Source organism: Pleurodeles waltl, chromosome 7, assembly GCF_031143425.1.
Source record: "Pleurodeles waltl isolate 20211129_DDA chromosome 7, aPleWal1.hap1.20221129, whole genome shotgun sequence".
NCBI classification, from domain to species: Eukaryota; Metazoa; Chordata; class Amphibia; order Caudata; family Salamandridae; genus Pleurodeles; species Pleurodeles waltl.
In genome coordinates, this window is record NC_090446.1 from 1,353,817,385 (window position 1) to 1,354,394,100 (window position 576,716).

Below are 576,716 nucleotides of genomic sequence, written 5' to 3' on the forward strand. Positions count from 1 at the left end.
TTGCTCTCCATTTCTAGAGGTAAAAGGGTGTTTTTGGCCAGTCTTAGAGCAGATGAGTATAGGAAGGAGAAAGCCCTACCTCCTGTACCAGAGCTCTCTATGACCAGCACTTGATTGCCATAGTGAGAATATTGCCTCTAGGGCGAGGAAGGCCCGTTGGTAATAGGGATTCCAAGTGAGTATTTTCTGTTTGTTACTTCGCTGGAATAGCATACTATAGTCTCTTGTCTGTGTGATACCAATGTCTAATAATGTGGCCCTGTGCCACCGTATAGTATGTCTCTCTCAAACTCACATCTGTTGTAAGGTGGAATCAGTTTAACATCAAATTTATGGCTGTTTGCCTGCCCAAACAAGCCTGATGAGGAGGGCTTAGAGGGACTCAAAAAAGGCTATTGTTCAGAATTATGGGAATGTTTAAGAACAAATAAAGGAATCTAGGAGGGGCAATCAGTGATAAGTGTAGTAAAATCTGCACACTTTCCCATCATAATTTGTCTACTGCTAAGTCATAATTATGTAGAATTACCCCAACTATTTCAGCGGAGTTGCTCAGCCATTGAATCGGGAATTCTAATTCTAAGGTCTCAGCGGAGGAGTGAGTGATTGAAATAAACTCAGTTGGCTCATACCCAACTTGGAAACAGATATTTTGCTTTTTTGCATTATGTTGACTTGTATCATGTAAAGAGAGACACCAGTATGGTTTTAGGAAAGAAACAAGTAGGTAAAAAGGGGGCAGTGGCCAGGGAGGTGTCATGGGAAGATTTAATTTGCGTTTTGGCACCATGGTAGGGGTGGTGTTGGACAATTAAGTTTTTGTTCTTTCTCAGGAAGGAGATGTGTTATGTTGTTTTATATATGGTCAGAGATGGAGCATTTGTCTTCCTGATGTGAAGAGTATAAAGGAGGTAAGAAAATACACTTTTTTCACTTGATTAATTAAAGCATCTACACGAACACTATGTCAAAGAAACAAGGTTACTTCTGTCGCTTGTAGTACAGAAGCTGCCAGAACGATAATCTGACAGAAAAAATGGAAATGCAAGCATGAGACAGAAAATATCTACATGGTTAGGTGAGTATAATCTGGTATATAATTCAAAATATTTAAGTAGAATTTACGGCTAAAAGATCCTTCCAGCAGGGTAAACATTTGTGTCAAATTACTGAGGACTTTGTCACATTGACAAGATCATAAGCTGTGCATCACTGATTCAGCCTCTGCAGATCAAATGTGACATGTTAAGTTCCTGCCTCAGCCCTGCTTCTTTCCACCCCTATAAAAGAACCAATAATAGAAATAAACATAATTGGAGCCTAATAAGCTTGTGCTTTTGATGAAAAGTTAGTGGGAGAATTATATAGTTCTGATCTTAGTTAAAGACATATGGATGCTGTGAGAAATTGGGTTACTGGTTGAGATGGTTTTAAGCTCCACACAGAGAACAACCACAATCCTCGTCAAAGTGAACCACAAAAAGTAACTAAATTAATCTGTGCATAGTTTACTGGTTGTTTGTCACAAAGCAGTCAGACCTAACCTAGAAGAGATGTATAAAGAGTTTTTTCAGCACACCAATCGTAATAAAGTGAAAATACATCACAAGAAAAATTACCAACTTAGAAAAATAGAGTACATTTTAATAAATAAAATAATACAAAAAATGAACAAAATGATACCAAAATGTACATTATCCAACCAGTAGTGTTGGAGATATTACGTTTTAAAGTTTTAGGTAACAATAGAGTCATGAAGGTGCCACTCACAGTTATCAGACCTGGGAAAATCACAAGTTCAGGCTAAATGTAGTGGAGCATGGGTCAGATGATACAGGGGACCAGTATAGTCCTGCTGAAGAGTTACCTTAAAGTCTGGCGCAAAGATTTCCACTCATGTTGGAGAAGTCCATGAGGCGGAGAGTTTTGGCCTATAGAGCAGGTCGAGCATCATAGACAGTCATCACTGTAGTATGGGGTTCCAGTCATCATTGGAGCTTTGCATTTGCAGTCATCACAGGTAGTCGATGATGGCACAAAGAGCAGGTATAACTGTACTTCACATTGGTGATCATCATAGATAGCATAGTTTTGTCATGAATGGTCCCCTTCTTCTCTGGTGGAGCTTCCACTGATGCCAACCAAGGGCTCAGGACCAGGGGTGTACCTCTTGTGGATCAAGACCCACTCCAGCAGAGGCAAGCAGCAGGGCTCAGGCAGGCCCAGGTAGGTCCAGGTGCAAATATTCTTCTTGGCAGTTGCAGGGAGGCCTCTTAAGGTGTAACTCACTCAGGAGTTCAGACAACTGACCCTTGGAGTCACTCTAGGTAGCCTAGGGTCAGGGCACATAGGTCTGGTTTTTCTTCTTCAACCAAAAAGAAAGTCCTTCAAACAGCAGGGCAGCCCTCTGGCAGCAAGGCAGTCCTGAATCTTTCACAGGGGTTCTGATGAGGTGCTCTTGAACTCCAATATTACAATGGATGCCAGCATTTGTGTAGGCGATTCCCATACCTACCCCCAAGATTAGATCTGGAACGTTCCTCTTATTTTCCTGGTCGAGGCTCCAAACTGTCTGGAGTGACAAAAGGTAGGCACGCTTGGTTTCAACTTCCCTGGTGTGTGCTGTAGGCAAAGCCCTTTGCAGTGTGAGTGAGTATGTGTGCAGCTCCTGCTCAGTCAGCCTGTCAAGATGGGCTAGGCCATCCTCTACACACCTAAGCCCCCTTTTCTGTCACTGCCTGGAAGTAATACACAAACCTCAACAGCAGAGCCATTCACAGTCATGTGACCCAGGACACTGGCCGAAGGCACAGTTGATTGGGACAAGAATATGCCAAGTTTCTAAAACTTTCAGAATTGTGACTTAGAATCTGAATTTATCATTAAAGGGGATTGTAAAGTACAATTTATTTGAGTGCAAGCAACAAATCTCTATGTGTGCCCAATCTGGAGTTAGCACTTAATAAATCCAGTGTTTGCCATCTGTGACATAGGCCCTACAACACAAAAAAACGACTGGCAGTTTTTCATTGTTGGGACGTGTAAAATGTAAACACATGTCCTACTTTTTAACTACCATGTACGCTCTGAGCTTTTAGGTCATACATTAGGTCTGCCTTAAAATTATTAAAAAAGGAAGATTTAGATCTAGCAAACAGTTTATTAGCCAAGGGGAAATGGCAGTTTAAAATTGCACTTAAGGGGCAGGTCTGAGACATGTTTTCAAGGGCTATTTTTGTGTGTTCCAACGAGTGCTGCAGACCCAGCAGTAGTATTTAATTTACAGGCCCTTGGTACTATTTACTAGGGACTTATTGGCTAATTAAATGTACCAGTCAGGTGTAGGCCAATTACACCATGTTTTAAGGAAAGAGCACAAACACTTTGGTACTGGTTAGCAGTAAAGTCCTAGAGCCAACAAAAAATAATTTTGCAACGAAGTCCAAGAGGAGCAATAAAGTGAAGATGTCAATTCTAACTTGTGATTCACAAACTGCGGTTTGCAGTACATAAAGTAGTACTACATTAGTACTCCTAACTTACTACAAAATGTAATTCACAAATCTGTGAGTGGAACGTTCTACCTCCATGTCTTCTACCTTTTCTACAGGGAGATCTCCACACATATCAGTTTATTACTTAGTAGTAAATGTGGGAGAGATTGAATAAGTGGTGGGAAAATTGGGAAAATCACCTACAAAATGGGAGGGGGTTAGAGAACAGTAGGGAGGGGGTATGGAGGAGCAGGCTACTACAAACACTCACCCCCAAACAACTAAATATATAGCTATAATGAAACTACACTTCTAGGGTATTGCTGACCTAAAGGTAACAAAATAGAAGTAAATGTACTTTAGCTCAGCTTTGGAGGAAGTCTAGCACCACACACAAGGCCACTCACAATGACTTAACATAACACCTAATATAGTTTATTATAGCTATTAATTAGATGTGCTTATTATTAATAAAAAATAAAATTGCTAGATATGGTGTTCATAGTCTGTGGTCCTTAAAAATAGTATTTATAAAAGAAATGTACATATTCAAATTATTGGAATTCATGGAATGATAAAATGGCAGATGGGATAGCCGTCACGTTTGTGATGGAGTAACCCAATATGCCAAACTAGAAATCAGACCCCAAGTGTTGGAGCTGCAAAAATGGGGGCATCATGAATTTTGTGTTTCTTTTCCAGAGTAAAGGCAGGGTTGACAACCCAGTCATGCCAGTTTGCACCAAATGGAGAAGAATCCTTGCACTCTACTACTACTTAGGTACCAATGTAAAGGGTTTGAGCAATAGCATAGAAAATATTTAGGGGTCAGACACGGTTGCAACTGCAGGTCGCAGCCGCGCAATGCGTAGGACCCGTGAGTACTTGATGCATTTCTGACTAAAATGGTTCCCCTGACACCATGGGTCACACATTACTTATTTTCAAGCATTTCTATTTTCCATATCTACAGTTCTTTTGCAGCTGTTCGCATTTTCCTGCTCATGACCTAAGGGGCCCAAGAGATATATTCCAAAGGGTAAGACCCCCTACCCTCACAAAAAAGGGATATGATGACCACGGGTCCCTTACATAATTTATGTTGTTTGTCAATGTGTACTGTGTTTCCTCAGGTTCTATACGTGTGGGTACTTGCCTGTCTACTACATGTAATACCACCAATCACATGTTGGTGACCTTTGGTGCCTTGTTGTGTGTAGTGTGAATTTTGCATGAATTTTCTGAACCTCTATCCTTTGAAGTGACAAATCTCATACTCCATTTTATATGTTCTCTCTCTAGGTTGGATCATATCAGAGATAGGTATTTTTATCTGTTAGGGAACACTAACCAAAACATATCCTTTTTGTTGTATGATAGGGTAATCTGGTCCTAAAGAAGCACCCAGGATCCAACTGGACGGGTGGGCACAAAGCATGTCGACCCCACGTAAATAACTCTAAAGGCTACTTGGGCAACTTTAGCCCTCTAGGTTGCACTCCGTTTTTAACTCTGCCAAGGGGACCACAACATTTCTTTTTAGTACCCCATAGACAGTCCTAACATACATTTTTGTCTTTAACTTTCTCACCACCCAACACAGAACACACCCTCAAACAATATCACAGACTGTCATCACGGCATTACTAAAACAAAGATGTCTACTAAAGTGTCCTCTCACGGGGCCCATCAGGCACTGCATCGCCATTCGGATGAGGAGCTCGCTCAATGATGAAGTATGACACCCATTTGGGTGTGTGAGAGCCCAATTTCTTGAGTATGAGGACTCCCTCAAAGGACCAACCCAACCTTATTACTTATTTTTCTTTCTCTTCTAGAGGAACATTACCTTACTTGTTTACTGTTGCTTTGAGTACTACAATCTTTGTGTCACGGAAGCTGTAATTAGGTCCTCACAGATGTTCAAGCAGTGTGCTATACTGCCTGATCTCATACAGTTTTACGGGGACATTTATTTGCTTATTCACTGCCCTTTTAGTCCCTCTACTGATACATTGCTATGTGTGTATATAAGTATTGCACCAATTTACTGTCTCCAGGGGGCCATCCTGTTCTTTGCCTGGAGGGCAGGAAGGGAGGGCTTTTGTGCACGTCAGATCCCTTGATTGAAGTCACCCCACTTCAAACGCAAAACTAGATATAAGAACTGGACTTCTGACCCTCCCCTCTCAGTACACTTCTAGACCTGTGGATAATCTGCCAGGAAGAAGGACTGCTGTACTGCTACAAGGACTGCCACTCTGCTGGACTGCTGCTGCTCTGGAAGGACTGCTTCCTTGCTGTGCTGGCCTGCTGCCCTCCCGGCCTGGTTGAGAAGGACTGGATCTACATCACTTGAACCTAACACCCAGAGTGACTTCAAGGGCCAGCTGACTGGTCTCCTGTATTTGGCAGTCTAATGCACACAAAAGACATCCAACTAATCTCCTACAGCACCTGGACTCTGCCAACTGAGTCTTGCCCTGCCAAGTCCACTCCTGGGCCCTTGGAAGTGGGTATAAAGTGCTGCTTCAACCAGAAGCCCTGCATTGGCGCCATTGTGCTGCCCAGAACCAGCACACCTCAATCAACGCAGATAAACTTCTGCGTCTGCAAGGATCAAGTGCAACACATCAGCATCTGTGAAGCACACCACCTCCATTTATAACGCATCTCTGATTTTGTGAAGCTCAGAGCTGATGCATCTCCTGCATCCCAAGGATCTACAATGCCACATTGCTTGCTGTACTTGCTGTAATCAAGCAATTAAATATTAGCTTTATTCAATCATTATAAAAAATCATAAAAGCATCTACAGTCATTAAAACACAAAAAATAACACTGACCAATTCCTCATTATAAACACTAAAAATATTTAAAGCAATACTGTGCAACAAAACATCCTAAACCAGGAGAAAATCAATTTGAGGAAACAGCTAACAGCAAGACAAAACTCTAGGGAATTTAACATTTGCAAAAACAGCAAGGATATGTGACATTTAATAAGGCGTGTACCCTTTCCTCAGCAGTTGGCTATAAACTTTACAGAAAAAATAAAAATATAGCAGACCCTGCAGGGACACCTCATTGCAACGCCAAATGAGGATAGATGCATAATCGTTTTGACCCAGAGGAAAGCATATAGAAAGTGTAAAATTACTCAGACTCAATTTGGTAATTAGCATTCTGTCCCAGGTTGTACAAACCAGTTCCAAGCATGGTTCTAGCCCAGGAGAAGTTTAGATCAAAACATACTCTTGAACTTGGGACTTAATTAGCTCCATCTCCTAGCTCTCTTACTGTTTAAGGTCCACAAAACACTTATTGACCCCAGACAAATCCAATTTAGTTAGCATACATTGGTTGAATAACAGAAACGCTCTGTCTAGGATCTTAAATATCTTAATATAACACAGTCACTGGGTCTTGTGACTCACATCACAGGCTAAGTAGTCATCTATGACTTCTCCATTGAAAGTTGGCTGGAGGTCGGTCCAGGCTGCACACCACAACAACAAAAGGACCAAATTAATTACATTTCCCACTTAGCACAGGCCCAACTCTTGATGCATTGTTCAAGTTAAGCAGTTTAATGGTAGGTTAAGCAAACACCAACAAAACCTGGATTGTAGGCAGGTGTTAAAAGTGGCACACAAAATGGTTACCCATTGTTCCGGCTCACCTAACGGGGAAAGCCCCCTCTGCATATATTATGCCTGGTGCAGGCATTATGTAGCGCAAAGGGTTACAGAGTGGTGCAATGCGTGCATTACGCCACTCTGTAAATACAGCGCGGGGATTTCGGACTCGTTGGGCCACAGTAACATAAAAAATAATGATGTTAATGTGCCACAATGTGTTGCTAGGGATTATAAATATGCCCCTATGTGAGTCAAAAATGACCCCAAGGCATGGGAACTCATGAGTGCTTTCAATGTGTTTGCCATGAAAGGACAGACATCGAGATTTCACGCTCTTTTGACCACAAGGTTTCCTTAACCTCAAATTGGGGTCTACATTTAGCCAACCCATGTAGCCACTAAGGCCCAGATTTATACTTGCTTTGCGCTAAATTAGCGTAATTTGTTTTGCTAATTCAGCGCAAACTTAACTCCGTATTTATATGTTGACGCTAGACCCGTCTAGTGCCAAATATTGGAGTTAAAGTCATTTTTTGGATGCGTGAACCTACCTTGTGTCAATGAGATACACAGTAGGAGTTCCCATCCAAAAAATTAATCTAAGGCCCTAGCGCCTTATTTATCCTCCTGTCTAAAAATGGTGCACGGGGGAGGCGGGCCTAAATAATGGCTCTAAGCATGCTTAGCACCATTATTTAACGCCTGAGTCAGGGCAGGCGTTAGGGGACCTGTGGACCCATTTCCATGGTCAAATGCCATGAAAAGAGCCCACAGGTGCCCACCTTAAGCCCCAGGAACACCCCTACCCACACCAGAGGGATATCAGGCGATGGGGGACCTCATCCCTGGTAAGTATAGGTAAGTAGAGGTAAGTATTTGTTAAATTTTTGTGAAGTGCCATTGGGGGCCCTGAAATGGGCCACCCTACATGGCACTGGGTACAATGGCAATGCCCAGGGAACCCTTGTCCCCTCTGCTGGCCATTGGGGTGGTGGGCATGACTTCTGTCCTTTCTAAGACAGGAGTCATGTGGTATGGATAGTTTTGCATCAGAAAATTACACTAGGCTGGTTATAGGCATTTTTTTTTTGCTTCTAATCAGGCTAATGTCATTTTTTGGTGCAAAACCCCCTTCTACCATACCGCCACCCCCACCCGCTAATGTCATTTTTTCTGACGCTAGCCCACCCTTTGCACCGGCTTGCGGCATGCCAAAAGTTTTGCACCTGGCTGGCGCCCAGGAATCACGCAAGCCGGCGCTATACGTTTTGACACAAAACTGCATTTGCGCAGTTTTACGTCAAAAAGTATAAATATGCCCCTAAATGTATCCAACAGGATTTTAAGACCATTTGGTGTCCTGGACAGTAAGACAGCGTTGTCTGCATGGAGAGTCCAAAGCTGAGACCTAACCACACTATCAAAGACGCAGGTCAGGTCAGTGAAAGCTAGCAGATGGAACTTCGTTTAGCAACCTTATATTTGGCAAAATATAGAGATTAAGGCACTGTGCCATCGTATCCAGCCCAACCCTGAACCCATTCTACACCCTTGAACATATATCAGTATTTCAAAACCCACTCAGTTAGCCTTGCTTAGACAAGTCGCCTAATGATCTTCACAATAGCATCTAATAGGGAGAGAGGATGATAACACTTAGGGCTGGGGCGACTCCCCCTTTTAAAAACAGGCATAACAATTGCTGCTATCCAAGACAGATGGAAACAAGACCTACAAGCATGATGAATGCAATTTGTGGAGCCCACAAATCACGATTAGATTTATAAATATCCTATGGAACCCCATTCAGGCCTAGTTCTTTATTGGAGGGGCTATGTTGGATGGCCTCTACCAATTTGTCTGAGAAGAACACAATATAAAGTGGAACATTAGGCAAGAGATGGCCAAGAGTGTCCAGAGCTCCATCTAGCAGGGAATACATTTGCTAGAAAGGGTTTGCCCATTGGTCTGGTGCAATATTTGTGGCCAAACTATTCATGGAGCAGTTGGCTAGTTTATTATTATTTACAGTATCCAAAAACAGACTGATCTTTGTGAGAATTTAGGTGGTTGGGTGACTGAGGTGTGAGTCATGGTCAAGCAGCAACCACAATTCTTGTCAGGGTAAGGCACAAGCAAATCCCAAATTAATCTGCGCTCACCCTCTAGTAATTTGGCACCGAGAAGTAAGGATTAATTTAGAGACAATGTGTAAAGTATTGGTGCAACACTTCAATTAGTAAAACAGTGAAAACACCTTATAAAAAGCATCCCACACCAGGTTAGAAAAATAGAGCTCAATTTAATAAATTAAACAATACCTAAACAAGAAGCATTTAATAAGTAGAAACTGAGTTATGAGTTTCTAAAGAATAAACTGTAAAATACCACTTAAAAGCAAGAAGCGCAAAATGGGGACATCTGGTCGTACTCGACCAGGACAAAACCAAAGCTTCAGGCCAACTGTGAAGAAGCACGGACCAGCTACAGTGACCTACTTAGGCCTGCTTAACCAAAGTACCTTAAATTCTGGTTGCAAAGTTTTGCTTCGATCTGAGGTGAAGATGTGTTGCACCCCCATTGCAATACATTGGTGTAGAGTTATGGCAAAGCTGTGGTGCAGGGTCATGTTGCTTCGTCATCAAGGGTCCCATTGTTAGGGCTTGCAATGCAAATGACAGTGCCAGGGATGCGTTGCACAGGTGAGGTGCTGTATCAGTTCCAATGAATGCTGAGACTGCGATGCAGAGCTGTAGCATCATCGTCGAGGCTGCTGTTGATGAGGAATGCAAGAAGCCTGTGCCGGGGAAAGTTGTGCAGTGACGGTTCCAAAGGTGATGCATCAGTCCCAGGAAACGGGGTCCAACGGGGATGTGATTCTCTTGCGTCTATTCCAACCCATGCAGTGATGGTGAAGCATCAGTTCTACTCCATGCAGCAGTCACGATATGTTGGTTCTTCTCTCAGAGCAGATGCCTCAGTTTCATTGGAGCAAACACATTAGACCCACTCCTAAGGGTCTAATACATGGGTGACACTACTTGGCAAAGCACGGCAGGTTCACAGATGGCATAGTCCAGGTGAAGGAGCAGGGTTGTTGGAAGACTTTTATGCCCCTGAGACCAGATCGGGACGCCAGCCAGCCAGCCCTTGGAGTCACTCTGGGTTCTGAATTGGAAAGATGCAAGTCCAGTCCTTCTCTTTCCCACACAAGAGGGCAGTACAGCAAAGCAGGAGTTCAGCAGAGTAGCAGTCCAGCAGAGTGCCAGTTCTTCAGCACCACACCAGTCCTTCTTCCTGGCAGAGTATCCACACGACCAGAAGTGTACTAAAGTGGTGGTGTCAGAGATCCAGTACTTATACCCAGTTGTGCCTTTAATGTGAGGGAGACTCCAAAGACATGCCTATGAAGTGCACAGAGTCCCTGCCCTTTCTGTCCTAGCTCAAGACTCACTACAGGAGGTTATGCAGCCCTTTGTGTGTAGACAGGACACAGCCTATTTAGGTGTAAGTGAAGCTGTACCCAGCTCCTCCCTCCTATCCTGCCTGGAATGGCCATTCAAAGCCCATCTAGTAATACCTAAGCTCCCATTGTGTGTGGCTACACAAAGCCCAGCTGTCAAACTCCACAGACGTGATTAGAGACAGACTGCACGCACCAAAAGGCTAAGGCAAGAGAATGATAACTTTCTAAGAATAGCATTTTCAGAAATGCAATTTAAAATTCAACTTCCCCATGAGTTAGGATTTTAAATTGTGATTCCAAAGAAACCAAACTTGAAGGAAGTATTTCTTCCCATTTTGAAATTATGTGTATAATGTGTAATAAGGCAATTCCAATGTTAGCCTATGAGAGATAGGCCTTACAGTGGTGAAAAACAAATATAGAATGTATTCACCACTAGGACATGTAAAACTTAAAAGTACATGCCAACTATTTAAAGACACCCCTCACCCTGCTCTTGGGGGTGTTTAGGGCCTATCTTAGGGGTGCCATATGTATTAAAAAGGACGGTTTGGGCTTGGCAAAATGATCGAGATGACCATTTAAACTGCACACACAGGCTCTGCAATGGTAGGCTTGACACATGTTTAAAGGGCTAGTAATTGGGTGGCACAATCAGTGCTGCAGACCCACCTGCAGCATTTAGTTTACAGGCCCTGGTCACATGTAGTGCAATTTACAAGGGACTTATGAGAAAATTAATTATGCCAATTGGGTATATTTCAAATTTTCCATGTTTTAGGGAAGAGCACAAGCAATTTAGCACGGATCTGCAGCAGTAAAGTGAGCAGAATCCTAAGGCCAGCAAAAACAGGGGTCTGAAGATAAAAATGTTAAAGGAAACCACGGCAAGGCTGCCAGGTCTAACGATCTTACTTACATGAGAAAAAAACAGCTTGACCCAAATATCTCTCCTCAAGTCGGATTTCCTCATTCTCAGGGCATACTTATATTCTATAAAAAAAATTGCGATCGGATGTCTGTCTTGTGGGTTCTTATGAAGGGTGATGCACAACTATATATCTGCTTTCCTATAACCTCTGTCAGAGAAGGATAATGAACACGTACCGTACGTTGAAAATCCACTGTGCTGACTTGCCTCCAGGTGAGCCTTGAACAAGATCCTTTAGTTTCAACATCCGAGTTCACTGCTGCTAATGGCTGACAACTCCGGGTCGACTTTTTAAGAGCTAATATGAGTGTGTTATGGGCACTAAAACATTAGGTTGTATGGCTCTCATTACCAGCCTTGTTAGCAAAGGCCTGTAGACGAAGATAAAATCAATCACATACTGAAAGGAACCGCTCAAAAAAGTAGCAAAAGCAGGATGGGCTGGATCATTTTGCTCAATAACTTTACAAAAACCGAAGGTCATAAAACAAGGATAGAGCTGACAGCGAATACGATTTTGCCCCAGAATAGACACCATCAAATCCCTGCCTCAAAAATACAAATATCACCAACTACTGAGGCGTGGCATTAAAATCCCCCTGCAAAGACTAAACTATACTCATTCTATATAATATCAAGCCTGGCTATAAAATCAAACAGAAGACAAAGATTAGGATTCGCCCTAAAGATAAAATTATCATTATATAAATTAATAATTACCAGATTAAGGTTATTGAAGATCAGGCCAAATGGAAGGCTTGAAATAGATCACTGTTTGTAGGAATTAAACGGATAACATAATCTATGCCTATCTTGAACCATGGGGTAAAGTCTGCTTGTGCCGGCCCAGTGACAGAAGGAATTCCGTGGGCTGAATAACGAAAAAGCCATCACAGAAAACATTGGTTGTAGCCCAGGTTTCCTGTAGCAGGACAATGTCATATTACTTGACATAATAATATCCATGTGTCCAATGCTACTTTACTTGTCACCCAGCAATATTCCAACTTAATATCTTAATTGTGTTAGACCCTTCTGGTGACTGGCTTACAGGGTTTATGGCTAAGCTTGACTCTCTGGACACTAGTGCTGTCGTCACCACCATTCTTCAAACCCTGGGTCATCTGAGGAATAGAAGAACGCAATAAAGGACGAGTATGGTTATCCACTGGAGTGGGTCCATTAATCTATCCTGGTGAACCTGAATGTCAATCATTTAAATATCGAGTTTGAGTGGGGATAGTTGTAGGGACAGGTGTGGGGTTTTTGTCACCTACTGGAGTTCGTACTATTGGTCTCAGGGCTCTGTAACAAAAAACTCTGCGGGAGGACCTTAATAGAACTATGATGCTTTCTGTCAGTGTATGATGACCGAATCATATTGCCAACAACGAGCGGGTTTATGAGATAAATAATTGTGCAGCCACCCATATATTCCTTCTTCACAGGAGTCTAGCAAACAAAATCTCATTAAACACCTGCCCCTACACTTCATCTTCCAGCGCATCCAATGTCACACCTTTTTCATTTGCTACAAACCAACGACGGAGAGCAGGGAACAGCACCTCTCTCAATGTCTTGTAAAGTAACTACTGGTGCACACAAAGCTCAGCACCAACCCTTGAATGGTGCTGCTGTAGAGCATGGACACTATAGGAAAATGATATGGGAAGATGCAGCCAATGACAAAAAGTCCAAAGTGTCCAATTTTTATTAAAGGATCTTCTTTATTCTTTTATTCCTTCATTTTCACTAAAGCAACAAAATTAAAACAAAGGAAATCCTTTAATAAAAATTTGACACTTTGGAGTTGTCATCGTTAGATGCATCCTCCAATATAATTTCCTTATTAATTAACTGTTTGGTTGTTTCCCTAGTCTGTTGTGCTGTACAGGGCACATCAGCCAAAACTAAAACATATGGACATGCTGCGGGAGGTAAATTACAAACAGAAGTCTTGCCGACTCCAGTGAACAAATTATGTGATGAATTATGGCGGCTATAACCATATCGAACCATATCACTTGCTGCGTCTATAGGCGCACTCCCCTCCAAGTCAAGGTGCCCATTATCATGTAAAGGGGCCTTGCCATAGCTTCGGCCCTTAAGTCCTGACTTCACAATTACCTGGCTGCTTTATGCACATGGGAGATGGCTGGGGAACTGGCCGAGTAATAGCCTGAGATCCTTCCGCCCCTACTAAAGATAAATGTTTTTCAATAGCTCCAAGGTGCTCATCCTCATAAAGGAGCTGAAGAAAGGCGTTCAGGGCAGTTTTACAATTGTCACTGATCTCCTCGGTATAATAGTGTTTGAAGTCATCCGATATAGAAAACTGAAAAGAAAACTGTTCAAAAATGGGTTCCTCTGTGTTGCTCTTAGTCTAGACCTACGCTTTACCGCTTTGCTACCGGGCCCATATCCTGTAGAGCTGAAGTAACAAGACTTGAGTCCACAGTTGGACAAGAAGTGCCACCAGTAACAGAGACACAGGGTTATTCAGCTGGGACAGCCGGATGAGACTGAACTATAGTAGCCAGGATGGGTCTCGTGTATACATAGTGAGTGAGCGATGCCTTCCAGATAACTTTATCCCTTTATTATAACCCCCACAGCTATGGTAATAAATGCATGTAAGGAAAAGTTCTCGGGGGCACTGCAAACATTTGCGCAACCCATTTTAAGCTTCTCCATGTCACCAACGCGACGGACTGGATTTCCAAACAATGCAAGCTTGGTGAACAGAGGGACCACCTCCGAACACTAAGAAAGGTTTGCAGGTGAACTTGTAAGTGCCAAGTACCAAACCTTACAGGACCTTACAGGCAAAGACGTTCTGGATCCAAGAGATAAAAAGCCTCAAAAGGGGGGCCCTAGCCCGGCCTCTACCTGGCAATGACCGGTAAAGACGGCCTGTCCTTGGCCGCCCAGAAGGTACTGTGAGACACTTACATAGTGCTGCAGCCGAACACGCCATGCTGATGGCTTGTGGTAGTCCCTGTAAACAGCAGCAGCCACTCACTCCATCTCCAGAAATGTGTCTCCGCAGTCATAAAATTACTATTAACCTGTTGTTTGTGAACAACAAAAATTGTAAACTTACACCGAAATTTATGTTTTACTTTGTGATGCAGGCCTAGAATTGGTTCATTGAATCTAATCTGAATTATAAAAGTTGCCTGATACACCATACAACTTGAGAACATATGATTCTGAAATATCCCCAGCTATAAGAACTGTGTGGAAAGACGCCTCTTTTCTTGTAATGGGATGTGGGTGGAGAGTAGGAATTGACTGGCAGCCATGTACTATCAGGATTGCTTCGCAGCCCTTTCGGACCAGGCAGGATCAAAGTATCTTCTTAGGAACCCTGGCCATCAGACGGATGATAGGAATGGAAGCAGACCTTCCCCCTTCCTCACCAGACTTAGGGAATGTTCAGGGAGATCAACACATTAGCCACATTAGAAAGGCAGTGCAATTTGAGAATGGAATAATTTGCCAATATGGGTGAGGTATGGAAAGACTATCAAAATAGTGAACTGGAGTTTAACCTCTTCTGAACATTTTTGTATGGTGGACCTTATGTAATCAAGGAATATAGGACAGTGGATAGCAGTCTTTTTTCGGATGTATGAAAGGCTAAACACCATCATCAATAATCGGCCACTTTCAGTTTGACAGAAATACAAATTAATTATAAGGTATGTATATGTCTATTTCAATATTGGACTTGATGACCCTGATTGTGGGCATGTGGTCTCACAAGAGCTACTTGCTCTTCTTGTCTTTAGCATTTCATATACCCTGAAAGTAATCCCCTTGCTTCTGCTCTTCCTGAACAGCCTTCTATGTTCACAGCTTTGGTCTTGGCGGCCGTGGGCTTCATGCCGCCAGAGTGTTTTTGTGAAATATTTCAGTAAACTAAGGCCCAGATTTATGAGGGCGTAGGGCCTCCTTGTGCCACCTTAGCGTAATTTTTTTGTGATGTTAATGTGGCCCGAGGCCAAAATTGCAGCGTCAGAGTTACAAAGTGGCGCAATGCATGCCTGTCATTATGTATTCAAGGGGGGCGTTTTGCTCCATTTCTTACACCTGATCAGAGCAGGCATTAAAAGGGGGCTTACCATTGGTTACCTATGTACTGTTCAGGGTTAGCGCCGAGATTTTGGCCCTAACCCTGTACACTAACCCTGTACAGTACATCAATAGCGTCAACATTTTTGATGCTGTTGCCCCCTACCCAGCGCCATGGTGTGCAGTATTTTAAATACAGTGCACACCTGGGGGTGGTCGGAGGGTGCTAAGGGGTGCAAGAAAAGTGGCGCTGCACCCAGTGCAGTGCCATTTTTCTCAAATCTGCCAGTAAGATGACTGTGACAATGGGACTGGCAAAGCAATCTCCTTGAAGATGCTGTGTGCTGCCCCTCTGTGATGACCTTTGTGTTTCTGGCTTCCCACTATTTGGAAGGCGGGCCTGAGCCTCCTGCTCATTGAACGGCAGTAGAACATATAATTGTCCCCATCCCCTTGGCTTTTCTGCTTTTGATTCCTTCCACTGTAGCCCCCCAGTGGCATAACAAAGGTCCCTACAGCCCCTTCAGGATGCCCTCTTGGCACAGTTTCGGGGCCTGAGAGCGCCTAATAAGTCCATGTAATTTAGAGGGGGGGGGCTCAAGTAAATTAAATGCTACTAGTGGGCCTGCAGCACTGAATGTGCCACCCACATAGGTAGCTCCTTAACCATGTCTCAGGCCTGCCATTGCAAGACCTGTCTGTGCAGTTTCACTACCACTTCGACTTGGCATTTAAAACTAATTGTATTGCCTTAAACTCCCTTTTTTCTACATACATCACCCTTAAGGTAGGCCCTAGGTAACCCATAGGGGGGTGCTGTGTAGACAAAAGGCAGGACATATACCTATGTGTTTTATGTGTCCTGGTAGTGGAAAACTCCTAAATTAGTTTTCTACTGCTGTAAGCCCTGCTCCTTTCATAGGCAAACATTAGGGCTACCCTCATATACTGCTTAAGGGGTAGATTCTGATCAGAAAGAAGCAGACAGGTCATATTCTGTATGGCCAGAACGGTAATATAAAATCCTGCTGACTGGTGAGGTGGAATTTTATATTACTATTTTAGAAAAGCAACTTTTTAGAAAGTGAGCATTTCTCTGCACTTTAAATCCTTCTGTGCCGTCTAGCCTGTTTCCAATTCACATCTGGGGTGGGCTGCTTGACAGCTCCCTTGTGCATTTCACACAGACAACCACAAACCTTAAGTCATCCAGATAAATATTCTGTATTTTCCTAAACCAGTGTGGTGTATTTTTGTGGTGTTTTCACTATGTTATTGCATGATTTATTGCACAAATACTTTACACAGTGCCTTCCAAGTTAAGCCTGACTGCTCAGTGCCAAGCTACCAGAGGGTGGGCACAAGATAATTTGGATTGTGTGTGACTTACCCTAAATAGAGTGAGGGTCCTTGCTTGGACAGGGAGTAACCTGACTGCCAACCAAAGACCCAATTTCTAACAATTCCCCTTTCTCACTGTCCCATGGTAAATGTGATATGCATCATATCTCACAGTGCCAGTAGACTGGCTGTTCTAACATGTTTCTCACTATTCCTGTTTGCATTTGGGAAGGTGTTCCTACTGCTCAGTGGCTTCTGATCCATTGTTTCCATTTATATCCAAAACATCTTGTATCAGTGTCTGATCTTATCTGTGAAAGACTGAGTGATGCCCAGTGTTAGACCTAGCATCCTTGGCGTAGTCTCCCCTAACGTTTTGCCTCTGCTTCCCAGGTTGTTGACTGTGTGCTGGACTCTGTTTTTGCTGTTTTTTGGTACTCTGTGCACTTTACCACTGCTGACCAGTGCTAAAGTGCAAGTGCTCCTGTGTAAGTTATCTGTGTAATTGGTTTTTCCATGATTGGCATGTTTGATTTACTAGTAACTCCCTAGTAAAGTGCACTAGACGTGCCCAGGGCCTGTAAATCAAATGCTACCAGTGGGCCTGCAGCACTGGTTGTGCCACCCACATTAGTGACCCTGTAAACATGTCTCAGACCTGCCACTGCAGTGACTGTGTGTACAGCTTTAAACTGCCAATTCGACTTGGCAAATAAACTTCCCTTTTTATACATGTAAGGCACCCCTAAGGCAGGGCCTGGGTAGCCCCATGGGCAGGGTGCAGTGTATGTTAAAGGTGAGACATGTACTGATGTGGTTTACATGTCCTAACAGTGAAATACTGCCAAATTTGGTTCTCACTGTTGCAAGGCCTATCTCTCTCCTAGGTTAAGATGAGGGCTTCCTTTAAATAGTATTAAAGTGCAGATTCCCTTTGAGATCAGACAGAAATTTGGAGTTTGGGTTCTCTGAACTCACAATTTAAAAATACATCTTTTAAGTGAAGTTGGTTTTTAGATTCTTAGTTTGAAAATGCCACTTTTAGAAATTAGGCATGTTCTTGCTTAAACCATTCTGTGACTCTGCCTGTTTGTGGATACCCTGTCTGGGTCAGTTTGACAATTGGATTTCCTCTAGACAGTGGCACAAAGTGTGCTGGGGTGTAGCCTGCATATCCTGATGAGCCATCTGTGCTAGAGTGGAGGGAGGGGTGGTCACTCACACCTAAAAAGGCTGTGCCTGCCCTCACACAATGCAGTCTCCAACCCCCTGGTGTGTGTCTGGGGCCTGGCCTGGGCAAGGCAGGATCTTGTGAACAAAAGAGACTTCTTTAAAGGCAGAAAGGGGTATAATCAGTGGATCCAAAACCCCAGACTTTAGATCACTTCAGGAATCAAGAGGACCATCTGTCAAGGAGAAGAGCTGAAGAGCTGAGGAGAAGTGGTGCACTGGCCTGTGCTTTGTTGGGCTATCCTGCAGTTGCTGCCTCTGCCTGTGAAAGGGTACAGAGACTGGACTTTGTTGTGGATTCCTGCTTGAAGACAAATCTCCAAGGGCTTGGAGTAGAGCTTGCCTCCTGTTTGAAGCCTCAGGGACAGCAACGGCTTCACGATTAAGTTTTGAGTCTACATGCTTTGGACTCTAGCTTGCCAGAGGCTTGCCAGAGGGTGCCATTAAAGTTCTTGGTCCCTGGAAGTGAATTTCTGGAGAAAGCCTGTCTAACGACACCGGACGACACAGTGCGACTTCGCTAAGGACGCTGCTGCACAGAAACCGTGGCGATGCCTGTCTGAAAGCAGTGGACCTCGCAGAAGCGCGATGACCCCAAGGACTCCGCAGACCTTGCATTGCCAGCCGCTAATCCTGCACGACCTCGCTGAGATTAGAGCATCGTAAGTCTGACGTCCGTGATATCGGACGCCATTGCAGCGCCTGCGGCCCTGTGACATCATCGCAACCCCGTGAGGTTGCCCCACAGTTTTGTGACTTCACCGGACATCGTATCTGCCGGAGGTATCAAGGGACCGGCAGCTCGCAACTGACGCCGCCTCACCTCCACTGCTCTGCAGTAAGGACCTGATGCCTCTTTGCGACGCCTCTGCTCCTCTGTCCAGCAGCACTGGAACCAATGAGGCATCAGATCCAGTGACGCCTCGCTCACCGAAACAATGCAGCGGCCTGTTTTCTACTTGCTTTACAAAGGTAGTGTTCCTGGGGGTCTGTATGACTCCGTAAAAAGCGCCAGTGGCGTCGCATTGTGGGAAACGACTCCGTCACGTCGTCGCTTAATACCAAATTGCAGCATTTGTGCCTCTAGGCACTATTTTTGTGTTTTTACGTGCTAACATTATATTGTTTTTGGTGTATTGTGGATTTGTATTGTATTTGGTCTTGTTTCTTTAGATACAATTTTTACTATTTTTCTAAACCTGTGTTGTGTCATTTTGTAGAGGTTCACTGTATCACTGTGTGTGTTGGTGCAAATACTTAACACATTTTCTCTGAGTTAAGCCTGCCTGCTCATGCCTAGCTATCAAGGGGGTGAGCAGGGGTTAACTGAGTGTGATTCTCCTTTACCCTGACTACAGTGAGAGTCCTTGCTTGGACAGGGGGCAATCTGACTGCCCACCAAAGACCCATTTCTAACACCCAGATTCTGAAGATGACTATAACAAAATTGCACAATAGAATTATTATGCTTAATTGATCTGCACCTTTTCAGGCAACAACATTTTACAAAAGGGAATTAATACATGTACGCTCTCTAGCTCGACACCTCCCCTAATTCCACATTTCTTCTCTAAAGTGTATGTTTGGAAGAGGACCTAATCCCTGCAAGCACAATGTTTTTGGAGATTGCAGGTTCCTTCACTGGCAATTAAGCCTTTGAGTGAAAGGTGGCAGCACAAAATACAGACTCCTATTTTGGTGTGGAAAAAGCTGTTGTATTGATAAAAGGTGCATATCACAAAATAAAACCCTAGCCCTTTGCCTTTACAAAACTAGACCTCACTATACACAAACTGCATACATTCACTGATCCCTCACCCTTAAAGTACCCAGCCCACCCTCCACAGTAATTAACTTACAACTCCTTAAATCCTACCCTGTTCTTAAGATTTTAAGGGCCAGATGTATCAAGTGTTTTTGCATTCGCAAACGGTGCGAATGGCCATTTGCGAATGCAAAAATGCCTTTCATTATGTATGAAAGGCATTTGCTATGCAATTTTAAGGAATCGCTAAAATAGTGATTCCTTAAAATTGCGACCCTGTTTAGAGAATCGCAAATTGCGATTCTCTAAATAAGAAATCGCAAATAAGGAATCCTTATTTGTGATTTCTTAAGCACATGTATCAAGCTTTTCCTTAATGCGAATTGGGCATTAAGGAATCGCAATTTACCACCAAATTTAACTTGGTTGTAACCATGTGCAAATTTGAAAAATTTATTAAAAATGCATTTTTAAAATTTACATGTAACGCACACATCCCCCAATGACATGTGTGCGCCTTATATGTCATTAAAAACTTTTTGGGGGTGCAGCAGAGGGGGCCTTAGGCCCCCAGCACCCTGGGGTTTTGCATTTCCTAAATTGTGAATTCCAGTTAGGAATTCGCAATTTGGAAAATGCAAAACATTTGCAAATATGGGCCTACAGGCCCATAGGTGCGAATTGGCTCAGAGACGCTATTGGGATTCCGTAATACCATTTGCGATTTTTAAGAAATCGCTATTACCGAATTGTAAATATGATACATACCATTTTGCAACTCAGAAATAGTGATTTCTTAAAAATCGCTATTAGAGCACTGCAAAGTGGATTCTTGATACATCTGGCTCTAACTCTCCTACCACATAACCAACATGTATTGCTATCTATCTACATTCCTACCGGGTAACATTTAACTTCTTGTTTTTCCATGTTTAACTTTTGTTGCTAACCCCCAATATTCCTGTCCACTTATAGCAACAACCAAAACCTTGCTCTAGAATCGCATCAACTAGACGTCCAACCGTCACTCAGAAAAGCCCCCCAACACAGGATTTTCTGACCCCACCTCATCTGGGGGAAAACCCCTTCCTCATCTGTGTATGTTCAGTGCGCTATGCAGTGCTTTCCCCAACTGTATAATGTCCAATCCCATCCCGAAGCGAGACAAGTGCACCCCATCACCCTGCAAGAATTCAACTGCATCATATCTCAAATCAGGGTGCTCTAGTCTGCTAAGACATTACTCCGTACAAAAGGCATGCACCTCTTTGTTTATCTTTCTCCTTGCCATGTGAATCGTGGTGGGCCACTGTGCCCCTCCATTCCCTCCGCGGAACAAGCTCCGTCCATATAACGTGACAACCACATCACTGGCGCTTTATCTCCCTAAGGTATCTTTTTATCTCCCTGAGTAAAGCTAATCAACACCATGCACAAAACCATGTCCTTTTCTTCCAGGTGTAACACCAAGACCTCAGGATGTCCATGAAGCATGCCACTCAAATTTTCCCTACAGATCTCTCTATCCAATCCTGCCCCCATCCATGCCAGGTCACTGCATACATTCCTTTGTCCAGGCCCAAATTGACTCCATGACCTCTCTCGACTTCATGCCTCTCTGCCCATTTGATAAAAGAATGGCCTACAATCCATATCAATAGGTCAACAGTGTCCATGTCCGCGACAGCACCTGAGAAACAAAACATGTGATAGGCACAGGCCTAACGACTCAAGGTCAATCAACACTTCCCTTCCCCCAAATGCACAGAGCGGTGGAAGCAATCTGATGACCATCCCTCCAAACTCATGATCGTATCACTGCTCCAACCCTGGCACACTGCCTCCATTTCCAAGCTAATCTTGATTGAGTGTGTGACGAAAGCTCCCGGTCCCCCCCGCCAACTGTGACCAGAGCCTTGCATAGCACAGGTAAAAGCTGGAAAGCTGTTACCGGAGCCCCACTATCATGCCAGAAAACTATCCCACGACAAGTTCCATGGAGTCACTTCAGCCAACTGCCCCAAGTGATGGGACATAGCCGACAAACTGGGAAGTTCTGCAACACCACATCTTATCCAGGGACTCTGATCTGTGTTTGGCTTGTGCAAATGAAGCTCCACACACTCCATTGTAATAGAAACCTCTTCCCACTGGACCCACCTGACACTTTTAAGATCCAGTAATTCAGAAACTCAAAAGGACCTAAAAAACATCTATAACATAAGTGTGGGAAACAATATGGTTTCCCCCAACCCAAAGCAGAAAGCTGGCAATGATTCAATTGCCATCCCCAGCAAGCCCCTCTTCAGTGGCCAGCTGTCCTGTTTACCCCACCCCACTCCCTGGCCCAGACTTCCAGCATTGTTCTGCCAAGTTTATCTGCAGACGGTGCAGAACAGCTTTCCCATGAATGCAATCCCTGCCAGTTTCCCTGTAATCATCACTCTAGGAAGACCCTTCTCAACCATCATTAAGATGAGCTGCACCACCTCCTCCTCCCACTTCCAGCCCACTGGCCGATGCTGGGCACCATTTTTAATATACTCCTCCCATACCTGTGTATAAGAACGTTTAGTGGACCCAACCAGTGACCCTACCACCAACTAGAGCATTGTTTTCCTTCTACTAACCACAGGTCCTCCAACATACGTGTCCTGAACCTGTCTGCATCTGTGGCCAGCCCCTGGAACCTCTCCCACTGCGAATGAGACAAAGCATCCGCAATGTCATTGTTCCCCCCTGGGTGTGTCATAGCTTAAACACCACATCATGCTTCCGACAACCCAAAACAAACACATGTAATAGCTTGAGGATCTGCATGTCCCTAGGGGACCCCTGCCATGTTATCTACTCAAAAGAGTACCTTGCAGCGTGCCAGCTCATTTCCCCATGGTACAACCTTGACTTCCATGGGAAAGAATTCAAGAAAGGCAATGCTCCTCCCTCCATGCTTCCAGACAGTGGGCCATTCCTCTGCACACCATCTACCCTGCCAATACAGTCCAAAGCCCAGTCCACGTGTCGCATCAGAATAGAGGTCCCATTCCCACTCTTTAGGAAGTTTCATTGAAATCCTGGGAGGACCTACGTCACGTGTGAAAATCCTCGTCAGTACCCGCAGAAAGCTGCACATCTTGGTGTGGTTGAGAAAAACCCGATAAGAACAGGCCGAGTCATCTGCAGAAAGTTCTGCCCACCCTGATTACTCTGCATGCAAAGTTCAGGTGTCTGAGCAAGACCTGTAATTCTTTAACCATTATCTTTGCCTTAGTTAACATAGCATCCAGCAATAGCTGCATATGTACCTCCTTGTCCACTGGTAACCACGCAACATAGCCATGAAACCCAGTTCAATACCCAGAAATTATATGGCTGTACTGGGCCCAACCATCTTTTCCGGTCCAAGCAGCACCCCAGGTCTCCCATGAGCCCCTGAGCCTGTCCTAATTGCTGTGGGCAGTCCGCCGAGCTGGGTGGACCCACAAAGAAGAAATCATCAATAACTGTGACCCGACCAGTGTACATTATGAATACCCATTGTAGAAAGGAGCTGAAACGCTCAAAGAGAGAGCATGAAATGGAACAGCCCATGGGTAAGGCTTTGTTGACTGGCCCTCAAACTGTATGCCTAGCAGATGGAAATCATAGGGTGAACAGCCAGTAACCTGAAAGCAGATTTTATGTCGCATTTGGCTATGTACCCTCCCCGATCAGCCTGCTCTACAAGTGCCATTGCAACATTTACCGAAGAATAGGACACAATGCCCACCTCGTCTGCGATAAAATCATTCACTGATGGATCCATGTTGTCATCACATCCTCAACCTGGCCAGTGCCACCATAGCACCGGAGCTCTACCAAACCATCTACCGATCCTTTGAGACCGCCACATTTCCCTCAGACTGAAAACACACCAAAATCAGCTCACTACTCAAGAAACCCACCGCCGACCCTAGGGAGCTGAAAAACTACAGACCCACCTCTCTGCTCCCTTTCCCAGCCAAGTTAATGGAGAAAGCTGTCAACCAGCAACTCACCGAATTCCTTGGGACACACCGTATCCTAGACCCATCCCAGTCTGGATTCAGAAGCAACCACAGCACCAAAACCACACTCTTAGCAGCCATCGACGACATGCGCATCATACTGGATCACGGAGGCATGGCCGCATTCATCCTCCTCGACCTATCTGCCGCCTTTGACACTGTCTCTCGCTCCACCCTCTGCATCAGACTGCACAATGCTGGTATTTGAGACAAAGCACTGGACTGGATCAGGTCCTTCCTCACCGGAAGAACACAGAGGGGCAGGCTACTGCCGTTCACATCAGAACCTAAAGACACTTGCTGCGGAGTTCTCCAAGGATCTTCACTCAGCCTGACACTTTTCAACGTCTACATGACCCTGCTTGCCAAGATTACCAAACAACACGAGCTAAACAAAATCTCATGCACCGATAACACCCAACTGAGGACTCTGCTCAAGCCAAGAAGAATTTCCACGAAGGGATGAGAGCAGTCGCTGCCTGGATGGAGGCCAGCTGCCTCAAGCTTAACTTGGACAAGACAGAGATCCTCATGACTGGCTCCACCCCTTTTGCCTGGAACGACTCCTGGTGGCCCACTGCTCGGGGTAATGCCCCCACCCCTACTGACCATGTACGCAACCTAGGTGTCACCCTGGACTCCTCTCTATCGATGACCCACCAAGTCAACGCTTTCTCTTTGTCATGCTTCCACATCGTCATGCTTCCACACCCTCTGACTCCTGCTGAAGATTTTCAAATGGATTACCCCTGACATGTGGAAGACAATTACCCACGCACTCATCACCAGCAAACTGGACTACGGCAATGCACTCTATGCCAGCATCACCAAGAAACTTCAATTAAGACCCCAAAGAGTCCAGAATGCAGCAGCCAAACTCATTCTGGATATCCCCCAACAGCTGCATCTCCTCCTCACCTCCACTGGCTCCCAGTCAACAAGCACATCACATGCAAACTCCTGATCTACACTTTCAAGGCACTGCACAACATTCAACCGGCATACCTCAACCACTGCCTCACCTTCTACATACCCAACAGACATCTCCATTCCTCCCAGCTCACCCTTGCAGCCGTCCCCAAGATTCAGAAAAGCACAGCCGAAGAAAGATCCTTCTCCTACCTAGCAGCCTGAACATGGAATGCACTGCCTCTCAAGCTCAGGCAGACCGCATCACTGAAGCAGTTCAGGAAGGTCATCAAGACCTGGCTCTTTGACTGAGCAGTACGTCCACATACAACGCCTTGAGACCGTATTGGTGATTAGCCACACTCTACAAATACATGATTGATTGATTGATTAACTGACTGGCCTTTCGGCTATGAGAGGTTCTGTATGAGCCTAAACTGACCCTTCTCTTTTTTTGGGACCTCCCCTATCGGAGACAAAATCATATTGTGTAGCAGCCAGTCATTCAAATGACCTGCCATCCATTCCTCGCAAATTTCTTTTTGCAGTTTATCTGCCACCACCGGTTTATGTGATTTGGCAGTCTTCAAATTCTCTGCTAACCTGCGCATTCATGGACCTTCATAACCCAGTCTGAATCCGCAGTGAAACCCCTCGCTCAACAATTTTGCACCCTCCCTGTCCGAATAGCGGGCCAGCCAGGAAATCAATCAGTTTAGATCAATTGGCATATGAGCCCTTACCCAAGGCCCCCTATGTGCCTCTACTTCCCCGATTTACGAAATGAGCATTGTGTTGTGTGCCTGGCTGTCCTTGATTCCCATGCAATGTCCCTTTGTTCGCATTCCAGTGACTCCTTTGCTGATCTTCTGAGCTCCCCCAGCCCCATAACAGTGCACAAGTGCATGTCTACCAGAGCATTTGAAGCATTCATACAGCTTGCAAAGGCCTTTGTTAAAATCCCAGCATGCCCCAAGTGCTCCTCCTTAGCTCTTGCTCGCGGTACCCACCCCTGTTTGAGTGGGACGGCCCTGAAAGGGGGGATACACAATCGGTAGGACTCTGGCCATGAAAATATTTTTTCTAAATTTTGCTGGCCCCATAGCCTGCTGCTACAGATCATTATTGATTTACCTGCATTTGGCTTCCGTGTACCAACCTAGACATTTTATTGAGCCCAGGTTTATACCCCATACGTGATCCAGGTCAGGTCCATATTCTTGAACAACCCCACTGACCTCTAAGGGTATCTTTTTCAGTAAACAGCAGAGAAAATAAAAAATGTGGCAGTCCAACTTTCAATAGTCATCAGAACTTTGGGCCTTTTGAAAAGCTCATATTCTTCTTCTTTCGATCCTAAACAGCATCTTGAACATTTCAATATATATATACTTCTTTCCAAAAAATTTCCTTTGTGAACAGAATCAAATGTGCCCATTGCAGTTTAGTCACCCCCATAAAGGGAAGTTTTTTAAGTTTGAACTCCTTACTCTACCTTATTCTGCCATCCTGCTCTTTTGTCCCTGAACCTGCCCCATCCTTGTCCTTCCCCGTGTGGTCTGCTGGACCTCCAATGGCCCAAGGCGTGGTGTCTGATGACTCACCCTGCCCCGTCACCTCCATCTAGTTGACACAGTCACCCACTGTGACCCCTACCTGCCCTGACTCTTAAGTACCCACCCCAGTGTCTCTGACATATAAACCTCTGTTCAGCCCCAATTCCTCAGCACCCTCACCCTCCTTGGTGTCCACCTCACTGGATATCATTGTCATGATGCCCCCACAGGTCCTGCAAACCTCACCTGGTTCAGCCTCCTCTCTGGATCAAGCTGCCTAACCGGTTGAGATGGTCCACCAGTACCAGCCTCCTGAACACGTTTCTTCTGATTGGCTGGTGCATCCTGCAAAACATTAGGAAATACCATGTTATCCACCCGCCCAACTTGAGCCACATGCCCCGCTGTTCCACCACCTTTCTTCCTCAATGGGGGCATAATCATCCACCACCTTGCCTTCCTCCAGGCTCTCCTTAACATGATCTATCTGTGTGTCCTCATCCCGTGAGAGGAAACCCTGAGCATCCTCAACCATACTGCCTCCTTGTACCACAGAGTCATACAATGCCACATGATTAACCACACAGGGCCATCTCAGGGCCGTAATGTGCCCTCCAGCCTGCTCAGAGTCAATCCTTGCTTCATGCCTGTGCGCAGTCGTATTGTACTGTCCGGTTTGTTGCACTGCTGAGGTCGCTACAGACCTTCATGTAGTATTGTCATGTACGTCCCACGCTGTCCTCCAGCTGAGCGCACCCTGTCACCTTTTTGCCTCAGGGCAAAACAGCTCTACCGAGCTCTCCTGATTCGGTCTGTCTGCCTAGTTGCTGGTCCTGTAAATAAAAGGGGGGTAGTCACCATGTCCTCTAAGTGTGTGCCTGCCTCAGGTACCCACAACCGCTGGCCCCTGCTGCTCTGCCACCCCATCATGCCACTCCCCCTGAATAGTGGGGGCCCATGCTCAGGCCCCCAACTTGTGTCCTCCTTGCTCCTCAGTGGAGTAGAATGTAAAATGCCCCCCCGCCCCTGTGCAGGTCCTGCGCCTCTACCCATCGCAGGGCCTGGTTAAACCCAGATCGGAGTCTTCTGTCATGGATGTACCCCCACTTCAGGACCTTGCATGATGCCCCCTTCTCTGCACTCCTCAACCTCGTCCACCCTTGCGCTCCACTCAAGCATCGCCACCACTGAAGCGGGCCCCTGTTTGGGCCTGCTGGCAGGGCCTCTGGTGTACCCCCCAACCTGAGGGAGGAAGTGTAGGTTTAGCCAGGAATTCTGCCACCCCAAAGCCAACTCTTCAGACTAAAAGTCTCTGATACCCTGATGTGCCCTGTCTAGCCACCTTGCCTTAGCTAACGATACCAGTTTGAGGCCAAGGGATGGCACCCATGCCCGTCCGCCCTTCCCCTCCACCTGGCTTGCATTCCCCTCCAGTGACAAGAAAGCATCCGATCCCTCAACAGTCCCCTATCTCCTTGTCTCTCATGCCAACCCACTTGTAAGCCACAAACCATCAGGAGGGGCCCGTGCCCCCAAGTGTCCGGCCGTTGTATCCAGTGGGGCATTAAAAACAGCATCATCTCCCCTTCTGCACCCCTACCTTCCCCAGACTCAAGGCCAACGTCCGTCGCCTGTTCTAAAGGTTGTGGTGCAAGGGCCAATCTCCCCAAGGCCTTGCCATGTTTCCTCACTTCAACAGACTGCCTCTCCCCTTGGACCTCCAACCGATGGGCTCCCAGCCCAATATTGGGTAATATGGGGCCCATCTCCCCCTCCCACCCCACATCCACTGCTTCATTCTCATTATTTTAAGTCTGTGCGGCCCTTTCAGACGGCGGCGGGACCTCCCATTGTCTCAGGGGTGAAGCCTGCTCTTCCTTGGCCCCACCCCCTTTCCCTGGCATGAACCGCACCCTGACACGGAGGCCGCTCCCTGAGCACAGGTGCATCCTCTGCCGCTCACCTGCTCTTCCTGGATAGGAATAGGAATAGGAAGACCCAAGGAGGGAGACTGATGATAGAGAAAAAGCTTTCATCAACTTCAGTCACATATCATACTCAGTGCCACTTTATTTCTCATGCAGCTTAGAGATTGCAGCTCACATTCCCCACTGCTTACATAATCATGCACTGAAGCAAGGAATACCACCTCTGATGAATGTTCACTAAACACTCTGTGCGGCTCACATCGAGCAATTAATGAACTGAAGATCCAGATGCAGCTTCCACTTGGAGATCATGCAGGATAAGACCAGAGAGTAGACAGGCAACACAGGAGGAAGACTCCAAAGAAGCAGCCACCATTCAATTTATCCCTGTGTGAACCTGGACATTAGAAGTGACAATCAACATAAAAATCCTATTGCTGGCCCTCCTCTTTTCATGCCACACTGAGAATTTGTAGAAGTGTGTGAGCACATGACATGGATACAAAGTTAGAAGGATGCTCAGCTCGGCTCGCTTTTATCTCAAGAGTCCTACAGAGCCTCAGACTGAGCCAGAGTCAGGCAACTGGCTTGAACCAGACTAGAACTTTCAGTGGCTTGTTCATCTTTACTCACTTGCCTCTCTACCTCAATTTGTACACACTGTGTTGCCTTTGAGACCCTCACCAATATCTTCCAGACATAAATTGCACAGCCTCTTTCAGTACTGGGGAATTCAGCCTCATATTCTCAATAATGTCCCTAAAGATTACATTCTTCTGCCCCATTCTCCTTAAAACAGCACCATTCTATGGCTTCACAGGGAAGTGTACTCATTAGCCATGGATTATTACTGGGACTGTGCATTATTCCGAAAATCCTGACTCCATGCCCTCTGGACTCCCACAGCTCACAGTGCTGCAATTGGAAAAGAATAAGTGCAAAGTTTTTCCAAGAAGCTTGATGCTGGCATTGGGGTTGCCGAACACCAAGGTTGTCTAAGTAAGCTTGATTTCACTTTTTGCCTCTTTCATCCGCCACCACACGCTCTCTGCCCCTTAAAGGGTCGGCCTTAGGGCAGTGTGACCAGTACAGCTGCACTGAGCACTGACCTAGAGGGTGGACACTGACTGCGGGGGTGCTTTGCTGAGCAATAGCATGATTTAAAGGCACCTGCTGCAGAGTTCCTTGTGCATCCAGCTTTCAGTCAATGTAAGAAATTGGGTCTCTAGTTGGCAGGGGTATGCACCGTCTAAGTAGGGAGCATTACTCTAGTCAGGGCAAGTCAGATACACACTAAAAGATACACTGTGCTCTCCCTCTGGTAGTTTGGCACACATCAGTCAGGCTTATCTATAGAGGAAATGCGTAAAGTATTTGTGAAACACACATACACACAGTAACACAATGAAAACACCACAAAAAGACTCCATACCAGGTTGGAAAAATATACAATTATTGTATAAATAAATCAAGACCAAAACAACAAACATCCAATGAGTAGAAGTCGAGATGTGAATTGTTAAAGTATAAAAAGAGTTCTAGCGCTTAGAAGTAATAAGCACCAATGAGGGTTATCTTCTCGTACTGGACCGGGCAAAGCCAACAGTTCAAGCTGACTGGGATGGAGCGCAGGCTAGGGACAAGAGCAATGCAGCCTTGCAGCAATGCAGCCTTGCTGAATAGAGTACCTTGATCCTGGTCACCACAGTGAGATGCTGGGAGCCGATGACAGATGCTTCAAGCGATGCATCGATGTAGGCCCCACAGTTGAGGTGATGCACCAATCTTCTTTAGGCAGTGGTGGCAACACGTCAGCTCTGAGGGCAAAGCACCTAGCCCTGATGCGTTAGTTCCAAAGTGTGTTGCTACAGGTTTCTCTTGGAGTGCAGGGCAGAGTCCAGGAATCCCTCAGCAGGGTAAGAGAGCATAAAGCAGCAGGGCACCGCAGCAGAAAAGTCCTTCCAGGTCACCAGTCCAGCAGAGTAACAGTCCTTGATGCAGCACAGAAGTTCTTGTGACAGAATCAAGTGGTAGGTCCAGAAGTGTCTGATTTGCTGGGGTCAGAGACGCATTACTTATATCCAGTTGTGCCTTTGAAGTGGGGATGTCTTTGAAGAAGAGTTTTTGGGGAACCCAGACGTTTTTTCTTCCTAGGCCTCACTCCAGACTATCACTAGGGGGTAATCAGCCCATTGGGTGGGGACAGGCACTGCCTATTCAGGTGTAAGTGTAACCCTCTCCCGCCAATAGGAAGAGCCATCAAAATGCAGAAGAGTGCTCAGACACACCTAATCTTCCTGATTTTGTGGCTGTCTAGAGAGAATGCACAAAGTGTAGCTGTCACCCACCCCAGAAGTTTATTGGAGACAGACTGCAGGCACCAAGAGATGTAAGAGAAGAGAAATGTCCACTCTCTAAAAGTGGCATTTATAAAATAGTAATGTTAAATCAAGCTTTAACAGGAAAGAATATTTATCATTACAATACCAATGTTATGAAACATGACTTCTCAATTAAAAAGTACAGCTTAAAAGGGCAATAAGGAATCCCTAATGTTAACCTATGAGAGGCGTAGCCCTCACAGTAGTGAAAAATGAATGTAGGTGTTTTTCACTACTAGGACATTAAAAACATCCTGCCCTACCTCTTACTTACACAGCACCCTGCCCGATGCGCTACCTAGGGCCTACCTTAGGGGTGACGTGTAATAAAAGAGGAGTTTAAGGCTTGACAAAGGGTTTTAAATTCCAAGTTGAAGTGGCAGTAAAACTGCACATGCAGGCATTGCAGTGGCAAGCCTGAGACATGTTTAAAGGGCTACTGGTGTGGGTGGTAGAAGCAGTGCTACAGGCCCACTAGTAGAATTTAGTTCAAGGCCCTGGGTATATGGTATACTACTTTACAAGGGACCTACATGTAAATTAAATATGCCTATTGTGAACACCAATGTTACCATGTTTGGGGGAGAAGCACAGGCACTTTAGCACTGGTCAGCAGTGGTAAAGTGCTCAGAGTCCTAAGGACAAAATAAACGAATTCAGCAAATAGTCGAGGGTAAAAGGCAAAAAGGTTAGGGTGACCCTTCAGAGAAGGTCATTTTTCAACAGTCAGCAATAAAAATGTCAAGATAACTCATGTGATTAATGTTCCTGGAGAGAGATTGGAGTTTTGTCTAGTGGCAGTTTTCATTCATCATAAAGTAGAGCAGAAGGTGAAAAGGCCTGCTGCAAAGAACAGATCTGTATTTTATGTGGATAGCTAAGTAGATTGGTAAAGCCAGCCTTTACAAGTGCATTAAAACAAATGAAAAGTATGTGGGAGAGGGGCCCTGGGGAGGTGAGGGGCACTTTTGCCAGGTGGCAGTGATGGAATCCGAGGAGGAGGTCATGGTGGTGGGCATAAAAAAGATTGTCGCACCAGGCACCACCAGTGCCAAAGCCTGCCCTGGCTCCGTAATCTCATTACTACAGTTTCTTCTTCATCCCTGAGTTATCCCTTTGTCACTGTTTTCCGTTACCTCTTTCTCCTCTTTCTTCCTTTCTGACTTTCTCTCTTGTTCTTGGTCATAGTTTGATTATGAAAAATAAGTCAACAAAAAAGAATGCTGGTGGACACCATTTGCAACTGCCAGCTCAAAATAAGCACTGCCTCTAAAAAGGGAGGAGCAAGGGTGGGAAAGCAAGCCTTTTTCTTTCACTTTCAGAGGATAGTGGAAATGTTTTGGTTAATAATCCCACTCAGGACTCATGGTCAGGATAGGAAGGCAAGTGCAAGGGTGCTGTAGAGTGCCACCTGGCCTCCACGATAGGTGTATAAGATATCATAACCCAAGGGCCGGCACAGCCTGAGGGTATAAATAAAGGGTGGAGTCATCGCTCATGGTAATTTCACAATACCCCTAGTAACAAAGGATGTGTGCAGGATGCCACACTGGGAACGACAATGGCAGGGACTACCCGTGCTGGGGACATCAGAGGCTGGTGACTTCTCCAGCTCCACACTCAAGTGCGAGCCGCTGCATCAGCAGCCCTGTGGCAAATGGGTGAGCTTGGAAGAGTGCTGGTGGCCGACCAGTGAAGGAAGTACCCTGCCCGCACCTAACCGACACAGTGTGCCTCTGTCTCCCACTATCCCCGCGGTCTCTGTGACGGCCACTTTGCATGTGCAGTGCAGCTCACAGAGGAGGAGAGGCCTGATGTGGCATATGTATCAAGACATGAGCTGCACCACTTAGTGACTGCTGGTTGCAATGCACCTTGCTTGCGGAAGGCCTGTGCTGCGGAGACTACATGGCAGCAGCAAGGCCTCTGAAGATACCAGGTGGCTGAGGGAACAGCTAATGAGTCAGATTTACAGCGGATTCCCCTCAGGGAATGTGTTTGGCATTTGCCTAACATCACCAGCCTGTAAACAAACACAAGCAAGTGCCAGCCAGGGAGTAGAAAACATAAAAGATATATAACAAAAAAGGATACAAAGAGACTGTGAGATACAGCATAAAGGAAAGCCTGTGTCAGGTGCAGAAAGGTTAGGCTAAGTAGGCCAGTAGTGGGGGAAGCCAGGATCCCTAGCAGTTGAGGCAGCTGGTATGACAGTGGTTGGCCACGTGTGAAATGAACAGGGTGGTGATGAGATCCATGATGCTCCACTTCAATGAGGCTCTCAAACAAGGCTATACACAGGGAATGGGCAATCACTCCCATGGATGATGACATAGTGGCAAACCTTAATGGTGACAGGTGGTTTTTAAAGCTAGACCTCAATGTGGGCTACCACCAGCTTGAGCTTGACCAGGCTAGCTGATATATAACCACCTTCTCAACACAGTTGGGACTTTGCAGATGCCTGAACTTTATGATATCAGCAGCAGCAGCAGAGGTGTTTCAGAATGTCAAATTCTCACTGAGTGTAACCATGCATGAGTGCGACCTGTGACCCGAGCATCACAGCATTCTGATTTACTTCATCCAATAACCAAGAAGGCACACTCTGGAGACTATTGCTCAAGCAAGCATTGCCTTTCACAACTGGATTCTGGAACCCTCCATCATCCTTGGGGTTACTTACACTAGCTGTTGGACCATGTTAGGAGGACAGGCCTCCTAGCTCCATTATAGGTATTAATTTTGGGTCCCTACATATTCAATTAAATTTCTCAGGAGTTGGATTCATTAGGTCCTCCACCAGTGGGCCTCAGATAACAAGTTGCAGGCTGCCCTCTCTTCCCTGCCACTTGATGTTTTAACCTTCACTGTACGCATCTGTGTGTGCCCTGAAGAAGGTGTGTGGTCAGCTGACCACTGGACAACAAAACATTCATCAGTACTTACATTTCAGTCATATAGTTATCAAACAAACCCTTTGCTGTATTTCAGTGGATTTTCTATGTTTGTGTTGAATCAATCTAACAATCATTGTTGATGTAACTTTCTATTTGAATGTTCCGTGATGTGACTCTAATCATGTGATATGGTATCAAGTGTATGTTTTTGTGGCACCCACATCATGACTATGCTATTGCGATGCTGTGTTTTGTACAAACGAATTAGGTACCGTACAGGACTGAATTTATCTGTGTTTTTATGGGTTCATGTTTAATATGATATGTTGGGTATGAATGGTATGAACTGAGATTGTGAGTGTTTTTTAATCTGTTGGAGGATTGGGCAGTTACAATTTGCTTGTTGTCATAAATCATTTAGACAAATGTAAAAGTAAATGTTGAATAAACAAAAGTAATAAGAAGTGTATTGCATCATTTTAATTAATTGTGAATTTAACTGTGTCTTATGACTCTACTTATGAGCGCTCCCATTTAGAGGCGGATGGTACTTTGATTGTTTAGTTGACCTTCAGAATGTCATCAGGGGAACCCTTTCCCAACCCTTTCTGGTCTGGTTGGAGTGCTGAATGTTAGTGATGATATTTTGATATACTCTGACACCCTTGAAGATCACCACGTGCTGTTAAAGGCAACCCTCAAAGGGTTAGAGGACTGCGGGCTAACCCTCCACAAGCAAAAGTGCTCATTCTGCATGAACTCAATCAAGATTTACGGATACAATTTCTGAAGCGAGTGATTACAGGTGGAATCGAAGAAAGTGGAAGTCATATGGAGCGCAGCTGTTCCACAAAACACATTGGTGGGCAGTTCATCTCAGCCACCCTCTCAGAGCTGCTACAGACCTCAATGAAACATGACACTCTGTGGACTGGGACCCACACGCTGACCTGGCTTCCAAAAAATAAAAGAGGCATTGTTGGCAGATACAACATTGATGTACTTCAGTCCCAAGAACTGGACAGAGCTGGTGGTGAATGCAAGTCCAGTTGAGCTTGGCGCGTGCTCCTGCAAGCTAATAGTCATGGCTCCCCATTTCCTATGGGAGCAGGGCACTCACAGGCATGGGGACTAGGCATGCCAAACAGGGTGCGAGGCAATAGGAATCCAGGGGACCTGCCACCACTTCCACTTGTACCGCTATTGGCAAAAGTTCTGGACCATGAACAATCACACGCTGCTTGTCCCGCTGTTCGCCGGCATAGCAGAAATGGACCATCTCACATAGAGCAGTGGGCTCAGCAGCTCCAATAGTACATTTTTCAGGTTGTGTATTGCCAAGGTGTGAACAATCCAACAGTCTGTCTGTCCAGGCACCCACAAGTAAGGGCTGGTGCCGAAGATACAGAGGAAGACAAAGAGGCAGAGGATTTTGAGGATTTTGTGATGATGGTGGTCCATGATGCCTGCCAGCAGGCCCTCTAAATTCAGAAGATCCAAGAAGCAACAGAGCAAGACTCAATCCTCTGCATAGAAGACAGTGGCACAACTTCTTCGATGGCGTCAAAGCACTGAATGCAGATAAGAAAGGAACAATGAGACAAATCTGGAGGATCAGGGATGAGCTAAGCATGAGTGAAGAATTCCTGCTCCTTTGTGGATGGCAGATCCTCATGCCCAAAGGCCGGTGGGTGAGGGTTGTCGAACTTGTCCACCAGGGTCACCAGGACATAACAATGTCCAAAACAGAACTCAGAGATAAGGTGTGGTTCCCTGGCATGGATACATGGGTGGATGACAAAGTTAGAGGCTGCCACTCCTGTGACATAATGAGTGGAGATCCCCCATCTGCTTCGGTAATCACTGAAGAACCATGTCTGACACCATGGTCCTGCATCAGCATGGATTGTGGCAGTTTGCTGGATGACTGCCTCACAGCTGTGGTGGAAGAGAGCTACACTAAATACCCAGTCATAGAACTGGTTTCTTCAACAGCATTCACAAATGTGAATCCTGCTCTGGAGAAGATATTCGCACTGCAGGGGATCGCCAATGAAATAAAGATGGACAACGGACCACCTTTCCAGGGGCAAGAGTACCAAGAGTACCTGCACAGCCTGAACATCAAACATCAAAAAGTGACCCCACAGAGGCCACAGGCCAATGCACAAGTGGAACGCTTAATGTGCACCCTGAACCGGGTGCTACAGATTGAAGTGGACCAAGGAGAAGATACTGAGTGCTGCCTACACCACTTTCCAAGAGCCTACAAGCAGACGCTGCACAGTACCAAAAGATGCGCACTGAGTTATCTTCTAATGTGGAGACCCACCTGGGACATCATTCCCGCAGGACCCAGCAGAAGCCCAGCCATCACCAATACACAAGCCACCCTGGAGAAGATATGTTTTTATGTTGCACTTTTGAGAAGTGTCAGTGATACGAACCTTATCAGCATTCACCGACCGGCTTCATGTCGATTGTGGTAGTTTGGTTCCAATAGCTCTCCCAAATAGCAAGGTGGCAGGGCTCTCACTAGTTGTGGAGTGAGGACCCAATCAATAGGCACAAAGTGTTGGACACAGGGCTTTAATTTAGATTAATTTCTTCCATTGACGCTTACTGAATTACCCTCTTAAGGGTTCCCAGAGAGTTGTACTCTTTTGATGCTTAACATTGAGTCCATCATGAAACTCCTTGAATTCCTTGCTGTTGAAAGGTGGGCCATTGTCAGATTTGAGAATAGAGGGGATACCCCACGCTGCAAATATGGCATCAAGCACCTCAATTACTTTATCACAGGTTGTTGATTATAAGTCTTTCACCAAAAGGAAAACACGATTATTCATGAATAACTACCATAAGATGATGTCCATTTTCCAGAGGCCCAAAGAAGGCAACTGCAACTCCCAGGCATGCACAGGGAGGTCAGGCATTGTCATTGGATGATGCATCACTTGGGGAATTAACTTGTTCTTCTAGGCGAGGGAACCACACTCTTTTAGGGCTTTTTTGGTGGCTACAATGCCAGGATGTCCTTGACAGATTAGCTCGATGACTTGCTACCTTGGGCTCTCAGGTATGATGATTCTCAAGCCTCTCAATATGATACCCTCTTGAGTGACAGATAGCTCATCCTGTACATTTGTTTGTCTTTTGGAATTCTACGTCATCAGCAAAAGGTCGAACACTTGTCTTCCAAGATTGCATTGTAATGAGGTCTTTCAGGGTGAGCATATCTTTATTTGCCTTGGTTGCAACAATAATGGCTCTCATTATGACATTAGCGGCAAATTCCACTTACCGCCATGCTGACTGCCTCCAACATACCGCTGTGGATATCCGTTCACCATATTATGACACACACACCAATCCGTCACTATTCAGCCACACACACAAGTCTGCATACCAAAGGTTAGTGATAAACTGGTGGTATCCAAACCCACACCGTTACGCCAACAGAACAACGCCCACCACATTATGACCCACGAATCACCAGAGTGGACATTCAGTGGTGGTAAACCATTGGCGGTACATACCGCTGTGTTCAAAATACACACACACACACATACAAAACAACATTACATTGTTCAATTCAAATAACACATACCTGACACCCATACACACACCACACCCACACACCCACACCACTATAAAACACACACCCACATTACGCACAACCCTTTACAAATACAAACCATTGGCACAAGACAGACACCATGACTACAGACAAAACCAGAGCCACACACCACCTACACCTCTACACCACCCATGCACCCCACATCACACACCCCAACACATCACCCTACACACCCTCACCTACACAGCTCACACAACACCCATGGCACCACAAAGACATCCCAATTCTCAGAGGAGGAGCTAAGGGTCATGGTGGAGGAAATCATCAGGGTAGAGACACAGCTATTTGGAGCACAGTTGCAACAGATATCCATTGCTAGGAAGATGAAGCTATGGTGGAGGATCGTGGACAGGGTCAATGCCATGGGACAGCACCCCAGAACAAGGGACGACATCAGGAAGAGCTACGACCTACATACATTCCATTGCAGCAAGACACCATTGCAGCAAGACACCAACTAGCTGTAGAGAGGACTGGCAGTGGACCCTCACCTTCTCCCCCACAACTAACAACATGGGAGGAGCAAGTCTTGGCAATCATGCATCCTGAGGGCCTGGCCGGGGTAGCAGGAGGGCTGGACTCTGGTCAGTCAACTCTATACTACTACTACCCCCCTACCTGCATGCCATCACACACCGCCACCCTCACCATCACTCCCATCGCTCCACCACCTCCCACACCCCCATCATCACATCTCACTCATCCCAATGCCAAGCCCTGCATGCTATACCAATGCATGGACACCACTCACAGACCTGCATGGACACCTATCGCTAAAGCATGCACACTAGAGAGAACTAATCATCCCACCATACACCAGCGTACACAAGTGAAAGCTGCCAGGACAAATACAAACAAAGAGGGCAACCCACTGATGCACAATATGTCACACACAGAAACAATAACGCAGCATTTACATCCCCACAGGTATCCCTGCCAATGTCAGCGGAGAAGAGGTGCCAGCACTATCCAGTCCCCCAACTGAAGAGGTCCACAGTGATGACAGCAACTCTGGTCATCTGGATGACCAACCTGGCCCATCAGGGACCTATGGACAGTCGTTTACCCAGCCACAGTCACACACCACCACAGAGCCTCCCCCATCTGGAAACGCCACCACACCACCCAACCAGTGTACCCATACCTCTATCCCCAGGATATGTCAATCAGCAGTGTGTCCACCACTACAGGGACCCCAGGCACACCTCATACCCAAGACAATCAGGGACCAAGGGTCAGTGGCAGTGGGCACACAGTTCAGGGGTAAGAAGCACAGGACAACAGGGAAATTGGGAGGAGTGCTGTGCGCCATGGGGAGGACAGGCCCAGGGAACCGACTCTCCAGGAGGCACTTGCAGAGAGCCTGGGAGCCTACCAACATTTCCAGGACACGATGGGCCAAATCCTGGACAACATGCAGGAGAACAGGTGGCTGCAGGAGGGACAGTACAAGGGGATCAGGGAGGACTTACAGGCCATCACCACCACCCTGGTCTCCATAGCAGGGGTGCTGGCAGACATGGCCAACCTTATGAGGGTGGCAACCTCACAACAGCGGGCCCCTGCCACTAGCCAGACATCTGAACTGCCTCCCACCTCCGCTGCCACTAGTGGACAGAAGGCCCCGCCACAGGACCAACAGGACACCAGCACCCCTCCTCCTGCAGAAGGTAAACCATCCCGCAAACGTTCCCTGCGATCCAGAGACTACTGCCAAGACCCCAGACAGGAAATGAGACTCTCCTGATTGTCACCCTTGTGTCCCACTCTGTCACTCTGTCCACCTTGAACTGCCATTGCTCCCCTTCCTATGTCCCCTTGGACAATGCACCTGTGCACCAAATAGACTGGAACTATACCCTGGACTTTCCTCCACCATCACCCCATCACAATGCACTTGCCCCTCTTCTTATTAGCACTTGAATAAACACCCTTTGAAAAAATACAAGTTTGGAGAATGTCAAACTTATTTAAGTATGTAACCAGGTTCAAACATTGCAATTCAACTGTACAGTAATGTTCACATAGGAAAGGCCTGTAGTTGGCTGCAGTGATTGCACCAGGAGTGATAGTGGGGCACCAACATCTGCAAAATGAGTTGCCAAAGGGTACAGTGAGTGGGCATAGAAGTGGGAAATAACAGCATGCCAGTGCCAAAGATAATCTAAATAATGACAATGAAATGTGAAGTAACACTGTCTTACCTGTATGTCTTTGGAAGTATTGTCAAATCACTGCTGTTCTGTTGTCCTCATCCTCATCCTTTGCCTCCTCATCCTCACTGTCCACAGGGTCCACTCCTGCCACACGGCCATCTCCAGCCTCCTCCTCCTGCAGAAAAGGCAGATGGCGTCTCAAGGCAAGGTTGTGCAACATGCAGCATGTCACGATTATCTGGCAGACCTTCTTGGGTGAGTAGCACAGGGATCCCCCATTTAGATGGAGGAACTGGAACCTGGCCTTCAGTAGGCCAAAGGTCCGTTCGATTACCCTTCTTGTTCGCCCATGTGCCTGTAGCCGGCAGACGGATGTTCCGGCTACATTACAAACAGAATCGGGAATGGAGTCCCGATTCTCTTTCCTTGCCGATGCCCTGTCCGGGTGTCATGACAACATGGACGCATCCTGCCTCGCCGGGAACCCGGATACCCGGGTTCCCGAGACAGTAAAAACCGACGACGGACTACGTGCGGCACGCGTAGTAGCTGGAAAAAACGCCGGAGGAGAAAAAGAAGAGAAAGGAAGACCCGAGGAGACAGGAGGACGTCCGACCACGGAAGAGCCACGGGAATCGGCTGTCCAGAACCTGGCAGAAACCGGAGAGGTTCCAGAAAGGCGTGAACTCCGCCACGTGGCTCGACCAGTCCCACGAAGAGCACCTTCGCCGGTCAAGAGGAACCCTGGGAAAGAAGAAACAACATAGTGCTGAAGAGTCCACAAGCCATAGACCCTTAAAGACTAACACAGACATCTAAAATGAAATAAAGTCATCGTTCACACCCCACCTGAGCCTCATAGTCCTTATTATCGTCACGCCCACTGCCACAGTGGTGTCAGAAGTGGGATTTCCAACAGTGTGCGATAGAGGACAGACCCAAAGGTGAAAAGGGGGGAAAAACCCACTTTGGAGGACATGATCCAGCAGCTAGCTGAAGAGCAGCGCCACCTTCAACTAGTATGGGAGGCCCAACAGAGGGAAGCTAAAGAAGACAGAGAGGCCCTGCAGAGTGCGTTAAAGAGTGAGGCCACCATCATGGCCAATAATCAACACAGTACATGAAACAGCCCTCCAAAAGCTCACTGAAACAATTGCAGCTAGCAAGGTTCACCCTAATGTGCCTAGCTTGGTTCTCCAGAAGAATCAGGATGGGGAGGATCCCGACGCTTTCTTTACCAACTTTGAAAGAGTGGCCTCCTCTGCCCAATGGCCCGAAGAACATTGGGGTCAATACGTAGCGCCATTACTGACAGGTATTCTCCAAACTGCCTATCAAGCTGCGAATCCGGATGGTACCACTCCCTATAAAGACATTAAAAAGAGCATATTGGAAAGAGTAGGTCATGATGCTGAGTATTACCGCCTACGGTTTCGGAAGATAAAATGGGGGCCTACGGAAGACCCCCGGACATTTTATTATAAAGTAAAGGACCTGAGATTGAAATGGCTGGGACCTATAGGAACAGAGAGGGAAGACATTTTAAAGGCGGTGATTTTGGAGCAATATTTAGAATCCCTCCCTCCCTCCACTCGGTGTTGGATACGCCAACACCCTAATGTCAATACGGCCATGACCGTGGACTTAGCCTGTGCCTACCACCGATCGACCTAATTTAAGAGCGTGATCCCTAAGACACCGACTAGACCTACAACCATACCTCTAAGAACCCTTCCCAGGAAAATCTCAGAAGACGCGGGGCTCCCCAAACTCGGGGACAACCCCCCTATGCAACAACCACAGTGTTACAGCTGTGGAGAGTGGGGACATATAGCCCGAATATGTCCTCGGAAAGGGGACAAACCTGAGCCTTTGGAAATAGGAATCACGAGGGGAAGAGTCCTATGCACAGGAGGGCGAGATCACAGGTACAGACAGGAAATTAAAGTAAACGGGAAATCGCTCCTAGCCCTGATAGATTCAGGATGTAGCCAATCCGTTATAAGAGCTGATGTGATAAACTTATCGGGTCAACCGACATACCAATGGGTCTCCATATGCTGCATACACAGGAACAAAGGCAATTACCCCCTGTCCATAGTACAGGTAGAGTGGGAAGGACAACATGATCTACTACCGGATGGGTGTCATGGATCGCTTGGTGGAGGAATGTATATTAGGAACTGATTATATACGTTTCCCTGAACTGTTAAAAAGGGTAATATCTCGAATCTCGTCAGATTCCTGGTGGGCGGAGGCCCCTTTCTCCGGTAGCTATATAGAGAACAAACCCTACCGACATAAGCCCACCAGATGAGAAATAATACAAATAAAGCAACAGTATCGGAATACCGAAAAAGAAAAGAATATAGAGAAGGTAGTGGGGACTATCACAGCTCCCTCTCCTTCCTTCCGAGTCAGCCAGCGGGAAGATCCCTCTCTCCGCAACGCTTGGAAAACAGCTAAAACAGAGTCTACTAATGAGGTGGGTCCATACTTCCTTATCCAAAAAAATCTCCTATACCGAGTCGTTAAACACGACGACATCGAGAAATGACAGTTAGTAGTACCAGAACCCTACCGCCCACAAGTACTCAGGGGGTCATTCTGACCCCGGCCAGGGTTGGAGGGAGCACCGCCAACAGGCTGGCGGTGCTCCACAGGGTATTCTGACCGCGGCGGTTCAGCCGCGGCCAGAAAGGGAAAACCGTCGGGCTCCCGCCGGTTTTCCGCTGCCCTGGGAATCCCCCATGGCGGCGCAGCTTGCTGCGCCGCCATGGGGATTCTGACACCCCATACCGCCATCCTGTTCCTGGCGGTTCGCCCGCCAGGAACAGGATGGCGGTATGGGGTGTCGTGGGGCCCCATGGCATGGGCACTGCAGGGGCCCCCGTAAGAGGGCCCCACTTTGTATTTCAGTGTCTGCCTTGCAGACACTGAAATACGCCACGGGTGCCACTGCACCCGTCGCACCTTCCCACTCCGCCGGCTCAATTCTGAGCCGGCGTCCACGTGGGAAGGATGATTTGCACTGGGCTGGCGGGCGGCCTTTTGGCGGTCGCCCGCCAGCCCAGTGCAAATCCCAAAATACCCTCAGCGGTCTTTCGACCGCGGAGCGGTATTTTGGAGGGGGGAACTCTGGCGGGCGGCCTCCGCCGCCCGCCAGGGTGAGAATCACCCCCTCTTTTTGGCCCACAATCAACCGGGAGGGGGACACTATGGGAGGGAGAAGACAGAAGAATATTTGTTCAGAATATTTTATTGGCTCGGAGTGTACGCGCACCTTCGGCGGTACTGCGCCCAGTGTCCCCGATGCCAGCTCATAGATCCTGGACCCCAAAGAAAAGCACCCCTCCAACCCTTACCTATCATTGAAGTCCCTTTTTCTAGGATTGGCATGGACTTAGTAGGCCTGCTTCTCCCATCCACCAAAGGACACACTTATATTTGAGTTCTCGTTGACTATGTCACCCGGTACCCTGAGGCTATACCCCTTACTAGCATGACGACTAAAAATGTAGCCCAAGCTATGATCTCCTTCTTTGCCAGAGTCGGGTTTCCCAATGAAATCCTGACGGATCAAGGGACACCTTTCATGTCTTCGTTAATGGCCAATATTTGTAAGACTTTAGGGATCAAACAAATCAAGAGCTCAGTTTATCATCCCCAGACGGATGGTTTGGTTGAAAGGTACAACTGCACCATAAAAACATTATTAAAGAAAACGGTCTCAGAATCTGGGCGAGATTGGTACCGAAAGCTTCCCTTAGTCCTTTACGCCAGAAGATCACATGAACAGGCCTCTACCGGACATAGCCCCTTCGAACTTGTCTTCGGACGACAACCCCGTAGTCTGCTGGATATGGTGGCGGAGATATGGGAAGAAGAGGGGGAAGGAGAAAAACCTTTATTAGATTACATATACAAACTTAAATACCACCTGCAAACAGTATGGGAGGGTGTGCTTAGACATATGGAAAAAGCTCGAAATACCCAAAAGAAGTATTATGACAGAGGAACAAAAACACAATACTTGCAACCTAACGATAAAGTTCTTATAGTAAGACCCTGTTCAGACAATAAACTATTGGCCAAGTGGCAGGGCCCATATACCATATTAAAAATAGTTTCCCCTGTTACTTACCTGGTGGAAATATCTAAAAATCCAAATAGAACACAAATTTACCACATTAATCTTAAAAAAATGGGAAGAACCCACGATCATTCCAAATCAGTCAGCTACGGGATTCCTAATAACCCCTGAGAAACCCCTAGACATTGAGCTGTGTCCCACCAGCACCGATATAAATGCAGAGACACCCCACATTAATTCCGACATCACAGGAGAACAGTTAAACCAACTAAAGAACCTTTTAAAATGACATAGTCAGTTTTTCTCTGGAAAACCTGGTAAAACACAATTGATCCAACACCACATAAGAACTCCTGAGGGGAAGGTGATAAGACTGCGTCCTTATCATATCCCAGAGGCCCGCCCGCATTTAATTGAAGAAGAGGTACAGTCTACGTTAAAATTGAAGGTAATAGAGCCATCTACAAGTCCTTAGTGTTCCCCCGTCGTGCATGTCCAAAAAACCGGACGGTTCGGTAAGATTCTGTATTGACTTCCGCCGTCTAAATGAAATTTCCCTATTCGATACATACCCTATTCCCAGAGTGGATGACCTACTTGAACGATTAGGCAAAGCCCAATATATGTCAACACTTGATTTAACAAAAGGGTACTGGCAAATACCCCTAGCACCAGCCGATAGGAAAAAAACTGCCTTCTCCACACACTCGGGACTCTACCATTTTACAGTACTCCCGTTTGGTCTCCACGGGGCTCCAGCTACTTTCCAAAGGGTAATGGACCATCTCTTACTACCTTTCCAAAAGTATACTGCCGCCTATTTAGATGATATTGTGATCTTCAGCGAAACATGGGAGGGTAACATGGGGTAACCTGAGTCACCTGCAAATATCGAGGGACAACAGTTAGGCACACACTATCCTATATGGCCCACACCATACCCATACACCAACATATACCGGGTGGGAACCAAGGCTCACCTATTAGCCACACCCGGTGCCTCTGTAGTTGGGCCATCATATTAGGGATGCCGTATTCCTCAGTATTAAAAACATCATGCACTGACCCAGGATACTTAGCATTGACATGGGAGATGTACTGGTCCGCCAAGCACCCCATCTGTACATTCATGAAATGGAAACTCTTTCAATTTCTGAACACCTGTTCATTTTGCCGGTGGGGGGCAAATGCAATATGAGTTCCATCAATCACCCCAATTATGTTGGGGATATGTCCCATTGCATAGAAGTCAGCCTTCACTGTGGCCAAATCCTCCACCTGGGGGAAAACAATGTAGCTGCGCATGTGTTTAATCAGGGCAGACAACACTCTTGTCAGCACTTTTGAGAACATTGGCTGTGACATTCCTGCTGCCAAGCCCACTGTCACTTGGAAAGAACCAGTTGTACCGAAGAAATGGAGCACAGATAGGACTTGCACAAGAGGGGGGATCCCAGTGGGGTGACGGATAGCAGATATCAGGTCAGACTCCAGTTGGGCACACAGCTCTGTGATTGTGGCCCTGTCCAGTCTATAGGTGAGGATAATGTGCCTGTCCTCCAGTGTTCTCAAGTCCACAAGGGGGCTTAACACTGGGGTATGTCTTCATCTCCAATTCATCCATAGCGGTTGCAGTCTAAGGGACAAAGGAGTGAGGAGCTGGTCAGAAACTGAACATCAGACCCACAACAGTACAATGCATGATGTTAATGTGTAATGGTTAAGTGGGATTTGTCCTGTATGTCCTATTTTTATCTGTGATGCAGTTATTATGCATGGCCTGCACCCCCCATGAAATGGCATCCACCTGTCCTGTTTGGAGGGACAGGTGGAAGTGAGGTAATTCTGCTGACGTTATGCGCCATTGCGGTAGTCGGTCGGGAACCGCCGTGCAACTCCTCATTGGTTGACATTGGGCCCTATGGGGTACCGTGGCCAATGGTGATGTACGCCAGTGGTGACGGTATGCACCGCCGCGGACGTGATCGCCATTTTCTATCTTATCACTCACTTGCTACCTGACCTTCCATAGGAGAGGACCTACACTGCATGTGCTGCTGTGACCTTTGTCTGGAACCTACCATGGCTCGTGTGACTGGGGAAAGGGCCCTTGCCTTCACCTCAGCGGAGTTGGAGCGACTGGTGGATGGGGTCCTACACAAGTAGGAATTGCTGTATGGGCCTCCTGACCCACAGGTGAGTACACTGTAAGCACGATGCATGTGGCATGAATGCATGGAGTGGTGTGTGTGAAGGCCTCATGTGGGGGGTGGGTGGATGTCCCCTGGGCGGCGTGCACCTTGTGTGCTGGGCCATTTGTGTGCAAATGGTGATGTGAACAGGTATGGTGGGCCATAAGTGTAACAGGCAGGACGGTCTGACAGATACCATTTCCTGTGTGTATTTCTGTGCAGGTCAGTACCCATCAAAAGAAGGGTATATGACTTGCCAACGCAAAGGGTGTGCGGACCCTGGGGGTCTACGGCAGGCGGAGCACCCAATGTCGGAAACGGTGGGAGGACCTGAGACGCTGGGCACGGAAGACGCCGGAGGCCCAGTTGGGGATTGCCTCCAATCGAGGAAGGGGTTCCCGTCGAACCCTGATCCCCCCTGATGGCCCGCATACTGGCGGTGGCCTATCCGGAGCTGGATGGGTGCTTGAGGGCATCACAGCAGACACAAGGGGGTGAGTACAGTGCCCATCATTACAACTTACGCATGGTAAGGGGTACCCGGGTGGGGATGTGTGTCAGTGGGTGCCCCTAGGCCAGGCCTGACATTGCAGAGAAGGTCCCAGGTTGGCCAGGGTTCTGAAGTGATAATCCTGCAACCTAGCTAGTAGGCATCCACAACTGGTCAGTGCTGTGTGGGTCCCAGGTGTGCTGCATTTGGTGGTATGTGCCCCTCCCCATGCCTTGGTGGCTAGCATTATAACTGGTAGTCCAAAGCATAGTGCGTAGGGGTGTTCCCTGTGTGTGAGGGTGGTGTGTATGCCAACGGTGGAGTTGGTGCAGCCATTGACCCAGTGTATCCTTTGTCTCTCCCCCCCATTTTGTTTTGTCACCCTGTCCTTATGTGCATTAGCATCATCTGGTGGAGGAGCAGAGGCACCGGAGACGGAGGGAGCTACATCCCACAGCACCCAGTAGGCAGAGTCCACCGACGCTGAGGGAACCGGTGGGACAGAGGGCGAGGGGAGCACCACGGCGGGGGACAGATGGACACAGATAACTCCTCCGATGGAAGCTCTCTGGTGGTGGCGGACACCTCTGTGACCACCCCAGCTACAGGTACAGCCGCCAACCCACGTACCAGCACCGCCCTCCCAGCAGCCCCTCAGCGAATTGCCAGTGCCCACTCACCCAGGAGGGTGGCCATCTCCTTTGCCCCAGGCTCCTCATGCCCTGCCTCAGTTAGCCCTGCTGCCCTGAGTGAGGAGGCTATTGACCTCCTGAGATTCATCTCTGTAGGGCAGTCAACCATTTTGAATGCCATCCAGGAGCTGGCAGCCCAGATGCAACAGACTAATGCATTCCTGGAGGGCAATCACACTGGCTTGGCGTCCCAACAGAGATCAATCCAGGCTCTGCCCTCCTCTCTGATGGCAGCCATTGACCCTGTTTCCACCCTCCAACTTACTCTTCCCAATCCCATTCCCCTCAACCCCAACCTATCCCAAGCACACAAGCAGATGAGCATGCACACAAGACAACACACAAATGTGACTCAGGCAAACACAAGCACCACACATCATCCCACAGGCACTCACACAAACACTATCCAGATGCAGACATACCAACATCCACAATTTTCTCTGTCTCCTCCTTCTCCTCCTCTTCCACCTCCCTTTCCAGTTGCGTCTACACTCACACCTGCATGCACTACATCATCATCCACTACCGGCATCACCATCACACCTAGCAAAACACACAACTCACTGGCAGACACCTCCACAACAGCCATGCACACGTCCCGTGTGTCCTCTCCCACTGTGTCTGTCACCCCCCCTCCCAAAGTACACAAACGCAAGCACTCAGACACCCTACAGCCATCCATCTCACAACAGCATCCAGCCCTGCACCCACACACAGCAGACAGACACCTCTTACAACCACTCCCTCTTCCTCCACTCCCAAACCTTCTCCCTATTCCCGCCCCAATGTCCCTAAGAAGATATTCCTCTCCACCATTGACCTCTTCCCTACCCCTCCCCCCCATCATTCACGTCTGGCCAGGTGGCAAAAACCGAGGCAAGCACCTCAGCCACCCAGTCCACGGGCCCAGTAGTCTCCACACCCACTTGTGGTGGGAAAAGATCTAGGGCACCAAGCAGCCTCAAGGAAAGGGTGCCTGCCCCAGCGGTGGGCTGGAAGACCAAGGAGCCTGTCCCAGCTCCTGCCAGGAAGGGCAAGGAGCCTGCCCCAGCTGCTGCCAAGAAGGGCAATGAGCCAGCCCCAGCTGCTTCCAGGATGGGCTGGACCCTCCCCCACCAGCGGCTGCAGCAGCACCACCACTGAGCAACCGTTACCGTCGGCGGACGGTAAGTAGTCCTGACTCCATGGGCTGCTGTGCAGCCTGCCCCCTGCAAATCCTGTGGGTATGACACCCAGCTGAGAGACTGTGACCTTGCACTCCCCAGGATCAAAAGCACAGGACTCGATGCCCCCTCCAGAACCAGTGGGTAAGACACCCACCAACCCCAGTCTCCCAAGGATCAGAAGCACAATGCATGATGCCCTATCCAGACCCATTTGGTAAGACACCCACCAACCCTAGCCTCCCCAGGATCAGAAGCACAGGCATGTTGCCCCCGTCAGAGCATGTGGGCAAGTCACCCACTTGAGAGACTGTGGTCTTGCACTCCCCAGGATCAAGCATGGGGCATGCTGTCCCCTCCAGAGCATGTGGGCAAGTCACCCACTTGAGAGACTGTGGCCTTGCACTCCCCAGGACCAAGCACGGGGCATGTTGCCCCCTCCAGAGCATGTGGGCAAGTCACCCTCTTAAGAGACTGTGGCCTTGCACTCCCCAGGACAGAATACAGGGCATGTTGCCCCCTCCAGTGCATGTGGGCAAGTCACCCACTTGAGAGACAGTGGTCTTGCACTCCCCAGGACCAAGCACGGGGCATGTTGCCCTCTCCAGGACCAGTGGTGTTGTTCCATCTGCCGGCTGAAGTGCCCCATCTGTCCCCCGTCCCCCTGAGGTGCCTGCATATTTTCCAACTGATGCCCTTGCAGTGTTTTCTCCGTGTTGGTGCAGGTGACAAGTGGGGCCTTGGACTTTGGCCTGTGGCCCTGTGGCTCTGTGGCCCAAGCATATTGAGGACTGGGCTGTGTCCCTTGAACTGTACATATGTATATACCAATACATTGCATTTTCATATTTCTACTGTGTTGTTATTATTACACTCACTTTTGCACATTCCTGTTGTCCTTGCATTATTCCTCAGGGGTACGGGGTAGATATGTTTTATTACTGCAGCTGATTGTGTGTATGGGGTTGGGGGTGGGGGGTATGTGTTGCATGTGTGTGTCACTCTCTTTCCCCCCCCGTCCCCTGTGTGCTAGGCGGCTGTACTCGCCGTGGTCGTCTTCGCCATCATTGGTGTTCGTGGTGGAACAGGACGTAGATAATCATTGGAAATACTTGCAGTTCAAGCTCCATGGTGGCATGGTTCTTCCTTGTGTCTCCAAAGGTGAGTAATTTCCCTTCTGTGCAGTGTTTCCGCCAGGCTTTTGATGTCATTGGTACCGCCCCGGAAAAGGTGCCGGTTTCCTGTCTCATAATACGTTGGGTGGAACCCCCATGTTCCGCCTGGCTGTAGGCGGCTACCGCCGTGGTGGCTGTTGTTTCCGCCCTGGCGGTTAGTGTGGTAAAGTGGCTATCTATCTGAGTTCTCACTGCCATGGTCATAATTTGGCAGTAGTTACCGCCACTTTATCACCGACCGCCAGGGTTGTAGTGAGGGCCAATGTGTTCAATAGTTAGAGTTGCTGGACCTCACAATTAAATTGAGATACTCTTCGCTGTTCTGGATGTCGAACTGTGGGGATGTAGCAACACTCGTGAAAAGTAGTCTGCTGGATTTTCTTCTTCCACAGCTTGTATACAATCACATAGCTGTACTCTTGTAATCGTAACCCCCACCTTTCGATGTGAGGGGGCATCTTAGCTTATGTGTTTCCAAAGTTAGTATTCAATGCCTGGTGGGCGGTGATGATAGTGAAACCTTTCCCATATAGAAACACATGAAAATGTTTGCAGGCCCACACTACAGCAAGACTCTCCTTTTCAGGCTGAGAGTAGGCATGTTTTGTTTCAGAAAGGCTTCTATTGACATAGCCCATAATGTGTCTGTGGGCTTTCAGATGGCCATTGTGCTGAGCAAGGTTTGCCCCTAACCCTATAGAGCTTACATTTATGATGATCTCAGTATGTAACTTAGGGCCTGATTACAACTTTGGAGGAAGGTGTTAATCCGTCCCAAAAGTGACGGATATACCACCAGCCGTATTACGAGTCCATTATACCCTATGGAACTTGTAATACAGCTGGTGGTATATCCATCACATTTGGGATGGATTAACACCTCCTCCGAAGTTGTAATCAGGCCCTTAGTGTCAAAATAGGATATTTCTTGTACATTCTCAATTGCATGTATTATTTAATGAAACTTTGATCACATTCAGGAGACCACTGAAATGGGATATTCTGTTTTGTTAAGTCTCTCAATGGGGCACTCACTGTAGCAAAGTCATAAATGTGCCTTGAGCTGTAACTGGCCTTGCCTAAGAAGGATCGTAGCATGGTTGCATCTTGTAGGGGGCAGGTAGATGACAGTGCTTGCACCTCATCCGAGTCAGGAGTCATTTCCCCATTAGAGAATATGTGCCCAAAGAATTTAAGCTTGGTTCTGTGAAACTCACACTTTGCTGCATTCAGAGTAAGACCCACATCAGCAAATAATTGACACAATTGTGTAAGAGCCTAATCATGCTCCATTTGTGTTGTCCCAAATACGAGTATATCATCGCTGTAATTGAAAGCATTCGCAATAGGTTGAACAATTTGGCGAATAACATCCTGAAAAAATCTCTGTACCCAAAGATACCTCAAATCTCAGTCTTTTGTATCTTAACAAACCAACATGAGTCAAAAATGCAGTAATGTACCTACAGTTCTCGTCCAGTTTGAATTGATTATATCCTTTAACCAGGTCAAGACAGGGGAATGCTTTAGCTCCTTTCAGCTGCATGATCATGTCTGCTATATTGGGACCTGGATGTCTTTCTCTTGCAATTGCGTTATTGGCCTGACGCATATCAACACAAATGCACACCGCACCTCCACTGTCCTTTTTTGGCACCACAACTATGAGTTAAACCCCTGGTGTAGGACCGTTGGAAAGTTTAATGATGTCATGTTTTAACAGTCTTTCTAGTTCTTTCTCAACAGCTGCTTGTAAGGGAAAAGCAATTCTGCAGTGTCTTTGGGCAACGGGTCGAATGCCCTCGCCACTATGAAGTTGCACTTTTATCTGCTTGAGTCTTCCTAGGCCGTAAAACAACAACAGGAACTGACGGTGCGTAAGCTAACCAACCATGCACAAGATGAAGTCCCTTGAAGGACATGTATTGGTGCCTGCACTGACATTGTTATGTGTTTCAAAGTTGCTGTAAATGACCCTTGACTCTAATGGTTGTGAAGCTGCCCACATGTATACCTTCGTGTTTGACAGAGTAAGTCGTGGCAAAGGAGACAAATCGTTAAACTTTTCCACTGGTGTGATGTTAATCGATGCACCACTGTCTTTAACCCCTTCGCTGCCAGGCCTTTTCACCCTCAGGTGCCAAGCCTTTTTTTGCCTATTTGGGGCAGTTTGCTCTTAGGGCATCATAACTTTTTGTTCACATAAGCTACCCATGCCAAATTTGCGTCCTTTTTTTCCCAACATCCTAGGGATTCTGGAGGTATCCAGACTTTGTGGGTTCCCCCGAGGGAGACCAAGAAATTAGCCAAAGTACAGTGAAAATTTCGTATTTTTTTAATAAATGGGGAAAAAGGGCAGCAGAAGAACGCTTGTGGTTTTTCCCCTGAAAATGGCATCAACAAAGGGTTTGTGGTGGTAAATTCACCATCTTCCCAGCTTTCAGGAACAGGCAGAGTTGAATTGGAAAACCCCATTTCCAACTCAATTTTGACATTTTACTGGGACATACCCCATTTTTAAAAAATTTTGTGCTTTCAGTCTCCTTCCAGTTAGTGACAGAAATGGTTGAGAAACCAATGCTGGATGCCAGAAAGCTAAACATTTCTGAAACATACACACAATTCTGATTTCAGCAAGGGGTCATTTGTGTAGATCCTACAAGTGTTTCCTACATAAAACAACAGCTGAAATAAAAGAATATTGAAATTGAGGTGAAAAAATAGCCTTTTTTCTCCACGTTTTACTCTGTAACTTTTACCTGCGATGTCAGATTTTTGAAAACAATATACCATTATGTCAGCTGGACCCTTTTGGTTGCGGGGATATATAGGGCTTGTAGGTTCATCAAGAACCCTAGGTACCCCGAGCCAATAAATGAGCTGCACCTTGCAATGGGTTTTCATTCTATACCGGGTATACAGCAATTCATTTGCTGAAATATAAAAAGTGAAAAACAGGTATCAAGAAAACCTTTTTATTTCCAAAATGGACACAAGATAAGGTGTTGAGAAGCAGTGTTTATTTGCACATCTCTGAATTCTGGGGTGCCCATAGTAGCATGTGAATTACAGGGCATTTCTTAAATAGACGTCTTTTTTACACACTGTCTTACATTTGGAAGGATAAAATGTAGAGAAAGACAAGGGGCAATAGCACTTGGTTTGCTATTCTGTATTCCGCCAAGTCTCCCGATAAAAATGGTACCTCACTTGTGGATGGTAGGCCTAGCGCCCGCAACAGGAAATGTTTTTTGCAAAGTGCCTAGCTGTGGATTTTGGCCTCTAGCTCAGCCGGCACCTAGGGAAACCTAGCAAACCTTCGCAGTGTTGAAAACTAGACACCTAGGAGAATCCAAGATTTCTTGGTAAAAAACACTTTTTTCCTCACATTTCGGTGACAGAAAGTTCTGGAAACTGAGAGGAGCCACAAATTTCCTTCCACCCAGCGTTCCCCCAAGTCTCCTGATAATAATGGTACCTCACTTGCAGGGGTAGGCCTAGCGCCCGCGACAGGAAATGCCCCAAAACACAACGTGGACACATCACATTTTCAGAAAGAAAACAGAGCTGTTTTTTGAAAAGTGCCTAGCTGTGAATTTTGGCCTCTAGCTCAGCAGCCACCTAGGGAAACCTACCAAACCTGTGCATTTTTTAAAACTAGAGACCTCGGGGAATGCAAGATGGAGTGACTTGTGGGGCTCCCACCAGGTTCTGTTACCCAGAATCCTTTGCAAACCTTAAAAGTTTGGCTAAAAAACACTTTTTCTTCACATTTCGGTGACAGAAAGTTCCTGGAAACTGAGAGGAGCCACAGATTTCCTTCCACCCAGCGTTCCCCCAAGTCTCCCAATAAAAATGATACCTCACTTGTGTGGGTGGGCCAGGTGCCTGCAACAGAAAAAGGCCAAAAACATGTAGAGATTGAGGGGATAGCACAGCGAGTTGATAAGCACATATTCTTCTTTTATACATCTTTAGGCTGACTCTGCTTTGGGGATCCACACAAGTGAGGAGTCATTTTACTTGGGAGACTGAGGGGAACGCTGGGGAGTAGGAATTCAGAGAGGCGCAGCCAGGGACGTAACCATTCACTTTTAGTGTTTTTTTCAGAACAATGTTCAAATGAATTTTGTTGCTTATTTTGTGACCTTCTTTTGACTTTTGATCTTCTTTGCAAAGAGTTAACCCTACATGTTCATGCCATTCCCTATTCAATATCATTAGCGCACATCTGTCTTCTTCACTAGTGCTTGATAATGACATTGAAGAGCCTTGATACAATGAACTTGATGAAGATTGACTGCTTGATTTCTACTTGTCATAATTGATGTTGCCTTTTGGTCTTGTGGCATGGCGAGAACGCTTCTTGAACCTTCTAGCGGAAATGTTCTGTTCTCACTGTGATGCATTTGGTTTCTCGTTCACTTTGCAGACCATTATGACGTGGTTTTCTTTCCTGCAGCCTTTGCACGTCTGTCCTATGGCTGGGCATTTACCTTAATGGGGAAGTGAAAACCCACATCGGAAGTATAACTTCCGTCGACTTGTGACCATCTGTTTTGTGCTTTTGCTTGCTTTTCATGATCCAACGTTGATTCATTACATGCTGTTCCTGCTTCTGTATCAGCCACTAGTCGATCTGCTCATTCTTCTGCCTTTGCAGCCATCAGCATCTTCTCCAAACCAAGTGGCTCTCTCAAGATGCGCCTTCTAAAGAAATCTGAAAGGCAGCCATCAATGACTCAGGGAAGTGTGGCTTCTGCTTTATTAAAGAAACAGAACTTGCAGTGTTTGAGAAGTGTATCAAGTCTCTCAACAAATTCATCCATCTTTTCACCAGTTTGTTGCCGTGCTTGGTTGAAGATGTACCTTTCATTGTCGACATTCAGCATCGAATTGAACTTAGCATCCAATGCTTCTTTTATCTTTTGGTTTGATGCTTCTCCAGCTTGTGAAACTTTCTTAGCACTTCTGTCTCTCCAGCACCAGCAAGGTTTTTCAAATATTTCTTGATTTTCTTATTGTCCTCTTCTCCTAGTGCATCTATGAAGTCATTGAATGTTTTGACCCATGCAGTCCTTCTGGCATTACTGTTCGGCTTCTTTGTCGTATCAAACAAAGGTGGTGGCCTCAGGAATATAGCTGTGCCATACTTTGTGATTCCTTCAGTCGCCATCAAGAACAGTGTGCCGTTCAGGAAGCGTTCATCTTGTACAGAAGGACTGGCAACTTCTCAATGCAACCCTCGTTGCTTGGAGCCTGGTCATTACACCTGATTTTGCAGGTCATATAGCTCTTTACTAGCTTGTGCCGATAAGTGAGTTTCTGTTTTCATACCTGGTTATCAATGCCTTTAGCATTTGCTTTGTATTGTCGGTGGCTATTTTGCTTTGTATTGATGGTGGCTGTGTGTAATGGCGCAGCGCAGTATTACTTCTTTTAGCTTTATTAATGGGTTTTAGTGGGCTTTTCAAATGTGCTCCTCTGCAGGCCTTTTAACTTCCTCGAAGGCTATGTGTAGGCTGTAGTGAGGCTTTGACTTCACATATGCCAATCGCAGGCTGCTTTGCATTGATGTTGGGGCACACGTGGCACGCACAAGCAGTTTGCTGTACTTTTGCAAACTCTCAAGGAGAGAAGCTTCATTTCATTGTGGGAATGTATCCAATCATTGTTGCCAGTTGTAGCGTCCTCCCCAGTCCAGGAGCATGTAAATGAACACACCACCCAAGGAGCTCTGCAACAGATGTCTGTATTCTTCAACAATATATTGCGCTCTCTTTGCATTGCATCATTATTACTTTTATAACCACATCTTTATGCCTCCCATCCAATTACATAATTCCTGTCAAGAGTCAACCATTGGCCCGCGGGCTCTAATGCGTATTATATCAAAGACACTATCTACTCTCCATCTTAGTGCCACCCTTAGTCAGTCTCAATCAATTTCTTTCAATCTCTGACCCAGTCTCACTTTCTGTCATTGCCTCTCAGTTTCAGCCAATTTCAGTCACACACAGACTCAGTCAATAAGTGTCACCTTTATTCAATCTCAGGTAGACCACGGTCAGACTCAGTCACTTTCTGTGTCCATTAGTCTGTCTCCATCACTCTGTAAACATCACGTAATAACTCGTACTCTGTAACCATCACTATGGCCCTCATTACAACCCTGGCGGTCGGTGTTAGAGCGGCCCATGCACCGCCGCCAGCACCGCCGCCACAGACTCAACCACCTGCACCACCACCTGCACCGCCCCAGCACGTCTACAGCCTTATCGCAGTCCCCAGCCTCTTCCCCAGTGGGCAGCCATCCGTGGCTGCAGGAGACGTCCTGCTTTGTCCCTCAGCAGGTGCTAACCCATGCACCGCCGCCAGCACCACTGCCACAGACACCGCCGCAAGCACTGCCGCCACAGACACTGCCGCAAGCACCGTCGCCACAGACACCGCCACCGGCCCCATGGCATCCTCGAACAGTGGTGCCACCGCTGACATGGCTACCATCCCCAGTGGTCGGTTGTCCGAGGCTGGAAGAGAGTTCCTGGACCCTGGGCAGCTTCCATGAGGCATGACTTCCATCACTGTTTGCACCTGCAGGTGAAAGGCGAAGCCGCAGCAGTGTGGGGAATGTCGCTGCCTCCATGGCATATCATGCTACCTGAACCTCGACAATCTCGTGGCACGCACACCCTGGTGAGGAAATTGTACCGGCCACACTGCACGTGGAGCACTCTGGGCACCATGCCCCCTCCAGAACCAGTGGAGTATCACATCCACTACCTCAGTCCTTGGCAGGATGAAGCACTCTGGGCACCAGGCCCCCTCCAGAACCAGTGGAGTATCACATCCACTACCTCAATCCTTGGCAGGATGAAGCACTCTGGCCACCAGGCCCCCCTCCAGAACCAGTGAAGACTGTTATCCACTTGAAAGACTGTGGCTTTGCACTCCCCAGGATAAAGCAGTGGGCAAACCACCAACTTGAGAGGCTTGAGAGACTGCGGCTTTGCACTCCCCAGGATACAGCAGTGGGCAAACTACCCACTGGAGAGACTTGAGAGACTGTGGCTTTGCACTCCCCAGGATAAAGCAGTGGGCAATCCCACCCACTTGAGAGACTTGAGAGACTGTGGCTTTGCACTCCCCAGGATACAGCAGTGGGCAAACCACCCACTTGTGAGACTTGAGAGACTGTGGCTTTGCACTCCCCAGGATGCAGCAGTGGGCAAACCACCCACTGAGGGACAAAGCAGGATGTCTCCTGCAGCCTCTGATGGCTGCCCACTGGGGAAGAGGCTGGGGACTGTCGCTGAGGCTGTAGACGTGCCGGGGGCGGTCCAGGTGGCGGTGCAGGTGGCAGAGTCGGTGGCGGTGCATGGGTCAGCACCTGCTGAGGGACAAAGCAGGACGTCTCCTGCAGCCTCGGACGGCTGCCCACTGGGGAATAGGCTGGGGACTGTCGCTGAGGCTGTAGACGTGCCAGGAGCAGTGCAGGTGGCGGTGCAGGTGGCGGTTGCGGTGGCAGGGCAGCTAGCGGTGTTCACCGACATACAGGTTGGCATGACAGAAGGAGTGACACTGGTCCCTGCTCTTCTGCTTTTGGCCCTTCCCCACCTTTGACGGTGCTGCAGGTGTCTTGTCACTATCCCCTTTTGTTTTTGCTGAGCCCTTGGTGGCTGGTAGTTTCAGCTTCTCCCTCTGGGATGTGGGCACCTTTTTCACCTTGGCAGGTGCGGAATGTCCTTGCCCTCACTACGTGGCACACTGGCAGCCCTGATGGGTGGCGCACTCGATGACCCTGCAGTTGCTGGCACCACTGTGCCTGGGGATGTGGTGGCTGAGGTGCTGGGCTGGTACCTGGAAAGCCTGGCCCTAGGGCAAGGACGGGGGGAGGTGTAAGGAAGAGTTTTTTTGACACACTGAGACGGGAAGATGGAGGGGTTTTGGGAGTGGAGGTAGAGGTAGTGGTTGTAGGAGGTGTACGTTTGCTGAATTTGGGTGAAGGTGCATGGGCCGGAGGCTGTTGTGAGGTGTATGGCTGTTGGGTGGGTGTGTGCCTGCGTTTGTGTACTTTGGGTGGAGGGTTCACAGACACACTGGGAGAGGACACAGGGGATGTGTGAATGGTAGTGGGGGTGGTGAGTGCACGTGAGCGGTGTGTGGAGATGGGCGTGCTGGTGATGGAGGTAGTGGCTGAGGATGTAGTGCATGCAGGTGTGAGTGGAGATGAGACAGGGAGGGAGGAGGACGACGTGGAGGAGGGGGACACAGTGGAGGCAGTGGATGTTGCTGTGTCTGCATGGGGATGGTGCTTGTGTGAGTGCCTGTGGGATGTGTGGTGCTTATGTTTGCAATGTCCACTCTTGTGTGTTGATGAGTGTGCGTGCTGGTCTAATGGTGTGCTTGGGATAGGCTGAGGTACAGGGGATTGGGTCGGGTGGAGGAAGTTGGGGGGGGGGGGAGGCTGTACACATGGACAATGGCTGCCATCAGTGCTGAGGCGAGAGTCTGAAATGCTCTCTGTTGGGCTGCCTGGGCAGAATGAATGCCCTCCAGGTATGCATTTGTTTGTTGCAAATGCCTCTCTACACCCTGGATGGCATTCACAATGGTAGATTGCCCAACAGTGAGGGATCTCAGGAGGTCAATAGCCTCCTCACTGAGGGCAGCAGGGCTGACTGGGGCAGGGCCTGAGGTGCCTGGGGCGAAGGAGATGCCCACCCTCCTGGGTGAGCGGGCATGGGATACACGCTGAGGGGCTGCTTGGAGGGCGTTGCTGGTAAGGGGGTGGCGGCTGTACCTGTTGATGTGGTGGGCACAGAGGTGCCCGCCACCGCAAGAGAGCTCCTATCAGAGGAGGAGTCGCTGTCACTGCTGTCTGCTCCTGTCCCCGCCGTGGTCCTCCCCTCGCCCTCCATCCCACTGGTGGCTTCAGACTCCGTTGCTTCACCCTCCAGGGCCAAGTGGGTTGCAGCTCCCTCCTGCTCCGGTGCCAATGCTCCTCCGCCTGATGATGCTATTGCACACAAGAACCACAGGGAGACCACAAAAAGCGGGGGCAAAGACAGAAGAAAGACATGTTCAGTGCATGCAACACCACTACCGTTGGCGGACACAACACACATGGAGCAGCCCTCTGCACTACGCCATGCAATGACAGTTCCTAGAAATTTTAGCTGACCATGGGGGACGAGGCCTAAGCCCAATTGCTGTACACCTAGAAGTCACAGGAGCCTGACTAGGTGTAGATGGCTCTTACCACTGGTGGGATTGGGATGCCACATAGCCTGCCTCACAAGGGACCTTGCCTACCAAGTTCGCCCTGGCCTAGGGGAACCCACTGCCCACCTCCCCCACCCAGACACCTCGTAATGCGCGCACAGCTGAATGAGAGTGTACTCACCCCTTTGTGGCTGCTGTGATGCCCTCAAGCGCCCATCCAACTCCTGATAGGCCACCGCCAGGATCCGTAACATCAGGGGGGTCATGGTGCGACGGGCACCCCTCCCACATTGGGAGGCCATCCCCAGCTGGGTGTCCGCCGTCTTCTTGGTCCAGTGGCACAGGTCCTCCCATCTTTTACGTCAGTGGGTGGACCGTCTTTGGTAGATCCCCAGGGTCTGGACGTCCTTGGTGATGGCACACCAAATACCCTTCTTCTGGTGGGTGCTGACCTAGAGGAATGGTACAGGGGGAAAGGAAATTACCTACCCGTCCGGACTGTCATACTCATTGCTTACCAGTTCCCACCCATGCCCTGACGCACATACACTCACCATCCGCACATGCAGGCCTCAGCCCCCCCATGTATCTTCCATCCACGCCACTCAAAACAGGCATTGCCCATGCAGCATGCTCACAGTGTACTCACCTGTTTGTCTGGAGGACCGTACAGTTGCGTGTACTGGGGGAGGACCCCATCCAGTAGTTTCTCCAACTCCTCCAAAGTGAAGGGAGGGGCCCTTTCCCCAGACACTGTAGCCATGGTCGCTTCCAGACACAGGTCACAGCAGCACTTGCAGTGCAGGTCTTCTCCTGTTGAAGGTCAGGTATCAAGTGAGTGAACAGCCAGAAAATGGCGGTCACGTCCGCGGCGGTGCGTACCGTCACCTCCGGCGTACATCGTCATTGACTCCTGGGACCCATAGGGCCCAATGATATCCAATGCAGAATTGCGCCGCGGTCTTCGACCGCCCACCGTAACGGTGTACAACATCAGCGCAGTTACCTCATATCCCCTTGTCCCACCTTACAGGTCAGGCAGACGCCATTTCGGGAGGTCACATGGGATGGATGTTAACTGCGTCACACCCATCTAGGCCAGGAATATAGACAGATGCTGGCACATTGCGGATTAATAACGTTTCTGCACATAACAAATTGTGATACCTCAGTGTTGGATGACTCTCTGCTCGCTGTTCTCCTCCATAGGGCACGTCTGCTGGGGCAGGTGATGAGATGGTGGCATCCTCCTGTGTACAGACCCCTGGTGGACCTGTCGACAATGGAAGAGAGACACATCCGAGTCACATACAGACTTGATCGTGCAACAACCCAGGAACTGTGTGCCCAGTTGGAGCCAGACCTGATTCCATCTATCCGCCATCCCACAGGAATCCCCCCTCTAGTGCAGGTCCTGTCCGTACTCCATTTCCTGGACAGTGGGTCTTTTCAAACAACAGTGGCCATGGCATCAGGGATGTCCCAGCCAATGTTCTCTCACATGTTGTCCAGAGTGTTGCCTGCCCTGCTGAAACACACGCGCAGTTACATTGTGTGTCTCAGGTGGAGGATTTGCCCACAGTGAAAGGTGATTTCTATGCCCTGGGACATATCCCCAACATCATTGGTGCCATTTATGGGACACATGTGGCATTTGCACCCCCCCACCGCAGGAATGAACAGGTGTATACAAACCGGAAGGGCTACCATTCGATAAATGTGCAGATGGTGTGTTTGGCGGACCAGTACATCTCCCATGTCAATGCCAAGTATCCTGGCCCAGTGCATGACGCTTACATTTTGAGAAATAGCAGCATCCCTTATGTGATGGGGCAACTCCAAAGGCACTGTGTGTGGATAATAGGTGAGGGCAAGGTCCCAATACAGTTGACATAGGTGTCTGGGTATGGGGTTGTCCCTAAGGGTTAGTGTGTGTCTAACAGTTGTCCCTCAACATTTGCAGGTGACTCTGGTTACCCCAACCTGTCATGGCTACTGACCCTAGTGAGGAATCCCAGGACAAGGGCAGAGGAACGCTATAATGAGGCACATGGGCGAACTAGGAGGGTGATCGAACGTACCTTCGGCCTTCTGAAGGCCAGATTCCGGTGCCTCCATCTGACAGGTGACTACCTATACTACTCACCGAAGAAGGTGTGCCAGATAATCGTGGCCTGCTGTACGCTGCACAATCTGGCTTTGCGACGGCAGGTGCCTTTTCTGCAGGAGGATGGGCCAGATGGTAGTCTTGTGGCAGCTGTGGAGCCTGTGGACAGTGAAGAAGAGGAGGCAGAAGAAGAGGGTATCGACAACCAAAACAACATCTTCATGCAATACTTCCAGTGAGACACAGGTAAGAAGATGTCACTGCTTCCCCCCATCTCATACTATTGTTTGAGCTAGCATGTCTGTCATTTTCCCTCAGTGTATGGACTCTGACTTGTCACTTTGACTTTCCATTTCACAGATCTGAGTTTCACTTTGTTCCCTCTGCTCTGTTTACTCCTGCCCTACAGCTGTGTTACATTGGTATGTAAACAAGTAAATTGACATTGCTATATTCCATAGATATTGCAATTACACATTTGTGAAAGCACAGACTGACTCCAGATTGTTTTGTGATGGAAGTGTGTTTATTTCTGTGCAAATAAGTGGAGGGGGTTGTAAAATGGGCTGGGGTGATGGTGGAGGTATGTCCATGGCAGAGTCCAGTCTATTTGTTTCACAGGTGCATTGTCCAAAGGGGCATAGGAATTGGAGCAATGGCAGTTTAAGGATGGACAGGGTGACATAGTGGGACAGAAGGGTGACATTCAGGGGGGTCTCATTTCCTGGCAGGGGTCTTGGCAATGTTCTCTGTCTTGTTCCTGGATCTCAGAGACCGTTTGCGGGGTGGTTCTCCATCTGCAGGGGGTAGGGTGCTGGTGTCCAGTTGTCCCTGTGGCGGTAACTCCTGTCCACTAGCGCCGGTGGAGGTCTGTTCATCATCCAGGCTAGTGTCAGGGGCCCCTTGTTATGCCACTGTGTCCCTCCTGGTGTTGAGAAGGCCTGCCAGCACCCCTGCAATGGTGACCAGGGTGGTCTGAATGGACTTCAAGTCCTCCCTGATCCCAAGGTAGTGTTCCTCCTGCAGCCTCTGGGTCTCCTGAAACTTGGCCAGTACCGTTGCCATGGTCTCCTGGGAATGTTTGTAAGCTCCCATGATGTTGGAGAGTGCCTCGTGGAGTGTCGGTTCCCTGGGCCTGTTCCCCCCCGTTGCACAGCAGTCCTCCCAGTTTCCCTGTTATCCTGTGCCTCTGTCCCCTGAACTGTGTGCCCACTGCCCCCAGGTCCCTGATCGTCCTGTGTTAGTGGGGTTGCCTGGGTTCCCTGTAGTGGTGGGCACACTGCTGATTGATGTGTCCTGGGGACAGAGGGATGGGCCCACTGCGTGGGTGCTGTGCTGGTGTTTCCTAAGGGGGGATGCTCTGTGGTGGCTTGTGACAGTGGCAGGGGAACCAACTGTCCCGAGGTCCCAGATGGGCTGGGCTGGTCATCTTGATCCAGGCGTGCAGAGCTGCTGTCATCACTGTGGGCCTCTTCTGTGGGGGGACTGGATATGTCTGGCACCTCCTGTCTGATGACGTTGGGTAGGGGTCCTGTTGGGGTGTAAATGCATAGTTATGGTATCTGTGTGTGCCATCTTGTGCAATGGGTGAGTGACCCTCTATTCCTGTTCTTGCATTATTGGCTTGGTCCTTGTGTGATTGGTGATTTTGGGGCATGAGTGAGTCTCTCTACTGGACATGCTTTGGTGATGGGTGTCCATGCATTGGTGTTACATGCAGGGCTTGGTTTTGGGATGTGTGGGTTGTGTTGGTGGGGTATCTGTGGGTTGTTGGGGTGTTGGGTGTGAGGGTAAGGGTGGGAGTATGTCATGGCATGTAGGTGGGGTGGGAGGGATAAGTTAGTAAAGATATGACTTACCAGAGTCCAGTCCTCCTGCTACTCCTGTGAAGCCCTCAGGATGCAGTATTGCCGAGACCTGCTCCTCCCATGTTGTTAGTTGTGGGGGAGGAGGTGGGGTCCACCGGCAGTCCTCTGTACAGCAATCTGGTGTCTGGAGACCACGGAACGCACCTTCCCCCGTAGGTCATTCCACCTCTTCCTGATGTCATCCCGTGTTCTTGGATGCTGTCCCACTGCGTTTACCCTGTCGACATTCTGCGCCATAGCTCCATCTTCCTTGCAATGGATGTCTGCTGCACCTGTGATCCGAATAGCTGTGGCTCTACCCAGACGATTTCCTCCACCATGACCCTGAGCTCCTCCTCAGAGAACCTGGGGTGTCTTTGAGGTGCCATGATGTGGTGTGGGTGATGTGTGAGGCGGTGTCTGTTGTGATGTGTGAGGGGATGTGTTGGTGTGTGTTGTTTGAGGTGCGTGGATGTTGAGTAAGTGATGGTGTTGTGTGTCTGTGGGTGCTGGTGTTGTTTTAGGTAGTGTCTCTCTCTGGCCTGCTTTCAAATTTCTGGTAGTAAGGGTTTGTGGGTAATGCGGGTGTGTGTTTTATAGAGGTGTGAGTGTGTGGGTGTGGTGTGTGTATGTGTATCAGGTGTGTGTATTTCGAATCGTCCAATGTGGTTGTGTTTTGTAAGTGTGTGTGTATTTTGAGCGCGGCAGTGTGTACCACCAATAGAATACTGCAGTTGAAAGACCGCCGCGTTGATTCGTGGGTTGTGATACTGTGGGGGTATTCCTGTTGGCATGACGGTGTCGGTTTTGGTATCGCCAGTTTATCACTGACCCTTGGTGTGGCGGACTTGTGTGGGTGTCTGTATTGTGGCGAATTCCGAGCTGTAGGTCGTAATACCTGTAGCGGAATTCCACGGCCGCAGCGGTAGTTTGGCAGTCTTCTGCATGGCGGTAAGCAGGATTTACCGCCAGGGTTGTAATGAGGGCCTATATCTAATTTTTAGTCCCTATCTGTCGCAGTCTAAGTCACTTTCGGTCAGTAAGTTAGTTACTCTTGTTCACACTCAGTCTCAGTCACTGTCAGCCTTATTCCATCTGTAGGTCTTCATCTCTCATTCTCAGTCAGTGTTAGTTACCCTCGCGTTGTCACTCTCTGACTCAGACCTAGCCACTCAGTCTCACTCATTCACTTTAAATCTTTCTAAGGCACCTTTAGGTCCTTTTCACAAGATGTCTTTAGTTCCTAATAGGGCCAGCAATCTAATTACCAGCCCAAACGAGAATTATGAGGTTGGTGCAATTACTTCAGTATTATTAGGCTCCACCAAGAGATTTTAGATTCTGAAAGCACATTATTTGGGAGAAACTCTGAGAGAGAATGATCAATTATTGGGAAGTCAAGATCCAGATTTAACCATTCCCCTGGTAATTCCCAAATCCTATGGCAATTGCTAGGGTTCAACCTAGAATCCCTACTACTTCTGGACTCTTGGAGTTATTGAGACTTCAACAATTTTTAACTTTAGAGTCACTGTTTTAGAAATGGGGTTTCTGGTTGGCTAGGGTATGCACCTCAGCCAGGCAGAACTTACCCACTCTAGTCAGGGCAAGGGAGTTACACGTCCAAGATAACCCCTGCTCACCCCCTTGGTAGCTTGGCACGAGCAGTCAGGCTTAACCCGGAGGCAATGTGTAAAGCGTTTGCACAACACACACAACACATGTGATGCAATATCCCCACCACAAAGGAAACACAACCAGATTATATGAAAATATACTGTATTGTACACAATGCAATTATCAGACCAAACATCACATATCAGTATTATCCTGCTACCTTAGCAGTTGTCAGAACGTTACACATTAGTTACTCTGCAACCTAGCAGTAGTCACACATTACACACAGGTTATTCAGTATTCTGCAACATAAGCAGTAGTCAGGAAAACACGTTATTACATCACAGCACTTGTCATAAGAATATCATAAAATGCCCATAGTAGGAACATTAGAAAACATATGGCAAGTTAGAAAAACATATTAGCAAGCATGTCCATAAAAGGAACATTTGCATACACATATGTAAAAACATCAAACGCAGGTAGGTAATATATGAATCAAACAAAAGTCTGTAGAAAGAACTTTGGATTGCAACTATATTGGTCCTTTAAACAGTACCTGGTTGGATGAAGGCACCTCCAGTGCCTAGAAGGCGAACAATGGGGCCCCCGGCGCTCCTATGCGCAAAACGGGGGCCTCCCTTATACTCTGGGGTCAGAGGAGGGTGACATGCACCTCCTCTCTTTTATAGACAGGCCCCTCTGGGGACCGTGATTACTGGGGGCCCCCCAGGGCCTCAACCGGCCCTCACGGGGGGGCCAAAGCCAGCAAAAACAACTTAGGGCAGGAGGGGGGCACCACGCACCCCCTCCGGTTTAATGACAGGCCCCTCCCGGGACCCATGATCTCTGGGGGACCCCCCGGGCCTCCACTGGCCCTTCCACCAAGCTGGGGGGGGGCACAATAATGACCATTTTACCTAACAGCAGAAAAGGAGCGTCCTGCTCCTAACGCAGAGGCCAGGGGGAAGGGGACACTCCCCGCACCTTCCCCTGGTCCTGCCGTGAAGCCACAAGAAGATCAGACCCCTCTTGGGGCCCGAGCAGAAACTCGCCTGCACCGGATGCGGTGCGCGAGTGTTCTTCCAGCTTCCCGGGCTGCTGCGGTGATCTTATTTAAAGGGGCACAATGCAGCAAGGAGCCTATGAGCTCCCAAGGCTCCATAAGCGCGCTGCAATCAGTGCTATGGCAGCCGCAACCACGGAGAAGCACCCCTCGTGAAGAAATGGATGCAGGGGTCAGGGCCACAGCACCCTGCCCCTGGGGAGCAGAATCTTAAGACAAGGTCCTCAGGTGGAGGGCCCAGCTACAGGCCAGCACAAGGGAAAGGCAGCAAGTGGCAAGTCCTTCACAGTGACCAGGCAGGTCACAGGTCAGCACAGCAGCAGCAGTCCATGGCGGTTCCTGGTGAGTCCTTTCATCCTTTGGTGTCCAGTTCCAAGATGATTCCAGAAGTGTTTTACAATGGTAGGGAGACGAGGTTCTAGCCAGTTACAACTGGTTCTGGGAGTGCCCCCTCTCCCCTTTCAGCACAGGCTCCAAACATCAGTGGGGGGTTAACGACCCTATTGTGTGAGGCCAGGGCACAGTCTTTACAAATGCAGGTGTGCCCCGCCTCTCCCTTCTCTCAGCTCAAGAAGACTATTCAGTATGCAGATGCACCTCTGTGACACCTCCACCCTCCCTGTGTACAGGCTGTCTGAAAAGTATGCACAAAGCCCCAACTGTCACTCTGCCCCGACGCGGATTGGAGTCAAGCTGCAAAACACCAGAGTCATAAGCACAGATAAATGCGCACTTTCTAGAAGTGGCATTTCTGTGATAGTAATAAAAAATACACCCACACCAGTAAGCAGTATTTATTATCACCATCACAACCTTACCAAACACGCCTACGCTACTCCTCATAAATCAGACAATACCCTTTACACATAAGGCAGGGAATTTCTAATGAAATCCTATGAGAAGGCAGCACTCACAGCAGGGAGACACCAAGTTAGGCTGTTTGTCACTACCGGGACAGGCCATGCAATAGGGCACATGTCCTGCCTTTCTGCATACATGGCACCCTGCCCATAGGGCTAGCTAGGGCGTACCTTAGGGGTGACTTACATGTAGTAAAAGGGGAGTTCTGGGCCTGGCAAGTAAGTTTAGATGCCAGGTCCCTGTGGCAGAAAACTGCGCACACAGGCCCTGCGCTAGCAGGCCTGAGACAGGTTTGAAAGTCTACTTCAGTGGGTGGCGCAAGCAGCACTGCAGGCCCACTAGTAGTATTTAATTTACAGGCCCTGGGTATAGAGATACCACTGTACAAGGGACTTATACGTAAATTAAATATGCCAATTAGATATAAGCCAATCATACCAACTTTAGATGGGAGAGCACCTGCACTTTAGCACTGGTCAGCAGTGATGAAATGCTCAGAGTCCTAGAGCCAACAGCGAGAGGTCAGAAAAACCAGGAGGAAGGAGGCAAATAAGACTGGGAATGACCCTGCGTAAGGCAAAAAGTCCAACACAAACCCCTACCAGCCAAAAGCCAGGGGAGAACAATCAATACCTTGATGTACTTCCCTGATTGGGGCGATAGACCAAGGACCCAGGCCCACAACAGCAGGGGCATGTTCCAGTTCTACGCCTTCCTGACTCCACTTGGATCTCTCTGTTAATGCTTCCCAGGCAGCCTAGACCAACCCACGGGGGTTCTCTAGCTGCCAATGGCCAGAACCAGGCCCCAGGCCATCTAGGGGCCTCTGGTCTCTGAAACCATAACGAGTGGGGGCGGTAGCCCCAGGTGCAAAGCAACCTGTCTCCACTCCATTTCCAATCAGTTCAGGGACTCTACCCTGCCACTGATCCGCCAACCTAGGGTCCGCACCGATAGGTTCTACAGGGGCTAGAGGCGAGGCTCTCCTCCCTCTACCCCTCCGTCTAGGATCCCACCCTCTTCTCCTAGGAGGGGTATCACCAGAATCCACACTTGCCAGGGTGCTGGGTACAGCAGCCCTGCACAACTCTCTCGCCAGCCCAGGATCACTACCTGGCAACTGACCACCCAACCTAGGGACGACACCCTTGGGTTGCACCGGGGTCCGGGGCGGGCTTCCCCCTCCCTGAACCCTGGAAGTGTCCAGAGTCCTGCGTCTCCCCACCTCGGGAGAAGCCACCAGAGGTTTCACACGGGGTGAGCACACTAACCGCCCCCCCAACCAGGTCAGAGTTTAACCCCTGAACCTGTCTATATAGTCCAGGGACGACACACTTAGACTGGACCATTGCCCAGCAAACCAGGACTTCCTTGGGAGCACACCTACCCCCTACCAGATCAGAGCTTACCCCCTGAATCTGGCAATCCAACCCAGAGTCACCACCCTGCGTTGAACCACTGCCTGGCGCACCAGGACTTCCTTGGAAGCACACCTACTCCCCATCAGGTCAGAGTTTACCCCCTGAACCTGATCATCCAACCCAGAGTCACCACCCTGCGGTTGAATCATTGCCTGGCACACCAGGACTTCCTGGGGGCCACACCTATCCCCCCACCAGGGAAACACCCTCCCCAAGGGCCACACAAGAGTCTGGCTGGCGCAGGTCTGCTGACCTCTGCCCATCTGACAGAGTCTGGATCCCACCCAGCCCAGAAATGGTCTCACCAAGGTCATTCCTGGGGGGCTCTGCTCTCAGAGCTGACCCCTGACCCTCCAGGTTCTCCACTGGGGCCCGCAGCCCCCTCTCAACCCTATTCCTGGATTTCCGCCTCCTCCGCTGTAGAGCGAGACTACCAGACACCAGGACCGGCGGAACGCTATCACCAGCCACCCGCCCAAGTCCTAATGACAAAATGGGATCCTTCTGAACAGCTGGCCCTACGGCACAGGCTAGGCTCACCTCCTGGCGTTCACTCATGGAACCCTCCAGGACCTGGGACTGGAGCTCGGGTACCCTGGGCCTCAGCCCAACCCCATTCCCTCTCCTCTGAGACTTGACATGGGGTGCCTTACCCGCCCCAATACACTGGGACCTACCTGGGACACAAGCCTTTCCCACCACACCTGGTTGGGAAACACCTAGACCACTCTCATTAGGAACCCCCCTAATGCCACACCAGACCCTCTGGTACGCAACCAGAAGTCTGCCTCCTTTGCAAGCTCCCTGGGTCAGAGAGCTCACACACTGACAAGTGTTGGCGTAACTCTGAAAAACAATAACGAAGCAGGTGCTCTCTCACAATCAGATTAAACAGCCCTTCAAAATTGTTTACTGTGCTATCCTTCACCCATCCATCTAGTGCAATGCAGCCATCCTCCACAAACTCCTCCCAAGACTGGTGGGACAGTTTCTTACCACCCCTAAACCTTTTTCTGTATTCCTCAGGGGAAAAAACATACTTCACAATCAGTGCATTCTTTAAAGCGGAGTACCCCTCCCTGTCACTCTCTTCTAGAAACAGTAGGGCATCCCTCCTCTCCTCAGGAATAAAGCTCCCTAGGCCAGCTCCCCAATCCTTCTCCGGGATCCTGCGCTCTACCAGAGCCCTCTCATATTCCTTTAACCACTGACGTATGTCACCCCCCTCTTGGAACCTAGGTACCAGATCTATGGGTATGTGAGGAACATCCTTGCTACAGCACTGTACATTGCCGCCACCACTGGACTCCACCTGCAGCGCTGGTGAGTCCAGAACCTTCAGACTGTGCTCTAGAGCGAGTCTTTCTCTGGCAAAGGCCCTCTCTGCCTCTGCCATCCTCTCCTATACTAAGGCCTTCTCTACCTCAGCCCTTCTTTCCTCAACAGCTAGGTGCGCTAACAGCAACTTCAGGTCCCTCTCTTCCCGCCTATCTCTTAGCTCATCAGGTGTTAAGGAATGAGAGGTAGCCCTGCTTTTTACACTGGACCCAGCCAGGGGCTCCCTATCACTGGGGCCTCCCCTGTCAACTGGCGTCCCCAACCGGTCATTCTCACCCTCCTGATCAGTCTCTCTACCACTCTCTAGGGATGAGGTCTGGGAGCCCTCCCATTGGGAACCCTCGCTACACTCAGGATCCTCTGGGTACCCCTAAGCACACTCCCTCCCTGGGTATATGTCAAGAACCTTTCAAAGAAATTCAGAGATCTCCTGAGGTCCCCTTCTACAGGCAGCCCTCTCTCTCTACAGAACCCCTCTAATTCCTCCTGCGTGTAAAATGGCAGGTCCTCTAAATCAAAGGTAAGCCCCATCTTGAAAAAGTACAAATAACTCAAATGTGACAACCACAATACCCAAGCGTGAGAACTGAAAACAGGAAAAATGACCAAAGAGAGAAAGTTAAGAGAAGCCAAACATGTGATGGTCTAAACGCAATCCTTGTAGTGAAATAATGAGTCATAATGGTTATGTGCAAGCGCAGGTCCTATCCTCACCGCTGACGACCAATGTTAGAAATTGGGTTTTTGGTTGGCTAGGGTATGCACCTCAGCCATGCAGAACTTACCCACTCTAGTCAGGGCAAGGGAGTTACACGTCTAAGATAACCCCTGCTCACCCCCTTGGTAGCTTGGCACGAGCAGTCAGGCTTAACCCGGAGGCAATGTGTAAAGCGTTTGCACAACACACACAACACATGTGACGCAACATCCCCACCACAAAGGAAACACAACACCAGATTATATGAAAATATACTGTATTATACACAACACAATTATCAGACCAAACATCACATATCAGTACTATCCAGCTACCTTAGCAGTTGTCAGAACGTTACACATTAGTTACTCTGCAACCTAGCAGTAGTCACACATTACACACAGGTTACTCAGTATTCTGCAACATAAGCAGTAGTCAGGAAAACACGTTATTACATCACAGCACTTGTCATAAGAATATCATAAAATGCCCATAGCAGGAACATTAGAAAACATATGGCAAGTTAGAAAAACATATTAGCAAGCATGCCCATAAAAGGAACATTTGCATACACATATGTAAAAACATCAAATGCAGGTAGGTAATATATGAATCAAACAAAAGTCTGTAGAAAGAACTTTGGATTGCAACTATATTGGTCCTTTAAACAGTACCTGGTTGGACGAAGGCACCTCCAGTGCCTAGAAGGCGAACAATAGGGCCCCCTGCGCTCCTATGCACAAAATGGGGGCCTCCCTTATACTCTGGGGCCAGAGGAGGACGACATGCACCTCCTCTCTTTTATAGACAGGCCCCTCTGGGGACCGTGATTACTGGGGGCCCCTCAGGGCCTCAACCGGCCATCACGAGGGGGGCCAAAGCCAGCAAAAACAACTTAGGGCAGGAGGGGGGCACCACGCACCCCCTCCGGTTTAATGACAGGCCCCTCCCGGGACCCGTGATCTCTGGGGCCCCCCCCGGGCCTCCACTGGCCCTTCCACCAAGCTGGGGGGGGGACACAATAATGCCCGTTTTACCTAACAGCAGAAAAGGAACGTCCTGCTCCTAACGCAGAGGCCAGGGGGAAGGGGGCACTCCCCGCGCCTTCCCCTGGTCCTGCCGTGAAGCCACAAGAAGATCAGACCCCTCCTGGGGCCCGAGCAGAAACTCGCCTGCACCTGATGCGGTGCGCAAGTGTTCTACCAGCTTCCCGGGCTGCTGCGGTGATCTTATTTAAAGGGGCACAATGCAGCAAGGAGCCTACGAGCTCCTAAGGCTCCATAAGCACGCTGCAATCAGCGCTATGGCAGCCGCAACCATGGAGAAGCACCCCTCGTGAAGAAATGGATGCAGGGGTCAGGGGCCACAGCACCCTGCCCCTGGGGAGCAGAATCTTAAGACAAGGTCCTCAGGTGGAGGGCCCAGCTACAGGCCAGCACAAGGGAAAGGCAGCAAGTGGCAAGTCTTCCACAGTGATCAGGCAGGTCACAGGTCAGCACAGCAACAGCAGACCATGGCGGTTCCTGGTGAATCCTTTCAGCCTTTTGTGTCCAGTTCCAAGATGATTCCAAGAGTCTCCAAATTGTGGGGAAAATTCCCCTGTGCTTATAGTCAGTTCTTACAGTGTTTTACAATGGTAGGGAGACGAGGTTCCAGCCAGTTACAACTGGTTCTGGGAGTGCCCCCTCTCTCCTTTCAGCACAGGCTCCAAACATCAGTGGGGGGTTAACGACCCTATTGTGTGAGGCCAGGGCACAGTCTTTACAAATGCAGGTGTGCCCCGCCTCTCCCTTCTCTCAGCCCAAGAAGACTATTCAGTATGCAGATGCACCTCTGTGACACCTCCACCCTCCCTGTGTACAGGCTGTCTGAAAAGTATGCACAAAGCCCCAACTGTCAGTCTGCCCAGACGTGGATTGGAGTCAAGCTGCAAAACACCAGAGTCATAAGCACAGATAAATGTGCACTTTCTAGAAGTGGCATTTCTGTGATAGTAATAAAAAAATACACCCACACCAGTAAGCAGTTTTTATTATCACCATCACAACCATACCAAACACACCTACGCTACCCCTCATAAATCAGACAATACCCTTTACACATAAGGCACTGCATTTCTAATGCAATCCTATGAGAAGGCAGCACTCACAGCAGTGAGACACCAAGTTAGGCTGTTTGTCACTACCAGGACAGGCCATGCAATAGGGCACATGTCCTGCCTTTCTACATACATGGCACCCTGCCCACAGGGCTAGCTAGGGCGTACCTTAGGGGTGACTTACATGTAGTAAAAGGGGAGTTCTGGGCCTGGCAAGTAAGTTTAGATGTCAGGTCCCTGTGGCAGAAAACTGCGCACACAGGCCCTGCGCTAGCAGGCCTGAGACAGGTTTGAAAGTCTACTGCAGTGGGTGGCGCAAGCAGCGCTGCAGGCCCACTAGTAGTATTTAATTTACAGGCCCTGGGTATAGAGATACCACTGTACAAGGGACTTATAGGTAAATTAAATATGCCAATTAGATATAAGCCAATCATACCAACTTTAGATGGGAGCGCACCTGCACTTTAGCACTGGTCAGCAGTGATGAAGTGCTCAGAGTCCTAGAGCCAACAGCGAGAGGTCAGAAAAACCAGGAGGAAGGAGGCAAAAAAGACTGGGGATGACCCTGCGTAAGGCAAAAAGTCCAACATACTGCATTAATGCTCCATTGCAATGTGCACTCGTAATAAGTCCATTAGTATAAATCTCTCTCTGTTAGTCACTGCCAGGCACACACTGCCACATGAGCTCATTGTCTGCCAGTCTCAACCACTCAGTCTCAATCACCAACAGTCTATTGTTGTTTCTGCAGTTTGCTTAGTCCTGCCTTCCTCTCTCCCCCTTGCCCTCTCTCGCTGTCTTCTCTTTGCCCACTTTGTCTCTGCATTTTCCTCTTCTTTCTCTGCTACACCATTACCTCTTTTTGTGCCGCACACTCCTCTGTTTCTGCCTTGCACCCTATTTGTCTCTGTCTTGTACTCTCTCTGTCTCTCCCTGCTCCCCGTCTGCTCCTCTCTGCCTTACTCCCTCTCTTTATTTCCACCTCACCGTCCTCTAAACAAACTCCCTGACTGGCAAACACCCCTCTCCAGGTTGACTGGACTGAAGCAGCGAATAGTTCTCCCACACAAAGAACAAGTAGAGCACATGCATTAAACTTGCAAGGGATAGAGCAGTGGCTCCCAATCTGTGGTCCGGGGACACCAGGGGGTTCGCAAAGCCTCCTCAGGGGGTCTGCGACTGCTTAGAAAATTAAATAATATTAACAGGTACTGTGAATGTGAAGGAATTTAAAATTTGAGGCTAAAAATGTAATTAGTATCCTCAGATTGATTTGTGGGAGCAGTGCAGGTGCATCAGACCGAATATAGTATGGAGGATGTGTGGCTTCAATTAAACTTGGAAAAGTTCCAACCTTCCTATTAAAATGAATTTCAAAATTTGTGTTTATATATATTTGTTTGCAAAGTAAATAAAATGTGTTAAAATTTGTCTATGAATGCTTGTTTCTATCTGTTTTTTATTGTTATGTGTTTGAATCATCAACAATGTTTAGACCGGGGCTCCAGGTTTCTATTAATGACTCAGTGGGGGTCCCCAGATACCAATATTGATTCAGTGGGGGTCCCGAGGTTCCAGTAATGATAAAGGGGGAGTCCACGTTAGTCAAAAGGTTGGGAACTACTGAGATAGAGCACAGGTAGCATCAAGCAAGCTTCCCTCAGACATATAAAAGCTACCCACAGGCAGTAACACTAACAATTTCATTCAGAAATAGAACAGGTACAACACACATCAGGAGTGCAAGCTTCCTTCACACACCAAACATTTACAACTGGGTCAGTGACAAGTTGTCCTTCACACACTACAGGTACAGCAAAGTCAGACGCAAGGCCAGCTTCCTTAACCCAAAGAACTATAATAGCACTGGAATGCAGAAAGGCAAACATCCCACACACAGAACAACTTTCTCTTTCAAGGGGAAAGAAATGTACAGGTCTGTATTCAGGTGTGTAGCTTTATTTGGGGTGTCTGGGGTGTTACATATAAATGTATTTTCCTGAAAATAGTTGTAAACAGATGCTTTCAGTCGGATATGGTGAGGTGTCTGATTTCACAAGAAATGTTTACATAAACACAGAGAAAAACTAACACACGCTCTGCTTTGAAACACCTTAAAAAGGATGGTTATTTTACAAAATATTGGCCCAGATTTAACAGGGCCTAGCGCCTTCTTGCGCCACATTAGCATCATTTTTTATTACGCTAATGTGGCCCAAAATTGCTGCGCCATATTAACAAAGTGGCGCAATGATTACATTATGGCACTTTGTAGCCCCTTGTGCCACATTATTCCTGTGCCAAGCATAATGTATGCAAGGGGGTGCATTCTCCTGTTAGGGTGACTGCAAAAATGGTGCAGTGGAATCTAAGAGATTCCACTGTGCCATTTTTAACTGCTATTTTTAACACCTGCACAGAGCAGGCGTTAAGAGGGGGCATACCATTGTTTTTAATGGGTCCCTATGTACTCTGCAGGATTACCACCAAAATTATGGCACCAATCCTGCACAGTACATCAATAGCATCAAAAATGTTGATGCTATTGCCCCTACCCTGGGCCATGGCGCATCATATATTAAATACGGCACACACATGGTAGTGGTAGGAGGGTGCTAAGGGGTGCAAGAAAAGTGGCATTCATTGGATGCAGCACCACTTTTCTTAAATTTGGGCCACTGTGTTTTCTTCACTTAGTACACCTGCCAATCCGCATTCCTCTCCCTTTCCACTGCCCTTTAGCCCCTCTCATGTGCCCTGCTTGTCGTATATTATATTTTGACGCTGGACGCCAGCATGATTGTTGGAAAATCTGACGCTCACATCCCCGCCCAATCTTACTAACCAAGCTACGACCCTGCCTGTATTACAGAGGTCTCTATGACATCCTAAGAGGGTCTGCATCATTTATACAGGCCTAATTTAGAAAACAAAATTGCCCTCTCCTGAAACTGCCCGCTACTGACTTTTCCTAAAACTGCTTAGCAGTGCTATCTTCTCGCACAGCCCACAAGTGTGAGCTTGTCACACTTCCCACAGGTGGCAGATTCACACACGACCTACCAAACCTGCCCAGGATCGAGAGGGGAGTTCAGATTCTGTGTTATACCAGACTTTTGTGAAAACAAAGGCTCATCTGACAATTGTATATATGGAAATTTACAGAGAAACACCAAATGTATATGGTTAGTTTTATGATTCAAACAAAAACAAATAGCAGTGCAAACAAGCTGCAATAGCTAGATGTGCGTGCTGCAGGAACCATATAGTAATTCACAAGGTACAGGTTTCAGTTCTGCAGAATTACTCGGGGTTTCATTCTTCTAAGTCAAAGTAAAAGAGTGACACCACTCTTTCTGTTTTCAATGGTACAAAGGTGCCAGATTCTGGCCGCAGGTGCTATGCAGAAAATACAAGGGCTTAGATTTACCAAATAGTCATGCAACACAGTGTAGCAGCGAAAATTGCTCTGCTGTGTGACAGGGAGGGAGCAGGAGAGCGCCAAACCTACAGATATATGGCTTTCTCCTCCCCTCTCCCTAGTGCCAGTGCTGATTTTAGCAGTTCATGACAGAACCACACATGGCAGAGTCATGCTTTCTTAACAAAGTTCCATACAAGTGCTTAGACCTTCAACAGAGTTTCTCTACACTAACTGCAGATCCTTGGCTGCACATAAATTGGACATTAATATACTTTTAACAGAGTTGAATCCTATGGCGCTGTTCCTTACAGAAACCTGGCTGCACGATGGCTCTAACTTGGATGTTAACTTAGCTCTTCCTCCGGGCTATTTGATTGCCAGGGTGGATAGGGGGATCTCCAAAGGGGGCGGAATTGCTATTATATATAAGGAAGGTTCTAACGTAACTCATCAGCCCTTACATTTAGCTGAAGGGGAAGGGATGTCCTTCTCCCTTGCCATCAATCCCAATTTTACTTTATCAGGGATTTTGCTCTACTGTCCTCCGGGCTCCCCAGACAAATTTTTAGAGTCACTTTTAGATTTCACTGCCAATGCCATCTGCTTAAGACCTAATTTCACTATTGTAGGTGATTTTAACATTCATGCCGAGGACCGAGAGTCACCTAATACCAGACTTTTGTTGGATGAGATGGAAGCATTAGGCTTGGCGCAACTGGTAAAGGGCCCCACTCATGAGAAAGGTCACACCATAGACCTTGTTTTTAGTAATTTATCCATTTTAACTTGCAAACTACCTATCCCTTTGGCCTGGACGGATCACTCTCTGATCACTATTGTTCTAGTTATGAATGTTTGGAGAGATAAGTTCAAACCGTCGGCTCAGGTTGGGAGACAATGGAGCAAGGTTAATGCTGGTATATTTTTAGCCACCTTGGAAACTCTCAAACCCCAACTGTTAGATGGCAAGGAGCTTAAAGCTGAGGATTTCAATGAGTGGATCATTGATAGCTTGGGCAAAGTTCTTCCCAGTAAAAATAAGAGAGGGCCGTGTAGGAAGGCGACCGCTATGTGGTTTACACCCGAACTGTTGATCACTAAAAAGGAGTGCAAAAAACTAGAGAGAGCATGGAGGAAAACCTATGATACAGCGGATAAGGAGGCCTACAAGAGAGCCATCAGGAAGTATCATATTGGAATTAAAGCAGCACAAGGCGCTTATTACCAACTTAGAATTGAAGAAGCTTCGGGCTCCACCAAAGAAGTTTTCCAGATTCTAAAGGAGATCCTCCATACACCAGCCAAAGGGAATTCTAAGGAGGCTTCCTTAGAATACTCCAATCAATTAGCTAATTTCTTCCAAGATAAGATTTTAGACATCTATGCCAGCTTTGGCAATAATAGTCAGAGCTTGGTAGAAGATGAGAGCCTGACTAATGATAGTACTGCCTCCATCTCTCATTTTATCCCCTTCTCACAAGACAGTGCTCTGGCTCTCTTAAATACTCTTAAATCAGGTTCCCCCCTCGACCCCGCTCCCCCTAAGAGTCTGGTACAGGGTGCTAAAGTTATAATGCCTGTACTTACAGAGTTGCTTAATGAATTCTTAACCAAAGGCCACATATACAAGACCTGGAAACATGCGATAATTAAGCCACTTTAAAAAAAATCCACCCTTGATCCCACTGTTTTGAGTAATTACAGGCCCATTTCTCTGCTACCCACCCCGCCAAGATTTTGGATAAGCACATTAACTCCCAACTCTCTGTGTTCTTGGAAGAAAATGGTTTTCTCCATACCTCCCAGACGGGTTTTCGGGTTGGTCACAGCATGGAATCTGCACTCATCACAGTCTTAGAAAGGGCCAGAATGAGTGTCGATCAGGGTCTTACCACAGTTGTAATTATGCTGGATCTTAGTGCAGCTTTCAACACTGTTGACCACCGGGTACTCATTAGGAGGTTGAGGGATGTTGGCATCAAAGATCTGGCGTTGGCTTTGTTCACATCCTTTCTAAAGGATAGAACCTTCCAGGATTTAGACAGATCTCACCTATCAGACATACTGCAGAGTAAGTGCGGGGTACCGCACGGCTCCTCTTTGAGCCCGACGTTGCTTAACATTTATATGGCCCCTCTAGCCGCATTGGTTGAGTCCTTTGGTCTGGCCATGGTGTCATATGCTGACGACTCCCAACTGGTGGTATCTTTCTCGGCCAATGATACACTGGAAGGCTCTAGATTATCCTCCTGCCTTCCTGCGGTATCTGGTTGGATGATTAAGAGTAAATTGAAACTTAATGAAGATAAAACCGAGGTGATGATTGTAGGCCCAGAGTCAAGACTCAGAATCCTGCATCCTTTCCCATTAGTAATGGATGACTTCCCTCCACCTAAGAAGCAGATTAAAAGCCTGGGGTTCTGGTTGGATCCAGCTCTGACAATGGATATTCATGCTAAGCATCTATCGGCTACCTGCTTAGGTCTTCTTAGCTTATTGAGAAAGGTGTTTCATATTCTTCCGGTATTGGCCAAAAGACTTATTGTTCAGGCCACAATCTTATCCAGGCTTGATTACGGAAATGGACTCTTTTTAGGATCTCCATTATATGTCAAGAAAAGACTACAAAGAGTTCAAAACGCAGCAGCTCGCCTGATACTTGATATTCCAAGATGGACCTCAGTTCGGCCTGGCCTGATCCTGTTGCATTGGCTGCCAATAGAAAGGCGGATCGAATTCAAGGCCCTATGCCTGGTGCACAGGTCCCTCCATGACAGGGGTCCTCCGCTCCTTAACAATTTGGTTACTTTCTATAGGCCGAATAGAGACCTTAGATCGTCCTCCTCTGCTCTAGCCAGAATTCCCAGAGTCAAGAAAAGCAAATGGGGTGGGTCCACTCTATCCCTTCCTGTTAGGTTGCGTCTGATGAATCAGGAACTGGTGTTCTGCAAAGCACTCAAAACCTGGCTTTTCTAGTCCCCTTTCATAGTTTCTGTTTACTGGCCTGTCGTGTCCGCGAGTTCCATTAGCACTGGGAAACCTGTTGGTAGCCATGTGCTTTACAAACTGCATAACATAACATAACATAACAACACGGTTGGATCCACGACTGCGTCTTTACCACGCATGCCTTTACCAAGCATGCCTTTTCAACAAATTTTGTTGTAAATGCATGCTTAGTAAAGGTATATGTGGTAACGACATGCGTGGTTGTGTGATACAACTCCCACTCCGACTCCATTGTCCCCGCACTAAACCCTAAAACCTACCCTGTCCTAAAAACTACCCCACGCTGTCCTAAAAACTACCCTGGCCCCCCACCCTAAGTCCTAAAACCTACCCTGCCCAGTCCTAAAAACTACCATAACCCTGCCCCCACCCTCAACCCTAAAAGCTACCTTGCCCTATCCTAAAACCTACCCTGCCCTGTCCTGAAAACTACCCTGACTCGCCACCCTCACCCAAAACAATAAAACCTACTATGTCCTACAAACTACCCCGATCCATCGGCCCTGCCCTCAACCCTAAAACCTACCCTCTCCTAGAAAATACCCGGACTCCTCACCCTAAACCCTAAAACCTACCCTGACCCCCAACCTAACACCTACCCCACTCTGTGCTGAAAACTACCCCATCCTGCCCTAAAAACTACCCCGACCCCTTCTGTGAACCCTAAAACCTACCCCACCCTGTCCTGAAAACTACCCCCACACCCTACCTGAACCCTACAACCTACCCTGTCCTAAAAACTACCCTGCCCTGTACTAAAAATTACCCTTACACCCCTAACCCTAAAACCTACCACAGCCTGTCCTAAAATCTAACCTGACGCTCTGCTCAAGCACTAAACCCTACAACCTAACCTGTCCTGAAAAATACCCCACCCTGTCCTAAAACCTACCCCGACCGCCCACCCTAATCCCTAAAACCTACCCTGTTCTAAAAACTATACAACCCTGTCCTAAAAACTACCCCAGCCTGTCATAAAAACTACCCCGTCCCCCACCCTAAACCCTAACTCACACCATGTCCTAAAACCTACCCCACCCCACCCTTAACCCTAAAACCTACACTGCCCTGTCCTAAAAACTACTCCGACCCCCGCCCCCACCCTTAACCCTAAAAGCTACCCTGCCCTGTCCTAAAACCTATCCTGCCCTGTCCTAGAAACTACTGTGACCCCCGCCCTAAACCCTAAAACCTAGCCTATCCTAAAATCTTTCCCACCGTTTCCTAAAATATTACCCTGACCCCGCCCCACACTGGACCCTAAAACCTACCCTGTCCTAAAAACTACCCACCCTGTCATAAAAACTACCCCGATTCCCCGCCCTACACCCTAGAACCTACCCTTCCTTAAAAACTACCCCACACTGTCATCAAAACTACCCCGACCCCCCGCCCCTGCCCTAAACCCTAAAACCTACCCTGACCCCCACCCTAAACCCTAAAACTTACCCCACCTTATCTTAAAAACTACCCCACCCTGTCCTAAAATCTACCCCAAATCCCGCCCCCACGATGAACCCTAAAACCTACCCCGCCCTGTCCTAAAAGCTACCCGACCACACACCCCCGCCCTGAACCCTAAAACCTACCCTGCCCTGTACTAAAAACTACCCCAGCGCCCTGCCCACACCCTAAATCCTTTCCTGTCCTAAAAACTACCCCGACCCCCTACCCTAAACCCTAAAACCTACCCAGCCCTAAAAACGAACCCGCCCTGTCCTAAAAACTACCCTGACCCCGGTCCTGAACCCTAAAAACTACCCTGCCCTATCATAAAAATGACCCCAATGCCCTGCCCACCCCCTAAATCTTCAAACCTACTCTGTCCTAAAACCTACCCCGACCGCCCGCCCTAAACCCTAAACCGTACCCTGTTCTAAAAACTATCCAACCCTGTCCTAAAAACGACCCCACTCTTTCCTAAAAACTACCCCGACCCAGCCCTAAACCCTAAATCACACCATGTCCTAAAAACTACCCCACCCTGTCTTAAAAAATACCCCGACCCCCACCCCCCGCCCTTAACCCTAAAACCTACCCTGCCCTGTCCTAAAAACTACTCTGACCCCCTGCCTTCATCCTAAATCCCAAAAGCTACTCTGCCCTGTCCTAAAACCTATCCTGCCCTGTCCTAGAAACTACCCTGACCCCCCAAACCCTAAAACCTAGCCTGTCATAAAAAAAACCCAACCCCCAACCCTGCCCTAAACCTTAAAACCTACCCTATCCTAAAAACTTCCCCACCCTGTTCTAAAAACTACCCTGACCCTGCCCCACCATGAACCCTAAAACCTACCCTGTCCTAAAAACTGCCCCGACCCCGGCCCTACACCTTAAAACCTACCCTTCCCTAAAAACGACCCCACAGTGTCCTAAAAACTATCCCGACCCCCCCACCCCTGCCTGAAACCTAAAACCTACCCTGACCCCTGCCCCCACCCTAAACCCTAAAACCTACTCCACCTTGCCTTAAAAACTATCCCACCATGTCCTAAAAACTATTCCAAAACCTGCCCCACGCTGAACCCTAAAACCTACCCTGCCCTGTCCTAAAAGCTATCTCGACCACCCATCCCCGCTCTGAACCCTAAAACCTACCCTGTCCTAAAAATTACCCCGCCCTGTCCTAAAAACTACCCTGACCCTGTCCTGAACCCTAAAACCTACCCTGCCCTGTCCTAAAAACGACCCCAACACCTTGCCAACGCCCTACATCTTAAAACCTACCCTGTCCTAAAAACTAACCTGACCTCTTGCCCGAAACCCTAAAACCTTCCCTGCCCTAAAAACTACCCCACCCTGTCCTAGTAACTATCCTGACCCCCGCCCTAAACCCTAAATCCTACCATGTCCTAAAATCTACCCCACACTGTCCTAAAAACTACCCTGACCCTTGCCCTAAATCCTAAAACCTACCCGCACTGTCTTAAAGGTTACCCCGACCCCCCGCCCTGAACCCTAAAACCTACCCTGCAATAAAAACGACCCCACCCTGTCCTAAAAACTATCCCGACTCCCTGCCCTAAACCATAAAACCTACACTACCCGGTCCTAAAAACGACCCCAACTCCATGCCCCCACCCTAAACCCTAAAACATACCCTGTCCTAAAAACTACCCTGACTCCCTGCCCTAAACTCTAAAACCTACACTGCCCTGTCTTAAAAACTATCCCGACCCCTTCCCCTGCCCTAAACCCTAAAACCTACCCTGTCCTAAAAACTACCCCACACTGTCCTAAAAACTACCTCGACCCCCCGCCCTGAACCCTAAAACCTACCCCACCCTGTCCTAAAACTACCCCGATCCCCACCCTAAACCCTTACATCTATCCTGTCCTAAAAACAACCCCACCCTGTCCTAAAAACTACCCTGACCCCCAGCCTCACCCTAAAACCTACCCCACCCTGTCCTAAAAACTACCCCAACTCCCCACCCCACCCTCAACCCAAAAACCTACCTCACCCTGTCCTAAACACGACCCCAACCCCACCCTGCACCCTAAAATCTACCCCACCCTGTCCTAAAAGCCACCCCGGCCTCCCCGCCCTGAACTCTAAAACCTACCCCACCCTTTCCTTAAAAATCGCCCCCCAGCCCCATTTACCCAGCCACCGCGTTCCTCTCCTGTCTGTTCCTACTGTGATCCTGAACCACGCATATGCATGTTGCCTTAACTACGCATTATTGTGGTTTAGGAACATGCGTGGTTCAGGGAAGCATGGTAACGCTTGCGTGGATACGATACGGGCTGCTCCGGCCGCAAAGAGAAAAGGTTGTTTCCCATTTTATCTGCTGTGCACCACGCACACTCCTTTGCGCCATAATAGAAGGGCGTGTGCATGAGTCTAGCATAGGTTTTGTACTGGAAGGGAACCATTTGAGTACAAAATACTATACTTAAACACACTTTTCCCACGTTCTATTTGCGCAGCACAGTGTAGCACGCATGCAAGCATTTCACCTTTTAACGTCTGCTTTTAAAAAGCATTAACTTTTGGAAAAAAAACCCTGTCTACTATCGTTTGTAGATAGGGTTTTGCCTCAAAAGATATGGGTGGTTGCACCGGAACGCCCATGTACCACCATGTAACGTCCCTTGGCACTAAGTAACACAAAGCAGTGCTTCGCGCTGCTTTGCATTACTTTTAGGGTTCTTTCCAGTGCAAAACAAAATTTGCACTGGAAAGCAAATTAGGAAACAAATATTTTTTGCTGGTTAGCTAACCCAACGCAAAAATCTCCCCCCCACATGTCTAACAAAACAACTCTGTGCCTTGGTGCCTGCCTTTTCAAGGCACTCTCGTGTGTGCTAATAGTCATTAGCACCAGAGGTCGGCAAGCCAAAAAATTAGTATGGAATGCTGAGCGAGAGCCAAGCCAAAGGTCAGCTCTGACTCTAAGAGCCCGTGCATGAGATGAGCCCTGAAAATATTTGTAATTTAAGTCATGCAACAAACATCATATTAGAATATTCCAAGGTGTCTTCAATATTTAAAAAAAGTGTGTCTTTGACTCTCAGGAGCGTTTCACCTTAGTGTACAAGATTGCATCTCTCCATTGATAAATATTTCTTAAAAGTGTAACTTACCTTCATATCAAATAACAAGTATAAGTGGTCTTTTTGGACTAAAATGGATCCCTTCAATTGCAAGGAGCCTTGAAAAAGTCCTATAACAGGACGAAACATGTGTCGGATGTATCCTATCAACATTTGCGAGAATATCTGGAGATGGACTATTCTTGAATTGTTTAAAACTAGGCTGGATTATATATCAATACTTAATATCTTTTTACTGTATTTGAATTATGATTATTAAGAATTGTATTTTGCAATGGAAATATTTGTGTTGAATAAATAGAGATATATATAGTAACTTGCCACACACCTGTATATAATTGTAGTAACTATTGTTTCTGACTACATTTTGGGGGTGATTCCTAGTTTGGCGGGCGGGAACCGCCAGAAGACCGTACCGCGGTCAAAAGACTGCGGCGGTCATTCTGGCTTTCCCGCTGGGCGGGCGGGCGACCGCCAAAAGGCCGCCTGCCCGCCCAGCGGGAAACCCACAGCAACGATGAAGCCGGCTCCGAATGGAGCCGGCGGAGTTGCTTTTGTGCGACGGGTGCAGTTGCACCCGTCGCGATTTCCAGTGTCTGCTATGCAGACACTGGAAATCAATGTGGGGCCCTGTTAGGGGGCCCCTGCAGTGCCCATGCCATTGGCATGGGCACTGCAGGGGCCCCCAGGGGCACAACGACACCCGTTCCCGCCAGCCTGGTTCTGGCGGTCAAAACCGCCAGAACCAGGCTGGCGGGAAGGGGGTCAGAATCCCCATGGCGGCGCTGCCTGCAGCGCCGCCATGGGGGATTCTGCAGGCCAGGGGAAAACCGGCGGGAAACCGCCGGTTTCCCTTTTCTGACCGCGGCTTTACCGCCGCGGTCAGAGTGGCCCTGGATGCACCGCCAGCCTGTTGGCGGTGCATCCGCGGTGCCCTACCCTGGCGGTCTCGGACCGCCAGGGTAGGAATGACCCCCTTTGTCTTCTATTCTATCCTCATATATTATTACTGACATAATGACTATTGAATTCATTACTTTGGACAGTTAGGACTCATGTATGTGTGCTCCACTAATTATCTTTTTTATTTGAACACTGCAGGCTTCCCTGGGAAGATTGAGGACAAAAACTAAGCTCTGGATTTCACACCTGCCTAATGCCACTTTCTTACGCTCTGCAGAATTTTCTGTCAGGTGCTGAGGGCAGGAAGGTGTTTGGTGCCAGCAAAACAAAATGATCTGTTCCTCTAATGAGAACACTGGCTTATGAGGAAGACGCACTCCCGTGATGCCTCCCTGCCAGAAGGCCAAATTCAACTGGTCTTGGTGTGAGGGCAGGAAAATGAGGGTCTTGTAAGTGCCCTGATCGATGGTGTCTCATCTGTCATAGGCGGGAAGATCTGTATGTACCAGAGATTCTGAAGGGATAGTTCCTATAGTGCCTTTTGGGTGCCTTCAGGCCTACATCTGCATAGACAGTAACCACTGAGTTTTAGAAAAGTCCCAAAATATGTGGGTTTGTATTATCATTTGTTATCGACGGCATTTTAAAGGATTTACCGTTATGATCATCTCTTTCAGCCAAAAAAAAACACACATTACACTGTTCTGTGTTAATTTTCACACCTTACTCACACTGACTTTATACTGCAACTGTCACTCGCAGACCTTTGAGGCTGAGCGCCGTGTTATTTTCCTCTGACAGAGGGCAGGCTTGCCATATTTAATTTCCTCTTCTGGTGGCAAGAGTCAAGGCACTGTTGCTCTGTTTGCAAAAGTGAGCATGTTCACTCGGCCACCGAGGTCAGGTGGAAAAAGCAAACATACTCTCACTTAATTCACCATCTCCCGGTATGAAATAGCAGTAACAAAAGAGTATTTCAGATTCCACAACGATTTCCTATTAAATCAAAAGAGCAGTAACGGGCAGTGGCGTAGCGTGGGGGATGCAGGGGGGGCCGGCCGCACCGGGCGCAACATCTTGGAAGAGACTCGAGTGCTAAAATCCACGGGTTAGGGGGCGCAAATTACTTGCCTTGCCCCGGGTGCTAACAACCCACGCTACGCCACTGGTAACGGGAATAGGTTTTGCTTCGGGCCTAGCTATTCTTCTACATGGATGCTACTGAGCACCAATATATCCGTTTTAATCTCGTGCTCTGGACAACATATACTGATGTTTTTCAGTATAGGGTCAGGTGACACCTTCTCACTCTCGCAATGTCTAAGCTAGATTCTAATGATATTCAGTTTAATATGGTTTTATAGTTCACATTCAATCGCATTCCTTGGTCTGACAATGCTTTTCTGCAACATAACATACTACTGACGTTTTCTAGCCAAAACCCACACAGCCTCCGGATAATTTGGCATTTGAGAAAAGGTAACTTCTATGGGTCACCCTGAAGAAGGATATCCAACACGGATGTTGATCCAACATTTTGTCCCACAAGAACGTCTGCTAACACCTTGATGCTTACAAATCTGCACGGCGAATTCTTTTTTGTAAACACTTTGAGCCCTGTCAGTCACCAGACCAGGAAAGTTGTCAATAGACACTGGGATACAAATGGAAGGACCGATGGTACCTGGACCAAACGACCGTGTGCTTTTAAGCAGGTTGCAAAGCGATAAAGTTGATAAATACACCCTGCCTGTAGATTATACATTGTGCTGCACGACAATATGACATAAACAGAGTATTATCAACTAAAAATAGACTTCCCAACCTCAATTCAAAAGGAGCTCCCAAGGGACATTGCAAGGACAAACAGTATTTATGTACATTTCACCTCTCTGCCGCAGAATACATTTTCTGGCCCCTCTTCATACATCAGGATAAACCTGATCCATTGCGTAGTATTTCAAAGCGTCACTTTTTAAGCCGACCCTAAAAGTCGGCTTTCAAAACCCCTATTGTGGATTTGCCAAAAACTTACAGTCCATCCACTGATTGCCACAGGTGGGCATTTTTGCTTCGCTCATTTACTTGATTTTTGTTCGGATGACTGTCCTTGCCTCATCTTGTCCATCTTGTGTTTGCTCCTCCCTGGATCATTGCCTTCCCCTCCTGCCCTCCCTCGTGCTCTCTGTTATTCTCCCTCTCATGTCTTTCTTCCTCACTCCTTGGGTTCCTATCACTTTCTTCTTGTTCTCTCGTGTACATCCCCCATGGCCTCGAGATCCGTGTTCTTCCCTCCCTACTTTCCTCCACTCTCTAACCGTGCTTCTTCCCCTGCTCCGCCCCCATGTTTCTCTCTCCATCCTGCAATGCTTCGCCCTGCCAGCCTCCACTTGCTCCCGCCATTCGCTCCTCCGTTGCCCCCGTCCACTCCTGGGGACTCCGGGGCCCTATCAGATTTTTTAATTGCACTTTTGGGCTGAATTTTTTTATTTTTTTATTTACTGATCCAAGTGGCGCCCCACTGGAATGATGCAGTTCCGTTCATACTATTTAAAACACCCATTCATACCTGTTTTTGGGCCCAGTGCAACTTACCATCAATCACCTGCACAGTTCTTCTTGCTAAGGGCGGGTACCAGAATACAGTTGTTAGAGTATCACCTGACAAAGATAGCATGCCATAAAAGGTCTGCAAAAATATTGCTCTATCGCAAATAACGCTAAAAAATGTACACCCAATGAGACAATATTTTTGTAAACTACATATATAGTACACAACATTTGTCAGATGATATTTCTGCATCTGATATTCTGACAAACAATGGCTGCTACCTCTGACACAGCTACAAAATCATCCTACCACACCACTGGCCCACACATCCAACTAACAAACTCCTATATCCTTAACTCATAATAATACTAATACTGTACTCATATTTCCCTATACTAATCCACCACTAATTCATCTTGGGTTCCAGAGTAGCGTGCTGTCCGCTGAAAAGCGTTTCAACGCCTCGCCAGGGGTAATAAGCACTATATAAATACAATTACAATTACATAACAACAAAACTTGCCCACACACACTTCTCTTTCTAGCCCACTTGGCACGTCCAGATTGCCCTGTAAGCCCTTCTTCGACCTCTGGTGCTTGCCCTGAGTACATCACAATGTAGTAGCATTAACACAAAGCAGGCAACACATTCAACGGTTTTGTAATTCCTTATATAAATATATATTTATTTAAATTTTATTTCGCCTTCAGTACTATTTAACAAAGACTGAATGTTCAGAAAAACTCACTGATTTATGAAAACACACAACATTTTAATGACCAAACAGTAAAAATAAGATCAACCATTAATTTAACAATGGATTGCCGATGAACCAAAGATAGTCTCATAGGACAGCACAATTTGACTTTACTAATTATTTTCAAAAATTGTAATTGTGACTAATTTTATTATGCCACTGGAGTAATTACATTATAACATACCATGTATTTGTAAAATGCATGTTCACCCAAGTTTCGGTTCTCTTGGCACTGCAATAACAGATGTTTTTTTACCCAACTTAATGGTACTCACTTCCTCGACCTTAAAAGGATGAGACCCTATGACCATGAGGTCAAATACAGATCCCAGTAGTGGATGAATTAGTCCACTGAGCCACCAGCTTGGCATATGATGTGTATTTTGCATTTGTTTTCAAAATCAAATAAAAACCTTCTTGCTCAAAAATAAATGTAAACCATATGCAGCTCTGCAGCATGTCGTGAATACAAGAGTCCTCCTTTATCATTTTAAACCACAGACCGGAAGTCAATGATGAGCTTTGGTGTCCATCCTTCGGTCCACAGTGTCCTTTGCATCACTGCTTGTTAGCTCTTCCCTCTGCCACTTTTCCTTCATTGGCACTTCTGAGTTCCCTAATAATCTTAGCTAGAAGGTGTTTTCCCTTCTCCTCCTGGAAAAAGAGGGAAATCATCCAAATTAGTAAAGGAAAGAGTCTAGTGTCTCTCAAGTGCCTAAATTCAGATAGCAACAATTTATACAAGGTTTCGTACAAACAGCATCACCCATGTAGTGGTGTCCTGTAATCTACTTCAAAGAAGTAAAAAAGGCTCCACACAAACCGACAGCCTCACTAATCCTCACACACAGGAGCTATTAAACACCATGGCAACCTATTTCATTGAAAAGGTTTGAAATACCATAGCATCCCTAAATCTCAACATGATGGACCTACCCTGCCACTTACTCCAAAAGACTAACTTCAACCAATCTAATTTTATTGTTATGACATCCATTGTTAAAAATGTGGTCTCTAGTTGGCAGTCAGTTTGCACCCTGTCCAAGTAGGGACCCTCACTCTAGTTAGGATAAGGGAGATACCCAGCTCAGACTACCCCTGCTCACCCCCTTGGTAGCTTGGCACGACCAGTCAAGCTTATCTCAGAAGCAATGTGTAAAGCATTTGTACATAACACACAGTAATGCAGTGAAAACACTACAAAAGGACACCACACCAGTTTTAGATAAATAGCCATTATTTATCTGTGTAAAACAAGACCAAAACAAGAAAAGTCCAACACACAACAATAAAGATATGAAATTTGTAAGAATTAACTTAAAAATACAGTTCCTTGAAGTCATTAGGTCCGTCTGAGGCTATCATGGCGTCATGAACAACAAATCCAACAGTTGAGGCCGGCTGCAGCATCGCGGGCCAGCTACGGTGTGGGGAAGAACCGCAAACAGTACCTTGGAAATGCAGGGCGTCGTGATACTCATGAGGAGATCCGAAGTACAGGATCGCTGGCGTTGGTTCCGGAGGTCGTGCGGGGTCATCGGGCCCTTGAAGTCACATGTGTTGCAGATCAAACTCCGGTCTGATGACGAAGTCAGGATCACTGGCATAGATGGCATCGGGGCTGCGGCACAAAGCGGGAAGATGAGATATATGGTGCCCACAGGTCAGGGTGCAGGCAGCGGCTCGGTGATGGCATCCTGTGGCACCGGTGAGACCAGGGCTGCTGTGTGAAGCGGGGTGGTGCGGTGTGCGGTGTCTCCAGGTCAAAGTGCAGGCAGTGGTGGCGTCGTTGCTTAAGCGCTGTCATCGGTAGGTCCAAGATGGTGGTATGGCACAGGGTGGGCTTCGTGCGATGCCCATGGGTCGCGGTGCAGACAGGGGCCTCTGTTGACGACACTGGAGTTGATGGCGCTGGCATCGGTTGACTGGGGCTGTGGTGCGGGATGGGACGGTGCTCTGTGTACCTCACGAGCGGTGTCCTCAGGCCACAGTGCCGGCAGCGGCATCTGTGTCAGCTTGGAGTAGCATAGTCAGGGCTGCCAAGGCTGCGGTGTGAGCAAGGCAATGGGGAGTGCGGGCCCACAGGTCACAGTGCAAGCAGCGGCTCGGTGACGGCATCGGTGAAACCAGGGGTTCGGGGCGATGTGGGGCTCGGCTCCATGTGGCGGCGTCAGGTCACAGTGCAGTCAGCTGCATCGTTGGCGGCATTGTGGTGGTTTTTCTTCTGTTGCAAAACAAAACAGACAGTTCCCAGTGCTGTAGGCAGATGTAGCTGAAGTCTTTGATATCCCTAAGACTTCCAACAGGAGGTAATCTCTACTCCATGCCCTTGGAGCAACCTCACAAGCAGCATACACAGCAAAGTCCAGTCTTTGCCCTCTGTAAGTCAGAAGCAGCAACTACAGGCCAACCCAGCAAAGCACACACAGCAAAAGGACAGTACTCCTCCTTCAGCTCTTCTCTTTGGCAGAGGTTCCTCTTGATCCAGAAGTGTTCTAAAAGTCTGGGGTTGTGGGTCCACTACTTATACCACTTACTACCTTTGAAGTGGGCAAACTTCAAAGGAAAGTCTCTGTTTTTGACAAGATCTTGCCTTGCCCAGGCTTGGCCCCAGACACACACCAGGGGATTGAGACTGCATTGTGTGAGGGCAGGCACAGCCCTTTCAGGTGTAAATAATCACTCCTCCCTCCACTCTAGCCCAGATGGCCCATCAGGATATGCAGACTACACCCCAGCTCCCTTTGTGTCACTGTCTAGTGGAGATTCACACACAGCCCAATTGTCAGTCTGACCCAGACGTGGAATACACAAGCAAACAGAGGCACAGAATGGTTTAAGCAAGAAAATGCCCACTTTCTAAAAGTGGCATTTTCAAACAGAGAATTTAAAAACAAATTTGTGTTTTTAAATTGTGAGTTCAGAGACTCCAAACTCCACATCTTTATCTGCTCCCAGCGGGAAACCACACTTAAGTGTTATTTAAAGGCAGCCCCATGTCAACCTGTGGGAGAGCTAGGCCTTGCAACACTGAAAAACAAATTTGGCAGTAATTCACTATTAGGACATGTAAAACACATCAGTGCATATCCCACCTTTAACATACACTGCACCCTGCCCAGGGGCCTACCTAGGGCCTACCTGAAAGGTGCCTTACATGTATAAAAAGGGAAGGTTTGGGCCTGGCGAGTGGGTACACTTGCCAGGTCTAATTAGCAGTTTAGAAATGCACACACAGAGACTGCAGTGGCAGGTCTGAGACATGTTCACAGGACTACTCATGTGTGTGGCACAACCAGTGCTGCAGGCCCACATGTAGCATTTGATTTACAGGCCCGTGGTACCTCTGGTGTGCTTTACGAGGTACTTGCCAGTAAATCAAATATGCCAACCATGGATAAACCAATCACCAATACAATTTACTTAGGGAGCACTTGCACTTTTGCACTGATCTGCAGTGGTAAAGTGTGCAGAGACAATAAACCAGCAAAAACAAATCAGAAAAAATAGGAGGAAGGCGGTGAAAGGTTTGGGGATAACCCTGCGAAAAGGGCCATTTCCAACATCACCCCTCCCAGCCTAAAGCCAGGGTAGGCCAATCAATACCTTGCTGGACTTCCCTGCTTAGGGCGATAGAAACTGGACAATGGCCCACTACTGCAAGGGCTATTGTCAGTTCTCCGCCTCTCTGAACCCAGGTGGATTCCTCAGTCAACACTTTTAGGGCCCACTGAACTAACCCTGGAGTAACCCTTCTCTTCATCTGAGGACTCCATCTGTGCAGCACCTAACCTTACCTTACCCACAGATGCATCCAGGTAGGCCATGGCCAACAGTGTGATGTGTCCCCTTCAACCCTTGGGGTCTGACTTCAGTTCCTCTCCCAGGAAAAACTCTGACCACAAGAATAATAACCAAAAGAGGCCACTGACAGCTGTCAGAGCAGAGTTAAGGATCTCTAGCCTCTGTGGTTTTGAAAAGTGGGGCCAGTAAACCCAGATGACTTGCAGCCTTATTCCACTTCACCTCCCACCAGTCCAGGGGTGGTATCCTGAGACTGGTTACTCAACTGAGGGTCTGCACCCTCAGGATGAGCCGAGCACAGGGGTGGGCTCTCCCTCAACCTGTCCCTTGTGCTGGGGCCCTATACCTTCTGCCTTATGGTGGTACCCTCAGACAACTGAACTGTGGGGGCCACCCTTCTCAGTTCCCCTGGCACCTTGGGCACCTCATTCCCCAATCAATCAATCAATCAATCAACCAGTGCTTGTAAAGTGCAACTACTCACCTGATAGGGTCTCAAGGCGCTGGGGACGGGGGGGAGAGTATCGTATACCGGTGAGGTGGTTATTGAAAAGCCATGTCTTCAGTTCCTTCGTGAAGCTGAGGAGGGAGGTGGTTTGTCTGATGTGGAGAGGAAGGGTGTTCCTGGCGATGGCTGTGAGGTAGGAAAAGGAGCATCCTCCTGTTCTGGTTTTCCTGATGCGGGGTACTCCTGCAAGAGAGAGCTGGGCTGAGCGTAGGGCCCTGTGGGGTACGTGTGGGTTGAGTCACTGGTTCAGGTAGGCTGGCCTGGTGTTGTGGAAGGCTTTGTGTGCATGGGTGTCAACATCAGGGCAGTGTGCACTCTATGGGCGACTGGAATGCAAAAACCCAACACTTATGAAATAACGTAATTCATGCATTATGCTGTTGTTTAACCTTTTGCATTGCAGAGTTTAATCCTGAAGGCTTATATTCAAGGTGCTTGTAAATACTGTTCATTTGCAATGTATTGCTGCAGGCTTTCAGAGTGTGTCAGGGTGTGGTCCCTTTCCAGGGCATTCTAGAAGCTTTCTCTGCAGCATGACTGGGTGTGGTTTGTGGGCTGGCCTAGACTCTATATAAGGGAGCCAGCCCAGCTCCACGTGCTCACTATTCAGAGGTCCCGGTGCAGAGCAGCAGCAATTTCCTCAGCGCCTGTTCCGGAGGCCTACTTTGATCTTCCAGGACTTGCCCTTCATTGTATTGGTGATCCTAGATCAGGGCGGTAAGAAGGAGGTCGGGCTGGGCCCCCGATCCCGTTCTCAAAGGCATTCGAGTTCTTGGGCCTAATTTTCATATTGGGAGATTTTTCCTTGTGTGTGGGAATGTGCTCTTGGTTTCTGGCATTTATATTTAGAAATTTGAATCGGCAAGACGTGCAATTCATTCCTCGTGTTTAACTCTTGATACTCATTGTGCGCTACCATTTCTTGGCAGTTACATGGTGGCATTCGAATCGGCAAGACGCGCGATTCATTCCTCGTGTTTAACTCTTGATACTCATTGTGCGCTACAATTTCTTGGCAGTTACATGGTGGCATTCGAATCGGCAAGACGCGCAATTCATTCCTCATGCTTAACTCTTGATACTCATATACTACCATTTCTTGGCAGTTACATGGTGGCATTCGAATCGGCAAGACGGGCAATTCATTCCTCGTGTTCAACTCTTGATACTCATTGTGCGCTACCATTTCTTGGCAGTTACATGGTGGCATTCGAATCGGCAAGACGCACGATTCATTCCTTGTGTTTAACTCTTGATACTCACTGTGAGCTACCCTTTATTGGCATTTACATGGTGGCATTTCGAATCGGCAAGACGCGCAATTCGTTTCCTTGCATTTAACTCTTCATACTCATTGTGCCCTACCATTTCTTGGCATTTACAAGGTGGTATTTTGAATCGGCAAGATGCGCGATTCGTTTCCTTGCATTTAACTCTTGATACGCATTGTGCGCAAGCATTTCTTGGCATTTACATGGTGACACTCGAATCGGCAAGACGAGCAATTCATTCTGTACATTTAATTCTTGATCATTATTGTGCGCGACCATTTCTTGGCATTTACATGGTGACACTCGAATCGGCAAGACGCGTGATTCATTCCGTACATTTAATTCTTATTAATTATTGTGCGCGACCATTTCTTGCCATTTACATGGTGGCTTTCGAATCGGCAAGACGCGCAATTCATTGACGCAATTAAAACTTGATGTTTCAGATCGCTTGCAGTGTGCGTGATCATTTCATGGCATTTGCATATTCTTGTTGAAATCAGCAGTGTGCGCGATTCATGTTTCTGCATTTAAAATTCTAGATGTTACATTATATCCGCATAAGTCCTTAATACAACTCCTATTGTGTCCCAGAAAACGTTCAGATTATTTTCTTGTCCTCATGCAAAAAGACCATGTTTGATTTTGAAAACATAATTCTAGAAGGTTCTTATATTCCTAGTCAATGTGTAACATTTCATGAAAAGGTTCATTGAGAAGTTGTATTAATCATTCTTGATTCCTTCCCAGGTAACCAGGAGTCTTGAGGCCTAGTTAGTAATCTTTTCTTAAGTTATCCATGGTTACAGTATGACAATGCTTAGAATCATAGTCTAGTAAAGGTCAATGCGATATAATCTTGATTTTGTGTGTTTTAACCTTTTTCTTTCCTACAGGCTTCCTTCCCAGCTGTTCCCATCCTAATCCCCTTTTCCCCCGCTTGGACACTCTCAGTCTCTGTGATTTATCTATCAGAGTCTTGGACCTGTCTACTGGTGGACATGTTGGGAACATGCGCATACCCCGAGGACCTGGTCTCCCTGACAGAATAGTGAGCCCACAAATTAATTATCCTCCTGATTTGTATGTGTTCTCAGCATGGCCACATTGGACGAGCTAGTCAAGGCTATCACACAGCTCCAAGCAAAGGTAGTGTCATCAAAAGATATAGCAGCCAGCCTAGCTGAGAGAGTGAGTCAGTTACAGGAAAAGGTAGAGAAGAAGGAACAAAATCCCTTAGGTGCGTCTTGGCCTGGTCCTTCTTCTCAGGCTTCTGGAGGTAATCCTCCTACGAACATTTCCCTCAATGTTCCTTCGGCCATTCCCCTAGCTCCTCCAGAACATTTCTCAGGCGATCCCTTGAAAGTGCAATCTTTCCTGGTTCAAATGGAATTACATTTTACCTGCCGACCACACACTTTCCTTGATGCCCAATCCAAAGTGGCTTTCTTGTTATCATACCTGACTGTGGACGCAGCTACCTGGGCAATTCCTCTTGTGCGTAAAGACAGTCCCCTGCTTTACAATTGGAAAAATGTTGTTTGTGAGTTTGAACGAGTATTTGATCGTAGAACTGTGACATTGTCGGCAGATTGTGAATTATTAGACTTGCGACAAGGTAACCAGGATTTACATGGTGGCATTCGAATCGGCAAGACGCGTGATTCATTCCCGCAATTAAAACTTGATGTTTCAGATCGCTTGCAGTGTGCGCGATCATTTCATGGCATTTGCATATTCTTGTTGAAATCAGCAGTGTGCGCGATTCATGTTTCTGCATTTAAAACTAAGTGTTCAAATTCTAGATGTTACATTATATGCGCATAACAAGTCCTTAATACAACTCCTATTGTGTTCCAGAAAACATTCAGATTATTTTCTTGTCCTCATTGAAAAAGACCATGTTTGATTTTGAAAACATAATTCTAGAAGGTTCTTATATTCCTAGTGAATGTGTAACATTTCATGAAAACGTTCATTGAGAAGTTGTATTAATCATTCTTGATTCCTTCCCAGGTAACCAGGCGTCTTGAGGCCTAGTTAGTAATCTTTTCTTAAGTTATCCATGGTTACAGTATGACAATGCTTGGAATCATAGTCTAGTAAAGGTCAATGCGATATAATCTTGATTTTGTGTGTTTTAACCTTTTTCTTTCCTACAGGCTTCCTTCCCAGCAGTTCCCATCCTAATCCCCTTTTCCCCCGCTTGGACACTCTCAGTCTCTGTGATTTATCTATCAGAGTCTTGGAGCTGTCTACTGGTGGACATGTTGGGAACATGCGCATACCCCGAGGACCTGGTCTCCCTGACAGAATAGTGAGCCCACAAATTAATTATCCTCCTGATTTGTATGTGTTCTCAGCATGGCCACATTGGACGAGCTAGTCAAGGCTATCACACAGCTCCAAGCAAAGGTAGTGTCATCAAAAGATATAGCAGCCAGCCTAGCTGAGAGAGTGAGTCAGTTACAGGAAAAGGTAGAGAAGAAGGAACAAAATCCCTTAGGTGCGTCTTGGCCTGGTCCTTCTTCTCAGGCTTCTGGAGGTAATCCTCCTACGAACACTTCCCTCAATGTTCCTTCGGCCATTCCCCTAGCTCCTCCAGAACATTTCTCAGGCGATCCCTTGAAAGTGCAATCTTTCCTGGTTCAAATGGAATTACATTTTACCTGCCGACCACACACTTTCCTTGATGCCCAATCCAAAGTGGCTTTCTTGTTATCATACCTGACTGTGGACGCAGCTACCTGGGCAATTCCTCTTGTGCGTAAAGACAGTCGCCTGCTTTACAATTGGAAAAATGTTGTTTGTGAGTTTGAACGAGTATTTGATCGTAGAACTGTGACATTGTCGGCAGATTGTGAATTATTAGACTTGCGACAAGGTAACCAGGATTTACATGGTGGCATTCGAATCGGCAAGATGCGTGATTCATTCCCGCAGTTAAAACTTGATGTTTCAGATCGCTTGCAGTGTGCGCGATCATTTCATGGCATTTGCATATTCTTGTTGAAATCAGCAGTGTGCGCGATTCATGTTTCTGCATTTAAAACTATGTGTTCAAATTCTAGATGTTACATTATATGCGCATAACAAGTCCTTAATACAACTCCTATTGTGTTCCAGAAAACGTTCAGATTATTTTCTTGTCCTCATTGAAAAACACCATGTTTGATTTTGAAAACATAATTCTAGAAGGTTCTTATATTCCTAGTGAATGTGTAACATTTCATGAAAACGTTCATTGAGAAGTTGTATTAATCATTCTTGATTCCTTCCTAGGTAACCAGACGTCTTGAGGCCTAGCTATTAGTCTTTTCTTAAGTTATCCATGGTTACAGTAGGACAATGCTTAGAATCATAGTCTAGTAAAGGTCAATGCGATATAATCTTGATATTGTGTGTTTTAACCTTTTGTTTCCTACAGGTCTCCTTCCCAGCTGTTCCCATCCTAATCCCCTTTTCCCCCGCTTGGACTCTTTTAGTCTCTGTGATTTATCTATCAGAGTCTTGGAGCTGTCTAGTGGTGGACATGTTGGGAACGTGGGCAGACCCCGAGGATCTGGTCTCCCTGACAATGGGTGAGGATCGTGAAGATTATTCTTTTTTCTATGGGACGCCAGTGCAGTGTACGGAGGTGTTGCGAGATATGACAGTGTCGAGGTAGGTCAAGGACCAGTCTGGCGGTGGCGTTCTGTATGTTTTGTAGCTTGCGGGTAAGTCTCTTGTTGATTCTGGCGTAGAGTGTGTTGCCGTAGTCCAGTCTGCTAATGATCAGGACGTGTGTGACGATCTTTCTATGTTCAAGGGGGATCCACTTGAAGGACTTGTGTAGGAGGCGGAGGGTGCTTGAAGCAAGAGGAGGTGACTGAGTTGATTTGCTGGTTCATGCTGAGGTTGGAGCCCAGGATGATTCCGAGGTTGCGGGCTTGGCTGGTGGGAGTGGGCGGGTTTCCGAGGGTGGGTGGTCACCAGGAGTCGTTCCACGCGTTGGGTTGAGGGCCAATGATGAGCACTTCTGTCTTGTTTGTGTATAGTTGAAGGCAGCTGTATCTCATCCAGTTGGTGACTGCTTCCATGCCTTCGTGGAAGTTATGTCTGGCTTTGTTGGGGTTCGTTGGAGAGGGAGAGGATGAGTTGGGTGTCGTCGGCATAGGAGATGATGTTGATTCCGTAGCTTCTCACAAGGGTGGCTAGCAGGGCCATGTAGACGTTAAACAACGTGGGGCTGTGGAAGGATCCCTGGGACACTCCGCAGGTGGTGGGTGTGGGGTCTGCGAGGAAGGAGTTGAGTTTCACTAGTTGAGTTCTGCCGGAGAGGAAGGATTGGACCCCAGAAGGCAGTCTATGGGCATCTGGGGACTGAATATGACCCTCCTCTGAGTCACCTCCCAACTCCACTCTACGGAAACCATAGACATAGGGCTGAAGAAGTACTGCCCATGGGCTGGTGTCACCCAATACACCTGGCAGGTGCACTGCTCTGGGGAGACAAGCTTTTCCACCATCATGGTATGGTTAGCCACACTGTCCCTCAGAGCAGTGACTAGGACCCCATTCACTGTCACCTGGTGGAAGTGATGACTCCCACCCTCAGGGATCACCATCTCACCCTCTGAGTTCACCTCCCAACTAAGGGGTATCATGAAATGATCTATGACCTGCCCCTGGGGACTACCTCTCCCTAACACCACATTGGCCACCCCTGTAGAGGGGCCACTAGTGGGGGTTTTCTTAGGACAGACAGAGTCCCTTTGCTTGTGTCCTAACTAGGAACATTCAAAGCAGTTGAAAATGGGGTGCCCTGGGCCACCGCCCACCAGAACCTCCCTCCTTCCTGTCAGAAGGGACCCTTTTTCTCCCCCCATATCCGGAGACCTGTCTGTGTCTCCCTTGACCTCCCCCTCCTTCTTCTGTTGGAGACCCTGTCCATCCTTGGGTGAGCCTCCCACATCTTCTTGTGGATCCTGGTACTCCCTAGCATTCCGCCTCCATAGCAAGCTTCCTGGGGTCAGTCAGCTTACTATCAATCAAGTGCGGGCGCAGCTCTGGAAAACACAGACTAGACAAGTGCTCCCATGCAATTAAGTTGTACAGTCCCTGAAAATCTGTGACATTACTGCCCTTCACCCAACCATCCAGTGCCCTGCAAAAAGAATCCACACATTCTAACAAGGTCTGTGAATCAGTTTTCTTACTCCATCTAAACTGATCCCTGTGCTTGTCAGGAGTGAGACCATACCTGGTGAGAAGGGCCTCCTTCATGTCAGAATAGGTGAGGTTTTACCACTTACCCAAAACTAACAAATTGTCCCTCCCCTCCTGTGTAAAGTGGTTTCATAATCCTGCTCCCTAATTCTTCTCAGGGACCTCATTCAAGTGGATAGATGCCTCATGTCCCTGAAACCAACTCTGGATATCATCTCCCTTCTTGTACTCCATTCCTATATTCTTGGGAATGTGAACTTTCCTATCTGAGTGCACTGAGTTATTGCTGCTACCATCGCTGCTGGATCTACTCCTCTGATCCAGCTCCTTTACTCTGAGCTCATGGCCTAAAAGCATCTTCTTTTCCTCCATGGCTCCATATTCCCTTCGGTCCTCCATTTTTAACCTTTACAATTCTATCTGATGTCTCCTAGTTTCCCTCTGGTCCTCCAGCTCTTCTGGGGTCAGACCCTTGGAAACACAACTGCTGCATGAACCAGAGGGTACCTCCTCCCCTGGCAGCTCCTGCACCCTCAGCACATCTTCCCCTGGATTTGGCTCCACGTTCTCCCCACTTGGATCCTCAGAATGCCCACTGGCAGTTCTGGCTGCAAGCAAGGCCCTCAGTGCCTTTTGGAGCTCCTCCTTCTTGGTGAAGCCTCTAACTTGGACTTTGAGGCTTTTGCAAACTGACTTCAGTTCCTTCAAGTAGTAGGTTTCCAACCTATCCTCTTCAAAAACAAAATCCAGGGATGTAACTGATGATGCTTTTGACTGAGACATGATGTAGGAGGAAGTTCAACTTGAACTCAAGACCAAAAATAGATCAAAGGAAAAATCCAAAACCACAAACCTGTATGTGGTACATAGTGGTCTGTGATCCACCAATCACTGTAGGTCAAGTGCAAATGCAAATCCTAATCCCACTGCTGCCAACAATGTTACAAATGGGGTCTCTAGTTGACAGTCACTTTGCACCCTGTCCAAGTAGGGACCCTCACTTTAGTCAGGATAAGGGAGATACCAATCTCAGATAAACCATGCTCACCCCCTTGGTAGCTTGGCACGAGCAGTCAGGCTTATCTCAGAAGCAATGTGTAAAGCATTTGCACATAACACACAGTAACACAGTGAAAAGACTGCAAAAGGACACCACACCAGTTTTAGAAACATAGCCAACATTTATCTGTGTAAAACAAAAACAAAACGAGAAAAATCCAACATACAATAATAAAGATATGAATTTTGTAAAAATTAACTTAAAAATCTTGGTCCTTGAAGGCGATAGCTCAGTCTGGAGCTATCACATCGTTGTTAACAACAAATTCAACAGTTCAGGCCAGCCGCAGCGTTGCGGGCCAGCTACGGTGTTGGGAAGACCCACAAATAGTACCTTGGAAATGCAGGGCATCATGATCCTCGCGAGGAGATCTGGAGTGTGGCGTCGGTGGCGTCCCAGGCATTGGTTCCAGAAGTCAGTGCAGGGGTCGTCGGGCCCTTGAAGTCACACACGTTGCAGATCGAACTTCGGGCTGATGATGAAGTCAGGAGCGCTGACGTGGATGGCGTCGGGCTACGTTGTACAGCATGACGATGCAACGTGCGGTGCCCACAGGTCACGGTGCAGGCAGTGGCTCGGTGACGGCATCCTGCGGCGTTGGGGAGCCCAGGGCTGCGGTGTGAAGCGGGGCGGGGCGATGTGTGGTGTCTTCAGGTCATGGTGCAGGCAGCGGCATCGTCATTGCTGAAGCAATGTTGTCAGTAGGTCCAAGATGTTGGAGTGGCGGTCATGAGTCGCGGTGCAGACAGGGGCGTCTGTTGATGACACCGGAGTCGATTGCACTGGCATTGGTGGACCAGGACTGCACTGCAGGATGGGACAGTGGTCTGTGTACCTCATGAGCGATGTCCTCAAGCCACGATGCAGGCAGTGGGACTGTGTCAGTGTGGAGCAGCGGCGTCAGGGATGCCAAGGCTGTGGTGTGAGCAAGGCTTTGTGGAGTGCGGAGCCCACAGGTCAGCCCGCATGTCACAGTGCAAGCAGTGGCTTGGTGACGGCATCAGGTAGTGGTGAGACCAGGGTTGCGGTGTGATGTGGGGCACGGCTCCGTGTGGCATCGTCAGGTCACGGTGCAGTCAGCGGCATCATTGACGGCGTCATTGACTGCGTCATGGTGGTTTTTCTTCAATTGCAGCACAAAACACACAATTCCCAGTGCTGTAGGCAGATGAAGCTGAAGTCTTTGACATCCCTGAGACTTCCAACAGGGGGCAAGCTGTACTCTAAGCCTTTGGAGAAACCTCACAAGCAGGATACACAGCAAAGTCCAGTCTTTGCCCTCTTTATTGTCAGAAGTAGTAACTGTAGGCCAACCCAGCAAACACAAACAGCAAAGTGACAGTACTCTTCCTCCAGCTCTTCAGCTCTTCTCCTTGGCAGAGGTTCCTCCTGATCCAGAAGTTTTGTAAATGTCTGGGGTTTTGGGTCCACTACTTATACCCCTTTCTGCCTTCGAAGTGGGTAAACTTCAAAAAACAGTCTCTATTGTGGACAAGAGCTTGCCTTGCCCAGGCCTGGCCCCAGACACACACCAGGGGTTCAGAGACTGCATTGTGGGAGGGCAGGCACAGCCCTTTCAGGTGTAATTGACCTCTCCTCCCTCCACTCAAGCCCGGGTGGCCCATCAGGATATGCAGGCTACACCCCAGCTCCTTTTTATGTCACTGTCTAGTGGAGATTCACTAACAGACAACTGTCAGTCTGACCCAGATTTGGAATACACAAGCAGGCAGAGGGACAGATGGTTTAAGCAATAAAATACCCACTTTCTAAAAGTGGCATTTTCAGATAATTTAAAAACCAACTTTACAAAAAGATGTGTTTTCAAATTGTGAGTTCAGAGACCCCAAACTCCAAATCTCCATCTGCTCCCAAAGGGAAACTGCACTTAAGTGTTATTTAAAGGCAGCTCCCATGTTAACCTATGAGGTAGAGAGGCCTTGCAACAGTAAAGAATGAATTTGGCAGTAATTCACTGTTAGGACATGTAAAACACATCAGTACATGTCCCACCTTTAACATACACTGCACCCTGCCCATGGGGCTACCTAGCTCTTACCTTATGGGTGCCTTACATGTATAAAAAGGTAAGGTTTGGGCCTGGCAAGTGGATACACTTGCCACATCAAATTGGCAGTTTAAAACTTCACACACAGACACTGCAGTGGCAGGTCTGAGACATGTTCACTTCCCAAGGCTACTCATGTGGATAGCACAACCAGTGCTGGAGGCCCACTAGTAGCATTTGATTTACAGGCCCTAGGGACTTACCAGAAAATCAAATTTGTCAATCATGGATAAACCAGTCACCAATATAATTTACACTTGCACTTTAGCACTGATCTGCAGTAAACCAGAAAAAAACAAATCAGACAAAAACAGGCAAAAAGTTTGGGGATAACCCTGCAAAAGGGCCATTTCCAACACCTATTGATATCTGTCCACTTCTTAAGACCCTTAGATCTGGGAAAGTCTCATTGCCTTTAATGAAATCAAGCTTCTCTCTGTATGCTAATTGGAGAATCACCAATCTATTCAGCTCCTGAAGGCATTACAATGCTTTGAGCCAGTGCTCATGTATGTACCATCCTATAATTACTGTCCTCCTGTCAGCTCTTGGGCTATGGTAACAGCCCTTGACACTCTCTTCCTCTCCTGCCTGGACGACTCTCCCTAGCTCCTGGGGCTTAAGACTATCTTTAGCTTCTGGTGTTACTCAAATTTCTCTATTCATCAGTTGACCTGCTCTCCAAGGCTGACTGCCTTCCTATTCTACAACTCCTGAACTTCCTTCAGCATGTCACCTTCTAGAACCCATGGTCTCCCTGTAGCTTCCTGGTCCCACTGCAGTTCTTTGCCCATTTCACTGCACCTTTATACAATGGTACAGATTCTGAAGTGGGGAGATCCCTGTAACTTCTTACAGCTTATGGAACTGTTTTTTATCAGAATTCGAAAACTTTGCAATCTGTTCTTTCTGAAAATTCGACAAAAGACTGAATGGGAGTCAGAGACCTATTTATCACAACACATGTATTAACAGATATACAATATGCTCTTGAATAATTTTCCAGAATTTTCTAATGATTGCAACCTCATATATTGCACTCTTTTTCAGAAGAAGTCATCTTTTAGAATTTAAATTCTTATCTTGAACTTCGGTTTACAAGGAGTCATGAACTTATTCTTTATTAAATTTATTTTCTTAAGAAGTCATCCATTAAGGGTTACAACTATATATAATGTGTTTTATTTATATACAGGCATTTGTTTTGGCTTTCTTTTGCCACGGGTCTGTTTGAATGCCATTCTGCATCTGTCAAAGACAGCATACAGTATGGGGCAATGGGTAAGTCCACTTAAAGCCAGTGGCAGTCTTGCTCAGTGAGAGACTGCATTTGTGTGATTACTTGCGCACACACACACCAAAAAATAAGTGTGCTTCAGTGTTAGGGCAGGTGGGACAGTTTTATAGTGTTAAATATTATTTTACAGATCTAATTTAGTTAATTTCCTTCTCATCTTTTGAATTCCATGTTTAGAGCAAACTACAGCTCTGCACAGACGCTGCCTATAGATCAGGTGACCATCATGCAATATTATTCATAGTGTTGTTACAGTTCCGCTTCCAAAATGGCCAATTTATTGGTTATGTCATGTTATGTCATATAATGTTATATTATGTTATGTAGATTTGTGTGGTGCAGCTTATCACCCGTGAGGGTATCCAGGCAACAGAGCAGGAGAGTAGGACTGGAGGTGCTCCTATTTGAATATTCAGGTCTTCAACTTCTTGAGGAAGTTGAGGAGTGGAGTGGCGGTGCTGACATGTACAGGGAGTTAGCTCTTGCTTTTGGCTGTGATGAAGAAGAAAGCACAACCTCCTTTCCTGCTCCTGTGGATGCAGGGGATTTGTGCGAGGGAGAGAGAAGTGGAGCATAGATATTTTGAGGGTTGGTAGAGTTGGAGTCAGTCATTTAGGTAGGCTGGTCTGGTGTTGTGGAGGGTTTTGTTGGCATGGTTGAGAAGCCTAAATTTGCAGTATTTCTGGATGGGTAGCCAGTGCAGTTCTGTGTGGTAGGGCATGATGAGTGTGCTACTGAGGATGCCTAGGATGAGTCTAGTGGCAGTGTTCCAGATGGCCTGGAGTCTTAATGTGAGTTGGATAGAGATACCGATATAAAGTGTGTTCCGTAGTTGAGTCTGTTGGTAATGAGGGCCTGGATTACTGTGTGTCTAGTGTGTGAGCCATTTGAAGAGTTTGCAAAGCATTCTGAGGACGTGGCAGCAGAATACAATCACTGTGTTGACTTGTTTCTTCATCGAGAGTTTGTTGTCAGTGATGACGCTGAGGTTTCTGGTGTGATCTGTGGGTGTGGGTGTAGGATCCAGGTCGGGTGGCCACTAAGAGGCCTAACTTGACCTGGTGGTCATGCTGGTACTTTATGACAATGATGCACTATGTACAATACTATTGCAATACCGCCATCAGCTGCTAGGTTTATTGTATCTGTTATAGCAAACATATTCCTGTAATGCATATGTTTTTGAGTTTGTGTGTGCATTTCATTGTGGTTGTGTAAGTGGATGATTGCAAGAATGAGTGAGAGAGTAGATAAATTAATATATCAGTGAGGGACGATTGATAGAGTGCGTATATGACGACTTATTTAGTAACTAAATCCATCATTGACCGAAGAGACATTTCCATATATAAGCCAAACCTATTGCTATTGCTTGTTTCAATGTAAGCATCCTATGCACTGCAATTCTGTTACGAAACAGATAAATCTAGGAGGGAGACAGAAAGGGAGGCAGAAGCTGGGAACATAACTCTCATACTCACCAGCTGGAGGTGTGCTTTTAGTTCCCTTACTAAAGTGCCATACGAGTTTCCCAGGGTGATGAGGTATAACATCAGGATGCTTGACAGATTTAGGAGACATTTGAAAGTCAAAAATTACTACAGGAAATAAACACAATTTACACTTTTTACACTGATTAGATGGAGAAGTTTATCTAACAGAACACAAACAATCGCCAAAAAAAACAAGACACAATAAACCAAGAGGCAGACGACCATATGCAAGGACACACCAACACTGTTTATAGGTTGGCAATGCAAATACTGTTTCTAGGCTACCATTAATTAAAGGTTCCACTATTCCTATATACACTTTCCTCACATTCCATATCTTTCCATTGACCCTATTTTACAAGGTCCACTCCTATTATTATTTCTTTCTATTTCTTTTTAGTTCTAAGCTTTTAATGAGGGAACAAACATTAAAGAATGTACCCTCCATTGATACACATCACCATAGAAATTCATAGAAGACAAAGTCAACGCATGTGACACCACACATTTCCTCAGCAAGGGGATTCTACTGCAAAATGTTAAACTGGGATAATGAAAACAGCAATCATTTACAGTGCAAAGAGTCCATCCATTTTCACAGTATGTCATATATATATAACATTCAAATCAAGCCACATATGAAAAACAATAAACAACATATGTTGACTTTGAAAGGGCTGTAATCCACTAGATATATAGGGGGTCATTATCAGTCAGTGTCCACTTTATGTCACTGCGAAACTGCGGAGGTCTTTTCCTCTGTAGCTGATCTAATGTTTCCTCTTAAAACTAAGAGTGAGGGGGTCATTATGACACCAGCGGTGAGTGTAAATGTGGCCGTAGTACCGCCAACAAGCTGGCGGTACATCCTGTCGAAGTGTCCTTTTCTATCTGCCCTCAGGAACAAACCAGGAACAAACTCAGAGACCCAGAGACCTTAAGGTACAAGCAGAAATATTTCATAATACGTGCATGGAGACTGTGGCTTGAAAGGCCAAGGCCAAGCAGTCTGAATTGCGGAACTACAATACAATCTTTTATGCATGAAAACCACAAAAGGGTGAAAATATATCATCCAATCAGAACAACTGAAAGATAATTTCTTCATCAAGTACATGGCGTGATGTTGATCAGGAGATGCATGGTATTACACATATATTAGGTATCTATCCAATCACAGTAGAATAACATTTCATGGTGGCAGCGTGATACAAGATGACCACAAGCGTGACCTTCACATTTCTTAGACGTTTGGACTTTCCAAGGTGTCACCAATCAAGCTTCCTCATAACCTCTCATCAGACCTATGTGGACATCGAGATGTCTGTCTTTTTCTGGGCGAATGAAGCAATGCATGTCGCATGAGCTGTCTCTTGTAAGCAAGCCTTGAATTACAAGCTGCCTGTCAGGGTTAATGTACTAAAGGTCATCCAACCTTCTGCATATGTTTTTCAGGCCTGTACATCATTGAGTATCACAGGATGAGGTCAGGCCTGGGGGGAAAATAAAATGGATTCCTTAGCCAGTTTCCACATTCCCTCCTCTGATAATCAATGATGAAATGGTTTTCCCAATCCTCCTGGAACTGTCTCCCACCCATCAGTGTTTAGGTCTAGATATTGTGTCTGGTATGCATGCTGTTGCTATCTTGGGAATCATTACTATGGCTGTCTTTTGTCATCTTTTGTACCTCTTGTTCAAACTTCAGAGGATACCTGATATATCACTATATGTGTTTTTTTGTGTAAGCAATGTTGCACATGAGACATTAACCTTAGTTGTTATCTGGTGTGTGTGGGTGTATATTTAGGGACCAATATTTGTTTCCTCTACCTGGAATCTGGGAAGCAAAGTTGGGCCACTACTTACTAATCTAGTCTTAACCTAACAACAACCCATTCCTCCTATTATGATCACTGCACCTGTACTTGATATTATGCATTATTATCAATGACAACTTTTATTTGACAGGAAATGGAATGTTGATGCTGTTCTATGTCTTTCACAGCTATAGTTGGTAAAGGTGATGTACGGTACTTCTCTGTATTTTTTTTTTACTAAGCACTGTTGGAGCAGGTGTGCGCAAACATCAAATTACATAATATATTTAGCTTTGCATCATACTTCACTTTCAATTTAACATTCTTCTAACATTCTTCTTTGTCCCTCAAAGCATCTTTGCTCATCTCTGTGGTGCTTACTTCTACTGATATTTTGGGAAAGATGTTCAGAGTTTTAATGTTCAAAGTCTCATTGTCATTTAATTCTCCTATTCGAAGTAAGGGTGATCCGTGGGAAATCAGCAGACAACATGAGAAGTAGCACAACAGCAAAATAAAATCTAGTGCCCATGGCTATTTCTTGGTGGGCCTTGAATGGGTGTCGGACATCGTTGCCTTATTGAATTTCAAAAGAGAATTTCAAAATGATCAATTTCCTATACCTTATATTTTGCCCCAGAGGTCACCAGTACTTGAGGCAAAAGGTATTGTAGAATGGAGGCCAGGTACTCTAGAACTGAAGGTTTACTGAGGTCTTTCAGCCAGAACTGCAGGAGATGAAGGTTGTGAAGTTGAAGTTGATAGTTGGTGAGGTTGACGGTGCCCATAGTCCTTGCAGTTATACTCTTTGGAGGAGACGAAGAGATCCTCAAATGTTGCAGTTGTAGAGGGCTCCTATTCCCGGAGCCAACAGTCTGCAGTTACAGTACCATGGAATGGCAATCAGCTGTGCCACAGTCGGTGGTACCCCCTCAGTGTGGCATCAAAGGATAACTTGATTACTTTGTACTAGAACCAAACAGGGCCCGCTTACACCCTCGGTCTCTTGGAGGCGTGCAGCACGAGCAGCCCTTGTTGAGCGGAGACTCTACCGTGATGGTGGGTCCACCAGTTGTTCTACTCGTTTCTGCTGCTGCGGATGTCCATGTTCCGCTACCTTCTTGGTGTAAGAGCTGTGGATCCAGGAGGTCAGTCCCTCCTACTTTACAGGTGACCCACACCCAATCTCCCTGTTGGAGATCATGTCCAGGTAGTGTTGTCTAGCCAGGAAGGGCCTGCAGCACCTAATGCTGAAGGCAATGCAAACTGCTGTCAAAATGTCTTATCAGATAATAACTTCTCAGCACCAGACATGTTCATAGGCCAGTCAAACAGTATTTCAGTCGGTGCTCAGTTTGACAACTTTGTCAAGGGTGCCTCTCTTGACCAATGAAGCAAGTGGTAGTGCATCAATCCAGAACCGCTCAGCAGATGCACAAAACCTTATGAAGGGACATATCTGACTCGTTCATGGGGTAACTAAATTAAATACATTATTTCACCTCCTCTTTGCGCACACCTAATCCCACATTCTATTGTACTGCCTGTCAGCTGTTACTCATATCAAAAACTAGATCATCATAACACATGTAACATACAACCTCACCGTTAGTAGCACCATTCTATTCAACTAATGTAGGCAGGACAGTAATATTCACATATCAAAGGCACAATCGTTATCACTGCAAACCATACATGTGCTACATCGGAAACCTGTAACTCAAATACGTGACGCTAAAGTGGAGCTAGGGGTAATATGCATCTAAAAATGTTTTTGTTTCCTTATTATTATTTTTTTTTAATCTTATTTAAAAAATGTTAATCAGGAAAGGAAACCCCAATCGAGGTACGTGGGGAGAAAAGCTCTCTACTCTGTGTGTAACCACTTGAAACATAACATAAATCTGTACAGAGAAATAAAATTTCTCTCCCTCTCATCACTGCCCCACACTCGCAACATAAACTTCTATAATTATACTTTCAAAAAATAATATGCAGTTATAAATTTGGAAAACACATGTTAATAGTAATAGCCAACCATCATTGTATAATCAAGAGTAATCAATGCATCAAGTCCTTCTCTTATAGTATAAGTGTAACACAGGACATACATTCGGAAGTGACATTGTAGATCTACTGATAACATTATATTAATTTTTTGTTACTGTCCCTGTAACTAAAGTCCCATCACTGAGGCATTTAATAAGTATGAACAAATAGATCTTATTGGATAGCCCTTATAATCACATATACTAGTACACTCTTAAATGGAAATCAGCACTCAAAAAATAAATAACAATGACAGTAATAGTAGAATATTCACGCAAACTATTTCACCAAACAAATGGTAATCCAAAGGTCAGGAGAAAACACATGTTACACCTGTATACAGCCAGTACTTTTGGAACACAGCATTGTATCCTATTATTCTCCTTCAACACACAGAATATTTGCATCAATGCTAGAGGGGTTGGGACCTTGCAGGCATCATCGCCATCAGAAGTCACTTCCCCTTTCCCGTACAAGTGTGATGTTGTGAAATGCAGATGTTCCTTTAAGATAAAATATGGGCATGGGACACACACCAGTCTTTAGTGGGTGCCCTCAATCTGTAGTTGTCTTTTCGCTAAACTCTTTCATAGTGCAAAAACACAAACAGGATGCAATTTATATTTGGCACCCTCATCATCAGAAGTATATTACTAATAGCTGTATTGCAGTACTACATAGCACATCTTAAGGTAGTAATAACTCTATCCTAATATAGGTATGTTCAATACTCAAAACCAGTAGGGAAAATATATAGTTGCAATCTACCAACACATGAAGGCAATCCATGTCACTGTGCACATTAAGATGTACCCTGGAAGACTCCCATTAATTATGAAAACATCAAACAGGACATAGACAGACGGATACAGAAAACACATCTTCTCGTCCATGTTCTGAAACCTAGGAAAAAACACGGATAGAAAAATACTCCTCCTGCAGCCAATTATATGCACATATATATACGTAGATACATACATCCCTGCGTCCAGGGTGTATAAGAAAATCATAAAAACTTTAAAATTAACAGTATCCAAATACTTATTAGGCATCAACATTCAGCTGTACATTTATTGTTTATTCCATACTTCAAAGAATCATGCTAAATCCAGCACACTATCCCATCATCGTGTGCACCACACCTCTATTTTGTCCGTCATGGCGACATATTGCAACAATCCGTGGCTTTGCCCTCGGAGCCATGCCCAGAGTCTGTGGTTTTCAGAAATGGGGAAAGTAATCTTAACTGCCACAACTAATGCAGGAACCTCGCAGATAAATGGTAAATTTGTGCCCAGAGCTTATCAGTTAATGCCACAGATAAATGTACAGTAAAAACATTGGATCAATACCATCCAGTTAGTGGATACATGTGGGATAAAAAAACGACGCACTCTTCTTTTACCTGTGGAGGAAACATAACCTGTAACATTGCATAACTGCACCCAGATAGTGTTATTCTCCTTTTCTTTTTTTTTCCATCAATAAATGCATTTCCTGTCATATTCATATTTTTTCGTGAACTATGAGTGCAGAATTCACCCTGTGTATCTTAGAAGATATGTGTAACCAGAATGTTTTACCCTAAAACATCACATTCACTTTGTTTGTTCAAAACATATTCCTATAGCTAGAGACATTGTACAAAGTGCAATGCACATTAATTAGGTGGATCCATTAAAGAATCCATTAATATTTACAAGAGATCAACTGTCCTGATACAATATAAGCAGTATTTCTGTTACTGCTATAAAATAAATACATTTGTGACAAATGTGTTGCATTTATATTTATTTATTGCACCTTTGATACCTTAGTTGCGCTCACATGACTTCAACATACTACATGTACTGCAGGCGTTTAAACATCCACTTGTGTTATTTTCTTTTAGCCGCTTATTAAGCGAAATCGATCACGTTCACTAACACGTCATGTGTCATTATTGTTACTGCACTAATATGTTTATTTTGAATATCAATACACCTTAGTAGAAGTATGTTATCACAGACCTAACTCACTCTACATCCCAACAAGAACCCTAATGTTGTATATCTATTATTTCCTGATATTATTTACAATTCAGCACATAGTAACTCTTTTGTTAATGTCTAGATCTCTTCCATAATTGAACATGACTAAATTATTTGTATGTACTCTATAGAGCTATGAAGAAATACACAACCAGGGGTATGGAATTACCGTAGACAAATGCCCAGCACAATTCTTCCAGAATGCTCTCTCATCAGATGCAAATATTTGCAGAAGCTCGAAAGCAAAATTTACTATTCTTTGCTTTCAAAATATCTTCACAAACAATGTAACTAGTAAAGAAACATTTTGCTAAACTACCATGAAATTTTAGGTGACATTTCTTTGAAGCATCATTTAGTAAAATGTGCGGATGCATGGTGGTATTTCCAAAATGTATATTTATAACGCAAAAATCAATGTAACCTTTTCAGCAAAGTTAAAGGGCAAAATCAAAATAAACAAGCATTGGCAAAAGCAAAAATATGTTGGGTTTTTTTCAAGTCCTCTAAAAGCACATATTGCCACAGTAGTTCCTGGCATGAACAAAACTACTTTGTGCCAATATGCTTCGTATGGAAGAGCAGAATGGTGTCACTACCAATGAAGCAAGTCGATAAACAGAGAGACAGAATTCAAATAACAAAAGGTCTGTAATAACCAGTTGGGGCAGAATTCTTAAAGAAAATCACAAAGTGCACCCATGGTATCTGTTCTTGCATTAGTACAGATTTACAGCTTTTATGCATGAGCAAGCATTTACCGAGGCAGACCAGGAAATCGGACTCCTAGACAATATTTGTAAACGTCATTTTAGCAGGAGAAAATATGCATGTGTTTTTACAGGACAGGTAGACTGATGACACAAATTGTCCCTTGGACTAGTAGACATTTTATAAAATTCCACACTCCTGACAACATATTGTTAACTGCTGCAAATGAATCCTCCGTTCCCTCAAGACTAAATTTGTTCACTGTAAGAATTTTGGCAACCTTTGCATGGGTCAAATATTTTTAAATGTAATCCCTACATAATAAAGTTCGTATTTGTTGTACACCTGTGGTTCCCAACCTTTTGACTCCTGTGGACCTCCATTGAAACATTACTGGAAGCCAGGGACCCCCAAGCAATTTGCACAATTTAAAGGTGAATCCTTCGGGCAATTTCTTTAATTATTTCTGGGGCTATTTCTGTTATTATTTTTTTAGGTACATAAGATCTAAGAAAGCTTTTACACATACATTTGTGGTGGGGAAAGAAAGTAAACCATAAGTGCCTCTCATCTCTCCCTATCCTCTTTGTCACATCTAATTAATTTTTATTATAGCACCTCTCATACCAGAGTAGGGTGTCGGAGCACTTTACAGGGGAGTACAAGGTGTAGGATTCACATGGCACCCACACTGGTAGGCATTTTGCTAAGAGTTCTTGGTCTGGAGAAGCACAAACTCAGCATTCAGAACACAACACAGTGGTTAGCGTTGTCTTTAATAATAAGAATGTATTTCTACACAGGCAAACTTTTTTTTTTTTTGAGCAGCATAAGGAAAATGAAAGACTGGGAAAAACAGCTTTATAATTTGTGCTATGCAGTTGGCATGCAGCTCCTTAATTGCAGTTCATAGCTCACTGTGCTAGATTACGATTATGAACTGTACAGTAACTAAAGAATCTCTGTGACACAAGTAGTGACCCACTGTGCCATCCACATAAAATACTGTTCTTTGCATGATACACATCCTTTGCAGCCGGCATATTAACCATCTGCACTACCTTTCAGTCAAAACTGCCACTGTCCAAAACTCTCATTCCTCCCCAGCAGGTACACTAATCACTAGAGTTATCTTGACGCTTTTATTTTCGCTGTACAAGGAGCTTTACAGTGCTTTTAAACCTGCTGAAGAAAGGAAGTAATAAATATAAAAACATGCACACACATGTTTCTTTAGAGGCACCAGCTGGAGAAGTGACTTCCTCCCAGCCAGGCCTGCGGACCCCCTGGGAATGTGTCACTGACCCCAGTGGGCCCACCGACCACAGGTTGGGAACCACTGCTGTACACTATCCACAGCTGTACAGTGAAACGCCCCCCTGAGGATCTTAACCTAAAGCCACTAACAAGTAAAAAAAGTCAGAAGCTTGTGTCTTATTAGTTGTGATAACTTAACAATTTAAATTAAAATTTCTACAGTGTGTAAGCATGTTACAACCAACCCTTGTCTACTTGCAAACCTTTCCCATACTTAGTCTAGTGCCAAATGATGGTGTAGTAATTGCAGTAGTGGTCACATATTTCAGGCCAGTGTATCACTTTCTTACAATCCTCCCACAAATCTTTTGGTACAATAATACTAAACAATGTATCCAGATCCTTCCAAAGCAGCCCTCCTATGGCTATTATTTTGTTTAACTCTGTACATTTTTTATTTATTTTTGTATACAGAGAGACTGTCTTGTGATCTCCAGCTGTGTGTTTGTATTGCTGAGCACCTCCTACCACATCTTGATGTTATGGAGTGTGTGATGTGCATACGTGGACATATCCCATAGTAATTTGTGTGATCCCTCACGCCCCTTGCCAATACACCCTTCCATTTCATTTGATATCTGTTCGTACTTCTGTTCATGTTTTCTGATGGCGTTAGCCACTTCCTCTTTACCCTGGCTATGGAATAACTGTCTAATTCTTTCATAAGGTCTCTTAATTTTTTGCTTTTATTTTTCACTTCCTCATCCATCAAACGCCATGCCTGGGTGCGGCTTTCATGTTCCGCCTCTGCCTGCTGCTGTGGAGGCAGATCAGAGTGTTTGGTCCCTGTTGTGGTGCCCTTAGGCTGTAGTGTATTTCCCAAATGTCCTCAAGCAAAATCGATGTTTTGTTCCCTTGACTGTGCACTCGCCACAGGAAGAGAGCTTGGCAAGCCCCTATTATCTCTAATTGTTTCGTCCTCCAAACTTCCCTGCCCTTGCCAGCCCCCCCACCATGTGGAGGAAACCATTCTTCATTTCAGGCATTTTTTATTTTTAGATTATCCTCCACATACAGGACAGCCCCACATTCAAGGGACATCCCATATGCTACTAGAATGTAGGCAGCATTGTAAAGCACTCTTCTATGCACGTATGCACGTTGATGATTATATATATATGTATATATATGTATTGCACTTTCTAGTGTGTCAACAAACATAAAAGATGTTGTGTGCTGTTACCAGATGGAAAAGTACATTTGATATGCTAATGTCCTATTCAGAAACATTCATCACAGTTTCTGAATTCGCTGCAGCTACTTCATTTCTTTAAAAAAAAAATCAGCATTTCAGTCAGCTACCTAAACCCTGAACAGTGGTAAAACGAAGAATTACAGATAAACCTTCATGAAATTGGAACTTACCAACTGAGGAAGAAGAAGGGAACAGCAAAGGATTGCGAGCCGATGAAGAAGAAGAACTCGCTGGCAGTCTGTGGGAGTTTCTCAATAGAAGTGGGTACTGTCTTCCAAATCAGGTCTTCACCACGGAAGGGACCACAAGCCCCAGATGGAGGAATACTAAGTATACAGAGAAACTCATCAGTGGTGGGGGCAACAGCTACACAGAGAACATTACAACAGGCTTTGGGGAGAACATCTCCCTCCCAAATGACGATATGCTGAGATGTGTCACTGTGAATGATTGATACTGCTGCGACGTTAGAAATTATAGGTTGTGTGCTTGTTTGGATCTACGCTCAATGAGAGCAGACCAAATATGATATTCAGCAGTGCATGCCCCAACCATGCCCCCAAAACATTAAGGGTTACAGCATAGCACACAGAGGCCATACCGCAGTTATTTGTGTGTAGGAACTGCTTGACAGTCGTGGAATTGAGCTGCAACAGGGCTGTGTCATAGTTTTGCTTTAGACCAGGTGTGATTCCAGGGCAGATTTTGTGCTTTTACTATGCATTTTGACTGAGGTCTGTGGGTGGGAACGCCAAGTTTGTTTCACTTAGGGAAGCATTAGAGGTCAGCCAAAACCTTAATTCTCTGTGATGAGTGTAATGCTATGTGGCCTTAGGCCCATGATTAATGAATGAGACAGACACTGGTCTTATAGTTAGAGAACTGGCCCACGGCACATGTGCCCATCCCATTATATTGGCAGTATCACCTGACTGGGTATGCCGTGATGAATCGGTGTTGGGTGGGTGTTAAGGCAGCCTCAGGCGAGGGATTGCATCAATATGTGTTCAGCAGGATGCTACATTCCTCCCAAAATCCAAACAAAAGGACACCAAGTCCAACCAGTGGAAACAAAACACAATTATTTAGTCACTAATGAGCCTATATGTCTCTTGACTTATTTAGCAGGACAGCATTTGCTTGCCTTCATAATTTAACCTTTGAGAGACAAGACATAACGATGGTTTAAACAAGTCCAAAACATTCTTGCAGAACAAGTGGCTGGAGTCATGTAGCATACTCCAGATGATTTGAGGTTGGTGACAACAGTTCAAAATGGGGGCTCTCCATGGAGTAGCAGCCAGGATTTGGGGGTCTGGGCAAAATTATCACAGGCTGCATATGGTGCTGGATATGAACAGGACAAGACAGGTGCTAACAGGACTGTATGGGACATTACAGCATGGATCCATTATTCCGGGAGACCGGGCTCTCAAGGGGTGGTGGGAAGACCAGCTAGTGGTAGAAATACCAGAGACTCCGTGAGAGAGATATAAAGTTCTACTACAATGATAGCTCGGAATGCTCGTTTCTGCTTCTCCCATTTCAATTATGTACATCATGCTTATCTTTCCCCAGGCAGGATTGGGAATATGTATGTGGATATCAGGATCTTCTGTCCTAGATGCCACGTAGACTACATGGATTTTATGCACATGGTGCTGGCATGCCTAGTAATAGCCACATTCTGGAGGGAGGTCACACAATGTATATGGGAGTGACGGCCTCTTTTTTTACTGCAGGACCCACCACAATGCTTATTTAACACAGGGGCCATAACCAGAAAAACAAGGCAATTGGCTGCATTGCAGAATTTAGCTTTGGTGCTCGCTAAGTGCTGTATAGCCATATTGTAGAAGGCAGCTGCGGCTCACTTAGCATACCTGTGGTAGAAAGATGTAGTGAGATGGGCATCGGCAGAGGTGGTGGTGCAAGCAGACACCGGGGCTAGGCACAGGAGGTGCCACCCCATGAACCAGTAGGAGGTTTATCTTGAGAGACAAGACCATTTACCCACCACGTAATCGATGCAAGTAGCTGTCCTATGATGAGCTGGTGAGATGTAGAAGGGGGTTTTATCCCACCTCCCCAACATACAGATCATTCTGGGAGGTGTGTGAACGATGGAGTACAGGAGGCTGGGGGAAGCCGTTTTGCAGGGCTCACTGTGTGTTGCAGTATCAGTGAATGAGGAAGGTACTGGAGGAGAATGTATACTGTTAATTTCTCGCGTATGCATTTCGGAAGGGGTGGGCAGCGGTGTTTGAGTTATTGTGTTGTGTAGTCTCTATACTGAGAACACCTGATTTCTCCTCAGTGTGTGGGCTTGTACACATGCACATAGAGGAACTCCTGTGAATGTATTGTGCCCTCCTATGTAGTGTCTTTGTGACACCTTCTGATATGTGCCAATGCTTCTATGTACATGCAATACTGTGATAAAACAATAATGATATATTTTTTAGAAAGTTCAAAATGGTTGTATCAGAAGCATTGATGGAGTCCATCACGAAACCTGACTGGTGTTGTTGCTTAATTCATTGAAGACAATCTTGGCATGTTGCAACCTGTTGAACTTTCTGCTCTGAGGTCCTGTGACCTCCTAGAATCAGTTGGTAGAACGTGTCAAATCCAACTCTCATGCTTTTGGATGCTCCTTGGATGGGTTGCCATGGGACTGTGTGTGGTCAGTGCTGGGGCTTTGAATGTGCTGAGTCTGGGCCGCTGTAAGACCACTGAGGAGTTGCTGCTTTGTCTCTCATGCAATCACAGGATCAGGATGCAAGCGAGGTGGGCAGGTAGTCACTGATTGACTGATTCTTCAGATGGTCATTGACACTTCTTGCCTCCAAGTATTACGATGTGGTTGAACTCCAATCTGATTTTTCAATGCTCCATGGGTGGTAGTGATGATGCACTTGACAGCGTCTGGTATGATTGGGTTGCAGCCACCTGGTAAACCTGTGTAACTAGTGACAATGACTTGTCTTGATGGTCGCAGGCATTCTTTCTTGGGTCACCTACAATTTTGAGTGACGGTGACCAGGTGCTTACATCCTTTCTTCGTAGAGGTATTTGCATCCTTAAGCCTGGATGATCTGGGTTGCAAAGCCATTGGTTACTGTGTCTGGACAGTTACAGTGGGAAGCGTGGGGTGCAAACTTGGTTTGTGCGTGTGGCTTACTCTTGTGCATGGTTTTAGCTTACTCTCCCACTGTGCGGTCAACAGGTCCTCCTCGCTTCACCGCATTGGCTTGTTCATGTGGGTAGATGAACTCCTTCAGTGGCCTGAGTACTCATAGGACAGACTTTGTGGCTTGGTAATTCTTGAAATTTTCTCTTTTTCCTTTCCCAGTGTGAACCGGCTGGTCACATTTACACTTGTTGTTCGTTCTCCTTGGTGTTTCGGCATGCACCTTCTTTCCAATTATGCTGTTGAGTCTTTGCGTTGCTCGAGTCTCTTCTCCTTCTGGGTGCAGCTGCATGCATCTTTTTCAGGCCCAGCCAACAGGGAGTCTCAGTGGCTGACTATCTCAGTGGTCAAGCCACAAACCTCGGTGTCGGGCTCAGTCTTGGTGATGATCAGGGCAGTTGCTGATCCAATTCCTCTCTTCTTCTCTAGTGCTGAGTGGTGCCCAGCCATGCATTGCGTATTCCCTAGTCCATGAACTTCTTTGAGCTCACACTCCAAGTCGTGGTTCTGCCTCCTCTTCTCTGGGTGGCAAAGGATTTGCGCCTTGAGGCTCTACTACCATCAGGCATGGTTGTGGGGTATGGCACGGTGTGCCTCGAGGGTGCAGGACGATGTGGTCTTCGCATCTGAACCACAGTTTTGGCATTGTGTGCTTCTGTCCACCTTCTGATCCAGCCTCACTTTACATGGACCTTCTCCTGAATGGGGCTGTGCCCATCTTGCAGGCTTGGACAAACAATGTGGTGCCTCTGGGGTTCTTGGTCTCTTTAGTGAGTGGGACTCAGTGGGTTGCACCTCGTGCCCCAGGTGCCTTCTTGAAATGCTTCCACGTCTCTGTCGGGTGAAAGTAGAGACAGAGCACTCTTGTTCTTCGTGCTGTTTGGCTCCTTCAATCCTCTTTTCATCTCAGGGGGCACTAAGCTTCAGGCCGTTGTATGGCCAGACAGTGGTCTGTTCTTGCCTGGGTGGCATTCAAGGCTTTGCCACTCTGATTCACCTGCGTGCCTTAGCTGACAGTCACTGAACTGCTACTGTCCTCCCTTGGCAATGTCTCTCATTTGCTCCATGCCATACTTGCCTCATCCTTTTTTTGCATTTATTTGGCAAGCGATGAGATGGTGGCACAGTATCTCTTAGGAGGTGAGTGCTGGTCAGATCCTCTGGGGCTCCAGGACTGGTCAGCAGGGCTCAGTGTGCGTCACTCCTCTTGTTGGGCAGTGCCCATAGTGTGGCTCTCCTACTGTGTGTTGCTCTGTACAGTCTTTTCTTCTCCCTGCAGTGCCAGGAGGCGACCACCAGGGGTTACACGATGTGCAGCAAGTCTAGTACAGCTTCACAACTGTGCCTCCAATCATGGTATGCTGCCACTAGAGGGCACGTGGTGCTTTCAGCACTCATCAAAGCTTATCCCTCCGAGCCAACTCAGTAAACCCAGTAGGGCCTAAGGAGGTAAGGGGCTCCTCCCGCTGCTGCTGCAGGTTCCTGAGTGTTGGAGGCAGGCAAAGCGCAACTCTGTCTTTTCCTTGCCTTGTGGACTTTAGAAAGCAGTGACTGTCCCCTTCACATTTGTGGCAGATGGGCACTAGTGGGCATGCAGTGTCACTGAACCTGTACCAGATTCAGTAGCTCACCGGCGCTGGGCTCTGTAATGCGTGTGGCACCGCGCCACATTGTCCCCACTTGTCTGCTGGATCACTGGAGCTCGTGGGCTTTGGGAGGTGTGCTCGCTGGTGTGCTGTGCAGGGTTGGCCCTGGAGGCCAAATCAGTCTTCTTCCCTTCCGCGGTAGTGGTAGCCTGCCGCTTCTGCCACTAGGGGGCACCCATCTCTCTCCCAGCGCGATGATGGATTAATTGGATTTGCCTTGGTCAATGCGACTGGTGTGGGCTCTGCTCTCATCTATTCTCCGGCCCTCTACGGAGTCAGTGGGGCCACCAGGCAGCTCTCTTCCACTCTAGCGTTTCTGCATTTGAGCCGATGGGCACCAAACTCTCAGGAGGAAAGGTGGGAGGGGAGGGGGTGTATTCGAACTGTTTTCGTTTATGTGCCACGCTGATAGGTGGGTACTCAGGAGTATGCGTTGGTGGCAGGTGACCACCAGGAGCATGCAGAGCTCTCGGGGACCGTCAGTGGTGTAGCAAAACTTGAGGGGACTCCCCTGCAAAGTACATAGAGGGGGACACCCCCTACCCTGGCCCACCGCCTAAACCTCCGAGACCTAGTCAGTGCATTGTACTGCGGGGGGCCTCGCAACGAAGGGGCTAGGGGCTTAGTTATGCCACTGGAGCCTGTATTGGCTTTCCTTGGCAGCCCCCGTCTCTCCTGCAAAGCAAAAGGGGGGGGGGGGGGGGGGAGAGGGTTTACTGCTACTACCCGCAGTTGGTGAGGTTATGCAGGGAAGTGCATTACATTTTGGCTGTTCATCCATTCTTCTGCCTTCAGCCATTTTGGGAGGAGGCATGAGTCTGAACACTCCCGCCTGGACCGATCTCACCTGTTTACCGTGCTGTCGTGGGCTATATGTGTGGGGTCAGCGGCGCCTCTCTCACTTTCCAACCCTGCCAGGTATCCCGCAACACGGGTTAGACTAATGTATTTTAGTGCTGGCGTTAGCATCACTACACTTAAATGCATTTGTCACACATTTACAGAACTGCTGGACACAGCCAGGATCATGGGAGGCTTCACTGCTGCAGTCCTGCCAAGTACCAGCATCAGGGGTTAGACTAATGCATTTTTATTCTGGTGCTCGCATCACAGCACTAAAATGCATTAGTCACGCATTTGTAGCGCCCTGGGGCCACCACAAGGCATGCTCCACGAGGCTGCCCTGTGGTACATTTAAGCAGGCAGAGCGCACTGCCAACAATGTGCACTGTTCGTGAGAGCCTGCTGTGTTAAACAAGGTCGCGCCCGAAAATGTTCCTTTAATTCTCATGATAATCACTTCGGTATTGTAAAGCATGTTAAGGATTTGCTTCAAACAAGGTGATCCCAGCCACCTCTGAGTGTTGTGTCTCTTTCGTGCCTCATGGTCTCTCAGCGAGGGGTTAGGAAGGGGAGAGGGTAAAAAAATCCGAAGGATAAATCACAGCTGTACCTCACATAGGTCCTGGTGTACAGAGCCTTGCCTGTTGTTTTGCGGCAGGGAGCCTACCCACTGTGACTATGGTGGTGTTTGATTGGCCGGCGCCAGGCAGTCACTGACGGAGCAGCTTTGCTTTTTCCTTGTTGCACGGCGTGCTAGCTGCCACCAGAGCAGACCCACAAGTAGCATGGCCTCCTCATCACATGCGACTCCTCTGACAGTGCTGCTCTGTGCTACTGGGGAGGTTCCACTCTCACACAGTGGCACCAGGCGCGTGCTTTTCTTGCCCCAGGCCTCATCTGAGCACCCCCCTTCTCAGGAACAGCATTTTGTCGCTGACAAGTGCAGGGCCCGCTAGACGAAGTAAACATCACTGAGCTCTTCTCCTGCCCTCCACGTGTGTGGAAGAGGGCCAGGTGGGAGTGGGGGCTGCAGTGTCAAGTGATGGCCCCAGGCAAGCAGAGCAGCTTTTAAAAGGCTGTAACTGTCGACCAGAAGCTTTACTTGAGAGGTCACTGACAGCAGCAGTCGTTAAAGCCTCTAAGAGCGTTGTTTACCGCCGTAGTAGAAGCGTGAAAATGTATGCAAGAGCAGTGCAGCTCTTCAAGAGAGATCCTGTCATCCCACCATCATGGCGCTCAAAAAAAAGTTGCTGCAGAAGCCACCCCTCAAGAGAAAGCGGGCCCATTACCAGCACAACTGTGATAGAAACTAATTTAGCAAACCTGGGGCCATATTTACTAACATTGTGTGTCATGGTTGCACCACTTTTGTGGCGCATCCATGGCGCAAATTGCCAGTAGCTATTTAAAAAGCCAATCAAGGGCCGATCTGAGCCACCTTGCATGGTTTTGTAAAAATAAAAAAAATGCAACGCAATTCAGTGGCTTGCACTCCATTGCATTACATTTCATTCTGGGAGGACCAGTGAGCAGCATCGAAGCGCACAAGAACATTGGAACCCTGGAACATTGGCAACTACATAAGGCATCCACATGAGGGCACTTTGAAAACAACTATTTAAAATGACCTTAGAGACAACTCTGGGCTTCTGGGCTGCCTGTTAACAACACACCCGAAACTCCATTTAGAGGTCTGGGAAAGTCAGGAGGTGGGGTGGGTCCCCCAGCCCCGACAAAGAAGAAGCGAGACGGATGTAATAACCCAATAGGGCAGAAGCAGAAATTAGTGAGGGCAAAAACCAAGCCCGCTATGTCATCTACAGAGCAGCCCTTAATAAACCTCACGGGCCTGGGGGTCGAAGCCAAACAAGAGATAACAGGGAGCAGTCACTCTTCATCAAGGTCCACCCCCATGGGGACGGCCTGCAACACTTCCGCTCTAGGTACAAAGCAGCCGAAAATATATACTAAGTTAAGCTTCTTGAAGGATGCAGTCTCTGCCCTTCTTTCAAGCAACGAAGGTCATGCAGGTTTACAGACTCCTTATTCCTATGCCACCAGTGGGGCCAACTAGCACCACTGTGGGAACCCCAGGGCAATTCCGCCTGCCTGTGAGCCCCCCACCATGTCAAAAATCTCCCTTCAAGCCTACAACAACAACCGGGCCAGGTGGAGCTCTGTTGTCGCTCACGCGTTCACCACATGTAGCCATCTCAGTGTCTTCATATGACAGCTTCAGGGATGACAGCAAGAACTCGAGCTATGAGAGCATTCCCTGCACTCAAGTGCATAACAGGGTGGGGGAATCTTTTCAAATCAAGGAGCCCTAGTCTTGGCCCAGAAAATCTCCTAAGAGGGTGGCTCCCCTCGCTGATCCTAAAGGTGCAGGCAATTTTTTCAGCAAACAAAGCACCCCCTGTAAACCTGGGGCCTTGGAGGACCAGGCCCCTATAGCTCATGGAGACAAGGAGGAAAAGATTCATAGGGGACTCTCATATTTATAAACGCCCGAATGGGAGGACATGCTGACAGCCTACTCAAAGACCTCTCAACAGCCACCTTGGGCCGCTAGGTTATACCTTTCAGAAAAAAGTGAAGCACCAGATATAAAACAAGGAACTTCACCTTCTTCAGAGGCCATTTCGGAGTCTCTTCTAAACACAGTTCAGTTCAGTTATCTGCAGAGGCTCTGCAGTATTAATCAAACACGATGGACATTCAGCTTTCACTACTGAACACGCTGACGTGTTTGTGGCTGGCACTGACAACACATTAGGTGAACTAAACAAGCTTTCCCAGGAGGAATATACCCCTTACTTAGTACAGCGTCAAGCATAGAGGAGCAGGCCCCCCAAGCTTCTCAAGAGAACACACAGTCCCCGTCTCCATCGAACATCTGGCAGTCGGTGGCGACAGAAACAGCTCTTCAGAATCAAACCCCTCGAAGCATCACCTCGCCAATTTCTCCTGACTGTCCTAGCCATTAGGAGCACCCAAAGGGAGGCTCTGCTCCCCTACAAATGAACAGCTGTGGGAACCCAATGGAGGTATCTCCAATAGCTAACATCTCACTGACCAGTGACAAGCCAGAGCAGCGGCAACAGACTGAGAATTAATCCAACGTTTCAGTGAGACCCCACACGCCCATAGCAGAGTAGGGCACAGGCATTATGATGGGGCAATGGCCGACTGTTAGGGCTGAGTCCAATTCTGAGGAGTCTGGACCGGCCGAACAAAAGAACCTTCTGACTTTTAGTAAAGAGATGAGGGCCAGTGGGAAATCCATCAGTTCTCAGCTGTACCACTGGACCAGCACCAATATACTAAACCTGGTAGAGAAATATAACTCTAGTGGGTCCCACGACATTCTAAAGAGGGGCAATACCCTTAGGCTGGCAGCAACAATTTCAAAACTCAGCTACCTGCAGACAGAGGATATCGATAAAATCGAATTAGTGCACTCGGACGGAGCGTCTGGAGAAGCAACTAAAGTCATCTATATTCACGGAGTGCTCCACTTTTGAGAGGTGGGGCAAAAAGATCCTACCACATTACGACCCAAGATGCTCCTCCTCCCTCCTGATTCACCAAGAGGGAGGGCCCAGAGGCAAAAAACAACTTTTTCAGTGCTTAGGGGAGCAAAGGACATCCGATGTTTTCACCACATATCAGGAATCAGCTGAAGACTTGAGGCACTCAGGGGAGAGCTGGGCAGTGAGAACAATCATATGCTTCCCATTGAGCAGATGCAGGCCCGGCCCTACGGCCCCCAGGAGGGGCTAGAGGGCCCCAGTGTATTTTTGCTCTTGGAACATTAATGGTTTCGCCACTAATTAAAATGATCCAGGTTTCTTAAACTACGTTTGGAAATTTGATATCATCCTCCTACGGGAGACCTGGCTGGCTAGCTTACCCTGCACACATACAGGGCTTTATGAACGTTTCCACGCCAGCGGTGAAAAAGGCCAAACCTGGCCATCTCGTAGGTGGGCTAGCAACTTATGTCTCTACTGCAACAATAGACTCTGCCTCGGCCTTGAATGTCAAGTCTTCTGATCTTATTGCGATCAAGTGCGCCATCTCAGTGGACCATAACGATCTGGAAATGGTCTTCATTAATGCCTATGTCCATCCAAGAAGGAAGTCAAAGGCCTCCAAGCAGCTGGTACAAGACTTACTGAAGATCATAGAAGAGGAGGGAACCACACACCTCGTCTCTGGGTATTTCAGTCTGAATTTAATGGACTCTTCCTCGAGTGACCTTGCATTAATCAAGTCGGCACTCTGGGAGGTCCCAGAGCAAAGCAGAAAGGAACCAGGGGATTTGAACCAAATAGGCAGGTGCCTGCTTGAGGACCTTGAGCATTTAGACTTCAGATCACTAAAGGGCTGTTTTGTGGGTCATGATCCTTCGGCTGCGACATACCACTCCTTGAGATTCAGCGCAATGTTGGATTACACCTTTGTCACTCTCCTGTTATTCGAACATGCAAGTGCACATCGGCTAAACGTTAGCTCTGATAGTGATCACCTCCCTCAAGAGGTGACCTTCGCTCCTGGACTAGCCGCTTCAAGTCTATTAAGGGAGGCAGTGGTCACCTCACATATGTATACCATCAACTATGTGAGGATCAAAGCCTCCCTGGCTATTAGAAGGGGTTTGCCCCTGGCCGCAAGCATCAGGCTGACAAAAGAGATGTCATTGTCTAGTGATGCCATGGTTATGTGGGAAAAATTCACCACAACCTTCCAGGAGACCTTTGCCACACCAATCAGGAGGAGACCTTTCCATCCAGGCAACTGTAGGAAGAAGCAAAGGGCACAGGTGGAGAAACTCAGGCCTCTTAAAAAAGCGATGAATAGAACACTCAGACTCTTGTGGAATAGTTCAGGGGAGGAAGGTCTGCAAATTACCTTAAAACATCAGAAGACCCAGCTAAGGAAGCAGAAATGGGCCATTAAAAGGGTGCAGGGCAACGATCTCTGTGCTAAGCTGTATTTCGATTTGAAAGCCAACAACAGCGCCCGGTTTTGGTCTTCTATTAACAGGCTCCTCAGCATGGAGGTACTACATCCAACATCTCTGAGGCCACTTGGGGAAAATTCCTAGCCGATCATTTTAATCACCATGAGACTGGAGGTACATCGCAGTACCATAAACAAGCCGAATATTCACTTATGCTATGACGACGGTCGATGAGACATCAGTCAAATGGCAGATCACAAAAGAGCAAAGGGAGGGCACCCGAGGACCTAACGGCATTCCTCTAGTGGTCTTCAAACAAGATGCTGACTTCTGGTCCGGAATCCTAGCACTGGTCTTCTCCCAGGTTAGAAGCCTAGGTGTCCTTCCGGGATCATGGAGAGGTTTCATAAACTCCCCTATTTTCAAACGTGGTGACAAAGCTTTGCCTACCAACTATCGCTTAGTAGCACTTATTGACAAGGAAGCAAAATAGTTTGCTGGAACCCTGCTCAAAGAATTACTTTTAAGGTCTTTTTCTGAACCTATTATTCCACTGAACCAGACAGGCTTCTTAAAAAAACCAGGCACAGTAACAAACATTTTAGCACTTTCTCTTTTAATGGATGCAGCAAACAAAAAAACATCAAAATTCGACTACACTTTTGCTTTACTGTCTATACGGTCACCTTTGATCATGTTGGCTGGGGGAATCTTAGGAGCAAGCTGGCAAGCTGGAACATTCGGCAGCCCCTGCTTGACATGCTGATCCTGCTCCATAAGGACCCATGGCTGCAGATCAAGCTGGGTGCTGGAACACACTTATCAAGGAAATTTGTAACCAACCAACCATGGCTTGAAGCAGGGGTACGTTTTGGCACTGACCCTCTTTAATCTCTTTTTGGCACATTTACCGCAACAGTTGCAATTCTGTAATGCCCATGCTCCAAAATTAGGGGGCACCTCAATCTCCAGATGCCTCTATGCTGAGAATGTGGTCTTCGTCGACCACACCCAGGTGGGACTGCAGAGGCTCCTCAACAACAGAAGAACTTATTCTCTGACCAACGGCTTGACCATCAATCTTGGGTCCTGGGGTCATAGTTGACAGAAATGGCTTCTTGTCCGCCCAAAAAGAAGCAATGAAGAGGAAGGTCCTGGGCCTGGCTGTCATACTAAAGAGCTTTAAAAGGAAAATGGCAGGACCATCTGTAATGTCCTTCACGTAGTGCAAGCAAAGTTGATCCCAGTGATCATGCATAAGAGAAAGCTATTTAGGGGGTGATGCCAGAGATTTGGATAACTTAAAGGGTCGCTGTTATGGGATTATCTTCTCACTCCTGTACTTTCCCTCGCCAGCACAAATTCCCTTAGAGTTTGGGCTGCTTGAACAGTCCTTGGCCAGACAGGAAGCCTATATAATCTGCTCGAAGAAGATCAGAGATGCGGAGCCTAAAACATTGAACCATCTCCTATGGAGAGAACTGCAGGATAGAGATGTGTCTTTAGTAAGGGCATATCTCTCGGAATCACTGGCATCTACTGGGCTCATGCAGCTTTGGGAGACACTGACAAGTCACCAGGCATTCGAAAAGCTTGTCTGAAAATGTATAAAAAAATCTATAAAACTCTCCTTGCTTGTTGACAAGCCCCTACTGGCATGGAGAGCCCATGGCTGGATGATACTAAATACCCACACAAGGCCCTTGCGCTGTTGAAATACTTTAGTGCCGCATATGTTTTTGTCCAGGAGCAGTTCCTACTGTACTAGCTGGGGCTGCTTCCCACAACAACTGCTGCTTTGTCAAATTTCTTTTGCCATACAGGCACCAGGCAGTATAAATGAATGAAGAGTGCCTCCCCCAGATGAACTGCCATCTGGCTCCTTTGCCCCTTGGACTTTTACACCTGGCCTATGGCCACTGTGGCAGGATGGCCTTTCCAGGTCCACCTTTTCCTCATGCCTTGCTGTCACAGGGAAAGTGCCTCTCTTGCCCTTTATTGCATTTTGACACTTTGTGCCCTACCACCAGGGCGACTTCAGGGAGGCACTGTCTCTAACTGGCTGCTTGCTACAACGAATTTTGCTTTTGTGGTCGCCACTGCGTAACATGACAGTGCAGCAGATTCTTATCCAACCTTTTAACTTGTCATCTTATTTTTTTTTTTAAATAACACTGGGATCGGAGTTCAGTTACGGGCATTACCAGCTCAACAATAATCACTTGGGGGCCAGTCTGCTTATGCTTTGCAGTTGTAATCACCTTATTTTTCTTGTGGCTATTACTTGGTCTTAAATTGATTTGTATATCATTTTTTTGCTGTTGTTCTATTGCAAAGGTTTTAAGTTACTTTGCAGTTTAATAAAATTACTCCTTAGTCCGTTCTAGGAGGTATTCCATGGGTGGACCATGGGCGCTCCCATGCATCCACCCATGAATTTCACACAGTTCCAGATTCACAAAGGTTTGTAAACCAGGGTTTGCATGAAATTGCTACGCCTCCCAGAGTATGGTGTAATAAGGGGAAAAATATATTATTCTCTTCGTTATTTCCTCTTTCTATGTGTGCTGCATTCTGGTATGCCATCCTGCACAAAAACACTGCTCCTTCTATTGCAGGCACCCTTGTACCATGGTGCAAGCGTGCCTGCGTTGGCGCTAGGCTATCTGAAGTGCAGCATCACAAGGAGAGAGCAGAAATGCTCTATAATTTTGTAAATATGGACCATTACTACCCTCTCCCTTTCATGCAATGCAGAGCAGCAACTGTGCTTGCTGCCCTGCGGTGAGTGAAAGTTTAGTAGATATGCCCCAGATGTGTTGCATTGTGAGACTACTGTGGTCAGCTACAAATGTTTCTTAAGTTGTAAGTCAAAGTGGCCAGTCCAGGAGCTCATCTAGCTTGCAATGGTACTGTGGAGGAGAATCGAGCAGGAAATATATTGTTTGCTCTGAAGCCTGCCTGCACCTCGAGGTCTTTTGGCTGGGCCACTGCTCCATAGATGCCTAACCAAATATTACTACCAGGTGCACGAGCCGCTCGTCCCTGATGAGAAGCGTGCTGTCTTCTACAGCCTACATACTTATCTCTGAGCCCCGCATTTACAGCTCCTGGGTCCACCCTTCCCTACAAACGGGCTAAAGACGCTCTCTGGCTCAGCCTGACACTGCAGTGAAGATGACTTCTGGTGGCACAACAGGTGAAAGTCCAGCAAAGAAATGAATATGTGTGCTCTATAGCCATATGGGTGATGATGATGTCTGTGAGAATGTTTCACGGGGTCAAAGACATCACATGCCTTAAAGGACAAAGTATTCTACAACTATTTTAGTCCTTTATCTTCAGGTAACCATCAATAAAACTGACAATGATACACCTTAACTGAAAGATAATTATAAATCATGCAAATTAAATTGTTTTTTTAATTTCACTTTTACCTTATAAAAAATCATTTGGTTAACCCAATCACTGCAGATGCTGTATGTGTGAAACGAGAGAGAAATAGAATTGAGCCCTGATTGGCGCCATGGGGAATAGTAATTTCTGTATTCATAGTGCTACAAGGGTCCAGCCTCGAATTAAAGCACTGTCAATATGGAACAATCGTCTTAGAAAGGGGTTGTAGCTTAGTGACCTTCCATTTCAAGGGTTTTGCAGCAGTTTCAAGATCTTTTTAGAGCTTCTCATTGCTCAAAAAGGGTACAATTACTGACAATTATTTCTTTCCATGCCCTCTATTGCGCGGTTTTACAAGCTAAAAAAGTGTCACACATTTGGCAGTTGAGTGTCACTCATTTTAAAATGTCACACATAAGCATCTGAAAACTTGGCAGCTATGCCACTATTGGAATAATTATTAATAAAAGTTGGGTTCACAAGCGCCGGCGCAACCGGCACCATTTCAATTCACTTGCAAGGCACCCTGACATCAAGCACCATTTAATGATCGTTTTCACCATTTACATTTAGACACTGCCATCTAGTGGCACCAGAAAGAATTTGCCAAATTCCTAAAGTTAATTAGATAAGGATTTAAACCGATAACAGCATAAAACTCATAAACAAAGCTCAAAATTTGTGCAACACTTTTCTTTGACTTTAATGTTGCATACACTTGGCATTTGAGTCTCACTAATATTATGTTTAGAGGCTCCACTTAGGCCTTTACGGTTTTGTGAAGCGTTCAGTCTAAGATCAGTGTGTTTTGATCGGTGGGTGTTGAGGCAACCTCAGGGGAAGTAGGGCAAGATACTACACCGAATTCTGAGGTGGGAGCTGATAGTAAGCTGTGGGAGGGAACTTTTTGGTGACAGGATAGGGGGTTGGATTTGCAGACTTGGAACATGTGGACTGGGTGGTGATCCTGTTGTGGGAGATCTAATAAGCCTGGAACCTCACTTACGTTAGGTCATCGGAGAGTTTCCCGGTCCCTAAACAATAACCTCAATTTGGTGAAGCCTTCCTCTTAAGTTAATGTTCTGCTGTGAGGTACAAAGTGGCTTCTGTTAATTTAGGATAACAGTTGAGCCACCAAGGTCACATATTCAAATCCCAGTAAAATCAAGAGCGTATCTTCCATTGGTGCAGCAGGTGCAGTGACGAGAGGACCGTGGGGCTCACTGACCCTGATTATCGCTGTATTACAAAGTTCAAACAACGGACCCAGGCCAGAGCCCATTTCCTTCTCTGAGATAGTCATGCAGTTTTTGCAGAGAACTTAGTGCAACCTGCAGATTACAAGCTCCAAACCTAAGGAGACATTCATTGCTGATGCTCCTGCGCCAAACACCTGCATGTGATCTGTTTGACATACATTTGAAGCCTTTTAAGGCTTCATACTTCGAACACTGATGTATTTAAAGCCAGTAAGGTGGGTTGTGGTATTAAATGCCGAACAAAAATTAATTTTCATTGTGCGCTATATAAATAGTCATGTATTCTTATGATTATGCATAATATAGATCTGCATTCCATCTTTAAGATACTAATATGCACCCTGTCTTAAGTCGTTGGCTAATATACATTATATCTGCTCTCTCACTTTTCCCTTTGGAAATCCTTAACAATGTAGAATTCTTTCATTCCTATGTCGTCTCTTGTGCTGTTTGGGAAGTGATGACGCACATGGATCTTTGTTTTTTTCTGCTGGATGCCGAGTGTTCTGGCCACGTGGGATGACTGGGGGGTAATCACAACTACAGGGCAGCTGGTGACCTCTGATCTGAGCTCTGTTTTATCGTCAGAGCCAGGGCTCTAATGCAGCTTCAGGAGCTGTAGGCAGATTTCACCTTTTGACTTTTTTCTGTGGGTCTTAACCTCCCCCCCACCCCCGGCATTGTTCACAGACCCTCTCTTCTCCTACCCTCTACTCCTCTCCCTGCTCACCCAGGTGGGCACCACCTCTGTTTGAAGACCATTAATTTATCAATGGAGGTAAAACTACTTATGTCAAGGTCCTGACATTTTGGCACAGATTCGCTTCATCTGGACATGCATTGGATGCCCCAGTAGTACAGCAAGGTGGACAACCGGACACTTCTGATAGATGTGTGAATGAGCACGTGCGTGAAGACCAATACTCGACTCCACAAACTCCGCCCTAAACAGTTACTATGTCAGAACGAGCTCAGCACATTCAAGCACAACAAGAGTAATGAGTGGAAAACTCTCGGGAAAAAAAAGAAATTAAAAAAGGAGTTTGTCAGGGCTGTGTGCCTGCTAGCCGCAACACTATTTCTCTTCTTCATAAATGACTGTATAGCATTCTTGTCCAACTGCAAGAATGATTCACCTTCACTAGCAGGCACCAAAGTACCTGGCTTGCTCTCCACTTATGACACTTCATTGATTTCCCCCCCAAAAAAGGGCTCCAGATACTGACTGATAAATTTGTAGGCCTGGGCGGAGTTTACGTGCAGAACTCCGCCAAGTGACTAAAAAACTGCACTGTGCTACGCAGAGTTCTGCAAGCGGCAGAGTGCATTATGTCATGCCATTCAAGCTGATTTTTATGGCACCACCCACAGCACAAGAAGGTGTTGCTCCTTTACTGCCTCTCTAGTAGATTTTCTACTCGAGCAGCAGCTTCCTCAATGCGAACGGAAAGTTCTGCGACTGCCCACTTTGAGAAATTTCGCTGGGAGGTGGTCTGGAGTAAGATTTTCCTTACGCTCGCCAACTTAATGCTGGCGAGCGTGAATGAAGTGGAAGTTCATGCTTTAAACGGAGCACAGAGTGGGAAAAACTCTACAAACTCCGCAAGCGGAGCGGAGTTCACTGCCCACCCCTGTAAATTTTGGCTTATTTTGTAGTAGTTACAGCCTAGAGGTAAGTGCTCAAAACAATGAAATTTATGGTGTTTAACCTCTTGGGTGCCGGGGACGAGCTGGTTACATTCTCGGCCACTTCGCTCGTGTGCCAAGGACAAGACCAACTCATCTTGCACACTTGCCCACAGGAAGAGCGCTAGCACTCCCCCCGTGGACCATCCACCCCCCTGCCCTGGGCAGGGGTAGCAGGGGAACCGCTTCCCCTGCCACCCCCTCCAGTGATGTCTGATGACGTCAGCGCACAATAGAGCGCTGACATCATCCAAGGTCACCTCCATTGCGCTGGCAGCTCAGCTTCCAGCACGATCGGAAGAGAAAAGCTTTAGTTTCTCTTCCAATCAGGGGGTGGGGGAGATCGGAGAGGCATGAAAGGAAAGCAAAGGCTTTTCCTTTCATGTCTCTCTGAGCATTCCTGCAGCACGATCGCATAGCCCACTAGGCACCAGAGATAGTGTTTACATTTAGTAAACACATGACGGGAGCGGCCCCTTGGGCAAGGGTTGCTCCCAAAGGGGGGCATTTTTTTATATGCCATTTCTGCTCCCTTTGGGGGCAGATCAGCCTATTTTAATTAAGCTGATCTTCCTCCAAGGGGAGTAGATGCCACTAGGCACCAGGGATAATTTTTATTTTTATTTTTTACAGATGAGAAGCGACCCCTTAGGCAAGGGTCACTCCCCTGTGGGGCAAAATCATTTTGGGCCATTTCTGCCCCCAAGGGGGGCAGAAACCACTAGACACCAGGGATTTTTTTCTTTTATGTCATTTTTACACAAGGGGAGAGACCCCTAGGCAAGGGTCACTCCCCTGGGGGGGGGGGGGGGAGTTTAAGGCCTTTTCTGCCTATTTTAATTAGGCCTTGGGGCAGAAACTACTAGGCAGCAGGGATATTTTTTTAAAAATGTTTACAGATGGGGAGCCACCCGTTAGGCAAGGGTCACTCTCCTGGGGTGCAATTTTATTTTAGGCCATTTCTGCCCACCTTGGGGGCAGATGGGCCTTTTTTATTAGGCAATCTGCCCCCTAGGAGGGCAGAAACCACTAGACACCAGGCATTTTTTTTTTGCACCAATTTCACCCAAGGCGACTGACCCCTTAGGCAAGGGGAGCAACCCCTTAGTCAAGGGTCGCTCCCCTGGGCAACAGTTTTCTTTTAGGCCATTTCTGCCCTCTTTGGAGGCAGATCAGCCTACTTTTATTAGGCCAATCTGCCCCAAGGGGGGCAGAAACCACTGGACACCAGGGATTTTTTTTCTTTACTATTTTACGTAAGGGGAGCGGCCTCTTGGGCAAGGGCCATTCCCCATGGGGGCAAATTATTTTAGGCCACTTCTGCCCCCCTTGGGGGCAGATAGGACTATTTCTATTAGGCCCATCTAAAACCACTTAGGCACCAGGGATTGGTGTGTGTTTCCGTTTGTTTTGTTTGGGGGGCAGCTCCTTCGGCAAGGGATCGCTCCCCATGGGGGCACATTACTGTTGGCCATTCTGCCCCCGTGGGGGAAGATCAGCCTATTTTTGTAAGGCCCATCTGCCCCCAAGGGGGGAAGAAAGCCCACTAGACACCATGGAAGATTTGGAGTGGGGGTATGGCCATACCCAAAACCCCAAATAAATGGGGACAAAGTTGTACCCACCAGAGGGCAGATGGGGCAATTACCCCCGATCCTCTCCCCGGGGGGACAGAAAGCATACTAGATGCCAGGGAAATTAAAAAAAAATAATAATAATTGGGTGGTGGCTACCAAAAAGTATGGGCATGGTGATGCCCCCACCCCAACTGAAGGGGGTAACAGTCTTTCAGCTCACCCTCCCGCATACTAAAAGATCTTATCCCAACGGCAACCAAGAGAACATTTGATTATTTTGGGTTTTGATTTTACATTTGGGCCATGAAAGCTTGGCTAACTCTCAAAATCGTCCCACTTGGAATGGTGAGGGCTGCACTTTTTGGACCTTGGGACGCTGCCATCTAGGAAAATCTATGAGACCTAGACACATCTGAAAACTAAACATCTGGGTGGGTCCAGGGTGGTGTGCTTCACGTGCACCCCATGCCATTTTCTTACCCACAATGCCCTGCAAACCTCCAACTTTGCTTGAAATCACACATTTTCCCCACATTTTTGTGATGGAACCTTCTGGAATCTGCAGCAATCCACAAAATTCCTACTGCCCAGCATTGTCGCATCTATACTGATAAACATTCTGCCCCACTTGTCAGCCTAAAAACATTTTTTTTCAAACTGCCCTTTTGGACCAGCTTTGGTTCCCCCTCAATTTTGACATGTTTTATGGCTCTTCCCTGTCACAGGCACTTGGCCCACATACACAAGTGAGGTATCATTTTTATCAGGAGACTGAGGGGAAGATTGGATGGTAGGAAATTTGTGCCAGTGCGGTGATCCCATACAGAAATGTGGGGAAAACATGATTTTTTAAACTAAATTTGAGGTTTGCTGAGGATTATGGGCAAAAAATCACTGGGGGATAAACGCAAGTCACACCACCCTGGACTCCCTTGGGTGTCTAGTTTTGGGAAATGTCTGGGTTTGGTAGGTTTCCCTAGACGGCTTCTGAAACCGGGACCAAAAATGCAGGTGCACCCCGTGCCCCCAAAAATAGGCAGTTTTGTAATTGATAATTTTGGTGTCTCCATGTAGTGTTTTGGGTCATTTTTTGTCGTAGGCACTAGGCCTACCCACACAAGTGAGGTACCATTTTTATCGGGAGATGTGGGGGAATAGTGGGTAGAAGGGAGTTTGTGGCTCCCCTCAGATTCCAGAACTTTGCCGCACTGAAATGTGAGGACAAAGTGTTTTTTTTGCCAATTTTTGAGGTTTGCAAAGGATTCTGGGTAACAGAACCTGGTGAGAGTGCCACGAGTTACCCCATTCTGGGTTGCTCTAGGTGTCTAGTTTTCAGAAATGCCCAGGTTTGCTAGGTGTCCAATGAGCTAGATCCCAAAATCCACAGCTAGGTACTTTGCAAAACAAAACAGGTCAGTTTTCATTAGAAAAATTTGATGTGTCCATGTTGTGTTTTAGACCATTCTCTGTTGCAGGCACTAGGCCTACCCACACAAATGAGGTACAATTTGTATCGGGAGACTTTGGGGAATGCTAGGTGGAAGGAAATTCGTGGCTCCTCTCAGATTCCAGAACTTTCCATCACTGAAATGTGAGGAAAAAGTGCTTTTTTTGCCAAATTTTGAAGTTTGCAAAGGATTCTGGGTAACAGAACCTGGTGAGAGTGCCACTAGTTATCCCATCCTGGGTTTCCCTAGGTGTCTAGTTTTCACACATGCACAGGTTTGGTAGGGTTTCCTAGGTGCCCGCTGAGCTAGAGGCCAAAATCCACAGCTAGGCACTTTGCAAAAAACATGTTGGTTTTCATTAGAAAAATTTGATGTGTCCATGTTGTGTTTTGGACCCTTCCCTGTCGCAGCACTAGGCCTACTGTAATAACTCTCAACACGTAGAAGTAGTTGACAAGTTTTATTGATCAGACTCCTTGCATAACACCTCCACTGCTCACAGCCTTAATCTTTCCCACTGAACTCTCTTCATCAACATTCTAAGGTGCACTCCCGGTTGTACCATTGACCAACATTCCAGAGGAGAGACTAGGAGTGCACCACTTTGCTAATAAGGGTAATACATATATAATTGTAAGGAAATAGTCTTGTAATATTTAGGTTATGTCACTTATATGTCTTTTACTTCTGTAATACGTAGTCTTTGTGCCATGTCGGAGGAATCTTCCTCCTAGGACAATCAGTTGGGTTTGTCCTGATAAAGGTATCCCTCAGTTCTTTACCGTTCTCCTGTTCCTCATCTGACCTGTTGCCCTGGCTGCAAGTTATGCGGCCCATACTCCATACACGACCATCCTCCAGGGTTACCACATTCTTATGTATTATTGTTATTCGTAAGGGTTTCGAGAACCTACTTCCTTCCTTCCGGGTGGGTTCTATGACTCCAGATTTAACTAGTTTATCTAACTCTTCCTTCAGGGGTTCCCTCATCAGGTACGGTATAATTTTGACTTTGTGTACAACTGGTGTTGCACCCTCAAGTTTAATTTTGTGTTGATAGTTTTTCAACAACCCCAGTCTATCCTCAAACAGTTTGGGGAATTCCTCACATATGCTTTCAATAATTTTTTGCAAATCCACTAACAATACTTGTTCCTTGCTATTAGGATCCAGTTTGATTCCAAGATCCCTTTGGTGTCTCCATCCCAATAAATTGGATCCTTTCTCTGTGATGTATACCATTCCCTTGGTGTGCCTATCTTTGAATGTAATGCCTAGTTCTAACATTCCCTTAAGAGGTATAGGATCATTGTTGTACCCTCCAGGTTTTATATTGGCAGGGTTCATTTGTACCCCTGGGTTTGGAATTTGTCAACAAAGGTTCAGTAATTCATGAAAGTATATGGTGAGCAAGAATCAGCGTATGCCTTCACACAAATACCATTTAGTTTAATGTCACACAAAGGATAAGTGTTATTGGGGGGGTTCCGTCCCATGGCTTCCCTTGACTTGCAGAATAAACTTACTACCTAAATCATGATTTCTTCCACTCTATTTACAATTTTCTTAGTATTTCTATCATTTTTACATACACGTGTATAGTGCCCTTTAGCTCCACATTTTCTGCACAGGCAGCTGCGCGCAGGACAAAAGGGACTATTAGCTAGGTGCTTGGGGTTTCCGCATCTGAAACATTTCCCCTTTGATACTTCTTCAGTTGGATTTTTCCTTATTGATGTGGCTAATAATACTGAATCCTCCTCCTTGTTAACCGCCCCCTCATCCTGTTTATTACAACTTTTTATTTCCCTCACTCCTTCTGGCTCTGGCGTGTTTTTGATCTCTCTCATACATTCAACTGTATGCTCAATACTCCTTGCTATGTCCACAGCTTCTTTAAGAGAGAATAAACTTACTACCTAAATCATGATTTCTTCCACTCTATTTACCATTTTCTTGATATTTCTATCATTTTTACATACACGTGCATAGTGCCCTTTAGCTCCACATTTTCTGCATAGGCAGCTGCGCGCAGGACAAAAGGGACTATTAGCTAGGTGCTTGGGGTTACATTCAACTGTATGCTCAATACTCCTTGCTATGTCCACAGCTTCTTTAAGGGAGGGGTTATGTTTGAGGAGCTTCTCTTGCACCCGTGGACTATTTGTACACCCCACCAACTGGTCACGAATCAATGAATCCTCCAAATCCTCAAATTTGCATGTATGGGCCAGCCCACGCAAAGAAGCAATATAAGTGGTTACCTTTTCGTCCTTGCCCTGTACTCTCCTAAAAAATCTATGTCTTTCTAGGACAATATTAACCTTGTGACCAAACTGACTTTCCAACTTGTTGAGTGTTTGCTGGAAAACATCTAAATTTTCTCCGCCACCCTCTCCTTCATGTTCTGCATCAGTAAGGCTCTCATACACCTTCCTTCCCTGTATTCCAAGATTATGTAATAGTATATGTTGTTTCCATAACGCCGTGAACTTTTCCCCTCCAATAGCAATTAAATAAGATTCAAACAGTTTAGACCACTCTTTCCAGGGTAACATTGGTTCACCTATTTCATTGAGGAACGGGGGAGGTTGGGACATTCCTGCCGCTGCCATTCCCTTTGTAGATAGTCTCAATATATAATATAGTAACTTGCTTGAATGTGTTCTGCACCTCCCCCTTAATGTACAACTTTTGCAAATATTTCTACCTATGCATGTACTGTTTTAACATTAATATTGCAATCTCAGATGGAAAATTACAAATTAAACCTGCACTAAATTATAATCAACATGCTCAAGTTTTCGTCATTCATATGATATTATAGAGTTATTAGCAATTTTACATACAGGATACAATCATAAGTGTGAAATACCCTAACACCCTCTTGATACTGTCATTATAGACATTAGGAATCAATGGAAAAGCTTTCTAAACTCTTATTTTGAAGGCGATCCTGGTTTCAACAGTCGGGGCTCTTATTTTGAAGTAATTTCTGGTTGCAACCTTCCGTTTCCTTTGGCTGTGGGAAATATTAAGACAACCTCCACAACTGTTCGTGTCCCGTTGCTGTGAGCTCTCACTGCTCCTCCATGCCGCTGGATCCTGGAACTCCTCACCAGGTAGGCTCTGGGCACTGCTGAGTTTGGCCGTGCAGATCCCTCCCGGGGATTGCCTAGCCAGAGACGCTCTGAGGGAGAGCTTACCACAGCACTTCACACGCCTTGCCAGACACGCTCAGGGAACTCAGCGCGTTGCAGGAATCATACGGCTCACACGCCACGCTGACCGAACTGTCTCAGCAGAGTTCTCCCGACAAACTCCTCACCAGGTAGGCTCTGGGCACTGCTGAGATTGGCCCCGCAGAACCCTTCCGGGGATTGCGTAGCCAGAGACGCTGTGAGGGAGAGCTTCCCACAGCGCTTCACGCGCCTTGCCAGAAACGCTCAGGAAACTTAGCGCGTTACAGGAATCATACGGCTCACACGCCGTGCTGACCAAACTGCCTCAGCAGAGTTCTCCCGACGCTTTGATAAAGCGAGAGAGAGCCTACAGACTCAAGTATCTTCACACGGCACACACCTTAGACGAACACTGCAGGAAGGAGCCTTCCTCAATGCTTTCGCACCGCACCTTCCTTACGGTGTGTGAAGTACAGCGTACTCCTCCTGTCAGTTCAGTCCTTGTAGGGCATGCCCGCACTCACCACTCAGAATCTCAATTATGGTAATAGACTAACGTTCTCTATTGCGATGTTCCGATTTTCCACAGGTACACCTGTACACACATATAGGTCCGCCCTGTCTGAACCGTCTCAGCTTATCACACCACGAACGGTCAATGAAGGCGCTTACTTTGACCGTACCTTCCTTGTTATACACGAGCAGAACAATAGCATCTCGCTGAGGAGCTGAATAGATCAGGGGCAATGAGTCTTCACCCCCCCTGCGCAGTATCCCACTCTCGTCACCAAAAGTTCTTCTGTAATAACTCGCAACCCGTAGAAGTAGTTGACAAGTTTTATTGAACAGACTCCTTGCATAACACCTCCACTGCTCACAGACTTAATCTTCCCCACTGAACTCTCTTCATCAACATTCTAAGGGGCACTCCCGGGTGTACCATTGACCAACATTCCAGAGGAGAGACTAGGAGTGCACCACCTTGCTAATAAGGGTAATACATGTATAATTGTAAGGAAATAGTCTTGTAATATTTAGGTTATGTCACTTATATGAATAGTGCTCTGTATAACTTGGACAACATACTATAGTACATAGGTTTATAACAATAATATAACGATATTACAACACTTACCCACACAAGTGAAGTACCATTTTTATTGGGAGACTTGGGGGAATGCTAGGTGGAAGGACATTTGTGGTTCCTCTCAGATTCCAGAACTTTCCATCACCGAAATGTGAGGAAAAAATGTTTTTTTGCCAAATGTTGAGGTTTGCAAAGGATTAAGGGTAACAGAACCTGGTGAGATTGCCACAAGTTACCCCATCCTGGGTTCCCCTAGGTGACTAGTTTCCAAAAATGCTCAGGTTTGGTAGGTTTTCTTAGGTGCCGGCTGAGTTAGAGGCCAAAATCCACAGCTAGGCACTTTCCAAAAAACAGGTCAGTTTTCTTTGGGAAAATGTGATGTGTCCATGTTGTGTTTTGGGGCATTTCCTGTTGCGGGCACTAGGCCTACCCACACAAGCGAGGTACCATTTTTATCAGGAGACTTGGGGGAATGCTGGGTGGAAGGAAATTTGTGGCTACCCAGCATCAACTTTTTGTCTAAACCACTGATCTTCTTGCCATGATGGAAATAGCATCCTACCCATTCAGAGCACCACCAGTTCACTAACCTTCATGGCAAGCCCATATGAACTGCAAACTGAAAAAGGCATAAGGTTGCCTGCAGCACAAAGAAAACCGTAGCTAAGCACATAAATAAACAAGGATGGTACATAATTTCCAGATTGAGACAGTGTTAGCCAAACCCCCAAATGAATATGGATTAAAAGGTACATGAAACTCGAACTTTAGTCGACTAAATATTTGATTCATAATTCCAACAGTTCTCAAAACGAGACTAAATTAATCTCATTTGCAAACTTAAAAAAAAAAACATTATTAAGATGAAGTAGGCCATCTCTGAAACCGTTTTGCTAAAGTGCGTCCTCCCTGGAGCCAGAATGAATTTTGGAGGTGGGAAAGCCCTGCCCATCCCCAAGTTCAGGACTGCGGCATCAATTGAACTTTTGGTTTTAGAGTTAAGCATGAATTTTGACACTGACTGAGTGACTCACAGATAGTTGCAGAGGTAGGTAGACAATAGAAACCCTCCCACCTTGGATAAGGCACCCATCACTCATGGGCATTGCACAAACTGATATTGGAAAGGAGTTAAAGAGCGGGACTCAGGTTTCATTAAGGATCCAGCATCTTAGAAATCTGCAAATTGTTTGATGAAGATGCCAGATAGAAATGAGGAATCCTTTTGGACATCTATTTCAGAACGCTAATGCCTGGCTGCAAGGAGTACAAAATGTGTGAAAAAAATATCATTTTGAAAAATATCCCACTGCAAGGAATGCATTGATGCAATAGCTCTCCGACATGGCCACCCCAAGTTCTGCTATGAACTGCAGGAGCTTCAAAACCTCCAAACCTAGGCCCATATTTATACTTTTTGCCACAATACTGCACTAACGCAGTTTTGCAGCAAAAAGTATAGCGTCGGCTTGCATCATTTCACAACGCCAGCCGGGTGCTGTATTTATTGAATGGCGCAAGCCGTGCTAAACTTGGGCTAGTGTCTTAAAAAAAGACACTAGCAGGGTGGGGGTGGCGGTTGGGAGGGAGGGGGTTGTGCATCAGAAAATGACGCTAGCCTGTATAGAGGAAAATAAAATGGCTCTAACCAGACTAGCACCATTTCCTGACCCTCAGCCACCAAAAACATGACTCCTGTCTTAGGAAAGACGGGAGTCATGCTCACCACCCCAATGGCCAGCACAGGGGACAAGTGTCCCCTGGACATGGCCACTGCATCCTGTGCAATGTAAGGGGCTCCAAGTTAGGGTCCCCGATGGCAAAAAGAAAAATACTTACCTGGACTTACCTGTGATTGGGTCCCCCATCTTCCAGTGTGCCACTGGTGGGGGTGTTCCTGGAGCTTAGGGAGGGCACCTGTCGACCCATTCCATGGTGTTTAACCATGGAAATGAGTCTACAGGTCCCCCAGCGCCTGGTCTGACCCAGGTGTTAAATAATTGTGCAAAGCAAGCTTAGCACCATTATTTAGCCCCTCCTCCCACCCATGCGTCATTTTAAAATGGGGTGATAAATATGGGACTAGCACAATTTTTTGGATGGGAGCACCTACCGTGCATCTCATTGACGCAAGGTAGGGGCACACATCTGAAAAATGGTGCAAACTCCTATATTTTGACATTAGACGTGTCTAACGTCAAAATATAAATATGGAGTTAAGTTTGTGCCAAATTTGCGTCAGTAAAAATGACGCCAATACGGCGCAAAAAAAGTATAAATATGGGCCTTAGTCTATCCACAGAGGGCTTTTGAGATGGTGACCAAATAGAAAGGGGAAAAAGAAGGGGAAGAAAGAACCACTTGCCCACCAAAGAGAGGACCCAAAGGTCTCTTGTCATTTCCTTGCAGTGATCCAAATAATAGAGAAGGTCAGGTTAAGGTTCGCAGACAGAGTTAAATTAAAAGAAACATCACCTCCACCATATTCTATAGGAGTATGTGTTGCTGGACAGGAAAAATGGAAACTATGAATTGTTTCTACCTGGAAATAATAAATGGAAGCTAGTCTGGTTCTTCGTTTTTAAAAGTGTTGACGTGTTTTCCAGTATCTGACTGAATACAAATAAAAAAAAGTTATAGAAATACGGTTACAGCAAGGTTAAAAAACGTCTAATGACAAAGACATTGAGACAGATTTTTTAAAATCTGTAGGAGTCAGAAAACCTCCGGTTTGTAAAATGAGAGGGTTTGCAACTCCTAAAAAGTTCATTTGTATAATAAATCCATTTTAGTGTCAGTAAAGTGGCTTAAAAAAGAAAACGTATTTGCAATTTGGAAGGGGAATGGACATCGCTTCCAAACTGTGATTCAGTACCCTGTGTATCAATGATTGGTAACAGCAATACCAGAATACCCGTTGAAACCATTGATACGTTACTGACTCCCATGTTGCGGCGGTAACTAATTCATGAGAGGGAAGGGGTCCCCTTTGGACTCCTCGTCTTTTGGGAATCGGAGTGACAGTTCCAAGTTGAGTAGGTTGTGGTGCTGGGAACTAGTGCGTTCAATTGTCACTGAAGTTTTTCAAATTTGAAAATGAGTTTTTCTTTTTTTTTCTTCAAAAAAGCCCTGTTTGTTTTAAAGTAGAAAATGTTTTCTATTTTTAAATACTTTTACTGGTGGTCTTCTGATCCATGCAGGCCACCATTCCTGTGAAAGTAGCCAATCAGAGGTAGTTGCAATCTGCGACCTGCCTAATGAATATTACTATGAATCAATATACATAAATGTTAATTGGGAAGGATGCTGTGTGACCCCTTAGAACTAGTATTTTGTGAACCAACATATTTGTATATAGATCAGTTCTTTTTTTTTCTTTTTTTTAATATTCTTTTATTGTAGATACTGCAAAAGTGATACAAAATCCAAACGGGATCAAAGTCCCAGCATTTACCAACAATGATACAGAAAAAAAGAACAAGAAATCTAAGCAAAGGGTGAGACATTGGAACATTGTCAGTTGTTCTTCGAAAACGTGTCCCAATAATCGCAGTAGTATCATTAATAAAAATAGAGGTCAGAAAGAACCAAAAAGGGAACCGAAGGATGGGAAAAAAGGAAGAGAGACAGAAATCGGGGATGGGGGTTGAGTAGAGCATAGTGCTATAGGACGTCTTTGCACAGGGTAGCAGGGGGGGGACAGGAGGGGTAGATGGTTTAATTTAGCATAGGAGGGAGGGATGGGAGTAAGGATAGTGTTTCATTATCAGGTCCCTTGGGAGTATGGAGTTCATTCCTCACTGCATCGATGTCCGGGTTGTGAGCAAGTTGTAATGTTTGTAGATGGTGTGCTATCGATTTAAGGTCGGGTATCCCTGTGTTGGAGGGTAGGATATCAGTGAGGTAGTATACGCCCTGGCGGCGAGTTGTCAGGGTTGCAGGTCAGTCTGGGTATCGGAGCCTGAGTTCTTTAGCTTCACTCCGCACAGTCCATGTTTAGTACTTAGTGTTCTTATGCTGCCTCGGATGAGTGGGTCTACGATTGACGTTTGCTAATGAGAGTAGAAGAGACCTAGGTCATGTCCCTGGTGGAGCTGGGGAGGAAGGGAGAGGATAGAGGGATTAAGAGAGAACAGAGGGTAGAGGTGAGAGAGAGACGAGGGAGAAGAGAGAAAGGGGGAGGAGAGAGAGGAACTAAGGAACTAATAAGAGTAGGGAAGGGGGGTAGTCCATCAATGGAAAGAAGGGGGGGAAGGGGTGGGGGAGGGCGGGTAGTTTCAGGTGGTCTGCTGGCGTCCCCCAGTGAGGAAGGGGGCCCATACTTGGTTGAACAATTGGGCTTGGTCTTGTAAGTTATAAATGATTCTTTCGCGCATGGCGATACGGGTCATAGCCACGATCCACTCACCCGGATTTGGTGAGATAGCTGATCTCCAATGACGTCGAATGCACATTTTTGCAGTGGCTAGCGCTGTGTGCAGCAACCTCTTATGTGGTCTGGTTAAGTCTGGGAGAGATGTCATGTCATGCAGAAGTATAAGAGAAAGAGGGAGAGGTGCCAGGAGTATCATGGATTCAGCCAGGGTGGAGCCCACCGTGTCCCATAGCGGTCGAGTCGTTGGGCAGTCGGCTAGAATATGTTTGAGGTCGCAGTATGTCTCTGAACATCGCCAGCATTTCGCGTGCGCGAGAAGTCCTGTCCTGTTTAGCTTTGCTGGGGACCAGTGCCAGTCGTGCAGGACCTTAAAGAGGCAGAACTTTAGACGTGCCTCCTCGGTGCCTCTGTCCAGAGCCTCTAGGATGTCTTCCCAGTCCTCTGGGTCTAGTGTCTGTTGTAGTCTGGTTTGCCATTTTAAGCGTATCGGAGAGGGGTTGGGAGTAGAGCTGCCTGATGATTAGATCATATAGGCCCGCCATGACGCCCCTATGTAGTCCCCACTGTTGTAAGTAGGCCACTACGGGTGAGGACAGAGATCCCCGTCGAATGGTCTCGGTCCCCTGGCAGATGCAGTGTTTAAGTTGCAAGTATCTCCACTCTTGGCTCGGTTGGAGATTGAATTCTTCCCGCAGTCTGAGGAAGGACTTGAGCGTGCAATTTTCCAGGATCTGGGAAACTGTATAGATGCCAGCCCTCCTCCATTGCGGCCAGTCAAGCACTTCACCTCCTATCCGGAGTCCGCTGTTACGCCACAGAGGTGCTTCGGCGTGGAGAAGAGGGTGGAACCCAAGTAGGCGGTGGGCCCTTCGCCAGGCCGCTCGTGTCGCCTTCAAGATGGAATTCACCGAACCGACGGATGGGATGTCGTCTCGATAAGGCCCTCTGAGTCCCTCCTTCGCGGATAGCAGTTGCTTCTCTACGGCGATCCACTGGGGAGGGTCCAGCACTGTGGACAAGGTATGGGACAGCTGGGACAAGAGCAGTGCGATTGAATAATGCTCTACTGATGGAAGTCCCATGCCCTCGTGGGAGCGGCGGGCTAGGAGTTTGGCGGACGATAAGCGTGGTCACATTGAGCCCCATACAAATGATCTGATGAGTGCATCTAAGTTTCGTAGCGTATGGAGGGGCACCTGTAGGGGGAGGAGTCCCAGCACATAGGTGAAGCGAGGCACCGTGACCATCCTTACCGCTTGTACTTGACCCCATATGGATAGACCTAATTAGCTCCATTTTGCGAAGTCAAGCTTCGCCCGTGCGATGAGGGGGTTGATATTATCCGCCACCATATGTACTAGGCCCGGGTTGACTAGCACCCCCAGGTATTTGAGACGTTTCGGTGTCCAACGAAACGGGAAGCCTAAGAGTGCTGCTCTTGTAGTCATCCGCGAAAGGGGAAGCGCCTCGCTCTTGTCCCAGTTGATACTGTAGCCGGAGAGGGTTGCAAATCCATCGATAATCTCCAGCAGTGTTGGTATGGATCGTTCCAGGTCCGTAAGATTTAATAAAATATAGATAGATTTTAGAGATACCTACAGGCAGTGTGAGACCCGTGATGGAGGAAGAGGAGCGGATAGCCGCAGCGAGGGGCTCCATTGCTAGTAGGAGCAGAAGTGGTGAAAGAGGACAGCCCTGCCGTGTACCTCTGTGGATAGGGAAGGGGTCTGAGAGGAAGCCTCTGCAGTTGACTCTTGCCGCCGGCTGGTCGTAAAGTAGCCGCACCATTGAGATAAAGCTGTCTCCCAGGCCGAACCTCTCTAGCGTTATGAACAAGTATGACCACTCGATGCGGTCGAATGCCTTTTCCGCGTCCAAGGACAGAGCCAGCGCCTCCTCTTGTAGGTCCCTAGAGGCCAACATTGTATGGCATAGGGTGCGCAGGTGATTCCTTGAGGTGCGACCTGGCACAAACCCCACTTACCTGTGGTGGATCAGAGACGGTATGACTTTACGCAGTCTGTTAGCCAGGATACTAGCTAGGAGTTTGATGTCACTGTTTAGGAGGGAGATAGGCCGATAACTACCACACTGCAGGGGATCCCTCCCTGGTTTTGGTATGATGGCTATCATGGCATTATTGGATATAGCCCCCAGGGACTGTGTTGAGCAGGCTTCGTTCAAAGGCGCGTGTAGTATGTCAATTGCCTCCCTCCCTGTCCATTTATAGAATCCGCCGGGAATCCATCTTCCCCTGGTGACTTGTGGTAGGGGAGGTTGGAGATGACTCTCTCTATTTCCTGCCTGCTTATTTCCCCTTCTAGGAGGTTGCGTCCCTCCTCTGACAGGGAGGGTAGGTCAAGGCCCGCCAGGAAAGCTGTGCACTGTGCTGGATTTAGTCTCTGATGTGTAGAGGTGTCTGTAGAAGGACGCAAATTTGTTGGCGATAGCTTCCGGGTGTGTTAATAATTCTCCGGAAGAGGCGCGGATAGCCGGAATGGCAAGGGCAGCTGTCCTCTGTCAGAGCTGGGCTGCCAACAAGCGCCCTGCCTTCTCTCCTTGTTCATAGTGTCTGCCTTGTAGTCTCTGTAGAGCATACTCTGCCTGGGAGGTATATAACTCGTTGAGGGCCATTTGGGCACGCTCTAAGTTTCGACGCCCTGGGAGTGAGGGGTGTGCGGTGTATTTCTCTGGTGAGCCGTCGGATATCAAGTTCCAGTGTTGCCTGTTTCACTTTTCTGTCTCTGTTCGCCAGTGCCGCGTCCCGCATAAGTTGTCCCCACACCGAGGCCGTGGCCGCGGCCCACATGATTCGACTAGAGCTCACAGAGCCTAGATTGTTTTGAGCAAAGGTGGCATCATGGTCCTGTAGCTGTAACTTACCCTGGGGGGAGCGGTAGCGGTGTGCCGCAAATCTCCAAGGCTTACGGCCCGGGGATACAAGGTTCAAGTGGATAGCTATGCTAATCGGAGAGTGGTCCGAGAGGCCGCCCTCCAATATGCAATCATTGTGAGTACGGGCCACGAGGTTATGGGACAGGAGAAAGTAGTCAAGCCGGGATTGGGTGCCATGCACCGGTGAGAGAAAGGTGTATTCTCGTTCCATAGGATGGGTCAGTCTCCAGTGGTCCACTAGGCCGTTGTCCGATAGTATGTCGGTCTGCAGGGCTCTGTCTGAGTTGTTACTGACGTCCAAGGGGCCCGTTCTGTCAAGTACTGCGTCTCTGAGTATGTTCCAGTCCCCTCCTATTACATAGCGAGATGCCCCAATCTCGGTCAAGAGTCGGTTGATTTGTAAGAAAAAGAGGCGTTTCGGGCCCGTTGGTGCATAGACCGAGCCCACACACAGTGTGGAATCGCCCATCTTTAATTTAGCGAATACGTAATGGCCCTCAGGGTCAACCCATGATTTAAGAACAGTATGGGGGAGGGTTTTACGCAGCATTAGCACCACACCGCATTTTCTTGGGGTAGTCTCTTTGTTGGGGGAGGGGGGGTTGCAACTAAACAGGACGGTGCCCACCCAGTCGCGTCGCAGTTTATCAGATTCCAGACCATCTGGATGTGTCTCTTGTAAAAGGGCAATGTCCACCTGTTTGGAATTAAGATAGGATAGAACTTTTTTCCGCTTTATGAAATGGGTAAGGCCATTTACATTCCAGGATATAATCCGTAGAGGTGCTGTTGGTACTCTGCTCAGATCGGACATCCCTGCACCTTATTGAGACCTATCTAAGTATGGGAGCACTTAAAGCAGGGCAGGGAGGAGATACTGGGGGAGTCAGGGGGAGGGGGGCTTGGTGGAAACTGTGGAGGTGGGGGAATCGAATAATGGGGGGAGAAGGGGAGCGGAAGGCAGGTAGGGAGGGAGAGGGAAAGGAAGGAGAGAAAAGGGAAAGAGAGAAAGGGCAGCTGCTAAGGGGTAGGACGGGGAAGCGAAACTGAAGAAGGGGAGAGAGATTAACGAAAATAAAAGAGAAAGAGAGAGAAACGGGACAAAAGTCCCAACGTTCTAAGACTGTAGTCTGCGGGTCCAAAACCCAGGTCTGTCGAGCTCCAGTGCCCGACCAGGGGAGGCGGGGCACGTGCGGCGCCTCGGCACCCCCCAATCCAGCTAGTTTCCCCACCCACATGCAAATCCGTGTAACACCGGGGGGGGGCACGCAGAAGGGGGGAGGCCGTGGGCAGGGTGTGTGTGGCTACATCTCAAGAAAGAAGGCGTGTGTCAGTTTTATCACTTTTATTGAAGCCGGGGGGGGGGGTTAGGGTACGAATGGGCTGCTGAAAGGGGGGGAGAGAAGCATTTCCCTGCCATTGTGGGTTATTCAGATGCAAAAATGTATTGTCAATCGTAATAGTCATTTGTCAATCATCATTGAGGGCAATCAAAATTGAGGCAGATTAGTGAATGAGAACAATGTAACAGTTCTAAAGAGCTGCTCAATATCTGTTTTAGCAGGCAGCCAGGTGTTGTGTTATTTGAGAGAGAACACATTACTAGGTTTCTAAGAAAGATAGGAGCAGGAGAGGGTATACTATCACGCGTAATAATGAACAAAAATATTCAGAACACTATCAAAAACAAACAGAGGCAATGGCCCTCCATAATAATATGTCTATAAGTTCACAAAAAACGGTACTCATCTCTCCCTTTCGTCTTCTTCACGGCGATGCCCCTTTGGTACAGTCGCGTCTGCCCGTTGTCGGTAGTAGGGAGAGTTCTGAGAGTTCTGGGGGGCATGAAGTTGTCTTGTCCTCAGGTGGGGTCCATTGTGGGTTTCAAAGGGGAACAGGATTTGTCTCTGTCCGACAGCTGCGTGTGCATCGCCACTGCTTGAAGTACTTGTCCCCGGTCCTCGTAGCTTTTTGTGAGCCTCTCAAGATCTCTTCCCCTGATTTGAGGGTCTATGGTAGAGCGCACCTCAAGTTCAGATACGGGTGCCGGGCGGCTGGCTCCCGAGGATGGGCTCCTTGTGGACTGGGTGGTCTGGGCAGTTGTTTCCATGGATTCGGTTTGGTCTTGCAGACTTTCTAGAAAAGCTTGCAAGTCCTCTGGGTTGTAGAAGTTCCGTGATTCCCCATTTTTGGTGATCCACATCCTGTCCGGCTCGAATAGACCAAACTTCACATCCAAGCGTCGGAGCTGGGTGCGGAAGGACAGGAAGGCTCTCCTACGATCTGCTGTCTCCTTGGAAAAGTCTGCCGATATCCGGATCTCCAGACTACCCGATCGGAGCGGCCCTTGCGTTTGAGCCACTTTTAATAGTTGGCGGGCCTGCAGGTGTTGTAGCATGCAGACAATAATTGGACGGGGGCGGTCCCTTCCAACTTGTCTCTGAGGGCCCAGCCTGTGCGCCCTTTGGAACTCCAGAGGTCAAATGTTATGTTTGTTAGCTTGGGTAATATGTCCTGCAGGTAGGGGAGTATGTCTGCGCTTTCGACGCCCACCGGGAACCCAAGGAGGCAGACATTTTTCCTGCGGCTCCTGTCCTCCAGGTCCGTCAGCTTACCACGAAGGTGCGAGAGTTCGAGGTCTCTATCGGTCCAGGAGGCCACTTGGGTTTCCACCGTTGCCACTTGTTGGTCAAGTCTGGATATCTGCGATTGGAAACCGGCTATATCCAAGCGAATGGATCTCGTCTCCGCCGTCAGCGTCACCATGGCATTGTCCATACCTTCCAATTTACGACCTACCGCCAATATGCCCTGCAGTATGAGGTCCATTGTTGCACCTTGTATGTCATCTGCCATGTTGGCGTGGGGGGGGGCAGACGGTCCTCTGTTGGGGGATGTTTCTGCTGGCAGAGGGCTTCAGAGAATAGTAGTTGTCGGGCTTTTTTACCCGTTGCTTTTCCTGTCGCCTTGCCTCTGGGCATTGCGGGCTCCCCCGTTCAGGCTGGGATCCAAGAGGTGTCTGGCTGCGACGTAGCTGACGTTTGCCGCAGTATATCAAAGGTCAAGATACCGGGCATCCGGGCATAGGTACAGGCACAGGCACTGCCCCATCTGTCCAGGGAAGGTAGGAGATCAGTGCAGTGGGAAAACCAGGTGGGTGTTAGTTGTAGATGTGTAGAGTCATCCCCGCCTCCCCTGCACCATCTAGGTTCTGTCACTGTGGCCGCTGAGAGAGGTATATCTCATCGCTAACCGCGTGAAGAGGAATGGGGCTCACCTCTTATGCCTGTGCTCCTGGATGCTTGGGGCTATGGTTGTCCCTTTCGTCATCAGCCTCAGCGGTAGTGAGGGTATAGATGGAAGACCAGATGTTCCAGTAGGAGGGCAACCGTGAGGCGACGCGCCACTGCTGTAGAGCCCGTGCAGTGTATCCTTCCCCTCTCCATCCGTGCTTCCGGGATGGTGTGTGCCACCTGTCCGTCTAGGGGTCCCACGAGTGATTGGTGTGGGCTGGGTTCAGTTCTTTTCCCTTGCTTTCTTCCCGTTCTTTTTTTTTTTTTCTTCGTGTTTTTTTTTGGGGGGAATTGGAATTTTGGGACCAACTGCGGTAACGTCCTTGTTTTCTTTTTCGCTTTCTTTTCTTTTTTCTCACCGTTTCCCTTTTCCCTCTCTCTCTACTGGGAGATCAGGAGCAAAACAAGCGGAGGGAGCCTCCAGACTTCCGCCTCTCCTGAAGGTCAGAGAAGGGAGACGTGGTCCCCGGTCCGGGCCCAGTCAGAACTTGAGGCCGCGGCTCAGCCTCCTGCCACAGGCCCCAGCGCCCCCCTTCGCGTTCTCAATGTATTTGGACCCGCCCTCACGCCATCTATTCTTGGTGTTGGTTCGACGCTGGTCGGGGGGGCACTGCCGCCTCGGGTTTAGCTGCAATCTGAGGCCGTGGCTCAGCCTTCTGCCGCAGGCCTCACCGCCCTCCTCCGTATTCACGTCTTGAAAGGAAGGGGGGAGCGGCGCGCCGCCCCCGCACTATCAATCCTCGTCGCCCCACCCGCCGCTGGTCTGTTGCTGGTCGGGGTGGCTCTCGACACGCTCCGGCGCCCCGGGGTCAGCCGCAACTTGAGGTTCTTGCCGCAGGCCTCAGCGCCATCTTCAGTGGTCGCGTCATGAAGAGGGGGAGCGCGCTCCCCCCATGGGTAGCACACCACTTCCACGCCTCCGATCCATGGCGCCCTGCCTGCCACTGGTCTGCTGCTGGTCGGGGGGGCCCTCCGCGCACTCCCAGCGCCGCCGCCCCCGATCCACGGCCCGCCGCCTAGCAGAGCTCGGCTCCTAGACGGCCATCTTCGCTCGTGGCCAGACCACGCCCCTATAAATCAGTTCTTAAAGTAAGATACTGCTTGCAGAAGGTTTAGTCAAAATTGCAACCATTTTTCGTGACCAGTATCTTAATACATCTGACCTTTAGGTTTTGTAGTGCATTATTAGGAAACCAGGTGGATTAGGATGAAATAGTAACCTGCGATCAAAAAACAAGCTCTGTATTGAATTGTGACCCTTCTGCATTACATAAAATGTATTCTGTCATTAGCTGTGAAGTGTCGGCCAATGAAAGAGCGACCTTTCCCCACTATTAACAAAATGGGGTGAGGTTAGTGGAACTTGGTGATCCCACCTCATTTAGTGATGGGTTGGTAAAGGGCGGTGTGAGGCTTACATTATTGATGGCCTTAGACTGACCTAATCGGGATGCTCCAGTATGTCAGCAGGGAAAGACCAACAAAGGTCTTTGACAGATTAATTATATCACAACATTCAGGGCAGTGACATCTTCAGCACAGAAAAAGTTTTCTGTGTTGCATGTGCGCACCACCACATGAAAGCACATGATACCTACTTGACCCTGACATGATGAGTATCTGTCATGCTGTCCCTCTCTCAGCCTTAAGAACACTCGTCATGAGCCCTGACGCCCAACTGCAAAATTGTAATTGTAGGCGCTATGTGTGTGCCAAAGAAATCAATTAAGGTATTTATGGTACCATGCATTTGGCAGGCAAATTTGATTATCTTGGCTTGAGATTTAGCCATAAAAGAATTTGGCGTGGACAACTGCTTACTGTGCAAAGATTCTGTCAGATACTTCTCATGTCAGGAGTACTGTAGGAAGTACTTTGGGGAATTGATCTCTTCCCCCGCCCCATATAGAAATCTAGAAGGAAAAGACAGAGGCAGGAGCATTGAATTTGTATGTAAGGACTTGGGGTGAGGATTATGCATCTGTCTTCTCTTTCTTTTTGCTCCAGATCTTTAAAGAACAGACGAAAAAGATAAAAACAACTGCATTTCCCATAAGCAAGTCATGAGTTGCAGTCCATAATAAAATGTCCTTCACATATTAGCCTGTGCTTTCTTCTTACTACTCCTCTGCCAATAAAATGCTCTTGTAGATTGTTTCTGGCTTGATTACTTCATTGGCATTATTCGTGAAATGGGTACTATCCTCTGTGTAGGCATTTACTTGTGGTTGTTTCCTGCTCTAATCTTTCAGTATTTTTCTCTCCCTACAGTGTTGCTGCAGAGCTCCTTGAAAGAAGGGAGGTGGATGGGAAAATACATACTGTTTCCCTTCCAGATTTCTGCATCAGTCTATTCACTGTGCCAGGAAGTTACATGCCCACTGCAGACCTAGTTAACTATATTTTGTTGAGGGTAAGCACATTGGTGCGGCTCAGGAGGTGCAGTCCTCCATTATTATCAGACTTCAAATAGGGCACCAGCAACTGTGGACTCACAGCTAAGATAACAGATGTCCATGACGAGGTGGTGCTGTTCTGCCCATGCAATGTTTTGTCCTACTGTTGGCGGTGTACCGGACAAAACCAAAGAGACAAGAATGTGTGTGCCGCAATAAGTCAGACAACGAGACCCAGTATGGGCCTCATCTTTTTGTCATTTTTATTCTTCTGCCTTTGTTCATCAGCATTGGAGATATATCCCACAAACATCCTTCAGGGGATTTGACAGTGCTTGGAGAGTGCAAGAAGGGCATGTCTGATGGATACTGAGGACCAATCAGAAACAGGCATTTTCATTTGTGCTAGAGGGTGAAAAAAAACATCACAGGCATGCTGTCTTCACAGGCATAGATGTCTGTGGGCCCCTGCTCAACGTGGCTTACAACGTCATGGCTGAGCTTTGTGATGATATCCTCTATGAAGAGGTAAAGGGTCTATTCTTAATCCTTTAGGAGAGGACCTTCCAGAAGTCATCTATGCCTCTGTTAAGAGGGCTGTATCTGAGACTCTGCATTCTATGGGTAGAACCTGTTTCTTTCGGGATCCCAGTTGCCCGGAACCCTGACCCCAGGGAAGATCCACTCATGATTCCTGGGCCCCCAGAACACTGTGTAGGGGCGATAAATGACTTTCAGCATCACAAAACACAAGAAAGACAACTTGTCTCGCTCAGACATACTTGAATGTGTCAAGGATGGTTTCCTAAAGAAGGTACTTGTCTTTTGCCTCCTACCCTTCCACCTGAATGCTGAGGGGTCAACCTCATCCCTCCGCAAGGGTGGCAGATATGAAGGGTCCTGCTTTTGTAGTATCTACTGAAAGACTATAAAGCAGGAAGATTGAGAGTGCTTCAGACTGTGGACATACCTGAAGGATTACTGTCACTTCTCATAAGTGCCTTTGAAAGTGTAAATGGAATATTAATGATGTGTGAGGGAAAGAATGAGACCAGACCACTGTTAGTTCCTTCCATGGTAATTTGACTACTGATGTGTGGAAATCTTCCAGAATTACCACATTTGTCTTAAATTATGTACTCTTCTCATGTCTAGTATTGAATACTGGATTGAGGCAAATATCCATTCCCTTACATCTGTTGCCATGGCGCATCAGATTTAGTTATGTGAAGGATCTGCAATTAACCTATTGCTGGGGTTTCTGAAGGAATTTTTTGGGTGAACGTTAAGTATGATTACTGTTGTAGAACATAGGGAAACCCTGAACCGTACAGTGTGCTAAGTAACTTAAGTGAACACTGGTCTTGAAGAAGGTAGTAGAATGGTAGCAAACAATGCTGCAAACGATCTGTTCAGGAGCCAATGTTTTTATTTAGGAGTATGAAAGAGTATCAGTATGTGAATGAATGCATTTAGAGGTATGGGCATTATGAAGTAAATGAGTTTTGGAAATTAATTTTAATAAGGATTTATTAAATGTATTTTGCTGTTCAGTTTCGATAAGGACAAGATTATGCTATGTCTGTACAAATTAAGGTGTACATAAAATACAATGAAGGTTTTTAAAAGAATACATCGTAAAATTGGAATGATAAACTGTATTTTGTGTCATAGATTGTATTGATGGCAAACATACATAGAAGAAATAGAGATTGACCAGGAGAATGTTTGTATTTTGAATGTTCATGTGAAATTAATAAAAATCTAAAAAGTCTACTGGAGTAAGAATAAGGAGACAACGATGCATAAGTATCATATCTGTATCCTTAAAAGAATCCAAACTTTCTATTATGAAGGCTAGCAAATTTTACATTATCTGCTGCTACCCGAATATTCCATTTTGGGCGCATATGCAATTATCACCAAACCATTCATTTGCCTTTGGTAAGATCAAAGCTAAGTGTTTGACGTATCTGCAAATCCTCTTTAGGCCATTGTTTCTCAGTCACACATATTTTGTGAGAAGAGAGAAATAATTTTGCTAGATGATATCCTATGAAATGAGAAATATTTACACAGAATATTGTTTAGGAATTTGGCAGTAACTAGTTTTACTAGTGGGTTGACTGTAAACTACGAAGACGAAATGGATTTTCTTTTTAGATCTTAAAAAAGTCTTGCCTCAAACATGTATCATAATCAATAAATATGAGATTGAGGAAGGAGGACCTTTAGGTTCATGAAAACAAAGATATTCGTTTTATTCAATTTAGTACTACTGATCTTATATTCGGGGTTTCACGGTGTAGGCAAAAGCTGTTATGTTTGAAGGAAGGCATTACTACTTCCTTTCGATTTATGAGTTGTGCTGAAATTTGCAACTGTCAATTTATATGCAATATTGTGATAACTAGGAATATTAAAGAATACCTTATCTTTTTATTTCATGGTTTATGTATTTTTATATATTTTTGCAGTTTTTAAACATAAAATATGCAGTTAGTGAAGTTGTATTTTAGTGATTTTTATGTCGTCTTTTTTTGTAATCATGTATTGCATGTTCATGAAATATTTCGAATTTGCAAAATAGACATTATGACTGACTGAAATGCTTTTTGTTCTTTTAATTTCTAGCTCTCTGCCACTTCTTGTTCACTTTATACCCAGCTAAACAAATGCCTAAACAGTTGTCAATAAAAAATCCTATTTAATTGTCGCCAGCTCAACTCACACTTAGATGAGACAGATCTCCATTAACCCTTATTCAAGTGTCACTTCTCAACACTTATTTAGATGTTTATGTTAGATATGTGACTCTTTGATGATCAGTCATAAAAAATGAACTTGATAAATAGGCCGAAACATTCTTTCGTCATCCTTAATGTACTTTGGAACTGAACTGACCAACATTCAAACAGGTCTCCATCAAATTTTACCGGATGCTTACCCCTCATTCTTGGTGATAGCCCCAGGATTCCATATCCCAGCATTTCTCAATGACTTCCTTGTTCACATAAGCCCATTCTTGATGGTGTTATCTTTTGGGGTGTTAGAATGTGACAGAAAATCCATGAGAACTGTGATACCAGTGAAACACATCACCTTTTCAGCCATAATGTCTTTTACTAGTTGAATTAGCAAAGTTTCCAAGACATGCTTTTCCTAAGAAGATGTAATATTTACTGAAAAGTTAGTAACAAGGCACTCAGCAAATTGCCATCACTACCCACATTCTACAGATAACACCTACTGCAGGCATCAGGGCCTGATTTATGAAAAGTTTGTACCGCCTTAGATGCAAAAGCGGTGCAAACTTACAAAATACAATTATATTTTGTGAATTTGCGCCACTTTTACATCAAAAGATTATGCTGAGGCAGCGCAAACTTTCCATAAATCAGGCCCTCAGCGTTACAACCCTCCCCAACCCCACCTGTTTCTAAACCACGTGCTTCTGCATAACAGTGGCCTCCACTCACAACTCCTAATACTTTCCCCCACACTACAATGACGCCAGTGTTTTCAGTACACTGATGTCACTGCTGCCCAGTAATAAGGGGAGGAAACAGAAGGAAAGGAAGTGCCACCAGAAGCATGGACTAGCTGTCTCCATTTCTCTATTTTTCCTCCTGTGAGGATTCTCAGTTGAGGACCATGGTACCACCACAATGCTGGAAGCAGTCACTAAAGAAGGCGGCGAGCCAGTTGGTGTTGCCTTCTGGGGTACAGGTCGCTGTGAGACTCCTGTTGAGGAAAGTATTATGAATGAGCAAGCTGTACGCCTGAGAGAGGTCTTGCAGAATCAGTATAAAAGGGATGTTGTTGTTAGCCATGCTAGACAGGGGTGAAGGGAGTCCCTGCACCGTGCCTATGGTGGGAGAAGACTGGTAAGGATCAATGATGCAGTTTGTATCGAGGAAGAATTACCACCGAAATACCACACCCGGATCTGTTATTGTATGCAGGACAGCACACCCAAATGATCTTGCAGCTATTTGTCTAGGCAGAGTGCACTTATTGAAAGGTTTTAAATCGGTCTTTATTCAAGTTTTAAGTCTTCCCCTTTACTCATGTTATATAACCATAAATCGTTTAGAACACTGATCCACAATACAAACAAATATGGTCATTATCACTGCACACATCTATATGGTACAATAGGCCACTGGAACAACTAATATCAGCATTTTCCTTCCCCTTTTTCTAGAGATCTCACTACAAAACCTATATACTTTATAGTCACATCGTCTTCACATCTCCATACTTTAATTTGTTAAACTATTCTCTTCACCCGACCGGGATCCATATTATCTGATGTTCAAAATTTGTAACCCAGAACCCAAACAGTTTTGATTCAATCCAAACTTTCCATTGTTGGCCCACCTGTGCATCTGACCCACTGGTGGCCGCCAAGAGTGGATAAACTGTCTTATCAATCCTCCCATGTCGAGCAACCAAAGTATTGTGCCTGAATGCCCAGCTTTCCTATCTTCAAAGCGACTTTCATCCGATTTAGCTTCAATTGCAAGCAGGACCAAGTCCCATATATCAGTATCTATGACTTTGCCACATCGCCTTCATAATATACGTAATACCTCAATCTCCGCCATTTCGTCACGTATTTTAAAAATGTTTTAGCTTTAGGTGCCCTAATTGCCCGGCATTTAGCCAATACCATAGCCAGTCAGCCAAGTTACAAGTTTATTAATGATATTTATGTTTTAGAACTCCGCTGAGTTACACATAAAAAGTACACTATACCCTTAAAGCAATCAGCAGTGCAGCATTATGACAACATTCCTGAAAGAGCACATTCCCAAAATACACAATAAAGATATATGCATAGCCAGGTCCATCACTTTGCTGTGCTGTTTCATTGCTTTTGTTCTTGACGTGGCCTAACAGGCAGGTGCCTAGGTCCAGCGCTTCTCCACGGCCAGTAACCTCAGTGATTATCCCTACCGTCTCTGCCCCAACCTCTCCATTATGACTGCATTACCAGACAAAATGAAAACACTTTGCAATACTCTTTTGGCATCTGAGACATTTGTCTACCTCCCAGGACACATTTTAACCATACAGGCCTCTGGCAATTAATTCTGTTGTAAATAGTTTAACTGTATGAACTAGAATCTCGGGCTCCTTATGACCTACTTTGTGTATTGCAGCTTGTGATCCCACTCATTGCCTGTCACCTCTTTCCCCAGCTTCATTCCCCTGTCTTGTCGGAGTTTTGTCATATCCAAAATGCAGGTGAGATCTCCGATGCCAGGACTGTCTCCGCATGCCTACCATCTCTGTATGTCAACAACACCGTGAACAATGTGGCACTTTCAGGTTTGGTGTCTTCCGAAGCCCATGTTTGCCTTACACTTATTATCATAGCGTTTCCAGCCAAGAAGAGTCCTGCATGAAGGTATATTCCTGCATGAGTTCCTCAAATGACACAGATTGTCTGCATAAAGGTGCTCCACCTGCAAAATTCCAGCCTCCTGCCAGGGGAACTTATCTTAAAGTCAAGTCGGTCATCAAGCTTTGGCAGACTCCACAAGGGGATTTACGGGGCATATACATGTTTCAATACTGCCTTTCCTTCTTATCTCTTCAAGCAATATGTTGCTGATTGGAGGGCTGCAGAGTATGTCCTCAGGACAGGGATAAATCCAAGCTGATTGGGAGATGTCCAGGGTGTTGTTGTCCTCAATGTGCTTACGGAGCTGTGTGTTGATGGCCTTTTCGATGACCATGGCTGGGAAAGGCAGCAGAGAGATGGGGCGTTAGTTCTTGAGGTCCAGGGGGTTGGCCATGGGTTTCTTCAGGAGTTGGCAGATCTCGGAGTGCTGCCAGTCCTCGGGGAAAGTAGCTTTATCTATGGAACAGTTGAGGTTGTGACAGAACCCGGCGCAATGGAGGTGTTGACTTTGTTGAAAATGTGGTGAGGACAGGGGTTCGTAGGGGCTCCAGAGTGGATGCTGCTCATGATGGAGCGGGTCTTGTCCGTGGTGAGGGTGGTCCAGTGGTGCAGGATTTGTGACGGTTCGGAAGTTTGGAGCTGGGGGGGTTGTTGAAAGGCTCAGAGGCTCTTGGGGTCCAAAGATGTTGTATAGGTCTTAGATTTTTCAGTGGAAGATGTTGGCTAGTCTGTTGCAGAGGTCTAGAGATGGAGGGATGTTTTCCATTTCCAATTGGGGTTTGCAAACTCTTTGACCAGAGCAAAGAGCACTTTGGTGTTGTGTGCAGTGGCGTTGACACAGTCCTGTAGAGTGGCTTTCCTGGTGGCTCTGATAAGGTGGTGGTGGGATTTGATGGCAGCTTTGAAGGCCTCAAAGTCTTCCTGGGGACTTTCTGTTCCTCCATGCTTTCTATAGCCATCTGCAGGTGCGCCTGAAGTCCTGGAGTGCGAGGGAGAACTAGCTGGCCTTCTTGAGGTGTTGTTTAGCTGAGGTCTTTCGGAGACGTGATAGGGTGTTTGTGCATTTGAAGAACTATTGGTGGAAGTTTCGTGCTGAGATGTTAGCGTCTGTAGTGAGGGGCGGGGAGACTTGCTAAGGGTGTTGGTGAGCTGTTCCTCCTGAGGTGGATAGTCGGTGTGGTGATGGTGAAATGAATGCAGTGGTGGTCAGTCCAGTGAGGCGTGGAGAAATTAATACTCTTGCATCTAGCTTGTGGAATTACCCGTCTATTTTAGTTCATCTGTTTCACTATGACTGGTTTAATGCCATAAGTAGCATTAATACACATTTCACTCAACACCACCCTAAAAGCTTCACATTCTAGTATTGTACCTCTGACTATCCCTTTATTTTAATAAAAATAATTAACTATCAGTTCCCAACTTTTAGGTCAGAAGGGGCATCAATGAAAGCCTCTGCCGTTAACTTCCATTTTGAAATCTCTGCTAGCCTCGTGCCACATGTCAACTGGGGTGGATTGTGATCCGAAACAGTTCTTGCCGGACTATCATACGTATTCATGTCAAATCCCCTCCTAACAGTCACCATAAAAATATCCAAGTGTGAATAGATCCCATGCATGGGGAGGAAAAAGAATACTTTCCCCCTCCCAGGTTTCCAAGAGCTGCCACTGAACCACCCATGCCTTCAATTTTTGCATACCTGGACCTGCATATTGCTCCTTGCAGAGGGGAGATGGACCAGGCTATATCTATATCTATTTCTGACAACAAGTTCTTGCTTGTAGTGTAGTCAATCTGATGGGCAGTCAGAGGATACAAAACTGTCCCTATCTTAATTTGGGGGAATATGTATGCCAGAGATATTGGCACACCTTTGGCTGTAACTTTTCGGATCGTTTACCGACTTTACTTATCTATATGAGAAACACATACAGTATACCATGTGCTATCTATATCAGCGTTGCATATGAAAATGCAGAATAAGGAGTTCTGCTTACTTGATCTCTCCACTATTGATGCAGCTTATCTAGCATCCCCTGCATTACGCATGTCTCCTGAAGAAATGCATTTTCTACCTTCATTCGCTTTAGAAAAGGAAACACTCCATTGCTACATGAACCCTGAACCCAAGCCACAGACATTCGAGGTCAGCAGATTATAGCTTCTATGTTGTGGCATGGTACGCATCATGGGAGTCTAGTGTCCCATTCCCCATGATTGGTCATGAGCTTTTTTTCCTGACCTCTATCTACTCTAGTAGCATTTTTGGTGTTGCCTCTATTCTTCTCCCTGTCCACGAATTTCCATTTCAGAGCAATATACTCCCTGTACACCCTAGATACTACAGTACACTCCCTCCCACCACCACCACCCCTTCATCCTTGGCAAAGGCAAATATAGTAAATATTAGCCACAAAAAATGCCATGGCACTCTAAAAAACCTAACTCAAACTATATATAAAACAAAAAAAGAAATCAGTGTATTGATTACCAGCACCTACCCTCGAACGTCCACTGCCCCAGCATCTATATATTGTAGACATACAATTTCACACACCTTATAAATGATTAGATGCAACAAGTCTGTACCACATGAGTTGACTCAAATTATTTGGGCTGATGTCATTGAAGTAAACATAGGTCCATCTTGGCATGTGTCAGACAGCTGTGCCTCATTAAAACCTTCATCTTTGGTCAAATGTTCTTGGTCTGTATCCATTGGTGGGACAGCTCATTCTCCATAGCAGCCCACTTCTGCAATTACTTTCTTTTGCAGCTTGTAATTGGGAATCCACAATATGTAGTTGTCTTGCGATGAGATGAACATCTTAGACATTCCTAAATCACCTCTGGGAACACCAGTTGAGTCCATACAACTGCAGACCCCTTCCAGGGAGGTAAAAAAAGTGCACTATGACCCTGTGTTGTTGTGGGGCATACAAAATGTTTTTCTCCCCCACTGACCTTCTACCTTCCACAAGGAAGCATATAGTCTTAAAAAACATGGACCTTAGCATTGTCAATATACAAGTGCCAGGATAGCAGGCTTGCAGCAGGATGTGGTCTCCATCCCACAAGCTCAAGAGCAGGGCCACAGTAGGTCTTGGACTTGCACCAGAGGCCAGGGAACACCCCACAACCCATTTCCACTATCAGCAATGGCAGTAGCAATACCGAACATACATTATCTTTAAGCCAGTTTTCCAAAAATAAGTCCGCTCTCTACCCTTCTTGCCTCTTGGGGGCACCTACCAGGGGAATGTTGTTGTGTCCATAGCCCCTTAGCATCTTTTGCCATTTGCAGCAATACCACCACCTCATTCAGCTCCTTAACAAGTTCCTGCATTTCTTTCACCATAGGATGTACAGAGGCCAACATAATGTATTCACTGTTACCCCACAGGATAGTTTCTTGTGGTCCTTTCTCAAATTGGTGGCTTCCAATGCAACCAAATGTCATGTTCTAGGTGCTTGAAAAACTGCATCAAATTTCTCCATGTGGCCTTCTGGAACTGTCTCCATGAAGCATAGTGCCACTTTGTCTAAGGGCTCGTGGCCCCATGTGACTCCACTTGTTTATCAGGCAGGTGCCCTTTGGTTGCCTTTGGCTTAAATATTATATCCACTGTCTCTTGTCACTCTTGCCATTGACTTCTGCCTTTTTTCTCAGTATTTAGCCAATTAGTGCAAATGAAGTTAATGCAAGGCCCTGGCACCTCACCTGCTCCTCCCCTAAAATGACTCACATGTATGTCAGAGCAAAATGTTCACTGTCCACCGCTTCTACGCTGCATTCACAAATTCGGATATCATGCACTTATTAAATTCACTGGAGTGCTGCTCTTCCCGGAGCTTATATCAGTTCAACCAACTTTTCCTTTAGAGCCCTAGCATAGCATTTGGATGCCAGACCCTAGCAATGATTCCCATCATCACCAAGAGAGGGACAGCCCAACAAGCTACCATGCACCCCCCACAAGCCCACAACACGTTTCTCAGTAATCTAGGAAAGGGTCTTTTGGAGGTCCTCTTCGCACCGCAGACGATAACTAACTACGGACCACTGATAAGGTAATTATCGTGAGCAGCCATGTACAACAGTCCGGGGTGGTCATCCCCTCTCCTCAAGGTCAACCCCAAATTACCTCTACATTGCTGTGGCCAAACAAAGGCCTGAAAAGTGCACCTTCTCTGTCACAGGCGCCATTCTGCCAGGTGCCTGTGTCACATACACTCATACACTTAGAGTTCCGTGCCTCGGGCCTCTGCACCTCTGTATTGCCAGCAGGGGGCACATGCTTCAGCTAGTGCCCCTTGCTGGGCTCTCAGGATGAAGGAATATGCCAGGTGAAAGCAGCACCAGAGCACTTCCTACTCCATTGTTCACCTGGCCACACCCCCCCCCCTATCTACCTGACTCCTTAATAATATTTGGAAGCATGTTGTAAAAATTGCCCCACCCCGTATAGTGTCATCTTCATACTTGCATATACGGTTGTCTTCCTTTCTGCTAGCATTCTTAGTTGTAGGCCCCTGTAAGGGGTGTGTCTTCAGAGAGTTTGGCTCCAGCTCGGGTGAATTAGTAGTTGCATAGCTTGTTGCATTAATGGCTCCACCGAATATCCAGCATTAAAAACCCCACACAGTAATGAACATTACTGGACCATCAGAGTAAGCACCATTACCAACCACATACCATAGGGGACATTAGCAACCCTAAAAAGCAAGATACAACATTTATTCCACATAGGAAAAAGCTTTATTGGCCCCAGCTCAATAGTTCCACACAATAACAAGCCTTAAAACAATAGGAGCTCCAGATATTCTGCATTAATGACCTCACCTATAACAGGCTCTTAAAGCCTCAAAAAGTAAAAAGCTATAATAACTTGCAAAGTACTAAGCAATATTACTCACTTAGGGCCTCATTACGAGCCTGGCGGTCCAAGGACCGTCAGACTCGCGGTGGCAGTCAGACCGCCGCACTCCAGGTGGTCTGACCACAACATTACTCCCCTTGTGGCTGGACTGCCAAGGATCCACCATCACGGCCGGGAACAAGGTTCCCAATGGGCTGATGGCAGCTGGACTCATGGTCAGCCACAGTGGCGCGGAACTCAGCGCTGTTGTGCTGATCACAACTTCTGTTTCCGCCAGCTTTTCCATGAGTGTTCTGAGGTTTTTGTGGTTTCATGGCAGCTTCCCAGTGCCAGATAAGGGAAAGTGGCTGGCATGGCTACAACAAGCATGTGGCCAGAGTCAACGAGATCAAATGTCACTTCTTAGTGGCATGCAGATGTCTTTGAAATACTCTCACTGAAATACTTCCATGTACTCACTTTTGGCTAACAAAAGACTAATTTTAAGAAAAGGTAAGGCAGGTGTAAAGAAATGGCTCCCTGTTGCAGTTACCCCCCCACTTTTTGCCTGATACTGATGCTGACTTGACTGAGAAGTGTACTGGGACCCTGCTAACCAGGCCCCAGCACCAGTGTTCCTTCACCTAAAATGTACCATTGTATCCACAATTGGCACACCCTGGCATTCAGATAAGTCCCTTGTAACTGGTACTTCTAGTACCAAGGGCCCTGATGCCAAGAAAGGTCTCTAAGGGCTGCAGCATGTCTTATGCCACCCTAGAGACCCCTCAATCAGCACAGACACACTGCTTACAAGCCTGTGTGTGCTAGTGAGAACAAAATGAGTAAGTCGACATGGCACTCCCCTCAGGGTGCCATGCCAGCCTCTCACTGCCTATGCAGTATAGGTAAGACACCCCTCTAGCAGGCCTTACAGCCCTAAGGCAGGGTGCACTATACCATAGGTGAGGGTACCAGTGCATGAGCACTGTGCCCCTACAGTGTCTACACAAAACCTTAGACATTGTAAGTGCAGGGTAGCCATAAGAGTATATGGTCTGGGAGTCTGTTTTACACGAACTCCACAGCACCATAATGGCTACACTGAAAACTGGGAAGTTTGGTATCAAACTTCTCAGCACAATAAATGCACACTGATGCCAGTGTACATTTTATTGTAAAATACACCACAGAGGGCACCTTAGAGGTGCCCCCTGAAACTTAACCAACTAGCTGTGTAGGCTGACTGGTTCCAGCAGCCTGCCACACTAGAGACATGTTGCTGGCCCCATGGGGAGAGTGCCTTTGTCACTCTGAGGCCAGTAACAAAGCCTGCACTGGGTGGAGATGCTAACACCTCCCCCAGGCAGGAGCTGTGACACCTGGCGGTGAGCCTCAAAGGCTCACCCCTTTGTCACAGCCCAGCAGGGCACTCCAGCTTAGTGGAGTTGCCCGCCCCCTCCGGCCACGGCCCCCACTTTTGGCGGCAAGGCTGGAGGGAACAAAGAAAGCAACAAGGAGGAGTCACTGGCCAGTCAGGACAGCCCCTAAGGTGTCCTGAGCTGAAGTGACTCTAACTTTTAGAAATCCTCCATCTTGCAGATGGAGGATTCCCCCAATAGGGTTAGGATTGTGACCCCCTCCCCTTGGGAGGAGGCACAAAGAGGGTGTACCCACCCTCAGGGCTAGTAGCCATTGGCTACTAACCCCCCAGACCTAAACACGCCCTTAAATTTAGTATTTAAGGGCTACCCTGAACCCTAGAAAATTAGATTCCTGCAACTACAAGAAGAAGGACTGCCTAGCTGAAAACCCCTGCAGAGGAAGACCAGAAGACAACAACTGCCTTGGCTCCAGAAACTCACCGGCCTGTCTCCTGCCTTCCAAAGATCCTGCTCCAGCGACGCCTTCCAAAGGGACCAGCGACCTCAACATCCTCTGAGGACTGCCCCTGCTTCGAAAAGACAAGAAACTCCCGAGGACAGCGGACCTGCTCCAAGAAAAGCTGCAACTTTGTTTCCAGCAGCCTTGAAAGAACCCTGCAAGCTCCCCGCAAGAAGCGTGAGACTTGCAACACTGCACCCGGCGACCCCGACTCGGCTGGTGGAGATCCAACACCTCAGGAGGGACCCCAGGACTACTCTGATACTGTGAGTACCAAAACCTGTCCCCCCTGAGCCCCCACAGCGCCGCCTGCAGAGGGAATCCCGAGGCTTCCCCTGACCGCGACTCTTTGAATCCAAAGTCCCGACGCCTGGGAGAGACCCTGCACCCGCAGCCCCCAGGACCTGAAGGACCGGACTTTCACTGGAGAAGTGACCCCCAGGAGTCCCTCTCCCTTGCCCAAGTGGAGGTTTCCCAGAGGAACCCCCCCCTTGCCTGCCTGCAGCGCTGAAGAGATCCCGAGATCTCTCATAGACTAACATTGCGAACCCGACGCCTGTTTCTACACTGCACCCGGCCGCCCCCGCGCTGCTGAGGGTGAAATTTCTGTGTGGACTTGTGTCCCCCCCGGTGCCCTACAAAACCCCCCTGGTCTGCCCTCCGAAGACGCGGGTACTTACCTGCAAGCAGACCGGAACCGGGGCACCCCCTTCTCTCCATTCTAGCCTATGTGTTTTGGGCACCACTTTGAACTCTGCACCTGACCGGCCCTGAGCTGCTGGTGTGGTGACTTTGGGGTTGCTCTGAACCCCCAACGGTGGGCTACCTTGGACCAAGAACTGAGCCCTGTAAGTGTCTTACTTACCTGGTTAACCTAACAAATACTTACCTCCCCTAGGAACTGTGAAAATTGCACTGTGTCCACTTTTAAAACAGCTATTTGTGAATAACTTGAAAAGTATACATGCAATTTTGATGATTTGAAGTTCCTAAAGTACTTACCTGCAATACCTTTCGAATGAGATATTACATGTAGAATTTGAACCTGTGGTTCTTAAAATAAACTAAGAAAAGATATTTTTCTATACAAAAACCTATTGGCTGGATTTGTCTCTGAGTGTGTGTACCTCATTTATTGTCTATGTGTATGTACAACAAATGCTTAACACTACTCCTTGGATAAGCCTACTGCTCGACCACACTACCACAAAATAGAGCATTAGTATTATCTCTTTTTGCCACTATCTTACCTCTAAGGGGAACCCTTGGACTCTGTGCATGCTATTCCTTACTTTGAAATAGCACATACAGAGCCAACTTCCTACAGCAGGGTATTCTCATTCTACACGTTCAAACTCACACTAGCACTTGAGATGATTAAAATATTTCCTTTAAAAGCGAAAGGTGAAACCTGTCCTTTCTGCTATTTATATAATCACGCATATAATTCCCGCATTCTGCTCAGTATTTGACTATCCACTAAATCAGCTTAAATGATAATCACTATTCTCTTCTATCTTTTTTTGCTCAAACTAAGTATAATGCTTTACCATCAATTCCATAATGCAGCTGATTAGGATATTGCATCTTTGAAATGTTAAGAAATATTATACAAGTGAAATTTCGAGAACTTTGTGAACACATTTCAGATTTTGTAGCATTATAAAAACCCTGACTGAATGCAGATAATTGGGAATGGGACTCTGGATGTTTAATCGGATACACCGTAAGGTAGAATCTGTTTCTTTCACGCAGAAAGGACACTGGAGCTGGGAGTATTTCGTTTACTAATTGAGTTTGCATGCCAGGTGCTGACGGTATTGATGTTATTCAAGGGTCTCAGCTATTTGAAGTCCACCATTTTGTATTCAGTTTGGATTGAATAACAAGCAACTGGGACTGCATGAGAACCTTACAGATGATAATTTCACACAATGCCACCAACAAGTCACATATTCTTGCTCAACATAAGACTTTCAGTAGAAATGTAAAGCTAATCATATGGGCCTTGTTAACATCTATTTGTATATCTTTATGCTCCTCCTAAAAACCTCAATGGAAAATAAAATATTGCTATGACCCAAAATCCAAAAACTAGTAAACTACACCGGTTATGGAAAACTATGCAATAGCAGCTCCCTAATGTACTGCTGATGACCTTACAAATAATGTCACAGATTGCACCAAAAAGGTATCAATTATTCATAACATCACATCACTAAACCAATTATATAATTACTAATGTGACTAAAGGCACTTAATACACCTGGACCTAGAGATCACTAGGCTCTGGGTGCAGAGATCACCCTTTGGTCAGGACCTGTGCTAGGTGGGAACAGTGCAGAGTGAGCAAAGAGGATATCACCTAGGAAGGAAGGGGATGTCATCACTGTTACAACCTGGTCACAATTTATAGCATAGATGTCTATATTTTTCTAAAAATATTCAGTGTTACAGGCTCATTCTGGTCAATTAGGATTTACATTTTCATTGACTTAAACATCCATTTTTCAGTTAACTATTCTTAAATCAATCTCATTCAAACACACAGTCTTACAATCTCTCTGTCTCACCATCCAGCTCTCTCTTCTTTCTTGTTCCATCTCTATTTCTGCCTCTATACTGCCACTCTGTTGTTATTTACGTATTTCACTGTCTGTCCTTCTTGCCTTCTTTCTCTCTCATATTCTTTCTTTTCAGCTTTGACTTCACCATCATTCTTTACCTCAATTTCCCTATCTGTTTATGTAGTTCTTCTTCTCTCTTTCTGGTAGTATTAGATCAACTTCTACAACACCATAACCAATCAATTAAAAGTTAGTGCAGGCCCTTAGCCCCATCTGAGGTGGTAGTAGAATATATACTTACACAAAGATGCTGTAAAGGACAGGTACCCAGGAGAGGGCAAGGCCGAAGAGCAGCACCAAAAGGAAGAAGAAGTTAGAACTGGAGGCTCTGAAGGTGCGGTGAGCGGGGCGGCAATTGGAGAATAGTGTCATCTATGGTAGGAGGGAAACAGGACAGTTAGTTGGAAAGCAATGTGCACAAAGGACAAAGGATAGACAGAATGCACAAACACAAATTCATTCTAAGAGAGACAATGCATAGAGGGATATTTCCACACTAGGGGCCAGATGTAGGAAGCCTTTTGTGCCTCGCAAACGGCGAAAAACACTGTTTGCGAGGCGCAAAAGGCCTTAAGCCATGCAGAATCACATTTTGCGAGTCGGTACTGACTCGCAAAATGTGATTCCGACTCGCAAATAGGAAGGGGTGTTCCCTTCCTATTTGCGACCGCATCGCGATGTAGAGTTGCTTTGTGACCGCGAAAGCGGTCGCAAACCAACTCGCAGTTACCATCCACTTGAAGTGGATGGTAACTCATTCGCAAAAGGGAAGGGGTCCCCATGGGACCCCTTCCCCTTTGTGAATGCAAAAAAAATAAAAAAATTCCCATGGACCACTGCCTACTCTGAAAACACCGAAACTAAATGGTTTCGGTATTTTTTCTTTTTGCAGCTCGTTTTCCTTTAAGGAAAACGGGCTGCAAAAAGTTTTTAAAAAACTGCTTTATTTAAAAGCAGTCACAGACATGGTGGTCTGCTGTCTCCAGCAGGCCACCATCCCCATGAGTGCCTAGACTCACTATGGGGTCGCAAACTGCGACCCACCTCATGAATAGTCATGAGGTGGGTCTTTGCGACCCCATAGCAAGTCGCAGAAGGTGTCTGAGACACCTTTCTGCATACCAGTTTGCGAGTTGCAATTTGCGAGTCGGAATGACTCGCAATTTGCAAGCCGCAAATTATTTTGTACCTACATCTGGCCCTTAGGGTGGTGGTGAACAAAGCAAATTATAACCATCCTCTCCATTTCACTAATTCCTGGTCCATCACCAACACCATTTTCAACTATGACACTTGGCCCTACGCTGCACCCAGCTTCTTCAGCTTCTTTGGCCCCAGTTAATGGGTTTTCACCAGAATAATCTTCATCTAAGTTGGTTACATTCACAAGTTTGCAATGAAGATCACTTGCATGAGTAACAAACCCTGTGACTGTGCACATATTAGTGTCTACAGTAAGAACAAGCATTTGCAATGCAATAGGTCTCGCCTTTGCTCGAGTTAGAGCTATTAGCAATGTAAATTGCTAACTGGACTTTTCTTGCCACATAAATTGAAAATGAAAAAAATCAGTTGACATAAGTGAGCTGAATCAAAGCGCCACGGCTGCCATGAGCATGAGTGTGAAGGAGAGACACAAAAGAAAAAAGAAGTTTGCTTGCAGTCAAATGTATAGGTAAACGTGCAATTATCCATGTAACATGGATGATGGCTAAGGCGGTAACAAAACTGCCCCAAGAAGGGACAAACATAAAGTATTTACCAATGATAACAAAGGATTTCTGAAAGCCCATGAATGAGTGATAGTGATGGGCGTAAGGTGGGTGTGGTTTAAAGCCCACATAGATACCAACATGTCGGAAAAACATCATGTGCACGCTGCTATGCTCGGCCTAATGATGGGCCAATTGTTGATGACATCTAAATAGTTATTTGACCAGCTCATCTAGTAGAAACGTTGGTCCTGATTGCTAGTAGACCATGTCAGCGACACAGAGCACATTACATTCTGCTCATCAGGATTTTCTGCCAATTCGACTGTCTGCCTGAGTACATTTTGCAAACCATAGTACTCCTAGAATGTCACCACTGCCCCATATACCCAGAAAGGCTTCTGAAATTCTTAAGGAACTCATGTAAAATATAATCTTCTTCAAACAATAAACCTCCAAGAGTAGATGTTTTTAACACTTGACTTTGTGAATCTGGCCCACAATGTTTAACCATACTTTTTTGAGATGCAGTGGTTATTTCATTAATAATGGGCCAAAGGCCCCCTTTATTTCCTAAACAGTTGATATTTGCATGCTTGTTTTTGCTAGCACCTTGCGTCCCTTTTAACAAATGTATTCTTAAATATAATCTGTAAAGTTCTTCTGTTTTGTGCTTATACAATGTCCATTAATAAAGTCCACATTTTCGTGAGATAGTTTTACAAATGGCAAATCATTATGTAGAAATAAATTCAGAAATGCAATATGTATTGTATTGCTCGATATAGGTTAAGTAAAACGAAATAATCCGACATTCTAGCAGTCTCTTGGAGGAAAAAACGTATTTAGTAGTCTTTGCAGATGTAAACCTATTTACCAAAAAAGCACAAGGAAATGCTGATTTACCAATCCATTAATTTATCTTTAAAAATCTTTAATTAATTTAGTAGTTTCGTCAGTGCATGTTGCTAAGATTTGCTACTCGAAATATATATATCGATGAGTGGCACATTTTAAATGGTTTTACGTCTGCCCCACAGTAGATGGGGTTTCTTCAGCAAAGATAATTTTAGTCATTGTGAACCTTGTCTCTGTCAAAGCTCTTTAGTTTGACACCAGTGTGTTGGATTGTACTGAAAAATGGTATCTTTAAGTGCTAGAGAATACCAGGCCATTAGGTACTCCGACAAAGACAAAACTATAATATCTCCCTGCTAACTAAAATCTGGAATCAACAATGACATCACAAGCCTCACACTCTCAAATCGAGATGCACTGAAGCCATAAAAGCCTGTCAATTATGAAGAACATCCATTTACTATCATTGCCACAGAGCATCAAAGCACCCAGCTACCAGCTGGTTCAGCTCACACCTTTACAACAATAGACACATTTGCACCCACCTATGACCCTTTAACTCCATTGCTACAATGGCATCATCAAAAGAGAATCACCTTGAAGCAAATGGCATGCAATTTCAATTTATAAATGGAGGCCGTTCTGGATTCCGAGTGCCCAGCGGGTGTGGAGGAGGCAAACACTACTGCTAAGTCAGGCCACTGGTACAGACGAACAGCTCCTGTGTGGAGTACACCTGCTTGCACTTTAGAAGTACCAAGGCACAATACGTACTGCTTGTAGCATCACCTTCAGTTCCCTGTTTAGAGAACTTGTGACACTTCGGCCTCTCTGTGTCTTCAATTCCCTCTACACACACCCCACTTCTCCAGCACCCCAGGCAAATTGCAGGAATACCAACATTTCTATGTCATAGGCTGGGTGGACGGAAGAACTGCACATCGTGGTTTGTTTCTCCCAGAAACTGTGCATAACTCAGGAACAGAAAGCGCCAGCAGTCCCTGGCCATATAAGTGGTGTGAAAGAAAGGTGTAATACATTGCACAAAGAGATTAGGGGGCAGTTCCTTGTTAGATCCGTGGTGGAATGTACTTTTATAATAGATGACAGCTTTTCCTTCCTACAGAGATACATAGAGATATGTCGAACAATCATTACGACATGAGTAGTACTAAGTAACATTGCAAAAATAATGAGTCTTCCACCTGTTCTAGAAGAAGCAGACTCGGACCATGAAGAATCTCCCGTCTACCCTTCCCATAGTCCTGATGCTGAACATGCTACACCAGGCAGGGCACGCAGGATAGACACCACCAAAAACTACTTTTGAGTGAAGAAACGGATGTAATGTGCAGTGAGATGCTCATGGAGAATGTATTCCATTGCTAACAAAATGTTCCTACGTTCCTTAATATTTACAGAAGGAAAGCAAATAATACAAGCATTTGCAATGCAATGGGTCTCGCATTTGATCGAGTTAGAGATATTAGCGTTGTAAACTATTAAGGCCCCTCTCCCTGCAGAACTTCAGTACCTTTAAACAAAGGGAGAGGCGGCTGGGGGTGGGGATAGGGACGGGGAAAAATGACAAAAAAATTACAAATAAATAATAAAAGAAATAAGCGCGATCGCGCTGTGTAAATCCATCAATTTGTGAAGGAGCGCTAGGATAAACAATAGAGTTAAACTGGTAGTCATGAAAAGCACTTGATTATTGACCAGTGGGATCGCGCTGCGTACAAAATAAAAAGTCATCCAGAAACCATACGGAAAACATGGAGCCTCGTATGTTTTCAGTACTTGTCCGGTGCGCTCGAGGAGGGCTAGACACCAGAAAAGGCATGACGTAGGTATGCCTTATGCTAATAAAACCAAGCAAATTTTAAAAGGCAAGCCCAAGAACCAACAAAACTGATGGGCGTGACATGGGTGCGGTTAGAATCCCACAGAGAGATTACAACAGGGGCCAGAGCACTTGCGCACTCTGCCCTAAAAAGGATGCCAAAGTAATGGACTGAGACTGATCCAGCACAATAGATTCGATCCTCTACCATACTCTATCCCTAATCACAAGCAATTAAAGAGGATAATGATGTGGCATACAGTGCCAAATGCTACTTGCAGTTCTAACAATATACCAGGGCCTAAACAGTGTCACCATCAGCCTCTCAACTAGGTTTGTAGCAGGTTCTCATACTGGAGCATGATGTCATGGAATTCCCAATTATTGGTCTATCTGTAGCTTGGAATGATTCCTTGTTTGTCCTGCACTTACAAACCTGTGTAGTTTGCTCTATTGTGTGTTTAGTGAGTATTTTGGAAGCAAGTGAATTCATTGATTTATGTGTTGTCTTATGGGAACTCTGAAACCATGTTGTGCCATTAACTCATAAATATTTAATTTGCAACTGGGTTGTGCTGGTAAATTGTGAGCATTTTGTATGTAAGTGCCTACCTTGCTTAGCTTTTCTTTGTGAGTGTCTCATTATAAATAACACTTGGGTGACATATGCTTGCATTAGTTATCATTTTGTCTTGGGTGCACCTCTTGCCTTGAGCTACACCTAAGAACTAAGCATATTGTACAAAGAAACCTCTATGTGACTTCTGAAAGCCCGATCGTATATAGACCATTAGAAATAACGAGAGAATGAACATTGACTTTTGCCTCAGAAAGTGGGATGATTAAACTCATTATTATTTACAGCAAGAGCTTTGCTGGCTGTGGCTGATTTGATACTGGTCTGTAATGTGGCAGGGCGTCAGATCCTGAAACTGTCTTTTCAAATGAGGATAATCAAGGCTGATGTAACCTCATTGGGTTCTGCTCCCTATTCCAGCAACTGAGGTATCAGTTATATCTGCTGAAAATGAGGAAAGAATAAGGGGGTCATTCTGACCCTGGCGGTCACCGACCGCCAGGGCCAACGACCGCGGAAGCACCGCCAACAGGCTGGCGGTGCTTCCATGGGCATTCTGACCGTGGCGGTACCGCCGCGGTCAGAAACGGGAAACTGGCGGTGTCCCGACGGTTTCCCGCTGCCCCAGGGAATCCTCCACGGCGGCGCTGCTTGCAGCGCCGCCATGGGGATTCCGACCCCCTTACCGCCATCCTGTTCCTGGTGGTTTTTGCCGCCAGGAACAGGATGGCGGTAACGGGTGTCGTGGGGCCCCTGGGGGCCCCTGCAGTGCCCATGCCAATGGCATGGCATGGGCACTGCAGGGCCCCCCTAACAGGGCCCCACTATGATTTTCAGTGTCTGCCAAGCAGACACTGAAAATCGCGACGGGTGCAACTGCACCCGTCGCACCCCTTCCACTCCGCCGGCTCCATTCGGAGCCGGCATCCTCATGGAAGGGGGTTTCCCGCTGGGCTGGCGGGCGGCCTTCTGGCGGTCGCCCGCCAGCCCAGCGGGAAACTCAGAATTACCGCGGCGGTCTTTTGACCGCGCAGCGGTATTCTGACGGCGGGACTTTGGCGGGCGGCTTCCGCCGCCCGCCAAAGTCAGAATGACCCCCTAAGTCTTTTTAAAAGACCTTTCCAATCCACCCAGTAGAAAATAAGTTAACTACTTATGATCAGTAGTCAGGGCCAATGCACCACACCTGACGTTTTGAAAGGACTAAAGATGTCAAAGAGACTACCCCATCAGCCTTCTTTTAGAGCCTCCTAGCACCACAAGACCGAGGCCAGTCAACAAGAACTCCCCAATCTATTCTTTTTTCCATTGCACTTGAATCTGAATCATTTCCTAAAACCCTCCTGCTATGTCAATTTCTCATACGCTAGTCTTCCCCTACATAAAAAACCATGCATACATAGGTGTACACATAGATGTATGCAATAGGACATCAATAGCCTAAAACAGGCTGGGAAGAAACAGGGCACTGTCCATTTTAACCATCAAAGTTACAAAACATGGTACTATAACAAATTTCAAACAGACTCATGAACGTAGCACTGGAACCATCCAGAAATCACGACTTAAGGACAGCATCGGTTTCTCTATTGGGGCATAGGGGCATTGACCCCTATTTATGTTGCACCCCCTGGCCCTTGCAGTGCCCCCTTTACCATCCTCATGAAATGTAAAATACAGTTTACATTTTTGTTTCTGGCCACTGTGTATTTTCCAAGCCGGGAAGGGCCTGGCTGCAGCAGAAGAATGAGGTTATACGAGGTAGAGCATGTGGGGGTAGGGTTTAACATTGACATCAGCACTGCAGGCACTAGTACTGCTAAAATATGCAATGGGCAGTCTGACAACGGGATTGTATTGCACTCACAAGTGTGCATGTCAGGTTTACCGGCTGCCTTTCTGTGACCAGCCCAACATGTGCTCAGAAGTCTAGAAATGGATCTCACCCTGCGCAATTAGGGAGCCAGGAGGATCACAGCTGCAGTCCCCTAGACTCCTAATGAGTGCTGGGTTTATCTGACCAAGGCAATCCTGGCACTGCTCTTATGTTTTAACAACAAGAGAGCAGCATCTGGTTGGCTTAGGACAAGCAATGAATAGGCCTCCTGTCTTCTGGTCCTACACGAGGCACGGGGGAGCAGAGAATCAGCTCCAAGGAGGAATGGCCAATCTTTGCATAGCTTTTTTTTTAAGCTATGCAGTGACTAGCCATTACTGTTCCTTGCTCTCCTCTCTCCTCACTCTTCGTGTGCAGCACCGGTATTGGAATTATACACAAAGATAGGTGGGGAGAAGTCTCAAACCTCCCAGTCGGGCTGGCAGTGGCACAAACAGTGACATCTCAAAATATTTAAGACTTTGGGCCTCATTGCATCCCTGGAGGTCTAATGACTGCCAGAGTCATAGTGGCGGTCAGACCGCCAGCACCACAGATTAGGATTTCACATCAGTCTGGCAGTGCTGGCGGTCCTATTTCGCCAGGGCAGTGCTACAACCCCTTTCTCTACCAGCGGTTTCATGGCGGTAGCACCACCATGAAAAGGCTGGCGTAGATAGGGTGCAGGGGGCCCAGGGGACCACTGCATTGCAGACAGTGAACATTGCAACGGGTGCTGGTGCACCCTACGCACTACAGCATTGCCGCCGGCCCTATAATGAGCCGGAGACAATGGTGTAGGCCGTTTCATGCTGCGCCAGCAGGCGGAGACTGAGATGTTAACTTTAACAAAAAGTCTTGCAAATTTGTGAGATCAGTGTTTGTGCACTGCTGACACCATTTTGTTATTGATAAGACTGCTCTATTTTGTTTCTCGCCTTTGTGACACCGATATTTAAACTTCTTTCAGCGATGTGCACTTCCTGCATCACACAGCAGGAGCATTAGTCAGTCACATGACTTACAAACTGCTTACAAAATGACACTGCTGTCTCACCAAGTGGAGGAGGTTCTGATTCCTCAAAAAAATGTTATTTTCAAATGCAAACAAGAGGGGATGTCTCTCTCCTGTGCTGCATTGTTGTTAGTTCCTTCCATTTGGATGACTCATTCTTGCTTTATTCATGGTGCTGTGGCCTGGGATGTCTTTGATCAAAGTGATTAACAGCCCTGAGCCACATCATTGTCAGAGAACAAATGGCTTGAAGCCTGATAACTGCTAAAAGCAGGCCCCCCGCTTCCAAATGCAAGCACTACATACACAAACCATTGTCAGGACATAATAAATGGTGGGGGGGGGGCTGTAAGAAAGGCATGACAAATGACCTCAGGCTGTAGAGTAAACATTGAGAAAGGAAATCACAACCTTGCTTTCTCAGGCACACTAGTATGCTTGTGCTTGTGATCATAGAGTTAGCACTTCAGATGTGCTGTGCAGCTGCACTTGCAACACACAGTCAGTCTTAGAACACCTTGTCTGGCTGCAGTGATGATGTCCTGGCTGATGGATTGCCAGAGCCACCAGAAATGGTGAGCTTGTCCCCAAGATAAGAGGGGTGCTGGTGGTCATGGTAGCTTTGTTGGCCCACTACTTCATCACAACCTGCTGCATTGTTTGTAAATAATGCAATCGTTTTTTTTAGTGAACCAGCAAGAGGAGCAAATGGAGTCCCATCATGATAGGGCTGATGTGATCATATGTCTTCATCCCAGGAAGAAGACATGAAGGAGGGTGCCCTTTAAGGTTTATGTCTTACTGTCTCATTGCGTCCAGTCTGACAAATCACAATAGCTTATATTGTCTAAGTAGATTTTATATGTAAAGGTATTTAAATAAGGAAATCTGTGAGATAATAAGCACTGTTATCACAGGTCCCTTATAAAGTTCTCCAGTTACAGAAAGGAGCAGCTATCTCTTTATCATTAAATGTCTTTATTAACGTCATAACAAGACTGTAAGAAGAAAATGTCAGACAGGTGCATTGTAGAGAGTGGACAGACAAGACAACCGTGTGTGCAGGTAAGATCATTAAAAAACATGCTTGTTGCACTGTAAAATTTGCACACTACAGTAACAAAACAATTTTGATTCTGTAAAATATGGAGTATTTTTCAAGTGTTTATATATTTCAAGTCTACACTATCGCAATGGGTTTCTAACCCAGCTTGCTTCATCAAGTTTGCTTTAAAATGTGCAATTTTCCCACTCTTTTTTTCAACATTTTCTCAGGTGGGAACAACCCCCTAGCATCCCACTTATAACAGAAATGCCCACTCGCTTTGTTCGCGATGCAACACTGATCAACAGGTTTTAAGCCTCACCACTTCCATATGTCACGAGCAGCCACTGCTTAAGAAATTTGTGATGATGGTTGCAGGTGGGGCTCACCAGCACTCATTGTAGGTGACCAACACTTATTTTGCTCAACAGGCTATGATCCAAAGCAAGAGAGAGAAAAACACAAAAAGGGGAAGCAGCTGTATTTGACAAATGGAGAAAGCAGGAATGAAAAAAGAACCTGCAAGAGTGAGATAGAGAGACAGGGAGGCTCTGGTGGTGGATTAAAAAGGCATGAGGTGCAATCAAGACTATGCAGCTCTGGGGTTTGGCACTCTGGCCTTTGATAGTGCCACCCAAGGGCTTCTGGGCAAAACTTTGGGCCCCCGCACTTAATCTGTCGCAAATTATTCACTGAACTTAAGTGTTATAGTGGAGGCTGAAACCTGCATGTTTCTCATGTGTACACTTATCCTGTGGCTAATTGCACAACTCTGGCGCACTTCGGGACTAGGTCAAATACCCCAGTCAAATACAAGACTCACATAAGCGACTGACCCTCCAGCCTTGATCAACGCTGCTCTAGTTTCTTAGCTATGTATCATATCAGAATTCAGATCATAGTCATATACCAATTGGAATGCATCAAACTTTCCCACAGTCCTGTGGTTGATGGTAGTCCAAATAATGGCATTTCAGTAATTGGATATATGCTGCTGATGCTTATGACCTAAAGATATTCAGAAAGTTTATTTTGTTTCAGGTACAATGTACAAATAAAGGAGAGCAGCTGTTGACTTTTAATTTGTGAAAAACACACACTAGTGCTAAGTCTTTTTCTCAACTTTCTTTACCTCAGTGATCACTGTTTGCACAGTATGTTATGTTTCAGAAATGGAAGACATACATAACTGTTTAAAGTAACCAATACACACAGTTTCAAAATATATCTAAAAACATTCACACTGGGCACGTTGGACACAATCACAAACCAAATGCAAACTAGGGAAAATGATGCTGCTTATTAGTGAGGTGGGAATCATTGTCTGTTTCCTCCACCCACCATTCATTCATATTCGTGGTCACATTACCCTGGATGCCATCCCAATGAGCCAAGGGACAAGAACTCTGCTGTAGCCCGCCAGAGCAGCTTGGGGCAGTGGTATGGGACACCTCTTAAACTGAGCTGTAGCAAGAGTTTAGTAATCAGGCCCTTCAGTTTTCCCTTTTGCTGCCACCCATGCTGCCACCTGTACTTCCTGATGTGGAAGGAGGATAACAGCCCTTACTGCCAGTCCACTGAACAGGGAATGAAAGTATATCGACAGTTCTTCTGTTTTCAGTCACCATGGTGGTAATCAAAAGACATAAAGCAGAAGTTGGCTGCATCATTTATTCACTGAATTCTGTTTAGGAATAACAGGTACTACAAAACATGCCCCAGGATGAAAATTCGCAAAGCCCAGTGCAAATAAAAGACTGCAGTTGCATATTCCCTGTTCAGATACAATTTTTTCTGAAAGAAAATTGTATTCAATAACTGTCCTCTGTCTGTGGCCCGATGAACTACAGCATGACGCTTTGTGTATGTGTGTCCAGTTCTCCAATGCTGGTACGCATTCCCCAAGTGCATCTGAATTGTTGGTCTCTCCTTTAAGGAGACCAATCCCTCTGTGCAGTCTGTAGGATCTTGAGCGCAATCCTGATATACTGTGTGAAGTCCCTCTGTCTTTGCCTCCCTGTCTCCTTCCACACAGTGACTCAGAGGCAGTTCCCTCGCAATGGCAAAGGAGCGTCGCCCCACAGACTCAGAGCCAGCAGCTGAAAAATAAAATCATATTTCGTTTTATTTTCAGCTGCCGGGTCTGAGCCAGCATGTGCAGGGAGGGGTGGGGCTGGACCAGGGGAGGGGGGAAAAGGAGTGAGTGCACTTAAGTGGGTATGTCTGTTTGGCTGGACATGCACACTTAGGTTTCTCCAACCCAGCTATATTTGACAGCCGGGTTGGAGAAACAGCACCAACTCCCTGTGCCTGAGCGAGCGGTAAACCAGCCCACTAAGGCCAATCCCTGCACTGCTCTTATGCTTGGTAATAGCATAAGAGCAGTGTGAGGATTGCACAGGGAGTCTCTGAAGCTGCCGGGACCAAGAAGTGGAGCGCTAGGCGGCAGGCAGCATCAGGTAAGTTTTGTTTGGTTTTGTTTGTTAAAACCCTCCCACGCTCCCCACATCCTCACCCTGCACGCCCCCACCCTCCCCTCACACCCCTCCACCCACTCCACCACTTTTAATATGTGTCGGCAGCTCCTGCAGTGGCTTTGTACTTATGCAGAGTGCCCATTTGTTTGTCTGTTCATGAACAGTCTGCATGTGCATTGTAAAGCCTTACCTTCTTTGTGTAGAAGATGATGAAATATTTAACAGTGTTGAGTAACGGAAGCATGGGGCAGAAGAAAGTCCCAATCCAGCAAACAGTCTGTCCATAGATGATGTCTAGTACATTCTGAGGCACCAGGAACTCTTGCTGGCCCCAAAACTGGATAGGCTTACAGGAGCAGTGCTGCACCAGCATCCTGGGGAAATACAAGAAGTCTGAGTTACAGGAGCAGTGTTGGGCAAGTATTGAGTGGAGACACTATTGCTCAGAGCTACAGGAATGGTGTTGGTGAAACAAAATATAAAAACGGACCAATATAAAATAGGGCTGTGAGAAATGGAGTCTTTGGTTGGCAGTCAGGTTACCCCCTGTCCAAGCAAGGACCCTCACTCTAGTCAGGGAAAAAGAGAACCCTCAGCTAACCCCGCTCACCCCCTTGGTAGCTTGGCACGAGTGGTAGGCTTAACTTTAGAGTGCTAGGTGTAAAGTATTTGGACCACACAGTAACTTAATGAAAACACTAGGTTTGGAAAAATTGAAATTATTTATCTAAACAAAACAAGACCAAAACGACAAAAATCCACAATACACAAGTCAAGTTATCAATTAAAAACCAAAAAGAGCCTTCATGTAATTTTAAACACAATGCTAACGCTGTTAGCGTGGACATATACCTTGGTGCATCAAAAATAACCCTGCACGGCGAGTGTGAATAAAAAAAAGGCTTGTGATGCATCAATATCATTCACGAGCGAGCCCATGCGTCGTTTCTCCTTCAGTCGAGTCGGCGTGCGTAGTTTCTTCTATCCGCAGGAGAGCGATGCGTCTATTCAAACCACACTCTCGGGTCCAGGCAGGCCTTGCGTCGTTTTTACACATCCAGCAATGTTTGCGTCGGAAATCCTGCCGCACGATGATCCGAAAACTACAGAGCGCGGGTTGCGATCTCACCAGCCTCCGTCAGCAATGCTGTGCGTCGTTTCTCCAGCCCCGGGCGTCGATCTTCGGGTTGCTTTGTAGACGAGCGTCGATTTTCAGCCACAAAGCCGGCAGCGCATTGATTTTTCAGCCACAGAATGGAGTTGCATCAATCTTTTCCCCGCACGGTGGTCAGTGCGTGGATTTCTCACTTTTGGTCTGTCAGCTTCTCCTTTCAGGGTCCCAGGAACTGGATGGGCACCACTTGGCAGAGTAGGAGTCTCAGCAGAGGCACCAGGTGCTGGCAGAGAGAAGTCTTTGCTGTCCCTGAGACTTCAAACAACAGGAGGCAAGCTCTAATTCAAGCACATGGAGAGTTCTTCACAAGAAGGAAGGCACACAAAGTCCAGTCTTTGTCCTCTAGCACAGGCAGAAGCAGCAACTGCAGGATAACTCCACAAAGCACCGTCACAGGTATGGTAGCTCTTCTTCCTCAGGTCTTCTCCAGGCAGAGGTTCCTCTTGGTTTCCAGAAGTGTTCTAAAGTCTGTGGTTTTGAGTGCCCTTCTTATACCCATTTTGCCCTTTGAAGTAGGCTTACTTCAAAGAAAAGTCTCTCTTGTTTGTGAAATCCTGCCTTGCCCACACCAGGCCCCAGACACACACCAGGGGGGTGGAGACTGCATTGTGTGAGGGCAGGCACAGCCCTCTCAGGTGTGAGTGACCACTCCTCCTCTCTCTCCTAGCACAGATGGCTCATCAGAAAATGAAGACGATACCCCAGCTCCCTTTGTGTCCCTGTTTAGAGAGAGGTGAAAACAGCCCAACTGTCAAACTGATCCAGACAGGAAACCCACAAACCGGCAGAGTCACATAAATGGTTTAAGCAAAATAATGCTCACTTTCTAAACGTGCCATTTTCAAACACACAATCTTAAAATCAACTTTAAATTGTGAGCTCAGAGACCCCAAATTCCACATGTCTATCCGCTCCCAAAGGGAATCTACACTTTAATCATATTTAAAAGGAGCCCCCATGTTAACCTATGAGAGGGACAGGCCTTGCAACAGTGAAAAACTAATTTTGCAGTATTTCACTGTTAGGACATATAAAACACTTTACTGTATGTCCTACCTTACCCATACACTGCACCCCGCCCTTGGGGCTACCTAGGGCCTATCTTAGGGGTGCCTTATATGTAAGAAAAGGGAAGGTTTAGGCCTGGCAAGTGCGTGCACGTGCCAAGTCGAATTTACAGTTTAAAACTGCACACATAGACACTGCAGTGGCAGGTCTGAGCCATGTTTACAGAGCTACTAATGTGGGTGGCACAACCAGTGCTGCAAGCCCACTAGTAGCATTTGATTTACAGGCCCTGGGCACCTCTAGTGCACTGTACTAGGGGCTTACCAGTAAATCAAATATGCCAATCATGGATGAACCAATTACACACACATTTTGTATAGGAGCACTTGCACTTTAGCACTGGAAAGCAGTGGTAAAGTGTCCAGAGTAACAAAAACATCAAAAACAGAGTCTAGCACACATCAACAACCTAGGAAACAGAGGCAAAATGTTAAGGGAGACCACGTCAAGGATGAAAAGTCTAACAAGGGCCAATGCATAAATAACCAGCATTTCCTAGGGAATGGGCAGGGATAAAAGTTAAATGGCATGTTCCATTGAGGTTCATCCATACCCAACAATTAGGTAGACTAAATCAAGAATAAGGGGCCCTAAATGGGTCCCAATATCTGAACTACCACAAAATCCCATGGACTTGGTTAATAATTTCACCCTGCTTTGTGCAGAGATAATGCAGAATCAACATATTCTGAAAATGAAGCATCACAATGTTTAAAAAAAGAAAAAGAGACCTCCACTATGGTTGTATGTCAAAATATCATGTGAAAAAATATCAGCCTACAGAATATCTCCTCCGGAATATCCACCACCCAAATATCATGAAGGCTAATCTATGTAGGTAACTAGAGATTTATTATTCTTAACTCAATATATACAGATATATAAATATCCTTAAGGTAGATATATGTGGAGTTAAGGATAGTAAATATATACTTGCCAATATAACCCTTCCTCCAGGGCAGTGGGGTAATCGAGATTCTGGCTTTGTTATTTTTGTAAAATAATATTGAAAACAATATTCTGATAGAATATCTCCACTGCAAATCTAATAAATTCAGTCAGATTACATTTCTTGAATCTATTTGTAACAAATTAACTAAATGTTTATTAACTTCGTGGCAAACGTATTGTTCACAAATGAAACAGTTTCAGTTAAGTCACAGGACCTTAAACCAAAATCATCCACTGTTGATAATGTATTTAGTCTGTATACTTTTGCACAAAAACGAGCAAATCCTAATGGACATTTTTGATCTGATCAGAGCCTTAAATACAATAGACCTTGCCAAGTACAAGTGACACGTTTAGATTAGCTCTCCTGGGACAGGGACAACGTCACATAGTATAAATCTTTCCGTTTGATACTTCTGAACTCCAATGCATTAGCACCCCAGGCACAGGCCATACCTACCAACTTCAAGAATTCCACTCCATACTAAAGGACAAAAACGAAACCAAGAGTGGAGGAAATAAACTATGGAATTGGAGTTCAATTGTTACTACAGTTGCTATAATAGTTAAAACAGTTGTCACTACAACTATTACTAGAATTGTAATTACTTTATTTCGGTCTCAGACCATAAATGCAACAAATCACCATTACAATACAAATACATCATGTCTTTACAGTTGTTGAAAATATTTCAGTAAATATTAATTTGCAATTCATGGACTAGCAACATGGGTATGATAAAAACAATAAAACTATACAATACATTATTATTAAAAAAATATAGTATCTAGATGGTCCTGTGCCAGCGAGGTAACCAATTAAACTGGACTAGGACTGAGAGGGCAAAAAGGAAATAATTTTATGCCATACTGGCCAAATACTCGCTCGGTACTTACAATAGGAAAAACAGTGGCCGGAGATGTGCATGCTCTACATATTGTCAGGGCTATTCTGTACTGGCAAATGCCTAGAAGATGACATAGTGGGACAATCCAACGCTTCTGATTCTTTTGATAGTTAGGGCAAAAGAACAATAAATGATCATCTGTTTCATCACTCCCTCTGCAAGCAGGACAGGCTTTGCTACCGTCATAGCTGTCTTTCCATTTAGCTGTAAATGTAGCAAGTGGGAGTGAAACCAATCTAAGCTTTCTATAAAGGGCTTTTGTGAATGGGGGATCAATATAGTCCATATATTTAGCAATAGAGGCGAGTGGCTTGAATTCTAGGAAGCGTTCGGTCATGTGCCCCAGGCCTAGCTGTTTGGAGAGTTTTACCTTCTCATGCTCCCAATAGGTGTGTGTTAGACCTGACAGCCTCAGGGTGGTCACCCCCCAACTTTGTGCCCACCCTCCTCCATGTTTCTATTTCTGTTTTTGTTTTTGCTAGTTTTAGGACTCTGCACATTTTACCATGGCTGACCAGTGCTAAAGTGTATGTGCTCTCTCCCCTAAACATGTTAACATTGGTTCTTACCCAATTGGCATATTTAGTTTGCCTGTAAATCCCTAGTAAAGTGTACTAGAAGTGCCCAGGGCCTGTTCGTAGCCCATTAACCATGTCTCAGCCATTGCAAGGCCTGTGTGTGCAGCTTTACTGCCACTTCAACTGCATTTAAATAACTCTTCGCCAAGCCTTAAAATCCCCTTTTTCTACATATGTCACATCTAAGATAGGCCCTAGGTAACCCATAGGGCATGGTGCTCAATAAGTAAAAGGCAGGACATGTCTTGGCAGTGAAAAAATCACACATTTGTTTCTTACTACTGTGAGGCCTACTCCTCTCATAGACCAGAATTAGAACTGCCCCTATATACATTTAAGTGGTAGATTCTGATCTGAAAGGAGTAGAATCTGTCATGTTTAGTATGGCCAGAATGGTAACAGAAAATCCTACTTACTGGTGAAGTTGATTTTAATATTACTATTTTAGAAATGCTACTTTTAAAAAGTGGGCGTTTTTCCTCACTTATTGCCATCTGTGCCTTACAGCCTGTCTCTAATCGACATCTGGTCTGTGCTGGTTGACAGCTCCCCTTGTGCATTCCACCCAGACAACCATAAACACAGGACACTCAGGGGGTTATTCTAACTTTGGAGGAGGTGTTAATCCGTCCCAAAAGTGACGGAAAAGTGACGGATTTACCACCAGCCGTATTACGAGTCCATTATATCCTATGGAACTCGTAATACGGCTGGTGGTATATCCGTCACTTTACCGTCACTTTTGGGACAGATTAACACTCCTCCAAAGTTAGAATAACCCCCTCAGTCATATCTGCATTCATCTGCATACTGAATTGGTCTCCCTGGGCAGGAAGGGTGGAGGGGCTCTCTCCTACACTTCAAAGGCCTGTGGCCTGCCCTCACACAAAAGACTGATAACACCCCACAGGGATCCTGGCTGACAGGGCTGGGTTGAAAGAGGAACTTGTGCACTTCAAAATCACTCTTTGAAGTTTCCCCCACTTCAAAGGCATTTTAGGTATACTGGTGTGTTAAACCTGACAGCCTTAGGGTGGTCACCCCTAACTTTTTGCCTGCCTCCCTCCACTTTTTGGTCTCTGTTTTTGCTGGCTTTTAGACTCTGCGCACTTTACCACTGCTAACCAGTGCTAAAGTGCAATTGCTCTCTCCCTTTAAACATGGTAACCTTGGATCATACCCAATTGGACTATTTAATTTACTTATAAGTCCCTAGTAATGTGCACTGTATGTGCCTACGGCCTGTAGATTAAATGCTACTAGTGGGCCTGCAGCACTGGTTGTGCCACCCACTCAAGTAGCCCCTTTTACCTTGTCTCAGGCCTGCCATTGCAAGGCCTGTGTGTGCAGTTTCACTGTCACTTCGACTTGGCATTTAAAAGTACTTGCCAAGCCTAAACCTCCCCTTTCTCTACATATAAATCACCCCTAATGTGTGCCCTAGATAATCCCTAGATCAGGGTGCTGTGTGGGTAAAAGGCAGGACATGTACCTATGTAGTTTACATGTCCTGGTAGTGTAAAACTCCTAAATTCGTTTTTACACTACTGTGAGGCCTGCTCCCTTCATAGGCTAACATTGGGGCTGCCCTCATACATTGTTTAAGTGGTAGCTGCTGATCTGAAGGGAGTAGGAAGGTCATATTTAGTATGGCCAGAATGGTAATACAAAATCCTGCTGACTGGTGAAGTTGGATTTAATATTACTATTTTAGAAATGCCACTTTTAGAAAGTGAGCATTTCTCTGCACTTAAATCTTTCTGTGCCTTGCAATCCACGTCTGGCTGGGTTTAGTTGACAGCTCCTTGTGCATTCACTCAGACACACCCCAAACACAGGGTAGTCAGCCTCACTTGCATACATCTGCATTTTGAATGGGTCTTCCTGGGCTGGGAGGGTGGAGGGCCTGCTCTCACACAAAGGACTGCCACACCCCCTACTGGGACCCTGGCAGACAGGATTAAACTAAAAGGGGACCTGGTGCACTTCTAAGCCGCTCTTTGAAGTCTCCCCCACTTCAAAGTCACATTTGGGTATAAAACAGGGCCTCTGCCCTACCACCTCAGACACTTGCTGGAGAAGAAACCTGAACCAGAACCTGCATCCTGCCAAGAAGAACTGCCTGGCTGCCCAAAGGACCAAAGGACTCACCTGACTGCTTTCTACTGAGGACTGCTGCCTTGCTGTTGCCCTGCTGCCTTGCTGAACTCTTGCCTTGCTGCAGAAGTGCTCTCTAAGGGCTTGGATAGAGCTTGCCTCCTGTTCCCTGAAGTCTCAGGATCAAAAAGACTTCTTTCTTTCAACTGGACTCCTTATGCGGCTAAAAATTCAACGCACAGCTTGCTCCGCTGTGAAAAATTCATTGCACGCCGACCCGGGACGGCGCCGCTCGACTTCGCAAGGAAAATATCGACACAGCGCCTGTGGTGCGACCAGAACTTTGACGCAGGGCCCGTCTGGACAACGCCGCCTGACTTCCAGAGAGGAAATCGACGCAGGGCCTGCCGTGAGGGGGAAAATTCCACGCACAGCCCACCGGAACGACGTGCAGCCGGACTACAAGCACAGGATTCCACGCACAGACCCCGGGGCGTCTGAAAACCCCGCGACTCACAGAGGAGGCTGTCCACGCACCGGTAATCGACGCAACATCTTCCCTGCGTGAAAAATAACGACGCAAGTCCGTGTGTGAAGGGGCGAAACTGACGCGCACACCATTTTACACGCATCTCCTCCTCTGCGGCCCTTTGCGGAGATTTTTCACTCCAAACCAGGTACTTTGTGCTTGAAAGAGACTGTGGGGGTCATTCTGACCTCGGCGGTAAAAGGCGCTTACCGCCGGTCAGAAGGCCGCCATAACACTGCCGCGGCCGCGGTAAACCGCCACGGTCATTCTGACCCGCAACCTGCAAACCGCAAAAAACCCGACATCCACAAAAGTCCGCCACACCAAAGGTCAGCGAAAAAATGGCGATGACCAAACCTCCACCGTCACGCCAACAGAAATACGCCCATACCATTCCGACCCACAAATCCACGCGGCGGTCTTTCAAACGCGGTATTCCATTGGCGGTACACACCGCCGCGGTCAAAATACACACACACACAGAAAACTCAGCCACATTGGTCAGTTTGAAACACGCACACCTGATACACATACTAACACCACTCCCACACACCCAACACAATATAAAACACACACCTACATCACCCACAAACCCCTACGACCCGAAATTATTGACGAAGGCTAGAGAGAGAGCACAGAATAGACAATCCCACAACACAGAGGCACACAACACCATCACCCACACAGAATCCATGCACCAAACACCACACACCACCACACGCACCACACTCATCACCTCAAACGCCACCCCACACCTCATCCACACCACCCTATGGCACCCCAAAGACACCCCAGGTTCACTGACGCCGAACTCCGGGTCATGGTGGAGGAAATAGTCTGTGTCGAGCCCCAGCTCTTCGGGGCACAGGTGCAGCACACCACAATTGCCAAGAAGATGGAGCTATGGCAAAGGATAGTGGACAGGGTCAACGCGGTGGGACAGCATCCACGCAATCGGGATGACATAAGGAAGCGCTGGAACGACCTACGGGGGAAGGTGCGTTCCATGGTATCAAGGCACAACATTGCGGTGCAGAAGACTGGCGGCGGACCCCCACCTACTCCCCCCAAATTTACAGCATGGGAGGAGGAAGTCTTGCACATCCTGCATCCTGAGGGCCTCGCATGAGTAGGCGGAGGAATGGACTCTGGTAAGTCAAATCTTCACTACTGCTTCACACCCCCACCCCACCTGGATGCCAAATCATACCCCCACCCTCACCCCCACCCCCATCACACCAACTCCTAGCAAAAGGCTCACCATCACAACCCACCCATCCCAACACCAAGCACTGCATGCGACCACAAAGCATGGACACCCATCACCAAAGCATGCCCACTGCACACACACATCACCCCCACAAGCCACCCTCACAAAAGCCCCCACAAGGGAATGCCTGCACTTGGGTACACGGACACCCACCCATCACACGAAATGCCACACACAGAAGCAATAACCATACCTTTATACCCCTGCAGAACCCGAACGCCACCACACCGCCACGGAGGGTCCAGAGATGTCCATCCCACCCCCAGAAGAGGCCCCCAGCGATGACAGCAGCTCTGTCTCCCTGGACCCAGATGACCAGCCCGGCCCATCGGGGACCTCTGGACAGTCGGTTCCCCACAGACAGCCACAGGCTACACCAGACCCAACCCCCTCTGGGAACACCAGCACAGCTCCCACCCAGCGGGCCCATGCCTCTGTCTCCAGGACACGTCAATCAGCGGTGTGTCCACCACTACAGGGCACCCAGGTTGACCCACCACCCCAACAACAACAGGGACCTGGGGGCAGTGGTAGTGGGCACACCGTCCAGGGGACAGAGGCCCAGGAACACAGGGGAACTGGGAGGGCTGCTGTGCGACAGGGGGGGGACAGGCCCAGGGAACCGACTCTCCAAGAGGCCCTCTACTCCATCATGGGAGCTTACCACCACTCCCAGGAGACGATGGCGACGGTACTGGCCCGGTTCCAGGAGATCCAGGCACTGCAGGAGGAACAGTACATGGGGTTCAGAGAGGAACTGAGGAACATCGGTTCCGCAATGGGGACCATCGTCGTGGCCCTTAACCAGATAGTCACCACATTGCGGGACCATGTGGCACCCCAAAGGGCCCCTGTCACTAGCCCAGGCCAGGAACAGCCTACCACCTCCGCCGGCGCTAGTGGACAGGAGGCCCCCACACAACAACAGGCCACCAGAACCCCACCTCCTGCAGAAGAAGAACCACCCCGCAAGCGGAACCTGAGATCTCACAAGTAGGATTGCAAGACCCCCGCCAGCCTAAGATACCCCCTGATGTCATCCCACTGTCCCACAGTGTCACCCTGTCCAACCTTGAACTGCCCCTGCTCCATCCTTCCACAGGCATATGGACAATGCACCTGTGCGACTGAGAACTGGACTCTGCCATGGACATTACTCCACCCCCACCCATCACCCTTTTACAATCATGTACCTATATGTAGCACTTAAAATAAATCACTTATTGCACTTAAAATAACAGGAGTCTGCTTGTATTCTTAACAAATGTATTACACATAACGGTGCAATAATGTCCAGTTACTTTGTGATGACAACATACCAATTTCAATAAGCTTTAGTCCATGGGCAAACAAAGCTGAAGTCAGTGGGTCATTCAGCTCTGAAAAGGGAAGGGAAAGTCACAAATCAGTTAACAGGAACTGGGGGGAAACACAGACAGTGGAGACGCATGAGGCCTTAAGTAAATGTAAAATGGCGTGGGTGATTCTTACCTGTGTGCTACTGAAAATATTGTTGTATGACTGTATCCCTGTTGTCCGTGTCGTCCCCGTTGTCTTCCTCCTCTTCACTCTCCACAGGCTCCACAGCTGCTACAACACCACCATCTGGACCATCCTCCTGCAGAAAAGGCATCTGGCGTCGCAAAGCAAGATTGTGAAGCATATAGCAGGCTACGATGATATGGCACACCTTCTTTGGTGAGTACATTAGGGATCCACCTGTCATATGGAGGCACCTGAACCTGGCCTTCAGGATCCCGAAGGTCCTTTCTATGATCCTCCTAGTTCGCCCATGGGCCTCATTGTACCGTTCTTCTGCCCTGGTCCGGGGATTCCTCACTGGGGTCAGTAGCCACGACAGGTTGGGGTAACCAGAGTCACCAATTAGCCACACACGGTGTCTCTGTAGCTGTTCCATCACTTAAGGGATGCTGCTATTTCGCATGACATACGCGTCATGCACTGACCCAGGGAACTTGGCATTTACATGGGAGATGTACTGGTCAGCCAAACAGACCACCTGGACATTCATCGAATGATAACTTTTTCTGTTTCTGTACACCTGCTCACTTTCTTTGGGGGGAACCAAAGCCACATGGGTCCCATCAATGGCACCAATGATGTTGGGGATATGTCCAAGGGCATAGAAATCACCCTTCACTGTAGCCAATTCGCCCACCTCAGGGAAAATAATGTAGCTCTGCATGTATTTCATCAGGGCAGACAACACTCTGGACAAAACCTTAGAAAACATAGGCTGAGACATCCCAGATGATATGGCCACTGTTGTCTGAAAAGACCCACTTGCCAAAAAATGGAGTACTGACAGAACCTGCACCAGAGGGGGAATCCCTGTGGGTTGGCGGATGGGGGACATCAGGTCTGGCTCCAGCTGGGCACATAGTTCATGTATAGTTGCTCTGTCAAGCCTGTATGTAAGTATGATATGTCATTCTTCCATTGTCGACAGGTCCACCAGCGGTCGGTACACGGGAGGATTCATCCTTCTCCTCGCAAGTCCCAGCGGACGGTGCCTAGGAAGGACAACATGGAACACAGAGTCAAGCAACCCACAGGTTCGTTCACACAGCTTGCACAGTACACGAATCGCTATGCATTGAAAGGCTTGTATGAGTGGCAATGCAAGGCCTAGGCCTGTGTGACGCAGTAGAAATTATGCCATGTGGGCCCTTGAAATGGCGGCTGCCTGACCTGTGAAGTGTGACAGTGGGATGTGAGGTCACTGCGCTGGCGTGGCACACCGTGGCGGTAGGCGGTCGAAGACCGCGGCGCAAAGCAGCATTGGTTAACATTGAACCCTATGGGTCTCAGGAGCCAATGACGATGTGCGCCGGCGGTCGCGGTACGCACCGCCGCGGTACGCACCGCCGCGGGCGTGACCGCTATTTTCTAACTGCTTAATCACTCGAGACCTGATCATCCACAGGAGAGGACCTATACTGCAAGTGCTGCTGTGACCTCGGTCTGGGAGATACAATGGCTGCTGCGACTGGGGAAAGGGCCCCTGCCTTCACTTCCGAAGAATTGGAGAAACTTGTTGATGGGGTCCTCCCCCAGTATGCGCTACTCTACGGTCCTCCAGACCAACAGGTTAGTACACAGGGTGCCCGTTGAATGGGCTATGCCTGTGTTGAGTGGGGTGTATGTAAGATGGTGGGGAGGGGAGCGAATGAGGAGTGCAACGCACAAAAGATGAGAGCATGTGCCACATGGCAAGGTTGGGGAGGGGGGGGCCACTCACATTGACCAGGCAGAAAACTGATGCGATTTCCTTTACTACCCTGTACATGTCATATAGGTCAGCGCCCATCAGAACATCAGAAGATCGACATTTGGCGTGCCATCGCCAAGGACGTCCGGGCCCTGGGGGTCCACAACAGACGGGGCACCCACTGCCGAAAGAGGTGGGAGGACATCCGCCGCGGGACCAGAAAGACCGCCGAGCCTCTGCTGGGGATGGCCTCCCAATGTAGGAGGGGTGTCAGCCGCCAATTGACCCCCCTGATGTCCCGGATCCTGGCGGTGGCCTACCCCGATTTGGATGGGCGCGTGAGGACATCACAGCAGACACAAGTGGGTGAGTATCAGCACATTCTGCTATCTTTGCGCGCAGTGAAGGTGTCTGGGTGGGGGAGGAGGGCTGTGGCTATCTCTAGGCCAGGGCGCATTCTGTAGGCTAGGCCCCTCCGTTAGACACGGCCCTGTGCCCCCGCCCCCCACCTCTGTAGGGTGCCAAGTACAGCTATCCATGGTCCGGCCTCACCCATGTGTGCATTTGTTGTCCATAGACCTGTATGAGTAGTGTACCCCGATTGCGCGGCCTAGTGCAGGGGGCTTCTGTGTCTGTCCTCTCCGACAACGGTGTTGCCAATGCATGCACTCAACCTGTCTTCATTTCTCCCCCCCTCCCCATTTTCTTTGTCTGCCTGTTCATGTGTGCATTAGCATCATCAGGCGGAGGAGAAGTGGCATCGGCGCACGAGGGAGCTGAATCTCACATGGCCCCGGAGGGCCATACAACAGACTCCGAGTGCACCAGTGAGACGGAGGGCGAGTGGAGCTCCACAACGGGGACCCGTGGAGACGTCAGCGACACCGACACGTCCTCGGAAGGGAGCTCCCTAGCGGTGGCGGCAACATCCGTGCCCACCGCCACAACAGGTACAGCCGCCACCCAGCGCACCAGCCCCGCCCTCCCAGCAGCCCCTCAGCCTTCGCTCCGTGGCCGCTCGCCCAGGAAGGCGGGCATCTCCTTCGCCCCAGGCACCTCAGGCCCTGCCCCAGTTACCCCTGCTGCCCTCAGTGAGGAGGTCATTGACCTCCTCAGGACACTCATTGTTGGGCAGTCTACCCTTTTGAATGCCATCCAGGGTGTAGAAAGGGAGGTGCATCGGAGCAATGCATACCTGGAGGGCATTCATTCGGGTCAGGCTGCCCATCAGCGATCGTTCAACGCTCTGGCCTCAGCACTGACGGCAGCCATTGTCCCTGTCTCCAGCCTCCCTCTTCTGACTCCCTCCACCCAGTCCCAGTCTCCTGTTCCTCTGCCTATCCCATCCACACCATCAGACCAGCCTGCACACACCTCTACGCCCAAGGGCAGCTCATCCAGACATAAGCACCACAGATCCCACAAGCATTCACACAAGCAACATCCAGATGCAGACATGCCAACAGTCACTACCACCTCTGTGTCCCCCACCTCCTCATCTCCCTCCTCCCTCCCTGTGACGTCTCCACTCACACCTGCATGCACACCACCATCAGCCAGTACTTCCATCCCCAGCACACCCTCCATTACAGTCCGCACACGTACAGTCACCACCCCCACTGCCATTTACACGTCCCCTGTGTCCTCTCCCAGTGTGTCTGTCACCCCCTCTTCCAAAGCACACAAACGCAGGCAGCCACCCACCCAACAGCCATCCACCTCACAACAGCCTCCGTCACAAGCACCTGCACCCAAAGACAGCACACTTGACTCTCCTACAACCACATCCTCTTCCTCCACTCCCATACCCACTACACCTACCCGTCCCTGTCCTTCCCAAGTCCTTTTCCTTTCCAACCTTGAGCTCGTTCCAATCACTGACCCACCCCCTCCATCTGGTAAGAGTAAAAAAAGCACCTCAGCCACCACCAGCCCTGCATCTACTGTGACCATAGTGCAGGGCTATTGGAGTCCACCAGCTCCTAGGGCAGGAACATCAGCCAGCAGCAAGGGGACAGCCAGCCCACCCCCTGGGAAGAGGACAAAAAACAAAAAGGGCCGGCGCGACAAGCCTGAGACGGCTGCCACCAAGGACAGTAGCCTTGCCCTGTCACCTGCCACATCATCAAAGGGAGGCAAGGGCCACAGAGCTTCAGCGAAGGAGGGCAAGGGCAGCAGGGCGGAGAAGTCAGGCAGCAGGCGAGCTGCCCAGGAGGGCCCCACCAGCCCCATTCCGGTTGTGACGGACGACACCCATGGGCCCAGGACTCCATCACAGGAGGGCCCCGCGACCGCAAGGTCGGATGGCGACTGAGCGGGAAGTCTTGGCCAGGTCTGGCTCCCTAGAAACACAGGACAAGCACCGCTGAACAGGGCCCCGCCATGAGAAGCACCGCTGAACAGGGCCCCGCCGTGAGAAGCACCGCTGAACAGGGCCCCGCCGGGAGAAGCACCGCTGAACAGGGCCCCGCCGTGACAAGAATCGCTGAACAGGGCCCCGCCGGGAGAAGCACCGCTGAACAGGGCCCCGCCGGGAGAAGCACCGCTGAACAGGGCCCCGCCGTGACAAGAACCGCTGAACAGGGCCCCGCCGGGAGAAGCACCGCTGAACAGGGGCCCGCCGTGACAAGAACTGCTGAACAGGGGCCCGCCGTGACAAGAACCGCTGAACAGGGGCCCGCCGGGAGAAGCACCGCTGAACAGGGGCCCGCCGTGACAAGCACCGCTGAACAGGGGCCTGCCGTGACAAGAACCGCTGAACAGGGGCCCGCCGTGACAAGAACCACTGAACAGGGACCCGCCGTGACAAGAACTGCTGAACAGGGGCCCGCCGTGACAAGAACCGCTCCACTGGGCCCTTCATCGCAAGCACCGCTCCGCTGGGCCCTTCCTGTCAATCACCGCTCCGCTGGGCCCTTCATCTCAAGCACCGCTCCGCTGGGCCATTCATCTCAAGCACCGCTCCGCTGGGCCCTTCATCTCAAGCACCGCTCCGCTGGGCCATTCATCTCAAGCACCGCTTCGCTGGGCCCTTCCTGTCAAGCACCGCTCCGCTGGGCCCTTCATCTCAAGCACCGCTCTGCTGGGCCCCGCCGTCTCTGCACCGCTCCGCTGGGCCCTTCCTGTCAATCACCGCTCCGCTGGGCCCTTCATCTCAAGCACCGCTCCGCTGGGCCCCGCCGTTTCTGCACCGCTCCGCTGGGCCCTTCCTGTCAAGCACCGCTCCGCTGGGCCCTTCCTTTCAAGCACCGCTCCGCTGGGCCATTCATCTCAAGCACCGCTCCGCTGGGCCCAGCCGTCTCTGCACCGCTCCGCTGGGCCCCGCCGTCTCTGCACCGCTCCGCTGGGCCATTCATCTCAAGCACCGCTCCGCTGGGCCAATCATCTCAAGCACCGCTCCGCTGGGCCCTTCCTGTCAATCACCGCTCTGCTGGGCCCCGCCGTCTCTGCACCGCTCCGCTGGGCCATTCATCTCAAGCACTGCTCCGCTGGGCCATTCATCTCAAGCACCGCTCCGCTGGGCCCTTCCTGTCAATCACCGCTCCGCTGGGCCCTTCATCTCAAGCACCGCTCCGCTGGGCCCCGCCGTCTCTGCACCGCTCCGCTGGGCCCTTCCTGTCAAGCACCGCTCCGCTGGGCCCTTCATCTCAAGCACCGCTCCGCTGGGCCCCGCCGTCTCTGCACCGCTCCGCTGGGCCCTTCCTGTCAATCACCGCTCCGCTGGGCCCTTCATCTCAAGCACCGCTCCGCTGGGCCCCGCCGTCTCTGCACCGCTCCGCTGGGCCCTTCCTGTCAAGCACTGCTCCACTGGGCCCTTCCTTTCAAGCACCGCTCCGCTGGGCCATTCATCTCAAGCACCGCTCCGCTGGGCCCCGCCGTCTCTGCACCGCTCCGCTGGTCCCCGCCGTCTCTGCACCGCTCCGCTGGGCCATTCATCTCAAGCACCGCTCTGCTGGGCCCTTCATCTCAAGCACCGCTCCGCTGGGCCATTCATCTCAAGCACCGCTCCGCTGGGCCCTTCTGTCAATCACCGCTCCGCTGGGCCCTTCATCTCAAGCACCGCTCCGCTGGGCCCCGCCGTCTCTGCACCGCTCCGCTGGGCCCTTCCTGTCAAGCACCGCTCCGCTGGGCCCTTCCTTTCAAGCACCGCTCCGCTGGGCAACGCCGTCTCAAGCACCGCTGGCCCATTGACAGTGCCGGTTCTGTGTCGAGCAGGGCTTCACGAAGCACTCTGGGCACCATGCCTCCTCCATTAACAGTGGAGTCGGTAATCCATCTGATGGACTGTGGCTTGGCACTTCCCAGGATGGAACAGTGGGCAAGCCACCCACTGTAGAGACTTGAGAGACTGTGGCTTTGCACTCCCCAGGATGGCACAGTGGGCAAGCCACCCACTGTAGAGACTTGTGAGACTGTGGCTTTGCACTCCCCAGGATGGGACAGTGGGCATGGAGGCCCCTCGTGGATCTGGCGTCGTGGACTCATGTGGCTGAGGTGCCCCCCCTTCCCTTCCCCCTGAGGTACCTGTAGTTTTATCATCTGATGCCCCAGCAGTGTTCTCTCCAATGGTATCTGGTCTCCTGTGTGGGCTTTGCCCATGTGTTTGTGCACATTGGCCCACGGACTATGGAACTTTGACAGAATGTGCAGGACTTATTGCCTATGTATATATTTTTGACTATGTTCATTCCTTATTTTGTATTTTTCATATAGCATATTTCCCATACCTTCAATGGAGCTATTTATACATATATTTTATAGATCATTTTAATTGTGTCTTTGCATTATTCCGGTGGGTTTGGGGGGTGTCACTCTGACTTGTTGCTCTGCATTGGGGTGTAGGTATTTGGGTTGGGGGGGTGGGTGTATGGCGCATGTGTGTGCCCGTAAGCTTTCCTCCTCCCCCCTCCCCTGTGTCGTAGGTGCAGTACTCACCGTTGTCGTCTGCGCCGGCGTTCGTACTCCTGGTAGATGAGCAGGTAGACAATAGCTGGTAGGATGTTTAATTCGGGTTCCATGCTGTCCTCCTTCCTCGTGGAGTGTGTAGAGGTGAGCGTTTTCCCGTTCGTAGTCTGTTTCCGCCGTGTTTTTATCGGCGGGGCTCCCGCCCCGGAAAAGGTGGCGGATTGGTGAGATGTGATAGGGTGGGCGGTACATTGTCTGCCGCCTGCCTGTTGGTGGTGACCGCCGCGCTGTTTGTCTGTCCCGCCGTGGCGGTCGGAGTGTTAAAGTTGCGGCCTGTGTTGGCGGTTCCCGCCAGGGTCAGAATACCTTTTTTTTGACCGCCTGCCTGTTGGCAGGTTGGCCGCCGCTTTATCACCGACCGCCAGGGTTGGAATGACCCCCTTTGTTTGCTTTTTAAAGACTTAACACACTTCATATCACTTTTCAGTGATATCTTTACAATTTCTTATTCCATCTTTTATCGTTTTGACCTGCAAATATCCAGATAAATATTCTCTATTTTTCTAAACACTGTGTGGTGTATTTTTGTGGTGCTATATTGTGTTACTGTATGATTTATTGCACAAATACTTTACACATTGCCTTCTAAGTTAAGCCTGACTGCTCAGTGCCAAGCTACCAGAGGGTGGGCACAGGATAATTTGGATTGTGTGTGACTTACCCTGACTAGAGTGAGGGTCCTTGCTTGGACATGGGGTAACCTGACTGCCAACCAAAGACCCCATTTCTAACATGGTGGATATAACCAGTACTCTTGCAGCCCAAGGAAAAAGGTTACTGCTTAACATAATCCAGCCATGGTAACATCACCCCTCCGAGTGACCTGTCCAGGGGCTCCCTATACTGCTTCAGCACAGGAGCAGACCACAGTCATAGACAATATCAAATTGGTTTCAGATGGACTAGGGGCAGCTATCGGCTGTATACCTAGATCTTGTCTGAAGACTAGTGGAGAGCTTTGTGGGAGTTTGAGCTTCAATCTCAAAACGGTATTCCTGGATACTTCCAGAGCATTTAGGTTACCATAACCACGCAATTCAGCTTCATAGGTTGCAGCTGCTATGACTTGGCCCTCCAAACTTGAAGAAGTGGGGAGATCGGATGAAGGGATGTCTTAGTCGCAAATTTTAAAATAGTGTCCTCGCTGTGGTTAAGTATTAGGGTTCTTTTGGTAACCTGGTGACCCAGGTTTTGACACTAGATAAACGAATGCCAAGGTAGTCAAGGTCAAGCCCGCTCTCTAACTCCTCCCCATCTAGTGTCAATACCCCTCTAAAACTTTTGTGGGGTGGATGGCCAAAAACTTTGTTTTACTTGTGTTGATTACTAGGCAGGGTTCAAGACAGAATGAGTTCAACTTTTTCAGAAGGATCCCAAAGACTTTGGGAGTTATGGATATTAACAAGGCATCATCTGCAAACAATACAGATGGTATTTTGTTTTCCCCCAAGAACAGGGGAGTCATTGTCACACCCCAAAAGGAAGTCCATACAACTATTAACGAACAACAAAACCAACATAGGAGCAAGTACACATCCTTGCCTTACTCCCTTATCGACCCTAAATGTACCAGTAGTTTCTCTGTTTTCTCCACAATGGATTTGTGCATAATTTTCACAGTGGAGCCAAAGGATAATATCAAGAAGAGGGTCTGGGAGCCCTAGGTCTCTAACTGTGCACCATAGCTTGTCACTAGGGACTATATTGGATGCTGCTTTAAGATCATCAAAAGCGAAATAAAGGCTACCCCTTTCCACCTGATTATCTGGAAGCTGACGTCTTGATCTACCATACTGGTTTTGATGTGAAATCTCGCCTGGAACTGGGTCAAAATCTAATTTCCATCCATCCAAGAAAGTAGCTGATCGAGTATTAGTTTGCAAACATTTTTTGGGCTGGAGTCAATGAGACTGATTGGCCGGTATTTCGCTGGATCTGATTTTGAGCCTTTCTTAAATATGGGAATATTCTTTGCACCTTTCGATGATGTGGGTATATCTGTACCTGCCATGATGGCATTGGCAATGCAAGTAAGGTAGGGAGCCCAAATGACTGGCTCAGAGATGAAGAAACCCGCTGGGATTCGATCTAGCCCTGGGGCCTTTGTGGACTTATGCAAGCTGATAGCTAGACTGAATTCTGCCACAGTGAAGAACCCTTCATCCTTAGGGAGATAAGATTTGGGAGGAAAAGAAGCAAGAAACATGGTACCAGATTGATCAGAGGTCAAAGAGTAAGGGAGAGAGGGAGAGCTACTATGTAAAGATTTAAAGGGATTCCTGCGGAAGAATGAGAGATTTAGGCTTCATCCTAGTTATTTTGGCTCCATGTGAGATTATATGCCAAAATGCTGACTGGTTCTTTGAGTGCACCTTGGCAATCATATCACTCTAAATGGTTGTGTCCCAAGTGTATTCAGAATGCTTTAAGAATATTTTATAGCCGGCTGTGGCAGACTGGATATCTTGAGAAAACCCAACCTTGAAGGCAGTAAGGAGGTAGTTCTTAGCTGCAGTACAGTCCCTGTTATACCACTTAGGATCTGCTATCAGGGGAGGTTTCTAATTAGAAGAAGGTTTATTGAAGAACCGTTATTTCATTTCTTCAAACAGCCAAGATTTGTCCAAACTTTTCAAGGTATCCAACATATCGTAGCCCTGGGGGCGTGGCCAACAAGATGGCCAACCGGACACACTAGCCGAGTGCTCCCAGCCCTGGCTACAGAATTCACCAGCATCCTACCACCCGAGGCCGGGTGGATCTGGCAGATTTGTTGACGGGGGTCGGGAGCCAAGATGGAGTGACGGCAGAGGGCAGAAACGCCAGAAATTGCATTGCAGCGTGGTACTCGAGAGCGCCTTACCCAAATATGGAGGCTGTGGTTCTCGATGCACGATGGGCTCGTGGCATCCAATGCGACAGACCTGGCCTGGGACCTCCGTCCCTGTGGAGCCAGGTGGCGGGTGCCTTGTGAGTTGTGGACGGCCCGCTTTTGCCCCTCTCCTCCCACGTGGTAGAAGTTGGGTTGCTAGATGACATCCCGGTCTGGGAGGCCCCTCAGAATGACCCGGCTGGAGACGGGGAGCCATGAGGAGGGGGCCGGGGAGCCTCGGCTGAGGATCGGAGATACAGAGAGAGCTGCTGGTATGTGAGCAGAGAACACCTGACCTGACAAACGGCGCTCACAGAACGTGTCCTACCTGGATTGCACTGCCTGGTGAGAATCTGAGTTGAGCTGGGGGGGGGCTCGGTATGTTCTGGGAGGTGGCTAGGGCTCTGTCCCTGGGCTTGCTGATTTGGATACTGTCTACACCACCCCCCCTTCTGTGTGGACTTCGCTCTGCTGGCCCACTGGGTACGGCGCTGACTAGAGAGTTGGGGAGCGCCCCGGGAGATGCAGGGGGGCGAATCGCCTCCATAGCATGCACTTATTGCGCCGCCTGGAACAGCAACGGCTGCCGCCCCCACCTGGCCGGTAGGATGCCGTGAGGTTTGGGAGTGAGAGGAAGCACGGCGACTAGGGGGACTGAGCATTCGGCCTGTTTCACGCGACGCGATCACCGGAAACTAGAGAGATCAGCAGAGGCAAGTGCTGTGGGCCTTCTACAATATGGGTAAAGACAGATCAAACAAACAAGGATAGACCAGTACATGGCCCAGGGTACAGGGGGGGCGGACTGCAGAAAGAACCCCCTGGATCCATGGAAAAGGTATGCAAGACTACCAGGGCCCAGATCCTGGTGGCCATCGAGGCATCCGAACAGGCGGTGCAGGAGCAAATCGCCATTGTGGCAGTAGATGTTAACTTGCTGAGAGCTGACCTGAGGGTGGTAGCGGAGCATTCGGTGTCCACTGAGCAGCAGGTGAAAGGAATAAAGTCAGACATAGCCTCTGTGCAACCCTTGAGGCTAAACCATGCAGAATGGAGACGAGGGCTGATAATGCGGAGGGGAGGGCGAGAAGATGTAACCTGTGAGTTGTGGATTTCCCAGAGGGAGTGGATGGGATGGCCCCGTAGACCTTCCTAGAGGACTAGATCAGAAAGACAATGCCCACCGCTCCCCTCTTGTCTGTGTTCATGGTGGAGCAAGCAGATAGAGACTTAGCCCGCCCTCCACCGCCAGGAGCCCCCGCCAGAACGATCATTGCCAAAATTCTCAACTATAGAGACAGCGACATTATCGTACAGGCAGTACACAAACAGGGCGATCCCACATACGAGAATCACACTATATGCTTCTTTCCTGACTATACTAGGGCGGTCCAACTCCAAAGGCAATCATTGAAGAAGTGGGGAGATCGGATGAAGGGATGTCTTAGTCGCAAATTTTAAAATAGTGTCCTCGCTGTGGTTAAGTATTAGGGTTCTTTTGGTAACCTGGTGACCCAGGTTTTGACACTAGATAAACGAATGCCAAGGTAGTCAAGGTCAAGCCCGCTCTCTAACTCCTCCCCATCTAGTGTCAATACCCCTCTAAAACTTTTGTGGGGTGGATGGCCAAAAACTTTGTTTTACTTGTGTTGATTACTAGGCAGGGTTCAAGACAGAATGAGTTCAACTTTTTCAGAAGGATCCCAAAGACTTTGGGAGTTATGGATATTAACAAGGCATCATCTGCAAACAATACAGATGGTATTTTGTTTTCCCCCAAGAACAGGGGAGTCATTGTCACACCCCAAAAGGTAGTCCATACAACTATTAACGAACAACAAAACCAACATAGGAGCAAGTACACATCCTTGCCTTACTCCCTTATCGACCCTAAATGTACCAGTAGTTTCTCTGTTTTCTCCACAATGGATTTGTGCATAATTTTCACAGTGGAGCCAAAGGATAATATCAAGAAGAGGGTCTGGGAGCCCTAGGTCTCTAACTGTGCACCATAGCTTGTCACTAGGGACTATATTGGATGCTGCTTTAAGATCATCAAAAGCGAAATAAAGGCTACCCCTTTCCACCTGATTATCTGGAAGCTGACGTCTTGATCTACCATACTGGTTTTGATGTGAAATCTCGCCTGGAACTGGGTCAAAATCTAATTTCCATCCATCCAAGAAAGTAGCTGATCGAGTATTAGTTTGCAAACATTTTTTGGGCTGGAGTCAATGAGACTGATTGGCCGGTATTTCGCTGGATCTGATTTTGAGCCTTTCTTAAATATGGGAATATTCTTTGCACCTTTCGATGATGTGGGTATATCTGTACCTGCCATGATGGCATTGGCAATGCAAGTAAGGTAGGGAGCCCAAATGACTGGCTCAGAGATGAAGAAACCCGCTGGGATTCGATCTAGCCCTGGGGCCTTTGTGGACTTATGCAAGCTGATAGCTAGACTGAATTCTGCCACAGTGAAGAACCCTTCATCCTTAGGGAGATAAGATTTGGGAGGAAAAGAAGCAAGAAACATGGTACCAGATTGATCAGAGGTCAAAGAGTAAGGGAGAGAGGGAGAGCTACTATGTAAAGATTTAAAGGGATTCCTGCGGAAGAATGAGAGATTTAGGCTTCATCCTAGTTATTTTGGCTCCATGTGAGATTATATGCCAAAATGCTGACTGGTTCTTTGAGTGCACCTTGGCAATCATATCACTCTAAATGGTTGTGTCCCAAGTGTATTCAGAATGCTTTAAGAATATTTTATAGCCGGCTGTGGCAGACTGGATATCTTGAGAAAACCCAACCTTGAAGGCAGTAAGGAGGTAGTTCTTAGCTGCAGTACAGTCCCTGTTATACCACTTAGGATCTGCTATCAGGGGAGGTTTCTAATTAGAAGAAGGTTTATTGAAGAACCGTTATTTCATTTCTTCAAACAGCCAAGATTTGTCCAAACTTTTCAAGGTATCCAACATATCGTAGCCCTGGGGGCGTGGCCAACAAGATGGCCAACCGGACACACTAGCCGAGTGCTCCCAGCCCTGGCTACAGAATTCACCAGCATCCTACCACCCGAGGCCGGGTGGATCTGGCAGATTTGTTGACGGGGGTCGGGAGCCAAGATGGAGTGACGGCAGAGGGCAGAAACGCCAGAAATTGCATTGCAGCGTGGTACTCGAGAGCGCCTTACCCAAATATGGAGGCTGTGGTTCTCGATGCACGATGGGCTCGTGGCATCCAATGCGACAGACCTGGCCTGGGACCTCCGTCCCTGTGGAGCCAGGTGGCGGGTGCCTTGTGAGTTGTGGACGGCCCGCTTTTGCCCCTCTCCTCCCACGTGGTAGAAGTTGGGTTGCTAGATGACATCCCGGTCTGGGAGGCCCCTCAGAATGACCCGGCTGGAGACGGGGAGCCATGAGGAGGGGGCCGGGGAGCCTCGGCTGAGGATCGGAGATACAGAGAGAGCTGCTGGTATGTGAGCAGAGAACACCTGACCTGACAAACGGCGCTCACAGAACGTGTCCTACCTGGATTGCACTGCCTGGTGAGAATCTGAGTTGAGCTGGGGGGGGGCTCGGTATGTTCTGGGAGGTGGCTAGGGCTCTGTCCCTGGGCTTGCTGATTTGGATACTGTCTACACCACCCCCCCTTCTGTGTGGACTTCGCTCTGCTGGCCCACTGGGTACGGCGCTGACTAGAGAGTTGGGGAGCGCCCCGGGAGATGCAGGGGGGCGAATCGCCTCCATAGCATGCACTTATTGCGCCGCCTGGAACAGCAACGGCTGCCGCCCCCACCTGGCCGGTAGGATGCCGTGAGGTTTGGGAGTGAGAGGAAGCACGGCGACTAGGGGGACTGAGCATTCGGCCTGTTTCACGCGACGCGATCACCGGAAACTAGAGAGATCAGCAGAGGCAAGTGCTGTGGGCCTTCTACAATATGGGTAAAGACAGATCAAACAAACAAGGATAGACCAGTACATGGCCCAGGGTACAGGGGGGGCGGACTGCAGAAAGAACCCCCTGGATCCATGGAAAAGGTATGCAAGACTACCAGGGCCCAGATCCTGGTGGCCATCGAGGCATCCGAACAGGCGGTGCAGGAGCAAATCGCCATTGTGGCAGTAGATGTTAACTTGCTGAGAGCTGACCTGAGGGTGGTAGCGGAGCATTCGGTGTCCACTGAGCAGCAGGTGAAAGGAATAAAGTCAGACATAGCCTCTGTGCAACCCTTGAGGCTAAACCATGCAGAATGGAGACGAGGGCTGATAATGCGGAGGGGAGGGCGAGAAGATGTAACCTGTGAGTTGTGGATTTCCCAGAGGGAGTGGATGGGATGGCCCCGTAGACCTTCCTAGAGGACTAGATCAGAAAGACAATGCCCACCGCTCCCCTCTTGTCTGTGTTCATGGTGGAGCAAGCAGATAGAGACTTAGCCCGCCCTCCACCGCCAGGAGCCCCCGCCAGAACGATCATTGCCAAAATTCTCAACTATAGAGACAGCGACATTATCGTACAGGCAGTACACAAACAGGGCGATCCCACATACGAGAATCACACTATATGCTTCTTTCCTGACTATACTAGGGCGGTCCAACTCCAAAGGCAATCATACGTAGGTGTTCAGCAAAAGTTAAAATAAATGGGGTACACCTATAAGCTACAATACCCAGCCGAAATTAAAGTCCTTCACGAGGGCCCATCGCATTATTTCCAAACACCAGAAGCAGTTTGGGACTGGCTGGAACTTAGAGGGGGTGAGAGACCTCCCGAAACCCCCCACAGAAGAGGCCGCAGAGAGGTCCGGGGGACAGGACATTTGCAGGCCACTGCACACAGGAATAACATGCGCTGCCGCACCAGTCGCAGTGACAGGGTGATAGTGTGCCCAGACAGCACCCTGAGTCTGGAGCAAATGAGACGGGAGCATGAGGAGGCCAGACTATTGGTGGAATCCGTTACCTCAGCAACATCCTCACGTACTGGGTCACCACGGGATGAGGAGGGTTCAACCCCAGACTTAGACAATACCAACATCTGATGGCCATCGAAGAGGCACTGTGAAGAAGTGCTGTGACTGGGCCCATTCAATAGTCAGAAACATTGGCTCCTCCCCCCCTTCTAGGTGCCCTCTCCCCCCCATGTTAATTTTTTAGCTGCTCTGCCTGCGCTGGGGGCAGTGGTGACTCAGGACAGCAACAATGTATGGGGATGGGGCGATCTGATAAGCTTACTTCCCTACTTCAGCCACGACTAACCCTTACATTACTCCCCTCTAATCATCTCTGTGGCTCGTATCTTATTTTTTATGATCTTTACTTTAGTGATAAGTTTAGATAATTAGAACAGTGTGTGAGTGGTCTGGATGGTTGCGGGAGGGATGTTGGAGAACCGCTTGTGCGCCAAACCGGGCCATCTTGAGCTGCTCCTTGCTATTGAGTGGTGATAGTGAATTGCTCCCCCTCTTCTGGATTCTTGAGTGGATAGCAGCACTCACACTCAGATTGGGCAGACACTAGTTGTTTGGAGGTGTTTACCTGGGAGGGATGTGGGTGTTTGAATTGGGTTCATGGTTGGAGTTGGAGTTATGTTTTATAATCTTGGTGTACTGCATGCATTGTAACGGGGAGAGGAGAGGGAGTTGCACTATTATGTGCACGACTGGCTAGTGTGCGGGGGTAGGGGAACCTGGGCTGGGGTGGGAGTAGTTGGAGGGGAAGGCGCTACGACTGTGTTGATTGGAATAAAACAGGATGAGTGATCTAATGCAAAATATTACATGGAACGTGAGGGGTCTGAACTCCTTTATAAAATGCTACAGAGTGCACACTTACCTCAGACAAATAGGTGCACACATTGCCCTCCTGCAGGAGACACACTTGATAAACACTGAAGCATAAAAACTACAGAAAAAGTGGAGGGGACAGTTATATTCAGCGACATATTAATCCTATGGGTGTCGATTTGGGTCGCCCCAGGGGTCCATTCCAATTAATAGGACTAACGGCAGACGTGGAGGGCCGCTATATATTCCTACACGGAGACTTAGATGGGCGTGATCTTGAACATATAAGCCCCCAACTCGGATGATGCCGAATTCTTTAAAAAACTGGAGCAAAAACTATTACCCTACATTGGGATGCCCATTATCTGGGCAGGGGACTTTAACTGTGTCCTAGACAGTACTTAAGATAGGAGCCCACCGAAACCCCACATGACCGCCAAACTCCGCGAGTTCATGACTAGCCTGCTCTTTGTAGATATATGGAGGGAACTACACCCCATGTCCAAAATATACTCCTGTTACACACCCACACATGGGGCATATAGCAGATTTAATAGATTTCTGCTTGCAGACGATGGCACGCTTGATGTTCGATGAGCAGCCTACAAGGTTAGATTCCTATCAGACCATGCCCCTCTGTTACTCGAGTATGAGGATCACGCACCCAGGCCAGCGATCCCCTTGTGGTGAATGCAGCCCGAGCTGCTGGGGGATCCTAAATATAGGGGAGACATGCAGGCAGCGCTAAATGGTTACTTCATTGAGAACTGGACCATGGCCCAGATGCGTGGCATAGAATGGGAGGCCTTAAAGGTCTTCATACGAGGTGAAAGCCTTGGTAAATGCTACCTAACTCGACTCCAAACATGGCTGCCCCCACCATTTGCATTTTAAAGATCTCAATAGTGGGACTAAGTGGCTTGAAAAAAGGACCCCCATCACCTTAAAAAGCCCATCAGCATACTGGCCCAGCCTAGGTCCTTGCCAAGCCGTGTGCAAGAACCAGTCCATATGTTCACTAAGTGTAATTCCTAAATATTCAACCCTCTCTAGCGGGATCCCATTCTAATTCGGTGCAAAACTAACTCCATATTTATTCTTTGGCACTAGACCCGTCTAGCGCCAAATTTATGGAGTTAAAGTCATTTTTTGGAAGTGGAAACCTACCTTGCCTTAATGAGATGCAAGGTAGGTGTTCCCGTGCAAAAAATTACTCTATGGCCTTAACCCCATATTTATACTCCTGTGCAAAAATGGTGCACGGGAGGGAGGAGGGGTCAAAAAATGGTGCAAAGCTTGCTTTGCACCATTTTTTAATGCCTGGGTCTGGGCAGGTGTTAGGGGACCTGTGGGCCTATTTCCATGGTGGAACACCATGGAATAAGCCCAGAGGTGCCCTCCCCAGGGACACCCACACACACCAGAGGGACTGCGGAGGATGGGGGACCCCACCCCAGGTAAGTACAGGTAAGTACTGCATTTAATTTTTTAAAGTGCTGAAATGGGCCCCCCTACATGGCACTTGGTGCAATGGCAATGCCCAGGAGACCCTGGTCCCTGTTCTGGCCATTGGGGTGGTGGGCATGACTCCTGTCTTTTTTAAGACAGGAGTCATGTGGTATGGATAGTTTTTCATCAGAAAATGACTCTAGGCAGGTGAGAGTCATTTTTTTTACTCTAACCTGCCTACCGTCATTTTTTGGTGCAAAACCCCCTTCTTCCATAGCACCAGCCCCACCCAACAAACGGCATTTGTTTTTTACGTTAGACCACCCTTTGCACAGGCTTGCACCATTCCATAAATATGGTGCCTGGCTGGTGCACAGAAATGGTGCAAGCCGGTGCTTAATGTTTTGGTGCAAAACTGCATTAGTACAGTTTTGCACCAAAAAGTATAAATCAGGGCCTTAGTTTTACCCCCATTTATTTCTAACCCCTTTTCATACAAAAGGCATACCAATTATCCAAAACCCTTTGAATGCCCATAGGGGATGCCCAATGTATCACTGGCAAACATCAGTGCTGGAACCTTGACAGACCCAAGCTAAGGGCATCATTATTTAAATTGGTCAGCTGATCAACCAGACCTTTGAAGTACAAAGCAAATATTGTTGGTGCCAACACGCAGCACTGCCTAACCCCCTTGGTAACAGGAAAGGGTTCAGCGAGTTTACAGAGTTCTCCCATTTTAACTTATATATACATATATTGAAAAGGGTAAGGAAACACACACCCTGGTTAACATGAAATTCTGAAAATGATAAAGGGCTTTAAGTAAAAATGAAAAAGGCATTTGAAGATCTGCCTTGGCTATATAAAAATCAATACAAAGCCTTGAAGAAGAGAGGGACTGCAACTCCATACCCCTCCAAATGAAGGTAAATGTAATAACAAAGATTTCGTTCCAAGAACCGTGCCCTTGGCTGAAAATTACGTGGTGCAAACCAGAGTTGAGGTTTATGGTAAGGTAGAATATCGAGTCCTTAATATTGTGGTGCCATAATATCAAAGCAAGCATGCTGATAAAAATATCAACAAGGCAAGTAAATATCAGTAAGTGTAGGTTTACTAAACTTAACTCCACATATATGTAAACCACAAAAATCCCTTTCAAAGTCTAAACGATATCATGGGCATAGATGAAACATACTTTTCACCTTTTATATAACCACTCACTCACAATGAATAACTAGCACAGTCAAAGGCAATACGTCAGGTGTTTGCTGCCATACTTTTCGCAATTCTTGTTTAGCCATGATTTTTGCAAAACTTTATTGTTCAGGGAGCTGTTGGGCCTTCATTGTCTGAAAAAAAATCGGCTAAAAGCAAAAATGCGTTTTGGTCTCCAAAAAGTACACATTACCATAATACTCCTTGGCACTGAAGGGAACTTCTTTGTGTGTGCATGTACTGCTTGTGAAGGGCATCATGCAGTAATTCATAGTGAGGTCAGCCATTGCCTCTTGATGCATGCTGGACACAACCACAGACAAATGGATGGAGTGTGGCTGAAAACCACTATAACTATGCCATACACATATCACTAGTGAAATAAATAGGTCTTGCCCTATAAGTAGCTATGCAATATACATTATTTTAGTAAAATAAATAGCTCTCAGCTAACACAGACCTAAAAAAGCCAACTGTTCTTCCATTGCCTGCCAATCTCGTGCCTTTGAGAAAGAAGGGGCAAAAAAAGGTAAACAAGAAAGAATAAAGAAAGAAAGGGGGAAGAAAGAACGATGCAAGTAAAGAAGGAAAGAAAGAAGAAAACAAGAAGAAAAAAGGAAACAAAAAAGGTACAAAGGAGAGAAAGAAGCAAAGGAAATAAGATGGAAGAAAAGGGAAAGAAGGAAAGAAATAAATGAAGAAAGTAAGAAAGAAAGAAAGAAAGAAAGAAAGAAAGAAAGAAAGAAAGAAAGAAAGAAAGAAAGAAAGAAAGAAAGAAAAGTGCAACAACTGCTGCAAACTAAACACAATAGAGGCTGGCTTCTTCCTGTGCCAAATTAAATAGTTATTGGTGAAACTAAGTTAAGAATAAGCATGTTCTGAAGAATTGTCAGTTTATGAATTCACATACAATGATGTTGAAGCTTTCGGTCTGTGTACTGTGTGCACAGTAAAGAGAGGATAAATGAATGCGGAAAAGTTTTAAATTAACCCAATCTGGTGACCTGTAAAATAAATTAACAAAGGACACTCTAAAATGAAATTACAACAGCACTGGCAGGACAGAGGAACTGATAACGCTGAAATGTACTCTGTTTCCAAATTTAGTTGAAAGCTCCTACTGTCAAAGTAGAGTCAAAACACAAAGGAAACACTAATGCAAATGTAAAGTAAAAACAAAACCACTGGCACTGAAGAGAACTTCTTTGTGTGCAGATGTGCTCATTGTGAGAGAGCAAAATGCAGTCACTCAAAGTGAAGATAATCAGTGGCTTAAGTAGGCTGACCCCATTCTCTATGCTGTATAGGGCTGAAGCAAAATGTTAAAGACAAGCCAATAAAAGAAGAAGGCTGGCTGGAAGCCTCTTTAAGTAAATATATTCCATATATAATTTTAGTAAAATCAAGGCTAACATCAGACCTAAAAAGAGAAAATGTATTCTCTAGCCCAGTGCTCACTTTGCAGGTGGCACTCCAATATTCCATTGTTGCCGCAAGTCCTTACAGCTTGTATCTTGAACCTCACATGGTCCTACCCCGATACTCTGCTATATCACCAATGTGCTGACTGCATGCTACTATACGTGCAAGTTTCTTCTCCTTAGGATGTCACTCAATTGTCTGAAACTTGTGACACCATCCAGGGATGGCTGACTCACCACCACCTCCTCTTAAACCAGAGATTCTATTCACTGCCCCTCTTAAGAGCAGTCCTGTTCAGTCTTTTGCGTGCTCCGGATTTTCATTTTAAAAACATTTGCCACCTATGTATAACTTTGTCTACTACCTGTGTTCCACACGATATAAAACAACATTTTTTTAAAAATTAAAACACACAGAGAGACAGAGGAAAATGTCCAAAATACACACACTGCTGGCCAGGTAATTAACATTCATTGGCTGGGTCCTGAATATACATAGACCCAAAGATCATTGGTCAGTATACATAGATCCACTGCGAGGAGGGCACTGCAGCTATATCCATTGCCAAGTGCTCTTTAGGCAGAGATTAATGGCTGAAACCTAATACACATAAAACCAAGCCGGGGATTCTGATATATAGGTCTAAGAATGAGACCAACATTTCCCTTACTTGCGAGGAAATTCTACGATGATCATGACAGCCATCACTGTAAGGAAGTCGAACACCAACAATTTATACATCTCTTGGCCCAAACGAGTCTCCCAGCACTAGAGAGAAAAGGAAATAAAAGTATATCAGAAGCATATACAACTGGTCCACACAGCAATCAAAATGCAACATGTATTAGATGGTAAATGTAATATCAGCCATCATTAAAACCATGTACGTCCGTGCACATACCTCCATCAAAAAGTGTCCCAGAATTTACCACAGATTACGTATCTATCTCACCTAGCGTAAACCCCAGTCAGGATTTAATTAGTCAAGGCTAATACTTCAGCACCTGCACTAATTTTGTTTTTGTTCGGGGCTATATTATTCAATGGGGTGCACATTCACGGTTTTTGTCTCCGGTGAGCCTCAAGTGGGGACCCTGATCATCAGCCTAGTGCATTTCTGTCAAGTCTTGCAAGGCCTTTGTTCATTGCCTGAAGAGTTTACCCATCACTCCATGCCCTGAATTACATTCCCCTTGCTCACAGTGTCCAGCCATGGAAACACTGAAAGATGCCAACTGGAACGCTAGTGAAACATTACACCAGAGAAGTGTGGCTGTTGTGAACCCACCGCTTCTTCACTGGACTTTTTCTACTACACTACTGCATAGGGTAGGCACTGAAGAGCTCCTGCCCAAACCCCAGAAAAGCAGCGGATTGGCAGGTCGTCTTGAGATTTCACAACAGTAACAGTGGGATGGACCAATAGCTGAAAGAGGTGTGGACAAAGTGGCTGGATGCTTGAGTCCTTCTTCATGAGAGCTTTAGGAAGAAGGTCAGTGTAATAGAAAGAGGGCGGAAGTTTGTGATCTGTGAATTTTGCTGGCTGGTCTTCTCGCAAGCGACAAGCAACAAAAACACAATTAAGAGTCCATGCCATAAGTCAGGGTGTTTGTACACGCACATTAATCTGTGAATGTTCTGTACTGTCTGTGGACAACGAATGAGAAACTGGTATTATACTGATTGTATCCTTGCTAATGAGTACCCTAGAATCATTCGAAGTCTATCTCAATTTGTAGGTAAACATGTATGGCACAGTTGAAGTATAACGAATGAATCAACATCTCTAAGCCATCAACCAATAAGAATCTTTTGCAATAGAACATAGTTTTGATTTTCACGATCGTAGAGTGTTCTGTCCCTGGTGTGACTTAAGTCAAAGGAGTGAATAACAAGCATTCTCAATGCTAAGGGTCTCGCATTTGCTCGAGTTAGAGCTATTAGCGTTGTAAAGAAAAAAAAACACAGTGCGATCGCACTATGTGAGATGCAGCGTGATCGTGCTGCATGGAAAATAAACAGATAAAGTAGTCCAGACACCATGCTGAAAACATCGTGCCTCGTATGTTTTTAGTAGTTTACCAGTACTGTGTAGGTTGGCTAAACACCAGAAAAGGCATGACGGATGCATGCCTTTCACAAATGAAAACAACCGGATTTTAAAAGGCAAGCCCACAAACCAATGTAAGTGACTGACGTGACATGGGCGTGGTTGGAAGCCTAAAGAGAGATTACAGAATGGGACAGAGCACCTATAATAAATAATAAAAGAAATGTGGAACTTATTTACATCCTTTTTTCCAGGTATAAATGAGATGTGTAAATTTTATAAAGATAAAAATGTAGTTAGTTCACTTGTTCTTGGTATAAATTAGATTTATTCAGTGCTTAATTTGTAAAAGAATGAGTGCTGGTGCCCAAATCTCTATTCAGAAGCCAGCAGCCCATGCTACCCTGATTGTGTAGTCTCGGGTCAACCTCATGCCTCGTTAATCCACTAAAAGACACTCCCTTGCCCTTTATGATCTCTTTCTTGAAAGTTCCTGATTTCTTCTTCTGTGACATTTGTACTGTCTTTCACTTACTTCTTCCTTTCTCCATGTTTGTTTTTCCCTCTCTTGCTCTTGGTCATTGTCTGATGATGATTATAAGAGCCAATTCCCAAAAATTAGGACCAGTAGGCCAAACCGACAACAACAGACTCAAATTGAGCAATGTACTTACGCATACACCAGTTGTGACTTATAACACTGCGACTTATGTGACTTATGCAAATTAGGTGAGCTGTATCTTATGTATGTGCCTATACATAAGGTACAAGTGCAGCAAATTCAAACTTCTCATGCACACTTACAAAGCTCTACATAACACAGGACCAGCATACCTTAACAGGTGCATACACTTTCACCAGCCCGCCAGACACATACACTGTGCCTCACTTTAACTCTCACGTACACACCCATTCGTAAAACCAAAGCAGGAGGATGCTTATTCTCCTACATTAGATCTAAAACATGTAACGACACCCCTCAGCACATCAGCACCTCCTTCTCACTTCTTCAGCTCTACAAGAAGCTGAAGACCTGGCTCTTCGAATAACACTGCGGGGACCACATACCTAAACACCTGACCAAGTGCCTGGATATCCGCATGGGTGATGAGTGCACTATAGAAATCTCCATAACATAACATGACATACTACACACATACACTGCACTGTTATAAGTACATAAAACTTGGATACATTAAACACACGTGTAAAATGCAACTGGATTAGCAAAATTGAGAATATGTGGGGTGGCATAAGTGTCAGAGAAAAGTAATTCATGTTGAATTTTCACTGACAAAGTACAAACATTATGACCAATAAAAAATAGTTTGCATGCACTTATTTTCTTTAGTGGTGCACCTAACTCTTCACTCCCATGTGTCTGGAATAACCACTGGTGGAAATGTGAGAAAGTGCACCCACTTACCTATACATGAGCGTAATAGCTGAGAGGAACAATAGAGAACACTCACATTAACCCTCTCTGCTAACTGTATGCTGACTGTATCATACATTGTTCACGACTGTAAGGCATGCAAAGTGGTGCACAGAAAATGCACATGAAGGTTAAATGCTGAGACTGTACTGAAATATACTGTAATGCATACCTTTCATTTGTATTGTGCATGTGGGGTATAAGGGCTGCATCATCCACAGGATTGAACTGTGTATTTATGGTGAGGTGCACTTCCTCCCAGATTTCCTATATATGAGTTATATTTTCCTGGTGCCTCCCCCAAAATCACACATTCAGGATGACTGTAATATTCATATTTACTGAAGAAGGTCCTGCTACCTACTGGTGGGGTCAGGTGTTTAACGCAGGGGTGCCCCCCCTTATTGCATTATGCCCCTGGGTGGGTTATACGGTGTATGAAGTTTAGTACATATTACTCCATGCCACAGGATATTGTGTGGACACGAGCTGGAAGGAGCTTGGAACTAACAACGAAGACAGTCGCAGTGATATTTTTGTAAGAAAAATCTTGGCTCCTGCATTTATTTCTTTATATTAGAAACTAAGCACTGCCACCCGGATGTTTTCAAAGATCATAAACATATACCACAATTCAATAGTTTACTACAACTTACTGGGAACTGGTCATGGTTATATCCACAGGGCACGCAGCGGGTATCATCTTTTGACCCATCACAGGTGATCTGTTGCCAGAGGGAGAACAGAAGAATGACCAGACTAGCAAGACGCAGGAAGACACACCTAATGGGAGAAAAGAGGAGATGTCAACAAACTGGAGACGGTTCGACTTAGCAAGCACCAATAATTAGGAAAAACTCAAGACACCAGAAGATGGACTTTTACTGGAAGACAATGTAGCAAACTGCTGAGCTCTCAAACTTAACTGCATTTTCTTGACAGCAGTTGATCAGGGGTGGGTGAAATAGTCCGTTTCACCAAGGGATTTGGTGGAATTTTGCCAACTCTGTGTTACGTTTGTCATGAGGACCCTTTTAGTACCCAGGTTGGGCACCCTGTCTTAGCTTAGTTTTATGGCTTGTGCCCTTTTTACATTCATACACATTTTAATTTGTGTTTTAGTGAGCTTTCTTTTTTGCAATTACTTTTACATAGTTTATCAGCTGATTCATTCTAGGAAGGCAAGCATTTTGAGCCATATATAATTTGTAGTTCTTGTCAAATGCTGTTACATGCAGTGCATGATATGCTAAATCGTGTTGCCACTCCAGGAGCCAGCTTCTATCGCCAAGACACGGCATTACATCAGAACTGTTGTACAAACAATGTATGGGCATTATATAAACTACATATAGGAGCAAGGAGGATAGAGGCCATTCCGGTCATGATCACCCTGGGATGCGTACTACTCAACAGACAGCTTTGCTGGCGCTGACTTCTCAGTCTCCCAAGAGGATTGCCAACTACACAACAGGCAGACTCTTGCTATTCAATTCAGGTATGGGGCTGGGTCTAATCCTTTAGGTTGGGCGAGGCACATGGTTTCAATGACTATGATCTCAGATCTAGACATAGGGTTTTTGTAGGAATCTCTAGACTATTTGGAAACATGCACCAAAGGTGGGAGGATTATCTTCTTCACCTTGAAGGTAATGTTGGTTATCTTCCTTTGTCTCATCTGCCTTATTATCGCAGCACATGCTTTTTATACCAGAATGTGACTGCTTCAATAAATGCATTGATATCCAGTTCGCATTTTGTGTTTTTCCTTAGCATGCATGAGTAACTAAGTGAAAGGGGTATGATCTGTTTCCACGACTTCTCTGAGAAGTCAGAGTGTAATGTTTAGGTTGCCATAATCACCTATCACCCCAATAGGTTTGGAGGTTTGGGTGAGGCACTTTGAACTAGACAGGAGTTAGGCCGACAGCTACCAAATGGTATGGCTTGCACACAGTCTTCCACGCTTGATGGTGCTGCCGTCCTAAACATGCAGTTCTATTGCCAAAGTAGGAACCGCATAACAGCTTGTAACATGGAGTCCTGGTAAAATCCCACCAATCGCCACATGGCGTATTTTTTTCTTGCACGTGGCTCTGAAAAAAGTGTGTTGGTGGTCGAGATTTTGTGTCCCCTAACATGATTTGTGGTCGCTAGGAGGACATGTGGCCAGACTTTTCCAACATAGGCGTTCACGGGTGGTCGCAACCATGCACCATCAGAAGGCTACCGCTCAAGTAGAAAATCTACTCAAGCAGCATCAAAATCAATTCAAGTAGCTGCACCTTCTGGTGCCCCGTGTGGCACCATTTGTGCTGATTTTTCAGCATGATGGTAAATCACAGCGCAAGCAGTGACACATGCTTATTGCCGCCCATTGGCGGAACTCCACAGAATCTCATGGAGCTTTTGTGTAACTCTGTGGTACTCCTCGGAGTCAAATTCTGCAAATTACACCCGCCCCTACTATAAATAGCAACAGGGGAACCTGGTAAAGGCAAATTGTGGAAATAAATTGCAGATTCTAGTTAGGAAATTTACTTGACAGAAGGAGCAGGCTCAGGCAAATGGTTTGACAATAACATGAGAGATCCAAGAAAGGATTAAGCAAAAGAAGGCTGTACGATAAGTTTGTGGACTCAAGATGTTAGAAAGACAACCTACACACTGTCAGGGAAATGTGTAATTTTTACAAGCACGTGATCTGGGCTTCACTGCAATATAAGTACTGCATTTCCAGCAGAGGGGTGACTGCTAGACAAAATGGCATCACTCCTTGTAAGAATGAGGGCCTATAGGTCTCCCCACAAACAATAAAGAATGATGGCAGGGCACGTCAGATGGGGTCCATTTGCTGTAATCTCGACAACAGTGCTCACTGAAAAACTAAGGTAAGACAAGCATCCAGTTGGATGTTGAAGCAAAATCTTATGCCTCCCTTTTGAGGAATGCACTTTCTATGTGGGCTGATAATAATATTCTTATACACTGGTATGAAACTGACTTCAGAACAAGTAGTGGGGCAGTGCCCTATCAATGTTGGTTGATCGACATGTCTAAGCAGACAGCACTGAGTTTTATGTCTGTTTTATAGATTTCAAAATGGCATTCTATGCTTCTGATAGAAATTGAAATCCTGGAGTATTCCAGCTCACTTTTTAAAGGAAATGTGTGCATTACGTGGCAATACCTGTATCCAAGTGAGCTTCTACATAACACGTCTCTGTACATTTATGCAGCAATAAGGGCTCATACAGTGGCAAATTCTTACAACCTGTTTAATCTACATGTGCTGATATTCGGTGTGGTCTGCTTACCACCAGAGAAAGCGCACCTGTTTAGGTAGCGCAGGTGGTAGTCACCCCATATTACAGTATGCAAGCGACAGGGTACTCTTATAAAAAACCCGTATGGACCTAGAACATTCTATGAAGACCCTGGGAACGAACTGTAATAAGAATTGTTTGGCAACATATTGATTTTCTATTTCTGGTTTTCGGTAGAAAATTAATAAAGAACAAGAGGGGGTCTGAGAAGTAAGACCTACAAATAACTGGGGTTAAGGTTTTATAACATAGGTACTCACTTCATCCATCTGGCCTCTTTTAACCCAAAGATGACTCCCTCATAGTTGTTCTGCTGCATCTTTCCCGGAAGCTGTCTATGCCTCCCATCAAGCTCCTTTTAGATGTTAGAAGACTAAAATGCATGCAGTAACTTTGTGGGGTACCCCGGAGAGAGGACAACATGGGTAATGATGGCACAGTGTGACTTGCTACTTCATCTGCCTCCTTCAACACAGAAAACGCACATCCGCCTAGAATTTTTTTTTTAACTAAACAATCTTTGGGTCACTATGCAGCTATTTTGCACGCTTGACTTTATTGCAACGAGGCCGAAGATCATAATGTGATAGTGGTTTTATAGCACGATTTTCTGGTGATTGGAAGTTTTTTTTATAGTGCCTTGTCTGTCTCCCTTTCTAACGCCTTAGCCACATTAGATATGCAAGCTTAGGGGGAGGGGAGATGAACATCATGTAGAGGTCGCTAGGGGCTGCAACCCCTGGCCTGCTCCTTGCGAACCCTGGCACTGCCTTTGCTACCCCTGGCCTCGGAGGTGGCAAAATCAGTGCCTGAAACTCAGGGCCAGTTCGTCCTAATGGACGTAGGTTGGTGCTCCACTTCCCTGGTTTTCTGTCAGTTTTTTATTGCACAAATAGAGAATAATATTATTCACTATTGGTTTAATAAAAATTTGGTACAATTTGCTGGAATGTGACAATATATGGTAGCTAAGGTAAGTGACACTGCTTTTAAAGTGTACAGTATGTTGTATGCGTGCTTTCTGGTGAGAGTGTGTTTTTATGAGAGAGAGCTTGAATGCGTATGTGTGGGGGGGGGGGGGGGGGCGTGCGTGTGTACGCAGGTGTGTGAGTCAAAGTAAAGGGCAAATGGCATGTGATGTCATTTCCACTACCCCTGGCATTTTGGTGAATTGACGCCCATGGGGGAGGAGGAGGAAATCTACAGCTAATTTCAAATGTGCACTCAAAAAGAAGCAACAACGAAAATATTTTGAAGTAGACAATAAGACATGCCAATTTAGTAGTCTAGGTTTTTATCAACCTTACTTATTAGAATTTTGATTTTAGCGAAAGTCTTAAAAAAATAGAAAGACAACAGTAGCAAAGTTGGTTTATGTTCCGCGGTAATACACGTTAAAGTGTAGCCCACATCTGATCTTGCTGCTTGACCTTTCTAGACATACGTAAGAAATTTGTAAAGACTTCATTATGAAGATTTGAAGGTAGAAATTAGGGCGATGCAGTTTTCCAAGCTTCCAATGGCTATGACTTGCAGTTAGTGTATATGTCGTTTGTACATGTGGAAAAATGATCAACATTATGCCTCGAGGACGTTTATAACCTTTGATTAACATGTTTTTAGTTTCTGCTATTTCAAGGCAAGTTTGTGACCGATATGGAACTGGCTGTGTCTTTCCTAACTTTGAGAATCTTTTTTGCCTTTACATCATGATAGATGGCATGGTCGAAAGATGTCAATCAATTGAATACCAGTGTTTTATGCTATACTGTAATTACTTTCAGCAACAAATACATGTTATTCAGGCACATTAAGTGGACTGTCTTAAATTAGGGATATGCACGTTGGTCCATGAAAAGTTATCAGATGCAAACTGTGTTATATCTTGGCCTAACAAGATCTATTCCTTCATACCATACCTGAGCAGTGTCAGTTTGATCTCAGTGGTTAGAGGGTACTTCTCAAACTGGATGATTATGCCGAAGAGCATTGGAAGGATGAAGTTGGCTGCAGTAATAGCAATAGATGGGAGGTACCCCACCAAAAGCTCCAGAAAAAAATTCCCCGACACTACTGAATCCTCCTATATAGGGTAAAACAGAAATTCTGGTTAGAGTCAGTTTATTATGAAGCGAGATTCCCAGCAGGACGATTAAATCACTTACATCTCTGCGACATATGTGTGCTTCTGCTTCAGAGTGATATTAATGTAGTGGCTCTCATGGGCTGACCCACGTGCCCGGTGGTTGACTCAGAGCTACTAAATCACATTTTCATCATGCATAATAGAGAAAATACGCAACCCATCAGGCCACCTCATTCACTCATAATGCCCCAAGACCTGAAGCTAGACAGTGCTAAGAGGCAGCGTTTCCCTCTCTAATCTGGCCAGGGGAAATGAATTTGGAGACAGGTTTTGGAGCAGATGGAAGGTACACCGGAGCCCAGAATACTGTAAATCTAAGATTTAAGTGATCGCTTCATGCACAAATCATTATGCCTCTAAATCATGCTGTTCAAACTAACCAGAACAAAACTAACTCACAACCTATGGTGGCCTCGAAAGGAATTCTTGGATCCTGTAAATTAACCTGGTGATTTTGCTGAATGGTCTGATATTTTGCAAGGCTGTCCCTATCCACTTTAACTGATGACTAGGGGGCCTGCATTTTAGGGGCTTGAAGGTACCAGCAGCTAAGGCATTGGCCGAATAATCTGCTTAAGGATCAGCAGAGAGTGTATCTGTTCATGATCTGTGTCTGTGCCTGTGAATAGTGGAAGTACAGCCAGTAGATGAGCACAGAGTCACACTCTGTGATCCTTTTGGAGTGAGCTGAACCCTGCCTTGCTAAATTTTCTAGGAAGCAGGGAGGACAGTCTATGTAAGGGTTCCCCAGTGCAGCATGGGCCCTGGTGATACTGTGGTACATGCCCCTAGCAGGTTGCTGAGTGAGCCTGTTTGTATGCCCAGGTTGCCTCCGCGATGCAGCCTAGAACGGAGTGATGTAAAAGTTATCATCCTTTGTGGAATGAGTGGTCCTATAGACTGCTCGGGTTGGTGTAGGAAGGGGCGTGGCTGGAGAGCCTGTGAAAGGAGTATTAGAGAGAAATGGTTTTGCAGAACCTTTATGGAAGTAGCATCTTCTCCAGCACCCGGTGGGTGTTCTTTAAAGGCTAGCCCTGACTTGGTGGAATCCCTCGGTGGCTGGGTAGACTTAGAGGTAGTCGAAGAGCTGGGTGGAGTGACACCAGCACTATCCTGAGTCAATGCAGGATGTTTCCCTTAGGAAGCCTAGTTTACTGACTCTGGAACCATAAACAACATTGCACAACAGTCTCCAGAATGAAACAAGACCTGCCCAAGCATGAGGGCTACCCTAAATCCCTACCAGCTGTTTCGTTAAAGCATCTAGGCATCGCCCCTTCATTATCGTCGATGAGTACTGAACCGCAGAACTGGCAGCTGGCTGGTAGATTCACCTGGATAGTCCTTCCCAAGGAAGTCAGCAGGTCATTCCTAGTGTATCACAATAGATTGGGCGAAGAAGGGTATATGATAGGGCTGTACCCAGCTGTGCCTTATATAACAAAATCGAGTCCTTTTTATTAAGTGCACTTGAGAAAGTTACATTTGACATGTGTGGCGTTGGTAAGATCGTTTTTTTGTGAATGCACTCAAAACAAGAGTTTGGTAACCAAGTGAGACATGAATTTTTAAAATGTTTTTGCTCTACAGTCTCACAGTGAGTTGATGGTGATACAATAATTGCACAAATTCCCATTTATGTACGGTTATACAGTGCAGGACGAGGACTGATGTCTCACGGTAACACATAAATAAGAAACAGAACGTCTTGGTCTTAAATTCAATGAAAGAGATTTCCCAACGTTCATAAAATATGCGCCTTACAAGGAAATCTATCAGTCTTAGAAATGGATTGTTTTTGATCTCTTATCACTAAGTCTATGAAAGGCATCTGGCATTATGTAAAAACTAAACATCCAGCCTACATTGCCATAGCTCCACAAAAGCCCTTCCAGCCATCTGAAGTACCAACTTGAAATGCAACTGACTGTACTCAAGCTCTGCACCAATCCAGAGGCATTGATCTGGCATGGCAGGGACATTACACAACCGCTAAGCTCTAAGCTGAGCACACTTTGGTCAAAAAGTGACTGACGCCATCCCACTTAAATCATCCTTCAACAACAGAAGGCAAGATAGAATCCCGACTAGGCCCACGCCTGCCAACTTCAACCCCCCGAGTGCGGACATAAAGATACTACTCCTCACTTACCTTTGTGAATACCCCAAAATTGTAAACTTAGACTTTTGGTCTGAACTCGAGCCCCATGACATAATGGCAGCGCTCCAGGGGTTCGGGGGGTGCAGAAAACGAAAATTGCTACAGAGGTCACACTAGTAGGGGCAGATCTCCAAATATAGTTGGAAGAATGAAAAGAGGCGGAGGACACAATCACTACTCTCAAGACTCAAACAGCACTTCTCAAGAAACAAGCTGAGGAACTGAGTACCACCACAGCGATCCTAAAGGCCAAATTGGAGACTTATGAGGGACGCTCAAGAAGAAACTATATATGTATCGTCGGGGACCCCGAGAAAGCAGAGGGACCGGCGGTTGACCTCTTCGTTGAGGACCTCATCTTGAAGGCATTGCAACCTGAGCGCTTTGGATTGAGTGGATGGAGTTCATGTTTTTTTCGGTTTCTTTGTGGGTGGTGGGGGCCCAGGTGGTGAGTGTGGTGGGGGGTCATGAGTGAGGGTTGAGTTGGGTGAGTGAGGGGTGTGTGTGGTGGGTGTGTGTGGTATGAAGCTGTTGTGGACCTCCAGGATTTTGTGGTGGAAGTGGTTGGAGAGGGTGTCACATAGGGGCTGTGTGTGTGTGGGGTCTATGTTGCTGGCTTTGGGTTTGGCTAGCTCATTAATGATGGTGAAGAGTGCTTTGCTGTTTTGAGAGTTGTTGTCAAGGCGTGTCTTGTAGTGATCTCTTTTGGCTGTGCGTATGAGTTGGTGATGGGTGCGAATGGTGGTTTTTAGGGGGGAGAAGTTGGTTGTAGAGGGTTCTTGTCGCCATATTTTCTCCGCTTGGCGGCATTTGCGCTTGGAGTCTTGGAGTTCGGGGGTGAACCATGGGGCGTTCTTGATGTTGCTGGTGTCAATGTGTTTTCTGAGGGGGGCTAGTGTGTCTGCGCAGGTATTGATCCATTTAGAGAGGTTGTGTGCTCCTGTGTTGGGGTAGTTGGTGAGGGGGTGAGGTTGTGAGCCAGTTGGGAGTTCAGGCGTTCTGTGGGGATCTTGTCCCACATGAGGTAGGGTGTGGTGTGTTGAGGGTGGTGTGTGGGGGGTTTGGTGAAGGAGAAGTGGACGCAGTGGTGGTCAGTCCAGTGGAGTTCGGTGGTGTGGGTGTAGGCTATGTGTTGGCTTGAGGTGAAAATTGCATCGAGCCTGTGTCCTGCTGAGTGGGTGGGTGCGGTGACCAGTTGTTTAAGTCCAAGGTTGGTGAGGTTGTCTATGAGGGAGGTTGAGTTGTGGTCTTGAAGGTTCTCCAAGTGAAAGTTGAAATCACCGAGGAGGATGTATTCTGTGGAGGTGAGGGCGTGTGAGCTGATGATGTCGGTGATGGTGTTGCAGAAGGCGGGCGTGGTCCTGGAGGTCTGTAGATTAGTGTACCTCTGTGTTTTGTGTTGTCGATAGTGTCTTGGGAGCTGGTGGTGACTTTGATGGTGTCCCTGTGTAGGATGGCGATGCCACCACCTGGCCTGTTGAGGCTGTCTTTGCGTTGGAGTTTGTATCCCTTGGCGGTGGCGATGGCTATGCCAGGTTTCGAGGAGAGGTTGGTCCAGGTTTCTGTGAGGAAGGCGATGTCGGGTGAGTGTGATGTGATGAGGTCCCAGAGTTCTATGGCATGTTTGTGAAGGGAGCGGGTGTTGAGGAGAAGGCATTTGAGGTGGTTGTGGTGGGTGGTGTTGGTGTGGTTCATGAGGGTGTTGTTGCAGGGTGTGTTCTGGTTGTGGGGTGGTGTGATGCCCGGCTGGTTGGTGGAGGTGGGGGCTGAGCAGGTGAGTATTGCGTTGGGGGTGCTGTGTTTGTTGTGGGGGGGGTCGCTATGGTTGGTGTGTGGTGTGAGGGATGAGGAGCAGGAGAAATGACAGGTGCAGCAGGCGAAGGGGCCATGAGTGTGTGTAGGGCTGGAAAGGGTGCAGGTGGGGTGGGGGCCTGGGTTGAGTGAGTGGAGGGTGAGTAGATTTGTCTGAGGGGGCCAGGGGGACTGGCGCTGGGCACGGTCTTGGCGCGGACGGGCTTGCCTTTGGCGCGCCTTCAAATGGGGAGGAGGGAGGGAGTGGCAGTTGGGAGGAGGGAGGGGTGGGCGAATGGGAAGGCTGGGGGGTGGGGCCGCAGGGATTAGCAGCAGCGGGAAAAACAAAAAGGAAAACTGAGGATGAGGAGGTGGGGGGAGGCGGGAGGGGCCACGGGGGCACAGCGGCAGGGGTTTTTGGATGAGAAAAAGGAAAAAGGACAGTGAGGAGGTGGGGGTGGTGGGACGGGCCACAGGGGTGCAGAGGTGGGGATTTTAAACAAAAGGGAACGGCCAAGTGGAGGCGGCTCAGAGCGGCGGTACGAGGAGCGACCAAGGGTTGCTCCTTGTTACCGCGCCGCGGCTGCCATAAATGGCGAAGAGGGAGGGAGTGGCAGCTGAAAGGAAGGGCTGGGCGAATGGGAAGGCTGGGGGGGTGGGGCCACAGGGATTAGCAGCGGCGGGAAAAACAAAAAGATAAACTGACGGTGAGGAGGTGGGGGAGGAGGGAGGGGACACGGGGGCGCAGCGGCAGGGGTTTTTGGATGAGAAAAAGGATGGTGAGGAGGTGGGGGAGGTGGGACGGGCCGCAGGGGCGGAGAGGTGGGGATTTTAAACAAAAGGGAACGGCCAAGTGGAAGCGGCGCAGGGCGGCGGTGCGGCGGTGCGAGGAGCAACCAAGGGTTGCTCCTTGTTACTGCGCCGCGGCTGCCATAAATGGCGAGGAGGGAGGGTGTGGCAGCTGGGAGGAGGGAGGGCTGGGCAAATGGGAAGGCTGGGGGGGTGGGGCCACAGGGATTAGCAGCGGCGGGAAAAACAAAAAGGAAAACTGATGGTGAGGGGGAGGGGGGAGGCGGGAGGGGCCACGGGCGCAGCGGCGGGGGTTTTTGGATGAGTAAAAGGAAAACAGACGGTGAGGAGGTGGGGGGAGGCGGGAATGGCTGCAGGGGCGCAGCAGCGGGGATTTTAAACAAAAGGGAACGGCCAAGTGGAGGCGGCTTTTGGATGAGAAAAAGGACGGTGAGGAGGTGGGGGAGGTGGGACGGGCCGCAGGGGCGCAGAGGTGGGGATTTTAAACAAAAGGGAACGGCCAAGTGGAGGCGTTGCAGGGCGGCGGGGCGGCGGTGCGAGGAGCGACTAAGGGTTGCTCCTTGTTACCGCGCCGCGGCTGCCATAAATGGGGAGGAGGGAGGGAGTGGCAGCTGGGAGGAGGGAGGGCTGGGCGAAGGGGAAGGCTGGGGGGGTGAGGCCTCAGGGATTAGCAGCAGCGGGAAAAACAAAAAGGAAAACTGAAGGTTAGGAGGTGGGGGGAGTAAGGAGGGGCCGCAGGGCGCAGCGGCGGGGGTCTTTGGATGAGAAAAAGGAAAACGGATGGTGAGGAGGTGAGGGAGGCGGGAGGGCACCGCGGGGGCACAGCGGCGGGGGTTTTTGGATGAGAAAAAGGAAAACGGACAGTGAGGAGGTGGGGGGAGGTTGGAGGGGCTGCAGGGGCGCAGTGGCGGGGATTTTAAACAAAAGGGAATGGCCAAGTGGAGGCGGCGCAGGGCGGCTGTGCGAGGAGCGACCAAGGAGATAATAAGTGGAGAGAATCAATATATGCTGAGTTTAGGTACCCCCTCTGTCTCAATGACACCACATTTCCAGATCTAAGTGCCCAACTTCTACCTTTGCTGAGTGGGAGACTGTTGTTGGAGGGTGACTTCAACTTGACCCTATGTGACCAGTGAGGCAGGTGCTGACACAGACTGATGAAGCCCGCTCGTCACCCACTGGCTGACTTTTTCTCGCTCTTGGCCTATCAGACATATGACGTGTTGCACTCAGAAGAACATATCAGACTGTCAAGAATCAATTTTCTTTTAGCTGTCACACACTAACTACTGCACTTTTCAGGGGTCCAGCACCTGGCAAGAGGTATATCAGATCACTCTCTGACCTGGGCCATCTTCAGTCTCTATAGGGGCTCGACTTAAAGAAACATTGTGATTAATTCCTGGTATCTCAAGGTACCCCACATTAGATAAAGACTTGTTGCTACAGCACAATATTTCTCCGAATCTGAAACCTCGGCTGCCCAGATCTTATGGGAGGCATGTAATACAGTAATAAAGGTCAGGGTCTTTCCTTGATTGTAGGACAAAAACATGGTAAGGGGGCTAAACTAGAAACACTTGAGAAAGAAGTGCGGGGATTGGAACAAGAACTTCTTGAAGGGGAAGTGCAAGTGCCAAGCATGCACTACAACTAAAGGAAAAAGAGTATAGAGATGCAGCAACTGACGCAGCCCAGGGGAGTCACAGGTCCATACAACACCACCTCTATGAAGTGGGCAACAAAGCAGGCAAACTCCTGGCCTCACTGTATAAGAAAAAACAGGCTGGAGGATGCATGCTGGAGATAAAGGATGAATTTGGTAGACTTGTAAGAGATTGGCAAGGAATAGTGGATACCTTTGCCACCTACTATACTAAGCTTTACTCCCCAATTGTGTCTGCCATAGCAGTGGAGTCCTGTGAACTCCTAGCCGACATTCACTTCCCAAGCCTTACAGATACAGATAGAGTGCTTTTCGAGGAAGAAATAATGAAGGCAATAAGCAGAATAAATTTGGGTAAAGCTGACAGCCTGAATGGGATTCCAATCAAACTATACAAACTGACCGCCCTGAAGGTTGCCCCTCACCTTCTACATATGTATAAGGAAAGTAGGCATTGCGGATCCCTGCTCAAGCATCAAAGATTGGGTACTATTGTGGTCATCCATAAGGAGGGTAAACCTCCGGAGAACTGCTCATCGTATTGATCAATATCGCTTCTCAATGCCGAGGTCAAAATCCTGGCCAAAGTACTGGCCTCTCCACTGATTAAAGTGATCACAAGTCTGGTCCACCCAGACCAATCAGGATTCATGCCTAATAGAAGCACTACCCTTGAAACACCTATACAGTGTACTTGAGTGCCGTAGTACCTTCCTAAGCACACCCAGATGGTGTTTGATATGGTTAAATGGGAATATATGTTTGAATGGGAATATATGTTTCAGGTCTTTGACAGACTGGGGTTTGGCCAGCACTTCATGCGATGGGTGCGCCTCCTGTACTCTGATCAGTTGAAGGTAAACGGGGGTTGAAGGTAAACTCGGGCAGGTCCAGAGTATTTGGGCTCCAGTGCAGCACAAGGCAGGGCTGTGAGTTGTTACCACTGATATTTGCCCTAATGCTTGGGCCTCTAGCGGCATGCATCAGACATGACCCGTTGACTTGTAGACTGCAGTGGAATGACCAATGGGAAGACAAAACTTTGCAGACAATGTGCTGCTTTATGTGGCCGACAACTCTGATACTTGACAGATTAATGCAGATATTTACAATATTCGGCAGTCACTCAGGTTTAGTTTAGTTGTTTTTATATAGTGCATAGCTACCAAACTGGGCCTCCCAGTGCTTCATGCAACAACCACCAAGGTTCTGGGATATCTTTAAAGTAAAACTGGTGCCTAAAAAAAAAATTCTAAACAGTTTTCTGAAACATCCTTCTGATTCTTGACTTCCAAGAGAAAGAGGGAGGTTATTCCACAGTTTGAGTGCTAGGTATGCAAACAAGCGGCCGCCACATCTTGCTTTCCAGACCCAAGGTACTGGCAGCAGTTTCAAATACATGGAGCCGAGGATTCTCCTTGTAACATATGTGGTAGGTAGATTTCCAATTATGAGTGGGCCTTTTCCATAAAAGGCCCTGTAAACAATGCAGAGAACTTTAAAATTGATTCTTTTTTTAACTGGCAACTAATAATGCATTCAGAATGGCGGCCTGACATATTCATGTTTCGGTATTTTAAGCAGAGCTCTGGTTGCAGCATTCTGTACCACTTGCAGTCTTTTTATTACACATTTTGGACTCCTTAAAAAGAGGGAGTTCCCATAATCTAGTCTGGTGTTCATGAGAGCTTGCTCCACATCTCTCTTAGTTGATTTAGGTACTAAATATAGGAGTGTTCTTTGGGATCTGAGAATTCCAAAGCATGAGCTGGCAACTTTATTGGCTGGTGTTTCCATTAAAAGGCTTTCATAAATGCAAAAGCCCACGCTTTTTACTGCTTTGGCCACCTTGGGAAGATCTCCTACCTGTTTTGGCCAAGATAGCTCCAGTCCAGCCGCCTAGACTTGTTGTTGCCTATTACCAGCACTTTCGTTTTGTAGCCATTTAGTTTTAAGATCCTGGCGGTCATCCAATCTGTTACCTTGTTTAAACATTTTTTAAGGTTGATAGATGATTGGCTGACTTCTGGTGTGAAAGCCATGATGATCTGTGTGTCATCTGCATAATATACTATGACGAAGCCATTTGATCGCACAATTTCTGCAAGGGGTAACACATACAGATTGAAAAGTGTGAGACTGAGAGAAGATCCTTGCGTACCTCCACACTGGAAGAGTTTAGTTGCAGAATTTAGCAGGCCTTCATACACTTGGAAGCTTCTGTTGACAAGAATGCTTTTAGCCAATTAGCCATACAATTAACTGCCAAAAATCCATTATCTATATTGGTGCCTGTGCTGTCAGGTGGTCAAAGCCACTGAGGGATTTAAATACGTTGAAATCTACATTATGACCAATCCAGCCCTGTTCTTTTATAAAAACTTGGTGCGGCAGCAGAGAAAACTGAAAAGCGATGTCTGGCATTGGAGGGCCCTGCTGCTGTCACTTGTTGGCAGAGCTGTTGCATTTAAGATGCTATCCCTGCTCTGTTTCCTCTACACTCTCCAAAACACACCATATACTGTCCACAGCTCATATATTAAGGCAATCAATGGTGAGCTTAGGTCACTGCTATGGGATTGAAGTTAGGCTCGAATAGCACTACATAAGCTCACAAGATGATTGTGTGATGGGGGAATAGCCCTACCTGATATACAAAAATACTATTGGGCAGCAGATTTGGCCACCATTAATGTCTGGGTTTTCTTCTCCGTAGAATTCTGGATGGGCACACTTGCGATGCAGCCATTGTGCCACCTGAGGGCTCTCCCATGGTGACAGTGACAAATTTGTGGCATAAAGCAACAGAGGCCCTGAGCTGGAAGGGCAAGATTACACAGGCAATGTTTCTCTGGGATACAATGGAACTGGGTACCCTAAGGACACAACCAGGGTTTGATATATGGGACCTAATTGGTATCTCCTGAGTGGGCGACCTCTATTTTCATGATGATGTCATCCCTCTGACAGACCTACAACGTGACTATGACCTTGCCCCCACAAAGACCTAATGATACCTACAGTTCAGGGAAGCACTCAAGACAGCACTACTGAAGGGACTAGAGACCCCGGAATCCTCGCCCCCTAGAAGACAGACTACTGGATAGATACATGCCACAAAACTATACATGCCTCACATACAAACAACTGATGAACAACGTACCATATGCACTTTTGGGTCTGAGGGAATGATGGGTCTGGGATTTAGAAGGCATAGAGGATGAGGAATAGGCAGAAGCCCTGGCATTCCTCAGGGAGGTAGCCATTAGGGCAGGACTATGTAGTCCAGCTTAAAATACTACATTGCTCCTATTATGCTGAAAGTACACTGTTTGAGATGGGTAGCGCAAGTGATGACAGATGCAGGCATGGTTGTAGGCGAGCTGGCATGTTTTACCATGTGATTTGGGAATGCCTGATGCTACAACAGTTTGGGTCAATGGTGGTGAGATGCATGTATGCACTCTGTGGTGGTACTGTGCCCCCCCTGCAGAATGATGCATTCTGAAGATATGGATTGAAACGGATTTCACTCACATGGAACAAAAATGGATAACACTGGGACTGACAATACGAAGAGAAACATTGCAAGGCTGTGTGGGGGCAGAACAATTGGAGGACTGGAAGAAGGATATGGACTGGTGTATGATGGATGAGAGAATGATATATGAGGGCCACGGCTGCCCTTAAAAGTGGATACAAATTTGGGGTAAATAGAATGAGTATAGGGGTGTGATCTGTGATTGGCTTACCCACACCATGCCTAATGAGTAGACTTCTGTATCACCTCAAAGAAAGAGGGCCTGATTACGAGTTCCCCGTGGTGAGGAGACCTCTGTCGAGGTGGTGGTCTACCACTGGCCCTATTACGACTTTCCCACTTGGCTGACGGGAGGGAAAAAAGGTTCTCAATGATCAACCCAGTCGGAAAGGTGCTGCAGCATTACCACCGTTCACAATAGAGCCGGAGGCAATGCTGTTGCACGCAGGGGGCGCCAGCACCCTCAAAATGCACACTGTCTGCACATTTATAGGGTGCTGGGCAGGGGGGACCTTGCACTTGTTCTTCACGATCCTTTTCATGGCGGTTGAAATGCCATGAAAAGGCTGGCGGAGAACAAAGTTGTAATCAGCAGGGCCACGCTGACTTTAGTGCCACCCTTGCTGATTACAACCTGCACCACCATCATCCCACTGGGATCAGAGATCCTGGCGGGGACAGCGGTAGGTTGGCAGGTCTGCCTACAAACCTTGAAATGTGGCGGTTGGACCTCTACAACCGTGGCGGTCCACCCGCTACCACGAGTCTGGCAATCTGTTCACCACCAGACTCATAAGGCCCTTAAACATGAACTCAGCTGGTAGCTAGGACACAGAGTAGACAGGCTGAACCATTTAGAAGTAGCTAAACACGTTTTAAAATCTAAACACAACATAATAAAACTCCTACTACAATTTAGAAATATAGAGTACACTTTAATAAATAAAAGAACACTAAAAACAACACAAATCGAATAAGGGGAATCAGAGATATAATTTTTTAAAGATTTAAGATAAAAAACACCAAGAAAAAGTAAAGCGACAATCAGTAGTCTCTGTTTCTGGTTGACCAGGACCTAGGTGCAATATTTCAGGCCTACTAACATGGTGTGTGGGTTGGATACATCAAGCAGGTTTGTCATCGGGCCTCATTACGAGGCTGGGGGTCTTGAGACCATCAGCCTCGCGGTGGCAGTTGGACCGCTGCACTCCAGGTGGTCCTACCACCACATTACGACCCTTGCAGTCGGACTGCCATCTCTGCCAGGAACATGATTCCCAATCGGCTGCTGGCGGTCAGACTCATGGTGAGCCGTGGAGGTGCTGAATTCAGCACCTCCGTGCTGATCATGAGTCTCCTTTCCGCCAGCCTTTTCATGGCAGTTTAACCGCCATGAAAAGGCTTGCGAAAAGGAAATGGTGGGGCCACTGGGGGGCCCTTTCACTGTCCATGGCGATGTCACGGGCAGTGCAAGGGCCCCCCTGCCCTGCACCTTCGGCCTGCTTCGCAGACAGTGCACGCTCTGAGGGTGAGGTTATTGAGGTTATGCTATGGTATTGTCCTTGGCTCCCTTAAGGGAGCAGAGACTAACTTAGCATTGTTCCCTCCGGTCAGTCATAATATGATGTTCAAACCGGTCAGCCCGGTGGGAACATCGTAATACGACTGGGGATGAGGCCACCAGTTTTATGGTGGTCTCATCCCCACGAGTTTGGCGGTCGGCTCATCCGACCTCCAAACTTGCAATGAGGGCCTTGGTCTCTGAGATGAAAATCAAAATCCTCCAGTGGTGCAATGTTGCAGGCAGTATCCAACAATGAGTTCCACAAAGATGTATCCGACAATGAGTTCCTGGAGGCTGGATCCTATTTCAGCAAGGCCCGCTGACATGGATTTGCTGCTGCAGGCTAGCACCAGCAGGAGAAATGTCTTTTTACAGCCCAGCAAATTTACATCTTGGCTGCGTCAGCTCAGTGGTTGGTCCTGCTCTTCTGGCGCCTGGAAGTAAGAATTTTTCTAAGTTTCACAGATTTTCAGAGAGTGTAGGAGAACTTTAGTTAGACACAGCCAAGGGTCAAAAAACTTCAGAGACAGCACATAGGGGTCAGGGCTCACTCACTGACTCACTCAAGCAGAGACCATCATTAGGGTCCAGTGGAGGTTGAGTTGCAACTGGTCAAGTGGGCACTTTAGGAAAAAGGCCTCTTGCAGCTTTTTCCCTGTAGCCACACAGACAGTCAGCTCAGCAAACTGCCCCTTGGAGTCCACGTGTTTGTGCTGTGTACAAGCAGGAGCAGGTACAACTCTTAAGGTCTCTCCACAGGTCTCAGACAGCAGGTTCAGTCCCTCTTTTGGTATTCCACAGGTCCAGAATGTGTTCCAAACAGGGGATCTTGGGGTGACACATTTATTGGTTGGCACTAGTTAGAAGGTGGGTGTGACTCTTGGTCTTCCTGCTAGGGTACAAAAATACCTCCCCACACCCAGGCCATTGTGTGCAGTTTTCACACCTCATTAAGATCAAACACTGACAGTAGCTGCTGGCAGGTTCAATCCATCAATCAGTCAATCATGGCATTTTTAAATAGCAGCGCTATCACCCCTAAGGGCATCTGGGCACTAACGGTGCTGTGTCTCAGTTGAAAAGCCACATCTTGAGTATCCCTCTGAAGTCCACCAGGGAGGGAGTTGTTTGCAGATGAAGGGGGAGTCTGTTCCAGGACTTGGCTGCTGTGTGGGAGAAGGAGTGTCCTCTGCTGCAGCTGCAATGGATGCGGGGTATGTGTGTGAAGTTTAGCGAGGCAGAGCGTAGTTGCCTTGCTGAAATATAGAAGCTCAGTCAATGGTTGATGTTGGATGGCCCTAGGTGTGGAGAGCCTTTTATGCGAGTGTGAGGATTCTAAATTGGAATCTCCTCTGGGCAGGGAGCCAGTGGAGGTTCCTATGGAGTGGGGTTATGCTTGAGCGCTTGGGGAGGTTGAGGATGAGTCTGGCTGCGGTGTTCTGTAGTGTCTAGGGTCTTTCAAGTAGCTGGGAGGACACTCTAGCATAGACAGCATTGCCATAATCGAGGCGGCTGGTGACCAGGACATGCATGACTTTTTCTAGTGTCGGTAGGGGCCCATTTGAAGATTCGGCGGAGCATACAAAGGAAGTAGAAACAGAAGGAGGCAACTGAGTTTACTTGTCAATTCAAGGATAGTTGGCAGTCGAGGATGATGCCATGGTTTCATGCATGGTCTGATGCAGAGGGCATTGGTCCAAATTCTGCTGACCAGCTGTAGCTCCATATGGAGGTATTCTTCCCGAAGATCAGTACTTCTGTTTTGCTGGTGGTTAGTTTGAGGCAGCTGTTTTTCATCCATGTTGCTATGTTGGTCATGGCATTGCAGCAGTTGGCTTTGGAGTTGTGGGGGTCTTCAGTGAGTGTGAGGATTAGCTAACCCAAAGTAGCCTCTAGGAGCTTCACGAAAAGAACAACTAACTTTGTAATACAACACTCTTAAAATGTGGGAGGACCTCCCAATGCACATCAGAGCCTTCTCTTCTTTTCCTTCAGTTCTGTAAGAAACTGAAGAAGTGGTGTTTTGACTAACCCCCACCCTAGACTAGACTAGCCATACAAACCTGCTCAGCACTGGAATACCCTCACAGGTGTTAGTCCATTAACTTCACTAACTCTCTTTCTGGTGGATACTCTATTTATATGCACAGCACTTTTAAGTCCTCTTATGTGGGGAACTGGATCCAGAAACTTGAAGTAGAGCCTGAACACCAGAAGGTCCTGCCCAGTAGATGATGACATATCGCCACAGATAGGTACCACACCTGCTTGCTGTTTTCCTTTATTCTGTTTTCCTTTATTATATACCCTCAGACAAGGAATGTGAGTAATAAGATTTACATAAAAACTGTCTGTGAGCCCATCTAACTTGAAACAGTGTTAGATATTATATATAAAGCTCTGCAGGATCAAACTTGGGAAATGGTAATCTCTGCAAACCAAAAACCAATACAGTAATGCTTGTCAGAAGTCCAAGAAATGAACACACCGAGCTGGGGATTTAGTCACAGCCTTCACCCTAGTGTAATGAGCTCCAAGGTCTTCAGGAGGCTATACTTTGGCTAAGACATACAAGAGTTTGATTCAGTTGACAATCCATCATAGTAGGGCATGTGACAGCATCACTGCTACACTGTCGTTATTTTAGTGTTCAACTATAAGAAATCAGTTAGAAGCAAAATCGAAGCTTTAGATCTGTATTGAGGGATGCAGAGAAAATAATTGATGTCCATGCACAGCGATAGCTCTTCTCTGTGGTTCTGTGTCCTCATGTCTGGGGCAGGAAAGGGCTGCAAGAGAAGTCAATTGTTCCACTTTCCTTGGCCCAGTAGCTATTACAAGTTCCTGGCACCAATCTGTTTCTAGGAAGGATTTAGTGGGTGAGGAATCTGCGGATAGAAATAACCATCATAATTTCACTTACTATCATGAATAAGTATTCCTCTCTGAAAACAAAACCTTTTTGAAGGCAACTACCACAAAAAAAATATTACACATTAAAAAATATATTCAGAAGTGTCTCTGGTTCTGGCTTTGGGAGCATTCAGTAGGTGAGGAATCCGCAGGTAAAAAAAATCCATCAGATTTCACTTACTGTTTTGAATGAGCAGTTTCCTGTTTGAAAAAAAAAATATGTTTTTCAAGGTAACTACCACAAAATAAATACGTAACATTTCAAAATACATTCAGAAACTACTCAGGTTCAGGCCTTGATGTCAACAGTGGACCATACTACATGGTCCTTTATGCCACATAATCTGTGCAGTCCAGACAATTGTAAAGCTCTGCAGAGCAGTTTGGGGACTGTCATTATGATGTTGAAATCCATATTTCACAGGGCTCTGTGAAATATTTCACATCTTAGATCAGAGTTTCCTTAGGAAAAGCACATTTTGTTTCTTTTCTTTAATAACTGGTGGCGTTTGATGAATCTGCATGAAACTTTAGAGAAAAAAGTTCATACATCCTGCCTCCCTCATGGAAAGTTTTGCATTAATTTGTCAAGCAGAGGACAGGAAAAAGGGGACCTCAAAAAAGCAGTTTGTCATCTCAGTTTCTAAAGGAAATGTTGTTCTTTGATAGAGAAAAAATGGACTGAAAGTAACTGCACCAAATATGGCAAAAAGTTAGAACTTTACTGAGAAAGTGTGCATTTTGTGATTTGGCATAATTCTGCTCAGCCATTTTTGAGGGTTATATGTTGAAACAGCAAGTGCTTCAACCACCCATGCCTCAACAACGAGGTCGGAACAACGACCTTGTTGTTATCACTAATGCCTTTTCCCACGAATGCCTTAACAACGATTTTTCGTTGTAAAGGCATTCCTGCTAAAGGCATTAGTGATCAGCATGCACGGTTCCAGCATGCGTTCTCCCTGGCCCCCACCCCTAAAATACCACAACCCCCCTCCCTTAAAACCTAAAGCACCCCAACCCCCAACCCACCCCTAAAACCTAAACCCTGACCCCCCTCCCCACCCCTAAACCCTAATCACCCCGAGCTCCCCACCCCACCCCCAAAAATTAAAACTTCCCCGAGTCCCCACCCCTCCCCTAAAACCTAAAGCACCCCCAAACCCCCAACCCACCCCTAAAACTAAACCCTGACCTCATCTCCCCGCCCCTAAACCCTAATCACCCCGAGCCCCCCACCCCACCCCTAAAAACTAAAAATACCTGAGTCCCCACCTCCGCCTCTAAAACCTAAAGCACCCCAAACCCCCAACCCACCCCTAAAACCTAAACCCTGACCTCCCCTCCCCCGCCCCTAAACCCTAATCACCCTGAGCCCCCACCCCCAAAAAAACAGCCCCAGTCCCAGCCCAACGTACCTCCTCTTTCACTGCGTCAACTCCCTTCTTCTGTGCCTTAACCACGCATTTACGTGGTTCACACATGCGTGGTTAAGGCTTTAAAACAAGGAAGTCGTGGAAAACGAAAGCGTTGTTTCGCTTTCGTTTTCCACGACTTCGTGGTTTAGGACTCGTTGTTCCGGGTGTTTCCCATTTTTGAGATATTAGCATTTAAAGGGGGGCTTTAGGTGTGGATGAAGGGGTTATTCCTCATAAAAAGGTATCTAGATGGTTGGTTCCAGAGGAGTCCCAGGGACTCCTGCAGCCTGCTTTTATATTAAAGCCCATTCCTATTGACTGAGGGAGCTTTTTCTCCCATTGGTCATGTTGGTACTGTGGAACCACGAACACATTATAAAACAATTCAAGGGTCTGGTCATAGACCACACACTGCAGCCACCTAACATTGTGCAGGCCATAGGTCATGCTCAGTGTGTTGGTAGCCTGCAGTGGTTTGGGCACAGAGCTAACCCACCACTGCACACTGCTGAAGCCTGTGCACAGCAGGGGATTGGATGACAATGGATGGTTGGCCACCCAGCATAGGTTGGAGGACAGGTCTTGCCACAAACGATCACTTCAAATGGCCTTTTTGCCATATCCAGCTGGAGTTGGCGACTTCCAGGTGGTTGGGCACATGGCCTCATCTTTGGGCATGCAGGACAGGGTTTAGGCGTTCCCAAGGGGTTGAGGGTGGGGCCTGGCCCACAGGTAAGGCCCCCTGGTCAAGCCCTCCTGGGCACGGCATAAGGTCATTCACTGCAAGGTCCCCAGGAAGTCATCGCTCCCTGGGGGTTGGCTTTTTCTGTGATTTAAAGGAAACTCAATGTAGAATATGATTAACAATTTAGAATATGATTTAAAAAGCACAGAAATTCACAAAAAAGTAAATGTTAAAGCGATGTTATAGTTAGATGTTGAAATGTGGAAATGAGATGAGAACTAACTTTTAAAAACCAACATACTACTGGTAATCACAAGTTATAGTTTATTGAACTAACTGTAACTTACACCCTTGTCATGCACTCCTGCGTATATTGCAACATTAATGATATGATAAAACACATCATTGATGAGATCGCTGCTGCCACCTGAAATATCACCCGTAAGTCCTTACATCATTTAAAAAAAGAAAGTTATTAGTAAAGAGTCAATAGTCTTATACAGCATCGAGTCAATGTGTATTAACGTGTGGAATCAGACAATGTAAATAGCATAAGTCCTGGAGGCAAGTGTAGTTATCTAAGTTGTAAGTTATATGGAGCTCTGTTTACAAACCAGTAAAGTTTGGGGTTAAAGTAGTATTCCATGTTAAATAAGGTAAAAGCTAATCACACATGATGCAAGTTGCAAAGGCATGTTTCATGTTGGTTTTGGCTTAAAGTTAAAGCCTGTTGCAAAACATCTACGAAAATAGCAAAAGCTTCTGTTGACAATAGACTATTCACCAGTGGATATCTAGACATGTCCCCAGGTTAAATAGTTGTAATATAGTGCTAAGGACAAATTCTATGTACTGAGGGCATTTATGGGGTATGACCGTTTATTTCCAGAATTTCACCAAATATTTTGAGGCACTGCACATTTGTGTATAATTTAGAATGCAGAGGTGACCCACTTAGAGGTGTTTTAACTCACATTGTGGTTGTAAGCATGGCTATAAGGTTCTACGACATTGTGCTCATTTTAGGAATGTGTGTAGTGTATTTTGGCAAACTACAAAAGGTTATGCATAGGGAATGGCAGAAGGTGTCTTATCAGTGACAAATGCATATCTGTCAACTTCCCAACTTAAAATTGCAGGTCATGTGAAGTCTTTTAGATGATGTTGCCATTAAGATCGAGTACAAATAATTTTAGGAAGGTGTTCAAGGGTTAAAAAGGGGTGAGCCCATTCAAGCCACCGGAGGCATTTTTTTTGTTAATTGGGTGACTACCAGTAAAATGAGTGTAACATCCATCAAATGTGGGTGACTTGACAGATACTCTATGGCCCTCATTCCGAGTTTGGCGGTCTTTTACCAAGACCGCCGCGGTTGCGGGCGCCAAAAGACCGCCAGTGTCTGCCGTATTAAGAGTCCACAATGAAGACCGTCAAAATACAGCCACAAATCCGACACCACCAGGATGACCGAGGGCGGGATAGAGGAGGTCCCACCACCAGGACCGCCACGCTAAACACATTTCGCCTTCCAGATTATGACCCACAAATCAGCACAGTGGTCATTGCACAGCAGAAAACCACTGGCGGTGCAAACTGCCGCAGTAAAAAATTTACATCCACCAGAACACAGCTCCACGTTGGCCAGTATGAATACCCCACACCTGAGACACATACACACACACCTGCTCATTGCAATCAATCAATCAATCAATCAGTATTTGTAAAGCGCTGCTACTCTCCCATGAGACTCTCAAGGCACTGGGGGAAGGAGCCTCATCCGAAGAGCAACGTCTTGAGGTTCTTCCTGAAATGGTGAGAGACGGGCTTTGTCTGAGGTTCAGGGGGAGGTTGTTCCAACTCTTCGCTGCAGTGTAGGTAAAAGATCATCCTCCATCGATTGCACTATATAACACACCCTCACAGACACCCACAATCCTTTGCAACCATAACTACCAACACAGACAGAAAGGTGCACACCAACGGAGGACACTGCATGTCGACACCATAGGCACCATCACACTTCACACGCATCACACACCACACAACTGCACCAGCAATACACACCGCCACGGCACACTAACACCAGATACCACCAGCACATACAACCAAACACCCCCCACCTGACCAACCACCCTGCACTGCACCCTTGCACACAGCACATACTACCACCCACAGCACAACCACCATGTCACCTCAAAAGCACCCATGCTTCACAGACACAGAGCTGAGAGTCATGGTAGATGAAATCGTCAGTATCCCCTTCTGTGCCGCGGACGTAATGGTTACGTCCTGCGGCACAGTGCTGCTGTGCACAGGACGTAACCATTATGTCCAGGGCACACAGCCCAGAGGGAGCGCTTTGCATTTCTCTTCCGATCATGTGGGGGAGGCCGAGAGAGGCTTCAAAGGGAAGGAAAGTTATTTCCTTCCCTTTGAAGTCTCTCTCTGCGTTTTGGCAGCCGGATTGAAAGCAATCCGGCTGTCAAAACGCCCACTAGACACCAGGGATGTCTTTTTAAAAATGAAATGGACATAAGGGAATGACCCCTTGGGCAAGGGTCGCTCCCAGGGGGGGCATTGAAACCTCTAGGCACCAGGGATAAAAAAAAAATTTTTTTGTTTTTTTGTTTTTGTTTTTGTTTTTTGTTTTAGAGGTGGGGAGCGACCCCTTAGGCAAGGGTCGCTCCCATAGGGGGGAAATTATATTTAGGCCATTTCTGCCCCCCTTGGGGGCAGATTGGCCTATTTTTATGAGGCCAATCTGCCCCCGAGGGGGACAGAAACCACTAGACACCAGGGAGGTTTTTTTTTGTTCGTGAATTTCACGTAAGGGGAGCGACCCCTTAGGCAAGGGTCGTTCCCCTGGGGGGCACATTTATTTTAGGCCATTTCTGCCCACCAGGGGGGCAGATCAGCCTATTTTAATTAGGCCGATTTTGGGGGCAGAAACCACTAGGCACCGGGGATTTTTGTTGTTGTTGTTGTTTTACATATGGGGAGCGTCCCCTTAGGCAAGGGTCGCTCCCCTGGAGGGGCAAATTGTATTTAGGCCATTTCTGCCCGCTTTGGGGGCAGATCGGCCGATTTTAGGTCAATCTGCCCCCAAGGGGGGCAGAAACCACTAGGCACCAGGGATCTTTTTTTTTTGCGCCGTCACGCAAAGGGAGCGACCTTGTAGGCAAGGGTTGCTCCCCGAGGGGTGTGGGGGGGGGGGATTATTTTTAGGCCATTTCTGCACCCCCTGGGGGCAGATCAGCCTATTGGTATTAGGCCGATCTGCCCCCAGGGGGGCAGAAACCTCTAGGCGCCAGGGCAAATGTATTAATTTTTTCATTTTTTTGTTTGTTTGTTTTTTTAGAGATGGGGAGCGACCCCTTAGGCAAAGGTCGCTCCCCTGGAGGGGCAAATTGTATTTAGGCCATTCCTGCCCGCTTTGGGGGCAGATCGGCCGATTTTAGGCCAATCTGCCCCCAAGGGGGGCAGAAACCACTAGGCACCAGGGATCTTTTTTTTTGCGCCCGTAGGCAAGGGTCGCTCCCCGGGGAGGGTGGGGGGAGCAAATTTATTTTAGGCCATTTCTGCCCCCCCTGGGGGCAGATCGGCCTATTGTTATGAGGTGATCTGTCCCTGGGGGGGCAGAAACCTCTAGGCGCCAGGGCTAAAAAAAACTGTGTTTTTTTTTTGTTTGTTTGTTTTTTTAGAGATGGGAGCGACCCCTTAGGCAAGGGTCGCTCCCCTGGAGGGGCAAATTGTATTTAGACTATTTCTGCCCCCATTGGGGGCAAATCCGCAGATTTTAGGTGAATCTGCCCCCAAGGGGGGCAGAAACCATTAGGCACTGGGGATCTTTTTTTTTGCGCCGTCACGCAAGGGGAGAGACCCCGTAGGCAAGGGTCGCTCCCCGGGGGGAGGGGGGCAAATTTATTTTAGGCCATTTCTGCCCCCACTGGGGCCGGCTGAGCTAGAGGCCAAAACCCACAGGTAGGCACTTTGCAAAAAACACCTCTGTTTTCTGTGAAAAAATGTGATGTGTCCACTTTGTGTTTTGGGGCATTTCCTGTCACGGGCGCTAGGCCTACCCACACAAGTGAGGTATAATTTTTATCGGGAGACTTGGGGGAATGCTGGGTGGAAGGAAATGTGTGGCTCCTTTCAGATTCCAGAACTTTCTGTCACCGAAATGTGAGGAAAATGTGTTTTTTTAGCCACATTTTGAGGTTTGCAAAGGATTCTGGGTAACAGAACCTGGTCAGAGCCCCACAAGTCACCGCATCATGGATTTCCCTAGGTCTCTAGTTTTCAGAAATGTGCTGGTTTGCTAGATTTCCCCAGGTGCCGGCTGAGCTAGAGGCCAAAATCCACAGGTAGGCACTTTCTTCTGTGAAAAAATGTGATGTGTCCACGTTGTGTTTTGGGCCATTTCCTTTCGTGGGCGCTAGGCCTACCCACACAAGTGAGGTACCATTTTTATCGGGAGACTTGGGGGAACGCTGGGTGGAAGGAAATTTGTGGCTCCTCTCAGATTCCAGAACTTTCTGTCACCGAAATGTGAGGAAAATGTGTTTTTTTAGCCAAATTTTGAGGTTTGCAAAGGATTCTGGGTAACAGAACCTGGTCAGAGCCCCACAAGTCCCCCCATCTTGGATTCCCCTAGGTCTCCAGTTTTCAGAAATGTCCTGGTTTGGTAGGTTTCCCTAGGTGCCGGCTGAACTAGGGGCCACAATCTACAGGTAGGCACTTTGCAAAAAACACCTCTGTTTTCTGTAAAAAAATGGGATGTGTCCACGTTGTGTTTTGGGGCATTCCCTGTCGCGGGCGCTAGGCCTACCCAAACAAGTGAGGTATCATTTTTATCAGGAGACTTGGGGGAACACAGAATAGCAAAACAAGTGTTATTGCCCCTCCAAATATAAGAGAGTGTGTAAAAAAGACGTCTATTTGAGAAATGCCCTGTAATTTACATGCTAGTATGGGCACCCTGGAATTCAGAGATGTGCAAATAACCACTGCTCCTCAACACCTTATCTTGTGCCCATTTTGGAAATACAAAGGTTTTCTTGATAGCTATTTTTTACTCTTTATATTTCAGCAAATGAATTGCTGTTTACCCGGTATAGAATGAAAACCCAAGGCAGGGTGCAGGTCATTTATTGGCTCTGGGTACCTAGAGTTCTTGATGAACCTACAAGCCCTATATATCCCCGCAACCAGAAGAGTCCAGCAGGCGTAACGGTATATTGCTTTAAAAAATCTGACATTGCAGGAAAAAATTACAAAGTAAAACGTAGAGAAAAATTGCAGATTTTTTCACCTCAATTTCAATATTTCTTTTTTCAGTTGTTATTTTCTGTAGGAAACCCTTGTAGGAGCTACACAAATTACCCCTTGCTGAATTCAGAATTTTGTCTACTTTTCAGAAAAGTTTCGGTTTCTGGGATCCAGCATTGGTTTCATGCCAATTTCTGTCACTGACTGGAAGGAGGCTGAAAGCACAAAAAATCTTTAAAATGGGGTACGTCCCAGTAAAATGGCAAAATTGTGTTGAAAAATTGGGTTTTCTGATTCAAGTCTGCCTGTTCCTGAAAGCTGGGAAGCTGGTGATTTTAGCACCGCAAACCCTTTGTTGATGCCATTTTCCAAACCACAAGCCTTCTTCTTCAGCCCCTTTTTCCCATTTTTTTGAAAAAAACTACATTTTCACTGTATTTTGGCTAATTTCTTGGCCTCCTTCTGGGGAACCCACAAAGCCTGGGCACCTCTAGACTCCCTAGGATGTTGGAAAAAAAGGACGCAAATTTGGCGTGGGTAGCTTATGTTAACAAAACGTTATGAGGGCCTAATCGCGAACTGCCCCAAATAGCCAAAAAAAGGCTCAGCACAGGAGGGGGAAAGGGCCACAGCTGTTGGGAGCACAGGTCCAGCAAACATCCATAGCCAGGAAAATGGAGTTATGGCAGAGAATTGTTGACAAGGTCAACCCAGTGGACAACCACCCACACACAAGGGAGGACATCCGGAAGAAGTGGAACGACCTATGGGGGAAGGTACGTTCCATGGCATCACAACACCAAATTGACGTACAGAAGACTGGCAGTGGGCCCCCACCTCCTCCCCCAGAGTTCACAACATGGGAGGAGAAGGTCTTGGCCATCCTGCATCCTGAGGGCCTCACTGGATTACTCAGAGGACTGGAGTCTGGTAAGTAAATAGCACACCCCTGGCACCAAGTACTACTCTCCAGAGTACTTTCTCGCCACCATATCACTACCCAAGTCACCCTATCTACCACTTCACCTCACACCCAATCACCTCACACCCCTCCCTTGCATGTCACACCACCACCCAGCCACAATGTCCACACAGTTCCACCCAAGTGCACAGATAGCACTGCCGACAACAATCACTACAAATTCCACAATGCACCATCCCATCTACAAATAAACCTGCTATGTCCACTGCACAGTGCAACTCTTGCATGTATAACTATAGCACCTGCCACACCAACTGGATGCTTCGACTGAGGACCAACACATGGCAATGACAGAAATACAATCCCCATTCCTCAACCCCCAACTGAAAAAGGGACCTACCTCACAATCCATTATCCACAAACAATGCCTGCAGTGCTGTATCTGTCATTGCCATAACTGGGAATCAAGTCAAGCCACTGTATGCCTCAGATAAAGAGACACCCAATCACACCTCCACCAGGTAACCCCATTCACAGGTACCCCTGCCACCACCACCATGGAGATGGTGCCAGAGAATGGCAGCCCTCCCCAGGATGAAGGCCCCAGTGACGACTAAGGCTCAGGATGTCTGGACATTGACGACTTACCAGGCCCATCTGGGAAACCTGGTCAGTCCACCACTCTCAGCCTCACCCTGCCCACATCCAACCTCCTGTGTCACAAGGATTGGTCAATCAGTGGTGCGCCCCACAGTACAAGGACCAGAGTCGACCCCTCACACCCAAGACAATGAAGGTCCTGGTGACAGTGGCAGTGGGCACACCATGCCAGTGGCACAGGCACAGGGTGGCAGGGGGCATGAGAGGGCATCTGTGGGCCATAGGACGGCGCAGCCAAGGAAGCAAACTGACCAGGACTCCATCGCCCAAGTCCTGGGAGCATACCAGCAATCCCAGGACAAGATGGGCCAAATAGTCCCCATCTTGGGGGAAAACCAAAGGCTGCAGAGGGAATACCACCAGGAGGCCATGCAGCAGTGGCAGGCACTCAATGCCTCCATGGCCACCATTGCAGGAGTGCTGAGGGACCTCCCCAACATCCTGTGTCCCACCTCCACCCAGCATCAGGCCCCTTATAGTGGCAACCCCTTATCTGAGCCATCAACATCAGCAGCAGCCAGTGGACTAGAGGCCCTGCCAGGGCAGCCACAGGCTACTGACACCCCTCCCTCTGTAGCTGGTGGAATCCCACCTCTGCAAATGTGGTTGGCCACCCAGGCATCCAGCTGGAGCAGGGGATGTCCTCCCAACACGGGAGGGGTGCCCATTGGGCCCTGACCCTCCTAATGGCCCGCATTTTGACAGTGGCCTACCCTAAGGTAGATGGGCACTTGAGGGCAGCACAGCAGCAACAAGGGGGTGAGTACTGACTGTTACCTTGCCCTTGTCATGCCTTGAGTGGGATTGGGTGGGTTGCTACTGGAAAACTGGGATTGTGGACAATGGTAGATGCACAACAACAATGGGTATCAGTGATCCAGCCAGGATAAATATAATTTCTGTGTGACAGGACAATGGTGTCACAGGATTGAAATGTCATATTTCCTATGCTTGGGTCGGTTTTGCCAACCTAAGCATTGTGGCTGACCGGCTCCAACCATCGGCATCTGTGTATCAGAGGTGTAAGTGCAATCCCATCTGTGTTAGTCTCCTACATGAACTGAGAATGTCTTGGTATTGTACAGTTCCTGCCATTGACTGATTGTGGGCCTGGCTTCACAGTTCCACCACAAGAAGGGCCTCAATGGGACAGGAGCATTGCCCTGATAGGTGACTATGAAAACATAAGTCACCTTCAGAGTGTAGGGATTTGTATGGAAACACCAATGGGATACTTCTACATGAGTAGCAATTGCTGGTATTGTAGATATCATGCAATGGGGCAATGGTGAGTCACTGCCTTCCTCATGTCCATTTCTGTACTTTTGTGCACTTCTGATGTTAACTGTCCATTATAGCATTCCATAGGCAATATGTATTATCAAACCTGGTGTGCAATTGCAATGGCATTCCCAGCCATGAGCTGTTATGTGAGATAAGCACATGCTCATATGTATTTATGGAAGTTAGGTGTTGTACCCTATTCCACCCTATATTCTCTCTCTCCCTCCCTCTCTTTCTCTTCCTTTGCATGCATCAGCATCATCTGGCAAAGGAGAAAGGGCACAGGTGAGTGGGGAAGTGGCAGCCCACGGGACCCAGGAGGCTGATTCCAGAGAGGCCAAGGGACCCAGTGGGACAGTGGGTGAGGGAGTGCCATGGGGGAGACCGCATCATCTACCCCATCCTCGGATTCCTCCTCCAGTGGACAATCCCTAGCAGTGGCAGACCTTTCAGGGACCACCCCAGCACCATCATTGTCCTCCACCCTGCCTTACTAGCACCGCCCTCCCTCCCTGTAGCCCCCCACCCAGTTGCCCATGCCCGCTCACCCAGGAAGGTGGGCGTCTCCTTCGCCGCAGATCTATCTCTGTGGGTCAGACCACAATCGTGGATGCCATGTAGGGACTGGTGGCTCAAGAGTAAAAGAGCAATGCATTCCTGGAAGGCATTCATGGTGCCATGGCTGCCCTACAAAGACCCTTTCATGCTCTGGCCTCCTCCCTGACAGTAGACAGTGTTCCTTTATCTACCGTCCCCCCTCCACCTACCTCTTCCTAATCCCAAACCCCTCTCCCCACGCTCATCCTGAGCACACCTTCACACATGCATGCATCCACTTCAACAGACACAGCCCCACATGTCAAAGCACCAGAAGACCCACCACTGGCATGCACACAGAAAACACCCACCTGCAGACACAACAACATCAACTGCCTACACAGACACCCTGCTGCCCCCTCCACCACAGACACTTCACCACTGTCACCTGCTGGCATGACATCAACACCCCTGACCCAGCCACAACTCCCATACTACCCACAGTCACCACAATAGCTGACCCGCAGACATCCACCCCAGTCACCATATCCACACTCACCACAACCACTGACACCCCAGCATGCAGCACATCCACCATTCCTGCAGCCACCACACCAACACACAATCACCCATCCAACATGGCAATTTCCAGCACCTCCCCCCCCCAAAACACCTAAACGCCCACACTCACCCCCCCCAACAGAGACCCTGCACACACAAGCATTCCACTCACACACCTACACCCATGACACACACAAAGACACACTGACAACCACTCCATCCACTCCCAAATGCTTTTCCCATGCCCACCCTTGTGTCCCTATGAAACATTTTCTTTATGAGTTTACCCATCTCCCTGACCCTCTCACACTCTGTCAATCCCCAAAGCACCTTGTGTCCCTGTCCAAGCCCAGCCCTTCCACCTCCGCCTCCTCCTGTGCCCTCATCTGGTGTTGCCCATGCTCCTCCCCCTGCCAAGAGGCCCACACCCCCAAACCCAAACCCAAAGTCCCGCTCCCAAGGCCAAAACTAAAGACCCTCCACCAAAACCCAAATCCAAGCCCAAGCCCCTCCCTGGCCAAACCCAAGGACCCCCCCTCCCAAGCCCAAACACCCAACTCGACCACCACACCCTCACCCCTGGGGTGCCTGCTTGCCACTTTCATCCCTCAACCATGTGTAGGTGCTTTTGCAGTCAGGATTCAAGTTGGGGCACTGAGTCTTGCCATTTGTGTCATGGCACGGGGACACATGGACTGGTCAGTGGGCTTTTGCCTATTTATTTACATTTTAAGTACATCACAGGCCAACCTGTTGTTGGTTTTGATGATGAATTACTTGTCCTCTTTTCATTCAACATGTCTGATTTGTATATGTGGGCTTTGGTTTGTGGGTGTCTGAGTTGTGTGTGTTGGTAGTACTGGCTGTTGTGCCTGGAATGCATTTGTGTGTGTGTGGGCCTGCCATTGGTCCAGCTGCTACTGATGTGTTTTGTGTGTGTAAGCTGATTGTGTGGTTCTATGCATGTGTGTAGCTGAGTTGTCCATTGTACGTGGTATGATGTGTTATGGTGTGTGCCATTATGTGGTTGTTGTGTGTGTGCCCGTGTGTGTGGTGGTGGCTATATCATCTGCGTTGTGTGTTGTGTGAGTGTGGTGTGATATTTGGTACGTTGTGTGGGTATGTGCTGTTGTTGATTTGTTGTGTGTTGTCTTTGCATGTTGTTGTCAGTATGTGTTGTCATGTGTAGGTGTGCATTGCAATGTGTTGGCAAGCATTTGTGTAGCTGCAGTTGTGATGTTTTGTGACTCGGTGGTGTTGTGTGTATTTGTGTTGGCCTGTGGCAGTGATGTGTGTGTTTGGGGGTGGTGATTGTATGGCACGTGTGTGTTGTACGTGATGTGTGTATTGTTTGTGTGCAGGTGTGTGTGTTGTGTGTGTGTGTTGGTATGGGTGTGTGGTTGCGTGTGTGTGTGTCCATCGCTAGCCGTCTCGGATGTGTGTGTGTGTGTTCAGATACCTTTTCCTTCAGTTTGTGCTAGGTGTGTGTACTTACGGTTGTTGTCCTCTTTGTCGTCGCTAGTTCCGAAGATGTAGGGCAGGAGTATTGGGAAGACTTCAAGTTCTGGTTTATGGCAGCTCCGGACATGTCTGTGTTCCCGAAAGTGTCTTCTTTTATATGGTTCGTTTCCACCAGGGTTTTGGTGGCAGTGCAACTGTGGCAGAAATCCTGACGGTGTGCAACCTCGTAATACGCTCAGCGGGAACATGGTCCCCTCTGGCCTGAAGATGCCTACCACCGTCCAGCGCAGTCCATTCTCACTGGCGGTATTGGCAGTGGATTGGCTGTGTTCGGTTCAGAAGACCACGATGGCCGTAATTTGTCGGTCTTCTCCACCGACCCGGCGACGGTGCAACCCCCATCGCCACTATAGCGCTCCTTGCACAGCCAAAGTCGTAATGAGGGCCTATGTGTCCAACATGTAGCCAAAGGTTTTGTCCATTATCACTAGATTGGCGATGGAAAATTGGGCACAGGTGTAGCATGTTGAATTACTTCAAATCCATAAACTCTATAGGATGCTGCCACAATGACTAGATGATGTCATTAGCAATGTCAAAGAATTATGTCACTTGAAATGTTATGAGTGATGTAATATATGAGGTCATAAGTAGTGTATAACAGGGGACGCAAGCTATAATTAGTTCACTAAATTATAGCTGGCAAATATGTTTTTTTCACTTTTTAAATATTAGTTCTTACCTCATTTCAACATCTAACTTTAACGTCACTTTAACTTAGGATGTTTTAGTGAAAATACATGAGTATGTGTGTGTATTTGTGAGTGTGCCTGCATACAGAAAATAATGGTTATGAAATAAAACTGAAACTCCCCTAATCCCCTAGTTATCAATTGCTCCATAGCTTGCACAGAAGATATGCAAACCACACTAAATGCAATGCTAAAGACCTTGACTTAACAGATGACTTCACCAATGACAGAAGTGACATAATTTTACAAAAGTGATGTGAAGTCTTCCAATTTATTTTTATAAATACTACATGGTCATAAGCATTGCATTTTGTATGTGTCTTTCAAGCTACAGTTGGTGAGCTAACAATAACTGGAATTTCGGGGTGGAGTGCTGGTTCGATTTTGTAACCAATTCAGATATATGGAGACAGGGTGTGACACTATGGCCCGAAATGCGACAGTGGAACTGGGAAACCAGGGGGCATATTTATACTCTGTTTGTGCCGAATTTGGGTCATTTTTTTAATGCAAATTCGGCGCAAACCTAACTCCATATTTATATAGTGATGTTAGACACGTCTAATGTCAAAATATAGGAGTTTGCACCATTTTCTGGACACGCGCACCTACCTTGCGTCATTGAGATGCAAGGTAGGCGTTCCCATTTAAAAAATGGTGCTGTCCTCATTGTCCCATATTTATCTCCCTGTGCTATAATAATGCACGTTTAGGAGGAGGGGCTAAATAATGGTGCAAAGCTTGCTTTGCACCATTATTTAACGCCAGGGTCCGACCAGACATTAGGGGACCTGTGGACCCCTTTCCATGGTTAAACACCATCGAATGGGTCCACAGGTGCCCTCCCCAAGCCCCAGGAACACCTGCACCCACACCAGAGGGATACCAGAGGATGGGGGACCCCATCCCAGGTAAGTAGGGTAAGTATTGGTAAGAAATTTGTAACTAATTTTTAAAGTGCCATTGGGGCCCTAACTTCGGGCCCCCTGCATGGCACAGGGTGCAATGGCCATGTCCAGGGGACACTTTTCCCCTGTGCTGGCCATTGGGGGTGGTGGGCATGACTCCTGTCTTTCCTAAGACAGGAGTCATGTTTTTGGTGGTTGTGCGCCAGGAAATGGCGCTAGTCTGGTTAGAGGCAAAAAAAATGGCTCTAACCAGACTAGCGTAATTTTTTGATGCACAACCCCCTCCTTCCCTACGCCACCCCCACCCAGCTAGTGTCTTTTTTTATGACGCTAGCTCAAGTTTAGCGCCTGCTTGCGCCATTCCTTTAATATGTTGCCCGGCTGGCGCTGTGGAGTGGCGCAAGCCGGCGCTATATTTTTTGCCGCAAAATTGTGTTTGCGCAGTTTTGTGGCAAAAAGTATAAATCAGGTCCCAGGTTTACATTTCGGCATCAGCTCAACATCCTGTGCCAATCACTTAATATCGCGTGCCTTAAAAAAAATGTGTACTTGTGTGATATAGTGATGTAACTAGTGCTCATGTAAATGCTCCAATACCTTTGGGTCGAATTTGCACAATATACTTTCTGTGTTTTAAATATGTAATGGTACATTTCTGGGGCTTTTGAAGACATACTATGTTCAACTTATCAATAAGCAATCCCTTCTGCCGGTAGTCAACCTCTGTGGTGCATGGCCTTCAGCCTGTGGGTGACCTATCTCCACTGCTGCACATGGCCTTTAACTGCAGGGGTTAGACTTCTCCAAACACTCCACGGTCAGGCAGCCAACCTCCAATGTGCAGAGTCAGAGTTGATCATAGCAAGTGCTCTGCCCAGTCCTTCTGCAGACACCCAACTCCTGTCTTCAACCCTCCTCCCGTGGCACTCTTGGTTTTTAGCTGTGCTCTGCAAGGGTTGGCCTACAGCTAGGACATGCAAAACTCTGCTGGATCTGTGAACCTGTGGATGATTCGTGGATTAACATTGAAGATAACTCAATAATTTAATCCATCAAAGCCTGTCCATCACCATTTGCAACAGAAATATCTTAAACACTACTGAATGGATTATGTCAAATCAAGCAATAAAAGAAACCATAAAGTTTGATGTACTTCCTTTCATCAGTTTTTTCTGCAGCAGACAACACCAACGTTTCCTATGGGTGTTAAAATGTAAATTTTATTTTTTATTTGAGGCCTTTATACAACTACCCCAGCCCCATGTATCAGCATGGAACTTTACATACAGAAATCAGAAATTGGAAACTTTTGTACACTTCTGTAAGATAGCACCAAAGTTATGAGCAAACCAAAACCACGTTTTCAATGGAAACTAAAATATTTAACTAAATATGTATACTAAGGGGTATGATAACTGGGTCATAGAAAGCAAATACAACTCATCTAGTCACTTAGGTTATTAGCACAACCAGAATCATAACAAACACATGGCCAAAGCAGAACTTAGAAAAACATCTATTTGGATTTGGAGGAGTTGATATCCGTAACTATCCAATTTACGTTTTATATGTTTTTAGCGTAGCCTCGTTTTCATAAATAGGTTTTTGTTTCAGTGAATAGGTTTTTGTTGTAAAGTAAGCCAGTGTCTGAAAGAGCCCAGAGGAACTACAAGACTAATTGAAATGTAAAAACAAATTTGGCCGTCGGCTGTCAAATGGCCCTGAACCTATTCTCGTACTAAGGCAGCATCACCGATTATAAACTGCAATTTTTCTAAATCAGATTCCTTGACTATTTTACTACATCCATAGAGCTCTGATAGGTATAAGATGATCTCCTGGTTATGAATGTTCAATGGAAATGCCACACTATGGTTGTTTTTATGAAGCCAGAGTTGGACCGCCAGCACCACCAGTTTTCCTCCACAGGAGGGTCTTGCGGTGCTGGCGCCACCCTGGGGATTATGACCCTCCTCTCTGCCAGTGGTTACATGGCAGTAACCCCGCCATGTAAAGGCTGGCAGAGACGGGATGCAGGGTAAGCTCTGCAATGGGTGCTGGTGCACCCTACGCACTACAGCATTGCTGACAGCCTTTATTACGAGCCGGCGACAATGCTGTAGGCCGTTTCCCGCTGGGCCAGCGGGCAGAAACTCTGTTTCGGCCTGCTGACCCAGCAGGAAACTTGTAATGGGGCCGGCAGGGAGGCAGCTGCACATACGGCAACCTTCCCTTCAGAACTTCGGCAGACAGGCTTTTCTTTCCGCTGAAGTCATAATAACCCCCTATGTCTAATGAATCGGAACACATAAATTAAAAGCCAGATAAAATTGTGGTAAGCCTCTGCAAGCATTGCACTCACTGGATGTCAGGGATATGTGTTGGCGTAAAACTCTCAGTAAGAGTATTTACATTGTGCTAGTTTGGCCAAAACGGGGACTGCCTTTTGCTAACAGTTTGAGCATATGAATTGGGTGCTGGATTGTCAAAATAATAAATGTACAAAAACTATTGACGCACCGAAGGAGGTCCCACAGCAGGTAATTTCACCCTAAGGGGTTACCAAAATTGCAACCACACCCTGAGTTAAGATTAGAGCGGGCCATAAAATGAGGGACCCTGCACATACCATTCAATTAAAAACTCAAATTACTCCATTATAAATTTGCTGACCACTCACTAAACAGGAGCTAGCAGACAGAGGTCGGTTTTACTTATAATAAATAATATTGTCTAAATGTTCTCAGTTTCTGAGATGACCTGATTCATACGATAAGTAAAACTATTGATGAGCATACACAGACATGGTGACTCTTTGAACACTAGTTTTATTGGATGACATGATTGGTAACTAATGTTGCTGCTTTTCTGGGCCAATTAAAGACTGCCTTCTGCTAGAGGAGGGACCTACCACCCACCCATAACCATTAGGTAAAGAGTATAATTCTCTTCACAGAGATAGAGTACACTCAAGAGGGACCTGAAGACATCTACACCTAGGCAAAGGGACTTCTGGGCACTTTTTGCACAGACTCAGATGAAAATGAATGTGCATCACTGATTAATAGCCTTTTGCACCTAGAAGCAATCATATCCATAGAGGGAAGGAATCCATTTAATCCATTTCTTCTCTCCTATCACTAGAGTTAATTGTGACTGTTAAAGAAAATAAAAAATACAATTTAAAAAATCTAATAATTTTGGAACCATGAACTTTACTTTAGCTTTGATGCATTTTATCCACCAGTCACATGTTAATTGCAAAGGCAATGCCAGACCCATTTGTGTTCTCACCTGATTTATCAGCTCCTGGGAGTATTCCGTGGCCAGGTAGATGCAGAAGAAAGCTGCTCCTAGCAGAGAGATAACTATTACGTTTAAGAAGATGCGGAGGGAGTAGATGTAGACCCGCTGGCCTGTGCTGCGTTCCGCCCGCTGTCGACTCAGTGCCTCTTCCTCAAGATCCATCTGCACAAGAGCATTCAGAAGTCAACTGCACCATACAAGCTTCAACATTATGTTACATTTCTATAGCATAGGTAGGCTAGCTTAGGAGTGCTGTGAATAGTGGGTGGACCTCTATTCAGATGAGACTTCTGCTAAGACTGGTGTTTCTGAAAAAATAGTAGGTTTTGGGCTAAGGGCGTCACATCATCGTTCCTTCTGCAAAGATGGATATACTGTGAGAGTGCACCATATTTCAGGTTCCAGCCTAACATCTGATGGACTCTGTCTGAGCCCTCACAGGCTTTAATAGACACTACGGGGGTCATTCTTACCCTGGCGGCCGGTGGCCGCCAGGGCCACCGACCACGGGAGCACCGGCAACAGGCTGGCGGTGCTCCCACGAGCATTCTGACCGCGGCGGTTCAGCCGCGGTCAGAAGCGGAAAGTCAGCGGTCTCCCGCCGACTTTCCGCTGCTCGGGGGAATCCTCCATGGCTGCGGAGCGCGCTCCGCAGCCATGGGGATTCTGACACCCCCTACCGCCATCCTGTTCCTGGCGGGTCTCCCGCCAGGAACAGGATGGCGGTAGGGGGTGCCGCGGGGCCCCTGGGGGCCCCTGCAGTGCCCATGCCCATGGCATGGGCACTGTAGGGGCCCCCGTAAGAGGGCCCTGCAAAGTATTTCAGTGTCTGCCATGCAGACACTGAAATACGCGACGGGTGCAACTGCACCCGTCGCACCCCTGCAACTACGCCGGCTCAATTCTGAGCCGGCGTCCTCGTTGCAGGGGCATTTCCTCTGGGCCGGCGGGCGCTCTTTTGGAGAGCGCCCGCCAGCCCAGAGGAAATGTTAGAATGGCCGCCGCGGTCTTGTGACCGCGGTGCGGTCATTTGGCGGCGGAACCTTGGCCGACGGCCTCCGCCGTCCGCCAAGGTTAGAATCAGGCCCTACATGTCTGGAAGGCTCATGATTATCTCAAAGGGGAAGCTACCTTGCCACTTACCCGCAGTTCATAGAGAATGCTTCTCTGCTTTTGGTAGATGATCCTTTCATTCATCATGCAGAAGTCCCAGCTAGCAAACACCTTGTTGCTATAGCTACTGAAGGAGCTATCCTCATTCACCAAGCTGTGCTTGAGGCCACTCACTGACCTGCAAACAGACAGGGATTAAAATGTTAAATTAAATTCATAAACTCTTCATATTACATGTATACAAATCAAGAATCATAGGTCATTCACCTCATAGCACATTGACAAACTCCTCCAGTCCCACACTCAAAAGCAGCTTCAAGTCTTGGACTTTAGTGTAATCATTGAACGCCATTTTTGGGTCTGGCATTATATTGAATTTTGTCACAGAACCCTCAAATCACACTCTAATGTACTGTTGGATCTTGATATCAGTGCAACAATGATATTTTCCCTGGGCTATCGAAATGTTCTTAGTCAGAATACATATGTGGATTCGAAACCTCTCAGCATGATTTGCACATAATTCATCGAAAGAAATGTCAGTGGCTGCAACACCTTGTTCTGCACACATTTACTATAGCAGCGCTCAATCATGAGTAGATAATAATTCAGACTGTGAATAGAATAATAACTTTGGGGATCATTACTTTGGGTCCAATTTCACCTCTTAAACAACCAAAATCTATTAAAGCTCCCTTGCAATCAAGCTCTTGGCAGACCTGTGTTGCCTATCTGAAGGCTGGCTCGATAGAATGACCATTGAAAATAGCTGCAGAGATCTAGCACCTCTCCCACTCCCAGCTTTGTTCCTTTCAGTCATCAGTGATTCTTCTTCAAAGCAAAGGTGGATACTTGGCCAAGAGGTGAACACTCCTTGGACAAAGTCAAAGTTGCCCACAATAGGAACTTTTGTACTATTAGTCCTTCAGCCTCTCCAGTATTAGGTCCTTATTTCGAGTTTGGCAGTCTTGTGACTACCAAACTTGTACTAGCAGTTGGACCTCTGCAATCCTGGTGGTCGGACCACCAGGGGACCGCCGACACTGCCAGGATTATGAATCCCGACAGGTTGGCGACGGTCGAAGTCGTGCTCAGTCAGGGCGGTGCTGAGTTCAGCACCGGCATGCTGATCACGACCTCCCTTTCCACCAGCCTTTTTGTTGCAGGGGTCCCGGCCATGAAAAGGCTGCCAGAAACGCAGTGCTGGGGACCACAGAGGGCCCTCTGCACTACTTATGACCAGGTCGTGGGCAGTGCAGGGCCCCCCCGCCCAGCACCCTTGGACTGCGCACTGTATGCTACAGCATACAGCTGCGTTCCAAGGGTGCTGACGACACCTTCTGTGCGATGGTATTGACCTCGCCTCCCTGAGAAGTCGTGGCCCATTCCGCCACACTGTTTCCACTGGGCTGACTGGCAGAAACCTCCTAATATGAAGGTTTCCACCAGTAAGCCCGGTGGAAACATTGTAATAAGGCTGGAGGGGGGGACCTCCAGCTTTGTGGTGGTCTCCTCCCCACAGGTCGAGCGGGCTGACGGTTGGCCTGCCAAACTGGTAATGAGGCCCTTAGTCAAGAGATGTCCACAACATTCAAAAGTATGGATGCAGATGTCTAGTACTGAAAGCTTGCTGTACCTAGTACTGTACCTTTGAAGTTTGAAAATGGCACACCATATTTTTATTAAACAATTTGCATTGCTTCATGATTAAGCAAACCGAAAAGGAGGCACGATATAGAGTCAGCAGCCCTCAATATGATGCAAGAACATATTTGTCACACATAGTACCCCTAATAGCCAGTAGCTACAGTTACAGTTATTGTTTTAGATGTTCTCTGTAATATGGATGCAAAAATTTAGTTTAAAAAATATTGTTGTAATATTATATTGTTTTTATGGGTTAATTTATGTGTTTTTGTAATGTTTTATTTTAGTTCTATGTATTTTTGTGTTAGTATGTTTTACAAATGTTTTGAGCAATTTAAAAGAGCGTAGCTAAATATTTTATTATACATTTGATTGCTATTTTTAATTAATGAAAATGTAATTATCTTATAGAAGAGGTATGGTGGGCTTTAAGGGGAAAAAGGTGAGGCGATAATTAAAATATGTGAATAATATTTTGTTTGCATATTAAATGTAATTGAATATATATAAACATTTGATTATTTTGATTTTTAAAGTGGATGGATAAATATTTAGAATCTTAATTATCATTGTATTTTCATGTAGTTCTTTTAGATTTGCATTAAAATTTCAGTATTTATGTCAATTATCTGTAAACATTTTCTAACAAATATAAATTTGTGCTTATGTAATTCGATGCTTGTTGAGAATATTTCAAAAATGTATATTTTCTTTATATGTTTTGTTGAATAATAATTTGCTACTGAACTGTTTTAAATTGTTTCATTTTTAATGTAAAAAATAATTGTAAATATTTATTAATATTAATGTTTATATCTCAAATGTATATCTATTTTTCCTAAAAATGTTATCAAAGTAAATCATTTTACAGATTTAGTTTAGGAATAAATAAAATGTCATTTTTATTAATTATTTTTGTATGACGTGCATACATAATAAATTAGGAAGATAATTTTGCAATGTAATGTAAATATGGGTTTATTATGATTACGTTTTAGGCTTTGTATGTAATTATTTTCAATTAAAATAAATGTAGGTTTACAAATTAAGACAAATCTTAAATTTTATCATTATTTTGTTTTTTTATAAAACATTTTCACATTGAGAGAAAGAATAATTAGAATTATTATGAAGTAGGTAATCGTGAAGGTAATTTAGAAATCTATGAGCCTCATTGTGAATTTGGCAGTCTGTGGACCACCACGGTGGCATTGGTGGTCTGACCACCATTGGGTTGGTGGTCTGACCAACGTCTTACGAGTGTGGCCCTATGGAGCAAAGACCGCCACAGTCCCGCCGGCACCACCAGGCAGTGCTGACCACTGTGGTCACGAGGCTGCACTAACAGGCTGGCGGAGCCTGTGTTTTCACCAGGTAAATTATGAGGTTACACACCAACAATGTGACCGTGGGAGTCCAACCATCACGTCTCAGCAGGCAGAAATGGGGACTATAAAGGGAGACACTCCCCTGCAGACAGCCTTACACATCTGGTGCCACCATGGAGCCCATCACACACGTCCTGCCACTGCTGATGATCATTGAAGGTGAGGGGCACAAAATCCACGCTGCCAAGCACACAACTGACCATAAGCACATACACCTACCTGTGTCATTGCGCTCAACAAGATATCATCACGCTGTTAGCAACTTCATATGGAGGTGATGCTATGGGCACCAAGTACCCTTGTGATTGTGACCCGGGTCAGAATCAGACATAAATAAGGAAGGCTTCATAGTCACAATACACCTCCTTTGGGCAGATCACTCACACTGCACCACAACACTACACAAAAACACACTTCGACTCATCTCAGACACAGGGACAGTGAAGTGTACACAACATTGTTTCACACAATACCAACGACACAGTAACATCACATCTACAAATATAGCTCACACACTCACATTGCACCCATGCCAAGGACTGTCCTCAAATTCAACACACATATGTATAAATGTGGCATGGAACACAAACACCACTACCATTAAACAGTCCTTCAATGGACACACACACATCACCCACAATGCAACACAATGAAAGGACAATGGGATGCACAATAGACAGAGAGACAAATATACAAAGGTCATTATGCAAACAATACCTGCAGAATAGGGATGGGGCATTAGGAGCACTCAGGGAAGGAGGCTGCACAGGAACACATATCATTTCACACATGGCCCTTAACCAACATTTGCACAGGAACTGGTTTATGTGTTTCTCAGGGACAAACAATACTAGACCCAAATGGCATGCCTATCTGCACACTGTGGAACCACAAATCAACAAATCACATACAACTCCAACTGCATGTGACTACATGAATTAGCTGCAAGGTACACACAGTTAAATAGACACATGCACATTCAAATGCATAATTGAATACACTCCATGTCTGCACAAACACAACTCAAGCTGACATGCATTAGATGAATCCATAATCCATATCAGGGGCAAGTCTAACAGCATACATGCTCCCACTGGACAACAGAAATTGAATACCAAACAGTACACAATGCTATGACAATCCATACAGACAACATATACCCTTGTCTTGGGGGACACACACAACTGTAGGCAGACAACACAAGTTACTCAGGAACAACATAAAGGAAGAAAAGGAATTGCAGGACAAATGTGTACCCAAAAAAACAACTGTTTGAGTTTATTAATTTCCAAACTTGAAAAGTTCAAGGCCTTTGGCCAGTCTATCTTGAAATGTGCAGGCACATAACTGTTCTGTCACTTGGCTCCTAACTGCCAGGGAACCTCCATAGGAAGGGGCATCAAGTGGGCAGGCACCTCAGGGATCATCTTTTAGAAGGAAGGGATTGGATTTGGGATGGGTGGGTTTGTGTTTGGAGAGTGGACTGCTTCCTAGGAGGGGTGGGCTTCTTCTTGGGGGTGGGGTATGGGTGCTTCCAGGGAGGGCAGGTGTGACATGGGAGGACTTGGAGGTGGAAGGGATTGGTTGGGAGGTGGGTCAGGATTCTTTGGTTTAGGGTGGGGGTGGACAGAACAGGAGAAAAGTCAAGGTCAAACAAAAAATCTTCCTTAGGAACACAGGGACGGTCGGCAGAAGGATATGAGGATTTAGAGGAGGAGGGAGTTGTTGTCTACTGTGTTGGTGCGGATGTCTTTGGTGTATGAGTGTGGCAGGTATGCTTGGTGAAGGGTGGTGTCTGTTGCATGGGTGAGTGTGGGAGTTTGTGGGTCTAGGGGAGTGGGAGGTGGAGGTGCTGGGTGGTGTCTGTGGGTATGCTGGTAGTGGTGGATGTGTGTGTGGCTGTTGAGGTGGTGTCTGCAGGAATGCTGGGTGTGTAACTGACTGTTGTGGTGGTGCCAATGGGTATGCTTGATGTCATGTGTGTTATGGTGGGGGTGTCTGGGGAAGTGGTGACTGATGTTCTGTGAGTGGGTGACTGTTGTTTGCTTGTGTGTCGGTGTTTTTTGTGGTGCGTGTGACTATGTGTGCTGCTCTTGTGTGTTAAAGGTGGGTGCATGTGGATCGGTCTGTGTGCTTGAGGTAGGTAGCGGAATAGGGGATTTGGATTGGGAAGAAGGAGGTGGAGGGGGGCGGAATTGCATCATGAATGCCTTCAAGGAATGCATTGGTCTGCTGCAGTTGGGTTGCCAATCCCTTGATGGCATTCACAGTGCCTGTCTGACACACAGAGATACTCCTCAGGAGGTCAATAATCCCTCAAAGAGGGCAGCAGGGGTAACAGGGGCTGAGGCAGGAGTGCCTGCAGCAAAGGAGACGTCCACTCTCTTGGCGGAACAGGTGCAACCAACTGGGTGGGAAGCAACAGGGAGGGTGGTGACAGAACGGGGGATGGCAGACAAAGATGGTACAGGGGTATGCCCGATGGTTCCGCCACCACTAAGGAGTGTCCACTGGAGGAAGAATCTGATGATGAAGAGGATGTTGTTCCAGTCTCCCCCGTGGCACTCCCCTCACCCTTTGGGCCACTGGGTCTCTAGGTTTCAGTGGTGTCTTGACTCGAGGTCCTGTCGCCAGGTGTGTCCCCACTCAGCTGTGCCCTGTCTCTGTCGCTTCTCTGAGTTGATACTGCAAATACAAAGAAAAACAGGGTCATCACATGTCCATGATCACACTTGAACAACAATTCTGATTACCAAACATTACCATGATGTCAAGTAGGCCCCAGCAACAAACTCCGCCTAAGTAGCCCATACATGTGCTATACCACATGCGTGCATGTCATCTGGACTGCCAACAGTTGCCCACAGGAAAATCAGGAACTCAGACAACTACAATTGCATGGTTGAAGTTGTATAATCAGAATAACCATTCAACTAGTAGGAGACCACATCAGCCTCAATGCTTTGCCCCATGGATCATACATCAGTTACCTGTTGTCATACAATAGTAGGCCAATGTCAACTGCATTCCCACAGATCCCACAGAAGGTAATGTACACATCTATTTGTCACATACATACTGACCCAACAATAAGAAATGATGCTCCAAAATCCTGCCATGTTGCTGACAAAAGTACAATAACCCACAGAAGGGGACATGGAAATATTTATGTTACACTGGAAGCAGTCCCACAATGCACGCTTCACCAAGTGATATTTGTCCCATTGGAGTCATGGAGGTAGTACTAATTTTGCTCAGATAGGCCACACATTTGGCATGGAAATGGACACTGTAGACATCATGTGCAATATGTGAAGGAGAGATGTCTCTAAAGTCCACAACACAATGAATCAGCAAGCATTTGAAACACAGCTTGCCATACACATTTAAGTGAGGGAATACAAACATCATCCTATTAAACATAGGTAGACCATGCATGAAACAGCAGCTTACAAATGTTTTGCTAAAATGAAAGGGACACATGCTGACATGTAGGCACAAGGAATGTTGGCATCAGTGAAGGGAAATAAATCATGTCAAAGGACATTCCCCACTTACCAAGGGAAATTATTGATCTGTAGTTGCACCCAAAGAACAATATATGCTCTGTCACATGTATGATGGCCATTTTCATATTACAGACTGTAGTGAGGCACTAGCATCTGTCATATGCTGAAGACAACTAGCCTCTGGGTGGCAGATGCCTAAATACTCATTTAACCAGATACATGGCTGAGGACAGTGATCCATTACTTCCTTACCTTTGGCCTGTAACACTGAGGAGTAGTGGTCTCTTGCATAGAATTTACACCCACTACAACAACAAACAGTACTTGATTGATCACTGTACACCGTCATATGTTGTCTCTGGAGATCACGTTGTTTATGGATTGCACCCTGGGCCAATAGGCAAGGCACATTCGTATACAACACATGCCATGTCTATACAAACAATCTCTCATCTACTGTGTTACACATGGCTCATCCCTAATCATCAGGGGGAGCTGTCAGAACCTAACACATTCACTTAGCAATGTGATAGGCAGGAATGTGCCCTGTACTCACCCCCTTGTTGCTGCTGTGCTGTTCTCAAACACTCATCAAGGTCTGGATAGGCCACTTCCAGAATGCAGGCCATTAGGGGGGGTCATGGTCCGACGGGCACCCCGTCCACGTTAGGAGGACATCCCCAGCTGGACCTCTGCTATTTTCCAAACCCAGTGTCTCAGATCCTCCCACCTCTTCCGACAGTGGGCACTGTGCCGGCTGTGGGCTCCCAGGGTCTGCACCATCTTGGCGATGGCTCTCCATAGTTCCTTTTTTCTGATGGGCATTGACTTGCATGGAAGCAAAAGGCAAATCAACAAATTACAATCACAAGTTTTATCACAATGGTTGAATCACACACACGTGAGTAACACCGAGCTAGGAATTTTCTATTTGTTAATAATCCACAAGTGTGAAACACACAAACCAGTGAGTACTGGGACCTGACTACAGACATATTTATGTGCATCTGCAGACTAACCCAGTACCCTGCTCATGGCCTACAGTGACTAAGCAAACTTACTGATATCAGGTAGCCCATGCTCTAGCAACCTGTACTGTGATGTGAGAAACAATGAAACACTACACACCTATGTGGCTTCTGAAGGGGTAAACTCCTTAAGCATGAATGGACCAATACATTCACACTCTGTGAGAATGACTCACTGAATACAGTCCATACAGGCAACTGCCAGAGTACAAACTTCAACATTGCACATGAGTAACAATCAAGGGGCTGCCATTGTGGGTACAGAAATTGTCTTTCTTGTCCATTTGTAGACATGTGGAATAACAAATGCTGACTCATGCTACTTCAGGGGGTGAGGTTCTGTGGTATGTACCTGCACCACCACCATAGAACACCCCTTTGTATATATGTGTATTTTCTACAGAGATGGCATCCAACAACAAAGGCATGTATCGTACAGTTTCTGCTATGTGACCAAGCTACTGAGTCACATATCGTGGCCTCCCAGGAACCAAAACACTGTCTGCTCTATGGGACTGTCAGTTATGTAATACACCTGTCCAGGACAAATATGACCTGTATGAAGATGGCAACAGAGCTGTCGGAGTAAGGGACGTGTCAGGAGTATAAGACACACATTGACAATGATGCTAAATGCACATATGGACTAGATTAATGATTTACCTCTGTACCCATTCCTAATCTAATCAAAGGAATGAGGTATTAGTGGCAAGTTTTGCCACCAGAGCATCATATTGGCCACATGACAGGTTCTGCTGGGATACAGGCAGTGGACATAGTGCCACAGTTGCATAGCCACAGTGGCTCTGCCACAGCCTAGGCTGGGTCCTATTATTGGAGATATATTTGACATGCCCTGGCAGGCTGAGCAGACAAAACCTACATGACACTCAATTCCCATCACTTCCATGGATGACAGGACAACATGTAGCCAACAGCAATTTGGCATGTGGTGTGTGTGGCAACCTGAGGGGCAGAGTGACTCGTTATATGCCTTCCATACAACAGTTTAGCAAGGTCAGATGTGGTCTGAAAGATCTGTGGCACTCTACATATTGCTCACATGACTCAAATGACTTATACAACATGCATTCACAGCTCAAGCTGTCATACAAATACATGTTGTCTGACATTTACAACAATCATAAGGAAAGAGATGTCAGTGGATAGCAGTAATGTCTCCTTACCTAGTTATGTGCATCCAACACAAGGATGATCTAGGACCCCAAAAAACCTCTCACAACACAATGTGACTGAACTTAACAAATGGCACTGGCCACCAATACCTTCACATTGTCAATCCCATTGATGTCACACAGACTGCAACTATAGACACACAAGATGTTTAACTGGCACACATGGCACATTTTAACCTTTGAGGAGGGAAAGGATGCTGAAGTTCACAGAAAATTGTGCACATGAGGTATTTACCTGCTCCTCTGGTGAGCCATAGAGCTGTCCTTACCTTAGTCACCAGCCTCTCTAGATCCTCTGGACGCAGTCGTCACAGCAGGCAGACAGAGCCATTGGCCCATAACCGCCACTGGCAACAAAGTTAGCCTATGGCTGTGTCCACCACGGATGCAACCGCCTACCGCCATAATTACTTCCACCAGAGGCTGCTGCCCGTTCCTTACGTCCAGTGGAGTAGGTCAGGCAGCCACCATTTTGGAGGCCTGCAATGCTGTATTGTGCTTTTGAAAGTGCGTCACACCTACAAAAATGGATTTGTGACTTCACAAACATCCTTATTCTATCTTGTCATGTAGCTCCTACTACTCAAATACCATTGTGGTATGTTGCGGGCACTGATGGCATTTCACAGTGGGGCACAGATAACCACTACCGATTGTCATTTTGGAGGTTAGGATATACAGTCACATTTTGATGGGCTATTGTGTTGCATATCTTTGAGTTTGGTCCATTTCCATATTGTGGACACATGTGGAAAACCATCAGGGGCACATGTGACCCTTGTGCTATTTGCAGCTGTGATTTGTACTGGGTGCCATGTCTATCCAGTCAGAAATGCCTTGTCACATGATATCACTAACATGCATCATTTATTTTGCTGTGGACACACTGACTAATGTCAGAAATCATGTCTTACATAGGTACAAAGGGAGAGGGAGGATGCGACAACATCATGTTTACTGTCCACTACCAGACCTTCATACCATGGAGCAAAGGCACATACTAACATTATTGCCTGGATAGGCAAACAATAGTGGACTTATGTCATCAGTTGGAGCCAGATCTGATGCCAGCTATTCGTTATCCAACCAGCATACCACCCATTGTACAAGTCATGCCAGTGTTGCACTTCTTAGTCACAGGGTCCTTCCGACATACAGTGGCCCTATCTTCTGGTATGGCCCAACCTATAATGAGTCTGGTGTTGAAGGATTTCCTCTCAGCAATGTTGAAACACTTTAACAGCTATATCTGGTTTCCCCAACATGAGGATTTATCCCATGTGATGGCTGACTTTTATTGTTTTGCACGTATCCCACATCTGGTGGAGGCCATTGATGGCACACATTTTGGCTTGGTCCCACCGCAGGCTAATAAACAAGTTTATCACAACAGAAAAACCTTCCATTCCATCAATGTGTAAGTTGTCTGTTTGGCAGATCTTTACATTTCACATGTGTGTGCCTGTTATCCGAGTTCAGCCCATGATTCCTTCATAATGCAGAACAGCACCATACCCTAACTGATGTCACATCTTTACCCAGAGAGGGCCTGAATGGTTGGTAAGTCACATCTGTCCTGTTTGTGTGGGTGCAATGTCAGGTGCTACAGTCATGAAGTGAGTGACTTATTGTTGCACATTTGTCCCGTTCTTTAACAGGAGACTCCACATATCCAAACCATCCCTGGTTTTTGACACCACTAAGGAATCCAACTACGCCAGGGAAAGTCTGCTTCAATGAGGCCCATAGAAGAACACGGCACGTAATGGAGCGGGCTTTTGGGCTGCTGAAGGCCAGTTATAGGTTTTTGGACAGGACTGGTGGAGCCCTCCTCAACTCACCCGGAAAAGTGTGTCAGATCACTGTGGCATGCTGCATGCTTCACATAAACCGCCATGCAGAGGAATACCCCATACATCCCAGAGGAGGGGGCCTGCAGTGCCACTGGGTGAGAATCCTGAAATGAAAAGTGAGGATGACAGTGGTGAAGAAGAAGGGGCTGACTTCTGGGAAGATCTCATCAACAGCTACTTTTCATGAGTGTAAGTATGTCATGTGATGTAATGACTCTGACTGTACAATGCTCTGTAGTTGTGGGAATGTGTGGAGTTGATTGTCTTAGCAACAACTAGAGAGTTGATACTCTGCAAAATGTAGCCAAAGACTGCTTGAAAAGTTACCATTTGACATATCCCCACCTTGATGATGTTGTTTTTGTTTGTGTCAGTTTCCTTGCAATGTAATTGCATTTCCAGTTGCTTACTATGTGATTTGTGTAATAGGTATGTTTTCAAGCCTATACCTTCACAATGACATCCATCCTCATGTGGGCATTTCAGAATTGTGACATTAGCAGATATCTGATGCTGTTCTGACATACAAAATGGACATGTATTGTTCCAGGTAATTTGAGGTGTATGAGACTGGGCCTTGGGTGGAAGGTGAGAAGTGCACATTGGACGTGTTTTGTATCCTGTGCTGGGCGGATTGCATGATGTTGTCACCCTATGGCCATGAAATATGGAGTCATAGATTGTGACCAAGTCATTCACCCTTCGCATTGGCTAAACACTATTCTTGCATGACCAGTATGTAGCTGTAGATGTGTTTCATCATTTCAGGGCCTATGCCACAACATTGCCATATGTTTGTGTCATACCACCAGATGCGTGGTAATTAGATTCTGATGGGACTGTGCCCAGAGACTGTTGTACTGTCATCTGTCTGTACCTTGGATTATGTGATGTTGGATAAGCTTGGTCTAGAATGTGATAAGGCTCAAGCTGCTGACATCATCCCCTTTAATGTTTGCCTGTTCTATAGGACAATGTCTGACAAATCCTTCCCTTCCGTGGTATGGAGGGCTGTACCGCATATGGACAGCCTATGTACACTGGAATAAAATGTTTGCTGTGACCAGACACTTGTATGTATGTGTTTGTGTGTAATGGTTGTAATCCTGAGCAGGACACTGTATGCCTGTAACATATCCCTCCTTACACAAGTAAGTTATGTCTTCATCATATGGTTCAAATGGTCTTACATCTCTACATAGCAACATGTTGAAATTAAGCAAGAAAACATTAAGTTTGTGATGAGTGAATGTATTACAATGCTGACGCGGTAAATAATATTTGGACAGAAAAGAAGAAAAAAATAAAGTGAATGCGACAGTCAGGGTAAATAAAATCACTTGAGTAGATGTCACATCACTGGGAGTCCAGAATACTCCCATTGGAACAGGTAGGTAGTTCAGGATCAGTCAACAAAGTGAATGTGTGGCACACAAAGGAGATCATTTAGGAAGAGGTCACTTGCTGGCAGGGATGGTTGTCTTGCCATCCGCACCAACTGGAGGGACCCTCGTCTACATCCTCCTCCAAGGGACCCTCATCTACAGGCCCCCCGGCCCACGACAGCAGTTCAGCGACTCCATTACTGACATCATCAGCATGCACGCTATTGCATCCACTGACTACATACTCCTCGGGGACTTAAACTTCCAACTCGAGAACACAAACGGCAACAACACCGCCACCCTGCTCGACAACCTCTCCAACCTCGGCCTCAAACAGCTCGTCATGACACCAACCCACTCCGCAGGACATGCACTCGACCCTATTTACTCCGCCAACAATCACATCTCTTTCAGCCACATCACTGAACTCACTGGACAGACCGCCCCGGCATCCACTTCTCCATTCAAAAAACCCACAACACACCACCACCAACAACGGATCCCCCACCTCAGTTGGAACAAGGCCACCAAAAACCAACTTATTGCGACCTTCTCCCAAAACTCACCCATCGACACCAACGACACTGATGCAGCTGCCCCCAACTTCAGGCAATGGGTTAACACCTGTGCCAATACTCTTGTCCCAATCAAGAATCCCTCCAACAGACCACCGGCAGAAAGCCCTTCTGGTTTACAGCCGACATCCACGAATATAAGCAAAGCTGCCGAAGACTCGAAAGAAAGTGGCACCAAGATCCGACTCTGGACAACCTCACAGCCTTCAAAAACGCCATCCGCAGACATCAGCAACTCATCCGAGCTGCCAAGAGAACCACCTTCAAAGACCAAATCAGCAACAATGCACACAGCCCCAAGGAGCTCTTCAACATCGTGAAGGAACTCTCCAACCCGAGCCATCCCAAGACCTCTGCTACTCCCTAGCCTCCTACTTCCACTGCAAGATTGCAGACATCCACGACAGCTTCAGCACCCAGACCCCCCCGGCAACCACCAACACCACAGATTCACCTCCGACCAACCTCCTGCTCTCCTGTACACCCATCAACAACACCATCGAAACCCTGAACACCATCCACTCCGGCTCTCCATCTGACCCCTGCCCTCACCACATCCTCAACAAAGAAAGCTCCGTCATCGCACCCAAACTACGGAAGATCATCAACAGCTCCTTCGAGTCCGCCACCTTCATGGAGAGCTGGAAACACGCCAAGATCAACGCCCTCCTCAAAAAACCCAAGGCGGACCCAAAGGACCTCAAGAACTTCCGGCCTATCTCCCTGCTGCCCTACCTGGCAAAAGTCATCAAGAAGGCTGTCAACATACAACTAACCTGCTTCCTCGAGAAGAACCACACCCTGGACCCTTCCTAATTCAGATTCAACAGCAACCACACCACTGAAACCGTCCCCATACTGGACAGCAGCGAAACTGCAGCCCTCATCCTCCTGGACCTCTCGGCCGCGTTCAACACCATCTGCCATCACACGCTATGTTCATGCCTCAGCAATGCTGGAATCCATGACAGAGCCCTGGACTGGGTCACCTCCTTTCTCACCGTCAGAACCCAGAGAGGCTGCTTCACCCTATTCCGCTCGGAGACCACCAAAATCATCTGCGGCGTACCCCAGGGTTCGTCCCTCAGCACGACCCTCTTCAACTTCTAACATGGCCCGCTCGCTAACATCGCCCGATCCCACAACCTCAACATCATCTCATATGCCGACGACACCCAGCTAATCCTCTCCCTCACCAAGGACTCCGCCAAGACCAACCTCCACGAAGGAATGAAGGCCATCGCCGAATGGATGAAGAGCAGCTGCCTCAAACTCAATTCTGACAAGATGGAAGTCCTCATCTTCAGCTCCACCCCGTCTGCATGGGATGACTCCTGGTGGCCTACCACTCTCTGAACCGCTATGACTCCCACCGACCACGCAAGCAACCTAGGATTTATCTTGGACTCCTCACTATCCATGACCCAGCAAGCCAACGCCATCTCCTCCTCCTGCTTCAACACCCTCTGCATGCTCCGAAAGATCTACAAATGGATACCCACCGAAACCAGAAGAACAGTTACCCAAGCCCTTGTAAGCAGCAAACTGGACTACGGCAATGCCCTCTATGCAGGAACCACAGCCAAACTCCAGAAGAGGCTGTAACGCATCCAGAACGCCTCCACACGCCTCATCCTGGACATCCCCCGCCACTGCCACATCACAGACCACCTGAAAAACCTGCACTGGCTCCCAGTCAACAAGATAATCACCTTCAAACTCCTCACCCAGGCTCACAAAGCACTGCACAACACCAGACCAGAATACTTCAACAGACGACTCTCCTTCTACACCCCGACCCATCATCTCCACCGACCTCGTCCTCGGAACCGTCCCACGCATCCGCAGAACTGCAACCGGTGGTAGATCATTCTCGCATCTCACCAAAACGTGGAACACCCTTCCCACCCACCTGCACCAGACCAAAGACCTCCTTACCTTCAGGAAACTTCTCAAGACCTGGCTGTTTGAACAGTAGCAGCACCTCCCTGCCCCTTTCTTCCCCCTCCCCTCCTAAGCGCCTTGAGACCCTCACGGGTGAGTAGTGCGCTTTACAAATTTCTGATTGATTGATTGATCGATTCTTCGCTGGACATTTCCACTTGCATGGTGGGGATCTGCTGCTACAGAGCCAAGAGTGCCTGGGGTGTGTTCCTTCACTGGCATGGCCTCCCTTCCAGGGCTGGCACCAATGTAGATGTGCCTGGCGTTGATGTGCCAAAGGAAGGGGAAGACTGGTTAAGATAAGCCTTGCTCTGGACTGTGTGAATGTCCCTCATCACCCCTGCTAGGGAGGCCATGTTGGTATTATGGGCCTCCATCTGTTCTCGCATGTCCCTATGCATGTACCTCTGTAGCTGCTTAATTTACCGGAGTTCTGTCAAGACCTGGCCCATCACACCTTGGGACTCCTCATAGAACCCCAAGATGTGGCTGATGGTGTCCTGGCCAGGAGCCACCCCAGTGGCCTCACCCCGCTGGCCCACAGCATCTCTCCCACGCACCCTATACCCACAGGCATGTGTCCTTACCATAGTGCCCTCTCTCACTGCTTCCTGGTTCCTCATTGTCTGAAGTGTTGCACTGCAACTCATGATCCAGGACTAGGAGGCACAAGATGGTAGACACTGTGCTCGGTACACAGGTTGGGGGGGCGAATGGTTGCCTGTGATGTTGAGACAACCTGGCTGGGAGATGTTGATGTGGCCAAAGTGAGACTCACTGTTGGTGTCTGACCAGGTTGCCCAGATGAACAAGAACCATCCTTGATGTCCAGATGTTCAGGAGTGTCTTCTTCACTGATGAATTCATCCAGGGGGGTAGTGACTGTCTCTTCTGTGGCCTCTGTGTGCCCAGTTTCAGCTCCACCTGTTGATGTGAAAGATACAATATTAGTGGTTGTATGTATTGTGACATCCATCTCCAACAATTTATTGTTACATTAAGCATAGACCTTGTACAAAGTTAATTTGCAGTTAATCCTATAGTGCACATGGTATTGGTTGTATTGCCCTGATATTTGTGAAGCATGCCAATTATATCTAAGTCAAGCTGCTGCTGAAATGTGCAGATCATTAGCACTTGGGAGGATGTCCTGAGAATGCCATCTTGCCACCAGTGCAGGGAAAACTGTAGCTAAGCAAGATATGTACTTGGCCATTTTGAGGCCTTGTTGATTGTGATGTAGGCAGACACAAGAGTTTGTAGTATAGGTGACTGGAGTCATCACGCGGGCAGTGCATTGTGAATGTGTCTGCTGCCAATACCACTCTGGTTATCCAGGAGGCCTTTGCGATTATTGTTTTGCACACTGGGTAAGGTATATTTCCTGTCCTCAATTGTTTCATCTTGGGTTAGTAGGTCAAGATGGCGTTAGGTCGCCAAACACATCTCAGAGTTGAGCATGATCTGGATCTTAGTCACTCCCAGATGAGTAAACTTCAATTGAGAGTTAGCAGGCAAGGGTATTTGGACAGGTGACCACTGATCTGGTGTTTGGAGTTACTGGAGCAGTGCCTCCTGGAAGTTGGAGTCATGTCACTCTCCATACAACACACACTGAGTAAACGTCAATTGAGAGTTCATAAATAGATGGATTTGGGTAAGTGAACATTGTTTCTGTGGCTGGTGTTAGAGACACAGAGCCTATTGGACTTTGCATTCTGGTCACTCCCTCTACTTCCCACCACCATACAAATGCTATCTTTCCAGATGAGTTAACTTAATTTGAGAGTTCAGACACAGGGGTATTTGGGCATGAAAACACTGGGTTTGTGTTTGGAGTTAGAGAGAAGAGCCTCCTGGCATTAGCAGTCATGTCACACCCTCTACTTCATACACTTCATAAATGTCATCCCCACAGGTCAGAACACTTCATTTGTGAGATTCCAAAGGAGGGTATTTGGAGAACTGAACACTGTACTGGTGTTTGAGTTAGTGGAACAGTGCCTCCTGGGAGTTGCAGTCATGTAAATCCCTGTACTACACTCACTATACAAATATTATCCTCCCAGGTGAGTACACTCCAATTGAGAGTTAAGACACAGGGGTCTTTAGACAAGAGAACACTGGGCTAGTGTTTTGAATTACTGAAATAGGGCCTGCTGGGAGTTGGAGTTCTATCACCATCTATAGTGCACACACTATACAAATGTCCCCTCCCCCAGGTTAATACACTTCATTTGTGAGTTACCAAACAGCAGTCTTTGGAGCTGAGGACACTGGGCTGGTGAGTGAAGTAACAGTGCCAGATTCTCCAGGCCTTAGCAGTCATGTCACTCCCTCTACTACACACACCATACAAATGGTATCCTCCCAGCTGATCAAACTTACATTTAGAGAATCCAAACAGAGGTTTAGAGACAAGTAAACACTGTTCTGGTGTTTCGAGCTGCTGAAACAGTGCCTTCTGTGAGTTGCAGTCAGGTCACTCTCTCTACTACACACTATACAAATGTTCTCCCCCAGGTGAGCATACCTCATTTGTGAGTTGAAAAGCAGCAGTATATGGGTAAGTGACACTGTGCTGGTGTTTGGAGTTACAGAAACAAGGCCTGCTGGAAGTGGAGCCAGGTCAGTCCCTGTACTACACACACTATGCAAATATTATCTCCCAGGTGAGTACACTTCATGTGTGAGTTACCAAACAGGAGTCTTTGGAAGAGAGGACAATGGACTGGTGGTTGCAGTGACAGTAACGGAGCCTCCTGGGAATTGCAGTCATGTAACTCCCTATAGTACATATGCCATACAAATGGTATCCACCTAGGTTAGTACACTACAATTGAGAGTTAAGAGACAGGAATCCTTGGACAAGAGTACACTGGGGTGGTGTTTGGAGTTACTGATATGGGCTTGCTGGTAGTTGCAGTCTTATCACTCCTTCTAGTTCCCAATACTTGACAAATGGTATACTCCTAGGTGAGTGAAGAGCATTGGAGAGATTATACATTTTAGGCAAGTGAACCCTGTGCTGATGTTTGAGGTTACAGAGACAATGGCTGCTGTGAATTGCAGTTATGTAATGCCATGTACTATACACACTATACAAATGGTATCCTCCCAAGGGAGTCCACTTCAATTGAGAGTTAACAAGCAATGATATTTGGACAAGAGGAAACTGGGCTGATGGTTGGGTTTACAGACACAGGGCCTTACTGGCCTTAGTAGTCATGTCACTTCCTCTGATTCCCACATTTGACAAATGGTATCCTGCCAGTTGAGTAAACTTAAATTGTGAGTTGCCAGGCCATGGTCATTGGACAAGTTAACACTGTTCTGGTGTTTGGAGCTGCTGAAACAGTGCCTTCTGTGAGTTGCAGTCAGGTCACTCTCTCTACTACACACAGTTGACCAATGTTCTCCCCCCAGGTGAGTACACTTCAATTGAGAGTTTATTAACAGATGTATTGTAGCATCTGGCCACTGTGATGGTGTTTGTAGTTACAGGAATAGTGCCTCCTGGGAGTTGCAGTCAAGTAACTCTCTACTTCCCACACTTCAAAAATTGTATCCTCCCAAGTGAGTGAAGTTCATTTGTGATTTGCCAAACAGGGGTATGTGGACAAGTGACCACTGGTCTGTTGTTTGCAGTTGTAAAACAGTGCCTGCTGGGAGTTGGAGTCATGTCAGACCCTGTACTACACACACTATACAAATGTCATCTCCCCAACTCAGTACACTTCAATTGTGAGTTGCCAAATAGAGGTCTTTGGACAGGTGGACACTGGGCTGGTGAGCAGAGTGACAGTAAAAGTGGCAAAAGGTGAGCTGTTGGCATGCATGACATAGCATTTTGGTGACATTTTGAGTGTTGTGACTTACCAGACTCCCCCATGTATTTCTGTTAAGCCCTCAGGATGCAGGATGGCCAAGACCATATCCTCCCAGGGAAAGAAATGTAATGGAGCACTGGGATGGCCACCACCAGTCTTCTTGGCCTTCAGCTGGTGCCTGGAGACCAGGGAATGGACCTTGCCACTTCTTCCTACTGTCCTCCTTTGTGTCCAAGGTGATGCCTACAGCATTCACTCTGCCAACGATCCTGTCCCACATTTCCATTTTCCTACTGATCGGTGTATGCTGGACTTGTGCTCCAAACAATTGTGGCTCCACTCTTATGATTTCATCTACCATGACTCTTAACTCATCCTCAGAAAAACGGTGATTTTTGAAACGTGGCATGGTGGAACAAAAAAAAAGGATGACAGTGGCTAACATAACAGTGGAAGTTTAGTAGAATGAGAATTGGCAAAAATGTGTGCAAGATGTTCAATGTGATGGTGAAACAATGAGTGCTTAATCTGAGTAATAATTTATATGTGCTGGTTGTGGATCTTTTTCTCTGAGTGGAAATACAAACGATTGTGGTCTATGAAGGGATGTGTTTTATTCTGTCCTTTGCAGGTGTGTCCAGTGTGGCAATGCGTGTCATCTATGTTGTTTTCAAATTCATCCAATGTGCTGTTGTGTATTACTTTGATGACCGCGGACAACTGTGGTTTGGACCATCGGCCGACAACCTTGGGGGTGCACCACGGTGACTGTGTGCTGGTAATAAGGTCAGTGGTTGGTCGTGTTGCTGATGATGCTGGAGGTCGGACCACCTATTTCCAGACCTCTGCGTCGCTGGTGGTCCGCCTATTTTGGGTGGCGGGCGGTGGTCCTCCCTGTATAACTCATAATAGGGCAGTGTGAAAGACCGCCTACATGCCTATCTTTTTAGGACCGCCAACATGGCGGTCTTTTTAGGACCGCCAACATTGCGGTCTTTCAAGGACTGCCAACATGGTGGTCTTTTTAGGACCAATCTTGTAATCAGGTCATATGTGTGTAATCAAAAATGACTATATTTTATGTAAGTATTATAATAAATACATGGAATTTTAAGTATATGATTCAAAAATAATGTCTGCCATTTTGTCATTTGTTTAGTTATAGCTCTGTGATTTTATGAATTGCTTATAGTGTTTCTTAATTTTTAGTAATAATATTGAATACAATGTATAATTTATTTATTGTTATCAATTAAAAGTAGTTGGGAGTGAGTTGTACGTTATTTAATTTCTTAAATATATATATTTATTTATATATACATATGTGTTTGTGTGTATGCATATGCACTTGTTTCGCATCAATTTTTGTTAACAATTTTTAAATCCTTTTTAAGCATATCTTATATTTATTTTATAATTTACAAAGGTTTCATATTTTCATATAACTTTTATTAGTATGTCTTACATTAATTAAATATTTTTGTACTTCTGAAACATTTTAAAAACTTTTTCCATTTAAATCCCCATTGTTTTCTATCAGGAAATAGTATTTTTTAGTTTTATTTAGCAGACATTCTTTTTTAACCGCAAACGTAACTTTTGTTGTCTAAATGTATCATCATTTCGTTCAGTTTCCTTGAAGAGAGTTGCAGGAAGGTGCTGCTGTTCATCAGATCATGTAAAACCTTTTTTTTTAAGGTTTTTATAATATTTTGTGGGTAAGAGGATGTAGGGAGTGCTAGTAAATGGTAGCTATAGTCTTGCTTTCTAGTTTTTTGAAAGTTTACTTGTAGTTTGTTTTATTTTGTTGACTAGTGTACTGTGGTAGACCTTGAGTTTGTCACGTTATATTGTTTGTTTTGTATAGTTTAATCGTAATGTTTATGTTATGTTTAAAGATTGTATTTTTGTAAGTGGGTATTGCATGTTTTTAATAGTTTACCACATGGATGTCTGGATTTTGCTATTTTTTAACTGAAATTATTTTGGTTTCTAGTAAATTTCCTATCATTTGTCAAGTTTCTAGGAGGGTTTCTTCTTTTTTTTACACCTTTTCTGTTTTTTGATGGTCCCTTAAGACTTTGGATTGCTTCATTGGTTTTAAATTTGACCTGTTTAATTGTTGCATTTTTGGGGGCTTTTTTGGAATTATTTTCCCCTTTTTTGGTGAATTGTATTTTTTACCACATGGATACAGATGAAGATCTACAGCTATAGAACAGTAAATTGTATTTATATTTTTTGGGTTAGAAATGTTATACTTTATTATGTATGTGTATTTGATATGATCTGTAGTTTTAATATTACATTATATGTGTTGTATTTAGTTGATTTAATTTGATTTTATTTGTAATTTTGAGCTCTATGGCTGGTGACTTTATTGTTTTTAAACTAATTAATATACAAATCAATGTTACGCATTTGCTATGTTAGGTGTAGTTTTTGACTGATTTGTTTATTACGCTGTTTGAGACATTCCACCGTGGCATTTGGAATTTGGGTGGGCATCTTTGTCCAGAATGGCGCAGTCTGCCACCCTAAGTGTCTTCAAAGTAGTCCATTAGTTTTATTTTAAACATTTGTTTGTTGGTAGCTTGTGGAGGCTAAGTCATTTTAATTTTATTTTTGGTGTTTTAGAGTGAGTTGGTCTTAGAAATAGATTTATTTGCTTACTTTTTGTGTGTGTTCTTTTCCAGGTATATGATTGCTGTACTTTTTCGGTACATTAACTGTTCCTCAGTGGTGTAGTACAGTGGTTCTCAACCTATGGTCGGTGGACCCCTGGGGGTCCGCGAAGCCGCTTCAGGGGGTCCGTGACTGCTTAGAAAGTGAACTAATATTAACAGATTAATAAAGTTTATGTACATAAAGTGGCTAAATGTACAATTGAAAATGTTAAAACATACTGTAAATGTCAAGGAATTTGAAATTGGAGACTAAAAATTAAATTAGTATCCTCAGATTGATTCATGAGAGAAGTGCATGTGCATCAAACAGAATATAGATTGTGGACGATGTGTGGCATCAATTGAATTTAAAAAGCTTCAACCTTCCTATTAAAATTACATTTTGTATTGTATTGGTTTGCAAATTAAATAAAATTGGTTATCATTTGTGTATGTGTTTGATGGAATGCTTGTTTCTGTATTTTTTGTGTATTGTACAGTAGTTCAAATCATCAACAATGGTTAGGCCTGGCTCCCCGGCTTCCAGTAATGACTCAGTGGGGGTTCTCTGATTCCAGTAATAATTCAGTTGGGGACTCCAGGTCCCAGTAATGATAAAGTGAGGGACCACAGAAGTCAAAAGGTTGGGAACCAGTGGTGTAGTAATTTCTTTTTAGTATTTACAGTTTAAGAGACTAAAGAGGCAGAGTGTTTTAGTAGTTATTATTTTAGGTTTTTAATTAACTCATTTATGAGTAAGTTTAAGTAAATGTTTTACTCACAGTAAAAGGTAGTTGTATGTATCTTTTCTGCTTCTGTTTTCAGATTGTCTTTGGCAAATCTGGTAGAGTATCATCAGATTTCATACTTTGTGGTGTAGTAAATAACCCCATTTTGTGGGCCTTTTTGTAGTGTTAGTTTAATTTATGCCTGGGTGAAATTGCATTAAATAAGGAGTAGCCAGGGTAGTTGCAGTAACAAGCAGCTGCTGGCTATTGCGGTTTGTGTCCTGTAGCATTTAGTGATATTTTTCTGCAGGTAAGCAGGTATCTTCGGATGATTTTGGATGCAAGGATGCACTTTGCACTATGAAATAGGGCTAGCTGCTGGATTAAACATCTTGCATATTTATGCATAATTAAGAGCTATTTTGTGATAAGTATGAGCAATTACTCATTTACACCGATAGTCATCCAATAAAAGCATCCCACCTCAGAGGGGAGGAAGGCGTGCCTACCAGGTGCACCAATGGGCGATGTCATGGGAAGTGTAAGGAGACGCACTTTCACAGGCAGTTGGAGTGGTGGCCCCTGTGCTCTAGTGCACACCCATTTAAAAGACAGTTGTGTGTCCCAACTGCGCCACATTTCATAGAGTGGAGGAATGGCACTGTGTCCAGGTGGGTGACCCAAATGGTGCAGAGAAGAATTTAGTTTCACCTTTCAAGGTAGTTATAAAGTGGTGTGTGCAGTTCGGCTCGATGGCCCACACTGTATTGCTAGCAGGTGATATGAGTTGGGTGCGGGACGGCAAGAACAAAACAGTGGAAGAAGCCCACCCCAGTGTTTACACACAGCACACAAGGTCATTATCCACAGTCCAAAGGCCAGGGCCTGAGGCACCTCACTCAGCAAAATCAGCCAGTGATGCACCCCAGGACCTCTTTATTCCAGGCAATGCATAACAAGCAGGCCATAAACCTGCAGGGTTGGGAGCAGTCATGTGGGAGCTTTGAATCAGACGCACTCTACCACAGCAACCAGCACCCCTGAAATCCTTTTGTGGGCCCCCTTTCCCTAATGATGTGGCCGACAGTGCTTCAAAGGGACTGCTTGCCCTGCAGATCTGATCATCTGCTCCCTAGCCATTTGTGTAGCTTGTGAATAGGACACCTGATTCCTAAGCAGATCGAGGGGAGCAAGTGGCACCTGCCATCTTGAGTAAGCCACAACTTCCCAATTCCGGCATCTCTGTGTCCACTGGCGCTCTGATGTGAGTCCAGCTGTCACAGAAAGGAGGCCAGGACTTCTGGGGAGAGTCCCAATCACAATCCACGTACTGGTGCTACAAAATGGGTTCAGAATAAGGGCAAAGCTGTTGGAGATGCATTCAAGCTCAGAGAAATAGCTTACATCACCATGACATAAGCACCTCCCCACCTCACCTCTGCCCCACCTATACCAACAGGTCTGGTTCCCTTCAGTCTGAATTTTCTCTGCCTCTAAGTGGAGGCACACAGCAGCAAAAACAGAGATGAATAGATGGTGGGGGTCATGGATTGAAGGGGCTAAAGAACTTATGGAACAAAGGTTCCTTGAGTCACTAAATTTATCGTACTCTTAGTTGCACAGTTCTGGGTGCATTTAGGGGATAGACTGGCTGAACCAAGCGCAAGCTCTGGAGCTACCTTATAAACTAGAGCTCATAAAATATCTGTGGAAAACTCCAGGTTAAATCCCTACCTATAGCAACACAAAAGGATGATTGACAGAGTGCTGAAACGTTTTCAAACACTCACCCCCAGCCACAGATCTGGGTTAAATCTATTGTTCTTTTGCTCACCATGCCATCCCAGTTTGGAACCAGCCATATGCAAACCAGTGTTGACTCTGTTCCCCATTCAAACAGTCCAGCCCGAACTGCCAGGCCAGGTCCTCCCTGGAAAGGAAACAAGCATCCTGGGACTGGTTTAAGGGTATCCCCCTTTATCAGCCAGGCTAGCTTGAATCCAGTGGCACAGTGAGCACGGGGCCCATGCCTGGGCATACCCTTCATACTATGGGCAACTTTAGCAACACAAAAGGATGATAGACGGAATGCTGAAACTTTTCAAACTCTCATCCCCCAGTCACAGATCTGGGTTTAATCCATCATTATTTTGCTCAACTTGCCATCCCAGCTTGGAACCAGACATATGCAAATCAGGCTTGACCCTGTTCCCCATGAGAACAGTCTGGCCCGAACTGCCAGGCCAGCTCCCTACCTATGACAATAGTTGAGACCAGGGTGGCCCAAGGTTTTGCTGCCTTACATACCACCTATACTTCACCTTTAAGCACAGCAACCAGAATTTTGTGAATTCACAATTAGTTTCTTTTTACAAAAGCCACCTTAAACGCTTTCAGGCTTATATTTTCCTCCATTTATTATAAAGAGAGGGGTGTTTTCATTCCCACTCTCCTGCTTTAGAAAACCACTTGGAGCTTTTGTAGGGGCAGAGCCTGTTTTCAAGTACCTCAAAACAAATGTTATCGGCTTGCAAAAGAAGAAGATGAACGGTTTTCTCCTGGTCCCCAGTCACCAACTCTGCAGGCGCCATTCTGCCCTCCCCCATCTACCTGTCCTTGGAAGTCCTCCTCCTATTTTCTGGCCTTCACCTCTCCTCCGCAGTGGCCATTAGGTTTCCCCACCCCTCTTCTTTGACCAGTCTACTCACTCCCTCAAACATCCTGCATCACCAAGCACCATGAAACACAGGCTCTTGCAGGGGGTCATTACAGTAGCATTACATTAAAATGGAATGAGGGTGCAGGAAGGCACATTAACAGCTTACCCCAGCAGCTTGTGTGTCACGATGGAAAACAATGTGTAAGGATGGTGCCAAAGAGAGAGGAACATTTTAAACTTTTTTCTGCACTCTCTCTGGCATCCGACATCTTGTGCCCCCAGCCATACTCGCAGAATAGTGCTGGTTAGCTGGCTGGCAACTGTATTGTTTTGACATGCACATATTGTTCTTGCTGCAAAAATACAGTAAATGTTGCTTTTTTTTTGGCTGCACTTTTCTTGTTCTGTGACTGCAAAATTAGCCAAATCAAGCTGCCATGTCCTGGAAGGGTCTGTTTAAGTAGGATCATTATTCATTATATTTTTGACAAGGTACATGCAGACTTCGTAGCTCTTAACAAGTACAAATATTCAAGCAGACAATTCAGCCTTGATGCCCTTGTCCCTGGATCAGTTACTAAATCAGCACCTCTGTAGGCCAACCCACCATATTCCTTTCACCTCAATCTTTTTTCACCCGGGTCACTGGCTGACTCACATACCTTAACTTTTAAATGTTTACGTGAAGTCTTTTCATCTGATTAAAATGCTGGTCCTGCTTGACTTTCAGTCCAAGCAATGCATTTAAATGATTGTAAAATACTAGCCATGCTTTCCAAGTGGGAGTGATCTTATACATTGTATTTAAATCAAAATCACATCCCCCTTGGCCTCTTCCATAGACACTGATCAGGGCTACAGCTAACACTATGCTCAGTCACAGGTGAAGGCTGTGGGACTGAAACAACTTGTGGGTATGCATAATATCTTATACTGTCTTTGTTGAAACAATATCTATATTTCAATACCCATCCTTGGAAACAATGAGATTATACATGGTCCGCCCTTTATCTCTTGCTGGCCTATACAGGTGTCTGGGGTGGCAGATTAAAAGTTCAGTTCTGGTTGCTGCTTGAATTTGAAAAGCATCTATGAAAGAGAAGTATTCAAAAAGAATATACCATTATAAGCTTTCAAAATAAGACAGTGCCCAAAACTACCGTCCCCACCAACTGTACTCCATGGCGTTGACGTCCTTCGTCTCAAGGAACATCACAGGCCTCACCCATTACATCAAACACAAACAGTTGCTGACAAAATTCAACCCTAATCTTGTAGTCATTGTCCTTTTACAGGAAACCCACCTCTACAGCCTTGAATCAGGCAAATGTCGATGTGACTGGATGGGCAGGGTCATACACAGTAGTCATTCATTCCAAACTACCACCAGTGCCATGCGCACACCCCTTAAATGTAGAGTAATTAACCTGCTATGCAAAATGCTTTCCTGCAAAATACTCAAGACATGGACTGATCCTGATATGTATTTGTCCAACTTAGAATACTCCACAAAGTTCTGTGTGCTAGCTCAATTTATGCCCCAGTGGGGATGATTGCAAATTTCCTCCTACACCTCAATTGCATTCTCCAAGAATTGGGCTCTGTACGAAAGTGCTCCTTTTTTACATGGTCACCCCCATGCCCTCTAATTGATGCAATTATGACTGAAAGTGCACTGTGTTCCTGCTGCCCAGTTCCTCAGTGGCAGATCTCTTTTCCTAAAACTGTGCAATTGTTACCCGTTTGGCAGTACCTTTAGTACCCCTGTAAGTCCCTAGTAAATGGTACACCTGGTACCTAGGGCATGGGTACCAAAGAGGGTCTCCAAGCAATACAGCATCTATTGTGCCACCCCCAGGGACCCCCTCACCTAGCACATGCAGACTGCCATTGCAGGCTGTGTTTCTTGGTGCAGCTAAAATTTAAAACACAACATGGCACTCATCCTGTGTGCCCTGTCCCCTAACACTGCGTGCACCATATGTAAGTCACCCCTACAGCAGGCCTTACAGTCCTAATGAATGGTGCATTATGTAACATGTGAGGAGATATCTGCAAGGGCTCATATGCCCCTGCTATGTTTCTGTCGATTCTTAGGCATAGTGAGTGAACAGGGAAGCAATTTCAAGTACATGTGCTGGACACTGGTCAATATGAGTTACTCAGTTGCATGATGGCTTCACTGAAACTAGGGATGTTTGGTATTAAACATCTTGTAATATTAAACTCTCACTGATGCCAGGGATGGATTTATTAATAAATGCACCCAGAGGTCACCTTAGAGGTGCCCCCTGAGAAACCTACCATGTACATGTGTCCTGGTTGACTAGTTCCAACGAGCCTGCCACCGCAAGACACATGTCTGACCCCCAAGGGTATTAAATGTCTCTCACTCCTCTCTGATAAGCCTAAGGCTGGTCGACCACACTAGCTCATAAAAGAGCACCTAGAGATTGCTAGATCAAGCCCCTGTCCACTGGTAAGGGAACCCCTGGACTCTTTGCACGGTATACCTCATTTTGATATACCATATAAAAAAACAGTTTCCTACAGGCACCACGGCCACATTTCTTGAGGGAGACTGGAACCAGGCTGAGGATGCGGTGCTGGATTGCAATGGCCTGATAAACAGGACCAACAGCATGGACAGGGCGATCTGACCTGACATACAGTCATGTCACAGACTGCTTGACATCTGCAGCCTTTTCTTCCCAACCGAGAAGGAGTATACCTATTGTTTCCTTATTCGTGGCACCCAGTCGAGGCTAGACTATTTTCTCAATTCCCATACCTTTATAAGGAAACCCATATTCTAGAGGGTGCGTTCTCTGATAACTTTTGCCCTCAGGTAACTATAACTCACACTCCCACCATTTACAGTCTTGTCATCAATACTGTAATTTCAGAAGTTACAGTCATGTTATTAAATGATGTTATGGACCATGTCATGAGTGATGCAATATGTGAGGTAATTAGCAGTGCGTGGGGAGGTCATGAGTTACCGCTACCTTAGGGCATGAGTTATAGTTACTTTAGATAACTGTAATTGGTTAAATTCTGCATTTTTTTTTAGTTTTAGTTTAAAACTTTATGGTGTCACTGAAATGATCACCTTGCTATAGTATTAATTCAGCCTTTGATTTTTCAGTGAAATTCTAATGTAAAGTAACAAATAATTACAATTCCTAACAATAACGTCACTTTAAACATTGTGCTTTTTCAGTGAGTTTTTTAAAAGTAAAGAAATATCTTTTGACCATAAGTAAACTCAATCCTGTGCCACACATGGCCGAAGGCTTGTGCAGCACGGGGTTGATCTCTCAGATCTCGGCTGTACTCGGACCGATTAATTATCAAAGAGTCACAACGACAAAATATAAAGGTGGTCCTACTGGCTTTATCAAGGGGTGAACATATCAATATATATAAATCATATCTATTACCTTTCTCCCAAAATCACCAATATTTTAATCAAATGTATATTTCAGTAATTCACACGATGAAATATTTAATAATAATGATTATTAGAAAATGTTCAATAAAGTTTTCATAAAACAAAACAACATGTCTCTTAACACAGTTTTATTATTCCATTGAGTGGGATAAAAAATGTTAAAAGAAAACCTAAGAGACATAGAGGCTTTTTTTTTTTAATGAAACCAACATGTCTTGGAGTTGTTCTTTTAACATTTTTCAGCCCACAGATGCAAACATAAAAATAACGAAAAGAGGATTTTGCAATCCAGCTTAAGAGCATCGAGCTCCAGCTAGGAGTGGTTAAATAAGTATGATAAGCTCTCCTACGGTCATGGTTCTAATGACCAAGAAGACCTACTGTTTCATAAAATGTTACTGGGGGACCGCTTCACTACATGCAACATTAAAAAAGGTTGCTGGTGCCACTCCCTATTCTATGGGTACTACCAAGCTCAAGAAAATGTAAACAAAGAAGCCCACACAGGGCATTATGGGGTGCTCCTTCAAGAAGTAGTGAATAATAAATGAGCAACTCCTGCTGGTCATTTATTATTCATTTTTGTCTGCCAGTGCGCAGGTAAATCCTTTTTTCTAATCATTTGGTAGGGGGTGTAGTCCACCCTGAGCCTTAACAGGCCCTGGGGACCCCTTTCCCTAGCGGTGTTTTCTTTTTTATGGGGAGGGGAGAGCGCGGCCCCCTCCTCAACACTTTATGGACTGGGAAACCACATCCCCTGCGGCCTTTATTTCTTTTAGGGAGGGAGGCTGAGACCAATACCGTAGCATTGTTTCCACCATGCTGACCGGCGTGAACGCCGTAATGCGATATTTCACTGGTCAGCCTGGTGTTTCACTGGTGAGCTCATCCGACCACCACACTCGTAATGAGCCCCTAAGTCTCCAGAGTCCTGTAATGGATGCCAGAACATTTTTGTTCACGCTGCAGCCAGCCAATCGGAGAACTCATTCATGATGCAGCCAAGCAATCAGAGAACTCACTCCTTCAGGAGCCTCACTCCCGCAGGACTTCATCCATGCCTTCATCCATGTGCAGCAGGGGTTGTGGGCAGGGCCTGGCCTGCAGCCAACCCCTATAACCACCTAACCCTGTGCGGCACATGGACTTCGGCCCTGCTCTAACAACCCAACCTCACATGATGCCCCCCGCTCAGGCCAATATCGGCTCCCCGGACCCCATCCCCCGGTACCCAGCATAAATATTTAATTTTTTGGGGGGGGGCTGTGTGTCCCCCCCCAGGCAGATCTTGGCCCTGGGGATCCCAACCCCCTTGGCTTGGCCTAAACATGTAATTGTTTTGGGCGGGAGAGGGTCTGTTTGGCCCCCTCTCCAGGCCAATCTCAGCCCCAGGGACCCCATCCTCGAGACCTGGCCTAAATTTTTTGGGTGGGAGGGAGGCCATGCAGCCCCACTCCCCAGGGCTGATCTCGGCCACGGGGACCCCATTCCCTGGGGCCCAGCCTAATTATATAGTTTTGGGGAAGGGTGCCAAATGGCCTCCCTACCCATCCCCCAGGGCCCAGCCATGTGAACTGGGTGCCCACCAAGGCACCTACTCACAATGTTGGAGACCGTGAGAGGAGCCTGAAGGCCCCCATGGTCCCAGTTAGCTCCCCATCTCCTACAGGAGACAGCATTGCTGTCACAGAGTGGGAGCTGCTAAAGCTCCCTCTCTATGAGAGCAGTTTCCTCTGTCTCCCTGCCTACATCTTTGCAGGCAAGGATACAAATGAAACATCTGCTTGCAGCGAGGGAGAGCTGTTTGACAGCTCTCCCTTGCTGTGAGCAGTGTTTGTTGTGGATTGGCAGCAGCTGTCAAAGCTGCAGCCAAGCCACAGCAAACAGGTAAGTCCTGCGGGTGGGCACCCCGGGACATACCAGGAGCCATCCATGCGAGGGGGCAGTCCCCAGGGCCATCTGTGGCATCTCGAGGGGGGCCGGATGGCCCCCGCCCATGAAATGAGCCTCAGTGAGGTAGCCCCTTTCTATTTTTTAATATTTGCCCTGGTGAGGTGGTGATCCCTGGGGCTGCGGGGGTCGCATGGCCCCCCTCACACACAATTGGAGAAATGCCTCGGGGAGGTGATGGTCCCCGGGGCTGAGGGCATTATATTGATTTAGAGCCCCAGTGAGGGTGGTGGTCCCGGGGGCTGTGGGGGGCTCCCCGTTGCAATTGTTTAAAACCCCGGGGAGGTAGTGGTCCCAAGGGCTGTTGGGGGTGAATGTAAATGCCCCTGGGACCTGGCCCACACGGGGTCCTCACAGAAACAGGCGCAGGAGCCTGCACTTGTTTTTTTTTTTTTTTTTTTGCTGTGAATTCATGAATTTTGCAAATTTGCGGCAACATTTTTTCAAGAAAGCTTTTTAGCCCTGGCAGGGTCACTCTGGTACCCCACCACCAGAGCTAAGTGTTCAGGGTGTCCCTACCCTGGCCCCTTTTCCTTTTTTTCACATTTTTTAGTGAGACTGGGCTGAAGCTGAGTCCCAAGATGGCTGCCAACGCTTCCTGGTTTGAAGTGTTGGCAGCCAATCAGAGATGTGCATTTCCCTTCACAAGCTTGTCATAATTTGCAAAATACAAATGTGGATTTCTTTGAATTTCTCAAAAACTACTGAACAGATTTACACCAATTAAGTGAAAGAGTAATCTGCATACCAACAGTTAGTTTTCTGCCACATTTGGTGTAAGTCAACACAGTAGTTCAGGCTGTAGCCTTGTTCAGAGGTCATATGGGAATTAGCATGGGAAACACAACTTTTTTGGGCAGAACAAGAATCACCGGGGCACTTTTTTTGGTTATATTTCACGAAGATTCATAAAACAGTGCCAAAGATATAGGCAAGTAAAAAAATGCTTTGTCTATAGAAACATGGTCCCAACTAAATTACCTACTGCCAACCACATTGAATATTTACAAAGCCCCTGGGAGGTGATGGTCCACAGGGCTGTGTTCCCCCATCAGTAATGATTTTAACCCCAGGGAGGAGATGATCCCCTTTGGCGTGGGAGCCATGTGGCCCCCCGCACAAGAGATAAATGCCCCAGGGAGTTAATGGTCCCCTGGACTGTAGGGGGGAGTCGGCCCACCCCTCCCTGGCACACAATGACATTTAAATCTGGGGGAGGTAGTGGTCCCCGGGGTTGCAGGAGAACCAGGCGGCCTTCCCACATTTACTTTCATTAATGCCCAGGGGAGGGGCAGTCCCCGGGGCAGCGGGAGGGGGACCCTGCACTTACATACTGCCCCCGGGACTTGGCTCACCCTACTTGACGGAACACCCCTAAACTTTTCAGACAGCAGCTCACGTGACTGTCAAATTGTTTTAGAAAATTTTGTGAAGATTCGTCAAGCAGCGCCAAAGATATAGGCAAGCAAAAAGTAACTTTTTCTATAGAAAATAGGTTCTAACTAGCCACTAGGTAATATATATATCATCTTTGTAACTCATCCAGGTGTGGTATTAATTGAGCTCTTACTATTCAACTTTGAATGAGGGAGGGCTAGGGATACAAAAATCGTCAAGAGCCATGAAAGTTAAAAACCTCAACGAGTCATGCTAAATCACTGTGAGCTAGAAAAGAGAAAACCATGGTATCACACCACCCTCTTCTGCAATAGTGTGGAACTCTAGCCGATACCATGATAGAAAAGTATGGTACAAGTTTGATGCTCCTTTTCTGTAAGTTTAAAAATCACACATCGGAACAGGCGTGCCAGTATTGTGCACCCTGGGGTACTCACCTGCATTTGGCAGGTGTCAACCTTTTCTAGCTTCTGTTGTCCCACCTGACAAATAAAATGCCTCTTAGATTCTAACTTGCTTTTCAAACATAAGTCACCCTCCAAAAAAGCTTTCATTAGCCATTCACCTTAATGGGATCAGTTTCATAAACACAGGGCTGGGCAAGCCACTAAGGGGCAGGTTTATGGAAAGTGGCACTGCACTGAGTGCAGCGCCACATTCCCTGCGCCCCTTAGCACCCCCCTACCGCCACCATGTTTGCGCCATACTTAAAATACAGTGCATCATGACGCAGGGTAGGGGGCAATAGCGTCATTTTACATCACGCTATTGATGTACTCTGCAGGAGTAGCGCCAAAATATTGGGAGCTCTTGAGCAGGCGTTAAAAGTCCAGTAAAAAATGGTGCAAAGAAATCTCATAGATTTCCTTACACCATTTTTCTGGCTCCCCTAACGGGGTAACGCCCCCTTTGCATACATTATGTCTGGTGCAGGCATAATGTAGCGCAAAGGGTTACAGAGTAGCGCAATCATGCACTGCATCACTTTGTAAATACGAAGTGGGGATTTTGGCCTTGTTGAACCACATTAACGTCAGAAATAATTATGTTAATGTGCCGCAAGGTGGCGCTAGGGCATTGCAATTATGCCCCTTAAAGCTTGAGCCAGGCTCCAGCCTTATGACAGGCTCCAGCTCAGTTCGAGGTCCTCTTGGATCTTGAAGCCCATAACAAGCTGAGATTTCTTGTGGCTTCTACCTGCCATTTACGCTCCACTCTCTTGCGGCAGGAATTATAGGCACAGCAGTACCTTTGATGTGAAACGGGCAGGAAAAATAACTACTCTTCGAATGGCTAAACTGTACAAAGTGGAACTAGAAAACTAGGATCAATCGTGGCTTCCCTGCTTCATAGAATTGTGTGATCCTTGACAAATATTTTATTTTACCGAGCCTCCTTTTTCAATTACCACGTATGAAACCACACCACCATCAAATATGCAAGTTTAGGATGTGCACTGTACAAAAACTTCCTGTGTTTGATTTAGTAGATTATAATGTTGCTCCATCCAAGAATCTAGGCCCCATATTATGGCATACACATGACCAGTGACTTGCCCCTTAGTCCACCCATGGCTTTGTTGTCAAAGGGTAAGGGGTAAGAATGTTTATTAACTGTGACTTTTAATAAATGACTCTTGATGCAGTGATATAATCAGATTTAGTAAAGTGAAACTTTATCACGTGTATGCAAGATGTTCTGTATGAATTACTGGCTAAATACTTTCATAGCTTGGCTCGTGCACAGGGTGGTAGAGCACAGCAACACCGCGGCTCGACTGTAGCTCGGCTTTCAAAGCTAATTTGCTGGCTCGTCCACTTTCCCCACATTTTGAGTCAAGAGGTTAATATTTATGCACATTTGGTATAGCAACAAGGGTGCAACTGTTCATGGCAACCAACAGGACACAATTTTGGCACCTCAGTAATGGCCGAGAGTTACTGAGTTGCGAAACTCCAATAGAAGGGCAGTGTGGGAAAAGATGCAAAAGGACAAGACCATCGTGGGTGTCGTCCTCATACTTCCACTATCACATTTGAGGCAGGGGTCTCTTCACGTCACTGTTCTGCCTCATAATTGCTTTTACGAATTTATTATTTGAGCTGAAGTTGCATTCCAGTGATTTTTAGGTTTTACTTTGGAAGCATAAGTTAATTTCAGCTGTGTTTTTCAATACGTAGATATAGTCGGTAAAAACATAGTTGAAGGTAAGTTGTGGTTCCTAAACAAATCTAGATGGATATAGAGATAAAATGAATATATGGATAATGGACAGAGATCATTGTGTAAAAAGCCCTGGCATTCACTTGTTATGGAATGGAATGAATGCTGGTTTTGAGTTCACTAAACCGTAGCTAATTGTTAACTATTTTCAGACAAAATTGTTATACACATATAGATAGTAAGTGACACATAGGCCCTCATTACAACCCTGGCGGACGGTGGTAAGGCAGCGATAATCCCGCCAACAGGCCGGCAGAAAAAAAATTGAATCACGACCATGGCAGAAACCGCCAACATAGACAGCCACTTTAACACTCCGCCAAGGTGGTAGAAACAAACACTGTGGCGGTAACCACCAACAGACAGGCGGAGGACAAAGTACCGCCCACCGTATAACAATAGGCCAATCCGCCACCTTTTCCGGTGCGGAACCAACGCTATCAAAAGCACGGCAGAAACAGAACACAGAAGGGAAACCACTCACCTCTCGACTCCCAACGAGGAACTAGGATGCCATGGAGCCCGAACTACAGGTCCTGCCCATGCTGGTCTTCCTCCTGCTCTATCAGGAGCAGGACAGACACCGTCGACGACCACGGTGAGTACTGCACCTACAACACAGGGGATGGGGGAGGGAAAAGAGAGTGACACACACACGCAACACACAATACCCCCACCCTCACACACAACACCATACACACAAATACATGCAGCAACATTACATGTACACCCACCCACCCCCTGGAAGAATGCAAGGACAAAATTAAACGATTGTATCGATTGTCATCATGAAAAATCTGATAGTGAAAGTTCAAAATTCAGTATATACAAATATGTACACCAACTACACAAGTCCGGATAGTGTACCAATCATTGTCCGTGGACCAGTGGTCCCAAAATGCATGGGCGAAGCCCACACAAGATACCTGACTCGAAACGGAGAGAACAATGCAGGGGCATCAGATTGAAAATAAACAGGCACCTCAGGGGGGAGGGAAAGGGGGCACCTCAGCCTGATGAACGCACAACGCCACTGCTGCACGGGGGGCTCCATGCCCATTGCTGTATCCTGGGGAGTGCAAAGCCACAGTCTCTCAAGTCTTTCCAGTGGGTGGTTTGCCCACTGCTCTATCCTGGGGAGTGCAAAGCCACAGTCTCTCAAGTCTTTCCAGTGGGTGGTTTGCCCACTGCTGTATCCTGGGGAGTGCAAAGCCATAGTCTCTCAAGTCTTTCCAGTGGGTGGTTTGCCCACTGCTTTACCCTGGGGAGTTCAAAGCCACAGTCTCTCAAGTGGATAACAGTCTCCACTGTTTCTGGAGGGGGCCTTGTGCCCAGAGTGCTTCATCCTGCCAAGGACTGAAGTAGTGGATGTCATTTTCCACTGGTTCTGGAGGGGGCCTTGTGCCCAGAGTGCTTCATCCTGCCCAGGACTGAGGTAGTGGATGCCTTTCTCCACTAGCTCTGGAGGGGGCTTTGTGCCCAGAGTGCTTCGTCCTGCCAAGGACTGAGGTAGTGGATGCCTTTCCCCACTAGTTCTGGAGGGGGCATTGTGCCCAGAGTGCTTCATCCTGCCAAGGACTGAGGTAGTGGATGCCTTTCTCCACTGGTTCTGGAGGGGGCATTGTGCCCAGAGTGCTTCATCCTGCCGAGGATTGAGGTAGTGGATGCCTTTCTCCAGTGGTTCTGGTTCTGGAGGGGGCCTTGTGCCCAGAGTGCTTCATCCTGCCAAGGACTGAGGTAGTGGATGTGATTCTCCACTGGTTCTGGAGGGGGCCTTGTGCTCAGAGTGCTCCACATGCAGTGTGGCCGGTCCCATTCCTCACCTGGGTGTGTGTGCCACGAGATTGCCTAGGAACAGGTAGCATGATACGCCATGGAGGCAGAGATATACCCCATACTTCTGTGGCTTCGCCTTCCACCTGGAGGTGCAAACAGTGATGGAAGTCATGCCTCATGGAAGCTGGGCAGGGTCCAGGAAGTCTCCTCCAGCCTCGGACGGCTGACCACTGGGGATGGTAGCCATGTCAGCAGTGGTGCCACTGTCCGAGCACGTCGCGGGGCTGGTGGCAGTGCTTGCGGCGGTGTCTGTGGCAGCGGTGCTGGCGGTGGTGCATGTGTCAGCACCTGTTGAGGGACACAGCAGGACATCACCTGCAGCCTCGGACGGCTGCTCACTGGGGAAGATGCTGGGGACTGTTGCTGAGGCTGCAGACGTGCCGGTGCAGGTGGCTGTGCAGGTGGTGGGGCTGGTGGTGGTGCAGGTGGCAGTGCTGGTGGCGGTGCAGGTGGCGGTGCTGGTGGCGGGGCAGGTTGCGGTGTTCGCCACCGTACAGGTTGGTGTAGTCGTGGACAGAAGGGGTGACATTAGTCCCTCAGTCGGTGCCACCATGCCCTGTCCTGACCTGCTCTTCTGCTTTTGTCCCTTGCCCACCTTTGATGGTGCCGCAGGTGTCTTGCCACTGTCCCCTTTTGTTTTGGCGGAGCCCTTGGTGGCTGGTAGGTGCGGCTTCTCCCTCCGGGATGTGGGCACCTTCTTCACCTTGGCAGGTGGTGGAATGTCCTTGCCCTCACTACGTGGCACACTGGCAGCACTGATGGGTGGTGCACTCGATGACCCCGCAGTTGCTGGCACCACTGTGCCTGGGGATTTGGTGGCTGAGGTGCTGGGCTGGGACCTGGAAAGCCTGGCCCTAGGGGAAGGACGGGGTGAGATGAAGGGAAGAGGTCAAAGTTTGCCAGGAAAAGTTTTTTAGACACACTGGGACAGGAAGATGGAGGGGGTTTGGGAGTGGAGGAAGAGGAAGTGGTTGTAGGAGGTGTACGTTTGCTGAATTTGGGTGAAGGTGCATGGGCCGGAGGCTGTTGTGAGGTGGATGGCTGTTGGGTGGGTGTGTGCCTGCGTTTGTGTACTTTGGGAGGAGGGCTCAGAGACACACTGGGAGAGGACACAGGGGATTTGTGAATGGTAGTGGGGTGGTGAGTGCATGTGAGCGGTGTGTGGTGATGGGCGTGCTGGTGATGGAGGTAGTGGCTGAGGATGTAGTGCATGCACGTGTGAGTGGAGATGAGACAGGGAGGGAGGAGGAGGACGTGGAGGAGGGGGACACAGTGGAGGCAGTGGATGTTGCTGTGTCTGCATGGGTATGGTGCTTGTGTGAGTGCTTGTGGGATGTGTGGTGCTTACGTTTGCCATGTCCACTCTTGTGTGTTGATAAGTGTGCATGCTGGTCTGATGGTGTGCACGGGATAGGCTGCGGTACAGGGGATTAGGTCTGGGTGGAGGAAGTTGGAGGGGGCAGGCTGGATACAGGGACAATGGCTGCCATCAGTGCTGAGGCCAGAGCCTGAAATGCTCTCTGTTGGGCCGCCTGGCCAGAATGAATGCCCTCCAGTTATGCATTTGTTTGTTGCAAATGCCTCTCAACACCCTGGATGGCATTCAAAATGATAGATTGCCCAACAGTGAGGGATCTCAGGAGGTCAATAGCCTCCTCACTGAGGGAAGCCGTGCTGACTGGGGCAGGGGCTGAGGTGCCTAAGCGAAGGAGATGCCCACCCTCCTGGGTGAGCAGGCACAGGACAAACGCTGAGGGGCTGCTGGGAGGGTGGTACTGGTAGGGGGGTGGCGGCTGTACCTGTTGATGCGGTGGGCACAGAGGTGCCCGCCACGTCAAGGGAGCTCCCATCAGAGGAGGAGTCGCTGTCACTGGTGTATGCTTCTGTACCCGTCGTGGAGCTCCCCTCGCCCTCCGTCCCACTGGTGGCTTCAGACTCTGTTGATTCACCCTCCAGGGCCAAGTGGGTTGCAGCTCCCTCCTGCTCCGGTGCCACTGCTCCTCCACCAGATGATGCTATTGCACACAAGAACAGGGAGACAAACCAAAAAATGGGGGGAAGACAGAAGAAAAACATGTTCAGTGCATGCAACACCACTACCGTTGGCGGACACAACACACAGGGAGCAGCCCTCTGCACTAAGCCATGCACTAACAGTTCCTAGCAAATTCACATGACCATGAGGTACGAGGCCTAAGCCCAATTGCTGCACACCTGGAAGTCACAGGAGCCTGACTAGGTGTAGATGGCTATTACCACTAGTGGGGTTGGGGTGTCACAGAGCCTGCCTAACAAGGGACCTTGCCTATCAAGTTTGCCCTGGCCTAGGGGAACCCACAGCCCACCCCCCCATCCAGACACCTCGTAATGCGCGCAGAGTCAGCTGAATGAGAGTGTACTCACCCCCTTGTGGCTGCTGTGATGCCCTCAAGTGCCCATCCAACTCCGGATAGGCCACCGCCAGGATCCGGTACATCAGGGGTTCATGGTGCGACGGGCACGCTTCCCAGGTCGGGAGGCCATCCCCAGCTGGGCCTCCGCCGTCTTCTTGCTGCCATCTTTTACGGCAGTGGGTGCTCCATCTATGGTAGACCCCCAGGGTCCGGACGTCCTTGGCGATGGCACGCCAAATACCCTTCTTCTGGTGGGCGCTGACCTAGAGGAAAAGTGAAGTAAAAATGGATGTTTCTAGCCCATACATTTCATCTCACGCATTGCCAAACACCTCCCACACTGGCCCTGCCATACATACACACACAATCCTGGCATGCTGGCCTGTCCCCCTCCCCACCCTCTTCCATCCACGACACTCCATACACTCCATCCACCATGCTCACAGTGTACTCACCTGTTTGTCTGGAGGACCGTACAGTTGCGTGTACTGGGGGAGGACCCCATCCACCAGTTTCTCCAACTCCTCCGAAGTGAAGGCAGGGGCCCTTTCCCCAGACACTGTAGCCATCGTCGCTTCCAGACACAGGTCACAGCAGCACTTGCAGTGTAGATCCTCTCCTGTCAAAGCTCAGGTATCAAGTGAGTGAACAGTAAGAAAATAGCAGTCACGTCCGCGGCGGTGCGTACTGTCACCGGCGGCCTACATCGTCATTGGCTCCAGGGACCCATAGGGTCCAATGTTAACCAATGCTGAATTGCGCTGTGATCTTCGAAAGCCCACTGCGACAGTGTACAACGCCAGCGCAGTTACCTCATTTCCCCCTGTCCCACCTTACAGGTCAGGCAGCCGCCATTTCAGGGGGCCACATGGGATAGATAAAAACTGCATCACACCTATCTAGGCCGGGAATACAGACAGATACCGGCACATTGCGATTTACCAAAGTTTCATCAAATAACACATTGTGATACCTCAGTGTTGGATGACCCTCTGCTCTCTGTCCTCCTCCATAGGGCATGTCTGCGGGGGCAGGTGATGAGATGGCGGCATCCTCCGGTGTACAGACCCCTGGTGGACCTGTCGACAATGGAAGAGAAACACATCATAATCACATACAGACCTAATCGTGCAACAATCATGGAACTGTGTGCCCAGTTGGAGCCAGACCTGATTTCAGCTATCCGCCATCCCACAGGAATCCCCCCTCTAGTGCAGGTTCTGTCTGTACTCCATTTCCTGGCCAGTGGGTCTTTTCAAACAACAGTGGCCATGGCATCAGGGATGTCCCAGCCAATGTTCTCTAACGTGTTGTCCAGAGTGTTATCTGCCCTGCTGAAGCACATGCGCAGCTACATAGTTTTCCCTCAAGTGGAGAATTTGCCCACAGTGAAAGGTGACTTCTATGCCCTGGGACATATCCCCAGCATCATTGGTGCCATTGATGGTACACATGTGGCATTTGTACCCCCCCGCAGGAATGAACAGGTGTACAGAAACCGGAACAGCTACCATTCGATGAATGTGCAGATGGTGTGTTTGGCAGACCACTACATCTCCCATGTGAATGCCAAGTATCCTGGCTCGGTGCATGACGCTTACATTTTGAGGAATAGCAGCATCCCTTATGTGATGGGGCAACTCCTGAGGCACTGTGGGGCATATTTATACTCCGTTTGCGCCGGAATTTGCGTCGTTTTTTTTGACGCAATTCCGACGCAAAACTAACTCCATATTTATACTTTGGCGTTAGACGCGTCTAGCACCAAAGTCCATGGAGTTTGCGTAATTTTTTAGCGTGGACACCTACTTTGCGTTAATGAGATGCAAGGTAGGCGTTCACGTCTAAAAAATCGACTCCGAGGCATTTGCGTCGGATTTATACTCCCGGGCAAAATTCACGCCCGGGAGTGGGCGGGTCAAAAAAAATGACGTACGGCCGCTTTTGCGCCGTTTTTTAGCAGGCGTTAAGGGACCTGTGGGTTCCGAAGGAGCCCAGAGGTGCCCTCCCATGCCCCCAGGGACACCCCCTGTCACCCTTGCCCACCCCAGGAGGACACCCAAGGCTGGAGGGACCCATCCCAGGGACATTAAGGTAAGTTCAGGTAAGTGTTTTTTTTTTTTTTTGTTTTGTTTTTTGTGGCATAGGGGGGCCTGATTTGTGCCCCCCTACATGCCACTATGCCCAATGACCATGCCCAGGGGACAGAAGTCCCCTGGGCATGGCCATTGGGCAAGGGGGCATGACTCCTGTCTTTGCTAAAGTCATTTCTATGGGGGTTGGTAGTCGGAAAAAATTGCGCAAATCGGGTTGAGGCGAAAAAATTGCCTCAACCTGACTTGCCCCATTTCTTGACGCCCAAGCCCCATATCCCCCTACGCCGGCGCTGCCTGGTGTACGTCGTTTTTTTCCACGCACACCAGGCAGAGCCGGCGGCTAACACCGGCTAACGTCATTGATTAAATACGGCGCCCGCATGGCGCTTCAGAATGGCGTTAGCCGGCGCTAATTTTTTTGACGCAAAACTGCGTTAGCGCAGTTTTGCGTCAAAAAGTATAAATATGGCCCTGTGTGTGGCTAATAGGTGAGGCCAAGGTCCCAACACAGTTGACATAGGTGTTTGGGTATGTGGTTGTCCCTAAGGGTTAGTGTGTGTCTAACAGTCATCCCTCGACATTTGCAGGTGACTCTGGTTACCCCAACTTGTCATGGCTACTGACCCCAGTGAGGAATCCCAGGACAAGAGCAGAGGAATGCTACAATGAGGCACATGGGCGTACTAGGAGGATTATAGAACGCACCTTCGGCCTCCTGGAGGCCAGATTCCGGTGTCTCCATCTGACAGGTGACTCCCTATACTGCTCACCGAAGAAGGTGTGCCAGATAATCGTGGCCTGCTGTATGCTGCACAACCTGGCTTTGCGACGCCAGGTGCCTTTTCTGCAGGAGGATGGGCCTGATGCTGGTCTTGTGGCAGCTGTGGAGCCTGTCGACAGTGAAGAAGAGGAGGCAGAAGAAGAAGATGTTGACAACCGAAACAACATCATCATGCAATAATTCCAGTGAGACACAGGTAAGAAGATGTAACTGCTTCCCACATCTCATACTATTGTTGGGGCTAGCAGAAGTCTGTCATTTTCACTCAGTGTATGGACCCTGACTTGTTACTTTGCCTTTCCATTTCACAGATCTGGGTCCCACTTTGTGCCCTCTGCTCTGTTTACTGCTGGCCTACAGCTGTGTTGTATTGGTATGTGAACAAGTACATTGACATTGCTATATTCCAGAGGTTTTGCAATTACACATTTGTGAAAGCACAGACAGACTCCAGATTGTTTTGTGATTGAATTGTGTTTATTTCTGTGCACATGAGTGGAGGGGTGTGTGAAATGGGATGGGGTGATGGTGGAGGAATGTCCATGGCAAAGTTCAGTCTATTTGTTTCACAGGTGCATTGTCCAATGGGGCATAGGAAGTGGAGCAATGGTAGCTTAAGGTGGACAGGGTGACAAAGTGGGACAGAAGGGTGACATTCAGGGGAGTCTTATTTCCTGGCGGGGGTCTTGCCAATGTTCTCTGTCTTGTTCCTGGATCTCAGGGACCGTTTGCAGGGTGGTTCTCCATCTGCAGGTGGTGGGGTGCTGGTGGCCTGTTGTTCCTGTGGCGGTGCCTCCTGCCCACTAGCGCCGGCGGAGGTGGAGGGCTGTTCATCGTCCAGGCTAGTGTCAGGGGCCCGTTGGTGGGCCACTGTGTCCCTCCTGGTGTTGAGAAGGTCTGCCAGCACCCCTGCAATGGTGACCAGGGTGGTGTTGATAGACTTCAAGTCCTCCCTGATCACCAGGTGGTGTTCCTCCTGCAGCCTCTGGGTCTCCTGAAACTTGGCCAGTACCGTGCCCATGGTCTCCTGGGAATGGTGGTAAGCTCTCATGATGTTGGAGAGTGCCTCGTGGAGAGTGGGTTCCCTGGGCCTGTCCTCCCCCTGTCGCACGGCAGTCCTCCCAGCTTCCCTGTTATCCTGTGCCTCTGTCCCCTGAACCGTGTGCCCACTGCCCTCAGGTCCCTGATCGTCCTGTGTTAGTGGGGTTGCCTGGGTTCCCTGTAGTGGTGGACACACTGCTGATTGACGTGTCCTGGGGACAGAGGGATGGGCCCGCTGGGTGGGTGCTCTGGTGGTATTTCCTGAGGGGTGAGGTTCAGTGGTGGTTTGTGACTGTGTCAGGGGAACCGACTGTCCCGAGGTCCCTGATGGGCCGGGCTGGTCATCTTGATCCAGGTGTGCAGAGCTACTGTCGTCACTGTGAGCCTCTTCTGTGGGGGGACTGGATATGTCTGGCACCTCCTGTCCGGTGATGTTGGGCAGGGCTCCTGTTGGGGTGTAAATGCATAGTTATAGTACCTGTGTGTGCCATCTTGTGCAATGGGCCAGTGACCCTCTACTCCTGTGCTTGCATTATTGCTGTGGCCCTGGTGTGATTGGTGATTTTGGGGCATGAGTGAGTCTCTCTACTGGACATGCTTTGGTGACAGGTGTCCATGCATTGGTGTTTCATGCAGGGATTGATTTTGGGATGTGTGGGTTGTGTTAGTGGGGTATCTGTGGGTTGTTGGGGTGATGGGTGTGAGGGTGAGGGTGGGAGTATGTGATGGCATGCAGGCAGGGTGGGGGGGATAAAGTAGTAAAAATTTGCCTTACCAGAGTCCAGTCCTCCTGCTACTCCTGCGAGGCCCTCAAGATGCATGATCGCCAAAACTTGCTCCTCCCATGTTGTTAGTTGTGGGGGAGGAGGTGGGGGTCCACCGCCAGTCCTCTGTACAGCAATATGGTGTCTGGATACCACAGAACGTACCTTCCCCCGTAGGTCGTTCTACCTCTTCCTGATGTCATCCCGTGTTCTTGGATGCTGTCCCACTGCATTGACCCTGTCGACAATTCTGCACCATAGCTCCATCTTCCTTGCAATGGATGTCTGCTGCACCTGTGATCCGAATAGCTGTGGCTCTACCGGACAATTTCCTCCGCCATGACCCTGAGCTCCTCCTCAGAGAACCTGGGGTGTTTTTGAGGTGCCATGATGTGGTGTGGGTGATGTGTGAGGTGGTGTCTGTTTTGATGTGTGAGGGGATGTGTTGGTGTGTGTTGTTTGTGGTGCATGGATGTTGTATGTGTGATGGTGTTGTGTGTCTGTGGATGCTGGTGTTGTGTTAGGTAGTCTCTCTCTCTGGCCTTCTTTCTGAATTTTGGTTGTAAGAGTTTGTGGATGATGTGTGTGTGTGTTTTATATTGGATTGGGTGTGTGGGTGTGGTGTGTGTATGTGTATCAGGTGTGTGTATTTTGAATTGTCCAAAGTGGTTGTGTATTGTAAATGTGTGTGTATTTTGAGCGCGGCGTGTGTACCTCCAATGGAATACCGCGGTTGAAAGACCGCTACGTTGATTCGTGGGTCGTGATAGTGTGGGCGTATTCCTGTTGGCATAACGGTGTATGTTTTGGTATCGCCAGTTTATCACTGACCTTTGGTGTGGCGGACTTGTGTGGGTGTCTGTATTGTGGCAGATTCCGTGCTGTGAGTCGTAATACCTGTAGCGGAATTCCACTGCCGCAACGGTATGTTGGAGATCTTCTGCACGGCGGAAAGCGGGATTTACCGCCAGGGTTGTAATAAGGGCCATAGTGTCCAGTGCTACCTTTAGGAATTTAGGGGTCTCGGGCAAGGCATAATTGGGAGGCCCATGTTCAGAGGAATTTTGAGTTTTATTAACCATTGCCTGCTAATTAATGTCCACGTGATGCTACAAAATACTGAAGGATATGTTAAACTTTCAGAAATAGGGCCACACAAAAACATCTAAAGTGTGTCTTGTCCGGAGCCCCACAAATCCTTAAGAAAACACTGGGTACATAGAGTCAGAGGTAAAGGTAGGCAGAGAGAGGGAGACAGGTATAGATAGAGATAGAGAAATAATATCTGTGAAATAGATAGACAGTTCACCTTCTCATGGCTCTCTTCAAAAGATGGAGCTGTGGGCAATTTCTCATTTTTCCCATGCCTTAAAACGAACCTGTGGCGACCAAGGTTTATAGTGGAATATTTCCATCGAGGAGGGGTTCAGGTGACATCATAAAACATGAGGGCGTAGGCTAAGGGATTTGTAAATGTCACCAGACCCTCAAGATGGCGTTATTGGACCATATTACACGTAACCCTTAATGTATTTTTTTATTACGTTATTTTGGTGTAAGTAATTTGTGAAAGCTGTTTCCTTCACAGCACAGCTAATGATGTGCACTGATTGGACTTAGAATGTTTAGGTTTTGTGTACCCTCCGTTCATTTATAAACACGGTGTTGCGGTTCTGTGGGTGCAGTATTTTATTTGCTGCATGCTTTATAATTTGCAGATGTCGCAAACAATGTTTCTAGCTAAAATGTGTAATAAAGATACTACCAGAGAGTGTGGACCAGAATTTGCATTTTCCTGTTGCATAATTTAGATGAAATTGTCACATAATTTGGTTCTCTACGGTGCACAATCCTAGTAGCTAGAATAGTGATAAAGCTATACAGAAAAGTTTGGAGGCTGTGATTGTGATTATGAAATGCACATTTCAGTAGCAGCCATTAATTATTTGTCATACTTCACGTTTCCCTGTGATATATGGGATTTTATACCACTTCAGTTTTTGCAGTAAAAGCAAAGTTTGGAGTTTTATAACATAAAGTGCCCCTTATGCACAGTACAGTATAGAGGAACAAACATTACTTACAGAACTAGCATTGGTGATCCTTGGGGAGGATCGGTTTAGTACATTTCCTTACCATTCCAGAGCCTTTCAGAGCCAGAATAGCGGTGAAGTAGGAGGCCCTTCAATTTTAAATTTAAGAAGACAGGGATATCCTCATGGTTTGTGTGATTTATGTAAACACCAATGGCACACTTCCCAATAAGCGTGTTTTAGTGCTATTGATGGCTTAAAGCTATGTTTTGCAGATGAAGGGTGTCCTTGCTGCGAAGGTGTTGTTGGCTGACTCGGATCACCACATTCTGAGCAACTTAGTTATGTTTTCTGAAAACAGACCTTTACACATACCACATGCTAGCTTATGGCTTTCTTAAACTAGCAATGATTGAAAAAGTATTCCGTGCAAGCACACTGTCGCTATTTTTCAGACGTGGCGCATGTCAGAGATTAACAGTGGCTCGCAGAGTTCAAGAGGTTCCTTTAAAAGGAAAACTACTGGTCTGTATAATATGCTTTTGCATGGAATAACTCTTTCCGATGGCATTGTTTTATGCAATAAAAGATTCTTTGCAGACTCTATCAGGAAGGCCATCCTCACCTGAACCGTGCTGATTATGCCAAGTTTATTTGCTTCTATGCCTTTACTTTTTGGAGTAAAATGGAAGACTAAAGGTTGATGACGAAGAGCATCAGAGTTGATGTGGTGAGAGTTTGACCAGTTAATAAAAAAAAAAATGCCAAATTCATTGATGTACCATTGACACTCATACATATGAATCTTTCGTCAAAACACATACACCTTCACCAAATACTACCCACCCTCTTAACATCACATAAGCCCAACTCAGCATTACATGTTTGAGGATCTTCTTACCTGGCCACAATCCATGCCAGACTCAGGAGGAAATAGAAGAGCGTGGTTATGAGATATGCCAGAGGAATGTTGTAGGAAAAGTCCATCAGTTTCACAGCTGTGCTTTTATAGAACCCATAAAACATGTACGTAAGCTCCATGAAGCCCTGCAAAGGGGATAATGAAAGGGGAACATTGAGAGGACAGGAGTGGCATGTAACTGTGTGTGTGTGCTTGTGTGTGTGTGACAGAGGGAGGGAGAGAGAGCGAAAGAAAGAGAGAGACAATGATTTAAGTCTTTAAAATGTACATAAGACTTCTCGAAGTCCATTCACAACACTGGATCCAACACATATTTACTTTGCTGGCACTAACTTCACTACACACTCAACTAGCACACATACCATCAAAAGTGTCAAATTCATAAAGATCTTACTTACCTGATATTAGATCTCCAAAGTAGGCATCTGTTATAGATTTACATACTTTGAATAATTCCTTGTCGCCATACTGGGAATTGTCAGTATCATTTAACACAGTAGCCTATAAACCTCAATCCTTCCTTTTCAGGTCCAAACTATGAGGGGAAAGACAATAGGCTTGATGACGCGGAAATGAAGGTTTTACATTTATTAGCGCATAAACGTGGTGCTGCAATAATCAAGTGTGACTTTAATCGAAATAATAAAGATTGTACGGGGACAAATGTGCCCTCAGAGTAGTTTGCCAACATTTATAAGCGTGCTTTATATATCGTGATGTATTAGAATTGTACGAATCTGACATAACCGTAAACGTGTGCTATGATTTGCTTGTTTGAAATGTTTTAGCTTAGCATAACTTTAGTGGAGGCTTCGGCCTAGTTGCCTGGTCTCACGGTTTAGATGCTCGTGTTTTTCTAATGTGCTAATAAACGTGTATTTCTGCTTGAAGCTGTACTTTTCCACTGAGATCGTTCACATGCTTATCTATAAGGTTTCGTGCCAGCCTGGCATCTTCTTCTTTGCTCCAAGGTCAATCTGCAGGTGCGGACAATGGAAGCTCTGAAAGTGAGTTAATTGGTATAATATGTTGCAACTTACGTACCCGTCTCCAAGGATAATGTATGCCTAGGTAGAAGCTTGAGAACTGTTGTTTTTGATTGGACAATTTGAAGCCAACCTATGAACCCTCCAATGGAAGACCCTACTGGATTTGAACTGTTGTCTATTTAAACCAGGTGCACAAGAAGAAAGCAGCCTTTTGCACCCTTTACAGCCATTACCCGCCTTTAGCCATTTTGCAGGACATTGCAGCCATTATGGCCCATCTTGCCGACTTCGTCATTTTGCCATCTTCTACGATGCCAATTGATGTCCGATGCAATTTTGAATGAGACTTTGATGCTTTCTCTAATCGAGAGAAAGAGACTTTAAATAATTCTTGCCCTAGAGACTTTAACTTTGAACTGTCCCTTTGCATGAAGTAGTAGTTTATCTTGCCGCCGTGAGGCAATTGCCCTGTCCACTTTGCCCCTTTGCCCCGTCCCATGCTGATCGGAAAACCGGTACCTGTGAGACGAAGACTTCCTTGAATGCTGATTGTAATTGGTAAATATGAAAGGAAATTGTACAATTGCATTGTGTTTCTTTTGGGTAACCAACTGCTGATTTTGATAAGAGCCCTAGCTAGGAGTTTTCTAAATTAATGTTACTAAATTGTTTTTGCATGAAGTCCCACATGCAGATGCTAATTCGAGGTTAGATGAGGAATCATTGGTGCACGATGCAATTTGAGACCTTGTTATGCTGACTAATGTATTCAATTAGCTCATTACAGATTATAGTTTTAGTGGTTTGCGTTGCTATTATCGAATGCATTGTTATTCAAATACTGCATAGATTGCATCTTTTCCGCCGTTATGGACAGCTATTAATGTTCATTTACATATATCAATTGGTGTTGAGACACATCTATATTGTGCTAGCTTTGTTAATATAGGGAAATAAATTCATTAACTTTGAATAAACTGGTGTGGTTATTCATGGCCGAAAGGTCATGGTTCGCCGAAATGTATTCTGGATTAATTGTTAAGTGTTATGTTGATCAGGGTATTGCTTATGTTCGTTATTGATTATTGATTAGATTAAATTGATTGATCTCGGGTGAAGAGAGTCTCACTTAGTCAAAAGATTCATCGACCCGAAGAGCGTCCAAACACAGGTAAATTATTAGTATTGAACGCTCTATCAGGCTCCACCAGAGGAGACCATTTTCAGATTCTGTAGGACATGGTCTGCTGGCGGTACAACCTTCTTTCCAGGAAGGAAGGTGGGTTACATGTAAATCTATGAAAGAACTTAACTTTTGAGGCCATTAGATCTTTCACATATTCATTTTTTGAAGTGAACAGAAGTCAGATATGTTGGGGGCGTGGCTCACCTTATTGAAACAGGTTCTTTAGCACCGCCTGACCCTTCTTTACCTGTATACTGAAGTCCATGTCCAAGCAAAAGTGTTTCAGAAATGTGTGAGCTTTGATCAGGTCACCATTTTATAGATATTGTGCAGGCATTCTCCGGTGTGCAGAGCTACTACTATTATCTTCTCCCTTGTTCAAAGAGCTATAGATCTCTCCTGTAAATATTTTCTTGCCTTGGATTAGCAAAAAAGAGACGCATGATGTCCTCCAGCTGTAAACACTTAAAGCAATTTTATACACAATGAGGAAGATTGTAACCAGGAGTGGGCGAAAGTTGCAGAATTTGAATCCACAGAATTCCACGGAGTTACATAAAAACTCTATGAGATTCTGCGGAGTTCTGCCAAGAGGCAGAAAAGATGCAGCTTGCACTGCAATTTAGCGCTGGTAGCGTGACCCGTGCTGAAAATAAGCACAAATGACACCATGGGTTGTGCAAGAGTACGCAGCCATCCGAGTTGATTTTACTGCCATTTGAGTAGAAAAGCTACTTGAGCAACAGCAAAGTCTACTCAAATGGCAGTCTTCTGACAGCTACCGCTCTAGGGGACAACAAATCTCGCTTGCAGGCTTGTATTTTCTAGAGCCTCGCAGGAGAAAATTCCACCAGGCTGCGATTGGCAGAATTTGGCAAGAACTCTGCATTAAAGAGTAATGCAGAGTGACCAAAATGCCACCAATTCCTTGGGCAGAAAGAAATTGTAACTTAAAGAAAACACTTTTTGAAAAAATTGCATTGGCAATACTGATTATTTTATCTCTTGTAAGGCAGATGGGTAATGATTGCCAGGAAAGTGTTTCACCAAGTGGTACTGAGTGACATCAAAAACAGAACAAAGATGAAGCTCAAGTTGTCCTTGATATAACCCAAGATCCCGCACTCAAAATATTTTGTTATTCATATTTTTAAGTGGAGTAGCCAAAGAACTGTCTGTGTACACCTAAAACAAGCACACAATGATCAATTAGATACAGGAATACACTGATAATAAGGTTGATCATGACTGCTAAGCATGGAGCGAGAGCAGCTACTCCCATGGCTACTCCCAGGGTGTCCAAGTAAGAAAACAGATTCCAATAAAGCTTGAAAATGTATGCTCACATACCACTCTTCAAAAAACCTATTGTCAAGGGTCCATCATGTAAGTTTTCTTTGACTCTGTGCTTCCTAATGATATAAGATGTTCAACCCAGCCAACACGTTTGTTAAGGTCACATAAGCCGAAGCCTTTATCAAGGCTAGGGAAACTACATGCATGTAATTCAATACGTCTTCTGTTGCATAAAGTTATAAGCTCATTGCATTCAGTGACTGTGATCACTAAGAGTGCAGGCAGTCTTGTAGTACTCAAAGCATCCATTACAGTGTTCCATCACCTAATTGAGATTGATACTTAAGAATAAATAATGGTAGAGACAGTATCATGCTTCATTCCTTGCAGTGGGACCTAGATGAATGTCATATGCGACAGGCAGAGACAGTGACCTTAACCCACTTATAGTAAATATATCAGTGTGACAATATTAGTCTAGTATCATGCCTTGATATTATATTGTCATGTAAATACAAAATGTTTTACCCTTATCTCTACTAGAGTATTATCTTCCAAAGTGTGTGCAACCCATACTATATAATGCAAAAAAATTGATCTGTACAAATAAGGCTCACATAAGTAGTCTGAGAGGTAATGTACTGTAAAAGTATGCCCATTAAAAGTTGTCAATTGGTCCTATTTGTGTGAAGAAAGTAAGCCAATCTGGTAATTTAGCAGCATCGTTGTGCATAATCGTAAGTATAACACATAGGACAAACTTGCTGCCAAGAGGCAACGTTAGTGTTAGTATTGCTTGAGAAACTATGTGCACAAGTGTTGTAGTTTATCATAAGTAATTATTTGTTATAAGATATATGTTCCCTAATTCCCTGTCCCTCTCATTTTGTACACACCTTCCCATATGTTTTCCAAGTGTACCATTCCATTCCTCCCTCATTTTCCATTGTCTTCCCAGTTGGTTCCTACCAGCATTCCCTTACTGTTGCTGTGACATTTAACAGCTACGAGGAGAAACACTCGCTATTGGTAGTGAGTGGAGGCCATTGTTAATCCTTCTGGTCAATAAATGACTTCATATAAACCTTAACGGAGTTAAGTATTATTTATAATAACTATCATGAACCAACGTTATGGAATTTTGCCCATCTATGATATTATGTTATGTATTGCCCCCCTCCCCAAAACAATCTGTCCCTACTTCCAAATTCCACATCAAAGAGAAGTAATGGGACAGCCATATATAATGTGGCCTCTACCTGTCACAAAAAACTCACCTCCTACCATGCACTCCCACCACCCTCTGTGATTTCTTCGCTTTCCTACTCCATCCCAATAATGCTCTCTGCAGAGAGTGGCCTAAAAGTCCATGCAGTAGGATCTCGGAGCTCCCAGACCCCTCAGGGCTTTGAAGCCTCTAAATTCTGATTTGGCCCGGCATCAACCCTACTGAGGGCTGGGCTTTAATATCCTATGTCAGGTAAGGCGGAAAATGGAACCCTTCTCCCCCCAGGAGGCATTGGGTGCAAAACAGGCACACTTGTACCAGTGGACTCAGCTGCCAACAAAATGGCAGCCACCAGCAGTGATACTCTGACTGCTGAGTGTCAGGGTGCTCTGTAGCGGCAGGTGCAAAATAGCAAGCCTGGGGGCCTGGCACATTGGGGTGGGTGATTGGGGGCTGACGATCATCCTCTTCCTTTCCTGCAACTGCACAGAAGAGACGAGCGTCAGCCCGGCGGGAGAGGGACCCACAGTAACGGGACTGTCGCTGGCCAGTGACTGCAGAGGAAAAGACGTGCCAGCAGAGGTGCCTCGAGTGGGGGATCGGAGCTGCGGCAGCTTGAGAGAAGTTGTGCACTGCTGGTGCAGCAAGAAGTAGAGAAAGGGATGTGGTGAGTAAGAAATGTGGAGCAGAAGCCTGATAACTGAGGAAGGGCCTCACCAGTTGAGAAGCGAGAGAGAAGAACAAAGGGAAGCGAATGACACACAGAGGCAGCAAGGAAGAGATAGCAGGGGCACAACGGGACGCCACCTAATGGCACAGGTAGCGGGAAATACTTCAGAGAACTCAGGGTGAGAACGCCTCATGAACATATGCAAGCCTAGGGAGAAGCCCTGAGGCACTTACTGAGGTTCAGCACAGAAGGTAAAAACACCTTTAGGTGTAATAATAGCCTGTTTTCCGTCATGAAGGAAAACACAGTGCCCATTTATGCTGCTTCCATCCCCCCAGCATTGCAGACACAGGAACATGTTAATCTGTCTAAAGGAGGGCCTTGTGGGCTAGAGGCCTTGCTGTAAACAATCAGGCAGTGGAGGGGACCTTGCTCCACAAAGCAACCACAGTGGCACACTTGCAACAAATCAAAATCACTAAGGCCTGAAAGAAAGGGCAAAGTACTCAATGGGGGGGAATATGGCCAGACAATGGTACGAACCCGGAATCCAAGAGAAGCCCCTGTTGGCAGATCAACCAGCGGCTACGGGAGAGAAGACTTAGTAAGGGCTGAGGAGGACAGAACGTTGGCAGCACACACAGCAACCATCCTGGGGTTGGGTTCCTGAGAGATGACCATAGGAAACTGACTGACACGGTAAAGGAATTATAGGACTAATTGCGCAGCACCTTGCCTCGAGTTAGTGATCTTATCAGGAAGTGCACTGACATGGGAAAGGAGCTGAAACAGCTGGCGACCAGATTGGAGGACCCCAAAGGCAGATACCACTGGTATAATGTCAGAATAGTGGGGTTACTGGAGAAATCAGAGGAACAGAATATTGAACTTTTTGTGGAGGAATGGCTGGACAAAACGGTTCTATAAGGTAAACCCTCCTGATTGTTTTCAGGTTGATCATGTACACAGGGTCCTGAGGTTTCTAATGAGGATAGGAGCTAACTCACACCCGATCACAGTGTGGCTAATGAACTTTCATGATAGGGACATTCTCCTTCAAATCGCTAGAAAATATGGCCATTGGTTAATAGATGGACATGAAATACACCTATACCCAGACCATACGAATGTAGTGCACATTCAACAAGGAGCCTTCATTACTTTCCAGAAGGTGCTGAGACAACTGGCACTGAAATATTTTCTCCTCTTCCCAATGAAACTGAGAGTGAGGCATGAGGGGAAAATCTGCTTCCTTTTTACGAACACACAGGATACCTGGTCTTGGCTTGAAGATCGAGGCCTTTGGTTGGGATCCCCACCCAGGGTGGAAGGAGAGGAGGTTTGGAAAGCTATGTAAAAGAAATGAAGAAACATCAAAGGGATAGTGGAAAATAAAAACAATTTTCCCTCTGCTACCAAGGCACAGATAAAAGCCGCTCAGGCATAAACTGTCAAAGAACTGAACAATACACCAACACATCCACCACCAACAGGTGGAGATCTCACACTCCAGAGGGAGAAGACAGCAGCTCGGAGCAAACAGACAGAGAAGGAGCACGAGGAGGACCAGATGCCTGTGGTGACACCTATGACGTCAGATCAACTGGCATAACGGGGTTCATGTTGAAAACAGGGTCTAGGAAGAAGAGATAGGCCTGGGGCCACGTGGGGTCAGGGTGAGGACCATGCTTTACTCCGCATATCAGACACTATCCAAAGGTTGACACTGCAGCACGAACAGCCTCATACAAAAGGTGGATAGTGTGTTTTGTAATGTCTTGGATTGGGAAATACACATCGTCAATAGGGGGGGGAGATAGTTTTAAAATCACCTAATGGTAAGTTAGGGTGGGGGTTTATTTTGGGGGAAGTTCATGACAAGACGACACACCTGCAACTCAAGGAGTTCCTTTATTGGGTTCCAGAAGGAGAGCGAGATCTTATGGGAGGATATTCGAATATTTCCACCATGACATACCAATAAAATTAAAAGAAGTGTGGTAAGAAGGGCCCTTATTAGAGACAAACCTGACGTGGTATACCTACAAGAGATGCATTTAACAGACGGGCAGCACAGTAGCATGGGGAGGGCGAGGTACAGACTGGCGAGTTATGCACAATACATCTCAGGCTCATGAGGGATCCTGATTAGGAAAACGCTTCTATTTCACACGAAATGTACTTGGACAGATGTAAATGGATGTTAGATTGCAATCCTGTGTGAACATGAGGGAGAGGATATCCTGTTAGCTAACGTGTACGCCTCCGGGCTTCCAAATGGAAACACTGTGAAAAATGGGTGGTATACTGATTGAGGCTGGGCCAGAATTGGTGTTGCTGGGTGGAAACTTCAACCTGGTCCTGGACACAACAATGGACAGGATGAGTACAAAGGGGGAAAGGGAAGTCACTAGAGGGAAATTGGAGGGTTTCATACAGGCAATGGGGCTACATGATGTATGGAGAATGCACCACCCAAAGGAAAGAGGGTGTTGTGTAGCCATTTTAGTTATAGCTCCATGCATGTTATTTTTAGCACACTAGGCCTGCTGCTGTGCACTTTAACCTAGATATAATTTATTCAGCTTCATTTATTATTTTAACAATAGCCACTTTTGCGGTCTTGTTTTATTCCTCTAAATCTAGCTGTTTTCACCTAGGCCAACACTACATTCTCAAACAAGACATTCATGTTCACTCTGTGCTTCTTTCAAGAGTACAGTAAGATGGGTTGCCGGTGAACGTGGTTAAACTTTTGTCTCTGGTATTCATAGAAGAACACACATCTTTACTTAGGGATATTTTCTCAGAACATCAGCAGTATTATTATAAAACACTTCCTTGTCCCTTACACGTTAGAAGGAGATTCCAGTCAGCGAACCACAACTGTATGCTGATTGCTGAACGCTTCGCTACAGCTGCTTATGCAGACTTTAGGCCTTTGCTCAGGTATGGGGGATGATGTCTTCCCAGGGGAACCTGAAGGGCAGAACTAGAGCTTAACATTCTGTGCTCTGTTATATTCTCGGTAGGAATTAGTCTATTGACTCTAGTGACAATATGGTAGCATTGTTGATATGCTTCACTCTCCTTGTCACAATTCGAATTCTGTCATGTTGTATCATCCTAGTTATTGCAGCACACGCTTTGTTATCTAAGATACAGTCACTTAATTAAAACCTTATTGAAACATATACTGCCTTTGTTTGTCATTGTGTATGTGAGACCAATGTAACTGAGAGAAACAGATGAGACCTGAGTTACCACGATTTCCTTGAGGAGTCAATTATGTTGTGCGCTCGGCTGCCCATTCATCTCTACTCTTGGGTAGAGATGAGGCGCTGCTAGTTAGCTGGAGCAAAACCCGGATTAGGGTGACACGTGTCACATGTAGTGGGTTCAGAGTCAGTCTCCCACGCTGCAGGTGATTCTGCCGCTCAGAATCCAGTAGTCTCATTAGAATAATGAGAGCCCACATGTCAAGGGTATTCGTCCTACTCTGGGGCTCATAATAGGCGCTTGTGGATAGATTATCTTTTGTCCACAGGTGATGCGTATTCCAGGTTTAGCAAGGCGGACAATCTAGCGAGGGGTCTCAGAGACCACTTGCCCCTGAAAGTAACACTTACTATCAGAGTGCCAAAACCCAAGGGATCATGGAAGATAAAAATATGGCGCCTTGCTAATAAGCTGGAACTTAAACATCTAAACAAAGTAACTAAATACTACTTTGAGGAAAATAGGAACTCAGTGAAGAGTTCAGTGACCTTTTGGGAATGTATAAAGCCACTATTAGAGGTATTTTCATCACTGGGGAGATAGGAGATAGACAAGAGAGACGTGTCAGACTAGCCACCCTGGAAAAAAGAATTGATTCAGACAGAGAGGGAATATGCAGAGAGTCAAACCTCCTTCCAGAAAGTGGCCATGGACCTTAAAAGGGCATAGTACCAGATAGTAGCCAAACACAAAGCGAGGACATCCTACCTGGTAAAACAAACAAATGTATTAAGGGGGGAATAAAACAGGTAAAGTTCTAGTATGGCTCGGGAGTAAAGAAAGAGAGAGTATGACTGTTAAAGAAGCAACGTCATACTTAGGGGACATAGAGAAAGGAGGTGACAAAACAGCAGAAGAATTTGCCAGATACCAGGAAACCTTCTACAAATCTCAATTGCAAACCCCTGATGATGACGTGATAGAGTTTATACAGGATTGCCCCACAGGAAGACTGGAGGGTGACCAAAGGGCAAACCTATAAATGGATATCACAAAGGAGGAAGTATCCTCTGCAGAGTCAAATGCAATCTGAGAAGGCTTCGGGGCAGAAGGGACTCCCGATTGAGTTGTTTAAGACACTGAAAAAGTGGATGAAGGCTCCACTATATGCGGCATATATATCAGCATTTCAGGAGGGGTTACTGACTGAGGACATGCAAATAGTCATAGGTATACTGATTCCAAAGGCAGGCAAACCCCCGACAGAAGGAATTCCTAAAGGCCCATATCACTTCTAAACGCAAATGTCCAGATACTGGCTAAACTTTAAGCGAATAGATTGAAGGGGGTGATACAGCAGTTAATTCACAAGGACCAAAACAGGTTTATTCTGAACCGCTCAGCTAAGTTGAACTTAAGGAGACTTCATAATAACTAGCCAATAGCACAGGACTCACCTGCAGGGAAAGTGATTGATTCTCTAGACGCAAATAAGGCATTCATCTCAGTTGAATGGACCTACATCTGAGGGGTTATGACAAAAATATGATTTGGCACCAGACATATTAGATGGGTTTGACTGTTATGTGATCGGCCTAAGGCAAGAGTAAGGGTTAATGGCCACACGTCCAGGGCCTTTAATATACACAAGGGCACACAACAGGGATGCCCGCTGTCACCAATGCTGTTTTCATTGGCTATAGAAGCCCTGGCAGCATGGATGCGCGTCAATGCACAGGTGTGTGGATGGCCTGGAGCGGGGGAGACATCAGATGCATCTCACTGTATGCAGATGATATTTTATTATACCTGACCAATGCCACACAATCGCTGGAAAAACTCAGAGAGATCTGTGTTTTCAGGATATACTCATGGTTTGCCATAAACTGGGGCAAATCACTGCTGTTCCCGATAGTGGGAAATCATCGGAGGGCATACCTCCCCTACCGCTCATGGTGGAGACATCTCACTTTAAATATCTAGCACTTTGGATAACTTAAGACCAGGGAGCTTTCTATAACGTTAATTTCGAACCTCTAATTAAGAGATTGGAGCAAGATATGAGACACTGGCACACACTGCCGCTCTCGCGGTTAGGTAACGTGGCAATGTTCAAGATGGTTGCGCTTCCGAAGTTTTTGTATATAATCCAAAACAGCCCCTATAAGATAGATTTTTTAGTAAGATAGATATATTGATGCACACTCTCTCTGGGTGGGGAAACAACCTAGGATAGCTGTGAGACCACTTCAAAGAGCAAAATATGAGGTGGGTATAGCCATCCCAAACGTAAGGAAATACCACGAGGCCGCCCAAGTAAGTGTGGTAACCAGCTGGGCACATGCGCAATGGGAAGACCCGGCTTTTAAGAGGGATAGGGCAGCAATGGAACCACACAGTTACCTACATGCATTGAGAGTGTGGAACGCAACAGATTATTCACTCTACCAAAAATACCTGACAAAACTGGCATGCATGGCCGTGAAACAAGACATTGCACTCAAGTCTTGTTGCCACTGGCATCTCCCTTACCCACTGGGAATGGGTGACAGGAATGGAATTCTGTAAAATCATGGAAAGGGAAGTATATAATGGGCGAGATTACATGGAAAATTTTGAGAAAATATGGGGAGGATGGGCTGTGAATAGGGGTTGGGAGAAATTATTCACAGTTTCTTGACTGCATGTGGGGGAAGCCTGGGACACCTTTGCTTTTGGAATGAAGATTTGAACAATAAAGGTGAGTTTTGGAGGAGTAAATAATGGTTTCGGACAGGTGGACAATTCAGCTGGGACTGAGTACAGACTCATTTATGAGGCAGAGGGTGATGATCATAATGGAAATGTTTATTATGTTTATTATGGTGGAAAAAACAATAAAATAAATATAAAAAAACAACGATCTCTGCTCTCCATAGCACCACTGACTGGCTCTCAGAGAGCCCTGTCAGAGGAGCCTGGAATTCCTTTATGGTGTAGCTGCAGTGAGAAACAACCTTTGTTTCCCACAGCTGCTACGTTGCTTCAGGAAAAAAATTGATTTAGAATCTATTATTCATGATAGCAATTTCTATTACAAGCCAAACTTAACATATAAAATTATATTTCGATAATAGTGAATTCTGGATTTTTTTTTCACCAAGGGTGTCTGCGTGACGTCAAATAGACAACAAGAATGAAGCTCAAGTTGTCTAGGATGTCACTCAGAACCCCAAGGTGAAAAACATCCATGTAATTCACTTTTTACCCATCTATGATTTTTTGTTATATATGGCCCCCAAAATCATCTGCTCTTGCCATCATCTACTGGGCAGGGGCAGATGATAATGGGAGAGTTATACATACCATGCCCTCTCCTCCTTGACACAAATGTGAAAAATAAATATCTTACCTGCTATACTTAACCAGAACCCATTACCTTCCCTGCCTTCTTTTTCCGTATGGCAGCTGTGCTTTCTGCTTTCAGTCAAAGCAGACAAGTAGAGTTGTGCTGACAGGGTCTCAGAGATCCATGGCAACATTGCCAGGAAGGCCTTTATGACATCACAAAAGTTGATAACCAGTTGCATCAACTGCTGTGACGATATACCATGACTTTCATGAACTGAAATACATGCAGGAGGCTCTCTATGAGAGACATACATAACAAAAGAGTAATATTACAGGGAGCATCAGTGCATGATTTCCACAAACACACAACAGGTACAACAAAAGCACCAATGATTCAAGCATCCTTTACATTCACTGAACGTGGACAGTGACTGTGCAAACTTGCCCTAGAGTGTGTGATAGTATGTGTGAGGTGGAGTTTGAGGACTATTGGTAGAACAGGATAGATTATCCTCAATACATGTGAGATGATCTCTATGGGAATGTGGATGAATGAGTAAATGCAAGAGAGGGTGATAAGTGAATGTTGAATGGGTACTGAGTAGGTGAACTAAGAAGTGATTTGGGGTTGAATGTATAGGAAAGTGATGGATAAGAGGGTGGTGGGTAGCATAGGAGGATGCTAAGTGAGTAGGTGGATGACTATAGGTGGATGGATGAGTGCAGTGAGTAAGTTGGTGGATGTGTGAGAATTTGTGGGGTGCTGGAGTAGGTTCAAATGAGGATTGAGCAAGTGGATGAGTATACTTTTACATTGGTAGATGAGTGATTCAAAGGTGGATTGATAAGTGACTTTAAAAAGAGTAGGTGTTGTAATGAATGAATCTGTGGGTAATAGATGAGGTGGGCAGTAGATGTGCAGGAGAGTAGGTGATGGATGAATAAATATGTATGTATGTGGATGCACAGTTAAGTGGACAGATACATTGAGTAGATGGATTAGTGTGTCTCTTCCAAAACAAGTCCTGTCCTAGGGCAGTAAACCCCTCTGTATATTGCACATCAAAGATAATATATTACTCTAGGAAAATCATGTACCAGAGAATTCTCTGTGACTCAAAGGGCAAGACAATAGCTTATCTGGAAAATAAAAGAGATGCAATCGTTTTTTTATGCCTTATTATCTGATAATGGTAGATTCTAGAAATGGTTTTCACCATTTCTTCACCAATTTCCTGGTGATGTAGGAATCTGTTGAGGTGATGGTTCTCAACAGAGCTCTTCTTCAGAACTCATCTTCATTGAGTAGTGAGTTTCTGTGGTGATGTCATTGGAGGAGCATGGAATGCAGTGACATCAATAGGCTGTGTGATATAGGTGTGTTCCAGGCCCTTCTCTGACAGCTATTGTCTGTGCCCCTTTTTACTTAACGTACTCTTTGTACTTCAACAATAAACAAAATTTTCAGCACAGGGCAGTGTATGAGAAGTCATTACAAAGTTGATGAGGAGGATGAAAATGAATATTTCCAGTTCCAGCATTAAGGATATTGAATTCATGAAGGCTCCATGAGAACAGTTGGTGATACTCGGCCAGAGTCGCAGAAATTATACACTATTAGGGGCACAGAAACATTTCATTAAATTAAGTGTATGTGAGAGCGAGAGACAGTGAGGGAAACTCTATGAAATTACTATTTGTGAAATAAAAAATGATGGCTGTTTAATTATATGACAGGAGTGATGCATTCAATCAACTGATCAAGCACATGCTTTTCTAAAGCAGCATTCTTGGGAACGTGTGAAGTGAGTATAGCAATATATTGGCAGCTGACTGATGGTAAAGCTGATCCTGACTAAGTTGGAGAAAGCAGTGTGGAGAAAGGGAAGCCCTCTGCTGGGACTCTAAGGGAGCGAAACAGACCCACAAGGTTAGAGCAAGGTTTGAGATTATAAACAGCCATCTCCAACTGAGATAATTGCAGAGGACCTGAATGAAGCAGTTCAGCTGAGGCATTTCAGCAGGAGAAAAGCTTGAGGGGAAATTAAAACCTCCCACTGTGATAGTTACAAAACAACTCTGAAGGAACTGTTAGCTGGCTTCACACACAAAGTTCTTCACTCCCACTGAGATAATTACAAAATGACACAGAGGCAAACTGATCCCACACTGTGATAATTATTGGCAGCACTCTGCACCTGGAACCAGAGATATGTACTGTTAGGAGGAGGGAGATTTTTACAGCCGATCAGTTCTTCCCTTCACTTGCTCATTCAAGATTCAAATGGAAGAGGAATTGCATATAAGTAACATAGAAAGTGAACTTTTTAGGATTAATAAATGTGGCCATGTTGGAAAAGGTTTTCTTTTGAAGTAGCTTTATTACCCTTTCTGTACAGTGATTTGCACACTACAAAATTAAGCGCAGATCAGAATTCACGGTGATTTGCACGCTATTTGGATTATCAGTGATTTGCACACCTTAAACTTCAGTGCAGTTGAGATTTACAGTTATTTACACCCTTTATTTTTTGTGTTATCACAAACACACTGCAATATGATTTATTTGAGATAATACACAATGCCTGTCTGGTGCAATCACATTCATCAGCTATTCGCACAACCAGTAAAACACTTGTGGCTAATTTATTCTAATTACTCACTTTGTTAACATACAGAATGCAGAATGTATCATGTCCAGCACCTTTCCTTCAAGACCCACGTGATCCGCCCCTAGAATGGAAGTTATGGCTAAGATCATTTAGAGCCTATTTCGGAGCTACCCATGGGCAAAGATTTAGACCAGAAAGAAACTAATGTTTAATGTACTATTACATGGGGTAGAGGGTCAGAACATATTTGATCACTTACCTGCATGTGAACCTGTATATGGAGAAGATCTGGATGAGTTTGAAGTAGCAGTTATGCAGGTGGATACGTGTTTTATCAAAACAAAAAACATTGTTGTGCATAAATATAGATGTTTTACTAGGTCACAAAAACCCTCTGAGAGTATAGATACTTTCATCACAGCTTTAAAAGTACTAGCTGCAATATGTGAATTTATGAATTTGACCTCACAACTCATCAGAGATCAATTATTTGCCAGATGTCATTCTCAGAAAACTCAAGAGTAGTTGTTGACATGCAAAGATCCTTTGTTAGACAAAGCGATTGATATAGCAAAACGTACTGAGTGTTCATTTGAAAACTCAAAACAACTAGAAGTGTCCTTGTTTAATAGAACAATTTCAGGGGTGGTTATCAATACAATTTCCTCTAGTCAAAACAATGACAGTAGGAAGCAAGTAATTACAAGTGACCAAAATAGCAACAGCAAAAAATTAGCTGTTACAAATGTGGGTCTCTATTTCATGTGTCATCTTTTAAAAACTGTCCTGCTATAAATCAGCAATGTAGAGGTTGTGGAAAAATGGGACATTTTCTTAGAGTGTATAGAGGAGCAAAAGGAAATAGTGGTTGGTGTGTGTTGAATGAGGATAATGACAATGGCTGTGATGAACAATCTATCAACAAAGAATATGTATTTGTGGTTAAAGATAAGGAACCACAGACAAGTAAAGTAATAGTGGATCCTAACATAGAAATATTGATTGATGGGGTGGATATCAAACTTTTGGTTAATACAGGAGCTTGTATCACAATCATATCACAAGACACATTCAATGAATTGTGGAACAACAAAACACGTCACCCTCTTGATGTGTCAACAGTGGCTTTTGAGGGAAGCAAGCTAGACCTAATTGGGTATTTCTGGGCTTCTTTGGAAGTTTTAGATGAAGTCAATCAAGTAAAGGTTTATGTAGCTAAAAAAGGAATTAATGTTCTAGGATTGCTACACCAAGCTGAATTCAATTTAACTATCAAACCGGGGTAGGACAAACCTGGTTTCATTGACAAGAAAGATGTAAGTTCACTTAAGCACACTTCTAATGCCAAAGAAGTTTTGGAAAAAAAAATTGAAAAGATATTTCAAGATCGGTTAGGGAAGATACTCACATCATAAAGGTCAAGCAAGGAGCAGTGCTCATAAAACACAAGTAAAGGAATGTACCTTTGAGTGTCAGGACAGAATTGTCTAGGTTATTAAAAGATTTGTGTGAACAAGCAATAATTTAAAAAGTGGAGGTAACCCTGTGGTTATTTTCCATAGTTTTAGCAAGGAAAAAAACAGGAGATCTAAGGATGTGTGTTGACTTGAGGAGTCTGAACGAAGCAATATGGGTAGATAATTTTCCATTGCCATGGATTGAAGACTTAATAACAAGAAGTGGTTATTCAAGTTGGTTTACCAAATTAGATTTAAAAGCCGCCTACCATCAGGTGGGACTAGATATTGAGTCTAGGCATCTGACCGCATTTGTCATTCTTGATGGAATTTTTCAATTTTGCAGCCTGCCTTTTGGCCTGGCATTGGTGGCTGCCGTCTTTCAAAGATTAATGTCAGGCATGTTTCACTGTAACCATCATGTTGTAGTTTTACAAAATTACATTTTGGTCTTTTCAAGGAATGAAGTAGAACATGATAATATATTGGATGAAGTTTTAAACATTTTAGAAAGAAGAGGAGTTACGCTAAGAAAAGAAAAATGCATTTTCAAAAGCAAAGAAATAGAGTATATAGGGCACATTTTATCAGAGCAAGGGATCAAGCTTAACCCAAGTCTGGTAAAAAGCATTTTAGAAGCTTCTTTTCCAAAAACAAAAGACCAATTATTGCCCTTTCTTGGTATGTGTCAGTTTTATGCAAAATGTTTCAAATATTTTGCTAAGAACACTGAGGCGGTCATTCTGACCGCGGCGGGCGGCGGTCGCCGCCCGCCATGCGGTCACCGCCGAATGACCGCACCGCGGTCAAAAGACCGCGGCGGCCATTCTGGCTTTCCCGCTGGGCCGGCGGGCGACCGCCAGAAGGCCACCCGCCGGCCCAGCGGGAAACCCACCTCAACAATGAAGCCCGCTCCGAATGGAGCCGGCGGAGTTGTAGGGGTGCGACGGGTGCAGTGGCACCCGTCGCGATTTTCAGTGTCTGCAAAGCAGACACTGAAAATACTTAGGGGGCCCTGTTAGGGGGCCCCACAAAACCCTTTCCCGCCATCCTGTTCCTGGCGGTACAAACCGCCAGGAACAGGATGGCGGGAAGGGGGTCGGAATCCCCATGGCGGCGCTGCAAGCTTTACCGCCGCGGTCAGAATGGCCCAGGAAGCACCGCCAGCCTGTTGGCGGTGCTTCCGCGGTCCCCGGCCCTGGCGGTCATGGACCGCCAGGGTCGGAATGACCCCCTAAGTGTTTCAGATCATTATTAAAAAAAGAATCTACAATTGCATGGTCTGATGGATGTGAGAAAATGTTTAAGAAAATTAAACAGGAAATTGTTAAAGCACCAGCTCTACAACCATTTGTGGAAGGAAGGAGAACCATTGTGACAGTTGATGCATGTGAATGGTTTAGGGGCTGTGTTGTCACAATGCAATGGTGAACATGAAAGCACAATAGGGTTTACATTAAGAACATTACACCAAGTGGAGTGGAAATACTCTGTTATCGAAAAAGATCTCTTAGCATGAGCGTGGAAAAAATTAAGCAGTATCTGCGGGGCAGGTCTCTTCTTTGGAAAACAGATCACTATTCTCTACTGGACATTCTGTTGGATAACAAGGTTAAACAGTTGACAGTTCTCATTGCAAGACTTTCTGCAAAACTCTCAGAGTTTACATTTACTATTGAGTACATTCCAGGAGGTAAGAGTTGTAAGGCAGACTGCTTATCTAGGCTACCTATTGATGATAATAAAGAAAAATACTTGGAAACAGTGATTGAAGAGTGTTTTTTGGCATGTGTTAATGTGTTAATGGCATCAACATGTGCATAGAAGAGAAATAATGGGTAGATTCTTTAAAAAAAAAGATAAAATATTGAGTGAAGTGATGACTTTAGTTAAAACAGGTTGGCCTAAGGAAAAACAAATATGCATGGACTTACAAATGTTTTGGAAGGTTTTAGATGAATTGTATATTGAAGGGAAAAAACTAGTGAGGGGAAACAAATTTGTACCACCAGAATGTTTTCGACAAAGAATAATATCTACAGCTAACACTGCTCATTACAAAAAGAAAAACAATAAATTATTTTTGGTGGCCCAAAATGGACAGAGAAATAGATGAATTTGTCAAAATGTGCACTAGATGTAAAAGGAGTGATAAAGTATTGGTTACTGAGTGTATTGTAGAATCACTTGTTCCTTCACCAACTAGAGCATGGCAAAGACTAAGGGCCTCATTACAAGTTTGGTGGTCTTTTGAGAAGACCTCAAAGGAGGCGGCTGCCAACAGGCCGCCATGTTGGCAGTAATCCGACTGCCGTATTACAAGTTAAACTATGAAGTCTGCCATAAAATATCCAAATATCCAACGCTGCTGGGACACTGGAGGATGGAAAAGAGGCAGCCCCATCACTAGCACCGCCAGCCTGACAGAAATCCTCCCACCATATTACGATCCAGAAATCATGATGGCGGTTCTTCCGTGGTGGAAAACCATAGGCTGTGCAAACCGCAGTGGTTTCAACTCACATCACACTGAACACCACGCTACATAGGATAGTTTGAAAACCCCACACCTGACACATATCCTCACACCTACACACTCCACTATAAAACACCCCTACACAACCAACAATACTTTGGAAACAGAATGCCACACACAGCCAAAGACAAGCAACAGTTTAGAGAGAAACAAAAAGCAAGAATAGGCACCCATTTACATGTCACACACCTGCACAACATACACAGCATACATTTTAGTACCACACAACATCCACAACAACCATCACCAACTCACATCACAGCACCTACACCTCACAATTTACCTAACTCTGCAGCCTTTCATTTTGAACACAATCACATTGTCTTCATCACCACTACTTTGTCCCCACAAAAACACTCACTTTCACAGATGATGAGTTGAGGGTAATGGGGGATGAAATTGTAAGGGTGGAGCCACACCTGTTCGGAGCACAGGTCCAGCAAACATCAATTGCCGGGAAAATTGAGTTGTGGCAAAGAATAGTCCACAGGGTCAATTCTGTAGGCAGCTATTCACACACAAGGGAGGACATCAGGAAGAGGTAGAACGACCTCAGGAGAAAGCTACTTTCCATGGCATCCATGCACCAGCTGGCGGTACTGAAGACTGGCGATGGGCCCTGACCTCCTCCCCTACTTTCACATCTTGGGAGGAGAAGGTCTTTGACATACTACATCCTGAGGGCCTGCCTGGAATACCTGGGGGACTGGAGTCAGGTAAGTACCCACATAATCTGTGTCACCCAATTGTCATGTTCTGCATGCTCCCTCCCAACCTTACCCTACCCCAGTTTACATACCACCCACTACACCTCTGTCCAAATCACCTAATACCCCTCTCTGGCTTACCACATGTCCACCAAACTCATCTGGTCCCACAGTCCTAGGAAATGGCACATGAAGTACTGGCTAATTACATCACTACAACTCCAAGAATGCAATATCCCATTATTGTGAAAACCTGGACCGTGCACAAAATATTACATGTCATGCATGTTAAACTAATTTCCTATCTACACTATCTTGAATGTTTTAGTGTGGAATAGTACATGGCAGTGACAGCAATGCAATGGCTCACTCACACTATCATCCCAAGCAAAACACATCTATTGTTGAGTGCCCATTTATAATAGCCTCAGAATAAAGAATCCTAAGCTAGAAAAATACTCACCTGGATTGGAAAGTCAGATGGCTGAGTGGATGCACATGCAGTACATCCAGATACAGGTCAATGTCCATTCCTTACCCACATACTATGGGCCAGATGTATCAAACGGATTTACATTCGCAAACGGTGCGAATCGCTAAATTTGGCCGTTTGCGAATGCAAAAGCGTGGTCTGCGATGCATGAAAGGCATTCGCAGACCAAAAATAAGGAATCACAAAAATAGCGATTTTTTGCGTTGCGACCTGGTTTTGTGTGTCGCATTTTGCGTCTCGCAATTTGCGACATGAAATACCAAATCGCAATTAGCGATTTGGTATTTCAAGTCGGAAATTGCAAGACGCAAAATGTGACACGCAAAACCAAGTCACAATTCCATGCACCAAAAAATCGCAAATTGCGATTTTTCGCAGAATGGCATTTTGCACATGCAAAATACCACTAAGTGAAACCAGGTGGTAACCAGGTGCAACCTATATAAAGAGTCCCAAAATGCCTCAGACTCTTTTCCACAATGGCTGCACTCTACGTCATGGCGAGGCGAATGAGGATCTTGGCAGGTTTGAGGAGAGGGAGGAGGAGACAGGAGCACATTTTCAGAGTACGCATTACCCTTTTTGCCCAGACTGAGGAGGAAATATTTGAGAAGTACAGGTTGAACTCAGCCATGATACTTGAGCTGATAGCTGAGCTACAACCCATGCTGCAGCGCACAACACACAGGACAAATAGCATACCCACCCATGTGCAGGTATTATGCTCCCTCCACCTACCTGCCTCAGGGAGCTATCAAGGGGTCATGGCAGCAGCTGGGGGGGTATCACAGAGAGCCCTCTCTAGATTTTTCAATGCATTTATCAACGGCATGCTGAGCAGAATACACCAGTACATCCGATTCCCCCACACCCCACAGGAAATACAGTAGACAAAAATAGATTTCTACCAGATAGCACAGTTCCCCCTACGTCCTAGGTGCCATAGATGGGACACATGTTGCAATCTGTCCACCATCAGCCACAGAGTATGTGTAATGGAACCGTAAATATCAACATTCCATGAATATGCAGGTGATATGCAATGCCTCTTATATCATAAGTGATCTCGTGGCCAGGTACCCAGGGAGCACACATGATTCATACATCTTTCGCCACAGCGGGATTCACACAAGACTGCTAGATGGGGAGTTTGGAGAAGGATATCTACTAGGTATTGACCCTCTGTACAGTGGTGCATTGATGGCGTGGTGACGTCAGATGGCTCACTTACTCATCATACCCTCTGATCCTTTCAGGAGACAGTGCCTACGCAGTGCGCACTTACATGATGACGCCCTACCTCAATCCTACAACACCTGTTGAACGGAGATACAATGCAGCACACAGGGCAACCCGCAATGTGGTGGAGCGCACCTTTGGGCTGCTGAAGAGTCGCTTCCGGTGCCTCCACAAAAGTGGAGGTGCACTACAGTACAGCCCAGAGACAACATGTAGAATAGTGGCTACTTGTGCAATCTTGCACAATATAGCTACCACCAGGGGCATACCTGTGGAAATATCTGATTCTGAATCTGATGAGGATGATGATCCCATACCACCCCTACAGCCAGCAGACAGGACCAGTGCAGCAGAGGGCAGGCAAAGGCGTGCTGACATCACGCACAACCATTTCAGATGTAAGTAAGAACAACACAACTCCACTGCCATTTGTAATTGTAGTTAGTAAATTTATTACCTTAATGTCAGGTAACATCAGTTTCACTAGCAGCAAAAATCAGATTATGTAACTAAAAACAAAAGCAGATAACAGTATCTCACTATTCAATCATAGTTTACTGTATGACACTCAGATTAACAGTCCCCTGTGGCCATTACTCTCACTTTCTATGGCCACGCAAGCCACTCGAGTGCGCAGTGGCCTCACTGGCACTTCTGTTTTCTGCTTCAGTGGCAGTGCTGTGCCTGGCACTGCGTGCCTAGCATCAGTTGTGGGCACTGCTACGCTGCTGAGGCTAGATGTGTCCTCAGTGTCCCCCAGTCCCAGTTCACTGGGTGTGGCGGAGTGGTTACCCAGCATATTGTCAAGCACATTTGTGATCTGCACCAGTCTGTGTGCCACATCCCTACTGCTGTGCGCTGCCTCCACCTGTGCGCCCACAGCACGCCGCGATATGAGGGCAGTTGAATTTGCAAGGTGATTGACTGAGTGACAAAACCACTAAACATCCCCATAAAACATCTCTCCTGCCTGCAGTGGCTAACTCTGTTGTGGCGCAGCTCAATACACAGTTCCCTCACTGCACTTGTCAGCTCCCTGGTGCTTTCAGATGCTTGGATCTGCCCCTCATGCAGTTTAGTGAGGTTCGAATTGAGGTACTCCAACTGCCGATGCAGCCCCCCCATGTTTGAATTGTGTGCCTGCATCTGCCTTTGTAAAGCAGAGATTTTCTTGTTTTGCAGGCGCTGCTGCTTCAACATAGCAGATTCCAGGCCACCGAACACTGATGGTCCCTCTCCTGCTTCAAACTGCTGTGCGCCTGCATACAAAGTCCTCCTGCGGGGTGTTGTGCTACGCTGGGGCTGGGACTCCTGCATACCAGTGCATCTGCCATCTGGGAAAGGTGTGTGGGCATCATCCTGCAGGTCATCAGAGTCCTGGCTCAGTTCAGGTAGCGGTACAGCCCTAGCCCTGCGTCTGATGGGCGCTATATTCTGTGACTCACTGGTGTTTGAGTCAGATGCAGGGTGGGTTTCTGTATCCCCCGCAACGGCATTTGCAGAAGCTGCTGGGCCTGGGCCACCTGCAACCACAATGTGCAGCATGTCAGTTATGTATGTATCACCAAAGGTCACACAATGGTAATAAATGTACAGTTACTTCTCATCACAATGTTGTGGGTGTTGTGTTCTTCTTGGTGTCACTCGGCATATTTACATTCTATGTGCTACTTTCAGATCTGGGTTGTGGACTACCACTCCCATAAGGCATTGTTGTGCCGCTTCTAAGATGTGGAATGGACTACTTCTCACAATGCTTTGCCCTACTTGCTCATTCCTAAGGGGCATTTGTACATACACATATGGGGTTACATTTCAATATTGCACTTACCTTTACTGGTGCTTGGTGTGCCGGATGTGTCGATGTCAGTGACCCCACTGACTGCTTCTGGGAGGAGTGTTGACTTCACCAGTTCTTCCATTGGGGTGGAGGGTGTCTCTGTGGGTGGGCCGCCTCCTGTGCTCCTTGCGTCCTACAGTTGTCTTGCCATCCTCTCCTTGGCACGGGAACGCAGGTCGTACCACCTCTTCCTTATCTCCTCCACAGAGCGCTGCGCAACTCCCACATCGCAGATTTTTGTCTGAATGTCTGCCCAGAGTCTGCGCTTTTCACTCTAAGGCACCTGGTGTGAGCTTTTACCAAACAAACAGTCATGATTCCTCACAACCTCCTCTGTGATCACCTCCAGTTCTTGCTCACTAAACTTTAGTTTACTTTTCCTTTCTCCCTTCTCCTTTCCCTGTGCAGAGGTGTCCATGGTGGTTCTGCAGTCCTGCCTTCTTCACAGACTTGCTCACTGTGGCTGGGCTGTCTCTCTCTGAGTGCTCCTTTGGGTGTGGCACCTGCAAACTGCCTGGGATGACTCACTTCCTGCTTGTGATGTCATCAGGCTCCTCCAGGTGTGCGTTCTCGCAATTTGCGATTTTCAATTACAGAATCGCAATTTGCATTCCCGCAAATTGCGATTCAGTATTTGGGCCTCGCAAACCACAAATAGCGATTTTTAAGAAATCGCTAATTCCGAATTGCAATAGTGATACATGGCATATTGCAACTCAGAAATAGCGATTTCTTAGCGATTCGCAAAGCCCTTTCTTGATACATCTGGCCCTATGTCCCTACAATGACACTAATGTGCATTGTACAGCTCTTATTTGTGTGAATTATCATGCCAAACAGATCACTAGGTAACAGAGGTGAACAGCCATGTCAATAATCAAACAACATCAGATGCCATCAGCAGTACAATCAGTACCAACCTAATCTAATAACTCTATACATAGAGTATGGAATTCAAGTCAGAAAGTTGTATGTTGTACTAAGTTATTCTGTGCAACAGCTGTCAATGTCATTGCTGAGGATCATGTTAAGGCACATTCTGCATCTCACACAACTGCAACAATACCCCTGATTTATCCTGAACTCTGTGTTCCACTTCTCCCACAAGTAACCTTGCCATTGTCACCATGGAGAGGATACCAGAGACTGACACTACCCCTCTGTATGAAGGCCCCAGTAAGTATGACACCCCTGGATGTCTGGACACTGACGAGGAACCTGCCCCATCTGGGACACCTGGCCAGTCAACAACTGTCAGCCCCACCCTGCCCACACCTGTTGCATCTATAACACAGGCAACCATTTGCCCCCAAATCTGTGTTCCAAGGACAATCCCATCCTCTGTGTGCCCTACTGTACAGGTACCTGAATCTCCTCTTGTCACCCTCAAAATGATGGTTCTGCCACCACGGGGAGTGGGCACACTGTGCCAGAGGCACAGGCACATAGGGGTAGGGTGTGTGGGAGGGTTGCTATGGGCCAGAGGATGGGGTATCAAAGGGACAATACTGACCAGGAAACCATCTCCCAATTCCTGTGAGCCTACCAAAATTCAACGTCTGAGGCTGCTAGTGAAATGGAGGCCCTACCAGGAGAAAGACATGCCTCAGACACCCCACCCTCTCAAACTGAAGAATCCCCCCCCCTTCAAATGTGGATGACCACCCAGACATCCGACAGGAGCAGATCCCAAGACCAAACCCACTTCCAGGAAGTGAACTTCTCCTGACTGGTCCACCTTGTGTGCCACAGATACACTGTGTTGACTGTTCTGTAACCAATCTCTATTTTTCCTTTTTTGAAAGACACTGGACTTGTGTATCCTAAGGGTGTAGCAGCTACCCTCATTATTCCAGCCACGATGACTGAACCCATCACTGTTTATTTTGTGTGTTTTAAGTTACTAGTTACACATATTGTTGTACTATCCACAATAAATCACACTTAAACACAGGTCATGTGTATGTGTCATTTATCATCAATGTACAATAGTTATGCATGCTAACTCCAGTATGATTATGTCCCTATGTATTGTACACTACACCCTTTGTTAGGGGCACAACACCTGGACTCTATCAGCAGGAGACTCATACCAATAGGATTGTAACATGGACAGATTCCAAAAAAGTTGTACTACACACATATTTTGGCAGATATGCAAACAGCACATAGGACATGACTGAGAGTAACATCAGGATGTTTGCTAAGGTGTCACACAATTCTAAACCACAGGATACGGAAGTTAGGGTCATATTAGTCTTCTTACTAGGCAGAAGGCACACAGATTGGTCCTTTGTATCACTTGGTAAAGCCTTATCACATACCCATACCATAGCTTCAAATATTCATGTCCCATGGTACAGACAGAGATCAGCACTGATGTCCCCAGTCCAAGGATCTCTCACCTACACTGGTCACATACCTGTAGGCCTGTCACTCACCTAAGTCAGTCCATAGTGACATGCACAAAGGTCTGCAAAGTAGGAACACATTGACAGCTGGGTTCAAGGTAGATTACATACAACAGAAACCACTGTGATGGGAAAGGCACATGGCCCCACATTTGCACATGCGCCAGACACATATGGAGGCACAAATGACACCATTTGACCACCTCCTGTACCATACAGGTGAACATGATGGGAAAACACTTTTTCCACCTCAGTGTCCTGACAGTCGAACAATGATAGTTACACTCCATATACTCATGACTACCTGGTTTCAGCCATGTCCACATGTCATGTCTGCCTGCAATTCCCACCTGCTTCTGGCACTGTCTGTCATTGCCAAGGTTGATGAGCCAAATATAATCTATGAAAATCTGTGATTGAAAGAGAAAAGGGATAGGACATAGCAGAATACATTCCTCAAGAGAAGTAATGTCCACAAGTGTGACTTTGCATCTGCTATAACAAAACATGATACTGTAGACCACTCAGTCCTGTACACAACACAAACTTTCCGTCTGCATGTACAACTCACTCAGAGGCATTGAGCTACCTACAGCCCCACAGATAATGCAATAAAGAAGGTGACGTGCTACCCATCAACTTCAGGTTACAAACTGTAATCACAACATTAAGTAAACATCACATACCTTCTAGTCAGTTGAATTACTGATTGATAAGATCTGCCCTGGAGACTCCTGCTTCATCTTCCTCTGGCTCTTCATCACTTGGGAAATCTGCATTTCCACCCACAGGTTTTGCTGCCTCCCCCTCATCTGGTAAAAATTCTATCTGACTTCTCAGGGCAAGATTGTGGAGCATGCAGCAGGCAACTATTATTTGACATACATTGTTGGGTGAGTAGAGGAGGGCTCCCCCTGAAATGTCCAAGCACCTAAATCTTGCCTTCAGGAGACCAAAGCTCCGCTCAACCACATGCCTTGACCTCCTGTGAGCCTCACTGTAGTGGACTACCCCATGTGTGGTTGGGTGCCTCACTGGTGTCAACAACCAAGGATGGTTAGGATAGCCAGAGCCAACTCTGAGTAATTTGGTAGAGCAACACAAACATATATGTGGGACATGCCACATTGGAATGGCAGGAGACATATATTGCAAACACACATTTCAATCAATTGTAACTTACCAACCAACCAGGCCCTCTCTCTGTGGAGTCGTGTCATCAGCAGTGGAACATTGCTGTTACGGATGGTGAAGGAATCATGGACTGATCTTTGCTTACTTAGTACTTACTTGTGAAATGTATTGGTCTGCCAGACACACCACTTGAACGTTTATGGAGTCGTAGTTTTTCCTGTTCCCATACACCTGTTCATTGGCACTGTGGGGAACCAAGGCTACATGGGTGTTATCTCTGTCTCCAACCACATGTGGAATGCGTCCCCTAGCATAAAACTCTGCCTTCACATAGACCAAATCCCAGTAGCAGTGTGCGGAGCGTAGAAGAGGCGGGGTGGAGCGTGGGGGGTTTGGGAGGGAAAAAACATTAATTACATTTTTGTTTTTATATAACCACTTAACTTCCCTCGTTGCTGCACCGCTCCTCTCCTCCGACGCGGGCTGCAGGCACAGGCTCCCAGCCTGCCCTGGGGCCAATCCTGACACTGCTCAGAACAGAGTCAGGATTGGCAAGGAGCCCCAGGCAGACTCTCCAGCCCAGCAATTGTGTTGCTGGGCTGGAAAGAGACTACACCGTGTGTTTGTTTGGCTGACCCGAGACAGCTGGCCAAACATAAATGCAGAGTGAGAGGGAATGCTGTGCACTTCCCTTCCCTTCACTGCTCGTCACCCCTGTGGACCCACCCCTTTACCAGTAAACAATAATAAACTCAGTTTATTATCGTTTTCTGCTAAAGGTTTTGCAGGTCCCGCTGCTGGTGGGGGGTCGATGATCCTTCGCCCTAACGGAGGAGCCACTCCTACCAAATCCGCATGCTGGGGAAACCTGATGTAGCTGTCCAGGTGTTTCAACAATGCACCAAGCACATCCTTCAAAACCACACTGAACATGGGCTGAGACATCCCTGCAGTTAGGGCCACTGTATTCTGAAAGCACCCAGTGGCCAGGAAGTGTAGTATTGACATGACGTGAATGATGGGAGGTATGCTATAGGGATTGCGTATGTCAGGCATCAGATCTGGCTCCAACTGATCACAAAGATCCATGATAGTATGAAGATTCAGCCAATATGCCTGGATAGTATGTCTCTCCGCCATAGTGGGCAGGTCTACTAGTGGATGGTACACTGGTGGTTGTCTTCCGCTCCTCATGGAAGTGTAACTATGTGAAAACATTTAAATATAGTACATGACATGCAGCATGCACACATCATGTACATTTAAATATACAAGTCACACATATCTGCTGTTGAGGTTGTTTGCAATATATATCTATGCACCCAATGACACTCTCCTTTGTGCACATTCCCTCAACTACCTATTGTACTACACATACATGTTCATCTGTTACTGTTTGTTAGTCCAACCGACTTGATATGTCAACATATATTGTTGCACATTATCTACATTTACAACGCACATAGGACCCCCAGAATAGGTGTACATTGCTATTAACACATGTCCTCCAGTTACATAGCATTTACTGCTCATATGCACAAATAGACTACTAAACATGAAGGCAGTACTTACAGATATACTGCACAATGTAGGGTATAGGTTATAGGTTATGACGCAGATTATAAAACTCTTCCATACATGAAATTTGCTCAAAATAGCAGCCTCCTGACCTGCTATACTGGACATGTGGAAGTGACCTAAGTCCACTGGTGGAAGTTGCCATGGCTGTAGGGGGTCACAACTGCAGTGGGAATAGCCATGTCCGGTAACGGTAATGTACGTGGTGGATGTGACCGCATCTTCTGCAGTATTGCTCACTTGACTTCTGACACTGCTGCCAGCAAGACCTCCACTGCCTGAGCTGCTGTGTACTGCCTCTGGGAGCTGTCATGCCACGTCCTGCAGGTGACAGGTCCCCACCTGACTTCTGACACTGCTGCTAGCAAGACCTCCACTGCCTTAGCTGCTGTGTACTGCCTCTGGGAGCTATCATGCCACGTCCTGCAGGTGACAGGTCCCCAGACTTCACCCCTGAAGAGCTCGCTAGGCTTGTGGAGGAGGTCTTACCCCTGTATGAACAGCTATATGGTACACCAGAGGAGCAGGTGAGTCCAATGCAATACCAATGTGTGAAAGGTGTGGTGTATGATGGTGTACCTGAAATGTAAAGTAGTGAAGGTGTTAATGCATACAGATGCTAATTTGTACATGAGAGTTAACTGAGAGGATGGTAATGTTTGCCTACTTGCTGTCACTGAAGTGTTCTGTCCACTACTATTGGTGTGGTGGATGTAGACATGACTTTTTCCTTTTGTCTGTGTCATCCATGCAGGTCAACTCCAATCAGAAGAAGGGAATTTGGTGTGCCATCGCAAAGCAAGTGTGGACCGTTGGGGTCCAAAGTCGGCAGAGTATCCACTGTAGGAAGTGGTCGGAGGACCTGAGACGCTCGGCCCGAAAAACCAAAGAAGCCCAGCTGGGGATGTCCTACAAGCAAGGGAGAGGTGCCCATCGGACCATGACCCCCATAATGGCCTACATTGTAGCAGTGGTCTACCATGAGGTGGATGGAAGTTTGAGGGCAGCACAGCAGCCACAAGGGGGTACGTCCTGACAAAACCCATGTACATGCCTCTGCAAGTGTATAATGTCTAAGTATCTCATCTGTGAGAATGTGGTAAGTCATACAGGTAAAGTGACTCCTAGGTAGAAATAGTATTATAGTTGGCAACATTGAAACACAGATGTGGCCATTGTAGTGTGTTTATGGACATGTTAATCACCTATGTCAACCAAATAGTATGACTGCATGTGGAGATCCACATGTGACTGTGTCATAAGTGTAATTCTGCTCAGCCATACATATGTGTATTCAGCTGTGTCATCCTTCCCACCTAGTGTTCCCAAGTCCATTTACCCAATTGGTAAGTTGTATAGCTCTTTGGTCTCTGACCAATCCTATTCCACTGGATCTTGCTCTAAGTGCAACATTGGGTCTGACAGATGAGTAACAGGGCCAAGTAATCCTGTGCCCTATAATAGATGGAAACTTCATGTGAGGCTGTCATCCCAATCAGGATTTTGCTATGTCGATCAACTACATTCGGTCGGCAGGCTGCTTAGGAGCTCCTGTCATGCTCCGCGGCTAGCCGTTGACTCAGAGGAGAGGATGCATGTCGGAGCAGGGACACGCTGGGCTGCGGCGTTCTCACCCTCATCACGGAATGCTTCACTAAATGCCGGTCGCTACTCCTTCCCCAGCCTGATGTACGGCGCTTGAGCCAGGGACCCGGCGGATCAGAGGAGGCAGAAAGGACCTCCGATATTTAAATCTTGCTTCATCCCCACAAGAGGAATCCCGGCTGGATCAGACCAGATTTTATCAACGTAGAGGAGAAGGGAGGTGAGGCAGTGGATGGCTGGGACTTGTCTTGTGTTCTATTTTTGTCTGTCTTCTTTCAAATCAGGAAAATCTTGAAGTATTTGGTGGCTCCCCTTCCCCCTCTTCTTTGAAGACTAAGGGGGTCATTCTGACCCCCGCGGGCGGCGGTCGCCGCCCGCCTGGAGGGAGCCGCCATATGGCCGCTCCGCGGTCAAAAGACCGCGGAGGCCATTCTGGCTTTCCCGCTGGGCTGGCGGGCGACCGCCAGAAGGCCGCCCGCCAGCCCAGCGGGAAACCCCTCCCCACGAGGAAGCCGGCTCCGAATGGAGCCGGCGGAGTGGGTATGTGCGACGGGTGCACCCGTCGCGTATTTCAGTGTCTGCAAAGCACACACTGAAATACAAAGTGGGACCCTCTTACGGGGGCCCCTGCAGTGCCCATGCCACTGGCATGGGCACTGCAGGGGCCCCCAGGGGCCCCACAACACCCCATACCGCCATCCTGTTCCTGGCGGGCGACCCACCAGGAACAGGATGGCGGTATGGGGTGTCAGAATCCCCATGGTGGCTGCGCCGCCATGGAGGATTCTGCAGGACAGCGGAAAACCGGCGGGAGACCGCCGGTTTTCCTGTTCTGACCGCGGCTGAACCGCCGCGGTCAGAATGTCCTGAGGAGCACCGCCAGCCTGTTGGCGGTGCTCCCGCATCCCCGGCCCCGGCGGTCCTTGACCGCCGGGGTCGGAATGACCCCCTAAATCCCTGGTTGGGAATTTACTGAGAGGTACTGATTCAGTGAATCTGAATTGGGTGGGACTTACTTGGCCTTTCTCAAATTGCTGCGTGCAGATTAGAGTACTTTACTCACTTATATTGCTTTCAGCACTCTCGTTGCTTTTTCCAAGCAGAAGACATTGTACTCTTAAGTCATTTACCACAGGTCACTAACTTGGCTGCATAAGATATAGGGGGTTATTCCAACTTTGGAGGAGGTGGTAATCTGTCCCTAATGTGACGGATTTACCACCAGCCGTATTACGAGTTCCATAGGATATAATGGACTCGTAATACGGCTGGTGGTATATCCGTCACTTTACCGTCACTTTTGGGACGGATTACCACTTCCTCCAAAGTTGGAATAACCCACATATTGTCTTTAGGCATATCTGGACTATGTCAAGCATTTTCTTACCCAGAAATTGGAGTTTTCTGGGCAGGAGGGCCAAAGAGAAGAAAAGGAGGGGGGAGGAGAGAGGGAGGGGGTAAGAACAAAAAAATAAAAAAACACAATGCGTTGATCCCCGCATCAGTTTCAGGGCAAAGGACGCCCTGCTTCAAAGGTTGTTAAGATGGCACGAAATATGAAAGTTAAGCGGCCTACTCCCTCCGACAACCATATAAACCTTGACTCACCTCCTAGCACCACTGCTACATTAATTACTGATTCTTCTTATAGTACTACCCTGCCTCACAGCTCCCCACCTGTAATCATTAATATGGCGAATCAGCATCTTAGCTCTGATTGTACTTCGGAGGTGGCCAGAGAGCCAGATCCATTCTCAGTCTCCGATCCAGACCCGGAATTGAATTCAGGAGCGGTTAACAAAGCTTACTTACCTGGGGATTGTTCAACGCTCAGCTTGAATTCCGAGTCTAACGGCGGCAAAATCCAGGACATAGGCTCTGCATTCAAATAGTTGTATCCCTTGTTTAGTGGAGGGATGGGGAGGGGCTCAAAAGAGGTAGTCTCCTTGTCAACTAACAACGTCATCTCTGCCTCCCAGGTGGACAGTTCTTCTTCCAGTGTACTCTGTGGTCTTGCCCATATCCCCAGGAATAATACTGTGATGGGGTCCCTTATGAATAGCAGCGCAATCAAGCCCATTCAGGAGATTCGAGACCAGCGGAACTCACAAGCTTGGCATTCATCTCAGGAATATCGAGACAAGACAGGCATTGGCACGTCCTCAGAAAACTTGCTCCTTCAAATTCTATCAGAACTAAGAACTCTGAAAAGGTTGCAAGAAGAAGCAAATCAGAAAACGGAATCACAATTAAACTTAATATCTGGCAATATTCAGCAACTTAATTCACGCATTAAAGAAGTAGAGCAACGAGTATCCGATTTGGTAGATTCATGCTCTTCCTTGGATCCGTCAGTCACTAAGGGACACATGTTCAAACACATTTTCCCATTGACACAGAATGGGAAAAACCCTTTGCTACATCTGGCCCTAAATGTCAAGCTGATCTTGTAGATTTACAGACTCAGTTAGACGATGCGGAGAACCGCTCACGTAGGTCTAATCTGAGATTTACGGGGATCCCAGAAAGACGCGAAAGTGGACGGACTGTCACAGATTTAATCTCCGATCTTGTTTTACAACATGTTCTCTCAGAACCAAAGGATAAACATTTGGATCTCACTATTATGCGGGCCCATCGGGTCCCTGCAGTACAGCCATCCAGCGCAAAGTATCCTCGAACTGTGCTCGTCAACTTTGGCGATTTCCGTATTAAGGAACATATTTTACACCAAGCAATCAAGAGTAAAATCCATCAGATCCCCGGCGACTACGCCTTTAAAATCTTTTAGTATATGTCAGTTGCTGCCGCACACCGGAGAAGAGAATTGAAGGGGATGATTCCTGCATTTCAAAAAGCCGGGGCTCCGGCTGGACTTGTGCAACAATCTAAACTAAAAGTTCTTTTTCAGGGACACTCTAATTTTATCCACACGGTGGAAGCTGCTAAAACTCTTTTGCACTCAATTCAGAATTCTGATAGATCACAAGGGGCAAAGGGGAGGTCGAGGAGGGGAAAATTTGAACTAAAATTAAAAATATGTATGAAAGAAGGCGCATGCATCAGGTACTAAAAGGGTGAGACTTTCCGGGAAGGTAGGATTTCGTCACGTTTAGCATTTTATTATTATGGCACTTACTGTCCAGTTCTCTGTAGTCACTGGCATTAGGGTGCCATGTCAAGGTACCTGATAAGGGAAGAAGGGAGTCAGGGGGTGGGGGATTGCTCCAGATCGCCCAGACAGGAGGGCCCCAGGTGTCGGCCACCCAAGAGGTGGGGTAGGGGTGTAGGGAGAGGGGTGGGGGAGGGGGCTAGGGTTACAAGATCCTTTATTTTCAGACTAAAATATAGGTATTTACAATGTAGAATTGCTAAGTCTCTGGTGCGGATAATGTAATCTGATCCAGACTTCGGCTCACGCGTTCCGGTGGTTCCTGATCACCTAATATTTAGGCAATTCTTTGTAAAAAGGTAATGGTAAGGTTAAACTCTACATTAAAAATAGTTTCCTGGAATGTTAATGGGTTAAACAATCGCAAGGGCTGTCATCGAGGATAGGGTAAATGCTCTATACCCCTCTGTTATCGTATTACAAGAAACTCATATCCCTGTTAAAAAAGTAGCGGGCTTCAATATGTTTAAAAGCTCAGTTGATTTTAAGGCTGTTGCCACAGCTCCAGCTGCTCATAGAGGTGTAGTGTTTTTTTTAGCTAAGAATCTTGGAACTCAGGTACTCGATTTTCTTGCCGACCCTGCTGGGCGATGATGCTGGGTACATTGCCTAATTGCCAAAGAGAGATTTATTTTTGTCAGTTTTTATGCACCCCTGATAGATGATCCAGGCCCTTATCTGTAACTCTTTCATTCCCTTCTGCAACTTTCAGGCAAAATTATTATTGGGGGGGATTTTTATTTTTTGCAGAATCCATTTTTGGATTCTACTGTTAAAGGTAAAAAACAGCACAAATCTAAAGTCGCTAACATTTTTAAAGATTACATCAAAGTGTTGATGCTATGTGATCTTTGGAGAATAAGTGCCCCAGAGGAGAGAGAGTACCCATGCGTCTCCAGCTGGTTCAAAAGCGTTTCTCGCATTGATTTTTTTTTTATATCTAAATTACTGCACTATAAGAATCAGTCAGTGAGCCATTCTGACTTATCGGACCATGCCACCCTAGCATTGGAAATATCTCTTCCTCCAGACCATTCTACGCCCCAACCTAGACGTTGGGTGTTCAATCAGCAGCTTCTCCATGAGAAGGGTTGGGTACAGGTCTCCAAAGTCGAAATTAATAAACTCTTCGAAAGTAATCGGGGTCTTCTGCTCCAGCCATGGTCTGGGACGCATTTAAGGCCTTTTTCAGGGGTTTAGTAATTGCCAAGGGGGCAGCAGATAAATCCTATCAAAGACGTCAGGCTAGGGCTTTGGAAGTAGCAGTACAGAGGAGTTTGGCTATCTATGTGCAGGCTCCTACGGAAAATAATAGAAATTCTTTTGAATTAGCTAAACAGGCTTTGGCTGAAAGTTTCCTTAAGAGGGTCGACATAGGATGTCAGACTAATAGACAGAAAGCATATGAAGAGAGTAATTTTACAGGTAAATTTTTGGCCTGGCAAGCTCGAGATCAAATTGCTAATAATATGATACACACACTGAGGTGTCCTATATCCGGGATTAGGTATACAGACCCCAGAGATGTGGAAAAAATTATGTTAGAACACTATAGGCGAGTTTATAGCGAAACCCAGGATATTGATCATACGGCTATTAGGGATTTTTTGGGATATTTAGACATCCCTACTCTTGCGGATGAAGATAGTGAGGCTCTACGGCAGCCATTTACAAAGTCGGAACTTCTTGAGGTTGTTAAGAATCTCCCATTGGGGAAGGCCTGTGGACCTGATGGCTTCCCGGTTGAATCTTACAAAAGCTTAATCGATATATTTATAGACGACTTTCTGTCTTTAATTAATGGCTTGCTGAAGGGTGAGCCGATCCCCAACTCTTGGTATTCTGGGAATGTGGTCAGCTTCCCTAAAAAAAACAAAGACAAGGAAAATCCTAATGCATATCATCCAATCTCTTTGTTAAATACAGATTATAAAATCGTCACCAAACTTCTGGCCAACAGGCTCAATAGAGTTGTTACTAATCTGGTGCAGCCTGATCAGAACGGGTTTATTGCCGGTCGGCAACTTGCATCCAACATGCATTATTTAGCTGAGGCTCTCGACTATTCTGCTTCTAATAAAATCTCTGCCATCATTCTTCTATTAGACGCAGAAAAAGCTTTTGATTTAGTCGTATGGGACACACTGTTTGAAACATTGTCCAGATATAAGGTGCCCTCCCAGATCTCTGCACTAATTCAAAGGCTGTATCAAGGCTCTCGGGCCAATATTATAATTAACTCCGCCTGTATTGGTCAACTTCAAGTTTAGCGCATGACCCGTCAAGGATGTCCCCTATCCACTATTCTTTTTGCTCTCTTCATTGAACCTTTAGCGATTAAAATCAGACACAATAAAGGGATTCATCCCCTGCTGAAGTTAATGGGGAAGATTAAACTCTACGCTGATGATATTATTATGTTATTAGATGAAGACCAATCCTCCCAGGAGGAGGCTCTTAAAGTGTTTGCCGAATTTCAGCAAAATGGGGGCTCTAAGATTAATATGAGTAAAACCGATATTATTCTCTCTGGCTCTTCTTTTGTTAAACTGCTCCCCGAATTAAAGCATTGTGTAAATAATAGGCCAAAGAGATATCTAGGGATTAATTTTTCACCCGAAATAGGAGATCTGTATAATCTGAACTATGTTCCTTTTATTTTTGAAAACCCAGGCCCTGCTGGCACGCTGGGGGTCCCTCCCCCTTGCTATCCTTGGATGAATTGCACTGATTAAAATGTCTATATTACCATTATTTAATTTTCTGTTTTCTGCCATTACTTGTGTATTAACATCCTCATTTTTTAAGAAAATGCAGCCTATGTTTGTCTCATTCATTTAACAAAACCACAGGGCGCAGGCTGCTTTAATTACCGTATATTCTGATAGAGAAATAGGAGGTTTGGCATTACCAAATTTTAAAGATTACTATTTCGCTTTTTTTGCACATTATTTGACTCACTTTAAAGTTAATCAAATTACGGGTGGCCCACTCATCACAGATTTTCGCGACTTAGTCTGCAAGGAACACGATATTCCGAATCCTGCACTATTGGCGAAACCTCCAAAAACAAGTTCGATATAAGGTCCTTTAATGGCTGTTTAAAAAGAAATCCGATTTTTTTAGAAGATATTTAATCCCATATTTGCATCTTCTTACTCCCCTCACACATTTTGTGTTGCGCTCGGGTCTTCAGCTCGATTCTGGGACAGTAAGGAGATGGGATTCTGCAGGATTTAGTAACATTGGGGATTTTCGTATCAATGATGATTGGGCTACCCCTTCAAATATTATGTCAGCTGTCCAAAATGATTTTCTTCTGGGAGGTTTTTATAGTATCATGCTCCATAGTCTGAGAGATTTGGATATTGATTCAATTATTAAGATGCAGGTGGTAGTTTCCAAACTGGTGACCCCCTCTGAGACAAGGCGTGTGGGGGCTTGGAGAAGGCTGCTTCTTGAACAGAATAAGACTCATCTCTGGGCAAAGGCGGCGAGGAAATGGGCTCAAGGGAGTGCTGGGAAAAGATAAATTATTTTAATTTTTCAGTACTCAGAGGTGCGAATTGGCATCGTATGATATTTTTTAGTAAATGGCTATTATATCATACCCCACAAGCCTTGTCCGAGTTGTGCCCAGTTGCCCTGATCTCTGTTTTCGTTGTAAGACCATAGGGGTGGCGGGCTGGATACGTGTGATCGGTACATGTCACCTAATTCAGGATTACTGGGATGGACTGTTTAAGATATTAACAACTATTGCTCAGATCCATATAATCCCTACGGTTTGGTTGATGGGTGTGGGCTACGACCCGGGGGCAAGGCTCCCACCTCGGTGGGAAAAGTTAGTTTTTATAGCCACTGCGGTTGCCAGATCTCTTCTATTAAGAAATTGGTGTTCCAATCTAGTTCCCACTCCTCAAGAATGGTTGAGTAAAATGATAAAGGTCAGAAATCAGGAAATGAGATATGCCAGGAGAGTGGGCGGCGCCAAACGTTTTCACGGATTTGGGGGGAATTGTTTTCTAGATAATGGTATATAATTGTGCGTAAAAAGAAGGGGGGTTCTCTTCTCTCCCTTTTTCTTTCAGTCACTTACCCCGATTGTTTGTAGCTGGAGTTGTCCTATTAGAAATTCCTTGGGGAGAATGTTTAAGAGAAATAGTATTGAATTGTAATCCTTTTTTCCATTGTTATTTTCGTTGGATCTTGATAAAAAATTAATAAAAAGAATTATAAAAAAAAGGATTTTCCTACGTCAAACTCACTACACTTCCTATGAGGTCTGAGGAGGTCTCCCCATTATCAGGTCAGGTTCATATACTGGGAGAGGTGAATTTTGATCAGGGTGGATACTCTACATAGTGAAAATGATGTGGGTAATAATACATTGACATTGCAAGACGTAACATTGACATGTGTACTAATACCTTTTACTATAATCTATATGGTGTTGAGAAGGTAAGTGGCTAGGCTGCTGATCCCTTAGCCAATGTATATTGCCCATGCTACATAGGGCAATACCATACCTATATGGGTGCAACATAAACTATGTAGTGCCTACATCATGTGTCGATTGATACTTCGTGCCTATTGTTATGTGGAAACCTCTTCTTTGCCAGACTTCCCTTTGCTAATCTGAACAGGTCTAGTAATGGATCTGCTCATTACTTCCTGACTTCATAGTGTAGCAGGTGTTCCATTTGACATACCCATGGTGGTGTTATGGGATATATTGTCATTCAATTTGCTTGACTCTAGGTGTAAGTGTCATTCATAGTGACATTAGTAATTGGTTTTGTAATTGTTAATTCTGTACTAAGGTGATAGGATTCACATGTCTGGGCAGTTTTTAGTGTTTCAGGTGTTGAGATGTTGTCTTGTAGAGGTTTCTAATCAGCATGTATGGTGGAATGGTATGAGCCCTTCATGCACATTGTTTGGTGTCCATTGTATTGGTTGTGTTGGTATGCTCCCTGTTGTTGTCTGTGGTTGTATCCTGTGTGCTAAGTAGGTCCCTATTGCAGGACATAAAATAGTTTTCTATGTGTCAATGAATTAGATTAGTGGGTCCATATACTCTTTATGATTCTTTTTATGTTAATTAGATAGATGCATCAGTGACACGCTATGTCATTTTGTGAGGCACACTGTTTGGATATACCATATGTAGTGTCTTCATCTGAGGTGTTTGACATTGTAAAATATGTGCACAGATTCACAAGGTAGGTATGTGTTTCCAAAGCAACATGCTGTGTTGTATTTGAAGTGAGATGAATTTACTTTCATGGAACATAACTACTGGTGATGGACTGGGCAGGTGTGGAGTGGGGGGCATGATATCGTGTTGTCAGTAAACTGCATTTCCTAAGAATGATTTGTTGATACACAGTGATGATCTGTATGGGGAGAGATTTTAGAATGATGGGATGGTGATGTAGTGGTCAGATGGTTGGCTTATGTTGTGGGTGAGACTGTGGTCATTTGGTAATTTTGGAAGTATGTAGTTGTGACATGATTTAGGCTCTAAATGGTTTCCACCTGGGGCTTTATTTGACATAGATGTGTTGTTACTGTTATGTATGGTGTAATGTCTGTGTATGTTAAGAATGTGATGACCCTCTCTGTCTCACTGTTTCTGTGCATAAGCATCAGCAGGTGAAGGTGACAGGGCACAGCCGAGTGGGGAAGCTGCTGGCCACATGACCTGGAGTGCTGATACAACCAACACCGAGGGACCCAGTCGCCCAGAGGACAAAGGGAGTGCCACGGAGGAGACTGGGTCCACATCTTCGTCTTCGGAATCCTCCTCCAGTGGATACTTCCTGGCAGTGGCGGACCCACCCCAGCACCATCTGAGTCCACCACCCCCCTTTCTACCACCGCCCTCCCTGTAGCTCCCCACCCAGTTGTCCGTGCCTGCTCACTCAAGAGGGTGGGCATCTCCTTGGACACAGGCACCTAAGCCCTGCCTCTACCAGCCTTGCTTCCCTCAGTGAGGAGGCTATTGACCTCCTGAGGTCCATCTCTGTGGGTCAGTCGACCATTGTGAATGCCATCCAGGGACTGGCAACTCAAATCCAACAGAGTAATGCGTTCCTGGAGGGCATTCACAGTGCACTGGCTGGCTTAAGAGATCCTTTCGGGCTCTGGCCTCCACACTGACGGCAGACTGTCACCCTTTGTCTTCCGTCCCCCTTCTTCTTCCCAATCCCAAACCTCTCTTCCCCAACACTGCCAAAGCACACAGACAGACAAGCATGCATCCACCTCAACATCCAAGGGTAGCTGAGATAAAAACAAGCACCACAAGACACACCACCATCATGCACACAAGCAATATACACTTGCACACACATCAACAGTCACAACCTGCCCTGACACCCGCACCACCCCCAGCATCACTGACAGCACACCGGACACACCTGCAGACACAACACCACCATTCAGAGATCCAGCCACTACACCTATCCTACACACAGACAGCACCAACGCAGACCTTCACACATCCAACCCAGTCACCACACTCACAGACACCACAAGCACAGAAATGCCTACAAACTGCACATCCACCATACCTGCAGTCACCACCCCAACAGAAACTCACCCACCCACCACAGCATCTCCCACCAACTCTACCCCCTCCTCCCTAGACACATAAACACCTACACTCACACACCCAACAGATACCCACCACCCATAAGCATACCTTGCACAAACATGCACCCACGACATCCACACCAACACCTCAGACAACCACTCCCTCTCCCTCTACAACCAAACCCTTTTGCTATGACCAGCACCGTGTGTGTAAAAAATCTTTCCTGTCAGTCTAAGTGTATGTGTCATTCATGGTAACATTAGTAATTGGTTATGCAAGTGTTAGTTCAGTACTAAGGTGATAGGATTCACATGTCTGGACAGTTGTTAGTGATGTAGGTGTTTAGATGTTGTCTTGTAGTGGTTTCTAATCAGCATGTATGGTGGAATGGTATGAGCCCTTCATGCACATTGTTTGGTGTCCATTGTACTGGTCGTGTTCGTATACTCCCTGTTATTGCCTGTGGTTGTATCCTGTGTGCTAAGAAGGCCCCTATTGCAGGACATAAAATTGTTGTATATATGTCAATGAGTTAGATAAGTGAGTCCAGATACTCTTTATGAACCTTTTCATGCTAAGTAGATAGATGTATTAATGACATGCTATGTCATTTTGTGAGGAACACTGTTTGGGTATGCCATATGTAGTGTCTTCATTTGAGGTGTTTGACATTGTGAAAGATGTGTACAGATTCACACGTTAGGTATATGTTTGAAAAGCAACATGCTGTTTTGTATTTGAAGTGAGATGAGTTTACTTTCATGGAAAATGACTGCTGGCGAAAGACTGGACAGGTGTGGAGTAGATGGAGGCATGATATTGTGTTGTCAGTAAACTGCATTTCCTAGTGATGATCTATATTGGGGGGTGGGTTAGATGTAGTCAATTCATCTTGTGCATAATGTTTTTGAGTTACTGGTGAATTGATGGGATGGTGATGTAGTGGTCAGGTGACTCACTTATGTTGTGGGTGAGACTGTGGTCATATGAGAATGTTGCAAGTATGTAGTTGTGACATGATGTAGGCTCTAAATGGTTTCCATCTGAGGCTTTATTTGGCATAGATGTGTTGTTACTGTTGTGTATGGTGTAATGTATGTGTATGTTAAGAATGTGATGACCCTCTCTCTCTCTCTGTTTCTGTGCATCACCATCAGCAGGTGAAGGAGACAGGGCATAGTCGAGTGGGGAAGCTGCTGGCCACAGGACCCGGAGTGCTGATACAACCGACACCAAGGGACACAGTGGCCCGAACGGCGAAGGGAGTGCCATTGGGGAGACTAGACCCAGCACCTCCATCCCCTCCTCACAAGACACACAAATGCCCACACCCACCCATCCAACAGCCACCTACCACCCACAGCATACCTTGCACAAACATGCACCCAAGTCATCCAAACCAATATCTGAGACAACCACTCCCTCTCCCTCTTGCTATGACCATCCCAGTGCACGTAAAAAATCTTTCCTTTCAGAGTTTTCCCTTTCCCCTACTCCTCTCACACCCTGTGATACCCCTAAACATTCTGTGTCTCTCCCCAAGTCTGGCCCTTCCACCCCCAAGATCTTCCCTACCCCCTCTGCAAGTTCCCATGCCCCTCCGTCTAAAAACAACCCTTCCCTAAACATAAGTCCAAGCCCAACCCCGGTCCCAAGTCAGATCCCAAAGGCCCCCTTCCAAAACCCCAAACCCCACTTCCATCACCCCAGATAACCCCTGAGGTGTCTGCCTGCTCCACAGATGCCCCTACCTATGGAGGTTACAAGGCAATCAGGAGTCAAGTTCGGGGCACACATATGTGTACTGTGTGCATTAAGACTTTTATTTAAGGGCTGACCTATGGCCTTTGGTTTTCCAATATTTTGGATCAAATAATAATTTAAACCAACCAGTGGTTGGTTTCCTGGTTACATCTTTGCCATGCATTTCTTTCACTAGTATGTAGTTGTTACTGCCTGACACTAGTTGTGTGTCTGTATGTGTGTGTGTGTGTGTGTGTTCTGGTTGGCCTACGTGTGCTGCTTTGGCAGTATATGAGATTGTGACCAATGATTTTGTTCGAAAGTGGTAGGGTATCTGTTGTGTCATGGACATTTATGTGTTGAAAGGATTAGTTGTGTTGGTACTGTGTGTTCTTGGCATTGTGATGTGGTTGTTGGTGTGTTGTGTGGCTTTGTTTGCATTGACAGTGTGCGCGTTATGTGCATGAAATGTTGGACACGGAGTTCTTTGGAGGTCAATCAGTAACTAGTATGATTGTGTATTTGCATGTGTGTTTTGAGGTGTTACGTTATGAAGTATGTCTGATGTTTCCCTGGGTAGTGTCCCCTGTGGGACCCTGCCAAGTGATTGGAGATGGTGAGGTTGTGTTGTTTTTTTGACTGGGGTGTTGTGTGGTACTGTTTGAGTATGGGCCTGTGCACATACTTATGTGTGTTTGTGACATTTGTGTGTGTGTCTTGGCTGTGGCATGTTTGTTGTGTATATGCGAGTGTTTGTGTTTGTGTGTGGCTGTCTGCAAGTGTGTTTGTTACTGTGCAGTTACGTGTGAGTGTTGCCCTCAAACCCCCTCCCGAATGTATGCTGTGTATGTGCATAAAAAGTGAAAATATACAACAATAACAGGTAAGAGTGTGTCTTTATGGTTGCTGTCATAGTTGTAGATTCCGTTGTCTTTGAGCAAGCAGGAGCAGCAGGAAGACGTGTAGTTCTGATTCCATGGTCGATCCGGACGAGTATGGCTTCCTGAAGGTGGGTGTTCCTTTTATACAGTTGGTTTCTGCCTGGGTTTCCGTGGTGGTGCGACCGAGGCGGAAACCTTGGCAGTGTACAACCTCGTAATCTGTCTGGCGGAAACATGATTTCCGCCACCCTGCAGGTGGCTACCGTCATATGTGGAGGCCAGACCACAGTGGCGATGCCGGCAGTGCTTTGGCTGTATTTTGTTGGGAATACCGCCATGGTCATAATATGTCGGTCTTCTCCGCCAGAATGTTGGCAGTGCAACTGCCAACATAGCGGTCCTGAGACCGCCAAACTCAGAATGACCCCCTAGGTCCTGATTTCTTAGGACCTTATCATATTTTACAGCCTAACATGAGGTATTTCATAGTGATAATAGATAATTTGTCTAGATGGGTTGAGGTTGAACCAATTAGGGTTCCAACTACCAGAAGTGTAATTGATTGTTTGAAAAATATTTTTATCAGAGAAGGTTTTCCGAGGGAAATCTTGACTGACAATGGGTTGCAATTTATTTCAACAGAGATGCTTCAGTCAAACATGTCAGGACATCCTTGTATCACCCAAAAAGCAATGGTAAAGTATAGCACTTCAATGAAGTGCTGGTGGATTGTATTCAAGCTGCCCATAGAAACAGTATGTGTGTAGACCAAGCGATGAAAGATTTAGGGCCTCATTATGATGGTCTTTAGACCGCAAGGGCCACGGTGGCAGTCTGACCGTCACCAAATTGGCAGTTGGACTGCTTCGGTGGCGGTCAGACCACCACATTATGACCATGGCAAAAGCACAACTGTTGGACCACAGCACCGCCAGTTTCCCTCCATAGGAGGGGCTGGTGGTGCCGGCGGTCCTAGTCCGCCAGGGCAGCGCTGCATGCAGCGCCGCCCTGGGGTTTACAGGCTCCCTCTCCGCCAGCTTTTACATGGTGGTGTGGGCATGGACAGCCCGCCGTGCTAAGCAGACAGTGAAAATCACGACTGGTGCTGTTGCACCCGACGCACTGCAACACTGCCACCGGCTCCATTATGAGGGCTGTTGCCCACGGGGCCAGCGGTGAACTTGTAATGGGGCCCACGAGAAGGCGGGCGCACTGGCGGCAACCAGCCCTCTGGAGTTTGATGGGCGGGCTTTTCCACCCGCCATACTCAAAATTACCCCCTTAGTGCGGTCTTATCGAACTACACCACAAGTAGCTACCAGCAAAAGTCCTTTTGAACATATGTAGGGAAGGATAGCATCCACTGAATTGTGTCCATTTTGGATGGCAAAGTTGTTTCATGAAGGGAGCAATGTAAAAGAAATTTGGCAAACAGCTGAAAATAATTCCAATGCAATGAGTATGAGGACATTTGGTAATAAACCCTGTAGTGAAGATTGCAGAATAAAAGTGGGAGATTGGGTGAGGGTAAAAAATCCTGTGATGATTAAAAAAGAACTATCATAATTTAAAAAATCTCAATAAATCTGTGACTTACGCAGGAATGCAGTGAAACTGACAGCTTGAAATTGTACAAATGTACAAATTGTACATCTTGGATACCATTAGATCCCAGTATAAGCTGGTGATGAGCACAACAACAACAATACCTGGGTAAACAGAAGAAGTACACTGGTTCATTTGAAACCCAAGAAATCGCAATATCACATTGTTTCATGAATGTAGGAACCACTGATTTTACTGTTGGATTCCAAAGTATACGTTGTTTTGCGTTTGGTTACAATTCAGTGTTTTATATATATATATTTTTAATTATATTGTATGTTAGACTTTTCATCCTTGTTGTGGTCTCCCTTAACTTTTTGCCTCTGATTCCCAGGTTGTCAATGTGTGCTGGACTCTGTTTTTGCTGTTTTTGTTACTCTAGGCACTTTACCACTGCTAACCAGTGCTAAAGTGCAAGTGCTCCTAAACAAAATGTGTATGTAATTGGTTTATCCATGATTGGCATATTTGATTTACTAGTAAGTCCCTAGTGAAGTGCACTAGAGGTGCCCAGGGCCTGTAAATCAAATGCTACTAGTAGGCCCGCAGCACTGGTTGTGCCACCCACATTAGGATCTCTGTAATCATGTCTCAGACCTGCCATTGCAGGGTCTGTGTGTGAACTTTTAACTGTAAATTCGACATGGCAAGTGTTCCCACTTGTCAGGTCCAAACCCTCCATTTTCTTACATGTAAGACACCCCTAAGGTAGGCCCTACGTAGCCCCAAGGGCAAGGTGCAGTTTATGGTTAAGGTAGGACATATAGTAATGTGTTTTATACATCCTGACAGTGAAATATTGTTAAATGTGTTTTTCACTGTTGAAAGACCTGTCCCTCTCGTAGGTTAACTGAGGGCTACCTTTAAATCTGATTAAAGTGTAGATTCCCTTTGGCAGTGGATAGACATGTGGTGTTTGGGGTCTCTGAGCCCACGATTTAAAAATACATCTTTTAGTAAAGTTGATTTTAAGATTGTGTGTTTTAAAATGCCACTTTTAGAAAGTGAGCATTTTCTTGCTTAAACCATTTCTGTGACTCTGCTTGTTTGTGGATTCCCTGTCTGGGTCAGTTTGACAGTTGGGCTGGTTGTACCTCTCTCTAGACAGTGACACAAAGGGAGCTGGACTGTAGTCTGCATTTTCTGATGAGCCATCTATGCTAGGAGGGAGGGAAGGAGTGGTCACTCACACCTGAAAGGGCTGTGCCTGCCCTCACACAATGCAGTATCCAACTCCCTAGTGTGTGTCTGGCCTGGGCAAGGCAGGATTTCACAAACAAGAGAGACTTTACTTTGACGTAGGCCTACTTCAAAGGGAAAAATGGGTATAAGAAGGGCACCCAAAACCACAGACTTGAGAACACTTCTGGAAACCAAGAGGAACCTCTGCCTGAAGAAGAGCTGAAGAGCTGAAGAAGAAGAGCTGCCCTGTCTGTGACTGTGCTTTGTGGAGCTATCCTGCAGTTGCTGCTTCTGCCTGTGCTAGAGGACAAAGACTGGACTATATGTTGCCTTCCTTCTTGTGAAGAACTCTCCAAGGGATTGATTTAGAGCTTGCCTCCTGTTGTTTGAAGTCTCAGGGACAGCAAAAACTTATCTCTGTCAGCACCTGGAGCCTCTGCTGAGACTACTACCTGAGAAGAGAAGCTGGCAGCCCCAGAGTGAGAAATGCACGCACCGACCGCGGGGAAAAGATCGACGCGACTCCGATGTGCGGCTGAAAATTCGCCGTGCCGCTGGCTTTGCGGCTGAAAATCGGCACTCGCCTGCAACTCGACCGAAAGATCGGTGCCCGCGGCTGGAGAAATGACGCGCAGCATTGCTCACGGAGGCTGGTGAGATCGCAACCCGGGCTGCATGGTTTTCAGATCATCGTGCGGCTGCATTTCTGACGCAAACACCGCTGGGTGTAAAAACAACGCAAGGCCTGCCTGGACCCGAGAGTGGTGACCGGATTGACGCATCGCTCTCCTGGGGAGAGAAGAAACGATGCACGCCGACCCGACTCAAGGAGAAACGATGCAAGGTCTCACTCGTGAGTGAAATTGACGCATCTCAAGCCCTTTTCGATGCACACTCGCCCGTGTGAGGTTATTTTTGACGCACCTAAGGTACATTTTCACGCTAGTAGCGTTAGTGTGTGTTTAAAATTACATGAAGACTCTTTTTGGTTTTTAATTGATAACTTGACTTGTGTATTGTGGCTTTTTGTCATTTTGGTCTTGTTTTGTTTAGACAAATATTTTCTATTTTTCTAAACCTGTGTTGCGTCATTTCGTAGTCTTTTCATAAAGTTACTGTGTGTGTTGGTACAAATACTTTACACCTAGCACTCTGAAGTTGAGCCTACTGCTTGTGCCAAGCTACCAAGTGGGTAAGCAGGGTTTAGCTGAGGGTGATTCTCTTTTACCCTGACTAGAGTGAGGGTCCTTGCTTGGACAGGGGGTAGCCTGACTGCCAACCAAAGACCCCATTTCTAACATTGTAGTTTTAAAAAAGTGAAAAAATTTACGTGTTGTTTAGAGTACAATGTTTTTATTTAAAGAAGGAAGAAGTGGTATAGTATTTATTTAAGTATTAAGATTTCATTTAAGGGTATACATTTTGGTATAGACGTTAGTGTATTATTTAGAGTACAAATTGTTGTATTTAAAGAAGGGAGAAGTGTGGTGATGTCTCTGGAGGAGCATCGAATACAGTGACATCAATAGGCTGTGTTATGTAGGTGTGTTCCATGCCTTTCTCTGACAGTTATTCTCTGAGCCCGTTTTATATTGAACGTACTCTTTGTACTTCAACAAGTTTTCAGCATAGTGCACTGTATGAGCATTCATTATAGTTTTCTTTCCAGCCTAGGTGTGTAAGTAAATAGTAAATTACTCACTGTGAATTTATTGCAGTTGACTGTACCAGCAAGGTATGAACTGCCACAAAGTTAATAAACCTGTGCTTTGTTAGTTAATTACAGTTTTAGTGAGGCACAATTTAAAGGCACTGGTGACAAAATGAAGCCTTGGTGAACTTATAAATGAATATATGTATGGACAGAAGAGGTCACTCATGGATGAGTAAGTAGGTACAGGGGAAGATTCATAAGGGAGTGAGTTGGTGCATCAAATACTAGCTGGCAGAAAACATAACATTTACGGCAAATCAATCTTTACAAAGTACCTTTCACTTAATGAATGAGTTGAAGAACCCTTGTGCATCAGTGAAAGGAGATTAAGGGAGTTATTTATTTACATATTGTGGTAAGTAAACTCCGTCCCACTTAATTTATATGAGCAGACGTATAGGTCAGTTTTCACTGTCCATCACTGCCAGGAAAACCACAGTGTTAACGGACAGTCAAGACTGTCAAAGCTGTCTAATGCCCCCCTCACTATAGGGGATATCTCCCATGTGGAGAGAGGCATTTAAAAAAAAGATAATTTCACTTTGGGATTTTCTTTTTGAAAATAAAAAACACAAAGTCTGACGGACGGCTCCATGATTTTGATAGAGCTGTGTGTCAAATTTAAAAAAATCACTGACAGGAACACTGTGATTGTGGTTCCTGCAAATGCTTCAGAAATTACTATTGGCTTGGCAGTCATTATAAATTTGATAGGTGGTTTCTCCATCAGTGCAATCTAATAATTTACTCTGTCGCCCTGAGGGAGTGAATTCTGTCCACCAAAACATAAAGTTAGAGCTGTTAGAGCTGTTACTCACCACACACTGGATTATGTAACTATTTATTCAATAACACTGGATCTCAGAGTTTGTTAGTTACTGAGGTATCAGCATGTGCACACTAACTTCACTCTGGTTACAAACATCTCCTGAAGAGGATTTACGAACAGTGTTTTTTTTGTTAGGTTCTGTTTGTTCATATATAATATAATATATAATATAATATATAATAGAGAAATTATTGAAACAAAAAGTGAGAATCATCTTATGTCTCCAAGACTTCTTTGGTTTGGTCGATTGGTCTTACATATTTAATGATCTACTTATTTATTCACATTTGAACGTTTTAATTCAAAGTACAGAGCAAAAAAGAATCAAAAGGTACAACAATAAACCAGTGATGAAAGTACAAAAAGGCCTTGGTTGGTTAGCCATAGCAAGAAGAAAGTAATTTTAAAATATGTAGAAAGGAGCAGGTTCTAGACTCCTGGTTTTGGTGTTGGTCTATTTAGAAACTTGCCTTTTCTACATTATTTCTCCATGTGAGTCATTATTGGTTCCTTATCCCCATTGTCTTGATCCCTGGAAGGATTGATAGACTTTTAGTATCTGTGATCCCACTGTCTTTTCTATATCTATGAACACTGTTATTGTTTTAAGTGCCTCATGAAACATCTGTCTGAAAAGCTCGGCATCTGTAGCTTTCTATTCTGTACTTTAGGACTGAAATCCATGCACACAAATCATTCCTGTCTCAAAAAAGCTGTTCCATTTGAGGCATATACACAGCCATCTATCTGACATGGCTGAATATTCAGTTCTACATGCTTTAGTAAGGCTTCTGCCTACTCTTTCACCTTTTCCAGCAGATATTTAAAGAAAGGCTGCATTCTTTAGCACATTTACCTGGTATATCTGGTTGCAATGTTGAGATCACCAGATTCTGTGACTATAGAAACAACTAGAAAATTATCTTCTTGACAAAAGCATCCATGTGCCTTTCCTGCATATTAGGTGTTGTGGAACAAAGTGCTCAGGGTTGTCTGATTTCCTCATGGCTATTGTTGTGATTAAGAAGTTTGATTTTGGTTGACAAATAAGAGAGAGGTGCTTTGCCTGAGGCCCTTTTTTATTTCTCAGGTCTTAGCATGATGCATGGGTTCTGAGATGCAATTTAAGCTTGGCAATCGTGAAGATTTCCATTCAGGAGCGAGCTACGAAGACATCACAGAGACAGACTATAAGAGCTATTCAGACTTGTGGTGTGTAACCACAATAATGGCGGAGCACTCCTTGCTGCACTCTTAGGGTCACAATGGTCACAAACGTCACACAGTGAAGAGAATAGAGAGTTTGGAAGACTGTCCAGTAGCATCTCTGATACTCTAGCTAGCTAACAACTGTGGATAGGGGTACATTCTGTGTCAGAGGTTCACATCCATGTCAATGGTAGCAGACTCTGAATTTCAGAGCACTGCACACATCTTTGTTCACTCAGCTTTGCATCCTACCCCTATTCTTATTTTCCCTTCTCCTGGTAACTTTCACTTTTTTCATTCAGAGTTGCAAACTTGTCTTTTTTATGTTTTTCAACCTACTGCTCAACTGTTGCTGTGCTAAAGTTGCCTGCTCTTGTATCCATGCTGATGTGTGTTCTCATTACCAGCCAGTTGCCATAAGCTACTTTTAGAAGCTGAAGTTGCCTGCTCCCTTAAGCTTGTATAAAAACCTCGAGAGATTTCCTGACAAAGAGGACTCTCTAAAAGGCGAGAGAGCTGAGATAGTATCATTTACCTATCAGGCTCTGATAAAAGTAGCAACTCAAAGTCTTAGGAGCAACATATTCTAGTTTGAAGGCTTAAACCAGAGTGGTATATATTTGAGCCAACAGGCATGGCTTGATTATGTGGTAAAGAGGGTGAAAGGACAGACGTGACAGTGTTCTTGAGAAACCTCACCATTCCAGTTAGAAGGTCCATCACATAGGTGTGGTAGCTCACAAGGCCCTGGGGTGCTGGGTCATAACGTGTGCAGTTCGGACCTGATGAAGAAGAACAACATAGAGACATTGTTAGAAAACTGAAAGGGAGAAACATACAGATTCTGAACATTCCCTACATGCATGGGTTTGCATGCAATGTCAGTATGTCACAAGATTAAACACCAAAATCCTGTGCAGTTAGAATGGACCTATAGCAATAGAGGTTACTGCACTTGATTGGTGCTCCACTGGTTATGCACTCTGGTCCCAAGAGTAAAGCTCTGTATAAACAATATTAACAGAAATTGTGAAACACTATGTTCAATATTGGTAGAAATGTATTATTTATTTCATAATTCATAAATAGTATTATATGTACACAGCCAACATGTTTTGTGACACATATGTCACTTCAAGGGGGCTCTATGAAAATGTGAAAAAACCCAGAAATACAATTGAGTTTTTTTATACAATCACTAGACATAATCAATCAATCATAATACATATTGAACATGGGTCAACATATATTGTAATATAACACTTTTGTATGTTACACTATGTCCAGCATACCAATAAATCCAATGTATTTCTTCTCACAAATTATTATAATATAATATCACTATTACACTGATAGTCTGCATTGTAATAACATTTATCATAATCTGAACCTAAACGTTTCTAAAATAGGACAAAGGGCCTGATTTAGATTTAGGAAGAGGGGTTACTCCATCACAATGGTGAAGGATATCCCATCCACCGAAATCTAAATCCCATTGTTTTCTAGTTGATTTAGATCTCAGCAGTTGGGATATCTGTCACCACTGTGATGGAGTAACCCTTTCGCCAAAATCTAAATCAGCGGCCAAATAGCTAATAATCCATTAATTTATACCAACCTCTAAAAATATACCTCAATGCAAACAGACATAATGGTTCAAGTTCCGTACCTGATAAAACACTTGAGTTAAAAATAGTGGTATTTACTTGTTGAAAAAGATTTTTAAATGTGTGGGTGCTTCTTGGTGATGTAGTGAGAATATTTGAAGATGCATCATGTCAAGATTTCTGAGTAATTTGAAGATTTGAAATTGGACATGCAGTCTAAATTGAAATAAAAAAACATCAATTGAGTAGGCGTTTCAGTGAATATACTTAGGGACATATTTAAGAGTCATTTGTTTTTACGCAAAGGCAGCGCTAAAGTGGCTTTTCTGCCGCACCATATTCATAAAGTGGCCCAATGCATGCATTGCACCACTTTGCAACCCCTTGCGCCACATTATGCCTGTGCCAGGCCTAATGTATGCAAGGGGGCGTTCAAACACTAAGAGGCCCACAAAAATGGTGCAGTGAAATATAAAAGATTTCACTGCTCCGTTTTTAACTTCATTTTTAACACCTACTAAGAGCTCGTGTTAAAATGACTGACCCATTGAAATCAATTTATTTCTTTGCACTTTGCTCCAACTAGCATCAAAATGTTTGATGCTAGTGTAGGTAAGCGCCACAATCGCGTAAAAAATGTTGACGGTATTGTGCTAACGACTGCCATGGTGCGCCGTATTTTAATTACAGCACAATCATGGTGTTGTGAGGTGCCATAGGGGAGTGCAAGAAAAGTGGCGCATCATCTGTGATGCGCCACGTTTTCTTAAATATGGGCCTTAGCGTGTGTTAAAGCATGCATCTAGCTTTAATATATATGCTATTTATGATGACTTTGAAATAGACTGCATCAATTTTATCTGTGGTTTTAGTAGATGTACGGAAAGCGTTATTACATGCAGTATGTTTTCCTTTTAAATCTGCATAATTTGAAAATGTTGAATAATCCTTCACATGAAGATATATATGAGTATCATGATTGTATCATACATATAAAGATGGAACTTTTGCATGTTTGGAGTTGAATAAAGATGAGGATTAAAACAGGATTGTTTGTTAGAATGTATAGCAAAATATATGCATGAGGATCTTATATGTTGAATAAGTATGAATGCCTGATTATGATATTATATTTTGACGAAGTATCTTTGTTTGGTAAACAAATTTGACAGAGCATCTTACAGAGCTCAACTGCAATGATTATGACATATATTTTATTGATGCCATTGATTTTGGGACAAAAATGTATTTTTCATTAACTAAATTCTAATCATTTTGTCTAAAAAACACTCTTTTAGAGGTAAGAGAATGATAAAAATGAATAAATACTTAGAACCTAATTTAGATATTGGTGGTGAGGTTACTTCATGACGACGGTGATGGACATCCCATCCGCCAAAATCTAAATCCCATTGGATATAACAAGATTTAAATTTCAGCAAACGGGATTTCCGGTACCGTTGTGATGGAGTTACCCCTCCGACAATATCTAAATCAGGCCCTTTTTCCCACCTAGGAATGAGTAGGTTAATGTATGATAAATATGTTTTTCAATACAGACCGTCTGTATGAGCGATAATACATTTTTATAGTTTGTAATAAGAAATTGGATTGATTGTCATGGTGCAGGTAGTATAACATTTTAAATTGTATTTTTTCATTTTTATACAGCCTTTCTGAAGTGACACGTTTATCACTAAACTTATATGCTATGAAAAAATAATGCGTATGAAATAAAGCATACATGTTTAGTGTATTTAAATAAGGTTCCTCTAAATGTATGTTAATATTATTATATACTAGCTGAGACTTTTTCAAAAAAACCTAGGGCAAAAGATGGTAAGTCCTGCTATTTGGGGCTAACTAGCTTAAGATAAGATTGCATCATTGAGATTTCTGCAACGACTATCTTGTACCCATTATTTTTTAATACTATCAGGGCCTGATTATGACCTTGGCGGCGGGAATTACTCCATCTGAAATGTGACGGATATCCCGTCCGCCATATTACAAGTTCCATAGGATATAATGAAACTTGTAATACGCGAGGCGGGATATCTGTCATGTTTGTGATGGAGTAATCCCTTCCGCCAAGGTTGTAATCAGGCTCATATCTAAAAGTTATATGAACTGAACGTAGTTTCTGTTATGGCTGCTACTCTAACTCGTAGTGTGCTACATGCTGTTTTAGTTGTCATATTACATATATTAATTTGTGCTTAATGTGAGGGCATCCTTGCGGACTGTGCTGTTTCACTTTGTTTCCCATGAGCTTCATTCTATCTCCAGCATTACCTGTTTATGCTTTCTATGAAGAGCGCCTTACCACTCACTAAAAGGGAATTTTATTTTATTAAATCACAATCTTACTGTCCTAATGCCCTATCAGCGATGAATGTTTTTCCATTTTTGCTGTCTTGTGATTTTATTGTATGGCTCCATACTGCTTGTACTGTACCACTGTCTCATGTACTTGTTGGATAGCTAGAGTACCTTACTCCTTGTGTGGGTCCGAGAAGCATACATCATTCAAATTTGTGCCTTGTGAACTCCTAGGGACCATGCACCCAACAGATGTAAGATGTGTCAAAAACAGTCCTTCTTAACCAGTTGACCCAGACCACACTGTGAGGATATGATCCAACTAACTGCTAGTTTATTAGCATCCACCAACCCGTGAATCAGCAAGGACTGGTCCACTATGTCAAAGGCAACTGAACAAACCAAAACATTAAACAATCCCATCCCTCCAGTCTATGAGATACACAAATGCAGTTTCTTCCCCATGTTTAGGGCAGAACCATCACTTACTGAGTTCCAAGACCTTGATTTATCTTAAATAAGATGTGTTATTTGGAAACATTCTTCTCGAAGATCTTATTTATTATGGGATTCCTGCATTAGGTGTGTACGTCCTTACATGTAAGAGTAGAAATTATGTACAGTAGGTTAATGTAAACCTGATTTCGGGACATGCCACCATACCTTCTCCCAGACAGTCATTAATAATAAAGGACATTTGGTTTTGCAAACAGAGCTGGGATTTTATCTAAAGACTTTAGAAGCTGCAGCACAGGGCAAAGCAGTTTGTTTTAAAAGTTTTTATTAACATTAAAATGTCAACATCATGAATGGAGTAGAACTGAACTCAAAGAATTTCGGTACAAGTCAAGCAAAGAGATGTAGGAGTTTTGGATGGTTGCGAATGGTAGTCTGGTACTATTATTAATATTAATATTGATACTATTGGGTCTCTCTGGAGGATTTGCCACCATTGCCCATAAAGTTCTGATCATCTGCTTGTCATTGCACATTGGTATAAATGGTACAGTCCTTACATAGATCACATTCTACTTTCCTGACCACACTCAACAAGCCAAATTGGGTTTAATTCTTTCATCTAATAATCACCTGTAGAGGTGCCAAACAATTGGCTCTCTGGTGAGGTCTTTTCAGTGATCGCATTGCACCTATCTCATTTCCCTAATGCAGACATGCCACTTGCATGTGGATGAGACACAGAGTTATCACAAACAGGGGGTGTCTGTCATTGACACAATACACTAACCTTGCGTTTTGAGTTTAGTAGGAGTAATGAATGCGTGCATTCACATGTCTCCAAAATCTTTACCAATATGTTGGTTAAAAGTAGACCACGTGAAGGGTGAGTGTTACATTATTGCCAAAATACATGGTTGTACAGCTGGGCTCATTCTGTATTTAAGAGGGCATTGATATCTGGAGACAAGGAGAGATATCTGTATTTTTATCATACAGACTCTCACTTCTGATATGATATCTGTTATACCTTTTGACAATTTGTATATTTCCAACTCTATAATTTGAATGAAACTCTGTGATTCCTAGCACTGAAACACAATTAGAATTTACATAACCTGTGAAATAATACTCTGAGTTATTATGTGTTGTTTGCTAAAGATAACTACATTCAAAGTAATGCATTAATGTTCTGTGGTTCATATTGCTTTCAATATGAGCCTCTGAGTGTAAGCGTGCTGCATAAGTCTGGCTCAACCAATGAATCAGTCAATTAAGTTAAGTATGTTTCTCTGTTCCAGTTTTAAGCTAACTTTGCCCTCCCCACCCCAGTAAATGACGCCTCACCAAATTTAGAACTCTTTGCTGGGTGGACAGAAGTCTCTTTGGCAAAAATGTATCCACTGCAGCTTATCTGGCCTTCTTTTTGGTACTTCAGAAATGAACCCACAAATCAGGGGATTGTCAGGGGTTTGTTTCTTTAAAAAAACACAATCTCTATATGTAAGGAGTTTTTTTCCCTGCAAGTGGTGGCCAATGTTGATATCCCTTGCCTATAATATTGGATCCTGACAGGGAAAGATCTCCCTGATGTACTGATGGCAGGGTCTATGTAGTAGATAGATCACCACCTATGATTGTCCAGCCGCAGACAAGGGTCCTACTTAAATTATCCAATAAAGCTGATATCCGGAGTTACTGATATTGTAGGGTGCTTACACTAGGGCACTCAGAATGAGACCTTAAATGGAAAGTGGAACTGGCAGTTTGGATGAACTGAAATCCCTTATGGAAGATGAACTCACTTTACCAAACTATAAGTGACTACCTCAGTCTTCACATTTTTGTGGCTAGGTTTCATTTGCATCTGCACATCCCTTAGCCATGTGCTCCCTTATTCAAGCATCTGTAATGAGCACATCCAGTCAGTCCCTAAATTTCAATTTCATAGATAAGAATAATAAATATTATAATAAATGTAAACATAACTCAGGTTTCAATCTGAGTGTATTTATAGCATGCTGATCCCAAAAGGATAATTGTTTTTTTCTTTAATGCTAAACTTATCACTGAAACTCCTGCTGATGTCACGTAGATGCAAGCGGGCAGAAGTGGTTTACTTCTGTAGGGTTGTAGTCCCTTGCAAGATTTTGTTACGCCATTGGGTTGAGCTACCACCTGTGCTGTCCTATTTTGTTATTTGTGAGACGTCTGTATTTTCTGTGTTTTAGGATGTTTGTTTTTCATAATGAGTTCATAATGAGCTGTCCCACTGAGCTAATTTGAGTGTCTTGCTACCTGATTGTAGCAATATGCATTTTTTAATGTTTAATCTTCTGCCTTTGTAATCTTATTGTACGTTTTGAAATGCTTTCTTTACTATGGATGCTATCAAAAAGTGGTTCTCATTTAAATGGCTGGCCTACTCTCTGCATCGAATCGATGTTCCTTTTTGTATGGTTGCACTTTTGTCTGCATTGTTTATTTGCACATTTTGTTGGCGTTAGCAGCTGCTTTACTGTTTGTATTTCCGCACTGTGATTTTTTGATGGTTGCCTTACTGTCCTCATTTTACTACTGGCTTTATTTGAACGGTTTTATTACTTCCTGAATGGACACATTGTGTTTTTGTGAACGGGTTCCTTAGGTGCACTCTTTTCAAAGAGGTTGTTTCATCACTCACTTTAGAATGCCTCCTTGCAAATAGGTGTTTTGGATAGTTACCTTATCATCAGCCTAGTTTCAAAGTTTACGTCACGATGCTCCCTGAGTTAATTTGTTAATTTTTGTAAGATGTTTTATGAAGTGCTGAGTGTTATCACTGAGAAATGCACAGCGAGGAAGCTAAACCAACAGGAAACAGAGGCTCTAATTTCCAAAACATTAGCGCAGACCAACTTTTCCCTCAAAATTTGCAGAGAGAGCAACACAAAGGCCCTCATTACAACTTTGGCGGTAACTGCCACCTACCGCCATTGTGAGGGCCGCCAACATACCGTCGCCGTGGCTACCAGCCGCCCACTGCACTATGACCCTCGACGGAATTCCACCAGAAGGCTGGCGGAATACCGTCGACGGTCATGGCGGCGGACGGTGGACGGCAGTAAGGTGGCGCTGATGCTGACAGCAGCGCCACGCCAGCAAAACACAGCCTACCATATCATGAGCAATGTTATGGCATGGCGGTGATTTGCTGGCGGACGCTGCTGCTGACAGCAGCGCCACGTCCCGTCTCCTGCCGGAGGACCCCCTGCAAGCAGGTAAGTCAGGTTCTCCGACATGAGAGAGGGGTGGGGGTTGTGTGTGCATGTGTGAGGGTGTTGTGTGTGGGGGCTGTGTGTGTCTGTTTTTGTATGCGTGCATGCGGATGTGAGTGGCATTGAATGCATGCGTGAATGACTGAATGTGAGTGTACGTGCTTGTTGTGTGTTGTGAATGCGTGTGGGCAACTATGTATGTTGGTATGTGTGAGGGTGTGTATGAGTGCATGCGTGGGTGGATGTGGGTATGCATGTGTGTATGATTGTGTATGTGTGTGCGTGTGGGTGTGTAAATGTGGGGGGCAGGAGAGTGAGGGGGAGCGTGGGGGAGGACTCTGGAGAGGGACAGGGGGGCAGGTGAGACCCCTATCAGTGCCAGGGAAGGAATTTCCTGGCACTGAGATAGTGCCTACCGCCATGGCTTTTGTGGCGGTACGCTTGCCACGAAAACCATGGCAGTAGGCGGGGTCATAATCCAGAGGGTGAGATTGTGATGGCCGCAGGGCTGGAGACCGAAGTCTCCATCCCACCAGCCGTTACCACCCTGGCGGCCTGAGTGGTACATTGGATAATTTGGGAAAAGTTACCGCCAGCCTGTTGGCAGTAGCTTTCCCCAAATTACCGCCGACTGTTATGGTTGTAATGAGGGCCTAAATGTACTTGCGTCAAAGGACACTATAGCTCAGCCAAGCTATCCAAAGGGCTGTATCAGGGCAGAAAGAATGAAAACACTCCTACAATTACACACAAAGTAAGACTGCCTACATCCAATAATGGTGGCGCTAACCAGCTTAGCATGGAACCCTAACGTCACATGAAAACTGGTGCAGAGAATGCAGAATTGTAAATGGTGTTATTTTGAAACGCATAATACGTTTGATTCCTGCACAATTACTCATTATAGGCAGTTAAAAATTGTTTATGCATAATGATTTGTATTCAAGAGTGTTCCTCACTGAAAAAACTCACGCAAGACTGTGCTCTCTCGCCTTTGCTCTATACCGCAGTTTTCAAAAAGCGTTAATGCAGATTTCCATGCATCATTGCATTGTGTAAAAGATGATAATCTGGGCCAGATGTTTATAATTATGGTGTTTTTTCAAAGACCGTTTAATCCCGCTGCCTATTCAATGTAGGTGTTTTTATTGCTATCTGCCATTTCACGCGGTTCCTTTTGTGTGTAACTTACCCCCGTTGTTGATGGTTCCATTTTCCTGGCCAAGTTGGAGAGCGTCAAAGACTATGTTGGGAACCACAATAAATCCACCAATGAGGAGAAATGTCAAGAAATTCATTAGGACCAAGAAGCGCAGGAAGTTGAAGTAAGATCTTATGCCGGTTCCATAGTGACCTGGAGAAAAAGTGTACAAGTTAAAGAAAAATTACCGTACAATGCTGGAGAATTCTCTAAAATTAGAGCACATTTATCAGGGGTGGTGATCCTCAACGCCCATCACTGAGCGTGAGTTACTCTCAGGAATGATCCATACTGAAAAGTAAAAAGTCATGTAAAACCCTGTGCACTAAGCTTGTTGTGGGATAACACAACTGTGCAGCTGACAACATTCTATATTTATAAAGTCCCAAGAAGTCTCTTCCGCATGTAGTTTCCGACTCCAGTACTAGGACTGCCCTACACCGCTCCAATGTGAATTTCTACCTCCATTACCCCGACGACTTCATCACTTTCTTCAGTTGCTGAAATGACCTTTAGCTCTTTTGATGAAATCCTCTGGTTCTCTGCAAACTCCCAACAGCACCATTGGCAACTGTCAACTAGCACTGTCCACCCAATGGAAGAGTTGAGTGTTTATGAAGTATTTGTACTCTTCAAAGATGGATATCTTAGCAGTAGATTTTAAGAAAGAGGGGTCTGTTACCTGCAGTTAGTTAATGTGAATTGCCTCCTATTCAGAGCTGGACAAATCATTGTAAGTATGAGCCAATCGGGCATCTGACTAGTAGGGAGTAGGCCAGGGGCTGCTTTCAGGGTAGTAATGGGCTGCTTTGAACCCCCGTGGTCTTATTCTAGTCAGAAAATCCTGCTGTGAGGGACTGGTTTGAACTTTTTTGCCAGGACATCTTTTGGTTTGCAGCCTGCCCTACCCCCGTTTTCCACTATAAGAGACTTAGGTTAAGGTCAAATGTTGATTTTACTTCACGGAGAAGAAACAATAAATGTAACAGTCAAAAGGGTTTTAAGGTCATGGATGAACAATATCACAATTATATTTAATATTAAAACACATGAACATACACATGAACGAGAACCAAGCATATTTTAAAAAAACGGATTACTGTCATTTGTGGCATTGTACATTATGTAACCTGTGTCAAAATGTGTTTGATTTTGGAAATATTTTTAGTGGGAGTACAAGTTAAGCAAATAAGACGGGTTTGGAGGTAATGATAATGTAGTACCTTAACTTGTGCACTTTATGTCGTTTTCTGTTTTTCTACTAAAGTAACTATTACATTTGTCAAGCTTTTATCGCTGTTAACTTTAATTTTCAGAGAATAAGTCTATTATATGTATGTGGTAAGACAGATACAAACATAGACAAAAAGGGCCTGATTTAGTTGTTGGCGGATGGAGTACTGCGTCACAAACGTTGCTAGAATATAATGGGATCGTAATAGGGCAGACAGGATATCTATCATATGTGACGCAGTATTCCCCTCCCCCAAAATCTAAATCAGGTCCGAAGACATTTAGATAGATAGACAGACATATGGATAGATAGATAGATAGATAGATAGATAGATAGATAGATAGATAGATAGATAGATAGATAGATAGATAGATATTCTTAGCACAATATACAATGAACAGTTCTGCATTAATCAATCTATGTTATATAATTGTTGATGTCTAACAACATCAGATTATTTCACTTTTAGTTTTCACATTTTGGTATTGGTGTGAATAAAAAGGAGGGGCATGCCTGGCCAAGTCAAGATGGTGGATGTGCCCTAGAGAGGCTCTGCACTCGCAACCTCAGTTATCCTAACTTTAGCCTGTTAAACCACAAGCTATCCATCCCGTAATAGTCCCCATTGTGCCTCTGCCCTAACGGCTCACCCGGGAGTCCGACTCCTGGCAGACAGGACGCCCGGAGACGCCAACTCAGAGATGGAAAGGCCATGACGCGCTGGAGCCACATGCCCTGAAATAAGGCCTGGGTGGAGCTGCGGGGACAGCGCGCCAACCGTGACCATCACTGAAGACAAAGGGCAGCACTGGAGTTGAGCGATCACTGACCAAGGCACCCACGTGCCTGAAAATTACCATTGTCCACCCCCAAGGTACGACCAAGCTGCACTGGCATGGCGTGCAAAGGGGTTGGGCCTTGTGATATGGGACTCGCATCCCATGCCTAAAGTACCTCCACTTCCCTTTCCAGCCACCGCTATCAGCACACTCACTCATTCGGGGACAGGAGCTGGGTCCCACGAGTGCGCATAATAGTTGAGGCACAAACACAAGCCTGAAGCACGGCCCTGAATGGGTCATGGGGAGAGTAATTGGAAGCACCCGGCAACCCCGAAGGGAAGAGCTGCACAGGGCACAGGTACACACGTTTATAGGAGCCCAGATAGGCCCTGTGACTCACCCTACTGGAGAGCCCAGAAGAAAGTGGCATACCTAAAAGCGAAATAGCCATAGCCTTGGAACATTCTCACATGATCTCTCTTTGGTAAGGAACATTACACTGTAAGCTGCACCAATTAATATATTATTTGGTGGAATTAGGACCCTGCTCACACGATCAAACGAACGGGGACCCAATAGAGATTGTGCAAACCAGTAAATACTTACCTGGACCGCCCAAAAATCCACCATCTCTGACCCAGCAGCTGCCAAAGCCAGGCATTATAAGCTACGTACCTTGCTAGTTAAGTACTGCCATGGGCCCTAGACACTTGCTCTAACACAATCCAGGGAGGGTGAACACACAGCCACCAAGCGTGAAGCGATAGATGACACAGCACACTTGATTGGACAGAATTAAAGGGATTGAAGGGCTGCACGTGATGCAGTGCCTGAGTTTCAATCACAGCCATCAGCAAACAGGCCCACACTCCTAGACTGTACTAACACAGGCCGCACGGTTCAATTAATAATTTTTCCACTGCTAACATTGGACACTCACACACAACGCTTCCAGGACACCATCACGCTCATTCACCGCCATGGGTCCAGCCACGCCCGCAATGAACAGAAATGACCCAAAGGCAACAAGCTTGATGTGGTATTAGCTGCAATTGAACAATCCCACATGTTAGTAGAATTCAGAATTGACCATGTAGCAGCTGACCTCATGTTGCTACATGCAGACCACCATAAACTGGTGGACGGTGTGCACTCAACAGAAGTGTGGCTTTCACACTTCCAACCAGCAACACAACAATTGCTAATGGATCTCAAGACCTGCAAGCAACAAATTCACTCTGGAGTTGCAAGTGAAAGACTCTGTGGCTCGTGCCAGATGCAACAGTGCCCGCATAATAGGTCTTCCAGAGAGAGCAGAAGGACAAGATGCGGCAGCATATTTAGAAACCTGGCTCTGAAAGCTCCTCCCAGCCACAGCTCTATCGCAGTTCTTCTTCATAGAGCGGGTGCATCTCATCTCAGCCAAAGGTCCTATACCTGGATCCATCCCCAGACTTCTAATAATTTGATTGCTGCATTACTGCGACCGCGACTCAATACTGAGAGAAACCCCCAAGCTCTCCGATATCAAGGTGGACAATGTTTGTGTCATGTTTTTTCCTGATGACACAGTACAGGTGCAACGCCAATGTAATTCATTCCTAGCTGTCAAGCGTCGATTGAGAGAATTGGAGTTACGATATTCACTGCTGCTCCCTGCACGCATGAGAGTGGTGTCAGATGGGATGGCGCGGTTCTTAGACTCCCCACAAGATGTGTGGGACTGGCTTGAAACATCGAGACTGCTGACTATATCCCCTGCACAAGTGAAAGACACTGCACAGGCCAAAAATGAGGAGGTATGTTGCACGGGCCAACTTCGTCAACTCTGTGTATCTCTCCAACTGAAAGCAGTACCCAACCTGGAACAGGTACTTACTGAGAGGTGGCATGTCCTACAAATGGCTACCCAACTTCGGAACACTACACAGGACTCGAGACCAGTGTTGAGGGATCATCCGCGCCGTGGCCTCCCGGAACAGACCGCAAGAATACCCCTGATGTGACCCCTCACACATACAAAAACATCATTTGAATATAGAAACAGGGGCCAACAGGACTCATTACCTGATCCTACACACATGCAAGTACCTGTTTTGATATGTCTGATCTCTCACCCTTAAGGACATGTCTTATTTTGCACACATTGTACATCATCCATACACATGCAGGGTCACATCCTTATGTACCACAGGAACTAGACATGGAACCTTGCACATGATAAACAAGCCAGTTGGGATGAAACGGGAGACTGGAATACAGCTGATACAAGGGTTGAATATCATTCAACACCGGGGTTGCTTATGCACGAAGTATCTCTCCCCTTCATTATTTTGACCTCGGTTCTTGACACAAGATGGGCACAAGTTTGGGGAACACATGTTGCAGATCTGCTCTATTGGAACTCTAAATGCTTACATTCATTTGGTTTTATGGTTTGCTGAACCAAAGTATTACTTCAACCTCACACCACCCGTACATACTTGGAAGATACATACACAAGTCTTATACCAACTAATACACACTGCAGTAACAATAGGTGCATGTTTATTACTACATGAGCTTCATGACCCACACTAGCATAATACTTTGGACCGCGCGGGGCATGCAGTGTACTCCTACTTTAAATGCAGTGGAACATGTGTTGCTTTACTACAGAAAACACACTTAACAGATTGGAGGTGACCAGACTGCAATGCAGATGGCGTGGACTGGTGTATGCCACTCACTTTGCCTCCTATGCACAAGGTGTATTGATTTGGGTGAGACCCGGGGTTGCCCTTACACAGCAGGAGGCAGTCACAGACCACAAGGGTTGGTATGTCTTTGTCAAGGGTTGCCTAAATGGTCACCACGTACTGATAGGGAATATATATACTTTCCCAATACAGACCAACACTTGCTACAAGCTATCTCCAATGTGCTTTCCACCTGGAGTAGGGTCCCATGGCTGCTAGGAGGCAACTTTAACAGCGTGTTAAACGTTGATCTGGATCGTTCATTCCTCCCTCTTCCAGACACTACAGTAACATCCAACACACTGACATTACAAAATCGGCTTATCCAATGGCATTTAGCAGATATTTGGTGCCTCCACCATCCAAAAGACAGAATATATTCTTTTTACCCCCTGCCTCATAAACTCTATGTCAGAATTGATTGTTTGTTTTGCACCCCCAACTTGCTCCCTTCTGCCACTCATATAGACTATTTACGACCTACCCACTCAGACCATAACCCCCAATACCTACACCTTGACTGGGACACTGGCCCAGCTCTTATCCCCACCTGGCGACTGAAGGCCGCAACACTGGAAGACCCCCCTGTTTCGTGCATCACTGGACACTACCATTTAGACATATTTTGAGCACAACACAGGCACCGCGACATCATGATTGACTGAATGGGATGCGCTAAAAGTAACAGTTAGGGGACACTGTCTGGGAGCAAATGGTGGCATGCACCAAAAAATAGATAAGGAATGTCACAGATTGAGCACACTCTCCTATGTCTAGAAATCCAGTCAGTGCAAGACATTTCAAAGGCTGCTGCTCTCGCAACTCTGCTTGAATGCCTTCGCTGCCTTAACTATGAGGCCCACTCTACCAAGACCCACATAACTGAGGACAAATCGGGCTCACTCTTAGTGTGGCTGATCAAGGAGTAACACCAATGACACCTCAGCACCACACTGCGTTCCGCAGAAGATGTTTTTTATATACACAACAAGATATACACTCTGAACTAACTCACCACTACACAGCATTGTACCAGTCAAAACTATCTGCCAACTCAGATGAGATCAACACATTTCTATCTGCATTACTCATCCCACAAATCACTGCAGACCAGTGGGAGGAATTAGACAACCAGATATCCTTACCTGAAATACAAAGGGAAATACAGCTGCTGGTCATGGGTAAATGCCTGGAGAGTTTTATATACTGTATGCAACACAATTGACCCCCCATCTCCAATGTATGAAACTACACAAGTCTTCCTGCCTTCCAGATTCCCTATGTGAGGCTATGTTCATTTTCCTCCCCAAACCAGGCAGGGACCACACTGCTTTGGGATCATACGGACTCTTAGCATTATTGAACACAGATTACAAAATCTTGGCTAAAATACATGCTGACCACCTGGCCCCACTCGTCCCTCTATTGATACACTCAGACTAAAACGGTTTAGTCCATGCTCACAATACCTCTCTCAATCTATGCTGCTTTTTTCAGCTCCTCACTCATGCCCCGGGCAACTGCCCCCATGCCGGATGCATGATGCTTGATCTTGAGAAGGCATTTGATTCACTGGAGTGGGGCTTTCTGTTTGTACCACTACCGCGTTATGATATAGGGCCCAGATTCACTCGACTGGTATGCCTGTTGTACTGGAATCATTTGGTAAGGGTGAAAACAGGAAACATTATATCACAGCTGATCCCAATATGTAGAGGCACCAGACAAGGTTGCCCGCTCTCGTCCCTTCTATTTTCATTAGGCATCAAACCTCTAGCACTTGGAATGTGGGCTCAAGCAGCAGACTGGGGAATTCCCAGTGTTGACAGGACACACACGATCTCATAATATGCAGATGATTTACTCCTTTGTATCAGAGATAGCTACTCCATTCCCGCAACAGTTGCACTAACATTACATCACTTTGCCTACCTTTCTGGTCTAAAAGTCAATTGGGCAAAATCTTGTCTCTTCCCCTTTACGCCCACAATGTCAAACCCGTACTTAAACTAATACCATTTCAGCAACCTGGTAACTGGCCGTTTTCAGATACCTTGGTATCAAGATATATCATTAGGACACAGATCTGTTCGATGGGAACCTTACCAGGATGGTAACATCACTAAAATCACAAATAGCTTTCTGGGTCACACTTCCACTATATGTCGCAGGGCGTATTGCCCTCCTTAAAATGGTGATACTCCCCCTTCTACTTTACTATTTTTCAAATCTACCACCAAATATATATCACCCTCCTTTTTCCCGACTCTGGAGACAATGATTCAAGGTTTCATCTGGAACAAAACCGGATGCAGGGTGGCATTAACAAAACTATACCTGCCATTTGATTGGGGAGGACTGGCGGTACCGACCTACAAACATTACTATTTAGCATCTCAGCTTCAGTGGGTGGCTAGATGGATAGCGGGTCTGCTACTTATGGACAGTGCCACACTAGAACCTACATGGAACCATACCACTGTCCTCCTCTTATTCCACCCATGCTCTAACCCACCACTACCACACCCCAAATTAATCCTTGTGGCCCACCGTTGCTCCATCACTGTCTCTATCCCACAAGATCAACCACACCATATACATCTGTGATGACTTACTGGGAACACCCAAAGGGCGAGTTATAACCACCAAGATGGTGTCTTCTGCATGGAACGTGGCTCACCTCCACACGATAGGTAACCTCTATAGCGAGGGATCACTTCTCCCCTACGAATACCTATTAGTTGACGTAGGCTTATCCTCCAGACATTTCCTTATATACAACTCCATGGTTGAAGCACTGGGGTGAGCAATCAGCCAAACTCCAAATATTCCCCACCATGCAGTATCTGCATGTGATGGGCACTGGTCGTCATTTCACACGCTGGCTAACAGACTCACTGAGACATTGCACAGCAACATCACTCATACCCCTTTGCCAACGCTGGGAAACAGATTTGAATAGACAACGCACAGATCAAGAATGGCTACACTACTGGCAAGCCCAACATACGTGCCCTAAAATGCCAGGTTTTGGCATATACAGTACTATATTGTACATAGAGCATTCTTGACCCTAGCTAAAATGAACCGATACTTGAATAGAACAGATGTAGCCTGCCCTGCTGTAAGCACATAGATGCTGACCTCATACACATGTTATGGGCTTGTCTCGCCTTCCAACACTACTGGCATGATGTGAAGAAGCGCTTGCCCCGGTGCACAAGAAGACCAGTGCAATATACCTGACAAAGCTGCCTGATAGGTGTTCATCGAAGGTACAAAAATGATAGAGCTACTACACAATTCTTAGATCTGGGGTTTCTTGTGGCAAAACGCCTTATCACCCACCAATTGAATTCCCCTAAGCCCCTGACAGTTGAAGCCTGGTATCGATCGATCTCCACATAGGCAAGGGCTAAGGGCGTTGCACTGCACAGGGAAGACAGTCCGGGACACTGCAAATACCCCATTTTAACCCATTGGGACACTATCCTAATCATTGCTGCTACACACATTGAAATGACTGATGAAGGAGACCCACACAATGCCTAAATGTCTAATAACCGTAATCACCTTGATTGATTACATGCCTTTTTACCGTGGAAAATGTTATACCATTGTATGCAAATGTAATGCAATTGGTATGGTCGGGTATTGTTGACTCTTCCTCCAGTTATGTTCCTCCACATTTCCTACCTCCCCTGTTATCTTACACTTTCTGGTTAAACCCCTTATTAGTGAATAAGACAGCTTGGTTGTTACCCGAATCATATACTACTGTACTTTAAAACCCAGCAGCATAACCAAATAAAAGGTATATCTTGTAATGATTCAGCCAATAGAGGAGTCTACCTGGAAAACGCTCCGACAACATCGCGACTGCCGTGACCTAAAATGACAGCCGCGACAGGGCAGTGAACCCGTTGTAACCGCGGCCCTCGGCTGAGAGGATATGAAGGTCCCGCGGAGGTGAGGACCTCCACACCATCCATTGAGGGGCGCAAGGGGCTCAAACACCTTCGCCACCAACGGCGAGAGCAACAATACGAAGCGGAACATAAACGAATTCGGAGGGAATAGAGAGGAGCAGATAAGGAACGAAGTACCGGGAACATCGAACGAGAGAGAGACGGCTCCGGTGAGTAGGAATCCCAGCTGCCGAAAGGCCAGGGAAAACGCAGAAGCCACCTCCCGAGACAGGAACTAATACTGGCACATTGAGAGGAATCGGAGACCGCGGTCTCGCACTGGAAAGGGAGCCCGCGAACTCCGGCACAGAACTTCCCCCTGTTATCAGAACAGTATGCAATGCCGACGACCAACGCGGGCATAATTATGAGAGAACTCCCTCATGGTCAAACAGCTCAAAACGGTGAACTTCTAATAGCACTCGCCACGTGAGAGCACCGGGACAGAGACTGGCGACATACGGGCTGGACGATGCTGATGAACGATACCACCTTCCACTAATACGAATGGCCCTCGCCAACCTGAGACCTATTACAATGGTAAAACCCCAAAAACACGACAAATCACCAGCGGGGGACTCCTCGCTCACTGAGAATCCACCCCCAACGCCCGCCAGAGAATCGCAAACGGGGCACGAACAACAAGAAACTACTCTGGACACTGTGCTGCTGGCCATTAAAGATGCCCGAGAAGCGCTTGAGCGTAAAATCGATAACCTCACTGCAGATCTTTCCCTTTTGCGAGACAACCACCATAAACTAAAGGAAACAGTGGGTTTGCACGAGACTACGCTGACAGGGGTATTAGCGGCACACAAAGACTCATCCTCAGAAGTTAAAGACCTAACCACCTGGCTGAAAACATTGGAGGCAAGAGCGGAGGATGCTGAAAACCGAGCCCGACGGAACAACATTAGATTGGTGGGGGTCCCGGAGGGGGCGAAGTCACCGCAGCTAATACAGAAATATTTCTAGAACAGTGTCTTAGAGACACTATAGCATCAGAGGGCTTTTCACCATTTTTTGCGGTGGAACGAGCCCACAGGGTCCCTGGCGGAACACCCCCACCGGGAGTCAGGCCACGGCCAATAATCGCTAGATTATTCCACCACAAAGATAGAGACTATATACTGTCACGATCCCGCCAGCAAGGAGAGATTCAATTGGATGGCCAAAAGGTCATGATATTCCCAGACTTTACAAGAGAAACACAGGCACAAAGGTCATCCTACATCGCAGTAAAACGAGCCATGCGTGAGGATGGTATAAAATATGCCATGCTCTTTCCAGCAAAACTCCGAGTGGAATACGATAACAGGACCCATTTTTTTCTCACACCTCAGCTGGTGATGGAATGGCTCGAATCGCTGAACATCCACTGCAGAGCAACCCGCGACCGAACATTCCGAAACCCCAGGAAGAAACGTAGCAGATCCCAGAAGAAGACCACAGAAGCGGCTCCATCGAAACGTCAGTCACAACAGGAGATGCGTGATGCGTTGGAAACAGTGGCAGCGTTAAGCGGGGGAGACTTCCATACACGCCGGACCCCAGATGCTGCATCAGACGTTGATTCAAACTGCGAACATTCCACAATATCCTCCCAGGACACTCTCATCGGCTTGCCTTTGATCACCCCAAGAACGGCGGACAAGATTATTTGACCTCGTTGAAAGAACAAGTTGGCAAGTGAGCTGACAATTGTGGGGGAACCTCACTCTGTTTAGGGACATTGCTGGGACCCAACCGTGAATATAGAGCGATAGGAACCTGGATGTCATTTCTTAACCGGCACATTACACATGATCGGGCCTGGGGAAGGGTCCGGGGCACTGCCTCTTGGTCGCTGGCACGCCTCCCTCCAATAGGTTGATAATTAAGATTACAATAGTTGTAATGGTTTGGACGGGGAGAGTTGTAAGTACCGGTCCTGGGGAGAGGGAGTTACAAAGGGGGTTTGATCTTGGTTGTGTTGTTTTCAGGGGTTATCAGTCACATCGATCTCGCAGCCCAAACGGTTCACACCTTAGATTACGAAACTCAATAGGTTTGTCCAGTGGTAGTAATAGAGCGGTGTTGGTAGGCCGCCTCTACATCCCTCCTTAAATTATGACCACAGAATACAAGATAATCACATGGAATGTCAGGGGCCTAAATAACATGTCCAAGAGGTACAAGGTTCACAGTTTTCTTAAACGAAGGGGAGTGCACATAGCTATCGTACAAGAAACTCACTAGTTGGAGCAGGAGATCAAGGCCTTGAAAAAGCACTGGAGGGGACAAATATTCGCCACTACCCACTCAGCGTTTGCGAGGGGAGTGTTGATATGGATCAGACCAGGCGTCCCATTACAGGTTCTTCATACCTTGATCGACACTGAGGGGAGATACGTAGTGATTTCTGGTAGATTGGACGGGAGAGAGGTAACTCTTGCGGGACTATACGCCCCAAATCACGAACAGGGAAGATTCTTAAACAGACTATCACTGGTCATGAGCACACTTCTCACTAGCACTACGTTAATAGGAGGAGACTTTAACTGTGTAATGGATACCGCAATGGATAGATCGCACCCACCATTGTCACAATCCGTAACCCATAAAACAGCACTGCACTTCCAGCAGTGGCAAAAACACTGGCAACTAAAGGATTGTTGGCGCAAACTTAATTCCCCCAATAGAGAGTACTCTTTCTATTCAGCAGTTCACGACCTGCATGTACGACTGGACACCTTTTTGGCATCTCTAGAGGTGCAATCTGTGGTGGCGAAGGCCGAGTTTCTTGGCCACACCATCTCAGATCATAATCCCTTATTGGTTTCTTTGGCCTGGTGCGGCGAGAGACCTTTGATTCCCACTTGGCGTCTGAGAGCAGAGTCACTTGAAGATGAGGCTTTCAGAGCTCAACTGGGCACGCAGATCACGGAATTCTTCAAGAACAATGCTGGAACTGCTTCGTCCAGATCTGTTGAATGGGAATCCTTTAAAACAGTGATCAGGGGATATTTTATTAGCACAACCGTGGGAGTGCGGAAGGTGTTAGAGATGAACTAGGCGACCTCGAGAACTCCCTTAGGGATCTCGAACGTATGCACCCAACACAACCCGACCTTTCAACACAACTAGAAGAGACAAGAGCTAGAATAACAGAAACTAACACTAGATTGTCTCGTTTCGATTACAAGCAGTTCTTGCAGAAGCAACATACAGAGGGCGACAGAGCAGGTGCCCTACTGGCCTGGCTGGCCAAACCACCCCAACATCAAACCATAGTGGTGGAGTTAGAGACCACCCCGGGTATTAAAGTATATGGACAGAAGGCGATCAATGCCACCTTTCTTAAATATTACTCAGAGCTATATGCCCCTCCCACCGAAGTAATCAGCAACGCTCAATTACAAGATCTGGGGAGCCTCAACCTCCCGGCATTGAAAGGGGAAGATAGAATAGCCCTGGCGACTCCCATATCGCTTACAGAAATAAAGACTGCAATCCAGAGTATGGCAAGGGGCAAGGTACCAGGAGCAGATGGTCTCCCCTTGGAGTTCTATCTTACGTATCAGGATTCATTAACCTCCCAGCTCAGCATATTATATGCAGAGGCATGGAATAACAACAGCTTGCCTCCTTCCACTACAGAAGCCATAATGATTCCCCTTCTGAAACCCACCAAATCCCCCACAGATGTTCGATCATACCGCCCACTATCAATGTTGAACTTAGATTATAAAATACTAAGCAGGGTACTAGCTAACAGACTTTTACCATACATGTCCTCATTAATCCATCAGGACCAATCGGGATTCATCCCACAGCGAAGCACTGGCCAAAATATCCGTCGATTGATTTCACTCCTTCATGCCCTGCCCTCTGACGCATCTAGAGCAGTAATCATCTCGATAGATGCAGAGAAGGCTTTTGATAGCCTACGATGGGACTACCTAGAACGGGTGATGCTGCAGCTAGGACTAGGAGAAGGGTTTGTCAAATGGACGAGGCTTCTCTATACAAACCCCACAGCGAGAGTATGCACTGGCCGTACAAAATCCCCTTCCTTTGCCATAGGTAGGGGTATAAGACAGGGCTGCCCGCAATCACCTTTGCTTTTTGCGTTGGCAGTTGAGCCTCTCGCCCAATCAGCTAGGTCACAGAGGTTCTACGAAGGCATTACAATCAATGCCTGGACACATCATATTGCTCTTTATGCGGATGACATGTTACTCTTCCTCTGGAACGCAGAGGCCGATCTACCAGGAGAAATGACAATGTTAGAGAACTTTGGGGCTGCATCTGGGCTCCGGATAAACTGGGGGAAGTCGTCCATTTTTCCAGCTACTAGGGGCATCGAAGAACCAATGGACAGTCAGGGTCTCCCGTGGTCCCCATCCACATTCAAATACTTAGGGGTTAATATCTATCACTCCGCTGAGGATCTACTAGAAGGGAACATTCAGAGCACGATTAGGAGTATCAAAAACAGCATGGTATTCTGGCAGACACTTCCACTAGCGGTCACTGGGAGAGTTGCACTGATTAAGATGATAGTATTACCTAGAGTGTTATATTACTTCGCAACCATCCCACTCATTATACCGAGGGTGGTATTTAAAACAATTTCGTCCTTGATTACAGGATTTATATGGGGAACCAACAGACAAAGGATAGCATTGCGCACCCTCCAGAGAACAACAGCTTGGCTGTTCCTGACTTTGAATTATACTATTGGGCGAGCCAACTCCAATGGCTGGCGCGATTCATCAGAGCACCCTCAGTGGGGGAAGCACTGAGAGCCCCTCTCCACTGCTCCCGTGATAGAATTCTGGGCATTCTACTAAACCCCAAGAAACAGAATAAACCGCTTCCGATAGAATGGGAAGCATCGCGTCACTGATGGGAACAATACCTAAAACGAACACACATCAGAACACCGTACTCGCCAGAGGCCCCCCTGATCTGTATAGGAACCGTCGCAGGAAATCACGTGATAATCACCCAATTCATGGCACTTCAGATCGACACCATAGGGGCTCTATATAATAATGGGAAACTGTGCTCTTATGCAGAACTGCAGGACAGGTTCCAGCTACAACCAGGGCTGTTCCTAACCTTTAGCGCAATTGCCAGGACTCTTCGTAGACAATGGGGCAAAGGACTAGAAGAACCCCCCAGACATACTAACTGTGACCAAATATGCACCATAGGAGACCAAGGGAGGGAGCACGCACCCGGTTTCACTACAGATCACTGCACCAGGTCACTGTAAGTCACCCCTAAGGTAGGTCCTCTAAGCCCAGAGGGCAGGGTGCAGGTACCTGTGTGTGAGGGCACCCCTGCACTAGCAGAGGTGCCCCCACGAATTCCAGCACCATTTTACTGGACTTCATGACAGCGGGGACGCCATTTTATATATGTATTGGACATAGGTCACCACCTATGCCTAGGTACATAATGGTAACTCCGAACCTGAGCATGTTTTTTATCAAATATGTCGGAATCATACCCCAATACTATTGTAAATATTGGAAATATGATTTCATGCAATCTGGGGGCTCCTTAGAGGACCCCCAGCATTGCTACCACCAGTTTTACAGGGTTTCTCGGGCAGCCCAGCTGCAGCAACCCCTCAGACAGTTTTCTGCCCTCCTGCTACTTGATCTGATGAACCCCAGGAAGGCAGCATAAAGGATTTCCTTTTGGAGAGAGAGGTAACACCCTCTCCCCTGTTGAAATAGGTGTGACTGGCTTCGAGGGGTAGCCTCTCCAAGCCAATGGTTTGCTTTGAAGGGCACATTTGGTGCCCTCAATGCCAGTGCATAAACCAGTCCACACGGGTTCAGGGACCCACAGTGCCTTCACTGGTGTGAAACTGGACAATGAAAATGGGAGTGACCACTCCCCTCTCCATCAAAACCCCAGGTGTGGTGCGCTGAGCTCCTCCAGAGGGTCCCTGGGTTCTGCCATCTTGATTCTAAGGTTGGCAGGGAACTCTGGGAGCATCTGAGTGGCCAGGCAGGTGACATCAGAGCCCCCTCCTGATAGGTGCTTACCTGGTTAGGTGGTTAATCCCACTTTCAGGGCTATTTAGGGTCTCTCTCTTGGGTGGGTCCTCAGATTCGGCTTGAAAAATTCTAGCAGGACCCCTCTGCAAATGTTATTTGACTTCTGGCCTTCAGAACTGCAACTGGACCCTCCAAGAACCCACTAGCTGCAGATCCATGAGGAAGCCACTTCTGCAACATTGTGTCCAGAGTTCCTGCCAGCTTTGCAACAGTTTCCTCATCGTGCATCCTCATCGACTGAAACTCTTCATCCTGCACAAGAAGAAGAAGGAATCTCCACTGGAGTGAAGGAGTCACTTCCCTGCAACAGCTGGCACCTCCAACAAGTGACGACCTGCTGTGTGGACCCCTTCTCCTGTTGAGCTGCATGGATCCTGCATCATGGGTGGTGGTCTGAAGTAGTCCTCTTGGTCCTTTCTGACAGCTGTCCAACTATGATAGAAGTAAGCCTTTGCCTTCCCACGCAGAACAGTACCCCTGTGCCATGTGTCACTTGCAGCTGCCAAGGCTTGCTTGCATCTCCTCCAAGCGATCTTCAGGAGCCATGCAGCTCCCAACCCCATCACTCTTTCCTGCAAATCCCAGCCTCCTGTGTGGTTTTCCTGCGGCGTGGGATCCACTTTTTTAGTGCTGCATGGGCTTCTGCTGTGACTTCTGTGCCCCTGTCCTGTGGGACTCCTGTGGGTGCTGCCTCTGTTCCTGTGGATTCTCTGTGATGCTGAGGGTCCCCTGTGACTCCCCCTTCTAGGTTGAGTCCTCCTGGGCCTCGCTGGTCCCCGGCAGCACCTCTTTTCCACTCCCTACAAGTTTGCCTTTGCCAAGGCTTGTTGGTGGAAATCCTACCCTGAACCCATCTGCAATCTTCCTTCCCGGGTTGGACATCTTCTGCACGCATCTGGAACTCTTCACCCACTCCTGGGCTGCAGTACTGACCAGTTCTACAAAACCTTCGCCCAACTCCTGCATCCTCAGCTGGGTAGGTAGTACCTCCTACTCTTCCTGGACTCCACTTTGACTCTTGGACTTGGTCCCTCTCTCCACAGGTCTTCTTTGATCAGAAATTCACTGCTGGTTTTCTTGCAGTCTTGTCTGGGTGTTTTCTTTTTCATCTTTTCCTCCTTTTGGGTGGTTTGGGGGAAAATCCAGTATTTTGCCTCTGCATTCCTGGTCACGGGGGGTACTGTGTTACTTACCTCTGTGGCTTTCTAATACCCCCAGCTCCCCTCTACACATTTTACTTACCTAGGTGGGGGTAACTTATTCGCATTCCATTTTGTTAGTATATGTTTTAGGCTCCCCCTAGGGTCACTATTGGTTGTTACTGTTTGCACTGTTTTCTAAAAAAATGTTGTGCCTATTTCTGATTGCTAGTGTATATATTTAGTGTATTACTTACCTCCTACAGGTAGGTCACCTGTCTAGTGATTTGTGATGATATGTGTCAAAAATAAAGTACCTTTATTTTTGAACAACTGAGTGTTTTTTTAATGTGTGTAAGTGCTGTGTGACTACAGTGGTATTTCATGAGCTTTGCAGGTCTCCTAGATAAGCCTTTGGCTGCCATCCACAGCTACCTCTAGAGAGCCTGGCTTCTAGACATTGCCTACACTTCACTAAGAGGGGATACCGGGACCTGGTATAAGGAGTAAGTACCTTGCGTACCCACCACACACCAGGACAGCTTCCTGCAATATGCATACATCCATTGCCATGCCTTTACCATATGCATATTGGTGTAAACATGGCAAATTGATCCTGCTTTCATTTAATTGGAGACTTCAGATATGTGGAAGAGCAGCCATTTGTTTCCTGCAACAGATGCAGACATATTTCTTCAATTCTAGTGCATTTTGTGTGAGATTATCTCCATTACCTGTTTAGGTATGTGAAATTCCTACCAACTAAAATTATCTACAGGAAGACGTGAGGTTTCCTCACTCAACATGCTAGTGTAACTGAATGAACACCCACCTATCTACATTAGACATCATTCTTTTTCTTATCATTAGGGTTCTAAATGTATCAGCAAATGTGAAAAGGACTTTCCAATTAATTGTAAATGTAATATTGATTTGCTTCACAATTAATACTTTTATCTGTCCAGCAAGATGAAAAGGTTCCTAATACTGTCAGTCTTGGTATTTATGCAATTTGAATACTGTCCAATTTTGGTATTTAAACACTTTAAAAAAGGCTAGTGTTTTATTAGTCTATTGTTTATAGTAGTAAGCATCTGAAGCTTAGGCTTGGTACTTTAGAAGGCGGTATGCTACTCAGGACTGGTATGTAAGTAATTAGTATACTATGTATGGCTAGAATTTCAGCAGCTGGTATAGATTTCAGTCCTAATATTTTAGCCAATGGGTTAGCATATTGTGCAGGGTTTGTATTGTTTCAGTTAACATACAGTACATGGTTGGTATTTTCACAGCTGTTCTAATATTCAGTCCTGGTACTGTAGTGGCAGGCATTTTATCAAATGATATACTGCTATGAGTTTTGGTCTTTGGTATATTGTTTAATACTGGGTATTTCTGTAACTGGAACACTAGTCAGTACAATTGTTGGGTGTTTTTCAATATTCCATGTTCTGTTTTAAGAGCTGGTAAACCCTCCACAGTTGTGCATTTCCAAACGTCGTTATTTCTTTCCTGACATGAACTTAATGATGATGATACTTTTTGAGCTGTTATTCTAGCCATTTCCACACTGTTCAAACTTCACAGGTCGTTGCCAATCAGGGCCTATAATATTCAGAGCAGGTGTGTTAGCTCTGGTATACTGCTTGGTGCTAGTATTTTAGAAGTTGACATACTAAGTGACATGGCACACACTCCTGCAGCCCTTCTGTTGTGAAGGTGGTCTCATTCTCCTTAAGGGTCCACATTACCAATAGACACTGACAGTATACAAGTGCCTAAAGCCATTAAATCTGTCAATCAGGACATTGCGAACAAGTAAGAACAAATGGGACACCTATCACTGAGCAGCTATTGTGATGGTGACAGGAACCTGATAGGAGCCTCAACATATTTTTCAAAGGGGCTCCATTATCTTACATTATGCAACTGGGCGCGCTTCTCTTTTACCAACAGAATTCACCGGCTGGATTTGTTTCACATTAGCATCCCTGTTGTGGAGGAAAATCAGCTGGTGGCTTGTTCCAATATTTAGGGTTTTCTTTTAGAAATTGGAGGATGTTCAATGTCCTCCAAACTTTAAATTACTCTATTCTGGTTGTCAATGTATATGTTGTTTGGTCTAGTCACTTCTTCCTTGACCATAACTTTGACTCTCTATCTTCTCTTGTCTGTCTTGGATTGCTCTGTTCTACAACCACACCCTATGTGTACTCCATCATCCCAACTACTCCTCCCATTCATTGTACCCCGACAACATACCTTCAATATTCCCAACAACCTACTTTTGACATATAGCACAACATACTTTCACTGTTTCTCACATGTCTCCATTATTCCCTTGCAACGTACATTTTGATGTTTTCTACAATATACCTTCAGTATGTATCTCCAGATGTTCCCCAACTGTACCTCCAATGTTTCCCACAGCATATGTCTAGTGTTCGCACACCATAGCCTCAGTGTGTCCCACAATATATTTTCAATGCTTCCCACATTTTACCTCTATTGTTCCCCACAAAATATCTCCATTGTTCCCCACAACATATCATCAGTGTTATCAACAACATACCTCCAGGGTTACCCACACATACCTCCAATGTTCTCCAAAATATATCTTCAATGTTCACAAGAAGATATCTCCAATGTTCACAACAACATAATTGATTGATAGATTCTGCCATTTATCAAGAGCTACAATTACCCAAAATAGTGTCCTGTGTGACTTCAAGAAAAAATGGCCACAAAATCCCAAGAAAAGAAAGCAGAGCTCACAGGCTTAAAAACTAAATGTTAAGTACCTTCCTAAAGTGGAGCACGTCAGGGATTCAGCATAAAGATAGATGTAGACCATTCCATGGCCAGGAAGCCTACCCAGAAAAGGATCTGTCACCAAGCCGAACAAGTTTATATTTTTGCTGTACCAAAAGGTTGGCTTCTGACGAAGATGATGTGCAGGATAGTATTGCCAAAACTGAGACTGTAAACAGACAGGCTCAGTACCATAGAATGCTCTGTGTACCTTCAGTATTTCCAACAACATACCTCCAATACCTCACAGATCATGGCTTCAATTATACTCACAACATACCTCCAATGTTGCCCACAACACACCTCCAAAGTGTCCTATTACATACCTCCAATGTTCCGAAGTGGGGTCCTCCAGATCTCCATGTACAAAAGCGCTTCCCAGGCTCTGCTCTGGAAATGCCTCAGGGACTTTTGCTTGCTCTCCACCCATGACTTCCAGTGGCTTGATGTCCACGTCCTGCCTTCCTGCCTCTTTCTGAAAAAAACACACAAGAAATTTACTTTCTTCAACCTACTGACAACATGTGTTATGGATGAAGGGAAGACCAGCAGCTTTAAAGCTGGCCCCTGGATTTAAGTCAAACTAAGTCCACAGAAGAAACATATGACTTCAACCAATCACAACTTGCAAAGAAAATGCCTACACCTTTAAGTCAACCAACCAAAGGAGAGGAGAGCAGCACCTGTGCGTGTTCATCATCCATCCATAGAGGAAAGTGCAACATCAGAACCTGTCATTCTACCAACAGACAGAAGCAGCAGCACATACAAAGGGCCCTGTTTTTCAACAATGTGTTACATAAATGAGAAGCATGCACGCCTGTCTTGCAACTGTCTTACAGCGTCAATCAAACGACCACATGCCTGTCAATCAAACGACCACAGGACAAAGAGCAAGCAGCCAGTCAAGTCATTCAAACAGAAGGAGACAGAGGAGCATCACTTATACATGAATTTTCAAATCACTGTAGAAGAGTGGAGCAACACCTGAATCTGTTCTTCAGCAAACTGTAGATCTAAAGAGAAGAACTTCAATTTGTCTTCAAACCACCTACAAAACAAGAATCAGTACCTGCACAACTCCTTTAACTACAGGACAAACCAAGTAGCACCTCTTCATAATGAGTTATTGCATTTGCTACCCACCTACACATGAAGGTCAGAGAAAGAAATCGTATCAGTACCCACTAAGCGTCTCTTCCATTTGTGGTTGATATAATGTGTATCAATGAAACAGTAATAACAGCATATGTGATCAAAACCTACAGATTGCACTTCAACAAAGCAATCAACAAAGCAAGCAACTATCAAAGGGTGATGAGGAAATCATGGCAAATGATAGGGAATGAGAATCATGCATTTTAGGACTAATAGAACAGGTACATCAAATAATGAATGTTCTAAAATGACTATACAATATATACAAAATATAATAGTATCTGTCTCTTGTAACATCAAAGAGGTGGCCAAACAGTTCAGTAACTGCATAGTGCAAATTTACTGTTGGATGAAGAATAAGGGCCTCATTTACAAGCCCCTTGCACCACCATAGCCTAATTTCTTTTACGTTACTGCGGCGCTAACAGTCCTCCACACAGCGCCGCATTTACAAACTGGCACAATGGTACCATTGCGCTGTTTGTAAAGCCTTGCACCACATTATACCTGCCCCAGGTATAATGTATGCAAGGTAGGCATTCCCCCGCTAAAAAGGGCCGCAGAAATGGAGCAGTAAAATCCACACGATTTCACTCTGCCATCACAGTGTCATTTTTCGCCACATGCTCGGGGTAGGGGTAAAGGGACACTTGTAAGTGAGGCCCTAAGTGTCTTAAGTTGAATTCGGATAAGACTGAGGTGATCCTATTTGGTAATCACACATTCTTTTGGAATATCTCTTGGTGGCCTTAAAGCCTCGGTCCACTTCCATCTCCAGTACAAAAAGTTTCAATTTTCCGAGTCATCTTCATTGATAAGCTCTGTTTCTCTGACCAAATTAATTAGGTCACATCCTCTTGTTTCTTTTTGCTAAGAACTTTAAAAAAGATTTCACCCTTCATCCCCTCAGAGCTCCAGAAAATGGTTGTCGGTGCATTAGCCATCTTAAAGATACACTATTGCAAAGCACTTTATATTGGCATTCAGCAGTGGCGGTTTCCCCACATGGGCGCTGGGGCTCCGCCCCCTTTATTCTGTTCTGCAAAACAGATTTTTCTTTACTGAAGAAAAAAAAATTAAATCTACTTTATCAGTTCTGAATCAAAAGGTGTGCTTTAGTGCAGTGCTTAAAATAACTCACTGTGAGTCGAACACTCATCTAGCAGGCTTCTCTTGCACCTTCGCAGCTGTCTCAGTGAGGCATGCATCAAATACCATTTGCCGGGCTGATAAGTTCAAAGCCCTGTAGGCTGTGAGGTCCTCAGCTCGGCAAAATCATTGCCTCCTGTGCTAAGCTCCACCCTCTGATGACATGAGTGGAAAGTTTGTCCTTGGGCGTTTCTGACTGAAGCCCTGCAGCTCTAGGGGAATCGTGTCCATCAGGCACTGAAGCAAAGCCACCCCGCCCTTTTCCTGTTTGTCACAGGGTGCCTGGATCATCAAGTCTTACTAACTCCTCCCCACCCTGTGACCAGTTGTGAGGGGGTGGGGTTAGAGGCCGAAGGCAGCAAGCTGAGCCCTGAAATCTGCGCAGTTTGCGAGTTTTGAAGACAAACTGTTGAGGTTCCTGTGTCACTGCACGTCGATGAGAGGAGGTGCACTGAACAGTTCAGAGAGATAAAAGGGTAATACAGATTTATTTTGCACATCAAGCGAGCCCCAAAGCAGAATGACTTCATCTTTTTATTTATTCCCTGGCACTGGTTATTTTCACCAGAAAAGTGTGAATATGGGGCTAGTTATCCCCACGATCTTGCTGAATACAAAGCAGCTAGTCCAGCACGGCTCAGAATTTCCAGACGGGCTCATGCGACTCCTCGTCAGGGGTAGTAAGCACTATACAAATACAATTTATTATCTTGCTGTGTTGATTGTCAGTAGACTGGATGCTCTGGCACAATTATATCAGCAGCGTCTGGCATGTACTTTCAGTTTGGAGCGCCCATATATGCACATTCCATTATATGCTGAGTATTTTCTCCTCTCCCATGGTCGTGTATGCTGGCATTTATTTCCTGTTTCCACCATTCTGCCAGTGGAATACATTTCAATAATTAGAAAAAAACACCATCCCATAAGAGAAGGGTTATAATTGTCCGAGTGCCGCCAAAATGACCTGGAAACCTTTTGACTGCTGTATCTTTATGCTTGTCTCAAAGTCAATATATGTGGGCCTGTCAAGCTTTTCTTTTGCAGTTTAAAAGATTAATGGCATTGCCCTAGATGAAATGTTCAATGGCTGTGTGTGTGTGTGTTCTAATTACATGATTTGTAATTATTTCACCACATTGCTTTAAAGAGCCAATTAGATGAACTGGGCTAAACAAGTCACATATGCGTGCAAAATGTTGTTTCCTTTGGGAATAATTTTAAAAGGGCTAGCTATATTACAGTTTTTTTGTCCTGTTGATCTGTCTGACCCATGGAAGATGTCATAAAAGTACCCAGCACCAAGCACGTGCAGGGAGGCCTGGACAGGACTATTCTGGTACCACTGGTGCTGACTAAAATCAACAATTTAAATAACAAAAAAAACAACAAAAAAGAAGTCAAAGATGCTTGGTGCTGGGTACTTTTATGATTTGCGCAAACTTTACAGCCTGCATGCATCTTTAGCTTATGTTTACTCATGCTTGATAACTAATGGAAAATTGATGGCTTCATTTTACGCCCCACCATTTTCAAACCTTAGCAGCTGCCACTGGCATTCAGAAACGTTTGTTGAATAAACTCCAGGCTCTCTAAAGCATGTCTGCTCATGAAAATCCCGAAATTCAGCCCGGTCTCACAAACCATCATTAACGTTCATTGGCTTCCAGTATGCAAGGGGGTTAAGTTTAAAGCTCTCTGCCTGGTTGACAAAGCACTGTACAAAGGAGGCCTGACAATTTCCAAAAGATTTTTCACTGGCACTTTCCTCAGTGCACCCTGTGGTCTTGTTCAGCTAAGAAGGTGGATACCCCAATAATCTTCAGGGCTCGATGGGGACAATAGGAGTTTTTCCTACTCAGTCTGCAAATTGTGGAACTTATTGCCCTTTCAACTCAGAGCTCAGCCTAATTTGCTACTGTTCAGGAAACAACTTAAAACCTGACTCTTCCCGTCTGTTCTTGCGTAATAGGTTTCTGTTTTGATGGCTCCCTTTCTAGACGTTAGCGCCAAGATGCCTTTCGGCAGTTCTGCGCTCTACAAGTCTTTTTATTTACTTACTAACTCATGATTTAAGTGAGATTTGTGTTTTCTGTTACTACGTACAATCTAGAAGCTTCATACAAACTATATGCCACACAAAATGGTGCCCTACTCATAAGTGCAGCTGTAAGTTGGAAAGATGACCTTACCGGATCCTCCGCTTCGATGCAATGGGAAGGGCAAGCTCTTTCAGTGGTCGGTCGCTCTCCAGCAGCTCAGTCACCAACTCCTGAAGATGGATATCCTTCTCTTTGCTGTCCCTGGGCATTGATACTTCTGCTCCCCGGGACCTTTTTCTGATTCCCCTGATGTCCCGTGATGCAATTACGAGTTCCTGAGGAGGGTGTTCCTGCCATGACACAACTGTAGTGTGCAAATAGGGATTGAAGAGTTAGTACTAGGAAGATCCCTTCTAAGGAATGACTATGTCGTTGTTGTGCCCTTTCCTGTGCAATAACGAAATCTAATAGTCATATAGAGGAAAACCTAAGTAGCCACAACCAGGGACAACATTGCAGCATAGAAATATTGGACAGCAATTGTGTTATTTACTTTTTACACAACTTAAGCAATGTGAGCCCAAAAAGATTTATAGCACATACCACCATGTTTTCTCTCTCAGCCTCTAAACTACATTACACTGTTAAAATATTGCCATATTAAGTCGGCAAAAATAGATAAAGTGGGTTGTTAAAAGATTATAATAACTTTAGATGACATTAGGGAGTTTACCCTCAACATCAGAACGATATTATCGCAACGCAAGCAACTATCTTTAGTCATATTTTAGTTTACAAAACTGCAGTAGACATGAGATACACACGTAGTTTGTATGTAACAAAAATGAATTTGTGTAATATACATAAAACAGGCTCACAACCTTCTTTTATACAAGAGAAAATAGTATTCATATAAGCATCATAACAGGTTGTGATGGGCAGCACTATTATGTAAAAAGCATTTGCAATGCAATGGGTCTCACGTTTGCTTGAGTTAGAGCTATTTGCGTTGCAAATTGCTAACTGGACTTTTCTTACCCCACAAACTGAAAATAAAAAGTAAAACAGTTGACATAAGCAAGCCAAATCAAAGCGTCGTCGAGAGAGTGAAGGAGACCCACAAAAGGAAAAAAAAGTTTGCTTGTATTCAAAGTTATTGGTAAAAGTGCAATTCTCCATGTAACAGGGTCGATGGCCAAGGTGGTAACAAAACCGCCCGAGAAGGGACAAAAACGTAAAGCAGTTACCAGCGAAAAAAAAGGATTTTTGAAAGGCAAGCACATGAACAAGTGATAGTGATGGGCGTGCAGTGGGCGTGGTTAAAAGCCAAGATACATACCAACAGTCAGAAAAGCAGCGCTTGCACGCTGCTGTGCTCAACCTAAAAAGCAGGCACGTTATCCTGTCCTCAAGAAACAGTGACCAGTTAGCCTCAAATTCAGCTAGAACTCCTCTTACTTTATACAAAGTTGTCTCTAAGTCCACTTCTTACCTAAATATAATCCCAATTAAAATCTTATTTGCAGATAAAAATGTCTTAACAAAGGGTTTTGGGGATTTAGAGAAAGATTGTATTTGTTTGTCTAATGTAATTTTATGGAGCCCAGGGACTGATTTCCAGCAATCAACAAGACTTTACCTCCTCCACCCCAACGGACTGACGCCCATCAAATTTAAAAAATGATCATGAGCCCCGCGGTGAGCATTGTACCTTGAAGGAAACCGCCATGATGGTGGTTCCCTTTCGGCAACAGAACCAGAAAGAACACATTTGGTGGCGATTATTTTTTCTCTCTAACAGAGCAGAGCAATTGAATGATGACACGGAAGGTACATGTAATCGAAACAGATCTTTCTGCACATTCCAGAAAGAAAAAGAGCTCTCATTAGTGCCACACTTCACTGGCACTCTCATACACAAGATTGACACGCCTATAGTCAATAGACATCGAAGAAACAAGGAAGAATCATGAAATCTGTTTCAGTGTCTATCCTCTTTGAGGCATGTTGTAGTCCCAATTAATTGGCACTCGCTCAGCCATCAAATTATGCAGGTTATGAAACCTCTGACATGTTTAAAAAAACCACCCCTATTTTGTGGCATGTGACTACTTCAGCACTCATCCATCGAGCATCTATCTCTCTTTTATTTGCGTTTTTGAAGGATCTCAGACGTTGTGTTTAGCCACTCAAGTGGTAATGTATTCAAAATTTGCCACACAGCCTCAGCACTAGCAAAAGTAGTCAGTCATGGTTAGTGTTTACCAATTCTTGATTACCCTTGTGAATTTGGAGGTGCTAGCTAAGGTTACTGTTGTATATAGAAGTAGGGCAGGTCTTGCTTCTCCTTTGATCCATCACAGGAACTCTTGGCTGGATGGAAGGACTTTTAGACAGCACCACTAGATAGCCTCTTGGGTCCAACTCCAATCCATGCATAGCTTAACTTGAATCGAGTTAAACCTCAGAAGCGCTCTCTATAATATAAGGTCACCCATGAAAGAGCATGTAACTGATTACAGATGCCAAAAATAAACCCCATCTTTTGTCAATAAAGCAAAACAATTAATCCATAATTTATTTTGTTGTTCTTTTCAGAATTCTTTCACAAAATTTGCCCTACATTTCCCTTCTCTTCTCTACTGATTACAAGGCAGGTGTATAAACTAACATTAGTTACATATAGAAGTCTATCCTCCGTCTAATGAAAAAATAACCAGCAATAACCAGCAAATATTTTTTTGAAAAGCTTTGCCCTCAAGCAATTGAACATGTAATGCTAAAATCCATACATTAATTTGCTACATTTATGCACCTTTTCTTAATGCAATAGAATGGAAGCTATCAAACGTGATAAAATATAAACCTACAGATAAGAACCATTGAGCAGGTCCCAGATTCTTCTTCTGTGAGTATACAAGAAGATACTGATAGAAAAGATGCAAGTATCACCAGCAAAAGCTGCCTTTGCTACTTTCTGGAATATTTACTTCAATGTGCCACCTTCAGAACGATGGTACACTCACTAGAATTCTTCAGATGAAACACAAGATAACAAGATAGAGGCTCTTTAAATTATGTGTGTTAGTGTGCAATAATTCTATAGCTTTCGTGGTCTTCAAACAGGCACAAAACGAAAATAGCACTTGATTTAAAAAAAATTAACAGTATACGTTAAGGCACATATGGACATTTACTTTTTCATAGTATATAAGCAAGCATTAAAGCACATATTGTAGGAAAGTACCATCTTGCCTGGCATGTTACCCCCATTTTTACTGTATGCATGTTTGTTTTTGCCTATGTGTCACTGGGATCCTGCTAGTCAGGACCCCAGTGCTCATAAAGTATGCCCTGTATGTGTTCCCTGTGTGGTGCCTAATCGTATCACTGAGGCTCTGCTAACCAGAACCTCAGTGTTTATGCTCTCTCTGCTTTTAAAATTGTCACTGCAGGCTAGTGACTATTTTTACCAATTCTGATTGGCACACTGGAACACCCTTATAATTCCCTAATATATGGTACCTAGGTACCTAGGGTATTGGGGTTTCAGGAGATCCCTATGGGCTGCAGCATTACTTTTGCCACCCATAGGGAGCTCAGACAAATTTTACACAGGACTGCCACTGAAGCCTGCGTGAAATAACGTCCACGTTATTTCACAGCAATTTTACACTGCACTTAAGTAACTTATAAGTCACCTATATGTCTAACCCTCACTTGGTGAAGGTTAGGTGCAAAGTTACTTAGTGTATGGGCACCCTGGTACTAGCCAAGGTGCCCCCACATTGTCCAGGGCAAATTCCCCGGACTTTGTGAGTGCGGGACACCATTACACGGGTGCACTATATATAGGTCAATACCTATATGTAACATCACAATGGTAACTCCGAACATGGCCATGAACATGTCTAGGATCATGGAATTGTCACCTCAATACCATTCTGGTATTGGGGGACAATTCCATGCATCCCCGGGTCTCCAGCATAGAGCCTGGGTACTGCCAAACTAACTTTCCGGGGTCTCCTCTGCAGCTACCGCTGCTGCCAACCCCTCAGACAGGTTTCTGCCCCCCTGGGGCCTGGGCAGCCTGGTCCCAGGAAGGCAGAACAAAGGATTTCCTCTGAGAGAGGGTGTTATACCCTCTCCCTTTGGAAATAGGTGTGAAGGGCCTGCAGGAGTAGCCTCTCCTGGCCTCTGGAAATGCTTTGGTGGGCACAGATGGTGCCCTCCTTGCATAAGCCAGTCTACACCGGTTCAGGGATCCCCCCAGCCCTGCTCTGGCACGAAACTGGACAAAGGAAAGGGGAGTGACCACTCCCCTGACCAGCACCTCCCAGGAGAGGTGCCCAGAGCTCCTCCAGTGTGTCCCAGACCTCTGCCATCTTGGATGCAGAGGTGTGAGGGCACAATGGACAGCTCTGAGTGGCCAGTGCCAGCAGGTGATGTCAGAGACCTCTCCTGATAGGTGCTTACCTTTCTTTGTAGCCAATCCTCCTCTGTGGGCTATTTAGGGTCTCTCCTGTGGGTATCTCACCAGATAACGAATGCAAGAGCTCACCAGAGTTCCTCTGCACTTCCCACTTCGACTTCTGCCAAGGATCGACCGCTGACTGCTCCAGGACGCCTGCATAACCACAACAAAGTAGCAAGAAGACAACCAGCAACATTGTAGCACCTCATCCTGCCGGCTTTCTCGACTGTTTCCTGGTGGTGCATGCTCTGAGGGCTGTCTGCCTTCACCCTGCACTGGAAGCCAAGAAGAAGAATCTCCTGTGGGTCGACAGAATCTTCCCCCTGCTAACGCAGGCACCAGACTTCTGCATCACCGGTCCTCTGGGTCCCCTCTCATCCTGACGAGCGTGGTCCCTGGAACACAGGAGCTGGGTCCAATCGTCTTCGACAGTCCAGTGGCCCTTCTGTCCAAATTTGGTGGAGGTAAGTCCTTGCCTCCCCACGTGAGACAGTAATCCTGTGTACTGCGTGAACTGCAGCTGCTAGGGCTTCTGTGCACTTTTACAAGACTTTCATTGTGCACAGCCCAGCCCAGGTCCCCAGAACTCTGCCAAGCATTGCCCAACTCTCTGAGTTGGACTCTGACGTGTGGGACCCTCTTTTGTTGCTCTGAGTCGACCGTCGTCCTCAGCTCTTCTAAGTGTCTGTTCAGGTGCTTCTGCTTGTGCTGCCTGCTTCTGCGTGGGCTCTTTGTGTTGCTGAGCACCCCCCCTCTGTCTCCTCCTCCAAGGGGCGACCTCCTGGTCCTTCTTGCGCCCTAGCAGCACCCATAATCGTTAACTACGACTCTTGCAGCTAGCAAGGCTTGTTTGCAGTCTTTTTGCGTGGAAACAACTCTGCGTCCTCCAACACGTCATGGAGCATCTTCTGACCAAAGGAGAAGTTCGTGGCACCTTCCGTTGTTGCAGAATCTTTGGCTTCTTCCACCCGGAGGCAGCCCTTTTGCACCTTCATTCGGGGTTTAGTGGGCTCCTGCCCCCCCAGGACACTTGCGTGACTCTTGGACTTTGTCCCCTTCCTTTACAGGTCCTCAGGTCCAGGAAACCATCTTCTGTGTTTTGCAGTCAGTTGTTGTCCTTGCAGAATCCCGTATCTCAACTCTACTGTCTTTCTGGGGTAGTAGGGTAACTTTACTCCTACTTTTCAGGGTCTTGGGGCAGGGTATCTTGGACACCCTTAGTGTTTTCTTACACTCCCATCGACCATCTACACACTACACTAAGCCTGGGGTCCATTCGTGGTTCGCATTCCACTTTTGGAGTATATGGTTGTGTTGCCCCTATTCTATTGTGTTCTACAGTGTTTGCAAAACTTTTCTGTTACTTACCTGATTAGGTTTGTGTGTGTATATTTTGTGTATTTTACTTACCTCCTAAGGGAGTATATCCTCTGAGATACTTTTGGCATATTGTCACTAAAATAAAGTACCTTTATTTTTTGTAACTCTGAGTATTGTGTTTTCTTATGATATAGTGCTAAGTGATATAAGTGGTATAGTAGGAGCTTTGCAAGTCTCCTAGTTCAGCCTAAGCTGCTCTGCTATAGCTACCTCTATCAGCCTAAACTGCTAGAACACCTCTAATCTACTAATAAGGCATAACTGGACCTGGCACAAGGTGTAAGTACCACAAGTTACCCACTATAAGCCAGGCCAGCCTCCTACACATATACAAGTGAATGTTCATTGTCACACTTTAAGGAGCTGGTCTTTGACATAAACCTCTCCTTGAAGTGCAATACAACCAACCCTGGACATTCCAAGGAGACACAGTGATACCTGTGAGATTGGATCTGGAGCAAGGGGGAGCCCCTAACCAATGAGACCAGGAGTTGGAGGACATCAGAGCAATCAAGAGCAGTCCTCGGCACCCTTGGAGAGGTGAGAAGGCAGAGCACTGATACACTGACGGCCTGCTCCCAACCAACAAATGCAGGTCCAACATGGCGGGCAATGATTTGGAAGTGAGGGGGCAGAGAGATAATCTATCAGTGAGTCATGGGGAGGAGATTTCATCCAAGGACTTAAATCCACTAGCATCCCTCAGAGTCTGGATGATGACTTTCAGATGACCGAAGGTTTGACTATCTTGATGCCCTTCTGACACCCAATGACCTCCTTAGCTCAGTGGCTACATCAGCAACACTTTATACAGACACCTGCCTGGCTCAGGTGATTCGAAAAAGTGAAATGCCCCAGCCCCCATAGTCGACAAAGGCTCGTTGTAACGTTATCACTTGGAGCTCAAGTTTCCACAAACTGACCCTATAAAGAACTATATAACTGTGGTTGCACCTACAAATCAACAGAGCTAAGCTATTTTAGTAAATGTACAGAAATAATTTGAGTGAAATAACAGAAAAGGTGGACATGAACAAGCAATGACAATTCTAATATTCTCTATCACTTGATTTACTTGAGACCCACCATTCACAAACCCCCACTCAGAGACTCCACATGACCAATTGGCAGTCTACATTAGGGCCATAATCGGCCCGTTTGCAACTATGCAAATCGTCCCTTTTGCAACTAGAAAAATGCTTTTTGGGATGTACAAAAACCAAATTGTAATTTAGTAACTTGTTACCGAATCGCAATTTGAGTTTTGCAATTTGGTATTAGGAAGGTGAGTGTTCAGGGAGCCTCTTCCTAATACCAAATCTGAATGTATGTATGATTGTTTTGTGACCGTGAATGCGGTCGCAAAACAATCGCAGTTAGCACCAATTTCAAATTGGTGTTAATCCATTCACAAAAGGGAAGGGGTCCACAAGGGACCCTTTCCCTCTTGTTAATTCATGCGAAAACATTTTTTAAGAGCAGACGAGGTCCCTCGGACCACTGCCTACTCTTAAAAATAAAACTGAAACGTTTCATTTTTTCCTTTTTAAACGCACCCTGTTTTCCTTTAAGGATTGTTTTATTTAAAAGCAATCACAGACATGGTGGTCTGCTGCCCCAGCAGGCCACCATCCCCGGGATTTTTGCGATTCCCAGTGGGTCGTAAATTGAGGTAGGTATATTTGCATACCACCAGGAATTGCCAAAAAGAAACTTAATGGGGTTTCTCACATTAGGAATTGCGATTTCCTAATTGGGATTCACATGGAATCCGAATTAGGAAATCGTAATTCTAAATGTTCATACATGTAGCCCTTATTGTCCACTAGGAAAGGTAAAATGGAGCACAACCCACAGGAAAGATTGTGTCGGGAGCTTACATCACTGACCACTTGTACATTTGAGAACCTCCAGAGGCACATGTGCAGCTAATATAGTCTAGACACTGCCACACGTAATAAATGGCCAATAACCACACATCAAGGCAGGTACTCTTTACTGTGACTGGATGAAGACAGAATAGACAAAGTAAAATACTAAGCCACCACACGTCACACTGGAGATCAGAATGAATAACTTGGCTCCGCTGTGAGTGCTTCACAGAATACACTGTTGGATATGTCTACTAAGATACGTTCCCCTTGGGTGAACAGCACAAACTTCCAATTTCATTTTGACTAAAGAGAGAACAGTGTTGATGAACTGGAACCTCTTTTGGAAATTTGCCTTTTTGGAGCAAGAGATCTGGCAGATTCGCCTTAAACTAATATACCTATAGGATAGATTGAGAAGGGTTAACAGTCGCTTTCCTGGTATCCCTGAAAGAATGAAAAAGAATGATACTAAGAGTTCCTGACTACATTTCTGTTTCACCTTCTTGGACTACAATTGTTTCTAGCCCTGTAATTTCCAAGAGCCCACCACATAAAACCCTGCACTCAAACCTAATTTACCTTACCCCAATATTGTATGTTTCCTCTATCATCAACAATTCTGACAAACCATTATGGAGGCAAAGAAGCATAGTAGGTACACTTTTGATGGACATTCAATACATGATTCAGTGGAATTTTCATTTGAGACTAATCTGAAATGGAAGACATTTCTGGCCTTAGGAACAAGACTCTGATAAAAAAAGACTTCTAATAAGGACTTTTAGATCTGGCGATAGTGCTCATCATGGAAGATAACAATATCATGAAATTCAGCCATTGGAAATGGATGCTCATGTGCCACTTGGGTGGGACAAAATAGGCCACCTTCCTTCTACACCTCACCACTGCCACAGAAAACATTGTAATACCTGCAGACACTTGGACCGAGAAATCTTGCATAGAGTGATTGAGATTTGTGGAGCATGGCAGAGACTTCTGTAGATCTCCACTGAAGACCAACACAGGCCATCCTACGAACGAACCAATGTTGTGAACATGCTAACTGAAAGGTTTTACTGCATTTGTGGTTCTAATGTTTATACTAGGGAAACTGACTGAAGTGTAAACTGAGAAGAGAGGGGAAGAAGGCAATGTGTTGAACGTGAGATGACAACCCTTTTACAGTACCTTTGACATGATACAGCACAATTCATCTGTCTCATGATTCACATTGACAGGAATCTCCCTCCCATAACTCCTTTAACTACAGAAAAGAAAATGTTTGAACGAACAAGCAGTATATCACAGTGGCAAGAAAAAATTAGAATGGCAGATACCCCAGGGTCGCTAAGTCCCCCAAATACTTTTAATTTTGGTTTCTTTAAGTAAGATGTCCCCTTGATCTTAAATCTACACAACGTACTTCTGAAGTGTTGGTGGATCCTGAATCGAGGTAGAGCTCACCAGTTTTAATGCTTAGGTACTCATACTTACCTGTTAAGGACATGATCCAATTACGCACTGTAAAAGGTTACAAGCAACCCTTTATTACATAAACCAGTAGTAGGTTGCAATACACAGCTTACCTCTGTATGGATTTACACTTGGCATGGTTTTTCTTACCATATTTTCGTGTCCCTTACCATTCTTTGGGCACTGTTTTTGCAGATATGTAATATCACCAAGGTGATGCAAATCCAACCAAGGATATTGATCTACACTGACATGGCCTTCATTCCACTGGCTCAACATCTACTCCTTATAATTGAATTACGTCTCCTACAACCTTACTCAACCTGAAGGTAAGCTAGGTCTTACTACGATTTCCACAAACTGACACACTCAACTGAACTTCATATTTTTACATTTTTAGCGCATTTTTCATTATCAAGAAGTACATGATCCTACACAACCTACATACAGAACAAGTGTATATTTTGCTATTTCTAAAAAATCAACAAATTGAAATGAAATTGCATGGCATTCGTTCTTGGAGGCACACAGGACCGGCTTTAGGATACAACTGCACTGGTCGCAGCCCTAGATGGGGAGCGCTGACCTCATTGGGGGTTGCTGCATTTAACAATAACCTACAATTTAAAATTACCTGCTGCAGAGTTCATTGTGCATCCAGCTTTCAAGCAGCAATAAGAGTATCAAGAAAACTATTGTGATTAATGTTCCTGCTAAGGAGAGAGATAGGAGTTTTGTCTTTTGGCAGTTTTGACTTGCAATAAAGTAGTACAGAGGGTTAATATGCCTGTTGCAAAGAACAGCCTGTATTTTATGGGGATAGCTGAGTAGATTAGTAGAGACAGCCTTTACCTGTGTTTTACAACAAATGAAAGTAAGTGACAGAGGGGCAATGAGGAGATGAGGGGCACTTTTGCCGAGTAGTAGGGAGGGAATCAGAGGAGGAGGTCATTGATGGGGAGCACAAAAAACATTGTCGTACTGGGTGCCATCAGTGCTAAACCCTGCCATGGAAGCAGCTATATCAATCAAAACCTAAACACTCAATCATTCCTCTAACCCTTCAAAGTCTCAGTTATAGCCATCCTGTGTAAGAAAAGCCTTTCAATTAAAATGCTAAAAACATTTCAGAAACAACAACGTCAGTAGATAATTTCTACGTTAATATTTTAGGTGAAGTATTGATAGTTGGCCAAATAAATCCACATAAATCTGTACGTGCATGTTCTTTACAACCATGAGTATCCGCATGATTGAATTTGGCCAAACTTCGACAATTCTAGGAAGGCAGTTCTAACTTAGCTTTGGACTCAGTCCTGGATAGAACTGGATAGCATCTTCTCTGACAGGGCATTTCTGATTGACGTCCTACAGGATACGTCCTCGTAAATGCATGGCATCAACCACTTTCGATTGATTAACAGTATACTTTCCTTTCTTGTGTTCATAGTTCAGTCTCGAGAATTTGCTACTTTCTGTTAGGTTGAACACTTTCTAGAATCCTTTCATGTGACATCATGGAGAGTGGCATATCGGACTATGTTACAATGGGCCACATGTACGTACAATTTTGCACATCGCAATCGGCGAATCGGGCTGTTTGCGACGTGAAAATGCACTGTCCCATGTACCAAACCATTTTTGTGATTCGGGAAACATTTTACCGAATCGCAAAATGGGATTGCGACTCGCAATTAGGAAGGGGAGTTCCCTTCCTAATTGCGATTCGCAGTCCGATGTATGATTGTTTTGTGACCGCGAATGCGGTCGCAAAACAATTGCAGTTAGCACCAGTGTGAAAACGGGCTGCATTTTAAAAAAACCTGCTTTATTTAAAAGCAGTTACCGACATGATGGTCTGCTGTCTCCAGCAGGCCACCATCCCTGTGAGGGCCGCCATTCCCAAGGGGGTCACAAATTGCGACCTCCCTCCTGAATACTCATGAGGTAGGCATTTGCGACCCCCTTGCAAGTCGCAAATAGTATCTTTGACACTATACAACATTCAGTTTTGTGACTCACAAATTGCGAGTCGCAAAACCAAAGGTTGGCACATGTAGCCCTTAATTCCTAGTTCTAGAAATTGGCATGGTTTCTACCCCAATAAAAGTTTAACACATAAATTGAAAACATACATGATGGAGAACAAAGGGTCCTCCGTTTCATTCCAGCACTCTGAGCAGCTGGTAAAGCCACTTAGAGGAGGGCATCAATGAGAGGCAGTGTTAGTAAAACACATCATTCAAAAACAACAATACGGATGATAGTAAAAGAGGGTGGATGGGAGCATTTTAAATTAAAATATTGCTTGACTGAACCTTTTAGGGGTAAGCAATTTTAGAGGCATTCCCAGGCTATGGCATCTATTCGAACAATCTATGAAATTAGCTCTGATGCGCAAGTTCTCTGACAGGCCAGAAATCCCTTCTCGTGGCGGGGATTAATGGCTACCTCACTCGCAGTGACCAAGGTCTGTATCCTTTGGCACTGGCTATCCAGAATGCCACCAACACAAGGAATGGTTAGCAAAACTCTTCCAATTATCTTCATATGAAAGACATTGTTATAGACTATAGGACCCTTTCTTCATCTAAAATATGGCCCTCTTTATTGAACGGTAGATAAAACTCCAATGAATATTACATAGTTCATTTGTTGTATCATCTTAGGAATGGTACATTTTAGCATTTTCACCCAGAATCTGATTAAGAATCATTTGTAAAAAGAATCCTAGTTCTTTTATCAAAGTATTGCCACCTTTCTGGGGTCTTGATAAATTCTGATTATAAGACTGAAATCATGGCCTCACTGTAAACAGCATAGGGCACAAGGTCCCCAGTACCCATGAGCTCATATAATCTCCCCGAGAGCTGGCTTTGATAATAGGCCCGTGTATGGTTAACTATCCTTCTCGATTCGAATCTATTTCTTAGAGCCAATTGTATGCTTTTTAGGTCGAGCGTTAGCGTTCGGCCTGCTGTATACTTTTAAGTATAATATAGAGTGAGTTCCAGCATTCTCATTTGTTAGTTGCAGTGTCCTTCAAAAATCCTTGCTTGCTAGTGGTCAGTTCTGCCTCTTTGTCCTGCCTTTTTTCACTTTGGGAGCAGCACAAAGTACTGTGTAATTACGCTATGTCCTGTTCATCTCTTCTGTAAGGGACTTTTTTTTGGCTTTTGCCTGTTTCACTAAAACAGTGAGGGTGCTTGTTCAGTTACTCCTCCCCACCAGCTCCCTCTGTAAACATAAACCAACAGCAGAGGGGGGCTTTTCCAGGGCAAACTCACCCTTGCTCTCTTCCTTTTGTTATTTTCAGTCTGTGTGGCAATCAGTAATTTACAACGCTATGAGCTCTAACTCGATCAAACACAAGACTATTGCATTCCAAATGCTTGTTTTTTTTAGCTCCACAGCTTTTAAAGTTTAGAGCGTTTGATTCGGCCAGATAGCAGCTGTGTGTTATTTTAAACTCACTTCCTCCTCCCCGCCTCCCGTCAGCGCTGACACGGCCCTGGGCCTACTCCCACCTCCATGCGGTGGTGTCGGCCCCGGAGGGGAACTGCAGCCTCAGACCACGAGAGATCGACCGGCCAAAGGTGCAAACAGAGACGCAGGCCTCAGAGCTGCGGCGGGCAGGAGCTGGGTTCGCTGCCGCCTTTGTCTGACTTTAAGAAGCTACGGGAGGCGCAACACGGTCTCCGGTATCGATTAAAGGTTAGTTATTTTCCCGGCCCCCACGTGTCTATAGTTCTTGCGTTGTCGTTACGATCTGTGATTTCCTCTTCCCCACCAAATCTCAGAATGCAAAAGCTAGACTGGATGAGCTGCAAACTTAAGAATTCGGGGGCTTCAAGTCCCAGCGCCCAGACCGAATGTGCCTACTTCTTCCCCACTGTCCCTATTCTTCTCTGAACCCCATAGAATTTTACTCTTCCACAGCCTCCGCCGTTTTGTTTCGTCTTTAATGTCTGTGAGTAGCCTATCGAGTCCACGTTATGTCTTTTGATTTTGGTACTTTCAGTCATGTTTATCCCATTATACGTGTCACAGTGCATGTACCACAATACAAAGTAAATACGTGGACTATATAAATTACTACCACATGAAAATGGGTGAAAACAGAGTCCGGATGACACCAAGCACTAAACTGAAAAGACAAATAAAATCCCTTTAATGTCGCCGGCTTCAAGTTTTTGCTTGTCTGTAGTAGTTCGTATGTTAGGAAACAATGTCGCGCGACACCGCCTTATTGTGACTGGTACTTTCATGTCTCAAAGATTGCAGTCATTTCAGACCACGCTGTGGGTTGGTTGCCTTTTTCTGTGCACTTGAGTGCTGGTTGGTTTGCTTGCAGCGTGAGGATCTGGATTTTGTAAAGATAAATTGAACTTTTGATTTCCAAGCGCACCAACTCTACTTGTTTACTTCACTTAACCTCATGGGCCTGCCATTAGGCATACACTTTTTTATTATGTGTACAGTTTATTTACTTTTATTAGTGGATGCAATTTGGGCTTGATAAAGCCTTAAGTATATTCTGGTAATAAGCTATAACTGAACCTTGTGAGTTAATTATTTGTGGATTGAATCAACTGGACTAGCGCATGAATAGAACAGGAGTACGGAATTCCAGAGAAGTGCCTTTTATCACAATTACAGAAGTGTGACTGGGGAAGAAGGTCTGCATGACCGACGTTTTACACACCCACCTCCTTTGTCCAGTACTTCATTTGAAGATTGAGAGTCCCACTGAATTTGACAGTAGATTCTTCTGCCTGTTTTTTTTTTATCATTGAGAGAATCCGAGGGCTCACTTAAGGAACATCAGTGTTGATTAATATAAACTACTCTAGTTCACACAAGTTATGGAGATCGCTTCTAGGAAGATGAAGCCCACCCAGAGTGCTTTAAAAGAAGGGGAAAGCCTTCAGTGGTTTCTTGAAGGTGTCCTTTGTTGATACTTATAAGGCGTTGGTGGGCACTTTAAAGTCATTGGACCTTCCTGGATCCTTAATTCCACACTCCCACTTCCTGCGCAACAGTGGAATTTGGGCTCTAGTTACTGAGTAATGTTAGTGGGGCACAGATATGAGGGCCGGTATTTATGAATCTTATAGCTGAGCTACTCTTTAAAAAGATTTGCATTAGGCACATCAGTTCAGATATGTTTTGTTCAGCAACATGTTGACAATGGGTGCCTTAATTACTATGGGAGATGGGTTATATTTTATGGTTTCCCAGGGCAATAAGGTTGACGTTTTCTGTGCCTGTTGCAATTGTCAGGAATATTGGTAAAGGTCAAAGCAGTGTGTGCTGGTTGTAAGACGAGATGTAACAGTTGTGCAAATCCTCTGGCATCTGTCTTCAATGGAATACATGCCATAATGCATTTACATTGTTGAAATGGGTGCCAGGGTTTCTAATCAACAAGCCCATTAGGTGGGCCTACTAATCTCTGCATCCACCATAGCTCCAGGATTCCAACATTTCATTTGGCGTGCTTACACCCAAGGTGACGAGGGGCTGTTGGACTGCAGTGAATGAACAGTTTGTGTCGTACAACTAAATAGCACCAAGCACTTTCCAGCCCACAGCAGTAGGTACCGGGAAGAGTAAATGGAGCTGCTGCTCAGGTATGTTGCCACAGATCTGCACCACCTTGCTTTACTCCATTAAGTTCAGTAGTCCCATTCACACTGGATTCGTTCCATGTGAAATGATCAGTGCTGAGCTAAACTGTAGTGAACCTGAGTTTAATAAAAATAATAATAACATGAATAATACTACTATAATAGTGAAAAGAAAAAAAAACACAGCACGATCTCACTGGGGTTTACATAACACGATCGTGCTGTGTTTTTTTTTTCATTTGTGTGGCAAGAAAAGTCCGGTTAGGAGTTTACAAAGCTAACAGCTCTAACTTGAGCAAATAAGAGACCAGTTGCATTGAAAATGCTTGTTTTTATTATGTTAGCCTGTGTAGGAAACTGGCCTGGTGTGTGGTTATCACCTTATACCAGGTCCAGGTATCCCCTATTAGTGAAGTGTAGGCAGTGTCTAGGAAGCCAGGGCTCTCTAGAGGCAGCTTTGGATGAGCAGCCCGGACTTATCTAGGAAACATGCGAAGCTTATGCAATACCACTATAGTCACACAGCGCTTACACACATGAAAGAACCACACATTGTTACAAAAATAAAGGTACTTTATTATAGTAACACAAATACTAGAACACTGAATAGGCAATAACCCAACTGGAGGTATGCAAACACACTATTATATACACATTAGCAATCAGTAAAAAGCATAGAAAGCAGTAGGCATTAGTAAAAGCAATAGCAAATAGAGAGGGCCCTAGGTGAGGGCCAAACCTTAAAAAAGTGGAACGTGAAAGGCAATCCCCCACCCAAGGAAGTGGAATCACTAGAAGAGGGCTGGAGGAACTAGGAACCCCAAGAGGTGAGTACCAGAGTGACCCCCAGTGACCAGGTGAACAGAGGTAAGTACCTGATTTTCCCCAAAGTCAACAGGAGGACTTTGGAAAAGGATTATGCAAGACCCAGGCAAGACTGGAAGAACCCAAAGGCGGATCCTGACAGAAGAGGACCTGCAAATGAAGGGGGCCAGGTCCAATTTGTGATGGAGTGTCCAGCTGTGGATGCAGGACCAGGTTGATCATGGACAAAGAAGGTCAGCAGTGCAGCACAGGAGCTGAAGAGGAGCCCCAGAAATAATGCAAGTGATGTCCCACTTCAACATTGAGATGTAGTGAGTCAGTGGAGCTGGAAAACCACCAGAAAGCCTTGGCAAATGTGAGAGTTGGAAAAGAAGGCTTGCAAGGCTGAAGAAGACCAGCAAGGTCCAGGAGACTTGACCCCAGGAGGGGAGTCCAGGGTGACCCTCAGCAGTTTGGAAAGTCACACGCAGAGGAAGCAGCCCCCACAGACAACCCACTGGCAGCAGGCATAGGAGTCACAGTGAGGCTCACTCAGCACACCTGAAGTGGAGTCCCATGTCACTGGAGCAGCAAGCAGGAGCTTTGCAGGAGGGAGTGCTAGATGATGGGGCTACATGAAGCCTGAAGATCCCTTGGAGGAGGAACAAACAATCCTTAGTAACTGAAAGAGTCATGGTGCAAAGGGTGCTGTCCTGCAAGGAAAAGCAAGGGCTTACCGCCTCACAAGTTGGACAGCTGGTAGAGAGAACCAAGGGGACCACTCCAGACTACCACCTGTGATGCAGGATCCATGCAGTTCCAGAGGAGAGCAGATCCACACAGTCAGTCATTACAGTTGGTGCCTGCAGATGCAGGGGAGTGACTCCTTTACTCCAAGGGAGATTCCTTCCTACTTCATGTGCAGGCTGAAGACTTGTCACCCTCAGGGAATGCACAGGTAGGGAAATGTTGCAGGTTCTGGAAGGAGACAAAGAAACAATGTTGCAGAGCTGCGTCATTGCTGTAGTTGCAGATTGTCAGTTCCTGGAGGGTCCAGTTGCAGTCCAAGTGGTCTGAAGACAAAGTTAACGATGCAGAGGAATCCTGCCGGAATCTTGCATGTTGAATTTAAGGACCCACTCAATAGGGACACCCTAAATAGACCAGGAAGGGGGATTGGTCACCTAGCAGGGTGACCACCTATCAGAAGGGGGCTGTGATGTCACCTGCCTTGCCTGGCAACTCAGATGCACCCATGGGCCTCTGCCCACCTTGGACTCAAGATGGCAGAATCAAGTGGCCACCTGCAGGAGCTCTGGGCACCACCCCTGGGGTGGTGATGGACAGGAGAGTTGTCACTCTGCTTTCCATTGTCCAATTTCGTCCCAGAGCAGGGACTGGGGGTCCCTGGACTGGCTCAAACCCATTTTATGCAAGGAGGGCACCAAATGTGTCCTTCAAAGCATACCGGTGGCTTGGGGAGACTACCCCTCCTAAAGCCATGTAACACCTATTTCCAAGGGAGACGGTGTTGCCTCCCTCTCCCACAGGAAATCCTCTATTCTGCCTTCCTTTGCCTGAGCTGGTCAAGGAGCAGGAGGGCAGAAAGCTGTCTGAGGGGTGGTGGCAGCAGCGCGGGCTGCCCAGAAAACCCCAGAAGACTAGTAGGAGCAATGCTGGGGGTCCTCTAAGGAGCCCCCAGAGTGCATGAAATCATACAACCAATACTGGCAACAGTATTGGGTATGATTCTGACATGTTTGATACCAAACATGGCCAGGTTCGAAGTTACCTTTATATAGCTGTGTAGGAAAGTACCATCTTGCCTGGCATGTTACCCCCATATTTCACCGTATATATGTTGTTTTAGTGTATGTGTCACTGGGACCCTGCCAGCCAGGGCCCCAGTGCTCATAAGTGTGCCCTGTATGTGTTCCCTGTGTGATGACTAACTGTCTCACAGAGTCTCTGCTAACCAGAACCTCAGTGGTTATGCTCTCTCTGCTTTCCAAATAGTCACTAACAGGCTAGTGACCAATTTCACCAATTCACATTGGCATACTGGAACACCCTTATAATTCCCTAGTATATGGTACTGAGGTACCCAGGGTATTGGGGTTCCAGGAGATCCCTATGGGCTGCAGCATTTCTTTTGTCACCCATAGGGAGCTCTGACAATTCTTACACAGGCCTGCCACTGCAGCCTGAGTGAAATAACGTCCATGTTATTTCACAGCCATTTACCACTGCACTTAAGTAACTTATAAGTCACCTATATGTCTAACCTTCACCTGGTGAAGGTTGGGTGCAAAGATACTTAGGGGGTCATTCCGACCCTGCAGGGCCGTGAACGACGGAAAGCACCGCCAACAGGCTGGTGGTGCTTTCCTGCCCATTCTGACCGGGCGGTAAAGCCGCGGTCAGAAAAGGGATTCCGGCGGTTTCCCGCCGGAATACCCCTGGCTGGGCTGAACCTCCATGGCGGCGCTGCAAGCAGCGCCGCCATGGGGATTCCGACCCCCTTCCCGCCACCCTGTTTCTGGCGTTTTTTACCGCCAGGAACAGGATGGCGGGAACGGGTGTCGTGGGGCCCCCTCACAGGGCCCCAGCATGATTTTCACTGTCTGCCTAGCAGACAGTGAAAATCGCGACGGGTGCAACTGCACCCGTCGCACCCCTGCAACACCGCCGGCTCCATTCGGAGCCGGCCTCTGTGTTGCAGGGCCTTTCCCGCTGGGCCGGCGGACGCTCCTTTGGCGGGCGCCCGCCGGCCCAGCGGGAAAGCCAGAATGGCCTCCGCGGTCTTTTAACCGCGGAGCGGCCAAGTGGCGGCGTAAGTTTGGCGGGCGGCAACCGCCGCCCGCCAAACTTGGAATGACCCCCTTAGTGTGTGGGCACCCTGGCACTAGCCAAGGTGCCCCCACATCGTTCAGGGAAAATTCCCCGGACTTTGTGAGAGCGGGGACACCATTTCATGCGTGCACTATACATAGGTCACTACCTATGTATAGCGTCACAATGGTAACTCCGAACATGGCCATGTAACATGTCTAAAATTATGGAATTGTCACCCCAATGCCATTCTGGCATTGGGGAGACAATTCCATGATCCCCCGAGTCTCTAGCACAGACCCGGGTACTGCCAAACTGCCTTTCCCGGGATTTCACTGCAGCTGCTGCTGCTGCCAACCCCCCAGACAGGTTTCTGCCCTCCTGGGGTCCAGCCAGGCCTGGCCCAGGAAGGCAGAACATAGGACTTCCTCAGAGAGAGGGTGTTACATCCTCTCCTTTTGAAAAAGGTGTCAGGGCTGGGGAGGAGTAGCCTCCCCCAGCCTCTGGAAATGCTTTGATGGGCACAGATGGTGCCCATCTCTGCATACGCCAGTCTACACCGGTTTAGGGATCCCCCAGCCCTGCTCTGGCGCGAAACTGGACAAAGGAAAGGGGAGTGAACACTCCCCTGACCTGCAACTCCCAGGGGAGGTGCCCAGAGCTCCTCCAGCGTGCCCCAGACCTCTGCCATCTTGGATTCAGAGGTGTGCTGGCACACTGGACTGCTCTGAGTGGCCAGGGCCAGCAGGTGACGTCAGAGACTCCTTCTGATAGGCTCTTACCTGTGTTACTAGCCTATCCTCCTTCCTAGGTAGCCAAACCTCCTTTTCTGGCTATTTAGGGTCTCTGCTTTGGGGAATTCTTCAGATACTGAATGCAAGAGCTCACCAGAGTTCCTCTGCATCTCTCTCTTCACCTTCTGCCAAAGGATCGACCGCTGACTGCTCAGGACGCCTGCGAAACCACAACAAAGTAGCAAAGATGACTACTGCAACCTTGTATCGCTCATCCTGCCGCTTTCTTGCCTGTTTCCTGGTGGTGCATGCTCTGGGGGTAGCCTGCCTCCTTCTTGCACCAGGAGCTCTGAAGAAATCTCCCGTGGGTCAACGGAATCTTCCCCCTGCAACCGCAGGCAACAAAAGACTGCATCACCGGTCCTCTGGTCCCCTCTCAGCACGACGAGCGTGGTCCCTGGAACTCAGCAACTCTGTCCAAGTGACTCCCACAGTCCAGTGACTCTTCAGTCCAAGTTTGGTGAAGGTAAGTCCTTGCCTCCCCACGCTAGACTACATTGCTGGGTACTGTGTGATTTGCAGCTGCTCCGGCTCCTGTGCACTCTTCCAGGATTTCCTTCATGCACAGCTAAGCCTGGGACCCCGACACTCTAACCTGCAGTGCACAACCTTCTGAGTTGTCCTCTGGCGTCGTGGGACTCCCTTTTGTGTCTTCAGGTGGACTCTGGTTCACTCCTCTTCCAAGTGCCTGTTCTGGTACTTCTGCGGGTCCTGCCTGCTTCTGTGAGGGCTCCCTGACTTGCTGGGCACCCCCTCTGTCTCCTCATCCAAGTGGCAACATCCTGGTCCCTCCTGGGCCACAGCAGCATCCAAAAACCCTAACCGCGACCCTTGCAGCTAGCAAGGCTTGTTTGCGGTCTTTCTGCATGGGAACACCTCTGCAAGCTTCTTCACGACGTAGGACATCCATCCTCCAAAGGGGAAGTTTCTAGCCCTCTTTGTTCTTGAAGAATCCACAGCTTCTACCATCCGGTGGCAGCTTCTTTGCACCCTCAGCTGGCATTTCCTGGGCATCTGCCCACTCTTGACATTTTCGCGACTCTTGGACTTGGTCCCCTTGTTCCACGGGTACTCAGGTCCGGAAATCCACTGTTGTTGCTTTGCTGTTGTTGGTCTTCCTTGCAGAAACCCCCTATCATGACTTCTGTGCTCTCTTGGGGTTATAGGTGCACTTTACACTTACTTTTCAGGGTCTTGGAGTGGGCTATTTTTCTAACCCTCACTGTTTTCTTACAGTCCCAGCGACCCTCTACAAGCTCACATAGGTTTGGGGTCCATTCGTGGTTTGCATTCCACTTCTGGAGTATATGGTTTGTGTTGCCCCTATACCTATGTGCTCCAATTGCAATCTACTGTAACTTTACATTGCTTGCATGCTATTACTGCATATTTTTGGTATTGTGTACATATATCTTGTGTATATTTGGCATGCTCATACTGAGGGTACTCACTGAGATACTTTTGGCATATTGTCATAAAAATAAAGTACCTTTATTTTTAGTATATCTGTGTATTGTGTTTTCTTATGATATTGTGCATATGACACCAGTGGTATCGTAGGAGCTTTGCATGTCTCCTAGTTCAGCCTAAGCTGCTCTGCTATAGCTACCTTCTATCAGCCTAAGCTGCTAGAAACACCTCTTCTACACTAATAAGGGATAACTGGACCTGGTACAGAGTGTAAGTACCCCTTGGTACCCACTACAAGCCAGGCCAGCCTCCTACAAGCTGGACATAGATAGTGACCTGTGTCCAGTACATGGGTAAAATGGCTTCCCCACACTTATGAAGACCAGTGTAATGGAGCTGTAGTTCGTAGGGGCACCTCTGCTCATGCAGTGGTGCCTCACATCTGGGATAGGAGGGCCTACCATAGGGGTGACTTGCAGTGACCTGTAGTGAAAGGATGCATGCAACTTCTCAGGCAGGCTGCAATGGAAGGTCTGCAGACCCATTTTGCATGGGCTCCCATGGGTGGCACAATACATGCTGCAGCCCATGTGGGACCCCTCGTGCCCCAATGCCCTGGGTACCTAAGTACCATATACTAGGGACTTATATGGGGGCACCAGTGTACTAGTTCTGAGGTGTGCAAAGCCCTAAGCAATCAAATTTAGAGGGAGAGTCACTGGGGATCCTGGTTAGTAGGATCCCAGTAAACACAGTCAAAACACACAGACAGCAGGGAAAAAGTGGAGGGTAACCATGCCAAAAAAGAGGGTACTTTCCTACAGCCTGCTCCTTCAGTTTATCAAACCTAGAACCATGTAATGCTGTCCATAGATGCTCCAAGCCCTTTTCAGTAATCACTCCTTTATACACTAGCCATGACTGGCAAACTTGTGAATTTTCTGGCACGGAATGAGTCTGATGTGCCTGCTGTGACTCCAAATCTAGACGTATTGAAGGGGCAATAGCAACATTTTGAAATACTTCTGTAGTGGTCCAGGACAACCTTACCCCTTCTTTTTTCTTTTTTTTCCTTCTTTCCTTCTTTCTTTTCTTCTTTCCTTTTTTTTTTTTTTTCTTTATTTCTTTTTCCTGCATTCTTTCCTTCTTTCTACCCTTCCTTCTTTCCTTCTCAAAGGCAAGAGGCGCACATCCAATGGCACAATGACTGCCTTTTTTAGGTTTAGGTGTTGACGATGACCTTTTGATTTTATTAAAATTACATGTATGACATAGCTACTTATAGGGATTTTCAGCCACCCCTCATCTCCTTGTTGTCTGCGGTTGTGTCGTTCACATTTTTCTACAACCCACTCGAGCATGCATCAAAGGGCAATGCGTCACCCCACTTCAGGCTTTAGCTGTCTTCATTCTGAGTTATGGCATCTTTAGTAAAAAGAATTTAGATTGACAAACTTCTGACAGTTTCCCAAATAATAAGTCTTCGTAAAAGCCATGACAAAACAGAACAAGAATTGCCGAAAAGCTGTCTGATGACACCAGACCAACTGGCTTTGACAATGCTTGTTAGAAGTAGGATCGAAGCACACATTTCGGACATCGTGGATAAAAAACGCCTATTGAAAGGCTAAATGTGCAGTGGAGTGAAATCTGGCATTCCATAAATCAAATGAAGATTCCACTTTTTCCACAAATTTGGGTGAGCACTGCAGCATGAGACTGTGATGGCCTGCAAAAGCATTCCCACAAGTGCTCCTCTTACACAATAATTACAAATTAAGATTCCATATGATCATTATAATGAGGAAGATAATAATGGACAAGCACCAAAAGGGCAAAATATTAAGTGAGCCAAGCATAAATGTGCAGAGTGGAATCAATAAGCACAAAACACACAACACATATCTCAAAATAGGTTTGGGCATCATTTCCTGAACATGAAGTGTGACACACTCTATAGAAACACAGACACAGTGGTGCAGTCTCTAAGAACCTAGATAATGTTTACATATCCATCCACAATGCAATGCATTCATATATTGCAAATTGTAAATTCTGTGGTGGACGCATCCTTGGGGACAAAAAATGGATAATGAAGTTGCATAAAACCATTTGAAGTTCAGGGGATTTACAGACACCCTCCCAACACATACAAAGGCACAAAATGTAATGCTGTAATGTAGCACATATATGTCTTTCCTCCTATGGAGACATTCTCCATCATGCTAGACATGTGCCCATTGTAGAGGGAACTGAGAGTCCAATTTCACTGCTATTAAATATGGAGCTCTAACTTTTAAAGGGTTGTAATACTCCCTGGACTGGATTGATAAATATTTATTGACAACTGCACCTCAGCCAGCTACTGTATGAGAGTTGTGCACTGTCTCCTTTTATCCAGTATTAACACAAAATTCCTTTCCCCTTATTGTTTTCAGCATCTTAATTTTATCGGCGTAGTAGTGCAAATTCAACACAGATTCCTCTAAGACCCTGTTTTCGAGTGGCTCATTCAGTAAGCTTGAGAGGGAATACCTCTGTGGCCATCAGAGGTTTCCTAATGTCACTGGGTCCTGAATTATCAGGTCCATAAACTTAAAACCTGGCCATTCTGAGCCCTAATGTACCAGCCCCAGACCACAGAGTGGACCTGTGGGGACAGCAGACAGTTGCTGCTCCTAGCACCTTCCTGCTCCTTTACTGTGCACGTGGGAAACAGCAAACCATCCTCCCTCACCTGATTTGCCATTGTGATGTCCAATTCCATGGAGAAAGGGCATTTGAAAAGATCCTGCACTGATTTACCAACTTTTCCAGGCAGGTGGTAAATGTGTGTGAATTTTGGTTATTTCCCATGCACAGGAGAAACACATGCAAATTGGTACACAGTTTTTCTGGGTCCATGGTTAGTTCCCATTCCCATAGAACTAATGTAATCCCTGGATTTGGATGCTGGGGTATCATCCAGAATCTCAAATCCTGGTCCAACAGTATCTTTTCACCTAATTGAGGGGAACTAGTAATCCGGGCCTAAAAAGCTTAAATTAATACTCAAAATAAATTGGTCCTATGAGCCCTCCAGCCAAACTAAATTGTTTTTAACATCTTTTAACACACTTACAGGTCTTTCTTGTTGTCTTCCTTCTCTAAGCTATCTAGTATTCTCAGGATGCCTTACACCTACTGTTAAAGTTCCATGCTGTGCTTCCCAAATGTCTTTCGGAGTTTGCACATCTTCCATTGCTGCATCCTGTTTTCCCAGATGTTCCAATTCTGGTCCTATATTTTTCACTCTCCCAAAAGTTTCCCAACTCATTGCCCTGAATTCTGTAGCTAAAGCCTGGAATTATTTTTCATTGAGTCTTCTTTTTAGGTGAGGCAATTGTGTTGTCTCCTTGGGACATGTTGAATATACTTTGTGGGCTTCAGCCGACCCATAGGTCTCCCATTTGCCGGCTCCATCATTGCTCTCCTATTCTTTTTACCCATTTGTCCCTAACATGCATTTGTCATGCCTCTTGCTGCATTTAGCCCTCCCCAAGAGCAGGGACCGAGTACTATATCAATCCGCTGGTCATCATTTTATCACCTATTTCAGGATCTACTTTTTTCTTTCTCAATGATTTTAGTCTTGTTTTTATTCCCTTTGAGCTCCACTCTGCTTCTGTAAACAGGCCTGTAAATCTTGTTCTTATCTCATCACATTGTTGTGCATTCAAAGAAAAAGGTCAAATGTCAAGCACTGTCTGCTGAGGGAGCCTGTTTCTTTCTCTGAATTCAAAGTGAGAGGACTTGAGGCTCATGGACATTGGTTTGTATTATTTTATGTATATAGTATGAACTCTGCCACCAGTTATGAACTATGTGTCCTGCTTCACAGGACTTTGAGCTGACAACAGCACTCAAGCCTGGTTTCCCCAGCCCCAAAGTCGGCAGTCTTGTTCGTAAGGCTACCTCAGCTCCTCCTCCACCCCCACGGCTCTGAAATTGCTCATCTTGTTCATTCCCTCTGCATTGCTTAAACCCATCCCAAAATGCTTTCCATTTAATTTTCATTAATAAAGTCAACAGCGCCTTAAACCGAGAAGTGTTGAATCTGCCAGTGCTTGTATTGGATTGCATTAGACTCCCTGCCATGCAGCCATTAATTTTACTGCTGCTATTTTAGAATGTGTGTTCAATCCGTCATGTGCGTTCATTACAGGGAGCGAGGCAGTCTTTATCTCCAGTTTGTTTAGCCCCAAAATGCGTGTTCGAGTTCAGTAAAGCAGGCTAATTCTGTCTCCGGCATTGACTTCATTAGCTTTGCTTGTACAAATCTATTTTTCGAACTGTGCTGAATTTAATCTGGGAGCTTTTTGAGTGAAGCTGCTGTGTCATAAAAATGTAGATAAAACTTGCCCCTGTGTTAACTAATCTTTTCTCGCAATGCTTTCCATGCAAATTCAGTAACCTTTTATTGTAGGTCAAATATAATGATGTGAGCACAGTGTATTGATACGATGTGAGATTGGCAGTCACTATCATATGTTCAACATCTGTCCTTATTTGCAGTGCTTTAAATGGGCCAGTACTCACTGGTACGGAGTACCGGCACTTTTTTATTTTCTCCCCTTGAGTACCAGAACTTTTCCTCTGAGAAGGAGAGTACCGGTAAACACGAGGGTCCTGGCATTGACGCAAGTGGTGCTGCTCATGAATTCCTGCCTCAGCTACAGTTTCAGTTTCAAAGGTTGGAAGCCGGGGCTGAGCTGCTGTAAGAGCGCCGTAGCAGTGGCTCTTGTTTGTAGGCCTCAGTGAGCTACCTGAGCTGTATTGGAAGTTACCATGGGAGGGGAGGGGTGTGGCTGCAGGGCGCTATCTTCAGCTCAAAAGGTGATTGTGAAACCTAATGGGCAGGGGTGTGGGAAGCATTGTTCAGGGCAGGGCAGCTTGTTTAGTAAGCCCGTTGTTTAAAATGCCCGCACATTTTCACCCATCAGCGTTTTTAAAGTGAAGGCGTTTGCGTGAAAGAAAATCCCTGCCCTCTCCACCATCTTTCCCGATTAACCTCAAAGAAAAACGACATTAGAGGCAAAATAAAAAATAAAAATTTGCGTTCTACAAGTTGCAACCTCTTGCTTTAGATGGAAAGCCAGATTCAAACCAATTGTTACATGGAAGATGTGACATTTTCATAAATTTTTGAATTTTAGAGGCCAAACCTGTGCATTCTGGGATTTGTAGTTCTTTTTTTCATTCTACACAAAATATTTAAAAAATCTCAGCAATAAAGCATGTATTGTAAAAATCAGGGATGGATTTAAAATGTTACATAGGAGGCCACTTGGGACTACCAGCCCCTGCTCACATATTTTGTGGGAGTCCACACACATTATGCATAGAACAAAGATCAACAATGACCATTTGTTGGTATTTTTTTATGGTGAATACTGAATCCTTCATGGCACTGCTTCTGGTGCAGGATCTACAACATTTATGAGAGCTGCAACTGTCCGGCAGTGTATGTTTAGAAAGACAACATGTGAGGAGTGCTTCATTTGAGCTGGTGGTTTCTTCTCCGGTGCGGGGCACCAGCACTTATTTTTTAGGGCTGCAACTTATTTTTCTGCCTCAAGAATTTACTGCAAGGAAAAGAGACATATGGGAAAGACAGCAGAAGAGAAAAACAAAAATGCTTCACAATGGGAGAAACCAGAAAGCATGTGAGAGATGGAAATTAAAAGCCAAAAGTGTGCAAGTTTGCAAGCACAGTTATGCCTGTGAGAATGAAATGTGGAACTTGTGTTTGTGTGAAACTGAAGGTGATTCAGAGTATGAAATGGATATTTAAGTCAGGGACATCTTAAGGTTTTCGTGGCCCTTGGCCAAACGTATTTAGGGTGCCCCTGTTTGGAACAGCTTTGAATTTATGATCCAGTTTCAGCTCTTTTGTGCCCTCTTTGGCCAGGACACTGTCAGTGCACAGAGACACGCGGCAAAATTCTAAATGTGTTTACATCTAGTATTCTGGGAAAGTGACGTGATTTTAAGTTTGTAACACAGCATCAGCTCGCTATTACTATAAATAATCTCTGTGACACCCTCCCTTTTCTCATGTGTGAGGTACTGTTTTGAGATACAATAAACTTATGGAGGTTGCATTAAACATAAACACATTTGCCTGTAAAATGCAAACATCACCTATATTAAAAATATATTAAAGGAAAACACTATTTAAAACAGTCTGTTTAAGAATTAAATCAAGGTCATCAGGGCGAGACTCTCTCCAGAACAGAGCTAGCTCTATCAGAGGCCCCCCTGGAAGGCTGGATCAACGTGTCTGCCATACTGCTGTCTGCCATAATGCGCAGAATGAAACATGCAGATCACAGATTTGTTTATGTAGGTAGCTCAGTTGGTTATTGTTTTTGCTGTAGAGATCCTGGTGTTACCTGTCGTTAAAATCCTTGGCATATAGCTTAATGATTCATGAACCTGCATCAAGGAAATACATGAAAACAGCAAGGCATACATTGGGAATGTTGCTGTTTTTTCCTCAATACATTGTTATTCTAAGATTGCTAAAGAAGGATTACTTTGGTTAATAATCACCACTTCTTATATAAGTACTATATAAATGGCCCTTAGTGTGATAACTCATGGACAGATACATCGTTCATTCTTACAGTGCATGCAGATTTCTGGCATACAAAGCTTAGAATGTCCAAAAACCTAGCCCCGCCCTTAGCACCACCCTTATGCCCACCCCAAACTCTACCCCAGTCCACCACTCTTTTTGGTGAGTACCTGCATTTATTTTTTTCCATTTAAAGCACTGCTTATTTGTGCTGTTGATGTAAAGATCTGTGTTTCTTCCTTAGACACAGATCCTTCATTAAGACATGTTTTTTTCATTTCCAGAGCATTCTTGGGCAGAGAGGGATTTGTTACCATTTCCAGAGCATTCTTGGGCAGAGAGGGATTTGTTACCATTTCCAGAATGGTAGCAATTATCTAGGGCAAGTGCAGTTCTCTGAGTGATTTGTGTAACAGGGGTATTTAATGAAGATAAACTGGTTCGCAGCTCAGAGTGTGTATGGCTTGATCGAGCATTTCATTCCCTCACCAGTGTCAATCTTAGAGGAATTGTGAGACGCTGCTCTAGACCATGTTCGCTTTTCAGACACACCTCGAATAGTTTCTGGATCGTATTTTCTTTTTGCAGTTTGATGTTTTCACCCATGCATGTTTCTTTTTAACATTTGTTCTAATTGTTCTTTAATCTGGAGTACTTGAGATGAGCACTCGTGGTTTACTGAGCTCCGCTGTAAACAGGGTTGTAAATCTTATCCCATCACAAGTGCTGCTGCTCCTGTAAGTGATGTGCGCGATACAGTGCTGAGCTCGGGGCATTGTGTGTGCACCCTACTGCTCCGTTCATAGCGCTTAAATCGCTCTCCCCCATGCCGTATTCTTGTATTATTACGCCGTGGCTTTAACTGTTGCTTGCTAACAAGCACATGCAGGTTTCTGTCTCTCTTAAAGTATCCCTTTTACATGTGATTTGGTAAGAGGCGAATGCTGAAATTAAACTGAAACTTTGGCACGGGTTAAACACAGCTGCAGTGGAGCCATTTGTCAAGATCGGTCTCGAGGTGGACTGACTTGGAGATGTCTCTATAAAGTACAGTGCACTTTATGTTACCAATCAAACGCTTTATTATCACACTTCATGCGACAACTGTTTAACTCACTGAGCGACCCTGCCGGCTGAATAACAGAAACCATCAAAACCCACAGTTTACCACTTTGTGCCCGGAATCTGGACTCACTGTTCCAGTCACCGTCCAAGGATGGTTGGTTTTCAGTCGCGCTCCCCAACAGAACAACCATGTTTGGGTGGATAAGCTTACAATTAGTAAATACCACTGATAAACATGGCTAAAAGCCAATAACACTTACAGCGCCAAAAGCTCTCAGATTGCTGAGCGTGTATTGGAAGTCTTAAATAATGACTTACATATTCACAGTGCTTTCTGTCACAGGATGTGACTGCATAGAACTCAATATATACCTACTGCTATTCGACATGGCTAAAAGACATTGACAAAGCCAATGCCAATACCTCTGGGATTGCCGAGAATGATTGTCTTTGCTATTGCTTGTTTACCTTTTTTTGGTCCTATGCTGACTACCACGTTTGAAGGCTCACCCAGTGCTCCCAGCTGGAAAAGGGCTAAATTGAACATTTCACCTCATGAGCACTAGTGTTTTCTCCCCCAACTACAGGCCATTATTGGGGTGTTCAGCATAACTAGAAATGCACTTAAAAACCTAAGCACCTCTCCCCCAGTTGTTGTAATGTCTCCTGTTGACTCATCTACTTTATGGTGTTTGTGTATGATTATCAGTATAATATCACAGAAAATATTTGCACAGCTATAAGACGTTAGCCATCTTATCCACCAAAGTCATAATGAGCACCTTAGTGTGGATTATGAGCTATAGAAAAGCACCCCTTAAAGGATCTCATAACCACCCCCTCCCTTCCCATGGCGTACCATGCCATTCCCCTCCCACCGCCATGCCAAAAAACACCGCCCGCCGTATTTCAATTCGAAAAATGGTGTGGCGGTGTTGTGTTGGTGGGATTCTGGCGCTGGCAGCAGTGCAAGTGCCAGGACCCGTTCCCTCCTGGACAACCACCTCGACGACCAAGTAAGGGGACTGTCCAAAAGGGCAAGGAGTGTGTTGTGTGTGTGTGTGTGTGCATGTGAGTGTGTTTATGGATTTGCGGGTGGGCTGTTGTGTGTGTGAGTCTGTGTACGGATTGGGGGTGTTGCGTGTGTGTGAGTGTAAGGGTGTTGTGAGTGAGTTTCTGTGGGTGCGGGTGGTTGGGTGCGTGCATGTATGCAGGGGGAGGGGTGTAAGTACATGTATGTGGGGGGTTAGCATGGGGATCAGGGGTAAGTACATGTATGCTGTGGTGGGGTTAAGTACGTGTATGCGAGGTGGTGGGGGTTAGTACGGGGATCGGGTGGAGGTTAGTTGTAGGTTCAGGAGGGTGGGGGGTTACTACTGGGAGCAGGGGGTGGGGGTTACTGGAGGTTTGTGGGTGGCAATGTTGTAGGGGGAGGGGGTGGGGGCCTATTGGGTGGATGGGGGTGGGGGAGTCATCTACCAGCGACAGAAATGCAAATTCCTGTCACCAGTAGCCTTTCCTTGAGGGATTTTTGGGTGGCTACTGCCAAAAAATCCCTGACGGAAAGAGGACTTGTAATACCTTCAGCGGTCTTTGGTGGACTACTGGGTCGGAGATGCTGACCTCCGGTCCGGCAGTCCGACTGCCCTGGTGGTAGGAACGGTAAAGTGGCGGTTTGGCACAGGCCAAACTGCCACACTTGTAATATGGCGGTACACACCTCCGGCCTGTCGGCGGTGGGACCGCCACCACAAGTCTAGCGGGCAGAAGACCACCAAAATTGTAATGAGGGCCTAAATGTAGGACTTATAAAAGAGCAAATGCATCGAACAAAAACAGAGCTGACCAAAAACACTACTCCCCATAATCGAGGTTCTGTGAGCTCCTTGCACTCGAGGGCCATTAAGCATCCACAGGTGCCACACTAATGATAGCTGAGTACCTCAGAAGCAGGCTATCTCCTCTTCTTTCACCCCTTTCCCACCATGCTGGACCATCACTTCAATCCTGAAACAGGCTATCTGTCCCTTTCTAAATCCAAAGAGCTACTGCCTGCTAAATAAGTTTTTTGCTGCTTTTTGTTACCAAAAACATATAGCCCTCTCCATCCTACTTTGCTGCTTCAGCCCTGTTCCGTGTACAGCAAGTGTGACCTGAACCCCAATTCTAGCAGGGAAAATAGGCCATCACAACCATTTTCATAGTAGGACAGCATGGAAGTGCTCCCTTGCTGTGAAGAAAGAGGGATAGAGAGCTCAAGAAGACACATGCCTTCTTACCTGAAAGAAATGTAAATGAGCGTAATTGGTTAAGCATCAAATATAAAGGCTGCTTTGGAGGGAGGCAGTTTGGGCTTTAATTGATGGAGGCACTTTAGGGTTCATGGTGAGAAATATTTATTCTTTTTTGAAAGGTCATATAAAGGTGGTATCAGCAGAGTTCTGAAGTGCATCCTTTTAATGGATATTTAAAAATAAAATTCAGTACATATAATCTTATTACTTATCACAAAACTGTATACTAATAAAGCTCTTATTTTATCATAAACACTACATTTTGCAGCAGCATAATTTATACTGTGTAATACAATTTTAAAATAAATGACATATTGACAGTGTTTACCATCATTGGCTCTGCCTTCGTAGCACTATATATAAACAAGTCACTACTCCTCGCTGCACCAAGGAGGATATAAGTCTGTGACTCTGGTCACACACATAGAGACGTGTAGTGGCCACATAAGCCAACTGTAACTTAACTTAAAATAGTACATTTCCCATCCATTAAACTTGCATTTATTTTTTAGTTAAGGTGCGTGCATGATATATTATATCGAGTTAACTGGAGGTCAAACCACCAACATAATACAGCCTACTTTGTTCGCTTTAGCCACCTCTTTAACCCTCATCCCCACACTTTCTGACCTGCCCCCATGGCACTCAGTATTACAGCTCCCTTCCACCTTGTTCTTGCATTTCAACTGCTGCATGTAAATAAAGAGGGCTTGGAAACACGCCAGCTTCCAGGACATCTTCATTTATAAGTAGATGCAGACAAAATTGTGCCCTCCTGGGAATACACCCACAGACCCCCGCCCCCTGGGGGCGGGCGTACCCCGCAGTTTGTAATCCTATGTGTTTAGATCATAAGATAAATGGTATCACATTGGCTATCCTTGGCACATTCATGAACCGACACCCATGCCCAGCTCCCACTTCTGTTTCAGTTTAGCTTTAGCCACTCAAGAAGAAATGGAGTGGTGGACAAGGATGCTTCATTGCGGTAGGGCGGTGATCTATCCTCGGATACTGAGTCACTTGGTCACTTTTCTCATCCTCTTCTCATTCTTGTGGCGGCAGTGGGAAGGTGTGTAAGGGTTCGAAAGATGTGTTCTTTGGGAATAAATATGATAGCAGATTGTTTGTACACAGGGTCTAACCTTCATTTAACAATCATTTTACAAGTGGCCTCCATTTGAATCATCTAAAGCAGTGGTTCCCAACCTGTGGTCAAGGGACCCCTGGGGGCGCAAAGCCTTCTCAGGGGGTCCACGGCTGCTTAGAAAATTAAAAAATATTAACAAATATTGACAAATGAGGTCTCATGCTTCCAGTAATGACTTAGTGGGGGTCCCCGGATTCCAATGATGTTTCAGTGGGGGTCCCTGGGTTCCATTAATGAGAAAGTGGGGGTCCACATAAGTCAAAAGGTTGGGAACCACTGGTCTAAAGTAGCGTTTTACTGACATAAAATGTATTGTACTGTAGGGATAATTTGGTGGAGATGAGGAGGCCAGAGAGGGAAAATGGTCAATTTTTCATGAGAATTGTGTAAATCAGGGGTTCTCAGTCTGTGCTGAGCAGCTCCCCAGTGTGCTGTCAAAACTAGCCAGGGGCGCCGCACGCAGTTTGTGAACCATTGGTTTCTCGCCTTCAAGTCCTGTCTCTATTAGTCTGCTGTTTGTTTCACAAAAACATGTGTTTTACATTGAAACTATATTGCAGGTTACAGTCACAAGATGGCAGAATAGGCACAGCACTTTGAAAATGGTTACGCTGAACAGAAAATGCAATAGGTTTTCACAGAATCTTGCAAACTAAGTAAAAGTAATATTTGGAACACCACTTTTAGGCAGCTATCCAGATGGAAAAGAGACAGAGCAGCAAATGGCAGCTCAATCAAAGTGGGCATTGTGTTTTGCAAAATCATCAATACTGATGACATGCTACAATAATATTAAAACAGATTGCAACACCCTGCACCCTTAAATTCAAAATGATGGCATAATGTCATTGTAGGTATAATCCTTATAATGGGCTGGTGAATGTCTTTTCAACTTTGGCGCCAGGCAGGCATGAGAACTTACCTCTTTGGTATGATAAACCCTTTCTTTGCCACACTCTGACTCCAGCTCATGCTTCATGTCATTGTCACCATTTCGCATAGTTTCACGTGTGAGTGTTACTGGAACCAACTTTGACTACTTCCAGATCCTTCAATTACTGAACCGAGTTGCAATCTATGTGCAGGGCCCTTTGCTATGTTTAACATCGCAAAGGGGAGCTGCGGCGCACAGATTGGGAACCACTGGGGTAGCCATATGTCCAGGCTCTGCACCCATCCATCCATGACCATCTAACACCCTATTTGCATGGCATTCGGCCCTTCACAGCAAGTTGGAGCAGAAGGTCTAGTATTCAATGATGTTCAGTGGCCAGCTCTCTGCAAGTGACCTACTCACGCCTCACCCATTGTTTGGCTAAATACATTTAGAAAAGACAATAACATTGATCATAAGTGCTTCTCTTACAAAAGATCCAATTTCTTTTGCATATATCAAAAGCTTACAGGCAACCTTATAAGAGCCTAAACATGGATTTGGGTTGTTGTATTACTCCTGGTTCACAAAGCCTATAGCACACAGTCGGAATCACTAGTTGATCAATGATCTTGTTATTTACATTTAACAAGTGAGATCATCAAGGATGCCATTCAAAGTGTCATGGGTAATGTATGAGCAGTCAGGAGCAGTGCATGATGGGGGTGCAGGCTATAGTTAGTTCACTAAACTATACTTGTGCATTTCAGAGGTTTTTTTTTTAACAATAGATATACGTTACTTTAACTGTTGTTTTTTTTGTTTTTTTCAGGCAATAAATAATATATGTCTATATATTTTTGCACAAACTCTTTACAGTTTGCCTTTGCATGTGGGCCCCACCAGTTTTGTCCATAGCCCAGTGTGTGTCCCCTCTCAAAAATCACTTATTCTTCATTGAGTCAGGAATCAGTTTCCTAAAATGTAGAGTGGAATCAAACTGTGCCAGTTTTTCGGGGCTGGATTGAAAAATGCACCTCACAGGCCTTTTGAGGCAAAAGACTTGATGACTAACCACTGGCAGTAGCCCTCTCTAATTTGCATTAATGGCTGTGTGATGTCTGTACTCGCTATTCCTCATCTAGCTCTTAAACTCTCAACTTACTCTCACGTACTATCAGGGGCAGCTCTTAGCATGAGCGAGTTAGGCCCATGCCCACGGCACCAATCTTCAGAGGGGCGAAAATAACAGCATGTAGGTATGCCTGCAAACAACAACGCCTCTCTTCACTTTGGGGCCAGTGATCTGCCCTGTACTCCCATCTATCTCTAGCACCCTGACGACACACATCAACACCCCTTCCCCCGCCCAACAAACAACTTAGAGTCAGCCTGGTGGAGGGAGCTGCTGTGAATGATTCAAGTGACCTTAGGAGGTATGGAGCTGTGATCAGAGCCAAGTCTTTGATATAACCAAGTAGGGACTGGCCTATGAAAAGGGTCTGCTGCCTCACTTTTAGGTTTAGCGTGCAAGTGCTCTGGCCTGTTGCAATCTATCTGTGGGCTTTTAATCACGCCCATCGCACGCCCATCACTATCACTTGTTCATGGGCTTGCCTTTAAAAAATCCTTTGTTATCATTGGTAAATGCTTTATGTTTGTCTCTCCTTTGGGCAGTTTTATTACTGCCTTGGCCATCAACCCTGTTAAATGGATAATTGCACATTTGCTGATACGTTTGGAAAGCTTCTTTTTCCTTTTATGTCTCTCCTTCCCGCTCATGGCGGCTGTGGCGCTTTGAATTAGCTCACTTATGTCAACTATTTTGCTTTTCATTTTCAATTTATGTGGCAAGAAAAGTCTAGTTAGGAATGTACAATGCTAATAGCTCTAACTCGAGCAAACACAAGTCCCATTGCAATGCAAATTCTTGTTTTTTTTAATTCACCAGCAGTAGCGAGGGCGACATATTTATTTCCGTTCAAGGCGCTTTGGGAGCAAGGGCCGGCTCTTCTTACAACAAATCACCCTCTCGTTTCCTATCCGCAATGTATCTCTTCTCCTCCTATGCTCATCCGTTATTTCGTCCAATACTGACACTCGCTCCCTTCCCCCATATTCATCCGCTCCTCGTAAACTCGCACTCACCCGTTTCTTCTGGATTCACTGTTAATCTCCTCCGTGTCTTTTGCACTCGATCACTTGTTCCTCCTGCACGCAAACTCTGCCCCCTTCTGAACCCACACTCTCCTGCCCTGTCCTCACATAGACTGATTTATACTCAAAAGCTCCATCACCTTACTTCACCTGTTTCCGGGCTCACTCACACTTACTCTTCTCCACAGGTACTCAGACTCATCACCTGGGCTATCCCTCCTCAGCAGCCCTGCCCTCGTCATTCTGCGCATACCTTTTCGATTTCCAAAACATACTCTATTCCTCCGATGCTGCAATTCACTCTTCTCTGTGTCCCTGCACTCACACTCTCTCCCTGTACTCACCCCCCTCCCTGTACTCACACTCTCTCCCTGTACTCACACTCTCTCCATCTTCCTGCTCTCACAGCTGCAATCTCCTTCTAGACTCACTCCTGGGGCCCGTCTCATCAGTACTCACGGTCACACACGGCCTGCTACCCTCCCTGCACTCACATTCACTCCATTTTCCTGCGCTCACGACTCGCACTCCCTTTCCTTGGGACGTCCTACCTGTCCCCGGGAGGTACCCGCTGTAGAGGTCGTCTTCATCGAGGCCGGGCATGCTACCGAGCGGAGGCCACCACCATCGACAGCGGAGGTATCTGGAGGGCCCTAAGAAGGACGAGGGATGCTGAGCCCAAGGAGGGGCCAATCCTCAAGAGGCCTCTGGTTCCAGGACATGGGCACCTGATACTAAGAGGAGCTTGGTCTCCAGGAGGGGCAGGTGAGGCTTATCCTGACATGGGGCGCTGTATCTCAGAAGAGGAGGCTCCGAGGAACTCGGGAAAGGGTGTGGTGGCGTGCCCGGGGTCTGAAGCCCTCTGCTCCGCAGGACAGTGACCGGGCAGGTCCCGGGAGGGAGAGGCGGGGTATTGAGGTGCTGAAGGTTCGGCGCTATGTGGACTCCGACCTCGCCCTGCAATAAGGAAGGCTACGAGGAGGAAGTCAAGCAGGCAGCTGTCTCCAGGGGCGTGCGATGTGTTTGATCGTGTCAGGGAGGTTAATGATTTGTTGTGGTGATGTGCAAGGCCCCGATAAAGTCAGGTTACGCTGGGCAGGTGCCCGGGGCGTGCCCCTATTAACGGTCACTTGTCGGGCTGGACGGGTGACGGAAGCACAGAGCACGACTTGGGGGAGAACGGGTGGAGGGAGGGAGAAAACAGGGGAAGAGAGACGCAAACATCACACGAAGCCAGAACAAACAGCTTCTGTTTCATTAAGGATTTAGCTGTTGACAGAAGTAAAATCGACGTTCACTAAGTCAGAGATTACTTACGGGAGGCAGAGAGCAGTGAAGTTATACCAGGAAGAAGCTGTTTTTAAAAGCTCATTAGGACGTGTGCAGACCTGTCGCTTTCCGCAGGTAGACCCTGAAAGACCCACCGACTTGTCCCATAATCGACTTACCACACTCCCCATAGAGGCCTAGCGCTCACTGTAAAGGCCCACAGCCTGCGCTAGGCCCTCAGTGGATTGAGATTCAAAGAGATCTCAGCCTCAGAGCTTCTAGGCACGCCCAGAAAAGGTTAAATCGAACCCGAAACCGGTACAGGGCAGGATTGGAGGTTTATTTCTGTGGGAATTTCCCCCCAAGGGTTGGTGGAAAAGAAAGAGAGATGAGAATGCATGTATAGATGGTCAGATGTATAGCGGAGGGCAGGAAGAGAGGGGCTGGTTTGAACATTTTTGCCAGGGCTGCTTTAGGTCCCTGGGCGGGTGTGGGTTGTTCGGACCAGAACGTCTTTTTACAGACTCAAGGATGGTTGTGCAGGCCTAGCGGAAATTGTGGAGGATAGTCCAGAAATAGCTGTTAGGCTCCACAGATGACTGTGCAGAGCCAGGGATATTATACAGGCCTCTAGACAGTTTTACATAGCCAGACATAGCTGAAGAGGGTCTGAGGAGGTTGTACAAGGCCCGATATGGTTTTAGATGCCCAAGGATGTTGAGAAGTCCCAGAGATGACTGCCGTGGGCTCAGGGCTGGAGCTGTTGTGTAGGATTAGTGATTGGTGTTCAGTTCTAGAGATGGCTGCACAGGACCAGGGATAGATATGTAGACTCTAGATGACTCTAGGAGCCACAGGCGGGAGGTGCAGGGCCGGTGATTGTTGTATATGCACAGAGATGGTGGTACAGGGCCAGAGATGATCGTGTAGGCCTAAACGTGTTTTTTCAGGAACAGCCAGAGGTCGAAGTAGACAGGATCAGAGGGGCTTGACATGCCCATACGTTTTTTAGTTCCATCTACTTTTTGGGGAAAGATAACCATCCCAGGACAGTTAATTTTGATAGTTTAAATGCTTCAAATGAAGTGTCAGGCAGGAAGTCTCCTGTCCTGTGAAGCCGAAGGTGCACAGACTGCGAAACAATAAACCAGCCTTCTTGCCAAGGTGCCTACTTGCCTTAAAGAAATTCAAATATGCACAATTGGTTAATCTGCAAATGTAAAGGTTGCTTGGAAGCGGGTACTGGCTTTAATTGATGGGATCACTTGAAGTTTTGCGGTGACAAATATTTATTCTTTTTAGTGGTAGTGCAAGAGAGTTGCCGTCTGAGCTGTGAAGTGTGTGCTTTTAAGGGACAGTTATATTAAAAAATGCACTATGTAAAGTCTGGGTATTACCAAAATCTATATTTTGGAAGTATCATTTTATCATAAACATTTTGTGCATTTTGTAGCAGTCTATCTTATACTAGGTGTAATGCAAGTATAAAATATTGACTTACATTTTCACATTGCTTTTGGTCAGGCTGGTACCTGCTTTTAGTCATACTGGGACCTCGTACCACTAAAAATACACAAGTCACTATTCTCCACTGCACCAACCAAAATTCAGTTCTGTGGCTCTCTGGTTAAACACACTAACCTCTGTAGTACTTTAACCAATATAGGTGTTATAATATATTTTAGGAAATTTCCCACTGTTTAACTTAACTTTGCTTTATTTCATTTTCATTTAGGCTGCACGTTATTTTATATGTAGTTACTTGAAGGTGAAAGACCCAAAAAATTACAGAATATTTTGTTTTTAGCCACACATTTGACCCCGCCCCCTTGCTCACTTACCTCGCCTCAATGCATGCAGCATCACAGTTGTCACATTTTTTAATGCACTTTCACTACTGGGCACACCTATGATTGCACAGACCAAGAGGTTGTGTAGGATGGGAAATGACAGTAGAGGCTGGTCGAGAGATAACTGTGTAGGTCCAGACATAGTAGTAGAGGGTGAAAGGGGCTATAGAAACTCCAAAGATTGTTATACACGGTGAGCAATAGTTGCAAGGTGTCTGGGTTTGTTACACAGGCGTAAAGAGGTTTGTGCAGGGAATTGTGAAGCCTCAGACATGGTTACACAGAGCCAGCAAAAATGTTGCACAGTTCAGGAGGTGAGTGGCACACACACCAAGAGAGGAATTTACATGGCTGTCCCGTGTTGAATAGATAGTTACACAGATCTAGAGAAAGTTATTCAGGCCTAGAGATGGATGTACAGGTTTGCAGATGGTTGCATAGGCCAGAAAGAGCAGAACACACCAGAGATGTTTTCCAGGCACAGAGATGTTTGTAGAGAGTCATCAAAGTTTGTACTACAAGTCTTGAGTTGGCTTTAAAGGCCCAAAGATCACTTGAAAGGCCTAGACGTGTCTGCACAGGCCAATAGATGGTTGGCTATGGCAAGATGGTTGCAAAAGCCTAGATATGGTTGTGCAGACCGAGAGATGATTGTACACAGCCAGGGACAGTTGTAAAGATGTCAGATACAGTAACATTGGGACAGAGGTCATCTTAAAGGGCCAGAGATGGGTACAGAGACGTGAATAGCTATGAAGAATCAAATAAGGTTGTGTAAGCCCAGAGAAAGTTGTGCAGGTACATTTCATATGGGCTAGGTACAAAAGCTTACGGCATAGGCCCAGAGCTGGTTGTCAGCTGTGTCATAAGGAGGGTGATCTGCAGACGAAGACAGAATTATGGGAAGATCTGCATAGTAACAAAAGGGAAAAAAAGTGTTTGTAGCAGTTTGTGAACTCAACAGGAATGGAATGACACACTGAAGAGCTTTCATGGCAGAGGGTGCAGTTATTGACAAATTCTTCTTGTTAGTGCCAGACTTGCCAGGGTTTTATTCCACAGACTCACTTTGGGATTTATTGAGAATTTTGCTGTCAATTAAATTTTTTGTCCACTGGTTACTGGCAGGTGCGTGCTAAGAATTGTTCAATCAGTAGGCACGCCTAGTTCTTGTTTATTACACAAACACATTTAATTGAAACTTCTCACACACACATTCAAGGCGCTACACAAATCAGGCTCCACCTACCTACTCAGTCGTAGCTCCTTCCACCAACCACCCGGGCGCCCCTGCTCCACAGGACTCTGCATCCTATTAGGTTTGGAAAATAAAAAGAAGAGGGATGTGGTGGGGGAAGCAGGACAGAGGCGTGGGGGGGGCATGGGTGAATGAAGCATCAAAGAGGGCACAGATGGGGATAGCAACAAAGAGGGTGCATGGGCAGAGAAAAGCAAAGGGACGAGACAGAAAGAAATGTGGAGGAGCACGGGGGAATGGGGAGAAAAGCAAAAGCAAAACCTGGGGCAGAGAAGCACATGGGCAAGCCAACAAAGCAGGAGTGGGGACAAGCACACAAGGGTAAGTGCATCACGGAGGGTCGCAGGAGAGAAGCACATAGGTGAGAGAGAGCAACACAGAGAGTACTGTACAAGAGTAACATTAAAACACTGTGTCAACTAGATTATTATTGTATTATTTTCTGCAAGTAACTGTGTCATGAACTGCTCATCTATTTGTGCAGGGACTAGTTAATACACCCTGTGTGGCCACTAGGCACTTTGTCATATTAATAACAGATGTGCTGGGACCTAACAGGCTCTGCCCTCATTTTAAGTTACAAGCATGAAAGGCTGAGTTGGCCTCAACTAAGAATCATGCTTGTGACTCTCATCGGTAGCATTTTTATTTGGATTGGCCAACAAATAATAATAACGATCTCTCTTTCTCTAACAGTATGTCTTGCTCAGTCTTTGTTTTTCTTGTCAGCGTGACGAGTCTGTGGAATGCTCGTAGACATTCCCTGCTCGCTCACCAGCACGTGAACTGGTGCAATTTCCCACAAGTGCCCCGTGCTGGGTTTCAGGGTTTTAAATGGATTGGGCCCTCCGGGTCTAAAACCGGTGGCAATTAAAACGGACAATAAAACGGCTCATATATTACTGTCCTTAACTTTGCAGGCAAAACACTAATCGATTTCTGAAAAATTAATATAAACCATTTTAAGGTAGTGCATGTCAACAATTTAATTCCTGTTTATATTCTACATATTTTATGTAATCTTGCATTCCCCTAGAGTGCTTACTAATTCCAGGATGGTGTGTTTCTGCATGTCTTTTTTCGTGTTGCATGCATACTACTCATGCATAGTGCGTACTTTGAACTGAGTGCCTTCTGGTGTTAAAAACTGGTCACGTTTGAGAGCTCTGGAGTTGAGGCTGAAGGTCTGTTTCTCACAGCGCCTGCCAGTAGGTGAGAAAGATGTTCAGAACACATGACCATTCAATCCTTGGTCTCTCTACAGGGCGCACAGAACAGAGGTTAGTTGCACTTGTGATTCTGCACAAATGGACGTGGAGGAGGTACAAAGTTGTCAAACTATTGACAAGGCAAAAGTAAAAGAAAATGCAATGTTTATGGGCGACTGGGTGCGTTGTATGTTTGGGAGTGTTGAAGTGAAGGAGATGTGAGGAAGTGCTTTGGGGAGAGACTGAAAAGAAGGTGCTAAAGAGGAAAGTGATTAGGTGTAAAATATGTGGATGGAGAAGATGTGGAGAGAAAAAGAGCATACGTGTCTAACATATGGTGACCATAACACAACAAAGTCACATTACTATTAATTTCTCATAAACAGGGTAACAACCACTTACAGAGCCAATAGCCATGTATGGTGTGAGGTGTATGTCATTTGCTGTTATATATCTGGATGAAATAAGAGAACAATCAGAGAGGAACAAAAATACCATTAGGGTGGCACACTATAGAAATCACAGATATTTACGATGTGTGTTGAAGCCACACCGTTAATTACACAGGCCACACCCCTTTAAGAGACCCCCACTTTTTCATCCTACTTAAAGCCAGGGATTGTTTCAATTTTATTGTAGTTCGTGCAACATTAAAGGTAGTTTAAAAGTAGGCCTCTTTTAGCCCTCAGACCATGATGCAGAAAAGGAAGATTCAAATAATGAATACTTTAATACAAAGGCAGGATCAGGACACCCATGCTGCAACCTCCTGAAAGGAAATGCCATGCTGCCTCTTGAAGGTCCACAGAGGAGCCTAATTTTTAACATGGCCAATTATACACATACATGACTTCCTTGAGTGTTCACAAGAGTCTCTTGTTTCTTTCAGCTGACCTATAATAGAGATATTGCACTAGAAGCTGCCAGGACCACGGACTCTGAACTGAAACCTCACACTGCCTTTGCATAGATGCCAAGTTGCCCAGATCCATGTATGATGAGCTCTTTACCCCAGGTTTTTATGGTCTGGCCTGAGAGCACAGCCGTTGCCAGACAATTTATGTGAGTCCCACTAGTGAGGGGGTTTGGCTCCGCCCATATGTTGAGAGCCAGATTACATGTTTTGATTGGGCAGACGCTGTGTGCTTTCCACTAGTGGTGATCATTTTTTAATTTATCCAGCTGTCTGAGCTAGAACTTTCAGGGGACATGCATGCCATTGTAATGCTGTAAAAGTGTCTTAGGAGATTTGCCTTTCTCCGGCAGCACCACAGATGGGAGTAGGGCAGTCATTAATCGACATGGATTTTTAGATCAGACTTGACAGTTCAACTGTTACCTGACCTTTTAACCTACGCCAATATTATTCTAATTTGGTTTCACAAAAATACATATGCTAGCTACTTGTGATGCTTCACATTACCATACCTTTATTTAAAGCCAGATCTATTGGTATTGCCAGTGCTTGATTCCTTTGAATTCTGGGACTTATAGTCTTCGTTATTCCATTATAAAAAAGGACTATAAATTCCAGAATTTAAAGAAAAAACCTGGACTGGAGCAGCTCAACACGCATGGATTTGGGAAATTCGGAAGGGCTGCCTTTGAAATTAATGACCTGTCAAAAGGGAAGGGTGACACATCAGAATAGGAAAAAAAATAAGTATGCAGTTCTTCACGTTAAAGGATACAGGGATCTTCAGCGTATGTATCTGTAATTCCTATTTGCAAATAGTTGCAAATCAGCTCCTCTACGCAGCCGTTGTCTGTTTGCAGCAGCCACTTTAGCTCTTTTTGCACACGTTAATACCTTTAGAGCTATTTTAAATTGAGCCACTAGATGGCAGCAACATGCAGAGCATGCGTTTCTTGGCGATTTCCATTTGAAATCTAATATTGTAGCTCTGCAAATTTTTTAGGTGTATAGGAAAGAGTTTCAGATTTTGCTGGCAGCCTAATACGTACAATAAAATAGACTCGTATGCAAATGGATGCAAGCGAGACTTGTACTGAGATAGTCTTTGGTATGTTTTTTAGGGCTAGCAGAAGAGCTCATTGCACCCATCTCTAGCCAGTGCATTTGCTAAAAGCAGCAACAGTAGTTTTTCTGGGACAGAGCACACAGGATGAAACCCCTGGCCACGTCTCTGTCATGACTATTGACCCCTCAAGTCCTACGTCCTCAGATTGTGATGCTAACCAATATTTTAGTCCCTCCAGTCTACATAAAACTGTGTCTTGTAAGAAGAACGTACCTCACAACACGACAGCCACTGAAACCCACTGACAAATCAAGTTCGCCCATTGAAAATCAAAGAAATGCAAAGATAGCAACTATTAATCCCAAAGAAGACTGTTTTACGTAACCTCTCTCATAAAGAGAGTGAAGATCAAATGCAATTTTGCAACTAAACAGCGCATTGTATTAAACTGGGGAGCTGCGATGGCTAGCAATCCATGGCAGATGCAACTACTTAATAGAAGGCTGACACCCTTATTCTAAGAAGAACGACGTTACTTTCCCACAGAGCACACCTACTCCTGGGCATGATGATTCAAACATACAAAATGTGGAAGGATGGAGAAAATAAGAGGCGTTGTGACCATAATTCCCCGAGAGCCCATCAGATGCACTCCACTCCCACTTCTGCACACCTTGAGCCTTGTGTGAAGAATGTATTCAGTAAAACGGGACGCAATTTGCACACTGACTTTCATTGAATACGTTCTTATTTTGCAAACCAGCGTTATGTATTATTAGGTTCTTTCACAAAACAGAGAATTGTAGTGGGTCACAATTCGAAGTACCTCATAAATATTAATGAGTTAGGTTGCAAATTGTGACGCACGACAATTGGCTACAATCATATACTTAGTGGCCTGCTGAGGTCAGGGGACCACTATGTCTGTGATTACATTAAAATAAAGCAATGTCTTAAAATGGAGCCAGTTTTCCTAGCAGGAAAACAGGATTTAATGCAGAAAGAACATTAATCACCAGAGTTATTTTGACATTTTTACATTAGGTGCACTCTAAAAAGAAAAACATCACAAATGGAAAAACACAGCTGTAACAGTGAGCTGAAGGGGCCGGCAGTGGCTGGACATGGAATATATAAGCCCGATATATCTTTAAAATTACGTTGCCTCAGTATTTAGTGCTTTATCATCTATATTCAGCAGCCGTGTTAACTGCATAGCACTTTAAAGCTATTTTCTGCTTTGAAGATGTTTGGTTTTTTTGGCCTCCAGGAATAGTGAGGTATTTGTTTGAGCACAATATTACAACTTTAATGCACTCCTTAATAAATATCTTTGAAATTTGTGCACTGCAGCCGCTTCCAAGCCTTGTGCAGGGAGCCAGCACCAGCTCAGGAGAGCTGTAGTTGCAGTCTGTGATGAAAATAGGTAATGTGCTGAAATCCTGGCTTTGCCGTGTTTTTACTGTGATCCACTACTACTCAAGAGGGCATTCCAACTGTAATATCGTAAAGTTGGAAGCCAGACCTTGGAGTAGTGTCCAACTCCCTAGTTCAAAATATGATTCACTCATTTAGTTTATGTTTCTGCTTTGCACTCTTAAGACTTGTAGTTTTATATTTATAGTATGATACAAGCTGTGAATACAAAGCAGAAACGTGACTAGATGAACTACACACGTTTGAGTCTGTGAAACTTGAGCATTGTGTGCGTGTATTTATAAACCTAACTTCAAGGAGAGCTTACAGTTGATTATGCTGTACAATGGTCAGTATGTTATAACTAATATTTCAGTTCAAGAATAACTGAGGATCATTAATATCATGTGAGATGGCTCTCCTTAAGCGTGTGACAAAACATGGGTGTTTTATTCGACTCCCTGGACTGCAGTAAAGGGACAGTGATCCAGTAAGCACGCATTCTCAGAGTACAATTATTTATTCTTTGCCCCGTGGGCAATGTCGCCTGTACCAACTGCCAAGTAAATATGTTTTGCACCTGGGGGTAGTTTGGGTTTTAAGGGCCTTGTTTAAAAAATATTCCAGTAGGCCTACTAGCCCTTTAGTTACATGCAGGGCCACTGGAATAATGTGGCAGAAAAGACCAAAATATGCATCAGGGCTGACCAATTATTGTGCCAAAAAAGTCCAGTTATGCATTTACAATGCCAATAGCTCCAACTCAAGCAAATGCGAGACCTAATGCATTGCAAATACTTGTTTTCATTTTTGGTCAAGTACTCCATGATAGTGTATGTGATTTTTTATCCATCATCTCCTTCATGTGCTTTTTCTCACACTGCTTTCCTGTATCCTGTGTGCTTTTGTTTGCTAATCACGCTTCTGCTCCCTCTACCTTTGCCCAAATTATATAAGTATTGGTTCTGTGTCCTGCAGGGAGAGATGTACATTTTTACTGTTGTATATATCGACTTTTGACAGGATCTTCACTCCTCAGCACATTAGGAGTGATTCCCCAAAACTCTACTGTCTCAGATTTTAATCACCACACATGGAGGTATTTTTTAGGGTGGTTATATTTGTTTTATACAACAATGGAAGTGATATATATGTAACAGTGAGTCAAACATATGTCATACTTCCAGGCAGGAAATTGTGACTAGAGGCTTCTAAATATTCAATGCAGCCCCAGTGTCCTAATGGATACGGCACTGGCCTCCTAGGCCAGGGATTGTGGGCTTGAGTCACATTTGGAATGGAAGAATGGTATGTTTTTGCTGTTGTGTATCCCGTTTTGCCACACCATACTGTATCATACTTTACACTGACAGGCCTATTATACAATGACAAGCCATACCATAAAATGACAGAACAAATCATACCATATCATACTATACAATGACAGAGCAGGCTACACAATACCATACTATATGACAGGCCATCCCATACCATAGAATGACAGACCATACCATACCATACCTCATAATGACAGTCCATGCCATACCATATATTTCCATACCACACTATGCAATGACAGGCCATACCATACAATACCATACTGTAAAATGTCATACCATACCATACCACATGATACCATGCCATACATTACAATACCATACCATGCCTTGACAGGTTATTCCATGCCATACCATACTATAGCATAAAATGACAAGCCAGACCATACTGTGCCATACAACAGAGATTTTCAAAATGTTTTGCCCCTCCCCCAAGCAACATGTTTTGAAGTCAGGCCCCCCTCCATAACTTTGAGTCACTGAGGGAGCAGGAGGGACAAGGCTAAGCACAGGGGGTGGGGCACTTCAGGAGTACATTTTCTATAGCTCATAAATCACATTAAATATGAGACATAGAATATCATATGCATTAAACAAAAACAGTTATTAAGTCAAACATACTGTCCCGATGTGAGCCCTTCGCACTCTTGGACCCCAATGCAATATTACCTGCTGCACTAATGAAACCGTAGTCCAGAGTAGCAGGCTAACTCCTTTACCTCTTTCACCCCTTCACCACAATGACTGACCATCACTCCAATCTTGAAACAGACACTCTGTCCCTTTCAGAAAAAAAATTAACTCCCACATGCTGCCAGCCTTTTTTCTGCAGTGGTCCCCTCAGTCCATATTGGAGACAGTATGTTCTGGTTTGCTGTGGCAGGGCCCCAGCCAGGTGGAATCCTTCACTCCAATAAGGGGTGGGTGATTACACTTACTGTATCCCTTGCACTCACCCTTGGGTAGCTTGGCACTGAGCAGTCAGGGTTATCACAAAGGCAATGTGTAAAGCATTGGCACAGCATTCTCACTCAATAAATACACTGAGCGTCACAAAAGAGACTTCATACATATAGTAAGTAAACACAGTTTGTAATCAATACACACATTAATTAACACAGCATAAAAATCATGAACTTGCTGGCATAGATCACACTTGGTAATATTACTAGCAGTACTAGGCCCAACCATGTTAAAATGACATCAGTCGCATGTACACTTGGGAAAAATCCTATGTTACCCTCCCAGCACTCTTATGCTGTGTGAAAAGTTGTCAGAACTAGGCCCACTCTGGCAACTAATACAATGCAATACATCACACAGTCAAAGGACGCACCTCAGATCTCAACAATATCAAGAATATGTACACACAGATAATGACAACACTTTTAGCAGCACCATGAGCCAAGGCCGAACAGATGTAACCAATGTCAAACATAGTATCCAAGTGGCAAAAAATCAACATGTAAAGAAGCACCGCCGGCTGATGTAACCACTAGCAGGTGGTCTTAATGCAGGCATTCCCACATGCACATATTCACTCAGCACTGCAACGCAAATTGCAAAGTCACACTAGACATTTCCGGTCACATACCATGAAGAATTATAAATCTGTGGCCTCCTGAGAAGTGAGGCACAACACCTGGTGCGCATTGATACAAGTCCCACCAGACAGTTCAGGTCAGACACAATCGAAAAAAAGTAAATTCAGTACCTCCCTGGAAATGAGGCACAACGCCTGGTGCACGTTGATATGGGTTGCAACAGACAGTTCCAGTCTCACACACATGCACACGTTCAGTAGTGCCGCATGTGGTAGAATAAGGCACTACTAAGGTTATGTCCCCACCTCCGAGGGTCGCAACCTGTGAATTGGACACTGCACGAAATGAACATGCAGTTGGTGTGATGCATGAGGGAAATGCAGCACAATTGATGAAGCGAGCCACATGAAGTTCCGCAACTGGTGAATCCGCTCACAACCATCAAAATGCTTATGTGTGCTGGGACTCCACAATGCAGGGGCCACACTCTTTGCTCAATGCTTTTGGGCCTCAGCTCCAGGAAATCTGGTCTCCAGACACAATTCTTAGTTTCAAGCTGACTTTGCGCTGTCAGTTGGAACCCAGCAGGTGATGTGGGCACTTATAAGGACACCGCTCTCCAGGTGTCACAAGCAGACAGTGTGGGTCTCTTGTAGGAGGTCTTTGATGTCCCTGAGATGTCCACAAGAGAACAGGGGCAAGCCGACAAGCCTGTGGACAGCACACTTTCAAGGTGCCACACAGCAGCAGGCAGTCTGCCCAGGCCAGCCACGATTCAGGAAGGGTGCGTGGTCCCTTCCAAGGGCAGAAATCCTCCTTGTGCACAACAGATTCCTCGGACAGTGTGCACCACGCAGACCAGGTTCTCCACTCCCACGTCCCTGCAAGTGTATCTCTACCCTGCTGCAGTAAGGCACCAGTAGTTTTACTGTAGTGTGCCTTTGAAGTTGGGGGTGGTTCAAAGTTTCTCCTTTTGAACCACAGATGTCTCCCCTAAATTTCAGTCCTGTCTGCCATGGGGCCATGGAATGCGGATCTAAGGGCCAGATGTATCAAACATTTTTGCAATAGCAAATGGTCCAGCAGGCCATTTGCCATTGCAAAAATACATTTTGGAATGTAACAAGTCCAATTTGCCATTCAGTATCTTTTTACCAAATTGCAAATTGGACTTGCGACTACATACCGATTCGGTATTAGGAAGGGGTGTGTCAAGAGCGTCCCTTCCCAATACCGAATCGCAGAGATATGTATGATTGTTTTGTGACCGCAAAACAATTGCAGGTACCACCAATTTCAAATTGGTGGTAACCCATTGGCAAAGGGGAAGGGGTCCCCAAGGAACCTCTTCCCCTTTGTGTATGCATGCAAAAACATGTTTTAGGAGCAGGCAGTGATCCCACGGACCACTGCCTACTCTTAAAAAAATGAAAAGAAAACTTTTCATTTTTCTTTTTTAAAAACATCCCGTTTTCCTTTAAGGAAAACAGGCTGCATCTAAAAAAAAAAGAGATTGCTTTATTTAAAAGCAATCACAGACATGGTGGTCTGCTGAGCCCAGCAGGCCACCATCCCTGTGATTGTAGCCATTGCAATGGGTCCCAAATTGCGACCTACCTCATGAATATTAATGAGGTAGGTCCATTTGCGAGCCCTTGTGAATTGCTATATGAAACTCCTAGAGTTTCATACATTCCAATAGCAATTTCTTAATTTGCGATTCACAAACAATTGCAATTTGATAATCGCTATTGTAAAGAATTATACATCTGGCCTGTAATCTTTAGTGGGGCCATGATCTCACTCCCAAAAGCCAAGTGTCAAACCTCTCCCTCCAATCTATCCAGCCAGGCCCTCAAATGGCAGAGGTCTGCCGTTCCAGTGTTGCTAAAGGAGGTTGCATGACCTAAAAGAGGACATTTACCACTGGTTAGCTTAACTCGCATTTATTTTTCAACTAAGCTGTTTGGGCATTATTTTAAATGCAGTTACTTGACAGTGAAAAAAACAAATTACTTGAACTATTTTTTTTTTCTATTTTAGCCACCTCTTTGACCCTGTAACCACACTCACTGACCCTTTCACCTCCTCGACACGCCGCATCACGCGCTCCAAGAGGTGAGTGTAAAGGAATCCACCCTAGAAACAGGCCAAATGAACAAGTCCATGCTTCAGGCCATTATCATTTACCTGTACTTGCAGAGGCATTTGTGCTCACAAATGCCTCTGCAAGTACAGGTAACTGATGACCCCCAGGGAGATGCGCCCACAGTTTGAAGACCTCTGCTATACAAGCGACATACCATACCATACTAAATAATGATAGGAACACCATACCATACAATTTAATCCCATATCATACCATGACAGCCCATTCCATACTGCACAATAGAAGGCCATACCATACCATGCCATACTACATGACAGGCCATCCCATACAGTACCATACCATAACAGGCCATACCATAATATACAACATACCGTACCGTACCATACAGTGAGAGGCCAAACCATACCACACCATACAACACCACACCATAACAGGTCATACCATACAATACTATTCAATGACAGACCATACCATACCATACCATTCTACATTATACAATGACAGACTTTACCATACGATTCAATACCATGGTGTACAATGACAAACCATATCATAACATACCATACAACACAATGACACATTGCATAGGTGTGTCAAGACTAACCTCTCTTACCCCAGGGTAATCAGTGACTGTTATGTGACCTCAGCAGAATTTGGCTAGACATGGTACAGACCTTTAACCTCGGTGAACAGATCGACTAATTCATCGGGGTTACTCATAACTGAGCCCCTCACACGTGTATGTGTGTGTTTTCTCATGCATACCTTGTGTCCCTAATAGCACGTCATTATGAGAGGGTGTTTGACCAAGGTTATCCTGGCCCCAGGACTGACTACGAAAAGGGCAAGCTCTTCAAAGAACCACAACTAACTGAGTAAGTGGGATTTGAGGACCGAATGGGAAGTACATTGATTGACAGTCTTTTGAGGGACAGTAGATTACTATCCGTAGTTGAGGGACAAGAAACAAAAACAAATCTCCTGCCTAGCCAAGAAGACTAGAACTGGGTAATCGGGAATAAAAGAAGGGACTTTTACTCAAAGGGGTGAGAGGAAGCAGAACATTGCAATTTTTGCATGAATGCAGTTGGGTCCAAGTCATAAAGAGCATGATGTGTTAAGCATAAGCTTTAAAAATAAATCTGGCATTCTACAGTTAGCGCGTGCATTGCACGGTGCTCATTGGAAACACCAGTCTGGCTGCCATGTTCTTCACTAGTTGCAACCTCTAGATCATCCAGGGAGGAAGACACAGGTAGTTTACAGCACCGCTTTCAATTCTGGAAATATGTACATACTGCAGAGCTCACCTGTTCCTCCAAGGGCAACTGCTTGTCAAATTGAAAACCAAGACTCTCAACCTTCGAAACGGGAGGCAGAGCTCTGCCCCTCTTCGAACATCCAAGAGTATGGATCGTGAAGCTGTCCCCTAGTGTGTATGAAAGAGGATGAATTCCTCAGTATTTGCCTGTGCTTTGGCTTAGGCTACAGCATTCCACCTAGGGACAGTCAAGGCCCTTTTATTATCTATTTCTAGTGTCCATCCCCCATATATGTAGCTGGCCACCTTGCCTTTGTTAGTGCACATAATTCCCTTAATTATAGTTTATTAAGCCAGTACTAGTCCAAACCAGATTCTTAAATCAGATAGTACTAGTTAAAACCAGCTCCACGATATCAACGATAAGGTGAAAATCCTGGAAACATAGGGCCTGATTTAGATCTCGTCACATGAAATATTCCATCTGCCGTATTACGATCCCCATAGGATATAATAGGCTCATAATACGGCACATGGGATACCATTCATGTTTGTGACAGAGTATTCCTGTTGAAAAATGGGTTATTGGTAAGGGCATGTAAGTACCTACACTTAGAAATAGGCCACTAACCTCCACTTAGGTCCAGTTAGGTCTCAAAAAATTAAACCCAGCTCAATCCTTGGGAGCTCGGCTATGAGCGACAAGGCTTAACTAAGGAGACAAAGCATAAAGCATTCAAATATCACAAAACAGTAATTAAATAAAACACAGGTGTAGGAAGTTGGCTCTGTATGTACTATTTCAAAGTAAGAAATAGCATGCACAGAGTCCAAGGGTTCCCCTTAGAGGTAAGATAGTGGCAAAAAGAGATCATTCTAATGCTCTATTTTGTGGTAGTGTGGTCGAGCAGTAGGCTTATCAGAGGGTAGTGTTAAGCATTTGTTGTACACACATAGGCAATAAATGAGGAACACACACTCAAAGACAATTCCAGGCCAATAGGTTTTTATATAGAAAAATATATTTTCTTAGTTTATTTTAAGAACCACAGGTTCAAGATTTACAAACAATACTTTAAATGAAAGGTATTTCACTTAGGAACTTTAAGAACTTTGAATTAGCAAAATAGCATATACAGTTTTCACACAAATGGCAATAAGCTATTTTAAAACTGGACACTGCAATTTTCAACAGTTTCTGGGGGAGGTAAGTGTTTGTTAGTTTTGTATGTAAGTAAATCAGCTACAGGGTTCAAAGTTGGGTCCAAGGTAGCCCACCATTGGGGGTTCAGAGCAACCCCAAAGTTACCACACCAGCAGCTCAGGGCCGGTCAGGTGCAGAGGTCAAAGTGGTGCCCAAAACGCATAGGCTTCAATGGAGAAGGGGAGGCCCCGGTTCCAGTCTACCAGCAGGTAAGTACCCGCGTCTTAGGAGGGCAGACCAGGTGGGTTTTGTAGGGCACCGGGGGGGACACAAGTCAGCACAAAAAGTACACCCTCAGCGGCACAGGGGCGGCTGGGTGCAGTGTGCAAACAGGCGTTGGGTTTGCAATGTAGTTCAAAGGGAGACCTAGGGGTCTCTTCAGCGATGCAGGCAGGCAAGGGGGGGGCTCCTCGGGGTAGCCACCACCTGGGCAAGGGAGAGGGCCACCTGGGGGTCGCTCCTGCACTGGGGGTCGGATCCTTCAGGTCCTGGGGGCTGCGGGTGCAGTGTCCTTACCAGGCGTCGGGTTCTTAGAAGCAGGCAGTCGCGGTCAGGGGGTGCCTCTGGATTCCCTCTGCAGGCGTCGCTGTGGGGGTTCAGGGGGGTCAACTCTGGCTACTCACGGGCTCGCAGTCGCCGGGGAGTCCTCCCTGTAGTGTTGGTTCTCCACAAGTCGAGCCGGGGGCGTCGGGTGCAGAGTGCATTGTCTCACGCTTCCGGCTGGAAACGTGTGTCTTTTAAAAGTTGCTTCTTTGTTGCAAAGATGTTTCTTCTTTGGAGCAGAGCCGCTGTCCTCAGGAGTTCTTGGTCCTTTTAGATGCAGGGTAGTCCTCTGAGGCTTCAGAGGTCGCTGGACCCTGTGGAACGCGTCGCTGTAGCAGTTCTTTTGAAGTGGGGAGACAGGCCGGTAGAACTAGGGCCAAAGCAGTTGGTGTCTCCGTCTTCTCTGCAGGTTTTTCAGCTCAGCAGTCCTTCTTCGTCTTAGGTTGCAGGAATCTATCTTGCTAGGTTCTGGGAGCCCCTAAATACTCGATTTAGGGGTGTGTTTAGGTCTGGAGGGTTAGTAGCCAATGGCTACTAGCCCTGAGGGTGGCTACACCCTCTTTGTGCCTCCTCCCTGAGGGGAGGGGGGCACATCCCTAATCCTATTGGGGGAATCCTCCATCTGCAAGATGGAGGATTTCCAAAAGTCAGAGTCACCTCAGCTCAGGACACCTTAGGTGTCCTGACTGGCCAGTGACTCCTCCTTGTTTTTCTCATTATCTCCTCCGGCCTTGCCGCCAAAAGTGGGGCCGTGGCCGGAGGGGGCGGGCAACTCCACTAGCTGGAGTGCCCTGGGGTGCTGTAACAAAGGGGTTGAGCCTTTGAGGCTCACCGCCAGGTGTTATAGTTCCCGCAAGGGGAGGTGAGAAGCACCTCCACCCAGTACAGGCTTTGTTACTAGCCACAGAGTGACAAAGGCACTCTCCCCATGTGGCCAGCAACATGTCTGGTGTGTGGCAGGCTGCTAAAACTAGACAGCCCACACTGGTAGTCGGGTATGGTTTCAGGGGGCATCTCTAAGATGCCCTCTGGGGTGTATTTCACAATAAAATGTACACTGGGATCAGTGTGCATTTATTGTGCTGAGAAGTTTGATACCAAACTTCCCAGTTTTCAGTGTAGCCATTATGGTGCTGTGGAGTTCGTGTATGACAGACTCCCAGACCATATACTCTTATGGCTACCCTGCACTTACAATGTCTAAGGTTTTGTTTAGACACTGTAGGGGCATAGTGCTCATGCACCTATGCACTCACCTATGGTATAGTGCACCCTGCCTTAGGGCTGTAAGGCCTGCTAGAGGGGTGACTTATCTATACCTATAGGCAGTGTGAGGTTGGCATGGCACCCTGAGGGGAGTGCCATGTCGACTTAGTCGTTTTATCCCCACCAGCACACACAAGCTGGCAAGCAGTGTGTCTGTGCTGAGTGAGGGGTCTCCAGGGTGGCATAAGACATGCTGCAGCCCTTAGAGACCTTCCCTGGCATCAGGGCCCTTGGTACCAGGGGTACCAGTTACAAGGGACTTAACTGGATGCCAGGGTGTGCCAATTGTGGAAACAAAGGTACAGGTTTAGGGAAAGAACACTGGTGCTGGGGCCTGGTTAGCAGGCCTCAGCACACTTTCAAATCATAACTTGGCATCAGCAAAGGCAAAAAGTCAGGGGGTAACCATGCCAAGGAGGCATTTCCTTACAACAGGAAACAGTTTAAAAATCCAAAACCAATTAACAAAAATAGGAATCATTTTTTGCTTTAAAATGACACCAAAACGAATAAATTCAGATAAATGGAACCGGAGATATGAATTTTTACAGAAATACTGCTTTTTAGCGCTTAGAAATGAATAGCGCCAATCTGGTCATCTGGTTGTACCTTGACCAGGGCAAAGTCAAAGTTTGAGACCGACCGCGATGGAGCCATGCTTGGCTACAGTTCACGGGATGCCTTGGTCGAAAGTTCACCTTCGGACTTAGTTGCTTTCTTGAAGATTTTCTTCAGCGGGTCGCCAGCGCAATCCAACGGATACACGTCGCGGTAGCCCTTGATGGAGATTTTTACCTTCGGACTTAGTTGTTTTTTTTTAGATGAAATCCTTTGACCGGGGTAAACCTGAATCTTGATCCAACGTCCCTGGAGCCCTCTTCGGATTGACTGCCTGTGAGGTCCCTGTCAACTTCCTACGTCCGGACCTAGTCTCTTTTCAGATATTTTCTTCACCGGGACGAACCTGCAAGTCAGGCTGGGTCACGGTTGACAAATTGTCACCTGTAGCAAACAGGGAGTCGCTCCTTGAACCAGTTGAAGCCAGGCAAAGTCCTTCTTGTGGTGAAGCCCAAGTGTGCAGCTGGTGCAGTCCTCCAGAGTGCAGTGTCCAGACACAGGTCAGGGGTCCAGCAGGGCAGTCCTTCTTCTTCTATTCTCTTCCTTGTTGGAATCTGATAGGGATCTGAGGTGTGGGTGCAGGTCTGCCAGTTTTATCCTTGCTCCTGGGTGAAAAACAGGGGGTCCTGGTTCTCCATTCAGATGCTGGGTCCTTCCCCTTGTGATGACCACTTCCCGGGAAGTGTGGCAAAAATCAATCTCAGGGAGCAACATTCCTCAAAAATCCATCATGGCTGAAAGTGATTTTTGGAGGTTATATCTGGCTGAGCCCTCCCAGTGGTGTGGCTAAAATTCCTAAACACGCCCCTCTACTGCCCTCTCCTAATCTAATCAAGGGGTACCTAATTGTCTGGGTTTGCAGGATGTGAGGGAGGTGCTGGGTTGCTCCAAATGTCGTTCCCTGCCTTTGAAGACCAGTTTGGCAGCCCTCCTGCTTCCTGCTTCCCCATCTGCTGAGGGAAGAGCTCCTCCCCCAGGCACATCTCTTTGTGTTGAGCCAGACCACTTCACACCTCATCAAGGGCCTGGCCAGGCTGCCAGAGGCTGGCCAATCAGAGCAAAGCAGCAAAATACTGCAGGGCTGAAGTTGGCAACTTTTTTAGGTAAAATTTAAAACTCTTTACCTGAACAAATTATATTAAATCCAACAATTCTAAGTTGTGGGATTTATTATAACAATTAATTTGATACCAAATGTATGGTATCTGTCACTTAAGGGGACTTTATAAATTAAAATAAAGTCTCCCCATTCTAGCCTATGGAGGCCATTCAGTACAATGCGGGAAAAACACATTTGTCTGTTTTACCTCACCAGGGCTTATAAAACTATTTTTATAAGGTCCCTGCTTATAGTTACATGGCACTCAACCCTAGGGGCACATAGGGCACACCTTAGGAGTGACTTCTATGTACAAATAAGGTAGTTTAAGACTTTGGAAGTACTTTTAATTCCACAGTCGAATTTGCATGTAACTTTAAAAGCAGCCAGCAAGGCAGGCCTGTCTTTAAAATGACACTGGGCACCTCAGCAGTGCACACATGGGTGCACTACCTATGCTGGTGTCCCTAAATCTACATGCCCTACCATATACTAGGGACTTGTAGGTAGGTTAATTTTGCCAATTATAATCAGCCTAATTTGCATATCCACTTAACTATTAGCTTAGAATCTAAATTACACTTTAACATCAACTTTAACCATCTAGCATGTGATTTAATTAGAAAGGCACCTATGTTGTGTCAGTGCAGCTTTCTACGTTAGTTGTTCTTTCTTTTACGTTTATGAGCTTAAACTTGTCACAGTCTGCTGACTTCAGTGACCTGAGGGACAGAGCTAAAATTTACGCTCTATCAATCCCTTCTTTGATGGCAAAATATGCCATCACAAAAGGCCCCATTCTCATTTCAATGAGACAATTCAGAATTTAGACGTCTAATTTCGATAAGGTCTGCTGTAATTCTCTATTTTCTTTAGATTACAATAATAAATGCTCCTCCTTTTCTCCATTTGTATTTCCTCTTTTATCTGGCTATTCTTGGCGCTGACTCTTCTGAACATTGACCAAATTTCCATTCTGATTTACATGAACACCATGTCCTCTATCTATAGAATGAACCACATTACTAATTTGCTGTTGCACACTTTCCATTCCACCTGTATTCACCATCATTAGTGGATTCTTACTTCCTCTATTTGCAGCCTTCAATTCCATCACCATCAATTTCTCCCATAACTTTTTCTGCTTCAGTTAAATTTCATTGCTAAAATACCTTGCATACTGCATGATCTCATCAACGGGCTTGTTTTGCCAACAAATGAAATGCTGCTAAATCTTTGGACTTATCTCTGGCTTCAATCCATGCACACATCTAAATACAAACTAACCCATATGCTTCTGCTCAATGTTTTCAGTACTACTGTGCTCTTTGAAAGCTTGCAACAAACTCTCATAGTATGCATGAATCTACTCTTGTTTGCTGTGCTGTCCTATCAATTTTCAGCCAATCGAAGTTTTTCGAGGAAACTTTGTTATTCAAGAATTAAATTACCTTCTAATACTTTTCCCTTATCTCTTCAGACAGTGCACCTGTCACTGAATCTCTAAGAGGTTCACATTCTGGCCAATCAATGCATCTTTTGCACTCGGCCCACAATCAACTGGAAATACAATGTCAAATAATGTATTCAAGTCTTCCCACAGGCATTTTGAAAGTTTTAGTAATCTCTTTGTCTGCTTGTACCACTCCACTGACTTCCCTCTTAATCTCGGGCAATCATTTCTGAATTACAGTATATCACTCCATGGTACATGTACAAAACCTCCACTGGTATTTCCGTATAGGCATAATTTTACATTGTCTTCAGCCTGATTTGCTCCTGTCAGAGACAAATTCTGCTTTGCTTTCTTCTGATCTCTTTTCTTTGTCCATCTGCCTTCCTATGTATCTAATGTTCCCCATGTTCTAAATGTATGTAATTAATTCCTTAATGTGCATTCTCATTCTCGGTGATATTATACTATGAATATCTTTGGGACTGAACTCTAATCTGTAACTTCTCTTTAAGGGTTTAGACTTTTCCAAATCTACTTTATATTTCTTGGCCAATTCTCCTAGCTTCTCATAAGTCGGTCCTGCACGTTGAGTAACATCTTTGCACATGAATAGCAAATCATCTTCTGTGTGTGTTTCTATTTGCCCTATCAATAACGTTCCCATGATCAGCTCATTTAGGGCCAGATGTAGCAAATCGGCAATTTGCGACTTGCAAATTGCGAGTCCCTGCGACTCGCAATTTGCAAGTCACAAATTGCTATGCAGTACGGTGTCTCAGACACCGACTGCGACTCGCTATGGGGTCGCAATGACCCACCTCATGAATATTCATGAGGTGGGTCGCAAATTGCGGCCCCATAGCGAGTATAGGCACTCGCTAACATGGAGGCCTGCTGACGTCAGCAGACCTCCATGTTTGTGACCTGCTTTTCAATAAAGCAGTTTTTTTTTTTTTAAGTGTAGCCCGTTTTCCTTTAAGGAAAACGAGCTGCACTTAAAAAAAAACGAAACCTTTTGTTTCGGTATTTTTTCAGGGCAGGGAGTGGTCCCTTGGACCACTCCCTGCCCTGAAAAAATATTTGTGGGTCCAGTCACAAACTGGAAGGGGTCCCATGGGGACCCCTTCCAATTTGCGAGTGGGTTACCATCCACTTGAAGTGGATGGTAACTGCGATGCCATTTGCGACCGCGTACGCGGTCGCAAATGGTATTGCATCCCACTGCGACTCGCAAATAGGAAGGGAACACCCCTTCCTATTTGCGAGTCGGAAATGCATATTGCGAGTCGGTAACGACTCGCAATATGCATTTCTGCATTGGGAAACGCGTTTAGCGAGTCGCAAACGGCAAATTTTGCCGTTTGCGACTCGCTAAACGTTTGCTACATCTGGCCCTTAATTCTAATTTCAATCTGGGCACATTCACTTCTCTGGCTCTCTCGTGTGTCTCTTCTGATATAGCATTACCCTTTGTTGAACCTGTTGCTCCTTGTGGGCTAAGGTGTTTAACCGATCAGTTAACTGCTGTGCTGAAATACTTTGCAAATTAATATTTCTCTAGGGCACATTTTGGAGGGTACTGCAATGTACACCTGTAATCTGATCTGGTGTGGGCATGGAAGTAAGTGGGGATCCCTGAGGAATCTCCACATCAAGAACTGGTCCTGCTTGATTTAACATCTGGTTAGAGTCTGCCATTCGTGTAGGGATCAGAGTTGGGACAAAATAAGCTATTCTGTCCATCTCGAGATAACTTGAAAATACTGATTTTGGCATATCAATTGGTGATATCCCAGCAGATGCTACTGGTGTTTCAAGAACTGCTGAAGCATTCATTGACTGTGCATTACTTTCAGGGTTATCTGAAGTATACAATGGAACAACTGGACCTATAGTCACGGGAACTGTTTGAGCATCGGGACCCATCAAATTTGCTCACTCTGTGGAATTGTCATTCTATTACTTTGACCTGTTAAAGCAGTACTGAATGTCTGTCTTGTCTGATTTGGGGTAACATTTGACATTGTCTGCACTGGTGTATACATAGGCATAGTCTGATTCTGATTACAGTTCGGCACAGGTGTAGCCACATAAGGTGCCTGTATCATCTGATTTGCATTAGGACTTAGCATTACCTGGTTCACAACTGGACTTGTAATGGACTGGGAAGTATTAACAGTTGGAACTGGTGGATAAACCACAGGCACTTGTGTCACTGGATTTGCAGGTGTACATGAAACTGTATGAATTGGGGTCTGTGGAACTAGAGCAGTTGGCATATTCAGGACTACATTCTGTACTGCTTCCTCAACTGAATTATACGGTGAGGGACGGTTTATCAGGAGCTGATTTATTAGCTCATCTTCTGAATCACTCTTGTCTGTAACTGTTTTTTTACCCTCATCTGCTGTCTGTTCTGCCTTCACTGTCTGTTTCTTTCAAATCTTAGGTTTTGTATTCCCATCACCTTCTTCTGTAATGGCTGGAAACATTCTTATTCCATCTAGTATGGGTGCTCTCCACATTTGTTGTTCTTCATCCCATCGAGCTTTAACTAATGTCTTAACTGCTTTCTGCATTCTATTCTCATTTTTTTTTCATTTCTTTCTATCTCGCAACAAGTTTCCAAATAACAAGGGCTTCAAACTGTACGGGTCTTGGCAGAGGGTTTGATTCGCATATTACTCTACTCAAATTGTCCAAATTTCCCAGATGAAATGTTCGATAACAAGGAAAAGCTAATGGACCCTTGTTCTCAATTATTTTACACCATTGTTAAGCCATATACATGCTTAAACTCCTCTCCTTTCTGACACTTCATAAGCTAGTGTCCCGTTGGGTGCTACCTTTTCATCCTCTCGAACTGGAATGAACACATCTACTCTTAGCCCACTTAGCTTAGAAAAATGCTATTTTCATTTTCGCACAAATTCAATTAACCACAATGATTTTCGATCAAACCAGGAAGTAAATTCAATCCCACAATCCTTTTTGCAAGCTGTTCTCAATCAATAGCAACACAGTACTGTCCACCAATACCAGCGCTGCTTCACACTCACCTACCTACACCAACAGGGCACAGAATGACATCACACTCAATTATCTCAGCAGCTGCAATTGCTTTGCAATTGTTTCTTACACAATCGCTCAGTCAAATGTAATGCAAAATATTGAGAGCAAAAACCAACAACCTCTTTGCACACTACGGGTAGGAACTCAAACACTTAAAAAGCTGTACGTGCTACACTTCTGACTATGGCTTTCACAATTACACAGTGAGTGAAATTTGACGAGCAATTCTGACCCCTGGTTGATACAGATCCTCCATAGGCCTTCTGGATTCCCTAGATACCAACCAACAACTCACACTCACTCAAGCAAAACCTACTGGTACTGTCAATGTCACGTCATGACACGCACCTCACTGCAGACAATAAATTAACCAAGTGTCTTCTACACTTGTGTGTTATCCTGAGGCCTCAATGGACCCGTCAACCACAACAAGTGCAGATATTTTATAGCAGAAAGCACCACAATCACTTTGAGTATGATGACTCTGCAAAACACTCCACAATATCATACTTCACCGCAATCTTCAAGCAAAAAGCATTACAAGCGCAAATCTCTATTTATACTCACGCAACAAGTCACATGTAGTCACAATGCTGGAACTTCATCAATCTCTGGAACAGACCATGGAATGATGTAGAGGGTGGGCACATTTTGGACTGGGCAATGAGATGGGGTCAATCCTATCTCCCTATCACTAAACAAAAATATGGTTCCCCTTTTTATGGGATGAAACAGTAACTCTGCTACCAAAACTGTGAACGCATTTTTCATCCTTCTCAGGAATCAAATGCACCACAAGTTCGATGGACCTTTTGACCCAGAAAGCAGTGTGGTGAACCATCAACAAGTTCATCAACACCTCCCAAATAATTTAGACCCCATGACCAACGTGGCCACAAAAGGAAAACAACAATCAGGAATATAGTTCAGAGCTTTATTACAAACATAAGCTCAAAATCATTTAGACTATGCACAAAACCAAGTTATGGAGATGCATATTCATCAAGGTCTGCCCAAGGCAATGAAACAAGTTCAGGCATATTAATATTAGCAAAACTAAGCATTCAAGAATAATAATACTACAGAAAGTCAATAGAACTATCGGAGATACAGAAATCACGCAGTGCTCAGATTTAACAATTATTTAGTCAATTCAAATTCAATCTAGTCAATAATCATTGGATGGGCATAGGTCAACCCTTCGGCTAACCAAATTAGGGAAATACATGCGTGAGGAGAACCACATGTGGGCAAAATACAAAAAGGAGGAAAATAATTTGGAAAAAGATTTAATTGTGGTTACAAAACAGTAACTTAAAAGAAAAATAAAATAAGCGCCTGCATGGTGGAGATTCTAATCTAAAAGGGCATTTCAATCATCTGACTTCAGTTTGCAACAGTCCAACATTCTCCAAGGTCTGCAGAGAATATCTCCTTTTCCATGTGACTCCTATGGGTTGTAACAAATATATATATTTTCAGTCCATTTTCCTGCATTAAAAGACTTTCAAGGCCAAAGAGATACAGTTCTTCTAGAATTAAACAATAGACTTTTTACAAGTGGGGCTTTGCTTTTCATGGGAACGAAATCAGAAAGAAGGCTTCACGTTATGAAAAAAACAGTTCAATACTTTTACATGACTTCTAAATGCAAGCACAGCAGGCCTCAGTTATGCTAATACAAGGAAAATATATAGGCCCTCATTACAACCCTGGCGGTCGGTGTTATAGCAGCGGTAACACCAACAAGCCAGCAGTAAAAAAAAATAATCATGACCATGGCGGAAACCTTTAACACTCCGACCGCCATTGCTGTAGCAACAAACACTGCAGCGGTAACCGCCAACAGCCAGGCGGAAGACAATGCACCGCCCACTCCATTACAACCCGCCCATCCGCCAGCTTTTCCGGGGTGGTACCAACACCATAAAAAGCACGGCGGAAACAGTGTTCTGAAGGGAAACGACTCACCTCTCAACCCTCAAGGAAGAACAAGGACGCCATGCAGCCCGAGCTGCAGGTCTTCCCCATGCTGGTGTATCTGCTCCTACACCAGGAGCACCAACGCCGGCGACGACCACCACGGTAAGTACTGCACCTAGCACACAGGGGAGGGGGGAGGAAAAAGAGAGTGACACACACACACAAAACACCCCCACCCCCAACACCATACACACAAACACATGCAACAACATTACATATCCACCCTGTAACCCTCTGGAATAATGCAAGGACAAAAGGAATGGAGTCAAATGAGTGTAATATTAGAAATACGTTCAGAAATCAAAAACAGTATTTACAATATATACAATATGTACAAAAGGCGGGCCAATGGCCACTCAAAATGCCCGTGGCCCACTGGGCCCAAACACATAGGCCAAGCCCACACTTGACTCCTGCCTCAATATGGAGAGAACACTGCAGGGGCATCAGGTCGAAAACACACAGGCACCTCAAGGGGACAGGGAAGGGGGGACACCTCAGCCAGAAGATGGTACAACACCACTGCTCCTGGATGGGGGCTCCATGCCCACTGCTTGGTCCTGGGGAGTACAAAGCCACAGTCTCTCTAGTGGGTGGTTTGCCCACTCTTTGGTCCTTGGGAGTGCAAAGCCACAGTCTCTCTAGTGGGTGGTTTGCCCACTGCTTGCTCCTGGGGAGTGCAAGGCCAAAGTGTCTCTAGTGGATGCCTTCTTCCACTGGTTCTGGAGGGGGCTTTGTGCCCAGCGTGCTTCATCCTGGCAAGGAGGAGGTGAGTGGATGCCATGTACCACTGGTTCTGGAGGGGGCTTTGTGCCCTGTGATGCAGATCCTGGGAAGGAGGGAGTGAGTGGATGCCATCTTACACTGGTTCTGGAGGGGGCTTTGTACCCTATGATGCAGATCCTGGCAAGGAGGGGGTGAGTGGATGCCTTCTTCCACTGGTTCTGGAGGAGGCTGTGTGCCCAGTGTGCCTCATCCTGCAAGGAGGGGGTGAGTGGATGCCATCTTCCACTGGTTCTGGAGGGGGCTTTGTGCCCTGTGATGCAGCACCTGGGGAGTGCAAGGTCACAGTCACTCACCTGGATGTCAGACCCACACAATTATCTGTGGGCAGGATGCCTGTGTGTTGGTGCTGCCAGTGGTGGTGGGATGCTCCAGCCTTTCCTCTGCAGCCTCGGACGGCTGCCCACTGGGGCTGCTGCTGCTGGCGTGGTGCTGCTTGCAGCGGTGCAGGTGGCGGTGCTTGCGGTGTTGCAGGTGGCAGTGCTGGCCGCGGTGCAGGTGGCGGTGCTGCCAGTGGTGGGGGGAGGCTCCAGCCCTTCCCCTGCAGCCTCAGACGGCTGCCCACAGGGGCTGCTGACAGTGGTGCTGCTTGCGGCGGTGCAGGTGGCGGTGCTGGCCGCGGTGCAGTGCTGGCGGTTGTGGTGGTAGCCTCCAGGCCTTCACCTGCAGCCTCGGACGGCTGAAGTGCCCTTGCAGGTGTTCTGTGCCCCTTCCTGCCCTTGGCAGATGGTGGTGCCGCCTTGCTTCTGGTAGCTGAAGTCTTTGACTTGGCCTTGCTGGCTGGTTCTGCCTCCTTCTCCTTGCTGGATGCTGTCCCCTTCTTGCCCTTGCCAGGTGGCAGAACCTTCTTGGACTCGGCAGGTCTTGGTGGCACACTGGCTGGGCTGACGGGTGCCTCAATGAGCCTCTCACAGCTGCAGAAACCACATCGGATGTGGACTTGGTGGCTGAGGTGCTGGGCTGGGGCCGAGGTGAAGGACGGGAGGGGGGAGTAGGGAATAGGTCAATGTTGGCTAGGAAATGCTTGTTATGGACATTGGGGCGGGAAGAGGGTGAAGGTTTGGGAGTGGAGAAAGAGGTAGTGCTTGTAGGAGGTGTCCGTCTGCTGTGTTTGGGTGCAGGTGCATGAGCTGGATGCTGTTGTGAGGTGGATGGCAGTTGGGTGGGTGTGCTTGCGTTTGTGTTCTTTGGGAGGAGGGGTCACAGACACAGTGGGAGAGGACACAGGGGATGTGTGCATGGATGTGGGGGTGGTGACTGCCAGTGAGGGGCGTGTAGTGATAGGCGTGATGCTGATGGAGGTAGTGAATGAGGATGTAGTGCATGCAAGTGTGAGTGGAGATGCAACTGGGAGGGAGGTGGACGAGGAGGAGGAGGGGGACACAGTGGAGGCAGTGGAAGTTGGTGTGTCTGCATGGGTAAGGTGCTTGTGTGAGTGCCTGTGAGATGAAGTGTGGTGCTTGTGTTTTCCTGAGCCACTTCTGTGTGTTGATTTGGGTGAATGCTGGTCTGAAGGTTTGCTTGGGATAGGATGGGGTTGAGGGGATTGGGGCTGGGTGGAGGAAGTTGGAGGGGGGAGGCTGGACACAGGGACAATGCCTGCCATCAATGCGGAGGCCAGAGCCTGAAATGCTCTCTGTCGGGCCGCCACGCCAGAGTGAATGCCCTCCAGGTATGCATTTGTTTGTTGCAAATGCCTTTAGACATCCTGGATGGCATTCAGTATGGTTGACTGCCCAACAGTGAGGGATCTCAGTAGGTCAATAACCTCCTCACTGAGGGCAGCAGGGCTGACTGGGGCAGGGGCTGAGGAGCCTGGGGTGAAGGAGATGCCCACCTCCTGGGTGAGCGGGCACGGGAAACACGCTGAGGGGCTGCTGGGAGGGTGGTGCTGGTACGCGGGTGGCAGCTGTACCTGTTGTTGGGGTAGGCACAGAGGTGTCCGCCACCACCAAGGAGCTTCCATCGGAGGAGGAGTCGCTGTCTGTAGTGTCCCCTCCTGTCTCCGTCGTGGGGCTCCCCTCACCCTCCATCCCACTGGTGCCCTCACTGTTGGTGGATTCAGCCTCATGGGCCATGTAGGGTGCAGCTCCCTTCGTCGCCGGTGCCTCTGCTCCTCCACCAGATGATGCTAATGCACACAAGGACAGGGTGACAAAACAAGAAGGGGGGGAGAGACAGAGGATACACTTGGATAATTCCAGCAACAACACTACCGTTGGCGTACACAACACACAGGAATCAGCCCTATGCACAAGGCCATGCATTACCAGTTACAAAGCTAGTCACCAGCCCATGGGGTACATTGCCCAATGTCATTGGCTGCACACCTGAAACCAACAGGACCCTGCCCAATCGTAGATGCCCACTAACACTATTGGGGTTGGAGTGCTTCAGAGCCTGCCCAACAAGGGACCTACCATGCCAGTTCGCCCTGGCCTAGGGGCACCCACAGCACACATCCCCCACCCAGGTACAACCTTAACACGCGCAAAGTCATGATTGTGAATCTGTACTCACCCACTTGTGGCTGCTGTGATGCCTTCAAGCGCCCATCCATCTCCGGATAGGCCACCGCCAGGATGCAGAACATCAGGGTGGTCAGGGTACGACGGGCACCCCTTACTCGTTGGGAGGCCAGCCGTCTTCCTTGCCCAGCAGTACAGGTCCTCCCACCATTTGCGGCAGTGGGTGCTCCGCCTGTCAAAGACGCCCAGGGTCCGCACCTCCTTGGCGATGGCACACCAAATACCCTTTTTCTAATGGGCGCTGACCTGCAGGAAAAGAAACATAGAAAAAAGGGATTAGTCATACCGTCCGGACTGTTACACTCATGGCCCACAATATCCCTCCCATCCCCTTACGCACAGACATTGACCACCATACATGCAGCACTCTGTCCCGGACCCCTCAGCCCCCCCACATGAGGCTTACACATACATCAATCCATACATTCTTGGCCCACGCATCATGCTCACAGTGTACTCACCTGTTTGTCTGGAGGACCATAGAGTAAAGTGTACTGCGGTAGGACCCCATCCACCAGTCTCTCCAACTCCTCCGAAGTGAAGGCGGGGGCTCTTTCCCCAGACACTTGAGCCATTGTTGCTTCCAGACACAGGTCACAGCAGCACTTGCAGTGTAGGTCCTCTCCTGTTGAAGGTCAGGTAGCAAGTGAGTGAAGAGATAGAAAATGGCGGCCATGTCCACATCGGTGCGTACAGTCACCACCGGCGTACATCGCCATTGGCTCCTGGTACCCATAGGACCCAATGTTAACCAATGGGAAGTTGGCGTGGCGGTCATGGACCGCCGACCTCAACGGCGCACAACGGCAGCGAAATTACTTCATCTCCACTTGTTCCTCCTCACAGGTCAGGCAGTGCCATTTCAGGGGGACACAGGCCACGGCACCTAACTGCGTCACAGCAGACATTGGCACATCAACTGACTTTCGTATTCACATACTGTTTCTGTAAAGGAAGAAATGTATTTTTATTTTCACATATGTGTGAATATGACCCTCTGCTCACCGTTTTCCACCCTAGAGTTCAACCGGTAAGGATAAATGGGAGATGGAGACATCCCCCGTGTACAGACCCCTGGTGGACCTGGCGACAATGGAGGACAGACACATTATTCTGACCTACAGACTTGATAGGCCACAATCCAAGAACTGTATGCCCAATTGGAGCAAGACCTGATTTCAGCTATCTGCGAGCCAACAGGTATCCCCCCTCTAGTGCAGGTCCTGTCAGTGCTCCATTTCCTGGTAAGTGGTTCCTTCCAAGCAACAGTGGCCATGGCATCAGGGATGTCTCAGCCAATGTTCTCCAACGTGTTGACCAGAGTGTTGTCTGCCCTGCTGAAACACATGCGCAGCTACATCATATTCCCCCAGGTGGAGGATTTGGCCACAGTGAAGGCTGACTTTTATGCCCTGGGACATATCCCCAACATCATTGGTCCCATTGATGGTACACATATAGCATTTGTCCCTCCCCGGAGAAATGAACAAGTGTTCAGGAATAGAAAAAGCTTTCACTCTCTGAATGTGCAGATGGTGTGTTTGGCGGACCAGTACATCTCCCATGTGAATGCCAAGTATCCTGGCTCTGTGCATGATGCCTTTATCTTGAGGAATAGCAGCATCCCATATGTGATGGCTCAACTCCAGAGGCACCGGGCGGTGGAGCCGGTGGACAGTGAGGAAGAGGAGGCAGAGGAAGAAGATGTGGACAACAGAAGTTCACTTATTCAACAGTACTTCCAGTGACACACAGGTAAGACACTATCATTTCACTTTCCATTCCAGTTTTGTGTTAAACATTGAACATGGCAGCCTGATTTCCCTATGTCTATGGCCACTTACTGTACCCTTTGGCATCTCTATTTTCAGATCTCTGTGCCCCACTCTGGTTCCTGGTGTGTTTACTGCTGCCCACTACAGTTCATACCTATGCATATATAACTGTACATTTGAATTGCAATGTTTACAGCTTGTTAAACTAATACTTATTTCAATCATTTGACAGACTCCATACTTGTATTTGTTCCAAGGGTGTTTATTTATGTGCTAATAAGTGCAACAGGTATTGCAACGGGCTGGGTTGCTGATGGATGAAAGTCCAGGGTAGAGTCCAGTCTATTTGTATCACAGGTGCATTGTCCAAGGGGGCATAGGAAGTGGAGCACTGGCAGTACAAGGTAGACAGGGTGACAGAGTGGGACACAAGGGTGACATTCAGGAGAGTCTTATTTCCTGGCGGGGTTTTGGCAATGTTCTCTGGCTTCTGCCTGGATCGCAAGGGACTGTTTGCGGGGTGGTTCTCCTTCTGCAGGGGATGGAGTGCTGGTGGCCTGTTGGTCCTGTGGCGGGGCCTCCTGTCCACTAGCGTCGGCAGAGGTGGAGGTCTGTTCTTCGGTGTGGCTAGTGTCAGGGGCCTGTTGTTGTGTCACTGCCTCCCTCATGGCGTTGGCCATGTCTGCCAGCACCCCTGCAATGGTGGCCAGGGTGGTGTGGATGTATTTGAGGTCCTCCCTGATCCCCAGGTACTGTCCCTCCTGCATCCCCTGGGTCCAGTGGCGTAGCGTGGGTTGTCAGCACCCGGGGCAAGGCAAGTAATTTGCGCCCCCTAACCCGTGGATTTTAGCACTCGAGTCCCCCCCCCCCAGATGTTGCGCCCGGTGCGGCCAGCCCCCCCTGCACCCCCCACGCTTCGCCACTGCCTGGGTCTCCAGCAACTTGTACAGTATCTGGCCGATGGTCTCCTGGGAATGGTGGCATGCTCCCAGAATCCCTGAAAGTGCCTCGTGGAGAGTGGGTTCCCTGGGCCTGTCCTCCCCCTGTCGCACAGCAGTCCTCCCAGCTTCCCTGTTGTCCTGTGCCTCTGTCCCCTGAACCGTGTGCCCACTGCCATTGACCCCAGGTCTCTGATTGTCTTGGATTTGCAGGGTTGCCTGGGTTCCCTGTAGTGGTAGACACACTGCTGACTGACGTGTCCTAGGGACAGAGGTATGGGCCCGCTGGGTGGGTGCTCTGGTGGTGTTTCCTGGGGGGGAGGCTCTGTGGTGGTTTGGGACTGTGGCAGGGTAACCACCTGTCCAGAGGTATACAAAATTGCTAGTGGGGTGAAAAATGGGGTTAAATAGGCGCTCAGGATCAACAAATAGCATCAATTATAAATCAAGTAGACATGAAAACAAAGAAAAACCTGGGTGCCTACACAAGGGAACACCCCCTTCCCCCTTATAGGTTAGAAACAACCCAACAAAAAGGATTACATGGTGTGGCACACCTAGAAAAGATATTTAGTCTGTAGAAAATTCTGCAATTCAAGGCTTGAATTGTACCGGCTGGCTTGAATTGTACCGGCTTGAATTGTACCATTTTGGAGATATGTTTATACCTATGAGGAGCGAATATGTAAAGCATTAAATGGACTTTTTGAATTTGTATTAAAAGTTGATACTCGAAATTGCAGAATTTTCTACAGACTAAATATCTTTTCTAGGTGTGCCACACCATGTAATCCACCTGTCCAGAGGTCCCTGATGGGCCAGGTTGGTCATCGTGATCCAGGCGTGCAGAGCTGCTGCCATCACTGTGGATCTCTTCTGTGGGGGGACTGAATGTTGGTGGCACCTCCTCTCCGGTGACATTGAGTGGGGGTCCTGTGGGGATGTAAATGCTGTGTTATTGTATCTGCGTGTGCCATCCTGTGCATGGATATGTTTCCCTCTATGGTTGTTATTAGCAAGGCACGTTTGGGTTGTGTGAGATGTTATTGGTTTGGCTAAGTGATTGTCACTAGTGTGCACGCTGTGGTGATGGGTGTCCATGCAGGCCTGCATTTGTGTTGCATGCAGGGCTTGGTATTGGGATGGGTGGGTTGTGATAGTGGGGTATATGTGAGGTGGTGGAGTGATGGGGGTGAGGGTAGGGGTAGGAGTTTGTGGTGGCATGCAGGTAGGGTGGGGGATATAGTAGTAAAGATTTGACTTACCAGAGTCCAGTCCTCCTTCTACTCCTGCCAGGCTCTCAGGATGCATGATCGCCAAGACTTGCTCCTCCCACGTTGTTAGTTGTGGAGGAGGAGCGGGCCCACCGCCAGTCCTCTGTAAGGCTACCTGGTGTCTTGCAACCACAGAACACACCTTCCCCCGTAGGTCGTTCCACCTCTGCCTGATGTCATCCCTTGTTCTGGGGTGCTGTCCCACGGCGTTGACCCTGTCCACAGTTCTCCGCCATAGCTCCATCTTCCTTGCAATGGACGTCTGCTGCACCTGTGATCCAAATAGCTGCGGCTCTACTCGGATGATTTCCTCCACCATGACCCTTAGCTCCTCATCAGAGAACCTGGGGTGTCTTTGTGGTGCCATGGGTGTAGTATGAGTGGTATGTGTGAGGGTGCGTGGGGTGATGTGTTGGGGTGTGTGCTGTGAGGTGCGTGGATGGTGTATGGGTGATGGTGTTATGTGGCTCAGATTCAGTGGGTGCTCCTGGCTTGTCTCTATCTCAGTTGGCAATATTTTTTTTCGTTGTAAGGGGTTGTGGGTAGTGTGGGTGCGTGTTTTATATTAGATTGGGTGTGTGGGTGTGGTGGGTGTATGTGTGTCAGGTGTGTATAGTTTAAATTATCCAATGTGGTGTAGTTTTGGTAGTGTGTGTATTTTGAGCGTGGCTGTGTGTACCGCCAATGGTTTACCGCAGTTGAAAGTCCTCTGCGGTGATTCGTGGGTCATGATGCTGTGGGCGTATTTCTGTTGGTGTAACGGTGTGGGTTTTGGTACCGCTAGATTATCACTGACCTTTGGACTGGCGGACTTGCGTGGGTGTCTGTATAGTGGCTGATTTTTCCATAGGCAGAACTACAGCATTATTCCAGCAGAAAATAAATTTGCTTTCTCATCTTCTCATAGCGGGTAGTGATCAGGGCCCATCTTGACCGTCCACCACTCTGGCAGGGCACAGCTCTGGGGGGGGGGGGGTGTATGGGTTGGAACAACCCCCCTAATAATTACTTAATTGGTCTTGGCATAGCATTTTCAGTCAGATCAGCTGTCTGCAAAAACAGCGACAGTTAGTTACTGTTGCTGCAGGCTGGATGGAGGTGGGCAAGTTATTAACTGGGAGAATCGAGCCAAAGCTAGGCTTGTCTATAAAAGCCTGTGCACATCCCAAGACATTAACTGTGAGAATTGATCCAAAAATAGGCTTGACTCTAAACGCCTATGTAAAGCTTGAGACATGAAGATATTCATGCAAGAAAAATCATGTAAAAATATAAAAATGTTGCTTTAAAAAAGTGTTTCTTTAACATGCGGCTAAAACATAATCTTACAAATATGCATGCCTCCACCCTGCCCTGATGACATTGCCACAAGTGAAATCATAGGCAAGTCAGTTGTCATCTGTGCCCCCCATGTGGTTCAGGTTCTCAATATAGATGGAACAACATTATAGTCTACTAAACACGAGAAGTTTTGCTCAGCACATTTCAAGGTACACTCATGTGTTATAATGAAGGAAAAGGAGGTTCAATAAAGAAAACAATTTGCCTAGGGTCACACAATTTGTTCAAGCAGGTAAACCTTGATGACCCCAGTTAATCTGGTTTCACATTGTGCTATTCAGCTACTAGATGGGCATCTCTTTCTATGGCCCATTTTACATCAAGTTTCAGTGCGGTTCAGGTTAGAACGTTGGGGCAGACAGACTCCACATGAAAGTTCAGCTCGGTTTATGCTACACAGGTCCCAGAGGACTTCGAGATGAGCCAGGCATGTGACTTTACATTTCAGTAACTCACCCACCTCTAAGACTAGGTCTGAGATTTCACCTCTAAGACTGGGCCTGGCATTGAGTGATGTGGATGATGCGCAGGAAGGGTCAAAGGCATGCATCTGGTTGGGCCCCGCCCGACACTCACTCTCCAATAGCGTGTCCGATCCTGTGTTAACACTGATTTTATTAATGAATATTAATGTATTCTGAGTGTTGAATTTGCACAGAAAATATAATAATATAGAGAAAAATGAATGCACGCATTTGAAGGAGCGACTACCAGAGTGGCCACCAATGTTCATGCAGTGTACTTATTAATGGGTTATTAATATGAAATGTTGAGCTTTTGTTTGATTAAGGTAGTAATATGTAATATGAAGGGTTATGTATTATGTATTAGCTTTATTAGTTGTATGCCTCAACTTAGCGAGGTCTTGGCCTAGCTGCATGGCCAGATGTCAAGCTATATTTCTTAGGCATTTAATAAAATGTCTGCTTAGAGAATTAAATTGTGATTTTCCATGGTACTGTCCATGAGCTCAAAGCTAAAAGTCTTTCTCATGAGATCTGCTTGCTAGAAGATGCAGTACTAGCTAATGCAACAGTGTTTAATGTAGTATGTGTGAGACTGACTTTCCCAGGAGAAGACAATGGAGACTCTTACTGGATTATAAGCTGCAACAATATTGTTACCTGACGAGCCGAATGACGGGAGCGGGACAAAAGGAGCCAATCGTCAACATGTGAACCATGTGCTAGTAGAAATGTAGATTTGAAGTTTTAGTTTTATTGGACAAAGTGTGAACATGCAATCCCCTGACCAATTAGGATGTGGGAAGTAGTTTTAGGGAATCTAACCTAGCCAGACTGCACTGAGGGAAGACAGCGTATTTGCCCATTTTCTATCTTGCCGTAAGGCCATTACATTCTTGACCATCTTGAAAAGAGACGTGCTAAATCTTTATTGCTTAAGGAGACTTTGCTTTTCTGTACTCTGATGCAGACTGCTGATGCCTCGCTGACCAGACTGATGTCCTGGTGATGAAGACTATCTTACCTTGCTGATTCAGTTGAGGAGAGGTATACTATCACTGATGATGTCTGCTATGTCTATTTGCTTTTTTTTCTAGGTACCAACTGCTATTTTGATAGAGCCATAGTTAGATGTTTTTCCAAATTTGTGTTGACTAAATTGTTTTGCATGAAACCCAAACTTGCTATTCTAATCTGGTGCTAGTTAGGGAGCTCGTTGATGAAGTTCATTTTATGAAATAACAGCTGATGTCTTTTCCTTGCTGAAACTAAACGTATGTAATATAATTCGCACAGTTATTCTTGCTATTAATCTGTACTGTAACTTTAGAATGTGAAGTAGCTCAAGCTTTGATTAGATTGTGTTTCTTTCGCCGATTTGGAAAGCCAGTGTTGTTTCTGTATGTTTATCTATTTATTTTGAGATTGACTTATGTTACATTAGCATTGTTAATATAGGGAAATAAACATTCTAAGTTTTACATAAAGGTGTGGTTAATAATGACTGCAAAGTCATGGTGTGTGACAATTTCTGACTTCTATTGATTACTGATGTTATTGATTGTTATTGATTATTGATGTGTATATATGGAATATATGGTGGGAAAACCTCAAAGCAAGTCAAAAGTTTCATCTACCTATTCGCGTCTCCCTTGTAAGTTTACTTGTTAAGGTCTGACGTGCTAACAGAGATGGTAGCAGAGATTGATGCTTAGTCTCTTGAAGAGCCCATCATAGATGCACAGTACATGGTTAGTCCCCTTAAGATCCCATCATAGATGACCGGTACATGGTTAGTCTCCTTAAGAGCCCATCATAGATGCCCTGTACATGGTTCGTCTCCATAAGAGCCCATCATACAGTCCCGAGAGAGGTAGCAGAGTATTCGATCCCAGAAATTATAAGCAAGAAATAACAGGTGTCCCCAGAGATCATAGTAGGGTAAGGATAAGTCTTCCAGGAAGAGCAAAATAATTTGCAGATTTGGATAAAATTGTGAAATTTTGAATTTTCTAGATTCAATGATGCAAATTGAAGAGAAAATGTGCCCCTAAGTACCTGAAATTACTTTCCCAGCTTGCCAATGGTTGTTTGAGGATGTTCTCAGCGTTCTGGTGATGGTGTGAATGAAGTAGGTTTTGCGCTTGCACAGCTTATGCAAATTGCAGGTGAATTGTGACATTTGTGACGGTTTAGGGAGTTTGTGTACTCCAAATGACGTTGTAGAAGAAGTGTGCGTACTCCGAAATGTGAGTGTAGGGAAGTCGTTGAACTTCACATGTGTGTGACGCTTTGTGCTAAAAAATTGTTCACATGGTTGTTGATGTACGGACCCTGCGTGGTCTAAGACTCCGGAGTATATTGAAAAGTGTATGGTTTTGTTGTAATTTGTCTGGTTTAATAGGTTGATTGGGCGTGGTCGACAAGTCAGAGGCCCTTATTACAACCCTAGCGGTCAGTGTTAAAGCAGCGGTAATACCGCCAACAGGCCAGCGGAAAAAAAATTGAATCATGACCATGGCCGAAACCACCAACATAGACAGCCACTTTAACACTCCGACCGCCACGGCGGTAGAAACAAACACCGCGGCGGTCACCGGCAACAGACAGGCGGAACACAAGGTTCCGCCCACTGTATTACAACACACCTATCGCCACCTTTTCCGGGGCGGTGCCAACGCCATCAAAAGCACGGCAGAAACAGGACTTGGAACAGAAACCACTCACCTTTCGACACTTTACGAACAACCAGGGTGCCATGGAGCCCGAACTACAGGTCCTGCCCATGCTGGTCTACCTCCTCTTGTATCAGGAGCAGCAAAGACGCCGGCGACCACCACGGTGAGTACTGCACCTAGCACACTGGGAGGGAGGAGGGAAAAGAGAGTGACACACACACGCAACACTCCCAGCCTCACCCACAAAACCATACACACAAATACATGCAGCAACATTACATATACACCCCGTCACCCCCTGGAAGAACGCAAGGACAAAAGGAAATGATTATAACGAGTGTAATCGATTAAATATCAGATAGGCCAAAATCAAAAATCAGTATATACAAATATGTACACCAAATAAAACAAGTCTGGATATTAATGAAATCATTGTCCGTGGATCAGTGTCCCAAAATGCATGTGCGAAGCCCACACACGATACCTGACTCGAAACGGAGAGAACACTGCAGGGGCATCAGATGGAAAATAAACAGGCACCTCAGGGGAAGGGGGAGGGGGGCTCCTCAGCCGGATGAACGGACGATGCCACTGCTCCGCGAGGGGGCTCCATGCCCACTGATTGGTCCTGGGGAGTGCAAAGCCACAGTCTCTCAAGTCTCTTCAGTGGGTGGGTCGCCTACTGCTTTATCCTGGGGAGTGCAAAGCCACAGTCTCTGAAGTCTCTCCAGTGGGTGGTTTGCCCACTGCTTTATCCTGGGGAGTGCAAAGCCACAGTCTCTCAAGTCTCTCCAGTGGGTGGTTTGCCCACTGCTTGGTCCTGGGGAATGCAAAGCCACAGTCTCTCAAGTCTCTCCAGTGGGTGGTTTGCCCACTGCTTGGTCCTGAGGGGTGCAAAGCCACAGTCTCTCAAGTCTCTCCAGTGGGTGGTTTGCCCACTGCTTTATCCTGGGGAATGCAAAGCCACAGTCTCTCAAGTCTCTCCAGTGGGTGGTTTGCCCACTGCTTTATCCTGGGGAGTGCAAAGCCACAGTCTCTCAAGTGGATGCCTTTCTCCACTGGTTCTGGAGGGGGCTTTGTGCCCAGAGTGCTTCATCCTGCCAAGGACTGAGGTAGTGGATGGCTTTCTCCACTGGTTCTGGAGGGGGCTTTGTGCACAGAGTGCTTCATCCTGCCAAGGACTGAGGTAGTGGATGCCTTTCTCCACTGGTTCTGGAGGGGGCTTTGTGCCCAGAGTGCTTCATCCTGCCAAGGAATGGGGTAGTGGATGTGAATCTCCACTGGTTCTGGAGGGGGCTTTGTCCCTAGAGTACTTCATCCAAGCGAAGGACTGAGGAAGTGGATGCCTTTCTCCACTGGTTCTGGAGGGGGCTTTGTGCCCAGAGTGCTTCACAAGCAGTGTGGCAGGTCCCATTCCCTCATCTGGGTATATGTGCCACGAGATTGCCTGGGAGCAGGTAGCATGATACTCCATGGAGGCAGAGACACACTCCACCCTGCTGCGACTTCGCCTGGCACCTGCTGGTACAAACAGTGTTGGGAGTCATGCCTCATGTGCGCTGGGCAGGGTCCAGGACGTCTCCTGCTGCCTCAGACGGCTGCCCACTGGGGATGATTGCCATGTCAGCTGTGGTAGCACTGTCTGAGCACGTCGCGGGGCTGGTGGAGGTGGTTGCGGCAGTGTCTGTGGCGGAGGTGTTGGCAGTGGTGAATGTGTCTGCACCTGTTGAGGGACACGGCAGGACGTCTCCTGCAGCCTCAGACAGCTGCCCACTGGGGATGATGCTGGGGACTGTTGGTGAGGCAGCAGACGTGCAGGTGGTGGTGTTGGTGGCGGTGCAGGTGGCGGTGTCCACCGCCGTACAGGTTGGTGTTGTCGTTGACAGAAGGGGTGACTCTGGTCCCTCAGCCGGAGCCTCCGTGGCCTGTCCTGACCTGCACTTCGGCTTGTGTCCATTCCCCACCTTAGATGTCGCTGCTCGTGCCTTGCCACTGTCCCCTTTTGGCTTGGAGGAGCCCTTGCTTGCTGGTAGGTGCGGCTTCTCCCTCCGGCATGTGGGCACCTTCTTCACCTTGGCAGGTGGCGGAATGGCCTGCTCCTTGGCCTCGTTAGGTGGCACACTGGCAGCCCTGATGGGTGGCACCCGTGACCGGACTTGCTGAGACCACTGTGCTGGAGGATTTGGTGGCTGAGGTGCTGGGCTGGGACCTGGACAGCCTGGCCCTAGGGGAAGGACAGGGGGGGTGTAGGGAAGAAGTCAATGTTAGCCAGGAAAAGTTTCTTAGATGCACTGGGACGGGAAGATGGAGGGGGTTTGGGAGTGGAGGAAGAGGTAGTTTGAGAGGGGGGCTCACAGACACACTGGGAGAGGACACAGGGGATGTGTGAATGGTAGTGGGGGTGGTGAGTGCACGTGAGCAGTGTGTGGTGATGGGCGTGCTGGTGATAGAGGTAGTTGATGAAGATGTAGTGCATGCAGGTGTGAGTGGAGAGGAGACAGGGAGGGAGGAGGAAGACGTGAAGGAGGGGGACACAGTGGAGGCAGTGGATGTTGGTGTCTCTGCATGGGGATGGTGCTTGTGTGAGTGCCGGTGGGATGTGTGGTGCTTATGTTTGCCATGTCCACTCTTGTGTGTTGATGAGTGTGCATGCTGGTCAGATGGTGTGCTTGGGATAGGCTGAGGTATAGGGGATTGGGTCTGGGTGGAGGAAGTTGGAGGGGGAGGCTGGACAATGGCTGCCATCAGTGCTGAGGCCAGAGCCTCAAATGCTCTCTGTTGGGCCTCCTGGCCAGAATGAATGCCCTCCAGGTATGCATTTGTTTGCTGCAAATGCCTCTCAACACCCTGGATGGCATTCAAAATGGTAGATTGCCCAAAGAAGAGGGATCTCAGGAGGTCAATAGCCTCCTCACTGAGGGCAGCAGGGCTGACTGGGGCAGGGGCTGAGGTGCCTGGGGTGAAGGAGATGCCCACCCTCCTGGGTGAGAGGGCATGGGAAACTCGATGAGGGACTGCTGGGAGGGCGGTGCTGGTAGGGGGGATGGCGGCTGTACCTGTTGATGCGGTGGGCACAGAGGCGCCCGCCACCGCAAGGGAGCTCCCATCAGAGGAGGAGTCGCTGTCGCTGGTGCCTTCTGACTCCGTTACTGCACCCTCCAGGGCCATGTGGGATGCAGCACCCTCTTGCTCCGGTGCCACTGCTCCTCCGCCAGATGATGCTAATGCACACAAGGACAGGGTGACAAAACAAAAGGGGGGAGACAGAGGAGACACATGGTCAATGCATGCAACACCACTACCGTTGGCGGACACAACACACAGGGAGCAGCCCTATGCACTAAGCCATGCACTGACAGGGCAGGGGAAAAGCACATTCCCATGGTTGACTCTGCCTAGACCCATTTGATGCACAGCTGGAAGCCATAGGAGCCTGACTAGGTGTAGAGGGCAAATACCACCTTTAGGGTTGGACAGGGAATGAGGCTTCAAATCAATGGATCTATCTTTGCGCGTCTGCCCTGGCCTAGGGGAACCCACAGCCCACCTCCCCACCCAGTCACCTCGTAATGCGCGCAGAGTCAGCTGAATGAGAGTGTACTCACCCCCTTGTGGCTGCTGTGATGCCCTCAAGCGCCCATCCAACTCCGGATATGCCACCGCCAGGATCCGGTACATCGGGGGGGGGTCATGGTGCGACGGGCACCCCTTCCGCGTTGGGATGCCATCCCCAGCTGGGCCTCCGCCGTCTTTTTGCTCCAGCGGTGCAGGTCCTCCCATCTTTTCTGGCAGTGGGTGCTCCGTTTATGGTAGACCCCCAGGGTTCGCACTTCCTTGGCGATGGCACGCCAAATCCCCTTCTTCTGGTGGGCGCTGACCTAGAGGAAAAGTGAAGTTATAATGGATGTTACTCTCCCGTACAGTTCTTCTCACACATTGCCCACAAACCTCCCATGCTGGCACAGACATACATACACACACCATCCTCGCATGCTGGCCTTTTCCCCCCCGTCTTTTCCATCCACGACACTCTATACAATCATGTGCCAGGCACACAGTTTACTCACCTGTTTGTCTGGAGGACCGTACAGTTGCGTGTACTGGGGGAGGACCCCATCCACGAGTTTCTCCAACTCCTCTGCAGTGAAGGCAGGCCCTTTCCCCAGACACTGTAGCCATTGTCACTTCCAGACACAGTTCACAGCAGCATTTGCAGTGTAGGTCCTCTCCTGTTGAATGTCAGGTATCAAGTGAGGGAACTGATAGAAAATGGCGGTCATGTCCGCGGCGGTGCGTGCCGTCACTGCCGGCGTAACTCGTCATTGGCTCCTGGAACCCATAGGGCCCAATGATAACCAAGTCTGTCTTTGAGAGCCTACTGCGACGGTGTACAACGCCAGCGCAGTTACATGATTTCCGCTTCTCCCACCTTACAGGTCAGGCAGCCACCATTTCAGGGGGCCACACGGCAGGCCAAATAACTGTGTCACACCTATGTAGGCCAGGAATACGGACAGACAAAGGTACATAGAGAAATGTTAGCGTTAGTGCTAAACAGCCTTGTGAAACCTTTGTGTTGTATGACCCTCTGCTCACCGTTCTCGTCCATAGGGCACGTCTGCTGGGGCAGGTGATGAGATGGCGGCATTCTCCGGTGTACAGACCCCTGGTGGACCTGTCAACAATGGAAGACAGACACATCATTATCACTTACAGACTTGATCGTGCAACAAACCAGGAACTGTGTGCCCAGTTGGAGCCTGACCTGATGTCAGCTATTCACCATCCCACAGGTTTCCCCCCCTGTAGTGCAGGTCCTGTCAGTACTCCATTTCCTGGCCAGTGGGTCTTTTCAAACAACAGTAGCCATGGCATCAGGGATATCCCAGCCAATGTTCTCTAACGTGTTCTCCAGAGTGTTATCTGCCATGCTGAAACACATGCGCAGCTACATCGTTTTCCCTCAGGTGGAGGATTTGCCCTATACTACTCACCGAAGAAGGTGTGCCAGATCATCATGGCCTATTGTATGTTGCACAACCTGGCTTTGCAACGCCAGGTGCCTTTTCTACAGGAGAGTGGGCCTGGTGCTGGTCTTGTGGCAGCTGTGGAGCCTGTGGACAGTGAAGGAGAGGAGGCAGAAGAAGAAGATGTAGACAACCGAAACAACATCATCATGCAATACTTCCAGTGAGACAAAGGTAAGAGGATGGAACTGCTTCCCACATCCCATACTATTGTAGGATCTAGCATAAGTCTGCCTTTTTCACTCTGTGTATGGACCCTGACTTGTCAGTTCGGCTTTCCATTTCACAGATCTGGGTCCCAATTTGTGCCCTCTGCTATGTTTACTCCTGGCCTACAGCTGTGTAACATTGGTATGTGAACAAGTACATTGACATTGCTATATTTCAGAGATGTTGCAATTACACATTTGTGAAAGCACAGACTGACTCCAGATTGTTTGGTGATTCAAGGGTGTTTATTTCTGTGCTAATAAGTGGAGGGGGTGTGAAATGGGCTGGGGTGATGGTGGAGGAATGTCCATGGCAGAGTCCAGTCTCTTGGTCTCACAGGTGCATTGTCCAATGGAGCATAGGAAGGGGAGCAATGTCAGTTTAAGGTGGACAGGGTGACAAAGTGGGACAGAAGGGTGACATTCAGGAGGGTCTTATTTCCTGGCGGGGGTCTTGGCAATGTTCTCTGTCTTGTTCCTGGAACTCAGGGACCGTTTGTGGGGTGGTTCTCCTTCTGCAGGGGGTGGGGTGCGGGTGGCCTGTTGGTCCTGTGGTGGTGCCTCCTGTTCACTAGCGCCGGCAGAGGTGGAGGGTTGTTCATCATCCAGGCTAGTGTCAGGGGCCCGTTTGTGTCCCACTGTGTCCCTCATGGTGTTGACAAGGTCTGCCAGCACCCCTGCAATGGTGACCAAGGTGGTGTTAATGGACTTCAAGTCCTCCCTGATCCCCAGGTAGTGTTCCTCCTGCAGCCGCTGGGCCTCCTGAAACTTGGCCAGTACCGTGCCCATGGTCTCCTGGGAATGGTGGTATGCTCCCATGATGTTGGAGAGTGCCTTGTGGAGAGTGGATTCCCTGGGCCTGTCCTCCCCCTGTCGCACAGCAGTCCTTCCAGCTTCCCTGTTATCCTGTGCCTCTGTCCCCTGAACCGTGTGCCCACTGCCACTGACCCCAGGTCCTTGATTTGCTTGGGTTGGTGGGTTTGCCTGGGTTCCCTGTAGTGGTGGACACACTGCTAATTGACGCGTCCTGGGGACAGAGGTATGGGCCCTCTGGGTGGGTGCTGTGGCGGTTTTTCCTGAGGGGGGAGGGTCTGTGGTGGCTAATAACAGTGGCAGAGGAACCAACTGTCCAGAGGTCCCTGATGGGCCGGGCTGGTCATCTTGATCCAGGCGTGCAGAGCTGTTGTCATCACTGTGGGCCTCTTCTGTGGGGGGACTGGATATGTCTGGCACTTCCTGTCTGGTGACTTTGGGTATGGGTCCAGTTGGGGTGTAACTGCATAGTTTTAGTATCTGTGTGTGCCATCTTGTGCATTGGGTGAAGTACCCTCTACTCCTGTGCTTGCATCATTGTGTTTGCCCTTTTGTGATAGTTGGTTTGGGGTCTGTGTGAGTATCTGTACTGGACATGCTTTGGTGACAGTGGTCCATGCATAGGTGTTGCATGCAGGGCCTTAGTATTGAGATGTGAGGGTTGTGATAGTGGGACATATGTGAGATGATGGAGTGATGGGAGTGAGGGTAAGGGTGGTGGTATGTGATAGCATGCAGTTGGGGTGTGGGGGATATGATAATAAAGATATGACTTACCAGAGTCCAGTCCTCCTGCTACTCCTGCGAGGCCCTCAGGATGCAGTATTGCCAAGACTTGCTCCTCCCATGTTGTTAGTTGTGGGGGAGGAGGTGGGGGTCCACCGCCAGTCCTCTGTACAGCAATCTGGTGTCTGGATACCAATGAACGCACCTTCACCCGTAGGTCGTTCCACCTCTTCCTGATGTCATGCTGTGTTCTTGGATGCGGTCCCACTGCGTTGACCCTGTTGACGATTCTCCGTCATGGCTCCATCTTCCTAGCAATGGAGGTGTGCTGCACCTGTGATCCGAAAAGCTGTGGCTCTACCTGGATGATTTCCTCCACCATGACCCTGAGCTCCTCCTTAGAAAACTTGGGGTGTCTTTGAGGTGCCATGATGTGGTGTGGGTGATGTGTGAGGTGCTGTCTGTTGTGATGTGTGGGGGGATGTGTTGGTGTGTGTTGTTTGAGGTGCGTGGATGTTGTATGGGTGTGTGAGAAGGTAGCCTCTTTCTAGCCTTGTTACCCCCACTTTTGGCCTGTTTGTGAGTGTATGTCAGGGTGTTTGTCACTGTTTTCACTGTCTCACTGGGATCCTGATGGCCAGGCCTCAGTGCTCATAGTGAAAACACTATGTTTTCAGTATGTTTGTTATGTGTCACTGGGATCCTGCTTGTCAGGATCCCAGTGCTCATAGGTTTGTGGCCTATATGTATGTGTCACTGGGACCCTGTCACACAGGGCCCCAGTGCTCATAGGCGTGCATGTATATGTTCCCTGTGTGGTGCCTAACTGTCTCACTGAGGCTCTGCTAACCAGAACCTCAGTGGTTATGCTCTCTCATTACTTTCAAATTGTCACTAACAGGCTAGTGACCAATTTTACCAATTTACATTGGCTTACTGGAACACCCTTATAATTCCCTAGTATATGGTACTGAGGTACCCAGGGTATTGGGGTTCCAGGAGATCCCTATGGGCTGCAGCATTTCTTTTGCCACCCATAGGGAGCTCTGACAATTCTTACACAGGCCTGCCACTGCAGCCTGAGTGAAATAACGTCCACGTTATTTCACAGCCATTTTACACTGCACTTAAGTAACTTATAAGTCACCTATATGTCTAACCTTTACCTGGTAAAGGTTAGGTGCAAAGTTACTTAGTGTGTGGGCACCCTGGCACTAGCCAAGGTGCCCCCACATTGTTCAGAGCCAATTCACTGAACTTTGTGAGTGCGGGGACACCATTACACGCGTGCACTACATATAGGTCACTACCTATATGTAGCTTCACCATGGTAACTCCGAATATGGCCATGTAACATGTCTATGATCATGGAATTGCCCCCTCTATGCCATCCTGGCATTGTTGGTACAATTCCATGATCCCAGTGGTCTGTAGCACAGACCCTGGTACTGCCAGACTGCCCTTCCTGGGGTTTCACTGCAGCTGCTGCTGCTGCCAACCCCTCAGACAGGCAGCTGCCCTCCTGGGGTCCAGCCAGGCCTGGCCCAGGATGGCAGAACAAAGAACTTCCTCTGAGAGAGGGTGTGACACCCTCTCCCTTTGGAAAACGGTGTGAAGGCAGGGGAGGAGTAGCCTCCCCCAGCCTCTGGAAATGCTTTGTTGGGCACAGATGTGCCCAATTCTGCATAAGCCAGTCTACACCGGTTCAGGGACCCCTTAGCCCCTGCTCTGGCGCGAAACTGGACAAAGGAAAGGGGAGTGACCACTCCCCTGACCTGCACCTCCCCTGGGAGGTGTCCAGAGCTCCTCCAGTGTGCTCCAGACCTCTGCCATCTTGGAAACAGAGGTGCTGCTGGCACACTGGACTGCTCTGAGTGGCCAGTGCCACCAGGTGACGTCAGAGACTCCTTGTGATAGGCTCCTTCAGGTGTTAGTAGCCTTTCCTCTCTCCTAAGTAGCCAAACCCTCTTTTCTGGCTATTTAGGGTCTCTGTCTCTGGGGAAACTTTAGATAACGAATGCATGAGCTCAGCCGAGTTCCTCTGCATCTCCCTCTTCACCTTCTGATAAGGAATCGACCGCTGACCGCGCTGGAAGCCTGCAAACCTGCAACATAGTAGCAAAGACGACTACTGCAACTCTGTAACGCTGATCCTGCCGCCTTCTCGACTGCTTTCCTGCTTGTGCATGCTGTGGGGGTAGTCTGCCTCCTCTCTGCACCAGAAGCTCCGAAGAAATCTCCCGTGGGTCGACGGAATCTTCCCCCTGCAACCGCAGGCACCAAAAAGCTGCATCTCCGGTCCCTTGGGTCTCCTCTCAGCACGACGAGCGAGGTCCCTCGAATCCAGCGACACCGTCCAAGTGACCCCCACAGTCCAGTGACTCTTCAGCCCAAGTTTGGTGGAGGTAAGTCCTTGCCTCACCTCGCTGGGCTGCATTGCTGGGAACCGCGACTTTGCAAGCTTCTCCGGCCCCTGTGCACTTCCGGCGGAAATCCTGTGTGCACAGCCAAGCCTGGGTCCACGGCACTCTAACCTGCATTGCACGACTTTCTAAGTTGGTCTCCGGCGACGTGGGACTCCTTTGTGCAACTTCGGCGAGCACCGTTTCACGCATCCTCGTAGTGCCTGTTTCTGGCACTTCTCCGGGTGCTACCTGCTTCAGTGAGGGCTCTTTGTCTTGCTCGACGTCCCCTCTCTCTGCAGGTCCAATTTGCGACCTCCTGGTCCCTCCTGGGCCCCAGCAGCGTCCAAAAACGCCAAACGCACGATTTGCGTGTAGCAAGGCTTGTTGGCGTCCATCCGGCGGGAAAACACTTCTGCACGACTCTCCAAGGCGTGGGGGATCCATCCTCCAAAGGGGAAGTCTCTAGCCCTTGTCGTTCCTGCAGTATTCACAGCTCTTCAGCCTAGTAAGAGCTTCTTTGCACCAACCGCTGGCATTTCTTGGGCATCTGCCCAGCTACGAGCTGCTTGTGACTTTTGGACTTGGTCCCCTTGTTCCACAGGTACCCTCAGACAGGAATCCATCGTTGTTGCATTGCTGATTTGTGTTTTCCTTGCATTCTCCCTCTAACACAACTATTTTGTCCTTAGGGGAACTTTGGTGCACTTTGCACTCACTTTTCAGGGTCTTGGGGTGGGTTATTTTGCTAACTCTCACTATTTTCTAATAGTCCCAGCGACCCTCTACAAGGTCACATAGGTTTGGGGTCCATTCGTGGTTCGCATTCCACTTCTGGAGTATATGGTTTGTGTTGCCCCTATCCCTATGTTTCCCCATTGCATCCTATTGTAACTATACATTGTTTGCACTGTTTTCTAAGACTATACTGCATATTTTTGCTATTGTGTATATATATCTTGTGTATATTTCCTATCCTCTCACTGAGGGTACACTCTAAGATACTTTGGCATATTGTCATAAAAATAAAGTACCTTTATTTTTAGTATAACTGTGTATTGTGTTTTCTTATGATATTGTGCATATGACACTAAGTGGTACTGTAGTAGCTTCACACGTCTCCTAGTTCAGCCTGAGCTGCTCTGCTAAGCTACCATTATCTATCAGCCTAAGCTGCTAGACACCCTATACACTAATAAGGGATAACTGGGCCTGGTGCAAGGTGCAAGTACCCCTTGGTACTCACTACAAGCCAGTCCAGCCTCCTACAGGGTGATGGTGTTGTGTGTCTGTGGATGCTGGTGTTGTGTTTGCTAATCTCTCTCTCTGTGCTTCTTCCAAAAAATTTGTTGTAAGGGTTTGTGGGTAATGTGGGTGTGTGTTTATAGTGTTGTGGGTGTGTGGGGTGGTGTGTGTATGTGTATCAGGTGTGTGTATTTTGAATTGTCCAATGTAGGTGTGTTTTGTAAATGTGTGTATATTTTGAGCGCGGCGGTGTGTACCGCCAGTGGATTACCATGGTTGAAAGACCACGCGTTGATTCGTGGGTCGTGATAGTGTGGGCGTATTCTTGTCAGCGTGACGGTGTAGGTTTTGGTATCGCCAGTTTATCACTGACCTTTGGTGTGGCGGACTTGTGTGGGTGTCTGTATTGTGGCGGATTCTGAGATGTGGGTCGTAATACCTGTAGCGGAATTCCGCCGCCGCAACAGTATGTTGGCGGTCTTCAGCACGGCGGAAAGCGGGATTTACCGCCAGGGTTGTAATGAGGGCCAAGGTGTGAGTCAAAGTGATAGAAATAATTTTTCTGGTGAGTCCTATGTGCACCAGGACAGATCCACTTATCAGTTGAGAGTGAAATTTGCAGGTCAAATTTTGCTTGCGCGTCAGGGAAGCTAAGAAAGAAGGAGTAGCTGCTAGAGCGACAGCATCAGTGAAAAATCCGTAAAGTTTCTGAAGCAATTGTGTTACGTTGCCTGTAGTAAACGGACAAATTGGGTTTCGATTTTGTTTAGTGTTACAATAAATTGCATTGTTTTCATGTGAATCTGAGTTTGGGGGGACAAGCTGTAAGACTTTGTCAGCCACAGTACATGTGAATGTGACGTTATGAGAGCAGCGCAGGGATAGGTTAGTTAGTGAGAAGGGTAGCGCACGGATAGGCAGCCGTTCGTGAAGAGCAATTGGTTGAGAAAGTGGGTGAAGAGAATTCTGGGATTAAAAGTCACTTCCTGATTTGATTTTGAATGACATAAAGGGCATAAATATGACATTTTTCAAAGCTTTAAAAGCGATTTAAGGTGAGATACGTACATTACAATGAGTATAGAGGATGTAGCACCGCCAGAAGGTACACCAGCTTACATTGTAATTGAAGAAAAGAGTGTTGTGCCATGTCTTTGGTTGAAGCAATGGTGCAAAGTGACAGAGAAAGATAGGAGTTTAGCATTTCTGTTGCATGCTATCAAAATGCCTGAAAAGATTGCCATGGTGAGATGCAGTGCACATCTGAAGTCGCAGGACTTTGTGCCAATGGGAAATGGATATGCAGATCAAGTCGCCAGGTTTTGCTAATTGAACTGTATATTGTTCAAAGATAAGTGGGAATTGTTACATGAAGAAGATGAAACATGTCCACGTTTTGCATTACATGTGATAGATCCATTGGAAGAATTGAAAACATTGCAGAGTAATGTTGACAGGGAGGAAAAACGATCATGGAGCAAAATAAAATCTGTACAAAGACAGGATGAATTGTGGGTTTCAGAAGTGGGGAAATTGGTATTGCCAAACAGCTTGTTGTCTCAAATGGCTAGATATTATCATGGTCAAGCACATGTTGGGAAGGATGCCATGATTCTTTTGTTCAAACACAATTGGTTCAATCCAAAGATTAGACAAGTTGCTGAAGCAGTTTGCCATTGTTGCGTCATTTGCCAGCAAATGAACGTGGGAAAAGGGACAGTGTTTAATTTGAGCCACATTGGAAGAGCAGGAGGTCCATTCAGCGGAATGCAAATGGATTTTATTGAAATGCCTGTGTGTGGAGGTTTGAGATATGTGCTGGTGATTGCCTGCATCTTTAGTCACTGGATTGAAGCGTACCCAAACAAAGGAATGACAGCCTCACAGTAGCCAAATGACTGCTTAGTGAACTGATACCACATATTGGGTTTCTGATCTCTTTAGAATCAGATAGGTGGAAGTCACTTCAACAATGAAATAATTAAATTACTATGTGCATCATTGAACATTGAGCAGAAGTTGCATTGTAGTTACCACCAGAAGCATCAGGACTAGTGGAACAGATGAATGGTACCTTGAAGTCAAGCATGGCAAAGATGTGTGCGTCCACAAATCCACAAATCTGAAATGGTCTGACGCACTGCCGTTAGTACTGGTGACAATGAGGAACACACCAGACAGGAAGACAGTATTGTCACCGCACAAAATCCTCATGGGCAAAGCAATGAGGTTGCCAGCGGTGCCTGCAAATACGAGCATAATGTGAGCATTACAGATGATATGGTGTTGGACTACTGCAAAAGTCTGGCTGATGTGGTTCGCTCTTTCTCTCAGCAGGTAGAAGCCACCACACTGCCACCGATCCAAGATCAAGGACACACAGGGCGGGTAACTGGGTGGTGGTCAGGAAACACAAGTGGAAGGCGTGTTTGGAGCCTCGGTGGAAAGGGCTGTTCCAGGTGGTTCTGACCACTACCACAGCTGTGAAGTGTGCTGGAGTTCTGAACTGGATCCACACAAGCCACACAAGAAAAGTGGCATGTCCTTTGGATGATGAAGAGGAGTTCTTGAGAGTACCAACAACGACCAGACAATCTTCAGAGCCAGAAGGAGAAGAAAGAGTAACTGAGGCTGGATCTGAGCCCATTGAGGATGGTTCAGTCAATCCTGTGAGAGACGAAGGAGAAGACCTCCAGGAGGGCGACAGGGAGCCAATCTCAATTGAGGCAGCAGACAAGCCTAGACAGAGGAGGGCTTTCCCAGAAGTAGACAAATCTGAGAAACAAACAGAGCAAACGCCAGAACCCGAGGGGGAAGGAGTTGAGGCGGATCAAAGCCAATGTCATCTGTCTCCTTCTGAACCAGTTGGAGGTCCGTCAAGAGAAAATCCTGCAGAGCAAGTAGTTGTTTCAAGTTCAACACTGAAAAAAGCATTGACAAAGAGTCCACCGAAAGAAGATAGGTGGCCAGAGTCACAAGCAAAGAGAAAGGAAGCAGTTGTTGTGACAACAATCGAAAAAGAAGTAGACACAACTAGAAGGGAAGATCTAAGTGAAGTAGAATTGAATGGAGATCGAAAGTTGAAAAGAAAGAGGATAGCAAGTCGAAGGTACGCAGGTCCTGAATGGGCGTATGCAACAACAAGTGAATGGCAAAGATAATTTTTGTCTTTTTGTTTTGATAGAGACATTCTAGGTCAATATTTTGTCACTTGAAAGAAGCTAATGAACTGAACTGTTGAGACAGATTGAGAAAAAATAGAAAGAGAAAAGAGACTGTTGAAAGTATCTGATAAGACTTTTGATAACCTGATTTGACATTTGAAAGACTGATTTGAGAAGCTGCTAAACCGATTTTTGACAAACTTACCGATTTTTGACAAAAGGATCCTGGAAGTGAGACTGAAAACTGTAAATAACTGCTGCAAGATTTTGCTGCATAGTTTTTAAAATTTCTCTTCTACTGATTTTTTTCAGATCATGAGAAACATTAGCCAGCAGGGTAGGAAGAACAGGTGTTATAAATACATGAGTGGCAATTGTGTGTGTGATATTGTGTGTGGTATTGATTGTGGGTATGACTGTTCTTGACAAGAGTAAAGCCAACAATACTTCAGCTTTAGAGACAACTACCTCATTAACAGCGATAGAGAACTATAGGTTAGATGAGAAGTATCTGCATGTAGACAATGCACAAGATGAACTTTCTTCTAATGTCTTCTATTGCTTATTGAGTGAGTATGTTGAGACGATGGATGCGAAAAATTGTTTTGTTTGTACGCAGATTCCTTCAGTCGGAGAAGGAGTTACCTATCATAGTTTGCCTCTAACCTATGGGAAAAGTTGTAGTCTGTTACTAACAAGATTCTATAACCAGGAGTACATTCAATATTTCTACTCCAATCATGATGTTGTGTTTTCGTTTGTCCCCATAATTAGGTATCTGAGTAAAGTAGCTAAGGATAATGACATAGTATTAGTGAGGGGTTTCTTTGAACATAAATTATCTTTTGGGAATGCTTACGCACACAGGAATAACCTGACATGCTTATTTACGCCTTTAGAAAAGAGATTTTTAGATCATACAGACAACAGGAGAAAGGCATTAAAGGAGAAGTTAGAAAAGGGCTTAGAGAAAAGGACTTTTAGAAATGATTATGCTTATAGTGCAATAAAAACACAAGGGAAATTAGCTTTAGATGCGCAACACACAGGGAAGCTTTGCGTATACAGGCCTAAATCTTGCACTGACACTGTTTGTGGGAACAAGTGAATGTAGACGTGTTTTTGTTTCAGAGTGAATGGACATATATGTTGAATGGAGAGGATCCAGCGATTCCTGTCACATATTACATCTGCGTAATGCTAATGCTTATTACTGTCTTCCAAGAGGATGGTATGGTAGTTGTCATTTGGGGATAGTTTTCCCAAAGATATTTCAACTAGACGACTTAAAGAAATTTCCGAAAACAACTGAATTACATCACATTAGAGAGAGTCTCCTTCTGGTATAGTGGGAGATATATTTGGAGCAATGATTACTTCAAGAGGAGTTATTCTGAATTCGATAAAGATTCGAAAGTTGTCTACTATTGTGGATAACATGCTGACAAATTTTTCAGGAGCCATGATCCTGACAGATACAGAATTAGCTGCTGAAAGAGCTATGACTCTTCAGAACCGTCTTGCATTAAGACATTCTTTTACCAGAGGATGGCGGAGTTTGCAAAATGCTTAATTTAAAGCACTGCTGTTCATTCATTCCTGATAATAGTAAAGAAATTAGAAGCTTATTTACTAATATGACTAATGTGAGTGCTGATCTGAAAGAGTTGAAAGAACCAGGTGTTTTGGAGAAAGTTGGCAAAGGATTTGCTTCAGTGGGAAATTGGCTCAGCAACATTGGGAGAGGGGGTAGTATTGAAAATAATACAAGGGATATTGATTATTGTGATTTGCATAATTGGAGCATGGGGAATATGTAAATTGTGTAAAAGGGTTAAATTAAAGAGGAACAATCTGAACCATGTACTAGTAGAAATGTAGATTTGAAGTTTTAGTTTTATTGGGCAAAGTGTGAACATGCAATCCCCTGACCAATTAGGATATAGGAAGTAGTTTTAGGGAATCTAACCTACCCATACTGCACTGTGGGAAGACAACACATGTGCCCATTTTCTATCTTGCCGTAGTTCCCGGGTGCCTTGGACGAGATCACCTCTTCCTGCACCCGGGACACGGGGGGAGCGCTAGCGCTCTCCTCATGAGCCCCCCACCCACACACCCCGGTCGTGGATGGAAGGGGAATCCCTTCTCCTTCCACCCCCGACCACCCCCGGCAATCTGATGACGTCAGCGCGCGCACAGCATGCCGACGTCCTCAAGTATTGCCAGCGCCTTGAGGAAATAGGACTTCCATCAGGTAAGTCCTTCCCTTTTTGGGGGTTGGGGGGGGGGAAACAGACACGGGTGGGAAAGTAAAGGGTTTTTCCTTTCCCCCTGTGCCTGTTTTCACTGGATTCCTGCTCCACGATCACGGTCAGGGCCCGCGATCGAGGAGCAGGAATCCCCACTAGCCACCAGGGATTTTTTATTTTATTCGATTTTGGGAGCGAACCCTTGGGCAAGGGTCGCTCCCCTGGGGGGCTATTTTATTCCGTATTTCTCCCCCTCCCCCCGGGGGCAGATCGGCCGATTTAGAGCCTGTTTTAGAGGAGGACATTGATGTGCCAAGAGTGCAGCAGCCTGGGGCTGAAGTTTTTCCCATTAGAAGACCTGACACCTGGATTGCCCCAAACATGGAGCAGCCACAGTTACCTGCATTTACTGGTCTCCCAGGGTGTAGAGTGAATATGGAAAACTTTTTGCCTGTCCATTTCTTTCACTTGTTTGTGGACGATGTATTTTTGGAAGAGATTGTGGAGCAGACTAATTTGTATGCAGAGCAATATTTGAGGGACAACGCTGCCAGACTTAGGCCTCAGTCTAGAGCTACTCAGTGGGTTCCCACATACCTGGAAGAGATGAAAAAGTTTTTAGGTTTGGCCTTTTTGATGGGGTTGATCAGGAAGCCGTCACTGGCTTCTTATTGGTCTACTAGTCCCTTGATTGCAACGGCTATATTTCCTGCAACTATGACATGTAATCGTTATTTGCTTCTTCTTCGTATGCTGCATCTTGTAGACAATGCTTTAGCCTTGCCACGAGATCACCCTGATTGTGACCGTATTTTTAAGATTAGGCCTGTCCTTGATCATTTTGTAGATTGGTTTTCAGAGGTCTATGTTCCAGGCAAAGAGATAAGTGTGGATGAGTCTTTGGTCCTTTTCAAGGGGCGTTTAGTTTTTAAGCAGTACATTCCTAGTAAGAGGGCACGGTATGGAATTAAATTGCATATGCTGTCAGAAAGCAGTACAGGATATGTGTATAACTTCCAGATCAACACTGGTAGGGATTCCAGTATTGACCCTCCTGGTTGTCCGGCCACTTTGGAGTTAGCGAAAAAATTGTGTGGGAACTTGGTAGACGACTGTTTAACAAAGCTCACCATTTGTACGTAGATAATTTCTACACTGGAGTGCAGTTGTTCAAGGAGTTGTTTAGAGTGTACACTGTTGCTTGTGGCACAATCCGTTCTAACCGGAAAGGCTATCCAAGGGAGCTTGTCTGTAAAAAACTTGAGAGGGGACAGTGCAGTGTCTTGCGGAATAATGAGCTGCTAGCTCTGAACTTTTCAGACAGGAGGGATGTGTACATGCTATCTACCATCCATGATGAGAGTACTTCCCCTGTGACTGTTTGGGGTCAGGTTGCGGAAGTGCGCAAACCTGCGTGCATTTTGGACTACAATAGGCACATGGGTGGTGTTGATAGAGTAGATCAGAGGTTGGAACCTTACACTGCTCTTCGTAAGTCTTACGTGTGGTATAAAAAGTTGGCCCAACATTTATTTCATTTGGCAACTTTTAATGCTTTTATTGTGTTCAAGGATTGTTCACCTGAGTCAAGGATGACATTTGTTAAATTTCAGGAGTCAGTGATAGAGAGCCTTATTGTGGTGGAACGGGCAAGAGTTCCTAGAGTAGAAGTGGTGGAGGAAGTGGCTGGATTGAAAGATCGTCACTTTCCAGATCACATTCCTCCCATTCCCAAAAAAGACTTGCCCACAAAGAAATGTAGAGTATGTGCCCAGAGATCAAACCGGAGGGAGAGCCGGATGTACTGCCTCGAATGCCCTTCAAAGCCTGGGCTGTATGTGCCCGGCTGTTTTAGAAGTTACCACACAAGGAAAAAATGTTGGGAAATACCGTGAGCGTAAACTGCCTGTTTTATATTTTCATATGTTCAGTTTCACAGTTGGCATTACTGTCATGTATTTAGTTAGAGCTTTTGTGTTTGTAGTTTTGTACTTATTTTATAATTAGTTAGTGGTTTCTTTGTTGTTTATAAAAAAAAAAGTGATGGCGGTGTGCGTGGGGTGGCGCTTGGCTGGCGGTGTGTGTGGGGTGGCGTTTGGCTTAGCGGTATGGGTGGGGTGGCGCTTGGCTGGCGGTGTGCTTGGGGTGGCGCTTGGCTGGTGGTATGGGTGGGGTGGTGCTTGGCTGGCGGTGTGCTTGGGGTGGCGCTTGGCTGGCGGTATGGGTGGGGTGGCACTTGGCTGGCGGTGTGCTTGGGGTAGCGCTTGGCTGGCGGTATGGGTGGGGTGGCGCTTGGCTAGCGGTGCCAGCCAAACGCCAGTCCACACACTCATCAGCTGGTGTGATTGCTGTATCAGGCATGTGGGCATATGAAAGTGATGGGCCCTTGGCTGGCGCTGTCTGTCGATGCGAGTGTTGTAATGTGCTGGGCCCGTGGCTGGCAGCGTGAATGGTCTTGTGCATGTCATGTTTGAAAGGTGTGTGAATGGACTGTAAAGCGGTTGGTGCCTTGCCGTGGCTTTACAGCTCATGAGCTGTGAGTCATTGGTTCAGTTTTTTAGCCTTTCAGTTATTACCAGTGCATTTCACTTTTGTGAAATCTCTTGTTAATAAAATTTGATCTACTGAACCATCACTCACCCTCGTGCCAAATCCAACCAGTATGTGTGGTACAAATGACAAAACCTGCTCCGCTGTAATCAGGCGTTGCAGCACACTTGTGACACGCTAGGTGTCTCAGGTGGGACCCCGATGATGAAGCATGCCACCAACTTGGTTGGTTGGTGAGGGGTCTTTTTCACATAACCTAAGTGCGTTTCTGTTCACAATTTTAGTGTTTGGCACATCCCAGACGTATGTGGACACATCAAAATGATATATTACAAAACTACCTCAGTTTGGGGGGGAGGGGGCACCTATGTTTTTGGTCCTGGGTGCGGCCTTCATCTAGGGAAACCTACCAAACCCAGACATATTTTAAAACTAGACACCCCAAGGAGTCCAGAGGGGTGTGGCTTGCGTGGATTCCCCAACATTTTCTTACCCAGACTCCTCTGCAAACCTCAAAATTTGCTGAAAAAAGCATATTTTCCTGACTTTCGTTTGTACGCTCACCGCTCCAGCACAAAATTCCTACAGCGTTCCCCTCAGTCTCCCAAGTAAAATGACACCTCACTTGTGTGGGTCCCCAAAGCAGAGTTAGCCTAAAGATGTATAAAAGAAGAATATGTGCTTATCAACTCGCTGTGCTATCCCCATAATCTCTACAAGTTTGTGGCCTTTTTCTGTTGCAGGCACCTGGCCCACCCACACAAGTGAGGTATCATTTTTATCGGGACATTTGGGGGAATGCTGGGTGGAAGGAAATTTGTGGCTCCTCTCAGATTCCAGAACTTTCTGTCACCAAAATGTGAGGAAAACCTGTTTATTTAGCCAAATTTTGAGGTTTGCAAAGGATTCTGGGTAACAGAACATGGTCAGAGCTCCACAAGTCACCCCATCTTGGATTCCCCTAGGTCTCTAGTTTAAAAAAATGCACAGGTTTGGTAGGTTTCCCTAGGTGCTGGCTGCGCTAGAGGCCAAAATCTTCAGGTAGGCACTTTGCAAAAAACACCTCTGTTTTCTGTCAAAAAAGGGGATGTGTCCACATTGTGTTTTGGGGCATTTCCTGTCGTGGGTGCTAGGCCTACCGACACAACTGAGGTATCATTCTTATCGGGAGACTTGGGGGAATTCTGGGTGGAAGGAAATTTGTGGCTCCTCTCAGATTCCAGAACTTTCTGTCACCGAAATGTGAGGAAAACCTGTTTTTTAGCCAAATTTTGAGGTTTGCTAAGGATTCTGGGTAACAGAACCTGGTCAGAGCCCCACAAGTCCATCTTGGATTTCCCTAGCTCTCTAGTTTTAAAAAATGCACAGGTTTGGTAGGTTTCCCTAGGTGCCGGCTGAGCTAGAGGCCAAAATCTACAGGTAGGCACTTTGCAAAAACACCTCTGTTTTCTGTCAAAAAATGTGATGTGTCCATGTTGTGCTTTGGGGCATGTCCTGTTGCGGGCGCTAGGCCTACCCACACAAGTGGGGTATCATTTTTATCAGAATACTTGGGGGAACGCTGGGTGGAAGGAAATTTGTGGCTCCTCTCAGATTCCAGAACTTTCTGTCACCGAAATGTGAGGAAAACCTGTTTTTTTAGCCAAATTTTGAGGTTTGCAAAGGATTCTGGGTAACAGAACCTGGTCAGAGCCCCACAAGTCACCCCATCTTGGATTCACCTAGGTCTATAGTTTTAAAAAATGCATAGGTTTTGTAGGTTTCCCTAGGTGCCGGCTGAGCTAGAGGCCAAAATCTACAGGTAGGCACTTTGCAAAAAACACCTCTGTTTTCTGTCAAAAAATGGGATGTGTCCACGTTGTGTTTTGGGGCATTTCCTGTTGCGGGCACTAGGCCTACCCACACAAGTGAGGTATCATTTTTATCGGGAGACTTGCGGGAATGCTGGGTGGAAGGAAATTTGTGGCTCCTCTCAGATTCCAGAACTTTCTGTCACCGAAATATGAGGAAAATCAGTTTTTTTAGCCAAGTTTTGAGGTTTGCAAAGGATTCTGGGTAACAGAACCTGGTCAGAGCCCCACAAGTCACCCCATCTTGGATTCCCCTAGGTCTCTAGGTTTAAAAAATGCACAGGTTTGGTAGGTTTCCCTAGGTGCCGGCTGAGCTAGAGGCCAAAATCTTCAGGTAGGCACTTTCCAAAAAATACCTCTGTTTTCTGTCAAAAAATGGGATGTGTCCACGTTGTGTTTTGGGGCATTTCCTGTCGCAGGCGCTACGCCTACCCACACAACTGAGGTATCATTCTTATCGGGAGACTTGGGGGAATGCTGGGTGGAAGGAAATTTGTGTCTCCTTTCAGATTCCAGAACTTTCTGTCACCGAAGTGTGAGGAAAACCTGTTTTTTAGCCAAATTTGGAGGTTTGCTAAGGATTCTCGGTAACAGAACCTGGTCAGAGCCCCACAAGTCACCCCATCTTGGATTCCTCTAGGTCTCTAGTTTTCAGAAATGCACAGGTTTGGTAGGTTTCCCTACGTGCCGGCTGAGCTAGAGGCCAAAATCTACAGGTAGGCGCTTTGCAAAAAACACCTCTGTTTTCTGTCAAAAAATGGGATGTGTCCACGTTGTGTTTTGGGGCATTTCCTGTCGCGGGCGCTAGGCCTACCCACACAAGTGAGGTATCATTCTTATCGGGAGACTTGGGGGAATGCTGGGTGGAAGGAAATTTGTGTCTCCTCTCAGATTCCAGAACTTTCTGTCACCGAAATGTGAGGAGAACCTGTTTTTTAGCCACATTTTGAGGTTTGCAAAGGATTCTGGGTAACAGAACCTGGTCAGAGCCCCACAAGTCACCCCATCTTGGATTTCCCTAGGTCTCTAGTTTTCAAAAATGAACAGGTTTGGTAGGTTTCCCTAGGTGCCGGCTGAGCATGGGCCAAAATCTATAGGTAGGCACTTTGCAAAAAACACCTTTGTTTTCTGTCAAAAAATGGGATGTGTCCACGTTGTGTTTTGGGGCATTTCCTGTCCCGGGCGCTAGGCCTACCCACACAAGTGAGGTATCATTTTTATCGGGAGACTTGGGGGAATGCTGGGTGGAAGGAAATTTGTGGGTCTTCTCAGATTCCAGAACTTTCTGTCACCGAAATATGAGGAAAACCTGTTTTTTTAGCCAAATTTTGAGGTTTGCAAAGGATTCTGGGTAACAGAACCTGGTCAGAGCCCCACAAGTCACCCCATCTTGGATTCCCCTAGGTCTCTAGTTTTAAGAAATGCACAGGTTTGGTAGGTTTCCCTACGTGCCGGCTGAGCTAGAGGCCAAAATCTACAGGTAGGCGCTTTGCAAAAAACACCTCTGTTTTCTGTCAAAAAATGGGATGTGTCCACGTTGTGTTTTGGGTCATTTCCTGTCGCGGGCGCTAGGCCTACCCACACAAGTGAGGTATCATTTTTATCGGGAGACTTGGGGGAATATAGAATAGCAAAACAAGTGTTATTGCCCCTTGTCTTTCTGTACATTTTTTCCTTACAAATATAAGAGAGTGTGTAAAAAAGATGTCTATTGGAGAAATGCCCTGTAATTCACATGCTAGTATGGGCACCCCAGAATTCAGAGATGTGCAAATAACCACTGCTCCTCAACACCTTATCTTGTGCCCATTTTGGAAATACAAAGGTTTTCTTGATAGCTATTTTTCACTCTTTATATTTCAGCAAATGAATTGCTGTATTCCCGGTATAGAATGAAACCCCACTGCAGGGTGCAGCTCATTTATTGGCCCTGGGTACATAGGGTTCATGATGAACCTACAAGCCCTATATATCCCCGCAACCAGAAGAGTCCAGCAGACGTAACGGTATATTGCTTTAAAAAATCTGACATTGCAGGAAAAAGTTACAGAGTAAAATGTAGAGAAAAATTGCTGTTTTTTTCACGTCAATTTCAATATTTGTTTTTTTCAGTTGCTATTTTCTGTAGGAAACCCTTGTAGGATCTACACAAATTACCCCTTGCTGAATCCAGAATTTTGTCTACTTTTCAGAAATGTTTAGGTGTCTGGGATCCAGCATTGGTTTCACACCCATTTCTGTCACTGACTGGAAGGAGGCTGAAAGCTCAAAAAATCGTAAAAAATGGGGTATGTCCCAATAAAATGCCAAAATTGTGTTGAAAAATTGGGTTTTCTGATTCAAGTCTGCCTGTTCCTGAAAGCTGGGAAGCTGGTGGGTTTAGCACCGCAAACCCTTTGTTAATGCCATTTTCAGGGGAAAAACCACAAGCCTTCTTCTGCAGCCCCTTTTTCCAATTGTTTTGAAAAAACGAAATAAACTAGCGCCCTATACAGGCCAAAACAATGATTGAATTCACAACAGCTGTAGAAAACCTTGACAATCTATAAGAGCAATGCAATCCCTGCTTACATTACATATTAACTTCATCTTGCTATCCTTAATAGTGTTTATGTTTTTCTATATGTTGTGTTATAACAGCAATGCAATCCCTGCTTACATTTTAACTTCACGTTGCATTCCTTAATTGTGTTGATGTTTTTTCTATAAGTTGTAACACCAATGAAATTGCTGCTTATGTTACATTTTAACATCACCTTGTATTCCCTAATAATAATGTTTGTGTTTTTTCTAAATGTTGTATTTCAGTCAGTTTTTTCATGCAACATATGACTCTCTTATTTAAGCCAAGGTGCTTCTAGAAGTCTGGGTGAGTGCCGGTTGTTGGTGAGTGTTCATGACAGGACACATGAACTCTGGAAATGAGGGGTGGGCAAAAAAAAAATTGCTCTACTGGAGGAGTTCACTGAGTTTTCCCCACTCTGTACTCCGCACGGAGCAAGGAGTTCCAAAAAACTTTGTGACAGAGCAGAGTTTTTTCTCTTGGGCGACTCACCAATGTTAAGTTGGCGAGCGAGAGAAATCGCTAAGTTGGCGAGCACGAGTGAGATTTCTGAACACGGGCAGTATCAACAGGTAGCTACCGCTCACATTGAGAAAGCTGCCGTTTGCATTGAGGAAGATGCCACTCAAGTAGAAAATCTACTTGAGTGACAATAGGAAGTTAGCGCCCTCTGGCACTCCGCATGATGCCTTTTGCACTGAACACTCGAACAGCGCGACTTACCCAATCTCCACCGCTTGCGGAAGTCCATGTAGCAGGGCAGAGTTTTTGGGCACTTCACGAAGTTTCGCGAAGTGGAACTCTGCGAAGTTCACCCAGTCCTACTGGAAATGAGTCTGTATGTAGTGTGAATTTCTCACAGTGCCTGTCAGTGTGACATAAAGGCCTTCTTTCTGTGCCAATTCTAAGTCTGGTCTGCTGATGTTAGGTATGAGTTTACGCTAATCTGGTCTCCTGGCCCTTTCTGCCCTGCATTGCTCTAAGAGGAACTGGACTACAGTGGCCTACTTAGTCCAAACTGTCCCGCAGAAGTCCTACATTGACTGGCCTTATGCTTCCAAATGAACCCTATCCATTGCAACTGACAAGTCACACCTGCCCACTCTATCCTTTTCAGTTGGATTCTCCTCGTTGCTTGTTGGGAAATCTCAGACTTACACCCCCTAACATTATTGTCTAAGCCACGCCCCTGCACTCTGCCATTTCCCTGGTAGGCCAAAGGCTAGAGGGGTGCTTTTAGAGGAGGTGCCATGATTGTCCTATTCAAGTCATGACCTCCTGAAGTGTGGGACTATGTTTTTTTTTTAGTTAGCAAGTGTTTCGAAGGCAGAAGTTAGTCCTCCTGACACAAAAGAGCCCTGCCTACAATACCCTGACCTTAGAGGAGAAAGCACCTCGCTGGTCTAAGGTTGCCTCACTCCCATTCCAGCTTCAGAGGTGAACAAGGAATACACAATAACGCATTGTAAGTGTCAGGAAAAAAACAGACTTCCAGTGTCCATAGCCCTCTTGAACAGGGACAGCTCCTCCATATGGGCGGAGGAGCGCCACCTCCCCCTCTGCCAGCAGCAGAAGCTGCAATCCTCTCAGAACAAAAGGATGAAAAACAATTTTTACCATCCTTTCGTTCTGAAAGAGGCGGGGCATTGGGGGGGTGACGTGCACTGAGGGAGAGTGCTCACCACTCACCCTCAGAGCACATGTGTGTATGGCCAACTGTCTTGGCCCGACCAAGCACACATGTGCAGTAGGCTGTCTCCAGCCCAGCATGTATTAGGCTATGAAAAAACAGATACTAGAACATATAAGAGCAGTCCAAAACAGAGACATGAGCTATGCCATGGCAAAACATTTGCAGTGCCATGATGGGGCAGATTGATCGCACATGCGCTATTAAGGTGCAGCATGTGTAAAGAAACATGAAAGAGGAGGGAATAGGATACTCACACTGAGATGTTTGGAGTCAAGACTGATTATTAGACTCATAACAAAGATGCCGTATGGATTGAATGGCGACAAAGAAAGGCATAGTCATCTGTGGGGTTGGAACAATGAGGGTTTTGTAACAGCTAATAGAATTGTGCATTCAGATTATAGCCCTTTGTAATATGCACATTGTGATGTCTACCAAGTACTATGAGACTTAAATATGCAGTGATAGGCCCAAGATAGGAAATGGACTTGCTTGAGAAACAGCAGTGAATTGGATGTTTATGGTTGGTTTTAAATGGACAACCTCCCGATACACAGAAAGTGTTAATCATGGGGGAGATCTTTCCTTTAGGAACATTATGGCTGACAAGCTTTAGACCGGTAGGAGGGCTACTTGACCCCCTATAATGACCTTAGCGTGATATACATATTGGAAGAAACTGTGAGAATTGAAAAATCCCTTAGGAAGATTATAGTAAGATTATGGCTAATATTCCATGGTGGGTAGAGGGGCACTGGATTGCAAATGTGGATCCGTAAGGCCATATTTATGGAGCAATATAATTAGAGAACAAGGGATACCTTTAGAGACCTAACGTTGTGAATTAAGGGGATGATAGGGATACTATATCCGATAATCATTATTCTCAGTGATGCAAACTAGCCAACTAGGCATACCCTAAGGTACCTAGCGTTGTTTACCTAATGTATGTTGGGGATACTACATCCGATACTCAATATCTAGATTGCTATGCTAGATAAAAACAACATAGTAATAGGCCCATAATATCAATTTAGACTGGCATGGAATATTAGAATAGAACCCAAACTTCACCAAGACTTTGGGTAATGATAGATTGTGAATGAAACTTGCTAGTATTTAGGTTTCCTATGAATACAAGGGATTGATTGGAATATATTACTTAAGTCACATTCATCACAGACAACTCATTAATTTGAATTTAGATAAACATATTTTTTGGTGGGATGTTGAAATCCTTGGGAAAATGTAATACAATGCTTGTTAACATGTGTGTGCACCTTTAATGGTGGTTAATCAATTGGTATGTTTTATGTATTTTGTTTGCTTTTAACAATGAACTACATTTCCCAGAATGCTGCAGAAATGCATAGAATGGGACACCATATAGGTGACATACAAAATGCACTCACTTACCGTAATCAAGACTGTGATAGTCGAAACGTGTTGGTGATGGTTTGCTCTGGTAATCATTACAATATGAATATCAAGTCTTTTAGAGTGCTGCCTGTTCATTTGGAAGCTATCTAATTACAAGGAAATTGTCCATCCCTGACGCAGGTGCCAGCTGTTGAGCGCACAGTGAGAGGACTGTTTTGGCTTGTGATATATATATATATATATATATATACATACATTCAGATCTTATATATGTATATATAAAGATTAATTCACTGAAAAAAACAAAGGTAAAGTTATGTTACAGGCAGTGAATTTAAGTAATGTTACAGTTAGGTGAATTTATCAGTGACATTGTTAACCTTTTGAAAAAAACACAGAAATTCTGTGGATCTATTTAGCAGCACTAACTGTAACTTACGCCCGCAATGCACTGCACAGGACCTCACATATGGCATCACTTATGGCATGTTCAATGACATAGTTTATGACATCACTGATGACCAGTGGTGGGTGGTATCATTTGAAAATGGTGGTGCGTAAATGTTGTTGATGAGAGTTGGGGGTTTGGGAGGCTTTGCCGCCCACTTCCAAGACAATTTTGAAAAAATAAGTAGCAAATGGTGAATTTTAGAGGAAATTTGAGAAAGCAGCAGGTTTATAAAGCAATTGTGAATGTATAGCCTTGAAATATTTAAACACATTTAAAACTCTGTCATATTTTACTGCATTCAATATGTTCAACAATTAATATAGGGGGCAAAACCAGGATTTAATTTTCACTGCTCTTCCACTCAATTCTGTCTGTATGCAAACAAAAAGAGCATGCACATATGCTGTAGAGTTGCGTTGTGCTTCACTGTTCTGCTGATTCTTGGTAAGTGCACTGAAGGCAGACTGTCACCTACCCAACCACCTTTTCCTGCCAGCACTCTGCATTGAGTGCAGCAAATTTGCTAAACCAATCTATGGTCACAAGAGCAGCCAGTGAGTGCTTCAAAAGGAAGGCAGGCTAGGATTTCTTTCCCGAAGTTCACAGCCCCAGCCCATGTGTGTTATCAACATTCATTCCCATTTATGGGAGCATCAAAAACTGCCATCTGTGTTTATGGGTTCTCTCCTGACAAATGGTTTGCATTCCATTGGCCCACTCTTTACTGCTCTTTTATGTGCAAAACTTTTAAAACAAATGCTTTGTCTTTAATTAAATGGATTCTGCAGGTTCCTTGTTCCTGCTTCCACTCATGGCATTCATTTCATTTGCCTGTGCCTGGCCAGAAAGAAACCCCAAGTGAGTCTTTCACAGCTCAGCAGCACTTCCGGATGGAATTAAATGTATGTTTTAACTTTAAGACAACTTAAAAAAAAATTGTTAGGCACCTGTGTCGAGAGAGTTAATTTCTACACTACTTACATGATGACACCATCATTCTATTTTATTTAGATTGTTCCTGGTGTGATGCATTTAATTTTGAAAGTTAATCAGTACCCACAATAATAAGAAGTGCTTCTGCACTCACAATTCCATGTTTCTGAATTGCCCAGGCAGTGATGTATCTAAATCTGATAAATAACCCCCACAGAGGAGCACAGCACACCAGCCAGAGAGCAGGAGTCTGCCTGGACTGAGGCAGAGTATGGGGACATTATCATCAGCTAATGCGTGCAAGTGTCTACAAAATGCATGTGCTCCTAATCCATTATAACTATGTAGAGATATTGAACACATTCTAAATTATTTTATTAAAGAGGAACTCTGTGTGCATGTGACAGTTCGCTTTTGATCATTATGCTTCAGACATTTTTTTTGGTTTATAGAAAAAGATTCATAAAGGAGAAAGATTCTGAGAAGCAGATACTATCGTTTGTAAGCAGCATGGTAATTTAACCTTAAGATAGAAGACTGTGGATACTGAAGAACTAAGATATGCATGTGAGCTAGTTTTGCTAGAATGGATGAGCTATCTGTAAAGATTTCACCACAGTGTGGAAGGTGCAGGTAGTACGCTCTTTAGCAAATTCAGATTATGGTTATTTTTAGCAACTAGTATTTCTTACAGTGTTGCAAAGAGTGTACACTAGTCTTTGTATATGTTTTAATACTATGTGGTGCATTTCTCATCAGAGTCTCACTGTCTGCAAAAAGTGTGATACAGAGTAACTATCTCCATAGAGAAAAAATAGTTTACTCTACTTACTTTTCAGCTCATATCAACTTTATTTCTCAATGTAACTTCAGTGAGTTTCAAAGGTTTGATACAGATAAAAGCTGTGCATAGTACAGCATTTATTTTTGAAGTGGCATTCACTAATTTGCCTTTCTGTTACTGTGGCTGATTATTTGATCTATGCTACCTATAAAGTGCATGCAATAGGCTCAATGTTGCATATAATGCTTGTTTTGATGTCATCATTGATGTCACTTGAGATATCATCAGTGATGTTATAAATGATGTCATAGAACATGTCATATGTGATGTCATATGTGAGGTAGTAGGCAATGCATGGTAGGAGAGCAAGTTATAGTTACAGCTGCTAACAATCACTGCTGAAATTTAGTGTTCCTTTTGTTCAAAACATTACCATTGTCACTGAGAAATTCACCTAACTATAACGATTGTTTTTATCAGTGAATTTCTAGTTTTTTTTTTTTACAGAAAACAGATATTTTTATTACACCTAAATATAACGTTACTTTAATCTTTGGATTTTTCTGTGAATTTCTTGTTTTTTTTAAAGTAAATGAATTTATTATTTAATGCTAATCAATATTAGAGTGGTGAATAAAATATGGTTTGATATTTTCTTTTTGTAAAGTGAGGGCTCTGGTGAGAATCTTGCGGGAGCAGGATGCACAATTCCCTGCATGCACTCCGAGGGCACTGTACTCCCTGTTCGGCTCTCATGAACCACTCGCAAGATCGTACATTTAGAACTAAGTTAACTACAGTGTTTTACTGTAATTTTGACAAAAAAACAATGTGTTATTTAAGGTAGAAAAATGAATTGTGTACTGTTCTATAGAAGTTATAAAGGAAGTATTTTTTTTTACAGTCTCGTGAGACACTTCTCCCAGAATATGTGTGTGTAGTAGGGAGTGTGGATGGACTGTCCTTTCCACTTGGACCCCTCTCTTTTATGATGCATGTGCATGCTGGGGTGTAGGGAGAGCCTTAACTCTACTCACAACTCTTCCCAAGCCAAATGCCGTAAATAGACTCTGATAAACACCATATCAATAAGACCCCTTCCTACAGTAACAAGTCAGCATACCACAGTGTATTCAAAGATCACCTGCTCCTTCCTATTCTTCACGATCTCGCAAGAGTCTCACAACATCGTAAATTGTTTTTCAAAAAAGAATTATCCTTCTACTCATCACAGTAGTTATCTGTTATACACACACTCTCAATAACAATATGCATTTCAACTAGTATAGTGAGAACTCACATACTCCTTTTCCTATTCAGGATCCTGCGAGAGTCCAGACAGATTGTAAAAATTAGTAAAAAAATATATACATTTATAATCCTCACAGTAGTTATCCTTTAGACACCTCCTCTCTTAATGTTGGGGGACAACATGACTTTGAACTACCCCCTTATATAGCTTTATGTTTAGCTTTTTCACTTAATTTTGACAATACCTCCAACTTTTCACAGTAAATAATAATGGCTGCCATTTCGTTTAAAACATTCCAACAGCCAGCCAATCAGAGCGCTTGCTGGACTTTGAAGAGTCTTTTGCTCCCGTGAGAGCATGAAGGCTCATGGGAAAAATGGGCCTCGTAACCAATCACAGGGCTTTATTTTTGATTTTGCACTCTCTTGGGAGAGTTGCGGACGGCTCGCAGTACTCTTGCAAGCCCAACTGCCAAAATATACAATTATTTTTCACCCTTAGGTTCTCAAAAACTACTAGACAGATTTACACCAAATCACAAAAAGCACAATCTGCTGACCAAGATCTGGCTTCCTGCCCAATTTGGTATAAATCCGTTCAGCAGTTTTTGCTAAAACCTGTCTTAAATAAGTCTATGGAAAATGCATGTATGGAAAGTGATGTTATACTTAGGTGTTGAAATAACATAAAAATGAACATTTAAAAACAAAAAAACTGCTTCTAACCTCACATATTACATCACTATTGATATGTTAAATTACACTATTGATGACTGCATTTATGACATCTGGAACCAGTCTTCACCACAGAATTCAAACACCTCCAGGACTGCACTTAGGGGCCAGGACTCACTCTGTTAGAATCTACCAGCAGGGTGATCTCCAAGTCTAGTTGCAACTGGTCAGCTGATCACTTGAGGAAACAGCCTCTTACGCCGTCTTTTGTCTGTAGAGACACAGGAGGTGAATCAACTGAAAGTTGGAGTACCCTTCTTAGTCCTGAGGCCAAGTGGGAGTAAGTCCAGCCCTTCATTTCTCCACACATCACAGAGCTCAGGTCCAGTGTTATTTTGTACTTCCACAGATCCAGATGTATTCTGATGAGCTGAGTGGGATGCTGCTTTTGTAGGATTCATTAGTCAGTGGGTGAGTATGAATCCTGGACACTCCCTAACAAATGAGTAAAAAAGTTACCAGGGGAACTGTGCCCACTTTTGTAGCGCATCCTGCTGGCCCTACTGCAAACTATCCCATACTGCACTATCATGAGTAAAATCAATCATGGCAGCACCCTTTTGCCCTTGGAGGTTTCTGATGTCTCAGTCAGGGGAGTGGTTAGGAAATCGAGCAGTCTCCCCTCTCCTCAGCCCCATCAAACTGGTTTTTGGACCAGCTCCACCTCCTACTGGGCTTTAGCCAAGGTGGCTACAACTGCCCCAGTAAACAAAGAATGCAGGTCTCCTTTCAAAATGATTTATGGATAGGGCTCTAGCCACTGGGGGGGAACTAGCGGGGCCAGGCCAGCCTATATTTTTGTGTGACACCCTTAATTATAAAGGCTGTGCTGTTTTCCTGGCCTATTACCATTTTAATTTGTTTGGACCCACTGCTGCTTCCCTTATCCTGACTATGGGCTACAGCTGTGTGGGAACTCATCTGCAGGATGGACATTTCTCCCTGGGGTGTGCCCTCGCTTGTTCTACTCTGCCTCTCAAAACAAATCATGAACCTGGCGGTGAAGCGTAGCTGAATCTGAACAGCGCTCCACCTGCACATAGCTCAGGGAAGAGCTTCCCTTCTTCCCCCAGCTCAGCAAACAGACAGTGTCACACTGACTGCCAGCACAGGGCCCCAGAGTAGTGTTGCTGCCTTTAATGCACTAGGGCCCACCACCTTGCCCACACTGCAGCATCCCATCAGTCTGCCAGAACTGCCTCTCTCTGCGGCTTGTCCCTTCAGCACTATTCTGCACCTGCAGGTAATTGCAGTCCCAGGTACCTAGCACTTAATGGAGCAAGTCTGAACAAGGAATCAGCAACAGCAGCCCTCAAGACAGTTGAGTGAGCAAACTTTGACGTTTGCAGTTCTGCAAGTGCTGAAGCAGATGTCTTAATTAGAAATTATTAATGAATGTTTACGTATTTCGAATAATGACTTATGTAGAAAAATGAATCATGTAGAGAAAAATAAAGTGCACGTTGGAAAATGTGACCTTGAAGAATGGCCACCAGTAGTATGTCGTATTAATTGTTATGAATTATGGTTTTCCTAATTAACCGTAGGCCTTAATTTAGCGAGTGTCTTAGCCTAGTTGCCAGGCCTCATGCAGAAGCTGTATTTCTTAGCATTAATGAAAAATGCTGACAGACTGAACTAACTGTGAAATGCTCATTGTTTTAATAAAATGCTTAGCAGAAGACTTCTATGGGAACCGACGGACAGGAGATGATGTCTCTAGTAATATATCCAATTGTGTGTAATGTGCATGAGATGTACTTTCCTAGGGCATGAAAAATGAAGACACTGACTGGAGACGAAGATGCAACAAAATTGATACCTGGCGAGCCGGATGATGAGAACATCGTAAAGCAGACCAATCAATGACGTGTGAAGTCTGAAATATTGGAATTCATAGATTTGGTACAAGAAAAGTACTGGACAGAGTAATAACGTGTGATTAATTGACCAATTGGAAATTGGGGGATAGTTTGGGTGACTTTGATGTAACAACGTGACAGAGGGAAGAGACTTCAGATTTAAGGAGATTTTAGGCAGACTGCTGTCGAGAAGAAGAGATTTGAGATTCTGTCATTCGTCTCATACTCTCTGACTGAGAGCCTGATGGTTTGACTGATCGATTGATGAACTGAGGACGAAGACTGATTCTGCTTGCTGACCCATACCGTGGATAGGTAGATATGACAAATAACTGAATTTAAATTTTTATGCCTTTTCTTTCTAGGTTCCAACTGCGCTGTCTAAATACTTTCTTTAGGTAGATGTTTTTCCAAATTTGTGTTGTAAATTGTTTTGCATGAAGTCCCACATGCTGATGCTAATCTGGGTTAGTTGAGGTTACTCACATGACGACTGAGAATTGCAGAGACAAATGGTTGACGGACTATTTTGCTGAACTTTATGGACATCTTAGTCTTGCTTAGGTGGGTTTTATTAATGCTATGTGCTGATGCTTTGGAACGCCTTTTGGTTCCAGCTTTGATTAGATCATGTTTCTTATGTCTTACTGATTAACAAGCATTATTAATTTAGTTAAAATTTAATTGGTGATTAAGATTCATGACTTAAGTATTGTTAACAATAGGGAAATAAACTTACTAAACTTTTACCAAAGGTGTGGGTATTCACGGCTGAAAAGTCATGGTGTGTGAAATTTTACTGAATCCATTAATTATTGATTGACTAATGGTTATTGATTATTGTGTATCGATTATTATTTTATACTGGAGGTATGGCAAGAACACCTTAAACAAGTCAAAAGGTTCATCAACCTATACGCATCCCCTTGTAAGTTTACTTATTAAGGATCAACGCGCTAACAGAAGTAAGTCCCAATGATAAAAACACATGAGAAAGGACCTCTTTCTCATAAAAGGTCGGCAAACCAGCAAATGACCAAGGCTTGCCTGGCCAGATGCAACTAAGGGTCTGGCTAGGCTTTAAACAGCCTGTGCACAAGTTGAGCCATGAAAATATTAGGCATGTAACTCATGCAGCAAATATCATGTAAAATAATCTTCTCATATTAAAATATGTGTAATAAAATTCAGAATGGGAAGCATTTCACCTTAAAATATCAGATTACATCACTAATTTGAGAGACATTTACAATGAAACTTAGAAACATCTCTGCACATATCTGCCCTCGCCCAGCTGACATTACCATTAATGAACACTAAGAGGCAAGTCAATTGTTATATGTATCCTATATGTAATGTGGTCTGCAATATGGTGGCCTATTAAATCAAAACACGAGAGGCTTCTTCATCACGGGATTCAAGGACCTCATGGCGTTATCATGTGCGACAATGAAGAAACCGACGGCATGGTGAAAGAAAATATTTGCCTAAGATCATACAATTTGGTCAGGTGATTAAGTCGAGATGGATCCCATGTTTTATAGTTTCAGAATGTAGCACTAGCAGGGAACTGCTTCCTTTCCTCTGTTTAGCATCAGATGGTTAAAGTATTGACTTTATGTTTTTTTTGTGAATGAGCCTAAATCATGGGTGGCAGGCAGGTGCCACATGAAAAGTCGTCTTCTTTTGAGCTCTAAAGCCCTGGAAGGCATGATGCTAAGCTAGACCAGGTATCTGGGTTGAACTTTCAGTGGCGCGCCAACCTCTGTTTTGTGTTATCTTATGGTATATAATCTGTGTTTGTATAGCGCACAACTCATGCAGGAGGGTTTCCTGGTGCTGAAGCCGTAACGGTATGGACCAAGCCAGGGTGGGGGGTAAATGAAGAGCTAGGTCTCCAGTTTCTTACAGAATTCAAGAACTTAGGATGAGGCTCTGATGTGCAGGGGCAGGTTATTCCAGGGTTTAGGTGCGAGGTAGGAGAAGGTGCGACAATAGCCAGATCTAGTTCTTTGTATGCGGGTCTGGTAGGTTTGTGGAAGTTTATGCGGTTGTTAAGGTATGTGGGGCCAATGTAGTGTAAGGCTTTGTATGAAGGCGTAATGAGTTTGAAGAGTGCTCTTTTGTGGACTGGAGGCCATCAGAGCTCTTTCAGGTGTTGGGTGATGTGACTGTGGGGTGGGAGATTGAGGGTGAGCCTGGATTGAGGATGTGCCTGGCTGCTGAGTTTTGTATGGTCTGGAGTCTCCAAATCAGCTGAGCATCGATTCCAGTATGGAGTCCACTGCTCTAGTCCAGCTTGCTTGGGATGAGGGCTTAGCTGCAAGTGTAAGTGGACGGCCATTAAATTTCCTTCTTGAGCCTATCAAGTGCATGGAAGCAGAAGACTGAATCTGAGTTCACTTGGTTGTTGATGGTGAATTGGTTGTGGGTTACTATTTCAAGGTTTTTGCGTGGGTTGCTAGAAGGGAAGCGAGGCTGAAGGATTGGCATGTGAGAAAGTGAAAGGGAAACACAGAGGGTTATTTCTGGTCACAGATTATTTATAAATATATATATACACACACACACATCAAACAAACATATGTATTTATACTTTTGGGGTAAATGTTTAATAGGGTGAAACAAGCGGACACTAACACAAATAGGTACGGTCATTAAGATAATGACAAGCAAATGAACATTGACACTTGGGGCCATATTTATGACTTTAGTGGTGCAGACAGGGCAGAAAATCACCTTGCTACACTCCCCTGTGTCACACGGAAAGGGCAGAAATGAGCAGTATTTATGCAATTCAGCACATTCCTGTCCTTTTCCCCTGCACTGGCACCCTTTTGGCAGCCTAGCGCCAATGCAGGCACCCTTGCACTAAGGTGCAAGGTTGCCTGTGTTGTAGGCAGGATTGTTTTTGTGCAGGAAGGGGCTCCTTCCTGCACAAAAGCAATCTTGAGAGCAGCAGCATTCTGCAGCACACATAGTTTAAGGAAAAAACAAGAAGAAATAAACATCTTACTCCTCGGTATGCCTCCCCTGGGAAGGCGTGACTTTTTGGCTCATTCCCAGGTTTACATGGTCTTGTAAATCTGGGACTGTGTCAAAAACCCTGGAAGTTGTATGGGAACACCCATGCAACGCCCATGGAATGCCTACTCAGGACTGAGTAACACAAAGCAGTGATTTGCACTGCATTGCGTTACTCCATATTATTGAATCCACTCAAGGAAGCTTTGCATGGCTACAAAAATATGACTGGATGATAAATATGGCCCTAGGTCAATTGCACAGAAGACACAGAAACAGGAACACCAATATTGCAATAGAACAGTGATTCTTTAGAGCAAACACAAAACATATCACTCATGCTCGGACTGGGGAAGTTTCACTAAGACACTGACTCAGAGATTTTAGGGCACAAATAGTTTGACACTAGGACACAATAAAAGTAAAATATCACAATATAGGGGCATAAGGACACTGACTGGCAGGACGAGACATAATTGTACTGACGTGTATACTGACTGGAGACACTGATACAAAGATACTAACATGGGGACACTGAGATATGCCACTGGAACACAGATACTAGACAACTGACACGGAGACACCAACACTGACATATGTATTTTGACATGGGGACAGTGAAACTGGAACAGCGACATCGGTCACAAATATTGACACAAGGACACTGATTTAGGGGCACCAACAATGACTCTGGAACCCTCTCCATAGGGGCACCATTGATCACACTAAAACACTGACACAAGGACACAATCATTGGAACACAGACACAGGAGCACCAATACTTATATGGGATGTTGAATTGTAATATGTGACACAGGAATGCTGACGGGGACAAATATCAATACTGGGACAATGATAGGGGGAGTGCAGTGACACTAGGAGATTGAAAAAGGTATGTTAGGATACTCACACTAAAATATGAACACTAGGCCACAACATCAGGACAGTGGAATAGCACAGGAGACTAACAGGAGGGCACTCACTGGAGGGACCTTACATTGAGGCACTGATCTGTGGTAGCTGACATGGATTACTTACACTGGGACACTGACACAATGGCACTGACATGGAGACAATAACATAGGAACACACACATTGATACTGACACTAGGACACTGACATGGACACAGGGCACTGCAACACTGCCAAAGGTTACACCATAGTGACACTGCCTGGGAACACAGACACTGGGACAAAAGGACACTGACATAGAGACAATGGCATTGGGATGCTGCCATTAGTATAATGACACAAAAAGAACTGGTTGGGTAACATTGATCCTAGAATATTGATGCCAAGGTGCTGACACTCAACCGAGAAACAGAGGCACTAACCTTGACACTGGAACACTGATGAGGAAACAAACAGAGGGACACTGGCTCATATGTATCAACATTGACAGCGGGGCAATTACACAGGAGCACAGTCAAGTCCACAAATACTAATGTTGAGACACTGACTCAAGGACACCAGCACTGGGTCACTGATGAAGGATGTGACAACGAATGAATGCTAACATGACAGTGCAACAGTATGAAGGCATAAAGGCACTAACAGTGGGTCGCTGTCACTAATGTACCAGAAGTGACATAGTTAAACTATTAGAGAGACATTCATTGAGGCACCAATAATTGTACATGATGGGGGATACTGACAGTGATACTGACACTCAGACACTGACACAAAAGCACTGATAGTGACACGTTGACACAGGAACACTCAATATTGATACTGGAATACTAGCATGTCCATGGAAAAGTTAATTGCTGCCACTGGCATACAATCCCAGATATTTTGAGACACTGATACTGCATTCTTAAAGTTACATGATTGATTGTTTTATTGATTACAGATTTTATAAAGCACAGTTACCTCTAGAAAGAAGTGTCCTGGCGCAAGCAAACTAACCCACATATGGGGCAAAAGATACAGATTGTCAACCAACTAGATTCAGCAGCAGGTTTAGAGATAAGTCAGAAAATAAGAATTATTTTAATCGGTGTCCACAAAACATTAGCTTTCCTTTGGTGTATAGGCTGCATGGTAAACTATTCCTGTCTTTAGATGTAATCAGTGCCAAAGATTGGCTCTTATTCTAGATGTCCTGAAAGTGGGCATCATAACCAGGAGTCAACATACAATTATCATTTCCACATATGTATACAATGTAGGCATTATCTCACAGCATAATATGTCCAGCAATTACAGTGATAACATGATACCTTCCATTTGGTTATGTTTACTTCTACCTTGCGCACTTATTAGTGCGGGTTGTTACGTATAGTGTTTCCAATGTATTGTGTGTATGCTCTTCCTTTAAAAAATTTATATAACCAAAACATAAGTTTAACTGACAGAAACATTCAGGGTGCGTGTGTGAGAGGGCACAAATAATCTACTTTATGGATGGAGCGATGTTTTACTTATTGGGCTGGTGTGGAGGCGGCTCTTATTCTGTGAAAACTCCTATGAACCATGTCCATCTAGACCCTCTGTGTGTTTATTAGTCGCTCGACTTCTAACAGTGTTGCCCAGTTGGGGGGCTTGGTCGGGGGGCCAAGATGTATATTAGGCACCTGCAGTAGGTGTTGCTCCGCAAGTATACCTGCACATAGGTCTGACAGCAACCCATAACTGGCAGTGTTGCACTAGATTTCCATCACATTGCTAATCAGCGTTTTGCAAGGATCAGTGCTAGGTCTAAGACCTTGTTAGTAGCCGTACGCTGTGGAGTTCTAAGTGCAACCCCCCGATATATAATGTAACCCCTCAAGGTATACTTCCCCTCCTATTATTTTTTTCAGCATCTCAGTTATAGATTCCCAGAACTTAGTTACATGAGTACATGTCCCCACCATACCTAGGAAGTCACCGTCGCGGGCTTGGCATCTTGGCATGTGCTCTCCACTCCTGGATACATTTTCACCAGTCTTATAGGGGTGAGGTAAGTGTGGTGCAGGTAGTTAAATTGTGTGAATTTGTACCGGGCATTCGTGGAGATGATCTTTGGCGCGTAGGGGTGCTTGCACCCATTGTTTATCTGTGATCGATATTTGGAGTGCCGTTTCCCACTGTACACTGTCCATATCTAATGCATTGTATATATTCATGACCGCTGTTCTCTCTCCCCCCTGAGATAAGAGGACCTGCAGCACTGCCGACGTAGGTGGTTCCCCAGGTGTGTTGTTCCAGTATTGTGTGATGTATTGTGTTAGCGAAGTGTATGTCAGGAAAGTGCCCGGCGATATGCCATAGTTGTTGACCAGGCTGTCAAATGGACCTAAAATGCGATCTTCAAACAGGTCATCCCATTCCGTTATGCCTGCACTCCCCCATGCGGTTGCCGTTGGTTCATAATGTTTATCTGTGTATCCAGGTAGAACCCATAGTGACAAGCAGGGGGCATATGGGTATTTTTGATGTGTAATGTGTGCATAGATGTTCCAGCATTTCCTGGCAGTTTTCATTAGGATATTACTATTATCTCCTGGGATAGCTGGGCCTGATTCCATGTTCCAGATCAGCAACTTGGTCGGAGGGCTGTATCTGTAGTTGTTGCTCAGCTTGTATAAGTTGTGTGTCCCCACCAATGCATGGGCTATTAAAACTGGGCAGCTGCGTAATAATATTTATAATAATTTGGAGCTCCAAGGCCTCCTCTCGATATAGGTGCATACAATTTATCTATGGACACCTGACATTTTCCCTTACCCCATATCAGTGCTATAAGAAATTAACACATTTCGGTGAACAATTTACGTGGAAGTAATACCGGGATGGCTGAGAAGTAATATAGTGATCTAGGGAGTACTAACATTTTGCATATGGTATGTCTGCCCATTGGGAAAGGGGGAGGGACGTCCAAAACTGCAGGAAGGACCTTGCGTCGGTCAGCGCCCTGCCAATATTTGCATCTATAAGATCCCTTTCCACATGGTAAATTCTAATCCCCAAATAGTTGATGGTATCGCAGAACCATGGCAGGGTAGTGAAGGGCAGCTGTTCGCCCTGTTCTGCAGTCAAGGGTGTGAGTGGGAACAGACAGGATTTCTCCCAGTTTACTCTAAAGCCTGATGCCCTGCTGAATTGTTGCAATAGTGCCATCAGTTGGGGCATCACCCTAGCGTCATTGCGAAGGTATACTAGGGCATCATCCACATACAGTGACATAATGTGCCAGCTATCAGCAATCTGTAGTCCCCTCTCAGGCACGAGCACTTGGAGGGCATGCGTCAAGGGTTCCAGCGCAAAAAGCAGTGGCAACAGGGGGCATCCCTGCTGAGTCTCATGTTCGATAACAAAAGGGTCAGAGATCAGGTTGCTTGTCTTCACCCACGCTAATGGTGATTGATGGAGAAGGGCGATCCATCTAAGGAAGCTAGAGCCAATACCCATTATTTTTAAGACCATCATCAAGTATTCCCAACCCAATGTGTCAAATGCTTTTTCTATGTCAAGTGATGCCTCCCAGGGTCCTATCCCCCCATTTCGAGTCAACGCATAATTGAAAACAAACGTTGGGGATTCAGAAACGTGCTTCTGCCTGGGACGAATCCGTTCTGGTCAGGATGAATTAGTCCTGTAATTATGGGCAATAAGCTGTTTGCCAGTATACAACCGAGTATTTTATAGTCCGAGTTAAGTAGTGACAGTGGTCGATACGACCCCATCATTAACGGGTCTCTACCCGACTTGGGTATTACCACCAGTGTTGCTTCATGCATAGAAGTAGGTAGGATCCCCTTGGTGTATGCAGTGTTGTAAGTTGTGAATAGTCTGTGGGCTAATAATGTCTGGTATGTGGTGTAGAATTTGATTGTCCACCCATCGGTGCCCGAAATTTTACCCTGCGCCGTATGTTTGATTGCCTCTTCTATTTTCGGTATTTGAAGAGGAGTCTCTAATGCATTGCGGTCCTCCGCCGCTATGCGTGGTATGAATAGGTTGTTTAGGAATGTTCCTATCTTGTCGCCCTCCATATGCATCTCCAGAGCGGTGTATAGCGTGGAGTAATACATGTGAAATGCTGAATGAATGTCCACCTGCGTGTTCAACAACTGTCCATCTCTGTCCCTTATAGCTACAATTGGGGCATAAGTAGTCTCTGAGCTCAAAAGCCAGGCTAAGAGTTTGCCCGCTTTTTCCCCTTTTGCATACTTTCGGGCTTGGTATTCCTTACAGTCCAGTTGACCAAGTCTAGCTAGGATCTTTTTGTATGTAGTGCGTGTGTTCGCCAGCGGAGAGGACGCGGTTTCATCTGTGGGTAGGAGTTGCCCATAGTGTTGCATTTTGGATTCTAGTTCCTGGAGTTCCCTGCGTAAGAGTAGCCTGACACTGAAGTTCGTTTTTATCGCGTGTCTCCTAAGTATCATCTTGAATGCGTCCCATTCAGTCTCCGCATCTGATGCAGTGCCTGCTTTTTTCTCAAAATAAGTTTTAATATGCTCTCTAAGGGAACCCCTATATGCTGCATGCTGTAAGGTTGACACAGGCATCCTCCACGTGGGTATGCGCTGGGGGTGCGGTTCCACCTTAACCAAATTTGTAAGGGTGAGTGGTCTGATAGTGCACGACCAATATATTCGGCATTAGTAATTTTAAAAAATGCATCCGCATGTTTGGCAACGAGCGACAAGGCTTAATTTAGGAGACAAATCGTAAAGCATTCAAATATCACAAAACAGCAATTAAATAAAATACAGGAAACAGTTTAAAAATCCAAAATCAATTTATAGAAATAGGAAATATGTTTAGCTTTAAAATGACACCAAAACAAATAAAATCGGATAAGGGGAACCGGAGATATGAATGTTTAAAGAATTAATGCTTTCTAGCGCATAGAAACAAAAAGCGCCAATCTGGTCATGTGGGCGCACCTCGACCGGGGCAAAGTCAAAGTTTAAGGCCGACCGCAATGAAGCCGGCTCGGCTACAGCCCTTGGGAGGCTTCGGTCAAAAGTTTACCTTAGGACTTAGTTGTTTTTCTGGAGATTTTCTCAAGCGGGACGAACCTGCCAGTCCAATACGACCTCCTGGAACTGTTCCTCGGATACACGTCGCAGGAGCCCTCGCTGGGGATTTTTACCTTTGGACAGTCGTTTTGTTTAGGTGAAAATCCTTCGACAGGGGCAAACCTGAATCTTGATCCAACGTCCTTGGAGTCCTCTTCGGATACACTATCCGGGAGGTCCCAGTCGACTTCCTACGTTTGGACTTAGTCACTTTTTTGGAGATTTTTTTCACCGGGACGAACCTTCAAATCAGGCAGGGTTGCGGTTGAGGCAAGCCGGCTAGAGTTGCCGCGGCAGGACAGTCCCTCTATGGAGCTTTTTTTCCAAACGTTCTCCAACCTTCTCCAAACTTGGGGATCTTCTTCCAGATGTTTTTTTAAGGTTCTTTTGAGGTCTACAGTTCACCCCAACGTTCCAGAAGCTCCGAGATGCTCCTTGAGGGTGCAGACTACAACTCCCAGAATGCACCTGGGCCAAACTCCTTTTTGGCCACTGGACAGTGGTCAGCTGGTTGGTTTCTTCAGGAGTTGGTGCAGGGGACTCTGGTTAGCAAGTTTTCACCTGTAGCAAACAGGGAGTCCCTCCTTGAACCAGTTGAAGCCAGGCAAAGTCCTTCATGTGGTGAAGCCCAAGTGTGCAGCTTTTGCAGTCCTCCAGAGTGCAGTGTCCAGGTGCAGGCCAGACGGCCAGCAGGGCAGTCCTTCTTCTTCTGTAGTTCTTCCTTGTTGGAATCTGATAGGGATCTGAGGTGTGGGTGCAGGTCTGCCATTTTTATCCTTGCTCCTGGGTGAAAAACAGGGGGGTCCTGGTTCTCCAATCAGGGTCCTTCCCCCTGTGATGACTACTTCCTGGGAAGTGTGGCAAAAATCAATCCCAGGGAGCAACATTACTCAAAAATCCATCATGGCTGAAAGTGATCATGGGTGGCTGAGCCCACCCACTGGTGTGGCTATGAATCCTTAACACAACCCTCTCCTGCCCTCTCCTAATCTAACCAAGGGGGCACCTAATTGTCTGGGTTTGCAGGATGTGAGGGTGTTGCTGGGTTGCTCCAAATGTCCTTCCCTGCCTTTGAAGACCAGTTTGGCAGCCCTCCCCCCTTTCTGCTTCCCCATCTGCTGAGGGGAGATCTCCTCCCCCAGGCACATCTCTTTGTGTTGAGCCACGCCACTTCACACCTCATCAAGGCAGCCTGGCCAGGCTGCAAGAGGCTAGCCGATCAGAGCAAAGCAACAGTAACACTGCAGGGCTGAAGTTGGCAACTTTTCAGGTAAAGTTTTAAACTCTTTACCTGAACACGTTATATTAAATCCAACAACTGGAAGTTGTGGGATTTATTATAAAAATTAATTTGATACCAAACTTTGGGTATCTGTTACTTAAGGGGACTTTTAAAATTACAATAAAGTTCTAGCCTATGGAGGCCATTCACTACTATAAGGGAAAAACGAATTTGGCTGTTTTACCTCACCAGGGCTTATAAAACTATGTTGATAAGGTCCCTGCTTATATTTACATGGCACCCAGCCCTAGGGGCACATAGGACACATCTTAGGGGTGACTTATATGGAAAAATAAGGTAGTGTAAGACTTTGGAAGTACTTTTAATTCCAAAGTCGAATTTGCATGTAACTTTAATTGAAAAGCAGCCAGCAAGGCAGGCCTGCCTTTAAAATGACACTGGACACCTCAGAAGTGCACCTATGGGGGCACTACCTATGTGGGGGTCCCTAAACCTCAATGCCCTACCATATACTAGGGACTTATAGGTAGGTTAATTTTGCCATTTATAATTAGCCTAATTTGCATATCCACTTTACACAGAGCACTGGCCCTGGGACTGGTAAGCAGTACCCAGGGCACAGCGACAAGACACAGGGACAAGAGTCAGTAACCACTAGTAACTGTCCAAAACATTTGGGGGTGACAGGGGCAAAAAGGAGGACTTTCCCACACAATAGAAAAGATCAATCCTACTGTGCAGATCATGCAATCCTGAATAATATGAATATCCGCACTCGGTGGGATTTAGGCCCCTCCACGCGTTGTAGAGTTGGTTGTGCATTGCCCACTGATGTAAATGTTGTGTAATCGATATAGATTGGGGACCGGACACCTGTGGCCGGAATCCGTCCAACTCTATTTCCAGAATGCTAATATAATCTCCCCCTAGTAGCATGGTGCTGACGGATTATGCGGTAGAGCTGTGGTGAGTGATTGCAAGAATGTAACTTGATTAGTGTTAGGGGCATAGAGTGAAATTATAGATATCAGTGCTCCATTTAGGTTCCCTTCTAGTATTGCATACCTTCCCTCTGGATCTGTTCTGGTATGTAGCACCTCTAATGGTACGTCCGCTGCCATCGAGATTAGCGGCCTCCTAGCGTACCTAGAATATGTGGTCCCCACCAGTGTGCCCTGCTAGCGTTTGCGTACCCTTTCCAAGTCTAATGCAGTGAAATGAGTTTCCTGCAACAGCACCACATGGATTTTACGCTGTCGTAAAAACTGATTTACCTTGCTTCTTTTATCAAATCCTACCAACCCTCTTACGTTCCATGTCAAAAAAGAATATTGTGACATTTACTTAGTAAGATGGTATAGTCTGCCTATGGCCTATGTGACATTAGCTAGGCCGTCTGAAGGCTCCGATGCCACTCCGGCTGACCCACACCTACTACTTCGCCATTTCCCTCCCATCACACACCCCCATATGTGCAACCAACCATAACTGTTGGAAACATATAAAACAAACCCTCTGATATAACACAGGTATGGCAGTAAACTTCCCATCCCAGGCTGTGGCTCGAACTGTTGATCTGCCAATAGCACTGTAATGCTTACACATAACAATAATAACATCTGTTCAACTTTGAATACAACTTGGTGTATGTGGGGGGTTGCATATTTTACCAATCTTAGACACGTTTCGTAAAGTCACATGAATCATTAATACTCAGCTCCTTGGATAAGGACAACAATCCTGCCTCTAACAGTAGACAGGAGGTAACATATATTCTGGGCCCACTCTGATTCCCAGTGTATGACCATAGTGCCCAATAGTGCGTTCATCTGTTCGCTGTCTATCCCAACGGTATAATCTTCTGGATGTTCTCTTATTGCTTTTGGCAGGGACAGAGGCCTTGCCCAATGTTCTACCTCTGCCACCACCTGTGCTCTCCCCTTGGCCGCTTGTTATTTAGATGGGCCAGTCCTTGTTTTACGTCTACTTGTGCCCTGGTCCTCCCGTCTTGTGTTCCTTGTCGTTCTAGCAAGTGGTTTCTGCATTGCGTTAGTTATACCTCTGCTTTCCATCCATGTCCAGGCATCTTCCGGTGTGATACAGAAGGTTGTGAGATCATCTAATGTGATCCAGAGGGTTGCTGGGAATTGCAGCGCATATTTAATATTGTGTTCTCTGAGCGTGCGTTTGACCAGGAGAAAAGATGTTTGTTTATGTTGCACCTAGAAGGTATAGTTTGGGTAAATATTTACCAGCGCGTGCAATATCCTCCAAGGGCCACGTGTGTTGGCCACCTGTAGTATGTGGTCTCTGTCCTGATAATTGAAGAGGCGAACCACTACTAAGCACGGTGGACCCCGGTGGGGGAGGCCTACACGGTATCCTGTGGGCTCTTTCAACAGAGAAGAAAGACTAGTGTTTACCTTGTAGAACTGTTTTGGAGAACCAGTCTTCCATGTATAGGTCCATGCTAGGACCCTCCTCAGGCTCCGGAAGTCCCACCACGCATATGTTGTTACGGCGGGACTTTCCCTCCTGGTCCTCTACTCACTGTTTCAGCTGTTACACCTTCTTTTGCAATGCCCTAATATTGGAAGTAGCATCTGCTACCGTTGGTCTCAAGGCAGACACCGTGGATTCCGTGGCTTTGACTCGTTCCTTCAACTTTTTATGGTCTTCTCGCATGTGGCCCATATCTATGCACAGTGCATCAATCTTGGGCTCCAATGTAGTTTTAATGTCAAGTACTGCACTTAGTATTTCATTAAATCTTTGGGAGTGCTCCGCCAGCGCCGCCGCCAGTGTGGCGTTTGGGGGGCTTCTGTGTTCTCCAAGCACAACTTCCTCCTGCGCTCTGGTGCCACTTGCCACTGGTCTGTCTGTTTGGTTGCGTCCCATCTCCATTTCAACTTTCTTGCCTGTGATTTATATATCGTTGTCACCAGGGCTGGTGGAAGGCCCTATTATTAGACTAATGCAGCCAGTATGCAGTGAGACACCCAGTGAATGATTCTTTTTTTTTTAAAGATCCAGTTTCTTTTTTTTAAGATCCACTATGCATGGTTGCTGTACTTTGAGCTGTGTCAAAGTGTCTTTCCCAGTGCCATGCTGTGGGGGGTGTTACTAGTCCATTTAACTGGTTGATAGCTCTTCACTCCCCTCACCCATGCATCCTCCTTACTTCTGTCCATGAGCCGCGATGTTCTGGCCATTCATCATCAGGGGCATTACTCTTTGAGCGAAGGTGGCAGGGGGAGAGAGCTGCCAGCTCCTCCAATGGCACCACCCACTGAGATGCTTGAGGTGTCCTTCATGCGTCATTGTCGGGCTCCGTATAAATCGCAGGGGGACCACCCCCTCTTGGATGATTGAACGTCTGGCCCCCAATAATCCTCTTCCAGGATGGACTGCCTATCCCAGCCTGGAGCAGCCTCTGCCACCACGCGGCAAGCCACGTCTTGGGTTCGGCTCCCCGTGGTCACCAGGGAGTCCACCGCCTCACCACATCATCGGGCCACGACCCATAGCTATCAGCGAGCACACTCCCTCAAACGGGTGGTGCTCTGTGCCGCTATTCTCGATCAGATGTCATTGCTCCCAGGCCCGTATGAGATCTGATCGCGAAGCCTCCAGGCCCACGCAACGGCCTCGATCACTCAGACGGACACGATTCTGTTGTTGCGGCTGCCTCGTCTGTCTTGCAGATTTGTTTTTGTCACCTTCGAGATCTAGGTGGTTGCTGGTGGTGGGGCCCTCTTATCTTATTTTTATGAGGCCGGTTTGAGGCTTTTGTTGCAGGATCTCGTAAAAGCCTGGAGCCGAGTCGTATTCAGCCGTCCGCTCTGGTCACCATCTTGGCCACGACCCAAACAGAGCTTGTTAAAAGAGTAGGAATAAGTTAACTCTGAATCACCCTCAGATTACACGTGATGGTAGAGAGAGGGAACAGCCTCTAATCCAGACAGCCAATAATTTTGTGGCCAGCTGTTTTTAGTATCAAAGATCACTAATTCAGTCTTGTTTCCTTTTAATCAAAGGGAATTTATGTTCACCCATTTGGCAATGCCAAGGAGACAGTTCTTTAAATTAAGTGCAGTTTCTTCAGGGTTTTCTTGTACGTTGAGGATCAACTGTGTATCATCAGATAAGAATAGCCGGAAACTTCACAAGATTCTATAAGACTTACCAGAGTAGCCATGTACAAGTTAGAGTGTGAGGCTTAGCATGGGGCCCTGGGAGCACACAAGAGAATGGGCTTAGGTGAGGATGTATAGTAGCCCAGCATCATCAACTGGATCGGACCCTGTAAAAAGAATGCAATCCAAGCCAGGGCTTTAACTGAGATCTTGGCTGCCTGAAGTCTTTGGAGTAAAATGGAGTTGGAGATGGTATCAAGTCTGCAGATGGATTTAGTAAAATCATAGCCACTCCATGCAAGGTGTTAAGGATTTCTTCTGTGGCTTTACAAGGACTGTCCCATGTGAAAACCTGATTGACTTGTGTGCAATAGCTTTTAGGATTCCTGATGGCTAATGGGCTGGTTATGGACCTCTCAGTCATTTTGGCAAAGAGAGGCAAAAGTGATATCGGACAATAGGATCAGAGAATAGTTGGTTAAGATTTCAGGGTCTGAAGAAGGATCCTTTAAAATGGGTGAAACAAATGCTTCTTTACATATGTCTGGTACTATACCGGAGAGTACCGAAAAATTGTAGTCTTGTGTCATATATGGAAGGATGGTTTCTGAAGTTTTTGCACTGTGCAGGCAACCAACAGAGGAAGAGATAATTATCTTAACATATTTGATGATTTTGATTTGCCAATGCAATTAAAAGTTTCAGAGAGAGGCCCAGGACGTTGTGGGGGGGATAATGTGGAGTGGGTAGAAGAGGAGGGGTTTAACCCCAAGACTCAACCTCTAGAGTCAGAGGGATGTTCTCCACCAGGTCAATAATTTTGTTGTGGAAAAAGGAAGATAAACTGTTGCATTAAAACTATGATAGTTTGGGAGAGTTTCTAACTGCTTCTGGGTAGTTGAGTTTACAAACTTACCTTGTGGGGTTTTCAGATTATAAAATCTGATTTCCTGATATTTTTATGATAGGAATGTAAGTGGGGAGAGTGTTTTCTTTCAAATCTGGTTCGTAGCCTTTCCGCAATAATCTTTCAACACTTTTGCAGTCTTTTTATGTTTACAGTTCTTTAGTGTACCAGAGGGCTGAAGGTTTAGCCAAGTGAGGCTTGAAAGCTTTTATTAATATCACTTGATCCAGCAAGGATGATGTGCAGTTCTCTGTGGCATTAGAGTTGTGTGTGGGGTTGTCTTCAGTGGGGACAGGACAGAAGGGATGTAGCACTTTATTTCAGCTGTCAGAGATCAGGTTTTATTTTGCTCTCAACAGGACTGTCGAAAAGATAGAGGGTTAAAGAGGGACAGGTGTAATGTTCAGTCTAAAATGAAACAGGTTATGATCACTCCAAGTCAACTTAGAGTACTTACGAATTAATGCCAAAGAAAAGGAGCATAAAGTGGCATCAAATGTATGGCTGGCTTTATGCTCTTTTCTAGATGTAAAGAGAAGCAATATGCTCTTACCACCCCAAAACCCATACCCACCCTAAAACCTAAAAATGCCCTTACCACCCCAACACCCATACCCACCCTTAAACCTAAAAACACCCTTACCATCACCAAAACCCATACCCACCCTAAAACCTACAAATTCCCTTACCACCCCAAAACCCATACCCACCCTAAAACCAAACAATGCCTATTCCACTCCAAAAATCTTACCCACTCTAAAACCTAAAAATGCATATTCCACCCAAAAACCCATACTCACCCTAAAACCTAAAAATGCCCTTACCACCCCAAATCCCACACCCAACCTAAAACTAAAAATTTCCTTACCACTCCAAAACCCCTACCCACCCTAACACCTAAAAATGCCCTTACCAGCCCAAATCCCATACCCACCCTAAAACCTAATAATGCCCTTAGCATCCCAAAACCCATACCCACCCTAAAACCTAAAAATGCCCTTAGCACTCCAAAACCAATACCCTCCCTTAAACCTAAAAATATCCTTACCACCACAAATTCCATATTCAACCTAAAACATAAAAATGCCCGTACCATCCCAAATCCCATACACACCCTAAAACCTAAAAATGCCTTTACCACCCCAAAACCCATACCCACCCTAAAACCTAAAAATGCCCTTAGCACTCCAAAACCAATACCCTCCCTTAAACCTAAAAATATCCTTACCACCACAAATTCCATATTCACCCTAAAACCTAAAAATGCCCGTACCATCCCAAATCCCATACACACCCTAAAACCTAAAAATGCCCTTACCACCCCAAAACCCATACCCACCCTAAAACCTAAAAATGCCCTTACCACCCCAAAACCCATACCCACCCATAAACCTAACAATACCCTTACTGCCCAAAATTCATACCCACCCTGAAACCTAAAAATGCATATTCCACTCAAAAAACCATACCCACCCTAAACCTAAAAATGCTTGTTCCACCTAAAAACCCATACCCACCCTAAAAGCTAAAAATGCCCTTGCCACCCCAAATCCCATTCCCACCCTTAAACCTAAAAATACCCTTACTGCCCAAAACTCATACCCACCCTAAAACCCGAAAATGCCTATTCGACTCAAAAAACCGTACCCACCCTAAAACCTAAAAATGCATATTCCACTCAAAAAACCATACCCATCCTAAACCTAAAAATGCTTGTTCCACATAAAAACCCATAGCCACCCTAAAACCTAAAAATGCCCTTACTACCCCAAATCCCATACCCACCCTTAAACCTAAAAATGCCCTTACCACCCCAAAACCCATACCCACCCTTAAACCTAAAAATATCCTTACCATCCCAAAACCCATACCCACCCTAAAACCTACAAATTCCCTTACAACCCCAAAACCCATACCCACCCTAAAACCAAAAAATGCCTATTCCACTCCAAAAACCTTACCCACCCTAAAACCTAAAAATGCCTATTACACCCAAAAACCCATACCCACCCTAAAACCTAAAAATGCCCTTACCACCCCAAACCCACCCTAAAATTAGAAAATGCCCTTACCACTCCAAAACCCCTACCCACCCTTAAACCGAAAAATCCCCTTACCACCCCAAATCCCATACCCACAATAAAATCTAAAAATGCCCTTACCACCCCAAAACCCATACCCATCCTAAAACCCCAAAATGCCCTTACCACCCCAAACCCCATACCCACAATAAGATCTAAAAATGCCCTAACCACCCCAAAACCCATACCCACCCTAAAACCTAAAAATGTCTATTCCACCCAAAAACCCATACGCACCCTAAAACCTAAAAATACCCTTACCGTCCCAAAACTCATACCCACCCTAAAACCTAAAAATGCCCTTACCACCCCAAATCCCATACCCACCCTAAAACCTAAAAATGCCCTTACCACCCCAACACCCATACCCACCCTTAAACCTAAAAATACCCTTACCATCCCAAAACCCATACCCACCCTAAAACTTACAAATTCCCTTACCACCCCAAAACCCATACCCACACTACAAACCAAAAAATGCCTATTCCACTCCAAAAACCTTACCCACCCTAAAACCTAAAAATGCCTATTCCACCCAAAACCCGTACCCACCCTAAAGCCTAAAAATGCCCTTACCACCCCAAATCCCACACCCAGCCTAAAAATAAAAATGCCCTTACCACTCCAAAACCCCTTACCACCCTAAAACCTAAAAATGCCCTTAAACCCATACCCACCCTAAAACCTAAAAATGCCCTTACTACCCCAAAATCCATACCCACTCAAAAACCTAAAAATACCCTTACCATCCCAAAAGACATTCCCGCCCTAAAACCTGAAAGTGCCCTTACCATCCCAAAATCCATACCCTAACCCCGAAAAATGCCGATACCACCCCAACCTCCATACCCACCCTAAAACTTTAAAAAAAACAAATCTGTGGTACGAACTAAACAACATTGTTCTTTAACAGCCCTTAGCACAAAGGCAGGAAGACATTGGCAATTGCTGTCCATCGGCAATTCTTATTAATTTTTATTTTTGAGGCAATAAAGCATCCTATCATTGCCCAAACAAATAATTCCTCAGCCCTGCCAAATCAACCAGAACTTTGCCTCAAGCAACGTACATTTCCAGAATGCACCCTTACAGTTTACAGCACTGGTAGGAGGTTGTGTATTTTCTGCTGTCAGAGTAAAGAAAGAAGGATTTCGATCAGACTAGGCCTGCTGCATTTTTGATGGGGATGACAGGCTCTTCTTTCTTTATTGTTTGATCCTTCTTCATTATTTGAATTGCACTGCCTGCCATCGGCCAAGCCAGTGTAGAAGTACCCTACAGTCATCCAGAGAAAGAGACCAATGCAGCGTGAGGGTCTGCCCACAAAGCATATCACTGTCACTCCCTGCTAGTGATTTAGGGCGTCATTCTGACCCCGGCGGTCTTAGACCGCCGGGGCCAGGGTCGGCGGGAGCACTGCCGACAGGCCGGCGGTGCCCCGCAGGGCATTCTGACCGCGGCGGTAAAGCCGCGGTCAGACCTGCAACACTGGCGGTCTCCCGCCAGTGTACCGCCGCCCTTTTGAATCCTCCAAGGCGGCACAGCTAGCTGCGCCACCGAGGGGATTCCGACCCCCCCTACCGCCATCCAGTTCCCGGCGGTCCGCCCGCCGGGAACCGGATGGCGGAAGGGGGGGTCGCGGGGCCCCTGGGGGCCCCTGCAGTGCCCATGCCACTGGCATGGGCACTGCAGGGGCCCCCGTAAGAGGGCCCCTACGAGTATTTCACTGTCTGCTTGGCAGACAGTGAAATACACGACGGGTGCAACAGCACCCGTCGCACCTTCCCACTCCGCCGGCTCGATTACGAGCCGGCTTCATCGTGGGAAGGACGGTTTCCCCTGGGCTGGCGGGCGGCCTTTTGGAGGCCGCCCGCCAGCCCAGGGGAAACCTCAAAATACCCACTGGGGTCTTCCGACCGCGGTATGGTATTTTGGCGGCTCCCGCCGGGCGCGCGGTGACCGCGCCCGGCGGGAGTCAGAATGACCCCCTTAGTGTCCAAGCAGTGCATAATCTGTAAAAATAATAGTAAGGGGGGCAAATGAGTTCTCAGGAGTCTGTCAAAGCATTTTCTGAATGCCCCTCCTCCAGAATACCAAGACTGACTAATTTTGATTTAATATTGCAAGACTCTCTTCCACCATCTTACATTTCCTGTTACATTTGTTTTACTCTTGCAGGTTCTTGTTCATCCATGCGCTACCCTTTTGTCACTGTTTTCCTGTATTTCTCCTCCACTTTGGGTATCCTTTCCTTTCTTTTGTTCTGGATCAAGCCTGGTGATGAAAATTAAGTCTGGAATCCCAAAAGATAACGTGGGTGCTCCCCATCTCAAATTACTCACACAAACCATTGGCCCAGTGATGTGGAAAGATGGTTGAGAATCTGCCGGCTTGTTTTAGCTCCTTCGGAGTATTGAAAGTGGGCACATTGCCACATTCACTTGCTGAGCTGTGCCTATGCAATAACCTATTCTTACCTTGTCTTTATTTTCTGGTCACTGTTTCAATGTGTCTCTCCTGCAAGAGCTAGATGCAGAAAACGCAGTGCTGACTCACAGAGGGATCATATTGTTGTATGCATCATGTCTGTGCACTCATGAAAGGCTCTCACTGTTCCCTTCTCACTGTGGTTTTAAGGGTATCATTTCAAATTACTTATCACATATAGTTGTCAAGGTAGAGTACTTTAAAAAATACTGTCAAATGTATTGCATTCTTCAAAATCTTAGTATATGGTGTTTATTAAATTTATTGTAGGGGGAGCCACATCCCTGTCCACCCCGTGAACCCTTAATGTTATAGTTGGCATTTGAGGCAAGCCCTCCCAAAACATCTATCCCTGGCTACGGGCCTGTCTATGAATAGGCAGATCTCATCTCTGGTCCCTTTCAAGTTAATTACGTTCCTGAATCCTTCCCAGCTGCTATTTCTGAGCTAAGAGGAGTCAGATACCTCAACCCATGTATTCCTGCTAAAAAGCCCAAGCCATCGTTTCTGCTCTAGGAGAAGTTCTCACACCTCATTAAGGGGAAGCACTGACAGAGGCCATCAGTCGGGAGGCTAATTCTAGTTAGCATACTAGAGATTCAGGCAAAGTCAATTTTTTGTGTTGTTTTTCCTAAATATTTACAAAAAAACCCAACTTTACCAATGAATTGGAGTTTTAGTCAATATTAAAAATAGTGGTTTATTCATTCCAGTAGATTTTCTGAAACACCAGTTATCAGAAATACTGTTTACTGCTGAACTTGAAGTTTTCTCACATGACACCTACAGCCCTCTACAGAGAATATTTTTCTTGAGACTAATCACTGTAGGTATATGCTAAGGCTAAAATATTGCATGTACCAATTGTAGGTCTACCTTACTACCTTACCAGACAACACAGCTGTCTGATTGCAAAAAAAATATTCAGGGCTTAACAAGAGCTTATAGGGTCTTACAGTTGGTTGCCATTGTTGTCATTCTCATTTACAAGCTTTGTTTACTATGGGTTTCCCTGTTCCAGCTTGTACATTTTGAATTGGTCTATCCCCTCTGATTAGGTGATTTGCATTCTTCCACTGCTTACATTCAGGGAATTTCTTTTTTTTTTTTTTACATTCAGCACTCCATTGGAGTGCATGTGTTTCGTGCAATTCTTTGTGCACTACTTCCCCCTTTAAGCCCCACTTCCCACCCCTGTACTGTCCTTGTTACGTTTACATCACAGCTCACCATTCCTTCTCCCACTCCTCACCTACCTGGCACACAAGCATACCCTCTATTCATCCATGCAAGGAAGAGAAAGTGGGAAAAGAAGCAGAGCAGGAAAACACCATCCACAAAACAAAAGGTGAAAAGAACAGCAAGAAAAGAACTTGTAAAATAATGAACAACACATAGTTTGAACCCTTTGCATGTGTCAGACAGGAGCCGTCCGAAGCTGCAGTGCCTATGTGGTACGGACAGCTCCCGGCCTTCCGCGCACATTGCACTTGCATTTGGATATTTTTAGCTTTGGTTGCTGGTGAAGAGCTTCCCCAGCACTTAAGGCTAAAAATATCCCCACCCTGTAATGGCGATCGGTATGCCTTGCACACCGACGTCATTACAGGGGCAAATGAAAGTAAAATTAGCCGATCGGCTCATTTGCTTTCATTTTCATCAGTGCTCCAGGGCACATCTCAGCTCCCTGAGCACCGATTTCAACGCAAGAAGTACCGCTGGAATGGGGGGAATTTCTCCTTTTCAACGGTACACCTCAGGAGGGCAATTCTCAATCATGGATCCACTGCACTAGGCCATCAGGGAGAGGGGGAGCGGCCACTTGGGCAAGGGCTTTTGCTCTCCCTTTATTTTTATGTTTTATATAAAAAGTATTTCTGCCCCCCTGGGTGGCCGATGGGGGATATAGCTCCTAATCTGCCCCCAGATGGGTCAGAAAGCCCACTAGACACCAGAGAAGTTTTTCTTTTATTTAGGAGAGGGTGGGGGCTGCCCAGAATGAGAAAAGACAATGTCCCCACCACACCCACCACACCCAAAAATACAGTCTGGGGGCAGAATGGGGGTTATTACCCACAATCTACACCCAGGGGGGAAGAAAGCCCACTAGGCACCAGGGATTTATTTTTCTATAAAAGAGGGGTGGGGGTGCCCAGAATAAGCAAGGCAACCCCCCCCCCCACTCCCGAAAGTAGGCACAGTCTTTCTGCCCCCTGGGGGGGGATATTGGGGTTCTTAGCTCCAATTGGAGGGCAGAAAGGCCATTGGGCATCAAGGATTATTATTTTCTGAAACGTCTAGGTGTGGGGGCTGCCCAGAATGGCCAGGAAATGCCTCCAACCCCCCCACATGACAAATAGGCACAGTCGTTCTGCTCACCCAGGGCCAGGTTGGCAGTTGTTACCCCCTATCTGCCCCATGGAGGGCAGAAAGCCCAATAGACACCTGTTTATAAAAATATAAACTAGGGGTAAGGCTTGCCAAACCACAGGAATGGCCATGCCCCCTACCCCTCCTGGGGGGTGGGGGAGTAGAAAGACTAGTAAAGTAAATGGTACAGAGTCTCTCTGCCCCTGTGGGGGGGCAGATGGAGGTAATTACCTCTGATCAGCCCGAGAGGACAGACATCAGGGAATAAAAAACTAAACAGAGGGGTGGGGGCTGCGCACCACTATGGGCATGGTTATGCCCCCACCCCAACTGAAAGGGGCAACAGTATTTCTGCCCCCGCACTCCCGTGGAGTAAAGCATCTCATCCCAATGGCAAGCAAGACTACAATTGACTCTTTGGTGTTGATTTTATATATGGTCCAAGATTGGCAAACTCCCAATATCGCCCCACTTGCAATGGTGAGCAGCTGCACTTTTTGGACTTGGTTACTCTGCCACCTGGAAAAACCCACCAGACACTTTTGAAAACTAAACATCTGGGGGAGTATAAGGTGGTGTGCTTCACATGCACCTAACCCCAATGTATTTTACCCACAATGCCCTGCAAACCTCCAACTTTGCCTAGAATCAGGCATTTTCCCTACATTTTTCAGATGGAAACTTTCAGAATCCACATGAATACACAAAGGGCCTGATTACAACTTTGGAGGAGGTGTTAATCCGTCCCAAAAGTGATGGTAAAGTGACGGATATACCACCAGCCATATTACGAGTTCCATAGGATATAATGGACTCGTAATACGGCTGGTGGTATATCCGTCACTTTACCGTCACTTTTGGGACGGATTAACACCTCCTCCAAAGTTGTAATCAGGCCCAAAATTCCTACCACCCAGCATCGCCCGATCTGTACTGATAAAAACTCTGCCCCACTTGCGTGGGTGCCCAAAGCAGAGTCAGCCTAAAAACATTTTTTAAAGTGCCATATTGGACCTGCTTTTGTTTCCCCTCAATTTCTACATGTTTTTGGCCCTCCCTGTCACAGGCCCTTTGACCACCTACAACTTTTGAGGTATGCAAGAGATTCTGGGTATTAAACCCTGGTGAGAGCCACATAAGTCACGCCATCCTGGATTCCCCTGGGTATTTGCTTTTCAAAAATGTACAGGCTTGTTAGGATTCCCTGGGTGCCAGCTGAGCTAGGATCCAAAAATCAAAGCTAGGTACATTGCGAAAAAAAGGGTCCGTTTTGGTTGGAAAAATGTGGTGTGTCAATGTTGCATTTTGGGATGTTTCCTGTCGCAGGCACTAGGCCTACCCACACAAGTGAGGTACCATTTTTATTGGGAGACTTGGGGGAATGCTGGGTGGAAGGAATGTGAGGTAAATGTGTTTTTGGACAAATTATGAGGTTTGCAAGGGATTCTGGCAGAAGCCGCCCGTCCCGACCTTTTTCCTGACCTAAAGAGTTTCTGTCAAGCTCAACAAAAGTCAGCCTGACAGATACTCTTTCGGGTTCAGGTCAGGCAGTCAGGAGTTGGTCATGCACTAAATGTGTAGACTCCTGGCTGCCTGAGCTGAACTTTGCTGGGCTGAAGAATACACAGCCCAAGGCTGAGTGTCAATCAGTGACACCTTGTCACAGAGTGAAGTGAGGTCAGCCGTCTCACTGACCCCATCCCACTCTGTGACGAGTTGGGACTGCTGCCTTCCTTCACTGGCTGACCTTAGGCCAGCCAATGAGGAAAGGCAGAAGTCCCAACCCAGACCTCCGAGGCTTCCTGTTGTGGTGTGACTTTAACTGTGATGTACCTAATGGATTCTTGGGTACATCACAGAGAATGTCTGCAACCAGGCAACAAGGGGAGTTGGAAGAAGGGAACAGGAGGAGCAGGAGCAGGCTCTGTTGTGGTGGCTATTTCTTGAAGTTTAATAAAAATGCCTGGAACATGAACTGAGCATCGCGCTGTTTCTTAACAAGTTGGCGACGAGGGGAAACCAACTACATCAGGACAAAGGACCCAGCTTTGTGAAGCTTTAATCGCATTCCGCTTAGCAACCGGTGAGTTAAAATATTTTTGACAAAGCATTAAAACAGTAAAAAGACTGTCAAAACCATAAGAACAGAAAAGGGACGACAGGGAATTACATGTACCAGTGGGTACAAAACAAACAGCAAAGGAAATAGTAAAAAGACTGCCAAACCAAAGGAATATAAAGGGACACCAGAGAATTACATGTACCAGTGGGTACACAACAGAATAAAAAAGAAGAACTTTTCACAGCCACCACAACAGGATAAAATAATTTACTGCCACCATTTATTTTAAATGTTTAAATATTAGTAATTTTGTCTGAATAGTAGCAATGGCAGCAGGAAGCATGTTATCACCTCCACAATTCCTGTCTGATGCAGGGAAACCGATCTTACCATGGAAGAGATGGAGGAAAATGCTAGACTCATATTATAGCAATAGGTGGAGAGAAATTCTCTCCAGCAAGGAAACAAGGAGTCTTCCTACATAATTTAGGAATTGAAGGTCGTAATATTTATGAAAGCCTTGATGAAATTACTATAGGATCAGCTGAAGGTGAACCTTGTGATATTTTTGAGATGTCTGTGATGATGTTGGAAAAACATTTTGTCCCAAAAATACATGTAGTAATGGAGCCACAGTCTCAAGAATGCAAGGGAAGTCAGAGAAATTAGAAAACTACATAACATCTTTAAAAAAGCTTGGCATGCACATGTGACATTGGAGAACTCACTGACTCATTGATAAGAGATCAATTGGTGCATTGCACTAACAATCCACATGTACAAGAGAAGCTACTAGCGAAGAAGCCAACTTTGAAGGAAGCAGTGGATATCATTGAAGGGATGGAACACACCACTGGTTGGGTTCGAGAGATGCGTGAGAAACCCCTTAGTGCTAATGCAGCTGAAGTGAACACAACTAGTGTAGTAGAGGATGAGTATGATCTTACCAGTCAGGTGGAGATGCTAAGCATCAGCAACACACAGAATAAGGACAGAATGAAAGAAAAGGCAACTAAAGACTCGCAAGACAGTTTCAAAACCAAGTGCTACAGATGTGGTAATTGTTATATCTAGGTATGCACGAGCGGGTTCCGTGAGCTCGAGCACTTGGCTGGAGTCCGAACGAGCTCGTGCTATTAAAAGAATGTTGGTTTTGAAAGCGGCGAGCGGTTAGCGATTTGGCAGTGTGACACGGCTCGAGTAGGTCGAATATAAAGCTTATCCTGGTGAAACTAATCTGACTTCCGTGAGCGTATTTTACCACATTGTTTGGTGACGAGCGGAGAGCGGACTAACGACCTACTGAGCGGCAAGGTATGCAATTTGAGCATGCTGATGTCAAGCAGGACGCATTGAAGCAGGAGACCCATTTTCACTGACAGAAACGATGTGTGGAGGAGACGCCTCATTTCAGGAGATTGGGGCGTGTCCTGTAAGATACGGAGGTGGTGCTTAATCGTTTACTTGAAATTTAAAGGGGAAGTTATCTTCAAAGCTGCCGGTGTTTCTAGATTTAAAGGGGAGGAATGGCCTTAAAGTGACAGCGTTCCTTTTGTTTCTGGAGGTGCCTTGATAAACACTGTTCATCATTATTATCGTACTTTCAACAATCCCAGTAGTGGGCGCACATTGTTGCCGTGTACAGTGACACACAATTCTTAAAGTGAAGGTGTCAATTACTGTGGGTTTTTGTGGAATCCTTCTCACGGTAACGTGTACATCTTAGTCTTCTGGGATCAGCAGTGAGTACTATTTGTCACACATACGGTGATGTGCACACCTTAACGTTTATTGTGCATCTGGGATTTACGCACTGCTGCAGAGCCTTTATGTTGTGAAGTGTGGGCTCGAATTTAGGTGTGAGTCATGGAGCATGTTTCAATTACTGCACCACCTTGTTTCCTTCCACATCAAGGTACACCAGCGATCCAGTGGGAAGACTGGATAGACATGTTTGACAATTATTTGTTGGCATTGGATAGTGAAGAGTTTACTGCTGCGCGTAAACAAGCAATTTTATTAAACTGTCTGGGTTCGGAAGCACAGAGACTTTTTAAGTTTATGCCAGTGGCTACAGACAATGGGGCACGCATTGTGGATGACTATAGGGAAGCCAGATTAAGATTGAGTAATAGGTTTGCTAAAGAAACTAATGTGGTCTTAGCAAGGTATAAGTTCTATACCTAACCACAGAGGGTGGGGGAGTCAATTGACAAATTTGTGTCCAGATTGAGGGAGTTGTCTGTGAAATGTCATTTTGGAGAGATGTGTGAGGAAATGATTAGGGATCAGTTAATGGTTCAGTGCAAGAGCAGGAAGATTCAAGAAAGACTGTGGGCTGCAAGTAATCCCAGTTTAAAAGATGCGATTGACATGGCCAAAGTTGTAGAGGAGTCAGAATTATGCATGATCCCAAAAAAGAACCAAGAGATTCAGAAACTTCAGAGAATGAATGTGAACAAGAAGAGGTGTAACAGATGTGGTAGTAGTTCACACAACAGTGAATTTGAGGGGTGTTTTGCTGTGGGTAAGGAGTGCAGAAGGTGTGGGCGTAAAGGTAATTATGCGCGGATGTGTGTGGAGTGGCCTAAGCCCAAAGGTGTGGCGGCGTGTGAAGATAGATGTGAGATGGTGGATCGCATACTTAGCCTAGGTGAGGATGATAAAGTCAACCGTGACAAGAGAGAAAGTAGGCCCAAAGCGTGGTTCACTGTTAACAAAGTGAGTGTTGAGTTGATGGTGGATACTGGATCGAAGAACACAATCATTCCCAAGGATATTTGTTTGAGGAATTGCCCATAGCTTGAGTTGATGGCTAAAGATATCTGTCCTGGGGGTTAACAAGGGGAAGAGATTAAGATCTTGGGTTTCTTTTCAACCGTTATAAGCTTCAAATCAAGAGAAACCTTCGGTAAAGTGTATGTGGCTGAGTCTGGACCACCAATATTGGGTTGGATGCACCAGTATGACTTGAATATAATTGTAAATCCTAGAGGTAATGAACAAATATTAATTGTTGATGATGGGGATGTCAGTGCAATTCTTGAGGAAGCGAGGGAGGTGTTTCGAGAGGAGTTGGGGGAGTTAAAGGGTTATGTGCATAAAGTTTGTATGAAGTCGGTGCTGTTGCAGTGAAACATAAGGTGAGGAAAGTACCTATTGTTGTTCGGGAGGAGGTGAGCAAGTTGTTGAAGGATATGTTAAAAGAGGGGGTGATTGAACCTGCTGAAGCTCCCGAATGGATTTCTCCGGTGGTCATCACGAGAAAATCGAATGGCCAATTAAGATTTTGTGTGGACCTCCGCAGCGTCAATCAGAACATTGTGACTGATAACTTCCTTCTACCAAACATCAATGAACTCATTATGTTACTTAATGGAGGAAAAAAAAAATCCAAATTGGATCTCAAAAGTGCCTATCATTAAATACAGCTACATCATAATTTGCGCGATGTTACCGCATTCATCACTATGGATGATGCCTTCCGGTTTGTCAGAATGCCCTTTGGGTTATCATCTGCTGCAAGTGTCTTTCAGCGTATGATGTCACGTGTTTTTGAGGGTTTCAACAACGTTTTATTTTTTCAGGATGACATTTTAGTTTTTGCGTCAACTATTGTGGAAAATAATCAAATTCTGAAAAAGGTGTTAAGAAAACTTTTGGAGGTGGGGCTTAGACTAGGGAAGGAGAAGTGTATTTTCTTGACTAAAGAGATTGAATATTTGGGACACACCATTTCGGGTGAAGGAGTTAAACCAAAAAAAGATTTGTTGGAAGCCATCAAACTCTCTCCGTGCCCATAGAGCAAAGATTAATTGAGGTCCTTTATGGGTCCCATTGAGTACTACTCAAAATTAGTTGAGAACTTTGCTGACAAAACAGAAGTGTTGAGAGTGTTATTGCGCAAATGTTGCAATTTTGTGTGGTCAGATGTACCACAGGAATGTTTTGATAATTTATAGTGAGAGGTGTGCGCTGCAAAGATTCTGGTACCCTTTGAAACGTCTTCTCCTACCATTCTTACTGTGGATGCTAGTGTGTCTGGAGTGGGTGCCGTTTTGTCTCAAATTCACCAAGGTGTGGAGAGGACGGTGGCTTTTGCTTCACGCTCTCTCACTGAAAGTGAGAGGAACTACTCAGTCATTGAGCGGGAGGCTTTAGCGGCTGCGTGGGCAGTGGAATATTTCAGGACATTTTTCTGGGGCATTTGTTTCAAGTTAAGAACTGACCACAAGCCTTTAGTTAAAGTGTTATCAGCAGGTGGTGCTGGCAAGGGTTGTGCAAGATTGGCCAGATTAGGAGCTTGTTTGCAGGAGTATGTGTACAGTGTTGAATACATTCAGGGATGGAGGAATGTACAGGCTGATGCTCTCTCATGGCTGTCTGTGGATTGGAAATTGGTTGAAGGTGAGGCACTGCTAATGAAGTGAGAAGATGGAGCGGTGGCATGGGTGGAGGATTTAGCGCAACATGGTGTGGGTGCTTTCTCTAAAGAAGATTGATTGCAAGGGATGATGGATGATTCCGTACTGCAGTATGTGAGTAAAATGATTGTTGAGGGAGGAAGGAGGGAGAGCGTTGTGGCGGTGTCGGTAAGACCCTACATCAAGGTTTTGGATGAGCTGTCATTGGGGGATGAAGGTATGATGATGAGAGGTGACAGATTTGTACCTCCGGAGAAGTTACAAAGGAAAATTATACATTTGGCACATGAAGGACATTTAGGACAAACGATGACTCAAAGAAGAGTTAAGGAAAACCTTTGGTGGCCTGGGGTTGATATGCAAACCGCTCAGTGGGTGGAAGAGTGTGTTCAGTGTAAGGAGAGGGAAAAGAGGCTAAAGCTGGGAAAAAAATCTTTGATGGGTCATATTGAAGATCCAGGTAAAGCATGTCATACTGTCTGTATGGACTTTATTGGACCACTGCCTGAGGTAGATCATGATAAAAAGTTTGCTTTAGTCCTGGTGGATGTGTTTGCTAAATGAATGGCGGTTGAATTTATGAGGGAAGTGTCAACAAGGAGTACTATTTCTGTTTTAAAGGTACTGTTTCGGAGGGAAGGTTGTCCGCATACCCTCATTAACGACAATGGTACACAGTTGACGTCCCTTGAGATGAAGGAGTTTTTGCTAACTTATGGTATCACTCACAGATGAACTGCACTTTATAACCCTCAAGCCAATGGCATTGTTGAGCGTATGAATCATATGGTCAAGGGTACAATTCAGTTGGCGGTGCAGGGAAACCAAAACGTCGGTTCAGTTGTGCAAGAGGCGATCTGGGCTCATCGTACCACGCAGTTGAGAGACAAGGGAAAAATGCCATTTGAGTTGATGAGGGGGCAAAAGGCCAGATCGAAGTTAGTTCCTGGTTGGTTGGAGGGTGGTCGGACCAAACTGGAGAATCATGGGGAGATTCCACTGTCAGGCGGATATTCTGGTATACCAAGTTGGTGATTGGATAAAAGTCAAGGATGGACGTGGGTGTGCAGGCTGGTCAAAGTTACGCGGTCCTTTTGAGGTCAAACAAGTAAACAATTGTTATGTTGTTTTGGCCAATGGCACCAAGTGGAATAAAAGGAGGGTGGCTTTATATCAGAAAGGTGGTGTTGGTGCAGGAAATTTGAACGTCACTGATGAGGATGAAGAATGCAGTGGGTTTATGCTATCTGAGGGAGGAGTTGAGAGACCGGGTTGTGACGCTTCGCTAAGGTCTTCGCTCAATGAAAATGAGACGGAGTTCGAACACGCTCGTGCATACCTAGATATAACAGTAATCCAACTCATTTTTCAAATAGTCCTGCTTGTTTTGCTCAAAACTTAACATTTAAAGGGAGTGGAAAATTGACACATTATTAAAGTTTGCAGGAGTCTCAAGATCAGTAATTTTGAATTACAGGATGTGCATCAACACGCTGTTTTATGCATATCGCAGGATAATGCCAATGAAATCCAGGGAAATAACATGGATGTGGGTTGTATAAAAATGCCAGAATGCCAGGTTACTATTGACCGCAAGGAAGTCACAGTTCTTGCAGTTTCAGGTTCACCATATACATTGGTGGGAGTTAAGAATTGGGGGCGCATCTTTAGGAAATTGGATGTACAATTAAAAAAACCTGACATTAATCCAGGAAGCTATGGAGAAACCAAGATTGACCTCATTAGATACACGATTATGAGGATCCATTTCAAGGGCCGAGTGACGGTAGGGAAAGTCTATGTGGCTAAAAGAGGTAACAACCTGTTGGGTTGGCGCCACCAAAAAGATTTGGGTATCATACTAAATCCAAATGCCACTGATCAAGTCATGTTAGTAGGAAATGTAGGTGATGGAGAGGATGTAATCAGAGAGTTCCCTGATGTGTTTACGGATCGACTTGGAGTGCTCAAGAATTTCGAACACAAGATAATTCTCAAGAATAATCCTACGCCTGTTTTTCATAAAGTGAGGAAGGTACCGAAACTCATGTTGAGTTCATTGGAACAGGAATTAGACAAACTCAAAGGGATGGATGTCATTGAGGAAATTGAATCTTCAGAATGGTTGGCCCCAGTGGTTTTGGTACCAAAGGATAATGGCACTAAGATCAGGATGTGTGTTGACCTGAGAGATTTGAACCAACATATATGGGTGGATCGACAGCCTCTACCCAACATAGCTGAGACATTATCCATGCTTAAGGGAGCTAAAATTTTCAGTGTGATGGATCTGTCAGCAGCCTACCACCAAGTGAGGTTGCACAAGGACTCCAAACATCTCACATAATTTGTGACACCACTGGGAGCATTCAGATTCAAAAGGTTGCCATTTGGGTTAGCATCTGCAGCAGCTTGTTTCAAGAGATTGATGAAGAAGGTTTGGAAGTGGTTCGAAATATGTTATTTTTTCAAGATGATATTCTCATTTATGGTGCAAATGTATTGACTCATGATGTAACGTTAAAAGAAGTTTTAGAGACACTAAGAGATAATGGCCTTACTGTAAAAAGAGAAAAGTGTCAATTTAGAGTTAACACAGTGACATATCTAAGACATGTGATATTTGGGAAGGGCATTAAACCCAAGATGAGTCTAACTGAATCAATTGTCAAAGCAAACACTCCTGTTGACAAGGATGGTGTTCGCTCCTTTTTAGGTCTAGCAGAATACTATTCGAATTTTTTTCAAGGTTTTGCTAGTATAGTTATGCCACTAAGGATGTTGCTCAAGAAAGGGAGCAAGTTTGTGTGGTCTGATGAGTGTGAGAAGGCATTTGTATGTGTCAAGAACGTCATAGGCAATATGCCAAATTTGAACCATTTTGATGTGACTAAAAGAACCATTCTCACCACTGATGCAAGTCCCAAAGGGTTAGGTGCAGTTTTGAGCTAGGTAGACAATGGGGAAGAGAAGATGATTGCATTTGCCTCTCATTCTCTGGAAAGAGCGGAAGAGAAGTATTCTGTCATTGAACGAGAGGCACTTGCTTGTGTGTGGGCCATTCATAATTTTAAGTTCTTTTTGTGGGGCCTACCTTTTACACTAAGGTCAGATCATAGGCCATTAATGCAAATTTTCACATGTAAGGGGTCAGACAAGGCCACTCCCAGAATTAAAAGATGGTTGGAGAGTGTGCTTGAGTTTAACTTCAAGATTGAATACTTACCTTGACTGAGGAATGCCACTGCGGACTGTTTGTCTAGATCACCTGTTGAAGGAGATGACTCAATGGAGCAGAGTACGTCGGTGTTGTGGGTGATGGAGTCAGCTTTATCTCTGAAGGAGTGGTGTCGAGAGAGTGAGAAGGATGCTATTTTAGCAGATATAAAAGTGCATGATGGCCTGATCAGAAGGATTTGAATATGGAAGTGCAACAATTTTGGGGAGTGAGAGATGAATTAAGCATTTTGGATGATCAAGTGTTCAAAGGTGACCGTGTGGTTCCACCAGAAGGGTTGAGAGATAAAATAATGAATCACGCACATGAAGGACATTTAGGCAGGAATCTTACTAAAGCCAGATGACAAGGAAACAGAAAATGTAGTGAGAGATTGTTGGTTGTGTGCCAACAGTGATAAAACCAAAGTGGTGAGAGTAGCACCTTTATCTCCCACGAAGTGCCTGAGGAACCTTGGTCCAAACGTGGATTGGATATAGTGGGGCTTTTCAATTTGCTAAACCCGAATGAGAGATATGTATTGGTTCTGGTGGGTGTACGCTTGTTGTGTTAGATCAATTACTACTAAGACTGTTATTGTCACCAGATCCTCGGGGTCTGTGCACGTTCCCAACACGTCCACCACTGAACAGCTCCAAGACTCTGATAGATAAATCACAGAGACTGAGAGAGTTCAAGAGGGGAAGAGGGGATTAGGAAGGGAACAGCTGGGAAGGAGACCTGTAGTAAGAAAAAGGTTAGAACACACAATATGAAAATTATATCTCCTGAAATCAATACTAGACTATGATTCTAAGCCTAGTCACTCTGAAAACATGAACAATCTAAGAGTTAAGTTTAAAATGACTAAGTTTCAAGATGGCCGGATACCTGTAAGGGAATCAAGATGAATTAAATGAAAACTTTCTTATTCAAGTACTTTCCTTTACATGAGAATCAGAAAAACATTCTGACTAAATTTTAAACCAGTCATATAAATCCTGTTTTGAGAATGTATACTAGGACCATACAATATTGCATCTAGAAACTCTGGCCTTCTGTGTACTCTTAAAATGTTTCAACACAAATTGCGCATATAGCAGATATATATATATATATATATATATATATATGTTGGACTTTTTGCCTTATGCAGGGTCATCCCCAGTCTTTTTGCCTCCTTCCTCCTGGTTTTTCTGACCTCTCGCTGTTGGCTCCAGGACTCTGAGCACTTTATCACTGCTGACCAGTGCTAAAGTGCAGGTGCTCTCCCATCTAAAGTTGGTATGATTGGCTTATACCCAATTGGCATATTTAATTTACCTATAAGTCCCTTGTACAGTGGTATCTCTATAGCCAGGGCCTGTAAATTAAATACTATTAGTGGGCCTGCAGCGCTGCTTGCGCCACCCACTGAAGTAGACTTTGAAACCTGTCTCAGGCCTGCTAGTGCAGGCCCTGTGTGCGCATTTTTCTGCCACAGCGACCTGGCATCTAAATTTACTTGCCTGTCCCAGAACTCCCCTTTTACTACATGTAAGTCACCCCTAAGGTACGCCCTAGCTAGCCCTATGGGCAGGGTGCCATGTATGTAGAAAGGCAGGACATGTGCCATATTGCATGGCCTGTCCTAGTAGTGGCAAACAGCTTAACTTGGTGTCTCACTACTGTGAGTGCTGCCTTCTCATAGGATTGCATTAGAAATGCCCTGCAAAGGGTATTGTCTGATTTATGAGGGGTAGTGTAGGCGTGTTTCGTATGGTTGTGATGGTGATAATAAATACTGCTTACTGGTGAGGGAGTATTTTTATATTACTATCACAGAAATGCCACTTCTAAAAAGTGCGCATTTATCTGTGCTTATGACTCTGGTGTTTTGCAGCTTGACTCCAATCCACGTCTGGGCAGAGTGACAGTTGGGGCTTTGTGCATACTTTTCAGACAGCCTGTACACAGGGAAAGTGGAGGTGTCACAGAGGTGCATCTGCATACTGAATAGTCTTCCTGGGCTGAGAGAAGGGAGAGGCGGGGCACACCTGCATTTGTAAAGACTGTGCCCTGGCCTCACACAATAGGCCCCTGACCCCTGTAACTTTTCCCTGCACGAGGAGTGTGCCTTGATATCCCCTTTGCGCTGAGAGAGCGCTCTTCTGTGCCCTCAGGCACTTCGAGGCACCTGTTTCATGCTTGAATCACCGCGCAACCCGGGCTATAAGTATGGCCTTAGCGCTTTGAAAAGCGCTTCCTGGATGGCCCCCAGTAATCACGGTCCCCGGAGGGGCCCGTCAATGGTCTAGAGGAGGTGCGTGCCGCCCTCTTCTCCTCAAAAGGATGTCAGAGGCCCCCATTTTGCTCATAGGAGCGCCGGGGGCCCCATTGTTCATCTTCTAGGCACTGGAGGTGCCTTCATCAAGCCAGGTACTGTTAAAGGAACAATATATAGAACATAAGTTCTTACTAGAGACTTCGTCTGATTTATATGTTGCCTACCTATTTTTGATGGTGTTTCATAGGCATATGCAAATGTTCCTTTTATGGGCATGACTTGCTAATATGTTTCCCTAACTTGCCATATTTTTTCTAATGTTCCTACTATGGGCGTTTTATGATATTCTTATGACAAGTGTTCTAATGTGATAACGTGTTTCCTGACTACTGCTTATGTTGCAGAATACTGAGTAACCTGTGTGTTATGTGTGACTACTGCTAATTTGCAGAGTAACTAATGTGTAACGTTCTGACAACTGCTAAGGTAGCAGGATAGTACTGATATGTGATGTTTGGTCTGATAATTGCGTTGTGTACAATACAGTATATTTTCACATAATCTGGTGTTGTGTTTCTTTTGTGGTGGGGATATTGCATCACATGTGTTGTGTGGGTTGTGCAAATGCTTTACACATTACCTCCGGGTTAAGCCTGACTGCTCGTGCCAAGCTACCAAGGGGGTGAGCAGGGGTTATCTTGGACGTTTAACTCCCTTGCCCTGACTAGAGTGGGTGGGTTCTGCCTGGCTGAGGTGCATACCCTAGCCAACCAGAAACCCCATTTCTAACAATATATATATATATATATATATATATATATATATCCAACAAAAAGAAAAATTATATATATTGCACGCTCAGGATTCAGGGAAAGTGACAAACAGGTTTAATCAAAGCACAACGGGTTTCGGCTGACACAGCAGCCTTGATCACGTGGTATTCACCACCCAGTCACCATTGTTTAAATACTAACCCGTCATAAACATAAAAACAGGACAAACAGCAGATACCAGATAGAAGAAAGAAAAACAACCTTAAAATCACAGTCTCAAAGAGAATTACATCTGAATTCCAATGACTAGTCACATCTATACCAATACACAGTTGTCATATAATTAAATAAATATATATATATATAAATATATAAACATATAAATATACAAATATATAAATATAAAATACCTAGTTATACAACCGTGTAACCATAAAAAAGGGGAATATAATGGGGAAATTAAACGAGCAGAGACGGAAGGTAAAAATAGGCCAAGTAATGGAAGTCCACCAGACTGATATATCATAATAAAATATTGTTACTTATAGATCAAACGGTGAACTAAAACCATACGATGTAAAAATTAATTAGTAACCTTAACCATACTACCTACAATAGTAATACCCCTATACCACTTTTTATACAGTTAGTTATACTGGGACAGATCAGCAAAATAAACAAATTAATTAGGCATTTTCTTATCTCATAATCTGTACTGACAACACCCAATATCGTGTAGTGTAGGAAGAAGCGGTGGCAGGTGGAAAACAGCATTAATTCCATCCGACACATTAAATCTGAAAAGACATATAAATACACTTAATAAATAACCCTATATACCCAAATCTAAGAAAACATCATTTTAAAACTGTACCAATTATAGAAAAATGAAATAAAGGTGCATCTCCTACTAACACTCTCTATTAGCACTCAAGACAGTTATTAGGTTCTCTAAAAATACTATTAAATCTTTGGAGTTCACTACATACAGACTTATCTACAGCAAAATGCCCAATTATGAATTATCGTATAAGTGAGTTTTTAATTCTTCCCCAATATTCAATCCTTTGGGTATCTTAGTCTCCAAATCTAAAATGTATTTTGACTCTTTTTTCCTCAGTATTAGTTCCCTATTGCCCCCTCTATAGAATGGAGGGACATGTTCAATGCCAAAATAAGCCAACTTAGTCCAATCGGAGTTATGTTTTTCTTTGAAATGTGTTGCTACGGGATAATGATCATCAACTGAAGTAATGGCTCGCATATGTTCCATAATCCGTTTCTTAACATTATGTTTGGTACTACCAACGTACCATCTTTGGCAAGGACACTCCAATATATAGATAACAAACGGAGTACTACATGTTATAAATTGGTTAATTAACCTGTTTTTATCGGGTTTACATAGTGCATACTGTTTCCGCATAACACTGTTCCGGCATGCTTTACAATGCCCACAGGGAAAGAAACCTTGTAAGCCATGTTGTTTAAGTTGAGACCTAGTAGTAATATCATTAGATCTTAACATGTCCTGTAAGCTACTTCCTCTTCTATATGTGATCTGAGGTTTATTTAATATTGAATCACCAATAACAGAATCACTTTTTAATATCTTCCAATTTTTAGCAATGATATTCCTAACTTGTTTCGTATCATCATTATATGTCATAATAAGTCAGATGTCATCATTACTGTCCATCTTTTGCTTGGGAGTATTGTCAAATAAGATGTCAACTCTTTGTATAACCTTGATTTTATCAATTACTTTTTTGATAACCCAATCAGGGTATCCCCGTTGTTTAAATCTCGAGATCATCTCTTTTTGCTCAATTTCAAAGGCTTCATTGGTACTGCTAACTCTTTTAGCCCTTAGCAACTCTCCATAGGGGATACTCCACTTGAGACTTTCAGGGTGTCCACTGGAAGCATGTAATAAGCTATTGCCTGCTGTGCACTTGCGGAAGAGTTCAGTATTGACCTTGTGTTCATCAATCTTTATAAGTATATCCAAAAACTCAATTGAAAACCTACTCATTTTACATGTCAGACCTATATTAAAATCATTGTTGTTTAATTTACCAACAAAGTTGGAAGCCTCTTCCTCAGAACCTTTCCAAATAATGAAAAGGTCATCAATATATCTTAACCATAGGATTGCCTGACTGGTTTCTGGATATTTTTCTTCATCTTTAAAGATATTCTCTTCCCACCAGCCTAAAAAAAGGCAGGCAAAACTTGGAGCAAAGCAAGTGCCCATCGCAGTCCCAAGGGTCTGCTGATAAAGGACCCCATTAAACAGAAAGAAATTATTCATCAAGCAATATCTTATATCTATTATCATGCCAGTATGTTCCAGATATTTAAGTGATCTGGCATCTAGAAAATGTCTACAGGCTCCAACACCTTGTTCATGGTCGATAATCGTATACAAGGAATTGACATCCATAGTTAATAACAGGAAATCATCTTCCCATACAATACCCTCAAGCTTACCAAGAAAATCCTTAGTGTCACGGACATACGAGGGAAGATTGACAACAAATTCCCTAAGAAAATGGTCAACGTATTTGGAGACATTTTCCAATGCACTCCCGCATGAGGATACTATAGGTCTTCCAGGTGGATTGATCCTATTTTTGTGAATCTTGGGAAGAATATACAACACCAGTAGTTTGGGAAAGTCTCTTTTTAAAAAACAATATTCTTCCCATACCAATAAGCCCTTATCTTTCCACTCCATGAGCAGTTGCCAAATACCCACAATACTATTGTTGTATATTTCTTTGGTGGTAACCTGATAGAATTGTGTGTTATTAAGTTGACACATAACTTCTGCAATGTACTTTTGTTTCTCCATAAGTACTATATTGCCGCCCTTGTCAGCCGGGCAGACAATTGTGTCTGTATCACTAGCCAAAGATGTAATAATTTTTTTTTGAGATTGTGTTAAATTATGGTTACATTTGGACTTAAACCATGTTTTATGGCGAAATTGTGTCAAGTCTTTAACCACCAAATCATAAAATGTATCAATATTATCGTGGTTCATGATAGGGAAGAATGTAGATCTCGGCTTGAAACCAGTGGGAACAGACAGATCATACGTAATATTTAAATCATCAAGAATTTGATAAACACTCCTAGTTGCAATGGAGTCTGCAACGTTATTCTCCAATTCATACAAGGCAATCAAAGAATCTACATCACTAATATTAAGCACATCATGAGAAGCATCCCTATGGGAACCATCAACCCCCACGTCAGGGGAATTCTTTTGTTTGAACCATTTTTTTAACTTCAATTTTCTAATGAATTTGAAGAAATCAATCCTTGTCTCGGCATAGTTAAAGCGTTCTGTGGGGCAAAAGGAAAGGCCTAAACATAATGTAGATTTATCACTATCAGATAACACAAAATTAGATAAATTTACAATAGTTTTGTTCACCATATTTTCATCCTTTAGGTTTGTAAGTTGGAGCTTTTTATTGATTTTCCCACTTGCCCCACATCGAAATTTGTTCTTGTTGAGATTTCTGACTCTCTCTCGCCTCTTCTGATTCCACCCCGTCTTCCTCTTCGACCTGAAGCCCTGCCTTTGTAATTGGAATTTTGTCCTTGTTGGTTCTTGGATACCTGCCTGCCACGTCTCAGCAGGCGGTATTCGTCTAAAAAAGTTGCAGGTTTGTTGGTGACTTCTTCAATAGACTTCTCACTCTCAATAGAACTGGGAATATCAGATTCCTTTGCACTTTCAGCATCAGTTTCCAAAGAAGAATGTCTCTCCATCATAGGTTGGCGGACTGGGGATGATTTATATAAATGATCGTATTTCCTATTAAAGGTCAAAATTCTTCCGCTTTCATAATCCCCTATGTCTCTATGTAGTTTTTGTTGTTTTTTAGTTTTAATTTCCTCCTCATATTTCTTCAATCTAATGTTCATTGTCTCCATAAATTTGGATATCATCTCCTTCTCAGAACGTAAGTTCAAATCATCTTTTATTCTCTTGATATCCCCTAATAGGGTTTTCTGATCCTGCCACGCATATTTTATCAGTATCTGGAGCATATGTCTGGAGCTCATAGCTGAATTTTCTGCCCATTCCTTTAGCATCTCTGGATTGGGTGTCTCGTATGATGGTGTAATAAAAATACGTAGGCCCCTCGGAACCATTTGTTGATCGACATAATTTTGCAAAGATGTGGCATCCCACCATTTGGATATTTCAGTTTTACTCAGTTTCTCCAATTTATGTAGCGTAGCATTAAGATCATTATTAATTTCCTGAGAATATATGTGAGGATTTCTCCTAATTGTGTCTTTGGAAAATAATGTTTGTGCTGCCAACCGCCTCTCATTCTCTATGTCATCCTCCATTATGCAGGGTTACTGCAAAGGATAAGATCAAAAGCTGAAAATCACAAATCACATGAATCCCCTAGGAAAGTTCCTAGTTCCCCTTGCCTAAATAAGCCAGAGAATATTCATCCGTCTCTGAAAGTCAGTATACGTTGTAGCTGTATTATATGGTGCAATCAAAAAGGAACACGAGGAAACACCGAGTATTGATTCAAAAAAAGTTAATTTTAGAAAATTGCGAGGAGAATAACATACCTCAACCGTAAATATAGGTCCTTCCAAGACCCTCCAGCAACAATAAACGGTGAAATCACATGTGTTTAATCCGCATAGGCCAATATCGGGTAAACGATCCAAATAAATGCTCCAAACGAACGGAAAGAAAAAGCAGATCTAAGTACTGTATTTCCATTTCACAATCAGCTGTGGTTAAAGTACAGTTCCAACAAAGCAACTTGCATCACGTAGATATCCAGAAAGCACGTCGTAAAAATCAGACGCGGCAGTAAATAACACAGGAGCTGTACCCGTATAAAAAGAAAACCGAAGGAATTAACACGTGATATTATCATCAAAGTAAATGTTCCACAGCGAAGCGCTACCCAACCGCAGGGTAGCCCGAGAATACAAAAGACGGCACAGATGAAACGCCGCTTCTGTTTTACCTCGCAATTGCTGCCAAACTCAGAAGTCAGGAAAACAGATGGCGCTTGTTAAGCGAAATACCGCGTTTGTTTCTGGCCGCTGGCCGGAGAGTTCTTCGTACTGTCACAACCTTCGAATGCTCGAAAGGAACTCAAATGGCCCAAGAGGGGTGGTGCAAAGACCGGCACGAGCAAGCCGGTATTTATAAATCCAACAAAAAGAAAAATTATATATATTGCACGCTCAGGATTCAGGGAAAGTGAAAAACAGGTTTAATCAAAGCACAACGCGTTTCGGCTGACACAGCAGCCTTGATCACGTGGTATTCACCACCCAGTCACCATTGTTTAAATACTAACCCGTCATAAACATAAAAATAGGACAAACAGCAGATACCAGATAGAAGAAAGAAAAACAACCTTAAAATCACAGTCTCAAAGAGAATTACATCTGAATTCCAATGACTAGTCACATCTATACCAATACACAGTTGTCATATAATTAAATAAATATATATATATATAAATATATAAACATATAAATATACAAATATATCAATATAAAATACCTAGTTATACAACCGTGTAACCATAAAAAAGGGGAATATAATGGGGAAATTAAACGAGCAGAGACGGAAGGTAAAAATAGGCCAAGTAATGGAAGTCCACCAGACTGATATATCATAATAAAATATTGTTACTTATAGATCAAACGGTGAACTAAAGCCATACGATGTAAAAATTAATTAGTAACCTTAACCATACTACCTACAATAGTAATACCCCTATACCACTTTTTATACAGTTAGTTATACTGGGACAGATCAGCAAAATAAACAAATTAATTAGGCATTTTCTTATCTCATAATCTGTACTGACAACACCCAATATCGTGTAGTGTAGGAAGAAGCGGTGGCAGGTGGAAAACAGAATTAATTCCATCCGACACATTAAATCTGAAAAGACATATAAATACACTTAATAAATAACCCTATATACCCAAATCTAAGAAAACATAATTTTAAAACTGTACCAATTATAGAAAAATTAAATAAAGGGGTTGGGGGAAGGGCGGCGAGAGGAAGCGTCGCTTGGGGACCGGGGTTGGAGGAAGGGCGGCGAGAGGAAGCATCGCTTGGGAACCGGGGTTGGAGGAAGGGCGCCTCGCACTCCCTCGGCCTGGAACGACTCATGGTGGCCCTCCGTCCTCGGACCCCCACCCACCCCTGCCAGCCACGCAAGAAACCTCGACTTCATCCTGGACTCCGCCCTCACCATGTCCAAACAGGTCAGCGCCGTCTCCTCCTCCTGTTTCAACACCCTCCGAATTCTCCGCAGAATCTTCAAGTGGATTCCAACAGAAACCAGAAAGACGGTGACCCAGGCCCTCGTCAGCAGCAGACTAGACTACGGCAACGCACTCTACACAGGCATCCCAACCAAAGACATCAAACGCCTCCAACGAATCCAAAATGCCTCCGCCCGACTGATCCTCAACATACCCCGCCGAAGTCACATCTCCCCTCACCTAAAGGAACTCCACTGGCTCCCGGTAGACAAGAGGATCACCTTCAAACTCCTGACCCACGCTCACAAGGCACTTCACAACACCGGACCCTCCTACCTCTACACCAGACTCAACTTCTACACTCCAACACGTCAACTCTGATCCGCCAACCTCGCCCTCGCCATCGTACCCCGAATCCAGCGCAAGACATCCGGCGGCAGATCCTTCTCCTTCCTCGCCGCCAAGACCTGGAACTCTCTCCACACATCCCTTCGCCAGACCCAGGACCTCCTCGCATTCAGAAGGCTCCTCAAGACCTGGCTCTTCGACCGCTAAACCAGCAGCGCTCCCCCCCCCCCCTCAGCGCCTCGAAACCCTGACGGGTACATAGCGCGCTTTATAAATACTATGATTGATTGATTGATTGATAAAGGTGCATCTCCTACTAACACTCTCTATTAGCACTCAAGACAGTGATTTTAAGGTTGTTTTTCTTTCTTCTATCTGGTATCTGCTGTTTGTCCTATTTTTATGTTTATGACGGGTTAGTATTTAAACAATGGTGACTGGGTGGTGAATACCACGTGATCAAGGCTGCTGTGTCAGCCGAAATGCGTTGTGCTTTGATTAAACCTGTTTTTCACTTTCCCTGAATCCTGAGCGTGCAATATATATAATTTTTCTTTTTGTTGGATTTATAAATACCGGCTTGCTCGTGCCGGTCTTTGCACCACCCCTCTTGGGCCATTTGAGTTCCTTTCAAGCATTCGAAGGTTGTGATATATATATATATAGTAAACACCATAAAAGGATTGTGCACCATGAATAACACAATATGAATTCAGGAAACAAATCACATAACTTGTCAACTCGAATATTACATAATAAATATCTTAGAATAGTGGCATACAATAAACAACATGAAATAAACTTGAGGAGAGAATCCTACGTCTTGCCGATTCGAGTGTTACCATGTAAAATACCAAGTAATGGTAGCACGCAATGAATATCAAAGTCATATCATCAGTAATCGAATTGCGCGTCTTGCCGATTCGTAAAATACTATGTAAATGTCAAGAAATAACAGCTCACAATAAATAACAAGATCAAAGTACAATGAAACGAATCGCGCTTCTTTTGCCGATTCTTAAGCCACCATGTAAATGTCAAGAAATGGTAGCGCGCAATGAACAACAAAGTTAAATCCTCATGAAACGAGTTGCGCGTCTTACCAATTCGTAAAACATCATCTAAATGTCAAGAAATAGTAGCGCGCAATGGACAACAATGTTTAAACACCATAAAACGAATCACACGTCTTGCCGATTCTTAAGCCACCATGCCAATGTCAAGAAATGGTAGCACGCAATGAATAACAAAGTCAAACATTTATGAAACAAATCGCGCATCTTGCCTATTTGTAAACTACCATATAAATGTCAAGAAATGGTAGCGCGCAAGTAATCTGTTACTCATTTAAGGATTAAATCAAGAATATGAAAATTCTCAATAACGGTGTCGGGACAGTCCAACTACCGTCTTACCGCCTGGAACAATGATCACCAATGAAGGATGAAGGGCAGAAGACTGGAAGATCCAAATAGGCCGCCGGGACAGGAGCTCATGAAGAAGCTGCTGCTCTGCACCGGGACCTCTGAATAGTGAGTACTGGGAGTTGGGCTGGCTCTCTTTTATAGAGTCTTGGCCCAGCCCAGAACCACGCCCAGGCATGTTGCAGGGAAAGTCTCTGGAAGGCCCTGGAAAGGGGCCACACCCTAACACACTCTGAAAACCTGCAGCAATACATTGCAAAGGAACAGTATTTGTAAGCATATTAAAAATAAGTTTTCAGGATTGAACTCTGCAGTGCAAAAGGTTAAACCACAACATATCAGCACAATGCATAAATTACTTTGTTTTGAGAGTGCTGGGTTTTTGCATTTTTTTCGCCAATAGAGCGCGTACTGCTCTGGTGTTGACAGTGATAGAGTTCTTGAAGGATGTGTTAGTTTTGGAGGGCATTCCCAAAGTGAATGTTGCAGATAATGGGGTGCAATTTGTTTCTGACGAAATGAAAACTTTTTTGATGGATTTGTCAATTGGGCATCAGTGTACAGCACTTTATGCTCTACAAGCCAATAGTATTGTTGAAAAAAATGAATGGACTTATAAGAGATTGTGCCCAGTTAGCCATGACAAATAGAGGAGAGTTCAGAAATATTTTGAGGGATAAGCTGTGGGCCCATCGCACTGCTCCAAATGTTTTGGCAAAGGAATCTCCATTTCAGTGTGAGGACGAGTGGCAGGGTCTAAGTAGTTCCCCAAGTGGTTAGGATGCTATGATAATGGTGAGAGTGCGGATGGCCGCAGAGTCCGTGTACATAAGTGGAGGCATAAAGAACGATTTGATAACAAACATGGTGCACTGGTCAGGAACTGGAAAGTAGGAGAGTTGGTGTTTGTAAAGAAACCTAGGTGGTCATGCAAAGGGGAGTCTAAATTCATAGGCCTATTTCACATTAAAGAACTTAAGAAGAATGTAGTGATCTTAGAGAATGGAGAAGTTTGGAGCATGTCTAGACTGGCTAGGTGTGATTGGAATACTAAATTGATGGAAGCCAAACTGTGTGCTGATGAGCTGGGAGACAGTGGGGTAACCTTATAGCATCATAATTCTGCTTTGTCACCCAGGGAAGTTTGCACTCAAAGGTGGCCAGAGTATTTCAAAGACTATGGGCCTGATTACAACTTTGGAGGAGGGTGTTAATCCGTCCCAAATGTGACGGATATACCACCCACCGTATTACGAGTCCATTATATCCTATGGAACTCGTAATACGGTGGGCAGGATATCCGTCACATTTGGGACGGATTAACACCCTCCTCCAAAGTTGTAATCAGGCCCTATGTGTGATCATGGTTTTCCACATTGTGTTGTACTTTTATTTTTTACACAAAGTATGTGAGTAATGTTTTCAGCCTATTGTATTGTAAATTTACTGTCCTTATTATTAATATCTGTTAAGTATTCGTTTGGGGGGGAGGATGTTTTGTAGTGTGACTTTAACTGTGATGTACCTAATGGATTCTTGGGTACATCACAGAGAATGTCTGCAAACAGGCAACAAGGGGAGTTGGAAGAAAGCAGCAGGCTCTGTTGTGGCTCTGTTGTGGTGGCTATTTCTGACAAACTTGAAGTTTAATACCAAATGTCTGGAATATGAACTGAGCATTGCGCTGTTTCTTAATACTTCCCTGTTTGAGCTGCTGAGGTAAGTTTATTTGTTCCGTTGGGTGCGTTTGTGTGTGTGTATGAATATGCATGTACTTGTGAGTGCTGTGAATGGATGTGTGAGTGTGTATGTGAGAATGAATTGGTGTGAGTGAGGTGTAAGTGTGCATTTGTAACCTACCCCTTCCTCCACCACCCTCCCTCTTAAAATTACTGGCTGCCACTCGATTCTGGGTAACAGAACCACGATGAGAGCACACAATTCACACCATCCTGGATTCCCCTGGGAGTCTAGTTTTCAAAAATGCACAGGTTTGCTAGGTTTCCCTAGGTGCCAGCTGAGCTAAGACTCACAATCCAAAGCTAGGCACATTGCAAAAAAAAAGGGTCAGTTTTGGGTGGAAAAATGTGATATGTCCATGTTGAGTTTTGGGCCATTTCCTGTCACAGGCACTGGGCCTACCGACCCACACAAGTGAGGTACCATTTTCATCAGAAGAGTTAGGGGAACACAGAATAGTAGAACAAGTGTTATTACCAATTGCCTTCTACTGCATGTGTGCCTTTGAAGTGTAAAATAAAAAGCCATTTTGAGAAATGCCGTCTAATTCACATGATGGAATGGGCATCCCCAAATTCAGAAATGTGCAAATAACCACTGCTTCTAAACTCCATATTGTGTGCCCATTTCAGAAAAACATAGGTTTCCTATTTTTCATTCTTTATATTTGACAAAATGAATTACCCAGTACACAATGAAAAATCATTGAAACATGCAGCTCAATTATTGGCTCTGGAGACATAGGGTTCTGGGTGAACTTACAAGCCCTGTATTTCCTCAAAACCAGAAGGGTTCAGCGGTATATTGCTTTTGAAAATCTACCAAAGGTAAACAAAGTTACAGATGAAAACAGACACAAATGGCTGTCTTTTTCAACTCAATTTATTTATTTTTTATTTCAACTGTTACTTTCTATAGGAAAACCTTGAAGGGTCTATACAAATGACCCCTTTCTGCACTTGGATGTTTGACTACTATTCAGAAACATATAGCTTTCTGGGATCCATCATTGGTTTCACACCCATTTCAACCACTAACTGGGAGGGCTGGGGACTTGTGATGGGCTGCAGTTCAGTCGAGTCTGGAGATTTACAGCATCCTGTCTGATCAGCTTGCCACTGAATCCACTCCAAACCCAGCACTATGAGATTTGAGCATCCACAGTGCAAGAGCACAGGCATGGACGTCAATTCACCCAAATGCCCTAGGGTAGCTGAAGTGACATATTGTGCCCTTGACCTCACACACATTCATACTTACACATACATACAAATTCACACTTAAACACACACTCTCTCTCTCGCAGGCATGCACATAACATATGTTTAAAACCATTGGAAGGATATATTCCATCTAATTGTACCCCATTTTTATTACACTAATAGTGAATAATATAATATTTTATTCACTATTAGTGTAATAAAAATTGACAGAAAGCAAAGAGAGTGGCGTTCCAACTAACATCCATAAGGACAAACTGCCACTGTGCTGCTGGCATGGAATTTGCCACCTTTGAAGCAGGATGCAAAGGCAATGCCAGGGGCTGCAAAGGGCAAGCCTTGCCTGAATGATGTCCACGAGCACAGGCCAACTGCTTAACCTTTTCCCCTATATTTGTAATGACTAATCTTGCAATGTGAAATGCCTGCGTGGACCATCAGGGACCAGTGGCGTAATGAAACTGGAGAGGGGGGCCCTCTGGACTCACTCAGGCCAAGTGCTGTTCTGAGGGAGCCTCCTGGAGATCGAGGCCTCCCCGCACCAAGGAAGCTGCAGGGGCATTTGTTACACCCCTGTCAGGGACGGGCTTCTGTTGCTTGGAGCAGATTCCTTCCCACCGGATTCAGCAAGTTCAGCAGGTGGAAACCTAAACGCCAGCTTCAGAATATGCTGAAGCTCATGAGGTAGTGCTATCCAAGGATTGAGACAGCAAGTAAACCTTCCCATATACCTCCTCTCCCACTGACACTCCTATCCCAGTGCCTGAGTATTGAAACAGAAGCCCTGAAGTAAGTTTGGCTGTTCTTTTATTTAGTTGATGAAAGAAACAACTTAAAACGTCAGATTTAGCAGAAGCGATGTCCACGCCTGTACGCTCTGCTGTCTAACTCCCAACTGCCCCCTCCAACTCTCTACTCCCCGCATTCTTGCTAAGGTGGATCGAATGTTGGTCACATTCGATCCACGCGCCACACATCTTCCCCTTTATCAAAACATTTTTAAAAAACTGCCTATTACTATTATTTTTCCATAAATAACAAATGTACATAAATGCTTCCCGACAAAGAATAACAATAATAACAACTCATTTACCACCCATCACAAACTCATCAAAATGTCTAAGTAACTTCCGCTCTCTTTGAGTTTTCCGAATAGGCAGTGCATCACTCTGATTTTTCCGAATTGGTAGTACATCACTCTCACAACATCCAGACACATTCTCATCCACACTACCTGAACACAATCGATTCGATTGTAACATGGAATCGTTTCCCCACAAATAACCATTAGTTTAATCCAGACACTCACACTCTTCCCCCATCTGGAATACAACTTGCTTTGAATAAACCCAGATGCCGTAAATTACGTATTCTCCCATCTTCAAGTTGAACAGCTCCATTCAAATCCTTCACAACCTTCATAGGCCGTGACCACTGAGCATTCCCTTTATGTATCAATCCATGATTTCTTACACGTCCATACTGTCCAACCACCAACTTTGGCATAGTTTTCCCATTGTTAACTCTCCACATAACTTTACCTTGGTATTCTTGCACCTTTTCGATCACAACACCAAAATCATTACTAACCAGATCCCTTTGTTTCCTATTCTTAAGCCACCAAGGAATCAATTTGGAAGGTGGTTTATGACCTCTTAATAGCTCAAAAGGTGTTTTCCCAGTAACTGAATGTGGTGTAATCCTGTAAAATAACAACATATTTTGAATGGCCTCCTTCCAGGATGATTTGGATGTTAAAGCCAATTGTATAGCTTCCTTAATCACCTTGTTAAATCTCTCAACCTGACCATTTCCTTCAGGATGATACAATGATACCCTTACATGTGTTACACCACAAGTCTTCAAGAATAATTGCATTTTCTTAGAAGTGAGTTGCACCCCATTATCTGAAACTAGGGTTTCAGGAATACCTTCCCTGGCAAATACATCTTTTAAGAATTCAATAACTGTGTTGGTAGTTATATTGCTTACCATACGGATTTCTGGCCATTTAGAAAAAAAATCAACCAAAACAATAGCATATGCTTCCTTGGAAGGTAAGGTAATGAACGGGCCCATAAAATCTATTGCAATTTTACGCCATGGACCATCAGGCAGTTCTACCATTTGCAATGGCACCACTAATGGTTTCACCGATTTATAACTCAGCATACATTTATCACAGTCTCTCACCCAACGGTCCACCATGCCGTCTAGACCCGGCCACCAAAAGATTTCCTTAATCTTCCTCTTAGTACTCGCCATTCCACCATGTCCTTCTTGCCCCACCTTGACAATAACATTACGCATACCATAGGGCGGTACAATTTTGTCGGCTCTCAGTATAATGTAATTCGACACAGACCGCTCTTCTTTAACCTTCCAAAATGTACTGCATTCACCTTGCAAACTACGTTCTGTTGGCCACCCCTTCAAAATAAAATCTCTCACTTTCAATAAAACTTCATCTTTTTGAATTTCCCTCATCCACAGACACTCAGATATCTCACTATCCGTCTCACCTTTTTTCAAAAACATCATATCTTCACAAGCGTATGCAACTTCACATTCGCCATCGTCAACCTCCTCAACACTCCCTGGTGACAGAGGTAACCTAGATAACCCATCAGCCACACAATTGTTCTTTCCTGGCAAATGTACAATTTCAAAATTATACATTTGTAATTTCAAGGCCAATCTCGCCAACCTAGGAGTAAGGTTTCTTCCACCACCTGAACTCAAAATTTTAACCAGGGGCTTGTGATGAATACATATCCTAAATTTGCATCCCCATACATACATTCTAAATCATTGCACAGCCCATGTAGAAGCCAATAACTCCTTCTCAATTACAGAATAGTTTCTCTCTGCAGGTGATAAAGTACGAGATGCATATGCAACTACCCATGAGTTTCCTCTCCTTTGTTTGGATAATACTGCGCTGTGGAGAAGCATTGCCCCCCCCCCTGCCAGCTGCAGAACCTGCAAACCTTTCACAAGAAAGGGATAATAAACTATGTTTATTATTGATTTGCTGTGAAAGGGGGGGCATGTGGGTTGACGAGCACTGAGGCGAGTTCACTGTGCACTACTCTCAGCACACGTGTGTTTGTCCGTCCGTCTCTTTTTTAAGTATATTAAAATTGCACCCCACCCGCTGTAGCCCAGACGAGCCGTGACTGCAAATATTAATTTTAGTTCAATGTATTTGAATATAAATCTTAATGTCACTGCCAGTTACCTTTCAGTGTGAGACAGGAACCGGCTTCCAAACAACGAGACTTTAAGTATTTGATGTAATGGTTCTTACATTAGTTATTGTAGAGGCTAGTTTGGGACGTGGACCTGCAACATTAACCTGATTCATGCAGTTATTCTGTGCTCAGACGTACGACAACACCATTAAAGAAACAAAAAGTGCTGTTACCTAGTGCTGTACATCCTTCCTTCCATCTGATGCGGGCCACAGTCATTATTTCTTGCACACCTGGGGCTTTTTCTTAGCGCTGTCTGTCCATGGTCAATACAAGACAGAACTTGTGAGGTGGACTGGTTGTGTGCTAATTACTGGCCTGTTATCCTTCTTACGCATTTGATCATTAAAAATATGAAAAGACTGATTTCTACATGAAGCATGCAATGCCACTGCAAACAATGGACAGCTTCCGACAGATATATGGCATATTTGGAACACATTCAGGATTCGCAATTCATAATTAACTGGGTCCAGATTCGATGGGGGCATTGCACTGTCCCATGTGCTGTGGTACTATGAAGCGAGTGTAGTAAATGACTGGGCATACACAGAGGCTGATAACCCCGCGTTCTGGAGAGACAAAACAGGGATGGGGACATATAGCTACATACATGCATTATACGGAGGTAGACTCCCACTGAAAATGTACCCGGCAATACACAGGGTAATTGAAATTTGGAGGAGCCTTACGAGAGAAATGGGTTGGAGCGAGAGACTGTCTCCTAAACCCCCACTATGTGAGGGTACAAGGCTAAAATATATCTCATCACTACAGGGATTTAAGGGTTGGGACACCATAGGTCTATGCACATTGGCAGATATGTGGGGCACAAACAGGATAGTCCCATTCTCATATTTACAGAAAGAATATCAAATGGCCAGTTATCAGCAGCTCAAATTTGGGCAGCTATCCCATGCCCTCAAAAATAGCATTCGCCCAGACGAGGACATGCAAGAAGACTCCCCACTAGAAAACAGGTTGCTGAAAGGGAGTTGAGAAAATAATGGTGTCACAGACATACAGCACTCTGATGAGGAATACTCAAAGCCTATTGAGGAGACTACAAGATAGATGGACACTAGACATAGGGAACTTAGAAGATGAAGATTGGGGTGAGGCACTAGAATTTCCAACAAAGGTGGCTATAAAAGCAAGCTTTCAGCTGATCCAGCTCAAAATACTACACCGGGTCTACTTCATACGATCCTTCCCACATAAAGTAGGGTGGATAAATGAGGTGGGCTGTAAGAGCAGTTGCAGAATAGAACGCTCCATTATACATATATTATGGAGTTGACCCCGTATTCAAGGGTTCTGGGGAACCCTTTAGTGGCTGCAATAGGCACGACCTTAAGCCTGACACCAAGAATAGCACTACTGGGCATATGGGAGATTTCAGATCACAGGTGCTATAAAAAAACACTCATAAATTTGGAATGCATGGTGGCCAAGAGAGACATAGCTCAGATATGGGGCTCGGACATACTTCCTACACACCAGAATTGGGAAATGGGAATGGAATACTGCAGGATTATAGAAAAAGAAGCGTACAAGAGTAGAGGATGTATGAAAAAATATGGGGAGGCTGGGTTATAGAAATATGTACGAACACAGACCTGTGAAAGATTTAATCCTTCAACATCAGAAGTATAAAAGCCGGATAGCATAAAGAACTGCAGAAAATGCACGAGGAGGAATCATATTCATGCCAGGAACTGGACTGAACCTGGGAGGTGCAGAAGGTGAGATGGGATGTTAATAATGTTAATTGTTTGTATGATTGAATCAACAGCTAATAAAAATATGTTAAAAAAGCATGCACTGCCACTGAAATCTCACACCCAGAAATGGCCCCATTCTGCTCCATGTAGATTGCTGCTGTCAGATCCTTTCTCTCAGTTTACATACGCAACGCCGCCCTGGAATCTTTAGAATTACATCACCGCCATTGCTTTCCTTGTGTGACTCGCTTTGCACTTGCATGTTACCCAACATGACAGGCAGCGCTGACCGTTCCCTCGTATTACATTGTTGTTCTCAGTGCCCTTGTATGACATACCTACTGTCATTATCCTGCTGCCATTTGCCATCCTTGACTTCAATGCTGTCCGTTTCCTGTCATATTCATGCAATCTTACATGTGGAATATTAGGAGACTCACTTGTATCGTAACTGTTAATGCTCTTGCGGAATACTGCTTTTTTCTTTTACGTCATCATAGCAAGTTGCCTCACATGATATCACATTATCAGTCCTCGGGAACATTATAGAGATTGGTTTTCCCATGTAGTTTCATCCTGTCAGTTTACATGTGTGACATTACTTCCAAATTGCAATTGTTTTTAGATAGTGCTTACTACCCCTAACGAGGCATCAAACCGCTTTTCAGCAAGTAGGATGCTACTCCGGAACCCAAGAGGTATTATTAGTAGATTAGTGTAGGGAAATATGAGTTCAGTACTCGTATTAGTATGAGTTAATTTGAGCAGAGGATAAGTGAGTTTGTTAGTTGGACTGACTATAGTAATGGAGGGATGAATCTAGAAGTGTTAATTGGGAGTTTATAGTAATAGGGTGAGGCTTGGGATGAGTAAACGAGAGATGGAGCAGTCTGTGGAAATGGGTTAGGGAGATCAAAGTATTAAAAGGGTTTTTGGATGATTCAAAGGTGAGATAAACGAGGGAGAATTTAGTAGGGCTGTTTGGGAGATCATAGTAGTAAATTGAGGTGTGAGGTGAGCCAGGAGCTGCAGAAAAGGGAAGAGTTTAGGCAGGATTATTTTGGAGATCAAAGTAGTAGAATGGGTTTGCGATGTGTGAGAGTGGGGATGGAGGATAGATTGATAGAGAAATAAGGTGATGGGGAGACAGAGTAAAGCTTACGATAGAGTACATTTTATTTTATTATTTATTTAATTATTTAAGTGTATTTATTTAATTTTTATTTTTTTCTCTAGTACAGTAGGACTAGAGTAATGAATAAATAGATATGTAAATACATAGTAAGTGAATATATGTGCAAGGAATATAATAATGGGTATAATATGAGAAGTAAAGTTGTATTGTATAAACAGACTCAAGATTTGTAATATTTGATGTTAATTAATAAATGTACTTTTCTAGCATTCAGTTTTCTTTATTCAATTTTCAATAGCGAAATGCTTGCTGATAAATAGTTAAGATAACATTTGCTCATTGTGAAATAGAAAAGAAAGCAGGGATTCTTAGGTATCTAGTATAATACCTTATCTAGAAGCTATGCAATGACCTATGAACATGTTAAGCACAGAATAATATTCACATATGTATGTATATACATAGACAAATACACATGCACATACATATATTTAACCGTGAGTAAATATACAGTTGTTAAACAGGCTTAAAGAGTATGTGCATAATTTACCATTATGAAATAGTAACTATACATATTTCCTAAAGAACTATAAATACCTAGAATATACACCTAATCAGATTATAAATATGTATCAACACAGGCATATACAGTCCAGTGCTGTTTGGCTTTGGTGGTTATGAAGGAATGGTTATTGAGTAGTCTTCTGAAGACAAGATAGTTATCCGTGGATCTTATATATGAGGGTAATGAATTCCATAGTTTGGCTGCCTGAACAGAGAAGGATGTATCACCTACTGTCTTTTTCTTGTATGGTGGTGTTTTGAGGCAGGGTGCCAATCTTGAGTGGAGGTTTCTTTGTTGAATGTATTTGGTTACTCTGTTTCTGATGAAAAGCGGTCCTGTTCCATGTACAGCTTTGTGGGTGATACAAAGCAGCTTGAAGGTGGATCTTATGGCAACCAGTAATCAGTGTAGTGCTCTCAAGGCAGGGGAGATCTGTGCTTGTGGCTTTACATGTAATAGTAGCCTGGCAGCTGAGTTCTGAATACATTGTAGTTTTTTCATAATAGATCAAGGTGATCCATGCTAGAGACCATTGGCATAATCCAGTTTAGATAGTACAAGAGAGATAGTAGCCTGCACCTTGTATGGCACTCTGAGGTGGGGGAAGATGCATTGCAGAGTCTTCAAGGTGATGAAGCTTGATCATGCTAATTTGTCCACTTGAGCATTCATTGTTATCTTGGAGTCCATAGTAATTCCAAGATTTTTTACTTCATTGGATACTTGAGGAGGTGGTTTGAGATCATCAGGCCAGGCACACAGTGGGTCATAATTTTTCCAGTCACCACATGTGAGTATTTCTGTTTTGGAAGTATTCAGTTTGAGATGGCTCTAAGTCATCCACTGATCAATGGCTCTGAGGTAACTAAAGATTTGTGAGTTTTCAATGTCTTTTGGGCATTCCAATTTAAGTAGTATTTGTGTGTCATCTGCATAGTTGTAGCATGTGAGTTGAAACTTATTGATCAATTCTGGTAATGACATCATATAGATTTTGAAAAGCATAAGTGAGGTGATTGATCCTTGAGGGACCCCTGCTTTGGTGAGGTAGGGTTTGGATTGGGGTGGGGGGAATAGATAATATTAGTTCTATTTTGAAGGTAGGATGTAATCCAGTCGACAGCAGTCCCTTCTGTGCCGGCTTCGTGGAGTCTTTCATACTGTTGACCATGACACCCTAATTCAAAGGCAACTGAGAGTTCCAAGAGAAGTAGTGCAGCAAGTCCACTGTGTTTTAATATCATCCCAGAGTGCTATGAGTGCTGATTCACTGCCTCTTCCTGGGCGGAATCCAGTTTGGGAGTCTGAAAGTATGGAGTTGTCTTCAATAAATTGTGACATCTGGGCGCATGTTGCTCTTTCTATCAGTTCGCCTAGGAAAGGTCCATTTGTAATTGGTCTGTAGTTTATGGGGTAGTGTTGGTCTAGGTTTGTTTCCTTTAATAATGGACGTGCGTATGCCTTTTTTTCAGGAAAAGTTCTGTAGTTAAAGAATTATTGATGATTCTTCTTACAGGTGTGGAAGCAGAAGTAGATAAAAAGTGTTCTTGAAGATGTGTGGTGGACATGGTCTGAAGGGCAGCTGGAAGGCCTGCTTGTTTTGACCAAATCCATAAATTCATTGTGTGATATTTGTTTGAAAGAGAGCAGAGGTTGAGTTGGTTTACTCTTGGAGGGGATTTTAGGAAACAGATTGGTGCTGATGGTTTTCTTCTGTTTTAAAAGGAGTCCAATGTGTCTGCCTTGGTTGTGTAATGAATAGGCAGTTTGTTTGTGAAATCTTGAGTAGTGGGATGACTTCCTGCCATGCATTTAGGTTTTTGAAATTCATTGAGAATTTTATAAAATTCTTTAGTTGCAGATTTAGCATTTTGTATTCTGTCTGAGTAGTATCTTTTTATTTTTTTAGATTTTTGATTGAAGATTTGTATATTGTGTTAAGTTTGTGTAGTTGAAGTTTGTTTTGAATGTTGTTTGTTTTGTGCCAGGTCCGTTGCAGCCTTCTGATTTGTTGCTTTATCTTTTTAAGTTCTGTGTTTCTCCAAGATGTTGGTTTTCTTTTGTCCTGTTTAATTTTTCTGAGGGGTATTAGGATATCAAAATCTTCCTGTAGCCACTCAAATTTTGGAATAGAATTTATTGTGTCTAGCTCTGTGTTGGCTGTTAGTTATGTTTCTAAGTCTTCAAAATTAAATTTGTTCCATGATCGATATATGTATGTATGTATGTATATATGTAAGGTGTTATTGGGTGTGTTGATTTGTGGTGTTTTATGTCGGAAAGTTACCAAATGGTGGTTTGAACATGTGATTGGCATGATTCTTTGAACAGTAACTCGTTCAGGGTTTGCAAAAATGACATCTAGGAATTGTCCAATGTTGTGTGCAGAATTGTGTACAATCTGATGCAGGTTCAATGTGACTAGATCAGTGGTGATAGCTTTTGGATGGGGCATATTGGTTATGTCAAACCAAATGTTTAAGTTCCCAAGAATGCATAGGTTTGAGTATAAACTTATAAGGTTTGAGACTTCGGGGGTGATTCTAACTTTGGCGGGCGGCGGAGGCCGCCCGCCAAAGTTCTGCTGGCAGAATACCGCTATGCGGTCAGAAGACCGCCGCGGTAATTCTGAGTTTCCCGCTGGGCTGGCGGGCGACCGCCAGAAGGCCGCCCGCCAGCCCAGTGGGAAACCCCTTCCCACGAGGATGCCGGCTCCGAATGGAGCCGGCGGAGTGGGAAGGGTGCGACGGGTGCAGTTGCACCCGTCGCGATTTTCAGTGTCTGCTATGCAGACACTGAAAATCTTGGTGGGGCCCTGTTAGGGGCCCCCTGCAGTGCCCATGCCATTGGCATGGGCACTGCAGGGCCCCCAGGGGCCCCACGACACCCGTTACCGCCAGCCAGGTTTTGGCGATCAAAACCGCCAGAACCAGGCTGACGGTAAGGGGCAGCGGAAACCAGCGGGACACCGCCGGTTTTCCGTTTCTGACCGCGGCTGTACCGCCGCGGTCAGAATGCCCTGGGATGCACCGCCAGCCTGTTGGTAGACTACCGCCAGGGTCAGAATGACCCCCTGTGTCTAGAAAGTGTCTAGGAATGTTGATTTGTTAGGTGGAGGTCTGTAAAGGAGGGGAAAGTTACAAGAGGAGATTGCTGTAGGGTTGCATCTGGTGAGGAGGGCCTCACAACCTTGTATGGAAATGTTGTCTGTTTTACTGAGATTTATTGCTTGTTTGAATATATTAGCTAGTCCACATCCTCTTTTGCCTGTACTGTTTTGTATGATTGCCTGGAGTAACAGCTTCATGCAACACTAGGGCCATGTCATCTCCCAACCATTATTCCGTTACGAATAGTAAGTCAGGTTGTGTGTCAGTGAGCAGGTCGTAGATGTGGTGCTTGTATTTTTTTTAGGGTGATCGAGCATTTATGAGTAGGCAGTTAAGAAAATGTGCGTTTGTGGCGGTGTAATTTTGTTTTGGAGAAGGGTGAGCAGTATATTTTGAGCTTGTAGCAGGTGTGTTGGTAGTTGTGATAACTGTATGAGGGTCACAATAGTCCTGTTTTCTATATTGTGTTCCTCAGCCAGCAGGATTATGAGGTATTTTGTTGGGTCTGTGTGTTGGTAGTGGACTTGGTGGCTAAGAGTGACATGGTGAGATGAATTTATTTGTAAAGTAGCCTTATTGTGTAATAGACAAGGGGATGCGAGCAAAGTTGTTAAGAGTGGTGTGCTGTTTATTTTGTTTGCATCTGTTTAGTGTGGAAGTATTGTGAGTTAGGGGTGGAGAAGGAGCATGTGGCTCATAATATAAAGCTCTAAACTGTGCAATGAATGAGAGGCGGGTGAATGAATGTTGCTGTGTTGGGGTGCTTGTGGTATGTGTTTGTGAAGAGTGAGAATGTAGGAGTAAAGATTGGATAGATTTTGTATAATTTGTGTAGTCATGAGGGTGGGAGTGGATGTGACAGAAAGTATGAAAGTGTGTGTTATTTTGATGTGCTGATGTGTGTGGTTTGTTTGGTTTTTGTGGAATAGTGAGAAGATATATAGAAGAGGTTTTCTGTGAAGGACTTGTATGTGGATTAGTGCTGGTGAGTGGTAGTAGAATATTACAGGGGGTGGATGTGTTTTGGAGAAGAGTGTATGCAATGTGTAAGAGGGGAGGGGCGAGAGTTAGGGGTGTTTGTGTTAGTTTTGATCACTGGAAGAGGTAATATGTAAGGTGGAGTGGATGGGTAAGGATTATATGGCTGTGGAAAATTGGTGAAGAGAGGGGGCGGGTGTTTGTAGATGGTGTGATGAATGGCTGGGTTTAGGTATTGTCACAATAAAAGGTGGTCTGGTAGGAACAAATAGTGGAGAGTGCTGTTGGTTTGTATGAACAGGGAGTGTGTATCTGGATGGCTGAAAGTAATTTATAACGTGGTTTTGTGGTGTGTGGGCGATGGCAGGATGTGTTAGTAGAAATGGACAGAGTTGTGTTTGGTGTGAGAATGAAGGTGCTGTAATTGTGGTGGATGTGTATAGGTGTGGTATGTGGGGTTTTGTACTGGTTGAAGAGACACTGCAATCTGTATGAGGTCTGTTTGTGGTGCATACGTTGGATGCTTTTGCTGAAATTGTATTTGGATGTTGGAGGATGTGTAGGAAAAATTGTCCTTTCTGGTAAATGGAAAATTGGGCAGTATTTTGGCCCTAGGCCCGGCCAGTCCAGAACAGAACAGGCCCAAACAGGCAACTGCCCGTGTCCTTTCTGCCCTTCGCCTCGTTGCCCCAGAGAGTGAGATGCCCTGAGCCCTAGGCTTAAAAAGCCCTATTAGTCAATAGAAACCTAGTCCTAACCAATCAGATTTGTACCCCTAAATCCTAGAGTCAATAGGAGACCTAGCCCAATTAACCAATCACACCCCTAATCCTGACTATCAATCACAACAGTAACCCTAAAACCTCAGTCAAATAGAAACCCCAGCCTTAATACTAATCAAAATAGAAGCCCTAAAACCACGTACCAATAGGAATCCCAGCCCTAGTACCAATCAGAATACAACCCTAATCCTTAAAACAATAGAAATGCTAGTCCCAGCAACCAATCACAACAACATATGGAACAACCAATATAAACTTATACAAGGGCCAAGTTAACTTAAGCCCAAGCCCCTGTGGAAGGGAGGTGCTGCTGTATTCAGAATCTCCTTGGATACAGACAGGCAGAATCCACACCCCCAAGCTAAAGCCTACTTTCGAGGTGAGGGACAGATTGAAGAGCACCAAAATACTGCTTGTTGCACACTCAGATATCTGACTTTTTCAAGGCAAAAACAAGTGGTGCAGACACTTTCTAAAGACAGTGTAAATCACAGAAGCAGATTAAGCAGTCTCCTAAACACGCTCTGGTCAGCCACTGAGGTGTATGTAGCCTTTTTTTAAAAGAGGGGGGGGGTCTGACAGTTGGCTCCTGATGCAATGCCACTGATGTCTGCTTCTTTGCTTGACTTTACTAATTCTTTTAGTTGCCTAATGTAACATTGGAATTTGGTGGTCCACGACATCAACACTGTTAAGTTTCCTTATGTGTCATTTTGCAAAACTACTTCCAGTATTTTGTGTGACACAACTTCTGTCAGATCAAGCATGTGCCATCACAGCTGCCATTTCCTTTCTGCTGCTTCTTCATTGATGTGACTACTTGATTCTGTTCCTTCCTGTGACACCACCACTCCATAGTGTCATTTTCTTGTTTACTTCATCAAGTGCTGTTTCTACCCTCAAATGGCCTCTTCTAGACTCCCTGTTTTACATCGCTACACCCAACCCACTACAAGCTCTTCCTCTACAACCTCACTAGCCAGGATTGACTTCTCCTTCTACCCTATGCTCCCCAACCCTGCCCACCAGAGTCTTAGCATCCACTGTGACATTTTACTTTCCAGATCATGATGGATTTTATTGCACCATATACTATGGCCTTAATAAAAAGGTAAATATTCCACCAGGGGATTAACTAATTGGACCATATTTCAGGGGTCAGGGCACATACTTTTGGGACTCTGCAGAAGTTCCCTAGAGAGCTAAGGTTAAAAACCGGCAAGAACAGTCAGCAGAAAATGGTGGTGATCAAGCAATTTCTCACACTATTCTTTTTGACTCAACATACATTCACCTTGTGAGATATCCAGATTCTAAGAGCTGCGACAGAAAAGGATTTCAGTGAAATATTATATATATATATCCCGTTTTTTAATCAACACTGCTTTATATTCTTTCATATTGTGACATCTACAATGATTTCAACATCTTTTATAATTTCTTAATTTCAAAGATTTTTATTGGTTATTTACAAATGGAACAACAAAGAAAAAAGGAACCGATCATATGCACACATCAGAATAAGCAGATATGACGAACAATTCTCTTGTACAGGGTTCATTAATAGTCTTTAGGTTAAAAGGACACTGAAAAAACAGAAAAGGAATAAGGTAAACGAGAAAATAAGTAAAAACAAAACAGGTTGTTGTAGGAAAGTACCATCTTGCCTGGCATGTTACCCCCATTTTTCACTGTATATATGTTGTTTTAGTTGTATGTGTCACTGGGACCCTGCCAGCCAGGGCCCCAGTGCTCATAAGTGTGCCTGAATGTGTTACCTGTGTTATGACTGTCTCACTGAGGCTCTGCTAATCAGAACCTCAGTGGTTATGCTCTCTCATTTCTTTCAAATTGTCACTAACAGGCTAGTGACCAATTTTACCAATTTACATTGGCTTACTGGAACACCCTTATAATTCCCTAGTATATGGTACTAAGGTACCCAGGGTATTGGGGTTCCAGGAGATCCCTATGGGCTGCAGCATTTCTTTTGCCACCCATAGGGAGCTCTGACAATTCTTACACAGGCCTGCCACTGCAGCCTGAGTGAAATAACGTCCACGTTATTTCACAGCCATTTTACACTGCACTTAAGTAACTTATAAGTCACCTATATGTCTAACCTTTACCTGGTAAAGGTTGGGTGCTAAGTTACTTAGTGTGTGGGCACCCTTGCACTAGCCAAGGTGCCCCCACATTGTTCAGGGCCAATTCCCCGGACTTTGTGAGTGCGGGGACACCATTACACGCGTGCACTACATATAGGTTACTACCTATATGTAGCTTCACAATGGTAACTCCGAATATGGCCATGTAACATGTCTATGATCATGGAATTGCCCCCTCTATGCCATCCTGGCATAGTTGGCACAATCCCATGATCCCACAGGTCTGTAGCTCAGACCTGGGTACTGCCAAACTGCCTTTCCCGGGGTTTCACTGCAGCTGCTGCTGCTGCCAACCCCTCAGACAGGTTTCTGCCCTCCTGGGGTCCAGCCAGGCTTGGCCCAGGATGGCAGAACAAAGGACTTCCTCTGAGAGAGGGTGTTACACCCTCTCCCTTTGGAAAATGGTGTGAAGGCAGGGGAGGAGTAGCCTCCCCCAGCCTCTGGAAATGCTTTCATGGGCACACATGGTGCCCATTTCTGCATAAGCCAGTCTACACTGGTTCAGGGACCCCTCAGCCCTGCTCTGGCGCGAAACTGGACAAAGGAAAGGGGAGTGACCACTCCCCTGACCTGCACCTCCCCTGGGAGGTGCCCAGAGCTCCTCCAGTGTGCTCCAGACCTCTGCCATCTTGGAAACAGAGGTGCTGCTGGCACACTGGACTGCTCTGAGTGGCCAGTGCCAGCAGGTGACGTCAGAGACTCCTTCTGATAGGCTCCTTCAGGTGTTGCTAGCCTATCCTCTCTCCTAGGTAGCCAAACCCTCTTTTCTGGCTATTTAGGGTCTCTGTCTTTGGGAATTCCTTAGATAACGAATGCAAGAGCTCATCCGAGTTCCTCTGCATCTCTCTCTTCACCTTCTGCCAAGGAATCGACTGCTGACCGCGCTGGAAGCCTGCAAAACTGCAACAAAGTAGCAAAGACGACTACTGCAACTCTGTAACGCTGATCCAGCCGCCTTCTCGACTGCTTTCCTGGTGGTGCATGCTGTGGGGGTAGTCTGCCTCCTCTCTGCACTAGAAGCTCCGAAGAAATCTCCCGTGGGTCGACGGAATCGTCCCCCTGCAACCGCAGGCACCAAAGAACTGCATCACCGGTACCCTGGGTCTCCTCTCAGCACGACGAGCGAGGTCCCTTGAATCCAGCAACTCTGTCTAAGTGACTCCCACAGTCAAGTGACTCTTCAGTTCAAGTTTGGTGGAGGTAAGTCCTTGCCTCCCCACGCCAGACTGCATTGCTGGGAACCGCGACTTTTGCAGCTACTCTGGCCTCCGTGCACTCCCGGCGGAAATCCTTTGTGCACAGTCCAGCCTGGGTCCACGGCACTCTAACCTGCATTGCACGACCTCCTAAGTTGTCCTCCGGAGACGTGGGACTCCTTTGTGCGACTTCGGGTGAGCACCGTTTCACTCCACTTCGTAGTGCCTGTTCCGGCACTTCTGCGGGTGCTGCCTGCTTCTGAGAGGGCTCCTTGTCTTGCTCGACGCCCCCTCTGTCCCCAGACGCAATTGGCGACATCCTGGTCCCTCCTGGGCCACAGCAGCATCCAAAAAACCCTAACCGCACGATTTGCAGCTAGCAAGGCTTGTTGGCGGTCTTTCTTCAGGAAAACACTTCTGCATGACTCTCCACTGCGTGAGGGATCCGTCCTCCAAAGGGGAAGTTCCTAGCCCTTGTCGTTCCTGCAGAATCTTCAGCTTCTACTGTCCAGTAGCAACTTCTTTGCGCCCACAGCTGGCATTTCCTGGGCATCTGCCCATCTCCGACTTGCTTTTGACTTTTGGACTTGGTCCCCTTGTTCCACAGGTACCCTCGTTTGGAAATCCATCGTTGTTGCATTGCTGATTTGTGTCTTTCCTGCAGAATTCCCCTATCACGACTTCTATGTCCTTTGGGGAACTTTAGTGCACTTTGCACTCAGTTTTCAGGGTCTTGGGGTGGGCTATTTTTCTAACCCTAACTGTTTTCTTACAGTCCCAGCGACCCTCTACAAGGTCACATAGGTTTGGGGTCCATTCGTGGTTCGCATTCCACTTTTGGAGTATATGGATTGTGTTGCCCCTATCCCTATGTGTCCCCATTGCATCCTATTGTAACTATACATTGTTTGCACTGTTTTCTAAGACTATACTGCATATTTTTGGTATTGTGTACATATATCTTGTGTATATTTGCTATCCTCATACTGAGGGTACTCACTGAGATACTTTTGGCATATTGTCATAAAAATAAAGTACCTTTATTTTTAGTATATCTGTGTATTGTGTTTTCTTATGATATTGTGCATATGACACTAGTGGTACTGTAGGAGCTTCACTCGTCTCCTAGTTCAGCCTAAGCTGCTCTGCTAAGCTACCATTATCTATCAGCCTAAGCTGCTAGACACCCTATACACTAATAAGGGATAACTGGGCCTGGTGTAAGGTGTAAGTACCCCTTGATACTCACTACAAGCCAGTCCAGCCTCCTACAGTTGTGTGGTAGGACTTAGAAAGAAGTAGACTAAGAATAATTACAGTAGCGCAGATGACGAGCTTATAATCAGGTATGATGGAATACATATTAAAATACAAATGTACCGAGTACATATAATCTAGGGCACAGATTAACAAAACTCCCTGGAGAGTACGATTTGTGTTGGCTGGAGAAAAAATATAGGCCCTCATGATAACCCTGGCAGTCGATGATAAAGCGGGAGGAACACCGGCAACATGCCGGCGGTAAAACAAAATTGAATTATGACCACGGTGGAAACCACTCACACAGACAGCCACTTTAACACACCGAACGCCTCAGCAGTAGCAACAAGCACCACGGCGGTAACCGCCAACAGCCAGGCGGAAGACAATGTACTGCCCACCGTATCACAAGAGGCCTATCCGCCACCTTTTCCGGGTCGGTACCGACATCAAAAGCACAGCAGAAACAGAACACAGAAGGGAAACGACTCACCTCTGGACACTCAGGGAAGAACCATGCCACCATGGAGCCCGAACTGCAGGTGTTCCCCATGCTGGTCTTCCTCCTCCTACACCATGAATACTAACGCAGATGAAGACGACCAGGGTGAGTACTGCAGCCTAGCACACAAGGGAGGGGGGAGGAAAAAGAGAGCGACACACACACGCATCACACCCACCCCCAACACCATACACATAACCAGTTGCAGTAACATTACATATTCACCCCGTGCCCCTCAGGAATAATGCAAGGACAAAAGGAAGTGATTAAAGTGAGTGTAATAAGATAAAATACTAGAAATACGTCCTCAAAAATCAAAACAGTATATACATATATACAAATGGAGGGACACTGCCCAGTCGACAATGTCCGTGGGCCACAGGGCCACATCACATAGGCCAAGGGGCCACTTGACTCCTGCATCAACACGGAAAGAACACTGCGGGGGCATCAGGTTGAAAATACACAGGCACCTCAGGGGGACGGGGAACGGGGGGCACTTTAGCCAGAAGATGGTACAACACCACTGGTCCTGGAGGGGGCAACATGCCCTGTGCGATGTCCTGGGGAGTGCAAAGCCACAGTCTCTCAAGTGGGTGGTTTGCCCACTGCTTGGTCCTGGGGAGTGCAAGGCCACAGTCTCTCAAGTGGATGGTTAGCCCACTGCTTGGTCCTGGGGAGTGCAAGGCCACAGTCTCTCAAGTGGGTGGTTTGCCCACTGCTTGGTCCTGGGGAGTGCAAGGCCACAGTCTCGCTAGTGGATGGCTTCTCCACTGGTTCTGGAGGGGGCTTTGTGCCCAGTGTGCTTCATCCTGGCAAGGAGGGGGTGAGTGGGTGCCTTCTTCCATTGGTTCTGGAGGGGGCTTTGTGCCCTGTGATGCAGATCTTGGGGAGTGCAAGGTCACAGTCTCTCACCTGGGTGTCAGACCCACACGATTTGCAGGGGTCAGGATGCATTACAGTCCATTATTGCCCACTGGCGGTGATGGCTGCTCAGTGGTGGCAGTGGCAGTGCTGGTGTCGGGGCTGGCAGTAGTGGGGGGAGGATCCAGCGCAGCCCCTGCAGCCTCGGACGGCTGCCCACTGGGGCTGCTGCTCCTGATGGCAGCAGTGCTGGTGGCGGTGCTGGCAGTGATGGGGGGAGGCTCCAGCCCTTCCCCTGCGGCCTCATACACTGCCCACTGGGTCTTCTGCTGCTGGCAGCAGTGCTGGTGGTGGTGCAGGCAGTGACGTGCGGAGGCTCCAGCCCTTCCCCTGCAGCCTCGGATGGCTGCCCACTAGGGCTGCTGCTACTGGCAGTGGTGCTGGTGGCGGTGCTGGCAGTAGTGGGGGGAGGCTCCAGCCCTTCCCCTGCAGCCTCGGACAGCTGAACCGCCATGGTTGGTGGTGGGGGCTCAGAATCAGTCCCAGCACCAGGCCTCCTGTCCTTCCTGCCTGCAGGTGCAGGCCCTTTGCCCTTCCCCTTGTAAGCTGGTGGTGCCTCCTTGCCAGCTGGTGGTGCCTCCTTGCCCTTGCCAGCTGTTGGTGCCTCCTTCCCCTTCCCCTTGGCAGCTGGTGCAGGCACACTGCCAGTGCTGATGGGTGGTTCCTTGGAGCCTCTCACAGCTGCCAACACTACTCTGGCCGTGGACTGGGTGGCTGAGGTACTAGACTGGGTTCTGACCACCCTGGCCCGACTTGAAGGATGGGGGGGAAGGCGTAGGGAAGAGGTCAACGGCAGGGAGGAAAAGGTTCTTAGGGATACTGGGGCAGGAGGAGGGTGAAGGTTTGGGAGTGGAGGAAGAGGGAGTGGTTGTTGGAGGTGTCTGCTGTGTTTGGGTGCAGGTGCATGGGCTGGATGCTGTTGTGAGGTGGATGGCTGTTGGGTGTCTGAGTGCTTGCGTTTGTGTACTATGGGAGGAGGGGGCACAGACACAGTGGGAGAGGACACCGGGGACGTGTGCATGGATGTGGGGATGGTGACTGCCAGGGAGGGGTGTGTAGTGATAGGTGTGATGGTGATGCAGGTAGTGAATGAGGGTGTAGTGCATGCAGGTGTGAGTGGAGACGCTACGGGAAGGGAGGTGGACGAGGAGAAGGAGGGGGACACAGTGGAGACAGTGGATGTTGGTGTGTATGCATCTGGATGGTGTTTGTGTGAATGCTTGTGTTTGCCTGAGCCACTCCTGTGTGTTGTCTTGGGTGCATGCTGATCTGAATGTGTGCTTGGGATAGGTTGGGGTTCAGGGGAATGGTACTGAGCAGAGGAAGTTGGAGGGGGGAGGCTAGAGACAGGAACAATGGCTGCCATCAGGGAGGAGGCCAGAGCCTGGATTGATGTCTCTTGGGCCACCATGCCAGAGTGAATGCCCTCCAGGAATGCATATGTTTGTTGTAAATGGCCTGCGAGCCCCTGGATGGCATTCACTATGGTTGACTGCCCAACAGAGATGGATCGCAGGAGGTCAATAGCCTCCTCACTCAGGGCAACAGGGCAACTTGGGCATGGCCTGAGGCGAAGGAGATGCCCACCCTCCTGGGTGATCAGGCACGGGAATCTCGCTGAGGGGCTGCTGGGAGGGCGGTGCTGGTACGGGGGTGGCGGCTGTACCTGTAGTTGGGGAGGCCACAGAGGTGTCCGCCACCACTAGGGAGCTTCCATCGGAGGAGGTATCACTGTCAGAACTGTCCCCTCCTGTCTCGCTGTGGTGCTCCCCTCGCCCTCCGTCCGACTGGTGCTCTCACGGTCGGTGGATTTGGCCTCCTGGGCCCTGTGGGATGCAGCTCCCTCTGTGGCCGGTGCCTCTGCTCCTCCGCCAAATGATACCAATGCACAGAAGAACAGGGTGACAAAACAAAAAGGGGGGAAGAGATAGAGGATACACTTGGTCAATGGCAGCAACAACACCACCGTTGGCGTGCACAACACACACACACACACACACACACAGGGAACCTCCCTACGCACTAGGCAATGCATTACCAGTCACAATGCTAGTCACCAGGCAATGGACAGGAATACCTAACGCCAATTGCAGCATACCTGAGACCCACAGAGCCCTGCCCAGTAGTGGATGCCTACTAGCTTGGTTGGAGGTGGTGTTTATCAGCCCCTGCCCAACATGGAACCTACCCTGCAATGTCCAGCCTGGCCTAGGGGCACCAGCAGGCCCACATCTCCCACCCGAAGACCACTCCACCACGCACAAGTAGTATAATGTGAAACTGTACTCACCCCCATGTGGCTGCTGTGATGCCCTCAAGCGCCCATCCAGCTCCGGATAGGCCACTGCCAGTATGCAGAACATCAGGGGGGTCAGCGTTGACGGGCCCCCCTTCCTCCTTGGGAGGCCATCCCCAGCTGGGCCTCCGCCATTTTCCTTGCCCAGCGTCTCAGGTCCTCCCACCATTTGCGACAGTGGGTGCTCTGCCTGCCGTAGACCCCCAGGGTCCGCACATCCTTGGCGATGGCACACCACATACCCTTTTTCTGATGGGCGCTTACCTGCAGAGAAATAAACATAGAAAAAAGGTATCAGTCATACCGTCCGGCCTGTTACATTCATAGTCTACTATATCCATCCCATCCCCTTATGCACAGACACTGCCCACCATACATGCAGAACGCTGCCCAGGACCCAACTACCCCCGTTAACCGAGTCCCTCAAATACAGCACTCCATGCAATCATGCCCCATGCATCGTGCTCACAATGTACTCACCTGTTGGTCTGGAGGCCCATACAGCATTAGGTGCTGGGGTAGGACCCCATCCACCAGTCTCTCCAAATCCGCGGCGGTGAAGGCAGGGGCCCTATCCCCAGTTACACCAGCCATGGTCGTTTCCAGACACAGGTCACAGCAGCACTTGCAGTGTAGGTCCTCTCCTATTGAAGGTCAGGTAGCAAGTGAGTGAACAGATAGAAAATGGCAGTCAAGACCATGGCGGTGCGTACTGTCACTGCCGGTGTACATCACCACTGGCCACTGTAACCCCTAGGGCCCAATGACAACCAATGCGGAGTTGCACAGCGGTACTCGCCCGTCTCCCGCAACGGCGCACAATGTCAGCGGCATTAACTCATTTCCACCTGTCCATCCAGACAGGACAGGCGGATGCCATTTCAGGGGGGGGGGAGGCCATGGCACCTAACTGCGTCACAGCACACATAGGCACCATTTGGGCCAATACAACAACATACTGTTTCAGTCACAACATTCAATGCACTGTACATTTTGGAAATGTTGAATACTGACAAGATGCACATCGTTTTGCCCCCTAGATTGCAACCGCTGCAGATGAATAGGAGATGGAGACATCCCCCGTGTACAGGTCCCTGGTGGACTTGGCAACAATGGAGAACAGGCACATTATCCTCACCTACGGACTTGACAGGGCCACAATCCAAGAGCTGTGTGCCCAATTGCAGCCAGACCTGATCTCTGCATCCGTCACCCCACTGGGATCCCCCCTCTTGTGCAAGTGCTATCTGTGCTCCATTTCTTGGCAACTGGTTCTTTCCAAGTGACAGTGGGCTTGGCAGAAGGAATGTCACAGCCAATGTTCTCAATAGTGCTAACAAGAGTGTTGTCTGCCCTGATGAAACACATGCGTAGTTACATTGTTTTCCCCCAAGTGGAGGATTTGGCCACAGTGAAAGCTGACTTCTATGCAAGGGGACATATCCCCAACATCATTGGGGCAATTGATGGTACAGATATTGCCCCCCCACCACCTGATTCCCCCCCCAGAGAAATGAACAGGTGTTTAGAAACCGAAAGAGCTTTCACTCGATGAATGTGCAGATAGTGTGCCTGGCAGACCAGTACATCTCCCACATCAATGCAAAGTATCCTGGCTCTGTGCATGATGCCTTTATCCTGAGGAATAGCAGCATCCCATATGTGATGGCTCAACTCCAGATGCACCGGGTGTGGCTAATAGGTGAGCCCATGGTTCACACCCAGGATATGTGGGTGTATGGGGTTGGCCCTAAGGGTTAATGTTTGGCTAACAGGTATCCCTCGATATTTGCAGGTGACTCTGGTTACCCCAACCTCTCATGGCTACTGGCCCCAGTGAGGAATCCCAGGACAAGGGCAGAGGAATGTTACAATGAGGCATGTGGGCAAACAAGAAGAATTATGGAGTGAACATTCGGCCTCCTGAAGGCCAGGTTTCGGTGCCTCCATCTAACATCCACTCACCCAAGAAGGTGTGCCAGATCATCGTCGCATGTTGCATGCTGCACAACCTTGCCTTACATCGCCAGGTGCCTTTTCTGAAGGAGGATGGGCGTGTGGCAGTGGTGGAGCCTCCGGACAGTGACGAAGAGGAGGCAGAGGATGAGGATGTGGACAATAGAACATCAATCATACAACAGTACTTCCAGTGACGCACAGGTAAGACACTGTAACTTCACCTTCCATTGACAGTTTTGTATTTGATATTGTCACTGGCAGGCATATATTCCCACTACTACGGCCACTTATTGTACCATTTGGCATGTCTATTTACAGATATATGTGCCCCACTCTGGCTCCTGGTGTGCTGACTGCACCAAACTACAGGTCGTACCTATGTATACATTACTGTACAGTTGAATTGCAATGTTTACAGATTGTTAAACGAATACATAGTTCAATCAATAAACAGACTCAATACTTACATTTTTTTACAAGGGTGTTGATTTATGTGCTAATAAGTGGAAGGGCTATTGCTATAGGCTGGGGTGGTGGTGGAGAAGAGTCCAGGGAATAGATCCAGTCTATTTGTATCACAGGTGCACTGTCCAAGGGGGCATAGGAAGTGGAGCAATGGCAGTTCAAGGTGGACAGGGTGACATAGTGGGACACAATGGTGACATTCAGGGGAGTCTTACTTCCTGGCAGGGGTCTTGGCAATAGTCTCTGGCTTCTGCCTGGATCGCAGGGACCGTTTGCTTGGTGGTTTCTCCTTCTGCAGGGGGACGGGTGCTGATGACCTGTTGTTCCTGTGGCGGGGCCTCCTGTCCACTAGGGTCAGCGGAGGTGGAGGGCTGTTCATCGGTGTGGCTAGTTTCAGGGGTCTGTTGGTGTGCCACTGCCTCCCTCATGGTATTGGCCATGTCTGCCAGCACCCCTGCAATGGTGACCAGGGTGGTGTGGATGTCCCTCAGGTCCTCCTTGATCCCCAGGTACTGTCCTCCTGCAGCCGCTGGGTCTCCTGCAACAATGGTTGTGATTGCACTGGCAGCTCAGGCTTGTGGGAGTGGTGATTTGGTTGGATAGGTGATTGTCTCAAGTGTGCATGCTTTGGTGATGGGTGTCCATGCATTGTTGTTGTATGCTGGGGTTGGTAGAGGGAGAGGAGGGTTGTGATGATGGGGTGTATGTGAGGTGGTGGAGTGATGGGGGTGAGGGTAGGGGTGGGAGTTTGTGATGGCATGGAGGTGGGGGGGCTGATAGTAATAGAGATTTTACTTACTAGAGTCCAGTCCTCCTGCTACTCCTGCCAGGCCCTCAGGATGCAGTATTACCAAGACTTGCTCCTCCCATGTTGTTAGTTGTGTGGGAGGAGGTAGGGGTCCAACGCCAGTCCTCTGTACTGCTATCTGGTGTCTTGCTACCACGAAACGTACCTTCCCCCGTAGGTCGTCCCACTTCTTCCTTGTGTCATCCCTTGTTCTGGGGTGCTTTACCACAGTGTTGACCCTGTCCACGATCCTCCGCCATAGCTCCATCTTCCTTGCAATGGATGTCTGCTGCACCTGTGATCCAAATAGCTGTGGCTCTACCTGGATGATTTTCCTCCACCGTGACCCTTAGCTCCTCCTCTGAGAACCTGGAGTGTCTTTGTGGTGCCATGGGTGTAGTGTGAGTGGTGTATGGGGTGATGAGTTGGGGTGTGCTGTGAGCCGCGTGGATGGTGTATGGGTGATGGTTTTCTTTGGCTCTGGTTCTGTGGGTGCTCTTGGTGTGTCTCTTCCTCAGTTATCAATTTTCTTGAGTTGTAAAGGGTTGTGGGTAATGTGTGTGTGTGTGTGTTTTATAGTGGTGTGGGTGTGGTGTGTGCATGGGTGTCAGGTGTGTGTTATTCAAAATGTCCAATGTGGTGTTGTTTTGTTAGTGTGTGTGTAGTTTGAGTGTGGCGGTATGTACTGCCAATGGTTTAGCGCCATTGAATGTCCACCGAGGTGATTCGTGGGTCATAATGCTGTGGGCGTAGTTCTGTTGGCGTAACAGCGTGGGTTTTGCTACCACCAGTTTATCACTGGCCTTTTGGCTGGCGGACTTGTGTGTGTGTCTGTAAACTGCTGCAGCGGCGGTATGTTGGTGGCAGTCGGCATGGCGGTAAGCGGGACTTACCGCCAATGTCATAACGAGGGGCATAATGCCTGGTATGAGGGTGTTGCAATCTACAGGAGTCATGGAGGCTGAACTAGGAGCAAAGTCTGAGAAGTGATTTGTGTGATCTAGAGGGTTACATTGGCGATCTGGATTGTGTATTAGTGATCCTGTCCAATGGAAGATTGAAGTCCCCACCCATAATAAATCAGTCATGGCATGCACATAACTGGTTCATTCATTCAAAGGAGGTGTGGATAAAAGAGTTGTGACAGGAAATTTAGGAAATGTTAGAACAGAGTAAAGTCATAGATGCTCATTGTCCCATTGACTCACTAGAACACTAGTCCAATTCCCCTGCAGACAACAAAGCCAAAATTTCAGAGGAAGAAGTGTCAACCCAGAATTCTGACTTGGTGGGGATGGCTAAGTGGGCACACCAGAAATGTGGACACCTGGAAGAAAAAGCCACTTACGGTTGGGCAGAGATTAGAGAGATGTACATTCCCCTAGATTTGATAAAAACTGTGATTTTGCAAAGTCTTACTTGTCAGCACACACAACAGAGATCTCTCCCACAAGCAGTCAAAGATCAATTGGGGAGAGGAAAGTTACCAGGACAGATAGAAATCAAAGCTATTCTGTTTAATAGTGGAGAATCGGATTTATTCATACTGATTGGAGCCAGAACTGTCCGACTTGTCAAAAGTTCAGTGTATGGAGGATTGTTGAGGAAGGGGACTGACCAAGCCATTCTGACAGTGCAAGGAAAGGAAAGCTTAGCAGATAAAAACCTCAGTGCTAAGTTGTGGGTTAAATACCCAGATAGCCCTTCAGAAAATATAGCAAAGGGCCCCAATTACATCCTACTAATTATAAAACAAGGAAAGGAAAAATGAGAGCACTTTTTAGATGACAAATGTTATTTGCAAGAAAAATCATATATATATATATTTTTTTTTGTTACAGATCTTACTACGACTTGCCATTGACCATGAGTGTGCTGTGTGGTCTCCCTTCAGGTGTTTCTGTGTGGGGGCATGGGAGGGACCGCATCCCTCAACTTGAACCTGATTGATCACCATTATTCAACACTCATGCCACGTTTAAAGTACAAAACCTATGGATCCAGTTCGCACTAATTGTGCTTCACAGATCAAAGCTCTGCACGGGAACAATGCAGAGTGCCATGGATGTTCTGTCAACCTGTTTGATTACATTTCCACTGGAGCTAACCCATGGCTTGTTATCATCTGATGACTGCTGCCAGTCTCATTAAGCATGTTTCCCCTAATGGAAGTTATGAGAGCAAAGATCACCCCTTCGTTGGTCTATGGTCAAGAACTTCTGTTGGGCAAAATAGGTTGGTTAATAAAATCTATAAAAGAGTTTTTCATGTTCCGCACCTGGCTTCACCGGTGCAGGTACGGTTTGAGTTTGGGCTTCCGGATTTGGTGGCAGTTGATACTGGTGCTTTCTTGAAGTTGTGTCATAACTGCGCCAGGCCTCAGACGGCCATCTGGAGGCAGTCCTGTGGCAAGAAATTAGTGAGCTGAAATCGAAGTGCACTTATTCCTAATTTTTAGTTGATTGTAAACGGCGATTGGATGCTGGTGATCTTTGGGAAAGCAATCCCCCCTACTCTTTGTTTAAATCGGGGATTAAAAGACTTATTTAATTGTACTCTTATCCCTCAGACTGTTCTCTCCTTGTCCATCAGAAGCATGCCTGGGCAGTGATTGGCTCCTTTAAACCAGGTATGTCCTCCGGTTTTTCCTCCTGCACATATGGGTTTTGGTTGAAAAAGGCCTTTTTGGCCCTAAGGATGGGTGATTTTTTATTTTTTTATTTAAAACACTTGCCTCATTGGCAGCTACCCCCTGGGGACAGTGTGATATGCTGAGGCTGCAGGAACGTGGAGGAAACCATTGACCATGTGGTCTGCCTGTGTCCAGCTTTATTAAAGGAGCGTAGACTTTTGCTCCTGAGCAAATGGAACGAATCAGGAACCTGCTCCTGCCGACAGGCTATTATCCAGTCTCTGGACCCAGGCAATCCAATGTTAAATGTGTTACTGACCAAATTTATTAAAATTGCATGATCTAAATTTAATGGCACTGCGAGCAATGAACCCGCTTAGTTGGAATTTTTCCATGCTCCTGCCATTTTGCCAGTTATTGGTTAGGACGAGGAGCTCTATCGGTATTTGATGATGTTCATTGCAATTAATATTTTATGCACCACGCAGTTCAGGGCTGTGCCCATGTGTATTGGTTTGTGTTTATGTGGGGCTTTGGGTCAGGTGGCTGGTATGGTATTGTATTGTATCATAATGTCTTTTAACATGTTGCATGCGCAATTTATGGTGTGCTTTTAGTTTGAACTCAGGTCCTGAGGGTATTTGTTTTTGATTGTTTGTCTCTTTTTTCTTTTGCTTTGCTTATTTGTATTGGATTTTACTATCTGTACAATACATTATTACTTACTTACTCACTCATTAAGCATGTTTAAGTTGCTAGATGGCTGACTATTCTTGTATGGGAACACATATTTCAGCAAACCTTACAGGTGGACCGTGTACCTTTACATGATTAGGACTCATGATGTTTACACCTAATTCTATACCAACTTGCTATCCTAGAGACACTATTCAATCAGTTATTATCCCAATCAGAATGTATAATCTTCAGTCTTTTCATTGTAGGTGTGTCTGGTTTAACTGTTCATAAGATCAATATGTTAATCCACGTTCATTGCTTTATAGTGATTGCTTTTATCATTTCATTATGTTGCTGTGTACAATGAATTGTAATGTGTGTGTTTTTCTTTTTTGAAACAGAACAAAAAAAATAAGAGAAGTACACAAAGGGGGTGATTCTAACTTCGGCGGGCGGCGGAGGCCGCCCGCCGAAGTTCCCCCACCAAAATACCGCTCCGCGGTCGAAAGACCGCTGAGGGTATTTTGGGATTTGCCCTGGGCTGGCGGGTGGCCGCCAAAAGGCCGCCCGCCAGCCCAGGGCAAATCAACCTTCCCACGAGGACGCCGGCTCAGAATTGAGCCGGCGTAGTGGGAAGGTGCGACGGGTGCAGTGGCACCCGTCGCGTATTTCAGTGTCTGCATAGCAGACACTGAAATACTTTGTGGGGCCCTCTTACGGGGGCCCCTGCAGTGCCCATGCCATTGGCATGGGCACTGCAGGGGCCCCCAGGGGCCCCGCGGCACCCCCTACCGCCATCCTGTTCCTGGCGGGAGTCCCGCCAGGAACAGGATGGCGGTAGGGGGTGTCAGAATCCCCATGGCGGCGGAGCGCGCTCCGCCGCCATGGAGGATTCTGCAGGGCAGCGGGAAACCGGCGGGAGACCGCCGGTTTCCCGCATCTGACCGCGGCCGAACCGCCGCGGTCAGAATGCCCTGCGGGGCATCGCCGGTCTGTCGGCGGTGCTCCCGCCGACCCTGGCCCCGTCGGTCTCTGACCGCCGGGGTCAGAATGACCCCCAAAGTCATTGATCAAAGGGCAAAATGTAGTGAAATGTGTGTTTTGACCACTGTGTTGCACCACTTTGCACCTGGATTAGCAGTCCAGTGTTCACCAGTTACAGACTACATTTTGTATTCAGTTAAGCTGCCTATAGACTTTATCGTAGCATTAGACACTGCCATGTTAAAGCTGCTCGTAGTTTTCCACATTGTAAACTGTGCTTATTCGGTCTTGTTTTCGTGCTCTTTCTCACCGAAGAGCTAGTACATAATATGGAGGAGTTAGTCAGTCAGCATGATAAGGATGTACTAGACTGATGTTTATTTTACAGCAGGGAACTGCTTAGGCTTGGGAGAGACACCTTGGGAAACTGGATAGTTCCAAGCTGTTTCTTTCAATCCTGACCTAAACTAGCCAGCATGTTTGAATTCGAAATGAGGGTTTTTTTCCAGAAAGCTCCTTTTGTTTTGTTTTTTAAGACTCAGTGCGACAGTGTGAGTGGCCTCAATCAGGATTCTGGACGTGAGATTCGTCTTGCAAGCATGAGAAAGATGAAGAACTGGGCAGCCCCTACGGTAATTCATTTTTACTTCATTATTTGCTTTGCATTATAATATAAATACATAAATTTGCTGTGTACATTGCAGTGGAAAATCATTTTGGTATATTTTCCTTTCATTGCTGTGACTGTTTGTAAGTGTGTGTTTTCAACATGCTAATCTCCTTTTAGGAGATTTTTGTCAGCTCGGTCATTATTGAAAAGCAAAACATATGGCTAAAATTTTTTAAATGCTTCATGGTTGGGGAAAGCTGAATCTAGTCTTTGTGCCGCAGACATTATCATGCTCAAATGTATCAATGACAACAGGAGGTTGCAACTTTGCCAACAGATACCAAAACAATATTTTGCCCTCATACGATAGGTCTTTGCCTTTATCCTAAATGTCAAAGCAAAAGAAAAATGTACACAACCTGGATGCCTTTGCACACAAAAGGACCCAACAACTGCTCTAGCAGTAATATTGATTACATTTTCAGTTTGTAACTGTTCACCTTAAACATTCAGATAAGGAATTCTACATTAGTACTTTTAAATTTGTCTACATTTTCCGAAATTCATATTTTGTATGCAGCCATAACAAACTGATGAAGGCGTTTTAATATTTTTTTCACCTTTACGTTCCCACGAATTCATGTTTCTGCATGGAGCAACATGACTTTTGTTTGCTCATGGCTGCAGTAAATTAGGTTGATTGACCAGGCAAATTACCTATATCAAAATACTGCTCATTCTTGAGCATTTTACAGTTAACGGTCCAAGGGCTGGTCATGTGCTTGGTATGAGTGTTGTTTGTGAACTCCTCATGCATTCATTGATTTATATGTGTGCTTCGCTTGTGATTTTACTATATTTATTATATGATGCAACGCCTTGATATAGCTAAATAGGGCATCAACAGCTCAGTTGTTATACATTCAGGTAGTGCAGTTTAGAAAGCATAATATGTTTATACAGATGTTTGGTGCAGATTCATATTTGACATCGCAAATCACGCAGTCTAGCTTTTTTAAAATAATATCAAAATGGTATAGAGGTCCAATGCAAGAGCATTTTAATGAAGAAATCATCTTCAGATTCCTGAGGCAGTATTGAGGCTGAAGAACATTTGCTGAAGGCCAAGCACCAACATTGCTGATGTTATCTGCCTTGTAACCACGAACAAGATCAGTAACATAAAGACAGACATTGTTCTGGTTGTCCACAGCAAGGCTGCAGGCTGAAAACATTGACCAAGAAATTATCAAACGGTATGTGTATTAGAAGCTATCTAAGAATCTCATTTTATGGAAATGTTGGTGCAGATAGACATATCAGCTAGCGGCTGGGAAAGAATAAATTACATGATACCATCAAAAGCTCGATTTAGTAATTGATTTATCTAACGAATAACAGCTGATATGCTCTCAATTTTTGTAATATTTTCTTGTGCTGCTTTAATTTTTTTACTTTTACCATAAGTTTTGTTTCTGCCATAAAGATAATTCATATAGGGGCCAGATGTAGTAAGGTCCGAATTTGCGATTCGGAAATTGTGAGTCGGTGCGACTCGCAATTTCCGAATCGCAAATTCGGATGCAGAACGGTGTCTCAGTCACCGTCTTCGACTCGCTATGGGGTCGCAAAGACCCACCTCATTAATATTAATGAGGTGGGTCGCATTTTGCGACCCCATAGCGAGTCCCTGCACTCACAGGGATGGTGGCCTGCTGAAGTCAGCAGACCTCCATGTCTGTGACTGCTTTTTCAATAAAGCAGTTTTTGTATTTTTTATTTTGCAGCCCGTTTTCCTTAAAGGAAAACGAGTTGCAAAATAAAAAAATAACGAAACCATTTGGTTTCGTTTTTTCAGTGTAGGCAGTGGTCCATTGGACCACTGCCTGCTCTGAAAAAACCTTTTTGCCCACATTCACAAAGGGGAAGGGGACCCCTTCCCTTTTGCGAATGAGTTACCACCAGTGTGACACTGGTGGTAACTGCGAATTGCTTTGCGACCGCATTCGCGGTCACAAAGCAATTCTGCATAGCGATGCGAGTCGCAAATAGGAAGGGAACACCCCTTCCTATATGCGAGTCGCATTCACCAATTGCGAGTCGGTACCGACTCGCAAATTGTGAATGAGCATCGCATAAGGCTGTTTGCATGGCGCAAACTGCGATTTTTCGCAGTTTGCACCATGCAAACGGCTTCCTACATCTGGCCCATAGTCTGCGCTAGAACGTGGATTTATATATTATAAAGTCTTTTAAAAATACACAGCGTACAGTCTTGTGTGTGTTTTCTTCTATTGGGTTCAGGGCTCCAGAACTCACTAAAATAACCCTGTTGCCTCTGAAAAGATTGGTCGTTGTCTAGTGACTATATGCAACACTTCTAGGTAAGTCAAGCAAGGTGTGTGGGAGCAGGTCTGTCTTTCTGGCTCAGACTGGCAATTTGGTACAAACATGTGGTTGCCAGAGAGGTTTGGGAAGTCTATCTGGGCCATGCGTGTGTGAAAACATATCAGGTTATGTTGTATAATGCCTGACTTAAGGACTAGCTCAGGTGGCAATGGAATAATTAATCAAATATAATTTCATCCTAAGTAAAGGCTGCACTGAAGCACAAGATGCAAATTCTGAGAACAGAAGAGGCAGACACAGAATAAGGCAGGAAGTTCAATGCCTTTATAGGTGTAGGCATCACTGAATAAAGAAGCTTAGCAGGAGTGAGGAGTTTAAAAAGGAATTCAGCCACAAGACTGTTAACCTTACTGGGCAATTTGGCTCTGGATAGTTTCAGTGGCACTCCAAGGCACCGGCATACCTCCTAGGGTACTTTTTTAATCAGATCGGTCTTGAAAAGGTTGTGCAGTGATAGAGTACAACAAATTTGTGGATGGTGCTTTCCTTTCAAAGGGAACTCATAAATGTGTATTGAAAGTTTCAACTACTGAGTAGACGGCAGAGGACCATAGAACGGTGGAAGCCAACCTATTCCAGCACTAATATGCACTGCCAATTTGTGAAATCGCATTAGCTAAATGAAACAGCTTCTATGTTGCTACAGGATCCAGATTAGACTTCAGAACCTGCCACTTCTGAGATATCAACAGAAAATGTTTCCTTTGTGACCTCAGATGAATTTTAGCACAGAAAAGGACAAAGCCCACATACTTCAGATGAAATTAGGAGCAAAGCACATAAGAACTCACCAGATGCCAGCTTCCAGGACTGAAATGCAGTCTTTGTGGATCAGCCACCAGAAGTTGTTTCTCACAACCAGTGCATGGCTTGAAACAAACTGCAAATGACTTGAAGAGCAGGGATTAGGACTTTCTTTGAAACCAAGTGAAATAAAAAACACAATAAAAAAAAAGAGACCATTTCCAGTTAAGAGAAACAATGAAAGAACAAATAGCTCCACCCTAAAAAGCATGAACACTGGATAAACAATCTCTGATTGGTAGAAAAACTGGTACCAGGAATGATAGTCAGATGGCGCTCATACTCTCAACTGCATACTTAGCACGAAGAGCTCCAAAATGCGTAAAACCATCATCGTAACGTTTGTAAGGAGCACATTACCTAATTAATACTAAGGCCCTCATTACAACATTGGCGGTAAATGCCGCTTACCGCCGTGCAGAAGACCGCCAACACACCGCTGCGGCCGTGGAAATCCGCTACCGCTATTACGACCCACAGGCCGGAATCCGCCAAAATCTAGACATCCACACAAGTCCACCACACCAAAGGTCAATGATAAACTGGCAATAACAAAACCTCCACCGTCACGCCAACAGGAATACGCCCACACTATCACGACCCACGATTCCACGCGACGGTCTTTCAACTGCAGTATTCCATTGGCGATACACACCGTCGCGTTCAAAATACACACACATTTTCAAAACACAACCACATTGGACAAATCGAAATACACACACCTGATACACATACACACACCACACCCACACACTCAATACAATATAAAACACACACCCACATCACCCACAAACCCCTACGCCAAAAATTGAAAACGAAGCACAGAGAGAGACACCACCATCAACAAACTAGCATCCACAGGCACACAACACCATCACTCATACAACATCCACACACCTCACACAACACACACAAACACATCCCCTCACACATCACAACACACACCACCTCACACATCACCCACACCATGGCACGGCAAAGACACCCCAGGTTCTCTGAGGAGGAGCTCAGGGTCATGGTGGAGGAAATTGTCCGGGTAGAGCCACAGCTATTCAGATCACAGGTGCAGCACACCTCCATTGCTAGGAAGATGGAGCAAAGGCGCAGAACCGTAGACAGGGTCAACGCAGTGGGACAGCACCCAAGAACACGGGATGACATCAGGAAGAGGTGGAACGACCTAGGGGGGGAAGGTGCATTCCATGGTCTCAAGACACCAGATTGCAGTTCAGGGGACTGGCGGCGGACCACCACCTCCTCCACCACAAGTAACAACATGGGAGGAGCAGGTCTTGGCTATACTGCATCCTGAGGGCCTCGCAGGAGTAGCAGGAGGAATGGAGTCTGTTAAGTCTGATCTTAACTACTTCATCCCCCACCCTACCTACATGCTATCACATGCCCCCACCCTCACCCCATCACTCCAACACCTCACATATGTCCCACTATCACAAACCCCCCCATCCCAACACCAAGCCATGCATGCAATACCAAAGCATGGACACCCATCACCAAAGCATGTCCACTACAGATACCCACACAGATCCCCAAACCAAATATCACACAAGGTCCTAGACAAGAATGTAAGCACTGGGGTACAGGGTCACCCACCCATTGCACACAATGGCACACACAGATGCAATAATCATGCCTTTACACCCCTGCAGGACCCCTATCCAACTTCACCAGACAGGAGGTTCCAGACATGTCCACTCCCCTCCCCCCACAGAAGAGGCCCACAGTGATGACAGCAGCCCTGTCCAACTGGATCTAGATGACCAGCCCGGCCCGTCTGGGACCTCAGGACAGTCGGTTCCCCACACACTGGCACATGCCACCACAGAGCTTACCCCCTCAGGAAACACCAGCACAGCACCCACCCAGCGGGCCCATACCTCTGTCCCCAGGACACGCAGCAGTGTGTCCACCACTACAGGGAACCCAGGCAAACCCAACCAAAGAAAATCAGGGACCTGGGGGCAGTGGCAGTGGGCACACGGTTCAGGGGACAGAGGAACAGGAAAACCGGGGAACTGGGAAGACTGCTGTGCGACAGGGGGAGGACAGGCCCAGGGAACCCACTCTCCACAAGGCCCTCTCCAACATCATGGGAGCGTACAATCATTCCCAGGAGACGATGGCAACGGTACTGGCCAAGTTTCAGGAGACCCAGCGGCTGCAGGAGGAACAGTATTTGGGGATCAGGGAGGACTTGAAGTCCATTAACACCACCCTGGTCACCATTGTAGGGGTACTGAAGGACCTTGTGAACACCAGGAGGTACACTATGGCATAGCAAGGGGCCCCTGACAGTAGCCTCGATGATGAACTGCCCACCACCTCCACCGGCGCTAGTGGACAGGAGGCACCGCCACAGGACCACCACACCAGCACCCCACCGCCTGCAGATGGAGAACCACCCCGCAAATGGTCCCTGAGATCCAGGACAAAGACAGAGAACAATGCCAAGACCCCCGCCAAGAAATGAGACCACCCTGAATGTCATCCTTCTGTCCCACTTCGTCACCCTGTCCATTCATCAACTGCCCTAGCTCCACTTCCTATGCCCCTTTGGACAATGCACCTGTGAGACTAATAACTGGACTCTGCCATGGACATTCCTCCACCATCACCCCTGACCATTTTCCAACCCCCTCCACTAATTTGCACTTAAATAAACACCCTTGAATCACAAAACAATCTGGAGTCAGTCTGTGCTTTCACAAATGTGTATTTGCTATAACTAACGAAAATAGCAATGTCTATTGTGTTGTCAACATACCTATGTCACACAGCTCTAATACATGAGGTAACATAGCAGAGACCACACAGTGGGACCCACATCTGTGAAATGGAAAGGCAAAGTGACAGGTCAGGGTCCATACACTGGGTGAAAGTGACAGACATATGATAGGTCTAACAATTGTATCAGATGTAGGAGGCAGTGATGTCTTCTTACCTGTGTCTCACTGGAAGTATTTCTGGATCACTTTGTTTCTGTTGTCGATATCCTCTTCTTCTGCCTCCTCTTCTTCACTGTCCACAGGCTCCACAGCTGCCACAAGACCTCCTTCTGGACCATCCTCCTGCAGAAAAGGCACCTGTCGTCGCAAAGCCAGGTTATGCAGCATACAGCAGGCCACGATGATCTGGCACACCTTCTTTGGTGAGTAGTAGAGGGAACCACTTGTCATATGGAGGCACCGGAACCTGGCCTTCAGGAGGCCGAATGTCCGTTCGATCACTCTCCTAGTTCACCCATGTGCCTCATTGTAGCATTCCTCTGCCCTTGTCCTGGGATTTCTCACTGGGGTAAGTAGCCATGACAGGTTGGGGTACCCAGAGTCACCTGCAAATTTTGAGGGACAACTGTTAGACACACATTAACCCTTAGGGACAACCCCAGACCCAGACAACTATTCACAGGGTATAGGGTCCTTGTCCTCACCTATTAGCCACACACGGTGCCTCTGGAGATGCCCCATCACATAAGGGATGCTGCTATTCCTCAAAATGTAAGCGTCATGCATTGAGCCTGGAAACTTGGCGTTCACATGGGAGATGTACTGGTCAGCCAAACACACCATCTGCACATTCATTGAATGGTAGCTCTTCCTGTTTCTGTACACCTGTTCTCTCCTGCGGGGGGTACCAATGCCACATGTGCGCCATCAATGGCACCTATGATGTTGGGGATATGTCCCAGGGCATAGAAGTCACCTTTCACTGTGGGCAAATCCTCCACCTGAGGGAAAACGATGTAGCTGCGCATGTGTTTCAGCAGGGCAGACAATACTCTGGACAACACGTTTGGGAACATAGGCTGGGACATCCCTGATGCAATGGCGACTGTTGTTGGAAAAGACCCACTTGCCAGGAAATGGAGTACTGACAGGACCTGCACTAGAGGGGAGATTCCTGTGGGATGGCGGATAGCGGACATCAGGTCTGGCTCCAACTGGGCACACAGTTCCTGGATTGTGGCACGATCAAGTATGTAAGTGATAATGATGTGTCTGTCTTCCATTGTCGACAGGTCCACCAGTGGTCTGTACACCGGAGGATGCCGCATCTCCTCACCTACCTCAGCGGACGTGCCATATGGACGAGAACAGCGAGCACAGGGTCAGCCAACACTGAGGTAGTAAAAAAATAATTTATTACACACATTTGTCAATCCGTTATGTGCTTGTCACTGTGTGTATGCAAGGCCTAGATATGTGGGACACTTTTAAAAATAATGCCATGTGGCCCCTTGAAATGGCGGCTGCCTGACCTGTAATGTGGGAAAAGGGGATCTGAGGTAACTGCACTGGCGTTGTATACCGTCACGGTAGGTATCGAAGACCGCGGCACAATCCTGCATTGGTTAACATTGGGCCCTATGGGTCCCAGGAGCCAATGACTATGTACGCCGGCGGTGACGGTACGCACAGCTGCGGACGTTACCACCATGTTCTCTCTGTTCACTCACTTGATACCTGACCTTCGACAGGAGAGGACCTACACTGCAAGTGCTGCTGTGACCTGTGTCTAGAAGCGACAATGGCTCATGTGTCTGGGGAAAGGGACCCTGCCTTCACTTCGGAGGAGTTGGAGAAGTTAGTGGATGGGGTCCTCCCCCAGTACACGCTACTCAACGTTCCTCCAGGTGAGTACACTGTGAGCATGCTGTACAGGCAATGCCCATTTGGAGTGGTGTGGATGGAAGATATGGGGGGAGGGACTGAGGCCTGCATGAGCGGACGGTGAGTGTATGTGCATCAGGGCAAAGGTGGGAACGTGGGCCAATGACTGCGACGGTCCGGACGGTTAAAGATCATCCTTTTCCCCTGTACTATTCCTCTAGGTCAGCGCCCACCAGAAGAAGGATTTTTGGCATGCCATTGCCAAGGACGTCTGGACCCTGGGGGTCCACCACAGACGGAGCACCCACTGCCGGAAAAGATGGGAGGACATTCGCCATTGTAGCACAAGAAGACGGGGGAGGCCCAGCTGGGGATGGCCTCCCAACGTGGGAGGGGTGCCAGTCGCACCATGACCCCCCTGATGTTCTGGATCCTGGCGGTGTCATATCCGGAGTTGGATGGGCACTTGAGGGCATCACAGCAGCCACAAGGGGGTGAGTACACTCACATCCATCTGACTGAGCGCATTAGGAGGTGTCTGGGTGGGGGAGGTGGGCAGTGGGTTACCCTAGGCCAGGGCGAGCTTTGTAGGCAAGGACCCTTTGTGAGGCAGGCTGTGTGGCACCCCAACCCCACCAGTGGTAAGAGCCATCTACACCTAGTTAGGCTCCTGTGACTTCCATGTGTGCAGCAATCGGGCATAGGCCTTGTACCCCATGTCCCTGTGATTAATTAGGGAACTCTAAGTGCATGGCGTAGTGCTGGGGGCTGCTGTGTCTGTAGTGTCTGCCAACGGTAGCGGTATTGCATGCACTGAACATGTCTTTCTTCTTTCTCCTCCCCCCCTTTTTGTGGTCTCCCTGTTCCTGTGTGCATTAGCATCATCAGGCGGAGGAGCACTGCCACCGGAGCAGGAGGGAGTTGTATCCCACATGGCCCTGGAGGGCGAGACAACGGAGTCTGAAGTCACCAGTGGGATGGAGCGCGAGGGGAACTACACGGCGGGGACAGGAGCAGAGACCAGCGACACCGACTCCTCCTCTGATGGGAGCTCCCTTGCAGGTGGCGGGCCCCTCTGTGCCCACAGCGTCTACAGGTACAGCCGCCACCCCCCCTACCAGCACCGCCCTACCAGCAGCCCCTCAGCGTGTGTCCCGTGGCCGCTCACCGAGGAGGGTGGGCATCTCCTTCACCCCAGGCACCGCCCCATTCAGCCCTGCTGCCCTCAATGAGGAGGCTATTGACCTCCTGAGATCCCTCACTGTTGGGCAGTCTACCATTCTGAATGCCATCCAGGGTGTAGAGAGGCATTTGCGACAAACAAATGCATACCTGCATGGCATTCATTCTGGCCAGGCAGCCCAACAGCGAGCATTTCAGGCTCTGGCCTCAGCACTGATGGCAGCCATTGTCCCTGTGTCCAGCCTCCCCCCTCCAAGCTCCTCCACCCAGAACCAATCCCCTGTACCTCAGCCTCTCCCAAGCACACCATCAGACCAGCATGCACACATCTCAACACACAAGGGTGGCTCAGGCAAACATAAGCGCCACACATCCCACAGGCACTCACACAAGCACCATACCCATGCAGACATACCAACATCCACGGCCTCCACTGTGTCCCCCTCCTCCACGTCTCCCTCCTCCCTCCCTGTCTCGTCTCCACTCACACCTGCATTCACTCCATCTTCAGCCACTACCTCCATCACCAGCACGCCCATCACCACATACCGCTCACGTGCACTCACCACCCCCACTATCATTCACACATCCCCTGTGTCCTCTCCCAGTGTGTCAGTGAGCCCTCCTCCCAAAGTACACAAACGCAGTCACACACCCACCCAACAGCCATCCACCTCACAACAGCCTCCAGCCCATGCACCTTCACCCAAAGTCAGCAAACGTACACCTACTACATCCACTACCTCTTCCTCCACTCCCAAACCCCCTCCATCTACCCGTCCCACTGTGTCTAAAAAGCTTTTCCTATCCTATCAAATGTTGACCTCTTCCCTACACCCCCCCCGTCCGTCACCTAGGGCCTGCTTTTCCAGGTCCCAACCCAGCACCTCAGTCACCACATCACCGAGCACAGTGGTGCCAGCAATAGTGGGATTTTGGAGTGCGCCAAGCAACAGGGCAGCCAGTGTCCCAAGGAGCGAGGGCAAGGACATTCCCCCACCTCCAAAACAGAAAAAGTTGCCCACATCCCGGAGGGAGAAGGCAAAAACACCTGCCACCAAGGGCTCAGGCAAAAACAAAAGTGGAAAGTGGGAAGACAGCTGCGCCACCATCCAAGGTGGGGAAGAGCCAAAAAATCAAAGGCAGGTCCACGTCGAAGCCAATCTGCACGGCGGACAAGACCGCCACAGACACCGCCGCCAGCAGCGCAGACACTGAGCCCTTCACCAGCACCGCAGACACTGAGCTCGCCACCAGCACCGCAGTGAGCCCGCCACCTGCACCACCGCCGCCAAAAAGACCGCCGCCAGCACCGCCGCCACAAAGACCGCCGCCAGCACCGTTTCCACAGAGCCCGCTGCCTGCACCGATGCCACAGAGCCTGCCACCAGCACTGATGCCACAGAGTCCGCCGCAAGCACCGCCGCTACTGACACCGCCGCCAGCACCACCGCTACTGACACAGCTGCCTCCAGAACCAGTGGAGAAAGGCTCATGTGTCTGGGGAAAGGGACCCTGCCTTCACTTTGGACGAGTTGGAGAAGTTAGTGGATGGGGTCCTCCCCCAGTACACGCTACTCTACGTTCCTCCAGGTGAGTACACTGTGAGCATGCTGTACGGGCAGTGCCCATTTGGAGTGGTGTGGATGGAAGATACGGGGGGAGGGACTGAGGCCTGCATGAGCGGACGGTGAGTGTATGTGCATCAGGGCAAAGGTGGGAACGTGGGCCAATGACTGCGACGGTCCGGACGGTTAAAGATCATCCTTTTCCCCTGTACTATTCCTCTAGGTCAGCGCCCACCAGAAGAAGGATATTTGGCATGCCATTGCCAAGGATGTCCGGACCCTGGGGGTCCACCACAGACGCAGCACCCACTGCCGGAAAAGATGGGAGGACATTCGCCGTTGTAGCACAAGAAGACGGCGGAGGCCCAGCTGGGGATGGCCTCCCAACGTGGGGGGGGGTGCCCATCGCACCATGACCCCCCCTGATGTTCTGGATCCTGGCGGTGGCATATCGGGAGTTGGATGGGCACTTGAGGGCATCACAGCAGCCACAAGGGGGTGAGTACAGTCACATCCATCTGACTGTGCGCATTAGGAGGTGTCTGGGTGGGGGAGGTGGGCAGTGGGTTACCCTAGGCCAGGGCGAGCTTTGTAGGCAAGGACCCTTTGTGAGGCAGGCTGTGAGGCACCCCAACCACACCAGTGGTAAGAGCCATCTACACCTAGTCAGGCTCCTGTGACTTCCATGTGTGCAGCAATCGGGCATAGGCCTTGTACCCCATGTCCCTGTGATTAATTAGGGAACTCTAAGTGCATGGCGTAGTGCAGAGGGCTGCTGTGTCTGTAGTGTCCGCCAACGGTAGCGGTATTGCATGCACTGAACATGTCTTTCTTCTTTCTCCTCCCCCCCTTTTTGTGGTCTCCCTGTTCCTGTGTGCATTAGCATCATCAGGCGGAGGAGCACTGCCACCGGAGCAGGAGGGAGTTGTATCCCACATGGCCCTGGAGGGCGAGACAACGGAGTCTGAAGTCACCAGTGGGATGGAGCGCGAGGGGAACTACACGGCGGGGACAGGAGCAGAGACCAGCGACACCGACTCCTCCTCTGATGGGAGCTCCCTTGCAGGTGGCGGGCCCCTCTGTGCCCACAGCGTCTACAGGTACAGCCGCCACCCCCCCCTACCAGCACCGCCCTACCAGCAGCCCCTCAGCGTGTGTCCCGTGACATCTCACCCAGGAGGGTGGGCATCTCCTTCGCCCCAGGCACCACCCCATTCAGCCCTGCTGCCCTCAATGAGGAGGCTATTGACCTCCTGAGATCCCTCACTGTTGGGCAGTCTACCATTCTGAATGCCATCCAGGGTGTAGAGAGGCATTTGCGACAAACAAATGCATACCTGGAGGGCATTCATTCTGGCCAGGCAGCCCAACAGCGAGCATTTCAGGCTCTGGCCTCAGCACTGATGGCAGCCATTGTCCCTGTGTCCAGCCTCCCCCCTCCAACCTCCTCCACCCAGAACCAATCCCCTGTACCTCAGCCTCTCCCAAGCACACCATCAGACCAGCATGCACACATCTCAACACACAAGGGTGGCTCAGGCAAACATAAGCGCCACACATCCCACAGGCACTCACACAAGCACCATACCCATGCAGACATACCAACATCCACAGACTCCACTGTGTCCCCCTCCTCCACGTCTCCCTCCTCCCTCTCTGTCTCGTCTCCACTCACACCTGCATTCACTACATCTTCAGCCACTACCTCCATCACCAGCACGCCCATCACCACACACCGCTCACGTGCACTCACCACCCCCACTATCATTCACACATCCCCTGTGTCCTCTCCCAGTGTGTCAGTGAGCCCTCCTCCCAAAGTACACAAACGCAGTCACACACCCACCCAACAGCCATCCACCTCACAACAGCCTCCAGCCCATGCACCTTCACCCAAAGTCAGCAAAAGTACACCTCCTACATCCACTACCTCTTCCTCCACTCCCAAACCCCCTCCATCTACCCGTCCCACTGTGTCTAAAAAGCTTTTACTATCAAATGTTGACCTCTTCCCTACACCCCCGTCCGTCCGTCCCCTAGGGCCTGCCTTTCCAGGTCCCAACCCAGCACCTCAGTCACCACATCACCGAGCACAGTGGTGCCAGCAATAGCGGGATTTTGGAGTGCGCCAAGCAACAGGGCTGCCAGTGTCCCAAGGAGCGAGGGCAAAGACATTCCCCCACCTCCAAAACAGAAAAAGTTGCCCACATCCCGGAGGGAGAAGGCAAAAACACCTGCCACCAAGGGCTCAGGCAAAACAAAAGTGGAAAATGGGAAGACAGCTGCGCCACCATCCAAGGTGGGGAAGAGCCAAAAAATCAAAGGCAGGTCCACTTCGAAGCCAACCTGCACGGCGGACAAGACCGCCACAGACACCGCCGCCAGCAGCACAGACACTGAGCCCTTCACCAGCACCGCAGACACTGAGCTCGCCACCAGCACCGCAGTGAGCCCGCCACCAGCACTGCAGTCAGTGAGGCCGCCACCAGCACCGCAGTCAGTGAGCCTGCCACCAGCACCGCCGCCACAAAGACCGCCGCCAGCACCGTTTCCACAGAGCCCGCTGCCTGCACCGATGCCACAGAGCCTGCCACCAGCACTGATGCCACAGAGTCCGCCGCAAGCACCGCCGCCAGCACCACCGCTACTGACACAGCTGCCTCCAGAACCAGTGGAGAAAGGCATCCACTACCTCAGTCCTTGGCAGGATGAAGCACTCTGGGCACCAAGCCCCCTCCAGAACCAGTGGAGAAAGGCATCCACTACCTCATTCCTTGGCAGGATGAAGCACTCTGGGCTCAAAGCCCCCTCTAGAACCAGTGGAGAAAGGCATCCACTACCTCAGTCCTTGGCAGGATGAAGCACTCTGGGCACCAAGCCCCCTCCAGAACCAGTGGAGAAAGGCATCCACTACCTCAGTCCTTGGCAGAATGAAGCACTCTGGGTACCAAGCCCCCTCCAGAACCAGTGGAGAAAGGCATCCACTACCTTAGTCCTTGGCAGGATGAAGCACTCTGGGCACCAAGCCCCCTCCAGAACCAGTGGAGAAAGGCATCCACTACCTCAGTCCTTGGCAGGATGAAGCACTCTGGGCACCAAGCCGCCTCCAGAACCAGTGGAGAAAGGCATCCACTACCTCAGTCCTTGGCAGGATGAAGCACTCTGGGCACCAAGCCCCCTCCAGAACCAGTTGAGAAAGGCATCCACTACCTCAGTCCTTGGCAGGATGAAGCACTCTGGGCACCAAGCCCCCTCCAGAACCAGTGGATGAAGGCATCCACTACTGTCGTAGTTTGGACTCTTGCTCTAGGCAAGACTGCTGGTTAAAGGATGACAGTACTTTTGTTTGTAGGCGACTACACCTTTCCTACGACAAGTCGCAACTGTTGTCCCAACCTTACCGGCTCACTAGCAGCACCTTACCAGAAACACAATAGTAAAAGGTGATTTGTGGCAGCCTTTACGCATGGACTCGAGAATAAGACATCTCAGGGAGTGTTGTGGTTAAACGGAGATTACCCCTTTCTCACAGATATATCATGTCTCATACAAACATAGGCAATGACAAATATGCAGTAAGGTTTCAATAGTTTTTATTCAACATAACTGTAATTTGCGATAAGCTGCATGGGCTGCAATGATTAGGATAATGAATAATGCAAGAAACAGAATTGTGAAGACGAGAGTCATTATTACAAAGAACCCCACCATCTTGCAATGCATAGGAAAGACATATGAGATGTACTATGCCCTAATACCCTAATGTGAAAGGCCTAACCTCCTACCTAAAAGAGAGCTGGGTTTTTTAAACCTAATCTGCCAGTGCCATATCCATGAGAGGAGCCCCCAACCCTCGTTACCTTGGAATGAGGTCTCTATCTCAGACTCCACAGGGACACGAAGACTGGGTCAGCGTCAAGACGACTGCAGCATCGATATCAGCGATAGTGGCGATGCCCTCTGGTCAGAATCCCTCTGATTATCTGTCTAAAGTGCAATATATTTATACAGACCTTCAAGGACCCCTGACGTAGGTGTGCACCACACAATAGATAACAGACATGCTTGGGACGGCAATTAATATAAACAATCCCTCGAAAGTATAGAGAGGGAAAATCCCTAAGTGTGAACACCTACTGTTTGTTTGTCTTGGGTGCTTGATCTTGACGCCTTAGCGCGGTGACACTGATAATGTAACTCATAACACGTGGCCTAACTCTAAACAAGGCAAGATGTAAAATAAATAAATAATTAAATGTGCTAAGACAGAGCAAGCTAAGTAGGTTAAAAGTCACTAGGTGACGGGGGCACGAGTCTGCAAGCCAAAGGCTAAGCCAACTTCTGTTATCCCATTAAAACGAAGTAGGATTCACTACACCCTCCCCATTGCCGTAACAGGTATGATGAAGGTATAGGAAACCAAATGCTAAAATTGCTCCGAACTAAAAGCTAAAAGCATAAAAAAATCAGCAAAAAAATCTTTAAAATGTGTTAAAAAGATAATGAAAACAATGTCACTAAAACACATACAGAGATGTTAATGTCAACCATGACAAGCACAGCGTGCCAAAGCAAGTTAATTGAAGTGTACAATTTTAAAACGGGAATGGCAAATCAAATCATCAAATTATGTGCTGTACGCATGATCTTGAAGAGTGTCATCGAAGTCACAACCAAGGACCTCAAAAATGAGTCAACATCATCTGATGTAAAATTGAGAGCTGGGCGGACAAACGGATCCACAGAGCAGTAGTGAGCATAATTTCCTGGTGTAACGTTATCCATTGCAGTGTCCTCATCCGTGGTAGATCTCAAAACGGAAGGCTCATAGGTGGCCTCGCAGAGCAACCTCAGTATCAAGGGGCATGACCGTATATGAACCCTCATCAGGGACATCAGCAGTGCGTGGTCCACAGGAGATGTCGGTGCAACAGCAAAACAGACCATAGGCAGATGTTCAAAGAGACACCATATGCAGAGGAAGACTGGTTGTACGCACCAGAAAAGGGGCCAAAATGACAACGACCAGTCATACTCCAATACCACCAGCAAGGGTGCACCGAAGATCCGAACCATGCGCTCACGGCACAGTGGAGTTGGTGGGAGCGGCTCCATTGCTCTGTGTTGCTGGAAAGAAACAACCACTGCGAATCAGAAGAAACAGCAGTAGTAGTCCGCCAATCAAAGCCAAAATAATTGGAAAGCCACCAAACACACTTGAAAAGAGCGAGTGGATGGCCGACGGGATGACTCCGAAGACAGTCTGGAAGATGGATACGAAACCAGACCAGACAGCCTTAAAGAAGTGAACAATCCCAGTAGTGCCTGAAGCATTGAATATTCTGGATACCAGTTCTCCAAAGTGCTTGGGGAAATTGGTATTTAATAGGGATTGTATCTCGGCTGATGATCTCGCAATCTGGAGAGCATACGTCTCTTTTGCGGATGTCAAGGCGACCTGCTTTTGAAACAATAGCGCCTTTAGCCTGCTCAGCTTGTCATAGTTCACATTAATAGTATCTATGTGGGGCCACATGTCAGATACTTTTATCTCTCGTGTGGGGGGGAAACAAAACATGTCCACATCACGTAACAACCTTCGAGACCGAGATTGCGTAGGCAATTCCTGGTCGCATGCCGCAACAGCTTTGATCGTTCAGTACCACATAACTTCCATTGGAAAGTACATGAAATACCAGGCGAATCAAAGGGACAGGAGTACCCTTCAACAAACAGGCCAAATTCGCGACCCCAGCATTGCAAAGACCGTGAAGAGACACCTGCTTGCATATCATAGAATGACGAACAGCAGTCTCACATTCGCTTCCCCTAAGAAAGACCTCCGTTTCGCCATTCAGACAATTGTAGTCAAAGGGCAACTCCCACTTTTACTTAATATAGCTATCTCCTAGTTGCTCGTACCTTCCCACTGCAAGATGTTTCAGGCAACTTGAAAAACGAAAGGTCGAAAAGGGTAAACTAATTATGCCATGTAAGAGCCAGATAGTTGAAGGGCTCTCTGCTACCGTGAAGGGCAACTTATCTAACTTCTCTATGCGGAGCATGGTGAAACTAGCCTCCCTTTTAGCCATTGTCTGTTGTTCCTTGGAAAAATTAAAAGCAGTGAAGAAATCACTCCCGTTAATATACTTCCATGGAATGCAGCCATTTTTCAGTGTCTGTAAAGTCCAACCCAGCTGCATGATGGAACGCAGCTGTGTTTGCCCATGATATAACCAGGACAGGTCTGTCTGAGTGATATCAATAGCAGACAACAATATATTCAACAGTGAATAAATCCTGTTCGACAGTGTATTCATGCCGTTGTCGACAACAGCTAATGCCTTTTCTAAATTTTCTTTATCCAATTGCCTTAAACGTGCAGCAGCCTCAATCTGGGAAAGTTTCCAAATTTCATTGTACATAGCATGTAGAAACCTCTTCGAGCGCTGTTTCCTAGGACCCAGCAGAAAATCCTGCAAGTCTACATCTTCAGAAAGTGTGTTCAGGTGTTTCCTAACTGCGCCTAATGTGTTGGTCTGTACCCATTGCTGGCACAGCTCACCCACGCTGTATGTCGTAATTATTCCTGTATGTTGACCAGATACAAAGCGAGGGCCTGGCCTGTTAATTGAAAAAACACCTGAAGAGTTAAAAAAAAACACGCTTGACACCCATTATTGTCAGCGGGCCATATTAACCACCCGCCGGGACTAGAAAGTGAAGAATTATAACTACCAGCCTTAACCATCACATCTAGCTTGTCCTCGGTGATATTGAGGAAGTATTGCCAATCTTTAAACCTTGCCGGGCTGGGGATACTGGGCGTGTTTAAGTCTTTAATTTTTGCTAACCCCAGACAGGATGTCTGCTGAATTGTGTTATTTAAGAAAATAATTTGTACATGAATCAGGCATGCTCGGAATAAAGCCTCCCTACCCTGTATCTGCCAATCTTGTGTTCCCCATACACTTTTCAAATCAATAGTGCTCTTCCAGTACTTGTAGCCTTCAACTGCGAGCCGGGAAACAAAGGGATCTGAATAAATCAGTTTTGTATCAGTTAGCAAAATTTTCCTAATTTGTGCCAGGGGTATTTTAAAATAATATGACTCTGCTTTTCTTGTGTCATGCCCAGAAAAGTATGCAAATTTATCACTATAGTACTGTGGGCTCCCCACCAGTGATGTAGAAAAGTGTTCCCACTGTGTGTAGTTTAATACTGGCCTGTATCTAGTGGCACGGTGTAGGTAGTAATGTCCCCAATTGTTATAGCAGAACATTTCCCCATAATTCATTGTATATTCATGTACATCATCACTTTCAAAAGCGGAATAGTCCTTCATTTCAGTTAGCATGGAATCAACTGTTTGGACATCCCAATCATCAGAGACAACATCAGGTGTATTTACATCAGTCATTGAAATTTTGAACACGTATGGTATTTGAATAATTTCAGTAGGCCGGTATATATCTAATGGAACTTTGTCCCACACAATCCCATCAGAAATTGGTATTGCAGTAATATTTACAGGAGACAAATCTCTCCGGACCTTATGTGAAGAATGATGTGGTGTTAAAACTTCATCAACAGGCTCCACAGAGGAGCGATCAGGAATATAGTGACCATTTATAAGCAAAAAGAAAACAGTCACAAAACCAATCCATAAAAATAATGCAAAAAATGTCAAACAGAACCATAAATAGTTCCATGGGTATTTCAAATAGTTCTTTTTAAGCCATTGATACAGCTTACTACTTTTCGAGACATTGTCAATCACAATAGTGGATGAATCTGAAGAAAAATCATCAACGTCAATGAAATAGCCAGAAGCATTCTCTGCAAACACAGGATCCTGTGCACCTTGGTCCACTTCACATGGGGGCTCTTGGTAGACAGTGTCATTAGTCTGTGATGTGTTTGTGTAAAAAAACAACTAGATCTTGAACCGGGGTGGTCACTGAAGTAGTGACTGGAACCAGAAAAAGTTTATTTTCCGCCCTCTCCATGGTCAAGGAGGTATCTGGATCAGCTGTTGACATTGTTGCATAGTCTGTAGTAGTGATATTCATCCTACTATGTAGATGTATGTCCTGTTGGGTAGTGAGAGGGGATCAAGAACCACCCAAGAGACCTCTTGATCTACTGTGAAGGATCGGCCACATGGTGTAGTTTAATATCATCAATGGAGATTAATCTGTTTGTCTTAGAACCAGACAGTGGTGGTAAGATAACAGTCCTGGTGCCTTGAATTACCAAGACTGGTACAGGTGCTCTGTATGATGGACTGAACTCCTTCTTCACTGCGATCTTCTCACAAACCATATCCCCCCAACTTTAGGAATCCAGCCAGTCGAAGTTTTCGCTAAATCCCTTATTCCTAAGGTGGCAGCACTTGCAGATGATTTATCATCACAAAATTGCTGAAGCTCCTGTAAAACAGTGAGACGTTCATTTATGTCAAATGGTGTTTCTGCTGCCACCATACCAGGGGCATCAAGATCTGGGACATAGATAGGTATCCCAAAGAGAACCTCATATGGAGTGCGTCCCCCCAAGGACCGTCTTTGCAGATTATTCAGTGCTCTTTGGACCCCATATAGGTGATGTAACCAACTGCGGCCTGAACCTAATATTCAAGCTGTTAAGGACTGCTTTAGATCACGATTCTGCCTCTCCACAACCGAATTTCCCTCGGGATGGTATGGTGAGGAGTAATGGAGTTCAACACCCATCGTCCCCATGGTATCCCTGAATGCCTTAGAGGCAAATGCAGGGCCCTGGTCCGAATGGAATGCTGCAACCGCATATGTACCGATAAAGATCAGCAAGTCTTTAATAACGGTCCAGGCGTCAGCCGACCTCTGTGGCCATACCCACAGGAATCTAGAACAAGAATCTACAGCGACTAAAATGTATCTGCATGCACCATCAGGCTGTGAGGGAGCACAATGGTCCAGGTACACACACTGTAGTGGCCTGTTGGACACTAAGAGGGATGTCTGCGGTGGGTGTTTGATATTAGAACCCTTGATATGCTGGCAAATGTCACAGCAAAGGACATACTGCTTTGTTCGTCTACATAGACCAGGCCACCAGAAGCGTTTCTGTAGAAGTGTTACTGTGGCCTGTATACCAGCATGTGCAGAAGCAACACCCTCATGTGCTGCTTTAATTAGATCTAATCTCTGGTCTTCATTGGGAATCACTCAATCTCCAACCCCAGGAATTGTTGTGTAAGCAACATTCTGCACACTGATATGGTAAGTATAGTTTGTAGGGTATCCTTTCGGATGGTGTTTACCTGCAGCCGAAGCTTTATCTGCATCAGTATTTCATTATCCAATCTCGTCTGAGAACGAGTCACTGCAGCCACAGAAGCCGTAGCTACTGCTCCTTTGGCCGCTTCATCAGCCAATGTATTACCAGTAATGTGTACTCCTACACGTTGGTGTCCCAATGTATGGACTACATGGACACATGGCAGCCTATCCTTAAGACCACCCACCCTCCCCCCACAATATTTTGTGTTTAATGGTGTTCCATTTAGAAACTCTAAAACCGTTCAGTTTCCAATGATTGAGATAGTCATTGTATGACTGGACGCAGTAGTAGGAGTCACAGACTATTAAAGTCTGGCACCCTAGCTCAGTATGTTCGAGCGCTAGAATAAGAGCTTTAAGCTCAGCCAACTGGGCTGTGCAGTCCCCTAAGGTCTGCGTGTAGGTATCGTGAGGGTGGAATACTCCATCTTCCATCACTCCGCTCATTATGGCGCAAGCTGCTGAGTATTGATGTTTAGTACCTACAGCCGGTTGTGCTGAACCGTCAGTGTATATGACAGTATGGTATCTGTCTAGTGGCAAGATATTTAGAGGAGCAGGGTACTCTTGTTCGTACTGGAGAAACTCTTGTGTCTAAAGTTTTGGATCGAATATATAATCGACATCAGTGGCGGTCAGAGACTGTCTATTGAATCCAACGTGGATGTAATGCTTTAGCGTTAGGAACGCTTGCTTTGGTGACAGCCTCTAAGGCCGGCACCGGGGAGACAACAATAATACGTTTCCCCTGGGCAAGTGGCCTCTATTTTATGATGGCCATCTGAACTGCCGTCAGAATCTTTTCTGTAGGTGCAAAACGCTGTTCATCATTGGAGTATAAATGTGATTTATATGCTATGGGTACCGTGTCACCCTCATTGAAGGTGACATAAGTAAATTCAATGGCACCAGCAATTATTCTGATGACCAAATTTGTTTTATAATCACGTGTGCGCAAATGTTTAGCTTCTAGCATGTCCTGTTGCATTTCCCTAAGGATGCGTGTGTGTTCAATTGTCCAGTGCCTACTAGAAAATCTGGGCTGAACCAAGTCATAAAGTGGCTTGATCTGTTGTGCATAATCTGGAATTTATGTTCTGCCAGAATTAAAGAAACCTAGTAATGACTGGAGTTTCTTTAGCAAGTTGGGAGGGTGCAGTTGAGCACATTTTTCTAGAAAGTGCTGGGCCAGGCTCTTTCCCTCATTTGATAGTTCATTTCCTAGGAATAATACACTAAGAAAGGCTATCTTGCTTTTCTTAAAATTGAATTTATAACCGAGGTCTGCAACTCCCAAAATTATCCGATCGACCCTCGCAAGATGAATGTTGAGGATGTCGTCTGTGAGATATATGTCATCCACATAGGATAACGCCTCAGAATCAATATCATGTAATATTGATTGTTACACGGGCTGAAAATAGCCCCGGGCTATTTTTGTAGCCTTGGGGTAAACGACAAAAGCGTTCCTGAGTGCCAAATGAGAATGCACTCAGGACCAGACTTTCATGTGCTAAATTCTGGCAGAAGAATCCATTAGAAATGTCTAATGTTGTTTTATATTTTTTGCGCACTATATTGTTTATTAGTGCCACGCTGTGTGAATTTTGTACAGCATATGTGCGTGTATGACTATTTAAGTGTCTATAATCAATGACTATTCTATATGAATGGTCTGGCTTTGCAACTGGGAATAACTGATTATTCATTGCAGATGTACAGGGCTCAATCACTCCCTGGTACTCAAGTTGGGCGAGGGTCTCCCTCACCGGAGCTTTTGCTTCATGTTTAACAGGATATTGTGGCTGCGGTTGGGGTGTAGACCTAACGGGAATAACAGGACAAGGAGACTCGTTGTCCCAACCTACATGATTGCGATATAACGCAGGTGCCTCCGCTAAAGCCATTCAGAAGCATAGGCTTCTTTATCTGCTTCTGGAACAAGATCGGAGAAAGAAGGCAAAATGACATCTTCCCCATCTGGGAGCTTGCAGATGTGTTCATGGTGGCCAGTCTCTTTGGCTAATAGGATAGCACTAGTAAGTCCATCCCAAAATATCACACTAATAGTGCTTTCCTCGTCTCCCTCTATCTGAATTTTTAAATCATAAACCCTATCAGGGGGGAGAACGAGGCCATCCGCTGTTTCAACCGCGATGTAATCGCTAGTTGCTGTCGCATCCAGATGATCTTTCAGACTCTGGCGACATATCATGACCTCTGCTGCGCTATCTAACAGAGTCACTGCCCACGTCTTGTTCCTCAACAGTGTTCTCAAGTATACTGGCATTCTTAGCTGTCAGTGCTGCCACCTTCTTCTTTTTAAACTGTGGCTTTTGCTGAGGAGTCTTTTCTTCTTTTTTAATGGTAAACTGCGGCGAGTCTTTCTTTTCTTTCACGTATTTAGGACGTCGATCTTGACAGCCCCCTCTCTCGCTACGTCTATCTGGTACATCCTGAAAGGAACGAGAGGGACGTGAATCAGTATAACTGTCTGGAGTTTTAATGTTCTCCCTATTTCTGAGATTATATCTCCTTTCGGAGTTCTCCGGGTGTGGAGAATCAACTCTCTTATTTCTTCTTTCTTTGAAATCTTTTTGTTTGTCCCAGCGCTTCTTCGAGCCCTCTTGTGCCTGCTTTGTACCCTCCTTATGGGCGGTACCTTGTAACTTCAATTTCTTTGGTTTGGCTCCCAAACTATCCCGTCCTATACTGGTATAGGTATCGGAAATCATTTTCGGTAGCTGTCTCTCTTGTTCCTGGTGTGGAGTTTCCCGGAGACGCTGGTGAATTGCCAGTGCTAGCGCTTCCCCTTTAATGTTACTGAGTATTATTGAGGATACGGCGTCAAAGTTATGCATTAATTTCATCCCCAAATCCAGGGCTGGTTCAGCCCCATGCTCATTTTGTATTTGTTTTAACACTTCCGGTAAATTGGCAAGTGTCGGGGTACCATGTGTGGTAGTATATATGGCAGCGAAGACTGTACCCCATGTGGCACAGTCATCCACCGAGGGAACTATCCCAAAAGGCAAGCACATAGTGAGCAGTGTTTTTCCTGTGGTCCCATATGGGGAAACACAGCTTCCAGCTGATTAGTTTCCACGGGCACTTTACCCATAATAGTATGTACTGTTTGTGGATTAATCCCAGTAGCTAATTGATAACCACCAGGTGCTGGACGCGCTGGTGTTGTGTTCAATGTTCGCATTACAAACTGAACTAATCGTCTATATAATGTCACTAATTCATTATATAAATTTCGCAGATCTGCTATTTGCATATTTTGTATGCCTGGGTGAGGTGTGTATGTGGCAAACATAGGCAATGTAGGTCCGTCATTACTTAAAGGACCTAACCTCACTCTTTGTAGTACATGTGTTAGGGCGCCTTCGAACCAGTTCTGATGCTCTTGGTATGTGAGCGATATTTCATGATACTGGTATGCTTGGTACCGTTGAAGTATGTTCGCAATTTCATATGTGTGGAATGTATGTGTTCTTTGGTCGACCTCAGGAAGGTGACCCAACAGTAAAATGTTTCTGTTTGGTATGCTTCATTAGCTTATATTATAAGAGTAACATCCCGCCCTCATCTGTAAGGCAATGCATTAATAAATGTTGTGTTAGTGCTTGTCTAGCATTTTCAGGAATGTCAATGGCGTTAGCCATATTTGTTTAGAAAAACGGAACACCAAAAATGGGGAGTAAAGTCCTTTTTTGAGTTCGAAAAACCTACAGCTTAATCAGGTGTTACCTTTTCAGCTGAGGAGGATTTTCCCAAAGACCACGGACGTCTCCCTATAATGGTACTTAGGGTACCTGTTGTCTGTGAGACAGTGATAGTCGGGGTATCCGTAAAATAGTGCCTAAACACCATCATTGGTGGCGCCATGTCATAGTTTGGACTCTTGCTCTAGTCAAGACTGCTGGTTAAAGGATGACAGTACTTTTGTTTGTAGGCGACTACGCCTTGCCTACAACAAGTCGCAACTGTTGTCCCAACCTTACCAGCTCACTAGCAGCACCTCACCAGAAACACAATAGTAAAAGGTGATTTGTGGCAGCCTTTCCGTATCGACTCAAGAATAAGACATCTCAGGGAGTGTTGTGGTTAAACGGAGATTACCCCTTTCTCACAGATATATCATGTCTCATACAAACATAGGCAATGACAAAGATGCAGTAAGGTTTCAATAGTTTTTATTCAACATAACTGCAATTTGCCATAAGTTGCATGGGCTGCAATGATTAGGATAATGAATAATGCAAGAAACAGAATTGTGAAGACGAGAG

General features: G+C 46.1%; 1 protein-coding gene across 1 annotated transcript; it reads right to left on the bottom strand.

The window, feature by feature from the left end:
- Window positions 1-86,646: 86,646 nt before the first annotated feature.
- Window positions 86,647-409,309, bottom strand: LOC138246302 (transmembrane channel-like protein 7). Its single transcript, XM_069200782.1, has 16 exons — window positions 408,879-409,309; window positions 373,648-373,861; window positions 369,475-369,623; window positions 350,409-350,570; window positions 342,274-342,356; window positions 293,088-293,233; window positions 247,840-247,987; window positions 246,685-246,858; window positions 214,262-214,425; window positions 209,673-209,799; window positions 206,202-206,299; window positions 176,201-176,384; window positions 164,849-164,979; window positions 112,750-112,905; window positions 103,446-103,524; window positions 86,647-87,402 (listed from the first exon to the last, which is right to left on the bottom strand). Exons 1-16 carry the CDS (start codon window positions 408,928-408,930, stop codon window positions 87,307-87,309), a joined length of 2,163 nt encoding a protein of 720 aa, XP_069056883.1. The 5' UTR covers window positions 408,931-409,309; the 3' UTR covers window positions 86,647-87,306.
- Between the last annotated feature and the right edge of the window lie 167,407 nt (window positions 409,310-576,716).

Bases quoted from the DNA above. Each gene is read 5' to 3' on its own strand.
- LOC138246302 (XM_069200782.1), bottom strand. From the start codon at position 408,930: ATGCCCGGCCTCGATGAAGACGACCTCTACAGCGGGTACCTCCCGGGG. The intron at 246,859-247,839 runs GTAAGTGGCAAG...GCTCTTGTGCAG, and splicing joins GCATTCTCTATGAACTGCGG to ATGGATCTTGAGGAAGAGGC. The intron at 209,800-214,261 runs GTATGGTATGAA...TTCTCCCATTAG, and splicing joins ATCAAACTGACACTGCTCAG to GTGTGTCTTCCTGCGTCTTG.